At 50.7% G+C, this 537,389-nt stretch overlaps 21 protein-coding genes and 4 long non-coding RNA genes across 48 annotated transcripts; 13 read left to right on the forward strand and 12 right to left on the reverse strand.

Annotated features, from left to right (window-relative positions):
• Positions 1-4,510: 4,510 nt before the first annotated feature.
• LOC103822342 (embryonic pepsinogen-like) lies at positions 4,511-11,815 on the forward strand. The gene is made up of 9 exons (XM_009097312.4): positions 4,511-4,566; positions 4,903-5,065; positions 5,335-5,452; positions 5,838-5,956; positions 8,864-9,063; positions 9,848-9,961; positions 10,449-10,593; positions 11,388-11,486; positions 11,671-11,815. Exons 1-9 carry the CDS (start codon positions 4,511-4,513, stop codon positions 11,806-11,808), a joined length of 1,152 nt encoding a protein of 383 aa, XP_009095560.2. The 3' UTR covers positions 11,809-11,815.
• Positions 11,816-16,830: 5,015 nt separating this feature from the next.
• KCNA10 (potassium voltage-gated channel subfamily A member 10) lies at positions 16,831-18,381 on the reverse strand. Its single transcript, XM_030232431.2, has one exon. The coding sequence runs from the start codon at positions 18,379-18,381 to the stop codon at positions 16,831-16,833; it is 1,551 nt and encodes a 516-aa protein (XP_030088291.2).
• A 46,964-nt stretch (positions 18,382-65,345) lies between these two features.
• KCNA2 (potassium voltage-gated channel subfamily A member 2) lies at positions 65,346-69,483 on the reverse strand. The gene is made up of 2 exons (XM_030232945.2): positions 69,193-69,483; positions 65,346-68,377 (listed from the first exon to the last, which is right to left on the reverse strand). Exon 2 carries the CDS (start codon positions 67,139-67,141, stop codon positions 65,642-65,644), a length of 1,500 nt encoding a protein of 499 aa, XP_030088805.1. The 5' UTR covers positions 67,142-68,377; positions 69,193-69,483; the 3' UTR covers positions 65,346-65,641.
• A 9,810-nt stretch (positions 69,484-79,293) lies between these two features.
• On the reverse strand, positions 79,294-97,409 carry LOC103822417 (potassium voltage-gated channel subfamily A member 3). The gene is made up of 2 exons (XM_009097390.4): positions 94,021-97,409; positions 79,294-85,166 (listed from the first exon to the last, which is right to left on the reverse strand). The coding sequence occupies exon 1, from the start codon at positions 97,286-97,288 to the stop codon at positions 95,534-95,536; it is 1,755 nt and encodes a 584-aa protein (XP_009095638.3). The 5' UTR covers positions 97,289-97,409; the 3' UTR covers positions 79,294-85,166; positions 94,021-95,533.
• A 40,696-nt stretch (positions 97,410-138,105) lies between these two features.
• On the forward strand, positions 138,106-155,183 carry LOC127060814 (omega-hydroxyceramide transacylase-like). The gene is made up of 4 exons (XM_050985323.1): positions 138,106-138,716; positions 138,793-138,853; positions 139,294-139,497; positions 154,750-155,183. Exons 1-3 carry the CDS (start codon positions 138,531-138,533, stop codon positions 139,458-139,460), a joined length of 414 nt encoding a protein of 137 aa, XP_050841280.1. The 5' UTR covers positions 138,106-138,530; the 3' UTR covers positions 139,461-139,497; positions 154,750-155,183.
• LOC108963115 (uncharacterized) lies at positions 148,775-167,320 on the forward strand. The gene is made up of 15 exons (XM_050984950.1): positions 148,775-148,990; positions 150,329-150,394; positions 150,800-151,009; positions 151,086-151,146; positions 151,587-151,742; positions 151,787-151,790; positions 156,455-156,499; positions 158,901-159,014; positions 161,892-161,953; positions 162,626-162,846; positions 163,508-163,573; positions 163,978-164,187; positions 164,264-164,324; positions 164,765-164,968; positions 166,887-167,320. Exons 1-14 carry the CDS (start codon positions 148,775-148,777, stop codon positions 164,929-164,931), a joined length of 1,659 nt encoding a protein of 552 aa, XP_050840907.1. The 3' UTR covers positions 164,932-164,968; positions 166,887-167,320.
• A 1,208-nt stretch (positions 167,321-168,528) lies between these two features.
• Positions 168,529-178,219, reverse strand: PNPLA1 (patatin like phospholipase domain containing 1). The gene is made up of 9 exons (XM_018922178.3): positions 177,515-178,219; positions 174,568-174,800; positions 173,476-173,541; positions 171,525-171,737; positions 171,042-171,102; positions 170,822-170,962; positions 170,473-170,566; positions 170,090-170,203; positions 168,529-169,556 (listed from the first exon to the last, which is right to left on the reverse strand). The coding sequence occupies exons 1-9, from the start codon at positions 177,714-177,716 to the stop codon at positions 169,553-169,555; spliced, it is 1,128 nt and encodes a 375-aa protein (XP_018777723.1). The 5' UTR covers positions 177,717-178,219; the 3' UTR covers positions 168,529-169,552.
• Positions 178,220-181,976: 3,757 nt separating this feature from the next.
• Positions 181,977-184,252, reverse strand: BCL2L14 (BCL2 like 14). The gene is made up of 4 exons (XM_050985324.1): positions 183,955-184,252; positions 183,422-183,483; positions 182,885-183,142; positions 181,977-182,370 (listed from the first exon to the last, which is right to left on the reverse strand). The coding sequence occupies exons 3-4, from the start codon at positions 183,101-183,103 to the stop codon at positions 182,326-182,328; spliced, it is 264 nt and encodes an 87-aa protein (XP_050841281.1). The 5' UTR covers positions 183,104-183,142; positions 183,422-183,483; positions 183,955-184,252; the 3' UTR covers positions 181,977-182,325.
• LOC127060778 (uncharacterized) lies at positions 183,389-186,822 on the reverse strand. The gene is made up of 4 exons (XM_050984951.1): positions 186,743-186,822; positions 184,950-185,686; positions 183,955-184,083; positions 183,389-183,483 (listed from the first exon to the last, which is right to left on the reverse strand). Exons 1-4 carry the CDS (start codon positions 186,751-186,753, stop codon positions 183,389-183,391), a joined length of 972 nt encoding a protein of 323 aa, XP_050840908.1. The 5' UTR covers positions 186,754-186,822.
• A 4,010-nt stretch (positions 186,823-190,832) lies between these two features.
• On the reverse strand, positions 190,833-200,751 carry ETV7 (ETS variant transcription factor 7). 7 transcript variants are annotated; one of them, XM_050985317.1, is made up of 10 exons: positions 200,503-200,750; positions 200,356-200,404; positions 200,259-200,307; positions 199,885-200,150; positions 196,203-196,367; positions 195,068-195,175; positions 194,038-194,226; positions 192,680-192,822; positions 192,195-192,295; positions 190,833-191,762 (listed from the first exon to the last, which is right to left on the reverse strand). In XM_050985317.1, the coding sequence occupies exons 1-10, from the start codon at positions 200,653-200,655 to the stop codon at positions 191,648-191,650; spliced, it is 1,338 nt and encodes a 445-aa protein (XP_050841274.1). In that variant the 5' UTR covers positions 200,656-200,750; the 3' UTR covers positions 190,833-191,647. The 7 variants fall into 7 exon arrangements, with proteins under 7 accessions (XP_050841274.1, XP_050841271.1, XP_050841273.1 ...); XM_050985314.1 differs by having other exon boundaries at positions 199,885-200,307; positions 200,503-200,751; XM_050985316.1 differs by lacking the exon at positions 200,356-200,404 and having other exon boundaries at positions 200,454-200,750.
• A 607-nt stretch (positions 200,752-201,358) lies between these two features.
• KCTD20 (potassium channel tetramerization domain containing 20) lies at positions 201,359-228,573 on the forward strand. Of its 4 annotated transcripts, XM_030232425.2 has the most exons (9): positions 201,506-201,524; positions 205,992-206,063; positions 222,127-222,323; positions 222,971-223,250; positions 224,289-224,391; positions 224,880-225,000; positions 225,940-226,137; positions 226,592-226,702; positions 228,115-228,573. In XM_030232425.2, the coding sequence occupies exons 3-9, from the start codon at positions 222,176-222,178 to the stop codon at positions 228,405-228,407; spliced, it is 1,254 nt and encodes a 417-aa protein (XP_030088285.2). In that variant the 5' UTR covers positions 201,506-201,524; positions 205,992-206,063; positions 222,127-222,175; the 3' UTR covers positions 228,408-228,573. The 4 variants fall into 4 exon arrangements, with proteins under 4 accessions (XP_009095556.2, XP_030088285.2, XP_050841279.1 ...); XM_009097308.4 differs by lacking the exon at positions 205,992-206,063 and having other exon boundaries at positions 201,359-201,524; XM_050985322.1 differs by lacking the exons at positions 201,506-201,524; positions 205,992-206,063 and adding an exon at positions 210,981-211,114.
• Positions 228,574-232,067: 3,494 nt separating this feature from the next.
• Positions 232,068-248,329, reverse strand: STK38 (serine/threonine kinase 38). 2 transcript variants are annotated; one of them, XM_050985320.1, is made up of 15 exons: positions 248,121-248,329; positions 246,772-246,820; positions 246,119-246,251; positions 243,613-243,664; positions 243,346-243,468; positions 242,205-242,288; positions 241,129-241,252; positions 240,555-240,709; positions 238,873-238,975; positions 238,257-238,318; positions 237,590-237,707; positions 237,145-237,268; positions 236,340-236,435; positions 235,998-236,092; positions 232,068-235,206 (listed from the first exon to the last, which is right to left on the reverse strand). In XM_050985320.1, exons 3-15 carry the CDS (start codon positions 246,247-246,249, stop codon positions 235,076-235,078), a joined length of 1,398 nt encoding a protein of 465 aa, XP_050841277.1. In that variant the 5' UTR covers positions 246,250-246,251; positions 246,772-246,820; positions 248,121-248,329; the 3' UTR covers positions 232,068-235,075. The 2 variants fall into 2 exon arrangements, with proteins under 2 accessions (XP_050841277.1, XP_030086998.1); XM_030231138.2 differs by lacking the exon at positions 246,772-246,820.
• A 5,678-nt stretch (positions 248,330-254,007) lies between these two features.
• Positions 254,008-257,194, reverse strand: LOC127060816 (uncharacterized). Its single transcript, XR_007780155.1, has 3 exons — positions 257,049-257,194; positions 255,923-256,206; positions 254,008-254,483 (listed from the first exon to the last, which is right to left on the reverse strand). It is a non-coding gene; the product is annotated as an uncharacterized LOC127060816 (long non-coding RNA).
• A 3,899-nt stretch (positions 257,195-261,093) lies between these two features.
• SRSF3 (serine and arginine rich splicing factor 3) lies at positions 261,094-267,241 on the forward strand. The gene is made up of 6 exons (XM_009097303.4): positions 261,094-261,259; positions 262,018-262,225; positions 263,116-263,250; positions 265,440-265,478; positions 266,112-266,198; positions 266,437-267,241. The coding sequence occupies exons 2-6, from the start codon at positions 262,020-262,022 to the stop codon at positions 266,462-266,464; spliced, it is 495 nt and encodes a 164-aa protein (XP_009095551.1). The 5' UTR covers positions 261,094-261,259; positions 262,018-262,019; the 3' UTR covers positions 266,465-267,241.
• An 11,567-nt stretch (positions 267,242-278,808) lies between these two features.
• CDKN1A (cyclin dependent kinase inhibitor 1A) lies at positions 278,809-283,877 on the forward strand. The gene is made up of 3 exons (XM_030233594.2): positions 278,809-278,860; positions 281,504-281,911; positions 282,628-283,877. The coding sequence occupies exons 2-3, from the start codon at positions 281,512-281,514 to the stop codon at positions 282,675-282,677; spliced, it is 450 nt and encodes a 149-aa protein (XP_030089454.1). The 5' UTR covers positions 278,809-278,860; positions 281,504-281,511; the 3' UTR covers positions 282,678-283,877.
• A 2,040-nt stretch (positions 283,878-285,917) lies between these two features.
• RAB44 (RAB44, member RAS oncogene family) lies at positions 285,918-300,933 on the forward strand. Of its 2 annotated transcripts, XM_050984980.1 has the most exons (17): positions 285,922-286,280; positions 288,246-288,520; positions 288,615-288,729; positions 288,961-289,132; positions 289,385-289,528; positions 289,861-289,951; positions 290,067-290,162; positions 290,463-290,650; positions 291,022-291,070; positions 291,369-291,463; positions 291,932-292,326; positions 296,170-296,733; positions 297,204-297,285; positions 297,617-297,731; positions 298,071-298,172; positions 299,002-299,078; positions 299,522-300,933. In XM_050984980.1, exons 2-17 carry the CDS (start codon positions 288,311-288,313, stop codon positions 299,607-299,609), a joined length of 2,583 nt encoding a protein of 860 aa, XP_050840937.1. In that variant the 5' UTR covers positions 285,922-286,280; positions 288,246-288,310; the 3' UTR covers positions 299,610-300,933. The 2 variants fall into 2 exon arrangements, with proteins under 2 accessions (XP_050840936.1, XP_050840937.1); XM_050984979.1 differs by having other exon boundaries at positions 285,918-286,280; positions 291,932-296,733.
• Positions 300,934-304,122: 3,189 nt separating this feature from the next.
• C26H6orf89 (chromosome 26 C6orf89 homolog) lies at positions 304,123-328,031 on the forward strand. Of its 2 annotated transcripts, none has more exons than XM_050985235.1 (8): positions 304,123-304,203; positions 307,551-307,758; positions 309,141-309,306; positions 320,719-320,873; positions 321,181-321,302; positions 322,370-322,496; positions 323,141-323,264; positions 323,633-328,031. In XM_050985235.1, exons 2-8 carry the CDS (start codon positions 307,570-307,572, stop codon positions 323,716-323,718), a joined length of 969 nt encoding a protein of 322 aa, XP_050841192.1. In that variant the 5' UTR covers positions 304,123-304,203; positions 307,551-307,569; the 3' UTR covers positions 323,719-328,031. The 2 variants fall into 2 exon arrangements, with proteins under 2 accessions (XP_050841192.1, XP_009095549.1); XM_009097301.4 differs by lacking the exon at positions 304,123-304,203 and adding an exon at positions 307,009-307,206.
• Positions 328,032-328,320: 289 nt separating this feature from the next.
• PI16 (peptidase inhibitor 16) lies at positions 328,321-348,971 on the forward strand. 8 transcript variants are annotated; one of them, XM_050985065.1, is made up of 7 exons: positions 328,333-329,333; positions 331,805-332,042; positions 343,129-343,347; positions 343,618-343,727; positions 344,516-344,604; positions 344,997-346,958; positions 347,315-348,971. In XM_050985065.1, exons 2-7 carry the CDS (start codon positions 331,890-331,892, stop codon positions 347,455-347,457), a joined length of 2,676 nt encoding a protein of 891 aa, XP_050841022.1. In that variant the 5' UTR covers positions 328,333-329,333; positions 331,805-331,889; the 3' UTR covers positions 347,458-348,971. The 8 variants fall into 8 exon arrangements, with proteins under 8 accessions (XP_050841024.1, XP_050841022.1, XP_050841021.1 ...); XM_050985068.1 differs by lacking the exons at positions 328,333-329,333; positions 331,805-332,042 and adding an exon at positions 340,262-340,686 and having other exon boundaries at positions 344,997-345,263; positions 345,330-346,958; XM_050985069.1 differs by lacking the exons at positions 328,333-329,333; positions 331,805-332,042 and adding an exon at positions 340,427-340,686 and having other exon boundaries at positions 344,997-345,191; positions 345,330-346,958.
• A 2,289-nt stretch (positions 348,972-351,260) lies between these two features.
• On the reverse strand, positions 351,261-371,178 carry LOC108963114 (uncharacterized). The gene is made up of 3 exons (XR_007780101.1): positions 370,709-371,178; positions 357,773-358,014; positions 351,261-353,358 (listed from the first exon to the last, which is right to left on the reverse strand). It is a non-coding gene; the product is annotated as an uncharacterized LOC108963114 (long non-coding RNA).
• A 404-nt stretch (positions 371,179-371,582) lies between these two features.
• On the forward strand, positions 371,583-376,469 carry LOC127060788 (uncharacterized). Its single transcript, XR_007780100.1, has 2 exons — positions 371,583-372,349; positions 374,617-376,469. It is a non-coding gene; the product is annotated as an uncharacterized LOC127060788 (long non-coding RNA).
• MTCH1 (mitochondrial carrier 1) lies at positions 376,420-388,774 on the reverse strand. Of its 4 annotated transcripts, XM_050985074.1 has the most exons (12): positions 388,484-388,774; positions 387,138-387,222; positions 385,704-385,810; positions 385,248-385,325; positions 384,905-384,962; positions 384,086-384,137; positions 383,064-383,123; positions 379,882-379,975; positions 379,512-379,559; positions 379,255-379,322; positions 378,501-378,576; positions 377,863-378,071 (listed from the first exon to the last, which is right to left on the reverse strand). In XM_050985074.1, exons 1-12 carry the CDS (start codon positions 388,757-388,759, stop codon positions 378,000-378,002), a joined length of 1,074 nt encoding a protein of 357 aa, XP_050841031.1. In that variant the 5' UTR covers positions 388,760-388,774; the 3' UTR covers positions 377,863-377,999. The 4 variants fall into 4 exon arrangements, with proteins under 4 accessions (XP_050841029.1, XP_050841030.1, XP_050841031.1 ...); XM_050985072.1 differs by lacking the exon at positions 378,501-378,576 and having other exon boundaries at positions 376,420-378,071; XM_050985073.1 differs by lacking the exon at positions 379,255-379,322 and having other exon boundaries at positions 377,753-378,071.
• Positions 388,775-390,507: 1,733 nt separating this feature from the next.
• Positions 390,508-398,033, forward strand: FGD2 (FYVE, RhoGEF and PH domain containing 2). Its single transcript, XM_018922161.3, has 16 exons — positions 390,508-390,745; positions 392,617-392,842; positions 392,937-393,017; positions 393,325-393,473; positions 393,856-394,012; positions 394,130-394,268; positions 394,781-394,839; positions 395,184-395,330; positions 395,643-395,735; positions 396,031-396,110; positions 396,187-396,217; positions 396,307-396,399; positions 396,523-396,648; positions 396,838-396,984; positions 397,321-397,464; positions 397,574-398,033. The coding sequence occupies exons 1-16, from the start codon at positions 390,681-390,683 to the stop codon at positions 397,796-397,798; spliced, it is 1,962 nt and encodes a 653-aa protein (XP_018777706.3). The 5' UTR covers positions 390,508-390,680; the 3' UTR covers positions 397,799-398,033.
• Positions 398,034-406,000: 7,967 nt separating this feature from the next.
• Positions 406,001-407,311, reverse strand: LOC108963113 (uncharacterized). The gene is made up of 2 exons (XR_001991829.2): positions 407,171-407,311; positions 406,001-406,449 (listed from the first exon to the last, which is right to left on the reverse strand). It is a non-coding gene; the product is annotated as an uncharacterized LOC108963113 (long non-coding RNA).
• An 18,654-nt stretch (positions 407,312-425,965) lies between these two features.
• PIM1 (Pim-1 proto-oncogene, serine/threonine kinase) lies at positions 425,966-429,576 on the forward strand. The gene is made up of 6 exons (XM_030233662.2): positions 425,966-426,154; positions 426,245-426,351; positions 426,458-426,508; positions 426,833-427,199; positions 427,802-427,978; positions 428,195-429,576. Exons 1-6 carry the CDS (start codon positions 426,073-426,075, stop codon positions 428,344-428,346), a joined length of 936 nt encoding a protein of 311 aa, XP_030089522.1. The 5' UTR covers positions 425,966-426,072; the 3' UTR covers positions 428,347-429,576.
• A 52,898-nt stretch (positions 429,577-482,474) lies between these two features.
• Positions 482,475-509,242, forward strand: NGF (nerve growth factor). Of its 2 annotated transcripts, XM_030232373.2 has the most exons (3): positions 482,482-482,923; positions 505,229-505,356; positions 508,384-509,242. In XM_030232373.2, the coding sequence occupies exon 3, from the start codon at positions 508,395-508,397 to the stop codon at positions 509,109-509,111; it is 717 nt and encodes a 238-aa protein (XP_030088233.2). In that variant the 5' UTR covers positions 482,482-482,923; positions 505,229-505,356; positions 508,384-508,394; the 3' UTR covers positions 509,112-509,242. The 2 variants fall into 2 exon arrangements, with proteins under 2 accessions (XP_050841215.1, XP_030088233.2); XM_050985258.1 differs by lacking the exon at positions 505,229-505,356 and having other exon boundaries at positions 482,475-482,923.
• The last annotated feature ends 28,147 nt before the right edge of the window (positions 509,243-537,389 follow it).

Raw genomic sequence — 537,389 nt, forward strand, 5'->3', positions numbered from 1 at the left:
CTTCTCTATGCTCTTAGCTCTTGCCATTTACGTTCTTACCCTCTCATCCTCTCTACCCCTCTCTTCTCTGGGCCTGCTCTGAGCTGTGGCTGGCAGCTCCCAGCAGGGCCCTGCACTTGGCCCTTTGCAATAACCCACAAGTTCCACGACCTGGCTGCAGAGATCTCTCGTCTCCATCTGTCCCGACCGTGCTACTCCCATCTCGCCTACAACAGGGAAAGTCAGCGCGGGCTGTGAGCGCAGCCCCGGCGCTCCCTGATCCCCGGAGCCCCTCGGGGCAGGACGGGGCCAGGAGCCCCTCGGGGCAGGACAGGGCCAGGAGCCCCTCGGGGCAGGATGGGCCAGGAGCCCCTCGGGGCAGGACGGGGCCAGGAGCCCCTCGGGGCAGGATGGGCCAGGAGCCCCTCGGGGCACGACGGGGCCAGGAGCCCCTCGGGGCAGGACAGGGCCAGGAGCCCCTCGGGGCAGGACGGGGCCAGGAGCCCCTCGGGGCAGGATGGGCCAGGATCCCCTCGGGGCAGGACGGGGCCAGGATCCCCTTGGGGCAGGACAGGGCCAGGAGCCCCTCGGGGCAGGACGGGGCCAGGAGCCCCTCGGGGCAGGACAGGGCCAGGAGCCCCTCGGGGCAGGACGGGGCCAGGAGCCCCTCGGGGCAGGATGGGCCAGGATCCCCTCGGGGCAGGACAGGGCCAGGAGCCCCTCGGGGCAGGATGGGCCAGTCCCTAGCGCTGTTTGATGCTCTGCTCCAAGGCTGCGAGAGGCAGAGCGGGAGGGGAGTGGCCGGAACACGGCTGGGATGGGAACAAGACAGGGATGGAATGGAAACCGGACTGAGCTGGGATGGGATCAGGGACATGGATGGGATGAGAACGGGACAGGACTGGGATGGGATGAGAATGGGATAGGGCTGGGATGGAATGGGGTAGGGCAGGGATGGGAATGGGATAGGACTGGGATGGGAACGAGATAGGGCTGGGCTGGGACAGGGACAGGGCTGGGATGGGAACAGGACAGAGCTGGAATGGGAACGGGACATGGCTGGGATGGCATCAGGGACATGGATGGGATGAGAACGGGACAGGACTGGGACGGGATGGGAACGGGACACGGCTGGGATGGGAATGAGATAGGGCTGGGATGGGACAGGGACAAGGCTGGGATGGGACAGGGACAAGGCTGGGATGGGACGAGGAGACAGCTGGGATGGGATCAGGACATGGCTGGGATGGGAATGGGATAGGGCTGGGGTGGGACAGGGACAGGGCTGGGATGGGACAGGGACATGGCTGGGATGGGAATGGGATAGGGTGGGGTGGGACAGGGACAGGGCTGGGGTGGGACAGGGACAGGGCTGGGATGGGAACAGGACAGAGCTGGAATGGGAACGGGACATGGCTGGGATGGGACAGGGACAAGGCTGGGATGGGACGAGGAGACAGCTGGGATGGGATCAGGACATGGCTGGGATGGGAATGGGATAGGGTGGGGTGGGACAGGGACAGGGCTGGGGTGGGACAGGGACAGGGCTGGGTAGCAGAGTAGGCACACACAACAATTCCTTCTACCCAAGGACAGCCGATCCAAATCTCAGGCCCAAGAGCACAAACAGTGTGGACTGAAGAGAGAAAATCCAGAAGGATGGGAATGCATGGGCTGGGGCTGTGACTGGACAATTAGCTCCAGCATTAAATATTGGGGGCTAATGTCAGATCTTGTGAGCAAGCCCTCTTTTGCTTCCATCTTGGAGCCATCCAGGCAGAGCCAAAGCCTGCTGCCCTGTTCTTCTGAAGTTCTTCTGAGCCTTCTGATGTTTACTTTTTTGTAATGGAGCTTCTCATGCACTTTTCATGTAAATAATGATTGTTTTGCATTCCTTTCTAGAGGAGGAGGGCATTGATGGACTGTTGGTTTGACCAGTGTGGTTGGAGAGGTGGCAATTTCATCCTCCAATCCACGGTCGTTTTTGGAATTCTATAAACATCCAGGTCCAGAAATAAATCAATGCACTTTTTTTAGGACATCTCAGCATGTGAGTGTCGCTCATTTCATTGCAACAAAAGCCGTGGCTCTGGCACTGCCAGGGTGTGGCTTTTGAAAGCCCTCCAGTCAATATCTTTCCATTGCCCTTCGCTCTGTCTGGCCCCTGTGGCAGCCGACTCAGGCAGAGGTGATCCCGGGGCTGGGAGGGGCGGGGACGCCCTGGGGCTCTGGGGTTGGGGGAGGGTTTAGGATGGGGTGAGAGGTGAGAATTGGTCTCCATGTTCTTAAAAGGCTGATTTATTACTGTATTCTATTATATTGTATTGTATTGTATTCTATTCTATTATGTTATGTTATGTTACGTTACGTTACATTCGTACATCACATCACATCATATTATATTATATTACATTACATTATAATCCATATCATATCATATCATATCATATCATTCATCATATCATATCATATCATATCCTATCATTCATATCATATCATATCATATCATATCATATCATATTCATATTCAATAATATCTGTATAAGTATAATTTCTTAGAATATAGTAATTATATTATGTATTATATATATTGGATTATAAGAAATATATTTATTAGATTATAAGAATAATAATATAATAATTTTATTATATTGTATCTAATAATATATATTATATTGTATGAAATAATATGAAATTATATGAAATTATATTATATTATGCTTATATTGCATTACATTACATTATATTATGTTATATAGATATTATTATATATTATATTAATATATTATAATTATAGAATTTATTACTATATGAAATTTTATTATATTATAGGAAATTATATGAAAATATATGGAAATATATGAAAATATATTATAGGAAATTATATTATATTTTATTATATGAAATTATATACTAAAACTACACTAAAGAAAGAAAGGATACATCAGAAGGTCAAACAAGAATGAATAATAAAACCTGTGCCTGACCAGAGTCCTGACTAGGATTGGTCACTAAATTCAAACAATTCCCATGATGGGTAAACTGTTCTCCAAATCACATTCCACAGCAGCAAAAGCAAGAAGGAGCTGAAGTTTCTCAGCTCCCCAAGAGAAGAAATCCTGGAGAAGGGATTTTTCATAAAATATCCCAGTGGCACGGGGCTCCCTGTCCCAGGCACAGCCTGGCACCAGCCCGGCGCCCGCGGGGTCACCTTGTCCTGTTTGCAGCCCGGGGTCAGAGATAAGGGGGGGTCACCCACGTCAGCAGCCCCAGGGCCCCTCCCGTGCCAGCCCGGGGGGACTCCTGCAAACAGGAGGGTCCTGCCAACTGGAGGGTCCTGCAAACAGGAGGGTCCTGCCAACAGGAGGGTGCTGCCAACAGAAGGGTCCTGCCAACAGGAGGGTCCTGCAAACAGGAGGGTGCTGCCAACAGGAGGGTCCTGCAAACAGGAGGGTGCTGCAAACAGGAGGGTGCTGCAAACAGAGTCCCCTTGCTCTCTGCAATGGCCTTGGCTGCTGAAAAGCCAAAATGGTGCCTCCAGCTCTGGGGTTTGCAGCATCAGGGTGTGCAGCTGCTGGAGCAATTCCAGAGGAGGCCACGGGGACGTTCCCAAGGTTGGAGCTCTCTGCTCTGCAGGCAGGCTGGGAGAGCTGGGGGTGCTCACCTGGAGAGGAGAACTCACAGAATTCCAGCTCTCTGCTCTGCAGGCAGGCTGGGAGAGCTGGGGGTGCTCACCTGGAGAGGAGAACTCACAGAATTCACGGAATGACTGGGTTGGAAGAGACCTTAAAGATCATCGAGTCCAATCCAGCTCCAACACCTCAACTAAACCCTGGCACCCAGTGCCACATCCAGAGAAGGCTCCAGGGAGAGCTCAGAGCACTTCCAGGGCCTAAAGGGGATCCAGGAGAGCTGGAGAGGGACTGGGGAGAAGGCATGGAGGAACAGGACACAGGGAATGGCTTCCCAGTGTCAGAGGGCAGGGATGGATGGGATATTGGGAAGGAATTGTTCCTGGAGGGTGGGGAGGAGCTGGGATGGAATTCCCAGAGCAGCTGTGGCTGCCCCTGGATCCCTGGCAGTGCCCAAGGCCAGGCTGGACAGGGCTTGGAGCAGCCTGGGACAGTGGAAGGTGTCCCTGCCATGGCAGGGGTGGCACTGGATGAGCTTTAAATCCCTTCCAACACAAATTTTCCTGGAATTCTGTATCCATGCCCACAGCCAGGCAGTGCCTGGTCCCAGTGAAGGATCTGGAGCCTAAAGGATGGAGAGTTTGGGTTTGGGATCTAGTGGGGAGCATGGGGTCCCCAGGAGAGGATCATGGGAGGCATTAGGGGACAGCTCCCCCCCACCAGGTGACTGTGGCTCCTGTGTGCTGTGTCCTTCAGTCCCTGGTGTCACCTGCCTTGGCTGGGTGCCCAAAGGAGGGGAGGGGGCAGCTCCTGCTGGTCCTGGCTGCTCTTGGCACGGCAGGTGGGGTGGGCAGGGGCTTTATAAACCAGAGGGAACTGGCCCTGGCTGTTCTGGCAGGATGTGGTCCCTCGTGCTCCTCTGTGCTGCCTCTGCCCTCTGCCAGGGTGTCACCAGGTGAGCCACAGCAGCATCACTGCCCAGGCCACTGGGAAAGGGAGTGAGGGGGAAATGAGAATTTGGAGACTTTTTGTGGCTTTGGGGAGCAGAGGTGAGGTCTGAGGCTGCAGAAAGCTGCTCCAGGGGTGCAGAGAATGAGGCTGTGCCTGGGGAGGGGCTGGTTTCTAGGGCTTTTTTGGGATTTTTGAGGAAATCCCTGACTCAGTGTTTTGGGGGCGTTTCCTGTGCTCTTGCTGTTGGATCAGAGCACTGGAGGTGTCCAACACTTCTCACCGGAGCTGCTGGCAGTAAAATCCCATCTCACTCTTCTTTTTCCCTTGTTGCTTGTGCCAGGCTGCCCTTGGAAAGGGGGAAGAAGCTGAGAGATGTCCTCAGGGAGAAGGATTTGCTGCACCAGTTCTTCCAGCAGCACCACTACGACATCGGCGCCAAGTTCCCACACGCCTTCCCCAATGGAACTGGGGTGGCCACCGAGCCCCTGCTGAACGCCCTCGACGTGAGTATGGGCTCCAGTCCCCAGGGACACAGCCCTGGCAGGGTCTGTGGGATGTCCAGCCCTCTGTCCAAACCCAAATCCTTCATCCCCGAGCCTTCAGCTCACCTCCTTCACCCCTCCTTGCCCGTGCTGGTGGCTCTGAAGGGAGAAATATCCCCCAGGAGCTCTGCTGGAAGCAGGGGGTCTCCATGAAGCAGGGGACCAAGCCTGGGCAAGGTCCAGGTTTGGTTTCACGCCTCCAAATCCACCCCTGGCCTGGCTGCCTGCAGGTGGAATACTATGGGACCATCTCCATTGGCACCCCCCCCCAGAACTTCAGCGTGGTCTTCGACACCGGCTCCTCCGACCTCTGGGTCCCCTTGGTGTCCTGCCCCAGCCTGGCCTGCCGTGAGTAGGAGCCAGACCCAGCTGCATGTCCTGGGTCTGGAACGGCTCCACCGAGCCCAAAAACCGGGGTGACATTGCCAGGGGAGAGGGGGTCACCCAGCTGGGCCATGGCAGCTGTGAGTGATGGATGTTTGGGGTGTAGGGGCTGCTCAGCGCTGCATTCCTCAGGTGATGTGATTACTGCTTGGTGCCTCAGTTTCCCCATGGGGAGGTGGGAATGCCTGTGGTTGCTGGAGGAGGGGAAGGATGAGCAGCAAATGCTCACAGCTGAATTATTCCTGTAGGCAGGATGATAAACAGCAATGCAGCTGAGCTCCTCCTCCCACACCTCCCTTAGGCTTGGCCTTACCCAAAGATTTAATTCTGTGTTTTTCCACCTATCTAGAAACCCACCGGGTGTTTGACCCCTCTCAGTCCTCCAGCTACAAGAGCACAGGGCTGAGTCTGTCTGTCCATTACGGCACGGGAGAGATGGAGGGGATCGTGGGCTCGGACACCATCACCGTGAGTGTCCCCATGGCTGGCTGGGGAACATCCATGGGAACGTCCCACAGCCACCTGCAGGAGCAACAGGGGGTGGGACAGTCTGTGGGGGAAGGTGAGACAGGAAAGCTTTATAAATGTGACTGCCTGGCAAAAGATTTTGAGAATATGGAAACTCTAAGTGAGATTGAAATGAAAGCAGCTCTGAGATCCCTCAGTTACTGAACACCTGGCAAACAATGGTGTGGCTGGCTGAAGGCAATCCCCTTTGGATGGAGCAACACCCTGTGCTTGCAGACAGCTCCAAGGGGCAGAGCAGACCCTGCTGGCCTGGCAGAAGGGCCCAAAGAGGAGTTTGTAGGGTTTAAAATGGAACACAGTGTGGTAATGGAATGATTCTTATAGGCTGTATGTAAATGCTGTAGGATTTGTGTCTTGGACTGGATTGGTCAGTGAGAATGAGAATATTCAACACAGAAGAAGATTTATGGTATTGGAACAGGAACCTCGCTCTCCTAACCTCTTATCCTCTCTTTTACTCTCTCATCCCCCTTTACCACACTCTTGCCTTCTCTCTCTTTACCTCTCTCTTCTCTCTGAGCTGTGTTTGGCAGCTCCCAGCAGGGCCCTGCCCCAGGCCCTTGGCAATAACCCACAAGTTCCAGCCCTGCCTGCAGAGATCTCTGCTCTCCATCCATCCAGGCCGTCGTAGGAGCAAGGGGGGGTAGGATGGTCAGGATGGACAGAAATAAGAGATTTCTGAAGCCAAGTTGTAAAACTTATGGGTTATTGCAAAGGGCCTGGGTGCAGGGCCCTGCTGGGAGCTGCCAGCCACAGCTCAGAGCAGCCCTAGGGAGGGAGAGAAGTAAAGAGAGAGGAGTTCCCGTTACAATACCATAAATCTTCTTTGTGCTGAATATTCTCATTCTCACTGACCAATCTAGTCCAAGACACAAATCCTACACCATTTACATAGAGCCTATAAGAATCACTACATTACCACCCTGTGTAACATTTTAAACCCTAAAACTCCTCTCTGGGCCCTTCTGCCAGGCCAGCAGGGTCTGCTCTGCCCCTTGGAGCTTTCTGCAAGCAGAGGGTGTTGCTCCATCCAAAGGGGATTGCCTTCAGCCAGCCACACCATTGTTTGCCAGGTGTTCAGTAACTGAGGGATCTCAGAGCTGCTTTCATTTCAATCTCACTTATAGTTTCCATATCTCAAAATCTTTTACCAGGCAATTATATTTATAAGGCTTTCCTGTTTCATCTTCCCCACCACCACCCCCTAGAGCTGACCTGTTTGTTAACCAGGGAACCCAAGCAGGACAAGCTGTCCTGTGTTGAGTTATTCTGGAGCCATGGGATCAGCACCAGGCTGGCATCTCCCAGCTGCCCATGCACATCTCACTGTTAAAGTGAGCTCTGCTGAGATGAGCTGGGTTTATGACTGACACTCTAAAAGCCACATCAAACTTCCACAAAGCAGAAATCTTCTGCACATTTTCCTGGAAACGTGTGGGGTTTCTCCTGTGGCTGGGGATGCCACTTCAAGGATTAATGAAGGAATCTGTGCACATTATCATCGTTTTGGTGGCAAGTTACATCTGACTCCTAATCAATCCTATTCCTTTTGCCACCTTTAACACAGGAACCTTGCTATGGTGCACTGTTTCTGTTCTGCTGTAACCTACTTGTAGTTCTTTAGTTTTATGTTGTGCAGCAATTCTCATGGAGATCTTTCATCTGTTATCTTTTGTCTGTTCATTTTCTTACTAAATATCTCATCTTTTATTAAATGTGTGTGATTTGCCATCATTAAAAGTTGTGGGAAGAGGCTGAAGAATTCAAACCCTTGCTAGTCTGAGGTAAGATTGGCTCCAGCAGCCTCCAGGCTCTGAGGAAGGGCTCAGAAAGCCAGGGGCTCTCTCAGCTCCTCCTACATCAATTTTTGGGCTTCTTTAATGTTATAAATGAGAAGTTTGACTAGGCCAATATTCAGGCAACAATCAATTTATTAATTAATATGGTAAAGTATGAGCAACACAGCACTGGGGACAGTGGGGGAAGTTTTCCCTCCAACTGCACACCCAGAGCTGGGGCTTACAGGTATTTATAGGGGAACTTATGAGCTTTCTCAGCAGTTTCTATTCCTAGTTTTTACTCATCAGCAGTTTCTGTTCCCAATTTTTACGTCTCAATTCCATACACTATTGTGATTTAGTTTTTCTCAGGATGTCATCCCGAAAAGGAGTATCCCAGGTGGTGGTGGTCCAGTTTCCGAAAGAAGGAAGGAGTATTTCATCTGGTGAAGTCCAGTCTCCAGATGTGAGTCCTCCTTTTGATTGCAAGGACTATAAATCTCATAGCAGTGATGTCCAGTTTCCCTTGGTTGAAATTATTAATCCTTGAGTTGATGTCCATATTCCTTTCTCAAGCTGCATGTTTCCTGTTTATACATTCTAAAGCTATAGTTTCAAAAGATCCTTACTACACACAATATTCTAAAATTTTACTTCAAAAGGTTATTACTGCAAAACTCTTTAAGGCTTAACTACAAGCAGAACGTTCCTGTCAAAAACACAACATTCTTAAAGCTTTAATTCAAATGCTTCTAAATCAACTTAAGATTTATAAAGGTTAATTGCAAACCAAGGATAGGTTCAAAGGCCTTCTTCCATGCTTACTTTTCTCAGTCATTATTAGAATTGGTCTTTATAACTGTCCCATGGTTGGTTTCCACACATATCCCCATCACAAACACACACATTGCCTGCATGTACCTGACACGAAACACAGCTTTGCATTTCACATTTAATAACTTTGTCTGAAGTTCCCGCTCCACCTGCAGCAGGGGATCCCCAGATTAACCAGATTAACACCAGGATCCCAGGATCCCTGCCTGCTCCAGGCCTCTCCCCCTGTCCCCAGGTGGCCTCTCTGGTGGACACCAACCAGCTCTTTGGCTTGAGCACCGCCGAGCCCGGCCGCTTCTTCGTCCACGTCCAGTTCGATGGCATCCTGGGCCTGGGCTACCCAAACCTGGCTGCTGATGGCATCACTCCTGTCTTTGATAACCTGGTGAACCAGAGCTTGCTGCAGGAGAACCTCTTCTCTGTCTACCTGTCCCGGTGAGCCACGGGGGTTTGAGGGGCTGGGGAAGGGGGGATGCACCTCATGCAGGGTGTGCTGGTGGCTCTGGCTCCTCCCTTGTCACTGCTGCCATGGGATCTTGTGTCTGTGCCACCATGTGCAAGGGCTGGGGGCTGTAGGGATGTGCTTCTTGTTGACGGAGTGACAGAGCTACTTCTTGTCTCTTTAAAAAGGAAATAAGCTCAGAAGTTTCTTTTTTCAACTGGGTGAGAAGGGCATCTCATAGGTTTGGGGGACTTCACCTTAAACTTAAGGGCAGTTAATTGGGCAGGAGCCAAAAAGTCAAAAACTGCTTAGGCAATTTACTAGAAAAAGAAGGGAACAAAGAAACAAATCACTTTTGTGAGGTGTTTTACTAGAGGCAGGAGGGTCTCTTGCACTTGGATCAGTTTTTCTCTGTAAAGAGTTTGTTATTTTGGCTTTTATTACAACCTTATTGTTTCCAACGCTGCAGCAGAAGCCATCCTGCTGATTTTATGCCTTCTAAGGTAGCTGAGCTATCCTGGGTGTGATACAGACCTCCAAGAGCTTGTGAGACCTGGCTGGAGGAGGCTCCTATTCCAGGGGCCACCAGCCTCCCCAGAGGGCTGATGGCTCACTGGGAAACAGTTCCCAGGCACAGCTCCTGGTGCCCAAGGCCCCATCCCTGCTGCTGTGCTGTGGTGAGGGACATGACACAATCAGTGTCCCACCCTTGGGACACAGAGCCCTGCACTGAACCACAGGGCAAATCTCCCTTGTTTTTATTCCTGCACCATCCAGGGAGGCAGCAGGGAGCGTGGTCATCTTCGGGGGCATCGACGAGTCCTGTTTCACTGGCCCCATCCACTGGATCCCTGTCTCTTACCAGGGCTACTGGCAGATCTCCATGGACAGGTGACAAACCAGCTCTGCTGCTCTCTGGTCACCTCAAAGCATTGCTTCTAAAGAGACATTGGGCCCATCAGCACCCGAGGCTTCCAGTGACAGCCCCACCCCAGGGCTGAGGGATGCAGGGGGATAAGGGGACAAACTCTGTGTACTTTGGTAACTGACACCCAAAATGAGGATGTTTTGTGCCTGGGGCACAGCCTAGTTCCTGTCCTGTGATTTAGGGAATGTCTTTGGTGATGAGGAGAGCAAAATCATGGATCAAACCCCCTTTTTGCTGGGCTGCAGTGGGTCCCAGCTGCTGGGATGTGTGCAGTGCCCACGTCTGCCACGCTGCCTCTGCAACTCCAGACAGGAACCAGGCTCACAGGCAGCACTTGGTGTTACCCAGCTTTAACTCCTACAAAAGAAGCTAAAACCCATCCCTAAGGCCTGTTGGCTATTTCACAGCTCCGTTGGTTATTTCACAGCCCTGCTTGGTCTCTCCCCGCAGCATCATCGTGAGCAGCCAGGAGGTCGCGTGTGCTGGTGGCTGCCAGGCCATCATCGACACCGGCACTTCCCTCGTGGCCGGGCCCCCCTCGGGCATCAGGAGCATCCAGAGCGCGCTGGGGGCCAGGCAGGGCGAGTACGGAGAGGTGAGAGCTCGCCCTGCTGGCCCTGGAGGCAGCTGGCACAGCAGAGCCCAGCAAAGGCTGCTGCGCTGTGGGGGAACCGCCCCGTGCTCGCTGCAACCCTGGCAGAGACACCCTGGGGCTCTCTGGTTTGTGTCAGAGGGACAGAGAGTCACAGAATGACCTGGGATGGGACAGAGAGTCACAGAATGTCCTGAGGTGGGATAGAGAATCACAGAATGTCCTGGGATGGGACAGAGAGTCACAGAATGTCCTGGAGTGGGACAGAGAGTCACAGAATGTCCTGGGGTGGGACAGAGGATCACAGAGTGTCCTGGGGTGGGACAGAGGATCACAGAGTGTCCTGGGGTGGGACAGAGAGTCACAGAATGTCCTAGGATGGGACAGAGAGTCACAGAATGTCCTGGGGTGGGACAGACAATCACAGAGTGTCCTGAGCTGAAGGATCCACAGGGATCATCCAGTCCACCCCTGCCCTGCACAGACAGTCCCAACAGTCCCATCCTGGGCATCCCTGAGAGGATTGTCCAAACACTCCTGGAGCTCTGGCCGTGGCCATTCCCTGGGGAGCCTGGGCAGTGCCAGCACCCTCTGGGGGAAGAACCTTTCCTGAGATCCAGCCTGACCCTGCCCTGACAGAGCCCCAGCCATTCCCTGGGTCCTGTGCCTGTCACAGAGATTGGAGCTGTCCCTCTGCTGCCTCAGGAGGAGGTTGAAGGGCCCAGTGAGGTCTCCCCTCGCTCCTCACCCTCTGAACACGTTTCCCTGCTGAGAGCCCTTCCCTCTGCTCCCTGCAGCACAGTGTGAACTGCAGCTCCATCCCTGCCATGCCCGATGTCATCTTTGTCATCGACGGGGTCCAGTACCCCGTGTCAGCCTTGGCCTACACCGAGCAGGTACGTGGGGAGCAGCTGCTCCTGGCTGCAGGAGCCCCTCTCCAGGTCCTTCTGTTCTCTCCAGGGGCTCTGGTCACCTTGGCTTCTCCCATTCCCTTGGGAGATGGGTGGCCATGGGCCTCCAGGGCAATGCAAGAAGAGATTTCCCACATTTGCCCAATTTCCTTCTCGTGCTCAAATGCAGCACAACGAAGGATCTTGCATGAGCAGCTTCCAGGACACCTCTGGGGACCTCTGGATCTTGGGAGATGTCTTCATCAGGGTGTACTACAGCATCTTTGACCGGGCCAACAACCGCGTTGGGCTGGCCAAGGCTGTTTAGATCCAGCACGAAGGGAGCACTGCTGGGGCTTTGTCCACACCCAGCCCCAGCCAAGGCCTTTGGCCCAAATAAAGGAGGGAGGTGGTCCTGAGCTGGTGGCTGTGTGTGTATTTCTGATGGAATGGCAGGAGGCAGGAAGGAGCTGCTTTGGGGTGGCCAAGGACTGTTTGGTGCTCACAGTTCTGAGGGCCCTTGGGAGCTGTGGTTGCTGCAGGGCTGAGGGCTGGAAGCCAAGATTGGCTCTTTTAGGGGCTACAGCAAGTGGGGGATTCTGGAACCCCCAAATTTCCATCCCAGACACAAACCATCCCAGAGCAGATCTCTGCAGACCCACAACCACATCCCACCAGTTCCTGCCCTGCCAGCTCCCCATCCCTGGGCACAGGGCTTGTTCCCACTTTCCCTGCAAGGTGTCTGACAGCCCAAAGCCACCCCAGGGCAGAGGGTCCCCCAGGAGGGTATGGCTCAGCTGGAGATTTCCCTTGGACCACCCAAGAGGGCAGGAAAAGGCTTTCACCCAGTGCCTCCCATGGTGAGGCTTTTACAGAGGCACAGAACCTGCACAGTTCTGTTTTGGGAAGGAAATTACCTCCTCCAACCCTATTAAAAATGGAGGCTGCCTCTTCCCCAGGAGCAGCTGCAGTGGAATTGCTCAGCAGGAAGCCAGGAGAGAGATCCAGGTCCCTGCTGTGTCTTCATTCCTGCAGCGCTGAGGGACAGGGGACTGCTGGCTTTATTTCTTGGTAAAGGAGGCTCCACCACTGGTGGGGCCTGGAGATTCCATACCCAGCAGGAACAGGGAGGTGGAGGGAGAGATCCAAGTGGTTTGGGCTGGAAATTAATTGTTGTCTTCTTGCACTGTGTAAAAGCTGAGCTGGCTGTAGAGGAGGATGTGATGTGGGATGGTGGGAGTGGGATTTACCCCCCCATCCCTGGGATTCCCAGCCCAGCTGGTGGGAATCCCTTGTGTCCAAACACAAGAGTGATCCAGCCCTGGATTTTGTGCACGTGGGACTTGCCCTCAACTCTGTCACAGGAATTTTCTCATTATTATTGATGCCTCAGGTTTAGCTTTTGCATTTTTCAGGTTCTGTGCTGCTTTAGTGTGTGGGTCTGGGCTTCAAATTATGGGATGGAGAGCTCTGTGCACAGAGCAGGGAGACAGAACAATTCCTGCTCCAGCTGGGCACCAAGGACAAATGAGCCAAATCTCAGCCCAGGAGCACAAACCCCGTGGGCTGGAGAGAGAAAAAACAAGGGTGGGACTGCCTGGGCTAAAGCTGGGATGGGACAATGAACTGCAAGGTGCAAATGGAGCAGAGCTGATCCCAGGGAGAGACCTGGTGACTGGTTGTGCATTTTGGGGCCATTTTGGTTCATCTTGGGTGCAGCCCTGGCTGGGCTCTGGTGCTGCCCAAGGTGGATCCATGAGGCCTCCAAATTTATTCCCTTTTTTTATCCCTATTTTATCCCCCTTATTTTTTTATCTCTATTTTTAAACTATTTATTTACTCCCTGCTTTATTCTTTAGCTCTGTCTGGTCTCTGTTCGAGCTCAGCCTGCACAAGGCACCACTATGACCCAGAACAAATGAGGCAGGGGCAGGGGGATCACCCTGGGGGGATCAGCCCTGCCAGGATGGACCGGACCTGGAGGAGCAGCCAGGGCTGGCCCTGCCCTTTCGGAGCGATGGGAGTGGCATGTTGGTCCTTATTCCAGGCAGGACCGTGTCCAAATCCAGCCGTTCCTAAATCCTCCTCCTGCAGAGAATTCCCGACAAAGGGATTCCCCCACCGGAGCATCCCCCTGGCCGGGGCAGCCCTTCCCGCAGTTCGCATTCCAATAAAGGGATAAACCAAGGAAAAGCTTCCAAGAGTGGATTGGGGAGCGGGGGCTGCCCCTGGCAGGGAAATGCCGATCCTGGAGTGCCATCTCGTGGCTCCCAACCTGACATCCTGGTGCTCCATCCTGGAAGTGTCCGAGGTTGGACAGGGCTTGGAGCAACCTGCCATAGTGGAAGGTGTCCCTGCCCATGGCAGGGTGAGCTTTAAGGTCCCTCCCAACCCAAACCATTCTGGGATTCTTGGGAATTTCAGCTCAAAGGAGGGAGTCACTCCTACCTGCAAATATTTCACACCTGGCCACAGGTTTTGTCTTGCTCCAAGGATGAAACATGGCCAGGACACCTTTCTGATGGAGCAAAGGGGGTTTTGTCTTCTTTTAGATTTCCTGAGGCAGTAAAAACCGTGGAGAGGGAATTCATCCTGAGTGCAGAAGGACATGACAGATTGGCTCAGTAGGGCTTGACTCTGGAACAGGGCAGTTACTGAGGGCTTTGTATGGATTTAGTTGAGCTTTGAGCTTTGGGCCTGTGTTTGGGGAGGGACAAAGCTGCAAATTGTGCAGGAAAATGGGGTTTCTTGCAGGTTTCCATCAGTGTTGACACTGGGAGTGCGTAGCCTGGTTTTCCTCATCTTTTGGGCAAGCTGGAAATAGGTTGGTGTGTCTGGGGAGGTTCAATGCCTCTGATCCCCTTCCCATGGATCCCCCTTGGACCCGGTCTCCAGCAGTGGATGGTGTGAGCCAATCTGCAGAGTTCGTTCCCATCTCACAGGGCTGCAGAGCTGCAGTTTGCTGTTTGCCAGAGCAGCTGTGGCTGCCCCTTCCCTGGAAGTGTCCCAGGCCAGGCTGGACAGGGCTTGGAGCAATCCAGGATGGGTGGAGTTGTCCCTGCCTTGTGGAATGAGGGGAGCTCTAAGGTCCCTTCCAACCCAAACCTTTCTGGGATTCCAGATTGCCCCATGTCTCAACCCTCCCACACACAGTTCCCAGCTGGAATTGCGTTACCATGGAGCAGCACAAAACCAGGAACAAAAAAGTTGAGTCCAAATAAACAATATATTCTGCATATCAGATTTTGAAGCATTTATTCTTTTATTTGAGGATAGTTTACAAGTTTATAAGAATCAGGTTGTCCGTCCATCCATCCATCCATCCATCCATCCATCCATCCATCCATCCATCCATCCGTCCGTCCATCCATCCATCCCAGCACCATTACAGTCCAGGTTTGCAGGAGGAATGGAAATGTGCTCGTGGCTGATCAGGCTGAAGATTTCTCAGCCCAAACCTTCTCATCAGAGTTTTCATGGTGATTTCTCAAGGAAAAACCACCAAAAGTGCTTCAGATCAGAGAGGCTGGCAGAGAATTTGGGGAGGGGAGCAATAAAAATACAAAAGAATGGAAAAAAAATCAAGTTTTCTAGAAGAAAATGAGAAAAAACCTGCTATGAAATAAAAATAGTGATGTGAAAGAGCTGCTGGAGAGAATGGAGGGGTGAAAAGAGAGGAGCTGGGAATGTTTGAGTGCTGTTCCCAGCTGTTCCCAGCTGTGCCTCCTCCAGCTGTGCCCAGCTGTGCATTCTCCAAGCGTCCCCACAGAACTTGGACACAGTGGGAAGGAGATTAAATAGCTCTGACAGTTCCTCCTGTCTGAGATGATGGTGTGAGGGCTGCAAGGAGGGGAAAGGGATGGTGGAGGGATGGGAAAAAACCAGCAGGGAGAGCAGGTGGTAAGTGGGATTTGTGCCAGAGGGAAAAGGGACTGTACTGGTCGTGTCTCAGATCCATCTCCTGGGGTGCAAAACGCCTCATTGCAGAAAGACAGGGCACAGAATCCCCTAAAACCAAATAACACCCCCCTCCCACCAGGGCTGTGGGATTTCTGCTACAGGGAAAATCCCAGCCAGCCCAAACCCACATTTTCCAACAGAGCAGGAGCAATAAACCCAACCCCTGTTCCACCACTGCTTTCTGAATGAAACTGCAAACCAGAAATGCTGGCACGCTGTGTGAAGATCACGGGGATCTGCCAGGAGATGAGACATCTGTGCAGCAGGTGTGGGACATCAGAGTGGATGAGACACTGCACGAGAAGCTGGGATTTTAATGGAGACAGAAACATTAAAAAAAAAAATGTTGAGTGAAACAGTGAAGTGGGAACAAAATGTTTTTGTCAGAAAAACTGCTGGCGTTGGAGAGAATGGCAAAATGAGCTGTTGCTGGCTGCTCCCATCCAAAGTGCCACTGGAAATTTGCATTTTTAGGAAAGCAGAAGTGCCTTGTTACAACAGGGAGCCGAACTGGCAGGAAATGTTGGCTCTCATTGCTCTCTGCCCCCTCTGCAGCACCAGAAGTGACAGTAAAAGCTACAAGGTCACAGTGGCTCATCCCCAGGGTTGTTTGTAGAGCAGATAATGAGCATTTGTTGCAGGAGAAATCCCATTCCCTCTCTCAGAGCTCAGTTTTCCAGCAGGAACCCCAGTGGGCTTTGAGCTGCAGTGCCCTGGACCTGGGTGGCTGTGCCACTGTGTCTGGTCAGCAACCCCAAATCCCCCCTGCTGCCTTGGGTCCAGCTGTGACTGCCCACCCTGCTGTGCCATCAAAAAAAATTAAAGAGTCAGGCAGACCAAGGAACTCATCCAGCTAAAAATGACCCTTCTCATTTCTTTTTGCCAGTTTGTTTTTCAGTCAGAGCTGTCGCAGGTCTGGGAATTTGTCAGACCCCCAGATCTGAAGTGGTGGGCGGGGAGGAACTATTTAAAATATTTAAAACTATTTTTATAAGCAAAGCAGGGAGCTGGACCCACCTTCATCCCTGGGCAGCTGGGTGTCACCAAGCCAAGCATTTCATGTCATTTTGCCCTTTTTCCTCTCCAGTGAATGGGGAAATCTCTGTATGTGGGGAATCCCACTCTGACGCCAGGGACAGAGAAGACAAATGTCAAGCAGATGAGCATCAAATAAAAAAACACCAGACTGATGGGCAGGGCAGAGAGATAAGAAAGATGGTATTTATTTGAACAGCCACAGGAAATCAGAGATTGAAAAATGTCTAAAAAAAAAAAAAAAGAAAAAGCAGCAGCACATAATTAAAAAAAAACAAAAACCAGAGCATGCAGATGTTGGATACGTTCCAGCCAATCCCACCTGACTGTGCCCAGCCCCCCAGGGCCTCAACCATCATTTTTTGGCCTTGTCTCGAGGGTAACCCCCATTGGTCTTATTGAGTGACTCCATGCTGCCGTTGCCCGTGGCCACGCTGGCCAGCAGCCGCTCCACCTCCCCTGGCAGCATCTGCTTCTCCTCGTTCTCCGTCTCCCGGTGGTAGAAGTAGTTGAAGTTGGAGACGATGACGGGCACGGGGAGGGCGATGGTCAGCACCCCCGCGATGGCGCACAGAGTCCCCACGATCTTCCCGCCCAGCGTGGTGGGACACATGTCCCCGTAGCCCACGGTGGTCATGGTGACCACGGCCCACCAGAAGCCGTCGGGAATGCTGGAGAAATGGGACTGCGGCTCGTCGACTTCCGCGAAGTAAACGGCGCTGGAGAAGAGGATGACGCCGATGAAGAGGAAGAAGATGAGCAAGCCCAGCTCCCTCATGCTGGCCTTGAGGGTCTGCCCCAGGATCTGCAGCCCCTTGGAGTGCCGGGAGAGCTTGAAGATGCGGAAGACCCTGACGAGGCGGATGATCCGCAGGATGGCCAAGGACATGTTCTGCTGCCCGTTGAGTTCGCTCTGCTGGATCAGCTCGGTGGTGAGTGTCACGAAGTAGGGGATGATGGACACGATGTCGATGATGTTCATGATGTTCCTGAAGAACTCGGTCTTGCTGGGGCACACGATGAACCGGACAAAGAGCTCAAAGGAGAACCAGACGATGCAGGCGGTCTCTACGACGAAGAAAGGGTCCGTGAAGGTGCTGTGGGACAGCAAGGTGTCTGTCACATTCTTAGAAAGCTCCTGGGTGGACCTAAACTCCCTCTCCTCCCGGAACTCCGGCAGGGTCTCCATGCAGAAGATGATGATGGAGATGACAATGACCAGGACGGAGACCAAAGCTACGCCTCTGGCTGCACTGGAGCTCTCGGGGTACTCGAAGAGCAGCCAGAACTGCCTGTGAAAGTCATTGGTTGGTAAGAGGGTCTCAGGATCCTTGATGAATCCTTCATCCTCCCGGAACTGGTCCATGGCTTCATCACCCAGCTCATAGAAGGTGATTTCATCAGCAAAGACGTCGATGGGGACGTTGGCCGGGCGCCGTATTTTCCCCCCAGACTGGTAATAGTACAGGATCCCATCAAAACTGGGCCTGTTCCTGTCAAAGAAATATTCATTCCTCATGGAGTCGAAGTAACGCATCCTCTTTTCCGGGTCCCCAAGCAAGGTCTCGGGGAACTGGTCGAGGGTCTTGAGCCGTGTCTCAAACCTCAGCCCAGCGATGTTGATGATGACTCGTTGGTCCCCCTCATCCATGCCCACCCTCTCCCCCACCAGGTGGTCGCTGAACTCGGCGGAGAACCTGGAGAAGATGGTCTCATTGTTGGCGTTCTCGCTGTTGATGAGGATCCGCAGGTTGGACAGGAGGTTGGCGCAGCTGGGGTGGCCCTTCCGCGACTGCCCGGCGGGGCTGAGGTCGTTGGAGTAGCAGGGATCCTCCACGATCTGATCAGCGTTGTCAAAACTGACTAGTGCCACCTCCATCTCCTTCCAACTGGCCACGTCCATCATACGCTAATCAGCTCAGCAGCAGAAATCCCCGCAGCCGACGCCGGCTGCCCGCGCCTTTCCCACGCTAGGAGGATCTGCAAGGGACAGGGACAGAGCTGAACTGTGCATGAGCAGGCTAAAACAAACCCGAGGCCACCCCATCCTCTTCTGGTTTTTAATGGAAGCATTAATGCTGTTGAGTAACAAAATGACTTCCAGCAAGTCACTCAACTTTGGATCCTTCAGGTTGTTTGGGCACAGCTTTGCCATTGTTAAACCTCCCCAAACCTCCTACAGAACCCAAGGATGAAAGGTCAGGCAGCAGCAGAGGATGGGGGTGAACCCAGGTGTCCCACCCAGCCTCTCCCCAGTGATCCCAGAGCAAGGGGTCGTTTCATCCGTTTCCAGGTGCGGATCCAAAGCTCAGGGCAGGATTTGGAGGTTTGGAACACGGCTGTCCCAAGCTAAGAGCAGCCCTTGATTCAGGTGGGAGAGGCATTGGGTCAAACCCCAGGAGGTCCTGGGCACATTGCAGATGGGTCAACCATTGTTTGGAAACAATTCCCAAAGCAGGAACCCACACTGGAATTTGGGGAATGCAGCCCAGGAGAAGAAATGTCCACCAGCCTTGGAGAACCCCCTTGGTCTGGGAAGAGCGGTAGTAACAGGACCCCTTGGGGCAGGCAGAGGATGGGGTGACATCCCCAGAGCTCTCCTAGCCCTCCTCCACAGCAGACCTGATATTCCCAGCCCTAGGAAGAAGCTCAGGACTAAGCCTTTGGATCCCTTGGAGAGCATTTTCAGGCCATGGGGTGGATTATTTCCCAGCCCAGCTCTGAGAGACACTCAGGAACAGTCCCCACAGCCCCAAATATTCCTGGGCACACATGTCCCCACACACTGACATCATTCTGAGCTCAGCAAAGTCAAAGAGGAGCCCAGGGACCAGGCCAAGTTTTGGAGCTGGGAAATTACCTGTCCTGCCTCAGGGAGAAGCACAGAGAGAAATTAGGTGTTAGCAGGGAGCAGTTCTGTGGAGATTTCCCCCAGAATGAACTTTCCAAGTAAATTCAGTGCCCTGATTTATTTCCCCTCCAAATGTATTTCCCAGACATGAGACACCACAGGAGGACACGTGGAGCTGCTCTGCGTGACCGCTGCTCACCAAGGGCACTCTGCCTTCCTTACCCAGCCAGCTCCAGCCAGAGGGACACAAAAAACCCAAATGCCCTCAACTGCCAGGAATAGCAACACAATTTAGGCCATGGAGCAGCAGCAGTGGTGCCAGGGCTGGTCCTGTGATGAGGGTGGTCCCCAGTGCTGGGTTTGCTTCCAGGGCTGGCCAGGGACCCGTCCCCCCTTGGGGCCTGAGCTGCTCCCTGTGCCTCGAGCTCCCTGTTCCACTGGAGGGATTTGGGGTGCTGAAGGTTTTGCCTCCCCAGAATCCAAGGCAGGCACTCAACCCCCCCAATGGGGCCGAGCTGCTCCCCAAGCTGATTTGGGGTGCTGAAGGTTTTGCCTCCCCAGAATCCAAGGCAGGCACTCAACCCCCCATGGAGCCTGAGCTGCTCCCCAAGCTGATTTGGGGTGCTGAAGGTTTTACCTCCCCAGAAGCCGAGGGTCCATCCTTGCTGACACACAGCTGGGGTAGGACAGGCCAAAATCCCCAATCTGTTGCAGGAATGGGCATGAAGATCCTGACTTGCTACAAATCCTCCCTCTCTCCTCTCAGCTCCACAGCCCCGACAGCAGAAGCTCTTACAGGACCCAGCATCCATGGGTCAACCTTGCTCTCTCCTCAGTAGAAGGGATTCTGGATTTGGGGACAAATCCTACAATTTATCAAAAGCTATTTACAGACCGGGTCTCTTTGCTTGAACTAAACCCACAAAGCTTGGCTGTTCTTGGAAATCCAGCCTAAGGAGCTGCCTCAGGCTGGCTTTGAGCCGAATTTCCCTCTTGGGGCTGTGTAGAGAGGAGTGGCTGGGGCAAGGGACAGAACTGATGTCTGCAGCAGCAGCAGCAGCAGCGTGGTTGTGTCCTCAAAGTGACCTCAGGCAAAGCTGAGGAGCCTCAAGGACTCCAAACCTGAGTCCTGCAGCCCCAGCCATGCTCAGCTTGGACATGCCCAAGGTGCAGCTGCTCTCCATGGGGCTGCATTCATCCCAGGCTGGCCTGTTTGGTGGCTTTGTGAGAAGCTGGTGCTGGCAGGATGATTTGTGGCATCAGAGCTGAGGAAAACCCTGGTTTCAGGAGCATCAGGAGGCCTACAAAGGGATACTGCAACAAACCTGGCCCAGATAAAGCACTTTCAGGGGAAAAATAACTATTAAAGAAAGAAGAAAAGAAGCACACATCATTCCCTTCTTGCCTTTTTGTTTTTTCTTAATATAAATACCAAGCTGATTTTTAAATCAGAATAAAATAAAGTTTGAATCAGAGTTCAGTGTTCAGTGGCAGGGTGAGCTGACCTGACCCACCACACCTCCAGCCAGGGGAGGACCCAGAGGGGTCCACAGGTACAGGAACTTCTCTTGGCAGTGGAACAAAGCTGACCATGAAATTCCCAGAGCACTTGAGCTCCATTTCAAGTCCTTGGAACAATTTCCATTGGGATGCAGGGCTCTGAGGTTCCTCTCCTCACCTTAAATCCCCAGAGCATGCTGATGTCTGTCTGTCCCTTCACTGGAGGGAGGTGCCCCACCTGTCCCACAAACCACCTTATCTGTCTTGTTTTTAATTGAGACCAAAATTACCAGCGCATCCCAAAGCCACAAAACATCCTCCCTAAGCTTTGCTCCGCTCTCCGGGCTCCAGCCGAGGCTTGAACTAGAAAGTTGCCTCATTTTTTCCTCCTAAATCACCCAACATCTGCTTCTCAGAATCTGATTAACTAATATCCTTCAGCGGAAATCCCTGCCCGTGGAAAATCATAATAATAACAAAAAAACCACGCGAGGGAGAGCGACGGTGAAAGAGAAAGGTCATTTGGAGGGAGAGCTGGTGTTTTACCCATCACATCCCAGTGAGCCGGGGCTGTGGTTTCCACCAGGCTCTCTGCACCCAGTGAAACCTTCCTGCCTTCAATCCCCTCCTCCTCCTCCTCCCTGTATGAACAATGACCGTCCCCAAGGTTTTTCCAGGTTATTGGAGGTGTTGAGCCTCTCCTCCCCGCTCCTGTCCCCTCCCCATCACCATCCCTGACTGGGATGAGAAAGGAGGAGGTTGTCCCCGCTGCCCGCCCGCCCCAGCACCTGCAAGGACTTACCTGGCCAGGGCATGGAAGAGCCAAGGCTGTCTGCATCTGGGAAGAGAGTTAGCAAACACAGACAGGGATGTGTAGGGTGAGGGCAAAGTCCAGCCATACCCCCGAACGGCGCCTTTGGGCTAACGCGGACAAGGACATTGGGAAGGCTCCTCTCTCTTTGCTCCGCCGGGGAATGGGCAGCCCTAAGCCGGGGCCGGGCTTTGGCAGGCGCGGCCCTGGGGCCTCGGCCCCGCCATCCCCCCGGGAGCCCTGGAATCAGCCGGGGCTCCATGGAAAGGCGCTGGGGGCTCTGGGGACACCCTCTCCCCACGCCCCCTCGGCCGGGGAGGGGGGACCCAGCCACCCACCTCCTGCCCCCACCCGCCGGCGGCGAGACGGGGGAGGACGTGCCCTTCTGGCGGATGCCACCTTTAATCCCCAATAATGCTCCGGATGGTCCAGCGAGGACAAGTCTTGTCCGTGACGTGGCGAGGTCTGAGCTGGTCCCCGGGAGAGGGGGGACAGGGACCCGCACACCGCTGCCACCGGGAGAGGGATTTACAGCTCTCTTTAGGGTTATTAGAAAAGAATGGCTTGGAAAAGAGGAGGGGAGGGGAAAGCCCAAGGGCTGAGCATCCCCTGCTGCCCACCTACCTCTCGCCTGTGGTCGTGGGGACAGCGGGCGCCTTTCCAGGAGGGGACGGCCACAGTGCCACCACCACCACCACCACGTGGGACACCTCCGTCCCCGCCCCGGGGTGACTGGGACCAGTTGCAGCAGCGGGTACAGCTGGCACAGCCCAGCAAAGGGCATGGGTGGGGGACGAGGGAGAGGAGGGACCTGGCCCTTCCTCATGCCTGGGTGCAGCTGGATGCTGGCTCCGACCCCAGCGCCACCGGGCTTGCCACCTCCAGGAATTAATTAATGAATAAATAAGCACCCCGGGTGGACAGGACCAGACAGGTTGGCAGGAGTCGTTAAAATAACCGGGATTTTTGGTTTCTTTCCCTATTTTTATTTTCTTTCCATTCCGTGAGTTGCTGCTCGTGGCCATCTCTCCTTGGGTGCTCCAGAGTGATTTTGTCCCTGTTGGCCTCACCCAGGGCTGGATCCCGCCTCCACCTTCACCCAGGTTATCTTCCCACCCTCCTCTTCCTCCTCTGTCCCCTCCTCGCCTTCCCAGGCAGGGGGGGAGGCAGAGGAGGGGGTGGCACATTTCTACCCGCAGGCTTCAGCCTGAATTCCTGAATTCCTCCTCGGTGACGTTCCTTTGCTCTTGAGGGACCCGCTCACCTCGATTTCCCCCCCTCCAGCATCCTTTTCTGTCCTCTGAGCTATTTCTCCTCTCATGACGTTAATGAGCACATTAAACCTCCCTGTCCCCGAGGAGAGCCCGGCTTGGAGCATCCTACAGACATCTCCAGCCTTCTGTGATGGAAAGGGGACAGGAGATTATCCAGACCTTTGATCAGGCCCTTCAGGGAGGCTTTATCATTTTATACACCATTTCTCTACCCCTACAAACCACAGTCCTTAAATTAACCTCATCCCAGCAAGGGCATCTATTAACAAACATTAATTCAATTTCTATTCCTGGCACCTCCATTCAGCTTGTGTCCACCTCACCTCCAAACCCAGCTTTGGAAGGGCTTTGACCACAGGGTGATGGGGCCTGTAGGCAAAATCTGAATTTTTTTTAGTGTTTTTTCCCCCAAAATCTACTTGGAACTACCCAGGGTCACTTCCTGCACCCAGGCAAAGAGCATCTGTGGCTGAGGGAAATGCAGAGCATGAAAAGCATCCAGGGAGCAGATCTGGGTGGTGCTGGGGCTGAGGAGCTTTAGCAAAACCCCACTGATAACGGGGATATCCCGGGAGTGAAAGCCGTGCTGTGGTCCAGGGGAGACGGGCTCGGGGGGAGATGCCCTGAATAACATCACTGCCGGCAAGAAACGGGACAGTTACACAACTGCCTCCTCTCCGGGGAGCTCGGCTGCACCCCAGACACCCCCGGGAAAGTTCTGCCGCTGCATTCCGCCAAGGTGACTCCAAACACCCTCTTGGCTCCGAGGATTTCAATCCCTCCTCCAGCCAGGCTGCCCCGGGTACTCCTCCGGCACCTCTCTCCCTCTAATCCCCGCTCCTGGAATCACCGGCTCTGCTGGGATTTATCCCACACACAAATTTGGCCCCTGGGGGTGTCCAGCATCCAGGATGGAGCAGAATCCAGCAAGTCCTGTACGGGATCACTGCTCAGCAGCCCTGCACGCACAGCTCTGACACCAGAGGGGAGACAAAACACCCCCGAGCCTGTCCAAAAGCAGAGAGGGATTAGCTGGCCGAGGAGGAATTTTTGGCAGCAGGTCCCTGAATTATTGTTTGGACAGAGAGTTTAACTTTCCCTGTGGGAAATAGCACAGGAGACAGAGCTCATCCCTCCCCTTTGCCTCTGATCTGACATGGGGTGAGCTGGAGGAGGCTGGAGGGGTCCTGCGGGTCCCATCCTGCCGTGGAACCAGCAGTGACGCTTTCTTTGCTTTCCCCGAATTCCCGAGCAGAGCTGGGCTGTGAAATCCGGGCTCTGCCGTGCCCCGCACCGGCTCCGGGCACGGAGCAGCTCAGGGCACTAATGAGCCTCTGCTAATTGTCCTCTCTTTGCAGCACTAATTACCTGGGGTTGGTAACTCCAGCCCCGCGGCTCTGGGGTGGAGCTCAGGTGGCTCCGCGGCCTCTCCACCAAGGGAATTTTTCCTATTTCTCATTCTAGCTAATTGAAGGGCCCCTCAATTAGCAGCAGTCCCCCAGCATCAGGAGGGCTGGGTTTGGGGGGGTGCAGGGTGTAAAACCACACGCCAGACCCCTGAACGCCCTCGATTAGGGCTGGGGTAATTAATATTGGAGCTCTGATTGCAGCAGGGAGTGTCCTTGGAGGCTCGGTGAGGTGCCCTGAGCATCTGGCACTGCTGGAGAGGGGCAGGAATCATCTCTGGAAGGAAAACAAGGAGCTGCTGGGTTTGCTGTGAAAACCTGAGGCTCATCCTCCTCCTCAGGAGAGGAGTTTGCAAATGGAACTCTCTAAATTCCAGGAAAATGCGTGCAGCTGTGAGGAAAAGAGCAGGAGGGGAGAAGGTGGTAGTTTATGAATGAGGAAAATACAGGAAAGAATAATTCAGATCTTCCAGGGGATGATGGGGTCTGAAAAAAGCTGCATCTGCTTTCGAGTACTGACTGTGGGAAGAGTGGAGAAGTGGAAAAGGGGCCAAAAGCCACTGAAATAATGGTGTGGCTCAGGGCAGTCCCAGGGTTTCTGCAGCCCCAGGAGAGCCCAGGACTCAGGAGCAGCCAGACCTGAAACCTCCTTGCTTCTAAAAGCAGAGGTTAAAATTTGTCTGTGGCAAGGGAGGGGCAGGATGAACCTCAACATTTAAACACACAAATTGTCTTTAAATGAAAGAGAATAGGTTCAGATGAGGTATTTGGGACAAATTCTTCCCTGGGAGGGTGGGCAGGCCCTGGCACAAGGTGCCCAGAGAAGCTCAGGCTGCCCCTGGATCCCTGGCAGTGCCCAAGGCCAGGCTGGAAACTGGGGTTTGGAGCACCCTGGGATAGCAGAAGGTGTCCCTGCCATGGCAGGGGTGGGACAGGATGGGCTTTGAGGTCCTTCCCAACACAAACCATCCTGGGATTCCATGAAATTGCACCAGGAAACAAATTATGACCCTGAGCAAGCAGCCAGCAATTCCTGAGGGCTGCTTCCATCTCCGTGCCTCAGTTTCCCCAGGGCTGTGGATGTCCATAAAGCCAGGCAGGAGCTCTCCAGGACCAGATGCACATGAGGAAGATCCCCAGCAGGATTCCCAGGGCTGGGATGGAGTGTCCATCACTGCTGACCCCACAGCAGGCAGAGACGTGTCCAGCCAGACCCCTGCAGCCCTCCCCACTTTTCACACCTCCCTCTGATTTCTCTACCTCTTCTGACTTTTTTATATTAAAAAAAAATCTGATTATCAGAGAGCTCAGTACATACAGTACACACCACGAGACAGATGAACCCTTTCTTATACCCAGCCATGGAGTCCAAAATTAATCAGCTGTGGATTAACCGGGTCAGGATGTAATTTAATAACCAGCGAGGGCGAGTTCCTGCTCTGAGGGAGCCGGCGGGGTCCCGCTCCGGGTGTGCCGTGAGAGCCGCCCCAGCCCGGCGCAGGTAGCAGGAAAAGCCAGATGGGATTAAATCAGCCCTGCGGTGGTGCCGGCTGCTCAGCCAAGGCACAGGGACACGGACAGGGACAGGGACAGGCTGGGACCCGGCCAGGCTTGGCTGCAGCTGAGCCCTGCTCATCTTCCCTGCACTCCGAGCCGGGGCTTAGCCTGATTCAGGAAAAGATTGAAATGGATTTTTGGCTGTGAGGTGCTGCGGTGGCTCTTTGGGGATGCTGAGTGGGCTCTTTGGGGGCCGGGGCTCTGTCCCCCTGGGATTCGCGGAGCAGTTGCTGCTGCGAAGTGTTGGACGCGCTCTGGAAGTGGCTGATGGATGGACACACGGACACAAAGCGCTTGGAAAGTGCTTTGATCAGCCTGAAGCAGCGGAGGGGTGAAAAAGGAGGTGCGTGGAGTGACCTCTTCCCCCTGGAGCATCCCGGCTCCTCCCGGGCGCCTGCCTGGGGCCGGGGCAGGCAGCCACCCCCGCGCTGCCCCCCTCCTGCTTACAGCCCTGTAACACGATAAAGAACCCGATCCCAAATCGATGGGGAACTTTCCCAGTGTGGCCCAAAGTGCTGGGATAGAGGCAGAGCCGCCCCCCTCCACCCTCTCCCCCACCCCCAAGGCAGCATCTGGAGCTCGGGGCTGGCACCTCGCTCTGCTCCTTGGGGCGAGCAAAGGACTTTGCCCCCCCTCGAAATCTGCACCGGCAGCAAACCCTGGAGGAGGTCGGCGGCCGGAGCCAAAAAGGGAGAGAAGGTATAAATGGAAAGCAATAGGAAGCCGCTAATGGGGTCAGACAGATCCTGCATTGATCCCGCTTTCTGCAACAGCAGCACTGAAAGCAGCCTGAGAGGTGGCAGCTTTGGGGTCCCGGTGTCACTCCGGGCTTGTGGCTTCATGTGCTGAGCCAGAGCCGCTGCAGAGGTCGGGGCAGCCCCCAGCCCAGCCCAGCAACCCCCACGGTACCCCCGGGAGAGGACGTGGGAATTCGGACCCACAATAAGTAATTAGGACTGAAAGTGATTGAGATGGCTCCAGTGAGAGCCTCTGACTCCTGGTAAACCCAGGAGCACTCGCAGCACTCACCCCTTGCTCAGGAACACTTCACCCTCCCTGCTTCTCCAAGGACAAAATAAACTTCCCCCCGGTCACCACCATCCAAAAAATAATCACAAAAAAAACCCCAAACCAAAACAACAAAATCTGACTGCCCCAAACCCACCCACCAAACTCTCCTCTCCTCTGCCCCCAAACTTCCCCCGGCCACGACCGCGGCTGAGGCCAAGAGGGGAGCAACAAACCCGGTTTTGGCATCGTCCTCATCCTCCTCCGGCGTGCGGGGTGCCCGCGTTCCCATCGCCTGCCCGGGCTGCCGGCCGGGGCTGCCCGGCGGAGCTGCCCCTCCGCCTGTGCCGGGCAGCGCGGGGATGCTCCAGCCTCTCCTGCGGAAAGGCGATGCCGGTGCCCACGTGAGCCCGGTGGGACTCCTTGCCCTCATTCTCCTTGTGCCTGAAATGGGTTTTTGCTCCCTCGCTGGTCCTGCCCGGCAGCAGCAGCGGCAGCCAGGGCTCCAGTGCACCTCTTTCGTGTCTACAGAGGGGTTGGAGGCCTTTGCTTTCCCTGGGAGGGTGAGGAAGGAGCGGTGTGGAGCAGAGGAAGGGGAGGTGATGCCCAGATGTGACCCCTCTGTCCCCTCCGAGCAGGGCTGCTCAGGGGATGCTCTGCACAGGCAACCAGGACAGGGCTCACAGGGACCTGGGGATTTTTGCCTCCACGAGGAGAAAAGCTGGAAAAGCAGGAGCCTGCAGTGCTCCCAGTGCCAGCACAAACTCACACCGAGCTCCAGGCAGGTGGGGGCACCCAGAAAACCTCCAGCCCTTTGTCCAGGCACTTCCTCACCCGGGGCTGGCTTTTCCCTGGTACAGGAACATCCTCTGTTCCCAGAGCTGTCATTGCCAGCACTCAGCTCCCAAGCTGTTGAAGCTCCAGGACCTGGAACTGCCTCCCCAGGGCTTTTCCCATCTTGTTTTTCTATGGCCAGGGGGAGTTGTTCATCCATGAGACCCTGTGGGGGTGTCACACCTCCATGGACAGCCCCGGGCCCTGGCTGTGCCTTGCTCTGAGCCCAGAGCAGCTCTCAGCAGGTGCTGGGCAGAGCTCTGGATGTGGCCACAGCCCCTCTGTTATTCCAGCAATCCACTGGGACTGTGAGCATCACCCACCACCCCATGTGAGGCAGCCCAGCTGCTGTTCCAAACCTCTGCCTGTTTTTCCAGCAGGATTTAATGAAACCACCACAATTTCCCTTTCCATGTGCTCCCCCAGCCCTGTCAGTAAGCTCTGCCTTCCTTCCCTGCCCCAAAACTTCTCAAGCAAAGGCAGAAACATCACCTTGGAAAGGGATTGGACACCCAGGAATGGGGGAGCACCAGCCAGGGCATTTCCTGACTGACCTCCAAAAGTCATCTGCATCCTGACTCCTCCTGCCAGCATCTTGGGATGCAGAGTTTTCCCTCAAGCTTTATTCCAGCCTCTGTAATTGGGGCAGGTTTCCATGCTGTGCTGCTGAATAGGGAAATATTGAGACCAGCCTGCACTGAGCCCTTGCAGAGGCAGTGGGGTGTGCAAAGCTGGGGTCTCCCAAAGGTGCTGCTCCAGAGAAAACCCAAGGACATAAAAGGAATACTGGAAAATCAGGTCTGGAAAATCCCCCCCCCCCAAGCTGTGGAAAAAAGATCCAAAAAAAAAAAAGAAAAAGAAAAAACCCTCCCTGTGGGTGCCTCTTCCCCTGGCAGCCCCAGGCTCCTCTCAGGAAGCTGGAGCTGACTGGGAGATTTCCCAGTCTCCTTCCCATGACTTTCACAAACAGAAGCACTGGGGGATCCACAGCTGCCCAGGATGGGCTGGCCCTGTCCCCACTGCACAGCCAGGCTCAAGGCACAGCTGCATCCCAGGAGCTGAATTCCACCTTGGGATGCAAGGGGAGACCAGTCCCAGGGCACAGACACAGAGCCTTGCCTATCAAAGCTGCAGCTTTAAGCCATTTTGGGGTTGGAACAGCTCAGCCCAGGAATCCCAATACTTTCTCTCTGGGAATCAACAAGACAATCATTTTTTCCCCTATTAAAACGTGGTTTTATTTGGTTGAGGCTTTGTTTGGCTTGAATTCCTGCAGTCTCCAGAGCCTGCCTCCTGCAGAGGCTGTGAAACTCATCACCCATCAGACACAAATCAGTTCTTACCAAGTAATCCCGGGGATGCTGCTTGGCTGGACCCAAACCCAACACCACCTAAGCAAAGCCTCTGATCCCTCTGGGCTCTGCCACCCATCCCTGACCCCAAGGACTGGTTTTCCATGGACTTTTGCAGTTATTTGGAGGATGGAAGTGTTGGTAGAGCAAGCAGTAAGCACTGAGCCAGCACCAGGACTGGCTCCTGCACTGACCCACAGGACCAGGGAGGACATGCTGAACCAGACCCTCAGAAAATCAGGTTATTGCTCACCACTAAGTACAAACTGCACCAAACCCATGGAGCCAGCAGCAGGTTTGACCCAGCATTCCCTCCCCACACCCAGCTCTGTCACCAGGGTGAGCACTGGGGATTCCCACATTCCCTCTTTCGGATCACCAGAAAGGTCCCTCTCATTCCCAAGTCAACCTAAAAAGAGACATCCCATTAACTACTACTACTACTACTATTCGTATTCTTATTCTTATTCTTATTCTTATTCTTATTCTTATTCTTATTCTTATTCTTATTCTTATTCTTATTCTTATTCTTATTCTTATTCTTATTCTTATTCTTATTCTTATTCTTATTCTTATTCTTATTCTTATTCTTGCAGCCTGAACCTGACATCTCTTTCCTGCACCCCATCCCCTCCCAGTTTATTTCTTCCCCATGCAATGGATACTCCCAACACTGTTTTGGGATTTAGGTGACTCCTTGGCAGCCATGGATTCCAGCCTGACAGAAATCCTGATGAATTATTTCACCCCAGCCCCTCACAGTTTAATTGGAGCAGGCTGAAGGCAACCAATATTTCCTCTGGATGTTCCATGCCCTGGCTGTTCCTTGCACACTTTCCCATAAAGCAGATGGCAGCAGCTGAGGATTTTCTAATGGAAGCCTTGCAAAACATTCAAAGCCATTAAAAAGATCACAGCCAAAGGTGACCACTTTATTTAAGTCCTGGAAGAGAAAGAGAGGCTGCAAATGCTCCAAGCACAGAGTGTCTCTGCCTGGGGTCGGGCACAGACCCAAGAGCAGCCAAAGCTCCTGTATCAGCACAAGTTGGTCTAAAACCACGAACCCAGCACCAATTTAGCTGGAGATAAAATGGAAACCTTTTCAACCAGGTGATTCTTCCACCTTCTACTGGCAATAAAGTAAAATAAGTGGTTTAATATAGGTGGGAACCTTCCCAGCTGGGTGTTGGGCTCGGCTGCATTTCCATGATATCATCAGTGGTGTCTACAAGCTCAGAAAACACAATAGAAACCATCACTCACCTGCAGCCCTGCTCAGGCAGCCCAGCTTACAGCCCCTCCTCGGGGAAGAGGAGGATCCCAGGGGTTCTGGACATGGCAGGTCCCTGCACGTCTCTGACACAGGTAAGGATCAGAGTTTGTCTCAGGAAAGACTCAGATTCGGAAATCCTACACCCCAGTGAAACCCTACCTTGCCTGGCTGCCCTTGGATTTAAAGGAAACACGGGGAGAAACGTGGTGCTGCAAACAGGGCTGGGATGGAGCAGCTTCTCACAGGGGGAACTCAGCCCCAGAGCACCCAAAGCTCCAAGGGAGCGTTTGGACCATGTAGGAACTAATGAGCTAAAAATGGGAATGAGGGAACTTTCACATTAAACACATCTCCTTGAGGGCTGCAGGGTACTGTGGAAGGCTGTCCCAGAGGAAGAGAGGCCAGACTGGTGTTTAACATGTTTACAGCACTTCCTCACCACTCTGGGTTCCACAGAGACACCACCCAAGGCCCAGTTGCAGAAGGCTCACATTGTTACCTCAGGCTCTGACTTTCCTCCTTCATTATTTCCTCCTCCTACATTGCAAGCTGGAGATAGAACTGATAGGGACTGTAATTCTTATTGACTAATCAACATATTACTAATAAAAATAAAAGAATTTAACTAATTAACAGACAACTGTGTCCAATTTACATTATTTAGATTGCAATTACAGCTCCAAAGCTACCATATATCAATGCTAAATCCTATTATTACACACAACTACTACTGAAATCACCTTTTTCCCCCACAGCATTGAACATTAAGGTGCAAGCTGTCCCTCTTGGCTCTGCCCCCCCACACCAGTCCTTCCCAAAGTAAGCCTGACTGGCAGGAGAGTGAGCTGTCCCAAGGGTTCCCTCTGGCATCCTGGACCATCCCTCTGACCTCCCAGAGCCCAACTCCTGGGCTGGGTCCCCCCAGGGATCCCTTCAGAACCTGGGACAGATTTATCCCTTGGCTGCTCCAGGGGCAGGACTCCCATGGAGGGAGGGAGTCCCCTGGCATTGAGGGATTCCCCCCTGGCAGCAAGGCCTGTTGTAAGACCAACATTTCCATTTTAAGGCCAAATGACACCCAGGTGTCCAGGAGCTCTTACCTGCCCAGGTGTGGGCTGTAGCCCAGGCCCTGGGTCCCACCAGGGCATGCCAAGGCCTCAGTGGGGGCTGCATGGCTTTGGGATCTGGCTTTGACCCCTTCCCTGTGCAATGCTTTAGGGCCATGAGGCCAGAACTTTGGGGTCTGATTGACTTGAGACCTGTCTGTGTCTCAAAGAGGCCCTGGGAGCTTTTCAGGGGATTTCCAGGAGACACTGAGCCCCCCACATTGTGGGGAACAGGAGTCCTGCATTCAGCTCTGAGCACCCCAATCTATGGGGAACAGGAAAAGGGGTCCTGCATTCAGCTCTGAGCACCCCAATCTATGGGGAACAGGAAAAGGGGTCCTGCATTCAGCTCTGAGCACCCCAATCTATGGGGAACAGGAAAAGGGGTCCTGCATTCAGCTCTGAGCTCCTCACACAGTGGGGAACAGGAAAAGGGGTCCTGCATTCAGCTCTGAGCCCCCCACACTATGGGGAGCAGGACAAGGGGCCCAACATCAGCTCTGAGCACCCCACATTGCAGGGAATAGGAAAAGGGGTCCTGCATTCAGCTCTGAGGATCCCACACTGTGGGGAGCAGGAAAAGGGGTCCTGCATTCAGCTCTGAGCCCCCCACATTGTGGGGAATAGGAAAAGGGGTCCTGCATTCAGCTCTGAGCCCCCCACACTGTGGGGAATAGGAAAAGGGGTCCTGCATTCAGCTCTGAGCACCCCAATCTATGGGGAACAGGAAAAGGGGTCCTGCATTCAGCTCTGAGCACCTCACACTGCAGGGAATAGAAAAATGGTCCCTGTGTTGAGCTCTGAGCACCCCACTGGTGGGTAACAGGAAAAAGGAGTCCTGCATTCAGCTCTGAGCCCCCCACAATGTGGGGAGCAGAAAAAGGGGACCCACATCAGCTCTGAGCCCCCCACACTGCAGGGAATAGGAAAAGGGGTCCTGCATTCAGCTCTGAGCACCTCAATCTATGGGGAGCAGGAAAAGGGGTCCTGCATTCAGCTCTGAGCCCCCCACACTGTGGGGAACAGGAAAAGGGGCCCCACATCAGCTCTGACAGGCAGAGCTGGGGAAGAGGTGACAAAAACCCCAAGGATGCAGAAGGGTCTTCCCTTTATCCAAGACCCAGCTCAGTCCCTGAGCACCTCTTGGTGCTGTAGGAGATTTTGGCTGCTCTGGTGGCTCCTCCCAAGCCTGTAGTGGGGTGCCCTGGTCAGCTCTATCCCAGGGATGTGTGGAATGTGTTAAAGCCATCTTCTCCTGGGGGAGGAGGACAGGAGGAAGGTGCAGGCTGAGGCTGCAGCGTGGCCAGGAGCTTGCAGACCAGCATGGGTGGGCCTCCCCAGCTCTCTGAGCTGACCCCCACCTCGGTGTTCAGTATCACACCCAACCCCACAGAAATCATGGATGGACAGCAGGTGCTGCAGGAAAGGTCCATGGCTTGGCCACTCGGCTTTAACCCAGCTCAGGAGGAAGCCCCAAAGCCCAGGCTGGTCCTTCAAGCACCAGGCAGGGCTGTCAGGCCCAGCACCCTCGGAGGTGGCACTGCCCTGGGTGTTTCCCAGAGGTTCCTGTTACACTGCAGCCATGGGAATCTCATTAATTACTGGTCCTGCTGAATGGTGGTAAGGAAGGCCCAGGACACATCAAGAATCATGTTCACATGGCAAAGTGGCACAGGAACACCCCCGAAGGGTGATGCTGCACAGAAAGGCCTGAAGTTGTTACAAGGACGTCAGGAGACTCGATACAAAGGGCTGCCTTATGAATAGCTAATGGGGGAATGAATTATGCACCCACTCAGCTGGATTGGGTTTCTCCCTCCTCACTGCACCCTGACATCCCCATCACCCCCCTGCTCTCTGCTTTCTGTCCCTACTGCTTCTTTCTTCTCCTTATTTTCGTACTTGGCAGGATTTTTAATGTGTTTACCCATCACCAAAAAGCTTCAAAGCTGAGTCCAGCCTGTCCCAGGGTGGTGCCAGAGCAGGACCGGGCACACCCTGAGCCCTCTTTGGGGAAGGCTGGACTCTTCTCCCATCCCAGCAGAGCTTCTCCCAATCCCAGAGACCCTTTGATGCCCTGGAAACCTGAAAGAGAAGCTCCAGGCAGCAAAACAAAAGCTTCCCAGCGTGGCTTTCTGCAGGATGTGCCGTGCCCTGCCTGCCATCTGCCCGAGCTGCCTGGGGACAGGGTGGCCGAGCAGCAGCAGCTCCACTCTGGCCACGCTCCAGCAGCTCCTGGGCAGGAGAGGGACGGGTGAAAGAGCCTGAATGAGGGATGCAGGACTCCAGACAGCTCTCCAAAATGCAGTTTATCACATCCAGGATATCACAGCAGCCCAGGGCTGTGCCCACAGCTGTGGGTGACAGAGCTGTGCCCACAGCTCTCAGCTCCAGCTGCAGGCAGCCCTGGACACCCTTTGGTTTTGGTTACAGTGCATTCTGTACTTTTCTTTGCTGAGCATCTTCATACAGTAGAACCAATCTGTACCTGAACTGTTATCTATAGCCCATCATAACTCCTGTAATTACCATGTTCATGTCACTGCTCTCCAATCACTCACCGTCAGCACATCACAGTTCAAGCCAGAAGTTGTTTTTCAGTTTTCTTGCAGTGGGAAATTCTGGGACCTTTTTCCTACTTGCCACATTTGCTGCCTTGTTTGCCTGTGCTCTCTTTCTGCTTGGTAAAAAGATCTTCTTGTTCAACGCTTATCCTTTGCTCTAAGCCATAACTATCACACCTTTTGCCTCTTTAGTTATCCAGTCAGACTGGCTTAGCAATTCTTTTCTTCTATATCAAAACTTGCTTCCATCTCTATTCCTTCTTCAGATTCTACATCCAAAAATCTTTCTGCTAAGCACACATATCTGTGAGACTTCCTTGTCAGACTTTCATCTTTCCCAACAGACGGGTAAGCTGGGAGAGGCCATGGAGAGGGAGAAAAACGGGGTGCCTCCGTGTATTGGGACATCGGGTTCCCAACACCCCCAAAGTCCAGACCAGGAGAAGGGAAAGCTGAGATTAACTCGTAAAAGGCGGTTTGGGGGTGTCCCCGTTCCCTGCGCGGCTCCGCCGCCGCCGCAGCGCTGCGCAGCCCGGGGCGGGCACGGGTGTGCCCAGTCGGTGCATTTCCAGCGGGATAACACAGCGGCTGCTGGGGCTGTGCCGGGCTGGGAGTGCCCCCCGCTCCTATTTCAGCTGGGACAGCAATTCCCCTCTGGCCTTCCCGAGCCCCGTTTCCCCCCGGGCTGCGGGCAGCGCTCCGGGATCCGCCTGACGCTCCAAACGCGGCACCGCCCGGCCGGGAGCGCACAGGCAGCGGGCCGGGGGCAGCCAAAGGCTGGGCGAGCGTGGGCTCCGTGAAATCGCTCGGATCCCGGGGTTCCGTGAAATCCCTTGGATCCCGGGGTTCTGTCAAACCGCTCGTATCCCGGGGATCCGTGAAACCGCTCGGAACCCGGGGTTCTGTCAAATCGCTCGGATCCCGGGGTTCTGTCAAATCCCTCGGACTCCGGGGTTCTGTCAAATCGCTCGGATCCCGGGGTTCCGTGAAATCGCTCGGAACCCACCCTCCCTGAGCCCCGGCCGGCTCCCGGCAGCCAGGAGCGCGGAATGCTCGCACGGGGAACCCCCCGCTCCTGTTGGAGTTGGGCATTTCCCACAGGTCCGGGCACAGCCACGTCCCCAGAGCACCGAGGAAGTGAAGAGCATCACCAGGAGCAGCATCCCAGCCCCTGGGCCAGCTCTTTAGACGGAGGACGATGGTGCCCGCGCCCCGAGGCCCCTTTCCTCGGCACTCCTCCTTCTCTAATCTCCCATTATCACTTTCTCTGCCCGCTCTGATTTCACTGGCCGGGCTATGCTATCCCTCGTGCCTGGGTGGGGTTGGGCAATCTGATCGCCGCCTCCCCATCAGGCTGTCTGCAAACACCGTCACCGATCCCCGGACCCCGCTCCGACCCCGCTCAGTTCCAGCCCCCGGGACTCAGCGTCCGACTCGCTGCGGCTCCAGCTCCGGCCAGGCTCCTTTTCCATTCCTGTCACCTTCCGGGGGGGCTTGGATGACCCCAGCCCGCGTCACGGCAGCTCCTGGTCACCAAAATCGGGCTATTCTGTATCGGTAATAGGAAACCCACTGCGCTTCTCGTGTCTGCTCCTACCGCTGCTCCCTCCCTGGGGAGAGCAGCCTCTCACCCCAGGACGGGGATGACCCCACGGAGTCCAGCTCCAGCCCTAATTTAATCCCCACAACATTCTCCTGCTTGGGGGGGAGGGGGAGGCGCCGTTTGTTCATTTTTATCAGCCAAAGGATGCCGATTCACGGAATAATTTGGGTTGGGAAGGACCTTAAAGTGCATCTCCACCCCACTGCCATGGCAGGGACACCTCCCGCTGTCCCAGATGCTCTAAACCCTGTCCAGCCTGGCCTGGGACACTTCCAGGGATGGGGGAGCCACAGATGCTCTGGGCTGGAGCAAAGGAGAGGGAAACAGTTTATTTTCAGATAATCATGGCAGCAAAAAGTCACAGATGGAAAACAAAATGCTGGAGCAAGTTGGCAATGAAATACTTTCCCTTTGGTGCCCCTGAAAGTCAGGGAAAGATGGAGGAGCAAGGAGGAAAACGGGAAATTGGGATCTCTGCTGTGTCCTTTCTTCTCCCTGCACGTGCCGGGGTCAGGCAGGAGGAAGGTGAGGAGGAGGCTCTGGGGCCCTCGCTGGAATCAGCACCACGGGAGGGGAAAATTCCCTGAGCCAACATCCACCCCCGGGGGGTATTCCTGCTCTCTGGGTCACAAGGCCAAGCATGGCATCACTTCATCATCACTAAACCCTGTCCAAAGTGGGATTGTAGATGGGGAAACTGAGGCACAAGAGGGCTGAGCTGCCAAACACCCCCACCCTCCCACGGGGCAAGGGAGGAGCAGCTTTGCTCCCTTTGCTTCTCTCCCCAGCCACAGCCTGAGGGAGCAGCTCTGCCTGCTCAGGGTTCTCCAGCTGAGTCTCCAAATCAGGTCCCTGCAGCAGCTGCAGCCTGCTAACATCCCAAAGTGTTTGCTGGTGCCTCCAAAGCAGCAGCTTCTGTCTGCTCTGTGCTCACTGAGTCTTGTTGGCCACGGGTGACTCTGAAAAAATGACCGAGAAAATTAAAGTTACTGTCAGTAATCTTAAATTCACCTTGCAGGGGAATTTGTGCCCCTCCTGGAGAAGATTTAGTGGACCGTAAACTAAAAAAAAATCACAAAATAGTCAGCACAGGGAATTAAATCCAACAGTGCCGCTGTCTGGGGGAAGGAAGGACAGCAGTTCCATCCAGGAGGGTTTGCACAGCTCACCACTGTGGTAGGAGAGATGGAGACTGTACAGAGCAACACACTCCATTTCCAGAAGGCTTTAAGCTGTTTTTATTCTAGCATGCATGCTTTTATACATTCTTACAAAACTCCTAAGTTTACTCATCTATCAGGAGAGACCAAGTGCTCATTGGAACAGGCAGCTGCAGGTTTCTCTCATTTATCCTTCTTTGCTCCTTGGTTTCTGTGTCACTGACCTTGGTAGGAAATCCTTTCAGGGGTAAACACGGATCCTCTTCTCAAACCTCTCTCTGGCTCACAGGAGTTGCTGTAAAACCTCCTGCACACTCCACAGTAATGGTTTGATCTCATCAGCCCTGGGGACAGCCCAAGGCACACCCCTGTCCCCAGGACTGCCCTCTCAGAGTCTTTGTGCCCAGGATGACCCCGAGATGTGTCAGAGAGTCTCTTCTCCAGCCTGGCATCTGAAAAAAGATGTCAGGGCTCTTCTGTTCAGCTTTTCAAGGTTGTTTATTTGCTGTTCCATTCTATTTATCTGTTCCATTTATCAATTCCATTCTTTCTCTGCCCTGCTGAGATCTGTCCAGAAGGTCAGGTCATGGCACACTGATCACCCTCAGGGTGGTGATAGCTTTTTGTGCTAAAACCCACCTGTGCATTATTTACTATAACTTCCCAATACCCTCACCTATGTTAGACAGTCTGTCTCTACTCTAAACCAGTCCAAAAGTGCCACCATCACCCAGAAGATGGAGGCTAAGAAGAAAAAAGAAGGACAAGGCATGCCCAAATTCCTCCACCTTGGCTTCTGAACCCCCATTCTAAAACCTCAAAATTCTACTTTTCTATCTTGTGACAAACTAACCATCATTCTATTTAAACTTTCATGGCTTGTGAATCCTCACAGAAGGTTGGTAATTGTTTTTTCCAAGGCCTAGAATCAAAGGCAGAGAGGTTTTTGACTCCATGCCAAGGTCTCCGAGCCCCCTGTCAGGGTCTCGAGTCCTCCAGGGCAGCCAGAGGAATGTGCTGGGTTGCACTGCACCAGCCCCAAGCCCAGGGTGGAGCTGCTGAGGGAGTGGGGCCTCCCCACCCCACCTCTGCAGGGATGGAACACGGAAAATTCACCCCAAAAAAGCCTCCTGGAGATCTCAGCTGTGATATCACAGCTCCAGCCAGAAGAGGACAGTGGTGCCTGTGTTTTATTTAGGGCTGCACCACGAGGGGTTGAGAGGCTCCAGTTTCCTCTTTGCTGTTCAAATCCCCCTTTCCAACACACAGCCGGGCTCTGAGGGGGGTCCAGGCTGTTCCCAGTGACAAAACCCCTCCAGGGTGGGTGCAGAGGGGCTCGAGGGGACATCAGCTGCAGCAGGGCTGGGCTCTGGCTGCTGGGAGGGAGCAGGGAGATATTGCAGCAAAGATTGAACCTGAGGACGTGGAGAATTCAGCTTTTTGGGGAAAATTTTCACCTCAGATAAATCAGGAGTTACTGGGCTGATAGGAAAAGTGAGGAGGGAGCTGCTTCAGCTGTGCCATCTCTCTCTAGGGAAGAGATAAATAATGTGACAGAAATGTCCCTCTTGTGGGCAGAGACAAAGAGAATGGAAACACCTTCCTGTCAGTGTGAATCTCAATATGACACTGACATGCTGACATGTAGATAAATATCCTGTAACTGCACAGGAACAGGTATTCAAGCTGGTCCCTGCAGCTCAGCAGATTTTCCTCACCCTGAAGAGGAAAGCTGCCCCTGGCAGAGGGGCTGGCAGGGGCTGCAGGGGTAATCTCTTGCTTGGAGTTAAAAAAGAGTGAGGATTAAAGTGAAAGCAGAGCTGGAAACCTGCCAGGCCCCAGCCATGAAGCAGGCTGCTGCTGCTGCTCCTGCTCTGGGGAGGAAGGCAAGGGTGGAACACAGGGAGAGACCCTTCTGCTGCCAAAAATCACCACATTCAGGGATCTGGGATCAAAATGTCCCAGGGATTTGGCACCAGCTCTCAGGTGCTGCAGTAAGGCACTGATCCACAGCTCCTCCATATGCTGAACCTCAAACCTAAATTTGTTCCTCTCAAAGTCTGGGATTCACTCTGGGATGGAAAGCCAGCATTGTCCCATCCTGGGGTTTTCTGGAGCAGGGGCAGAGGGGGCTCTTGGTGACAGACACCAACGTTTGGGTGCTGCAGGATCTGGAAAGGTCCCGTTTCCCCCTCGAACTCCTCCAAGCCCTCACTTCTCTGCTGCCCCAGAGCTCAGAGGGGCTCTCTGGAGCTCCCTCCCCTGATGGAGGCCGCATGCAAAGGGCAAAGATCCGGCTCGGGAAGGGTCTCGGTGGAGACGAGGCTTTCCAGCCTCCTCCCAAAGTGCTGTTTTCTTTCCCCAAGCGCCGCTTTTGTGATGCAAAAGCCGAGAGAAGTCCCCGAGCTGGGCTCAGCTGTCACATCCCGCTCCGTCAGCCCCGGCCCGGGCGCGCTCCGATGGGCACAAGTGATGGGAAGAGCCCTGACAGACGGAGCCCCTCCGCCCTCCTTCAGCCCTTCCCTCCTTTCCCACCCCCGTGTGATGAGTAAATCCTGCCCTTCTCAACAGCTGCTCCTGGCAGAGAAGGGGGGAAAAGGATCCTCTGTAAAATTCGCCCTCTTTGGGGGAAAAATGGGAAACCCCATTCACTCAGCCCCTTTGTAGGGTCCCTGGGGCTGGAGAGGTGGCACCTGAATGTGAATAAATCCCCAGGAGCTCTTGGGTGCTGCTTTAGGACACAAAAAAAAAAAAAAAAAAAAAAAAAAAATTGACACGATACTGGATTTTTTAAGGTAAAAAAAGGGTGTTTAATTTTTGACTCCAACATGGATTTCCAAAAGTGACAGTGGATTGGTGACAGTGCCACCTCTCCAATGACACTGGACAAACCAACAGCCCATCAGATTTCTCCTCCTCCATAAAAGAAGGCCAAACAATCAGTTATTTACATAAAGCATGTGGGAAAGTTCCTTACAAGAATGTATACATCAGAAGGCTCAGAAAAACTTTAAAAAAACCCAGGGTGACACTTGGGCACTGAGAGATCCATCACCCCAGAGGCCTTTACACCCCACAGCCTTCCTGGGGTAAAATATTTTAAAATCAGCATTTGAAAAAAGGAAAATGTAAGTATTTTACCAAACTGCAGCTGGCTCCTGAGGGGCTGGTTTCTCCCTGCTGCCCCCCACCCTCCCTCCCAGCCCCCCACCCCTCCTCTGCTCCCTCCAGCTCCGCAGGCAGCACCACCCCCGGCTCCACGCTGCTTGCCCTGAAACGAGACAGTGAAATTCACTGGTGTAAAACAAACCAACCCACGGCAGCCCACCTCCCCTCATCCCTTCCATTAACAATCCTCCTTCCCCCTCCCGGCACCCCGCAGGGGAGGACGACGAGACAGGAGCTGCCAGAGAGCTGTCACAACATCCCCGGCACCGCTGCCGAGACGCGCCGATCGCACACTCACATCCCGCCTTCTATTCCTGCCTAAACCCGGCCCCTCCTCCCTCCGGGCTCGGCCTGGCCTGGCTCACCTGCTCCACCCCGAGACCAGCACATTCCTGCCTGTCCCAGTACGACCAGAAGCCCCAAGGGATGCTCCCAAACTGGTTTCCCTTTTGCCAAAGGTCCTTTCCCAGAGTCAGGCAGGTGGAGCCGCTCCAGGTTATTGCCCCATTCCTCAACTAACCCAGGGCTGGGGAAGGCTCCAGATCCCCTGATAATGGAAATGAGCAGCTTTTCCTGCTGGTGGGGTAAAAACCTGGGTGAAAATCTGGGAATTGGATAGAAAAGAGGAAGGAAAGGGTGGTGAGGCCAGACTTGCAGTTTGACCCCAGAGATGCTGCAGCATCCTCACTTCCCATTCCCCATTCCCCATTCCCCCATCTCCCTTCCCCAATCCCTATTCCCCAATGCCCATTCCCCATTCTCCATTCCCCTTTCCCCCTTCTCCATTCCCCATTCCCCAATGACCATTCCAGATTCCCCATTTCCCATTTCCCATCCCCAATCCCCATTTCCCATTTCCCATCCCCAATCCCCATTTCCCATTTCCCATCCCCAATCCCCATTTCCCATTCCCATTCCCATTCCCCATTCCCATTCCCCATTCCCAATCCCCATTCCCCATTCCCCATTCCCCATTCCCCATTCCCCATTCCCCAATCCCCATTCCCCATTCCCCATTCCCCATTCCCCATTTCCCAATCCCCATTCCCCATTCCCCATTCCCCATTCCCCATTCCCCATTCCCCATTCCCCATTCCCCAATCCCCATTCCCCAAACCCATTCCCCCATTCCCATTCCCCATTCCCATTCCCCATTCCCATTCCCCAATCCCCATTCCCCATTCCCCATTCCCCATTCCCCATTCCCCATTCCCATTCCCCATTCCCCAACCCCATTCCCCAATCCCATTCCCCATTCCCCAAACCCATTCCCCCATTCCATTCCCCATTCCCATTCCCCATTCCCCAAACCCATTCCCCCATTCCCATTCCCCATTCCCCATCCCCATCCCCATTCCCCATTCCCCATTCCCCATTCCCCATCCCCATTCCCCATCCCCGTTCCCCATTCCCATTCCCCATTCCCCAATCCCCATTCCCCATTCCCCAATCCCCATTCCCCATTCCCCAATCCCATTCCCCAATCCCCATTCCCCAACCCCAATCCCCATTCCTCATTCCACATTCACCATTCCTGAAATGGTGAAGTCATGAAATCCATGGACAAGATAAAATGGCTCTCTGGACCTCACCTGGCTCTGCTCACCTGTGCCACATTTCTGGTGTCCTGTGACCATATTCCCAAGCATTTCAAAATCCACTTTTCCTGAAGGCCATGAGGGTTTATTTTCCCAGTGGAACACGGTTACAGCACAGATGTATTCTCAGGAGGAAAGAAAATCAGTCCCCATGGCTTCACTTGGGGGCTGAAAGGGAACGATGGAGATGCTGGACCATCCATGGAGATGCTGGATCATCCATGGAGATGTTAGATGTTAGACCCATGGAGATGCTGGACATCCTTGGAGATGTTGGACCATCCACAGAAATGTTGGACCATCCATGGAGATGCTGGACTATCCATGGAGATGCTGGATATCCATGGAGATGTTAGATGTTAGACCCATGGAGATGCTGCACCATCCTTGCAGATGTTGGACCATCCACAGAAATGTTGGACCATCCATGGAGATGCTGGACCATCCATGGAGATGTTGGACCATCCACAGAAATGTTAGATCATCCATGGAGAGTTGGATCATCCATGGAGTTGCTGGATCATCCGTGGAGATGTTGGATTATCCGTGGAAATGCTGGACTATCCATGGAGATTTGAATCATCCATGGAGATGCTGCACCATCCTTGGAGATGTTGGACCATCCACAGAAATGCTGGACCATCCATGGAGATGCTGGATCATCCGTGGAGGTGCTGGACCATCCATGAGTATGTTGGACCATCCATGGAGATGCTGGATCTTCCATGGGGATGTTGGACTATCCATGGAGATGCTGGCTCATCTGTGGAGGTGCTGGACCATCCGTGGAGATATTGGACCATCCACAGAAATGCTGGATCATACATGGAGATGCTGGACCATCCATGAAGGTGCTGGACCATCCATGAATATGTTGGACCATCCATGGAGGTGCTGGACCCTCTCTGGGGGCTGGCCATTCCCCATTCCCCAATCCCTATTCCCCATCCCCATCCCCATCTGCCTCACAGATCCCAAGCAAATCCCTGCAGAACCAGGCAGGGTTCCACAGCCCAGGTCCCAGTGCCCACATTCCCAAAGATGTGCCATGGAAAAGGCCTGGAGATAATATTCCATCCCTGCTCTCCTCCATGGGCAGCTCCAGGCTCCTTCCTGAGGGCCCTGGTTGCACCCATAAACCAGCAAGGTGTGCTGCACCCCCAGGAGAGCTGAACCTGGGCACCCTCCAGAAGCAATTCCAAGTGGGAAATAATTCCCCTGAGAAATATTCCTGCTGGGATTAGGCAGAAACTTCACTCATTTGTTCCCCCATTTTCATCCTGTTCCACACCACCCCAGTGTCAGTCCATGACCTCTCCAGCCCTGCAGCCTGCCTCCAGCCCTCCACTCCAGGGGGCTCCTTGGAAAGGACTTCTAGGCTGAATATTAACACTGTTCCCCAGGAAATGCCAGCTGGGACCAAGGGCTGGAATTTGGGGAGTCAAAGTTCAGCTGGGGGGGCCACAGGGGGAGATCCCTTGAAATCCCACATCAGACCAGAGCTGCCTCTGGTTTGGAGACAGGGACAGCTCTTGGCTTGGGGTCCCTCCATCCTCACTGGAATAAAAAGACAAAATAAGAAATTTTTTTCTTTTTTCTTTTTTTTTTTTTTTTTCCATCCTGCAATGACAAATTCTCCTCCAGGAGCAAGGAAATAATGTTGGGTCTTTCCCATGGAAGGGACAGCCAGCCCTTCACTGAGGCTGGGCAAATCCTCAGAGCAACCTTTGGAATTTCTCTGCTCCTCTAGTGAGCTCATGACTCCTCATTTCTCCACCTGCTAAGTGGGAATGATCCCTCTCCCACCCCACGGGCAGCCCTCGCTGGGAGATCTCCCTGGCATTAACTCCTCAGAATCATTCCACTTTTATTTTTTATTATTATTATTAGAGCTGAATGGCTCTAGGGAAGCCCAGAGGTGGTATCAGCCCGCTCGTGCACAAACAGGGAAATTCAGCTTTTCCCATCTGCAAAAATCCAGGGAGGCTTTCATTTTCAGGCTGATGGTGTCCCTAAAATTTGGGATGCTCTCCCCTCTAGCCTTTCATTTCCTCCAGGGGGGGTCCACAAGGAAACTCCCTCCCAGGAAAAGCCAAAAAAATCGCGTGGTTTAATAAAAATTAGGATTAAAATTAATTTTTTAAAATTAATTTATTACTTAATTTAAAAAATTCATTTATTAATGGATTTAAGGTTAGGATTTAAAAAATCCTAATTTTTACAAGCATAAAATTTAAAAAATAATAAATAAAATTAATTATAAATTAAAGAAAAAAATCCCCCAGAGCTTTGGGAAGTGTCTGCTCCGGACACAGGGAAACTGAGGCACAGGGGGTTCACTCTCCCTGTGGGCAGGAGTGGAGCCGAGGCTCCAAAGGCCACAGACCCGCCCGGGCTGTCCCGGGGAGTGGGGCTGGCTCCGGGGCAGGGATGAGCTCGAGGGGAGTTTTTAGGCTCCGGGGTGGGGAGAGCGGCTGCTCCCGCCCCGATCATCAGGAGCGGCTCTGGCCGCCCGCTCCTCCCCGTGCTGCCCCGGGAAGGATTTGCATCCTCCGCGGGCACGCAGGAGCTCGAAAACCAGACATTTAAATTCTTTTTATTTTTATTTTTTTTATTTTAAACCCCGAATTTTCAATTTTTAATTTTTTTAATTTTAAGCCCCAACATTTACATTTTTTAAAGAACAACCCTTAAAATTTTAATTTTAAGCCCTGTTTTAAATTTTTTTTAATTTAAAACCCCGAAATTTTACTTTTTTTTTATTTTAAAGAGCAACCTTTAAATTTCTAATTTGAAACCCCGAAATTTTATTTTTAATTTTTTTTCATTTTAAAACCCGATTTTTTTTTTAATTTTAAAGATCAACCTTTAAAATTTTAATTTTAAACCCAGCTATTTTAATTTTTTTTAATTTTAAACGCCAAAATTTTAAATTTTAATTTTTTTAATATTAAACCCCGACATTTTAATTTAATTTTTTTTTAATTTTAAAGCCATATATGTATTTTTTTTAATTTTCTTTTTTTTTTTTACTTTTAAAGAGCAACCTTTAACATTTGAATTTTAATTCTTCTCTCGCCAGCTGCAAACCCAATAGCGGAGGGAACACGCCTGGGAAGAGGAGAGGGCTGGATGCAGGATGGGGATGGAGGGGGAGCCGAGGCACGGGGATGTCCCGGGCATTCCCAGCTTCGCGGCGCCGGCCCCGCCGCGATTCCCACCGGGAATTTCTGGGATGCGCTCAGCGAGACGCTCCCGGTTCTGCCCTACTGGTCAGACTGGTCCCAAACCCGGCTTTACTGGGACGGCACCGGTTTGAGAGCAGGGAGAGGAGACGCAGGATTGTGGGTTTTCTTCTCCAAAGTGTTCCACCCGCGTTCCTCCCCTCCCAAAGCTCCGTTCTGTGTCACCTGCTCCTCCCGGGATCCGAAATGTGCCAAAATCCGTCTGCAGGCGGGTGGGAGTCAGCCCTGCCGGGAGAGGCTGCCAGGCACGGCGAGGGGAGGCACGCAGGGTTTCTCAGCCCCCTTCTGCAGCCGAGATCTGGAACGTTTATTTCTGCCTCAAGGGTGTGATTGAAGCCCTTGGGGAGCCAGGAAAAAGCGTCTCGTGTCTCGCAGGGTGTTGTGTGATGCTTTCTGCCAAAAGCTGCTCGGAGTGAGCAGGGGCACGAGGGACTCGAGCGCCTGCCCAGGGCAGCGTTACCTGCAGGGACGTTTCCAGCCGCACAGGTGAGTTCCCAGCCCACCTGGTGCCAGGGATGCCCAAAGCCGCGGCAGCTCGGAGGGATCTCAACCCTTCCGAGTCACCTCCTCGCTGATGGCCGCAGGGACAAGGACAAGCCTGGGGCAGGCTTTGCCACAGCCGGACACCCCTGACGCGCTCCGAACTCAGCGCGGCTCCAGCGCCTCCTCCTCGGCTCCATGCCCGGCCACCGAGGCACGGCAGGAAGGAAAAACCCCTCTGGCACCGGTGCCAGGCCCATCCCAGAGTGCCCCGACTGTGCCCACCCGGTTTCCCCTGGCCCACCGCAGACCCTGCTGCCCTCCCCGCATTCCCGAGCTCGGCCGTCCCTCGGCAGAGGAATCCTCCCTGCTGAACAACAGCCCCTGCCAAGATAAAAGCCAAGCTGTGAATAATTCATGGTTCAATCTTTTTTACCACCGTCTGCTGTAAATATTTAAATAGCTCCAAGATGTCTAGAGCTGAACTTGGGGAGGATGAACCTGAGCAGAGCCTGGGGCTCAGGGAGCAGGGATGAGCTGGGCATGGAGCACAGGGAGGGTGGCAGATGCTGTGGGGGTATTTTTTTGGCTCTGTGTGCACTGGGGAAAGGACAAGAGAGCTCCACGGGGAAAAATTGATTTTTATCTCCATAAGGAGCAAACCTCCAAGCCTTTCTGCCCTTCTAAATTAAAATAAATAAATAAATAAAACAAGGAAAAAGGCAGCTCAGATAGGAACCTATTTCCACAGTCGGACGTAGGAGTATCCAAAGGACGTGGTTCAACTCTCCTGCCCTCTCCTTTGCTGCCTTCCCCTGGCTCAAAACCTCAGTGGAATTTCACTCGAATTTATGATTGCCAAAAAAAAGATCAGCAAATTCCTCTGGTCAGCAGCTCCCTGCGCTCTGCTCTCCACCTGGAAAACAAGAAAACAACATCTGACATTAAAACGAGGCCATGTGATCCTGGGCCATCTCCCAGCTCCCAGCACAGCACCCAGCCTGGACACGAGTTATTGACCTAATCCCAGGGGATTGGGAACAGCTGGGAGCTCACTGCAGGAATCAGGAACCCCTCCAGGGACAAACCCCGGCCCAGCAGTGTGGAGGAGAACAGCACAGCCCTGGGCAGCTGCTGAGTGGCTGCATCTTCTCCTGCTTCAGCATCACCTCAGTGTCCCCACAGCCCTCCCCAAAGGTCTCAGGTTGGAAATGGGGCTGTGTGTTCTATCCCCATCTGCCAGAGCTGGGGCAGTTCTCTCTGCTCACTGGGCAGTTTTCTTCATCTCTCCCACAGCCCATCCTCCCTCCAGGAGATCTCTGCTGTCCATGGCCACTGAGTGTCCCTGCAGGGCTGATCAAACTCCACCATCCCATGGGGAGATGCTCCGCCCAGGGGAGGAGCCAAGCATTCCTACCTGGATCCAATCTGCCCTGGAACAGCCCAGCAGCCTTTGCCCACTGCATTCCCAGAGGAGCAGCTTTCTGCTGCCCTGCATTCCCAGAGGGAGAGCAGGCCCATCTCCAGCAGCCCTGGAGCTGCAGAGGAAAACTCCCCCCTTGTGCAGGATCCCTGCTCCAGCAGAACCACAGCTGGCACTGCAGGAGGGCTGAGCCACCCTGGGATGGGACTGTGCCACCACCCTAGGATGGGACTGTGCCACCACCCTGAGCCCCCCTGGGATGGGACTGTGCCACCACCCTGACACACAGGGGTCAGCTCCTGCTCTGACTCTGGCAGTGGTTTGTTTTCTTTTTTTTGTACTGTTGCATTTGTATTTTTAGTTTTCCTAATAAAGAACTGTTATTCCTATTCCCATATCTTTCCCTGAGAGTCCCTTAATTTCAAAATGATAACAACTCAGAGGGAGGGGGTTTACATTTTCCACTTCAAGAGAGGCTCCTGCCCTCCTTAGCAGACACCTGACTGGTTCAAACCAAGACACCAAATAACTGCTGGAGGAATTATTGCCACCGTGGCTGCAGAGATGGGGACTCCTGGTCCTAAGCTGGTGTGTCCCACAGCCACCTTGTCCCCACACCTCCAGGTCTCTGCTTTGGGTCCCCTCTGGGACTTGCTCAGCTGCTGGAACTCTGGGCACTTTCCTCCTGGGGGTTTCAGTGGGTCTCACCAGGACCAGGGGTTTTCCAAGAGCAGTTTGGAATGTGCCAAGTGCTCTTCCCTCTTCCAGGTATCCCTGCACCAGCACATGAAAACGTGTTCGTGGTGCTCTTGCTCCTCCTCCCCAGGAGACTCTGGCTGCAAATTCCTTCATCACCCTCCAGTGAAAGGTAAAAATAAACTCCAGGAGGGGTTGTGCTCTTGCTCCACGGCCTGGTGGGTGTCCTATCTCTGTCACCAGAGGAGCGGGGACCAGGCAGCACCACCAAATCCTGCCTAGGCCCCCTGAGATCCATCACTGCTGAGGCTTCGGGGTCATCCTTGGATAAGAGCCAGGTGCAGGGTACCTCGACAGAGATATAATCCAAATAATAACCCTATAATCCTTTCTTAAAGACAACTTCTGGTCTGGAGTCAAGGGGGAATGATTTTTAACTGAGAGAGAGTGGGTTTAGATGGGATATAAGGAAGGAATTGTTCCCTGGGAGGGTGGGCAGGCCCTGGCACAGGGGCCCTGAGCAGCTGGGGCTGCCCCTGGATCCCTGGCAGTGCCCAAGGCCAGGCTGGGCAGGGCTGGGAGCAGCCTGGGACAGTGGGAGGTGTCCCTGCCATGGCTGGGGTGGAATGGGATGAGTTTTAAGGTTCCTTCCAACCCAAACCATTCTGGGATTCCATGGAGCATCTTTCCCACCTCTGGGGGCTCTCTGGCTTCCTCCACTGGAATCAGAGGAAATGAAGACTTTGGGACACCAAAGCAATTTGCAGTTTGAGTATTTGAATGACTGTTGCTCCTAAGCCAAGCTCTTAACTCAGTTTAACCTTTTCTCAACCAACTTAACATCTGAAACAAATGAGATTTTGTTTTCCCAGTGGGGTGCTTTGATAGCTTCAAATCTTTTTTCCTCATCTCCATTCCCAAGCCAAGATATTAATCAAAACATTATGTTTCCCACAACAGCAACAGACACAAAAGGCTTGGGAGTCAATGAGTCATCATTTTTCTGTGAAGAAAAATAAACATTTTCCCAATTCCCTGCTCAGGGATGGCACAAATCTCTGCACAAGCCCCTGTGGCTGCAGCAGCTGTGGCAGGTCCCAGCCAGATGTGGAGGTTTCCTGGGCGTGGGTGCAGGTCCAGGTTGTCTGAGCAGGGTTTTGTCCTCCCTCTGAGGCTGGTGGCAACATCTCCAGCCCTTGGGGCACGGTGGGCTTTGCCCTCTTGGCTTATTCCCCCCACCACAGAGATTTTGGAGCCCTCCAAGGAGAAGGAAGGTGCAGATGGACTAAGCACCAAAGTGCTGGGCAGCTGGGAGTGGTTTCCCAGCTCTTGGTTGTCCTCCCAGCTCTGGCAATGAAGGGGGAGGGAAAGGTTGGTGCACTGGGGAGATTTGACCAGCCTGTGTGGTTTGAGGCACCCCACGGGGACACCTCAGCCCCTCTGGGCCCAGAGATTGCAGCAGGTGCTCCAGAGCCCACCAGCAGCTCAGGTTCCCAGTCCATGGGACCTTGGCTGCTGAGCAGGCTCAGCTGTCCCCAAATCCTGGGACTGATGGGCACAGGGACAGCAGCTGTGGGCCTTTGCCCCACTGCACAAAAGGTAGGGCAGGATGGAGCCCGAGGGGAGCCCAGGTGGCTTCAGAAAAACAGAGAAAGACAGAGGAAATGGGCAAAAAAAAGAAACCAGGGAGCTGAAAGCCTTGGCTGATCAATTGTCCACAGAAGGCCTCGGAGGGTTCACTCTGTACTAAGTGGTTTATAGATTTCCTCTAAATAGAAGGATGCAGCACATGAACCATGGTGAGAGGTGCAAGGCTGACGTAGGGGACAGGGGACAGACTGTGGGGCTGCTGGCCTGGCCCTGCCCTCCTCCCCCCACAGCAAGCACACCTGGAGGGGCTGCTGGGGGGACACAGCCCAGGAAAGGCTCCTCCTACCCCCAGGCTACAAGTGGGAGGTTTTTAAAGCCACACAGGACACTGAATCCTTTTTTATTTTGGAAGACTGTGCTAAAGGGACTTGCCCAGGACCTTCCAGGGGGAAGAAAACAGTCCCAATATCCTTTCCTGCCTTGTGTACCCCCAACCCTGGCCAAGGTCCAACAGGGGGAACCCCAGGGTGAGCACATCCATCCCACTGCCACCTCCTCATCCCACCTCAGGGAGGAATGGGATCCCATGGGAGGGTGAGTGAGCAAGGGTAAAACCAGCCCCAGGTCACAGCCACAGGGAGAGCAAAGGGGAAGGAGAGATTTTCCTGGTTCCTAAACACTCCCACTGTGTCCCAAGGGGAATTGCACTCTGGGATCACCTAGGAGAGTTTGGAGCAGTCTCCATTTAAGCCAACAAATGGTCAGGGGTGAGAGGGCTGGAGGTGGAGGGAAGGGATTGATCAATCCCCTCATCCTTTATTGATGGAAAGAGCGTGAGCAGAACCACTGGAGCCACGTCCTTGCAGGAGGCTTTGGGAGGAAAAATGGACAGCCAAGGCAATAGACTTGAAGGAAAGTCTGATCTGGAGGGCCAGATCAATAGGAAGAAGAACCATATGAGACTTCTTGTCTCTCCCAAGGCCTTTGAAAATCTGCCAATCCTTCCCAATGCTTTTAAGACCTGAGCAGGAAGTCACTAAGAATGAATGGCTTTGCTCCAGGGTGGAAACATCACCAGGGCATGCTGAGAAGGAAATTCTTCACTTCTGAGACTCTTGGATTCACCCTGATTTCCCTGCAGATGTCTCACCAGATCCCTTGCCATGTCTTTTCCTCCTCTGTTGGATGCAGAAATCCTCTTGTAGACTGATCTGGTGGAGAGGATACACCCTGGCTTGGGAAGTGTGGCCATGAGGCAAATCCCACAGGCATCCAGGCAATGCTCTGGGAGCAGAGAACGAGACAGGAGACCCTGTGGCTCCTACTGAGGAGTCTGCATGGAATCTGTGCAAGACATTCACCTCCAGGGAGAGCCTGGGCTCCCCCAGGGGACCCAAAGGAGCAGCAATCCTCAATCCCATGGGATTTGGGCACCCACACTCCCACCATCACTCCTCTGCAGCAGAACTCCACCCTGGGTGAAGCCAGGGAAGCAGGGCCAGGATCTCCAGGCATTTTAAGGTCCATTAACTGCCAGCGGAAGGCCTGAGCCTCATCAGGCATAAAACTGGAGTAAATCCAGGGACATGTGCAGGGCTGGAGCTCCAGAGGGTGCTGGGAACCAAAGGCTGTGTGAGCTGTGTGTTGGAGATGAACAAACTCAATAGCCCAGAAAATGCAGCCCTGAGCTGTCCCAAAGCCCTGGTGACCCTCACACTGCCATGGCTGGGACCCTGGGGCTCCTCTGTATTGATTGCACAGAGCTAGGGGTGACTACTGGGGATATTTCTCCTCAGAGACACCTTTGGCTCACAGGCAGTTGCAGTTGGGCACTCGGAATAGGCCCATGCAAAGCAGAAACTCAGTTTACCTCTAGTGGGAAAAGTTCAGGTGATGGTGAAGAGAAAGAGAGCGGGTTCTGCCAGAGGGTTAGATCCAGAGTTTATTCCAGGGTGGTACAGTTCTGAATCTCAGTACTGCTCCGACAGACCCTGACCGCATGTTTCCAGCACCTTTTAAACTCACAGGGAGAGGGGAGGGAGAGGTTAGGTGAGCCACCAACCAGGTGGGGGGGGAGGGTCTCAGGGGACAGTGACACCTGGACAGGCCAATGACCCCAGGTCTGAGAAGCATCTTTTGAACTTCTGCCAATCACACGATGGCCTTGCTGGAATGTGGAACTTGGCAGACAGCAATTTGGAAGAGGGCAGGGGGGAGGCAAGGAGGAAGCAGAGCTTCACACCACAACACCTCTGGGCTCCTCCAGCACCAGAAATGCTCCGAGCAGGGATGACTCAAGGATAGGAGAAGATGATGACTCTGGGGTGGGGAAAGATGGGAACACGGAGCCCTTGGCTCATCTCTTCATCTCTCACACATAGGGGCATTCCCAGGAGAGCTTCATCAGGCCTTGCAGCCAGAGCACACCGTGGGCAGCAGGCAGACAGGGGCTTGCTCCACATCAGCCACCCAGCTCAGCTCAGACACGGGAGGGCTGCTCATGCAGAGCAGCAGGGCCTTAACAAGACCTGTCTTTGTGCATTCCTGGTGGAAGGATTCAGGGAAACAACCTCAGCTGGTCCACTCAAGGATTTTATTGTCCCCTAAACCTGGTGTCCCTTGCCCACACTGAGGCCTGTGCCCAGGGCCCACACTGAGCTCCAGCTGTTGCAGGGGAAGGTGTGGGAGGCTGGACCCCTGTCCCAGATGGTGGGTGAGATGTTTAAGATGCACCCTGTGGAGCTCAGAACCAGGCTGGAAGGTGGAAGGCATGAAGGGAAGATGGATCACAGCTCCTGCTTTCCCCTTGTGCAGCAGCTGCTCTCTGCCCTCTGCCAGCTCTGCACAGTGAGAGCTCTCTGCTCCAAACCCTGTGTGTTATCTCCGTGGGAGGACTGGGCAGGAGCAGGGGGAAGGAGCAGGGCTGGGAGTTGATTTTGCAGCTTCAGCTACCTGAAGCCAAGCACTCTGGTCTGCTGGGGTCACCTGGGGCTCGGTGTGCTCCATGGAGAGACTGGCACCTCAGAGGGATGCAGGGATGAGGCTCCCCTTGGCTGTTGGCCTTCCTCCAGCAACTTCAGCTACCTGAAGCCAAGCAGTCTGGTCTGCTGGGGCCACCTGCAGTGCTGTGCTGGTTGCCCATTGGAGCTCTGCAGGGCAGAGAGGGGGAATGCGGGTGGAGCGGAGCCGCGGCAGCACCGGAGGGAGCCCAGACGGCCGGGAACGCTCAGCTCTGCACCCACAGGCTCCAGAAAGGAGTATCCAGAGGGGTCTCCTTTCTTCTCTGTGGGCACGAAAGGCACTGGCTGAGAGTGTGGAGGAAAATGCCCTCACGGCTCCACTGTGAGATATGGATCCAGGCACGGAGCTGGCATGAAGCAGTTACAGGCAGGGAATCTCCCCATCCCAGCTCTGCTCTGCCTGGACACGGATCCAAGCCATCCCACCCCACACAGTTAGGTCTCAATAAGGGTTTTCCAGGCACTGGTGCCCCGGAAATCTGAGCGCAGCCCTTGCACCAGGAGTGGGCATCTGTGGTCCATCTGGGCTTGTCTCCCTGACTCCATCCACCACAAACACAGAAAACCAGGTTCTTTTCAGGCTTTCCTCTTCTTACCCCGAGGCAAATGGCTAAATTAAGCCGGATGAATCATGCGGAGGAGTTTCTCTCTGCTGACCGTGACGGGGCTCCCAACACCGAGACCGATGGAGAGTTCTCCTGGGAATGGTTCCACAAGCAGGAGTGCTGCCCGGGGGACCAGCCCGGTGGAGAGCTCGGCTCCAGGGCTCCTCCCTCCCCAGGAGCACCCCCAGGGTGATAAATCCCCTCTCCTGGCACAGGGTCGGGCCCTGGGGTCAGCGCAGGGCAGGCGGGTCCCCTCTGCCGGGAGAGAGGCGGGGAGCGGGCTGAGGGCAGGGATCGATAGGACACACTCATCTTCCCGTGCATCAGCGGCCTCCCGGGGTACATTTCATCCACTAAAACACATTCACCCCATTTTCTATTTATGGCAAATGAGTGGCTAATCCTCGTGGAGCCGCAGCCCTGAGCTGAGCCGGCATTCTGCCGGGGAGGGAGAGGGAGAGGTCCTGGGATGCTGCTGGGGAGGGAGAGGGCGATTTCCCGGGAGCCACACCTCACAGCAGAGCCAAATCGAGCCTTGCTCAAGCCCCTGCCAGGGGGAGCCTCCCTGAGCAAACCCTTTCCCACCAGGAGGACACCCCACTGCCATCCCACTGATCCAAAGCAATGCCTCTGCTCTGGCCAAAGGTGCCTTGGCTTCTCTTTCTGGGATTGTTTTCTCCCTGTGACAATTCCCACCATGGCCACAGCGCCCCTGTCCCACCAGGGAACCACTTGAACTAAACCCCTGGGTTATTTTCCCCCTTATCATCATCACTACAGATGAACGAGAGAATTGAGGGATCTCAAACCAGTGTTTACAGGGGTTTAATGGGGGTATTTTCGTGTCCCTGCATAGAGGAATGTCCTGCACATTGAATGTGGCCTGGTCTGGGATATCCCTCTCCAACCAGTGCAATTTTCCAGTCTTTCAGGAGCCAAATGGCAAAGGCAGACAAAGCCTCAGTCCCCACAGGTGGGGGAGGCCAGGCCAAGGCTGAGCTCACTGCAAACCCCCAAGAGAGTCCCCCAGGGGCAGTTCCAGAGCTGCCCCTCAAATCCAGGCTGCTTCTCCGGCAGGCTGGACATCGGCAGCCCGCAGGATCACCCCGGGCTGGGTGCCTGTTCTTTCCCAAGCAGTTTTTCCCCCAGCCAGGGCAGGAATCCAGCTCTCCTCCAGCAGCTCCTCCCTGCCCCCGGGAGGATGCAAGGCTGGAGCTGCCCCGAGGGGCTGCGATGCCGGAGCAGCTGCTGCCCCGGGGTGTCCGCAGGGCCACGCTGGAGGGCAGCTCCTGTTACCTGCTGGCCCCCGGCCAGAGCGGGGAGGAACACCAGAGGAGAATTCGTGCCGCAGAGCAGTGCCAGGAGCGCTGTGATGCCCTTTGTCTCCGTTTTTGTGCAGCACAAACCCCTCTGGGCTGGCGCACCAAGTGTCCTCCCCCGGGGACCTCGTGCCTCCTCCCTCCGTGGGAAGGCTGCTGTTGCAGGGATCAGAAATGCTGGATTTTAAGCTTCTGCTGCATTCATTGCAGTGGAATGGGAACGCTGGGGGGTGGAGGGGAGGGGATGCTTGTGAGGAAGGGTGTCCCCCAGCTCTGCACTGGTTTGCCAGGAGCACAGCCCTGTGTGGAGACTTCTGGAAGCTGAAGAGTAACTAAAATGCCATTAGGAGCTGAGAAGAGGAGGACCTTGCCCTGCAACCAGCGAACTGCAGTAAGAGCTTCTGCATCAGACCATTGCCTGCCCTCCTCTGCTGAAATCACTGCAGACGGCCCAGGCATCTGAGTCTCTTCTTTCCTAAAGCACTTTAGAGCTCCAAATGAAAAGCACTGTGTAAGAGCCACGCAACATCAGCATCAGAATAATAATAGTTAGTCTGTGCCTGCTCCTTGCCAGTCTTACTGGATGCCACATCCTTTTTTTCGGTGTCTGTCTCCATGAAATTATGCCCTGTTATACCAAATGTTCCATTGCTCTGGGGGTTTTTTCATCCTTAAGGGTTTCAGGGCATTACAGTAACCCAAAACCTTTAAAAACATTTGTGACTAAAGTGCTGTGGGCTGCCTGGCTGGGAGATGTTATACAAGTGCAGAGCATCCTTCTTTCTCGTTTGATAGAGGTCCTTCGGGGTTAAATTCTTCTGCCTTTTACAGAGTGGAAATAACCAGCATGTGAATGTTCAAGAGCATGGATCAGACTAGTCTGCAAGTGGAAGAAGTTGCAGCCATCTGTGCAGTTGCTGGAGGAAGGCCAACAGCCAAGGGGAGCCTCATCCCTGCATCCCTCTGAGGTGCCAGTCTCTCCATGAGCCCCAGGTGACCCCAGCAGACCAGAGTGCTTGGCTTCAGGTAGCTGAAGCTGCAAAATCAACTCCCAGCCCTGCTCCTTCCCCCTGCTCCTGCCCAGTCCTCCCACGGAGATAACACACAGGGTTTGGAGCAGAGAGCTCCCACTGTGCAGAGCTGGCAGAGGGCAGAGAGCAGCTGCTGCACAAGGGGAAAGCAGGAGCTGTGATCCATCTTCCCTTCATGCCTTCCACCTTCCAGCCTGGTTCTGAGCTCCACAGGGTGCATCTTAAACATCTCACCCACCATCTGGGACAGGGGTCCAGCCTCCCTCACCTTCCCCTGCAACAGCTGGAGCTGGGTGATGCTCCTTCCAGATGGGATCCTGCAGACCCCTCCCTGGGATGAGAGGCCTTGGATCCAGAACCAGCTGCCCAAAGAGCAGCAAACCTTTGTTTGCTGGGACATGACTCACTCAAGCCCTTCCCCAGAGCACCCTCAGGGACTGGTGGCACCTCACCATGGCTTCATGGAGACACAGAGCAGTTTGGGATGGAAGGGACCTGAAAGGTCACCTTGTTCCAGTCCCCTGCCATGGCATCCCTGCTGTCCTGCTCAGGGAGGAGTTGGGAGTTTGGCTGATCCATCCAACTGATCCTTTTGTAAACTCGGACAATACTGGGCTGTATCCTCTGTTGCCTCCTTCTACAACTCAGGAATTTATTATCCCCACAGCCAAAGCTGGTAAGCTGCAAGATAAAAATGCTATTTCTGCCCAGGATTTCTGCAGCTGCCTCCAAGCATTTGCAGCCACTTTCTAGTTATTAAAGCTCAGCTATGAAGAACTGCATTCCTTCAGCAGAGATTTGCCTTTAATTAGCCAAGGATAAAAGGACAGTGGAAGACAACCCCGCTCTTCACTGGAAAGGCTCCGCTCTCAAACGCTGCGCCCGTGGCACTTCTGCCCAGGCAGGGAGCAGGTGCCTGGCACAAGAGATTGGTTCTGCTTCCCTTGCCTGCCCCAAACCTTCCCCTTTCACTGGGTAAAACCTGACCCTGCCCTGAGAGGTGCAGGGGGACAGGGAGGGCATGGCAGCTGTGGTGGGCTGTGCCAGGCTGGGCTCCACGGGGATGTGAGGAGCAGGGTGACCCTGGCACCCCCAGCTCCCCAAAGCCCAGCACAGCTCTGGGTGGTGGGCTGTGCCAGGCTGGGCTCCACGGGGATGTGAGGAGCAGGGTGACCTTGCACCCCCAGCTCCCCAAAGCCCAGCACAGCTCTTGCCAGGAGCGAGTTTCGGCTGCATTAAAGCAGCAGCAAAACAAACTCTGAGCTCTCGCCAGCCCTGGGGTTTCTCTGCAGAGCCAGGGGCTGCAGCCCTCGTCCTCTTGGGTCCCTGTGAACTCAGCAAGGCATCCTTTAAACCAACAACCTCCCAAAGACTCCTCTGTGGAACGTCATGGAATTCTGGGATGGATCAACGCCTACAGCTCCTGGGCCCACCCAGGGTGGTGAGCGAGCTTTGCCCAGCAACAGCAGCCACAGAGAGCAGGAGAGGGGCAAACCTTCTGCTGAGCCTTTGGGGGAAACTTCCCAGATCCCTTGGGCCCAGACTGTCCCACTATTTTTTAGAATTAAAGGCTGAGGCTGTCTCACTGTGGCTTGTCCCCAGCACAGGGAGGCTCAGGGCACCGAGATGTCCAAGCAGGACCTTGGCACTCCAGGCTGAGGGAGGCACCAAGTGCCTTCTCCATGAGATTGTGTGACATTGGAACAAGGGTCCCCAGCACTGGGAGAGCTCTAATATTTGGGCACAGCTGGTTTTAGTCCTTGGATCTTATTTGTCTGCCCTAACGCTTTGTAGATGTGGGGCCTCAGCAGACTCAATTCTGTCTCTGCAAAAGCACAGATTCATATTTAATACACCCAAATATTGCTCTCCTTTGCCTAAGCCCCTTTCTCCCGCCCTGGACACTGTGCTGAGCTGCAGATGAGAGAGATGCTCCCAGGAATAGGATTTTCAACACCCAGCACGAATGCAAAGGAGGGAGAAGAAGGAGCAAGGAGGAAGTGGGAAGGAGAACGAGAGACCTGGCCTGATTTCCAGAGCTGCAGGATAAATGTTCATCTCGGAGCTGTGCAAGCTCCAAACCTTTGCCTAGAGGTTACCTAAAGATAGATTGTGGGGGCCCCACTTCACACGCCCACCCTTGCACATGTTTTGCACCCAGCTGCCTGGTTAAGGCTCCTTGGAACCACCAGGACTGCAGCAGGGCTGGTTCAACTCAGCACCAGCTCCCAGCCGAGCCCAGTACCCCAGAGAGGCACAAAGCACCACCGGGAGGGCGGCAGCATCCCTGGCTCTGGCATCATTTCCCCTTTCCCACTCTCAGCATCTCAGTTAATGGCCTCCTCCAGCTCCAGCCCAGGAAGTGCTTTCAGGATCCGAGTGCCCACTTTGCCAAATGGAAGCAGATTTGCTGACAGGCAGTCAGGAGGGCTAAAAATTCCTGCTGCTCCCTGAGGCACACACGATGGGCTGTAATGGGGTTTGAGCATCCCGAGCTTTCCAGGAGAGCAGCAGAGGTAGTGCTCTGTTGGCATTTGAATCCCTCTCCTTCCTCGATGGAAATGAGCTGGATTTGGAGGGCTTGAGCCCCTGGCAGGGAGAGGAGCCCCCTGCAAGTTGTGTGGTGGGGTCTCTGCACGATGAGGAGCATCACCATGCCCACCTCGGGGGTCTCTGTGAGCTCGAGATTGGGTCCAGAAGAGGTTTTTGTGGGGTTTTGGCTGCCAGAGAGGCGACACTCGGCAGGGAGAGTGGCAGGAATTGGGTCAGTGAGCTCAGCAGAACCGGCCGGGCTGGGCTCGGCGGGGCCAGGCCGGGGAGGCGCCGGTCTGGGGGACAAAGAGCTGCCTGGGAGAGAGGAGTCTCCACCTCGGCTCTCTCCACCAGCCTCTCCTGGCCTCTTTGAACGGTGTAAAAGCCCAAGCAGCCCGGCTGGAGGAGGATGCACGCCCCTGATGGCATCTCCTGCGCGCTCGGAGCGCGGCGGGGCCGGGGCGGCACGCTGACAGCCCGGCAATTGAAAACAATTACCGAGTCTGCCTGCAGCCATGGCCCTGAGAGCCCGTGCAGAGCAGCCTCTCTGCAAACTCCTGGTACCGCTTTGTGTCCAGATATTTATGAGCCCACAAGCCAAGAGGACACCGAGAAGGGAAGGGTTTGGCATCTGCCAGAGCCAGCTGGAGCCTCTCGGGGGCTTGGAGAGGGGGTGAGGAGCACAGAGTGGCCCAGTTTGGGATTGCTTCCACTCAGCTCTCCAGCAAACGCTGTGACACTTCCCTCAGGGTGCATGGCTCATAAACACTTCTGTTACTTTCTGTGCACTCCAATGGTTTTCCACACGTAAATGTTCATAATTGGCTGCTCCTGACGCCTCTTCTGGCCCCAACAAGAGCTGTCCACGGGTTCAGCCACCCATCTCTGCATTTCCACTGTCCTAATATTGAATTAAGATTTGCAATTTGCTTGGTCCAGCCTAGCAAACTGTGTTACAGGCAGGGAAACTGAGGCACGGAATGGGACATGACATCCCCTTGGTGACACAGTGACACTGGAGCCCAAGGCCTGACTCTGAGCCCACACCAGGGGCTCCTCCATGAGCAGTGGGAGCAGCAGGGGTGGTTGAGGAGGAGGTTTGGCACTGACCCCTGGGTTACCAGGTGGTGCCACGTCCCCGAGCCGAGCAGGGCCACCCCATCATGGCAGAAGGAGGAGCTCTCTGTTCTCCTTGTGTTTCACCTCCATCCTCTGCACACAGAGTGGGTTCTGCCCATGAGAAGGGAAGCCCAGAGCAGCCACGTTGACTGTGAAAGGCACCAAGAAAACCCCAACCCACAAGAGCAAAGTGTCCCAAGCACCTTCCCTGCCCTTTGCTGCTCCAAGGTGCTCAAAATATAAAGAGAAAATATTGCTGCAGTTGTTCCCTGGGGATGGGCAAACCAACCACTCCTCTGCAGGGACAGCTGAAGCCATCCCAGGGATCCCATCCCCATTTCCTCCCAGAGATCCTACCAGGACACATCTCCATGGACACACCCCACAGATGATGTGCTACCAGCACATTCCCTGGCTGTTTGCTCCTCCCTCTTCCAAGAGGGATCCCTTGCTTTCCAAAACCATCCACGGGGTGCCCACAAGTTCTCCAGGAGCAGGCTGACCCCCACACCACCCAGCCCTGTTACCTGCATGGATGTGGCTGGTATCCAAGCTGGAGGAGTGGGGAGCCATGGGGAACGTGACCTTGACCAGGTTCCAGCCCCTTCCCCTCTGCTGGAGTCGCTGCTGGAACTTTTTTGGAGCAAATCCCTTAGGAATGCTGTGCACATCACTGAGACCCATCAGCTCCTCCTCCCAGGGGTTTTTGGGACTCTGCTCCTGCAGCCTGGCTGATGGTGCAGCACAAACTGATTTCCCCTGGTACAAGCTGTTTCTTTCTCTTCTCACAGAGGGTTTAGTTGTAGAGAAAAACAAATCAAGAACATAATTACTTGTCCTTTTCCTCTCCCACCCTCCACAGAACTGATATCAAAATAACTCCTCAATAATATACATATTTATTTCCTCTTAATTAGTGCCGATATTTACAAAAATTGTGATACTCTGTGAAGAATAAATTATATACACTGATGATAAACCAGACAGGGAATGCTCATTTGGATATGTATGTACACAGCTCTGTATACCTATATACAACAGGCAGCCTTATTGACCCGGGGGCCCCCAGCCCCTCCCCATGCCCCCCCAGCCGTCAATAAAGCAGGAGTTTCTATAAACACTGTGCAATTCAGATCCAGCTGGTGTCTAAAGTTGGGTCTAGCAAATGCATGGTTAAATGACTTGAAATTCCCACGAGTCCTCCTTTAACAGTTTATAGGCCTCTCTCCATTCCTGGTCCCATTTCTCCCGTAACCATGGAAACAAAAGGTTCAGCTCCAGCATCCTTAGGATGAGTCCTTCTTGGATTTCCTCTTCCTATTGATTTGCTCAAATTAGGCACCACATGCAGGGTTGATCCAATACCCATTTTTTCCCCTTGTGCTTTGGGGATGACATTGGAGGACAAGAGCACAGTCTCAAACAGTGAGGGAGCAAGTGCAAATGGATAATTACATCTTATAGGCAGCAGAAAAAAAATAAAAAATAATAATAATAAAAAAACCAAACCCCAGAATACCAACCCCAAGCTCAGGACAGCCAGGCAGGGCTGGGGAGAGGACGTGGTGTGTCCATGTGGGCCTGGTCTGGTTACACAAAGTCCAGCAGCTCCTACAAGCCAAACCACCCCCTCTCTGGAGGAAAAACATGAATTAGGGATTTATCTCTCATCATGCATAACTGGGCTGGGGGATCCTGTCCCCACGTGTAAATCAGTGCTGTGCTCCCAGGGCTGCTTCACCCCTGGGCTGGGCCCTCTCCCCCTGATGGGAGCAGGATGGAGCACCCATCTCTGAGCAGGGGGGTGAATTTTGGGCAGCCAAATGCAGAAACATCCCGGGGACACCGAGGCCAGGGGTGCTAACAGGCCTGGGGAAGGGCAGAGCAGTGGCCAGTGCTTGGGGGTAAACTTTGTCCCCCCTCGGGGCTCCTGGCAGGGGCAGCAGCTGGTCCCCAACAGGAGGGACCAAGGAATGTCACATGGAGAGGGTCAAATGCTGCCAGGGGGCTGAGGAAAGAGCCACAGCCTTCATCTGAGTGTAAACCAAAATGGTTTGGGGCTGACTCCTTCTCTCCTCAGCCCACTTCACCCCTGCAGCTGACTGACCAGTTCCCATGAGTGACCACCTCGGATAACTGCCATGGATAACTGCCATGGATAAAAGCCATGGATAACTGCCATGGATAACTGCCATGGATAAAAGCCATGGATAACTCCCATGGACAACTCCCATGGATAACTGCTATGGATAACTCCCATGGACAACTCCCATGGGTAACTGCCATGGACGACCACCCCCAGGGATGCAGACCTCAGGGTAAGTTCTCATGGGAGACATCTTGAGAAAAGTTTTCAAGGCCAGGCTGGATGGGGCTTGGAGCAGCTGGGCTAGTGGGAGGTGTCCCTGTCCATGGCAGGGGGAGGAACAAAACGAGCTTTAAGGTCCCTCCAACCCAAACCATTCCAGGATTCTGTGATAGCACCAGCCTGGCTCCAGAGTAGGAACCACCACACTGGGACCAAAAGTCACCATAGTCTAGGAGGCTTAAAACCCAACTATTACAAACAATAGCCCCAAAGGCCACCCAGTGCAGCACAGCACAGCACAGCACAGCACAGCACAGCACAGCACCTGCATCTCACCCAAATCCCTTCAACCCTGCTTGGCTTTCCCAGCACAGTCACAGAAATGGTTGGGACTGGCACAAGCCAGGACTTGGGGCTGGGAAGAGAGACCCTGCTGTTTGCAGCGGGTGTGAGGAGCTGACTGCCACCAGACCCTCAGGATGCTTCCACTCCCAAGGCAAGATCCAGATCTCCTTCCCTTGGATCCATCCCCAGGAAACTGCAAGCTCTGGAAAAGCTACAAGGCTTTGGCAGCAGTTTCAAGGGCTGACCCAGGAATTATCTAATAACAAAGCAAGGTCCTTCCTGAAATACCTCCTCCTCCTCTGTCTTTTTCTCTCCTTCTGTGTATTTATGCACAAATATGCCCATATTTATACACCCACGTGCCACACTCTGATAACGCCAATCCAGAGATCCTTTTCTTCTTATAGCTCAGCATTCAGATCTGTAGGACTCTGACACTGCAGAGATTAATTTTCCCAATAAAACATCGTGCTCCAGAGAGATCATTTTTTTCCTAATCACTTGGTAGCATCCAGCTGGTACATGAGCCTCACCCCATTGCCCCCAGCAGATATTCTGGAAGATTTGAAAGGGCTGATGGGCTGCCTGCAGGCTTGGGCACGAGGTTGGGTGTTAGAAGACAGCCTGCTCTGCAGTCACAGCTTTGCATCTCTCCAGAACCGTGGCACAGTGGCTAAAACTAAAATAGAGGCGCTGCCTCCTCCGGGTGCCAAGGCAGGAGCACCTCCACAGACCAGAGAGCTCCAGTCTTCCATTCCAGCCTGGAGAGAGGGAAATGGCTCCTCAGAAGGAGGAAAGGAACCAGACTACCTCTGTCTGGGGGCCTGATGGACTCTAACACAGCTATGGGACCGTCCCCTTTCCCCATCCCTAATTTAGCATCCTCAGTCTGAGGCACTTTGCAGCTCATTTTTGCACCTTTCAGAGTCAGGAGGAGATGGGGATGATCAGCATCTCCACAGAAACAGGCCCAGACTCTCTCAAACCACATTCCTTAAGAAAAAAAATTTAAAAAAAGAAAAAAAAAATCACAGTCTCCTCCTGAAAAACTGGTTCAAGATCACATCAGTGAGTCAGAAGCAAAGCTAGAAATAGCACGAGAGCTCCGACCTGCAGGCACAAATCCCATTAAAAGCTGTAGGGGAACCATTTCTCTGTGAGAGGCAGAAGTCTGCACCCCTCTGTTCTGTGCATCCCTCTCAGCCATGGCCTTCACCCACCCTGAGCCAAACACCTGAGCACTGAGCCTGGGTGTGTTCCTTGTGCCCCCCACAAGGGCAGCCCAGAGCTCTCCCACCAGGGCTTGTTTTCCCCAGGAACATCTGCCAGGGCCAGGGCAGGAGGTGCCAGATCTGTCCCAAGGGAGGGACTGGCTGTGCTGGCCCTGCCATGGAGACAGACATCACCTCATGTCAGTGACAACAGGAGTGTGGCCTCTTGCTCCTCATCCCCATTTGCCCCTGCTGTGTGGCTGTGGAGCCTCCCAAGGCACCCAGGACCCCCCAGCTTGGAGATTGGGTTTGGATGTTTGGATCCTGGGCACGGATCCGCTCTCCTCTCCTGCCCAGCCCTGGGAAGCCCACAGGAGCACCAAAACCCCACCTGCCCAAAGGAAAACCTCATCTTCCTCCTCACCAAACCACAACAACACACACCAGAGCTTTGGCCAACTGCTCCAAACCACCCCAAGCCCATGGTGGGTGTCCAACAACCGGACACTTCTCAAAGCCTTATCAAGTTCCAGCATCCTCCAAAGAGCCTGCAGCAAAACCACCAGGAAAACACCTCAGCCCTGACCAGGAACGGGATCACCTGGTGCTAAGGGCACCCAGACGGTCCCAGCAGGTCAGGCAGCTGCCCTGTGTGAGCCCATGTCCCCACAGAGCCACCAGGAGCTGGATCCATGGACCTTGGCCGACCTGCCTGGGAATGGTGCCCGAGCTGGGGGCTCTCACAGCCCTGTCCCATCCAACAGGATGAGCTTCAGAACTCAAGATTTATTGCTTTTGGTTGTGTTGGCTTCTTTGTGTGCATGCATGAAGGGGCTTCAGGGTCTTCCATTCCCAGGCTGCCACAGCAAAGTGGGAGTGCAGGACTCCCAGGATAACGAGATCCAGTTAAAGACAGGCTGGGGACCTGAGCATCCCTGAACCCCACACAGGGATGCTGCTGGTCCTCTGCCCCATGCAGGAGCTGGGACTGCCATGCACAAACCATGGACACTTGGAATTAATTATAGCCAGGCCTCAGTCAATCAATCAAATAAAACTGAGGAGTGCTTCCACCTGGCCAAGTGGAGCCCCATCAGCACAAGATGGATCCTGCTCTGGAGTGGCATTTGGAGCCATTGCTGTAGATACTGTAGCACCAGTTGGATTATTGGCAGGAGCGGGGGTTTCCTCTCTGAGGAAGGAAGGGTCTGGCTGAGCCGTTCCCAGGCTCCTTGTGCTCACCCTTCATGCAATGTTTCAGGGCTGATCACGCCCCAGTTCAGCCCAAATTCACCCTGACTGAACCCTGTTCCACAGCCCAGGCAGGCTTTGCTCAACCGTGACCTTGGCAGAGATTTTCCTGCATCTCCCCTGACCTGGAAGAGGAACAGGGCACCTCTGTTCACCCCTGAGGATTGGCAGCAATGGGGAAACACAAGCAAACCCACACAGGCATGGGGAAAGCCGGTGAGATTCCCCACAGACCAACAGCTCTCACCCATCCCCAAATTACACCGGGGTTGAAGAGGAGAGAGAATCTCAGGCTCTCTGCCCCTTGGCCCACTGCTCTGAAACACCCTGGAAGAAGGCAAAGCAAAGGCTCAGAGGTGCCAGCTCAGATCCAGGCCACCTCAGCACCTGCCCACTCCACCATAAAAGAATAAACCCCAGCCCTGAGGGGGTTGAAAAGGAGCTTTCAAGCCCAAAATGCACCTTGCCCTGGTGACCCCATGGGCTCCAGGGTCAGGCCACCCTGCTCCACCATCCCACCATCCCAGCAGCCCTGAGCTGGGACATCCCTGATACCCCAGGAGCTCTGTTTGCTGAGGATTCGGCCCTGTAGTCGCTCTCTAAATATCTATACACACACACACACAGGAATTCTACGGGAAAGGCTGAAAACTGCTGAACAAACCAGTCAGGAGAGCTGGAACCTGCTATTCCACCTGCTCCTCGTGCCCTCTCCCATCCGCCGTGGTTTCTGCTCCTGACACCACGATTAATGACTAATTACTCGCCCCATAATGAGCGCAGGTGTTTAACTTTCAGCTCACCTTCCCTGGCTTGCGTTCGTCAGCTCTTGTGTCTGGATGCTCGGACACTCGGGCTCTGCCTTGTTATCTCTCAGGCTTTGCACTGTTATCTATCCAACTGTTGTCAGCACACGCCTTCCCCATCCGGATTTTAACTATAATGGGGATTTTTTAATTCCCATGAATCTCCTTCGAGCCACCGGAGAATCTATAAACACTATAAACATGAATACTGTATAGTCTACTAAGAAAATATATATTTGTGTGTGTATTAAATATTCAGATTCATGCAACAAATATCCATGCAGCTGTACTGTATTACTGGTTAAATTTCACTGCAGTATAAATATATTATAGGCCACAGCATAGTTGCTCCAGTTTTATATATAGATATAAAAAAAGATGCTTTTTCCAACTCATTTTCAATGTGTCAGTGGAGGTGTCTTTGGTGATCCTGGAAATATTGGTGATGGAAGTGTCATCTAAATAAATAAATAAATTCCAAGCTCTTGATTTATTTACTCGTTCCTCCCGATGCCTCGCATAGAAAATTTAAGACTTAATAAATAATGTGCCGTCACACTAATTATCCCTCCCCTGGGCCTCACACTGGCACACTGCAGTGGCTGAAACTATTGCAGCATGCAGCATTTTCAGTTATGAAACAGGAGCCGGGCGCCGCGCTCGCGCTGGGCTCTCCCAGGGCAGGAGCCGAGCCCTCCAGCAGCCCGGCCCCACGCCTGCAGCCACCCTCCAGGAACCCCTGCCTGACCTCTCCCAGCTGCTCCCTGTGCCTGGCAGCTGGCTGTCACCCCGGGACAGGGGCCAGGTTCCTGTCAGCCCGGACCTGCCCCTTCCATCCCCATCCCGCTGCTGGAAGCGCCCGTCCCCTCCGTGTCTTTGGAAACCCACGAGCCTGGGATGGGAGAAGTGCAACAAAATGGTTTGGATTTGTTGGTTTTTTTTGCACGGACGCTTATTCAGTGCGGAAATCAAAGGTTAAAAGTCACTTACACAGCTATTGCTTCCCATGCAGAACCAAATATACACCGTAGAAAATACTGTATTAACTACAATGCAGAGCAGCACTCAATATCTGCAATTGTTCCACTTCAGCTTTAAATACGGGACTAGATTTTAGCGACTAGACATCGGTTAGCATTTTGGTGATATTCACATAGTTTGTGTTAGCTAGGGTGCAATTGGCTGTCTTCAAGTTCTCCTCCCTAAAATCCTCATTGCTATTGTTTACACCTTCCTGGATCTCCATATAATCAGACTTACTAATAGTAGAGGCACTTCTGCTTTTCTTTAGGTCAGGGGAAGAGGGGATCTTTGGGCAGCTGGTTACTTGCAAATATTGAGCCTGCTCCTCTCCCTCGGTCTCCCGGTGGTAGAAGTAATTGAAGTTAGACACTATGACGGGCACTGGTAAGGCAATCGTTAATACGCCGGCGATGGCACACAAGGAACCCACTATTTTCCCCCCGATGGTGGTGGGGACCATGTCTCCGTAGCCAACAGTCGTCATGGAAACCACAGCCCACCAGAAGGCATCGGGGATGCTCGGGAACTGGGACTCGCTCTCGTCGGCCTCGGCAAAGTAGACGGCGCTGGAGAAGAGGATGACGCCGATGAAGAGGAAAAATATCAAGAGGCCCAGCTCCCTCATGCTGGCCTTGAGGGTCTGTCCCAGGATCTGCAGCCCCTTGGAGTGCCGGGAGAGCTTGAAGATCCTGAAGACCCGCACCAGGCGGATGACTCTGAGGATGGCCAAGGACATGGCTTGCTGGCCCTGCTGGCCATCCTCTGGCTTCTCAGCCAGCTCCGTCCCCAGGGTGATGAAGTAGGGAATGATGGCTACGATGTCTATAATGTTCATGATGTTGGTAAAAAAACCAGCCTTGCTGGGGCAGGCGAAAAACCTCACCAAGAACTCGAAGGAGAACCAGATGATGCAAAGTGTCTCCACGATGAAGAAGGGGTCTGTGAAAGAAGTGGACTGCTGGTACCCCATGCTGCTGTTGGAGTAGGGGGGATGGCTCAGCCCGCTGCCGTGCATGTCTTCGTTCTCATCCCGAAAAATGGGCAACGTTTCCAGGCAAAAGCTGACAATGGAGATTAAAATCACCATGACAGAGACAATAGCTATAATCCTGGCAGGGCCTGAGCTCTCGGGGTACTCAAAGAGCAACCACACTTGTCTCTGAAACTCATTCTCAGGCAGCGGCCTCTCCTCTTCCTTGATGTAGCCTTCATCCTCCCGAAACATCTCCATGGCCTCTTCCCCCAGTTCATAGAAGCGGATCTCTTCGGAAAAGATGTCCAAGGGCACGTTAACGGGCCGCCGCAACCTCCCCCCGGACTGGTAGTAGTACAAAATGGCATCGAAGCTGGGTCTGTTCCGGTCAAAGAAGTACTCGTTCCGGAGAGGGTCGAAATATCTCATCCTCTTTTTAGGATCCCCTAGCAAGGTCTCTGGGAACTGGGCAAGTGTCTTGAGCTGCGTCTCGAAGCGCAGCCCCGAGATGTTAATGACCACCCTCTCACAGCACTCATGGTCGGTCTCAGGGTTGTACGTGTCCTGCGGGTGACCGGGAAGAGCTGCAGCTTCATCTGCAGGATCTCCAGTAGCAACTGTCATTATTGGGCTTTAAAAGAAATCCTTATGCTAAACTCTTCCCAGCGCCCGGCCGTGGGATCGGGTTCAGGGCAGGGCTACTATCCTGCAGAAGGACAGGTACGTAGGTTTGGAAGAGTCTCATGAAAAGGCGAAGGGATGAGATAAAAATAGAGGAAAAAAAAAAAGAAGAAGAAGAAGAAGAAGAAAGAAAATCGCCCCTGCTGAGAAAGAGAGAGATGGAATAAAGTTGGTGGGAGGAGAGCAGATCCCTTCTCTAGCTCGTCTATCCCCTTCCTGGAGGGGTTAATTTGCCTTCCTTGGGACAGAGTTCAACAACTCCCATCTAAACCCTTTAGGTGGAACAGAGAAAACACCTGAGGAACCATCACCTGTTCAAAACCAGCGTGGAAAAACTGGCATTGATAAACCAGGGCTTATTTTTTGGCTAAAAAAAAAAAAAAAAGAAATGCAGTTAAAAAAAATAAAAAGGGGGAAGGGAAGAGAAAGGAAGGAAGAAAAATAACCCCATCCAGCCCTGAAGTGGCGAGAGGACCCCACGGGGTGCCGGGCTCAGCTCATTTCCAGGCATGCAGCTAAGGGTTAATTAACATTTAACCATGCGATCTCAGGCAATCTACCCTCCAGGAAAGCTCCAGCTCCGCTTTTAAGTTTAATACCTTCCCAATCCTCTTTCCCTGGTGACATGCTGCCCTCCCTGCCTGCAGCCGAGCTCTGCGGCTGCCGGAATGTGGAGCCGGCGGTTCCAGCTGCCCCGCGGACCACCGCAGTCCCCCTCCTCGAGCGCTGCTGTCCCGGCTCCTGTCATTCTCTGCAAACCACCATGGCACACAGAAAACAAATCACATTACCTGGAGAAGCCAAATCTTAGTGTCTCTTAGTAACACCGATTATCTGACCCTGGGGAAATCCTAGAGAGAAATAGAGGCTTCCAAGATCCCCATAATTTCCTCTCTCTTCAAAGTTAAAAATAATGGTGAGTCATCGTAGAAAAAGGAGAAGGGGCATAAGAGGGGTTAGATTCCCAGATGGTGGAAGTCAGGTCTTGTAATGGTTTGGACTGGAGAGAGAGAGAAAGAGAGACAGAGAGACAGAGAGACAGAGTCTTCCCGGGAGCTGTTGCAGATCTGCACTTCAGGGCAGATGAGCGTCTGTCTGATGCCTTCGGTAAGACGGTGAAAAGCTGCTAAGCTCAGCAAAACCCGATGTCCCCAGTGTCCTCGGGAGGTGTGGCATCGCCTGGAAAAAACACCGAGAAGGTAGCGAGCTGTGGGGGTTCGCGAGGAGCATCCGCAAAGCCGCGGCTCCTCCGGGCACCCGCTTTGCCCAGCCGTGAGCTGCCCGCCCAACCCGCACTGCAACACGAGAGAGACGAGGGCGAGAGCGCCAGCGCCGAGGCGGAAAAAACCAGAGCCCCGTGTCCCTGCGCTCTGCTCAGCCCAGCGGGGCCGGCTGCCCGCCGAGCCCGTGCCAGGCGGAGGAGCGGGGGGGGAACGACGCAGCCCCCCCGGCACTAGAGGCTCTGCAAAGCCACGGAAGGTTCCCAGCCCCGCCAGCAGCCGGGAGTCGGTGTCACCCACCGGACACAGCACCCACGGCGGCCGCGTCGCTTTCCCCGGTGACTCAGGAGGCTCCGGTTTCATCCAGCGGAGCGAACCCCCCGCCAGTCCCTGGCTGTGCCCCCGCCAAGGCCACCAGCCCCCCTCTGATGGCTCCGAGCACCCACGAGCACCGGGGCCCCGGCCGCGGGACCCACGCGAGCTGCATCCACCCTCCCCATCCTCCCGAGAGCCAACCCCCACCCGGCCGACCCACCCCCGTGGGAATTCGACTCCGTTGGGTGAAATTTCTGGTGGGGATGTTGAGGCTCATGTCCCCGGTGGGCGCCGGGTCCTCAGCATCCCTGCTCCTGGCGAGCGCTCCCCTGGATCATCCTGCATTGCCTCGCACCATGGAGATGCTCAGCCCGGGGAGGGCCAACCAGCCTCCCATTTTTTGCCTTTTTTTTTTTTTTTTTTTTTTTCCCTCCCAAATGAAATAAAAACCCCTCTAACCTCCCTTCTTCAGCTCCAACTCGACTTGTCTACTTTGAGCCAGGATTACAGAACCGGGCAGGGGAGGCAGGTGGAAAATAACCCCGCGGTCCCAATCTCCTCGGCAAGGATTTCAGCCATCTCCAGGCCATTTATGCCTGTTGGTTCCTCTCTTCATCCCCCGAGGTGCAGATATTGCCGCAGATCCCTCTTTTCTTGGAAATTTCCCTTTTCCGTGCAACCCTCCTCTCCCTTCTCCTTATGCACTAGAAAAAATAGTACAACCCTGACGAGGCTTGCAGCATTCAACCGCTTCTCTTAACCCTTTTCTGCCAGGCCCAGAGGAGAGGAGGTCGCGTTTGTCCCAGTTTTCATCCTTTTCCTGCATTTTCTCCCCACCACTCGCTCCCCAGCGACTCACCAAGGAGTTCAGCTGGATTTGACCTTCCCTGGCTCCTCTGAGCATCACGCCAGAACACCACAAACAACATCTTCCTGCTGCTGCAGGAAAGATCTGGCTGCCACAAACCTCCATCTCCCCAAAGATCAACCAACCTTCAATGTTTTATTTATTATTTTTTAATAAACACGCCGTTTTCTTCCTGCCCATAAGCTCTCTCCTCCCCTTTCTCCCTTCCCCAAACACCCCAGATTTGTTTAACAGCACAGAAATTTACTTTGTGTTTATTTAACATGTTGATTTTTATTTGGCACGGGCTCTGGGCTTCTTCCTCCGACTCCAAATCCAAGCGCTGGTGCTCGGCTCTTGGCAGGGAGGGTTTCACAGCATCCTCTCAGTTGACATCACCCATCCCAACACTCAGTTTCTCCTGCTTTCTCCCCATCGCTGCTTGTCCTGGCAAACAACCTCCGCCCCCTCTCGAGCATCTTTAGGGTTAATTCATGCAAATTTGGGGGCTGAAGGGGGGAATGGAGGAAGTGAAGATTTGCCCAAAGCCCCTCGGTTTGCTCTCCGCCCGCACTGAGCACTGCGGGCGGGGGTCACAGGATTCGGGGTCGTGTTTGCGACTCCCTCGCTTTGCACCGCTCCTGGCCAGGCTGTGTTTGAGCAGGGGAGCAGCGGGAAGAGGGGGAAGGATGCAGGGATGGGGTGGGGGGGAGAGAAAAAGGCACCAACTTACACTCGGCTCTGCAGTCAGGCATGCGAAGAATGCACAAGCAGCTGCTCTGCTCCCGCCGCTGCCGGCACCTCTCACCTGCAGCCCCCCAAACTCGTACCCCCGAGTCAACCTCCGAAGGCAGCTCAGCTTCTCCATGAATATTCATAAGATTAATATGAGCGTCTTCCCCCCCTCCCCCCGCAGCCCTCCTCCCAAGCAGGAGACCTAGATTCCAACCACTGGGAAATAATCATATCCCTGGATACACGGGGCTGCTCTGCCATGGGACTCCAAGCCATCCCATGCTCCTGGGAACAGCCTGGATCTGCTCGGGGACATCTGGGGGCTGGAGAACCACCCAGCATCTCTGGGGAAGGCGATGGGGCAGGATTGGACTTGCAGGAGCCGGGGTGAGGATGTGAAAAGCAATAATTTTATACCACTTTGCATTTACTGAGGTCTCTTCATGAGAAGACATCTCCCATCCCAAAGGAAGGGGATGGCCAAGCTCATACCAGCATACAGGACCTATGGATCAATCCCTGCCTTCAGGCACGAGGTTTGCACCACTCTGCCATCCCTCCATGACCCCACAAGGAGCACCAAGGAAGCAACGAGTCCCGCAAGGAAGCAACGAGTCCCGCAAGGCTCCTGGCACCCAAGGCACAAGTGCTGGAGGAGGCAATGGGAGATATTTCTATTTCTATAGAGAGCAGTCAGGTTTGCATGGAGTTACCAGTGCCAACACTGATCTCCCCAGGGACACCCTGAGGTGGGATGGAGGGCCTGGAACACCCTGAACACCTGAGAAAATCAGTGAGGTGCCCAGTCATCCAGGGGGACATGGTAGGGATAAATCCCAGCATTTCAGCTCCCCGAGGTGCCTGGAGCAGGGGGTGGCACAGACAGCGAGTGCAGCACTGGGGGATGGGATCACCTGCTGCTCCTCTTCACCTTGAAACAAAAATTGTATTTTCCCAAACCCCATCCAGATCCTGAAATTGAAAATGAATGTCTAACCCTACAGGAAAACTGGGAACCCTTCAGGACCAGCCCTTGCACTGTGGGTTTCCTTGGGCAGGAGGTGCCCTGGGCTTTTAATGTCAGCTGCACCATTTCAGCCTTTTCTGGAGGTGGATCTGCCATGCCAGGGTGGGCTGAATGCAGAAAATGATGTGCCCAAGGCTGATCCTTATGCAATATGTAGAAACTGAGGCTGGGCATGGAACAATGGAAGTGGAGCTGAATTTCCACCGTGCTCCTCCTGCTGCCGCCTTGTGAGGGCTCTGCAGAACCAGGGGGATTTGTCATCCAAACAGCACCAGCTCCCTGCAAAGAGCCAAACTCCCGTCTCCAGCAAATCAGGGGAATTTCTCTGAACTGAGTGACGCTCTCTCCTGATTTACTACCCTAATTGTGAGCTATTATTATCATCTCTGTGTCTGCACCCTCCTCCCCCAGCCGTGCTGACAGCTCCAGACGGATCCCAGCCTCTTGGAGAACCAGGAGAGCTGAGCTCTGCACCCACTTGGCTGTTTCACAAGGATTTAACAAGATGACGCCTTTGCTCAGTGTTATTATTAAATAATAATTTCCTCCTGAATTATTTCTCTCATCTCAATGTGTTTTAGAGACACCCAAACTGGAATTTGTACCCCGTGTGCGTTTGTGGTGCTGGGAAAAGCACTTGGTGGGAGGATGTTCCAGGAACCAGGAGATCCTGTGGCCAGGGTGATCTCTCCTCGTTTCCTTTATTCCCAGGGATGCTCCCCAAGGGCTGCTCTGACCCTCTGTGGGTTTGCCACACAAATAACAAAAAATAACAAAATACAAATAGCAAAAAATGTGCTTTCACCCCTTTCCCCCCTGTATCCTGCTGGCAGAGGGTCTGGGAGATGCTCCAAGAAGTGGTGCTGTGGGGGAGGGATGAAGGCCACAGGGCAGGGTCATCCCCAGGCCTGGCCTCATCCAGAACAGCTGAATTCAAGTCCCAGGGTCACTGGAAAGCCCAACCCACACCCAGCCCCCCTGCTCAGGGCACCCAGGGTGGGCACCTGCATGTGCCAAGCTGGGGAAGGACGAGAGGACCTTCCCAAAGAGGACGGAGCCTGTGCCAGCACCTTCACACCTCCTGCACAGCCTCACACAGTGGCAACACTCTGGTGTCCCTCCTGGGGACCCCATCCCACCTCCTGCAAAGCCAGAGGGACTTTGAGGGCTGGAGCAATTGCCCACAGCCATTCTGGGAAGGGGATCCAAGCTGGACCAAGCACAGCCCAGCTGAGGGGTGGGGCAAGGCAGAGCACTGAGCCCCAGCTCCATCTGAGCCACGGCTTTCCAGCTGAAGGTGTTGACATAACTGGGCCTTGTGTCATTTTAGGAGCTGTGAGAGCTGTAAGTGAGTTCCCAGGGCTGTGATTCACCCTCCAGGGAAAGCATCCGACCTCCCACCCCCTGCTGACGTCAGGGGATGGAACTCCTGGACCCCCAGCACCTCCTCACCCCCCCCGGGGGTGGTGGCAAGAGGAGGGGATGCCAGGAGACATCTAAAAATGTCACAGAGCCACAGGGCCAGCTCTGCTCTGCCATGGCAGGTGCTGCTGGTGAATCCCAAATTTCCCCGGTGAGATGGGGCAGAGAGGCTTCCCCCACCCTGGGAGATGGGGAAAGGGCCGGGCTTTGCCTGGAGTGATGTGGGAAAGGAGGAGCAGAGCAAAAAGAGACACTGGGCAGGCCTCCTTGGCCCTGGGGGAGCCTCCTGGACCCCAGGAGAATCTCCTGGATCCTGGGAGGATCTCCTAAACACCCTGGGACAATCTCCTGGTTTCTGAAGAGATCTCTTGGTCCCTGGGAGATCCTCCTGGGTCCTCTGTGGTTCCCCTGGCCCCTGGAAAGGCACAACAGCAAAAATCACCTCTCTGCAAAGGTAACCTTAAACACATCCCTCTGCAACTCTCCAAGGTGTTTTTTTGTAATGAAATATCCAATTATTTAAAAAGCAGCTCCTTTGGGCTCCAGTCTCTTTTGGTCTGGAAAGCTGAGCTGTCACTTTGCCTCCAAAGGTCTCCACCAGCCTGGAGAGCTGCTCTGGAGAGGGGCTGGGCACTGCTTGTTTAGACAGAAATCTTGTAGCCCAACCAAAAGAAGGCAGAGAGCTTCAGTGCCTGTGGATATTTCCTGCTAGGCTGCCCCTGCCAGGCCTGGGGAGGCTGCTGGGCCCAGAGGGTGCCTCCCACCAGGGCTGCTCCTGCCTCTCCAGCTAAAAGGCCCTCAAAGCCACTTGGTTTCACAAACTCAGGAGGGGAAAAGGAATCAGCAGCCTCCCTCCAGGCAGGGGTGAGGACTTCCAGCTCTGGACAGAGCCAGGGCTCACAGGTCCATCACCCTGCTAGACCCCCCAGCATCCCTGGGGCTGGGGCTTTAATGCAGGAGCCACCTGAGCTGCTCTGGGCCACCACATCCTCACAAGGGGACCCAGGCACGTCCCTCTGTCCTTCCAGTCCTCCTGCTCCAAAAGGACCAAGAGCAGAGCGGCTTCAGGGCTCCAGATGTGCCCAAACCTTTCCCCTGATGCCAATTTAACTCCTGCTTTGCCAAGCCAGGGCTGGCTGTGGCAGCCCAAGACAAGGGGGGGTGATGAACCTTGATTTCCTCTCCCTCAGGTCTGGAGCAGCCCAGGCCCACCTGGAGCATCCCCCTTCCTCCAGTTGTGGGGGGCTGTTCTCTCCCTCCAGGGGCTGGTGCTCACTGAGGAGCAGGGAAATGGGGCCAAAAGCTGAAACCTTCTGGTTGTTGAGATTAGGGAAGAGAAGACTGAGGGGAAAGGGAAGAAACCTGCAGGGGAGATGGCACTGCTGGAACTGGCCAAAACCTCAGCTGGAGATGAGCAGTGTCTGTAGACAGATGTCCTTTGCCTGGGGGGAGCTGTAGGTGACCTCAGGGTCCCCTCTGCACCGCCCTGGTGGGACACAACTCCCTCCAGCCTTCAGCCCTGGGACTGGCTCCCATGCAGGTGATGGCCAGGGTGGAAACATCTCCCTCACAGCACAGATGGGATGAGCAGCCCTGCAGACACCGTTTTTAGAGCCTGTGGGTCTCAGCCTGAGTGTCTGGTGGTGCTGGGAGGGGGCCAAGAGCTGCTGACAGTCAGATCTGAGCCACAGAGTGGGATGAGATGTTCCCATCATCCCAAACTTTCCTCCCTCCCCAGGGAGCTGCAGGACTGCAAACAAGCCAGGAGGAAAAGTGCTTTGAGAGGATGATTTCCCTCTTCTCCTCCACCCACACAGAGCTGCTGCAGGAGGAGAAGCCAAGGGCTGAGGCTGGCAGTGCCTTCCCCATGGCCTGGGCATGGTGGCAGACACGGGATGGCCCCAAGTGGGATGGCCAGAGCTGGCCCCATGGCCATGCCAGATGGGGAGCTGTGCCAAATCACAGAATCCCAGAATGGTTTGGGTTGGGAGGGACCTTAAAGACCATCCACTTCTACCCCCTGCCATGGCAAGGACACCTTCCACTGTCCCAGGCTGCTCCAAGCCCCATCCAGCCTGGCCTTGGGCACTGCCAGGGATCCAGGAGCAGCCCCAGCTGCTCTGGGCACTCTGTGCCAGGGCCTGCCCACCCTTCCAGGGAGGAATTCCTTCCTTGTATCAAATCTAAGTCAAACCCTTTTAGTTAAAATCCTGGGTTATGCCCAGCCTGGCCTGTGCCAGGTTCTGAGCCGTGCCAAACCATGAGCTGTGCCAAGCTGTGAGCCACACCCAGCCAAACTGTGGATGGTGCCAGTTTGGGAGCTGTGCCAAATTCCAGGCCAGCCCAGCCCAGCCTCTCCAGAAGCCCCCAGTTGCCCTCACCCTGTGGCCAAGCCCCCCCCATGTCTCTGCTGCCCATCACTGCTCTCCCCTGGAAATGGCTGTGCCATGGTGGAAAATTCCTGGAAGAAAAGAACCAAGATTTGATGCACATTTCCAAAGCATCTGGAGGACACCCATTATTTATTGTCCCTGCCCAGCTGCTGGGAGCAGCTGGAGGTGCCCCATAGTGGTGGCACTGACCTGGCCCTGGGAAGGTGTCCCCAGCAGCTCTGGGTCACTGCTCCTCTGGTGACCTGGGCAGGTAACAGATCCAGGGTGCAGGTGGCACAGGGAGGATGCAAAGTGACACTTCCAAGGCTCTGTGGGAAGGCAATGCCAGAGTCCCACCTGCTCCCAACCCAGAACCCATAGGGAATGTCACTGGGATCCATGGGAAATGTCACTGGGATCCATGGGAATGGCTCTGGGATCCATGGGGAATGGCTCTGGGATCCATGGGAATGGCTGTGGGATCCATGGGAATGGCTCTGGGATCCATGAGAATGGCTCTGGGATCCATGGGGATGTCACTGGGATCCATGGGGAATGGCTCTGGGATCCATGGGAATGGCTGTGGGATCCATGGGAATGGCTGTGGGATCCATGAGAATGGCTCTGGGATCCATGGGAATGGCTCTGGGATCCATGGGGAATGGCTGTGGGATCCATGGGGAATGGCTCTGGGATCCATGGGAATGGCTGTGGGATCCATGGGAATGGCTCTGGGATCCATGGGGAATGGCTCTGGGATCCATGGGGATGTCACTGGGATCCATGGGAATGGCTGTGGGATCCATGGGAATGGCTCTGGGATCCATGGGAATGGCTGTGGGATCCATGGGAATGGCTCTGGGATCCATGGGAATGGCTCTGGGATCCATGGGAATGGCTCTGGGATCCATGGGAATGGCTCTGGGATCCATGGGGATGCCACTGACAGGCAGGATCCTCTTCCCCATCATTCCTCTGCTGTATTTACTATTTCTCCATCTCCCACCCCCTCTTTGGGAAGAGACAGACTTCCCCGTTTCCATGGAAACACTCCCCCTCTCCCCTCATTTCTTCAAAGAGGTTTTCATCCCTTTCTTTCAAAAAGAGCTATTTTAAGCCACGGCTTCCCCTTCTCCCCCTCCCCACACTCTGCTTCCAGCTCACGTTTTCCCCGCCAAGCAGCAGCACCAGGCACCCCTGGCAGCCCTGGAATCACCCCCAGTTCTGGTGTCTTGGCTGGGGCAAGAGCAGCTCAGATCCACAGCCCAGATCCTGAGGGTTCCCTTGATTTGTGCTCAAACCCTTGGGCTGTGGAATGTTGGCATATTAAAGTGCTGGTGTTTGAGGGAAGGTCCTGGGAGCATCCAAAATCCCTTCACTCTTGGAATGACTGTCCCTGCAGCACCCCCTGGGATTCCACAGCCCTGGGAAGCCAGAGGAATATTTCCTTTCCTGCCATCAGGATAAACCAAGAGACACCTGGCAGAGCAGGAAATAGAGTCTCTTCCACCCTTCCCAAATATCAACAGGGCAGAAACACCACCCAAATCCTCAGGATCAGGGCTGCTTGTAGCCCAGTGTGGTGAATGAGGGGCTGGAAATGCAGCACTCAAAATCAATAATCTACCAATAAATTAAATAATAACAAATGGCCTGGACAAGGTGCTGTTAAGTAAAGGAGAATTCCATAAGGGAAATTATGACCTTAGCATTGCCATGGATAAAAATGAGAGCAGAGGGATGGACAAACACCCATTGCAGAAGGATGCCAGGCCTGGCTGGAACACAAAGGAAGATCCTTGGATACCACTGTCCACTCAAAAGGTGGGAAGTGAAGTATCCAAGACAAAGGGTCCTTAGCAAGGCGTGGTTTGAGGAGCAGGGAAATACCTGTAGGAGCCTGACTCCAAGCTGGAAGAGCCCCTCTGCAGCCTCCTGGAAACGTTACAGTTGGAAGATCTGGATGCTCTGGCTTGGAAAGAGGGACAGGACACAGGTCATTAAAATCCTGCACGGTGCTGAGGTGCTGAGCAGGGAATGATGAATTGATATTTCTTCATCATGCAGGGAGCAAACTGCTCCCAGGGAAATTCCCAAGCAGGAAATTTCAAGGGGAGGATTTACAGCACAGCTCTGTGCTGCTGGAGCTGCCACAGCCACCTGCCCTCCCAGGGGATGCCCACACTCTGGCACAGCAAAGCAGGAGCTAAAAGGCAGCAGAGAGCATCCTTTGCACAGCCAGGTTCCTCCAGAGCCTCATTCCAGCTGAATTTCTCTGTGAGGAGCCCCAGCAGCACCAGGGCTCACTCCAGGGGTGTCTCCGAGCACCCCACACTGTGGGACTGCCCAGGGGCCATTTACCCTTTCTAACCTCTGGACATGCAGCAGGAACCACCCACCCTGGGGAAAACAGCCCCACCATGCCCCCAGCAGCCTCTCTTCCCCCTCAAATCTGGGAACCACAGCCCAGCTCTGGGCAGAGGAGCTGCTGGCCCTGCCCATGCCCTGGCCCTTGGCAGCTCCATGCACTGATCACCCCAGGAACGGGCTGGAAACCCTGCAGGGCCCACAGGAGGCCAAGGTTCCTCCTGGCCTGGGGGGATCACTGCCCTCCCCTCAGCAGGGTGGTGTGGAAGGTGTTTCCTGCAGCTCCTCCAGCAATCCTGGGTGCCAGGCCTGGCCTGTCTGCCTGGGGCTGGGTTTGGCTGGTGCCATTCATGCCCCAGCTGCCACTCAGGGTTTGCCACATCCTGTCTCTCCCAGATGTTCAAGCACCCCCCAGGTAACTACACATCAACCAGAACCTGCAGCTGGAGACACCAGGACCCTCTGGGGAGCTGATACAGAGATCAAGGTCACAGCAGAGAATGAAGCAGCAAGAGCTGCTAAAATCCACCTCAGAGGGCCCCTGAGCCAGCCCCAAACCTGCCCTGCCACCCCCAGCAGCCAGGAGTGACTGTGGCACCATCCAGCACAGCCACACTGGGAGTGTTTGGGAGTTTCTGAGCTGACTTTGCTCACCATGGATCATCTTCCCCCAGCAAAGAGAGCAGAGAGAGGAGAAGCCACACAGACCAGTTCCAGCACTCAGTGCTGCTTTTCTAGGAGCTTCTCTGCCCCTATCACAACTCCCAAGGCCAGCAGGGTCAAGATGTTTTGTAAAGTTCAGGAATTTGGGGTTCTCCATTGCTGCTGGATTGCCCTGGTGTGATCCTGTCCAGGGTGGCTGTGGCACACGTGGGGCTGCTCTGCTCCCACTCCTGAGCCCCCAGCTCAGCACCTGAAGCCTCTTGCAGGATTTCCTCCTGGATTTCAGCCCCAGAATTGGGATTTGCACAAATAACAAGTCACTTTGGATAACAGTCCGTGTTCCAGGCTCGGTGACCACTAAAATAAAATCCCCCTGCAGCAGCCTGGGACCTCTGGCCCTGGGACCCAGCACAGCAGCATTTGGGTGCACAGCCCAAGTCATTTCATCATGGAATCATCAGCCATGGAATCTTGGAATGGTTTGGGTGGGGAGAGACCTTAGATCTCATCGTGTTTCACCTTCTGCCATGGGTGAAACCTCCTTCCACCAGCCCAGGTTTCTCCAGCCTGGCCTTGGGTACTCCCCAGGGTGGGGCAATCTCAGCTTCTCTGGGCAACACTGGAAAAACAACTTCAATATTTTTAAGGCAACCAAAAAACCTAAACCAAAACTGTGACACCCTTTGGCCACACTCACTTTTGGGTGAAGCTCACAGATGTGGTTTGAAGCCAAGAACAAGGTTTTCCAAGGAGCTTCTGATCTCCTTTTGCAGGATTCCCACTGGGATCAGAGCAGATGGGTCAAACCCCTCCTCCTGCACTCGTGTGCCCAAGCACCAGCAGTGACATCCCTTCTTGTGGCACATCATCAAAACTTTAAGGGCTTGCCTGGAGCTTCCTGAGTCCAGGTGGCTGGGACTGGATGGGATGGGATGCTGGAAATGTGCAGGTTTTACCCCAGGATTTTATTTCTCTAGCTGGGTAAATTTGGCTCCTGTGAACGGCATTAAATTTCAGATTATTTAACCCTGAAAAATGAGTTGACATCAGGGGACACTCCTCAAACCTCATCCTCACATCACCCCAACATCTCCTGTTCACCCCTTTCAGCATCAAACACCACACGCTGCAGTTCAGCCTTTTTATTGAACTTTGTGTATGAAAGAACAGTTTCAAGTTCTAATGAGAAAAAAAAAAATTAAAAATAAATTCAGCATCAGGTAAAAAATCACGCAACTGAAAAAAAATTCACTTTTTTTAACCAGAAACCGAACACAAGGCCCACACCATGGTGAAGTCACCAGGACAAGGGGATGCAGCAGCTGGTTTTAGCATCAGACTGGTATAAAAAAAACAAGTTTTAAACAGTTGCAACACAGCTCACTGGCAAAACCAGAATTGAAAATGAACTCAGAGTAACAAGACTGCATTAACATCTCCAGTTCAAAATTGCATCGCTCCTGTGGCACTGATTAGTCAAGATTTACAGCCAAGCTCAGATTTACAGAGAATTTCCCAATATTTCACTGTTCATAGACCTGGTGCATGTCCCAGTGAGACAGTCATGGAAACATTTCTGCATTACCCACTTGCACCCGTGAAGGAAGGAAAGCAAAGTCAAAACTATATCCAGCCATCTCCATCCTGGGAAGATTCCATGAAAATCAGTTGCATAGTAAAGGATGGGAAATTAAGAAACACGAGCTGCTGCTGTGCTGGAGGAGGATGCAAAACCTCCCTTGTGCCACCTTTTGGGGTCTGAGGTGATGAATGAAGAGCCTGTTCTCCTTGCAAGGTGCCAAATTCAGCCATGGAGACCCTGACCTCCAGCAGTGAGGGTGATTTTCCTCCCAGACCTGAGCACTTGGGTTACCCAGGTCTAATTTCAGTGCAGCACAAGGGATGTGGCAGCCAACACACGTTTTCCATTAAAATTCCAACATTTCAGGCACTTCCTGACTATATTTCCACTTAATACCTTTTGAGTCACAATTCCAGCTCTATCCATGACTTGGGTGTTGCCAGGCAAATTTTCCTGCTGTGAAATCATCCTCTGGAAGACGAATGATGCATTTAAAACCCAGCAGCAGTGCCTGGCCTTGCAATGGTGAGAGATGTGCTATGGACACCAGTCAGAACAATCTCAGGCCATTCCCTTTGCAGGTGCACTGATGACATCATTGTGGATCAAGCAGGAAAAATGGAAAAAAGAAACATAATTTACCTGTATCAGAGGCTGGTGGGAAATGTGGGGATTAGAATGTGTAATTTAATTCACCCAGAGCTGCTACTTGGCTTTAATCTCAGGCTGAGACAGACTTCCAGCTGGATTTGTGCAATGCAGGAGAGTGGGGAGCACTCAGGGAAGAAAAACTCCATCTCAGAAATTCCCTAATTTTAAAAGGATTCAGTAGCAGTAACAGCATTTGAACAGCTGGCTCAGAAAACACCCAGGTGTGTGAGGTAATGAAGCCTCCAGCATGCTCGAGGCTGCTTTCTGAGATGTCAGTCCTGCAGGGGTTTGCCTGTGGAAAGGGGCTGGAGGCTGGGATGGGACTGAAGGAATCACAGAATCACAAATTAATAGAATTTAATTATTGTGTGCTATGGGTTGGAAGGGACAGCTCATCCTGTTTCCATGGGCAGGGACACCTTCCACCATCCCAGACTACTCCAAGCTCCATCCAACACTGCCAGGGATGGGGCACCCTGTGCCAGGGCCTCAGCAAATCCTGACTTTTCCCCCAAATCCAGCAGGGCAGAGCAGCTTCCCAGTATTCCCTCACTGCCTCCAACAGCCCATTCCAGCCTCTCTGCTAAGCCCTGTCCCTGTGCTGTGTCCCCTGAGCCTTCGTTAGAGTCCTGAAACACTTTTGGAGATCTTTTCCTTTCTAATTTTGCTGCCTTCTTAAACCAGCTTAAAATATGTCATTAAAGAAGAGGCTTTTCGTGACCCCACACCAGCCCAGCTCCCCAGATCTGCTTTTCCTGCCTCTGTGCCAGCACAGAGCCAACAGCAGAGCTCTCATCACTTTAATTGCACCCTGAAATGAAAAGGGGAAGGGTTGGTGCGTGTTCAGCCTCTAAAGAGCCCCGTCTGAGCACGACAGCTCCGAGCTGCTCCGGCGTCTCGGAGCACGGCTTTGAAGGGCTATGAATAAAGATGAGCAGCCTGCCTTGGGATGATTATGGGAATCAAAGCACGCTATTTTTTGGATCTTCTCTTGATGTCAGCCATCATTAAATCGCTCCCTTTTTTTGTTTTTTTAATCGACTGGATACATTTTTAATTTGTCTTCCCTTGCCGAGCGCAGCCCTGCGCTCCCGCTGCCACGGCTGTCCCGGCACGATGGTTATCTGCAACACGCACCAGGCTGGCCTCAGAGCGGTGCCAACACAGATTAATACACTGGACTGACAGGTAGAGACTATCAAACTCTCGATTATTGTGGAAAAGCACAGTAACACCCAGCTGGCTCAGCGACCGAGCACGAGGAACCCGAGAGCACGGAGCGACGTCAGCGCCAGGACGGACAGCAGAGAGGAGAGGTGGCATTCGGCAAGATTGTCATCAGTGTGAGATGGCTGGGGGGTGGGGATGGGTTTTCCCACCACTTTAATAATCAAAATACAGTTTTGAGCCCTAACAGAGAGATGCTATAACGAGTGGCTACTGAAAAGAGACGAGGTATAATTACGTTACACACACACACACCATAAAAAAGCTCTCTGTAACACTGGTGAAAAATAAAAATAACTTTAGTACTGATACATTCTATCCCCCATTTTAAGGGCTACAAGATCATGTTCCAAAAGAAACTAAATATAACACCTTTGGGACCAGGGCTTCCCAAGATCCAGGTCTGTGCTGCAATCCAGAAAATCAATTCTCCTCCTGTTCATGTGCCCTTACTGCTGTGTGGGCAGCCTGGTGTTCCCCTCCTTTCATGGGGGTTTGGCTTTTTGCAGCCCAAACCCATCAGGGCAGTGGAAAAGTGGGTTTGGGGTCAGTCTCTCACGATTTCAGAGCTGCTAAAGCTTTGTTCACTCCCCTTGCAGGCTCAAGAGCACACTGAGAACCTGTCACGCTGCAGGGAGGCTGCAAACAAATGTGTTTCACAGCTCCTTAGGGTTTTGGGTGGTGAGATGTCCCAAAAAATGCCAGTTCCATCTCCCCCAGCCTGCCAGCTGCTCCCTCCGCGGTAACAGGGAAGAGCACTTGGGAATTCCAGACCTCACCCCAAACACCGGGCACTTCTCCTGCTCTTTTTAAAGGGGTCCTTTAAGGTCTCTGAGATTTGATGGCCCGAGCAATAATTCATTTCAGTGCTGGGGTGACACAGCTCCTCTGTGCGGGGACAGGGCAGGGACACCCGCACGGGCACAAACGCTGCAGTCCCGGCTGCTGCCACGGCCGCGGGGATTTGGGGGAACAATTTGATGGAAGATGCCACCGAGAATCTCCCTCTCCCCGCCCCCACTCCGGGCTGTCCCCCGGGCAGGGCACGGCCAACCCAAGTTAATGAGAGCCACTGCTCTAATTAGCTGTAATTTGAGCAGGCTGCTTTCGCACAGCATCGATTTCACACCGCGCGTTGTTTCACCTCCGCGATTCCCCGGCATCCCTGCCGAGCCTCGGCACCCCCTGCTTATCTCCATGGGCTCAGGGAGCTGCTCCTCGAGGTCTTCCAGCAATCCTGGTCCCCGATCCCAATCTCCCTCTGCGGTTAAAGCCCTGGTAAATCCAGATGCCGGCAGCACCAGCCCTTTCTCCTCCGTTTACCCACAGCTTCAGCGGCCACGGGGTTTCTTCCATGCTGGGAATAAACGCAAGAGGAGCAAAATCCTGCTGAGAGCCAGATCCATATTTGCTCTTCATTCTCACACTGATTAAATTGACTAAAACTGATGGGTTTACCACTTATGCTTCTTTTTGCCCTCTCAGGCCATTCTGCCCAACCTGCACCTGTGCAGAGCCCTGGAGATTTCTGTGTTTGGGTCCTTCTGCCAGGAACAAAGTCTCCACCACCAGAGGTGCACCTGCCGTGGCAGGAGGAGGAATTCCAGCCAAGAAATTATCAGTGTTTAGAAAACAAAGAAAATAAACACAACCTCACCAAAGCCAACGCGCTCCTTGTAAGAATCTCATCGTTCCCCAGCATTAAGGGAATTTCTCAACCCAAATTCCAGCTGAAGTTTTTGTGCAGGGTTCTCATTCATCTTCAAAGTTCTTCTGCAAGAACCATGGTGCTGGCAGTTGGCTGCTTTGCCTTGTACATTCCCAAGTGTTCCCATTTCCAGCCTTCCTTCCAGGGGTTGCTCTCAGTGCATCCTCCCTGGGGCTGTGCCTCCAGGCATTCCCCCTGTGTCCCCTGTGGATGTTCTGTGTGGAATGAAGGCAAACAGCTCTACTGGGGGAAGGATCCAGGTTTTGGTGCTTCCCTCTGCAAGAGTGGTCCTTGCTCCACCTTCCAGGTACCTGCTGGGGACCTTGAGGCTGGTCTAGGCACCAAAAACAATCAGCAGCATCAGCTCAAGGGTCTGTTTCACACACGTTCATTTTGGCTCCTGTTACCTCCCCTAGAGCAGCCTCTGCTTCAGAGGAAGCTCCAGCTCACTTGGTTCTGTCCAGTCCAAATTAAAATTCCCAAACCATTCCCAGGGAATTATTGCAATGCAGACAAAGAGGTTCTGTGCTCATCTGAGTCCCTCCAACATTATTTTCACCCTTAAATCCAACGTTGTTCCAAGATTCACTCTGCTCCTCTGATGGAGGCTGAGCTGGGAGGGTTTCAGTCCCCAGGCTGGGATGGAGGCAGCATGAGTAGGTGGATGAGGCTGGGGAGGGGGAAAAGGGGGAGCCAGAGGCAGCAGAGACCATCAGCCCCTCTGCCATTTGCATTTATCCCTTTGCACATAATTATCCCTTTGCAGACCATTTACCTCATGGCACCAGGATAATATTGATCTGTGCAGTCCTAGGAAACACAGTGAGGTTATAGAAAGCCCAGCTTTAAGAGCTTCCCAGCCCAGTATGGGCAACCCACAGCTCTAAACCTACCACCAAAAACCTCAATGTGCAAAATGAAACAGCAACGGACAAAGGAGGGATGGAATTCCCACTTATTACAGGATTAGCAAGGCAGCACTATAAAATTCCCACAAGACTGGGGTGCTGTGAGAGTGCAGACAAAGGCAGACAGGCTCTCATGAAAGGAAGCAGAAGTATGGCCAGCCAAGAATTGGGTTTTTAGACCTTTTCTACCCTGGAAATTCAATTTTTCCTTAGTTTTTTGTGGAGTGATCCTGATAGCAAGGCACAACTGTTCGACACCCTGTTCCTCAGCACCAGCAGAGATGTTTCTTTCTAAATAAGGACTTAAAGTAAATCACAGCCTTTGGTACAGCACAAGCTACTTATAAAGGGCATTTCCAGGAAAGTGAGAAAAATGGAACAGGAATGATTCTCAAAGAGCTGAGAACAGCCCGTGGCCTTCACCAGGGAACAGCGACAGCAACCAAATTTCCCCCCACTCCCTCCCACCTCAAGAAAACACTTGGACTGAGTTTTAGCAGCTCTGCTTAACATTTCTTCTCTGGCTGCTTCATCTTTCAATAGATTTTTTTTTAAATAATATTAAAAATACTGAAATAATGTCCAAGTGACTTCCACCTCTCCTCCTCCTTTCTCCTGGCTCTGCTCTGTCCTGTTATATTGCACATGAGTTGAAGATAATCTGGCTCCAAAGATGTTCCCTTCTGCATAATGCACTTGTTAAAAAACACGGATAAAGTGGGAAATATTCCATATATAAATATATATATGAACTATGGACTGGGTTTAGCTGGGGAGGACAGGCCCTCTGTCAGTCGGGTCCACGGCAGAGTCAGTCACCGTGTTGGGATCTTGGGGATGTTTGGGATGTTTGTCCTTTCCTTGGAGATGTTTTGTTTCTCAACACAGTCCTGAAGGTCTTCATTTCAAAACTTCTTCTGTGATCTGTTGGGCAAAGCAAAGAACCACTTTTATGCACAGCCTGCTTTGGAAAACAAGAACAGGTTCCCTTTTTTGCAAGTAAAGTGGAAGAGAAGTTGCACATTGGTCCCCCCTGACAAATTCCCAACTCCATTTCCCACAAATGAAAAATGAAATTTTTCTAATTAAATTCTTTTATGGACTAGATGCCACACACTCTAAAGTGAGCTAAAGATAGGAAAAAGATTCATTAAATATATTCTTGTTATTAACTGTTATCTCACATTAACAGCAAGTTCCAAACCCAGAATAATTAGCGCCAAGTGGGGTTTCCTCATGTTTTTATCTTAATCAATTTGAGTTTGTTCTGAGCTGATGTAATTCATGAGATATTGAGCAACTGGTTGATTTTATAAATCCAGTCCAGGTGCTGGGAGGAGCCAGGGCTGATCCCACTCCCAGAGCTTGGGCTGTGGAGTCAGAGCACAAACCCAAAATCCCATTTTGATGTGGGGATGGGGGCGTCCAGAGAAGGGACAAAAATGCCCCAATTTCTGCAGTGCCAGAATTGCACTATACTCAAAGGACTGACTCCTGTTTAATACAGGGAGATGCTCTGCTCTGTCTTTGAGACACTAAAATTTCTAGAAATTTCACACAACTGTTTTTAACCCTCTCATCTTCCAAAAAAATCCATGTTCTGCCTTCACATCATGGCAACTGCAGCATCCCAGCTGCCCAGGTCCGGTTGTCTGAGCTGGGTGCTCCATTAGCAGCTGGTGATGAGGGAAAGGCTGGGAGGAGCTGCAGTCACAGCCCAGAGCCCAGCCTAAGGCACCAGGACCTGCCTGGGCCCAGCTCAGCCCCAAAATTCAGCCTGTTTTCCCCAAAGGGAGAGGCAGGATGGAGATTGCCAGGTGGGATGCATGCAATGAGGAGGGAGAAACCTTCCCTCTGGATGCTGCAGGCATCAGGATGTAGGGATGGAGATGTGGCAGAGATGAAGTTGCAGCAATAATGAGGATGTGGGAATGAAGTTGCAGGGATAACGAGGATGCAGGGATGAAAAGGAGTGCAGGGAAGATGTTGCAGGGATGCAGGGACAGTGATGTTGCAGGGCTATGATGTTGCAGGGGTGATAAGGCTGCAGGGGGAATGATGTTGCAGCTGTGATGAAATTGCAGATAGAGTTACAGGGATGAAGTTGTAGGGATAACGAGGTTGCAGGGATTGCAGGGTTGATGAGCATGCATTTACAGGGATGATGAGGATGTTGGGATGGTGATGTTGCAGGGATGAAGTTACAGGGGTGATGTTGCAGGGATGATGAGGATGCAGGAATGATGATGTTGCAGCTATGATGAAATTGCAGAGATGAAGTTGCAGGGGTGATGAGGATGATGATGATGACATGGGGATGCTGAGGATGCATCTGCAGGGGTGATGAGGATGTGGGGATGTAGGAATGATGCTACAGGGATGCTAAAATCCAGCAGAGAAAGGAAAGAGATGGGAATTCCTGCCAGGAGCAAAGATCCCCTTGTGAGGCAGTGCAGCCCTGGGAAATGAGCTTCCAGAGGGGCTCAGAGCTCCCAGCAAGGATCTCAGCCAGGCAGTTGTTCAAGCACCAGCTAATCCTGAAGTGCCAGCAGGGCCATTCCTGGGCTTAAAGCTAACAGGGGCTCTCAGCTTTATTGGACTGGGCTTGCTGGGGGATTAAACCCCTCCCACCTGGCAGCTGGGAAGGGCTCCAAACTGCCAGGATCCCCAAGGATCACTGGAGCATTACACACTCAGCAAATAAACAAATCCACAACTTAGACCCAAACAGAACCTTCAGCCCAGGAAATGCCACTGAGCAAGAAGGTGGTGGTGGAGTGGGACACTGCAGATGAAGTGGTAAATAACAATTTTAATTCCTACCAGGCAAATAATCCAGTGCTTGGGGTACCTGGAGCCTATCCAAGCTGTACCCTTGCTAGAGAAGAAATAAATGCCAAATCCTCAGCCTAACAATGGTGTTATTTCTCTGGATCCAGTGAGTGGGAGTGAGAAGTCAGGAGCATTCGGGAGCTATCACTGCTCCAGCTCCTGAAGGGATCCAGATGTCTTTCTGTTGTACAGGGGTGAGGAAATCCTCTCCATCCCAAGAGAAATAGAGGATATTAAACAGCAGCCATAAAAATTAGATGTTTTTAAATTGATTGAGCCAAATAACTTCCATCTAAACACTCAGAGCTGGCAAAACAGCTCCTGGGAGTGCAAATGCTGAGCAGCTCCTGAGTCCTTCCAGAGGACTGGAAAACAGCTCCTGTTTGGGACAGGTTTTTAAGGGATAAACAAAGTGACCTGCAAAAAAGATGGGTCTGGCCATCTGTCACTGATCCCAAACAATATGCTGAAATGGCTGAGAGTCTTAATACAGAATTAAAGAGGAAGATTTAATTTCTGCCAATCAACACAGGATTTCTGTTAAGAAAACAGATCTTATCAAATTAACTGATATCTCTGACTGAGTGCCACACTTGGCTTGTGTAATGCTCTCCTCCAAGGGAACTGCATGGCTGTTGGGCAAGAAAATGGAGCAATAAAGCAAAAATCCCAGGAGATGTCCCAAGTGAGGAACCCAGCTGGACCCAGGTGGCATTCCCCACTCTCTCCTCCTTGGGCTCCCTGTGCTTTCTCAGAGCATCTCGCAACCAGGATGGGAGAGACATCCCTGAAAATGTCTATCCCTGGGAGAAAACAGCCCAGGCTTGTTTCTGTTGCTGCAGAAAGAAGATTTCCTACCTTAATTCTGAGGGATTGAAAATGGGGAATATCATTCAGGCATCTGCACCAGCAAGGCACAGGCAGAGGTAGAGAAGCCCTCAAACCTTCAATGCTACATCAAGTTCACAGCACTCCTTCCTCATCCCTCCTGCAAACACAAATTCCCAGCAGCCAGGGCCATTTTTAAGCCCAAATTTCTTATGTCTGGTTTCTGGCCCAGTGCAACAGTGTGAGGTTAAACTGTTACAGAGACACAGTGGCAGCTCCAAGCAGAGACCAGCAAGGAGGGAGAAGAGGGTTCTCAACTCTAAATTCACAGAGATTTCAGGAGAAATGGGCCAGAAGGGTGGGAAAGGGAAGATGCAGAGTGAAGAAATCACAGGAGAGGAGGATATGGATGGGGAGCTGAAGGCAGAGCTGGCAGCTGGGGAATCTGTATGAAACCTCAGCCTTCCCTCCAGCCAAGGGAAATAACTGGGATTATTGGGGTACCCAGGGCAGGGTCTGCAGGTTTTTCCAGCCCCAAGAAAGCTGAATCCCATAAAGCCTTTGGAGGAGTTCCTGCTCCTTGCTCTGTGCTTCAAAACTGCCTTTTCCTTCCCCAGGAGTTTCATTCCAAACACTTCCTGAAGCTGCTCGGTGCCATTTACAGATGGGGAAACTGAGGCACGGAGGAGCCCACCTGCCCAAAGGCAGGGAGCAAATCCCACCGTGCTCACAGTGGGAGCAGGGACACATTTCCCTGCAGTACCAACCCAACCCCCCTGGAGGGCACAGCATCACCCACTGCCCACCCTGTGCACAGCTCCTTCCTTGCACCAAGCCCAGGAGCAAACTGAGCCCTCTGCAAATGCAGAAAACACTTTGCAAAGTGTGTGTTCATCCCCTCCATCCTCCCTCCCAGCCTTCAGCTTCCCGTGGAGCAGCACCACAAGCACAGACCCTGCTGCAAGCCCTGATCCTGCTGCCAGCACTGAGCAAACCGTGATAAAACCCCAAAGGATTTTCCTCCTCTATCCACGGTCCTGCTTTGGAGGAAGCAAAGCAAAGCAGCCGGGCTGGTCAGCCTCAAAATAAACCTGACTGCACTTTGCAGCCTTGCTGGGGAGAGCAGAGGGGGCCACGGGCTCATCTTCCCCACAAGCCACACATCCAACCCCAGCCCACCCAGCCATGGTGTTCAGAGAACTAAAAATGAAATGCAACCACTGGAGCAAAGCAGCAGAGCTCCAACACGCTCAGAAAAGCATCGGAATCACAAGGCTCCAGGAAATGAATCATTGCTAAACCAACCCAGCAGCGCCGGCTGCCGTCGGTGCGGCTGAGCCGGGGCTCTCACAATGAGTGTGCGAGGGAACGGCTGCTCCCGTGCTGAGCAGGCAGGAGCAGTGCTCAGGGAGCATTCCAGCTCCTCCTGGCTCCAGTGAGAAGCTGGAGGAGACGGGAGACATGTTCGAATTTATTTGAGCGTGTCTTGGTTCATAAGGAAAAGTGACGGTGCCCTGCGGGGATGTACATGGAGGTTTCCCTGCCCTGCTGCTGAGCATCCTCAGCACTGAAAATTCAGGCTCTGAGCAGTGATGAGACACAGACAGACCCTGAACCCTGTGGGTGTCAGAGCAGCACGTTAATCGTGGGAGGAGAAGCACACAGAGGCTCAAGGGGTTTATGTTTGTGGTGAATTTAGCCAGAATTGGGGATAGAAGGGCTCCAGCTCTTCCACACACAGGATGGTTTTCAGGAGCACAAACTGGGATTTGGTGAGTGACAAAGAGCAGGAACCCCGACACCTTCCCAGCAGGGAGCAGCCAACATGCAGGGACAAACACCCCTGGACAGGGACAAACACCCACCAGCCTGTACCAAGCACCGAGTGAAAGCTCTCGATTGTATCCCAGGCTCAGCCACAGCGGGGCCAGCAGAGCTTTGCCTGGAGAGAGAGCTGGGAGGGGCTGGGGTTGGGGCTGGGGTTGGTCTGCAGGGATCCCCTGGGGCAGCTCTCAGGGATCCCCTGGGGTTAGGACCCCTCTGCAGGGATCCTCTGGAGCTGAGATCCCTCTGCAGGGATCCCCTGGGGCTGAGATCCCTCTGCAGGGATCCCCTGGGGTTAGGACCCCTCTGCAGGGATCCTCTGGAGCTGAGATCCCTCTGCAGGGATCCCCTGGAGCTGAGATCCCTCTGCAGGGATCCCCTGGGGCTGTGACCCCTCTGCAGGGATCCCCTGGCAGTGAATGTGTCCCTGGTGGGGGATGGCTCTGCCCTAGGGCACAGCTGGGACTGGACTCTCCTCCTGGTGCCAGTCTCATTTCTGATCTAAGAAACCCCCAATCATCACCCCCTGAAATGGGTCAAACACCCTCCACTGCTGGACACGTGATTCCCAGCTGGGATGAGGCTCCTCAGGGCACCCAAAATGTCCCCCAAATGTCCTCCTCAAAGTGGTGATGGCCACAGCCCCAGGATGTTTCCAAGGAAAATGAGCACAGAGCTCCATCCCTCCGTGCTCAGTGCCCACCTCCCACCTCTGGGACTGGGAGGCAGGGCTGATGCCACCCTGCACCCATCAGGCTTGCCTGGACTCAGCCATGCAAACAGCACCCAGAGAAACAGGAAAGGCACCACCATGCCACCCTTAACTCACCCTGCAGCTGAACAACTCCCCCAAAGCCCAGCCAAGGGCCCAGCTGTGCTGTGGGTGCAGGGGAGCAGCACCAGCTCAGTAGGAGTGAGAATTCCAAGGATATGGCCCTGCCCAGAGCACCCTGTAACCATCAAATCACCAATGCTTTGGGCTGGAAGGGATCTTAAAGGTAATCTACGACAAAGATCATGTACTATCCAGAATTCCCTTATTTCCCTGCTCCCATTCGACTGCCCTTGCAGGAGGATGCCAGGGCACTGAGCTCTCCTTCCAGGTACACACAGAACTGAGGCTGAAGGGCGAAATAAGGCACAGTTAAACCCTATCTGCCTGTTTGCACTCCCAGCTTTGCAGCCTGCCCAGAGATCCTTTGCTAAAGCGTTTAAAAGCAGGGAAAACCAAGCCCTGCTTCCCTCCGGCGGCGGTGGAGCCTCCGTGTGCTCACACCAAGATATGCATATTTTAAAAGCTTGGCAGGAGAGGGCTCCAAACTACACAATTAAACAGATTTTACACACGACGCTCCCCGTACACGCCAAGCATCGCCAAACACCCTCTCCTTGCTACATCCCTGCAGGAGAGACCCTTCGGAGCAATGACCCCGGCAGCTCCTTCCATTCTGCCGGGGAAAGCACTTGTCTGCCCTTTGCCGCTGCTTAATTGTCCATAAACTGGGGATTAAAAACAAAAACGACTTCTTTTGTCAAGGGATGGAGCAGGAACAATTGCCTGGGAGGAAATTTAACCCTCCTGGAGGAAAGAGATATCTCCAGCCCTTGTCTGTGTCCACACGTGGGGTGGGATGGATACTGCTCTGCTCTGGCCACCCCAGGCACCCGAAGGGCATCTTTTGTGCTGGAGAACAACAGAACCTTTTGGAGGAGCTCAGGCCTGAAAACACACCGAAAAAAAGGGCAAAGAAGCAGGAGAAAAAGGTGATGGTGTCAAAGTGCCAAGTGGAGGGGCCAGGGTTGTGGCTGCTGCACCCCCCAGCACCAAGGATGTGCTTCAAGGAGGCATCCAGGGGAAACAGGGAAGCAGGCAGAGGGAAAGGGAGACTGACAGCAGTCTGTGAAGGAGAAAACAGGAGGTACAAGGCTCTACAGCACCCGGTGCCCCTGTGTGGGGGTTGGAACAAGATGTTCTTTAAGGTTGTTTTCACTCCCAACCTTTCTGTGACTCTGTGATAAACTGAAGGCATGCACGGGGGCAGCTCCAGCCTCCCAGGGGTGGGAGCTGCCTCTCCCACCCTCACTCCCGTCCTTCAGTGTCGCTGTGTCTCTCAGGTGACAGCCACAAAGGACAGGGGCAGGGAGGACATTGCCCTGGAGACCAGGGATTGCCCAGAGCTGTGGGGACCCTGCTCCCCTGCTCTTGGGGTGCTGGGCAGCATCAGCCAGAGCCCGTGGTAATGCCCTTTCCTCCATTTAATGTAAACAGCTGGGTCTGGGCGAGCCCTTTGCCTCATACTGATGCTAATCCCCTAATGCTGCCCCTCTAAGCACACTGGGGACAGGCCAGCCCAACACAGCCCAGGCACCTCTGGAACTCCCCATGGCTGCTGAAACACTGCATTGTCCTTGTCCTAATGGGGCACAAGGCAGGAGAGCAGAGCCACTCAAACAACAGCTGGCTGTGGAGAGCCCAGGGTTTCAGGGATCTCTCCAATTCCTGGCACACCACGTGCAGCAGCCAGTGCCAGAGGAGCTGTCAGACCACGGAACAGAAGGCATTTATCAGTGTCACTGAATGGTTTGGGTTGGAATGGATCTTAGAGATCATCCAGTCCCAGCTCCCACCATGGGACACCTTCCATGAGAGCAGGTGGCTCAGGTGGCTCAGTTTCTCTCACTGAATGGCACCCACAAGACAGCAGAGAGGGAGGATGCAGAGAGGGCAGAACATCCAAAGGATATCCCCAGTTCTCCACTTCCACTTTTGGGGTGTACCTAAAGACAGCAGAAGTGAATTTTTGTCTTTCAGTGATACCACTCAGTACTGAAAATTATTTTTCTGAACGTGAAAAAGGGGAAATTCAGGTCAGATATTGGATGCCCAGAGCAGCTGGGGCTGCCCCTGGATCCCTGGAAGTGTCCAAGGCCAGGCTGGACAGAGCTTGGGGCAACCTGGGATACTGGAAGCTGTCCCTGCCCATGGCAGGGGTGGGACTGGATGATCCCTAAAGTCTCTTCCCACCCAAACCATTCTGGAATCTTACCAGAGCCAAACTGCCTTTTACCCCAGTGGGTGAAGAGGTTTCCTTGTCCCCTCTCCCATAAAGCATCTTTTACTGTCAATAAAATCCCTTTTAAACTACTCTGCTCCTACAAAATCAGGCAGGGAGGAGTCAGGAAAACAAACCAACAGCCTGCAAGGTCTCTGCTTATTTTAGATGACAGAGAAACTGAAAAATTCTCTGTGCCATTTCAAGAACATTTGGTTTCCCTATTCTGTGCAGCTGCCACGGGGAAATCACCAACCCAGAACTCATCTGCAAACTCTCCTGAGTGCCATGTTTCACTGCTCTTAAACTCAAACCCTCCTTTTAGGAACAGGCACATGAGAAAGCTTTAATAACAATAAAATTTAATAACAATGAAAGAGAATAACAGTAAAAAGTGAGAGCTTGAAGGCAGAAATGACATTTCAGCCCACTGGCAGCCTGGGGAAAAGGCACACTGAGGTGCTCCCAGTTATCCCAGACAAGGAATCCCAGTTACCCTGGACAAGGGATCTCAGGTTTGTAACTTCCCATGATGTTTCAGAGCATCTCCCTAATGAAGATCATCTCGTGGACCCTCAGCTGATGAAAACTCTGGTAGCTCCAATAAAACACCCCAGCAGCCAAGGAAGGGCTCTGATGTTTTTCTTGGGTTTATTGACTGTGGCTAAGGGAGGGTGCTGCAAACCATCGAGATCCCTCTGAATCTGGGAGAAATCCCAGCTAAACTGCAATTTTGGCATGGCCAGCCTCTCTCAGGACAAGGCCCCCTCTCCACAGCCTTGGGACTTCACAGGCTGGGGCCAAATTTCTCTTTGCTGCAGGTATTTAACAGCATGCCTGTTCCATGTGCTACCTCAGAGGAATTTGGCTTTTTTTAACCCAAAATCCAGCAAAACTGAGCAGAGCTGGAGCCAAAGCTCTTGAGGCCAAGCTGTTTTTGGCCTGTGTCAGTAGCAGGGGCTGGATGGGAGCACTACACCATTGAAATCACCTTTTTAGCACAGAAGTGAAGCAATCCAGCTGCAGAGAAGCAGCAGGGTTTTCCTCCTCCCACAGCACTAGAAAGCAAATACAATCAGAGGAGCTCTAGGATGTGATCCCACTTTATCTAACGTGTATAAAAATACCCGAGAGCAGCAGGATAAGCTGGAGAATAAAAGTAAGCAGTGGAAATCATGGGGTTTGTCCAAAAGAAACCCAACACTATGCCTCCATTGAACTCTCCCCCGTGCAGAGCTCACCTGATCCCGTCAGATGTCCCATGGCCCCTGGCATACTCGTGAAGATGAAGCCGGTGATTTTTCCCAGAGGGATTTTTGGTTATTTTTCAATCCTGATTTTTTACTGTCCCCCTTGTTTGACAAAGCTGCCAAGGTTCCCCGGCCAAGCTTGCTCGGTGCCAGCTCCCACTGGGTTTGGGGTGGTTCTCGGTGGAGCAGGATGAGCCTCCATCCCCAGACTGCACTGCCCAGGTGAGGGACAGGTGGATCTGGGGTTGCTTGTTGCCTGTGGATGCTTTGTTGGGCACACGGGAGGAGCAGCGGGACAGGAACCAGGAAGGGGGTGCAGAGCCACGATGTCTTGTGGGATGGAGGAGCTGGAACCATCTGGAAAGGCTTTTTGCGGGAAGAGCAAGGACCAAGGGGGATGGGAGAAGGGATGCCATGACAACCTTTGGGGTTTCCCAGGAAACCATGGTCACCATGGCAACTTCATCACTCCAGTCGGAATTAGTGACTTCCGCTGGAAGGCGTGTTCGCCACTTTAATCTTCTGGTGATAAGCGGCTGCATCTCCTCCAAAGGCATTGCAAAACGAGGAGGAAATACCCCTTTGTCTCCGGCTGGGCGGGCTGGAGGCTTCCAACCCCAGCGAGGAGCCCGTCGTGGATGCTGCTCCGTGCCGACATCGCTCCCTGCGCCGGCGGCTCCCGAAAGCATTCCAGTCTGCCTCTCCTCTCCCTCCTCCCGCACACATCCCTGCTGCACGGCCACAGACTTGACATTGGAGGAAATAATTCCATCAGGTTGCAGGGGAAGGGAATCCAGAATAGAAAATGAAGGCTTAGGGAGATTTTTTTCTATTTAAATCAGCATTGATTGCATTCGGTCTCTGACCAGATTAGAATTTCATAAATGATCTAATGGGGAGAAAAAGGAAATTTGGGATGTGCCCATAATGGCACATCACATGTTTCAATATTAAGCATCATTTAACGATGTGGTAACAGAGACTCTCTGCAGAATTAAATGGTGATTTCCTCCCAGCCCCCTCCCAGGACTCTCTGCCTCATGTTTTCCTCGTTCCTCCACCCAGTCCGAGTTTGTTAATCCAACAAGTTATTTTATGTGATGGAAGGGAGATTGGCTGCACGCTGCCCTTAGGGAAAGAGGGGGAAATTCAGGAGCAAAGCAAAAGGTTCCCCAAAAGCCCAAAAAGCAAAGCAGCCCTGCAACACATTGCAGAACAAACACCTGTTTTGACACTGAGTGTGGCTTTTCTTCATCTTCTTTCTCTTTACTCTTTAGCTGTCCTCTTCTTCAGAGAATTTTAAATCCTTTTACTTTTGGATCTTTAGAAAGGAAGGATCTAAAAAAATAAAGGTATAAAAACGAGGGCACACACAGGACCGACGATGGTGCATGTTCCACACAACACCGACACACAGTCACTTTGCATTATTATTGGTATTATTATTGGTATTGTTTCACCGCATCCTCAGATTTTGTTGCTGTTCTTTTGGTTTGGGTTTGTTTTAAACATCCGTAAAGATCTTTTTGATGTTCACACAGTTGGGATTGTTTGTGGTTGTGCAGTTGCCTGCTTTAAAGGCAGCCTGTTTGAATGCACTGTGATTGATCCCCCCTTCCTCAATCACCATGTACTCAGACTTGCTGAGGGTGGAATTGCTGCGAGCCTTCTTCATCTCCTCGCTGGACGAGAGGTGCTGGCAGCTCCCGACGTGCATGTACTGGGCTTGTTCCTCACCCTCCGTCTCCCGGTGGTAGAAGTAGTTGAAGTTGGAGACGATGACGGGCACGGGGAGGGCGATGGTCAGCACCCCCGCGATGGCGCACAGAGACCCCACGATCTTGCCCCCGATGGTGATGGGGTGCATGTCCCCGTAGCCCACGGTGGTCATGGTGACCACAGCCCACCAGAAGGCATCGGGGATGCTACTGAACCCCGAGCTGGGGTCATCGGCTTCTGCGAAGTAAACGGCGCTGGAGAAGAGGATGACGCCGATGAAGAGGAAGAAGATGAGCAAGCCCAGCTCCCTCATGCTGGCCTTGAGGGTCTGCCCCAGGATCTGCAGCCCCTTGGAGTGCCGGGAGAGCTTGAAGATGCGGAAGACCCTGACGAGGCGGATGACTCTGAGGATGGCCAAAGACATGGCTTGCTGGCCGTTGCCTTGCCGCTCAGCCAGCTCCGTGCCCAGCGTGATGAAGTAGGGGATGATGGCCACAATGTCAATGATGTTCATGATGTTCTTGGAGAAGGTGGCCTTGCTGGGGCAGGCAAAGAAACGGACCAGCAGCTCAAAGGAGAACCAGATGATGCACAAAGTCTCTACCACAAAGAATGGGTCGGTGAAAGATGACACCATGGAAGCAGGCGAGGATGAAGAGTTGGTGAAGACATCAGGTGGGAGAGGGCCGCTGCCTGTCCCAAAGGTCCCCCCAGTTCCTTCATAGTCATGGTCATCCCTGAATTCAGGCAGGGTTTCCAGACAGAAGATGACAATAGAGATAAGGATGACCAGGACAGAGACAATGGCAATGCCTCGGGCCGGCCCAGAGCTCTCGGGGTACTCGAAGAGGAGCCACACCTGGCGCTGAAACTCCTTCTCGGGGAGTGGCCGCTGCTCCTCCCGAATGAAACCCTCGTCCTCCCGAAACTTCTCCATGGCCTCCTCCCCCAGCTGGTAGAAGCGGATCTCCTCGGAGAAGATGTCGATGGGGACGTTGACGGGACGCCGGATGCGCCCGCCCGACTGGTAGTAGTAGAGGATGGCGTCAAAGCTGGGTCGGTTACGGTCAAAAAAATACTCATTGCGGAGGGGGTCGAAGTAGCGCATCCTCTTCCGGGGGTCCCCCAGCAGCGTCTCGGGGAACTGTGCCAGGGTCTTGAGCTGGGTCTCGAAGCGCAGCCCCGAGATGTTGATCACCACGCGCTCGCAGCACTCGTGCTCCCCAGCGCCCGCGGGCTGCCCGGCGGGCACGGCCGGCGCCGGGGGCTGATCGTAGCGGTCCCCCCCGAGCAGCGCAGGAGGATGCTGGGGCTCCTCCAGCAAAGGGTCTCCGCCGCCGCCGCCTCCCACCACGGTCATGCTGCCTTCCTCCCCTTCTTCGCCCTCTTCCTCCTGCTGCTCGGGGCCCGGCTGGGGGGCGGCGGGGGGCAGCTGCTCGGTGTAGCCCAGGTTGTGGTGGCTGCTGCTCGAGCCGCCCCGCGGCTGCCGGCCGGCGGAGGAGGCGGCCGGAGAGTAGAGCAAGCTCCGGCGCTCGTCCATAAAGGTGTGGGGCGGAAGGGGAAGGGGGGGAGGGGGGATCCGAGAGGCGGCAGCCGAAGCCTCTTCTTCCTCCTCTTCCTCCTCCTCCGGGCGGAGAGGGAGCAACAGCCGCCCAACTCCTCCAGCGGCTGCCGCTGCTCTGAAGAGCTGAGGCTCTTCTCAAAAAATCCGCCCCCAGCCCTGGCACCGCCTCACTCAGTCACCGCTCCCGGAGACACCCACCAGCCCCCCGGCCCTGCCCCACAGCCCCCCGCCAGCTGCGGGAACCCCCTGCCCTGCCCCTGCTTGGGGGAGCCCCATCCACCCCCAGGCAGCGCCGAGGGGATTCAGTCTCCTCCCGGGAGCATCCTTTGCTGCTCAGCGGGCTGCAAGCAGGTAGAGGGGGTTTTTCCTGGCAGAACTGCTGCCTAGAAAGAGTTTTTCTGCCCTTCCCCAGGTGAAATGCAATTTTGGCTCTGAATTTTGGCGTTTGCCTGTTGGTTTTCAGTTTTCAGCTACAGTTTCACACGGTGGGAGGCTGTGGGCAGTGGAAAGCCGACAGCGTGGCCAGACCCAACAGTTGTTTTGAATCAGCGTCTGGGTTAGGCTGGGGATTGTTTTTCTCTGTCTAGGAGAGCGTGTGCATGTGTGTGTGTCCATGAGTGTGGGTGCACACGTGTGTGTGTGTGTGCTTCCCCCACCAAAATAAACCCAGAAGCAAAGCTGAGCCAGCCCTCAGCCAAGGAGGACGAACCCAAACCTGCATTTCAGACTTTCCATCAAGAAAGCCAAAACCCTTTTAGTTCTTTTTATTTCTTACTCCCTTCAATTGGTCTTAAGCAAATTGTTCGATTGTGAGCAAAAGGGACTTTTTCAGGCAAAAGCCTCCTCTGCAGGAGCCCAGAGCTGGAAAACACCCCATCCCCAGAGATGTGCAACAGGGACAACCTCTGATCTCTGCACTCCCATCTCCCCCCAGATCCCCATTTTTCCAACCCCCTGCAAGAGCTGAAATGCTTTAACCCCCAGCCACAGGCCAAGGGGGTTTAGGCAATCCAGGGAGCTCCCAGCTTGGGAAAAAGTAATGGAATGGGTTGGGTTGAAAGGGACTTTAAAGCTCATCTCATTCCACATCCCTGCCATGGGCAGAGACACTTTGCACTGGACCAAGAGCTCGAACATGAGGGCTGGGGAGGAGAGGAGGGAGTCTGTGTTCCCTTCCAGAGCCAGATGGGTGATCCTGCCATGATGGAGGTTAAAACCCCTCCACCATCCCCACTTGAGCTCATCATCCCAGTTATTTTTAACCAGCACAGCCTCCAGAAGGTAGGGAAAACAACAGATGAAAAGATCAAACTTATTTATACTTTAAATCAGAAACAAGCTGTCCAAAACACCCAGATCTGGGGAGGGAACAACAATAAATATTGGTGCAAGAGCTGACTCCAGACTCTGAATGGCAGATGAACAGTGAGGATTCCTGACAGAGGGGAAACAGCCTCTGCCACCAGAAACCCAGGAGGATTCCTGAGGGAATGGGTCCCAGCAAGGTGTGCATGGAAAGGTGGATGCTCACCCATGCCCCTACACAAGGAGAGTTGACTCCAGGCCATGTCACCCCACCCCAGACTTGGACACAAGTCCCTTGTTGCCACCTCCATCCTTGGCTTTAAGCCCCAATTTTGACTCCTGCTTTTCTTGAGGGTGTGGATCTCCTGGGAGGAGGGAGTTGGGAAGTTGCTCCCCCATCATTCCTGCAGCAGTTTGTGTTGCTAACCAGCACCATGCTCCCAGTGAGAGCATCCACTCCTCCCTCCCAACCCACAGCATCTCCCAGCCATCCCAAAATCCAGACAAGACAGGAAGGAGAGCCCTGGAGCATCATTAACCCTTGAGCTCCCCTTATTGCCTGTAGATTGGGAAAAAATCCTGTAGGCAACAGCTCACACACAAGTCTGAGGCTTTATTTTCATGAAAATGAAATAACCATCATCTCTTCACCACATATATGTGTGTAGCAACTAAAAACTTGTCTGGCTCATCCCTTTTCCCTGCTAGGATTCCTGCCAATAAATCAGTGTTGTCTGGTAGAAGGCAAACAAATGAGGCTGCCTCAAACCATAAACATTTATTGAGGACACAAGGCTGGAGGCACAAGGTGTAACTTCCATAATTGCAATAATTTACTCTGCATCTGTCAAGGGCAAACCCATCAGGAATTACCGAGAGAGCCACAGACCTTTGGGATGCTGTTTGGAAAAGCCTTTCCTTTAAGAGCAGCAGGATTAAGCCCGCACCCCACAGCTGCAGCACGGCAGCAGACATTAACCCTTGAGCTCCGGCGGCTTTGGTCGGGCGTCCTGCTGGGATTTCTCCCGGAGCCGGCGGCCCCAGCACGCCGTGGCCTCCTGGCCCTGTTTACTCCTCCGCTGCTTCCCTGTAATCCTATCAAAGCCAATTAGGCTGTGCCAGGCGAGCAGCAGCGCTGCAGGCGGAGAGCAGCCGCGGGGCAGATCCTCCCCAGCCCTTCCCCAGAGCTCCTGCCTTCCCCTGGCTCTCCAGCCAAGCTTTGGGGCAGCACCGGGGATGCTGCAGCAGCATCGCCTCCCCTGTGAGCTCCTGCCAGCCTCACACGCCCTCCCTGCAGGGGTTTGCATCCAGGAGCTGCATTTGTCAAGCAGAAACAGAGGTGGTTCTTGGTCAGGCTTCAAAAGCTGGAGGTCTGAGCACAAGGGAAGGGGAAGAAAAGCCCTGGGGAAGGGGCATCTCCCTGGTGTCCAACCAGGCCAAAGCTTTCCTGTAAGCTGGGAGCTCCATGCAGCACCAAACTATCTCCTCTAGCTGTGGTTTGCTGTCTAATGCGAATGTCCCAGTGTTCCCTCTGCAAATTTCCTTCTGCTTTTTCATCCATCTCTTCTGCTGCATCTGGTCTCAACAAATTTGATTTTGCTCCTAATGGCCATTTAAGAAATCCCCCTGTGCAATGGTTCACAGGCTGCCCTGGAACAGCACATGCAGTTTCTTTGAGGAAGCAGAGCAAGCATTGCTCTTTTCTTCCCTTAATGGCCTTCTCAGGCCCCATTTCCAAGCAGAGGGGATGAAGAACTTCCCTCTTTCTCACAACCAGACCCAGACCACGAGGGGAATTCCCCCAGCATCCCTCCCCCAGGGGAACATGGGCTGCACAAAACACGTGGGACCTTCAGCCCAGCTCTCAGTTCTTCCCAGCCATGGGGCTGCCTTAGCATCCTGCTTCCATCTTGAATTTTTCCTTCCTTCTTGATGAATCCTAATGCCTCTCAAGCAGTGTTTTGGGGCTGTCCTTCTCCCCCCCAAAGCTCCCCTTGGCAGCATCAGCAGCCAGGCAGTGTGTACAGAATCCAGCCTGGCTGTGAGCAGGATCTCACCCACCCTCCCCTCCCTCCCGTTTCAATGGGAACTCTGCTTCCATTGATAAATCTGGGGCAAATCTGCTCATTTTTACTTTGCAGGATCAGAAACCTCTCAGCACACACGCAGTTCCAATAATACCTTAATGCACTGCAAATGCATTGTCTGTCCTCCCACAGCAAAGCCCCAACTGCTCCAGCCAGGCAGTGCAGCTTTAACTCCCTCCAGGTTTCTCCTCTTGGGAACACAAGCCCTCCTGTGCTGCTCAGAAGGGACAAATGTCATGGAGAAAGGCTCAAGGTTGTCACTGAGGTCACCAATCACAGGCAGGACTGCAGGGACTGTTGGCAGCAAACACAGTCCAGCATCAACCCAACCTTCTGAGATTCACCTGGAGCAATCACAGAATCGTGGGGTTGTTCAGGTTGGAAAAGCTCTCTAAGGTGATGGAGTCCAACTGTCCATCTAACTGCCAAGGCAACCACTAGACCATGTCCCCAAGTACCACATCAATGGCAGGGATCCCTCCAGGGATGGGGACTCCACCACTGCCCTGGTGAGACTGTCATAGTGCCATATCTTAGGAAAGAAATTTCCCCTGGCATCCAACCTGAGCCTCACCAGCACAACTTGAGGCCATTTCCCCTTGCCCTGACTCTCAGCAATCAGAGAGTAAGCTGAACAACACAACCTCTGGCTCCAGACTGGCCAGTGCTGCCATCCTCACCTTCTCCCTGGTGGAGACAGGAGGTGGGAGCATCCCCACAGTCTGTGAGCACACACCCTTCCAGAAGAACAGGGATGCTATTTCCAATGTGCTCCCAGATGGGGCCATCTCATTCCCAGAAATCAGGGATCCTATCTCATCTCCTCACTGAACCACAAAAGCACCCAGTGAGGCTTCCCTCTCTGAGGTAAGACACATTCTCCACCAACGCTGTCCAGGGAGACAGTGGGAAGGATGGGAACTGAATCTTGGCTTCTCAGGATGGATTTAGAGCTCTAACTCTGGAGCAGACCATTCCTATTCCTGTCACTGTCTTAGTCAGACTCCAGGTATAGCTCAGCCGTGGAGTGAATCCTTCAATCCCTCCGTGCCTCAGTTTCTCATCTGTACATTGAGGGAGTATTTCTCACCTCCCACCTGGAGTCTATTTCAATCCTACACCAGAAGCTTTTCACTGCACTCCCAGCTGCAGAGTTGGTTCTCCTGTCTCAGTTGGGAAAGATACTGAAATATGGAAGAGGGAGGAAAGTCCAATGCTGTGTAAACCCTGCAGCTTACTCAGCCCTCAGCCCAGGTGGAAAGCATCACTGGGAGCTCCCCAGGGAACACTGGAGATGCCTCTCTCACACAGCACATTTAGCACCAGGCACAGCAGGACCCCAAACACCCTGGGATCCTCTCCGACTGCTGGACGCCTTCAGAGAACAGGCAGGGGGGAGGGAGGGGAACTGAAAATTGAACTGATACCCCAGAATAACTGAGCCTGGACAGCAGCTATTTTTCATGGGTTGTTTCCCACAAAGCTGAGGATTGAGCAAGAGTATTTCTTGGGAAGCAAAGAACAAGTTCCAGTGGCTAAAAAAGATCAGTCAAATTACTCAGCATCGCCGTCATCCGTCGGCTTTAATGGAGCTAAATCCCATCCAACCTTTGGGGATCCAGGGGTTACAGCTCAGGATGGAGTTAGACCTATTTCAATATCCTAAAAATGTGATTAACAGGGTGGGATTATGATGGCCAAACGATGTTAATGCAAATTCCACTGGAATGAGGATCACATTCCAAGGCCTCCACAATGACAGCAAAACGATACCCAACGACTCCTGTTGCAGGGCATTATTTGGTCATTAAGGTCTAAGATTACATTGACAAAGCAATTTAACCACAAATCCTGGGAGACAACAGTGTTTTCATTACCAGTGTCCGCAGCAGGGGAAGATGAGCTGCATTTCAGAGAGGGGAGCAGGAAAATCAGGGACACATCAGGGACTCAAGGTGATGCTGGAAGAGCAAAGGTGCTGATCCAGATGCAGACTCAGCATAAAGATGTGAAAACCACAATTTCTGGCAGTAAAAAGCATCATGTGGTCCAGGGGGGACTGTTTGGCCCCTGAATCATTCATTCCGTGGATGTCACTTCTGGTTGTGATTGGTGACAGTCACTCAGTGAGGTGACACAAGCCCTCACAGCCTCCCTAAGCAGAGCAATGCCACCCCACAGCAGGGAAAGCTCTTGGTGTCAGCCCCTACAACAAAAACCAACAACTGATCTCCCTCTAAATCAATGCAGTTGGAAAAATTTCACTAAAATATGGGCTCGGTCTCTTTCCAGCAGTATTTTAAGCTGAATTTTCAGAGGATGTTCAAGACATTTTGGGTGATTTGGTGCCTAACTCCAGCTGCACAAACAACTCTGTTTTTAAGGGAAAAGGTTTTGCCTTCCATAGAAAAGCCAGGGAATCTGTAAGTTACCACTGTGCCACAAAGCATTCCTTGTGCAGGCTCAGAAGTTTATTTTTGAAACACACCCTCTCCACCTTTTCCCCGCTCTTCAGCCAGTTTTATTCAGAAAAATAAATTGCATCAGAGAAATGAAGCAATTTTTCCTGTGTTGGGCAGCTGGGCTGGAGCCAGCCTCGACCCTCCTGTGCCTGGCACCAGGCAGCAGAGCCTGTGAGCAATGAGATCCGTGGGAGACGTTTGGAGGGCAGGGAGCTGTTTCAGCCGAGCACAGATCCTGGTGACAGCCGTGGGGACGCCTGGCAGCCGTCAAGGACCTTCAAACCCTGTTTTGTCTCTTGGATTTTTCTGCCTTTCTGCAATCCTCCCAATTTTTCTGTGACTTTTCGTTTGCTCGTTCAGTGAACATCGCATAGGAAGGGAGTGAGATGGAATCTGAGGCTGCAGGAGTTTGACTGACACAGCCCAGGAGCAAACAATGAGGGATGAGACCTTGCCATCATGGTGTGCCTCCAGTGGGACACTCGGTCCCTCGGTCAGGTGTTGATGGAGAAGAGGCACCATTTATTAAATTATAGAATCCCAGAGTGGTTTGGGTGGGAAGGAACCTTAAATCCCATCCCATTCCACCCCCTGCCATGGGCAGGGACACCTGCCACTATCCCAAGTTGCTCCAAGCACCATCCAACCTGGCCTGGATGGGGTATCCACAACTTCTCTGGGAAGCTGTGCATCAACACCTTGAGCTTGGGGACAAACCAGCCCTTGGGGAGCAAGGCTTGTTCTCCAGATCATCCCACATCTCAAAGGATGAACAGGGTTGGGCAGCCCAACCCCGCCCTGGGTACCCCCAGCCCCCCTGCAACTATGAAACCAAACAAACCAAACTGAAGGACATCTGCCTTCACCAAAATCACACACCAGGTTTTGCATGATGTGAAACTGCTGGTGGTTGAAGCAGAAAACACACAAGGAGAGGAAATCAAGAAGGGAGAGAAAATCCTCTTTTGTAGTTCGCATTTTTAGTCCTTCTGACACACACAGGAGCAAAGTCACTGTGGCAGAATTACCCTGAAGCCATCAGACTTCCATTAGAGTTTGATGAAATCATGGAAGGAAACAGAGTGACTCTGCCTGGCTGCAATGAGAGATGCACAACAGAGACCAGGATGCTCCTGAGGGCTGGATCCCCCAGCAACTCCGTCCTTGAGCTTTTGGTCTCAAGGATTGTGACTAAACAGAAAATGAAAACCTACACAGGTCACCAGGCCAGACACATTAGTGCAGCCCCAGCTTCCTGGCCCCTGATCATGAGTTAATGTTTGGGCAGTGATTTGAGAGGAAAAAACCATGCCCTGAATACAGGTCTGATATTGTCATCATTCCCCTTCCAGCTGGAAATCCAGAGGAAATTCTCTTCTGCCTCAGGATCCTTCTGTCTGCCCTCCCCATCTTCAGGGCCAGCTTAACCCTCGATCACCAGTGCTGGGAACTGGTTTGTTATAAAACCTCCCCCCCCCCAAGCTGTAAGGTTGTTATTAAAGGGTCATTTTATGCAAGATGAATTTATTTGCAAACACAGGTGGGGACTTTAGCTTTAGCTGCAACATCTGGATGCTGGTAGAGCTGCAGAGCCTGCAGGTAAAGCTGGAACTCCCAAATGCTCCCAGAGCCTTCATTTCTAGCTGGAAAACCCAAACCAGAAAAAATGTGGAGCAAAGGAATTTGTCTGCAAAGGACTCAGAGACCCAAGCTCTGCAGCTCAACCCTGATTTATTTTTAATCAGATTTCCTGCTTGTCAGCTGCAGCACTTCTGGGGAAAACCCCTGAAGCCCCACTCTGAAATCTCGTGTTTGCAAGGATGAAAATGGGGTGGAGGGGAGCAGATGAGTCACTTTTTGTGGTTTTAATCATCCTGTTGGGACTGGGGTGTGATGGGTGACAGTCCAGGCAGGAGGTGACCCACGGGCACCACAGGTCAGGTTCTTTTTGCTGACCCACGTCCTTTCCAACAAGAGCCAGCAATAATAAATTAATTCTGAAACAATTACCACAAGATTCTCCCAAATGACTTTTCTTACACAATCTTCAAAACCGCCATGTTCCTTTTTACTCTTTTCTCTAAATGACAATATAAACAATTTGGGGGTGGGTTTTTGGGGGCAGAATGGAGGATTTCTGCAGTTTGCCTTTAGGTTTGCTTTGATATATTCAGCAAAAACATGTCCTGGCTGGGCTTGGGGACACCGGAAAGGCTGATCCGCTCTGTCACCTGTGACAGTCACCCCAGCAACGGCTCAGCTGCCAGCAGAGGCAGGAGAGGATGCTGACTCACTGCCTGCTGCACTTGTGCAGCTCACCCTTCACAGAAAGCGTTGCTGAAGTCTTGCTCTTCCTTTCCTTTCACCCCTGCCCTTAAAAAATGAATTAAGAAACCTTAATTATAAATGGACACACAAGAAAAAGAAAAGTAGCAGCCACTAGCAAAGAGAAGTGTTATTCCACTATGAAATTCAGTTGGGCTCCAAAGGCAGTGCCCACTGCTCATTCACTGGAGTCATTGCACACAGAAATTACTCTGAGATGGAGGGGTTTGCTGCAAATATAGATCACTGAATGATTAACTGCCTGGGGGCAGAAAGGGAGGGGAGGAAACTTGAGGGGCCTTCTTAAAACAGGAACTCTCCCCAGAATGACCAAGTCTCTTTTTCCCTTTAACCCTGTTTCTGTCTGTTGCTTGCTTTCCTTTTCAGTGCAAATTTGGTGATTTCAGTGTAAATCTGGTGATTTTTTTGCTGCTTTGTTCCCCTTCTTCTCTTGGGGAAGCACAAAATGAGAACCAGAACAGCCTAGAGAAGATAAAGTCACTTGACTTTGTCTTTTTCTCACAGTTTTTCCTCCTGGTAAAGTAATTTTGGCCAGTGAGTGATGAGAGCAGAGTGGAGCAGAGGATGGACATGCCGGTGGGAGTGGGACCAGGGGTGGCTGGGAGAGGGGATGTCATGGATGTCCCCACCAGGACATGCTTCTGCAGCTTCTGCAGCTTCCCCCTGGCCAGCAAAGCTCTATGACACCCCTCCTAATCTCAACTGGGAGATGCTTTTCTAATTGCCAGGATTTATTTCTGCATTTGGTTCCTCCATGTGGCCCCTCCTGAGGAGCATCCAGGTAGCCCAGACACACGGTAATGCTGCCCTTGCAGATGTGGGCAAGTGTGGGCCCTGTGCTGCCCCCACCTCCTGTCACCCAGCAGGGATGGAAGATCTTCTTTCACTCAGAGGGTGAATCCCCAGCCCTCATGCAGCACAGAGCAAGAGAAAACCCTGCACAAGATATTATCATTGTTAATATCTTCCAAACCCTCAGGAGGTGCCTGAAGATGCCAGGGAGGAGGAGAAGCAGAGGATGAGTTGTGACTCACAGCTGGGAAATGCACGAGGGTGGCAGAGCCTGTTAGAGAAAATCAACCCAAAAAATCCCTCCTTGCTCAACAGTTGTCATAAGCCAGAATTCAAGAGGGGAATCCTGCTAAATCCTGCTGCTCCTGCAACACACAGAACCACCTTCAGCACTGTGGGAATGCAATGGTGCCAGGGCCCAGGGCATGGGGATAGTGCAGGGCTGGGGAGATGCTGGAGGACTGAGGAAGCTCTGCTGGCCAGAGAGACCCTACACAAACCCTACACACACCCTACACAAAACCTACACACACCTTTCTTCCCAATTCACACCCTTTCAGGTGACAACCACCACCTGTAGACACACCTCCCCAGAAGCCCCTGTGCCAAAAGGCCGAGTGCCACCATTGCCAGCAAGGAACCCCCTGTCATCCCAGACTCACCTGAGGCTGGCCTCGTCCCCAGCCCAGAGCACTGAGTGTCACTTTCAGGCATTCCTTGGATACCTCCAGGGATGGGCACTCCAAACCTCCCCGGGCAGCCCCTGCCAAGGCCTGAGCACCCTTTCCATGGGGAAATTCCTCCTGATGACCAGCCTGACCCTCCCCTGGCACAGTGTGAGGCCGTTCCCTCTCCTCCTGTCCTGTTCCCAGGCTGTCCCCTCCTGTCAGGAGTTGTGCAGAGCCAGAAGGTCCCCCCTGAGACTCCTTTGCTCCAGGCTCAGCCCCTTTCCCAGCTCCCTCAGCCCCTCATGGAGCTCCAGACCCTTCCCCAGGTCTGTTCCCTTCTCTGGACATGGTCCAGGCCCCCAGCATCCTTCTTGTCCTGAGAAACCCAAAAATGACCCCAGGATTGGAGGTGAGGCCTCGGCAGTGCCAAGAGCAGAGGGACAATCACTGCCCAGGGCCTGCTGGACACACTGTTCCTGACCCAAGCCAGGTGCCACTGGCCTTTTTGCATTTTATTAGAAATGAATGTCCTCCAGTGATGCTCTTTAATATCACAGAATCCCAGAATCACTGAGGTTGGAAAAAACCTGCAAGGTCAACGACTCCAACCTGTGCCTTTTCTCCACCTTGTCATCAAGCCCAGAGGACTGAGTGCCACATCCAGTAATTTCTTGGATGGAGACTCCATCAGCGCCCTGGGCAGCCCCTTCCAATGCCCAAACACCCCTTCCATGAAGAAATTCCTCCTGATGTCCAGCCTGAATCTTCCCTGCACAGCTTGAGGCTGTGTGCTCTCATCCTGTCACCCATTGCCTGGAAGAAGCAGCCAACTCCCAGCTTGCTACAACCTCTTTTCAGGTGGAGAAATCATCTCCTTTCAGATTGAGATGCTGTTGGCAGATCCACCTCCTGCTCCTGCTCCTGGCACGGGGAATGACTCAGAGAATGTGTTTTTCACCTGCTGCCTCCTGCACAGGGCTGCGGCTGTACCTGCCTGTGCCCATGTCTGTACTGGCCTTCCACGGGACATTTAAATAGCTCTGCCATGGCAGCAAAGAAGGTGAGAAGTGTCTCTGCAGCTGAACTGGAAATGCCTTTTAATGAGGATGATTCACGGTCACTCCCAGCCCTGGTGTCAGCCCCAGCACCACGGACACGGTGCTGCCCCTCGCTGACATTTCATCACCAGGAGCTCGGCAGAAAAACTCCCAGCTGCTGGAGTCTGCAGCATGGAGGAGACAGGGAACTGGCACCTGAGACTGATCTCTGCTCATCTGATTCCAAAACAAAGAGGTAAAAGGAGGGGTTGAGCCCCAAAGTTTGCAGGAATGGCCCAAAATGGATGTGAGCAATAATGCAACAACCTCCTCCACCTGCCCAACTCAAGGACAGGAATGAAGCCACAGAGCAGGGACAGGAGAAGTCCTGGACCTGTATTTTGGAGGCTGCTTCACCATTTAAAGATACCTGAACTGCAAATCAGGGTCAGGGAAATGCCAGGAGGCTCCAGCCAGGTTGCCCAGAGCAGCTGTGGCTGCCCCATGCCTGGCAGTGCCCAAGGCCCAGCTGGACAGGGCTCAGAGCACCTGGGATAGTGGAAGGTGTCCCTGCCATGGCAGGGGTGGCAGGAGATGGGCTTTAAATTACCTTCAGCCCAACCCATTCTATGGGTCAGTGCCCACATCTGGTCCAGCCCATCATTCCTTAGCCCAGGAAACAGATTCATTCAACAGTCCATGAAACCATCCCTGAGTCCATGAAACAGAAAACTGGGACTGTTTCCCAAGGGAAAGGGACTAAACCAATGTTCCCCCATCCCTGTCACCAAGGCCCTGCAATGCCCTGCGGTGCCTCAGTTTCCCCATCTGTTTTTAAAAGGGTTGCAGGTATTGGCATTCCTTCCTGAAGTACCCCGAAATCTAGGAAAGACGTGATTAGGGGTGGCAATTATAATTATTCACACCCTCCTAATGAATCTTTACAGCCCATCAGGGCTGTGTCTGGATTCTAGCATTTGTTAGAAAGAGATAAAAGCTTTCTTCACTGATGGTGTGAAGACTTTCGGGCTCTCTTTGATGTGCTGTGGCTTAATAGCCCCTTCGTTTGATTAATTTTCATTTTTGCCGTCGGTCTTTAAGAGCTGCCACACAGACTTTGTGAATGGATCGGAGGAGACGGAGCAGCGATTCCCCCGCCCCGAGCTGCTCCCATTCTCATTAACATCAATCCCTGCAGGGTGAACTCCCAGCCCGGCGCTCGTGTGCGAGGCAGCCGAAAATAGCAGCGTTTATAATAACAATAAATAACGGGGCAGGCGCTCGGAACCATGAAATGCCTCCGACGGATCTGGGGCGGGAGGGGTTGGGGTGCGGGAAGGTCCCAAAACGCAAGTGACAGCAATAATCGAGGCTTTTGTCAGAGTGTGAGCGCTCACAATAATTGAATCGCTGCCTTGTTACAGACGGACCGATTTAGACCCTCATTATGTGTTTGGCAAGTCCTTGGCATAACGAATCAATTTAAAACGGCACATGAGACTCAAGTAATTCATAATGAAACTCCAAATCAAGATTACAAGGCAAGACTAAGCCTCCTCAGCAGAAATTACCGGGATGGAGATGAGCGGGGGGTGGGAAGAGGCTGCAGGAAGCCTCTGTCACCGCCCCAGGTGGATTTGGGTCCAGCAGTTCCCTCTCCTGGGGGCTCTGCACCCCAGAATTGCACACCTGGTGCTCCTAGTTCAAGAAGTATTTTACTCTCCTTTCACAGCCGAGGGAGGTGAGGTCTGGTCTGTGTCCCTGGCTCTATCACATCTTCATCTTTCTACTGAAGAAACAGCCTCAAATTCAACCAGCTCTTCTCCTCAGTAATCCCATAAAACCCCTGTTCCACATGGCCTAGGAGCTCTGTCATCCGCCTCTGCTGATCCCAAATATTTCCCCACCCTTAAAAATGAAAAATCACAGTTTCTACTATGAAAAGTCACAGTTTCTACTGTTCTACTGCTTTCAACAGTGAGATGGGGGAAGTCATATCGAGGAGTCATGTGGGAGGGACGAGCTGCCCACAGCACGATTGTGGTGTAAATGAAGTCCAGAAAGGCTTCCAAACATCCCAAAATCATAAATCCATCAGAAAGGACAGGAATGTAGTCCAAGAGACTCGGGGCAGGGCAGAGCCTGGCATAAACTGTGCTCAAGCCTGGCTTTACATGCCTAAGGCAGGCAAGGAATGAACCAGCACATTCTCAGAGCATCTGTCTGCTCAGGATTTACCTCTGTGCATTTCAGGAATTATCCAGCTGGGATTAAAAATGCCTCCCACCCCTTATTATTTAAATACAGGTTTTCATGCTAACAGGGAAAAAAAATAGAAATAAAGAAAAACTGAGACAAGGCTTTGCTCAAGTAGAGCTGAATAATTAGAGATGACTAATACGATGTCCTGTGGGAAAGCAGAGAGGAGACTCTGCCAGGATGCAGGCCCTGGCTGATAAAACCTGCTGCCTCTACAGGATGGGTCACCTGGGGTTTCTGGGACACTGCTGGCCCCAGCTGACAGCCTCTGTCCTTCTGAGGTCCAACCAGGCTGCTCTGCTCCCAGCCCTGAGGAGCTGCTGAGCCCAGGGGGCTGCACTGGGCTGGCTCTGCTCCTCTGGAGAGGTCCCAAACAAACAGAATCATGGAATCATCATGGAGTCGTCATGGAATCATGAGTTGGGCTGAAAGGGACCTTAAAGCTCATCCCATCCCACCCCCAGCCACAGGCAGGGACACATTCCACTGCCCAAACTGGAAATACACAGAGCCAAGGGAGTGCTGGGAGCACTGGCAGCTCCAGCCTGGCTGAGACACTGGAGTTACTCAGGCTCATCCCAAAAGCTCATCCCAAAAGCAGATTTACACCCAAGTGATGCTCCCTGCAATAATTCCTGGTTAGAGGAATTAGAGCTGCTCTTATAGGGTGACAAAAGGATGTTGCTAAGCTCTTGAAAGGCAGCTGCAATCCTTAATCTGTACTATAATGTAAATCAGCCTATGAAAAATATTTGGGATCCTCTGATATTCCCACTGCTGCTGAAGCTGCTACCCAGTGTGGGGATTAGGGGTGTGCAGTAGGAGCTTCCTTTTTTTTTTTTTTTTTAAGATCTCAAAAAAAAAAGATAAAAATTAGAGCTTTGTGTGTCCAGAGCATTCAGTGCAAGAGATAGAAAAGAACAGTATCACATCCAGTGTCATTGTGGAATAATTTTGGCTGAAAGGCATTTCTGGATGGATGTTGTGCACAGGAGCACTTAAAACATGCAAGAATTGTACAGAAATATTCATGGAGACTTGCATGTTTGATAAATCCATACTTATTGCATTAAGTTTCATTAGACAGATTTATTTTTTAAATTAATGCTGAAGTTCTTAGAGGCTCAGGATTTATTCTGCAAAGTGCAGGGGTGAAGTTACAACATCCTTTACAAATTATTTTGCTTATTTTCCAACGTAAACACCCAAATATCCCCTGCTCAGTACTGTATCAACAGTGCCATGGCCTATACAGGTGTTGTTTTGGACAATAGAAAATTTTGGTGGGATGGGCTGTCCCTGAAGTCACAGCAACCTCCCAAAATTGTGGTAAAATTAAGATTTCTCCTGCCCAGCTCCTGCTTGTATCCCCAGCTGGATCCATAAGGTTCTATACAAAAAATGTGCACAATCAGCTCTTTCCTATCTTCACATTTTCCCCAAATTACTCTTTTTTTGCTGAAAATACTTTGCTACATTTCTGTGCTCAAGGCAAGCTTTTTCTGCTTCTTCTAAAATCTGCTACAACTCAAGAGAAGATGAGAGAAATTCATTCCCCAAAATATGTTCACAATTCTTCTACCCAAAACACTTCCTAGGACTCAAAACCAGAGTGAAGCACTCAAATTTTATCCAAGTTTGCCAATTCTTATAGATTTATTTAGAAAGCTGCAATTCCCAGGAAACCACCAGAAAACTGGGGAAGAAAAAAACTCCAAAGGAGAAATAATGGGAAATTACCAACTTGGGATATGTCCTGCTCTGAGGGAACTATTGCAAATACGGAGTCTGTCTAAAATCTCAGCTTGGAGCATTTCTTGGAGGATAGAAAATTCCCTGTTTTCTATCCCAACTTGCAGAGTTGGGATAGAAAACAGGGAATTTGGTTCATTGAGCCAGCAAGGGAATGTGTGTGTGCACCCACATGTGTTCACAGGGATAACTGTGTATTTTACCAGAAATTAATGTGCTCTGGTGATGTTCTTCATCAATATCACAGGATCCCTGGATGATTTAGGTTTGGAAAGACCTTTGGGATCATCAAGTCCCACCTGTGCCCAATCCCCACCCTTGTCACCAGCCCAGAGCACTGAGTGCCACTTCCAGGTGGTCCTTGGACACCTCCAGGGATGGGGACTCTGTCACCGACATGTTTTATGAAAAATCCTTTACTTGGGATTTTTCCTCTCCTGAGAGCTGGGAGGCCTCAGGAACAAACTGTAAACAATTCTTATTTGCTACTGTGGAATGCAAGGGGGATGTCTGTGATTGGCCCTGTCAGACTGTTTGCAATTAAGAGCCTATCACAGAACACCTGTCCGGCCGTCTCGGGCTGAGAAGACTTTTCCTTTACAGATTCTTTTCTATTCTTAGCATAGCCTTGGTAGTGAAATCCTTCTCTCTATTCTTTTAGTATAGTTTTTATATATTATCTATCATGCAATAATAAATCAAGCCTTCTGATACATGGAGTCAATGCTGTCGTCTCTTCCCTCATCTTGGGACCCCTCAAAACGAAGTAAAAGGACTCCAAACCTCCCTGGGCCTGAGCACCCTTTCCATGGGGAAATTCCTCCTGATGTCCAACCTGAGCGACCCCTGGCACAGTGTGAGGCCGTTCCCTCTCCTCCTGTCCTGTTCCCAGGCTGTCCCCTCCTGTCAGGAGTTGTGCAGAGCCAGAAGGTCCCCCCTGAGCCTCCTTTGCTCCAGGCTCAGCCCCTTTCCCAGCTCCCTCAGCCCGTCCTGGTGCTGCAGCCCTTTCCCCAACTCTGTTCCCTTCCCTGGACATGGTCCAGGCCCCCAGCATCCTTCTTGTCCTGAGAAACCCAAAACTGACCCCAGGACTGGAGGTGAGGCCTCAGCAGTGCCAAGAGCAGAGGGACAATCACTGCCCAGGACCTGTTGGATACACTGTTCCTGACCCAAGCCAGGTGCCACTGGCCTTGTTGCCCCCCTGGGCACACCTGGGCTCATGTCCAGCACGCCCAGGTCCTTTTCCAGCTCTCCAGCCCCTCTGTCCCTGGCCTGGAGTGTTCCAAGGGGCTGTTGTGACCAGACTGTGAGCTGCTTGCTGTGACCGTTCTGGAAGCTGCATCCAGGGGACACCACTGTCCCAGCCCCCAGGAGCTGGGTCCTGCACGGACACAGAGCTGGTTCCAGGGCCATGGAGCCAACACCAGGTGAAAGCCAAGGCCAGGCAGTGTGGGGTGGGTGCCTCTGTGGCTGCAGCCCTGAGCCACCCAGAAGGAGAGCAGGTTTATGGGCTGTCACATAACCTCCTCCTGCCACTCCATGGCCATGTAGGACACACAGCCCCCGGGGAGGCTCCAGTGCTGAGGAAGCATTCCTGATTTACTGAGTGCTGAGCTGCAACGTGTTCCTTGGCAGATGGGTAATCTGGGCCAAATCCTGCACTCAGGGATACCCAGCACACCTCTACAGCACTTCACTGAGCCTCTGCATCCTGCTGAGCCAGGCAGGCAGCATGACCTGGACCTGTGCACACTGGAACAGGCTCCTGTGTGTCCAGGTGTCTGTGACAAGCTGTGCCAGCACACACACAGGGCATGGGGACAGTGGGCAGGGGGTGCAGCCACCACTGCACCCCCTCATTGTGACAAGAAGCTTGTGGCCGTGCCAGCACTGGGAAAGGCAGAAGGAGAAGGATGAGGGAAGTGTTCAGCAGCTCCCCAGTGTGTGGATGTGGGGTGTTTGAGTTAAAGATTGGCTGTTCGAGGCAGATTTCAACTCCTGCTTGCGGTACTGAGCATTTTGTGAATCCTCCCCAAATCCCTGTCCTTGAGGGAAGCCACTCCCAGCTGCACGTGTTCAGTGCAAATGAAGTGCAAATGATTAAAAACCCTTTTCTAAGGAATCAGAGAATCATTAGGGTTGGAAAAGACCCAAGATCATTCAGTCCAACTGTTAAAGGAGACCCTCCCCTTCCATCCCCCCACCATCTGCACCAATCCATGTCCTCTCCCTTGCTGGGGAAAGGAACTGACCTTATTTCCAGTTCTCCCTCCTGCAGAGCAAGGAGAGAAGGTGACACAGTTTGGAGATCCAGCTGGGCCACAAGGCAGTGCCTTGGGCATTGTTAGAACATCATGGAAGATGCTCTAATCTGGGAGGGGTGTCATTTTTGGCACCGTGTTCTGCAATGAGCTGCTCTAAAAATCTGACTTGCTATTAAAACAAGAATAATAATTTTTTAAAAAATAGCTTTGTGCTACAAAAAAAAAAAAAAATTCTGCCCCTGGTAAAAGACTGTTCAGAAACACCAAGAGCCTGGCTTTGCCATTTTTTGGGAAATGTCCCCCAAACTGTGACCACTAAGCACTGATTGAATCCATTCTCATTTGACGAGTTTAAGGAAGTGTCCTGGGCTTCCCTGTCTGGTTGGGTGTTGGTAAAACACAGATTTACCAGGAATGTTTCCCTTTGTGTTAAGCATAAAAAAGCCTCTTGCCCTGTAATTCCTACATCACGCCTGGCTTGCAGCAGAGCTGGAGGAGCCCTTCAATGTTACACCTCATCTCAGTGCAAAATTTCCATTACTTTTTCCATTCTCTCTTTATTCCATGGCTGAGTTTATTTCCCTACATCTTACAAACACTCCCATAGAGAGACAGTCTTTGAACTGCAAATTTTAGGGCCTCAGCTGAAAACATGATGGAAACAGAGCCACAATTCAAAGGAGAGAAGAGGAGGAGCATCTCCCTGCCAAGTATTTTAGCACTTGAGCCTCCCGGATACAGACACACAGCTTAGCCCAGCTTCTTATTAATTCTTTTAGAGATGCAGAGTTTGACTGAAAAATGCAATTTTGCTTAAGAAGAAAACTTTATCTCCATGAGCCAGCAAGGGAAAGGCTGTAACAGAGCCTTTGGCACATCCTGGAGCAGACACAGCCATTCATCTTGGCCACCTGAGGACAAGGAGTTTGTCTTTTATCCCATTTTAACACCAGCTGGGCCCAAGTGGCAGAAAGACAGAACAAAGCTGTTGATTTAATTTCTATTTGTCTCTTTCAGTTTTGCTGTGTGCTGAGCCCATTACTTTGGATGCATCCCATGAAGCTGCTGTTGCTCTTCTTGGGAACAGCTTCTGTGCATTATCCAAGCAGAGCAAGCTCAGCAGTGACCAAATCCTTTCCGGTTCTTTCACTAATCTCCCAATCTCTAAATTTTCCCTAATAATCTCTATGTTTCCCTATTTATACTGCTCTGCTGACCTCCAGCTAGAAAGAATCTCCTGCTCTCCCTGTCTAGGAAAGCAGGGATTAGGTTGGGAATTTTTCAGTTGTGCAGATGAGGTGTTAAAAAAACTGGCTTCACATTCACAGTCTCATCTGTTCCTTTCTTTTGTTCCTCTTTTTGGAGACTGACAGTTGTGTGAGCTATGAGGTTTGGGAGCAAAACTGTCCCCTCAGCTCCTAGTCCCACGGGCAGAGGTGGACACTCAGGAGCAATGTCAGGGATGAAGAGCTGAGGATCCCCTGGGTGACCATTTTGCTCCTCATCTCAGCCTGACCCAACCATAAATATAGGAGGATGAAACAATAAGGAAAAAAGGCAGTTTTTAGCTATTGCTGGAGGGTGGGAAGGTTTACACTGAGGGTCGAAGAGCAACCTTTGCAGGTCCCTGGAGCTCAGCCAAGCATCACAAACTCAGCCAGAAAATCTGCTGCCCTTGATTATTAGCTGTGCTGTAATACAGATGCTGCAGGATCTGGCTCTCTGCCTCACTGAACGGGAATTCTGTCCCTGGGGAGGCTGGGAAGCACACAGCCACCCAGCCTCACCCTTCACCTGCACTTCAGACACCCACACACAACCCCTCCTCCTCCTCCTGTGCCACATCCAGGGCATCAACACCACTCAGCTCCTGCTCATGTGCTGGAAAGGGGTGACAAGCATGGAGGTGTTTTCCACAGGGCAGAAAACCTCCCAGGTTTCACCAAGTCTTCCCCCAGACACCTTCAGCTGCCAGCCAGACTCTCACAGAGCTGTGTGTATTAAAATCAGATGCAAATCTCTCCACTGCAGAAATATTCGACAGATACAAGCCTTTGTTCTTTCCTAGGCATAATTGCAATTTGAGGAATGCTCTCATCTAAGAGAAATGTCTCTTTAACCTCTGTGCCATCCAGAGCTGGTTAAACTCCATGGGTCCATCTGCAGCAGCTGATAGGGAAACACTGAAGGAAGCTGATAACATCTTTCATTTCTCCTCAGTAACCCCACGGCCAGCCTGCTGCCAGCCAGCTCATTTGCCATTGTACAAGCACCAGCTGCATCCTTCCAAGCCCTAACAACCCACTTTTCTATCTATTCAAACCCTGCCATTTCCACCAACATCATTAACAACAAGATTTAGGACAAAATGTTTTGCACCTTGGTTTTTTTTGTTCATTTTATAGTCACAGCTGGGAGAAGGAGGTTTGTTTTTTGCTTTGCAAAGGAAGCTGCTAGGAGAATGACAAGCCTTTGTTCTTCCTAGGGTGCTTGGAGAATTGGCACTTCCAGAATTTAAGTCCTTAGGAGGCCATTCAGACTTGGGGCTGTTAAGAAAATTGATTAGAAATTCCATTAAGCAAGTTGAATGAACTGAATCTGGCACCGTTGATTACCAGCCCTGCTTGCCTCAAACTGACATTTCCAAAAGCCTGACAGATCCAGGCTCTTTTTTTTTTTTTTTTTTTTTGGAGAAAAACCCTTTCTGCAAAGTTCAGCAATGCAGCTGAAGATCCCTGACACATAAACCCAGGGTCAAGCCTCAGATCTGCTCCCCACAGCTGTGATGTGTCTGTGACACTCAGGCAGCGTCAGCTCTGGCTGTGGCAGAGTCTCCACCCAAACCCAATCACCCCTTCCCAGACGCACAGAACATCCTGCAAACTCTCCAGAAAGTGCTGGAAATGGAAGGGCAGCAAACAAACAAACCAACTCACCCTGCAACCCTCAGGAGAGTCTGGCACTGGGATGGAGACAGGCCCTGAAGGGACAAACTGACTCCAGCAGATATCCCAAGCTCCTGCCATGGATCCCACCCCAAGGAGAGGCTGTCCCTCCTTGCCATGGGTCCTGCTGAGCACAAGAGGTGCTCATAACTGCTGGAAGCTTCCCTGGAGAGTCTGGAATGCACTGCATGACCTCCAACATCCAATATGTGTCCCTGAGGAGACACCCATGGGCCGTTCATCAGTCCTGCACACAGTGGGACAAATCTGTGGGCTGATGCTGGTAACCCCCTCCAGGAGAGTGTCCCCTACTCAACACCCCAAAGCCCCACCAGCTCTGCCGCTTCCTGTGTCAGGTCCTGCCTACACACCTACTGAAAGGCCACTTTAGTTCCAAAAAGCTCCAGCTGGAAATGCTGACCTTGCTGCAGATGTGGGAAATGGAGGCAGAGGGTTTCCTGCAGCTCAGGAACTACAACCAGATCTCCCTCATGTGACCTCAGAGACCCTCAGTGACCACTAAACCACAGTCCCTCCCAGCCCCACAAGGCACACATGGCTACTGGGACCTGACCCACAACTCATTCTGGTTTCCTCAGCACAGGCATGGTGGAATTCTCCCTGTTTCCATCACTCATCCTACAGCAGGATCTTTTCCCAATTCCCAGCACCAGGCCAACACATCTCACCAGGTGAGAGGTGATGAGGGAGGTGTGACCTCTATTTTAAGGTGCTGCTGTGAGACTGCTGTTTCTCTGTTTCTCCAGAAGCTCAGTGGTGTGAACGTAGTGTCAGGGAGAAGGTGGGGACGGTTCCTCCAGCCACACACTCAGCTGTGCAGTAGGGGCAGTGCTCACATCTGCAGCTGAGTCACCACTGAAATGGGGAGAGAGCAGCCTTCCCTTCCCATCCACCCCATCCCTCTTCTCCCATCCCATTCCATCCCATCCTTTCCATCCCATCCCATTCTGTCTCCTCCCTTCCCATCCCTTCCCATCTCATTCTATCCCATCGCTTCCATCCATCCATCCATCCATCCATCCATCCATCCATCCATCCATCCATCCATCCATCCATCCATCCATCCATCCATCCATCCCATCCCATCCCATCCCATCCCATTCCATCCCATCCCATGGTGCCCATGGTGCCCATGGTGCCAATGGTGCCCATGGTGTGGAGGAGAGGTTGGGATGGGGGAGCTGATGATGTCCCAGGGCTGAGACATTTGAGTGCCCAGTACAGAGCCAACCCCGTTCCCTCTCCATGCCACCATGCCATGTTGACAGTGACTTCTAGCACTCCCATGTGCCCACCTGAGAGCACGGTGTGCCAGGCCAGAGCAGATCCTGGTGCCCAGCTCAGAGGTGACAGCTCCCACCCCCATTCCAATTTGTCTTCCTGCCCACCCTTCCCAGTTCCACACCCAGAGGTGCAGCTGGATTGTGGAGGGCAGCAACGTGCCCCTGCCAGCCTGCCATGAACAGATACATTGTGCCCAGCTGCTGGCTGGCAGATATTTGGTGTTTGGGAGGGTTATTGGTACAGAGGCAAAGCTAAGCAGACAATAAACCTTCAGTGCTGCTTCAGGAAACTCCAAAATCCCGTCCACAGGGCCTTGAGCCCAGCAGTGGCTGATGCCAGGCTGTTAAGCAGGCTTGTATTTATTTTTAATAACAATTCCTCCATTAAACCTGAAGTGATTTTTGAGGTTCCAGAGACAGGGAAGCGAAAAAAGGGGATATTGAACCTGCAAGGCCAGGCAGCTGTCGCCAGTGTTTTCCTAACCCTCATTAAAATAACCCTAAAAACAAGGAAAAGTTTGTGTTCCTGACAGGGAGGGAACTACAAATGGCCCAGTAGAGCAGTGGAGAAAGCCCTGCACACTGACCTGCCCCTGGCTGCCAGGTAAAACCACATTTATGGGATTAGATCAGCTAATCCCTGATAAATGCAGTTTTGCTGCACCATGTTTGGATTGACAACAACCAAGCATAAAAACCTGGACAAAAAGCAGAGTTGAGAATATCTGGATCCCAACAGGGAGGGCAGGGAATGGTAAACACTAAAATCCAGCAATTGATGGAAACAGAAAAACTGAACCCAGGGGAGAATTCATGGTCGATGGAGGCAGTTAAGGGAAGGTTCCAGGGTTGCTGCTTTTACACTGGCTGTGATTTAATGCTCAAGTCCCTGACACCCTCCTAGGGAAAGAGAAAAGGGTCTGAGGGCTTTGTTTTAGCTCGGGCTGGCCCCAAATCCTACCAGAAATATGTTCAGATAAGGCTGTGGCATATAGCAAGGGGTTTCCCCACCCCTACATGGAAAACTTGGATGGGGACACCCAGCAGTGCTCAGTACCTGCTGCTGGTGAGAAGGAATTCAAGAACTTGTCCAGACACCCCAGGGATGTCTTCAGTCCCCTCCATCATCTCCTGCTTTCTGCCACATCCCAACCTGCACTTCCCTCGCAGGGAAACCCACAACCAGGGATGTTCCTTCCCATCAGAACACTGCAAATCTCAAACTGGAAAGAGCCTGACACCATCCAGCACTGCCACAGCCACATGGGGAACACAAATCCCTTCTGCAGGCAAGGCTGGACGTGTGTCAAGCCCCACAAGACCTCACCAGACAGTGCTTTCCTCTCAGCCCTGCAGCAGCTGATTCTCTTGCTTTAATGGGACTTGACAGGGTTATTTCTTTCCCCAGGTATACTGTTGTGTCTTTTCTGCTCTCCTGGGTTTTGATGGCTGTGATGCTGTCAGCCTCATCCCGTTTCACAAAAGGAGCTGATGTTTGGAAGGGATGCTCTGCAATACCAGGAACAGGGGGAAGGGGAAGGCGGGCAGGAATTACATATGAGATGCTGATTTCTTCCTTTTAATTGCAAAAGGGGGATCAGGCCCTGGCTCCCACCTTTCCCATAGGGCCAGTTCTTCATGAGGAGTATGTATTTCCACAGATCCTTGCGTAAGGACACCAGAAATCACAATTACATCCACAAAAAAAACCAGACCCTCCAGATTTTAATGCAAACCAAGGTGCTGGGGGGTGGCAGGGGACCCTGTGACACTCCCTGTTGTCACTGCAGAGGTGCAGGGTTACACACAGCAACCCAAGACCTGCACAGCTTGAGATTTACTTTGAGCTGAAACACCTCTCCCAGCTCCCATCCCCTTCTCCACGTCTCTTCTGAGCAGCAGCAGCCTGGTGAGCTCAGGCTGAGAGTGCCAGATGGAGCAGCTTCAGGCAAGCAAGCACGGTTGGACTGAATGTGCTGAACAATCCCGTGGAAATCCTGGGCCCAGATCCTACATCTGCTCCTGCAGCCCAGCAGTGCCTGGAGCCGGAGCCCCCGTGGGGTTCCCTGAGTGTGGGGAATCCCGGCCTGACACCGATACCCAGGGTGGAGAGAGGAAACAGGAAATCACACAATTCCTGTAAGAGCACCTTGGGATCGTACTCTGGTAGCCTTGGAGGTGATGTAAGTGACACGTGGAGCCACCAGCCAACGTCAAGGCCATAAAACAGGGCTGGGCTGGCTGGGCTGCTGCTCCCTGCTGGCAGAGGCTCTGTGTCACTTGGGGGACACAGCTGGGCTCAGGTGTGCCTGTACAGCCTTACCCCACCTCACAGCAGCATCTACAGAACCCCAAACCACACCTGCAGCACCAGGAGCACCTGAGTCACCCCCCCTTTCCACCCTCTGTGTGTGTACGTTTTCTAGTCCACTGCAGCAGGGCAGGGAAGTCCCAGGGACTCCGGGCCTGGCGTCCTTCCAGCGCGCTGGGGGACCTGTCACAAAAGGAGGGCGACGGAGCTGCTGTGGATGCCGAGCGTGGCAGGATCCTTGCTGCAAACCCCAGCATGCTATCTTTAGAAGGAGCACATGCTCTGCTCAATTCCTTCTGCTCTATTTGCCTCGTGAAACCCTTCCCAGTGCACACTCACAGGATGTGGAGGGAGGAGGGGGCTCCCCGTGTCCTGAAGCCAGTGCTGACAAATCCAGGAGCACCAAGCAGGTTGGCATTTAAGCTTTGACACCATAATGCATCTTCTCCTGCTGGGGACTTCGTTGTCACACATCAAGAGGCAGAGGAGAAGGTCACTCCAGTGGGGTGTGGAACGGAGCCATGTCCTGCACAGCCCCTCTCACCACTTACAGTCAGCTCCAGAAAGGCTGATGGAAGCCCTGGTGCAACAAATGTCATGGAATCATGGAATGGTTTAACTTGGAAGAGATTTAAAATCACCCAGTCCCATCCCCTGACGTGGGCAGGGACACCTTTCACTGTCCCAGGTGGATCCAAGCCCCATCCAATGTGGTCTTGAACATTTCCAAGGATGGGGCAGCCACAGCTTCTCTGGGCAACCTGCCAGGGCCTCATCATTTGCACATGGAAGAATTTTTTCCTAATATCCAATCTGACCTTACTCACTGTCAGTTTGAAGCTGTTCCCTCTTGTCCTGTCACTCCAGGCACCTGTAAATAGTCTCTCTCTATGCTCCTTGTAGGTTCCCTTCAGGTACTGAAAGGCCATCTACCATTAGGTCACCCCAAAGCATTTTCTCCTCCAGGATAAATATATAGGATTTATCCTCTAATTCATGGTCTAGCATCCAGACCCATCCAAGTCTAGGAACTGAGGATTTCCATTCCTTTACATACTCACATTTTTCAACCTTTTAATAACAACTACACAAATGTTTCCCTAGATTTCCTGGAAATCTACAGGGTCCCTGGAGGTAAGCACTACCTGGAAAAGCACCTCATCTTGCTTGGGGTAGGTGCTGTTATAAATGAGGCTCTTCCAGCAAGTTTCTCCATCCTTAATAGAGATGAATTTCAACACCCTTCAGCTGGGGTCCAACCTCCACTTCCTGGTGGGTGGTTTTCACTGTTAGACTCAGCTATAAATAGGTCAAAAAGGTATTGCCTGATTAGAGACTGCAGGAAAAGAGCTGATGGTTTCCGTGTGATCCCAGCCTTCCACCTCACAGTTCTCCTGTGCCTCAGAGGGTGCCTGTGTTTGTAAACCCAGAATAAATCATTACTACAGAGAATCTATGAGTTCAGACCAGCCAAAGGAGCATCACTTTTCCCCCTAGATTTCAGGAACTGCCACACTTTATGGGAATCTGACCCCAAACCCCATGCCAGGAGTAAACAGCAATCATTTGCACCACTTGGGAAGGGGGACAGGGAAAGGAAATTCCTCTCTGGAGGGCCAAATTAAACCTTAGTGCAGCCACAAATGAGAAATGGGAGTGGAGAAACACCCAGACTGTCCCCACATGCTCCCGTCTGTGAAAGCATTCTGTCTGCCCCCACCTCTGGGGTTACAATCCAGCCAAACCACGTGAAGCAGAAAGAGAAATGTTTGGCAAGGAGTTGAGGCTGCTCTTCTGGGCTGCCAAACCTCATCAGAGCTGCCTGCAGGCAAAGCAGGGCTCTGCCACCTCCGCACAGTGCTGAGCACAGCCACCCAACCAGCCTCACCGTGGCTCCAGGGCAGCAGGAAAATATGCTGCCAGCCGAGGTGAGGAGAAACTGCCGGATACTGCTGGCTTCAGGAGGCAGGAGGCTCTCCCAAGGCAGGATTCTGAACAGCAACACAATTCTCTGTATTAAAACACCCCACCCTAAATAGAGAGATGGTTCATTTATAGTTTCAGTGAATGTAAGTGCAACTGATACTGTGCTAGTGCGTGATTTCTCAGAGGGGTGACAAGGCTGTCACCCGTAATAACCTTGCCTGCTGTGTGTGACAGTCACCCAAGGCAGGAGAGCAGGGCCAGCCCTGCCAAGCAGGGCTGGTGAGACAGCTCCAGCTCCAGCTCTGGGCCATTGCATCAGCATGGGGATGCAGTCACGGAGCTCATTGCTGCTCAGTGCTGCTCAGTGTTCCTCATTGCTGCTCCATGCTCCTTATTGCTCCTCACTGCTGCTCAGTGCTCCTTACTGCTCCTCAGTGCTGCTCAGTGCTCCTCAGTACTCCTCAGTGTTCCTCAGTGCTCTTCAGTGCTGCTCAGTGCTCCTCAGTGCTCCTCAGTGTTCCTCAGTGCTCTTCAGTGCTGCTCAGTGCTCCTCAGTGCTCCTCAGTGTTCCTCAGTGCTCCTCAGTGCTCCTCAGTGCTGCTCAGTGCTCCTCATTGCTCCTCATAGTTTCTCAGTGTTCCTCATTGCTCCTCAGTGCTCCTCAGGGCTCCTCAGTGCTCCTCAGTGCTCCTCAGTGTTCCTCAGTGTTTCTCAGTGCACCTCAGTGTTCCTCAGTGCTCCTCAGTGTTCCTCAGTGTTCCTCATTGCACCTCATTGCTCCTCAGTGCTCCTCAGTGTTCCTCAGTGTTCCTCAGTGTTCCTCAGTGCTCCTCAGTGCTCCTCATTGCTCCTCAGTGCTCCTCAGTGTTCCTCAGTGCTGTTCAGTGCAGCAAGAGATGCCCAGCAGAGTCCAATTCCCTCTTCTGCCAGACTCTGCTCCCTGCAAGGCGCCAGCGCGTTTGTTCTATGGGGTCAAGCAAGGGGAGATGGGGATCCTAGGGAGGAAGCAGCATCCATCCTCAGAGCTGGCAAAAAGGGAATTTGTGTCCTCTGCTCCCCCAGGTTGCACAGAAAAGGAGTGCAGGGGCCTGAGCTGTTCTCCTGGTCTCTGGGCACAAAATTGATACACTGCATTTCTCACTGGGAGGGATGGGGGAAAGGACAGGGCTCTTTGCAGATATTTATTTTTATTTCCAAGAGGAAGAAGAACAAAAGAGCCCCAGCAGGCTCCAGCAGCAGCCAGCCAGCAGAGCCACTGGCCAGGCAGGCAATTAACACATTGTCACTGAAGCAGGAGAACAGCCCTGATGGCTGGGACAGCCAGCAGCCTCTGGCTTTTCTCTTTTGTTTGGGAGCCAAAGGAAAGCAGAGGAAGGAGCCGCCATCCTGTTGGCCAAGGGTCTGGTTCCGCTTGGATCAGCACCCAGCAGCCCAATGCCCTCCGAGTGCCAGGCTGCTGCGGATGTCAGGTGGCAGAGGCCAGGCTGCCAGGGGCTGAAGGAAAGCAAGGAGCTCTCCTCTCTCTCCTCTGCCTCTGCCTTGCCAGGGGATCTTAGAAAAGGCCGCTGTCATCCCAAAATGTCCAGATGTGCCTCCAGCCAAGCGGGGTTGCCCTGACATTTCTTGCAGCTTCTTCCACCCACCACCAGAAATCCAAAGGGATAAAAATCAAAGTCTGGAGGAAGGAAGAGAAGAATTGTTTCTTGAGGCACTTCTAATAATTGTTTAGGGAGTGCTGGTTTCCAATCTCTCTTGGCATTGAAAAGAGAAGCAGATCTGGGGTTCACCCAGTGCCAGCTGAACCTCTTCTTGTAGAAGGCATCTCGACCCACTTTTTTGTTGGCCTTAATGCCACAATCCTGCTCCAACTGATAAAGAAACTCAGGCTGGGAATGGGATTTCAAACAGTTATTTTCAGTCTCTGCAGGAATAAAGAGATTTTGGACAGTCTCACAGTGCCTGAGCACCATGTGGAGGCGGCATCACCAGCAGTATGGGGGAATTCTCACACCAGACTGGGAGCTGTGACACTTTGCACAATGGCAGTAATAAAATCAAGGAAATAAGAGCCACTGAGGGAAGTGTGAAGCCCCTGAGACAGGGGAGGTCACAAGTCAGGGCTGCTTTTTCAGATGGCACAGCAGCGAGTTTGGCTCCTTCTGCCCAGAAGCCCTTTTGAACTTGGCTGAACCAAGCAGGAAAACTTGATCGGGGGGAGGTGATGCTTCATTAAATATTCATAGGAAAATGCATTTTTCTCCCTCATAAATAACAAAAATGTGTTCCTCCTCAATTAATATGCATCACTACTAACTTGTCTAATGAAGCCAAGCTCTGTCTGAGGAACTCAACGCTAATGCTTTCTGTCAGTTACATGCACCAGCACTCACAGATTATTTTTCAGTCACTTTTTCCTGATTTTCCTCCCAAGGTGGGAGTTCCCAGCTTGTGTCTGCCCTGAAAAATGTGAGCCAAGGATCTAGAGACACAATAAGTAAGAAAGAGCATCACACTAGAGATACAATTGTGCTGTACCAGGCAGTGCAACACAGCCCTGGTGGGTTGGGGTTTTTCCTTAATTAGAAATATAAGCAATCCCTCTTGCTGGCCTATATTTGGAGTAGGATATTTAAATAATTCCTCTTTTGAAAAGAGAAAGACACGGAAATCCCCTGCAGAAGGAGGCTGACACCAGAAAATATAAAGATTATGGGGGGGTAACATCATATTTCCCATTTTGTCAGCCATGGGGTGGATGATGAGAGGAGGAGGATGCTGAAGTCTAGGTGCAAATCATCCCAAGGCAGAGCTAAGATCCAACTTGCACCATTTGAGACCTTCCCAGAGAGGGACCTGGGGCATCAGACCTGAATGTAGATGGATTATGTGGATTACAGGGCTGTTTTCGTGTAGGGAGTCTTCAGGAAAGATGGGGAAAAACATTTTTCAAGGGCATGTAATGACAGACCAAGAGGGAAAGGTTTCAAACTGAAAGAAAGTGGATCTAGATTAGATGTTAGAAAGAAATTCTTCCCTGGGAGGGTGGTAAGGCACTGGCACATGGGTCACAGAGAAGCTGTGGCTGCTCATGCCTGGAAGTGTCCAAGGCCAGGTTGAAGCAACCTGGTCTAGTGGAAGGTGTCCCTGTCCAGTCAGGGGCTGGAATTGGATGATCTTTAAGGTTTCTTCCAACCCAAACCATTCTGGGATTACAGGATTCCATGATTCTGTCTCTGATTCAGCTGAGACTCCACATCTCACTATAGGTCCTTCAGAAAGGTCTTTGAATCCTTGCTCTGCATCTTCCACATGAGCTCCCCTGTCTCTCCTGGAGTGTTTTCTGACTGTCTGGACCTGTCTTGTCACAAAAGGCCAGCTGTCACTGCCATCTCTCGCCTCCTGAATGCTGTATGTCACCGCCTGGCTCCAGTCACTGTCACCCCAGCTCGTGCTGCCAGGCCTGCCTGTGAACCCCAGCAGCGGGTGCAGACACGTGGGAGCACTGAGCTGTCCCTCCTGCTGGGACAGTCACCTCCAGGCAGCTGGGAAGGGAACTCCTGCCAGGGCAACACTCAGCAGAGCTGGGCTGGCACAGGTGTTAAGCCCTGGAGATTCAGCTGCTCCACACGGGGCCACTGATGACTCCTCAAAGCACCCCAAAAACCTCCATGAGAGCAACGTGCAGGGACAACCGCAGCGTCCGTCCTGTCCTGCTATCCCAAACTCCCTCTGCTTTGGCCACAGGGAGTGAGTGCACTTTGACAGAGACCCAGCTGGCTGGCCATGCCCACCAGCACATCACCAGGGCCACTGCTGTCCCCTCCCATTGCTGCTCCACCCTCTCCAGCAGCCCCAAAGTGACTGAGATGGGATTTTAATGACATCTTGTTTGCCCTTCTCTGTGCCCAGCTTCAGGCAAGAGGAAGAGAGCAAAATGCCAGCACCAGCTTCTTCCAAAGAGAAAATCTGGGGCCTTTGTAGTCAAAAAGCAAATGATGGACCACACACAGCCTGAAGCCCATGAGCAACTTCTGGAAATGCCATGCTGGTACCACCCTCCTCCTGTCTCCACTCCAGCCCCAGGGAGGAGAGTTATAAAAGGGGAGCAGAGAAATGCAGGAGCCAGCCCAGCACACAGCACCTCTGGAGATGAATATTTGAGTTAGTCTCCCCGTTTTTTGTTCAGGATGGAGAAAAGATGGCTTTGGGGATATCTCACTGCAGCCTTCCAGAGCCTGCAGGGCTTACAAAAAGGAGAGAGAATTTTTATATGGGCAGACAGTGACAGGACAAGGGGCAACTGTTTTAAACTGAGAGGACAGGGTTAGATTAGATATTACAAAGAAATTCTTTATTCAGAGGGTGGTGAGACATTGGCACAGGGTGCCCAGAGAAGCTGTGGCTGCCCCATCCCTGGAAGTGTTCAGACCAGGTTGGATGGGGCTTGCAGCACCCTGGGATAGTGGGAGGTGCTCATGGCAGGGGGGGCTGAAACTGGATGAGTCTTAAGGTCCTTTCCAACCCAAACCAATCTGGAATTTAACCCCTTAAAACCAGGCTTACACAGCAAAAGAGTGAAGTATAAATCTAATTCTCACCATCAGTTCACAGTACACAATATTCACGACACCACAGTACCAGAGATTGACACATCAACAAATTAATTCCTGGTTTAAAATCGCCTTACACAGGTTCTTCTCAGGATGACCTAGAATTGATGGATCACAAATTTTCTTTCACCAGCCCAGCCACAACCTTGTATCTGCTTGAAAGAGCAGGCGATGCTACACAGGAGGAGAGCCAAGAGCAATACTTCTAATCCCGCGTTAACAAACATGACTCACCCATTTATTTTCACTGGTGTGTTCATGGTTATTTTAAGCTTTGTCTAAAGAATGCCAGCTACTGTATAATAACTGCAATGAAAGATGGCAGTGTTTTTATTTTGCTTTACAACTAAAGATTTATTTTTAGTTCCTTTTAAATAATGCAAAGCGAAACTGGTTTGTAAATTATTTTAAAGACTTTGGCACCGATTTCCTAAAGCAGATCCACATGAGCAAGTCCCATCTCCAGACCAGAGTCCCCATGAGGGAAGATAGGTGGCCCAGGTGCCACAGGCTCTGCACTTCCCTGGGAGTCAGCCTGGCTGCCAGGATACCCCAGGAAAATTCCACCTCACAGGTGAGAGTTTTTAAGAGGCAAGACACGAACATGTTTAGTTCAAGTCTGAATCTAAACAGCTGCTGTTTTTCCCCAGGCTCTTCCCAGCACTTAGGAGGTGTAAGATTAATTCTTAGTGTGTTGGATCCATCCTTGCCCTGCTCCCTGTTGTGCTGGTTTGCAACCTGGAGCATTCCAGGGGGTCCTGTGGGGTTACACCATAAGCTCCCATCAGGCATCCATCTGCTCTGTGCTTCTCCATCTGCTCCCACAGCGAGGGGCTGGGTGTTGTCTGGGGGCTGCAGGCGGCAGGGAGGATGCGAGTCAGGACTCCTGGGCTCTGCTCCTACAGACAAATCAATGGAGGAGAGAAAAAATATCCACAGCCTGAGGCTGTCTCCCCCTCTGTCAGAAATGGGGGAAAAGGAAAACAACATTCAACACCTATTCCAGCCCTGGAGAAACTTGGTATTGAGTAGTCAGAGCCCAAGGTTGAAAGAGCTTGTTAGGAAAAGGGGGAAATGAGCACCTCCAGCTTCCTTCTCCTTGTCAAGTTACAAAGACACTCACTTGACTCTCCACACTGGGAGAAGGGCTGCCTGGGGCTCAGCTGTGGAAAAGGACAAGCTGGGCCTGCTGGCTGCTCCTGCCTGTGCTGCCAGACACATGGCACATCTCCAAAGTCCCTGGGTACAGGAGCTGAAAAAGTGGGGGTTAAGTGCCTGTTTGCATGGGTGATGACTTTAATTTCACACATACAAATCCCTCTTACGGATTCTTTGGAGCTGGCAAACTCGGAGCTCCCCAGGGCCATGGCTGGTTGCTCTGACATTGCCATGGCAGGGTTTTCCCTAGGCCAGGTCTAAGCAAGGCACATTCAGGGTAATGGGTCTCCCTGCACACCACCATGCATGGCCAGTGGCTTGTCCGCCCCAGGGAGAGCTCCCTTCTCCCTCCAACACACCAATTTCCAGGGGTAAACCCCAAATCCTGTTTGGGAAACAGGAGGAGAAGCATCTTTGAGATAAGAGGGGCTGAACTTTAGCTGAGCAAGGAAATAACCACATCCAACCACCCCTTCTCAAACCTCCCACAACCCTGAGTAAACACCATCCCACCGCTTCGTTTCTCTTTCCTGCTCTCCCCACAGTTGTATCTGGAATAAATTCCCTTTGCCATCACTAGGAGACAGAGGGATGGGGAAGGCTGTGACTGCTCACACAAAATGCAGAGCTGCTCACACAGGGTGCTCTCAGCAGGGACGCTGCTTTTGGCTTTGCTCTCTGCTCCATGTTTATGCCAGCTCTGCTGGCAAATCCGCAATATGCTCCTGCCTCCAAGCAGACCCGAGCTTCCTTAGAATTTTCCATCAGAAAGTCACTGTCAGGCTCCCTGAGCCACTTGCTCTTCTGCAGCTGTTTTCTGCCCTCTTGTGAAGCTCTGCAGAAATCCACAGCTACAGCTCTGCAGAAATCCACGATTCTGCTGAGCCACATTCCCTCATTTCCCAGGCAGAGACGTGAAGAGATGGTGACTGTCCCCAGCTCACATCACTAAGGATTTCCTGAGTGTGAACAAGGGTTTAAGGACCATCACCTCTCCCAAAGATGTGTGTTGCTCCCCCTTCAGCAACAGCCCACACTGAGCTCAACCCAGTCTGAGCTGCAATCACCACTTTGAAAGCCCTGAGCAGATTCCCCCCTTGCACTACTGCCCTTGGCAGAGACAAAGCTCTCGCTCTCTCCATCCAGCCCAGCACTTCCTCAGGATCCTGTGGGAATAAAGGCTCCACAATCTATGGATTCTAAAAGGCTGAGTGTCTCCACAGGCTCTTCCTACCAACAGCTCCTCAAGTGCACAGGCCAGCACGTTTCAGGGTTCATCCCTTTTTTCATCCATCACTTTTCCTGACCTTATTTTGGGAATTTCTCCGTGGGATGTTGGTGGTTTGTCCCAAGGGCCAAGGCTGGGAAAGGACAGGAATGCAGTAAGCAACCTGAGACTCAAAGTGTTCCTGCTCACCAAAGACAACAGTTATTTGTCCAGGAGGAGCCATTGGCTCTGATCCACATTTGGTGCCAGCGTGGCCTGTACCAGCTCGCCCCAAATTTCTATTTCAATCCTGTATCTCCCCTCTTGGCTCCACAGAGGGACAGACGGGATGTGACTCATGCAGACAGTGAGACAAAGCAGGGACAGAAGGGGAAGTTGTGTCTTGCTGTACATGTTGCCCTCCAAACACAACCCCTCCATCTGAATCCCACCATCTGATCAACAAGTAATCTCCTTGTCCAGGGAAAGCAGGACAGCGTGGACCAACACAGTCCTGCCAGCCAGGTCCCTCCATAAATCCATAGCTGCAATTCCCTTTGCCTAAAACCTGCAGTACTCCCCCCCAAAAGCAGCAGAACTGAGGCACAACAGGGGCTGTGACTCAAAAAGCCCCAGCCCTGCTGGGGACCAGCAGATTCACCCACACGTCTTGGCTACAAAAGCCCCCCAGGTCAGCATTCTGCATTCTCCTCCTCCAAAGTGCCAGTGACAGATGCCAAGGGCTCTCTGGGGTCCCCTTCATCTTGCCCAGGCATGTGATGCTCCCACACAGACTGTGACTGTCCCCATCAATTCCTTGACTCGGGCAGAATGACGCAGTACAAAGCACCGGCTGCACAGCCCCCTGGCTCCTAACCGCCAGGGACAGAAGGAAAACAAGCTCCATTTGGTCTGCTCCAGTCACTTGTCACAGCCATGGCAGGACTGCTCCTTAAACGCAGCTTTTATTCCAGATTATGATTGTATCCAACAGCACAACACCACCACACTGAGCCTTTTTTCCTTCCAAGAGCTGCTTTTCAGCACTTGGGCTCTGAACCCCACAGGTGCTGCCAGGGATCTGCTTGTGTGGATGCCAGATCCATTCCCAAAGCTGACAGTTGGATCCAGCATGTCCAGAGCCACTTGCCAGATGGCACAGCCACCCCGCTCTGCTCCCAGACACACACTCAGCCACGCGCAGCCCAACCCGCTCTGACAAGTGAGACAGGAGGAAGGTCAAACCATCTGTTTGCCCAGGCTCAGTGCTGTATTTGAGGACAGAGTGCCTAAAGACTGGAAATTGGATCTTAGATTTGTCCATTACACAAGAGCTTTAGTCTTGTTTCTGCACAATCTCAGTGAGCTTGGAGTCCTTTGGGTGCTAAAGCTGATCAGAAATAGGAAAGCACCCAACAGCTACAGCAGCAGCACAATTGTCCCCAAACTGATACTCCATCTTGTGCCACATGACAGTCAGACCCAACTGTACACCCACAACATGAAAAAACATTCTGTTATTTTTTACAATATAAGTTTCTGAAGCTCTTACTGCTAAAATATTTTTAATATTTTCAAATATTCAGTTGACATCAGTTTCCATCCCTTCCCAGAGCAGCAGCTGGTGCCTCTCATCACAAGCAGCTGGATTTTATGAGACTGTAACTATTGCCAAGAGTTCGGGGAGCTCTGAGACACATGGGCACATCCACTCAGGCTTATTAATTCCTTCTCCAATGAAGGAGATCTTTATTTTCCCTTGAAAGATCTCACTTCTACACAGCTAAACCATATTTTGAGTGCCCCAGTTTGAACTCCCAGCACACAGTGCTTTGAACTGGAGAGCTGGACTACAAAACCTCCTTCTGTGCTCTCTCAAGCTGAGTTTTCATAAGTTTCCCTGAGTAGTCCAGCCACACTGGAGTTCTCAGCACTCCCAGCTGTGCCTGCATTCCACAGGGCTCCTGCTTGGCTCTGCTGTGCATTTTTTTCAAGGCCAGGTTGGACAGGGCTTGGAGCAACCTGGGATAGTGAAGGTGTCCCTGCCATGGCAGGAGTGGAACTGGATGAGCTTTGAGGTCTCTTCCAACCCAAACCATTCTGGGATTCTGTGAGCTTTGAAGTCTCTTCCAACCCAAACCATTCTGGGATTCTGTGAGCTACTATTAAAGTATCTTTCTGGTATAACAGGGTGATCCTAAGTGTTATAAATAACTATGTAGTTGTTGGCTTTTACTATTATATATTGGCTTTTAAAAATTATTTTGATATAGAATAGTCTGTAATCACTTTTTAACTGCTTTTAATATAGTATAATCTGTCAGCCTTTTATAGTTAATGCACTAATTCCTGTATAGATCCTATATTTTAGTGTGATAAATATATATTATAGTTCATGCTTTTGCAAAATATTAAAATAGAGGCTATGTGCTGTGTATTTCAACATTAATTTTTACAGAAGTAATTGTAGTTGTGAAATAATAACTAACGCCTTTATTTTTGTAACTAACTGACAATAGTGAAATAGCTAAAATTGATTGAAAGTACTTGCAAAAATAGCTAAAACATCCTTATGGTAAGATAACATTGAAAAGAACCAGGAAATAACACTGAAAGGGCAAAGAGGAATATACCACTAACCCTTCAGCTATCAATAAATCTCAAATTAGAGATCAGGGAGCCTTGTGAAGAAATAAAATACCAAATCACATCTACATTGTGGCACGTACTCTAAAAAGATGAGGTCAAGGATCAAACTAAGCTAAAGAATTCCCAGAACATGTAAACTCAAAATAATGTTTGAATAGGAATAATTTTCACAAATATGCATTTGACCAATGCAATGAAAAAGTGTATTAGAAGAGTTGTTATAGTTAACTGTGTCCATCTAGCTATGCACCCAGTGCTGTTACTTTTCCTTTATGCCTTATTATCCCTTATTAAACTTTTAAAAATTTTAAAGAGCAAGCCTCGTTTCTCATGTAAGGGTCCACATACACTAAGGAATCTCTTCTAGGCTGAAATGAGGTTGTGCCTGCCCAAACACCTTCTAGCTGAAGGTGATCTGCTCAAACATCTCCTTATTGTGAGAAACAACCACTCACTTCAAAATTTCAAAGGTTTATTAAACCTCAACAACATTGAATAAGGGAAAAGGGACAGTGCTGGGTGCTTAGCTGTCTATAAAAGGCTCTGCCTTTTATACCCCTGGTGTTGAAACCACAAAATACAGATTCATAAGTCATTATACATATTCAAACATTTTCCTTATATATCCCTGGCCCCTCCCAAAGTCTGCCAGTTGACTCTTCTTCACCGTCCATTTGGTGGAGACTTTCCTACAGTCTGACTAAAGGTGAGGTGTTGTCGTGCCAAGCCCAGCAGCAAGGTTCACAGATTCCCAACTGCCCTGTGCAAGGGCACATGTACAAGCCCTTCCTCCACATGCCCCAGACAAGCAGGGCTGTCCCATGGCAACAACATATAGGGAGAAAAGGGAACCATAAGAAAAACAGAGGGTGTCCAAAAATAACCTACAGAGTTACACATCACAAGAACTTCAAATCTCAACAAAACCCTTAACACACACTAAATTCATCCCTTAATTGCAAGAGCCAATCATCATTTACCCATCCATAACATTATCCTCAGCCTTTAGCAAAACGTGGAACAAGATGAACTTTAAGGCCCCTTCCTACCCAAACCAGTCTGGGAGCCCCTAAATCCTTCATTATTTGGGCTCCTAGCTGAGATCCTGCCTGCACAGCACCAGCACCTCACTGCCCATGGAACTGTTGGACAAGATTTGTGCCAATGCTTGAAGTCTGACAGCTGCACGTTGGGTTCTGGGGCGATTCATTGCCCCAGAGAAACAAATTCCTCAAAGTCTTCCTCTTGAAAGGATCTGCAAATCAGAAATGTAAGTGGGTTAGCAACACACTGTATTCCCAGAACTGGGATGCCCCAAGGTCACAGCTTTGTCATTGCAGCAGATCCATGAGGGAAATTATTTGGAGTCAGCTCAGTGTTCAATATTCCACCCTGAGGAGGCGAGAGAACCACCTGGCAGGTGCCAGCCTGTCCCTGCTGTCTCCTGGCTGAGCAGCTGAGGCACCTCCTGCTTCATTTGAATCCCGCAGGAGGAAGACCCTGCTTGGGCTACTGCCCTGGATTGTCAGGCACACGGATTCCTTTGTTTCATTTCCCTAATGGAGCTTCAAAGTGGCCCACACTGGATGGTCTCTTTGCCAAAGCCCAAGCCTGGTTTTCTCCCCAGTTCTGGGATGAAGAAATGAGGAAGAGATGAGCAGGGTCCTTCGGCTCACAGTGGATTCTGACCAAGAGATGGGGAAATGCCAAACACGACAAGGGTGTTTTTGGCCTGGTAAAACAACAGACTCAAAACACAGGGCAGCACCTAGGGACACACACAGCCTGTGTCCCATCCTGGGGCAGGGCACAGAGGGGCCAAGAAACATCTTCTGCATTTCCACAGCAGCATTTCCTAATCACTGTTTATGCTGCCTGGGTCACTCCTACTCAGATCACCTGCATTGCTTCTTTTGAAAGCACCTTTTGGAGCTCTGCCTACTTCACTCTGACACAAACTGCACCCAAGTACATTTTTACTAACTCCTTGCTCCTTTTGAGACACACCAGGACAGTCCAAGGCTTTGAAAACCAGGAGATGTGGCACTACCTGCTAGGAGGGAATAGGCAGGTGCACTCTTGGCTTCCCTCTGCTTTTCCACGATAAACACTGTTTACTTCTTGGTGCTGCAAGATTGAGTAAGAAGGTCAAACAAAAGGATTTACAAACTATCTCAGTATTACAGAGGTGCAATAAAGAGTAAAACATGGCCTGTGTGGCGTGATCTATGGGTTTGGGTTGGGATTGGAATGTCAGAGCTCTCCAGCTGTATTTGGAAAGCAGTGCAATGATGTGTCACATTTCTAGTTCCTTCTCATGCTGCTGACTGAGGGCAGGAGGCTTGGACCCAAGGCTTGAAGCACTCGCAATGCTGGTGCTTCTACAAGACTGCCTCTGGTATATTCCCCAAGCCATGCAAGTGGGCATAAAGGTTTTCCACAAGCTCAGGAACTTTGTCTGCCTCACCCATGCATTCCCAAATGCCACTTCCCTCCTGCACTACAAGCTGCTTCTGAAGTTGCAGTCAATTCTTAGGGGATCCTTGCACTAAGGAGTAGGTATGAAATTATTTCCAGTGCATTTGTCCTCTAGATTAGGCGTGGAATATATTTCTTCCTCTTGTCTCGAGTCTCCAGTTTTATTTTGCTGCTCAGCAGCAGGACCCTGCAGGTGTGTGCAAGGAGCTCAGTGCCTTGGCTCCTGGGTGGTGGCAGACACTGCTCCCACATGGAACTGGGGCTGGATTAACCCTGGGCTGATGCTCTGGGCTGAGTGGAGCCTACAGCCCTGCCAGCCCCAGCAAGTCCAGCACAGCTGCTCTGTCATCCTCAGGGCTGTTCTGCAGCCCCCTCACAGAGATCAGGGCTGCATCCAAATCCCTCCAGCACTGCCCTGGCACACAGCACGAGGGACAGAAGCATCTCCTGGTGGCTTTGGAAGCATTTTGCCTGAAGATGGTGGGTAGATTTCCCTGTATATCAGATGAGGGGTGTTACTGGCTGTGCTGGCCACTTGCCTCTGCCTTGCCCAGCTCTCAGCCATGCTTTCCCCACTCACAGCTTCCCAATGGCTCACCCAGCTGCAAAGCTAAGAAGGCTTTGCATTTCTACATGGATAACCAATAAATCCCTGCATTTGTCAGACTTTTCCCCCCTTCTTTCCTTCTTTACTGACTGGTTGCTCTACTGAAACCACAGCCCACGTAGGAGGCAGGCAAAAGCAGGAGTTGTTACCTGGACTCTGTATTTTTACCCTTTTGCAAGCAAACTCAGGCCCTGAAATTGTGAAAGAAGGAAAATAGCTTCGGTTGTGATTTCTCTGGTATCCCAATCACCTTCTCCAAATTCTCTTGTGATTTCTTTAGTAATCCAGCCCCCTTCTCCAATCCCTGTGATGGGTTTGGCAACCTGTGGCAAATGGGGCAAGAGAGTTTTGAGCAGCAGCTGCAAGACTCTTTTGTACCAGGGAATATTTGCAGGTTTCTACTGCCCAAGAGGCTGGGATTTTGTGCTGGAACTCCAGGGTGTCACTGAAGCAGTTCAGCACTTTGGGAAGCAGCTTTTCCCTCCCAAAGACTCCGTCCTGGGGCCCACCGCACCCCTGGGCTGCTCTCCCAACACATCAGTGTCACATGTGGCTGTCCCCATCGCCTGGGGCTGCCAGTGCTCACCCCAGGCACCTGCATTGCAGTAATCTTATTTTAATGAGCATTAGGACATCACATCATCCACTTCTGCCCACTGCTGCTGTTCCACTGGACCTTTGGCTCAGAGATTTATGCCCAAACAGAGGCATATAAGTCTGTGAGAGTGAGCTTGGAAAGAGAACCACAGCTGAGGTTTGGGTGGCTCTGGAAAAACCACTGAAGCTGCTGGGCAGCTGTTTTCTTGTTGTTGGGGTGCTTGGAGTTAGCAGAGATGCTGAAAATGAGTGGAAAAAAGGGAAGACCTTACTCCATACTGTTTAGAGGATGTAGCTTCATGATTGTATACCAAGCTGGAGTGTTATCTGCTTTGCGGGACCTGTCTCCTGACATAATGAAATCTGCTTACAGGATCTATGGAGCATCTTCAGGATCTATTTTAGCTACAGCAGGATTGTGTGGATGTGATGTGGGTAAGGTCTACAGATATCTGTTTATTTTGTGTCTAAAGAGATTGAATACCTGGGAATTTATAGTTGCTAATATTCTTGTTTCATTATCAGTGGATAATTCCTCAAATTTTTACTTTATTGGCTTCTTTAATATTGGAATACCTGGCTAAAGTAAGCAGTACATGGAAAATAGTCATGGCACCCTATTACCTGAAATTCAAGGCAAGCATATCCAATAAAAGAAAGAGAGGTGATCTCCGTAAGAAAGCATTTGGGACTGCTGGCAGATTCTCAAAAAAATTAGGGGGAAGAAAACACATTACATGGCATAGATGCAGAGATAACAGGAGGAAATTTTATACCAAGGCTTCCTGTCCATTTTCTCCCATATGTCCAACACCTTTTAAGATGCCTTGTGCAGAAAATGGGAAGAAATGAGAAAAGAAAAGAAAAAAATATACTTCTGCCTCTGACAATATTGAAAGTCCGTGGAAAACTTTGGTTCACACATGGGACCTTCAGCCATAATGAAACACAATGCCTCTAAATGAGCATTTAGCAGCCAGATAAAATACCCGTTACAAAGAAGGAAGTGTAGCTCAGCAAGTACATAAATAACAATATAGGGGATGTAGAATGATTTGCTTTGCTGTGCTTCAGATGAGATGAAGGAGCATATCCTCAGTCATTTGAAAACCTCTTTCTTGGGGCTGGTCCATGGAGGATCTGCACTTAGACTCTTACGAGAGACCTTAGACAAATTCCTGCCTCCGAATGCCCACGAGCTGGTGTCTGGAAAGCTGCACATTATCCTCACCCGCCTGCACGACTGGAGAAGCGTGACAGTGTCCGAGTTTGCCTCAAAGGAGGAGCTGATTCAGGTGGGAGCAGCCACAGCCACCCCATGAGGGAAGAGCTTGGTGACATTGGCTGCCTCGCAGCAGCACAAAATCACAGAATGGTTTGGGTTGGATGGGACCTTAAAGCTCATCCAGTTCCACCCTGTCATGGCCAGGGACACCTTCCACTGTCCCAGGTTGGTCTCAAGCCCCGTCCAACCTGGCCTTGGATGCTGCCAGAGATGGGGCAGCCACAGCTTTTCTGGGCAACCCGTGCATGGCCTCAGCACCCTCATGGTAAAAAATATCATTCAAATACCTAAATCTTCACTCTTGTAGTTAGAAATCAACACCCCTATCTTACACTAACATGTCCTGTCCATTCTAGTCCATGCCATGACTTCTGTTCTTGCCACCCTCTGAATTCAGACAAGCTGACATAATTTTTTCAAATCAGACATTTTGATTGCTCTCTGAATTCTCTTGAATATTCAGACAGCAATTTGAGGCATTTCACAGGTTCCTTTCCTACTTCTCTGCACTGGCTGTGGGTATCAGACAAGGTCTGGTGCCCATTAGTCTGTGGTGCCCAATAGCCCGGCTGGGGGCCCTGTTTTGGCACACACAGATGGGCCACCCCTCCCAAAGGGAAAGGTTTCTGTGGCTCTTTGCTCACCTCTGTCCTTCCCATCTCACCCACAGGCTGTGATGTGCAGCTGCTTCATCCCACTGTATTTTGGGTTTTTCCCTCCAACGTTCCGTGGGGTGGTGAGTAGATTTGTGTCCTGGAGACCCTGTCCCTGCTCTGGCCCAGGGCGCCTCCAGCCTCTGTCCTTTCTCCAGTGGTGGCATTAAGGATGTTTCTACCTGGGTTTGCCACCAACGGAGCTCAAGGCTGGGTTCCCCCAGTGTCTGCAGAGGGAAGAACAGGGCCCCAAAATCCGACCTCACTGCAGACAGGACTGAGCTTCTCACTGAATTGTCCATTTCCCCTGTCCCTGGGGTTGCCTCAGCTCCCTTCTGCTGCACTTTCCTCCCAGTTTCATTGCAGTAGCTTTTTGGGGGAAGGGAGTAGGGCAGGTGTGCAAATGGAGCAGGGGAGCAGTGGGTGGGGCAGTTCCCTGGAAGGGATCTGTGGGGCCCCTGAACCTCAGCCGCTCCCTGTTCTGTCTGCCAGCGCTACGTGGATGGGGAGCTGGCCATGTGGAGAGCTGACTTCGTGTCCCGCACCACCATCACCATCTCTGCCTTCGCCGGCGAATACGACATCTGCCCCAAGGATGGCCCTGCTGCATTCCTGACCTTCCAGCTCTCTGACTGTATCTTACAGATCTCAAAAATGAACATTTGCCGATTACTGTACATTTTTCTGGTTCCCAAACGTCAGGTGAGCAGCTCCTCCAGGTAGCAGGGCCATGAGCCCCCAGCAGCCCAGCTGCCCTGACTGCCACCTCCCCTCACAGGTCATGGACCGCTTTTATATCCAGGGCTACCAGGACATGATCTCCTTCCTAAAACGCCTCAGTAAGTGACTGCAAGTGGGACAGGTAGGTTGGGGGCTTCCCTTACATCCTTGGTTTGCTGACACAAGGAAAGAGATGCTGCCCCAGAGTGACTGGGGCACACAAATGCCTGCATTCCTGGCACTGCCACAATTCCTTGAGGCATGGCCTCTCCTGAAGCTGCCTCTGGAGCCACACTCCCATTTTCTCTGCCACACTGCGCATGACAGAGCTTTTTCCCAGGGAACACAGGTCCCAGGACCTCTACACACAAGTGCAGGCTCAGGTGTCCTGTGTGGTGTTTGATAAGCCCAACATGCACAGAGCAGCAATGTTTGGTGATGCCTGAGCCCTGGGTTTATCTGTATCCCTGATTTCCACTCAGCCCAGGTCATGCCTCACACAGCTGCAGACCTGGCAGCTGAGCAACAAGCAGTGAGAGCTGGAATCTCTTCCCACCAGGGGATTTCCAGGTGAATTACTTTGAGGGCTTCACACTTTCCTTGGCTCATGAGGAAACCCTGCACCTGAAGCCACAGCTGAGGGGTCTTCACTCCAGAGCCACAGATCATGAGGATGACACCACAGAGAATCCAGGGGTCGGCCAGACAGCAGGTGAAGAGGAATAGGAAGCCCCACAACACCACCTTCTCCACCCCCAGGAAGGTAAAGAACAAGCACTTCCTTTACCCCATCAATTTTCATGTGATACTTGCCCAGGGCTGTCAGTGCCCAAAGAGGCTCTGGGGCAGGTGAGAACATCAGGAACAGGAGAAAGTTCCCTCTCCGGTCAGGGCTTACAAGTGAGGCCTCACACTGAGCCCTCACCCTCGATTTCGGTCAGCACTGAGGACTTCCTTGGTGGCTGGGTCAGAAGGGCTCTGTGGAGAAGGAGCTCTTTCCATGGAGAAGGCCCTGTATTCACTCCCCAGTGAGGTAAGAACAGGTTCTGCCCACACCTCCCTTCATTAGGGCTGTCTCAAGGGTTCAAGCTGCCTTTGCTGTGTCACCCAAATCCAAACTTCTCCTTAGGAGCTCTGGAGGCAGCCAAAGAAATACTTAATACAAAGAAAGCATATTAGAGCTGCAGGCAAACCTCTTGCTATATCATTTTCAAGCAACACAAGGCAAGTCTAAATTCAAAAATTGTTGTTTTCTGCAATCATATTCCATATAATGGCAGCTGCCAGTTTCTTGCATGGAAGACCAGTGAAACCTCAGCATTTCAGTTTGCAGTTTGTTGTTACTGAAAAATACAAAGGAGCATCTGATAAAATGCAATCTTTCTTTCAATTTTACTCTTTATTCTCTCTTTCCTTATAAGTCTTTCAACATTTCAGGATTTATCACTTTAAGTAAAATTACACAGCTTTTTCAACATGACAATTATTTAAAATGCAGCCGCATTAATTAAATGAAAGGGATGAAAGACACAATGAACTGTATCTAGAAGGTCTAGAAGAAATGAGAAATATAAAGGAGAAAGAATAGGACCATTATCATTCCAGATCTAAAAGGAAAAGTCTGGAAAACACAAAATGGAAGCAAGAAAGATACTTCCTTTGGAAACAAACCAACTCTCAACCCACTAAGAAATGCAGGACACAGTGTTAGGCTGTAGAAGTTGCTTCCCTGGATGCTTTTTTAAAGGCTCCATCAGTCTGAGCTATGAGCAGCTTGTGGAAGCAAAAAGTTGGGAATGAGGTTTCTTTGGAAGCTGGGAAGCTCTGGGCTAGCAGGAATCTCTGCCTCTGCTTTCCAGCTGGGCTGCAACGTTTTTGACCAGTCTCAGGAGAAAAATTCCTCCTGTGGGAGGAATCAAGACTCATTTGTAGGCCAGACAGCAATGAAGGGGTGAGTCCAGGCTCTCCATCTCCAGAGCAGAAGCACATCAGATGTTCCAGTTCTGGGAAGGAAAAGCCCTACTGTTCACGGCCAGGAAAAGGCTCCTGCACTGTTTCTCTCTGCCATGCCAGAACATCAGTGATGCTAGCACAGCGGCAGAGGCATAAACATCAGGAACAACTTGTACCTGATTTCTTGGACAACTGTCTGCAGCCTGCAATCCCACGAGGCTCAGGCTGACCTAGCAGGTTGTCCACAAGCACTTGCCACTTATCTGTGTGCCCAGCAGGACAATTGCACAAGGAATTGCACCCTCCTTAGTGCCCAGACTGGAAACAGAGGCTGGCATAAAGCACCTGCAGCCAACAGCCAGAGCCACAGGCAGGACTGGGCACGTGCTTGGCTTTGTTGGGCTCAGTTCCACACATCAGACTCAAGGACTCTTCCCTCTAGACCTGCAGTGGGATCCAGCTCCAGAGGGAGCTCTGCTGTCTTGGCTTGTCTCCAGACTCTCATCCCATCCACCTCAGGCTTCACGTTTCCACTGAGTTTGAAGCAGAATGAGACAAGCAACAGCACAGGGGTACAGGGGCAATATTTTGGGGATACCAAAACCAGCTGTCCTGTAGACAACAGGAGGAAGGGAAGCAGCTCTGACCAGGCACTTGAATCCACTTTGTCCCACAGGAACTGCCAGAGGTGTCTGTCAGAGTGACCAATGTGTTTTTTTTTCCCTTTAGGGCCAGGCTGAAGAGCATTTCTGAGCCCGCTGCTGCCTTTGGCCCCACTTTCTGAGGAAATGAGCAACTTGGAACCCAGCCTGAAGGCTGAGCCTGACCTGCCCCAAGGAGCACATGGACTGTGCCAGCAATGTCTCAGCACAGGCAGGGCCACAGCTCCCGCATGCTTCCCATCCTCCACCCCTGGAGGAGGCATTCCAGGCTGCTTCTATCCCCACTGGGTGCAGCTGAGCTTGCCACTTTGCTTCCCTGGCATGAAACAAGCTCCTGCACCAGGTGATTCCAGTCAATGCCAAACTTGGTCTCTAGCCACTGCCTCTGGCAAAGCCTCTCTTGCCATTAGCTCCAAGCTCATGTCTCCAAGAGGAGGCAGCACCAGCTCTGCTTGCTTGAAAAGATGAGGGATTAATAAACCAAAACCCAGCTGACTGGAATGTGGAATTGTTTCATTCTTATTTCTTCCTCATTCCTGCAGGTTTGCAGAGGAAGGATTCTGTGCTGAAGATCATTTTAGCATTTGGGGATTCCTTGCAGATTGATCTTCCTTAAAGTTCTCAAAGTTTTACTAATTGTTTATGATCAAGCACCACAAGGGGTAGGTGAGAAACACTGGGCAGTTCAAACTGTGCTCCAGTTCGTGGCTGAGGTTTGCAGATGCTTTTAATGGATTTGGAGGTCCAATTCCTAGATGAGAATTTTCTTTGGGGGTGTTTAATGCCCTTTACAATAGGGTAACTGCCTCAGGCTGACTGAAATGCTAATATCCTGCCTGGAGGTGGGGATGGTGCTTGCAGCAGCCTGGAGAAGGAGCTGTTGGATACCTGGGAGGGAGCAGAGGTGCAAAAGCAAATGATGGGCTCCTCCCTCCTGCCTGGGAAGGCCTGCGTGTCTGTGAGCCTTCCACTTTGCCCTGTGACAGGAACAGCTGCATTTGAGCAGCTCGCCTTTGGCTGCAGTGCTTGAGAGTGTAAATCCATCCAGGGTGGATGGAAGACACGAGCACACAGGATCCAGTGCAAGAAGTAGGATCCATCAAAATGGCCAATAAAATATTACAAGGGGACTGGAGCATCTCCCCTATGGAGACAGGCTGAGAATGGTGGGGCTGTTCAGCCAGGAGAAGAGAAGGTTGTGTGGAGACCTCACAGCCCCTTCCAAGACCTGAAGGGGCTACAGGGAAGCTGGAGAGGGACCCCTCATCAGGAACTGCAGGGACAGGACAAGGGTCAGTGGCTGCCTACTGCCAAAGGGCAGGGATAGATGGGGTACTGGGAAGGAATTCTTCCCTGGGAGGGTGGGCAGGCCCTGGCACAGGGTGCCCAGAACAGCTGTGGCTGCCCCTGGATCCCTGGAAGTGTCTAAGGCCAGGTTGGATGGGGTTTGGAGGAACCTGGGATAGTAAAGGTGTCCCTGCCATGGGAGGTGGTGGGACTGGATGAGCTTTGAGGTACCTTCCAAGCCAAACCATTCTGGGATTCTCTGATCTACTTTTCAAATGTCTTCCTTGCAGATCTGGTATAACCAGGGTCATCCTAAGGGTCCACATAGGGTAAGGAATGTCTTCTAGGCTGAAATTCAGTTGTGCCTGCCCAAACACCTTCTAGCTAAATGTGATCTGCTCAAACATCTCCTTATCCTCACCCTGTGGCAGTAAGTGGAAGGAGATGAGCTTTAAGGCCCCTACCAACCCAAACCAGGCTGGGTTCTCAAAATCCTCCTTGATTTGGGAGCACCAGCACACAGTGGGTGTTTGTGACAACAGGTCCAGCTTCATCATCTGCATCAGACATGGTCTGGGCAGAGAGAATGTAACATCATACAAAGACATCTTTAATGATAGCAATCAGCACAGATTAGCAAGCCTTTCCTGCTTTCTAAAGGCTCCCACGACGGATGCACGGGGCCGACGTTTGCCATGGCTGCCACATTGGCAAAGGGCAGGAGTGAGGGCAGGAAGAACGGCCGAGCCCTCAGAGCAACGGGAACGGGAACAGGCGAGCCCTCAGAGCCCTGGAAAGGGGAACGGCCAAGCCCTCAGAGCAACAGGGACAGGGAACGGGCGAGCCCTCACAGCCCAGAGAGCGGGAACGGCCGAGCCCTCACAGCCCAGAGAGCGGGAACGGCCGAGCCCTCAGAGCTCTGGGGACAGGAACGACCGAGCCCTCAGAGCCCGGAGAGTGGGAACGGCCGAGCCCTCAGAGCAACAGGGACAGGGAACGGGCGAGCCCTCAGAGCCCTGGAAATGGGAACGACCAAGCCCTCTGAGCAACGGGGACATGAACGGCCGAGCCCTCAGAGCAGTGGGAGAAACGGGCCCTAACCAGGGACACATAAATCCAGGAAATTGAGTTAATCCAGGGAATAGCAACTAATTCAGGGAATAGAGATTCCCTTGGAAGCACGAGGAGCAAGAGCAGTCTGATTAGGGCTTGAAGGAGGAACCTGATCTAGAGGAAAGTGTCCTTGCCCCTCGGCAGGGCTGGAATGAGATGAGCTTTAAGGTCCCTTCCTGCCCAAACCATTCCATGATTTGATGATTCCACAATGCTCTAGGAGCATTGTGCTCCTGCTGCTGACTCCCAGGCTGTGACTTGGGTATAAATCAACTAGGCTGAGCTTCTTCTGTTTTTCTTTAACCCAGAAGTCCAGCTGTGCCTGTATCCTGCAGGGCTCCTGCTTGGCTCTGGTGTGTTAATTATTTCAAGGCCAGGCTGGACAAGGCTTGGAGCAATCTGGGACAGTGAAGGTGTCCCTGCCATGGCAGGGGGGAACTGGATATGGTTTAAAGTTTCTTCCAGGCCATACCATTCTCTACTCCTGAAATGTCTTAGTGGTGTTACAGGGGGATCCTAAGAGTCTGGCAAGGCTAAGGAATCTCTTCTGGCCTGAAATGAAGCTGTGCCTGCCAGAACTTCTTCCAGCTGGAGGTGATCTGCTCCAACATTTCCTGGTGCTCTCTGCCCAGGGGTGCAGCTGAGCAGGAAGGTCTGTCCTGCAGAGCCCTGCCCTTGGCTGGCAGCACCAGGCACTGCTCCAGAGCAGGGTGAAGTCAAGGTGCTGAAGTCACCATTTCATCACCGTCAGGGCAGCTCAAGCAGCTGCCCTGGGCAGTGACATCATCCCCTCATGTCCCCAGATGAGGTGTTTGTCACGGGAACAGGGAAAAGGTTTCTCTCCCTAATGCTGAACCTAGGATAGGCTGGAGGTCCCTGTGCCACACTCCTGGTAGGAGGAAAGATAAGTGTGGTGGGGCACCTTCTAGGAGCTGCCAAAGCCACAGAAACACCAATTAGTGAGGCAAGGTCCACAGTGGATCATTCCCACTCTTTCCTTTCTTATTCAGATGAAAGATTGTCAGTGACATCAGCAGCAAAACTGTTTCTCATGTTGTCATCTCAGCTAAAATCTGTGTACTGGTAGGAGGACAAGGATTGGAATGTGCTGCCTGGGCCAGGATCAGCCCTTCCTGCTGAGGAGGGAGCCACTGGGATGTGAGGAAACATGGAGCAGCCAAGAGGGAACTGAGGAGCCCAGGTGAGTGCAAACAAAGCACCAGCATGGACAAGTTCAGCCCCCTGCCAGAGCCACTCCTTTATTCTGCTCCTCTTCCAGTGCACTAAACTGGGGAGGTGCCATGGAAACTCCTTAAATAATCACACACTGTACAGAGAGGGTGTTTGGCCTGATAAAACAACAGACTCAAAACACAGGGCAGCACCTAGGGACACACACAGCCTGTGTCCCATCCTGGGGCAGGGCACAGAGGGGCCAAGAAACACCTTCTGCATTTCCACAGCAGCATTTCCCAATCACTGTTTATACTGCCTGGGTCACTCCTCCTCAGATCACCTGCATTGCTTCTTTTGAAAGCACCTTTTGGAGCTCTGGCTACTTCACTCTGACACAAACTGCACCCAAGTACATTTCTTCTAACTCCTTGCTCCTTTTGAGACACACCAGGGACAGTCCAAGGCTTTGAAAGCCAGGGAGATGTGGCACTACCTGCTAGGAGGGAATAGGCAGGTGCACTCTTGGCTTCCCTCAGTGGGATTCCCATTGTCTGAACCTGAGAGATGCAGTAAGAGAAGCCGAGAAAAAAATGATCAAAACAATTCTTATCTCATTTGCTGCCCTGTGTTGCGCCACAGTAGAAAGTATGGAGATTGCTTTCCCAAACTGATGTTTTGTTTCCTTGGCCTATCAGGGCCAAGCACGTGTCCAAACTGTTGGTCAGCAGACAGTCACAAGATTCTGGGCAGAGGAGTTGTGTTCTTGTGCAGATTCAGTTTAGGTGTTATGCAATATTGAATATATAGTAAAATAAAGTAATTAATTATAAAGTAATTAAGAATAAAGTAATTAATTCTGATAAGACAGAGACTTCTCAACATTTTTCCAGCCTCTGACGGGGTTGCCTTGCTTTTACAATACCCTCTGCTTTCCCACGATAAACACTGTTTACTTCTTGGTGCTGCAAGATTGAGTAAGGAGGTCAAACAAAGGGATTTACAAACTATCTCAGTATTACAGAGGTGCAATAAAGAGTAAAACATGGCCTGTGTGGCGTGATCTATGGGTTTGGGTTGGGATTGGAATGTCAGAGCTCTCCAGCTGTATTTGGAAAGCAGTGCAATGATGTGTCACATTTCTAGTTCCTTCTCATGCTGCTGACTGAGGGCAGGAGGCTTGGACCCAAGGCTTGAAGCACTGGCAATGCTGGTACTCAAGCCATGCAAGTGGGCATAAAGGTTTTCCACAAGCTCAGGAACTTTGTCTGCCTCACCCAAGCATTCCCAAATGCCACTTCCCTCCTGCACTACAAGCTGCTTCTGAAGTTGCAGTCAATTCTTAGGGGATCCTTGCACTAAGGAGTAGGTATGAAATTATTTCCAGTGCATTTGTCCTCTAGATTAAGCATGGAATATATTTCTTCGTCTTGTCTCAAGTCTCCAGTTTTATTTTGTGGAAACAAAAGGGGGAGATGTGGGAACTCAGCACATCACTCCTGATGTCCAGAGCTACCGAGAGAACCCTTGGGGGGCTCGGGGTCCTTGGAATGTTGCCAAAAGCACTTGGTGGCTTGATTTTGATCCATCTAGGGATGTGCCACCGATGTATGAGGAGATGGAACCTGTGGGAATCACTCGGGTGTGAATGGTGAAGAGAAAACATAGTATAGGGTAAATTACAGATTTTGGGGTTTTGGTACAGGGGGGTTGTGGAGACAAGATGGAGGAATCAAGGCTCAGCAGCAGGACCCTGCAGGTGTGTGCAAGGAGCTCAGTGCCTTGGCTCCTGGGTGGTGGCAGACACTGCTCCCACATGGAACTGGGGCTGGATTAACCCTGGGCTGATGCTCTGGGCTGAGTGGAGCCTACAGCCCTGCCAGCCCCAGCAAGTCCAGCACAGCTGCTCTGTCATCCTCAGGGCTGTTCTGCAGCCCCCTCACAGAGATCAGGGCTGCATCCAAATCCCTCCAGCACTGCCCTGGCACACAGCACGAGGGACAGAAGCATCTCCTGGTGGCTTTGGAAGCATTTTGCCTGAAGATGGTGGGTAGATTTCCCTGTATATCAGATGAGGGGTGTCCAAGTTGTTACTGGCTGTGCTGGCCACTTGCCTCTGCCTTGCCCAGCTCTCAGCCATGCTTTCCCCACTCACAGCTTCCCAATGGCTCACCCAGCTGCAAAGCTAAGAAGGCTTTGCATTTCTACATGGATAACCAATAAATCCCTGCATTTGTCAGACTTTTCCCCCCTTCTTTCCTTCTTTACTGACTGGTTGCTCTACTGAAAACACAGCCCACGTAGGAGGCAGGCAAAAGCAGGAGTTGTTACCTGGACTCTGTATTTTTACCCTTTTGCAAGCAAACTCAGGCCCTGAAATTGTGAAAGAAGGAAAACAGCTTCGGTTGTGATTTCTCTGGTATCCCAATCACCTTCTCCAAATTCTCTTGTGATTTCTTTAGTAATCCAGCCCCCTTCTCCAATCCCTGTGATGGGTTTGGCAACCTGTGGCAAATGGGGCAAGAGAGTTTTGAGCAGCAGCTGCAAGACTCTTTTGTACCAGGGAATATTTGCAGGTTTCTACTGCCCAAGAGGCTGGGATTTTGTGCTGGAACTCCAGGGTGTCACTGAAGCAGTTCAGCACTTTGGGAAGCAGCTTTTCCCTCCCAAAGACTCCGTCCTGGGGCCCACCGCACCCCTGGGCTGCTCTCCCAACACATCAGTGTCACATGTGGCTGTCCCCATCGCCTGGGGCTGCCAGTGCTCACCTCAGGCACCTGCATTGCAGTAATCTTATTTTAATGAGCATTAGGACATCACATCATCCACTTCTGCCCACTGCTGCTGTTCCACTGGACCTTTGGCTCAGAGATTTATGCCCAAACAGAGGCATATAAGTCTGTGAGAGTGAGCTTGGAAAGAGAACCACAGCTGAGGTTTGGGTGGCTCTGGAAAAACCACTGAAGCTGCTGGGCAGCTGTTTTCTTGTTGTTGGGGTGCTTGGAGTTAGCAGAGATGCTGAAAATGAGTGGAAAGGAGGGAAGACCTTACTCCATACTGTTTAGAGGCGGTAGTTTCCTAGTTTTATACCAAGCTGGAGTGTTATCTGCTTTGCGGGACCTGTCTCCTGACATAATGAAATTTGCATACAGGATCTATGGAGCATCTTCAGGATCTATTGTAGCTACAGCTGGATTGTGTGGATGTGATGTGGGTAAGGTCTACAGATATCTGTTTATTTTGTGTCTAAAGAGATGGAATATCTGGGAATATCTGGGAATACCTGGAAATATCTGGAGTTGTAAAAGATTTTTTTTTCATTTTCAATGGTAATTCCTCAGATTTTTACTTTATTAGCTTCTTGAAGTTTGTAAAACATGGGTAAAGTAAGCAGCACAGAGAAAACAGAGTAGATATGGTCATTACTGGAATTGTCAAGCATATCTAATAAAAGAAATAGAGGTGATCTACCTGATAAGGCATTTAGGATTGTTTGTGGATTCCCAAAACAATGAGGGGGAAGAAAACATTATAGAAAGGTATCCTGTCCATTTTCTCCCATTTGTCCAACACCTTTTAAAATGCCTTGTGCAGAAAATGGGCAGAAATAGGAAAAAAAACCAAAATACTTCTGCCTCCTGCTATATTGAAACTGTTGGATCCACACATTGGAGCTTCAGCCCTAATGAAACACAATGCCTCTAAATGAGCATTTAGCAGCCAGGTAAAATACCCCTTTCCCCGTGGAAAGGTTTGGCTCATAAAGTGTGAAAGGGGAAGTGTAGCTCATAAAGTGTGAAAATAACAATATAAGGGATGTAGAATGATTTGCTTTGCTGTGCTTCAGATGAGATGAAGGAGCATATCCTCAGTCATTTGAAAACCTCCTTCTGGAGGCTGTTTACTGGAGGACCAGCACTTAGACTCTTACGAGAGACTTTAGACAAATTCCTGCCTCCGAATGCCCACGAGCTGGTGTCTGGAAAGCTGCACATTATCCTCACCCGCCTGCACGACTGGAGAAGCGTGACAGTGTCCGAGTTTGCCTCAAAGGAGGAGCTGATTCAGGTGGGAGCAGCCACAGCCACCCCGTGAGGGAAGAGCTTGGTGACATTGGCTGCCTGGCAGCAGCACAAAATCACAGAATGGTTTGGGTTGGATGGGACCTTAAAGCTCATCCAGTTCCACCCTGTCATGGCCAGGGACACCTTCCACTGTCCCAGGTTGGTCTCAAGCCCCGTCCAACCTGGCCTTGGATGCTGCCAGAGATGGGGCAGCCACAGCTTTTCTGGGCAACCCGTGCATGGCCTCAGCACCCTCATGGTAAAAAATATCATTCAAATAGCTAAATCTCCACCCTTGTAGTTAGAAATCATCACCCCTAGTCTTATCCTAAAAGACTGTCCTCGTTTACGGCAAATTTTGGAGAAAAACTCCAAAGGGTTTTTCCTCCAGAAAGCAAACCAACAGGGCGCCTCCCGCAAACCACTTAGGGAAGGATTCCTCAGAGAGAAGTGGAAAGAACCTGTTTATTTAACAGGCACAGAACCCCCCAGCACACAAAATGAACAATACCAGATGACAATACTCATTCACTGTTCTGAAAAAGATGACAAATTCAGAAAGTCTCTCTTGGAAGTGGTTGCTCTGTTATCAGTCTCTCTGGCACTGGGGGTAGCTGCTGCAGCCACAAGGTGCAAAATCTGTGTTTCCCAGGTCCCAGTCCGGAGCAGGTTCGAGTGTTTCCAAAAAAGGGAAAGGAAAAATAGTCAGGGGAAAATTCGGTCTGCTTAGCTAAACTAACTAATGAGCAGAAGCAAAAATCAAAAAGCAAGAGCAAAGCAGGAGCAAAGCAGAAGCAAGAGCAAAGCAAAAAGCAAAGAAAAAGCAAAAGCCACACTAAGTACTGCCCCGTCTGTGTGTGCCGCCAGCTGTAGGGGAGTAAGCTGATAACAAACAAAAAAAAACCACCTTCGCTCTCCACAGCCAATCTTCAAGGCACAGAACATAATATCCAGCATAAACAGAACAAACAAATGGGGATACATGCCTCATTATGTGACCCTAGGACACAGGCTCTGGCACATTCTAGTCCATGCCATGACTTCTGTTCTTGCCACCCTCTGAATTCAGACAAGCTGACATAATTTTTTCAAATCAGACATTTTGATTGCTCTCTGAATTCTCCTGAACATGCAGACAGCAATTTGAGGCATTTTACAGGTTCCTTTCCTACTTCTCTGCACTGGCTGTGGGTATCAGACAAGGTCTGGTGCCCATTAGTCTGTGGTGCCCAATAGCCCGGATGGGAGCCCTGTTTTGGCACACACAGATGGGCCACCCCTCCCAAAGGGAAAGGTTTCTGTGGCTCTTTGCTCACCTCTGTCCTTCCCATCTCACCCACAGGCTGTGACGTGCAGCTGCTTCCTCCCGCTGTATTTTGGGTTTTTCCCTCCAACGTTCCGTGGGGTGGTGAGTAGATTTGTGTCCTGGAGACCCTGTCCCTGCTCTGGCCCAGGGCCCCTCCAGCCTCTGTCCTTTCTCCAGTGGTGGCATTAAGGATGTTTCTACCTGGGTTTGCCACCAACGGAGCTCAAGGCTGGGTTCCCCCAGTGTCTGCAGAGGGAAGAACAGGGCCCCAAAATCCGACCTCACTGCAGACAGGACTGAGCTTCTCACTGAATTGTCCATTTCTCCTGTCCCTGGGGTTGCCTCAGCTCCCTTCTGCTGCACTTTCCTCCCAGTTTCATTGCAGTAGCTTTTTGGGGGGAGTAGGGCAGGTGTGCAATTGGAGCAGGGGAGCAGTGGGTGGGGCAGTTCCCTGGAAGGGATCTGTGGGGCCCCTGAACCTCAGCCGCTCCCTGTTCTGTCTGCCAGCGCTACGTGGATGGGGAGCTGGCCATGTGGAGAGCTGACTTCGTGTCCCGCACCACCATCACCATCTCTGCCTTCGCCGGCGAATACGACATCTGCCCCAAGGATGGCCCTGCTGCATTCCTGACCTTCCAGCTCTCTGACTGTATCTTCCAGATCTCAAAAATGAACATTTGCCGCTTATTATACGTTTTCCAGGTTCCCTCACGTCAGGTGAGCAGCTCCTCCAGGCAGCAGGGCCATGAGCCCCCAGCAGCCCAGCTGCCCTGACTGCCACCTCCCCTCACAGGTCATGGACCGCTTTTATATCCAGGGCTACCAGGACATGATCTCCTTCCTAAAACGCCTCAGTAAGTGACTGCAAGTGGGACAGGTAGGTTGGGGGCTTCCCTTACATCCTTGGTTTGCTGACACAAGGAAAGAGATGCTGCCCCAGAGTGACTGGGGCACACAAATGCCTGCATTCCTGGCACTGCCACAATTCCTTGAGGCATGGCCTCTCCTGAAGCTGCCTCTGGAGCCACACTCCCGTTTTCTCTGCCACACTGCGCATGACAGAGCTTTTTCCCAGGGAACACAGGTCCCAGGATCTCTACACACAAGTGCAGGCTCAGGTGCCCTGTGTGGTGTTTGATAAGCCCAACATGCACAGAGCAGCAATGTTTGGTGATGCCTGAGCCCTGGGTTTATCTGTATCCCTGATTTCCACTCAGCCCAGGTCATGCCTCACACAGCTGCAGACCTGGCAGCTGAGCAACAAGCAGTGAGAACTGGAATCTCTTCCCACCAGGGGATTTCCAGGTGAATTACTTTGAGGGCTTCACACTTTCCTTGGCTCATGAGGAAACCCTGCACCTGAAGCCACAGCTGAGGGGTCTTCACTCCAGAGCCACAGATCATGAGGATGACACCACAGAGAATCCAGGGGTCGGCCAGGCAGCAGGTGAAGAGGAATAGGAAGCCCCACAACACCACCTTCTCCACCCCCAGGAAGGTAAAGAACAAGCACTTCCTTTACCCCATCAATTTTCATGTGATACTTGCCCAGGGCTGTCAGTGCCCAAAGAGGCTCTGGGGCAGGTGAGAACATCAGGAACAGGAGAAAGTTCCCTCTCCGGTCAGGGCTTACAAGTGAGGCCTCACACTGAGCCCTCACCCTCGATTTCGGTCAGCACTGAGGACTTCCTTGGTGGCTGGGTCAGAAGGGCTCTGTGGAGAAGGAGCTCTTTCCATGGAGAAGGCCCTGTATTCACTCCCCAGTGAGGTAAGAACAGGTTCTGCCCACACCTCCCTTCATTAGGGCTGTCTCAAGGGTTCAAGCTGCCTTTGCTGTGCCACCCAAATCCAAACTTCTCCTTAGGAGCTCTGGAGGCAGCCAAAGAAATACTTTTTCTTTTCTCTATTCAAGCCTCTCACCCAATCACAGCTTCTCAGCATCCACATGCTCCAGCACGAGTGCCCTTTTCTCACGGGATGTGAGTGAATGCTGCATCAGCTCCATGCACTTCATGAATTATAAGGAAACAGTTTGTTGTATTATAGCCCTCACTACACCTTGCAGAAGAATCTCTGTTCCAATGCTTGGAGCACTTTCTCCTCCTCTTTCCTCTTTTGCACTGACGTTAGTGTGGCCATTTTGTTCTCCTTATGTGTCTTCACCTTTTTCCTTTCTCTGACTTGGGAGAGAATTGGTGTCTGTAGGTTCATTTGTTTTCAAGTTCTATCAACTGGAAAACTTCATAGAGATCTGGAGCACTGAAAGGCTACTCCTGTCTGGGCTCCGCTTTAGGAATTACTCGCCTTGCCTTTCACTGCTAGTCACGTGCTCCACAGTGGCGCTGCGCAAGCCACACTGGTCATCGGCTCTGTTTAACATCTCTCCTCATGTGGGGCAGCGAAAAGGAAAAGTTGCTGCTGCCCTTTCTGCCCTTCTTTCAGCAGCATGGCTGGCTAAAAGCGGCTAAGCCAGTAAAGTTCATTGTGAGCCATGCCGAGATGGCAGCAGCCACGTCACACCGCCCTGGCTGTGTGGTCCCTCCTGGACTGGGATGGCGGCAGCTGCTCCTGGCCCTGGCCACTCCCGGCCTCGGCCTCAGAGCCACTCATGGTGCTGGGATTGCCCCCCGTGGCACGGCCCAGCAGCCCCTCCAGGAAAGGGCCCAGCAGCCCCCCTTGGGAAGGGGACCGGTGGCTCCCCCACCATCTCTCCAAGGAAAGGGAAAGAGGAATTGCATGCCTTTTTCCCTTCTTAAATATGTCATCACAGAGGCATTGCTAACTTCTCTAAATGGGCCACCCCATATGTCAATTGTCAGAGCCTTTAGGGATTGCCTCAGCTGGACATGGCACAAGCCTGGAGGAGCTTCCCCCTCAGAAGCAGCTTCTGTGCCTTTCTCTGCCACCATTACAAGTCAGGTTCTACTAACCTAACACAGCGCAAGGAAAGCATATTAGAGCTGCAAGTAAACCTCTACCTATATCATTTTCAAGCAACACAAGATGGGTTTAAATCCAAAAATTATCATTTTCTGCAATCCTATGCAAAATAATGACTGCTCCCATTTTACTTTTCAGTGGGAAACCAGTGAATCCCCAGCATTTCAGTTTGCAGTTTACCAAAATATACAAAGAAGCAGCTGATAAAATGCAATCTTTCTTTCAATTTTACTCTTCATTTTCTTTTTCTTTCTGAGTTTTTCAACATTTCAGAACTTAACAGATTAAGACAAATTACTCAGCTTTTTCAACATGATAACTATTTAAAAGGTAGCTGCATTAATTAAATTAAAGGGATGAAAGACACAGTCTCCTAGATCTAGGAGGCCCAGAACAAGTAAGGAATATAAAGGGGAAAGAATAGGACCATTATCATTCCAGATCTAAAAGGAAAAGTCTGGAAAACACAAAATGGAAGCAAGAAAGATACTTCCTTTGGAAACAAACCAACTCTCAACCCACTAAGAAATGCAGGACACAGTGTTAGGCTGTAGAAGTTGCTTCCCTGGATGCTTTTTTAAAGGCTCCATCAGTCTGAGCTATGAGCAGCTTGTGGAAGCAAAAAGTTGGGAATGAGGTTTCTTTGGAAGCTGGGAAGCTCTGGGCTAGCAGGAATCTCTGCCTCTGCTTTCCAGCTGGGCTGCAACGTTTTTGACCAGTCTCAGGAGAAAAATTCCTCCTGTGGGAGGAATCAAGACTCATTTGTAGGCCAGACAGCAATGAAGGGGTGAGTCCAGGCTCTCCATCTCCAGAGCAGAAGCACATCAGATGTTCCAGTTCTGGGAAGGAAAAGCCCTACTGTTCACGGCCAGGAAAAGGCTCCTGCACTGTTTCTCTCTGCCATGCCAGAACATCAGTGATGCTAGCACAGCGGCAGAGGCATAAACATCAGGAACAACTTGTACCTGATTTCTTGGACAACTGTCTGCAGCCTGCAATCCCACGAGGCTCAGGCTGACCTAGCAGGTTGTCCACAAGCACTTGCCACTTATCTGTGTGCCCAGCAGGACAATTGCACAAGGAATTGCACCCTCCTTAGTGCCCAGACTGGAAACAGAGGCTGGCATAAAGCACCTGCAGCCAACAGCCAGAGCCACAGGCAGGACTGGGCACGTGCTTGGCTTTGTTGGGCTCAGTTCCACACATCAGACTCAAGGACTCTTCCCTCTAGACCTGCAGTGGGATCCAGCTCCAGAGGGAGCTCTGCTGTCTTGGCTTGTCTCCAGACTCTCATCCCATCCACCTCAGGCTTCACGTTTCCACTGAGTTTGAAGCAGAATGAGACAAGCAACAGTACAGGGGTACAGGGGCAATATTTTGGGGATACCAAAACCAGCTGTCCTGTAGACAACAGGAGGAAGGGAAGCAGCTCTGACCAGGCACTTGAATCCACTTTGTCCCACAGGAACTGCCAGAGGTGTCTGTCAGAGTGACCAACGTGGTTTTTTTCCCTTTAGGGCCAGGCTGAAGAGCATTTCTGAGCCCGCTGCTGCCTTTGGCCCCACTTTCTGAGGAAATGAGCAACTTGGAACCCAGCCTGAAGGCTGAGCCTGACCTGCCCCAAGGAGCACATGGACTGTGCCAGCAATGTCTCAGCACAGGCAGGGCCACAGCTCCCGCATGCTTCCCATCCTCCACCCCTGGAGGAGGCATTCCAGGCTGCTTCTATCCCCACTGGGTGCAGCTGGGCTTGCCACTTTGCTTCCCTGGCATGAAACAAGCTCCTGCACCAGGTGATTCCAGTCAATGCCAAACTTGGTCTCTAGCCACTGCCTCTGGCAAAGCCTCCCTTGCCATTAGCTCCAAGCTCATGTCTCCAAGAGGAGGCAGCACCAGCTCTGCTTGCTTGAAAAGATGAGGGATTAATAAACCAAAACCCAGCTGACTGGAATGTGGAATTGTTTCATTCTTATTTCTTCCTCATTCCTGCAGGTTTGCAGAGGAAGGATTCTGTGCTGAAGATCATTTTAGCATTTGGGGATTCCTTGCAGATTGATCTTCCTTAAAGTTCTCAAAGTTTTACTAATTGTTTATGATCAAGCACCACAAGGGGTAGGTGAGAAACACTGGGCAGTTCAAACTGTGCTCCAGTTCGTGGCTGAGGTTTGCAGATGCTTTTAATGGATTTGGAGGTCCAATTCCTTGATGAGAATTTTCTTTGGGGGTGTTTAATGCCCTTTTCAATAGGGTAACTGCCTCAGGCTGACTGAAATGCTAATATCCTGCCTGGAGGTGGGGATGGTGCTTGCAGCAGCCTGGAGAAGGAGCTGTTGGATACGTGGGAGGGAGCAGAGGTGCAAAAGCAAATGATGGGCTGATTGTCCCTGCCTGGGGAGGCCTTCGTGTCTGTGAGCCTTCCACTTTGCCCTGTGGCAGGAACAGCTGCATTTGAGCAGCTCGCCTTTGGCTGCAGTGATGGATGGAAGACAGGAGCAAACAGGATCCAGTGTAAGCAGGATCCAACAAAATGGCCCATATAATTTTACAAGGGGACTGGAGTGTAGCAGACATGGGGCTAGAGCCCCGTGGAGGATGGAGGCTTAGAGATAAGAAAATGCCAAGTCATAGTAACTAAGCCAGAAGTCTTCCCTCCAGACCTCCAGGCCCGCTAATCTCTCTGTAACCCCATAGGTTTTTTCCCTAACCCTTACAATATATCAGTTCCTGAACCCTGTTAACCCTATATAAGGGGCTACTTTAGCCCATTCTGACAGAAGAGCTGTCATCAGAACCTTTCACGAACCCCTCAATAAACTACCATGGAACCACCAGAGGCTGCCTTCTCTTTATCTCTCTCATCTGCTTTCCTGGAAGCCACTACTAGCCAGAGCGCCTTTAGCAAGCTAAAGAGCTGAAACTATAAAATAGCTGAGATCACTAAGAGCTGACAATCACTGAGCTTGCTAATGGTGGCCACAGCTATAGAGCAGTTTGAGTTTTGGACACCCAGCCTCCGGAAGGCTGGGCAGCCCAACCTGGGCCTGCCTGCTTCCTGGGGCACCCTGAACCTGCAGGAATTCAGCTATCTGGCTGGAAGCAGCCCCCGTGGCTTTTTTTACTCGAGGACCTCCACTACAGATACAGCCTGAGAATGGTGGGGCTGTTCAGCCAGGAGAAGAGAAGGTTGTGTGGAGACCTCACAGCCCCTTCCAAGAGCTGAAGGGGCTACAGGGAAGCTGGAGAGGGACCTCTCATCAGGAACTGCAGGTACGGGACAAGGGTCAGTGGCTGCCCACTGCCAGAGGGCAGGGATAGATCAGATATTGGGAAAGAATTCTTCCCTGGGAGGGTGGGCAGGCCCTGGCACAGGGTGCCCAGAGCAGCTGTGGCTGCCCCTGGATCCCTGGAAGTGTCTAAGGCCAGGTTGGATGGGGTTTGGAGGAACCTGGGATAGTAAAGGTGTCCCTGCCATGGGAGGTGGTGGGACTGGATGAGCTTTGAGGTACCTTCCAAGCCAAACCATTCTGGGATTCTCTGATCTACTTTTCAAATGTCTTCCTTGCAGATCTGGTATAACCAGGGTCATCCTAAGGGTCCACATAGGGTAAGGAATGTCTTCTAGGCTGAAATTCAGTTGTGCCTGCCCAAACACCTTCTAGCTAAATGTGATCTGCTCAAACATCTCCTTATCCTCACCCTGTGGCAGTAAGTGGAAGGAGATGAGCTTTAAGGCCCCTACCAACCCAAACCAGGCTGGGTTCTCAAAATCCTCCTTGATTTGGGAGCACCAGCACACAGTGGGTGTTTGTGACAACAGGTCCAGCTTCATCATCTGCATCAGACATGGTCTGGGCAGAGAGAATGTAACATCATACAAAGACATCTTTAATGATAGCAATCAGCACAGATTAGCAAGCCTTTCCTGCTTTCTAAAGGCTCCCACGACGGATGCACGGGGCCGACGCTTGCCATGGCTGCCACATTGGCAAAGGGCAGGAGTGAGGGCAGGAAGAACGGCCGAGCCCTCAGAGCAACGGGAACGGGAACAGGCGAGCCCTCAGAGCCCTGGAAAGGGGAACGGCCAAGCCCTCAGAGCAACAGGGACAGGGAACGGCCGAGCCCTCACAGCCCAGAGAGCGGGAACGGCCGAGCCCTCATAGCCCGGAGAGTGGGAACGGCCGAGCCCTCAGAGCCCTGGGGACAGGAACGACTGAGCCCTCAGAGCCCTGGGGACAGCAACGGCCGAGCCCTCAGAGCCCTGGGGACAGGAACGGCCGAGCCCTCAGAGCAACGGGGACGGGAATCGGCGAGCCCTCAGAGCCCTGGAAATGGGAACGGCCAAACCCTCAGAGCAACAGGGACAGGGAACGGGCGAGCCCTCACAGCCCACAGAGTGGGAACGGCCGAGCCCTCACAGCCCAGAGAGCGGGAACGGCCGAGCCCTCAGAGCTCTGGGGACAGGAACGACCGAGCCCTCAGAGCCCGGAGAGTGGGAACGGCCGAGCCCTCAGAGCAGCAGGGACAGGGAACGGCCGAGCCCTCAGAGCAGTGGGAGAAACGGGCCCTAACCAGGGACACATAAATCCAGGAAATTGAGTTAATCCAGGGAATAGCAACTAATTCAGGGAATAGAGATTCCCTTGGAAGCACGAGGAGCAAGAGCAGTCTGATTAGGGCTTGAAGGAGGAACCTGATCTAGAGGAAAGTGTCCTTGCCCCTCGGCAGGGCTGGAATGAGATGAGCTTTAAGGTCCCTTCCTGCCCAAACCATTCCATGATTTGATGATTCCACAATGCTCTAGGAGCATTGTGCTCCTGCTGCTGACTCCCAGGCTGTGACTTGGCTATAAATCAACTAGGCTGAGCTTCTTCTGTTTTTCTTTAACCCAGAAGTCCAGCTGTGCCTGTATCCTGCAGGGCTCCTCCTTGGCTCTGGTGTGTTAATTATTTCAAGGCCAGGTTGGACAAGGCTTGGAGCAATCTGGGACAGTGAAGGTGTCCCTGCCATGGCAGGGGGGAACTGGATATGGTTTAAAGTTTCTTCCAGGCCATACCATTCTCTACTCCTGAAATGTCTTAGTGGTGTTACAGGGGGATCCTAAGAGTCTGGCAAGGCTAAGGAATCTCTTCTGGCCTGAAATGAAGCTGTGCCTGCCAGAACTTCTTCCAGCTGGAGGTGATCTGCTCCAACATTTCCTGGTGCTCTCTGCCCAGGGGTGCAGCTGAGCAGGAAGGTCTGTCCTGCAGAGCCCTGCCCTTGGCTGGCAGCACCAGGCACTGCTCCAGAGCAGGGTGAAGTCAAGGTGCTGAAGTCACCATTTCATCACCGTCAGGGCAGCTCAAGCAGCTGCCCTGGGCAGTGACATCATCCCCTCATGTCCCCAGATGAGGTGTTTGTCACGGGAACAGGGAAAAGGTTTCTCTCCCTAATGCTGAACCTAGGATAGGCTGGAGGTCCCTGTGCCACACTCCTGGTAGGAGGAAAGATAAGTGTGGTGGGGCACCTTCTAGGAGCTGCCAAAGCCACAGAAACACCAATTAGTGAGGCAAGGTCCACAGTGGATCATTCCCACTCTTTCCTTTCTTATTCAGATGAAAGATTGTCAGTGACATCAGCAGCAAAACTGTTTCTCATGTTGTCATCTCAGCTAAAATCTGTGTACTGGTAGGAGGACAAGGATTGGAATGTGCTGCCTGGGCCAGGATCAGCCCTTCCTGCTGAGGAGGGAGCCACTGGGATGTGAGGAAACATGGAGCAGCCAAGAGGGAACTGAGGAGCCCAGGTGAGTGCAAACAGGTGAACAAAGCACCAGCATGGACAAGTTCAGCCCCCTGCCAGAGCCACTCCTTTATTCTGCTTCCTCTTCTTTAGTGCACTAAACTGGGGAGGTGCCATGGAAACTCCTTAAATAATCACACACTGTACAGAGAGGGTGTTTGGCCTGATAAAACAACAGACTCAAAACACAGGGCAGCACCTAGGGACACACACAGCCTGTGTCCCATCCTGGGGCAGGGCACAGAGGGGCCAAGAAACATCTTCTGCATTTCCACAGCAGCATTTCCCAATCACTGTTTATACTGCCTGGGTCACTCCTCCTCAGATCACCTGCATTGCTTCTTTTGAAAGCACCTTTTGGAGCTCTGGCTACTTCACTCTGACACAAACTGCACCCAAGTACATTTCTTCTAACTCCTTGCTCCTTTTGGAGCACACCAGGGACAGTCCAAGGCTTTGAAAGCCAGGGAGATGTGGCACTACCTGCTAGGAGGGAATAGGCAGGTGCACTCTTGGCTTCCCTCAGTGGGATTCCCATTGTCTGAACCTGAGAGATGCAGTAAGAGAAGCCGAGAAAAAAATGATCAAAACAATTCTTATCTCATTTGCTGCCCTGTGTTGCGCCACAGTAGAAAGTATGGAGATTGCTTTCCCAAACTGATGTTTTGTTTCCTTGGCCTATCAGGGCCAAGCACGTGTCCAAACTGTTGGTCAGCAGACAGTCACAAGATTCTGGGCAGAGGAGTTGTGTTCTTGTGCAGATTCAGTTTAGGTGTTATGTAATAATAAATAATGTAGTATAATAAAGTAATTAATTAGCCTTCTGATAAGACGGAGACTCCTCACCATTTTTCCAGCCTCTGTCGGGGTTGCCTTGCTTTTACAATACCCTCTGCTTTCCCACGATAAACACTGTTTACTTCTTGGTGCTGCAAGATTGAGTAAGAAGGTCAAACAAAGGGATTTACAAACTATCTCAGTATTACAGAGGTGCAATAAAGAGTAAAACATGGCCTGTGTGGCGTGATCTATGGGTTTGGGTTGGGATTGGAATGTCAGAGCTCTCCAGCTGTATTTGGAAAGCAGTGCAATGATGTGTCACATTTCTAGTTCCTTCTCATGCTGCTGACTGAGGGCAGGAGGCTTGGACCCAAGGCTTGAAGCACTCGCAATGCTGGTGCTTCTACAAGACTGCCTCTGGTATATTCCCCAAGCCATGCAAGTGGGCATAAAGGTTTTCCACAAGCTGAAGAACTTTGTCTGCCTCACCCAAGCATTCCCAAATGCCACTTCCCTCCTGCACTACAAGCTGCTTCTGAAGTTGCAGTCAATTCTTAGGGGATTCTTGCACTAAGGAGTAGGTATGAAATTATTTCCAGTGCATTTGTCCTCTAGATTAGGCGTGGAATATATTTCTTCCTCTTGTCTCGAGTCTCCAGTTTTATTTTGCTGCTCAGCAGCAGGACCCTGCAGGTGTGTGCAAGGAGCTCAGTGCCTTGGCTCCTGGGTGGTGGCAGACACTGCTCCCACATGGAACTGGGGCTGGATTAACCCTGGGCTGATGCTCTGGGCTGAGTGGAGCCTACAGCCCTGCCAGCCCCAGCAAGTCCAGCACAGCTGCTCTGTCATCCTCAGGGCTGTTCTGCAGCCCCCTCACAGAGATCAGGGCTGCATCCAAATCCCTCCAGCACTGCCCTGGCACACAGCACGAGGGACAGAAGCATCTCCTGGTGGCTTTGGAAGCATTTTGCCTGAAGATGGTGGGTAGATTTCCCTGTATATCAGATGAGGGGTGTCCAAGTTGTTACTGGCTGTAACAACTTGGACACCCCTGGCCACTTGCCTCTGCCTTGCCCAGCTCTCAGCCATGCTTTCCCCACTCACAGCTTCCCAATGGCTCACCCAGCTGCAAAGCTAAGAAGGCTTTGCATTTCTACATGGATAACCAATAAATCCCTGCATTTGTCAGACTTTTCCCTCCTTCTTTCCTTCTTTACTGACTGGTTGCTCTACTGAAAACACAGCCCACGTAGGAGGCAGGCAAAAGCAGGAGTTGTTACCTGGACTCTGTATTTTTATCCTTTTGCAAGCAAACTCAGGCCCTGAAATTGTGAAAGAAGGAAAACAGCTTCGGTTGTGATTTCTCTGGTATCCCAATCACCTTCTCCAAATTCTCTTGTGATTTCTTTAGTAATCCAGCCCCCTTCTCCAATCCCTGTGATGGGTTTGGCAACCTGTGGCAAATGGGGCAAGAGAGTTTTGAGCAGCAGCTGCAAGACTCTTTTGTACCAGGGAATATTTGCAGGTTTCTACTGCCCAAGAGGCTGGGATTTTGTGCTGGAACTCCAGGGTGTCACTGAAGCAGTTCAGCACTTTGGGAAGCAGCTTTTCCCTCCCAAAGACTCCGTCCTGGGGCCCACCGCACCCCTGGGCTGCTCTCCCAACGCATCAGTGCCACATGTGGCTGTCCCCATCGCCTGGGGCTGCCAGTGCTCACCTCAGGCACCTGCATTGCAGTAATCTTATTTTAATGAGCATTAGGACATCACATCATCCACTTCTGCCCACTGCTGCTGTTCCACTGGACCTTTGGCTCAGAGATTTATGCCCAAACAGAGGCATATAAGTCTGTGAGAGTGAGCTTGGAAAGAGAACCACAGCTGAGGTTTGGGTGGCTCTGGAAAAACCACTGAAGCTGCTGGGCAGCTGTTTTCTTGTTGTTGGGGTGCTTGGAGTTAGCAGAGATGCTGAAAATGAGTGGAAAAGAGGGAAGACCTTACACTATACTCTTTAGAGGATGTAGTTCTTTGATTGTATACCAAGCTGGAGTGTTATCTGCTTTGCGGGACCTGTCTCCTGACATAATGAAATCTGCATACAGGATCTATGGAGCATCTTCAGGATCTATTATAGCTACAGCAGGATTGTGTGGACGTGATCTGGGTAAGGGCTACCGATATCAGTATATTTTGTGTCTAAAGAGATGGGATATCTGGGAATATTTGGAGTTGTAAAAGATTTTTGTTTCATTATCAGTGGTTAATTCCTCAAATTTTTACTTTATTTCCTTCCTGAAAAGTGTAAATCATGGGTCAATTAAGCAGCACAGAGAAAACAGTGTCTGTATACTCACTGCACCTTATTAACTCAAATAAGGCAAAGGAAATTCAAGGCAAGCATATCCAATAAAAGAAAGAGAGGTGCTCTCCATAATAAAGCTTTTCAAATTGCTGGTAGATTCCCAAAACAACAAGGGGAAACAAATCACATCAGCCGGGCAGAGATGCAGAGATAACAGGAGAAAATGTTATACAACGGCTTCCTGTCCATTTTCTCCCATATGTCCAACACCTTTTTAAGATGCCTTATGCAGAAAATGGGAAGAAATGGGAAAAGAAAAGAAAATACTTCTGCCTCCTGCAATATTGAAAGTCCTTGGAAAACTTGGGTTCACACATTGGAGCTTCAGCCCTAAGGAAACACAATGGCTCTAAATGAGCATTTAGCAGCCAGATAAAGTACATCATCCATTCCCCGGTGGAAGTGTAGCTCAGCAAGTACATAAATAACAATATAAGGGATGTAGAATAATTGTTTTCCTTTTCTTTGCTTCAGATGAGATAATTGAGTACTTCCTCAGTCGCTTGAAAATCTCTTTCTGGGGGCTGGTCCATGGAGGAAGGGTACCTAGACTCTTACGAGAGACCTTAGACAAATTCCTGCCTCCGAATGCCCACGAGCTGGTGTCTGGAAAGCTGCACATTATCCTCACCCGCCTGCACGACTGGAGAAGCGTGACAGTGTCCGAGTTTGCCTCAAAGGAGGAGCTGATTCAGGTGGGAGCAGCCACAGCCAACCCGTGAGGGAAGAGCTTGGTGACATTGGCTGCCTGGCAGCAGCACAAAATCACAGAATGGTTTGGGTTGGATGGGACCTTAAAGCTCATCCAGTTCCACCCTGTCATGGCCAGGGACACCTTCCACTGTCCCAGGTTGGTCTCAAGCCCCGTCCAACCTGGCCTTGGATGCTGCCAGAGATGGGGCAGCCACAGCTTTTCTGGGCAACCCGTGCATGGCCTCAGCACCCTCATGGTAAAAAATATCATTCAAATACCTAAATCTTCACCCTTGTAGTTAGAAATCAACACCCCTAGTCTTATCCTAACATGTCCTGTCCATTCTAGTCCATGCCATGACTTCTGTTCTTGCCACCCTCTGAATTCAGACAAGCTGACATAATTTTTTCAAATCAGACATTTTGATTGCTCTCTGAATTCTCCTGAACATTCAGACAGCAATTTGAGGCATTTCACAGGTTCCTTTCCTACTTCTCTGCACTGGCTGTGGGTATCAGACAAGGTCTGGTGCCCATTAGTCTGTGGTGCCCAATAGCCCGGCTGGGGGCCCTGTTTTGGCACACACAGATGGGCCACCCCTCCCAAAGGGAAAGGTTTCTGTGGCTCTTTGCTCACCTCTGTCCTTCCCATCTCACCCACAGGCTGTGACGTGCAGCTGCTTCATCCCACTGTATTACGGATTTTTCCCTCCAACGTTCCGTGGGGTGGTGAGTAGATTTGTGTCCTGGAGACCCTGTCCCTGCTCTGGCCCAGGGCGCCTCCAGCCTCTGTCCTTTCTCCAGTGGTGGCATTAAGGATGTTTCTACCTGGGTTTGCCACCAACGGAGCTCAAGGCTGGGTTCCCCCAGTGTCTGCAGAGGGAAGAACAGGGCCCCAAAATCCGACCTCACTGCAGACGGACTGAGCTTCTCACTGAATTGTCCATTTCTCCTGTCCCTGGGGTTGCCTCAGCTCCCTTCTGCTGCACTTTCCTCCCAGTTCCATTGCAGTAGCTTTTTGGGGGGAGTAGGGCAGGTGTGCAAATGGAGCAGGGGAGCAGTGGGTGGGGCAGTTCCCTGGAAGGGATCTGTGGGGCCCCTGAACCTCAGCCGCTCCCTGTTCTGTCTGCCAGCGCTACGTGGACGGGGAGCTGGCCATGTGGAGAGCTGACTTCGTGTCCCGCACCACCATCACCATCTCTGCCTTCGCCGGCGAATACGACATCTGCCCCAAGGATGGCCCTGCTGCATTCCTGACCTTCCAGCTCTCTGACTGTATCTTACAGATCTCAAAAATGAACATTTGCCGATTACTGTACATTTTTCTGGTTCCCAAACGTCAGGTGAGCAGCTCCTCCAGGTAGCAGGGCCATGAGCCCCCAGCAGCCCAGCTGCCCTGACTGCCACCTCCCCTCACAGGTCATGGACCGCTTTTATATCCAGGGCTACCAGGACATGATCTCCTTCCTAAAACGCCTCAGTAAGTGACTGCAAGTGGGACAGGTAGGTTGGGGGCTTCCCTTACATCCTTGGTTTGCTGACACAAGGAAAGAGATGCTGCCCCAGAGTGACTGGGGCACACAAATGCCTGCATTCCTGGCACTGCCACAATTCCTTGAGGCATGGCCTCTCCTGAAGCTGCCGCTGGAGCCACACTCCCGTTTTCTCTGCCACACTGCGCATGACAGAGCTTTTTCCCAGGGAACACAGGTCCCAGGACCTCTACACACAAGTGCAGGCTCAGGTGCCCTGTGTGGTGTTTGATAAGCCCAACATGCACAGAGCAGCAATGTTTGGTGATGCCTGAGCCCTGGGTTTATCTGTATCCCTGATTTCCACTCAGCCCAGGTCATGCCTCACACAGCTGCAGACCTGGCAGCTGAGCAACAAGCAGTGAGAGCTGGAATCTCTTCCCACCAGGGGATTTCCAGGTGAATTACTTTGAGGGCTTCACACTTTCCTTGGCTCATGAGGAAACCCTGCACCTGAAGCCACAGCTGAGGGGTCTTCACTCCAGAGCCACAGATCATGAGGATGACACCACAGAGAATCCAGGGGTCGGCCAGACAGCAGGTGAAGAGGAATAGGAAGCCCCACAACACCACCTTCTCCACCCCCAGGAAGGTAAAGAACAAGCACTTCCTTTACCCCATCAATTTTCATGTGATACTTGCCCAGGGCTGTCAGTGCCCAAAGAGGCTCTGGGGCAGGTGAGAACATCAGGAACAGGAGAAAGTTCCCTCTCCGGTCAGGGCTTACAAGTGAGGCCTCACACTGAGCCCTCACCCTCGATTTCGGTCAGCACTGAGGACTTCCTTGGTGGCTGGGTCAGAAGGGCTCTGTGGAGAAGGAGCTCTTTCCATGGAGAAGGCCCTGTATTCACTCCCCAGTGAGGTAAGAACAGGTTCTGCCCACACCTCCCTTCATTAGGGCTGTCTCAAGGGTTCAAGCTGCCTTTGCTGTGCCACCCAAATCCAAACTTCTCCTTAGGAGCTCTGGAGGCAGCCAAAGAAATACTTAATACAAAGAAAGCATATTAGAGCTGCAGGCAAACCTCTTGCTATATCATTTTCAAGCAACACAAGGCAAGTCTAAATTCAAAAATTGTTGTTTTCTGCAATCATATTCCAAATAATGGCAGCTGCCAGTTTTTTGCATGGAAGACCAGTGAAACCTCAGCATTTCAGTTTGCAGTTTGTTGTTACTGAAAAATACAAAGAAGCATCTGATAAAATGCAATCTTTCTTTCAATTTTACTCTTTATTCTCTCTTTCCTTATAAGTCTTTCAACATTTCAGGATTTATCACTTTAAGTAAAATTACACAGCTTTTTCAACATGACAATTATTTAAAATGCAGCCGCATTAATTAAATGAAAGGAATGAAAGACACAATGAACTGTATCTAGAAGGTCTAGAAGAAATGAGAAATATAAAGGAGAAAGAATAGGACCATTACCATTCCAGATCTAAAAGGAAAAGTCTGGAAAACACAAAATGGAAGCAAGAAAGATACTTCCTTTGGAAACAAACCAACTCTCAACCCACTAAGAAATGCAGGACACAGTGTTAGGCTGTAGAAGTTGCTTCCCTGGATGCTTTTTTAAAGGCTCCATCAGTCTGAGCTATGAGCAGCTTGTGGAAGCAAAAAGTTGGGAATGAGGTTTCTTTGGAAGCTGGGAAGCTCTGGGCTAGCAGGAATCTCTGCCTCTGCTTTCCAGCTGGGCTGCAACGTTTTTGACCAGTCTCAGGAGAAAAATTCCTCCTGTGGGAGGAATCAAGACTCATTTGTAGGCCAGACAGCAATGAAGGGGTGAGTCCAGGCTCTCCATCTCCAGAGCAGAAGCACATCAGATGTTCCAGTTCTGGGAAGGAAAAGCCCTACTGTTCACGGCCAGGAAAAGGCTCCTGCACTGTTTCTCTCTGCCATGCCAGAACATCAGTGATGCTAGCACAGCAGCAGAGGCATAAACATCAGGAACAACTTGTACCTGATTTCTTGGACAACTGTCTGCAGCCTGCAATCCCACGAGGCTCAGGCTGACCTAGCAGGTTGTCCACAAGCACTTGCCACTTAACTGTGTGCCCAGCAGAACAATTGCACAAGGAATTGCACCCTCCTTAGTGCCCAGACTGGAAACAGAGGCTGGCATAAAGCACCTGCAGCCAACAGCCAGAGCCACAGGCAGGACTGGGCACGTGCTTGGCTTTGTTGGGCTCAGTTCCACACATCAGACTCAAGGACTCTTCCCTCTAGACCTGCAGTGGGATCCAGCTCCAGAGGGAGCTCTGCTGTCTTGGCTTGTCTCCAGACTCTCATCCCATCCACCTCAGGCTTCACGTTTCCACTGAGTTTGAAGCAGAATGAGACAAGCAACAGTACAGGGGTACAGGGGCAATATTTTGGGGATACCAAAACCAGCTGTCCTGTAGACAACAGGAGGAAGGGAAGCAGCTCTGACCAGGCACTTGAATCCACTTTGTCCCACAGGAACTGCCAGAGGTGTCTGTCAGAGTGACCAACGTGGTTTTTTTCCCTTTAGGGCCAGGCTGAAGAGCATTTCTGAGCCCGCTGCTGCCTTTGGCCCCACTTTCTGAGGAAATGAGCAACTTGGAACCCAGCCTGAAGGCTGAGCCTGACCTGCCCCAAGGAGCACATGGACTGTGCCAGCAATGTCTCAGCACAGGCAGGGCCACAGCTCCCGCATGCTTCCCATCCTCCACCCCTGGAGGAGGCATTCCAGGCTGCTTCTATCCCCACTGGGTGCAGCTGGGCTTGCCACTTTGCTTCCCTGGCATGAAACAAGCTCCTGCACCAGGTGATTCCAGTCAATGCCAAACTTGGTCTCTAGCCACTGCCTCTGGCAAAGCCTCCCTTGCCATTAGCTCCAAGCTCATGTCTCCAAGAGGAGGCAGCACCAGCTCTGCTTGCTTGAAAAGATGAGGGATTAATAAACCAAAACCCAGCTGACTGGAATGTGGAATTGTTTCATTCTTATTTCTTCCTCATTCCTGCAGGTTTGCAGAGGAAGGATTCTGTGCTGAAGATCATTTTAGCATTTGGGGATTCCTTGCAGATTGATCTTCCTTAAAGTTCTCAAAGTTTTACTAATTGTTTATGATCAAGCACCACAAGGGGTAGGTGAGAAACACTGGGCAGTTCAAACTGTGCTCCAGTTCGTGGCTGAGGTTTGCAGATGCTTTTAATGGATTTGGAGGTCCAATTCCTAGATGAGAATTTTCTTTGGGGGTGTTTAATGCCCTTTTCAATAGGGTAACTGCCTCAGGCTGACTGAAATGCTAATATCCTGCCTGGAGGTGGGGATGGTGCTTGCAGCAGCCTGGAGAAGGAGCTGTTGGATACGTGGGAGGGAGCAGAGGTGCAAAAGCAAATGATGGGCTGATTGTCCCTGCCTGGGGAGGCCTGCGTGTCTGTGAGCCTTCCACTTTGCCCTGTGACAGGAACAGATGCATTTGAGCAGCTCGCCTTTGGCTGCAGTGCTTGAGAGGTGTAAATCCATCCAGGGTGGATGGAAGACACGAGCACACAGGATCCAGTGCAAGAAGTAGGATCCATCAAAATGGCCAATAAAATATTACAAGGGGACTGGAGCATCTCCCCTATGGAGACAGGCTGAGAATGGTGGGGCTGTTCAGCCAGGAGAAGAGAAGGTTGTGTGGAGACCTCACAGCCCCTTCCAGGAGCTGAAGGGGCTACAGGGAAGCTGGAGAGGGACCTCTCATCAGGAACTGCAGGGACAGGACAAGGGTCAGTGGCTGCCCACTGCCAGAGGGCAAGGATAGATGGGGTACTGGGAAGGAATTCTTCCCTGAGAGGGTGGGCAGGCCCTGGCACAGGGTGCCCAGAACAGCTGTGGCTGCCCCTGGATCCCTGGAAGTGTCCAAGGCCAGGTTGGATGGGGTTTGGACGAACCTGGGATAGTGAAGGTGTCCCTGCCATGGCAGGGGTTTGAACTGGGTGATCTTTAAGGTCTGTTTTAACCCAAACCATTTCATGATTTATGAAGTAAGCATCCAGGTTTCTTTTAGTAAACTCATTCCAGAGAAGGTATTCCCAAGTCACTGATTTCAACCAAAGATGGCAGAAGACACTATATTGCTCTTTCACACAGCACTCCTAGTTGTCTTTGGGTCTGATTACATCAAAGCTGCCTTCAGCTACTCCCCCCATTCACTTCTGCAGTCTCCTCGACCCTTTGGATGAAACTTCCCTCTGTTCCATTTCCCCTTGTCCAATTAAACAGGCTATTTACTCTAATAAATAGCTGCTGCTGTTGGGATCCATTTGTTGCCTGTCTGGAACTAACAAACAGGGGAGACACAGTTGGGGCAAAGCCAATCCACAGCTTCTGATGTGCAGCACAATTTTTGGATAATTAAGAGCACTGCTAATTAATTCTGTGTGCAGGCCAGTGATACAGGTTGTGTTTGCCTGGTCCATGCTCTGTGTATGGCCGTGAGTTACAGATAATGGCATGAGAAGAACTCATATTTGTGAAATGTCAGGATATGCAGCCTGCAGCACTCAGAAGTAGGGGGAAGTTCATCTTTAGATTTCTCCATCCTTCTGCACAGCTGCAAGTTCCAGGGGAATCCAAATGCACTCACACCTCCACAGGTAGGAGAAGCAGGACTGTGGGCAGGTGTGAAGCTCAAGAATTGATAATTGGTAAAAAAAACCTAAGGGAACTGTAGAAAAATTTGTTCCTGCCCAGTATGATGCTCCCTAAGGCTTCTCTCTCTCTCTCTCTCTCTCTCTGAGGAATCTCTCTTGAAGTTTTTGAGTGGGAGGAAAACACTTATAACATGGCATTTCCTGACAACTGCCCACCCTGTAATCTGCATTAAAGCAGGGAAGGGATGCTGCTGGTGGGGAGAAGATGGAGTGGGCAGGGAAAGGACTGGGCTGTGAGGTCTGCAGGTGAAGCTGCCCCATGGCCCCTGCAGCCTGGGTGGCTCCCAGGAGCAGCACTGGAGCTTTTCCTCAGCCATCATGGAAAAGGAGGTGAGGCCAGAGCAGGGGCACTGCAGTGGCAGCACTGCAGACAGAACCAGACCGGTTCTGAAGAAAAAATACTCCTCAAAAATTCCCTCGAGAACCAGCAGCCTTGCTGGTGTGTGCTGGTGTTGCCCACCACATTCCAAGGCAGCGCTTCAGACCCTCAGGGCACCGCTGGGACAATCCTTGTTACCTGTGGGAACAAGGTGAGAGCTGAGGCAGGGTCGAGTACTGACAGGGACGAGAAGCCCCAGGAACGTTTGATTCCAAAGGCCTTTCTCACAGCTGAGGAGTTTGCAGCTGCCTCAGGGCAAAATCATTCTGAGTCTCTTGGGCGGCTGCACAGGAAGGAACTTGCAAGTGGATTTTGGGGGGATATGCCTTAAATCCCTGAGAGCTTAGTGCCAGAAAATCTCTCAAGATCTTGGTGAATGTGCCTTGTGTCCTGCCAGGACAGAGCACAGCAGATAAATATCTGGAACACAATTGTATTGCAGTAGGGAGCTGGCACGAAGCTGGTGCATAGCTTCTTTGAAATATCAAAATAATATCACAGGGATAAAAAATAATAATAATATCACAGCTACTTTTAATGTGGGCTACTCCAGCCTTGGAGTTTTTAGCCACACTCACCATCAGTGACCCAGTGGGCGAGATTCCCAAAGTCTCCCTGCTCTGCACCCTTCTCTCTTAATGCTGAGGGTCTGCAGCCCCCCAGCCCCTCACCTCCTCCTGTCCACATCTGTCTTAGGCAAACCAGGCACCAAGGTTTGGAGGAGCTTGTGGAGTCGTTGTACCAGGGACCTGACACCTTCCAGCAGCCCCCACACCTTCTTCACCCTGCAAAAGTAAAGTACACAGGCTGAGTTTAATGATGGCTGAAGGCAGCAGAAGGGGAGGGTGTTCATGATAAATGCACACTGTCATCATCTTTTCCATAACGAAGAGATGCTGTGGCATTCCTGCCAGCCCCACCCGCTCTCCCTTGGATTTTGCTTTCAGGAAACACCAAATCCCTCCATGTGTCCCTTCAGCTGCCCCACCACTGCTAAAGGCACAGCCCTTGGTTTGTGTGTCATTCCCTAATGCCTCTGTTGGGACGTTCTTACCCCTTCCTGAACAAGGCTGGGAGCCTGTATGGCTGCAGTAGGACCTTTGCCAGTGGGTCCTGCAGTCCATTCACCTGCTCCTTCTTCCACAAGCCTGCACTCAGGAATGACAGCACACAAGGAAATAAAGACCAGTAATTACAAACAATTAAATAAATGCAATAACTCCTCTTGCCCAGCTCAGGTGGGTACTGAAGCCCAGGCCAGAGTCCAGCAGGAGCCACTTTTACAAAGTCAATTTGCAATAGAAATATTTAATAAATAGCTCAGTAATATCTTAAATATAACACTGCTGCTCTTGAAGGCTGCAGCAGCCCTAAACCCAAGCTGAGCACCCCAAATCCTCTACCTGGCAGGAAGTAAGGGGTCAGGCACTGAGGGACCCTTTTGTACAGGCCGGGGTGTGTCCCATTGGATTTTCCAGAGTCATTCTTCCCACAGGTGCTGCCGAAGCGGAAATTGCCATCAAAGTAGTTAAAGCCAAAGGCATCTGGGAGACACAGAGAGAAGGGGATGATGTTTGTCAGTGTCACACCAAGGTGCCCCTCGGGTCCTGGGGTGCCACTTACTGTTCCTGTACAGGAAAAGGGCTGTGTCCTGATACCCCTGGGAGAAAATGTCATTCAAGACCTGCAAGGAGAAACACTTGAGGTCATTAAAGAGCCCTGACCCCCATACTACAGGATCTATCCAAAGCTATTTGACCATGGAGGGCTGGGATGGCCCATTTGGGAAGGCAGCAAGCACTGGTTGGTTTCCAACCACCACAGCACCAGTCAGAGAAACACAGAATGGTTTGGGTTGGAAGGGACCTTAGAGATCACCTGGTTTTGTCTAGTCCTTTGCAGGTTGTAGACCCCATCCCAAGCAGGCCACCCATCAGCAGTGTCCCTTCCCCAAAATATACTTCAAAAACAGTGGGTGCTGCCCTCTCCCTTTGAAATCCCATTAATTAACAGTGGAGACTGAGCTGAACCTTAAATCTTGAACAGACAAGAGCAGCATTAATCTTTTCACCAGAACTAAGCTGGGAGAAGTCCTGGAGGGCTCACCATGGTGCTGGGTGGAAAGAGAGCATAGCTGATCCTGCAGAGGTTCTCTATGGAGATCTGGATGCTGCCGTTGAAGATCTGGAAGCAGAAGAAGATGGCAGGGCAGTCACGGGGGCAGATGTCCAGCTCGCCGGTGAACGGGGACACGGTGATCACGGGCTCCTCCAGGCTGGACACGGGCTGCAGGCCTGTGAAGCCTCCATCCACGTAGCGCTGGGGGAGGAGAGGGATGTCACAGACATATTTTATGGAAAATCCTTTTGCTAGGATCTTCTGAGAAGCTGAGAGGCCTCAGAAATGAAATGTAAACAATAATTCTCTGCTGCTGTGGAATGCAACAGGTGCATCTTTGATTGGTCTCATAATTGTTTTTAATTAATAGGCAATCACAGTCCAGCTGTCTCAGACTCTCTGGTCAGTCACATGATTTTATTATCATTCCATTCTTTTTCCTTGCTAGCCTTCTGATGAAATCTTTTCTTCTATTCTTTTGGTATAGTTTTGGTGTGTCATTTTCTTTTAATATAATATATATCATAAAATATTAAATCAGCCTTCTGAACCATGGAGTCAAGATTCTCATCTCTTCCCTCATCCTGGCATCCCTGGGAACAGCACCACAGAGGGAGGGTTTGCTCTGGGGACCTTTGCAGTGTCACTGAGTTGAGCCAGCAGCTGCACAGGTGACACTCCTGTTGTGAGCCCATCACAGCTTGTCCTCCCTTCCCACTTCCAAGAGCATCTTGTCCCACCTGTGCTATTTATCCCTTTGCCAGCTCCTTCCCCTGCCCTGCCTGTGGCATCCAGCCAGCTCCTCAACCAGGTCTGTAATCCACAACAGTTATTAAAATGGAAATATAATTCTTTTCATTCACAAAGCTTTGTACAACAATTTTTGGCAGTCAAGAGCCAATACAGACATCACTGAACACACAGTGTTGTATAACTTTTCAAGTCCTAAGCTCGAGCAGTAGGGCCTCCACATTTAATAACTGCCTGCAGATTCATGAGGGATTACATTCTGGGCAAGGAAAATGTCAACTGCTCTATTCCAAAAGGAGTCTGAATTTACCACCCACCTCAGTGGGACTGGAAGTTGCAGCTGATGGAATTAAATGTTGTTGAAATAACAGTGCAGAGAGGCCCCACAGAGCAACCACAGACCTGGGGATGGGTTGGGTTGGAAGGGACCTTAAAGCTCATCCCATTCCACCCCCTGCCATGGGCAGGGACACCTTCCATACTATCCCAGGTTGCTCCAGGCCACATCCAACCTGACCTTGAATGTCTAAGGTCCCTTGAACATTTCCAGGGACCTTAGACATTCTGAAGGGGTTCCAAGAGAGTTGGAGTGATAGGGAGTTGAAGGGATGGAGTAACAGGACAAGGGACAATGGCTTCCCACTGCCATTAGGGTTAGAAGGAATATTGGGAAGAAGTCCTTCCCTGTGACAATGGTGAGGCCCTGCACAGGTTGCCCAGAAAACACTGCCGAGCTCCTCCTTCCCTTCCCTCAGACAGGCAGAGCATGGAAATGCTCAGGGCTGGGGGAGGATCCTCCCACGAACTCTGGATGTCTCAGCTGTGCAAGTCAGCACCTGAGCCGAGGGATGAGCCTGCACTGCAGCCAGGCCCTGCCTGGGATAACTGGATTGTGTCTCAAGGTCCCCACTGTGGGCATCCTCTTATCTCAGAGATTTGCAAGGTCATCCACACTCTGTCCATAGGCAAAGCAGGAGAGGGCTCTCCAGATGGCAATTCCACCCAGCTGTCATCTTGGGATGTGGTGAAGAACAAACTGATGGGCTTCATCATCCTCCATCAACTAAACAAAAAGCCTGGACACACCTATCTCCCCCTGGTCTGTACACTCCTCCTTTACTGAGGAATGTAAAGTTCAAACCAAGAACACCCTGCTGGGAGTGTGTGTTATAGTGGAAATATCACTCACCACTCCTCGGTAGGATGGAGGGATGAATCCACAGTAAATTGGAAGAAAGCAGCTGCAGAGGAGAGCCTGGGGAGGAGAGGGATTGCAGAAGTCAATGTTCCTGTCAAAGTTCTTCTGGACAAAAGCTGTTGACATGGTGCCTGAAAATTCAGTCTTGCCAAAGTCTGGAACCAGGCTATTGGTGCCACCTGGACTTTCTGGGGTCTGTGGCAAGAAAGGCTTCAAGAAAGGGAAAACATCTGATTTCACTGAAGTGGAAACACTTCTCTGGAGCGGGGTACAACACTGCATTTTTTAATTTTATAGCTGCCAGAATTAATAGTTGTAAATCTACATGACCATGTCCAGCACTGCCCTTTGATGGTAGCAAGCTGAAGATTTGGAGCCAATTTCCATCTTTGCAGGTTTTTGGACAAAACCAAGACACCCTCACAAAGTATCCTCACCCTGCTGGGATTTGTCAGTGCTAAAGCCACTGGGACATTTGCAACAATTTCCCACCAATCTCATCAGCTGGGAATGAGCACTCCAGGCTCCTGGGCTTCCTAGAGGAGGCACCATGGGGTGAACTCCAACATCTCCATGGAGTTGCCATCCTCTACTGTCTTCCTGGGACAAGGGACCCAGGACCTCAGGGTCAGCTCTGTTAAGACTTTACCCTGGGATTCTCTCCCTAGCAGATAATTTACTGGTTAATGAGCTGCTTGTTGCTCAGCAGCAGCTTTGTCCAGCTCTTTCCTCCCAGGAAAGTGCTGAGGCAACAAGGAAAACTACTGCCAGATGGTGGAAAGAGACTTGTAGGGAGAGCTGAGAGGTCACATAAGCACTGACAGGGCTCTTTGCAAAGTCACTATTAGTCCAGCCCAACATCAGCTCTGTGAGGCTGGAAACAAACCTGCTGCTTTTTTTAGCATGATTTGTTCCATCTGATCCTGGAACTCAAACCTTCCTCTCTGCCCCCAGACTCATGGAGCCCATTGTGGTGAGACCATGGCTGTGGCACAGCCTCCTGACTCTCTCCCCATCTCAGGTAAAAAAAGTGCAGTTAAATCCACCAGCACTTGGGGTATGACCATACTCAGGTCTCTGTACCTGAATGAGCTCCTCCTTGGAGCTGAACTCCGAGGCCATGACGTTCTGGCCGTCCACCACCCGTGTCAGAGAGATGTGCAGCCGCCCCGAGGCCAGCAGGTAGGAATCCTCCGGCAGCATCCGCTGCAGGACAGTCTTGAGATTGGCCAGCAAGCTGCACTTGGGAGAGAGGGGGCCCAGGATGGTTTTCCTGACTTCCGTTGCCAGTGCAAAGAAAAACTCCTTGAGGTCATCTGAAAGAGGAGAGGGCAGGATGGAGAGAAAGTCAACAGGCCTGCTGCACTAACAGTTATATTTAAATCCTACTTTTAACACTCCTCACAAGTAAAGCTTCTTGCAGCTCCTCTGTGTTCCCCCAGGATGATACTGCTGCTACAGTGGGGGACATTGAGGTAGGGCAGAAAGGGGGGGGGTGGCATGACCCCCATAATGTCCTCAAAGGACATCATGTCTTTGTGTGACCCCACTGGTGAAATCCCCACCTGCACCAGAGATGGGGCCTCAAGAAGATCCTGGTTGGGATTAGGGAAAGGCTCCAGAGAGCCCTGGGAAGGAGGACACTGAGTTATCCATGACAACACATTCCTGCCTTCCACCTCTGGTTTTCTATGTGGGCAGCCCCAGCTTTATAGGGAGCTGGGCTGGCTTCTCTTCTGCTCAGGGCTTTCCTGCAAGCCAGGTGTCCTGGCTCCACATTGCTGGCATTCCTGGCTCACCTGAACTCCAGGGAGGTGTTAATACCTATGACATGTGTCTGTACATCCCAGGAGCTGCATTAAAGGAGTAGAGCCCTTGAGCCCTGGCCAAAGGCTAAGGAGACTCCAGGTTTTAAAGTGACAGGGAGGAAGAGGAGTGCAGCAAACCCTGCAGGCAGCCTGATGCCATGGAGGGAATTTGGTGCCTTTGCTGACATGGAGATCTCACCTGGGGGAACATCCCACCTGGGGGGTTAAAACCTTGCAGTGACAGCTTGTCCAGCACCAAAGCTGCAAAGAGTTGTCCTTGCACCTGGGTGGGCTCCCTGGGACCCTGCACCAGCACGAGGCCACGGGCCTGGCTCAGCACCAAGGCTTTGCAGGGGCAGAGGTTTCCGTGCGGTCTCGTGGGATTGTGTGGACGGACAGACGGATTAGCTGCAGTGTCCTGAAGGCAACTGGAGCCACACAGGCGTTAAGAGGGGTTATGTGTGTTTGAGCAGATGCTGAGGCCACACGGGGCAACGATTAACACTGGGTGGGTTTGCACAGAGAGGATGCTGGAAGAGCTGGACCTCCAGGGAGGTGGGGCACACCCAGGTCCCTGTCTGGCTGCTCTGTGTCCTAGAAATGGGGGAAAACATGGACAAACTGCCCACAAGCTGCTGGGTAAGAGGTGAGAACTGAGCCCAGCTTTGTGGAGTGAGTGAAGGATGAGCCTGGCAGCAATGTGACTGTCTCTGCCTGCACCAGCCTGGTGACAAGCATGTCCCCACGAGGTGACTGGTGGGGTCACAGAGGACAGCCTGGCTCTGGGAGCTCAGAGCTCCTCAGCCAGCCCGGGGCAGGGGGTGGACACCTGACTGCAGCCACCCCGTGAGACACCAAACACACCTTTCACCTCTCTGACCCGGTCATCCCCAGTATGAAATGACAGAGCTTGTGCCACATTCATTTTCCTTGTTAGAAACCTGACCAGAGTTATCACTGTCCAAAGTGTCTTTTCTTCCTCTGGGGAAGATATTTTGGGCACAAGATCATCTCAGCCCCTCTGAGTGGATGTTGCCTTCCACCTCCAGGGAAGCAGGTGCCCAGTCCAGGACTGGTGCCCCCAGCAAGAGCAGTTGCTCAATGTATTTTTACTGCTGGACAGCCCCAGCTCCATCCATTACAGCAGTAGCAGGAATCAGAAATTTTGGGGCCCTTGCTTATTTGTGGAGGAGTTCACCCCCACGTGGGCAGAAATGTTTCTTTCTGACTTATCTAAACATATTTGCCAATGTTTTTGAATTATTTTTAGCTGCAGAAGAACAGTTCCAGCACCCACCAGAGGTTTCAGGAACCGTATGTTCCCTCCCAGCTTCCTCCATCATTATTTGGTCCCCAAAACCTTCTGTTCCTCCTAAATGTCCCCATCGCTTGAAGCAGAACTTGGATCAGGCTTTAGAGCCTTAAGTCTTGTGTACACTTGTTTATACATGAGCACTAATTGGAAATATGGGAGGATGTGATTATTAAAAGTGGATTAACTACTCTGAATTAATTCTACACATGGAGGATCTTGTTGCTAGAGAGGCCTGTTCCACATGGTTGGAAGAGGGTCAGAGGAAAACCCCTTTAGCAGCAATAAGAGAAATTCCAACCCTGGGCTGGAGAAGACTGTTGTTTTTCCAGGAATATCCTGCAGGAGCACCAGGGAAAGGTGCACCTGGAGTTGGGAATCACATGACATCTCCCCTTGTTCTGGGAAGGCTGAGTGGGATCAGCCAAAGTGGCATGCAGACAAGGCTGTCAGCTCTACAGGTACCTGTGTGACAGCCACTTGTGTCCCTTCATAGCTACACATCCCAAGAAACCTGATCCATAGGGAAAAGGGCTTTACAGGGTAAATCCAGCCCCTGGGGCTGCACAGACTGCCTTTGGGACACACCTCAGCACCCCTCAGACCTCAGAGCAGAAGGAAAAGGAGTCAGTGGAATATAGGATGGGCCAGGTACATCCAGATTTCCCCCTGTGATTTCTGCCCACTGAGCCAGGGAACACGCAGGCTGTCGGAACCGGCTTTTTCAGTTCACACCTCCCCAAACTGCACCGTGCTGGCTGCCAAGGTGGCAACACCTTGGGTTTCTGTAATGCCTGGTGAGTGAGGAGAGTTCCACCAGCCCCACCTCCCCCCAGCACCCCGAGGCATCTCCCCAGGCTTTATGGAGCAGAAGAGCTCCTGGAAGGACTCGAAGCTGGGCTTTTCTTACCGAGGCCAACGCCGCACACGACAGCAGCAGCGATGAGCGACCCGGCCGAGGAGCCGTAGACCTTGCAGGCAGACTTGAGGAGCTCAGGAGCCAACTCCAGCAGGGACTGCACCACCCCAACCTGGTAGAGGGCCAGGAAGCCACTGCCCGAAAAGGAGAGCGAGAAAGGGGTGCTGGAAGCCCGGAGATCGTCCACAGCCATCTCGGGATCACAGCAGCGGATCTGGCTCGAGCCCTTGGGGTTGTCCCTTTTCACCAGCTGAACCTCAGGCTCTCTTCTCCTCTGCTGTCTCCAGGCTCATCTCTAGCTGCAGAGGAGTCCAGAAGACGGATTTTCTGCCTCCCTTTATGACAGCTCCCCGAGGCGTTGAGAGCTATTTTAATTGCTGCCTGTGCTAAAAACAGAAATTTTCCCCTGATCAAAACAGCTCTTATAATCCTCAACCACAGCCAGCTCGGATGCTCAGGGCTGAATCAGGGCTCCCCTCTCATGCTGACAGGTCTGCAGTGCCCCAGGAGTCCTCCAGAGAGGGTCCTGGTGTTATTGTGCCTGTCACACTTGGGAACATCCGTGCAAAAATTCCTCTTTGCTTGATCCTCTCTTCATCAAAGGGTGTTTTCCTAAATTGGATTCTCCATCAATCCCAGCTTAGGCACAGCTCAGTACTGAGTGAGTAAAGGCTTGTATAAGACACTTAAAGCCAGAGGGTGTTACACAAGGGGTGGATGCAGGGCGTTACATTGGTTTAGGTTTGGAAATATTCCTTAAGTATTCCTTAAGTTGGCTCCCTCTTGGAAGGTTTTTTCCCTTGCCTGACCCTTGGATATTATTTGCGTCAGCAAAAACCAAAGACCTGGATTTGCTTTTCTCTCCCTTCTCAATTAAGGCCCTACAGCAGCACCACCTTGCCCAAACCTGTGGTACAATTAAATAAACTATTTAGTGCAATACAGCACCTGTGGTTTTTCAATCAGAATCAAACTGCCTTTGAACTGTCTGCATTGGCTGTGGGACAGTTATAAACCCAGGGAGAAATGCCACAGATTTCTTGTCTTTTCTAATGATCCAATGCTGCTGCCAACATACAGAACAAAAATTGCCATTTTAACAGATGTATTTATGAAGTACTGGTAAATATTGTGTCGTTCTGTTGTCCAAATCCACAGAGCTGCACACTGAGAGGAAACATTCCATGGGTTAGAATTAGGGCTGTGTGTACAACACAACATGTGGGTAAGGAACAAGGCTCTCCTTCCCTGTGTCCATGCACCAGCCTGGCCACCACAGTACAGGGAACCACAGCATGGTCCCAGCATCCTGATACCACCTTTGCAGCGCTGTTTCACCCCAAATTTTCATCCATTTTTCCCTGCCTTCTCCAGCCATGACTGTGTCCCCAAGACAGGAATTGGAGCAGAGTCCCCCACACTGACATGCAAAATGTCCCTGGGTTGAAATGTCACCAGGAGCAGCAGGTGGATGTTGCCTGGAGCCCCCCAGGTAAATGTCACATAGTGGCCAGGGCTGGTCTCTGGTGCTCTCTGGATGTCAGGACACACAGGAGGAGGTTGCCAGCTCCAAGATACATTTTTTAATGAATGGAATTATCCTGGAGGTGAACAACTGCCTGAATTAGGGCTTCTAGATCCACAGCCATACTGGAACCTCAAATTTCTTTTCTTTCCAGTGTCTGATGTTTCTCATGATCCCCTTGCTGGGTGAGTTTCCCACACACCCCAGCCTCTCCACCAGTCTCTTGGCGATATCAAAGCTTTTATCTGTGTGATTCACTGTCTCTCCCAACCCTTGGGAAAGCAAATCCCTTCATTTAAAGGATTTTCTTTCAGCACTGGCATTTTCATGAAGGGCAAAACTATCGCCTGTTGCTGTGGCTGGTCCAGACATGTCAGAGCACTGGAAGTGCAGAGGGTTTGTGTGCTGGAATGAATTGTTCCCATGTTCCCTGTGCATTAACTGTTCCTATAGTTTGCCTCAAGCCCCCAGGGACTCCATCAGGCTCTGCATAAAGAGCTGTAGGATGCTCTTGCTTCACTCAGCCCTTGCATCTCCTCAGCTGTGCCCAGCCCTGACTGCCAAGGTTTGGGAAAAGTATAAATGATCCCATGGGAGCTGTGGGAACACACTCCTCTGTCCACACTCAGCTCTGTCCTGCACTCAGTCATGGGGGCTTCTCCAGCAGGGCCAAGGTGCCAAATCCCCCCTGCCCCCCCCAGCTGCCAGCACCCCTGCCCGGGACAGCATCCAGGAGGCATCATCCTGCCTGGCTCAGTTCCACGCTCCCGTGAGATGAAACCTTGCCATCATCCTCTTAGTGACAGCAAATTTTGCATTAATTGGCTCCTTAAGTGCCAGGCTGATTGTCTAAGCTGCCCTCCCCCAGCCCCGGCACTCCAAAGCAGGATTAGTGGGGACTGATGGCTTTGGGCACACAGGATCTCCCAGCAGCCTGGGATGGTCTTCAGGGAAAGCCCCCAGCTCCCATGAGCCCTGGGTGGGCTGGGGGCTGTGCAGGGCTGTGTTTTGCCCGGGCAGGATCATCTGCATGCCCAGATGGCCGGTGGCCCTGACCCGGGGATTTTCGTGCGAGGCGATTGTCTGCTCTGAGGGAAGCCACCACGGGGTGTTCAGGGCAGGATGAAGGTAATGCTGAGAGCTGGAAACAGCTCAAACCCCCAGGACTAATAATTGCCCTTCTTTAAAACCTTCCTAATATCTTCAGTGGTCACAGGCAACCAGGTCTGAATTTTATAACCAGGAGATTAATCCAAGGTGCTGGAATCACTCACGGGAAGGGACCTGGGCTCCAAAAGCCACCAGCCCTGGGGTGCTGCACTAGGGCAGCTGTGGCTGCTCCCCACCTCATCCCACCATGCCCAGCTGGAGCAGCATCCCTGCTCCCTGGGCTGGGTTTTTTGGGAGCAAGAGCCTCTTGTGCAAGGGGCTGGGCAGGTTTGGCTCCTTGTTGCCCCAGCACGGCTGCCCCGATGGGTGGGGAAAGGTCCAGTGAGCAGAGAAGGAGAGTGTTTGGTTCTGCTGTGGTATTGGGAATAGCACAGGAGAAGGGAATGGGAGTTTTCCTCTCTGATGTTTCACCTGGCAGGTGCATCCCATGTGTTGATGGAAGATGATAACCTCTGAGACAGAGGCTCTTTGACTTTCCACTGGGAAGTCCATGAGGAGACAGAGCCCTTTTCTGCTCCATGCAAATCCCAACCCACCCCTGGCACAGCACAAGCTCAGATGCAAAACAAACTGGGTTATCCTGTGACCCTGTAACCACATTCCCAGCAGCAGCTCACCCAGCCCTGCTCCCAGCCCAGCAGGGCCCCACGGGTCCGGGCAGGAAATGGGAATGTCAGGACTGTTGCAAACAGACGAGGGCGGTTTCAGTCTCTCCCACAGTAAAATCTCCTGGGCTGGTTCCCAGCCAAAAGGAATCATGCTGCTGACACTGAACTCGTTGTTGGCAGGAGCCAGGAGTGGGATTTAATGTTTTCCACGCTCTAATTATCCCAGGCTGAATTAGATGGAGCCCTGCAAGGTGTCCCCCCCCCTCAACAGCCGATGACTCAATCCTGTGGCTGTCAAACGCAGACCCAAAGGTTTTGGGGATGTGGATCTGGGTGAGGAAGAGCTGCTTCTGTCCTCTGAGGGCTCTGCTTCCCCTTTTTCATTTACTTTGGGTTTTACAAGGACCAAGAAGGTCAGATCCTCCAGGAGAGGAGGTGCTGGGCAGACCTGGGCTGTCACCAGTGGCCCATGGGGGATTGTCACCCCAAATGTGGCAGTGACACACACCCACACATTTGTTTGTCACCACCATCACCTAAAACCCACTAGAGCATCCCTCCTGCAAATGCAAACCCCAAAACTTCATCTCCTTCACTCCAGACCAGCTCCACCCTTGCAGAGGAGATGCTGCTGCCCCCACACTGAGCCCTGGCAAGCCCTCCCAACCCCGCCCAGAGCTGCCTTAATCCATGGCCCTACTTAGGGATTCTTGGCAAAGATTAGCTGGAAACATTCCCAGTGATTAGGGCTTAAATCGCTTTGGCATTTCACATCTTCTTAGAGCTCATAGGTGAGACCCCAGCAGCTGTAAATCCCCTCAGTCCCCAAGGATGTTACAGCTCCTTCTCCGCTTGGGAATGAGCTTTACCCAGTTCCTGGTGTCAGATCAAGCTGCTCTGGGTAGTAAATCTCCTTCTGCTGGAAAGGGAAGGCCTATAAATTGTAAAAATGGCAGGACAACACTGTGTATCTGCTCTCAGAGTCCCTTGTGCTGCTTGGAATTTGGCTGGAAAGGAGCAGCCCACAGCAGCTGGAGCAAAGCAAACATTATTCCATCTATAACACAACTCCCAGCAGACAAGCCTGGCTGGCATTTAGGCACCAATTTATTTGAGTTTTAGATTTTTTTTCAAACTGGATTCTTGGCTGGTAGCAGAAACTAAAAAAAAAATGTTGTACATTCCCAAAAACATTTAGAAAGGCAGGTAAATAAATACATGTGCACAAACAGCAACAACCCCTGAGGTTCAACACAAGCCCTTGGCAGGAGCTAAAATACAAAAAATATTTTTGCCCAGGGTGAAATGTGGGCTCTGTTTGATTTACTGACTTTTCACCCCCAGCCAGGTGGGGTTCAAGCATTTCACACTGCTGGTTCTCCTGAAAAGATTTTAAATCCACAGCTCAGAAGGTCACCTCACATCCAGGTCACCATCAGGGATTGTCCTCCCACCACAGCTGTTCATCCTGGGCTTCCCAGGCACCACAGGCCCCACTGTCAGTCTGGGCTGTCACAGTGGTCTGTCCTGAGCTTTTCTCTCTTCTGCTGAGACAGAAGGAAACATCCTTAGAATCATGGGATACTTTGGATTGGAAGGGAGTGTCACAGCTGAGACAGCCACAACATACAGAGTATCACCACTCAACATCAGAAGGCTTCAAATATCTGCACCTCTTGTTCTTTAGCCCAGCCTTTTACACCCTCATGCTCATGCACTGCCCCTGTGTGCCCTCTGTTCCCTCTGTGGCTGCTCATCACACCTGGGCACTCCATGGCTCATTGCTGTGGGTGCTGCTCACCTGCTTCTCACAGCTGCACCCACTGGGGATGAGGCTGGGCCAGCCCCACTCCCCATCACCACAAACTGTGTGCCTGCAAGGGACCTTTAAAGCTCATCCAGTCCCACCCCTGCCCTGGGCAAGGACACCTTCCAGTACCCCAGGTTGCTCCAAGCCCTGTCCTAGAACACTTCCACAGATGGGCAGCCACAGCTCCCCGGGCCACTTGCCCAAACTTGCTGCTGGGAGCTCAGCCCCAGGCTCACCCTCCTCCTCACCTGCAGGATTTTGCCGTAGGGTGCAAAGGAATCCTCCAGGTAGCGGGTGCCGAAGCCCATGATCCTGTTCACGGCCTGGCTGCAGATCCCCGCCACCGTGGCCGTGAGATGGACCGTGTAGGCAAACTGCATCTCCTGGGGGTTGGTGTTGGGCCTGCTGGCTGTCAGCTCCCTCTGGACATAGGCATCAGCCAGGCTCTTGAAGGAGCTGTAGGACATGTCCCTGAAGAACAGATGCAGCCGCGCATCCTCCCTCACCTGCACGGGAGACAAGAGAGTGCACGTGGTGAGGGAAAGGCTCCCTGTGCCACCCTCGTGCTGACACTTTCACTTCACAGCAGGACTGCAGCTGGCAGAGGACAGACAGCCAGCCACCATCACACCCAGGCAAGGAATTAAAAGCTGGCGTTTCCTGATTTTCCTGAGTGTTTTCCTGCCCCAGGAAATCAATGGTGTTGCTGTATTTATTCTACAGCAGTGCAGAGCTTGGCCCAGAGTTTTCCCTCAGCCCCATCCAGCTGTCCTCAGCTCTCTCACCTCCCTGTCCAGCTCATCTCCTGCACTCCGGAGCAGAGCAACGATTCTCTTGATGGCTTCATCTGTAAAGAGAGACACCAGGTTATCTCCAGCCCTTTCTCCAAGCCTCACACATCCAGACACTCTGTTGAGTCCCCAGAAAAAATTCCTTGAGCAGTGTTTATCCACCTCCATCCTTCCAAAACCCATTTCAGCCTTTTGCCACGTACCTTGTTACCCTTGTTACCCTCAGCCAGTAAAAATACTGTCTTACCACTGAATTTTGTGGTCTAATGGAAGGTGTCTCTGCCCATGGCAGGGGGGCTGGAATGAAGCATTCTTTAAAGTCCTTTCCAACCCAAAACCCATTCTGGGATTCTGTGACTCTCCCTCCCCTCCAATCAAACCCTGATGAAGAAAATCTCCCACAAAGTCTTCCTCCAGCTCTCAGGGTCACAAAAGCCCTGGGACCATGCCTGAAGCAGGGGTGGATCCCATGCAGGCTCTGCAGGGAACAAGCCTTCCCCACGTTTGTTTCCAAGGCCAACACTCACCAATCCCGTCGGTGCTAGGGGGCTCTGGGGGCTCCCCACACCCTCCTGCTGTGTCCCCCCGGCTCTCACTGCCCTGCACGACCTCCTGGGACACCTGGGTGTAGCATCCATCGGGCTGCTCTGCCTCTGCTGGGACACAAACACAGAGCCAGGAGTGAGGATTGGTTCTGTCAGCATTGACTGGCAGGGCAAAGCCACCATGGCAGCTTTGATCCGTCCCCACCCCGGATCAGCACATTCCAAAGGTGAGGGAAGGAGCTGTGACCTGCCCCGAATCCCCCAGAGCTCCTCAGGAATCCCCTGGGCAGGGGTTTGGCATGGGAAGGGCTGGGCTGGGAATGGTGTCCCACGGGCTTTGCCTGTGCCCAGCCCCAAGGCAAACCTCAAGTAGCTTCACATTGGCCCTGGAGCAACTTGGGATCTAATCTCAGGTCCCAAATGCAGGTTTTAACTAAACCACTGTGACTCTTGGTTGCCAGAGGAGGAAAGCTCGTGCTTGGGTGATAACTGCCGACAGCTTGGGGTGACTGTGCTCAAAGCATGGGCAGAACGACCCTACCTGGAGCAGCAGGTTGGGATTGGAGTCTCCAAAACCTATCCCAGGCCCCACAAAACCCTGGGAGTGGGTTAGAAACCAGCACTAAACACCATGGCTTTCCCCAGAGAAGCCCAGCAGGGTTCTGCTGGCAGCAGGGGTGGGTCAGGGTTGGGATGGGGTTCCACGGGCAGCAGGGGTGGGTCGGGGTTGGGGTGGGGTCCCACTGGCAGCAGGGGTGGGTCGGGGTTGGGATGGGGTCCCAGTGGCAGCAGGGGTGGGTCAGAGTTGGGATGGGGTCCCACGGGCAGCAGGGGTGGGTCAGAGTTGGGATGGGGTCCCACGGGCAGCAGGGGTGGGTCAGGGTTGGGGTGGGGTCCCAGTGGCAGCAGGGGTGGGTCAGAGTTGGGATGGGGTCCCAGGGGCAGCAGGGGTGGGTCAGGGTTGGGGTGGGTCCCACCTGGCTGGGCTGGGGCCAGGACGTGCCGCAGGGGAAGGCAGCTGGGGCGCTTGCTCCTCGGCCCGGATCCCAGCTCTCCCCGCTCCTCCTCCCCGTGTTTCTTCAGGGAGAAAACCTTCTTGAGGCTGGGCTTCTTCTTCAGGGCTCTCCCCAGTGCTGGGGACGTGCTGGAGTCCACTCTGTGTTTTTTGGCTCCTTCTGGTTTGGAGCCCTGAAGAGCTTTGACATCTTTCTCCTTTGCTTTTTGCCCTGTGTTTTCCTTCTGCTCCTCAGGGCTCTTCTTCAAGAAGAGATTTAGGAAACCTTTCAGCCAGGCTGGTTTTGAACCTGAGCGCTGTGGTTTGCCCTGGGAAGAGTTTTTTGTGCTTTTCCTCTTGGCTTTCAGCCCCTCTTTAGGCACCTCCTGGGGAGCTTTGCTGTCATCACCCGAAGTCTCCTCCAGGTCTGGTGCTTTGAGTCTCTCCTCCTGGTCCTTCCTGGGGCTGGGTTTGGCACATGAGTACGTGCAGAAATCACTTTCTGACCGTTGTAGCCCATCTGTTTTCCTCCCTCGCCCTCTGTTTTTCTCCTGGGGGGTTTTCTTGGCCACCAGTGAGTTTTCATGGCAGCTCAGTGAACGCTTGACATAAATCTCCAGCACTTTCTTGGCCTCTCTCCTGTCCAGAGAGAGGATCTTGCCCAATGGCTGCCCCCCCACATCCCACTGGGGCATCTTCTCAGCTGGAGCCCGAGTGTTGCTGTGGAGAAAAACAACATTTTCAGCCTGGTTTTTGCCTTCCCTAGTCGGGTTGGGCTGGATGGAAACCTCCCCCGTGCTGGCTCGCAGGCTGCTGTGGGTGCCTGGGGTCGTTAACGCTCCTGGTTAATGATCAGTCAGTTTTATGGTCCTTATCTGAGTGCTCCTGATGCAGATGGCCCACATGGGGTTTTATAAACACAGACCCATTGGTAAAGGAACCGAAACTGTGGAGAGGGAGAAGATGGGCTGGGCATATCCTAGAGGAGGAGCCTGGTCATCACCCAGGGGGTTTTATCCAGCCAGGACATCACCCAGACACCATCCCATTGTCCCATGGCAACATGTTCCCACACTAGCACGAAAAACCACACCTCAGGAGCACCCAGTGAGCCACAGAAACCAGAATTTAGAGTATTTCCCCTTAAAGTATTGGCTGATAAAAATCATTCCAGCCCCTGGAGAGGCCAAGGGATGTGGGCTCCTGCAAGTGGCCTTGGTCACCTTGTGATGACACAGCCCTTCTGTGAGATCACACCAGCACAGGGCTAAAAAAGGAGCTCAGAGCACTGATCCCTGCCTTTCCCACCATCTTTTTTCTCTACATTTATAAGCAAAATTCAACCAAAGATGCTGCTATTGGAAAACCAGAGAGCCAGGATGGTGCCTCGTGCTGGTTTTACCTCCATAACCAACTTCACCCTTCAAAGACCCAGACCCAAACCAGACTTCTCCAGCCCTGAACAGCACACAGGGAACCAGCCCCGAAATCTGGCACACTTGGCTGTACAGAGCACCCTGGAGTTGAGAATCAGCCTCTGCTCAGACCCAAAGATCATCATCACAACACACAGCACACCCACCCACCCCACCTCAGCCTGCTTTTGGGATCAGAAAATCACTTCCCTTCATCCAAGCCAACCCCAAAGCCCACCAAACCCTCAATAAAAAACCATCCCACTAAATTTAATCACAGCAAAGCCACAGCCCCCATCCTACTTTGGCTGATTCCAATACCTTGACCACAACATTGGTTATTTGCTGGTTTGCTTTTTACCTTTCCATCATTATTTCTGCTCCTTTGGACACAGCTCAAGACGAGCTCCTGAGGCATCCCAGGCTCTCCTGGGAGGTGCCTTTTTATACCCAAGTTGGTGGCTGAGTTCAGTCCTATTTTTAGCAGCCATTCAGGTAGGAGAGCAGCCAAGGCTTCCGCCTGGGATCCCCGCTATCACCGCCCTCGTGGTGCAGATCAATGGGCGTGAGTTTCACTGGAGGAGAAAGCAATTTCCTTATGACAAGTAGCAGCAAAACAACATCAAATCACCTGTCACCTGGTGTAAGCACTGCCCTTTGAGACCAGCTATCTCAGGCAGCTGTTTGCAGTTGGGTTTGGTTTGGTTTGTTGTTTTGCACTGGGTGTGATGCCCGAAATGAGCTCTTCTGAGTTGTGTCTGTGAGGGGAAGTCACAACTTGCTGGGATGAGCAGGGTTCCAGTGCAGGAAGCAGAGTGCCCTGCTCACATCGCTGGAGCTCCCAGGTGGCTCCTGGGGGCCACAGACACTGGGACAAGGCAATGTCAGCTCTTGTGCAACCCTGGGCACAGCTGGGCTGAAACATCCCTGAAACCCACCCTGGGGTCCTTCAGACCACCCATGCTTCCACCCTAAAACATGAACCAGCTCTTGCCCCAAATCCTTCCCACTCCCGTGGCTCCCACTCACTCTCACCCAGGGATGGAAAATCTCCCACCAGGCAGATATGCCCAGCCCAACACCTACAAACTGCACCCGGGCCGGGCAAATCTGACACCAGAGCTCCGTTTGGCCACCCCAGTGCCCCCTCCCGTGGTTGTGGCATCCTCCGGCAGGTGCTTCCCGCTATTCCCCATCGCTGCTTTGCCATCTGATGGCAAAATTCCGCACTGCAGCTCGCAGGGATGGGGCGGCAGCCGCAGCCACGCAGGCTTTGGAAATCCCCTTTTTGGAAAACCCCTCGGGAATGTTTCCACCGGAGCAGCGCTGTTTCCAGCTGGAATTGATGTTCAGCCAAGGTGTCTCCTGGATAAAAGATTTCTTTTCCTGATACAGAGTTCAGCTTGCAATCAGGACTGTTTTATTTCTCTTCCTATAAACTCTCTGTGCTGTAATTCCCTGTGACTGGGAGAGATCCAGACCACGTCCCTTCATTTCTCCTGAGCCCACACGGCTGAATCAGAGTCTGCTATTGATCTGGAATTCCCTGGCTCAGTTTTTCAGCACCCCCATCTATTGATAAATGGTGAAGAGCTTCCCGGCTGCTTCCAAGCTGTTGTCCACATCCTTCCACAAGCAAGTCCATTCCAGAGGGTGAGGAGGAGTTTCACAATCTATTTTTTCCATGAAACAAAAGCCACATCCACTCTGGCCATGGGGGTCAGTTTGGAGATCTTTCCTCTGGAGATTCCCCAAGGCTGAGTCCAAACACCATCCCTGCTCATGATTGCACTGGGAATCAGAAGTGATGGATGGCCTCTTCCAGACACAGCCAGAAGATGGGAGAGCCAAACTCCAGGAGAAATCTTCACCTGAAATATGATTCAGGACCAAGACCTTTATCCAAGCTCAGATCCCTCCTGGGATTTGGGATATGTTCAAACCTAATGGGAGGGAGGCACAAGAAAAAGATGCAGGAGACTGAGATAAACCAAAATCCCATTACCAGAGTGGGGGCAAGAGACCTGCACCCAAACTTTTCATCCACTTTTCTTATGAGTTCTGGGAGAGAACGAGGAAGCTGGCAGGAAATGCAGTTGTGAGGGGGGAGCACGCAGTGCTGGGCTTGGCATCTGACATTGGGGGGAAAAGCAGAACCAAAGCCATGGGAACACAGCAGGGGAGAAGCAGCTTCTGTGCCAGAAATTGCTTCAGAAGACAGAAAAAAGCCAAGGGAGGCATTCCCCACAGGGAGCTGCAAGGTGCAGAGGGCAACAACAGGTTCAGAAGGAAGGGCTCAAAGCACCCAAATTCCTTGGGAAGACACAGGCTGAGACTGGACATCAGGAAAACTCCCCTGTGCAGGAGGCTGGGACAATCTCAAATGGGTGTCTAGAGGGGTTGGGAATCACCTCCCTTGGGGGCTTCTAGGCTTGGCCAGCCAAAGCCACAGCCAGCCTAAGCTGGTCCGGGAAGCCACTGTGTTTTATGTCAACCACAACATCCCTTCGAGCCAACAGCCAACCATCAGCCATCAACCAGCCACGAGGCACCAACCAGACACCTGGGCACAAAAACACAGCAGCTGCAGGTCTGATCCAGGTGGTGGTGTGGAGGGGAACACCTGCACCATGGCAGGGGTGTTGAAGGGAACACCTGGACCACAGCAGGGTGTTGAGGGGAACACCTGAACCAGGACAGGGGTGTTGAAGGGAACACCTGGACCATGGCAGGGTGTGGAGGGGAACACCTGGACCATGGTGGGGTGCTGAGGGAAGCCATTGCTCCCTGCCTTGGCCAACACATGGCCTCAGTGGAAACCTCTCAGCCTGGTTCTGCAGTTCCTCTGATCCAAGAGGGTGGTGGGCACCAGCCCCCAAAGCAAATCCTATTTTTCCTCCAGCCCTGGTTTTGGTTTTAGCTCCTTCCCCCAGCAGATGAGCAATGTGCAATGCCCTGCCCCAAACACCAGCAGATATGGGGCTGCTGAAGGGTGGCTGATGTTCTCCAGGGAATGAAGCCCCTGGAAACCTCTGGGAAAGCCCACATGAGGCACCTGTCTGTGTTTCACAGCCCCTGAACCCCAGCCTTGCCAGAAGTCACCAACAGCCGTGTGCTGTCCCTCCCCACAGCCCCACACCAACCTTCCTGGCACAAGCAGTGGTTGTTTCATTGTTTACTGACAGGGATGGGTTCCTGTTCCAGGAAAGCTGCAGGTTTACAGCCCTCCTGCCTCTGTTTGGCACAAGGAAAGACAGCTATTTCTCCAGGAGGTACATGAAGGCTTCCTAGGAGCATGGACAAAGCTCATCATTCCAGCCCATCCTGTAAAGGTGTCCTTGGATTGTCACCTCCCAAGACCCCTCTGGAGCTGCTCAGGGAGGCACAAGGAGGGTTGAGGGCTTTTGGCAGCTTCCCAGCCAGGAAAGGAAATGCCCAGCCTAGCCCAGAGTGATCTTTAGTCATCATGGGAAAAGCAGGTGAAGAGAGGTCACCTCACACTCCCTGCTAGCACAGCACAAGAGCCAGGGCCACCAACTGTCACCTGCTCCAACAAACCAAACACACAGGTGGAAGAAGCTGTGGGATCCTCAGGAGCCATCAGGGCTGGTCCTGTTGCAAGAAAGGGGAGTGGGAAGAGGGGATCAGGACAAAGGCACCCATGGGTGCCTATCCCAGGGGTGGCACAGGGCCTGGATGTTACAGCTCCCAAGGAAGGAGATCTGCTCTCCCACCAAAGATGAAGGATCTCACCCTGAGAAAGGTTTGGTTTGACTCTTCCCTGGGACAAAAATCATCCTTTGGGGAGGGAAGGACAAGGTTTGGGTGCTTCACTGCACCTTCCTGCTGTGGAGCATCCCCAGGCTGCAGCTGGCTGGGTGCTGGTAACCTTCAGCCCCTCTCTTAGCAGGGACTGAGGCCTCCCTTCCTAGCCAGCATCTCCCCCAGGCTGTGACCTCACACTCATTTGCCCCACTAGAGCTCCTCATTTCCTTCTCCTCCACCACTCAAATTTTCAAGCACCTCTGTTCTGCCACTGAGCAGGTGAATTTTCCTGGAAGTGAAATCTCCTCAGGCAGTTTTCCAGAGATGTTGCATCGCTGAAGCTTTGCCATCCAGCCCCCACCCATCCCACCACTGTCTCTTACTGGCTACTGCCCACCTAGCATCTCCAGGCTGCAGGTGTGAACCAGTTCTGCAGGACCAAGGCCAGTTACAGCCAAAGGGACTGTAGTTTCAGGTTGGCAGAGTTTTGGTGGAAACCTTATGGTGGAACCACGTGTTTGTGCTGTGCTCACTCCTCAGCTGCTGAGCAGCTCCAACTGGTGGCCTCTGGCTTAGCAGCTGCCAAAAGATGTTGGGGAGGAGATCTGGGTGCCCACAGGAGCTGGGTTTAAATGAGGAAAGCTTGGATTTCCCAGTTTCAGACCTTCAATCAGCAAGAAGTGAGATTTTCAACCTTACAGTCACAGCATTTTATTTCCTCTGTGGAAAGCAAAGTGAAAATAGTAGTGGGTATTTTCTGTTTTCACACACACAGATACTATGTTCACTTCAGGTATTCCTGCTCCAAACTCATAATTAAAACAAATGATCACATATCTAACCATGGGTGAGGTCATATTTCTTATTGGCTTTGTTTCTTTTCACATTATTTAATCACAAAATTAATTACAAAAGTCATTACCTGCAGTAAAAGGATTTAAAGTGAATACCAGCTATGGGCAACCATGGAGCTTCAGCCAGGCCTGATCCAGGCAGGTATTTCAGCACATCCTAACCTTAATCCCAGGAGCAGCCTCACAGGAGACAGAGATTCCAGCATGCACCAGGTTTGCAAGGAGTCCTTGCTCACAGCTGGGGACAGCTCTCACTGCCCAAGCAGAGCAGCAGGGGCTCAGCTCAGAACTCCTGCTCTGCTCTGCTCTGCTCAGCTCATCTCCCTGGAAAAATAGAGGGATCTTTTCCACAGGTTTAGACCTTAAAGCATCAAAATTTCAGAGCAAAAATATCACATTCCCTCCCACAGGGCAGGAGAGGAACCAGCAGAAGATGAGCCCACACATCCCCCTGTGCTTTGGGGCTGGGGAACAGCTTCTGGCTGTCTTTTGCTAATGAAGCCCCAGAGATGGCCCAGCTTTGGCTCACAGCAGGCTTTGAAATCCAGGCCAGCTCTGTGGCCTTCTGTCCAGGAGAGGCAAGACACCAGCACTGCCCAGCAAAGCACAAGGTTCCTGTGATGCACTCAAGTGAAGCCTCCAAAGATTTACTGTGGTGAAACCTCCACCGGGTCTTCCTTCAAATCTTCATTGTCCTCATTCTCCAGCTGCTCCAGTTTGCTGGATTTCTCATGGACAGCCTCCCCAGGAGTCTTCAAAAACCTGAAATACATTTTGTGGTGACTTTAAAGGCACATCCAAACCCAGCCCCAAACCAGGCTGTAAATGCTGGAGCCTTTGCCCTCAACAAGGCCAGGCTGGATGGGGCTTGGAGCAACTTGGGAGAGTAGAAAATGTCCCTGCCCATGGCAGGGGGTGGAATGAGATGAGCTTTAAGGTCCCTTCAACCCAAACCTTTCCATGAGTCTGTGATCAGCTGAGCTCTGGAGCTCAGAGGGGATTTGCCCTCCTTGGGTTTTGTTGAGGATCCCAGGAAGCACTGAGGTCCCAGCTGGCACAGGACAGAGCCTCGACACAAACCCACTGGGGTATGTGCAGGGGAGGATGTTGCTGGATGAAGCAGCTGCCAACATCTGGAGCTCATCACCTTTCCATGCCCCGTCCATGCCATTTCTCTGTTCTGCTTCACCTCACCTGAACAACAGCTTCTGCCCTGGCTCCTTCTTGATGATGTTGAGTTTGTAGTAGTGTCTGAGAGCTCGTGACATCTTCTCATAGGTCATGTTCATCCGGTTCTGGAAGGAGAAAAGGATTGTGGGGTCTTGAGCAAAAGTGAGCAACAACTCTTGGTCTGGGTCTGTGTGCAGCAGGGCCACCCATGGGACATTTGAGCAGGTTTGGGGCATTGTGGGTCTGTAATGTGGGTCCCTAACCCAGACTGGCTTCATGGTTTGCTTTCCAAGGGGTGAGAAAGTCCCACTTTAACCAGCAGGCTGGCATCTCCCCCTAACCCTGAATGCCCTGTGCCCCCCTCCCCAGCCCTGGGCCCCAGCTCTAGGGAACAGCTCCTGAAAGGGACATGCAGGGATAACAAACTCCTTCTGAGGGATGCCAAATTCCTTCTCAGGGATGCTAAACTCCTTCTGAGGGATGCCAAATTCCCTCTCAGTTGCTCTCACCTTGTGGTTGCCCCAGAGCTGGGCCAGCCCGTTGGGGTTGACGACGCGGAACACCTTGGCCTCCCTGTCCTCCCAGCGGATGTAGGGCTCGTAGCGGCGGTCGGCCAGCAGCTGGTACACGTACTCCCAGAGCAGCCTGCAGTCTGAGCAGGGGCACCTGCTGGCACAGAGCTGCCACCGTGCCAGGCTGCCCCAGCAGCAGGATTGCACATTCAGCAGTGACACTGTCAGAACCCAGGAAATTCCTCTGGCTGCCCTGGAGGGCTCGAGCCCCTGCCCAGGGGGCTCAGAGACCTTGGCACAGAGCCCAAGACCCCTGTGACTCTGATTTAGCCCTTGGAAAAAACAATCACCAACCTTTACATGAAGAATTACAAGTCAAGAAAGTTTAAGTAGAATAATAGTTGCTCACTGGGTAAAAAATAGATTTTTTGGGGTGTTTTAGAATGGGGGTACAGGGGGCAAGATGGAGGGATCTGGGCATGTCTAGCCTTTCTCCTTCTTCTTCTTGGCCTCCATCTTCTGGGTGATGTTGGCATTTTTGGATTGGTTTAGAGTAGAAGCTCACTGTCTAACATAGGTGTTGGGTATTGGGAAGTTATGGTAAATAAAGTACAGGTAGTTCTTAGTATAAAAAGACAACATCACCTCTGAGGGTGGTCAGAGTGCCTCAACCCAACCTGCCAGACAGACCTCGTAGGTCAGAGAAAGAATTTTATAGATAAGAAACAATAAACAACCTTGAGAAAGAGAACAGAAGAGCTCTGACTCCTCCTTCGACTGCTGGGCAGGGAAAAGAGACTTTCTAACACATCTCGGGGTCACTGTGACCAGCAGAGATTCTGAGATGACAATTGTCACTACAGTCACTGTCACTATGACAATTGTCACAAAATAACACGACACAGACACACAGCTTTTCCAAGGTGAAAAGGGAGTTTTTCATTTCTGACTCCAACATTTATAGATTTCTAAAAGTGACAGTGGATTGGAGGGTAACAGTGCCTCCTCTCCAATGACACTGGACAAATTAGCAGTTTATTAAATTTTTCTTCCTCCCTAAAAGAATGCAAAAAATTAGTTATTTATGTAAAGTGTGTGAGAAAGTTTGTTACAAGAATGTAAATGTCAGAAGGCTCAGAAAAACTTAAAAAATCAGGGTGACAGACAATGAATATGAGAAGAGCACAGAGCTCAGGCACAGCACTTTTACAGTGAGATCTCAGAGCAATTACAATTTTTCAGGTGGGGAAACTGAGGTGGAAGAGCACAGAATGAGGGGAAGGGAGACAGACGGGCAGACAGGACAAAGCACCATCTCATTTCCCCAAGGAACAAGGCTATAAATTCATTATTACCTGCAATTTTCCCATCCACTGGGGCTGACAGGGGAGCAGGAAAAGAGCAGATGGCACCTGGCCTGCAGCTACTCTCTGAGCTGTGGTGGGAGAGGATCAGTGGCTGTGTGTGGCTGTGGAACAGGGGCTGCTCTGCACAGCCCAGCCACGAGGAAACAACTGGGGCAGCCTCAGCACTGCAGTCTGCACCTGCAAAAAACCCCTCATAAGCACCCTGTGGCTCCTTAGGGTCCCAGACCTTGCAAAGCCCTGCAGCAGGAGGGGAGGGACAGCCCGGGGGGGTTGTCAGCCTGGGACCAGCCCAGCAGAGGAGGAGGGTGCTGAGGAAAGCCTGGGATTTTCCTAAGGCTGGAGCAGCACAAAGTCCAGGGGGGTTAGAGGAGATGTCAGGTAGGGTAAGTTCAGATACAGAAGAAAAACTGGCAGAGGAAAATGCCCCAGAGCAGAGGCACCCCCTGGTAAATTTTTGTGGGGACTTAATATGTTAATTACCTTAACAGGAACCAGTAGAAAAGCCCAGGAAAGTGCTCCCAGATCCACCTCCACACACATCCAGCCTCTGACACCAATCCAACCCCACCGTAACTCCTACCTGGGCCCCCCAAGGGCATGAAGAAGCTTCACTGGCCCCCACCAACCTCACCTGGGCCCTCTCCCCACCCCAGCCACTGACCCAGCAGCTCTGTGCAAGCTCAGCCCCAGCTCCTCAGCCCTTTCCCAGCTATGGGGCAGGACTAGTCTCCAGCAGGACTATGCCTCTGCCTGGCTTTGACACTTCCTGATCCAAATCTCAATCTGCAGGCAGGTTTCTTAGGGAAGTCACAGCCTTGCCAGTTTGCCACAGACCCCCACAGCACTGGTTCTGAGCTGCTGCATCACTACAAACTTCCCAGGTGACCTGGGCTTTGCTGGGCCTGGCTGCCTCACTCAGGTGCTGTGGGATGGTTTCAGCAGGCTGAGCTCCAAGCCCCAGGTGAGTGCAACCAGGCAGGTCCTGCTGCTCTCCCAGGATATTTTTTTCCCATCATACCTTCCTCTGTGCTCCTGGCTTTCCTGAAGGGTGAGTTCAGCAAGGGGCTGCACACCAGAGCTCTTCTCTGAGTTTTAATGAACTGGAAGATTTCATAAAGCACATCACCTGCAGGGAGGGAAACTCTGCTCAGATGCCTTTGGATAATGGCTTGAGTAATGTTCCTGAAATTCTGAACTACACAGTGTGGGGTTACTCCCCTTCCCAAAGTGTTGGAATGTTGGGGGACACAAGACAGATGATGGACTTTGGGCCTGATTAACACAAGAGATTTGATAACAGGATGCCTTGGCAAAAGCAAACGGAACTTTGGAAATGAGACCTGGATTGGAAGAAGATTCAATCAAATAGGTTTGCTGGAAAAAGAAAATCCCATTAAACTCTGCAAGCAAGAGATGTTGTTATGTGCATAAGTTTGTGTATGTATTTTAACCTAATCATTGCAGGACACTTTACTGGTCTCCCTGAAGGAGTACAGAAGTGTTTGTATCCCACAATAAAATCGGATTCTGATCACTGAGTCAGTCTCCCTGTCTCTCTCCATCGTTGACACCAAAGTACTTCTAGTTCAGATGGACCAGAGACAGGAAGAGCTGTCCTCATCTCCAACACAAAACCTGCTCAGCTGGGACCCACTGAGCCCTCTCAGCAGAGCTCTCCTTGTGCTGGGATGGTGCTCACAAACCCCTGGGTCCAACCTGAGCTGGGAGCTCGGTGTCTGAAGTCCTCCTTGGTGAGGATGCATGAGGCTCTGCTGTTCATTTCAAACTTAACAGTCCATAGATATCCTTATTTCAAGGTATCAAGTAACAAAGAGCCTTACAGAGTAAACAAGAGGATCAAACCCCTATAGTGCTAGCAACACATTAGAGAAAATTAAATAGAAAAATAAACTTCTATCTGTTTTTTAAGTTACCCATTCACTTGACCACTGTAAGATTTTTAAAGTTTCTGGAACGTGCACCACATGTACTTTGCATGATGGAAAGACAACTGAACAAGCAGAGACCAGCTCCTGCTGCCCAGTGCAGCACTCCCAGGACTCCACTGCCTTTGCTGCAGGTGCAGTCCAGCCACAACAGTGCTGGATCCCCACCTTGTGCTGGGATGGTGCTCTCAAGCCCCTGGGTCTCACCTGAGCTGGGGGCTCGGTGTCTGAAGTCGTCCTTGGTGAGGATGCACAAGGCTTTGCCGTTCATTTCAAACCTGCCCTGCTCGCTGGGCCTCAGGGAATATTCCCTCTCAGCCCATCGCAGCCAGTGGATCACATCCTCCTTGCTCCACAGGGAGGGCTGGATTCCTGAAACCAGGAAAACACCTCTGTTCTCAAAACTGCTGAGTGGCAGGTGGGGCTTCTTCTCCAACACCAAACTTTCCCTCCATATTAAGCGCTCACAGGTCAAAAACACCCCAGAGAGAGAAAATGAACTCTGAGTAAGCCTTGTCCCCCTTGTCAGCAGGGAATGGTCCCAGGGTGGGACACCATGGCTGTACCCACCCTGTCCCACCCCATGGCAACTCCTTTTTGGGCAGCACCAACTTGCTTAACCTCTACTCACTCAGCCTCCCTGGAAGCCTGAAGATCTGCCCAGTGCTGATGGGTGAGGGTCTGGCCTGGGATGGGGGGGGCAACGACACGGCCACCACAGGGCTGGAGGAGCTGATGGCCACTTTGCCCTGGGGAAGAGATCAGATACATCAGTGGGGAGAAATTCGGGTCCTGCCTTTGCTTTGGAGATGCCTCCATGTCCTGGATTGCCAAGGGAATTGTGTTCTTTTTGCCATCTGTATGGCAGCTGTCTTCTGTCCATTGGGCAGTTTTCCTTATCTCTTCCACAACCACTCCTCCCCCCAGGAGAACCCTGCTGATACCAGGCTATTGAATGTCCCTGCATGGCTGATAAGAGCTACAGCATCCCACTGGGAGATGTGAGCCCAGGGGGAGGAGCCAAGCATTCCTACCTGGATAGAATCTGGAGACTCTGGAACACCAGCACGGCTTCTGCACTGGATTTCCCAGAGGAGCAGCAGCTGCCTCTGCCCCTGGATCTTCAGAGGCAGAGTGCACCTTTCTCCAGGATCCCTGCTCCAGCAGAACCAGCCCTGGCCCTGCAGGAGGGCTGAGCCACAATTCCAGTGGCACTGCTGCCAGCCCCTGACCCACAGGGTGTCAGGCTGTGCTCTGGCTCTGCCAGGGTTGGTTTAGTTCACTGCACTGTTCATTTTATCTTTTCCTTTTCTTCCCTAATAAAGAACTGTTATTCTTGCTCCCAGAATTTTGCCTGAGAGCCCCTTAATTTAAAATTTATAGCAATTCAGAGGGGAGGTTTACATTTTCCATTTCAGGGGAGGCTCCTGCCTTCCTCAGCAGGCACCTGGCTTTCCAAACCAAGACACTCCACCTGCTCCTGAATTTCCTAACTGGTTTCTCATAGCAGTGTGATGTGGCATGTGTTGTTTTTGAATTAAGGATGGATGAAGTGACAAAAACTCTTAGATTTTTAGAAGGTAAATGTAAATTTTATTAGATACTATATATTCTTTTATAGATAGTTATGATAAAGTTGGACTAGATTGGTCTTAAATTAATACTCTTTATACTATTGGTTAATTAGGAATAGCACCCTTCTTGTGAAGATTTTATAAGTAAATAATATGTTTAAAACACGAGTTGCAAAGATTAAGGATTGTTTTAATTCTTTCCCTGAGCTTTCTCAAACTTCCCAGAGTAATGCTTGGGAAAGTTTATCTTTTCTCTGAGCAGACTTTCAGCAAGCACAGATGTGTTGTCTACAGCTCTTCCTCACCCTTTTCCAGTCCCTGGTTGCCAAGAGATCCCTTTCTCCAGCTCTTCAGCAGAGGAACCTGCCCTCATTCAGGCTCTGGATGGTGGTGATCCATCCCCACTCCCCATGGCTGCAGGCAAGCAGGAGATGGAGCTAAGGCTGGCAGAGCCTGTGCTCCTGCAGGACCCTCTGATGGATGCTCAAGGTTTTAGAGGAGCACCTCAGTTCTTTAGAGCTGTGAAAATAAACCTGGCAACAGTGCTTTGATTTTGTCTTGGAAACACCATATGGAGAGAGATCTCTCACTCTGTCCCCAGGGATCATTTGGGCATAAGTGGAAATGGCCACCCCATGGTTTAGAGAGGTACAAGCTCCTCTTGCTCACTCTCCATGCTGTGCCGGCCCCCTCAAGAATTACTTTTCCCTCTCAGGGCACGTGAGCCAGAAGGGAGCTCAGATCCTGCTTCCAGCCACATCTAGATCTTGAAATATTACTGGCAGCCAAGCAGATAATGTTTCCCTTTAAAAACCTATTAGTGTGGATCCCAGCAATTTCTCAGCTTCGCTCACTGGAAAATTAACAATTTTGCTGTCAAATGGTATTTTCTGAAGCAGTTACCAACTCTGAGCACTTCAGGCTCAGGCAGGCTTTTGCAGGTGATTTAGAGCAGCCACCCCTCGACTGTGTGTGCAGGCAGAGGAGTTGAGTCCTTTGAAAATGAGGGCTGAGGAGATGGGAGCTGGACACATCTTAAATGCAAAGCTGAAGCTCCCAAAATCAGGAGAAGAGGAGCCAGGAGCAATACAGTGCATCAGTCCAGGGACAAATGATTCCCTGGGAGTTACAGCAGGAGGAAGGCAGCAGGCTGGTGGGAGGATTTCTGAATCCTGAATTCTGAAATTCTGAAAATTTCAGAATATTCCTTCTGAAAACGAAGGACAACGTGGTGGTCACTGGATTGGATTTAAAAAGCAGGCAGCTACAGGACACTGCATGAGGAGAACAGTGAGACTCCAGAATAAACTCTGTGCAGGCTTGGCAGCAATGCAAACTGTCTTTCAGATTCACTCTAAGCAATAAGCTATGGGGAAAATAAAAGTGAAAGAAATCAGCAGTGCATTTTGTCTAGAACTCTCTAAAAGTTATTTTAATTTTCTCCCATCGATATGACTCTCTTACAAACAAGATTTACAGTAAAACCAGAACAAATCTGGTATTTTTCTTGCTCCTAAAGATTTCTAGGCCTTGAGATACATTCTGAATTTTTATTATGTTACACTAATTTTATGTTCTTGCTTTTATCTCTGCTTAGCTGCTTTCAGACTTTTCTAAGATGGCTTTTTTTTTTTGCTTCAAGAAGAAATACTATCCTTGTTTGAGTGGGAAAGTGAGAAAAAGCAGGGTGGAAAGGAACCCCCAGATGTGTGAGTGGAGCTTTTTGCTGAGAACCCAATGTGGGAACAGAGGCTCCCGGCTGCTCTGGGCTTTGTGAGCCCATTTAGAGGTGGGGTAGGGGGTCACCCCACCAGGGCATGAACTTCCAACAAATTTTGTGCTTGTTTAGGGCAAATTTGTGAGAAATGAGCACCATGAGATACAGGAAGAGCCTCAGCCAACATATACAGCAGCCTTATTGCCATTTTTACTTCCATAAATCGTGCACTCTGCCAGTTCTGAAGTGTCGTGTTAAAAACTCTGCGGACAGATGCCAACAGTAATTCTGGTGAAACCCAAGCAAGTCTGTCCAGCAATAATTTCAACTGTTTTCTGTACTCCACAAACATTGCTTCAACTTCACCCTCATTTTCAAAATTATATTCTTCATCATATGTCAACTTCTTACCAGCCAACACGATTGCCTCTACATTAGCTTTTTGTTGGTCTGCCAGTCTTGAAGGCACAGAACATAATATCCAGCATAAACGGAAAAAACGAGTGGGGATGCACGCATCATAACAAGCCCGAAGTGAGGAGGAGAAATCCCGAGAGGGGCCGGGGAGGAGGGAGGAGGACCGGGGCCGGGCTCCTACCTGCATGGCCGGCCCGGTGCGAGCGGAGCCCGGCGCTGCCGCGGTGTCCGCAGCGCTCCGCTCCGGTCCCAGCGCCGCGATCCCGGCGAAAAACGAAATCGAAACGGGCGGGAGCCCCGGGAGGCCGGAGAGCGCCGGGGGCAGCGCCCGGGGCCGGGCCGTGCTCCCCCCGCCCCGCCGGGGCCCCGCGGCTCGCCCGGTACCGGCACCGGGGAACCTCCTGCTCCCGGGGCCCCGCGGCTCGCCCGGTACCGGCACCGGGGAACCTCCTGCTCCCGGGGCCCAGCGGCTCGCCCCGCTCCGGCCAGTACCGGCACCGGGGAACCTCCTGCTCCCGGGGCCCCGCGGCTAGCCCGGTACCGGCACCGGGGAACCTCCTGCTCCCGGGGCCCCGCGGCTCGCCCGGTACCGGCACCGGGGAACCTCCTGCTCCCGGGGCCCGCGGCTCGCCCGGTACCGGCACCGGGGAACCTCCTGCTCCCGGGGCCCCGCGGCTAGCCCGGTACCGGCACCGGGGAACCTCCTGCTCCCGGGGCCCCGCGGCTAGCCCGGTACCGGCACCGGGGAACCTCCTGCTCCCGGGGCCCCGCGGCTCGCCCGGTACCGGCACCGGGGAACCTCCTGCTCCCGGGGCCCCGCGGCTCGCCCGGTACCGGCACCGGGGAACCTCCTGCTCCCGGGGCCCCGCGGCTCTCCCCGCTTCTCCTCCTCCTCCGGGAGGACGGAGCGATCCCGGGACACGCCGGGAGCAGCTCCAGGAGCGGGGTTCATCCTTTCTCTCCCCCACGGGGAAAGCGGCGCAGCGGTCCCGGAGCAACGGGATGTGGGAGCACACCGGGCGGGTGCCCACCTGCCCCCGGGCACACCGGGGATGTGTGGGCGCGCACGGTGTGGGTATCTGCGGGTAACTGGGATGGGCTTTGAAGGGACTGGGAGGGACAAAAAATACACTTTTAGGAACAAAATGGGCACTGTGAGGCGACTGGGAGGGGGTAATGGGACAGACTGAGATGAACTGGGAGTGACTGGAATAGATTTGGAGGGCACTGGGATAGACTGGGATTAGCTGGGAGTGACTGGGATAGATTTGGAGGGGATTAAATGGGATTTGGGAGGGGTTGGATAGGACTGGGAAGGACTGTGAGGCACTTTTAGGGACAAAAAGGGCACTGGAAGTGGACTATTAAGGCACTGGGATAGACTGGGAGGCGTTAGGACAGGATTGGATGGGACTAGGAGGGACAAGAAGAGTACTTTTGGGAACAAAAGGGGCGCTAGAAGGGCTCTGGAACTACGGGGAGGGGGGCACCGGCTCAGACTGGGATAGACGGGGATGGACTGGGAGGGGACTGGGATAGACTTAGAGAGGAGCGGATGAGGACTGGGAGGCGCTTTTAGGGACAGAAAGGGGCTGTGGGAGGGGACTGGGAGGGAACTGGGCTGGACTGGGCCGGCTCCGCTCCCCGCGGGCGCCGACCTCTCTCGCCCCGCCCTCTCCCGCTTTCTCCGTTCCCATTGGTCAATTTGGAAAGCCAATCACGGAGCTAGTCCAATCAAGTGGCGGCGTGGGCGGTGGGAGGGGCTCAGAGGCGGGGCCCCGCCCACCACCCGCCTGAGGGAGCGGCCGCGGCGGGGACGCGGTGAGTGAGGCCTCGAGGGGCGGCCGCGGACCCCGCGGGGCTTTGGGGGTCCCTTCCCGATCTCCTCTGAGCTTCTGGGGGTCTTCTCCGTGCTCCCAGTGCTTTGAGGGCGGTTATAGGCCTGGGAGCGGCCGCAGTACGCTCTGTGTCCGGAAAAGGGGGTTGGGGGCGGGGGGTGTGCTTTCTTGGCCCGGCGGGCACAGAGGATAGTGCGGGGCCGAGGGGCCTGGGGGTCACAGGAAACATGGGGGAGTGGGCTGAGGGGCTCGCTGGGGGCCACAGGGGGCTCCGTTGTTGTGAATGTGCTTTGGAGGGGGTTCTAGGGATCACAGGGGACATGGAAGAGGGCTCTGGAGGGGGTCTGGCTATCATAGGGGTTGTGGGGCTGAGGGAGTGTTTGGGGGTCATACAGGATATGCTGGAGTGGGCTGTGGGCTGAGTGGGTGTCTGGGGTCACAGAGGACTCTGTTGTTGTGAATGTGCTTTGGGAGGGCTTTGGGGGCTGCTCTGAGGGTGTTTGGGGACAGTGCCTTGTGCGCACTAACGGGAGCCATCTGTGAGATAGGGGTGCTGCCACCTTTGTAGTGTTTACTTACAAAGGGGGTCTTTGGATTGTCTCCTACACTCTGTGTTTGGTAGGGGGCTGGGACTGTTATCCCTAGGTTAGCACTGCATCCTCGTGTTCCTGAGGTGTTCGCATTTTCCTGGGCTGTAAGGCCTGGGCTGTGCCCAGTGCTGTGCCCCGCCCCCAGAATGGAACCAGCCTCCCCTTGGGGTGTTGGGGTCACACACCACCCTCCTACACGTGCTCTGGGGCTGTAGGCTGGTGCAGTGTTATTCTTAAATGTGCTTTTAGGGTTGAGTGAACCTTCCTTTTCATCCCTCCTTTCTGGCCCCACTGTGATTTGAAAGGAGCAGGAATTTCTAAGGGGCTTTCCCCTGAATGGGTGAGTGGGTGAGATCTCAGCCCACCTCTGCTCCTAGGCACATTTTTGTGTCAGCTGTGATCCTGCCCATCTCTGTTCTGCTATCTCAGTGACCCAATGCTCTTCAGGGAAGGGATGATAATAATGCAGTCTTAGGTATGAGATTTAATAAGATCAAGGTCTAGGTGCTCCAGGGTCAGGTCAACCTCCAGTATCAATCCAGGCTGGGAATGAAGGGCTGGAAAACAGCCCTGGGAGAAGGACTTGTGCATGAGTTGCTTGGACATGCCCTGGTCAGGTGTGTTGGACCCAGAACACCCAGAGGCCTGGGCTGCTCCCCCAGCGTGAGCAGCAGGCTGAGGGGGTTCTCCTCCTCTGCCCTGCTCAGGTGAGATTCCACCTGCAGAGCTGCCTCCAGCCCTGGGGTCCAGCAGAGGAAGGACATGAAGCTGTTGGAGGAGACCACCAAGGTGATCAGAGGGATGGAGCAGCTCTGCTGTGAGGAAAGGCTGAGATGCGGGGTTGTTCAAACTGGAAAAGAGAAGGTTTGGGGTGACTGCATTGTGGCCTTTCAGGAGCTGAAAGGAGCCTGCAGAAAGATTGAGAGAAACTGTTTGCAAGAGCCTGGGCAGAGCAAGGGGGAAGGGCTTCACCCTGACAGTAGATTTGGTTGGGATATTGGGGAAAAATTCTTCCCTGTGGGGTCGTGGGACCCTGGCACAGGTTGCCCAGAGAAGCTGTGGCTGCCCCATCCCTGGAGGGGTCCAAGGCCAGGCTGGATGGGGCTTGGAACAACCTGGGCTAGTGGAGGGTGTCCCTGTCCATGGCAGGGGGTGGAACAGGATGAGCTTTAAGGTCTCTTCCCACTCAAACCATTCTGGGATTCTGTAAACCTGGGAGATTGAGAGCCTCTGTAGGGAGAGTGTTCTGAATTGTTTTGCCAGGGTTGCTGCACCCCAAATCGTGTTGTAGCTGTAGATTATGGCTTTAGGGCAGAAAGTTCACCTGTGGTCCCTGTGACAGCCTTATCCACACCTCAGTCCCAGTCCTTCCTGCTGGCATTAGCAGCAGTCACAAACAGCTCCTGGGAAGGAAGTTGTGTCTGGGATCAACAGGAACCCTGAGCTTTCCCTGTTCAGGTGTGTCCTTGTTTACCCTGTGCAGGGGCTGGGAGGCTGCACTGCTCACAGTCACCTGGCTTGGAGGGTTATAAATACCTCAGTGCTCAGTTCTCAGAAGTGTTTCCAGTGATCTGAGCATCAAAACATTGAATTATTTGGGTCAGGAACTGTGGGTTAGTGTGTAGACAAAGCTGCTTGTGAGAGTTATTCTTCTCCAGACTGGATTTCCACGTGCCTTTATTATTATTCTCTTTAGGGAAGCAGCTGCCTTTTGCTAAAATAAACATACTGTTTGTTAGTGATGTAAATACAGCATAACTGTATTTACATCACTAACAAATGCTCTTCTGCAAAGCAGCCTGTACAACAGTTGTCTTTATTTTCCATAATAACATCCATGTTCTGATCTTATGGCTGAAATGCAGCAGCTTATGTAAACCAGGGGAAGCCTGTGCAGAAGACTGAGTCTAGACTTACTTCATCTTATCTTAAAGCAATGAAGAATAGGTTAAGTTCTGCTCTCATGGAAATAGGCATGTGCTGATTTGTTGGTGTTTGTTTCAAGGCAGACTAATTTGCAGCATGTGAAGCTTTTTGATATCTTTTGATGCTGTCTTGTGCTGCCAGAATTAAAGAGGATGAGTTTTGTGTTTGATTTGGGCTTGAAAAGAATGATCTTTCTGGTAGGAGTTCATTGCATCATTTTATTTTGGGGGAGCTTTCTGTTTCGTAGTTGCTCTCTATAAATGAGTGGAGTTCAGTGAGCTCAGTCAAGCTGCAGGGGCAGCTGGAAGATGTTGTAGGTGAAGGAACCAAACTGGTTATTTCTATGCTTCTAACAGTGGTGAGAACCAAGTAGCAAAGTCATTAGAGCTGTTGGATGTAAAGTGCATGTACCTGCAGACAGAGAATGTGAATATGGGGTTTTCTTGGGGTTGTTTATTCTCTGGAAAGGTTTTGAGACAGTTCTTGGAATAGCAGATAAGATAACGCAACCAGTGATGAGGCTTTTGGAATTACTAACAGAAATGTATAATCTAAGATTCTTCTAGAGTTGTTAGATGTGTCTGGTATAAAATCAAAGTTACTCTTTCTTTTCCTGTGCTCCAGAGGTGTCCTTACCTGAGTTCTGCACACCAGTCATCAATATTTGCATCCCCAAAGTATTTTTAACCATCAGGCTTGAGAAACTCTCTTAGTTCAGCTGATTTGATCATGAATCTGATCTTACCTCAGTCTCTTTGAAGTACCTTCATGTTTTGGCATGCTCAGTCCTGCCTTCTCAGAATCCAAGAGGTTTCATAACCACTTGCTTGGAGTTTTCCGTTCAGGATATTATAACATTTTTTGTGTGGTGACTCAGTCTGTCTTTACAGGTCATGAGAAGTAAGAATCATCATCTCATTTTATCAGTTGATACTTTCAGCCCCGAGTTTGGGCCGTGCCAGGATGTGTTCGTCACTCGACCTCATCTTGAACTCGTTCCATGTGCCCACGACAGGCAGCCAAGTGTTCAGTTCACTGTGTAGCAGTACATTCAGGAGAATCAAAGTATAATATTGCTTAAAGGCTTGCTGTTCATTCTACTTCAGCACCTGAAAACCCATAAGCAGAAAATTTGGCTGTAGAGATAAGTAAATAACATTTTACCCTATGTAATGAATTTGCTGTAAGGCTCCAGGGCTGTAGTTAACAGCACTTCTGTCCCCCTTTGCCAAAAGCTATGATCACCAAGGGACATTGGCCAGGCAGTGGGACTGGATTAATAATTGCATCACAGAGCTGCAGAGTCTGTTTGGAAAGTCACTGCACAATGAAAGGCCAACTCAGCAGCCAAATCTGGGGGAAGGAGCCTTGCAGCACTCCTGAAATATCACCTGTGAGCTCTCTCTTTGGTGCCTGGGCTTGCCAAAGCCACTGTCGAGAATTCTTCCTCCTCCTAGAAAGTCAAATCCTGTCTAATTAATGCCAAGTTAGTCTTCTGAAAGCTTCAGCTTGGGATGGACTCTGAAACTTCTGTGTTCTGCTTGGGGATCCCAGAGGAGTGTGTGGATAATGAGCTCTTTCTTTACAAGAAAAGTGCTGAGTTGGTGCCTGCTGATAAAGGTCACTTGAGCTGTCTAAAGGATCTCCTGATTTTTAAATGAGTTTCTTAATAAAAAGTGAATTTAGCCAGAGGATCAGTACATTACTGGCTAATTTAACCCACATCTAGACAAGCAGCACAATAAACACCTTTTCTGTGGGGGAAAATGTAAAAGGATGGGGAGCCATCAGCATAAATAGCATAACTAGACTAAGTAAATTTTAGAAATTACCAATTTAGTGTCATTAACATTTTTGTAGAAACAGTGTGATTGCAATATCTGGTTTTTGGGGAGACCTGGCTAGGCTGCTGATGAAAGCCGCTCTGATTTCAGGTTTCTCATCCCAATGTCCCCTCCAATTCCAACATGACAGTTGGGTAGCACTGTTGGACCATCTTTGCCAAGGTTAGTACAGTTTTGGGTCTCTGGCTCTTGGATGGCCTTGCCATGTGAATTGTTCACTGAACATCCTCCCTGTCCTGAGCCATGACAGTGCAGAGAAGCTGGGATTTGTAATGCAGGTAGTGGGGAGGAGAGGAGATGTGTACTGGGAGTGTTACAGGGCAATAATTACAGGTGCTGAAGTAGCTGAAGTCCTGGGACCTGCCTTCCTTTCCTGCCTTATTCCATCACTTTTCACAACCATTTCTCCTCCTGTGTCTTGCTCCAGTTCTAATTTGCAGTCACAATGTATCCTCCAGCCTCTGCACAGACTTCACTGGCCCCTGTGGGCTTTGGATCCACTTTTTGGAGCACAAAAGAGCACTAAGGACTTTTGAAGGACAGCTGGTCCATAAGCACAGGCCTGAAATCGAGAAGGAAAATCAATGTCTGTTAGTCTTGGAAGCAGCATTGAACATGGCCTGTAGCTGCTGAAGCTCAACATTCAGTAATTTCTTCTGCAATTTATGATTGTTTTTTTCTTGTTGCCCTTAGAACAAGCTCAAATGTGTTGTGTGCATCTGTTAAAAATTGTGTTAATACATGGATTGCTCCTGGGAGCAGGAATGTTAAGCCATTACTTTGGGTTTGCTACTGAACACACAAATACAGAAATTCCCTTGTGAACTATAAAATGTAACAGTCATATGTATCCCACTGTCAGAGTGACTGAGAATTACTCAGCTTTTTACTGCAAGAATAAAAAGCTGCCTGAGATTCAATACAGAAGTAGCCAGAAGAAGTAATAACAAAGAGGTGATGGAAATGGACTAAAGATAGAGAAATGAGAGTACAGCTCAGTGTCAGGTCTGCCTCTGCAATTTGTGGACAAACAGTCCAGATTAGAGTGTATTAGTCAGTCCTGCTTTCAGCGGCAGCAACATTTCCAAGAACTGGGAAATGAATGCATTTCCCAACCAGCTCCCATAAAACAGTGCTGTGTCCCTGACCTGTGGTGGGTGTCAGAGTTTAGTCCATTGAATCAGGAAGTTTTCAAAAGGAGGCAGAGCTTGGCAGCCATAAAAACAGGAGAACTGAGCCTTGTGACAGCAGTGAGAAGTGGTGTGTAACAGTTAATGATTGCTGCTCACATGTGGTTTGCACACAAAGTTTTGGCTACGTAACTTTGCGAAACAGATGAGGAAGATGTAAATAACAAGGCCGTGTTTAATAAAAGAGGGGTTTTCAATAAATATAATTCCTGGACTAGAAGGCATAGGTGAGTCCCTTGGAGGCCAGCCCTGTGACTTGCTGTGCTGGGAGAGCAGCTGGTCACGTTTCCTGAAATGAATCTGTGAGTCCACGTGATGCCACTGGATGTCCTGTAAACTGCCAGGATTAAGCATCTGCCCCACTTTGAGCAATATGCTCAGTTTAATAACCATTCACATTAATTTTTTTCTAAGTGGTGCCTGTTTTATAACTGAATGACTGCAATTCTCAGGTTATTCTGGTAACTCAGATAAACTGGAGCGAGAGGTCCACAAAAGATTTGAGTATGGAAAAGGCAGGAAGAGAGAAAGTGATGGCAGCAGCAGCAGAGGTTCTGGATGGACTGGAGATGAGCACAGTGGATTTTCTGAGTCTCAGTTCATGTGCTCAGTATCGTCTGCTAGTTCTACATGACTGGAACAAATAATGGAGAAAAATAGAATAAGGAACCTTTAACCTCCGTGAAAGTGAGCTCATTTCTTCTTCCTCTGGGCGAGTGGATTAAAAATCATGGCGTTACATAATCTCTAGCCACAGAAAAGCTTCTGTCTGCCTGGAATGTTATCTGCTCTGGCAGTTGGTGTTTATGAATGAGTTCCCTAATCCATTGACAGAAATGTTCCAGCAGGCACTTGCAGACTTCCCTGTAGCCTAATGCTTGCTGAGAAGCCCTTAGTCAGGTGTCAGGGGCTGATACAGCCTCAGGAGAGGGATGTGTACATAGAAAAGGCCTTTAAACTGATAGGGGTTTTGGAAAAAAAGACTTTACTGCCTGTCCTGGGAAAGGAATCCAACTAAGGAATAGAAAAGAAATAGAAATTATTAAAATCTCAGGTTTTGATTGCAGTTAAAATTTGATTTCTTAAATCCATGGAGTTTCACCTATATGAGCATAACCTGGCCTTTTTCTATAGCATCTAATTTTTCTTTTTCCTTCCCGACTGACCAAGTTACAAATATGAAAAATCATAAGATTATTCAGTCATGTGCAAATCAGATGATTCAGGTATATTTGAGAAGTGGTTCAGCTTTAATATAAAGCGCCCAAAGACCACAAGGTTTTACCCATATCCAGGCTTTGCTGAGATACATCCTAAGCCCATGTAAATTAACTAATGTTGGAGTCTCTAGGGACAGGCAGGTTTTGGCTTTTGTTCTAAATGCTGGGATCTCTGCACTCAGCTGTGCTGATTTCAGAGTTTCCTTTGAGTGCAGTCAAATCCATCGATCGGGATGCTGCACTAATGGACAGCAATATTGATCATGAGCATTTCTTGGGCACGTGGGAGAGATTTCTCATTCCCAGCATTCTCTCCTGTTTCACATCCAGTAATGGGGCTGGAGCATCTCTGCCCCTGTCCCAGCTCAGGCTGGGGGTGAGGCTGTGCTGAGATGTGCTGGGTGGGGTGGGAAGGGCGCTGTGACAGCTCTGTCACTGCCCCTGCTGTTCTGGGGGTGGAAGTTCCCTCACAGGGCTGAACAAGGTGGCTCTCAGAAAGACCAGAATGGGTGTATTTGCTGCAAGGAGCTGCGTTGACATGCAATTTTGCTGTCAGGCCCAAGGAGTGATAAACAGCTGGGTTAGAGGAGGTCAGCTGGGGATGCTCTGCACAAGAAGTGAAACCAGTCTAATGATTTCTGTTACCTTGTGCTGGCTGAGCAAGGGGGAAACTGGGTTTGTTTATTGATAATTATAAAGCTGTGGAGAGCTTTGTGCATTAGCACTGTGCTATATTTAAATGGTATCCTGTCTGTCAAATGTCCCTATTACAAAATGTTCTTTGCCAAGATCATGGGCCGCTCTTTTTTAAAGTTGGTTTTGAAAATCAATTGTTTTCAGAAAATTGGTTTATATGCCATGGCTGTGGCACCTCTGTGTGTCTTGACTTTGTGCTGTTAAGTCATTCCAAGAGCATTTCAAAGGTGTTATGAACAGCTATGGGAAATGCCACTTCACCACTAGAAGAGTAGAATGATTGCATTTCTGAGAGATTAAATAATTCTTAGTGCAGAAAATAGAGTGTTCTCCAGCCTCTCACCCTGTGTGCTGCAGACGCTTAGTGCTATCTTTAATTAGAAGGCTGTCACAGCTGAAGTAAAAATAACAACTCAAAACAAAACCTCCTGTGAACCACACTGAGAGCCATGAGTCTTAAAGGCTTTACTTCTGGAACAGCTGGAGCCCTGACAAGGAGCATTCCAGCCCCTCGTGCTGCCCAGGCTGTGTCTGGCACACGGGGCTGGAGGAAATGTTCCCCTGCTGGACTTCTGCTTAGGGGAGAGATGCTCCAGGTTCAGCAGTAAGAGGAGATGGATGTCTTGTGTCTTCAGCCAGACTAACAAAAGCCACCTCGTTTCATGAAGGCCATGTTAAGAGCTCTAAAATGTCACTGTGTGGTCACCTCTGGTCAGGACTGAGTTGAAATCCTCAGGTTGGAGGGAGCTGCTTTTGGGACATTTATAGACCCTTTAATTAGGTTTTCCTGCAGAGCCTGCTATCTTCTTGTTAAAGATTTATTAAAATCACACATAAGCTCTGCTGCTGAAAGATGCTAATTAATTTAAGATTCTCTTGGATTATTCAGCAGAAGAGTGAATATTCCTCACAAGGATAGGCTTTGAAGACCATTTCCTTGAAATAAGTAACTTTTAAAAATTCCTGGAATTTCTTTTGCGTGTTATCATTGAGGTAGACATGAAACCAGCTGGCTAGAATATTGCTGGGTTCTCTCTTGTCAAGGTAAAAACAAGCCAGAGAGGCCTGTTCTGGAATACACTTCAATTTTAGAGCTTCCCCCTTTCAAGAGTGACCTTATCCAGTACCCAAATGGACACCTTCCATCAGCACAAACTCCTCATTATGTATGTTGAAATAGGCATCTTCTCTGCTTTTTCAATTTTATATATTTTTTGTGGTATTTCCCTTTTTTTACTCCCTCAAAATAAGGCTCCAGTTCCTGACTAATTTTGCTGTAATGCTGCACTAGCCAAATATTTTTGTGGAAGAATTATTAGTCATTGAAGAAAGAATGTAATGTAATATTCTTAGAAAGTGTTATAACTATGCTTGACATGTAAAATATTTATTCAGGCATGTAAACAAAGCAAGAGATGTCTTGCCAATGTCCCCTTGTAAACCTTGGCTGGTTTGAAATCATGAACTGTTTTTCAGTTCTTGAAAATAAGGTATCAGGTTCTCTGCTGACTTGAACTGGCAGAGTGCTAATGGTTGGCCTCACCTAGATGAAATTGTAGCCCCTGCTCTTACCTTCCTCAAAATAAATCAGGAGGTGTTTTCCAAAGAGCTGTAATTGTGCTAAATAAAACTCCTGTGTTTATTTTGGTTTCGGATTACTCAGTATTACTTGCAGTTACTAATGCAGCTGCACCGTGAAAGGAGCCTTATGTTTGTTTTGCTTTTTCTTATTGTCTGTGTCTTAATGAGAATTAAACCATGTGTCTGATTGGAGAACTCTGTTCTTTCTAAGGACAACACTCATAATGTTCCCTTTGTGCCTCAGCTCAAAGGAGCATCTCTGCCCTTCCACAGGAGATTTCAGCTGTGCTTAATCTGAACAGGCTTCCAGCACCTGTTGGGGTGAGATAGGGCAGTGCCCCGTGGGGGTGGCAGATAGTGCCCCTGGCAGGGACCCTGTGCCAGCCTGACCCGGCCCAGTGCTGGGGGACACCTGACTTTGCCAGCTTCTGCCCTTGACACGAGGCACAAACTGCTGCTGGACCTGGAGTCTGAACCTCCTTCTCAACGTGGCAAGATTTAATTGCCTGCCATGCAGCCTCCCTGGGTTTGTTTCTTGGGTTTGCTTTGAGTTTTTTCACTGTTATTATTTTGAAATCTCCTGTGACTGCATCCAAGTTTCAAAAACGTGCCACCTATTGTTAATTTTCTGAGTGCTGCTATGTAATTGGTCAGAAATGAATGGCAGTTGGAGTTGTAGGGCAGAGTTGTAGCAGATGAGCCGGGAATGAGTGAGCAGTTACTTGTTGGGATCCCTTCCAGAGAAGGAAGGTGGAGTTCTGAGCTGCTCGCTGCCTTTCTAAAATAAGAGTCCAAACCAGTAGGTGCTTTTTGCCGTGTGTGAAATGTCAGATAACTTTTTGTAGCAAGCAAAACTGTAAATGATGAGAGGAATTTTGGTTTAGGGTGTTGTCTTTGCTGATTTTTTAATTTTTACTTAAATTAATTAAAACTTGTGTAGCTCAAAACACACTGATAATACAACAGTGCTCATTTTGAGAGATCCACGGTGGACAGTTGCTGTCCTAAGAACAAATAGGGTAATTATGAAAGCTAATTTTTAAATTATACATACACAGATTGTGTAAATTATGTATTAAAAAATACACATCTATTCTTTCTCCTGATGATGGCCACCAGCCTCACTTGGTGTGGGACAGCACCTCTTGGTGATTAGAGATTCTTGCTGTTTACATTCCGCCAGCCTATTGCACCTGTATCTGGACAGATGAGAGAACTGGGCATTAAAGGAATAGAATGTTGCCCCCAAACCAAAAGTAATAACAAGTTCATGCATACAAAAGTTAGTAAATTAGTGACTTGGAATTTTTTTTTTCTATGTTGTATTGCTTGGTTTGTTTTTAAGAGCTCTCTAAAAGCATCTTTTATTCAGGCTTGCCAGGACACATGTGCTTTATCACTGGCAGGAGTCAGGAGGAAGATAGTTTCCTGCCTCTTTAGACTCTCTTTGCATTAAAAATTATGTATTATTGATGATATGTGATATATTTAATTCTGTTGTTTTGTGAAATTGGAGCAGTCTCTGAGCAATCCAGCTGTATCTTAGGGGAAAGCAGTAAGAGATAGAATCCATTGATTTAATAGTTGAGCTGGCAGAGGGGAACATCTCCAGGTGACATAAAGATGGCACCTGGGCACTGAGGGAGAGTGGTAGTTCTTATTGAGGCTCCCCAGCAATGCACTGATGTGTCAAAATAACTCATTTTATCCTCAGTTACTGTAAATTTGTTTGGGCCCATGGTCTGGGGCTCCTGGGCTTGGGAATCCGTGTTCTCATACTTATGTACATAACCAAAAATTCTGGTGGCTAATGCCTCTCTGCCTGTCTAAGGGATGTGTGGCAGGAGGGTGTTTTACCAAATGGCATCAAGGGGTTTATGACATTGAGCCTTCTCTACCACACAATTCCTGCAAAGATGAAGAATTTGGAGAGATATTGGGGAGGCTTTTACTGAAAAGAGGAGCCTTTAAGCTGTTACCGTACAGATTATAGTCAAACTTTCCACAAATCAGCTGGAGGGACTTTTAACCTGAAATATTTACATGAATCAGCCGCCCGGGCTTTGGGGGAGTGACCAGTGCTGCTCGAGGAGTTTAAACTCTGAAGCTTCGCTGTGCCTGGTGCTTCCCTCTGCTCCAGGAGGATTTCGGGGTCGTGGTGCAGGGAGCACCCAGCACGGATGAGCCGGCAGTAAGTGAGGGGTGCTGGGCACAGGGTTTGCTCCAGAGTTACACCAGGAAATGTGGGTGATCAGAACTTCTGGTGGTTGCAGGTGGATCAGATTCTCTGTTGGTACTCCCTCAGAAATACTCTTGTCCTTATGCTGTTTGCTGCACTTTAGAATTGAAATATTGGACTTCTCGTAATACAAATGCAGGAATTGAAATGGTGGGAATTTGGAACCAAGTTGGCTTTAACTGCCTGAGAACAAAAGCTGAGAAATAAAAGGTTTTTTAAATCCAAAGGGATAAGGCAGCTTTTTTATGCTTTGCTGAAGTGTGTGGGATTTTCTGAAATCTTTGTAAATACTTTTGCAGCAAATGGTAGAACAGAGAATACAGCCAAACTGTTGTCTGCAGCACTTACTCCTGTTGCTGACTTTCACCTAAGTATTTGTAGCTTAATTTAACACAGGTGAAGAGAGTATAACTCAAAGGTGTCACCTGCCTTAAAACTTTATTTAGCTCAGTATTGTTTATTTTAGCAGGGAACATTTGTTTTTCCTGTCTCTAGGTAAAAATATCCTACTTATATTTGCATCAGCTCATCTTTTGCCACAGTTTTTTTTCCCTTTTCCCTGATCATATCTGCACAATCCAACCTTCTGCCAAGGAAGGAGGTGTGTATTCTATATGGGCATGGCCAGCTTTATTAAAAGTACTGAATTTAATCAGATAGCACTGGCAAAGCTGCCATTGCCAGAGCTAAGAAGCTCTTTATGAGGATCATATATAATCTTTCAGGTGACTGTTTTTATTCTAGTATTGTGAGGAAATACCCTTTACAGTTCACGTGGTTTGCTCTCTAACATGAATACCTTGGGCCTCAGAGGGAGGGAAATAAAAAAGCAGTAAGTTGTTGCTGTGGTGAGGAATTTTGCTCCGATGGTGGAACATTGCTGGATGCATTTCATCTCTTCTGTTGGTGAGGCTGCCACGGTGTGACCTTCCTATTTTGGGAAAGGCTGTAATAGGTTACATCTAGTTCATAAATATCCATTATTTTTCTGCAGGTTTCAGTCTTGGTGGCTGTAAATTGGCAAAAGAAAAGCTGCTGTGAGTGAGAGGCACTGATGAGGGGTCAGTTCAGTGCATAAACTGAGCACTGGTGGTGACAGAAGGACCTGGTGACCCCCAGGTCTTAAATCAAGGTGTGCAAATGCAGTGTTAAACCCTTAAACCCATATTGCCAACTGTAGTTTTGAATTGCATTTGTAGAAACAGTGGATTTTTGTTGAGCCTCAATTAAATGAGTAAGTCAGTAAACTTTGCTAACAGTGTAGCACTATGCACAGAATGGGAGAAACAATCCAGCATTTCATCAGCCTCCTTGCTGTCTCTTGCCAACATTTTCAGGCTGTCCTGCATTGCATCAGGCCTGCTGGACATTATTTTCCATATATCATTTGAAGCCAGATGGAAAATGAATTCTCTGTATATTGATAGGGTTATTTCATAACAAGGGAAAAGCTTTTTCTCATGTGCCTGTGCTGGTTCAACCTACAAATCAGCTTTTATTGTCTGCTTGAGTTTGTGTTGGGAAAATGAAACAAGGATCAGTAGGAGGTTTGTGAGAGCATGTGAAGACTGCAGCTGGATGTTTTTCTCTCTGGTACAGTCCAGGTGAATGCCTGGACCATGTTGTTCTCCAGTGCTCCAGGTGTATCTACAGCTGCCAGGGAGTGGCAACCCCACCCCTGCCAAGTCTCACCTTGCCCTGAGCATCTCCATGGGTTCAGGTGCACAGGGCAGTGCTTGGGGCTCAGCCTGGCAGTGCTGCTTTCCCTGCTTGGGAGAGACCTGAGGAGCCAGGCTGGGAGAGCTGGGGATGTCCAGCTTGGACAGGAGAAGGCTCCAGGGAGACCTTAGAGCCCCTTCAAGTGCCTAAAGGGACTAAGAGAGCTGGAGAGGGGCTTGGAACCAAGAGCCTGGAAGGACAGAACAAGAGGGAATGGCTTCCCACTGCTAGAGAGCAGGGATAGATGGGATATTGGGAAGGAATTGTTCCCTGGGAGGGTGGGGAGGCCCTGGCACAGGTGCCCAGAGCAGCTGTGGCTGCCCCTGGATCCTTGGAAGTGTCCAAGGCCAGGCTGGATGAGGCTTGGAGCAGCCTGGGATGGTGGAAGGTGTCCCTGCCCATGGCAGGGGGTGGCACTGGGTGGGGGAGGGGGCGGTGGTTTAAGATCCTTCTTAGTTACAGAATGAACCATCAGGTCTGGTGTAATTTTTGAATAGAGGATAACATTTCACTTTTTGCCTTTCTTTCTACTGGATGAGTTCATGTCACTCTGCAGAGCCCTCTGGAATGACTACCTGCCCCTGGGAGGTTTTTATTGCAGGTGAACTGAGCTGACAGGCAGAATCATTTGTTTTTTCTCTTTTCCTGGGAAAGTCTTCATGTGATGATCAGAAGCAAATAGTTATTATGAAAATTAGAAGTTGGATTGCTGCCTACTTGCCAATATTAGATTTTTTTAGCAGTTTGATGGCTGCTTTTTTACTTAACCAATGTTACCCAGCCCAGGGGAGATCCATTATCTCCGTGCTGCATTCCCTGCTGTGGTTTATGCCTTACAGTGATTCCCCTAATCCTTATGCACAGGAAACACTTATCCTTATTTATCTTAAACCCATGAGATTGCCCTTTTTCTCTCCAAAGTAGAAAGCCAATCATTGCTAATTTGTTTCTCTGCTTTTATGTTTAGAGAAACTTTTGGAATATTCTAAGGAGACCTTTCAAGAATTTATGCTGGTTTTATCTGATATAAAGTTAGTTTTCTTCCTAGTACCTTATAGGGGGCTGTGGTTTGGATTTTTGCTGGAAAAAAAGAGGCTGATAACATAGGAATGTTTTAGTTATTGCTGAGCAGGGCTCACACAGAACCAAGGCCTTTTTTGCTGCCCACCCACCAGTGGGCTGGGGATGCTCAGGAGCTGGGGGACACAGCCAGGCCAGCAGACCCACGGGTGGATATTCCACTCCTTATGGCATCATGCTCAGCATACAGAGCTGGGGAAGAGGGAACAGGGGGGATGTTAGGAGTGGTGGTGTTTTTCTTCCCTGGTGATGGGAACAGGTGAGCACCTTCCTGCCCATGGAAAGTGAGGATTTAATTCCTTTTTTGCTTTATTTGCATGCACAGCTTTTATAGAATCATAGAATGCCAGACTGGATTGGGTTAGAAGGAACCTTAAAATTCATCATATTCCACCCCCTGCCATGGGCAGGGACACCTTCCACTGTCCCAGGTTTCTCCAAGCCCCATCCAACCTGGCCTCAGACACTTCCAGGGATCCAGGGGCAGCCCCAGCTGCTCTGGGAACCCTGTGCCAGGGCCTGCCCACCCTCCCAGGGAACAATTCCTTCCCAGTATCCCATCCATCCCTGCTCTCTGACAGTGGGAAGCCATTCCCCTTTATCCTGTCACTCCAGTTCATTATGAGCAGTCCCTCTCTGGCTTCCTTGGAGCCCCTTTAGACCCTGGAAGCTGCTGTGAGGTCTCCACACAACCTTCTCTTTTCCTTTACCTATAAAATGTCTGTCTCTCAACCCACGAGTTACTCTTCTAGTTCTCTCCCCATCCCAGCAGGGAGCAGTGAGCACGTGGCTGTTTGGGGCTCAGTTGCCATCTGGGGTTAAACCAGGACACAAATTAAAGCCAGGCTTTAGCCAGTGTGGAAAGACGTGCAGTTCCATCAGAAATCCATCTTGTTCTCAGAGTAGGGCTGGAATTAGGTCAGGCACACCCTGCGTGTGCGTGTTTCCTGCTTGCTCATATTTCTGAGAATAATTGTATGTGGGAATGTTTTTGTAGACTTAAAGGAGTGTTGTCACCTTAAAAATGAGTTGTTTGGAGTTTTATTTCTGTCGTGATGGTCAGGCTGTGGTTTAGGAAGAGGGGAGGATTGTTCACCAGCTGATTCACTCACTGCTGGTGCTTCCTCACCGTTTGCAAACCAAATGGTGAAGTAAAGGCACTCATTTCTACTATTCTTACCCTCTGACACCTTCTCTCTTGCCATGCCAGATGACAGTGAGACCCTGTATAAGCTGTCAGGGCTTTACTCCTCAATGGATTTTGGCAGCTAGGCTTTTCATGATTTTTCCTTGAAGTTTCTCTGAAGTTCTTCATGCTTAAAATACTCTATAATGGCTCCTTAAAAAAAAATCCAATGAGTATATCTTTATAAATACAATAAAATATTGTATTTATGTAATACAATACATAAAAAGTAGAAACCAGCACGTTTGTACTGATGCTTTTGCTTTCTTTTGCTTTATAAATGTGCTGTATCTGAATGAGTTTTCTCTGCTGGCCACGTTGCAGTATTTGAGTTTCTTTTCATGGCACACATCACCTTGTTCATGGTGCTCTGTGCTTGTAAAGCCATTCAGCTCTTCCAGTAATGGGGTGAGAGCTGCATGCACTGGGAAGTGGCTTTGGATGTGCTTTAGATCTCCTAGGGTGGGGAAGGATAATGTACTGAAGATGTCACAGCCTCTTTACATTCCAGAACACTTCCTTAAGGATTGCAAGGAACAGGGATCAGCCTCTTTATCTCTGCAAAACATTTGCAGCATGAATTGTTTGTACCAATGGCACATTGCAAAATTAAAGTGTTTCCACTTTGTGATTAAAAACAACTTAAATTTGACTTCCGTGTTTTTCCCTTAACAAAAGACAAGGCTCTAGACAAGTTTAAATAGAGATTATTTCAGTGGGACCACCAGCACAGGGTCTGGAGAACAGAGATGTTTGTGCAGTTGCACAGCTCATTCTTGACATTGTTGTGTTCCAGAGGAAGGAGTGTCCCACATGCTCCATAGATGGCCAGAGCCAGATGGGAATTTTGTTTTTTGATTCTGATACTGATTCCCTTCAAAGAAATTAAAAACCCAGTCTTTCTCTGGCTGGAGGAGTTCTTTCTCTGATCTTTAGTGCTGAATATGACATGGGGCTTTTGCTGCTCCTGAATGCCCAGCTCCCACAATCCAGCTGTGAGGCTTCAGCTCCTCTGTGGACTGGTCCTTGCCTGCTCCACAGGATCTGAGCATGCAGACAAGTCACTGAGAAGTGAGGAAAGACATCAGGGTGCCTGTTCACTGTTCCTGAGCCATCCTGTGGTACAAGCCAATTTACACTTCCCAGAGGGTGGAAACATGCGTGGAAGGAGCCCTCTAAGGAGGGTGGTAACCTGGCAGTGTTTGTCCTGCTAGCACAGGGGAACTGCTGGTGCAGGGCCAGGAGCTGAGTAGTGAACGTGCTCCAAGTCAGTAACACCTGAGCAGGCAGAGGGCCTGCTGCTCTGAGCCTGAGGATTAGCTCTCTGCCTGACTGTCCCTGTTTTCTCTCATAAAACACTTCCCTGCAGTGCTTCCCAGGGCTCTTAGGAGCAATGAGCAGTTAATATTTGTAAAAAGCTTTGAAGCTGAATGGTGCTAATTATTATTTATAGGCATTCATTCTCACCACGGGTAGTTCTCCTTGATCCTGGGCATGAAAGGAAACCAGGACATTTGTAAGCTGGTCAGGCAGGAGTTTGGCCTTGAAGTCTTTATGTACTTGTTTCCCCACTTGGTTCTGGGTGTGTTTGTAATATATTTGTCACATTAAATGACCAGTTTGGGGATTTATTGTACCAGCCAGATGTGCCAAAAGATCTTTACTCATTTCCCTCACTTCTGCTGACACACGACCTGCAGGATTTTGGCATGCCGGGAGGGACCAGGAGACAGGGAAATGCCATCAGCCTGAGCTGGGTCAGATGATCAGCAGGACTGGATGTTCCACTTCCAGGAAAGAGGAAAGTCAGATCTTCTGCTTGGGAGAGCCACCACATTGCAAAGAGCAGCTGTTTTCAGCAGGTTTTGCTGGTGCTCAACTTTGTTGAAGGAAACAGAAAAGAAGGAGGAGAAAGATGTCAAACAGCTGGGCCATTTTTTTCCTGGCAATCCTGCTTAGCAGATTAAGCAGCAAAAGGAGGGGAATGACAAGGGAAGATTGGTGTATTGTAGTTCCTGTGTAACTGGTGATGGTTCTGTAAGTAATTTCTGAGCTGCTGTAGTTAAGGACTCTGCTGAAGGGTGTGCAGGGTCTCTGCATTTAATTCAGAGCTTGAGGTGATGAACAAAGATTTCAACATTCATCCAACCCAGTTTGGTTGTTGTGAAATTCAGTTGGTGTTTTGTGCTATTTGACATCACTTAAATGGGGCTTGTAAGGCAGAGCTCTGGGGAAGTTATGGAGTCTGAGTGTCCCTGAATAACTCTGCTCTTTGCCTTCATACACTCCACTTATTGATCTGATTTCCTGCCTAATTTCTCCTCTCTGCTGAGTAATGCATTAAATAGTCAAGAGATTGTTCAGGCACAGCAAGGGGACGTTGTTGGCAGAGCTGCAGCAATTCAGCACTCCTGGAAGAAAGAGGCCCAAGTAAATTTTATGCTTATCTTGTTTTCTTAATGGAGTTCTTGTCAGCTCACAGAGCAAATCCTGTTCCCTGGTGAGTGTTGCAGCATCAGCTTTGTCAGGGATATTGTTTCAGTGTAGGAAAGTTAATGCTGGGGGAGAAGAGTTCCTGAGCACAACCAGTGTGGTGTCTGTTCCTCTGAGCAACCTGGGCTAGTGGCAAGTGTTCCTTGAGATGCTTTAAGGTCCCTCCAGCCCAGAGCATTCTGGAGTTCCTCCTGACAGACAGCAAGTCTCTAAGAATAACTCCCTTTAAGGGCTTTCTCTTAGGATTAGGGTTATGATTATATATCTGCTCAACAAGGGTATTCTTTTCCCCTTCTCAAAGTACTTTTCCCTAGGTAAATCAAACTGCATTTAAACGGGTTTTGGCTTTCAGTGCAGTTACCAAATTTTAAAGTATTTAGGTTCTGATTACAGATTGCAGAATGTTCTGAGTTGAAAGGGACCCACAAGGATCATTAAGTCCAACTCTTCAGTGAATGGCCCATGCAGGGATTGAATGTACAACCTTGGTGTTATCAGCATCATGCTCCAGCCAACTGAGCTAATCTCAGGGTCAAAACATACAATATAATAATTCAGTGAATGTGTTTGAAATCGCATTATTAGTTGTATAAATACTTTAACATTTGCAGTCTTAAAAAATTCCATTTCTTCACAATAATCACAGTGCTGTGAAACAGGGGAATAGTTGACTTTTTGTTCCACTGGACATTGTCAAATCTGGAAGTTATTTAAAGACTTCTGGTGGGGGGAAGAGGTAGGGGTGGGCTTTTATTCCCTCCAGGGTGTTTTAGAGTATGTGGCTTTTCATATTTAGATTTCCCCCCACACCCCTGTGTCCCACTACCTGGCACTGCTGGACATTCTCCCCCTCCTTTTGCTGCTCTGGCACACAAAAGAAGAGGGCAGAGGGTTGCTCAGGTTGTTCACATGGAGTTTGTGTTACTTTTGTTCAGGTAAAAGATTTGTTCATGTGGGACCATGTCCATCCCACTTAAGATGTTAGGAAGGGTTTTTTCCCCAGAGGGTGCTGGGCATTCACCAGGCTCCCCAGGGAATGGGCACAGCCCCAAAGCTGCCAGAGCTCCTGGGATGGGGTGGGATTGTTGGGCTGGCTGTACAGGGCCAGGAGCTGGACTCAGTGATCCCTGTGGGTCCCTTCCAGCCCAGGATATTCCACAGTTCTCACTATAAAATGCTTGGTCACACAGTTCAGTTGTGGGTGGCCCTGCAAGCAGCAGGGAGGTGAGCTCTCATACTGATGTTCTCCTCCAACTCAAGATATTCCATGAGTCTATTCCCAGGTACAAGGCAGCATTCACAGGGGTTTCTGGGACTGCTGAGGGGCTTCTCCAGGTCCAGGCAGCCAGGACAGGAAAGCAGCCTGGAAGCTGTGGGGAGAGGGAGTTTTCCCACCCTGGGTGTTTGGTGAGAGCAGAGGGCAAGGCAGTGCTCTGGGTGCTGTTCAGGTTGCTGGCACTGAGATGACCTTTGGGGCTCCTTGTGTCACTGTGCTGCCAACCAGAGCCTTTAAAAAAAGAAATGGTTTTGTTGTTGCCAAAAATCTTTCTTTGGATGACCATCACATGATTTGTAAGGAGCAGATTTTCTAAAAATATACAGATATAATAATGCTGGCAACTTAGAACAAAAGGAATGAATTGTTACTCCTTTTTTAAATTCTCATTAGGAATAAAGTGCTTAATTCAGACTGCCAGTAACAATGGGCTTGAAACCCACCACTGAACTGCTCATTAAAGCCTTCACCCTCAGCAGGTGCTGGCCAGAAAACTCAGCAACTCTGACTTGGCATTTTGCTGTTTTATTGGTGCTGTGTTTTTGCTGCTTTGTGTCTGCCAGGCATCAGAGATGGCACCCGCAGGCCCTGCAGTCATCATTCAGCCAAGGGAAAGACACAGGACAATTGTTCTGCAGGGGGGAAATTGGAAAAATTCATTAATGAGGAAATTGGTGTTTTACGTTTGAGAGAGTGAAAGGAAAACACTTGAGGCCAAGAAAGGAGAGCTGGTTCTTGTCCAGAGCAAAGCAAATGCCAGAGAGAATGAGGGAAAGAGATCGGATCTGTTAGGAGATAGAAAGGAGTGAAGTGGGTCTTAAAGATAGAAGGAAAAAGGAATTTTACTTGGAAAAAAAAGGAAGCTGTGTCCCTACATATGCTGGAAGAGCGTTCCAGATATGAGTGGCAGTGGTTAAAACATGGTGTGTGGGGCCGCTCCAGCCATGGCTCTTCTGCACCATCCAAGTGTTGGTTGTGGGACTGTAGTGGGTTAAATACTGGGGGGAGCACTGTGTGACAGCACTGCATAAATCAGGAAGAAAGAACCAAAACCAAGGCAATGACTGGGAGCAGGGAACCTCTTGGTCAAACCTCAGAGTGGTTAAGAGGCAATGCCTGAGCTGTTAAGTGGGAAAATGTCATTTCAGGCTGTAACCATGTTATAGAGCTCCTTTGGCCAGGACTGAGAGTCAAGAATATAAACATTTTTAAAGGGCTGTTGAGGTCTGGAGGAGTTGCCAGGAAGGTATTTGCAGGAACACACATGTGATCTAAATACATCATTGGCTTTAGACTTAGCTTTAAAATGAAGGTCTATAGATTAAATAGATTTAATAGACCCCTGATTACTTTAAAATCTTTTTTCCCCCTTTCCATGTGAGGGTAGGGGCATAACCAGCACCATAAGCCTCTGAAACACAGTTAAATACCTGGAGAAATGCCTTTTGAGCCTGAGGGACCTTGTTTGTGGTACCAGATACAGAGATTTGAACTTCCTTGCTTGGGAGTTTCTTCCAAAACTAACAGCCTGGATTCTCTCTCCAGCTCTACTCTTAGGAAACGCCACCAACTCCTCACAGCACAGAAGCCCAGCATGAATGGGAACTGTGCTGGGGGCACAGACTGGTTGAGAAATCTGGAGTCCAGTTGTCCTGTGGAAAACAGAACTGCAGCAGCCCGTGAGTCAGAAGAAAGTTCTGTGGTGTTAGGAGGTCACAGCCCTGCAGTTCCCAGGACTGAGGGTAAGGATAATGCCCTCAACATTGTAATCTTTGAGGGAGATTATGTTTTGGGCTTTAAGGGGTGTAATGTTTTGGGAAATGTTGCAGTATCACAGGGCAGTTTGCACTGGGCAGTATGTGCCCTGCCTGTGCCAGGCTGCTCCAAAGGTCAGAAGTTCACAGCAGAGTTCAGCATCTTGGCAAGACCATCCCACAGGAGTGCCCTGGCCAGCCAGGAGCTGGCCCTGAGCAGATTCACTGCAGGCATCTGGACAGTCCTGTGTGCCCACCACGGACTGGCACTGGGCACTGCTGCCTTGCAGCACTCTGGTGAGGTGTGTGCTGCTGCTCAGCTTCCTGTGGGAGTCCTGCCATCAGGCTGGGTCTATATTTCTGGCCTTGTTTAATTCCTGTGCTCCTGCCCTTTTCAGCTGAATCCATTTTGCTTTAGCAAGGAACATTAAACACCATGGCTCACCAAAACAGCCAGCTGCTGGTTCTGTTCAATAACAGCCTAGTTTTATGTCATATAACAGCACCCTGACAGTTATGGCATCCTTAATTATTGCATGACTCAGTTTTCTCATTTCAGTAGGAAGTGTTACTATGAAATGATGTTTTTCAATAAATTCTCTCCTCCCCTTGCAATGTTTGTTTGTGTCCCTCAGGTTTGGATTCTGAATGCCGACACAACACTTGCCCAGTAAATCCCCAGATCTGTAACATGCTGTCTGCTCCTGAAGAACCTCACAGCTGCCATATCCCAGATGGAAATAAGAGACAGCTGGAATATTTTAGTACCCAGGAACGCCATGGATGCTGTGCATTGTCTTCAAGCAGCAGTTCCCAGACAGTAGCTCCAGAGAAAGTGACCCTGGTGGTGGATGGCACCCGCTTTGCAGTGAATCCCCAGATCTTCACTGCTCACCCTGACACCATGCTGGGAAGGTGGGTCACTTCTGTTACCTTCAAGGTACATCAGGACAGTCTTAATTTTTTTTTAATGGAATAAACATGTAATGTTTGTTTTGTGATGTCATCTGTAACATACGGTGACCTCAGTCAGAATCTGGCTGTGAGTGAGGCCCAGAAGACCTGACCAGATGGAGAGTTAGTGGTTCTCTAGATAAGTCTCCATGTCCATCAAAACATGCACACTTTTAGCCAAAGGTGATCTCCTTTTCCTTCTCCCCAAGAGTTTGCCTTGTCTGTCAACTGTACATCTGTCTCCAGCTGATAACCTTCCTCCTGAATGGGGAATATGATAATGCTCCATCCCTTCCTGCTGCCACCTCTTGATACTCTCCCAAGTTACTCAGCTCCTTCTGAGAGGCTGGAGCCTGTTGCTGCACCAAGAAATCCTTGTGTGCTATATTGCTGGGGGTACTGTATTGCCAGCACTTCCACCTCTCTGGCCAAAGGGTTCTGGTGGGTCACTGACCCTTGCATGGGTTATTGTGGAAAACAAGGCATCTAAAGTCATGTGGAGTTATCTGGTGTAGGTCAGTGCAAGGGCTTTATTGCCAGGGGATTTTCTGCCCTAGGACTGAATGATCTGTTCCTTTGGCTTGTTCCTTAGAGTGCAGTAGCCATAGCAACAGAGGCCTCCCTGAGCCAAGTCTTGTCCTTATTTACTAAGGAAGAGATTGGAGTGGAGGTTTAAGTTACTCTGTCTCTGTGTCACTGCTGGGCTTCATCACAGAATCATGGAATGGCCTCAGCTGTAAGGGACCTTGAAGCTCAGTTCATTTCACCCCCTGCCATGGGCAGGGACACCTTCCACTTGCCCAGGTTACTCCAAGCCCCATCCAGCCTGGCCTTGGACACTTCCAGGGCTGGGGCAACCACAGCTTCTCTGGGCAGCGTCTGCCAGGCCCTCCTTGCCCTCACAGGAAAGAATTTTTTAACCCCAGTACACCTGTTTGTCTCTGGAATAAATGCATTTTGATGTCCTTGTGCACTTACACAGTTCTTTTCCTCTTTCAGAATGTTTGGGCCAGGCAGAGAATACAATTTCACCCGGCCAAACGAGAAGGGCGAGTACGAGATCGCAGAAGGGATCAGCTCAGCCGTGTTCCGCACCGTGCTGGTAAGGGCAGCTCTGCAGGTGGGGAGAAAAGCAACAAACAATCTGTTTGTCACATGTGCACAGCTGAGCCACCTCCAGGCAGCTGCACTCCCTGGGGCATTCTGGTTTTACATTTTGCCTTGTGATTTTTATAGAAAAAATATAGCAGGCTTTGGTATAACGCTACATTTCAGATGTTTGCTTATGTTGCCTTTTACCTTTTCTATGTCCTGCTGTTGTAATTCTTGAGCTGTATCCTGACCTTGTGTTGCATATTGCATATGTGATGTTATGAAACCCTGTGCCATGGAAAGGTTTTAACTGGAGCTCATCATTTATCAGACCCTAGAGGATCTGCAAAAAAGATGTAGCTTCTCAGCAGGACTGTTTTATAAATAGTTTCAGTATCTCTCCAATTTTAGTAAACAAAATAAAGAACTAATTAGGAATTATCATAGTCCAAGATGTTAATAATTTTTCCTCTTCAAAAACTGTCCTTTTATTCACAGGATTATTACAAAACCGGAATCATTAATTGCCCTGATGGGATTTCCATCCCAGACCTTCGAGACACATGTGATTACCTCTGCATAAACTTTGATTTCAACACAATCAAATGTCAAGATTTAAGTAAGTATGAAGAGAAATCAGCTCTTAGGAGATCAGCTGCAGGGCTTTGAGCACTCTGATCCTGATTCAGTGCAGTTGTTAATCTTGAGATTTGGTTTAAGAATGAACACATGGATTTCACTGGGGCTCAGGTTGCATTTCAACAGCTTCCTTTTGGCTGCTTCAATCCTAAGTGAAGTGATCAAATCCTTCAGAACACAGGCACTTTGCTCCAAAAGCAAATTATAAACATTTTAGCCTCTTTTTCTAACAGAGGCTGAGCAGAGCTTGCTGTTACTGCCAACAAAATGAAGGCTAAAAGCAAGATTATAACCCCTATCCAAAATGTACCAGAGAATCATGAATAATTTAATCTAAAGGCTGATGGACAGAGCAGCAACCAAGGATACCAAATCTGGAGAGCAGTAGAATTCCTGGTCATGAAGGGATTTGATTGGGAGCAGCTTTTTGGTGGGCATACTGGCAAAAAGAAGTACTTTTAACACAGGTAGGTTTGTGAAAGGCACTTTACTGAAGTGGGGTGTGTGGTATCATAACACAGGCTGTGGGTGGAATTTCCTGCCCTGTTCTCTGGTGAGTGATCACAGAGGAGGCAGCAAAATGTACTTTCAAGGGCAGAGGTTGTTGCTGGAAATTCAAGTTAAGTATCATAATGAATTAATTATTCAGTCTATTACTGTTTCACTGTATTGATTGGAGCTTGGTGGGGTTTTAATGGGAATGGAAAGGTTCTGCAGTGCAATTTGCATCCCATTTGAAATGCAGTCTGCACTTCTGACATTGCCAGTTCTGGATCTGGAGGCTGTTGATGTGTCTGAACATATGTTGAGCATTTTGTCTGAAGAAGAACTCTGGCTGTGCTCTTGGATGGATCTGGGAAGTGCAGAGCTGAGATATTTTCATGCTGCAGCAAAGCTGCTGTGGTCTGTGTCTCCTCAGGTGCTCTGTTACACGAGCTCTCCAATGATGGGGCTCACAAGCAGTTTGACAGCTACCTGGAGGAGCTGATCCTGCCCATCATGGTGGACAGCGCGCGGAAGGGCGAGCGGGAGTGTCACATCGTGGTGCTGACCGATGAGGACACCGTGGACTGGGATGAGGATCATCCACCTCCCATGGGAGAGGAGTATTCTCAAAGTAAGGGCTCTGCACTCTGTTCCACACACACCCAGCCATAAAGAAGGAGCACATTCCCAAGCTGGCTTCCTTCAGGTGGAGATGCTGGCACGTGGAGCCCTGATTTGTGTGCTCTGTATGAGCTGGTGCTGCTGGAGGCAGGATGCCTGGCTAGTTAGAAGTGATCCCAGCACTCACTGTACTTTTCCTCCTGTTTCTGCCTCCCTTTAGCCTTTTTCAGGCTCCTTAATGAGGGAATATTCTTTGCTTTACACTCCCATCTCCACCCAGTCTATTGAGACTGTGATTTGCATCTCTGCCCTCCTAAAAGGAAGTGCAATTAATCCCAGCGAGGAAAACAGACACCTGAAGTAATCCTTGGAATCCACACCTGGCTTTTGGCACAGCAGGGCATGCCAGAAGCAGGGAGAAGGTTCCTCTTTGTTGATTCTAATCACCCCTTTTATTTCTCAAGTCCTTTACAGTTCCAAGCTGTACAGATTCTTCAAGTACATCGAGAACCGGGATGTGGCAAAAGCTGTGTTGAAGGAGCGGGGCCTGAAGAACATTCGCATTGGCATCGAAGGTAACGTGCTGCTTCAGCAGGGGAAATGCATGACCAGGTGACTCCACAGTCAGCAAAGCCTGATTTCTTCTGCACTCCAGGCATTTCCTTGTTTACTCTGTGTTTTACATTTATCTTTACGAAGCCAGTTAAAACTCAGCATGTTTTTCCTTTACCTCTACCGTGTGCCACTGAAATTGGCCAGGGGGCTTAAAGGAAAGTGAAAGGTACATAACATGTAGGAGAACGACTTGTCTTCTTAGGAATGAGTAAACAGGAAACAGGAGTCAAATGCTTCCACCTGCTGACCCAGGCTTTCCCTCAGGGAGCTTAGAGAATGCTGGGCTCTGCCCTGGGAGACTTATTGTTATAGTAGCTGTGTTTGCTCACAGAATGGCTGGTGCTGTGCAGCACCTGCAGGCTGACTACACATAGTGCTGTGTGTGATTCTCCTGTCAGAGGATCATGGAATTGTTTAGGTTGGAAAAACCCTCTAGGATGATTGAGTCCAACCATTAACCCAGCACTGCTAAGCCTACCATATCCCCAAGTGCCACATCCACATGTCTTTTAAATCCCTTCACAAATGGTGACTTCACCACTGCCCTGGACAGCCTGTGCCAGGGCTGGACAACCCAGGTGAAAAAATTTGCCCTAATATCCAATCTAAGCCCCTCCAGCACAGCTTGAGGCCGTTCCTTCTCCTCCTGTCCCTGTGCCCTGGGAGCAGAGCCCAACCCCCCCAGATGAGCCCTCCTGCCTGGGAGTTGTGCAGAGCCAGAAGGTCCACCTGAGCCTCCTTTTCTCCAGGCTGAGCCCCTTTCCCAGCTCCCTCAGCCACTCCTGGTGCTCCAGACCCTTCCCCAGCTCCATTCCCTTCTCTGAACACGCTCCAGCCCCTCAGTGTCTGTCTTGTTGTCAGGGGCCCAAAATTGAATGCAGTACTCAAGGTGCCTCAGCAGTGCCCAGCACAGGGGGACAATCACTGTCCTGGGCCTGCTGGATGGACCATGGTTGGTACAGCCCAGGTCCCCATGTCCTTGTTGCCCACTTGGGCTCATGTTCAGCCTTGATTCCTCATTTTCTCCCCACATAACCTCACAACATCCTTATAGTTGTCCTGATTTATTTGGCCCTTTTCCCTTCTCATACTCACTGGCTCATCTTTTGGCACATGGGGATGACCTGCTCCGGAAGCTTTAAGTTTTCCTTCTTGAAGGATGCCCAGCCTTCCAGGACTCCTTTTCAGGGGGAAAGAGAACAGTCTTGCAAGCCAATAATGCTAAATATGGAATCTGAGCATTTGTCTGCTCAGTTGTGCATGTGTCCAACCCTGATCCCACAGTCACTCCTGCCTGGATGTTCTGGAATCCTGTTGTCCCTTTATGAATCAGAGAGGTGCAGAGGAACTGAGTGGCTGTCTGTGTTTGCAGGGTATCCCACGTGCAAGGAGAAGGTGAAGAGGAGGCCTGGTGGCCGCTCTGAGGTGATCTACAACTACGTGCAGCGACCCTTCATCCAGATGTCCTGGGAGAAGGAGGAGGGCAAGAGCCGCCATGTGGATTTCCAGTGTGTTCGCAGCAAATCCCTGACAAACCTGGTCACGGTGGGGGATGATGTCTCAGAGGACCACGAGGTTATCATGCATCACCCCCCACAAGTGGATGAACTGGACAGACTGAACGCCCCCTTCTCCCAAATGGTTGTTAATGATCTACCGGATTAGTGTGGCTCAGGGTGGAGAATCCTGCTGGATGTGGGAGACTCTCACCACAGTTTCATCCCAGGTGATGGGACACAGACTCCTGCAAGGTGCTTTATCCTCGTTCATGCTCTTACTACGTTGTCATATTTCAAGCATGTTAATAAAGAGCCACACTCCATAGTCTTAATTGTGCAATCAAAAGCAACGTCTGCTCAGACAAAAAGAAATGACCTGTTGTTTCTACTACAAAGGCTTCCGGATGGTGGGTGCTGAATATTTTATCTAAACTTCTGAAAGAAGAGCACAAGTGTGGAAATGTCTTGTGGGACATGAGAGGAAATTCTGGGCCTGTCAAGACAAAGCTTTCCTTTACCATTAGGCACAGCTTTGATTTTGTGAGTTACAGAAGAGTGAACATCAAAGCAGGACAGATGATATTCTGTATCAACCAGCAGAAATGTAGCACAGTGTGACAGCAAACCCTGAGTGTGGAGGAATCTGTTTGTACTGCCACCTGGCTTTGGATCCAGCGTGGTGTACTGCTGCCCTAGGAAGGAGGAAACAGTTCCATAGGAAGCACATTCACAGGAATTCCCCATCTGTACTGCTCCATGAGATGGAATCATTGTTTTTAGGGATGTTCTGTGTTAAATTCAGTAAAATGAGTAGATCATGCTGAAGGAAAACCCAAAAAAGACTGTAGCTGATATTTTACCAATAAAATAAATCTGTTAATAGCCAAACAGATGTGAGAAGCTTTCTAGAGGTGACTGTGCATACTGAAGACTTTGAGTTGTCTTCTCCATCCCCCTGCTAAGACAAACAAAGCCAGTGGAGGAGCTCCCAGTTTACTACCTGAGTAAAATCCTTGGTCTCATGAACTTTAGTCAAAATTGCTGTAGACTCTCCAAGGAGCTGCTGCAGCAGCTTTAAAAAGCCAGCTACTTTCTTCCCAGTTTGGAACTGACTGGGCCATTTTTCTGTCAGGCAGGTAAGAAATACCAGTAGTAAACCAGCCCTAAGAAGAGAAAAATGCACATACCTGGGAACAACTCCTTTGCTGCTCTGAGTGTGTTATCCTGATCTATGTAAGGTTCTGGGAATTTGGGTTCAGGGCCAACAAAGCTGTGACTGTAAGAGCAGGCACACTCCAGGCTGGTTTAGCTCAGGTGGATTGGAGCCTCACTGGTCCTGCTCCTGCAGCACTGAGTTCTCTGTGGGAACTGGCTTAACCCCTGAGGAGCCCACGGTGAGTTCTGCACTGCCCCAGCTCAGCTGAGGGCACCCAGAACTAAGCTGCCTCATAAAGTCTTCCCTTCTGAGGCTGTGTAAAGGCTCTGTGTACTCAAACCAGAGTTTTAAAACATGGTGCTGGTGCAAAAAAAGCTGAAACCATTCAAGAAGGAGAGGGACAGAGCTCCTCACAAAGCTGGGCAGGTCAGTGCTGCTCTGGCAAAGGTCTTGAAACCTGAATTGCATGTGTTGAGTTATCTGGTCAGACTTGGCAAAACTGAGGTGTATGTATCAGTCTGGCCCTAAAAAGTTGAATCCTTTTTTGCCAGGCTGCAACATGAAGCAAATTTGTATTGTTCTCCTTCTGACTGCCAAGTGCATGGTGAATTGAGCAGTGAAATTTGCTGCTGGTTGCTGCCAAGGTGTTTGTGGTTTTCAGTGCAAGTAAAATAACAAGATCAAGCAGAAATTTTAATTTGCAAGTAACAAATCTCTGCCAATGAACATCTTAGTTTCCATTAGTATGGATACAAGTTCCATTCTCTCAGTGTTTCCATTCTTAGCTTCTTTCCCAAGTGCAGCAAGTAGATTTCTTCTAAAAAGAAGTGCCTATGGGAAGATTTCAGGACCTCCTAAGAGTCCCAGGTGTTCAGATGCCTAAATTTCTCTTGATGACTTTTGAAAACTCCTCCCTGTGTGTCATTGGGTTGGTAGAGAGAAGTGTCCTTTGGTGCCTGCACAGAGCTGGGGGGTATGCAGACACTTCATTATTGCTCCAGATGAATTGCTCTTTATGTGGTAGAGAAAGGAAGACACATGGACCATGAACCTCCAGCAGGGGCCAGACCAACCCCAGTCCTTGCCTTGCTATGAGCTGTTCCTCAGGATAACAGAAGCACTGGTGAGCCCAGCAGTGGTGGAACTTGTCCCTAGGCCCAGAGTGCCCAGCAGTGATGGCCCCCAGGCTCTGTGATTATGTTTTCCAGTGTGTATTTCCCCAGCAGTGTCAGGTTTAAGTAAATGAGTGTTGGTATTGCCCAGCTGAGCTGGAACTGGAGGTTCCACACGTTCTGCTCTAAGGACTGAAGTGTGGCTGTTGTTTCAGGACTGTGTCAAGGCACCAGGTGCTGAGAACTGCACCTCAACAGCACCTTTTAGGATCTGACAGCTAAAGGACCATATCCAGCCAAACCAGTTCCCAGTGTGTCCCTGAGCCCAGGGGCAGCTCAGCCTTTGGAAGGATTCAGGCAGTTCATTAAACTGCACCAGGCCCTCTTGGGAGTTACTGTCAGTGCCTGGAGGAGTTTGTGGTTCTCTGTGCAATCAACTGGACCTTCAGCATGGGATGCACATTGTCCAGCTCTCATGATTTCCATGCAGATTTACCACTTACCCACTGCAGTTTATTGGCTTTCCCAAATAATTATTCATTCTGGATTTTAAATTTTGTTAGTAGACTGGGTTCCATTGAAACACTGACTCAAATTTTAAAAGTGTTTGTTTTTCTTCTTCTCACAGTCACCTACTTCAAGTACAAGGTCAACTTTTGTCTTACTCTAGATGTACTGAAGTGCTCCTGTGCTGTGTATGGACCCCAGATGTATGGTTTCTTTTCTGTATTAAAGTATAAATTATATGTGACCTGTTTGGCTCCTTTAAAAATTGTTTTAAATGTGGAGTAGAACAGGCAGGGCATAGAGAGCTACAAGGTTTTGTTTCTTTGCTTCATTACGTAAGTGCAGGTGATTCCAAAGTCTTAGGAGCAGTTTGGCATCAGAGCCTGGTTTGCAGGGAGGTGTTCCTACCATTTGTGCTGAGAGGACCCCAAAGTTTACTTCATCCCTACACCTAATTCATTGCAGTGATGTTCTAAAGGCAGCACAGACAACACTCCTTGATCCACAAACTGCAGCATCTCTAACCAGCCCCAGTGGTTTTGGTCAGTGCTGTGAAGTGTTCTTCACTTTTACCTACTTCAGAAAAAACCAGCTTTGGGGCAGGTCTGGCTTTGATTTCCATCTTCAGCCTTGGATGTACTTCCAGGCTTCTCTTGCTGAAGGTTGGCAAGGCACTAACAGTTTGAACAAGGTGAAGACTTCACAGCACCTTCCACGATCTAGAGAGGCTACAAGAAGAGGAGGAATCTTCATCAGAACCTGGACAAGGGGAATGGCTTCCCACTGCCAGAGGGCAGAGATAGATGGGATATTGGGAAGGAATTGTTCCCTGTGAGGATGGGCAGGCCCTGGCACAGGGTGCCCAGAGCAGCTGGGGCTGCCCCTGGATCCCTGGCAGTGTCCAAGGCCAGGCTGGACAGGGCTTGGAGCAGCCTGGGACAGTGGAAGGTGTCCCTGCCCATGGCAGGGGCTGGAATGGATGAGCTTTAAAACCCAAACCATTCCAGGATTTCCTGATTCCTGTTTGTAAAACACAACATACCAACAAGAGTGTGTTTACTGAGAGGATTTTATTTACACAACACAATGAGATCGCTCCATAAAAAGTTGACTACACCTGCCAAATTGTACAGTGCAACTTTGTAACAGCTTTTAAATATTTACAGAACACTTTTTCAACTTGGAGGTTAAGGCAGAGTCAGGGCACAGTGATAAGAAACACCTAGTGCAGCTTTGTGCTAGGCATGATACAGAGATGAACTGGCAGCATAAGCTGTTCAGATCCATTGGAAATTCAGATTGGAATTACTTCTACAAATCCAGCAACTGCAGCTTAAAAAAAAATGGTAAAAGATACTAAGAACCTCAAAATACAAAAAAATGTAAAAATGTTTGGCTACCATGGGAGATGTAACAGGCATACAAAATCCTTACTGTTAGCAGTGAAGAATGGATCCTGGGAAGGAGATGCTGTAGGAGACACTTCTTTCCCTAATGTTGGTAAAAAAACTGGAACAGGATGCAGGCTTACAGTGTACCTGGGATACAGAACCTCCCACTGCAAAGGTGTGTCCAGCAGGACTGGATTCAAAGACATCCAACTTTTGCTGGAAGACAACAGGAATGAGGTACCCAACTGCTCCTTGTGCCTTTGAAAACTTCACCTTGGACTCCAGTGACACACCTGAGGGGTCCCACTTCCAACACAGCACTAAAAATGCACAATACACAGTACTAGAGAGTTGGTTTTTCACAGCAACTTATCACAACTTTAAATTGTTTAGCTTCTTCATCTTTGGTATTGATAAATAAAAATGCTGGTCCCTTTCAGTAAAGGGCTAAGAATGAAGCTATTATCTTAAAATCATTTGTTCCTAATCCACAGCAGCTTCAAAGGATTTTGATTTTTGTTTTTATTTTAAGGCAGTAACTAACCTGTTAGGAATTGAAAAAAAAATTGGTTTTACATTAATTACAATGGTTTATAAGGCAGCATTTTCAAATGGATAGAAGAAACTGCAGGATAAGGATGGAACAGTTTGAGAAGCTGGTATCAGTCCTTCATGCAAAGTCAGAAGGGAGCAGAATGTGATGTAGGGACGAGTTGATGAAAGCCTGATCCTGTCAGTCATTCCTTCCATTAGCCCTTATCCATCCGAGTGAGCCCTTCTGATTCCAGAGTTCCTGGGACTTCTCATTAAGGCTGGTTTTGCATTTCAGCTTGGTAGGATCCAACTGCTGTCTGAACTGCTTATGGCAAGTCATAAACTCATAGGACATGTACAAAAAGCACAGGGGTGGTGAGGGGAGGACCCTGATGAGATCTGTACAGTACTGGCAGTCCCCCACCAGTCCTTCGGGATGGCACTCGAGTCAAGAGACATCTAGGTAAACATTCCCTAAAAGCACCTATATAAAAAACATGTTCCACTACAAATCCATTTTGTTTCATTTTCTAATCAAGAAAATCAGGACTAAACAGACGTGGAAGCCTTTTTTTTTTTCCTGTGAGACATCACTGGAGCTTTGTCTTGCCTGTACTGTGAAGTTAGTGTTCAGCACCAAGAGAAGTTTGCAAGAATCCAAGACAATTTGAATTGAGACATGCTTTTAGAAAACTCAATGAATTGTATTTTTAATATCTGATTGTAAATTCCAAACTGGAGCCATGCAGGCCCAAGGATTAACGCCACCTGCCCCTGTTAGTGCAGAGCTGACTACAAACGGGCACAACGTCGAGCTTGTGGTTAGAAAAACACTTTAGAAAAAGCTCAGCTGAGGCAGAATCCTCCCTCCCAAAATGCTGTCATGTTCTGAGAGGCTTAGGCAAGGAAAGGCACTTTGGGGCTCTCCTGGAGAAACCCTGATCAGAACTGAATGTACTTTTATAAACAGAGTAGGCAACAATCAACGAGTGGACACGGCAGGATCCAGTGCCCCAAAAGTGACCCCATGAGCACCATCCTTGGAACACTCCAGGTACAGATGGTGCAGCCAGGACAGCAAGAGCAGCTCTGTGAGGGAACACCAGGCAGGCCCCATCAGCAACATTCTGATCCTGTTCTGCTCAAAACCTACAGCAAAAAGGCCACAGAAGTTGGGTTTTGGCCTTTAAACCACTGAAGATGCAGCAGAGCTCAGAGGTGGCTGAGAAACAGCAGCAGCCGGCCTGGGGAGCCTCAGGGCTGGCCCAGCTGTGCACAACTTGCCCACCAAGAATCAGGTTCCTGGAATTTCCCTCCCTCTGCTCTAATTCCAGACCCACATATGTGACCAGCTGTAGTTTATCTGCACTGTTTATGGATCCATCCTGACATACAGTAACCAAAAACTCAGTGCTCGGTGGAGGAAATGGCCAATTTCTCCTCTATTTAGGAAAGAAAAAGTGTTGCAAAATTTTTTAATTTAGAAAAAATATTAAATGGCTTGAGGGTCACTTAGTACCAAAAGTAAAGTGCACCAGAACTGGGGGCCACAGTGACAGAGCTGAGAAATGCTATTGAAGAGGCTTCCAAGGAGCATTATAACAACAGCACTACAAAGTAAGGTTAAGGCAATCCGAGTTTTGTCCTTCCACTAGACAGTTTCCTGGAGAGTTGTCTGTCTTAAGCTTCAATTATTGCTTTGTTTCCTCTGTCCTGGAGTCCTCAACTGCTGGGCAAACAGTGCTGGCAGAATTGGCAGAGTGAGTTTGTCACTTAATGCAGGACTGGATGCAGTCCTATAGAATCCCGTGCTTTGCAATGCCAAAGGGAAAGCTTGCTCTCATCTCCCAGTGCATTGGACAGTCTGGCAAATAATATAAAAAAACCTCTTGCTCCTGAATCAGCAAAAGGTGCTGGTAGCAGAGATGATGCAAACACATGGAATTTTTCAATGGTGCAGGGAAAAAAAAATCCTTAACAACCAGGTGTGTAACAAAACAGGGTCCTGAAGTCTTCTCCAAGAGTTGATAGCCCTCAAGTTTTCTTTAAAAAAAAAATAACAAGTTCTTTTTTGGGTATAAACCCAAAATACAGCAACAGAATTCCAAGGCTCAGAAGTCCAGGTAAAGCTGTGTTACTTCCCTCCTTTCATATAGGATGGAATTGCTCCTCGGGCTGTCAGGCCCTCAAAACGCTTGTAGGTGTAATTGATGAAAACCCAGTCTTTGTTCTTGTAGTCTGTCTCTGGGTGGTTGCTTGTTGCCACTGGGAAGACAGAAGAAATAGAATATTTTCATACAAAACACTGGATGAATGTTTCTAAAGGAAAAAAAAATATCCTAAACACAGATGCAGCTTCGTGCTCAACCCCAGGAAAGAACTTCTGGGACACAGCACATGGCACAAGCATTGTAACCTAGAAGAGGGCAGATTCAAATCACAGGAAGAAGAAATTTTTTACAGTGTGAGCTGTGAAACACTGGCACTGGTTGCCCAGAGAGGTGTGGATGCTCCAGTCCCTGGAAGTGTCCAAGGCCAGGCTGGACAGGCTTGGAGCAACCTGGGCTAGTGAAGGTGTCCCTGCCCATGGCAGGGGGTGGAGTGGGATGAGTTTAAGGTCCCTTCCAAGCCAAACCAGTCTGGGATTCTGTTTTTAAACTCACTGAGCAAATGTATGGCTATGCTGTGATCCCTTCAGAGATTCACAGCAAAACATCCCCTTGAGTTCCACCCTGCCCCACCCCTCCTCCAAGTGCCAGCAGGAATCAACACCAGGGGAACTTGCAGCATTGGGCTCTCAGGCCCTGCTGAGATTTGAACTTTCTGGAAGCTCTGCTGCCTCTGAGAGCTGCCCTTTCTCAGGCAACTCCTACATCATTTACAAGCCTGCATCTCCTGGAACCCAAATTGCAGCTTGCACCCCCTGCACCACAAGGCTTCCAAGCTATTTGGTCATGGTAAAAACCAAAATCAGCATCTAGTAAGATCTGACTAACAGAAGGATTATTCTACAGGAGAAGAGGAAGGCTTACACAGAGAATCAAACAATCATTTACCTGTTGGTTTAAGGATATCAGATTCTGGAAATTCATCAAAGTTTGAGGTATCATCAATGCTTTTAATTTCTATTGAAATCGCAGCAGGTCTCTCTCTGCCAAGAAAAGCAGATCAAGCATTGAGATTTCAAAGGCAGACAAAGCAGGGTTCAGCCTCCTTTCATCTCTTAAAAGAATCATAACTGAAGGCACCTAAACTTCAGCAAGCTTCAGGTAGAGAACAAAATGCTCTCACCCACAGCTGGATATGATAAATGACAGTCAGCTGCTCCCTGCTGCAGACCAGGGCTGGCCTGAGCAGTCCCAAGAGAAGAGCAGTTGCTTTTCTGCAAAGCATCTTACCTGATGTGCTCCCAATCAACCCCTTCAAAGAATGGGTTACTCTTTATTTCCTCCACACCAGATGCACCAATTCTGTGCTCCCATTCACAGCAAAATCTGGGATGGAAGGAAGAATGAAAATGAAGGGAGAATGAAAACGAAAGCATTCCATCCAGAAATGGAACAGCTTTCTGAACTGATACTGCTGCAGTTTCTTAACATATAAATGGAGCAGACTAAGAACTTCCACAGCAAAACAACCAACACACAAAGTTATGTACAGGAATGTCATGTCCAATGCCACAATTAAGATGTGCTATTCCTTCAGAACAGGATAACGTGACCTTTCCATTTCAGGACCAGAGTAGAGTAGGAGAACATACAGAGCTTTAAAAACCAGACATTTATATTTCTGTCCTGAGAATAGATACTGAAGTACAAATGAGTCAGCAAGCACTGGGATACATTTGTATGCTCCAGTGCATACAAAGGCAAAACCACTGCTATTTCAAGAAATCAGCTCTGTCAAAAGGATTGAACTTGGGTCCTTCCATGAGAAGCCTGCAGGCAAAATGGGGAGCAGAAACATTTTGCCAGAGTAGTAGCACTTCCATGGGAACTCCTTTTTAGCACAGTTTAGTCAGGGAACAACTAAATGGCCTGAGAGACAAAAGTATTTGACAAGGGAGTTCAGCATTTGATGCACGTGTGTAAGAGTTTGTAGCATCAGGGTTTTCCATGTGAAACAAGCCATGAAAGGCACAGTATACAGAGACAAGACAAGAAAATTAGTGCTGGATTAAGTGGCAAACCATGGGGATGGCACCTTAAAATAAGATCCTTTGCTTTATCAGAGATTGGAACCTCTGGAGGAAATGTCAGGGTCTCCTTCCAGTTCATCACTTTCTTATAGGTCTCTTGAGGAGTCTCAGAACAGAATGGTGGATAACCTGAAAAGAAACAAAAATATCATCTTGGATCAAGCAAAATTAATTGCTGAAGCCAAAACACACCACAGAGACCAGGCAAGGAGTGCATGCTCTGAAAACATGACCCCAAGCACAGATACAGGCTGCCCCAGATCTGGAAGTGTCCAAGGCCAAGTTGGACAGGGCTTGGAGCCACCTGGGATAGTGAAGGTGTCCCTGCTCATGGCAGGGGGTGGCACTGGATGAGCTGTAAGGTCCCTTCCAACCCATACCAGTCTGGGATTCTATGAATACAGCTGCTGTATTCATTCCCACCTCCAGCCTGCCCTGCCTGGTCCTTACCAATCAACATCTCGTACATGATGACCCCCAGGGACCACCAGTCACACAGCTTGTTGTATCCAGTCTGCATGAAAACCTCAGGAGCAATGTAATCTGGAGTTCCCACCGTAGAAAAAGCCTGGAACAAACACCATCAGTTATGCATTTGTAGGGAAAACTGCCTGACATGGACATTGGGAACTTATACAACACTGGTTATTTTGGGAAGACACCAGATTGTCTCTGAGATCCTTTAGCAAAGGTGTTTAAAGCCTTTCTTCCAAGATATGTATAGGCAAAATTAACATCTTCATATGAAAGAGTCTTAAAATAGCATCAGGAAAACAGGGAAGGGTATCACTGTCCTGGAATGGGTCACCTTGGAATGGGTCAGCAGCCCTTTGTGAGATTGGAAGTGGCAAGAACTGATAGTTTTGGCTGGGAGACTTCAGATATCCATGTAAATAATTATGGCACTGCTATCTCTGCACATATGTCACCAGCTGTTCAGCAGATGGATGAAGGACAAACTAGAGTCATTCCTCTTCTTTTTTAAAAAAATGCCTCAATCTTTTCCTTTCAGGATTGTCCAGAACTCAGATGCATTAAAAACTTCCATGTAAATCCATGTTCCATGTGGCTGCAACACCTCAGCAGGAACATCTCCAAGCAGGTGGAACCTACTCACCAACTGCCGGCGATTCCTCTTCCAAGTCTCTGCTTTCCTCTTGGAATTCATGTTCTGGAAAGCTGAAGCAGATTCAATAGCTGTGACTGAATCCTACTGGGCACCCAATCTGTTTTTACCCCCAAAATATCTTTACCACTACACTAAAGGTCTCATTTAAGATGTGTGTCAATACCTCAAACCTAAACCTCTCAGCAACTCCCAAAGCTATGAAATATGGGCAACATTTAACTGAGCCTTTCATTAGCAAACCATGCTTTCAGGGTTGATGTAACTCCATGATCCAAGTTCTTCCCCTCCAGAATAGTCCTGGATACTCAGAGACTGTGCTGGTTTATTCATTTCAGTAACACTTGAGATCCAGACAGCAGCTACCAACTCACTGAGTTCTCATTTTATTACACATGCAAAAAGCTACAGCAGAGTCTGTTTCAAACTTCTGGAAATAAAAATGGGTTTAAAGTGACTGAAATTATTTTACAGAAAATGAAAATCCACCTCAAGATGTAAAGTTGATGTTTAGACTCCCCACTGCAGCCACACCCTCACACTGAAATGAGTTTTGTCAGGACCCAAGAGCAACCAACCAGATACTCTTTGGAGCCAAAGAACTTACTGAAGTCACTGGGAAGACTGTGATTCAAGTTCCTGTAAAATTCTGTCCTGTGAGCTTTCTTCAGTCCAGTACACAGACCAAAATCTGAGAGTTTCACGTGGCCCTAGAATAAACAAAACAAACAAAAAACCAATATAAGGCATTAATTATCATAGAAAAATCACAGCATCAGCAAGGTTGGAAGAGAACCCAACACCACCCTCAACACCTCTAAATTATGTCCCCAAGTGCCACATCCAGGTGCCTCTTGAAGACTTCCAGAGACTGTGACTCCACCACCTCCCTGGGCAATTTATTCCAATGCCTGACCATTCCTGCAGTGGAAAAAAAAAAAAAATCTAATATCTAATCTGAACCTCCCCAGCACAACTTAATGCCAGTTCCTCTCATTCTTTCACTTGAGACATGGCAGAAGAGCCTGACCCCCACCTGGCTGCACCTTCCTGTCAGGGAGAGCAAGCAGGACCCCCCTGAGCCTCCTCTTCTCCAGGCTGAGCCCCCTCAGGTCTCTCAGCCCCTCCTGGTGCTCCAGACTCTTCCCCAGCTCCATCCCCTTCTCTGGACATGCCCTCAATGTCCTTTGCCTTCCTCCTTTAAACGCAACAGTGGATGGGTACATGGAATGAAACCATCAATACTTCCACTGCTACTCCACAGAGAAAGCCCAGTGACAATTTCCTTCAGGAAACCTCTGCTCTGCAAGTCCCAAACCACTTCAGGGCAAAAGGAAACATCTCCAGAGGCAGCTGCAGTCCCTGGGTTGTGTATTGGCCCCAGGACATAAAAATCACCCTCAACTCAGTGATTGAATCTGTCCTGGTGCATAACATGACCACACTGACTTTGAGCCATTTTTAGAGGTGTATCTATAAGATTTACCTCCTTTTCAAAGCCCTAAATGCAGTCATGTCTAGAGGTGAACATTCTGAACTGGACACACTGCTTGGAGAAGCTGTGGCTGCCCCAGCCCTGAAGTGTCCAAGGCCAGGTTGGATGGCTTGGAGCAACCTGGGACAGCAGAAAGTGTCCCTGCTCATGGCAGGGAGTGGAACAGGATGAGTTTCCAGGCCCCTTCCAACCCAAACCATCCTGGGATTCTGCAGTAATTCCACCAGTGCATTACACAGTAGTGGGAAAGTCATTATTTATTGCTGGCAAACTCTTTCCAAGAAATCTTGATCTTAGGCAAACTTGGAGTGAGAAATAAGAGGATGCTGAAACAACTGGGATTTCTGCAAAGTGCCTGCAATAAGCAGGTAGCCTGGGCAGCCCTCAGGGGTACACCCTGATCCTGAGGGAGGTTCTCCACTCTCAGCCTGGCTACTGGAACAGCCACGTCCTTCACGTTTGGTACGACCAGAGCTGGCAAGTGGGAGTGTAACAGATGTGAGAGAAAAAGGAAACAGCTTTGCCTAAGAGGGAACTGAAACCACGTGCTTTAAACTGCATCTGAAATAGCCAAAAATAGTTTAAACAGCTGTCAGAAGAGTTCAAGGTCTGAGTGGAGCTGGGGTCTTTCCTGGCTTTTGGGGATTTTCCTTGGCAATTTGGCAGATATGCCCCTCAAAAGCTGGAAGGAATGGGGCTAAATAAAGAAGCACCATCTTCTTCAACAACTGTCAACACCCCTTCAGGTCAATATGAGCAATCACAAGACCTCTTTGCTCGTGGCCAGCCCATACCTTGCTGTCCAGGAGGAGGTTGTCTGGTTTTATGTCACGATGGATGAATCCCAGCTGGTGGATGGAGTCAATGGCCAGCACGGTCTCAGCGATGTAGAACTGTGTCTCTTCCTCTGTCAGAGTGTCCTTCTTCATCAACAGTGTCATCATGTCACCTGGAAACCCCCCAGAGGTGAACACACAGGCTCTACTCTCACTGAGTTTGAAGACATTTATAGAGAAAAGCTATTTCTGCTGCATTCAGCTAAAAACAGCAGGTCAGAGGTTGCCAAACCTGGATATGCTCTGGCTCTATAGACAGCCAGGGCATAGCTAGGGGAGGAACTAGAAGAATATTAAAGCCAAGTTTAAATAGAAGAATATTAAAGCCAAGTTTAAATACCTGCAGCTTGAAGACCCAAACAGGAAACCTCAAGCCTGCCCAAACACCTCAGTACCCTAAAAAGCAGAAATCTTGTTCCCTTCCAGATGTACAGTACAAACACCACGTGCACTCTAGTCCCAGACTGCACTTGTAATGAAGAAATTAGCAATCCCCAACAAAAGGAGAGCAGCCCTTGCATTCCAGAGTTACCTCCAGGCAGGAACTCCATGATCAGGTAAAGGTTTAGCTTGTCCTGGAAACTATAGAACATCTTCACAACCCACAAGCTGTCTGCCTCCACCAGGATGTCCCGTTCTGCACGGATGTGGCCAACCTGGACACACACAGTGCACTGGATAAGTTTTATTAAATTCATATATTTCATAGGCAATTCAATTATTCTTCTGAACAGCATCAAATATTGAGAAGACAAAAGTCAAATTTCTGCACAAGGGCAGAAAAACTATCAGAACATTCAACTTGTGGTTGATTATATACATCTATTTTATACCTATTATATACACACCTATATATAATATATATAACTCTATATACAGTAAACCTGCACATTATCTAAATCCTATAAACAAAAATCTCAATTCTTTACAAATATACCTCATCATCTCTTTTTGAAAACACAAGAGCTTCATCCCAGTGCTGCACATGTGACTGTCCCAGATCATTATATATATCCAGAAGTACTAGCAAAGGAAAGCCTTAAATATGTTAAATGCTGCTGCTTTATGTCTCTGAGTCTGAATTCCAGCAGTTGTATCTCTGATATTTATATCTGATCCTGCAGGTCAGAAGTGCAGTAAAACACTGGCCTTGAAGCCTGCATTGAATCATTTGCACATGACTTTGTGTTGAAAGAGCCCACTAGAAAAGAAGTGCTTGTGAATTCAGAGATTTTTCTGACATATTTCCTCTATAAAAAAAGACACAAAAACCCCCAGAATTTTTAGTTACTGAAGCACAGATGCACACACCACAGAGTGATCCATGGTACAGTTCCTGCAGTTGTATCTCTGAAATTTATATCTGATCCTGCAGGTCAGAAGTGCAGTAAAACACTGGCCTTGAAGCCTGCACTGAATCATTTGCACAGGACTTTGTGTTGAAAAGAAGTGCTCGTGAATTCAGAGATTTTTCTGACTTATATCCTCTATAAGAAAAGACACAAAACCCCCCAGAATTTGTAGCTCCTGATGCACAGAAGCCCATTCCTCCTCTGCACACACCACAGAGTGATCCATGGTACAGTTCCTGCTCAGGGTGTTCCTCACCTGCTCCTTCTCAAGCATATCAGCTTTGCGTAGGATCTTCATGGCATAAACGTGCCCCGTGTCCTTCTTCTGCACCAGGCGCACCTGGGGGCACACACAGACTGATCAAACCCAGCACTGCTCTTGACAAAGCTGCGTATCAAACCCTTGGCTTCCATTTCATGAAATCACCTCAGATTGTAAAACACAAGAAGCATTACACAGTGCACAGCAATGGCACAAAGTCCTGTTAATGCTATGAGCTGCAGTTATTTTAACAGAGGACCATGAGTGATTCACACCTGTAGGAAACAGATTTGCAGAGAATTCTTAAAGTTTAATAGAAAGTTCACATAGTATACATTTGTATAGAAACTCTGAGATAAGAAATATTAACTTAGAAATATTATGGAATAGGTTAAGATAAAAAATATTAACTTAGAAATATTATGCAATAGGATAAACATTGTTCAGAGAAAAACAGAATTAGAAACAAGTTTTAAAATAAATACATTGTATTTATTTTATTTGTGTATATATATATATATATATATATATATATATATATATATATATATATATATAAATACCCACCAAGAGTAATTTTCGATAACTAGCTTTAAAGCATTTACAACATAAGGTAGCAAAAACTGATTGGCCAAGAAACATTTATATTGTAATTAAGAAATAGTTAACTTCTGACTGTGATGGAGTAAATTATAACATCTGTATTGTCTCACCCTTCACATGAGACTAAAAATAGAATAAAAGTTTTTAGAACACCTCTCAATTACCCCATCTCCAAATCAGAAAAAAACATACACCTAAAGCAGGTGGTCCAAAGCCCCTTCTTTCAAGGTCACCAGAAGAGCCTTTGCAAGGGCTCTCCACCTCTCCCTAAGTCCAGCCCCAGAAGTTCACCTTTAAAACCCACTGCAAACTTGTATTTAGCTGCCCATCAGATCATTTTCATCATCATCCTGTTTCCTTGAAAGCACAGGATGCCTTGAACCAGCATTTATTAGGTAAAAAACCAGCTGCACATGACTGTTCAGCTAAAGGCAATCTGGGCTTGTTCCTTTTGCTTATATAAACTGAGCAAGTCTTGAACAAACAGCAGAGCCAGTTAAAAACACATGTAGCCATTTTTTTTTGGACTCACCTCTCCAAATGCTCCTCTGCCTATTACTTTGAGAGACTCAAAGTCCTCCAGTCCAAGCCTGGTTCTCTTCAGGCGAAGGAACTCCGTCTCCTTCTGTGCATGGGCCGACCTCCTGATTCTTTTCTAGAGTTTAAGAGACCCCAGTGAGAGCCCTGCAGGTGGTTCCACAGGGACCACAGCAATTCCAAAGGAAGATCCCAGATCTCCATTTAGAAAAAGAAAATTTCTTGTATTTAACCATTAAGGTAGTTTCTCCTTACTCATTACCTCTTCGTCTTTTAGGCCTTCTTCTTCCATCATTTGTTCTAGTTTCTTTTGTCTAGAGCAGAGACAAATTAGACAAATAAAGGTTGAATTATTAACCTTGCTTTTTAAATTAAATTAGAAAAAACCCCAGGTTGAATCATTAACTTTGTTTCTTAACAAGATGCACATATCCACAGCCTCTGGTCTGTGCCAGCAAGTTATGAGGGTAAAGATGTACAAGAGACTCAGACAGGAAATTAATTTTGAAGAATCTACTATGCAGTTTTATAATTCCAACCTTGTCCTCTCTGGTTTTAATAAACTAAACCTGCCTTGAGTTCCACAGGTTATTCAAGTGTACATTTTTGCTGTACCCAAATACAAATTGAGAGATCTGGGTTCTGTTCTTATCTCTCTCTGACAGCTGGGCAAGTCACTTCAGGCCAGAGCCATAAGAAGCATTTAAACACCAAAATTTCGCTTATTCCAGGGAGAATTGGTATTCAAACACACTGAAAATTTCTCTGCATCTCCAACTATTCACATGCAAGATGAGAAAAGTTATTTTAGATTTCTTAATCCCTGAAATACTCAAAATATTTGGGAAGAGGAAACTTGTCTGTACATGTTCTCCCCCTTAAAGAATAAGAAATATTTACAGTCTTAGTACAAAGGGATTATTTGGGAGAAAAGAAAGGAGGAAGGAAGACTTTAGAAGGGGAATGACTTCAGGGGACATTTGTAATGATTATCCCCTGGAACTTTTTCCCAGTGCCAGTCATTATTAACAGCTGGCTGAACAGGGGCCTGGTGGTTTGGGACATTACAAATGTACTAAAAAATTCCTTCTCCTTCTGCAAGTCATTCTTTGCAAGATCCTGTTCCTGTCTTCTGGGGCTCTCTGCAGCTGCTGTGATGTGATAATATTTGGGGTTATCACTTCAGAATCAGGCACAATTAAAATGCCCTTGCTCAAGTACTAGGGAGCCCTTTCCAGTGACCCCAACCCACACTCAAGCCAGCAACTCCAGTAGCAGAGTCTGAATTACACAGAATTAAACAGCTCAGCAGGACTGAGTGATGCCAAAGCCATGCTGAAATTCCCCCAACTATCCCTAACAGGGTCAATCTGCACTTCAGGGTACAGTGTCAACACCATTTCAACTCCAAATTACACACCCACAGACATGTGTTGTTACAAAAACATGTAACTTATAAAGTCCAGTCTGCTTGTTCAGACAAGGTCTTGATCCTAAACAGAAAAAACCCTGAGATTTTGGGAATACACAACAGTGCTCAAATAAGTAAATAAATTTTAAAGGCAAGAGCTTTGTGAGGAGAAAGAAACTAATGATATTTTCTGCCTGAATTGGACCTCAGTCTCTCTTTACTCATCAGAAGCTTTGAAGAAAATATCTTTGCACATTAGTATTTATTTCTAAATTGCTTCCTCATTTCTGCAGCTCTTGCAGTGAGCAGGCATTGGGGAGCTCCTCGGGGAGCTTGTTAAGCAGCAAAGCCAAACCAACACTGAAGCATTTTCCAAATTCTAGTTACAGACTCCATGGCAAGCTGGGAGAACAGCAGAAGTGCTACAGTTGAGGATACTCAGCAAATTAGAGGGTTCCAGCCAAAGTTAAGTCACACAGCTCAGTGCAGTCCATTGCTGGATTGGACCTAAAGAGGTGGCCCAGGTTCAGGTCAGTCCCAGCACTGAGTGACTCCTCCCAGCAGCCCCTCCTTGGCTCCCTGCATTGTCCACCTGCACATCCTGCACATGGCTCGGGGCAATCCCAGCAAAACCCAGAGAATGGGCTGGGAGCAGCCCTGGCACAAGGATTTGGGGGTGCTGGTGAGGCAGAGCTGGCCATGCCCCAGTCCAGACCCCACTGAGCCCTGGGCTGATCCCCCAGCATGGGCAGCAGGGGAGGGGGGGATTCTGCCCCTCTGCCCTGCTCAGGTGAGACCCCAACTGCAGAGCTAACTCCAACCCTGGGGCCAGGAAAGAGCTGGAGCTGCTGGAGGAGTCCAGAAGAGGCCACAGAGATGCTCCAAGGGCTGCAGCCAGGCTGGGAGAGCTGGGACTGCCCAGCCTGGAGAGGAGAAGGTCCATGGAGAGCTCAGAGCCCCTTCCAGGGCCTAAAGGGGCTCCAAGAGAACTGGAGAGGTGCTTGGGACAAGAGCCTGGAAGGATAGAACAAGAGGGAAGGGCTTCCCACTGCCACAGGAGAGGGATAGATGGGATAGTAGGAAGGAATTGTTCCCAGGCAGGGTGGGCAGGCCCTGGCACAGGGTGCCCAGAGCAGTTGTGGCTGCCCCTGGATCCCTGGCAATGCCCAAGGTCAGGCTGGATGGGGCTTGGAGCAACCTGGGACAGTGGAAGGTGTGGGGGTGGAACTGGATGAGTTTTAAGGTCCCTTCCAACACAAACCAGAAGATTTTATTATTTTTGCTTTGAAAACAAAATTCATTCAATATAACTTTTGGCTGTTATCCAGCATGGAAGGGAAACAAGAAGGAATTTTACCTCATCTCTCGCTCCTCGTGCTGAGCTATGAGGTTGCTGTAGAAGTTTTCCAGTGTCACCTTTGTCATTGTGACTCTCTCCTTGGTGTGGTTACTCATGGATGAGCATGGTGTAGGGCCTGTCATGGCCATGGCTGGTAGGAAAGGAGAAGGGAGGAACATCAAACATTATAAATGACAAATAATCTTCAAACAAGAATCCATACCCATTAAGTGATGCTTAATCACAGAGTTCAGATTTTAACAACAAAGATCACCAGTCTAAGCTAAGCAGGGAAATGTTTTACAAAATAAAAGGTAGAAGTCAAACTTCCTGTTTTGAACATTTTTGATCTGAAATTAGAGGGAAGGAAACTTAAGAAACTTTGTGCCTCAAAAACCACAATTTCAGCCAGCACTGCAAATGCTTATTGCTGCCACCATATTCTGTCTTTAATGAAATACTCAAAATTCAGGAATATCACACTGAAATATCTAATCCAGAAGTTATTCTTCCCATAACTCTTGCAGAAAAAATTCCACCAGTTGCTTACTGGCTCTTCTGATGTGAAATTTATCTAAATCCTGAAAGTTATCCCAATAAAAGAGCAACTGAGGAATGAGCAAAAAGGGCATTTAGTTGTCCTTAAGCACTTTTACTAGATGTTTACTCACAGAAATTTGGCCAAATCCAGAGGATCACTGCCTTTGAGCAAGTTGTAGTCTAAAAAATAGCCAAAAACCCAAACCCTAGTGTAAGTATCTGGCATATTTATTTCTAAGACAGATGTATTTCTAACAAATATGTATTTTAATAATCTTTCTGTTTCTGAGAATACAGTATATAAATACTGGAGTTAGCAGCTTCAGTGTATTTAACACCCAAGCTCTATTTCCTGATATGCATTAAAAATCCCCAAAGATTTCAAATGTACAACTACACCTTACCCTGCTTCTCCTGCACACCATGTAACTTGCAGTAAGGTAACAGAGTTTTGCAACTATTACTAGAAGTTGCAGACAAAACAGGTGAGACACTTCCCATTTTTATAACCCTGCATGCTGCCAACACGCTCAAATGACTCCTTCTGTTCACTTTTTGCAGATCTTTATGAGGCAGGGCCCTGCAAACCACCTCTTTCCCAGACAGCAGCTACATGTGTGCTGTCTTCACAGGTTCCTCGTGAGACAGGAGCTGGTGACCATCTCCAGCTGGGTGGCTTTTGAGATGGAATTGTGTCTTTATGTGAGGTGGAATCATGGCTTCATGCAAGAGCAGCTCAGAGTGGCAGACAACAAGTGGAAGGGGTCACACTCTGTGAGTACCCCTGGATATCGGGTTACACCGCCAGAGGTGAGTGCTTACACACCCAGAAATGGGGGTTGCACCCTCGGAGACCGGGTTAGACACTCTGTGGTTAAGAATGTAAAAGCCATGGGCGGTTTTCACTTCCTAGAGAACAAACCAGGAAAATTATCTGACAGAAAGGGAAATAAAAAGGGAAGGGGAAGAAAAGAGAAAGTATCTGTGCCAAACCACCTGTTGGTGCTCGCGGCCCCTTCCACGGGGATGGGCGCTCAGAGCCCACCGACCACCCCGGGGGCGGCCGGACGGAGCGGGGCTGGACACCCCCGCACCGGGGCTCGGCCGGGGAGGTGACACCGGCGTGGCACTGGGGGGGCGGCCCCGCGGCCCGACCGGCGGAGGGGCCCGGCAGCATCCCCGGGAGCGGACAAAGGGGGCCCGAGCAACCAACACGGGAGGAGCAGGGGACCCCCGCCGGCCCCGGGCCCGCAGCGCGGCCGCCCCGCCGGAGGAGCACCCGCGGCTGGACGGACCCCGGCCCGCAGCTCGGCCGCCCCCAGCCCCACGGAGCGCTCCGGGCGGCCGCCCCCGCTCCGCTCCGCTCCCCCGGAGCGGCAAAGGGCCCGCGGGGAGGGAGGGAGAGAGAGAGAGAGGGCGGGGAGAGGATGCGGAGCGCTGGGTGGGGGGCGCCCGTAGGAACAAGGCGGGAGCGGCTTACCCGGAGCCCCCGGGAGGGGCGGCAGCAGCTGCAGGCGAGGTGGGGTCCCGGCGAGGCGGCTGCGGAGCGGCGGGTGGGGGGGCTCGGGACCGGGGCCGCCGGAGCCCCCACGCCGCTACCGCCGCCCCCCGCACCGACAGCGACCCGGCCGGGACGGGCGGCCCAGGGACCGCTAGGGCAGCGCAGGCGCCCCGCGCCCGGCCCGCCCCGCCCGGGCGGAGCCCCGCGCCCGCCCGCCCCCGCCGGCAGCGCCTGCGCCGGGCCCGCCCCTGCCCCGCGCGCGGGCTCCGAGCGCGGGCTCCGAGCGGCCGGGGCGTGCGGTAGTGCTGGTGCGGACCCGGGTCGCCCCCTGCTCTCCCCTGGTCCGGGCAGAGACGCCGGCCTGCCTGCGGTGTCGCAGCATATGTCACAGTTGAGATGTCCATGATACACGCAGTATCGCCGTACAATTTCAGAAGGCTTCAAGCATTCACCCGTACAGAGTAACACCAGGCCACAGCAGAATGCCTCAAGCGTCTGCCCGTACAGAGTAACATCAGGTCATTTCAGAAGGCTGCAAGAGTCTGCCCTTTCTTATTCTTCAGCACAACCTTTTACACCCTTATCGTACATGCACTGCACCTGGGTGCCCCAGAGATCCTGCCCTATAGATCCCCTGTGCCCCATAGATCCTGTCTGCCCCATAGATCCTGAAATTCTGCCTCATGGATTCCTTCTGCCCCATAGATCCTGCCCTATAGATCCCCTGTGCCCCACAGATCCTGTGTGCCCCATAGATTCCTTCCCTTCTGTGGTTTGTCAGTACACGTGGGCACTCTGTGCCTCATTACCTTCCGTTCTGTTCTCCTGCACAGCTGTAGCCGGCTGGGGATGAGGCCCGGCCACAGCCCCTCTCCCACAGAAATTGTGCATCTACACTGCCGTGCTTCTAGGATGCTCCTGGGTGCTCCTCCCGGCATGGGAAGCCCTGTCCTGGCTGCCTTTCCAACTTCCCTCCTTCCCACAATGGTGACCTGCAGCCTCCCAGCACACAGCCTGGGCTCACCCTGGAGGGGAGGTTGGTTTTTCCCGTCCCCATAGAGGTGATACACATCACTCAATGGCCACAGGAGCAAGGTGTGCCAGGGACAGAGGCCACCAAGCCACCAAGTCACCTCTGCCTCTCAGGGATCAAGGAATCAACCTCTCAGTCCCTGGGGAAACTGCATCTACAAGGATAGAGAGGCTGATCCACAGTGTGCTGGGCAGGACAGGGTAATTTCCCAGAGGTTTGAACTGTCACAGTGAGGTCCCCAGGGCTCCATCCTCTGACTCTGATGAGGAAGAACTCCCACATCCCAGCTCAGCAAACTCTTTGTACAGCTTGGGCTGCACAACCCATTTTCATCTTGCTCCTCCCAGCTCATCTGAAATATCTGAAAACATCAGCTTCAATAATGGTTTGACTGGCCTTGGGAACCCCATAGGGAGCTGTGAGAAATGGCATAAAAATACTCCTCCCAGATGTGTGGAGACATTGGGAAAATGTTTTTGTGCTTCATTTTATTTACATTTTCACCAAAAAAAATATTTAAAACCAGGTGCAATTAAGGGTTTTTATTATTGACATTTTAATCACTGAGAACTGCATTCAGCACAGTTGAAGTCTATCAGCAACAGAGGAAATTTTTCAGTATTTAAAACTGTCCCTACACAATGGATATATTTGATAACAAATGATATATTTGTAACACACATGACAGATTTAACCTCTAAAAGACTAACTTTACTGTTAAACTGGACCTTGCTTTGCTTAGACAGAGATGATCTGTTTGTTATCAAAGGTGAACAGCAAAATCCAGTGGTACCTCACAGGAAACACAGGTGGCCTCATCAATCTGTTTTCCTGCTGCTGTGGGAGCTCTTGGAGAGGATTTCACTTGAAGAAAGAAAAGGAAGTGTGGAACAAAAGCTCAAAGAGGAACCCTGAAAGCTCATTCTCATCTCTTCCACCAGCAGAACAAGGTGGGTGTGTGGGGCTTTGGCTGAATGGGGATCACTGCCAACTTCTACCTGAGAAAACAAAGGAAAATCTGAAGATCTGAGATGCCTAAAACAGTCTGCATGCTGAAGGAGCAGGAAAAATCCTTTGTAACTCCAGTATAAGAAAAGTGATTACTAGAGAGAGTGTGAAATTCCTGCAGACAGGTGTGAATGGAACAGAACCTGTATTTAGAGTTCAAGTTCTTGGTCAAAGCATTGGGCTGTGAATGTGCAGATTAATGATCCAAACTTCCTGCTAGGGTGAGCTCCAGGAGCTGCAGCTGGGTGCAGCATCCCTAGGACATCCCAGAGAGATGGGATGGGATGGGATGGGATGGGATGGGATGGGATGGGATGGGATGGGATGGGATGGGATGGGATGGGATGGGATGGATGGGATGGATGAGATGGGTGGGATGGGATGGAGGGCCCTAGCAGGGGAAGAGAAGGGACCTGTTGGAGTTCTGGATCTCACAGTCACAGCGCTCAGATGGGAGAGGACCCTAACCCTAACCCTCTGTGGGAGAGTCTCTGTGCACACCTGCAGGAGTGAGTGCCCTTAAGGGTTTTCATTTTGCTGTTCCCCTTTGTTCTGGAGCTGTTCCCTCCAGCAATGCACATGTAAAGCCAGGGACAGACGGCTGGGCTGACACTGCTGGGTGTAGTCAAAGGGGCTTGAAAAGGTGCTGTGGGTTCCAGTTACCTTCTGGGATCCTCCCATCCAGCTGCTTTAGGGGGAGGAAGCCCTGAGCCTCCATCGGTTCCAGCAGCTGGTTGGAAGCTGGAACCCTCAGCAGGCTGGAAGCCTCATCTCCATCGCTGCTGTTGAAATCGGAGGGATCTTGGCTCTCCTGCGTGTCCCAGCTGGCATTCGGGAGCGGGATATCCCTGCTGCTGGCCGTGTGCACGGCACCCAGGGCGTGCTGCAGCCACAGCAGCCGCTTCAGCCCTTGGACCGCCCTCCCTTTGTCGTGCAGGAGCTGGTGCTCGGTCAGTGCCCTCCTGCTGCGGGGAAGGAACGCGGGGTCAGGGACGGGAGATGCTGATTTGCATCCATCGATCCCAGATGCTTCTCTGCCCTGAGGAAGGAGCACTGGAAGTGCCTCAGGCTCCAGCAGCTTGTCAGGAAGCCGAAAGATTCCTGCAGATGGGAAGCTTGTGGGGATTTGGAAGGAATTTAAATTAATTTAGAGATGGGATTTTTGAGTTGTTTTAGGTGGTGTCATTTTATTTTTTTTATCTTCTACATAGGCAGGAAGGGTGAGTTCGGCTCACATCTTCACTGCATGGCTCAGAAGGTCACAAGACCACTAGTTATAAGACTTTTTAAGGATTTATTAACTAATAAAACACTGTCAATAAGGATATTTATGGTTTTGACTTAATCTTTAAATATTTCATCTTAAGGACCCATGCTACAGTGCAAGCTTTCTTAGCCAATCATGTTTTGACACACAAACCTACAGTGCTATGCTCTAAAACTCTAAACTTTCTTCTACTTACTTTAATGTGTCTCTGCTTTAAACTATAAATCCACATTCTTGCTTCTAGCACCAAAGTTTGGAAGCCTTTTCTAAAGTCTCAGATCAAATGTGTTTAATTCTAAGCTTTGGCTTACAGGCCCAAAATTCTGAGAGTTCCCTGCACTTCAGATTCCAACAGAGCTGAAATGCTGTGCTCTTCCCAAAGGTGTGCCTTGGATCTCCTCTTTCTTAAGAAAGGTAAACTGGGGAGACTGACAATTTGATCTTTCCCAAATTTAGATTCTTTTCAGAGGTTTCAATAGCAGAATAAGGTTCCCTTTCCATCACCTCAGTGTTACAGAACTCCTGGGTTTTTTTTCTTTCCTTCCAGAGTTGGAACATGGGAGTAATTTACCTGAAATCACTGATGTCCATGAAATAAAACCAAACTCCTATTTTCTTCAGATACACCAAAATTTTTGAGTCAACTATTGACTGAGGAGGGCAGGCTAAATCTCAGATGCAAGTGTTTCAGGATTCCAGGCTGCTTAGATAAGATCTCACTGCAGCTATAGGCTCCTACAGCAGATTTGGATCTGAATGGGAGCCTAAATATGGAATTTCAGCATGTGCCATCTCCATGGCTTCTGCTGAACATCCTTATGTGATTTGCCACACTGTGTTTAAAAGTGACAGCTGAAATGTGGCCCATGTTACACATCTAAAAATGCAATTGGTCTAATTTTATACTGCAGAGAGGGTGAGGTAAAATGGTGCTATATCAAATACATCAAAATTTTCTTCTGCCATGCCTGGAGGAAGTAAGAGCAGTGCAGAACATAGCCCATGAAATCAAAAGAGAGCAGTTTTCTAATGATATCAATGAAGAAAAAAGGTAATATTGCTTACTTTTCAAGGTCTTGACCCATTGCAAAACAGGCAAAAAAAAGAATTGCCAAAAATGTAACTGTCTGCAGAGGTCTCTGGGGCAGGAACATTTTCTGTCTTCTTTAAATCAGCTCCACAGGACCAGAAGCTGATGGTGTGATCAGAAATCTTTTCTTCTGTTCTTGCTTTCACCTGACAAAATGAATTTCAGCCTTTAAGCAGGGGTTAGAGTGGAGCACTGTGCTGTGGTAAAACATCCCAGGACCTCCCACATCATCCCAGACCCATGGATTTGTAACATACACAGGAAAGGATGGACAGGATTCACAGGATATTTCTGCATTTCCTTGCTTAGAGTCCTAAATCTCCTTTCCCACTGCTGCCTCTCAAAATAACATTTTGAACTCTTGTGCATTTGCAAGCACAGAAAATTATTTTAGGACTTGGAAGAGACCCTCCTGATCAAAAAACTTCACAGCAATTTGACACAAAGATCAGGATTGCTGAAAATCATGAAACCCAAAAGGTATTTAAGGTGGAGCAGGAATATCAAGTTAAAACCTGTTCTCAGCCCTGGGGTTTGGGCCTTCAATAACACAACCTTTTCCATGAGCAAGACAAGTGCTAACTCCCAAATATCCAGGATTACATTAGACTGCTGCTGGATTTCTTTTCTGTGAAGAAATGGATTTCTGGCTTAGGGAAGGGACAACTAGAAGATGTAATTGTGTAATCATTACAAATGATTATTTTAATCCATGTTATCATTTCATTCAGCTCTATATCTGTTCATGGCATTGGTACACTCATACCTACCCACCCCTTCAATCCTACCACACCTTTATTGCCAGGTCTAGCCTTAAAATTTCTGCATTTTTGGTACTAATGACTGTACTCTGCTTTAGGATTGACTCCAGCCTAGCCTTTTATTCCTGTATTAATTGTTACATCAAAACCTGAAGGGACAAGAAAATAAAAGTTGTAGAATTTAAATTGTTATGTAAGAGTAGTAAAGACAAGTTCCTGTACAATTTTTTTTTCCTTCTGTGCAGAAGAAATTTGGGATTATAAAAAACTCAGCATCTCCTCAAAAGACTTGTCTTTATACTAACTTGAATATTGTCAGTGACTGGGTAATAAAGCAAATTATACATTAATAGAACATAAATACACATCAGTTCTGTATTTGCTTGTAACAAGTTTGTTCTTAATAAGCCTGCCCTAGTAATTTGTGAGTAATTTTCTTGGGCAATATGCTGAAATCAAACTAGATGTGAAATAACAAGTGGGTATTAGTTCTGATGAAAAATATGTGTATTAAATGCAGATACATGCACATAAATATACATAGAGATGTGTCTATTAAATGCTGAGGGATATTTGAAGTTATGCTAATGCAGAACTGCTCAGACACAATAGAGAAATGACACTTTGCTACTGTGATCAACACTAAATTCTACATTAATTAAAAGCATCTCCCAGTTACAAAAGGAACATTATCCACTTACTGGTGGTGGTGTTTGGATGCCAGGGAAGTCCTGACCTGCAGAATCTCCTGCCAGCCCTGTGGTGATGCTCCAGTGCAGTGACTGAGTGCCCTGGAGTACCTTTTATAGCAGCCCAGAGTGCTCAGGAACAATGGGAATGGGCTCCACAGCATTCTGTGACCTTGTGCCAGGGAAATGAGACAGCTCCAGCAATAAAAAATCTTGGATTTTAAAATAATCAGCTCTGACTAAGGACAAGATCACAGCTTTGCAGGCAGTTTCTTCTTCCTTTGCAGTCTCTCGTGTTTTGTGAAAACTTTTGATTCTAGCACAGCTTTGCTGTGCCCCAAGATGATGGACAGGGGATATCCAGCTGTTCCAGGGTTGATCAGGAAAAGTGTCTCTGGTGTGGAAATAGATCTTGCTCCTTTCCTGTTCTTGTGGCTCAGGTGTGGGACCCTCAGGTGGGTAAGAGGAATCTAAATTAAAAATACTGGTGATACCTGCAATGTACAGTCAGCAAAACCCAGTTACAGAATCACAGAATGAACCAGATTGGAAAAGACCTTTAAGATCATCTAGTCCAACCTATGACCTAACACCTCCTCCTCAACTAAACCACAGCACTGAGTGCCATGTCCAGGCTTTTTGTAATCACATCCAGGACAGTGGCTCCACCACCTCCCCGGGCAGACAATTCCAGTGCCCAATCACTCTTTCAATTAAGAAATTTTTCTGATGTCCAACCTGAACTTCCCCTGGTGCAGCTGAAGGCTGTGTCCTCTCATTCTGTGAGTGGTTGCCTGGGAGCAGAGACCAACCCCCACCTGACTACAACTACCTTTCAGGGAGCTGTAGAGAGGGATTAGGTCACCCCTGAATCTCCTTTTTTCCAGGCTGAACAACCCCAGCTCCCTCAGCCATTCTTCATAGGGCTTGTTTTCCAAGGCCTTCACCAGTCTTGTTTCCCTCCTCTGGACATGTTCAAGCAAGTTCAAATTACTCACAGAAAATCTCAGGAGCTGGTAAATAATAAAATCCCAGAATGGTTGGACTGGAAGGGACCTTAAAGCCCACCATCCCACCCCCTGCCATGGCAGGGACACCTTCCACCATCCCAGGTTACTCCAAACCCATCCAGCCTGGCCTTGGACACTTTCAGGGATCCAGGGGCAGCCACAGCTGCTCTGGGCAACCAAAATAAGATTCCACTGGATTTTAATGTTCAGTACAAACTTAATTTAAATATGTTGATTGTACTGTAAAAAAAAATCATTTGAAATCTGGGAAGATGGGAGAAACTCACTGAACAATAAAAGTGCAAGTGGTAGTACAGGCAAAAAGCCAAATTCTGATATGTTTTGAAACCCTGCAAGCTGACACCACACAAGGTTTTATATTCACTGTATGACCTCTAAGCAGGTAATTTCAATAGAATTTGGACACTCAGGATGTGGCTGGATCATTAGGCTGAAACCACTTAAGAGGACCAGTTCCTGCATCTCAAAGTGAAAGACAGTGAATGTATTTGTCACCTCTGAGGAGCAATTCCCTGTGAGGATTGGAAAGATCATTTGCTCAGTGTTTTCTGAAGCCATGGATTCCTTTCCCATAGGCACAGGGCTGTGTTCCTGACAAAGCCAGGCTCAGGTGGATGCAGACATGGTGTCCTGCACAGACAGACCCCTTGCAGGGCTTCACAGCCTCTGTTCTCCAGCTTCCATGGACACCAAATTGCTTTTCATTGTGTTCCTCAAGGCAGCTTGTCTGAGCCCTGCAATGTCTGAGACATCCAATAAACATTCCTGATTTCATTACCTGAGTCCTGATTGTTAAGGAGAGTGTCACTCATTAGAGTGTGTCACCAATTAAGGCTGACATTCATTAAATATTGGTAGATCAGGGCCCAGCTTCACATCAGAGTCTCCAGGGCAGCACTTACACTGTTACACCAAATTATCCACCGTGGATCCCTTGGTTACATCTTCAAGGATTAATGAGCGTTGGCCAAAGTCCTGTGAGAAACATCTGGGACAATTCATCCATGAACTTTTCAAGTCTCCAGCGTACAATGGGTTTTCATTTGATGCAGTTATGGCATCTCCACAGAAAAAACATCGAGTGACCACAAGCAGAGATGGTGACGTGGGATCAGGACAGGGGCACTTGGAGAGTGTTCTGGTGGTCACAGCACATTGCCATGGCTTTGCCTCACCACCCAGGACTCTGGAGAAGGCAGAATAACCAGGGTCAGCACTTTGTGCCATCTCCCTGAGGTCAGACTGCACCAGGGTTACCCTATATTCATGAGAGATACAACATTTCCAAAGAAAACATAAAATGTGTCAATTGCACACTCCAGGCACTCACCCAGGAGGAAATGTTCCCAGCTGTAATGGGGTCAGTGCTAATGTCACAAGGGGAAATGGTACCCCCAGCACTCCCAGGTGATGTTTTTAGCTGGGATAAGTTGACCTCTGTGAGAGGCTGGAGCAGTGCAGAGAGGAGCAGGAGCCTGTTCTGCCGGGGAGATAAGGAGGGATTCGGGCTGACCAGAGCTTGGTCCCCCCTCAGGGCATCTTCCACAACATTCTTGGAGCCATCAAAGGTTTCAGCCTTGGCTTCAAAGCCTTTGCTCCCTCCAGCTTTTCCTGCTCCCTGCATGGGAGGGCCTTTCGCTGTTCCCTCATCTTCAGCGGGAGTTTTGGAGCAGGAGGGTTGTGCCAATTATAGTTTCCCAGGGAGTGACTCTTTTGTTTTGCTTTCCAGTCCTTTCCCCGGGGAGCCAGGTGGGGGAGGAAGGGAATATGGCCTGCTGCAGGGCATGAAAGAAAAAGGGAAGAGAAAGCCTGGAGGCCCAGTTGAGGGGGAAGAAGGAGCTGGGGGAGGGAACAGAAAGCAAAGCAAATGTGCAAATAGCCTCGTTAGGGTAAGGGGGATCCTCTGGCCTGGGATTTGAAAACTTAATTAAACAAAGACTGTGCTGCATCAAAGTGATCCTCTATCTGTAGGGAGAGGGCTGAGAGATCTGAGGAATTTTTTTCTATGTGCTGTTCTCTGTTACTCACCAGTAACAAGAGTGTGGGCTCCAGAAGTCTTCCTGCTTCCCTGACGAAAACATCAACTCTTTTTTTATTACCATTATTTTTGGGTTGTGGTTTTTTTCCCCTTACTGCTCTTAGCCCAACAGACCCTAAATCCTGTGAGCTGCTGCGCTGTGAGTGGAAAGCCGGGCACCGCCCTGCCGAGAGGAAACACTCTGACCACACTCAGGGCAAACAGAGCTGCTGGAGAAGCAGCAGCTGCCAAAGGGCTGTTTGCCCTCCCTGGCCTCCCCCCCTCAGAGACAGGAGGAAATGACACCTCACAGCAAACCACGAAGATTTTGGCACCATCCCACCTGCACTCGAGGTGCTCCAGGGGCATCACCAGCTCTCTGTCCCCGGGGAAGGAGCCAGCAGAGCCATGGCTTCCATCACCATTGCAAGAGGTGAAGTTTAGCTCCCAGGAGTGAGTTCCAGGTTTCCTCTCCCTCTGGGTGCTTTAGCTCTTCTGTGTCACCTCCTTGTCTCCGGGGACAGTCCTGTGCCATCTGGAGAGGTGCCAGCAATCTCATTTGGGAAGGGGCAAACTGTTCCAGGAGCAGTTTGAAATCGTGGCCCCTCTGCACTGTGTACTGCGTCATTCCAGAGCAAACTCCCATCTTCCAAGGAATTAAAATTAGAGTGGAACAGCAGTGACTCAGGCTCACTGTTTTCATTTTCCATTTTCTGTTTCCAAGCCAGATCTACAGAAGCTCCTGGGACTCACAGCTCTGTCTGAACGTGGTAGCAAGGGTGTTTTATCCTCCAAAACCTACTGTGAAGCCAAACCTGGGGCTGGTTCTCTTTTCTGCCCAAAAAATCTCTAGATGGAATATTTTATGTGTGCAAAACAAATTCAGGTGAAGCTGAGACAAAGCCTCAGGTCCCTTTTGCAGCTTCTGTAATACCCACTGGACTCTCTGAGCTTATCCCAGGTTCCACAGTGTTGCAGAAGTCTCCTGAAGACCTCACCCGAGCAAAAACAAAACAACAAAAAAGAAGGGATGTCTCCCAGTGCCATGGGCCCTGTCTCCATGAAAAGGAACTCTCTGGGATCTGTCCCTGCAAGAGAATGTCACTGTGGTGTCAATAGCTTAGACATGAGACCCCAACAGTGGCAGAAGCTTCACACCTGGAAAGGTGAGGATGAAGGATGAGCAATTAAATGTCATCCACGTAAAGAAATGTCACCCTGATTAATCCCCAGGTGCTGAGTCTTGGGGACATGCTGTGCTTGGTGCTGTCTTACTTTAGGTCTATGATATATACATTACAGTCTGTTGTTTCCCTCTCTCGTTACATGAACTCTGAGGTAGAGATAAAAGCTTTCACTGTGTAAAAATATATGTATTAAAAGTGAGGAAATAAGGGACTTGTACCCTTTAAACAGAAGAGTGTGTGGGAATAAGCTCATGCACTGGAATATATCTAAAGATCAGGCCTGTGTAAGTCTCTGATTCTTCAGAAATAGTTTTCACCAGTGTTGGCTGATGGGCAGGATGTGAAAATGGGGCGAATCCACAGGAACCTCATGACAGCAGGTTCAGATGTGCCTGTGTGCAGTCGGTTTCTGACTGAAGATGCATCCCCTCCACCAGTTCCTGTTGTGTTTGAGCAGTGACATTTCCCACAAAAGGCTTTTCCGTGGGCAGAACTGTGCCAGTAAATAACTGGTTTTGCTGGTGTCTGGTTTTGCTTGAGGAGCAGCTCTAAGAGATCCTCTTGCAGATAGAAGTGTTCTCCAGTAAATATTACCTGTCTCCTGAGGTATCCAGAGCTCCAGGAGCTTCTGGACAATGCTCTCAGTCACATGGAGGAATTTTGGGGTGTCCTGTGAAGGGCCAGGAGTAGATTTTTGATGGTTCTTGTAGGTGCCTTCCAGCTCAGAATATTCTGTGGTTCAGTGATCCCTTAAATTTGGCTCACACAGCTGAGGTTTCTTTGAAATCATAACGCCTAGAATGTGTTCATTTTCCTCTGAGACTGAAATCTCAGAAACCACAACAACAGTTTGACTAGAACACCTTACTGCAGACCAGTGTGGTCTTGGATCCTGGTCTGAGGGTTTATAAAACATTTAACCAATGATATTGGACACAGGTGGTAAAAGCAGCAAGTGCAATGCAGCAGGATTTTCCAAACACAGAAGGATTTTCCACACACTCACAAACGTGGAAGAAGGAGGGAAGTGATGTAGCACAAAGCTTCCACATATGTGACATGCACAGGGCTGGTTTGGGGACCAGCTCTGGGTCACAATCAAAGCACTGGCTTTGGAATGGCACAAGAATTGTGTGGCTGTGCTGGCACATCCCAACCCAAGCTCTGGGAATTTGGCTGAGCACTCTGAGCTCTGCCTTGTGCCCCGTGATGGGCCATGTTCAGTTTCTGAATAACACCAAAACCAAACTGAAAACAGATTATGTTGGGATGATGTGATTTTTGTGGGCTGTGATTTTATAAAATGTGGTGACAGACTTAACCTCAGGGAAGAAGTGCTTGAATAGAGCAGGTAACATGTCCTAGGTGAGTGCTGAGTGCTCTGTTTGCTTTGCAGCAGGTGAGCTGACTTCTGAATAAATCCTTTGTTCCCAAGTCTGTCACCTGGAATTATCTTCATACATCATGGGTAACTTTGGTATGAAATTCAAAGTTCTGTTAAGATTACAAGTCCTACATGACCAAGTTTCTCTCTAATATTTGTTCTGTTTCTTTTTTAAAATATCAATTGTTGCATAACTTAAATCATGTTTGAAATGCACATTATGTGATGTGAGGAGGGTCTAGGAATGCTGCAAACCCCCTTGGAGAAGGGAGGGGAATGCTGGAAATCACCTCAAAGAAGTCACAAAGTGAAATTGCTGAACAGCTCCAACCTTCAAATTATTTCCTTTGTTTGTATTGCCTCAGGAAATTAGCCATCAGCTAATTTAGATTACAATGGATTAGATTTCCTTAATTAAAGGCAGGTAACTCTCAGATAACTGTATACACAATAAAGATACTTTGGAGCATTCATTACCTCAAAATCATTGTTGTGTTTCTGTCCCTTGGCCAGTTTTGACCCTTTGAGGATTTTACTGAGAAAAACCTCTTAAAAATAATGGGGGATGCTGCAAAAAGATTTTTGAAAATTCCAGTTAATTATATCAGCTGGTTGTTTTTAATTCCAGTTGGGTTTCTGGAATTCTGGTAGACAAGGACATCCCATCCTCTGCACAGTTCCTGTTTGGAAAGCAGAGTCAACGAGCAATGATTTGTACTCAAAATGCCTTTTTGTGCATTACATGATTTAAAGTATTATTAATTATACCTCTACCAGATAAATTTGTCTTCTCTGGCCTATGGCAAGGAGTTGAAGTCTGGATTAAACCCAGCCTGGCTGTGAGGGAAGGTTTTTGGGAGGTTATTGCAGCAACAACCCTGGGTGGATTTCTTATATTACCTGATAACCAAAATTAGCAGGTTTGTTATCAAAGGCAACCCCTTCGGAGCAAGTTAATAGTTTAATTAGACGCTAAACCCCATGTTGTACGTACAAACGTTATGTGTGAATGAGAGTTTGGCAAAGCACATCAACAGCACTGCGTATGTGTAACTAAAACTTCTCCGTTCAAATCCTCTCTTTTTCTCAAGTGAAAAAAAAAAAAAATTAAATCAGTTCCATCCTTTGTGCCTCAGTAAGCCAAACCCTGCCATAAAATTTACCAAAACCTCCAGCTTACAGCAGTTTGCTCAAAGCAGTTATTTAAAGCTCAGGGCGAGAAAGGGGTCTGAGAAAATTGAAGCGTTCAGAGGTGTAGACCCTACCTGGAAGGACCTCATCGGGCCACAGACACAAGGAAATAAAACTTTATTTTTTCACGTTAGCCAGAAAAACAGCAGTTCTGGGGTGGTTACCGCTCCCTGATTGCAGGGCCCGGGTGGGGCCCCCTCAGCGCTCCCGCCATTACCGCCAAGTGCCCACCCGCACGCGCGCGCGCCGTGACGCCAGCTGTCAATCAGCGCAACGACGCCCTCTGATTCGCTGTCGCCTGGAATCACGTGGGCGAGGACTAGCCGTATATAAACGCGGGCGGGGTCGTTGCTGGCCGCCATTTTGTCCAGTGAGGAAAAGCGGAGCTGGGGTCTCGCTGAGGGTCGAGTCGGCTGAGTTTAGCGCGGGCTCCCTTCGCGCGCCCTCCCTCTAAGCACCGGTGAGGATCTTCACCCCGGAGGGCGGGGGGGAGGCAGCATCCGCGGTCTCGGTGCCCGGCAGGGCGGATGGAAGCGGCGGCGCGCCGCCCAACAAAGAGCAGCCGCCATTTTGTAACGCCGGGCCCGGGGCGGCGGCTGCCGCGGCCCTGAGCGGAACCGGGCGGGGAGGCGGGGGTTGCCGGGAGGAACCCCTTCTCGGCCTGTTCCCCGCGGGGTGTGAGGCCAGGCGGGGTGGGAAGTGCCACGGGGGCGGTGTGGCGGCGGCCCGGCTGCCAGTGGCAGCGGTGGTCCCTCACGGCGCGCTGAGGAGCAGCTCCGGAGCGAGTCCCCGGGCATTGCCCGCGGCGCTTGGCGGGAGATGGCGCTGCACCCCTCACCCTCCCCATCCCCTTCGTGCGCGGATCGCCCTGATCCTAATCCCGATCCGGGAACAATGGAGCCTCCCCCGCGCAGCGCCCTCTGCAGACCCCCCCCGCGCTAAGCAGGAAGAGGGGCGCGGCACCTCCCCTCTCAATCTAATCAGTAAAAGTAAACGAAATTCCACGAAATAATAAATTTTGATCGCAATGTAGTATAGCAGCTTTCTTGTTGGGTTTTAAGTTTTGTCCCACTCCGCTGGCTCCTTCCAAACAGTGTCTCCATCACAACGCATCACTGCAGAAGTTTCAGGGGGAAGTAGCCAACAGAGTGACTTCCCTTGGAAGTGAACAAGCACGTGCGCTCTGTTAAATACATGTGAACTTCTTTTTTGTCTTAGCAATGCATCGTGACTCTTGTCCGCTGGACTGCAAGGTCTATGTGGGTAACCTTGGAAACAATGGCAACAAAACAGAATTAGAGCGAGCTTTTGGCTACTATGGACCACTGCGCAGTGTATGGGTGGCAAGAAATCCTCCTGGGTTTGCCTTTGTGGAGTTTGAAGATCCCCGAGATGCAGCTGATGCAGTAAGAGAACTAGATGGAAGGTAAAGTGTGCTTGTGTGCTTAGCTTGGCTGGTCAAAATATGGGACATTGTAGGAGTGATAGAGTTTTAAGTTGTGAAACTTAAACTGCAGGGCTAAAGTCTTGATGCATTTCTTAATGCACTATTTTATATGGTTCTGTAAGGGTGTTCTTACGGTGCAGCAATAGAATCCCAGAATGGTTTGGTCTGGAAGGAACCTCGAAGCTCCCCATGGGCAGGGATGCCTTCCATCATCCCAGGCTGCCCCAAGCCCCATTAAGCTTGGCCTTGGACACTTCCAGGGATCCAGGGGCAGCCACAGCTACTCTGGGCACCCTGTGCCGGGGCCTCCCTACCTTCACTGGGAACAATTCCTAATTCCCAATATCCCATCTATTCCTGCTCTCCTTCATGAATAGCATTGTAATGTTTAATTTTGCATTTCACAGTTGAACTCCCAAGTAAGAAATTATTTGCATCTCTTAGTGTGTGTTAATTAAATTGCAGATGGTGTTACTATAAAGAGGTAAAACTGATTGTTGAGACTCTCCTTTGCTCTTTCCCTGCCTGTTTTACTGGCACAGCAGTTTTGAGAAGCAGCCGATCCTTTTGTCTGCCAAAGAATCCCAGAATGGTTTGGGCTGGAAGCCCATCCTGGTTCCACCCACTGCTGTGGGCAGGGACACCTTCCACTGGATAGCCTGGGTTGCTCCAAGCCTGTCCAGCCTGGCCTTGGACACTTCCAGGGAAGGGTCCCCCACAGTCATGCTGGAGCTGACTCTGGGCACAGTGCTTTGATGACAGAACATTTTTCCCTTTTGCCTTGTTTTTCCATCTTCTGGATTGTGTATGTTTTATTCCATGCTGCCTTCTCCCTGGCAGTGCTAACCAGCGTCCCCTTCTCTTCCCAGAACGCTGTGTGGGTGTCGCGTCCGCGTGGAGCTCTCCAACGGGGAGAAGCGCAGTCGGAACCGTGGCCCCCCTCCGTCGTGGGGCCGGCGCCCTCGGGATGACTATCGCAGGAGGAGTCCCCCTCCTCGGCGCAGGTACCTGGGCACAGCACAATCCTAGAGCTCACAGTTACCACGTAGCATCCTAGGAGCAGGCTTGTAAAGGCATGTTGATGGATGGCATTCATCTATCCGATCATGATTTGGTAATGACAGATGCTAAAAAAAAACCCTAAAATCAACCCCCCCACAAAATCGAGGTGAACTTGAGTTGTGTTGAATGTTGTTGGCTTTTGTCCGTAGGTGACTGTGCAGTTGGTAGCCAGTGCCCTCTGTCCTGGGCTTATCCTCCTTCCTCTTAAAACCTGCTCATCTTCTAGTCACACTTTCCCTTTCTTCCCCATACTTCAACTTAGGCTGTTCCTTTCCTTTACTCCATAATGGCAAAACATGACATACAGCAGTATAGCATTTCCATACCAATGGGTTTTTCCACTTTGTTTGCAGAACTTAAATACTTCCCAAGCAGGCAGCTGTTTAATAATAGATTGAGTAACAGTTGCTCTAAACATCTGGAATCTTGACACTTAAGTGTTAGTGTGGAAATAAAGCATCGTGTGACAATCCTGTCACTTGAGGTTTGCAAACCCAGCTCTAGCACATAGCAGGATTTTTGGGAACTGGCACGTTCTTGGACCCAGACTAGTTTGTCTGGCAGTTTAGGTGTGCACCGTGGTTTTTACAGGACTGAATTTACCTGTGGCAGGTGAGTGAAGTCCTCCCGAGCCAGGGTTTCAAGCTTACCCTTTTGCTGTTGAAAAAAAATAACACATTAGGAGTATTTGTTAGCTAATAGATGGTTGTACTGATGGCTTGTTTTTCATTTTTTTTATGCTTTTTGGTCCATCTATTAATAAAAATGAACCCGTTACAGAGTCACCATCATGTCTCTTCTCACCACCCTCTGAGTCTGCATTAGCCAGCCAACTAGCCCTTTCAGCGTCATGTGACCAGCGCGCCCCATGCAGCTTGGCTGGTGTCGTTTCACATGACCCAGGCATGGCCAGTCGTCAGGTTGCACCGCCCTTTGGTTCCCGAGCATGCTGTTTTCTCTCAGCCTTCTCTCCAACCTTAACCAAATCGGCAGCAGCCACCTCGACCGCCCACACATTCCCGGCCAATCAGCTCAGCTGTTTATTTACCAAATGTCTTCACAACAACTACAGCAGCAGCCTTCGGCTAACAAAAAAGCAGGAAAAATCCACAACACCCCCTTCGCCAACCAACTAAATACAACGCAACATCTGGCAAAACCTTTTCAGCAAATTCTTCTTGGCAGTCAGTCCGGCAGCCTCACCTCACCATTTCTAGCTTGTTGAAACCAAAGACTTGTAAGTTTTTCCTGCTTATACAGTTTACTGCTGGTTAAAATAAGGAGTAAGCGGCTTATAAGTAATTACTTTTCTCAATCAAAGGCTGGCTGTGCATAATTGAGTGGTAACGTACATATGTTGCTTGAGAAAACTTTTAAGGGTGATATGGAAGCTCTTACACTGTGAATAATGTGAAAACCAGGATATTTGCATGTGAGATGCCGAACTAAATTTTTAATAAAGCTCTAACAAATGTAGCTTTTCCTTGCCAGAAAAATCCTATCACCTTTAAATGGTTTTACTAACAGTTTTCAAAACTTAAAACAATTACTTTTTGGGATGAACTGGGCCGAGCTAAGGTTATATTTTTAAAATTTTTTATTTTTTATAAGGAAATAGTCTAAACACACTCTATGGCATTAAAAATGACAATCACAAATATGCAGTTCTAATGTAGCACTTAATGGCATTATCAATATTGACACTGAGCGCATTTTCACTTTTTTTTTTTCCACTTGATATCTCTTATGTCTTGTTATGGACCTTTTTGGCTTGCATGGGTTCCAAAACATTTGCTCTGTGCTTTTTTTTTTTTTTTTTTTTTGGAACCACCTGTGGGACTTTGGTGTGGTGTTCTGGGCAGTGTATTTAGTTGAAATGGAAAGTGTTGCATTGGACAACTCTGCTCTGACGCGTTCTTAGTTAAATGAATTCGTGGTTGGAAACGTGCTGTTCACACTGAGCTTGGTTTTACTGCCTAATCTCTCCATGCCTTTTACTGGATGATGGATGCCAGTTATTCTTGGCACGTTCCCTGGGCCCAACAGTGAGTTTGACAAGTTGGGAAATGCCTCAGCCCGTTAAAGCTCAAAGAATGGATCAAGTGCCTCACATTTGGTTTTCTGGTTCTAGATCACCGCGAAGGAGAAGCTTCTCCCGGAGCCGCAGCAGGTATGGAATCCCTTCCCTACCCTGTGGACTGCTCCAGCCTGGGGGGTTGGAAAGAACAGCCCAAACCAGCTCCATGTGTGGGCTGTGCACAAGCAATAGTTTGGTAAAAGGGAAACAGATTTGTTTCTGTCATAGTGCTTGCCTGGAATTATTGAGCTGTTTAAGATTCCAGGAATAGCAGTGGAAAGATACTGAGAGCAGAAGTAATTTCCTTTCTGCAGATGCCTGGCATCTTGTGTCAGTTTTCCCCAAAGTTTAGGTGTTAATGTGCTACTCTCTCACAGAAACTGTGAGCATAGGATCATTGAGCCCTGAGGTGGGAAAAGACAGTTAAGATTGAGTCCAGGCATAAATCAGAATGTTAATTGAGTGGGATTCTGAAAAAAAAAAAAAAAAGCCACACACAAAAAAAAACTTTACAAAGTACTACATACCTGTTTACAGCACATTATGAGCTGTTGGCTCAGGCTGGTTATTCTTCCTCAAGAAAAGGTTAATAGCATTAGTTTCTAACTACTCAACCAGTTTCCCCTGGTAGTTAGAAACTTCCTCTCCTGAAGAGAAGCTCCTCAGTGAGCCTCCTTGGCTTGGTGAAGCTTTGCTCTGATGGTGTGATGTTGTGGTCTGTACCAGGTCCCTCTCCAGAGACAGAAGAAGAGAGAGATCACTCTCAAGGGAGAGGAACCACAAGCCCTCTCGCTCCTTTTCCAGGTCTCGCAGGTAAGGAGAGCCTTCGGTGTTTGTGTGTTCTGAGTAAATGTGAAAATAACTTTGTGCCTTGGTGGAGAATCACTTTAGTGTCATTAGATTCTTCACCTTAAAACAACAAAAAGCTCAGTTTTATTAAATGAACAGTATTTTTTAAATGCTTCAGTGTCACCTGCTGATTGTGGCTAGGGGGCTTAAAGGAAGATCTTTTCCTGACACCTGATCCTTACTTTACCTGTTTGTTTTTCAGTCGCTCCAGGTCAAATGAGAGGAAATAGGACTGTGGGAAGGAGCTGTGTACAGGAAGTCATGAGATCCGAGGCCAGGAGTATGTACAGAACATTGTTTTGTTTTGAGACTTCATAAAGCTTGGTGCATTTTTAAAATGTTTTAGCTGTTGAACTTGCTTTGTTCCTTGTATCTTGTAACAGGTGGCAAATGTAAAGATGTGAATCTGTATATGGTTCTGAGCAGATCCTATGATTTGTAATATTAATGGTTTTCCAATGTACCATTAGACATGGGGGGGGGGTGTGTGTGGAATGGCAAATGGTCTGTGTTGTGTAGCTGGAAGAGCGGGGCTGGGCTGGGGGTTGCTGGGGCTCAGCTCGAAGTGTGCAGGATGGTGTGTTCCTTGTGGGATCAGGCCAGGAGCAGAGCAGGACACAGGTAGTCCATAGCCCATGTCTGGGAAAGAGATTAGTGAGCCAGTGGCAGGGGGAGGGGGTAAGGGTTGGGGGCTGCAGCTTCATCCAGCTCCAGTCTGACTGAGCTGCTTTATATTCCATGAACAAAAACTTTTTAGCTATAGGGTCAGTTAATTTTGTACTTGGTGTGAGTAGAGTCCTTAATTAGATGATTGTTGATTGACCATGTATTCCAGAAGCTCTGAATAGACCAAATCCACAGCAGAACTGACACCTGGAGTGGATGTGTTATGTCTAATGGTACATTGTAAACATTAGTTATTAAACATTTCTTTACTGTACAAGAATTTTCATGTCACTTGTAAAATGTCTTTTGTGAGATCCTTGGGATTAAAGTTTTGGTTACAACTCGTTGTTCAGTATTTAACTCGTCCCTGACTGTGACAGTCACCCCACCTGGCTGTAACACAGCTGTGCAGTGTCCAACACAGCTGTAGCTGCTCACCTGTCTGTGGTGAGGTGCAGTGTCACTCCACCATGGCAATCTAATCCTGTTTTACAGGTCCAGCTGGGGTGCTCAGTAGCTAATGCCACCTGACTCCTTGCCTTACAGTGAGCCCTGTAGTGAGTGATTCCTTGGAAAGCCAGCTGGAGATAGAAAGGTTCACCATGATCTTTGTATGCCAGCTGTGGGTTTGGAACAGCATTAAGATTTTCATCCCTTCTCAGTGTGGAAACCAAAACTTACCCTGAAGATTCACTTCCTGTGGAAATGCAGCATGGCTGGAGAGCAGGTGGAGCTGCCACACTGCCCAAGGGCTCCCTTGCACCTGAATCCCAAGTTGCTCCAATGGTTCAGTTGTGTGGTTTAGATTAAATCCCTCATGATAATCCCTGGTGGTGGAGTTTCCTTTGCTTGGTGGTTTCCAGGCAGGGACAAGGAGATGGTGAAGCTGTATGGGAGGGATGTGCTGGTGCTGCTAAGCTCAGTGTCTGGATTGATTTATTTTTTTAAATGACTTAGTGTTGGTTGGGCTGGGTCTTGAAGGTCTCTTCCAGCCCCTCTGAGGTTCTGTTGATGAGTTTAAGACTGCATGTTGCTGTGTCTCCCACCTCGTGTCCCAGAAACGCCGGGTAGCCGCAGGTGCTGCGTGAGGCACTCACAGCCCGAACTGCCCCTGGAGCGGGATTCAGCGGTGAGCTGGGAATGCCCAAGCCCGTCCCGGCTTCTGCGGAGGGTGAGAACAGCGGGTGGAGCCGGCTCGGGCTGTGCAGTGCCGCCGCTGCCCGGCAGAGGTCAGTGCGGCTCCTCCGGCCCGGGGCCTATTCGCTCTCCAGCCGCTCCGGGCCGGGCCCAGGGACTGCCCGGGGCCCTGCTTGGTTCTGTTTCCTTTCCCTACGTGCCTCTGGCAGTGTCAGATGTGCAGAAGGGTCACAGCTCATGGTGCCTCTGAGGGTACAGACATTCTTCCTGTGGTTACCTGGGGAAACAAGGAGCCTTCAGTTCAGCTGCTGCAGGGAGAGAAATCTGAAGTGCCAGAGACAGTGGGAAGGAGGTTGTGGTTTTCATACGCAACAGTCTCGTGGAAGTGAAGCGTTTCAGTTTCAGGTTTCTGACTATTTTACTCCCCAGCTGAATGAAGAAGTTGCTCCTTAGATCAGAAGTGTGCTGGTTTTATGTAATTGGGCAGAGGTTTGAAGGGGAACACAACAAACAGCTTCTAGAGAAGGATGGGAAATTTATAATTATGTATAAACACAGACTGGACAGCCCTTCCCACAGGGTATAGGTAATGAGCTATTTTTGATGTACCAGCACATCTGTGGATTTCAGGCATCTCCTTCCTGTCTGAGGGAGTGACCAGCCTGGGAGTGTTGTGTTTAAAAAGTTAGCTCTCAAATTAAATATACAAGGAAGTATTGGTGTTCTAAGGCCAGGGACATCCCTTGCCTCTCCCTAAAGATTCTGATACCAGGAAGAGTCACCAGCAGTTTGTCCCTGCCAGGTTAGGACAGAGGGAGACTATCCAAGGCTCTTTGGCAGAACCGCAGCCCTGCTCTGGAGACCCCTGGAGTGATGGAGCTATTGCTGCTGCCTGACACTTTCCAGATTGTTTCAGGGCCTGGTTTCATGGTGCTGACAGTAATGATTTACACAGTGTTTCTAATTTGGGGAGAGGTTTAACTGCCCCTGCTTCAGGCAGAAGCATCCTGGGGTTAATCCTCAGAGATCCTCAGCAGTGCCCGAGCACATCCCAGTTATTTTATACACTCTCCCTGGGGAGAGCATTGGGTGCAAATGGGTTTGCAAAGAAGAGGATCTTGTTTTCTTTTTATGTACATGCTGCTCTTTGTTTATGACCAAAGATCATGTTAAGAATGTGCCTTGCACTTAAAAAGTGGAGAGGTTAAGGATCTCCTTTCTTTTGTTGGGATTTGTTCCACTGGCCTTCAAACGGGGTTGTACTTGCTTGAGGAGTTGTGATCCTCCCAAGCACTGGACAGTGCTGCTGGTTAGGCTGCTCCATGTGCAGGGTGACATGTCCATGTACATAAGGCTAGTTAGGACAAAAACTGGAGAAAAGGAAGGCTGACAGATATATGTTAAAAAAACAAGGGAAAAAATCCCTTGAAAAATAGATTAATTTTTGCCTGTTCCACTCAAATTCATCAGGTTTTATCCTCACCCTGTTCAGAAAGGTGAAGGGAGCCAGTATGGACCATTCCCACTGTTGATTTCAAAGCTGAGCCTTGGGAAGGAATGCCAAATCCCTGTCCACAGGTGCAGCCTGGCAGTTTCTGGTTTCTCCTCTATTAAACTGATTTGCTCCCCCTCTGAGAGCAGAAAAGAGCTGCAGAGTTCGGAGCCAAACACTGCTCTGTGAAAAAAGAGCTTTTTTTACTCTTGGACAAACAGGTGTGCTGTATTACCCCCCATCCTCCAAACCCAGTCTGGTTCTGGAGCTTTGCTCTTCTGTCCTCCAGCCACAGCTGGAACTGCAGTGTGTTACTGATGGAAGGGCCTTGCATTTCATCCCCTGCCTTTGCATTTCCTTCTTTTTGAAACCAGAGAGACATCACACTGTGCCCAGGGATCTTCTGCAGCAGCCTGGCACAGGTTATACCTTGTAGTTCTGAACCTCTCCTGCTTTGGTGGGGGTCTGGCAGCATAACCCAGTGCTGGAAGGATTTTTTGACCTGCAGATGTTTTCAGGGTTTTGTGTTTATTAATAAAGTCATGGAATCACTAAGGTTGGAAAAACCCTCTAACATCGAGTCCAACCATTTCCCCCAGCAGTGCCTGAGCATTTCTGCAGCTTTTTACTGCTCTTATCACCATTTTTCAGTTTCCAGTTTTACTTTCATTTACCATGATATCATCATGAGCTGCCTCAATGTCTCTTGATATACAGATCCTCAAAGTGGCTGAAAGTTGACAAATGTATTTCTGCTGGATTTAATTCCTGTACTCCTGTTCAAATCCTGCCCCAGAAATACAGTCCCAAAACCTGAGCTGCAGTCCCCGCCACAGGTCAACCTGCTCTGGTGCTGTCGTAGTGCAAGTCTCTTGGCAGAAAAAGGAAAAAACAAGTGAAAAAACTGGAGCATCAGCCCCTTTTGCAACCAAAAGGCTGAAGGGCAGCAGTGCAATTCCAGTCACTCTGGTTTGACCTTAGCTCCTGCCCAGGGTGATGGCACCATGCCCTACCTCCCCTAAAGAGGCAGCTCCCCACTGCCCTGCTGCTGGAATGCAGCTGCCTCCGGCTTCACCCCTCAGCCTGCCAGAAGCTGGCAGAATAAAGCTAATTTTTGCTTGGCCAAGCTTTGCAGTCACTCGGGCTTGCTGGAGCTGAAGCCTTATCCCAGGCTCTCACATGAGAAGTGTTCTGGTTTCCTCCAAGCACCATCACTGTCTGGGGTTGCTCGTTCATTTCTGCAGTTTCACTGGGGCACAGCCACAAGTTCCTCTGTTAATGCCTTTCAAACAAACACGGCTGGGGACTAAAATAAACACGGGATCCAGACAAATATAAAATAGACATGCAAGAGGAACACTATGTTCGTTCCCAAGTGATTCATGTGGCTATTATTTAATAATTTAGTAGCTGACATAACTTGGAGTTGAACAAATCTTCACATTGATTTGGGTGGTGGTTCTGCTTGCTCCTCTAAGTCATTTTAGCTGTCAGATTTTCTGTGGGAGTGATCCCAGTGGGAAAAGGGAAGCATATGTCCTTCCCATCTGGATCCTGTCACAATGGCCAGCGGTGCCACTCCACAACCTCCCTGACTGTGAGGAGATTCCTCCTGCTACAGTCACACTGTTGTTCTTGGACACTTTGCTGGGTAACACAGAAGTTGTCATGTGCCACTGGCTGATGCCACCCCCAAAACACCCCGAGGTGTGTGACAGGCCCTGGGCAGCCCCATGCTCAGTCGGGACTGTGCTATCGGGGTGCAGCAGGGGTATCAGGGTGGGGCACTGTGTCACTCAGGCTGTCACTCGGGAACATCATCCCTGCCAGCTGTCAGACAGGCATTATCTCCTCATGGGCAGAGGCTGCTTAGAACATGAATATTCAAAAATATTCAGCAGGAAGTCTCAGCGCTGTCCCAGCCCTCCCTGCTGATGGAGGGTTTGCTGTCAGTGTTTGATACAAAGTGTTTGCAGTCAGTGTTTCACAGAATCCCGGAGTGGTTTGGGTTGGGAGAGACCTTAAAACTCATTTTGTTCCACTCCCTGCCATGGGCAGGAACACCTTCCATTAGCCCAGGTTGCTCCAAACACCGTCCAACCTGGCCTTGGACACTTCCAAGGCTGGGGCAGCTTCTCTATGCAACCTGTGCCAGGGCCTCAGCCTCCTCGCAGGGAGGAGTTCTGCCCAAGACCAGTGTTATTACACCTTGTGCACTGGGTGCTGCTCTTCCTGGTGCTGGATTGATCAGCTTTTCATGCACTTGTACTATAAACTTTGTGGGAGGAGGTTGCCCAGCTGGGGAGATAAGCTCCAGGTGTGGTTTGCTGCCACTCCTGCCAAGTTGTCCTTGCAGCTGCCTGGCTGACACGTGCCACTCAGGAACTCGTGGATGAAACTCCGCCAGGTTTGGAGTCAGGAGTTCCCCTGTGCAGGGAATGTTTGACAGGGACCCATGGGGTATTTTTTGATCTATAGGTATTTTCAGTGTTTCCTGTTTCTTAGAATCATGAAATCATTTAAGTTGGAAAAGCCCTTTAACATCATCACGTCTAACTGTTCCCCCAAGCACTGCCAGGTCCAGCACTAACCCATCCTTACATTTTTTGAAATATGTCCACGGATGGTGACTCTGCCACTGCTCTCGACAGCCTGTGCATGTGCTTGACAACCGTTCTTGTGAAGGAATTTTTGCCAATATCCAACCTAAACTTCTTCTGATGCAACTTGAGGCTGTTTCGTCTCATTCTGTCCTTGTTTGCTGGCAGCAGAGCCCGACCCCCCCAGCTGTCCCCTCCTGTCAGGAGTTATGCAGAGCCAGAAGGTTCCCCCTGAGCCTCCTTTTCTCCAGGCTGAGCCCCTTCCCCCCCAGTTCCCTCAGCCACCTCTGGTGCTCCAGACTCTTCCCCAGCTCTGTTCCATTCTCTGGACACACTCAGCCCCTCAATTCTTGCCGTGAGGGACCCAAAACTGAACACAGTACTCAAGGTGTGGCCTTAGCAGTGCTCAGCACAGGGGCAGGAGCACTTCCCAGCTTTACAACATCCCTCTCCCTTTGTCTCTCTCCTGCTCCCATTGTGGATTTACAGTTGATAATCTATAAATCTCTCAGTGTTCTGCAAAGCTGAAGTTTGTGCAGAGGTGGGAAGGGCTGTGGTGCAGCATTGCTGCTGGTGGGTGAAGTACAGAACATTTTAAACCCTGTTGCCATCCTCTGTGGCACTGCTGACCACAGCTCCAAGTTCCACCCAATTTTCTTTCTTTCCCTGAAAGAGAAAGTTTTATTTTGGCACCTGGAACTCCCCCACTTTAATCTCTGTGGAACTGGGCAGAGCCTCTCTAGTGTGTGGAGCATGTCCATCCCCATGGCCCAGCTCAGGGGGCCAGGGGGTGAAAGCTGCTCCTCCATCCCCACTCCTGGAAATCCTGCTCTGCCTGACTGACATGTAGGAGGAAAAGCACAATCGACCCTTAACCTGTGTCAAGGTGGTGGCTGCCATAATCATCCCCCCTGCCTTTATTGCCATCTCACTGTCCCCTCCCATTACCTCTGCTCTGCACTGGGCTGTGCACGAGTCACTGCACAAGGCAGGGCTGTGTCTGTCCATCTGTCTGTCTGTCTGGGGTCTGGGTCCTGGTCCTGCCCTCCTACAGATCCTATTTCATGACCTCTTCAGGGTCTGCCTGCCCCTGGCTCTGCCCCTTCCCTCCTTGTGCCCACGCCCAGCCCCACTCCTCGCCCCCCAGCACAAAGTGAATCACAAGGCTGTGCTGGACTGGGGCATTCCCAAAAGGTGTGACTGGAGATCCCAGGAGATGGTGACACATGGTGAGCCAGTGGGTGTTGGGATGGGCAGGCAGGCCAGTGTGCACGTCCCAGAGCCCAGGTTTGTGGGGGACAACCCCAAACTCCCAGCATCTGAGAGTGGAGATGCCCCATCCTGGTGTCTGGGTGCTCCAGACAGAGGGTGCCCCATGGAATCGGGGTTGTTTCAGAGGTGACATCATGAGCAAGTGCTTAGTCAGAGCTCCCCATGCTCACCTCCTTCCTGTGGTTATAAAGGGCCAGATTGAGCTCCCAATGGATTTCAAACCATCCATGGCTTGGAGAGCAGCAAACCCCTCAGCAGCAGCACTGTGCCACACGTGCTGTGCATTGGGAAGAAGTTCATCCATTGACAGCTTCCAGGAGCTGGGCACCTGTGAGCTGCATGGACAGGAGCAATCCTGCCCCACACTCCCTCCACTTGCTTATCCTGCTGGGTAAGGTCCTGCTGTTCCTCCCCTGCCCTCACTGAGATGCCCCTGGGGAACTGCTGCCTGCAAAATAACCCTCAGTGAGCGTTTTGGATGGAGCTTATTCCCTGCAGGAAGCACTGCAAGAGGCCGGAGCCGCTCGCCCCCGGTTCCCAGTGGGTGTCTGTGTCCCCTCCGGTGTCTGCCCCGTCCTGCCATGCTCCAGGCCGTGGGCACTGAGGTGGAGCAGCAGGGGAATAAAGGGGCAGCCGGGTGCAGGGTCTGGAGCCAGGTACTGCGGCCGCCCGGCCTTCATCAGAACAATGAGGCCTTTGCTGCCAGCAAAAAAACCCCACAAAGCTTCCAAGCTGCTCATGGAAAGTCAGTGAAGCAATTACGTTAATGACTATGAATGGGGCTAAAAACAATCTTGGATGAAAATGAGTGAGGGGCCGAATGAAGCGACCGATTCATAGCCTGGCTCTCGCATCCAGGAATATTTTCAGTAAGCAAAGGCCTTGTTTTAGGACTGTCTCATCCCCTATTTGTGCTTGGTGGGACTCTATTTCCACTCTGCTGGGTCTGGTGTCTCATCAAAATGCCTTCATAAATGGGGCAAACAAGGGCTGGATATGGCAGGGGAACAGTCAATTAACACGATCCGAGTTCTTTTAGGGGCAGAGTTAATCAAGCATTCAGCGTTTTGTCATTCTTGTCTTTCTTTCCTGGGAAAATCCTATTAGTATAAAATCACTTAATAGGGCACTTCAAAGAGCTGATGGGAAAACAGGCTTTGCTGGGATACAAACGCCCTCCAGCCCAACACTGGGCTCATTTAGACTTCTGCTGGAGCATGAGGGTTTCATTAAGAGCCTTCACGTTTCTCACTTAAAAGAAAAAAGCTTGTTAGCAGAGATAATAAAAAAAAAAAAAACAACACAGAGAAAAAACTCTTGGTGATTTGAATCTTGCTGAAGAGGCTTTTTAGTGCTGGAATACTCAGGACTTTGTCACTGGCAATCTGCTGTCCTGAGTTGAGTAATTTCCACCTGCCTCGGATGTTCTGGCAAATAAAAGCTGTTTGAAGAGGGGAAAAAAAATCACCCCTGTGCCCCGTGGAGTGGGACACAGCCCTGGCTGGACATTTGGGGTGCAGGATGGTGGGTTCTGCAGGACTGAACCCCAGCCCCATGTGCTACCTCCCCACTGTCCATGCTGGGGCAGAGGTCCTGTGTTAGTTCACCCCATTTCCAGGGTGTTTCTCTGGGTAGAAATTCACCTTTTTGCATAGTTTATGTTTATCTCACCTTGAGAAGTAAGTGTGCCCTGATCTCTGCCATCTCCATCCCAAAAGACCTGAGGGATGCTCATCTGCCCAAATTTTTGCTGTTTTCCCCTCTATGCTGGTTGATCTAACAGGAATATTACTTCCCTGCCCCAAAAAAACCCTCTTCACAAAAGACCTTTGACCACTAAAATCTCAAAACCGTGTAAAATCCTTACACATAGCAATCTGTGTGCGTTTAAAACAGTCCCGATGAGCACGGGGTGGACCTCAGTGTGTTATTCCTGTAAACACAGTTCCACCAAGCCACATTTCCCCACTTTCCAAGGCTGGAGCATTCCAACCCTGATCCCTCCATCCGACCCAAGCCGTTCCCTGCCCCACGCTGGAACTGCCCCCCATATCCCCGTGGCTTTTGGGGGTGCTGCTTCCCGAGTCAGAGGAGGACACGGGGCAGGGACGAGCCTCACTCAGGAGTGCTGTGCCCGGGCACGTTCCCTGCCGGATCCCTGGCTCTGTGCGGATGGGCTGAGTCACAGCCCGGCTCTGCCTGCCGAGAGTGATGTGTTTGCTTCCGTGTCTGCTCAGGCTCCCACTCCCTTCGGCTTCTGCGGGACCCACCTGGGGAGATCCCCTGGGAATTCAATGCTCCCGAGGGCTCCCCACTGCTGCTGCTCAGTATTTGGGTGCCCCCCCGTGCTGGGCAGGAGGTTCCTTTGAAGGCTGTGAAATATGCAGTGAGTTAATATATTCCTTTTGCTTCCAGGCATTGGGACGGGTTATTCAAGGAAATGATAAACACGGATTCTCCCACGAACACACTCCTCCGGGGTGGGGGTTTGGGAGCCCTGGGGAGACAGAGCCCGGGACAGGGGAGGTGACAGATCCCACACTGTGGCTATAAATGGTGAGAAGGAAATAGCCCATCAACCCTCGGCGCTGATCCTGGTCCCCAGTCCTGTGTCTGCCTTTCTCCTCCCCCTCCTTCTCTCCCTTCTCCATGTTGTGGGATCAATCATGAATCACCTTTGGGATTTTCTATTTTTTTTTAAAGTTCCTGTATCGCTTACTTAATCACTCTTCCCCCCCACACACCCCTTTTTTTTTTCCTCTGGTAATGCCACTGCAGACATGCCCATGGACTTCCTGACCCAGACCCTGACGCCATCCCTCTCCCCACTTCCCATTTCCAATTACCCACTGAGGTCTCCTCGTGGCTGGAGCTCCCCTCTCCCAGAGGAAGGGAAGCGAGAGTGGAGTTTGCAAGAGTCAGAAACCTCCCCAAACCCCCCAGCCCAGGGTGTGGGGAGTGAACCCTCACCCCACCAAAAAAATCACTGAGAGTTACTTTTCTAAGGGAAAATCTATCTCTGATTTTCTTGCTGGTTTAGTCCTGGGGTGAACCCCGGGTGTAACTGGGATGTCCCCAGCAGCCTGGTTGGCTTATCTGACTTTTTGAATCTCTCAATCTTGCACCAGTGGCTCTGGGGCCACTCTGTGTTGCACAAGCTCCTTCCTCTGCCACTTCAAAAAGCTGCTGGTTTGATGTTCCCATTTCCTTCTGTGTACTGGGGGGGGGCAGGAGGGAGGGGGTCTTCTATGGAAAAAAGGGATGTGTTTTAAGCACACAGTGTTTTAAGCAGAGAGCATCCTCTGGTAAATGCTGAATGGTAAATCCCAGAGTCCCAGGTGCACTGGAGCTGACTGACCCAGGGGATGCCTGGGCTGGGGCGGTGCCGATTGCATCCCTCACATCAGAGGGAGCAAACCCACACCTGCAGCTGGAGCAGGGCTGGAGCTTGGCAAGGAAATGATCTGCAAGCTTCCTCTGCATGAGGCTCTGAAGGCTGCTTCTTGCACCCAGAGGAGAAATCATTCCTAGGTGGAAAAACCAGTGACAGCTTCCCTGTCCCAACTTGCCCCCTCCTCTCCCTGCCTATTGCAAACAGAAAGACAGGATGGATTTTGGAGGCTTTAAGTCCAGACTGCATCTTTACAGGAGAGGTTTTCAGCACTGTAACATGAATTTAGCGATCCTCATCCTCATTTCCTGTCTACCCAACAGGAGGCAGCCACAGGTTGAACCATGCAGCCACAGGGATTGAACCAGGCAGGCACCACTGAACTTGGCACAGCTCTGCAGAGTGGGGATGACTGATTCACACTTTTCCCACTGTCACCTTGTCACTGGTAATTGTGATTTCCAATTCCCCATCTTCTTTTCACCTTTCCTGTCCATCCAGCTGTGCCTCTCTGGGGGACTGGACAGCCATCGCTGAACCAAATTCCAGCACCTTGGCACAGCTCTGCAGAGTGGGGACGAGTGATTGTGAAATACTCCTGCGGCTTGTGGCAGGAGCTAAACATGCCCCAACACACTTTTTAGCTGCTCTGGCCAGTGGGAAGCTGCTGCTCCAGCTGGATAAAGCAGGAATGGTCTGCACAGCGAGGGTCCTCCTCAGCACTCTGGTACCTGCTGCCTCCAGGGTATTTTGAGGAGACCTGGCACTCCCAAGGGATCACTTTAACATGGCCTTTGTCACTTGGAATTGTGCTGTCACCTCCTTGTGCCCACAGGAGTCGGTTGTGTTTGTCCCTGTGTCCCTGAGCTGTGAGAGGGCTGCAGGACAGGGCCCCTGTGCCCTGCTGAACTGGCTCTGAGGGCATCCCTTCCCTCCTCAGGCTGCCAGGCAGGGATGGAGCACCTGCCCAGCTCAGGGCAACTCCCTCCAGGCCCGCAGAGTAACCCCAGCAGAAGCTGACCTGTCTTCACACCTTCCCTTGGATGCGTTTTCCAACTAAGCCACAGATCCCCTCGAATCCTTGCTGCAGGTTCCTGCAGGACATGCACAGACTTGTTCCTCCTCCTCATCCCTGCCTGGACATCTGCAGGACTCAGAGCAGCAGATCCTACTCTAAACACTTTTTCCACCCACAGTGGGTGCTGGGGCTCAGCTGGTGGAGCAGAGCCAGGCCTGGGGGAGACAATCCAGTTGGAGAGGCTGGGGCAGCCCGGGATGGGTTGGGCAGTGCCTGGGGGCCAGGGGAGAATCATCACCGTGTGGTTCTCAGGTTGGCACCCTGGGGGCTGAGCCACCCCTTCCTTGATCCATGAATCTCCTTCCTGCAGTGGCCCGGTGGGTGGGACAGCCTGGGTAGGACAGGACCCCCTTGGAGCTGGCTGAACTGCTGCGTGTCCCGGCTGGAATGTGCACCCCTGGATCCACTGCTGGAGGCTCCTGGTACCCTCAACGAGGAGATCTCTGCCTCCCTCAGGGGGCATCTCCCTGTCCCCTGACCCCTCTAGGAAGGGAGTCTCTGCATTTCCTCATAGGGGGGTCCCTGTATTCCCTGATGGGGGAGATCCCTGCACCTCCCAGGCAGGAGGACCCTGTATCTCCTGGCTGGGGTTTCCTCTGGTCCCTGATGCCAGGTCCCTGCACCCACCTAGGAAGGGGTTCCCCCTATCCCCTGATGGGGGTCCCTCCAGCTCCTGCTACAGGGACGTTCTAACACTCCCCAGGGAGAGGGGTCCCTGTATCCTCTGACACAGGTCCCCGCCGTAACTAGCAAGGGGGTCCTGGTGCCCACGGTCCTGGCATGGCCGAGTCTCCCATGGCACCGCGCACATTCCCGGGAACCGGGATGGGAGAGAAAGGGGCGGTGGGGGAGAGGACGCACACGCAGAACGGGAGAGCAGTGCGGGGCGGCGCAGGAGGGAAATCCCGGGCGACGCCGGGACCGGCTCCGCCCCGCGCTCCCTTATAAAGGCTGGGGACGCGCCGGACTGGCAGACGCGCGGAGCCGGCGGTGAGTGCGGGCGGGGCTGGGCGACGGCTGTGCCGGGCGGCTCCGGTCCTTCGCTGGCCAGGGAGGGAGGGCGAGCGCCGGTTTCCCCGGGAAGCGCCAGTTTTCCTGGGAAGCACCAGTTTTCCCAGGAAGCGCCGGTGCCTGGAGCGGGGGAAACGCCGTAGCGGGGGCGGTTCCGCCTGGAGCCGCGTCCCCAGCTCTGGGAGAGAGCGGGACCGCGCCCGGTGCCGCGGGTGGCGGTGCCGCGGGTGGCGGTGCCGCGGGTGGCGGTGCCGCGGGTGGCGGTGCCGCGGGTGGCGGTGCCGCGGGTGGCGGTACGGAGCCCCCAGAGCCCCCTGGGGGATGCGGAGCCCCCGGGCTGGGTGACGCTCGCCCCCCGGTGGCGGCGGTGCGGGGCGCGGTGCTGTACGGTGTTGTGCGGGGTGCGGTGCGGGGCGCGGTGCTGTACGGTGTTGTGCGGGGTGCGGTGCGGGGCGCGGTGCTGTACGGTGTTGTGCGGGGTGCGGTGCGGGGCGCGGTGCTGTACGGTGTTGTGCGGGGTGCGGTGCGCGGTGTTGTGCAGGGTGTGGTGCAGGGTACGGTGCGGGCGCGGTCCCGCCGTCGAGCATCCCGCGGGTCCGGGCGGGGATCGGCCACCCCCGTGCCAGCCCCCCGGACCTATCGGTGTCACGAACCGGGCGTTCTCTGCGCGGGATAGGAGGCTTCAGCCGCTCCCGGATGCGGGTGCCCCCAGCCCCTCCTGCTCGCCCAGCCTTCCCCAGACTGGTGGGACTGGTCCTGGCTGTCGCAGGTGTCTGTGGAGCCCCGCTGGGTGTCCCCCAGGGGTGCTCTCATCACCCAGCTCGGCTGGCAGAGGTTTTAACGGGACCGTGCACCTGCCACTTCCTCGCCCAAATCTTAGGGTTCCCTCCTGCTGCCGGGAGCCTCGGAGCTCTTGCTGGGCAGAGGTCGCTGGAAGCGGCACCAGCCCCATGGGAGGGGACCATGACCCGGCCCCGGTCCCTCCCTCGTTGGTGGCTTTGGCAATCTGCAGCCATGAGTCAGGGCGAGCTTGTTATCTTGAGGCTCCAGGGTGGCACCTGAGTCGCGTCGGTGACCTGAGAATGGGGACATCGGCTCGTGACGCAGGCGGGAAGGGCCGGGGGGTGTCTGGTCAGGGTGACGGAACGTGTCCCCCTCCCGCTACCTGCCCGGGCTTGCCTAGACATGCTGGGACTTGCCTGGCAGTGAGGTCACCCCTGTCTGTGTGCTCAGACTGCCTGGAGATAGGAAGCTGGATTTCTATTTTTACTCGGGGTTCTGAGCCTGAGCGCAGGGTGCCCATGGGGGTGGCCACAGGGACTGAATGTGGCCCCCCAGCCCCCAGGCTGAGCACTGCCCAGCTGCCCACTGGCACACTGGGTTGGTGACATGCCTGGTAATAGGATCATTGAATTGATAAGGCTGGAAAAGACCTCCAAGGTCCTCGAGTCCAAAATCTGACTGACCCTCACCTTGTCAACTAGCCCAGAGCTCTGAGTGCCACATTTGTGCCACATTCAGTCGTTTCTTGCACGTTTCAAGGGGTGAAATGTGGGGAAGACAATGTGGCACTGGCAATCCAAAGGGGCTGCAGGTGCTGAATTTGGGGAGAAATCTTCCCTGCAGGAAGCTGAGAAGTCACTTCTTGGAAAGTTTGGGGATGGGGAGGATCTTTTGTGGCCTGGCTTGTGAGTCCCAGATTAGGTGGGAAATGGGAGCTATGAATCTTCCTTTTTAAAGCTGATTTAGTGAGTGTGGCTGTTGCAGCAGGGGCAAGCCTTAGCTCTGAAAACTCAAATCCCAGAGCAGTGCTCACTCTTATCAGCTGGACTCGATGATCTTGTAGGTGTTTTTCAACCCTGACAATTCTGATTCTATGTTGAGGTTCCTCATAAGTGGGGTGTAGTGAGGGGTCCATTATCCCCATGTGTGTCAGGGGAAGGACTGCTCGGATGGAAGGGCTTTGTCACTTACTGGAAAGGTCAAGGCTTTTGGCACCGATTTGAAAAAAAACAAACAAGGTCTTGTTTCTGGTTACCCAACAGCTCCTTACAGATAAGGAGGGTGGTTAACAAAGTGGTCAAGCTTGTGGCATGTTCTTGCAGTTGCTTGAAGGTTTCCTTGCCACTGGGTCTGAGTTCTTGAGATGAAGAAACTGGCCAGAAAAACATCCTGTTGCTTCACTTGCCCGTGTGCCAACTTGCCCTTGCCTGCATGGAAGTGGGGATGAGCAGGTTGGGCAGTGTCTGGGGACCAGGGGAGCATCATCCTGGTGTGGCTCTGAGGCTGGCACCCCGAGGGGTGTTGTGGGTGGAGCAGTGAGGTGCTGGATGCTCTGACCTGGCAGGGCTTTGCCTGCTGGAGGGGGAGCAGGGAATGTTGGCATCTGCACCTTCCCCACCCTCCTGTCTCGCACTGGTCTGTGTCTGACCTCAGCCCTGCTTTTGCTAAAATCTCCAAAGCCAGAATCCAGATGTGTCAGTCCCCTCTGGGCTGCCTTGCTGCAGACCCAGCCCAGTGTGTCTCACCCTGGCTACCGTGTGCTTTGCCCTGGTGGCCAGCACTGCCCTGTGTTTGCTCCTGTCACCTCAGCCCCCGTAACTCGCTCTGGTTTCCCCGCAGCCACCACGATGCCGCTGTCCCAGAGCAGGGCTGGGCAGACCCCGTGCAGCAGCAAGGCCTGCAGGAACCTCTTTGGCCCCGTGGACCACGAGCAGCTCCAGCATGACTTTGAGGACAAGATGAAACAACAGCTGGAGGAAGCTCAGCAGCGCTGGAACTTCAACTTTGAGACAGAGACTCCCCTGGAAGGGCCGTTCAAGTGGGAGAGGATCCTGGTGGCTGAGCAGCCACCCCAGGAAGTTCACAGCCTGGTCAGGGCTGTCATCAGCAGTGACAGCAGGAGCTCCCTGGCCCACAGGGTCCCCCCCAAGGAGCGTGTTGGCAGGATTTGCCCTGAGGAGGCTCAGCAGAGCTCGAAGGTTTACAAGGCTGGTTCCCTGCAGAAACGTGGGCAGACCACGATCAAAGGTGAGCACTGGGGATTGGTGTCACTCCTTGGGGGCTTGGTGGCATTGATGTCATGGCAGGGACAGACAGAGGAGACTTGGGTGCCAGAGCCCTGCCTGGCTCTTGGGCTTGGGGAGGGGTCCCACCCGCTCTGGATCTCTCCTAGGGAAGCAGAGCCTATCTTCCAAAGGGTAGAAGGCCACCAGATGGGTGCCTTTTGGCTGCTGGGGGCTGGCATTGGGCCTGTGGTTTCTGTGGCTGAAGATGCCCCCAAATTCATCACCTTCAGTTCCAATGGTCTGACCCAGTGGTAGAATCACAGAATATTAAGGGGTTGGAATGGACCCTAAAGATCATCTTCAAGGTCCCATGAGCAGGAACACCTCCCACTAGCCCAGGTTGCTCAAAGCCTTTATCCAACCTGGCTTTGAACACTTCCAGGGTTGGGACATCCAGAAGCTCCCTGTGCAACCTGTGCCAGTGTCTCACCTCCCTCACAGTGAAAAATTTCTTCCTGTGCTCCATGGTCAGGGTCTGGAGTAGAACTGCAGATGAGACCAACAGCAGAGATGAGGCAGACTTACAGCTCTGCTCTCCAGCAGCTTTGCATGGGGGCTTTAGGGTGAAACCCACCAGGGCTGGGCTTGGGGTGCCTCCCTGGGGACAGCCCCCTCTTCCTGCCCTGCTGTTCCCAGCAGCCTGGAGCCACTTTCCAACCCTTTCCTTCTTCCTTCCAGACTTCTACAGTGCCAAGAGGAGGATCGTCCCTGCCCGGCCCCGGCCGTGACTCACTGGGGCAGCCGCTGCCGCCGGGAGCGTGGCTCCCCTGCCCTGAGCTGTGCTGTGCTCTCCTGTAGCAATGTAGATCTGTAGTTCCCTATTTATGAGTTGCTCTGGGGTCCTGAGGGACCTTCACTGTGTGCAATGTAGAGGAGGAGCCCCATGATGGGGCTGAAGGAGGACTGAGATGGACCTGGTGGGATGAAGGCACTGCCCTGCCCGCAGAGGTGTCCTGTGCCCTGTGCCTGTGGGTCCAACACCATCCTTGTGCTGTCCTGCTGTCCAGCCGTGGTCTGTCCCCTGCTTAGGGGCCGGGCCTGGGGGACACTTGTGTCCCTACCACCTGGTGGCACCAGTTATCTTTAAGAAAAGTCACTGGTGTGGATTGTAGAGCCCTGGGACAGCCCTGCTGCCGGCACAGGGGGGTGGCCCTCTGTCCCAGCAGGATGGAGCTGAGCACTTGTCCGTGTGTGGGAGCAGAGTGATGTGGAGGCTGCTCCTTCCCACGGCTCTGGGCAGAGGAAGCTGTTCCCTCGACAAACCTTCCTTGGGTGACTCCCCGGGAACAGCCATGGGGGACCAACAGTGCCCCCGGGAGGCTTTGGGATCCCCTGCACTCTGCTGGCCCCAAATCCCACTTTCTCACCTTGTTGTTGGCTTGTTGAGTGGTGCTGCTTGCCCCCTGCCCCTGCCAGCCTCAACACTGACACCTGGCTGGGGAGCCCCTGCTCTGGCTCTGCTGAGCTCCTGTAGGAAGAAGTCCTGCTCAGCAGCAGGGATGATGCTGAAATAAGGAATTGTAGCTTGTTTTCCTGGACTTTTTCTCTTTTGGGGCTGGTGGGGAGAGGACCCTCACCTGGCTCTGCTCTGGGACCAAGGGATGGCCTGGAGCAGAGGCTGCTCAGTTCCAGCACTGAAGGATGAGTCCCTGAGGGACTCAACACTGTCAGATCTTGGCACTTTCATGGAGATCATCTGCTGCTCTGCTGGATTTGGACTTGGGAAACTGGTGCAAGATGGTCCCAGGAAGAAAAGGGACAGGGTTGATCTCCCACCTTGCACCACCATGCACTTTGCTGTCGGTGAAGCTGCCAAGCTCCCAGCACTTAATGTTTATTTATATTTAAAATAATGCTATGAAGTCTATGTGGGGAAATACCTGTTTGTCTGTAAGTGTTAACTCTGAATAAACACCTGTGCAAAGGCATTCTGGGTCAATGTGGGTGATGGGGGGGGGTGTTCCAGGGGCTGGGGAGCCCTCTGGGGGTGCAGCCCTGAGCTGGGATCTGCCTTTGTGAGGGCTAAGAGGGATAAAGCCTTGCCACAACCTCTGTGCTTGACCCCATTCCCGGGGGACAGTGGTCTGGTGCTGCCACCATGTCCCCAGCAGAAGCCAGTGCCACCTGTGTGGGATGTCCCTGCAGGCCCCCTGTGGCTCCTCTGTTGCCCCCATCATTCCCCCTTCCCCACTGTGACCCTGCTTCCCCCCTGACCCTCAGCACCCAGTCCTGAGGTGCAGGTGGCCATTAGCCACGGGCAAGCTGCTTCCCTCCCCTCCCTTACCCCTTTAAAGGGGAGCTGGGGGCCCACAAGGGGGACACAAGAGCATGTGGTGGCACTGCTGGTGGAAATGTGCAGTGGCATTTCCTGGGTGGCCCTGAGATCCCAGGGCAGTCAGGGATGTCACTACCACTGGCTGCCTCCTTGGAGGACTGGGCAAGGCTTGGATGCAAACTCAGGTTCTGGTTAATGTGAGAAATGACCTGATTTGCAGAGGATCCAGATGAAAAGAAAGCATTGACAGCCTCATGTCATTGTTCAGCTGAGGGTCCCTAAAGCCTCTGCCTGTCCCTGGAGTGAGGGGTGACCTCTGTGCAGGCCCATGGCCCTTGAAACACACTCAGCCCTTGAGCTTCTGCTGAGCCAAACCCTACAGATTTAGCCCCTGTAATCTTTCCCCTTACGTCAGTCCTTCCAAACCCCCCTGGCTGCTGCCAGGAGCTCCCCTCTGCTGTCACCTCCCGTTTGCCAGGAGCAGTGGAAATGAAAGAAATGAGAAATAAATCACTGAAACCCCCTTGTCTGTGTTTGTGGCTCTGTGGAGAGCCAGGGTTGGGCTCTGCTGGGCACCAGGGCTTGGGCTCTGAGTCCCCAGGACACCCCAGGACTGTGTCCCCCCAGCTTTGGCACACAAAGAGTGATGGCAGCTGAGGAAAGGATGGAAACCTCCCACTATCAGCCCAGGCTGTGTTTGCTGCTCCCACCCCAGCCTGGCCTCAGCACAGAGCAGGGATGCCGAGGGTCAAACCCCCAGAGGGCGAGGGTCAGGTGTTTCCCTTCCCTTGTCCACATTCAATCCCCTTCACTGGCACCTTCCAGCATCTCCTCAGGGTTGGATCGTGCCCTCCATCCCGGGCTGTGCCCTCCCCCCTGGGCTATGCCCTCTGGTGACCTCTGCTGATCCCTGGGAGCACGATGCCAGAGTCTTGCTAGGCAGAGGGCACAAATCAAGCTAGCCCAGGGATATTTAGGGTTTTCCCTTCAAAAAAGAAAATTTTCTCTTTCAATCCTCGTGGAAAGCCAAAATCCAGCCTTCTCTGTGCAGCAGCAAACATTGCAGAGGGCTGCAGGGTGAGGGGACACACTGAGCGCCCCCAGCCTGACCGAGGGGATGCTTCAGTTTGGGGTGAGCAGCACCAGCTTTGCCCAGAGTGTGGAGAAGAACCAGCTGAGCTTTAGCTGGCCCTGATGGAGCAGATGGACCTGAGCTGGCTGCTGCTCCCTTGGGTTAAACAGCAAATGAGCAGGGTGGGGCTGCTTTCCAGGGAGGGATTTCACCCCAGGGTTGGGGCATCAGCTCCCAGCCCACAGTTCCTGCCCTGGGAGCCTGGGCTCAGATCTGCTGTGGGCAGGGGATGTTTGTTCCAGTTATGCCCTAGAGATAACAGAGTTTCCTCCTGCCTGACTTCATATTTGCAGTTAAAGAGCAGGGAAAATGCCTGTGGTCCATCTGATCCCCTGTCCCTCGGGAAGCAGAGTGGCTGCAGCCCATGGGCAGCCAGTGGGTTTAAAGCCAAGTTTATAATTCAGGAGCCTTAAAAAAACCATCAGAGAGCAGCACAGGAAGGACATCTTCAAATTTTGGGGGCAAAGAGCCTCCACAGGGGGGATTTTCAGTTTGTTCTGTCATTGGTAGGATGTTATAATCCGGGGGCTATAGATAATCTTGTATTTTGGGTTATTTGGTGTCTTAAAATAACATTTGCTGTTTGTCTGCTGTTCTTCCCCCTGCTCCAAACCCCCCCAGCCCCAGACCATGGCAAACCAGGAAAGGATGGAGATTTTCCTGCCCTTCCTGATGGCACTGGCAGTGCCTTTGCAGAGCTGCCTTGGGCCCTGGGGACTCTGGGGACACCGTGACCCTCTGGATGGCTCCTTCCACACCCCACTTGCAAGGCAGCAAACAGGAAACGTGTGAGCACCGGCAGTTGGTGTCACCCAGAACGGAAGGTGCCTTGAGTAAGAGAGGAGAGCGGGGCCAGCTCTGTCCCTCTGAGCTGGGGAGCCCCTGGGCCCGTGTGCCCCACACTGAGCGTCCCTTGTGGGGAGGGTAAGTCCTGCTGCTCCGGGGATGGCTCAGGCATCACCTTAAGAAAGAGAAAAGTGAGGGGAATGAGGGTTTGTTCTTGCTGTTAGTGATCCAAGGGGGCTATTTCCTGCTGCCTGTGAGGGACTGTGGCTGGGGGCTCCTTTCTGAGGGCTGGGAGCAGTGCAGGGTGCTGTGGAGGGAGGCAGGACACTGGGAGCTGGGGATGCCATGGGGGGCCCTGCTTGGCTGGGGGGGGGCACAATTCCCATCCCATCCCATCCCATCCCATCCCATCCCATCCCATCCCATCCCATCCCATCCCATCCCATCCCATCCCATCCCATCCCATCCCATCCCATCCCATCCCATCCCATCCCATCCCATCCCATCCCATCCCATCCCATCCCATCCCATCCCATCCCATCCCATCCCATCCCATCCCATCCCATCCCATCCCATCCCATCCCATCCCCCTGCTTGTTCAGTGCCTCCATCATGCTGTGGGCTCAGCTCACCTGCCCTGAAGCTGGAGCAGGAACCAGGGGCTTCTCCATGCCTTAACCAACCTCCTTGCTCCCCAGAGGTCCCACTGCTGCTGTCTTAAACGCTGAGACCCCCACAAAGGTGTTTCTGGTCCTGTGGGACTCCAACAACTCCACAAGACCCTCTTGCTTTAAGGGGCTGGGCTGGTTTTGGGCCCTGTTCCCATTTCTGGTGCACACTGGGATGTAGCAGGATCTGTTTCTCATGGCAAAGGAAGGGGGCAGAGGGCTGGAGGAGCTGCTGTCCCCTCAGGCTGGGAGTGGAGAGCTGGGCTCAGCCAGACTGAGCACAGCTCCAGCTCTGTGTCACCGCTCCCCACGGCTGCCGTTTCCTTCCCTCGCAGTTTCAGCTTTGCCACACAAAGGACAGCCCCTCTTGGGGATGGCATGGTGGCTCTTGGTGACACAGCCACCCACCCAGGCTGGGGACAGGGCACTGGGGGTCCCCAGCTCAGGCCCCACAAGCCTGGGTGAGCAGCAGCGTGATGGAAACCTGCCGAGGGCTCCTGCCCTCTGCCCGGAGGTGACTCACTGCTGTGAAAACTGGGGGAGGAATTTAAAAAGTGCTGCTGAGCTCTGAGAAGGCAGGTGGAACCAGCACGCCTTGCTCAGACCTCCAGCATCACCTTGGCTGGTCCTTTGCTGGGGTCACTTCCTTGCTGTGTCACCTGCATGGCCCTTGCTGGTGCCCTGTGCCCTGTGCCCTGCCCCACAGCCAGGGAAGAGCATGGGGACATTTGGGATGGGCGCATGGCTGGTGGCAGGAGCAGTGTTCAGCAGGTGGGAGTTGGGCTGGGAGCCCCTGGGAGGGCTGGCAGGAGCAGCCGTTGTGCTGCAGATCCAGGCTCCATTTGTGCCATGCAATTAGAGATCAGGGTTTCCCTTCCCTTCCCTTCCCTTCCCTTCCCTTCCCTTCCCTTCCCTTCCCTTCCCTTCCCTTCCCTTCCCTTCCCTTCCCTTCCCTTCCCTTCCCTTCCCTTCCCTTCCCTTCCCTTCCCGTCCCTTCCCTTCCCTTCCCTTCCCTTCCCTTCCCTTCCCTTCCCTTCCCTTCCCTTCCCTTCCCTTCCCTTCCCTTCCCTTCCCTTCCCTTCCCTTCCCTTCCCTTCCCTTCCCTTCCCTTCCCTTCCCTTCCCTTCCCTTCCCTTCCCTTCCCTTCCCTTCCCTTCCTTCCCTTCCCTTCCCTTCCCTTCCCTTCCCTTCCCTTCCCTCCCTTCCCTTTCCCTTCCCTGCCCTTCCCTTCCCTTCCCTTCCCTTCCCTTCCCTTCCCTTCCCTTCCCTTCCCTTCCCTTCCCTTCCCTTCCCTTCCCTTCCCTTCCCTTCCCTTCCCTTCCCTTCCCTTCCCTTCCCTTCCTCTTGCCAAGCCCTCCTCAGCAATCAGCGTTTGGGCCCTTGACAGCAGCAAAATGAGTTTCCAGCTTGGTCTCTCTCTGCTGTCTCCAACCAGGCTGGAGCAAAGGTGCCCAGCGAGGGCAGGGCCGGCCGAGTGTCCCCTCCAGGCCAGGCGGGGCCATGTCCGAGCGCCGGGCGGGCACCAAGGGCCGGCGCTTGGGCTCCAGCCGGCGCAAGCAGCTGCAGGAGGGCCTTGGGCAGGCACCAGCACCAGCACCCGGCCCCAGTGAGGAGCCACCATGGGCATCTGAAATAGTGCAGAGGGTGCGGCACCTGCTCAGTGCCAGGGACACGGAGCAGGCAGGAGTTGTCACCCGCTCGGACATGCAGGTGAGGATGGGGCTGTGCCCTGGGCTCCAGCACTGCCATGGTCACTGGAGATGGTGTGACAGGTGGGTTTTACCCTGATTTGCTTTGGTTTTAGAAGCTGCAGGAGGAAGGTTTGCCATGCAGCAGGGAGGAGCTGGAGCTGGTGTTCGATGGGCTGGATGCCGCTGGCACCGGGCGCTTGGGCACAGAGGAGTTCACGGCAGGGCTCCGTAAGTGCAGCCTGGACACGGTCCTGGGGCTCTCCTGGGGGATGTGAGGTGCTGCCTTTGCTGTGACACAGGATGAGCCGTCCCCATGATCAGCTCTCAGCCCTTGGCTCACCTGGAGTGGGGTCCTGCTGTGCTGAACCGCTTTGTTGGAGCCGTGGAGGGGGAAGCGTTGGGGTTTGGGCTTTGCTGTTGCCCTGCTGGGCACTGAGGATTTGGGGTATCTGTCAGCAGGGCAGTTCTTGAGCTCCCAAAACGCTGCCAGGGAGCACCGGCGGAGGAAGACGGCGTCGCGGAGGGTGCGGCTGGTGCTGCCCGGCCCGGCACTGCCAGGGGGGCACAGCGAGGAGAGCAGGCACTTCGCTGCCCTCATGGAGCAGCTGGGCACAGACAACCCCTCTGAGGAGTAAGTGCCCTGCTTGGCACCCGTGGGTGTCCTGCAGGATGGATAGAGGGGGAAAGGCTCGGGGCAGGAGATCCCCACACAGGCAGGGAGCCCAGAAAGGCCCTGGAGGTGCCTTTGGCCTGAGCACAGGAGCAGGGTCACAGCGACCCCAGAGCTCACACACCTCAAAAAGTGTGAGTTCAGTGACTCAGCTGGCCTGGCTTTGGGGCTTCTGGGGGGGATGCTCACCCCGAAACACCGCTCTCCCTGCAGACAGGAGATCTGGCAGCTCTGGCTGAAGCTCCGGCAGGACGAGCCCCAGCTATTGGACAACCTGGAGGGCTTCCTGGCCAAGATGAGGCAGCGCATCCAAGAAGCCAGGAGAGAGAAGGAGGCTTTGGAGCTGACTCTGAACAAGTGAGTCACCCCAGGATAGTGCACAGGGATGGGACAGGAGGGATGGGGACAGGGATGGGGCCCTGGAGGGCCACCCCAGCCGTGTGGAGAAGCCTGCGTGCCTTCAGCATCTCCACCAGCGGCCGGAGCAGAGGTTTCGCCAATGTTTGGGGTCGGGCTCCCTCTACAGTCACGGAAGCGATGGCAAAAGGGCCGGACGGACTGTCGGACACATCCGTGCTGGGGGACACCCTCGGGCAAGCCCAGCCGCAGCCCGAGGCTCCGAGGGGTCCCAGGGATGCATCCCCCGGAGCGGGGTCTCACAGCCCTTCCCGGCCCTGCTGTCGCCACAGGCGTGTGGCCGAGCACGACAAGGACGTGCAGCAGCTCTGCGAGGCCCTGGAGCAGCAGATCCAGCAGGAGCAGCTGCGGCTGCAGCAGCAGGTGGGTCCCCGGCTCCTCCTGTCCTCCTGCTGTCCCTGCTGGGGGACCCAGCACCCCGAACCCTCTGGGCAGCTGCCGGGGGGTGAGTGGGTGCCAGTGTCCTTGTGCTACCCAGAGCATGGCCCGGAGCCAGCAGCAGGACGAGGAGCTGCAGCGAGTGCTGGAGGCCAGCGAGAGGGAGGTGCAGCGCTTGGTCACGGCACAGATGGAGGTGGGCTGGCCCCAAGCCCCTTTGTGAGTCGGTGGTCTCTGGGCTGTGCTGTAACAGCCCCACGGTGCTGCACAGCCGATCCCGGTGTGTCACCACCAGCCTTTGCTGCAGGTTTTCACACAGGACCCTCTACACCCCATCCCTGCCCTCCCCTCCATCCCCAGAGGACACAAGTTGAGTCTCCCACCCACCATCCTGGGGGGGGGGGGGGTGAAATTCAGCCCCGGCTCTAGAGGAGGTGGTTATGAATTATTTGCATGGGGATTTTTGGTTCTGAGTGTCCTGGTTGCCATCCCACAGCTGGAGCGGCGCTGCCGCAGCCTCCAGAGCTCCCAGCAAGTGACCAGCACAGAAAACCAGCAGCTGCAGGAGAGCAACCGCGCCCTGCAGCAGCACCTGCAGCACCTGCACCAGCAGCTGCAGCACACCCAGGGCCACCTGAGGACAATGAGGGCTACAGTGGCTTGGGAGCACATGGGGGAGCCCGGGTGAGTGGCTGAGTGACCGTGTGTCACTTGTGTGTCCCCACAGACATCGTTTCCTCCTGGATGGGGAATGAGTTGGATGGGCCTCAGGCATCATGGTGCTGCAGTGCTGCCCATGGTGCAGGTTAATGGTGGCTTGGTGTGCAAAGCATCAGAGGAAAAAGCAGGACTATCAGCACCATGCAGTGAAAGTGTGCCTGGAGGGCAGTGCCAGAGACCTGGGGGTGTGTTTCACACAGGAGGGCTCAGTAGGACTGATCCAAGGATTGTGGGTTTTGCTGACCTGCCCTGGCACTGCCCTGACAGCCCTGGCACTGGGTGGATGTAGTGGAAGGGATGGAGTTCCTGTTTTGACTCTTGTGCTCTGTTTGCAGGGACAGAGTGGTGGCAGAGTTACCCATCGAGGTGCCAATGTCCCCACAGGTATTTCAGCTGGGTGTGTGGGGACAGGACAAGGACCTTGTGCTGTTGTACATGAGACTGCTGAGGAGCTCAAGAGCACAGGGTGTTCCTGCAGCACTGCCTCCCCTAAGGTCTCTCTCAAACGGGGCTGGTGCAGATGTTTGGGAAGGGAGGGGGTTACAGCACCTTACTTCTGGTACCCCCAAGATTTTGGGTGGGTACAGCTGGATACCTGCTGGAGAAGCCCACATCGTTTCAGGTGGATATTCTCCCTCACCAAGTGTTTTTTTCTCTCCTCTTCCCACCCTGTTTCCTGCAGCTGAGTCCTGGGAAGAGCGAGAAGTTCCGCTCGGAGATGCGGATCAGGCTGGGATCCCAGAGCAGCGAGAGCAAAGCCAAGAGCACCCACCAAGTGTAAGGGGTCCCCTGTGTGCCCCTGGGCTCTGTGAGCTGGGGCTGAGCCCAGGCCCTCCCTCCACCCTCCCCAGGCAAACAATGATATTTGTCAGCACTCCTCTCCCTCCCACTCATCTCTCACCCTGGAGCTCCCATCTCTTATCCCAGCTCATCACTCCCCTGGCTCAGGAACTGGCTGTACCTGACTGAGAGTTGTCTTTTCCTGGCTGATAATGTCAATATGGGTACTGGGGAGAGGCCAGGATGCAGCCCTGGGTCTGGCTGCCTGTGTGTGCATCCCCCTTTCCCCTGCCCCCATTGCTGCCTGTGTGAACTCCAAGTGCAATGGGGGGAAATAAAATCAGGTTTGGAGAGGGATGGGGTGAGACTGTAGATCAGAGACCCTCTGGGACTGACTGGGGATGGGAGGCAGATGGAGCCTGACCTGGGAGCTGGTTCATTGCCCCCATTTTCTGCCCTTTCCAGGGTTTGGGAAATGCTGCCAGCAGAAGCAAACCTTTCAGGAGCCCCATGGAAAGCAAGCTCTGCAGAAGAGGACCCCTTCCCAGAACCTTTGAAAGAGGAAGGTGTCTCTGACCAAAGCTCTTTGCTAAGAGAGATGAATGATGCAATAGCAGCTCTGAGCAAACATCTGAAGGCACAGGCACTGGATGCATCCCCTGTCCTGGCAGACACTGCCTGTCACCCCTGGGACAATGCTGAGCCCCAGACAGGGCCAGAGGCAGCCACAGCCCATGAAACAACCCCTGGGGTCCTGCAGGAGACCCTCCCTGGCCACATCCATCATGAGCTGCTAGAAGGAGACCTGCAGGAGGGACCTGGCACAGCTGAGCTTCGTGCTCCGGATGTGACACAGGCTGGTGGGTCTGCAGGAGCTGGGCACTGCACGGCTCAGGAGCCAGGGGCAGAGCAGGGAGAGAGCCCAGAGCAGGCACAGAGGATGTTATTCCAGCAAGGAAAGGGAGCTGGTGTGGAGGAGATGGTGCTGAAGGTGGCTGAGCATCTGGGAGACAGCATGGAGGCAGGAGAGCAGGTCCTGATGGAGGTGGAGGGAGCAGGGTGGCTGCAGGGAACAACAGCTTGGGCAAAACCACAGCTCCTGGGAGAGGATGAGGAAGTGGAGATAAGCCAGAGAGAAGATTTGGAGGCAGGTCTGGGGCCACCTGAGGCTGGGCAGGAAGGTGTAGCAGTGGGACAGTGCCTTGCCATGGATGAGCAGCAGCCAGGGAGGACGTTGGGGGTGCAGGCCCCAGGCACAGAGCTGCAGGAACGGGCTGACCCCGCATCAGGGCTCCCTGGAAAACTGGAAACTGAGCTGGGAGAGCACCTGGAGCCACAGCCACCATCCTGGGGTGAGGCACAAGTGGGAGAAGCCCATGGGGGTGGTGTCCCTGAGGTGGCAGTGGCTCCAGGCCCAGCAGTGCTGGATGAGGAGTGTGCCAGGACGGAGGTGCAGCCCCAGGGAGAGACCACGGACTCCAAAGTGCTGGAGGTGCTGCCAGCCCGAGCTGAGCGTGCAGGGAGCAGCAGAGCTGGGGGCGAGGAAGAGGAGGAGAAGGAAGCAGAGCCCAGGGAGGCAGAGCAGCAGCTGCAGGGTGAGTGTGCCAGGGGAGGTGCAGGGTGGAGAGGGAGCATGGGCTCTCTGGAGCCACTGGCAGCGGCTGTGCCACCCACCCATGGGCAGAGAGGAGGTGGAACAGATGTGGAACTGATGGAGGCCCCCAGCAGCACCAACATGGAGCTGCTGGCAGAGGTGGAAGCAGATCTGCAGGTCTGGATTGAGGCTGGATCTCCAGGGACACAGCAGGGAGGGGGTGTGGATCCAGGTGTGCAGCTGGAGAAGGATAAACCAGAGGTAGGGCTGGGAGAAGAAATGGGAGCTGCTGCAGTGCACAGCGAGGGTCCTTCCCCTGCAGAAACACCTGTGGGCAGCCCGGATGTGTGTGGGCTGTTCCCAGGTATGTCTCAGGCACTGGTGGAGGCAGATCTGCAGCTCTCTGTGGATCTCAGCCCAGAAAACCCCCAGGGAGGGAAGGGGGAAAGAGCTGTTCAGCTCCCAGAGAATGAGGAAGAGGATGGGGCAAAAGGACAGGTTGAGCAGGGGCTGCCACATGAGCCAGTGCCTCATCCCAGTGCAGTGACCTTAGGTCAGGGGGAGGGGGCTGCTGCAGGGCTAGAGCTAACGGAGAATGCTGAAGGCCTGGACACTACTGAGGAGCACAGCAGTGGTGCCAGTGTGCAGCTGATTGCAGAGGGGGATGAGCTCAGACTGAGCCCAGGAGGGAGCACTGAGGCAGATCTGCAGCTTGTGGGCAAGCCTGGATCCTCAGGGACAGAGCAGGGAGGGAGTGTGGATCCAGATGTGCAGCACCTGGATCAGGGGGATAAAGCAGAGTTAGTGGAAGGGGAGGCAGAGGATGCCCAGGCAGATCTGCAGCTGGCAGAGGGTCTCAGCTCAGGAGTCCCACGGGGAGGAGAAATTGGAACAAATGTTAAAATTGAGGAGAAGGATGATGAGGCACAAGGACAGGGTGAGGATGGGCTGTCACATGAGCCTGAGCTTGATCTGCATGGATCAAGAGTCGAGCACGGTGAAGGAGCTGGTGAAGACATGCAAGCACAGGAAAAGGCTGAAAGCCTGGACACTATTGAGGACCAGAGCACTGGTGTCAATGTGCAGCTGATTGCAGAGGGGGATGAGCTTAAATCAGCCTCAGGAAAAAGCACAGAGGCAGATCTGCAGCCCTTAAGCCAGACTGACTCCATAGGGACAGAGCCTGGAGGGAATGTGGCTCCAGATGTGCAGCCTCTGGATCAGGGGGATAAAGCAGAGGTAGTGGAAAGGGAGACAGAGGACTCCTGGACAGACACTCAGCTGTGTGTGACTGCCAGCCCAGAAACTCCCCAGGGAGGGGAGCACTGTGCAGCTGTGCAGCCCAGGGATGGGGCTGGGGATGGGGGACAAGGACAGGGTGGGAGTGGGCAGATGCAGGAGCTGGTGCCTGACCCATCTGGAGTGACCATCAGACAGAGAAGGGGGACGGAGGCAGGTGTGCAGCCAGTGGAGGAGGCTGAAAGCCTGGACACAGTGGAAAATCAGAGCACTGGTGCCAATGTGCAGCTGATTGCAGAGGGGGATGAGTTCAGACTGAGCCCAGCAGGGAGCACAAATGCAGATCTGCAGCCCTTGGGTGAGGCTGGATCCTCAGGGACAGAACAGGGAGGGAGTGTGGATTCAGAGGTGCAGCACCTGGATCAGGAGGATAAAGAAGAGTTTTTGGAAAGGAAGGCAGAGCATGCCCAGGAAGATATGGTATTCCATGAGGGTCCCAGCCCAGGGGCTCCATGGGGAAGGGAGGGTGAAAGAGCTGTTCAGCTGGAGCAGGAGGAGGATGGGGCACAAGGACAGGGTGAGAATGAGCTGCCACAGGAGGCTGAGCTTGATCTGCAGGGATCAGGGGTCAGGCAGGGAGGGGGGGCTGATGTAGACATGCAAGCACAGGAAGAGGCTGAAAGCCTGGACACTACTGAGGAGCAGAGCAGTGGTGCCAGTGTGCAGCTGATTGCAGAGGGGGATGAGCTCAGACTGAGCCCAGCAGGGAGCACAGAGGCAGATCTGCAGCTCATGGGTGAGGCTGGATCCTCAGGGACAGAGCAGGGAGGGAGATTGGACCTAGAGGTGCAGCATCTGGATCAGGCTCATAAAGAAGACATTTTGGAAATGGAAGTAGAGGATGTCCAGGAAAATATGATGGAGGTCCTGGCAGAGGTGGAGGCAGATCTGCAGGTCTGGAATGAGGCTGGATCCTCAGGGACAGAGCAGGGAGGGAGTGTGGATCCAGAGGTGCATCCCCTGGATCAGGGGGATACAGCAGAGTTAGTGGAAGGGGAGGCAGAGGATGCCCAGGCAGATCTGCAGCTGGCAGAGGGTCTCAGCTCAGGGGCTCCATGGGGAGGGGAGTGGGGAAGAGCCCTTCAGAATGAGGAGGATGAGGAGGGTGGGGCAGAAGTACCAGGTGAGAATGGGCTGCCACAGGAGTCTGTGCTTGCTCCAGAAGGAGCAGGAGGCCGACAGGGAGAAGGGGCTGGTGCAGGAGCACAGCCACAGGCGGAGGCTGAAAGGCTGCACACACTGGAGGCCCAGAGCACTGATGCTGCTGTGCAGCTGTTCACAGATCAGCAGATGCCCCAGTCAGGCTCAGGAGGGAGCACAGAGGCAGATATGACACCTTTGGGTGTAGCTGGGTTGTGGGAAGGGGAGCAGGGCCTGACTCCAGGTTTGGAGGCAGTTCTGGGTGCATCTCCCACTGCAAACCCATGGGAAGGAGCTGCTGCTGCAGATGTGCCCCCTCCAATTGAGGCTGCTTTTTGTCCTGAGCCTGCCACTGCTTCAGAGGGCCCTGGTCTGGAAGCAAAACTGGGAGCATGCATTGGTCCTGAGGGGCAGATTCTGGAGGCACAGGAATTACTGCAGGGAGAGAGGCCTCCTGCAGAGGGGAAGCCTCTGGATGGAGCTCATGGTCTGGAAGTGGCACAGGGAGAGAGGCTGGAGGCAGGGGTGAGGAATGAAGTGAAAACTCAGGGTCAAGGACTAAACCAGGGCCATGATGATGCTGAGTTAGCCTCCCTGGTCTCCGAGGTGCTGTCACAACTCAGCCCCCAAAAGCTGGAAACAATGATGCAGGAGGATGTTCTCATTCCAGATGTGTGGCGGCTTTGTGCTCCAGGACAGGCAGCCCAAAGGGAGCTTCAGGAGCAGGTTTCAGCACAGGGACATGAGGGGAGGCTTCACACGGTGGCCCAACGGTGGCCAGAGGGGGAGACACCACCCACGAGGGAACCGGAGCACACGGCTGCTGGACCTGCTGAGCATCCGAAGCAAGAGGTGCCACCAGCATCACCACTGCACACAGCTGTGCAACCAGGAGATGCTGGCAGTGATCAGCTGGGGGTGGTCCTCAGAGAAAACTCACTGGGGCAAAGGCAGCTCTTGGGAGAACAGAGCAAAGGCATCAGTGTTGGTCAACGAGAGAAGATGCAAGAGTTTGGTCAGAAAATGAGCCAGGAAGGTGAGCCCAGCTCAGGAGAGCCAGGGGCTGTGACTGCAGGTGGGGCAGGAGCTGCTCCACAGGGTTGTCCTAAAGCTGCCCTGGACCCAGACCACCTCTACAACGTGCTGTTTGTTGGGGACTCCCACGTGGGCAAAACGTCGTTCCTGTACCGTTTGCACGCTGACTCCTTCAACCCCCACCTCACAGCCACAGTGGGTAGGTCTCCTCCAGCCCCTGTCCAAGCTCTCACTTGGATCACAACTGCAGTTCCCCTTCCTCCACCCCACAAGCTGCTGGAGGTCCCCACGTGCCTGTTTCAGCTCACACCAAGCATGTTGTACAACCAGTCCCCAGGGGCCAAGCAGAACCACCAAGGCCCCACGCCTGGGTGCTCATGGGCAGGAAATGCTGCTGCTGCTTCTCCTTCCTAGCAACAGTGGCCCAGTGCTCTCCTCTCTGCTTTGCCTTTCAGCTCCATTCTCCTTTCTTCACCAACCTGGTTTTATTCATCATGAGATGACCTTCCCAAAATCCAGCAATTAAACACCTAAAAACCAGGGGCTCACTTGGGACCAGCCCCTGGAGCTGCAGCCTCAGACCACCCTGCACCATGTTTCTTCTCCATCCATCTTCTGTCACAGGGCAGAACTCTACAGTATCAAAATATCCTCTTTTGTGTCTTCCAGGACTGGATTACCAGATCAAAACCCTCGTTGTGGATAACAAGTGCTTTGCTCTCCGCCTGTGGGACTCAGCTGGTCAGGAAAGGTGAGGTGCTGCTGCTGCTTAAAGACACAAACTGGGTTTTTTCCCCTGTAGTTTAGGGGCAATTGATATCCTTTGCTTTGCTAAGCAAAGGTGAGATTGCTCAAGGAGGGACTCTGTACAGTATGTGATCTGATAAAGCATAATAAAGGAAGTAATTTAGATAAAACTGGCGCTCAGACTGTTCCTATGGGCCCTGCCATCAGGACAAGAGCCAAATCTGGGGGTTGCCTGTTTTGTAGACGTGCATTCCCACCTTTCCCACTAAGATTTCACATCACACCTAGGCAGAACCTCCTTAGACCGTGCTGGTGATCATCCAAAATGCCCGCAGGTACCGCAGCATGACCAAGCAATTCTTCCGGAAGGCGGACGGGGTGGTGCTGATGTACGACATCACCTCCGAGTACTCCTTCTCCGACGTGCGCTACTGGCTCAGCTGCATCCAGGTGGGGGCGGTCCCGGGCTCTTGGGACTGACAGACGCGGCCAAGCCCTTGGAAAGGGTGTACTGCATTGCTTTCATTATAAAATAATTTTTTTCGTAGAGGATTTAAGGCAGATACAAACAGATTTTCACACGCTGGCAGTGTTTCCCAGGGTAATTTGTTGATAGTGTGAAAAACGCCAATCACTTGTTTTTAAAATGTTAAAAGTTTAATGGTTATAAAAAAAGTAATACAATTAGAGTAATAATAACTTTGACAATTTGAATTAGGACAATATGAGACAATAGAAACAAAGGGTTTGAAGCTGAGCTGTTCTGACCTTCCCTTCTTTCTCACTCAGGAAGGAGCAGAGGATGGAGTTGCTGTCCTGCTTCTTGGGAACAAAACCGACTGTGCTGCCCAGAGACAGGTCCCTACAAAGGAGGGTGAATGCCTGGCCAAGGTAGGTGGTGAAGCACAGCCACCCAAGCGAGGCAGGAACACCTAAAGATCAACACCACCAACCTGAAGAGGTGGAGAAAGGGGAAAGCCCTTAATTTACCCCTCATGCATCAGTGGTTGACAAAATGCTCTCTGAACCCATCTCTCACCCTTCCCTGCCTTGCTTTCCCTTTGCCACTTCAATTTTGCCTCAGCACCATCCCAGTAACTTGGTTTAAGGAACTGGATTTGTAAATTAAAAGATTTGCAGCTCTGCTTATCTTTGCTGTGAAGTGCTGAGTATCTTCCCAGCATCATAAAAATAATAAACCCACTGAGCACTATCCTGGTTTAAAGATACTGAAATGATCAAAGTTTGAGTAATCTCGTCACAGATAGATGGCTAATAAAAATTAGATGAGGAGAATGAGAAGAATCTCACCTTTACTGACTTAATTTTAAACCTTATGGGATTTGGGCCAGAATCCATGGACCAGTTTTGCTAGTGGAGATGAGGGATGGGTGCTTATTTTCCCAAACTGGTAGGGAGCAAAAGAGTTGGGAACATCAAGTTATGCCTCTCTCTGTGTTTGCTCCCATAACCAGAAGGCATCACAAATTCTTCTGGCTGCACAGTCATCCTTTTCCTTGGTATTAAAAGCTGGTGTCGTAGCAACCAGAAAATCTGGATTTCACCCTCATGTTCCAGTAAATAAGTTATTGAGTTATTTGTTTCCTTGATTCCCTCCTGTTCTCCCCTTGACTGGGACTGTCCCACGGCTATTTATTCTCACATTAAACTATTCCAGTGCAAGAACATTACATTTCTGCTCGGGGTTTGTGTCTTCCAGGAGCACCAGCTCATGTTTTACGAGTGCAGCGCTGCCTCAGGCCACAATGTCTTTGAGTCCATGGTCAGCTTCACCAGGTGAGCCATGTACTTGGATTTTTCCACCTCAATTTAATGGGCTCCCTCCTTGCTTTTTTTAACTCCACATACTTCATGTCACCACCAACAGAGAACTCCATGCCCAAATGTCAGGGAAAACTCAGGGAAGCTCACGCTGGGATGAGCATTTAGCACTGCCCTAACTTGTCTCCTGAACAACCAGCATTGCAAGGAGGTGAATTAAACCCTCTTGGGAATGCTGCTGATTTCTCTCTGGCTTGACTGAAACAAGTTCTGTCTGTGATTTGATTTAGGTTGGAATTTTTAGCACCATCCACAGCTCTAGAATGACATGGAATGGGAAGAATCCCGACTCCTTTCAGCTGTGCTGAGCCTCTTGTACCAAGGCTTGTCAAAACAAACAGCACAGAAATACAAAATATGGGGGGAATACCCAGCTCATTTGTTTCCTTTTCTCCCAGGCTGCTCAAAGATCGTGAAGATGAATTGAAAAATAAAGCAGAAGAGGTACCAAAGGCACCTCAGAAGAAAAAGGGCTGCTGCTGGTGATGGAGAGACACCCCACACACTGATCTGACACTGCACCAACAGCCAGAAAAGCATAAAAACAGTCCTTGGACACCTTCTCTTTTCCTGTGTGTCTTCCTTGCCTGATCTTCCTTGGATGCTGAGAGCAAAAGCTGCTGTGGGGCACCCCCTGTCAATCCCCCAGAGCACACCAGCCCTCCCAAATACTTCTCAGGGAACTTTACCACTTTCTTTTGGAGACCAAAAACAGGCCAAGAAAAGAGGCAGAAAAGGAACCCAGCTGGGTCTGAGATGCTGCAATGATACTGGAAGCAGCAGGGAGTAAACCCAAGCCTTGGGAGAGAAGAAATGAAAACCTGAAGCCATCCAAGTGTATAAACCAAGGGGGTTTAGTGCTGTTGGTGCTCTGGGCTGTGGGGACTTCTCCTCTGGCTTTGCAATCTGATTGGATTTGATCAGGAACAATGAGATATTCAATATATTCTAAATGCCCTTAAATCTCTCCAATGACACAAGGTAAAGCTAATTTTTCTTTTCTGTGGTTTATCCTACCAGTGAGCAGTGATGGGGCTTGACAGAAACTACTGAATATTTTGCTCAAAATAAATTCAAAAGCCCCAAGAGAGAGTCCAGGACAAGAAGAAGATAAATGCTTGCAAGATGTTTCTTTCATTGTGTTGTCCCCAGAGCAGAATTCTGGATTATTGCAACAAATTTCAGAGAAGAATGAGCTGTTGCATCCTGCCCTTCTGCTCTTTGTGAAGTGCTGAATTGGTTTAAATCCAGTTTGAAAAATCTAAATAAGCATGTTACAATTTCAAGGTGGTTTTTTTTTTAATCTTTTCACAGCTTGATTGAACTATATTTTTACATTAAAAAAACATACAGTCTGAATAAATAAGAATACTAGTGCTATATTTTAGTATTTTATATGCTCCATGTAAATTCCCAGCAGTTCAACAGGTGTGTTTAAAGACTCTGCTTATGCACAGAGTTTGCAGAAATAATTCTGCCTAGTTGGGTTTGCTTTTTGTTGCCATTATTATTTATAGGTACATAATGGCAAAGCATAATAGGAGCCAGTTTGTGCTTTAGAAAAATTAAGTGACAACAGGAGTTGGGCTTCTAGCAACACTATATATTTTCATATATAATTATATCTATTTTATATATATCAGCTTCACCAGCCAGGGTCCAACTTTGCAATGACCCTGGAATTTCAGAGTCTTTTAGGGATGATTTATTTCTCCTGCACATCACAATTTATCACTCCAGTACCTCTGTACCCTGTCTCCAACCCCTATGTCTCCCCCCAGCCTACCTCAAGGCATTTTCCTTTGGCCCCATCAATAAAACACTTTATTTTCTTTGTGCAATATATTTATTGCTCCCATTCCCTGTCCATCCCTCTTTACTGTATTTCTTTATACAATATTTTTAGTGATGGAGCAGCTCCTCAGGAAGGATTTATGTGGCTCAGCTCAGAGCTGTGCCTGGGGGGGGGTTGGTATTTGGGATATCTGGAGTCGCTTTTTCTTATTGTTTGGGACCATCTTCACTATTTCTTCTTTTATTTAAAATAATATAAATCCAAGTGTACTTTGCAAATGTGATCCACAATAAGAGAAGCACCATTTCAGTCTGATCAACCCAAAAACTTTCTACTGGATCTGTAACACTTCCCCATGTAAAGCCACCCATCAGATCAGCTTTTATTTTGTCTAAATATGCTGGCATTGCACATGGAAGATACTGCTTGGCCGAGTGGCAGCAGGATTGTGCAAGAAACAGTTTTATCTGATTCCAAAATGAAGAGTTGAGGCCATGGAGGCTGAATTTTCCCATTAGATGGCAGCAGATGCAGCAATTCCTCCCCACTGCAATATTGCTGCTGCAGGGAAGGACCAGAGAGCTCCAACAGGGCTCAAAGTGGGAACTGAAAAAAAAAAAAAGCCTTCCCAGAACAGCAGGCAGAAAGAAATGTCTATCTTATTCCCCTGGAAATCATCTGTAGAAAAAAGGATGGAGTTTGTGCCCAAAGCATGAGCTACCACACTCCAAACCTCCCTGCCAAGCTTGGAAATGAATTTTTCATTGCCAGGCTGGGAGAAACACGGGGCAGGCAATAAATCACACTGGAAAACATGGGCAGCATGTTGCACTTGAAAGCATCTTTCACCTTTAATAATTCACATTCCAGCAAACATTCCCTCTCTGGGATCAAAGGCACCGCTCCTTTGCAAGCCATTCAACGCCTGCACAAGTATTTGGAGGAGGATCAAGGCCTGGGATATTAATAGCAAGAGGGAAATGCACATTTGTTTGGACCACAGGATGTTTTTTTTTTAAATCAGGTGGTTTCCTTTTAAGCTGTTTGAAATTCCTCAAGGCACTCCACAAGAATTAGAGGAGCTGCCTCAGCCAAGCCAAGATTGGGAAGATCTCGGATCCCAGCCCAAAGTCAGCAGGGATTTACCATCATCCTACTTGGATGAATCCACCTTGGAAGCAGAGAACCCACACAGCTTCTGACAAGTTGGAACAAATCTTCAACCACAGCTTTCAGTGCCCCAGCCGTGGGATTTGGGTTTTGCCCAGGAGTGTCTCCCAGAATTTCCCCCCATTCCCCTGGAAAGGCAGTAAAATGGAGATGAGGAGACAACCCCACTCCCCTGGGCTGGGATTGACAGGGCAGGAAATCCAAACCTGAGGAGAGGAAGTCCTTTTTCTTGCGATGTTTAATTCATCTGCAGAACTCAGCGCTGCAGGAAGTTGTTGAGGCCGAGAACTTAAACAAGGCTGAAATTTAAACAAGGTTGCTCTAAAGGGACCTGGTCTGGTGGAACAGGGGGAGTTGAATGAGATGATCTTTAGGGTTCTTCCAACCCAAAGCATTCCAGGATTCTACGAAAATGCATCAGAGAGATACCAAAACCACTCATCACACCCAGAATCAAGAGCTGACTGAAAATATGTTTAATTGCAGTTAAGGACTGAAGCTCGTGTCTGATAGTGGGGTGAGGCTGAGACCCCTGGCTCCTGCATTCTCCCAAGCTTTTCATACCAGGGGTGCCTCCAGGGACCTTTCCTTGCCCCATTTCCAGCTCATTACTCCTTGAAGCCTTTCCCACAGTTTTTAGGGCTTTCCCACGTATTTTTAGGGGTTGTTCACTGTGTGCCCAGTGGGAATGGGCACCCATGTCCCCCATGGGGCTGGGGATAAGTGGGGTTCAGGGGGATAAGTGGGTCTCCCAGAGGGTGCTGGAGGGTCTGGGGGGGCTTTGAGGTGATGCTGGGGATTAATGGGATGCTGGGGGGTGGAGGGAGGTGTTAGGGATGCTGTGGGATGTGGCTGTGAAAGATTTTGGGGGTTCTGGAGGATGTTAGTTGTGCTGTGGGCTCAGGAAGATGCTGAGGGTTCCTGTGGGTACTGTGTGGAAAGTCTCAAGGTGCTGGAGGGGGCTCGGGTGTTTCTTTGGGGGTCTGTGAACGATGGGGGATCAGGTAGGTGCTGGGGGTGGTCTCAAGGTGTTTATGGGCTCAGGAAGGTACTGGTGGGGTGTCTCTGTGTAATGACAAGATCAGGCAGGTGCTGGGGTGGTCTCAAGGTATTTACGGGCTCAGATGGGTGCTGGGAGAGATCTTAGGGGTCCTGAGGAGCTCTGAGGGTCCAGGGGAGCCTCAGGCTGGTCTGGGTTTGGGATAATCATGGACTGAGATGGGTGCTGGAAAAGCGAGTCTCCATATTCTGGGCTGAAACATGTGCAGGGAGTCTCAGGGGGACACTGGGGGTGCCAGCAGGGAGGGATGCGGGTGCTGGGAGCTGTTGGGAGGCACCGGGGTGGTTGGGTGTCCTGAGGGATGTTGGTGGCACTGGGGCTGGCATGGGTATTGGAGGGTCCTCGGGGTTTTGGGGGGTCCCGGGACAGTGCTGGGGGTTCCTGGGGAGTGTTTGGGCCAGCAGAGGGACAGGTATTGGTGGGGTCCTGGGGAATGTTGAGGCTTTGGGCCGAGCAGGGTGTTGGGAGTCCTGGGCAGCGCTGGGGGCCCAGGCTGGGCTGGCCCGGGTGTTCAGGGCCCCGGGTGGTGTGGGGGGTCCTGGGCAGGGCGGTGTTGGGAGTCCCGGGGAGAGTCGGTGTTCCTCGGACGGTGTTATCCGGGCGGTGTTGGCTCCCCAGGCACTGTTGGTTCCCCGGGCAATGTGGGGGTTCCCTGGGCACTGTTGGTTCCCCGGGCAGTGTTGGGTCCTTGGTCCCGGGGCAGTGTTTGTTCCCCGGCAATGTGGGGGTTCCCTGGGGCGGTGTTGGTTCCCTGGGCGGTGTGGCGTCCCCAGGCAGTGCTGGCGTTCCCCGGACGGAGTTCTCTGGGCGATGTGGCGGTCCCGGGGCAGTGTCGGGTCCCCGAGCAGTGTGGCGATCCCCGGGCAGTGTGCAGGCCCCAGGCCGTGCCGTGCCAGGCCGTGCCGGAAGCCGGAAGCGGGGCCGGGGCAGCGCCCGCCCCGCCGCGGGAGGAGCCGAGCCGGGGCCGGGGCCGGGGCCGGGGCCGGAACGGAGCCGAGCCGGGCGGGCGGGGCCGGAGCGGAGCGGGAGGAGCCGCCGGGCGGGACGCGAGCGGGGTGAGGCCGCGGGCGCGGGCGGGGGTCGCGGGGGGCCCGGATTGCGGCCTCTCACCGCGGGCTCGGCGGGGGGGGTCCCCGGCTTGTGGAGGCCGGAGCCGGGGGTGGGGGGTGTCCTGCTTAGTTTATTGATTTATTTTTAAGAATATCCCCTGTGTGCGGCTCCTCTGCCTCAGAGGAGCACGGGCGAGGCCGTGGGGCTGTGGCCGGGTCAGGGTCCCTCCGGAGAGGTTTCATGGCAAGGCTGGGACCTGATCCCCTGGCAGGGCGAGAGAGGCGGCATCAAGCAGATGGGAATATATTTTTATATCTATATATATGTACATCACTGTAGGTTCACCCGCAAGGCGAGCGAGCTTTCCCTTTTAAAGACTGCTCCAGCACCGTTTCTGTCTAAATATTTACCTTGTAAAGCCTTGGACTAACCACGCTGGGGTCTGTGGGCAGAACTGGGGGCTGGGGTGCCAACCCTGCCAGCCAAATGCCATCACTGTTTCTGTTCGTGGAGAAAGCTGCTGATTCCTCCCGGGGTGCTGGAGTTCATAAAAAACCAGAGTAACATATGGGTTCCTCCTTCAAAGACCTCTCTCTAAGGGGTTTGCAAGGGATGAGCCCTGCTCAGTGTGTGTGGGGGCAAAGAGGGTACAGTAGCCTGTTGTTATTATTTTGTAGGGATAGGAAGGGAAATAATGGGTTGTTATTTGTTTTTTAAGGCCTCATCAGTTCTCCCAGCAATGTGGGAGCATAATGCCTTATTTCCTAGCTGGAGGATTGAGTTACTCTTGAATTTGTCAAGGAGCTGGGTTGGGTTCTCAGTGTCTGTGATTTACAGGGGCTGTCCACAAAGGTGTTTGCTCAGAGTGGAATGTAAATGGAGAGGGATGGGAACTGGGGTATAGCTCAGTGTTGTATTTTAGCAGGATTTTTCTCTTGTTTGGAAAAGGGGAAACCACAGTGTTTGACAGCATTTCTGTGGGGATGTTTGTTATAAGAGGTTCCAGGCAGATCCTGCAAGCAGGAGAAGCTTGTTGAATCTGCTGGAATTCTGCACGGGTCAGCTTCAGAGGGGAAAGCTTTGGCACTCGGGAGCCAGAGGACACTAGATAATCTTTTAGACCACTTAGCACACCACTTACAGTGGTGGTTACTCCAGGCAACTGGAGTAACCAGAAAAGCTGGAGGGGGAGAAAAAAGGCCTTTAATATCCTGCAGATGTGCTGGCTCCTGCTTGTTCCATGAATCAGGGTATTGCATGAATGAAAGAGTTACTAAAGCAATGGCTTGTTTTTATTGTCACGTGCATGGCAGGTGCTTTACAGATGAGAAAAAAAAGTCCTTGTCTTGGAGAGGTTAATATGAGATCTTATAGACCCAACCTGCTTTGCTTGCCCATGGGGCTGCTCAGGTGGCAAGATCTGGGACAAATATTTGCATAGAATGCAGGGAATGTTGGTAGAAGAGGGCCAGGAGCTAATTAACCTGGTAATGCAGTGCAGTGTGTTCTCAGAGTTGGGTTTTAATTTGGCATTTTTACCTTTTTGGTGTTTCTGTGGCTAGATATTTGACACTGATGTTAATATAACATCTGACATTAACTGCTGGAGTTGAATGCTTAGGCAGCTGCTGACCAAACAAATAGAGGTTATTTTTCAGCCAGATAATTTTCCTGATCTGATGCTCCATGTGACCACATAAACAAGTGTGCAAGTGCAGAACAGGGGGGATCTTGTGGGGAGAAGGGTAATCGCTGAAGCTGTGAAACCTGTTGGTTTTTGAAAATACATCCCAGTGTAACGTTAAGAAGAAGATATTAACATAACCCTTGTTTGAGTTGTGACTTGTAGGTGGTTTAGGGGGAGAGCTATCAGCCAGTTCTTTAAAGGCAAATCAGAGTTCAAATCTGAGCTTTATCATGTCTCTAGTTCTGTCCACACATAGAGTTATGGCTGATTTGTGCCGTGGGAGCAGCCAGAACAAATTACAGCTGAGCAAATCTGAGTCTAGGTGGTTTGTTACTTAGAGCTGGTCAGTGTGTGCTCAGGTGGGCAGAGCAGGTCTGTGCTGGGAGCTGTGTGCAGAGCCCTGTCAATAGTTACAGTTCTCACACTGCAGGACAGAATTTGGGGAGCAAAGTGGTGAATTGGTGAAGTGAATTCATGAGCTGGTCCTGGCTGGTCCTGGGGCCAGGAAACTAGAGCAAAATGGGGACAGGGGCGTGATTTCAGTTTTCAGCTGTGATTATCCATCGTGCTTCTTGTGTTTTTATGTGATGGTCCTCAGGCTGTGCTCTCAGGGCAGAGCATTGCTCAACTCTCTCCCAGCTGGCCAGTTTGATCAGGTTAGTGTTACCCACATCAGAAACAAGAGGCAAAGCAAAACTCTGCAGATTCTGCCTTTCCCCCAGGGAGTGCCAGTGTTTTTCCCAGGAAAAATTTTTACAGTGTGATTCTCACATTGGCAGCTTGTACCTTGTCCAGCAATTTCTTTACATCTTCTCTTGAGCCCATCTGCTGCTCTCAAAGAGGCCTTTGTGGCAGAGTGGAAGTGGTGGAGGAATATACTTTTTTTTTTTTTTGCAACTTAATGTTGATCTCTCATGGATGTGTTCTTATAAGTGAGAAATAACTTGCTGTCAAATGCCATTTTGTCACCCAGCACAATGCAGTTCTTGCTGGGATGTTTAGTTCTGTGGCATCTCTGACCTGCAGGCAAACTTGGAGAGGAAGGTGGGGGCTTTGTTGCCTGCAGGGCAGCTGCTCTCACCTTGCTGTTACTCAATAATCAGTTGGCTTTGACATTAAGTTGCGAAAATTTAAATAAATTGTAAACTGCCGAACTTTGCCCTACGCGTTCTGCTTGTTTCTCTGTCCTGTCCCGCTGCTGACGGGGGATTTAATGAAAACAAATCTGGGTTAAAATAGGCGACTGAAATTGTAGCGCGGGAGGGCTTAGCAGGGCTGCTGCGTGTGATGATCAGCTTTGTATTGTTGGCTTTTGTACTCGGTGAGCAATTGCTTTATGGGATGGATTCATTTGGAGGAGGTGAATAAATGGAGTTTCATGGATTTCTGGGAAGCTTTGTTCATTTACATAAGCTGCGAATCTCGGCCGGTTCTGCTCTTGTCAGGAAATTTCACGGCTTCTTTGAGTCGGTGGGGGATCCTGAAGCAGCAGAGACTATTAGGAGTGCAGCTCAGGGTTGTGCTGTTGGCTGGGAGCAGGTTTGCTCCAGAGGAGCCTTCCTTCTTTCCTGGGCACTGCCACATTCCTGGGATGGCTGTGCACACGCTGCTGGTGGGTTGTGTGGCTGCAGTTGATTCCTGTTAACACACCTCATCTCTCCTCAGGGATTTCTCCTTGGAGGCCATGGAGCTTTCAGCCAACGAGCTCAGCATCTATGACAAGCTCTCCGAGACCATTGATCTGGTGAGGCAGACTGGCCACCAGTGTGGCATGTCAGAAAAAGCCATTGAGAAGTTCATCAAGCAGCTCTTGGAAAGAAACGAACCCCAGAGGGGCCCTCCACGGTACCCTGTCTTAGTGGCCCTCTACAAGGTAAGATGATTTTTGTGCATGAACACAGCATTTGAGGGTCAGGGTTCTCCTTTTCACCTGAGATTTTTATTTCCCATTGCATTTTCTTGATGAATTTTGCAAGATCTTTATTTAAAAAGCTGTGAATTATAGCTTCCTTCATGCCATGAGCTGCTTTGAGAACAGCTGGCCAAGATTTGGCATTGCTCATGTGTGCTGTAAATTTATGTTGTCCACATCTTCCTCTCCCATAAATTATTAAATAATGAGATTTGGATTGATTTTTTCAGACTAAGATTCCCAGTGTTGGCATCCTGAATGGAAATGTGAGGAAGGAAAGAGATTCTGGAAGTTCAGGGCTGAGTCATGAAGTGAGCATGGCTCTCTTTCTGAGCCTGCCACAAACTTCTACATGTCTTTATTCTACTTCTGGTCTATGAAATAAAGCTATTATCAGCATGCTTGATGGTAGAAAAATGTTTTAAAAGCCTTAATTAAAAGATTCTGTAAAAACTTTTGCAAAGTGAGTGAAAGGATGCTATTGGTAGGTAGGTTTGAGACCATTCAATTCCAGACTGGTTTGGGTTGGAAGAAATCTTGAAGATCATCCAGTTCCAAGTTCCTTCCATGGGCAGGACACCTTCCACTAGACCAGATGTTTGCTTCAAGTCTGAAAAGCTTCCCATAATATTCATAATATGACATAATATTCAGTAATACTTTAGTGTCATCTCTACAAATCCATTGCAATGGATTTTATTTGGAAAAAAAATGCAAGCTCTCTTCCTTGTGTCCTATAAAAAGCTGTAAAATGAGGCAGGAGAACAGGAAACTGCAAATTTGAACTTTCAGCTTCTGTTCTTGTTTTTGCTGTTGATTCAGTTTGACTTTGGCCAGGGGGAGAAATGCGTCATGTCATCTCTGTAAGGCTTATTTGGGATTCTGGTATGGAGGAGGGAGCTGGTGCCAACTCTGCCAAAGTGTTTCGAGGCTTGACGGATGTTTGCAAAAGCCACAGGGTTTTCCTTGTGTAAGAGGCATGGCAGGAGTGCAAGTTTTTATTTGATTAGGTAGGGAGGAAGAGGAACTATCTGTAGATAATCCTGATTGATCTCATGCTGGATTATTTGCAGTGCTAAAATACAGGAACAAAGCTGTTTGTGTGGCTTGGGTTTGAAGGCTGCTTAATTTCATCCATGGACAGCCCTAATAATAAAACTGGCTGACAACTCTGTGTGCATAAATAGCATTGCAGCTGAACGAGGAGACACAGCAAAAGTAAAGGGTGTTCATGCTGTGGTGCACAGCCACAGCCCTTTGATACCAGCAGAAGGTGTGTCCTGGTGTGAGGACACCTCAGCTCCCTGCAGTGTGATTAACTCTGTGCCTGTTTTCCCTTGCAGGGCCTGCTCACCCTGGGCTTGGTGTTGCTGACTGTTTACTTGGTGATCCAGCCCTACAACCCGCTGCCACCCGAAGCACCACTCTCCAGAGCCCAGGCCTGGGGCTCCCTTGTGGGACACATCCGGCTGCTGTCCCTGCCCATTGCCAAGAAGTACATGCTGGAGAGTAAGGAAATGTTTTCCCTGCTATAACATAAGCCTAGCAAGAAATACCAACTTAAATACCAGCCAGGAGAGTCACTCGAACGTCTCCAGGGCACCACAAATGTGTTGCTGGCTTGGCATCCTGGTTTTCTCTTTTCCTACCACTGTACTTAAAAATAGCATCCTGAGTTCTAGCTTCACTGGGACTGAAGCATATTTTATCTCTAACTTGATAATTTTGTTCTTACACATTCTCTTTTCCTTGCTTTTAACACCTTGGGTCTTTCTTCCACAAGAGTTCCCTTTTCTCTAGAAATCTTTGCACTTCTGAGAACCAGAACTGAGATAGCTCTGCTAGGGAAATGTCACCTTTTCTTGTTTTTTCTGAGTAAGGCAAAACCAGTTTCTCAACCAAATCTTGATGTCTTTGAGCAAAGTGTAAAAACCTCAACTTGTGGCCTGGTTTAAGGAAAAGGAGCTTTTGCCAAGTGGCATATTGGGAAAGGCCTGGGGGATTGAGTGCTGTCATGTTTATATGACATTAAGGGCAATGTGTGTGTGTGTGAGGAAGTCAGATAAGGGTTCCCTGTGAGGTTATCCCATCACAGGAGAGCAACATCATAGATTTTCCCAGAATGGCACAATAGAAATGGAAAAGTTTGGCTGTTTCTCATTCTTGGTTAATCATTTCACTGACTTAGCCTGGCAGGTGGGTGCAAGCTTGGGCTCTGCCTCTGCTGGAACACAAAGACTGTCAGTGATGATAAAGCTGTGAATTATTTTGAGCAGGGATGTGGCACAATGTTGATGGTCTGGTGGCTCACTGTAAAAACAAACTCCTGTAGCCGTGCCCCTGTCATGTTTATATTTAGCTTGGGCACCTCATTGTGTTGGAGTTGTCTGTGTTGGCTCTGACCTTCCTGCCAGAGCTGAAAAGGGCTCCCTGAAATGCCAGCACCATTCTGCATTCTCTCCCTCCCTCTTGCTGACACGGGATTTCTGCTGATTCTGATTTGTATGGGTGGGACAGGGTGTCCCCCATTGTTCCTCTTATTCCTTATGGATTGGAATATCTCTGGGAGTGAAAAACAAAGGTGAGAAGATGGCTCTGATAAGCACTTGACATTAGGAGCCTGCTTATCTACTGCATTCCAGCTTTTCCATGGGTGAACACCCCCCTGCTCCTGTATTGAGATGGAATCCAATGGGAATTCTAATGCTCATTTTGCTTTTCACTAAGGCCAGGCATGACAGGACAAGGGGTAATGGCCTAAATATGAAGGCAGGTTGGACATTAGGAAGAAATTCTTCCCTGTGAGGGTGGGGAGGCCCTGGGAGAAGCTGTGGCTGCCCCATCTCTGGAAGCTTTCAAGACCAGGTTGGACAGGGCTTGGAGCAACCTGGGACAGTGGAAGGTGTCCCTGCCCATGGCACGGGGTGAAGCAAGGTGAATTTTAAGGTCCCTTCCAACCCAAACCATTCTGTGGTTCTATTGTGTTTGTTCAATCAGATTTTGTCCAGAAAGTTGACAGGTTCTTTCTTCAGCTACCACAGGGTCCTTTTGGATGTGAAGAACCCAGGGAAGTTCCTTGGCACAGCTAAAGTTTGTAGTACAAGGGCTGCCTTAAACCCTAAGGATCTCCTTGTAAAGATAAATAAGAGCAGGAGCAGTTCTGGCCTACCTTTGGAAAAAACAGCTGCATGATGAGGAGATGGGGAAACATCCAGAGAAACAGGGGAAAAGGGAAGGATGGATGGAGAGGAAGAATGCAGTGTTGTTATTTAAATGCACATAAAATCCCTCATGCCTCTGTGAGTCCTGTAAGTCTCCAGAAATGGTGAGCAATAGGGTGGGCAGCAATCCAGTTCTGGGGAAAAGAGGAGAGGGGAGAGGGAGTTCCTGCTCTCTTTTTTGCAGAATTAGGTTGTGGTGGAAGCCACAGCATGTCCCAGTTAACAGATTGACTTGGGGTTGGCTGGAGTGACTTTGATCCTGGACAAGACCCTGGCTATTTAAATGGGAGAGTGCAGCACCCAGCCTGAACTTGGCTGGGTTCCTGTGGGAATCCCTCATGTCCTGGCTTCCCAGCAGGCAGCTGCAGCCACCGACACTGTCCCAGTGACACTGGTGTCACCATCACAGCTTGCTGCCCAGAGGACACTGGTGAAGCCATCCAGCAGAGATCTGGAAGAGGGAGTTCCATGGCTTGGGGCTGAGTGCTCTCCCAAGCCCTTTCAGCCCTACTTTGTGTTTGTTGTATTGTGTTGCCCCTAATTTTGGCCTTGTGATCTGCTGAAGGAAAGGGGTAAAGCTGCATTTTGTGTCTTCTTTGTTGATGAGAGTTTAAGCCAAGGAGGTCTTGCAGGCAGGTCTGGTGTTCTCTGATCACTGAATGCCAGAATAGTTTGGGTTGGGAGGGACCTTTGCAGGTCACCCAGGTCAACTCCACTGCCAAGGCAGGGTCACCTGGAACAGGTGGGTTTGGAATGGGTACAGAGGGGGGACATGACCTCTCTGGCAGCTGTTCCACTGCTCTGCCACCCTCCATGGAAAGAAGTTCTTCCTCAGGTTGGGGTGGAACTTCCTGTGTTTTAGTTTGTGGCTAAAACATGTTGTTGGGCACCATGGAAAACTCTGGCACATCCTCTTGGCATCCCTTGGAGATATTTATATGCCTTAATGGGATCCCCTCTGAGTCTCCTGTCTCTAGAAGGGAGATGTTTGCACTGTGCCTGAGCAGCAGAGAAAACCACTAATGAAGAGACTCGACATACAGACTCCTCTTCCTTTCCCTTCCCTGGGAAGAAAATTCTGAGGGGGCTGAGGATGGAGCTTGGAGCTTTCTGTGCTTGGGCACCAGTTCAAAGCCAGACTGGGCTGTTCCTGTTAGAAACCACCTGTTGTCAGCTGGAGGCTGCCATGGCCCACCGACAGTGCTGGCACACGTTACCCTGCCATGGACATGGGTGGTCTGCCTCCTTCCTCTGTGCCTGGGCAGGCAGGGGCAGCCTGGGCTGTGCTGTCCCTCCTGAGCTTTGGGGCAGCTTTCCTGTTGAGGTTGTTGAGGTTCTGTTCCTGTTGAGGAAGCTTTCCGGGGTTGAGGTTGGAGCCCCTCTGCTGGGAGGTGTGGGCTGAGCAGCCAGGTTTGTGTTGCAGAACAAGGGCAGCTCAGTTGCTGGGTTTCCCCTGAGAGGCAAGAGCTCCAGTCAGAGTGGTGATGAGGCTTTGGGAGGTGCAGAGGTGCAGGATGTGCTCCCCCCTCTCTCCTGCTGATGATGACCTGCCCTCCATCCTCGTGCCTTCCACCCAAGAGCTGTGCTGTGGGTGACAAGGGCTGCCTGTCTGTCAATGGCTGTGGGTGGACCTTTGAGCAGCAGAGGTGAGGAGCAGCATCCACAAAACTCTCTTGCATTGTTTATAGGATTGAGTCCAAAGTAAATTTCCTTTTTGCCTGTCTCTGTGCTCTCTTTTCTTGCTGACTTTTTTCCCCAGATCAATTCCCATATTAAACCTTATGTTCCCACCCTTTGTTCCTTGATAGCTGACTCTTAGACCCTTGGGTCTGTGCCTCTCTTCCAGCTGTTTTCCCAGGGCAAGGTCCCTGTGGCTGGGGAAAAGGTCTGTGGAAATGTGGTTTGCATTTGCTCTTCCTGAGCTGGTGTTTATGCAGAGCTTGTGAAAGCCCTGTTGCTGGGTCACATTGGCTGCTCTGGGCCTGCAGCTCTTGGCACATCAGCCCTTCATTTATAACCCCAGAGAGGTTATAAATGGCAGTGGGCTGTCAGACCTCTGGGTCTACCTGCTGTCCACCTGGTGTATTTTGATGGGCACATGGGTTAACTCATGGCTATCTAATGCTATTCCAGGGAAATACAGGACCTGAGCTTTCTGGATTAATTTCTCACATAGGCTGGGATGGACAATTCCCTCTGTGTTTCAGTTCTTTGGTGTAAAATAGGGGTACAAGTGCTCCTCTCTCCCCTGCAAGCATTAGGGATACATGAGCTCTCAAATTCTGCAGTAAAGCCAAATGAAAAGGGGTTTTCTATTCTTTTAACAGAAATTTTAAAACCACATTGGTGGTCACCCTACCTGATTTTTCTTTCCTTCACAACTCTGTCATCCCTATAGCTTTGTTAATATCTAAATATGATTTTTGATGTCAGCTGCTTGGTAGCTGTTCCCTGCCAGCCATGCAATGATGTGATGAGCAGAGCATTTAGTTGCTCTCACATTAACTCACGTGTCTACCCATGGTAAGTTCAGTCCTTGCAGCTCAAAAACCTCAGCAGAGCAGGTGTGTCAGTGGGGAACAGGCTGTGGCCCAATGTGACAATTTGCACATTGTACTGATAGCGGGGGTTGCAATGACCTCAAAGAAAATCCAGGTTTACTTTTAATAATGACACTTGGTCTTGGTCACACTCATCCTGCACAGCCCAGAATCAGCTGGGTCAGTAACTGCTCTGCACACCTAAAATCAGGCAAAAACACACATGGATCTTAGTGATGGAAAAAGGAAAAGAGATCCTGTGCAAGTTATCCCCAGCTTGGAGAAGAAGTGTTAAATACCTCTTTTTGCCTAGAGCAGTAGGGCTGAAATCATGTTTACTTCTTTATGTGTAATTATTGTAGAGAAAGGAGCCCAGCTGGAGGAGCAGTGTTTAGCAACACCTTGTAAATGGCCTGTCACTGTGTTACTAAAGCCTGCTGGGTGCCAGAGCTATTTGTGGGGATGGGTCACAGCAGGCTGGGTTACTGGGGGAGGGCAGCAGCTGGTTACTGGGAGAGGGCAGCAGCCTCTGCCTCTTGGCTGGCCCACCTTGGGTTTAGCTGGAGGCTTGCCTTGGCACTTGGCCAGCCCCTGTCTCTTCCCTGATCTTAACCCTTTGCAGGCAAAACACTTCTCCCTATGCTTCTCTCACTCCAGCCTTGGAGAGCTTTTTATCCTTGGCACAGCTTTGTGCAGAAGGGGAGCAACCAGCATGCCTGCCTTGCACGGAGGCTTGAGAACAGCCTGAGCACCCAGGTGTTCATCCAGCCTTTCCCTGTGAGCTGAGCACCCAGGTGTTCATCCAGCCTTTCCCTGTGAGCTGAGCACCCAGGTGTTCATCCAGCCTTTCCCTGTGAGCTGAGCACCCAGGTGTTCATCCAGCCTTTCCCCATTCCTGAGCCCAAGGAGCATGGGCCTGCTCTGAATGAAGGGTTGAGCAATAAGGCTGCTTGGGAGGTAAGGCAGGATCTGATTTCTAACTTGTTTCCTCTCCTCTTGCTCTCAAAGGATGTTATTTTTTTTTCCTCAGCAAAGTTGGGCTGGTTTTTGCTCTTGTTTTTGTGTGTGATTTCATGCACCCGCTTTGGGGGCTGAAGCATTTGGAGGTGGTTGTGGGTCACAGCATGTGCAGAGCTCCCTCCCATCACTGCACAGCTGCCAGTTTATCTGATCTTTTGTGTATGTAAACAACCCTTTTATGATATAACCTGAAAGCAACCAACAGACATGTGTTGGCTCGTTCAAAGGGGAAAAAAACGGCTGACTTTGCAGGGCAGGGTGGTGCCAAGCTGTTCATACTCTGTTACTTTGGCCTTGGTTCAGCCAGTGAGCTGTTTATTTGGGTGTGCTGGCAGTAAACTAACCCCAAACCATTGTGGTGCTGTGGAACACTAAATACTCTTCCTTTTACTTCTATATTGTGAAGCCTCCAAAGTTTCTTGTTTTCTCATTTGCAGAGTGAATCCTTATTTTGGATTTGCTTCCCTGGGATGTTTGCCATACGTGCAGAGGCATTTAGCAGCCTGGCAGAGCCCTCTGTGCACTTGTGACATAGACATGTCAAACCTTTTGCAGGCTGAGGCCACCATCAGGCAGGTGACAGCAGGTGGGAGGGATTTGTTTCCAAAGCTGTTCCTCTGAGGCAGATTGCTCCTGCAGCACAAGCTGTCACTGGGGCAGGTAACCAGAGGTGCAGCTGGAGTGGACTGTGGATGCTTTCCTGACAGCTTGGCCCCTGCCTTCCATTCTTGAGACTGGTAGGTGCAGATTTCTCCTGGAAATAATGCTCTTTTGCCCCAATGGACTGTGAATTCCTCTTGGGCTCAGCTCAGCAGACTTGATTTCACAATGTCTGGTTGGATCAAAATCATTTTCATGCTTTGCTCGGGGTTGACTAATGATCCCTGTGCTGGTGGAGCAGCCGTTACCCATTAGTGAGATGAACGAGTAGTTCTTCAAGCTGTTGACTTCTACCCAGAACAACAATAAAGGGGTTCTTGATGGGGTTTTTTGTAGTTGTTATTTTGTTCCTTGCTGTTCCTAAAAATGCTGTGAACCAAACTGGGAGGTACTTTCTTCTCATGGCATAAATATATTCAGTATACCCAGAGCTACAATAAAAGTCCAATATGAGGGAGGGGTGAGGATCTTGTGCTGAACAAGGACACTCTTTGTAGTATATATTTAAAACCCCACTGTGATGCAGTCCTTAATCAGGACTTGCAGGCTGTAATTAATAATCCTTGTTTCCTGCCTGACTTACTTAAGAGCCCATCAGTTTAGCCTGACTTTGACATGACATTATAAATGATCAAATTAATTTTTAGCCTAGTGAAGAATTTGCAGCAAGATGGAAACATTGCTTGTGCAACCAAGTGCTTCAAATGCCTCTTCCAAACTGTGCTACCTGGTAACTACAGAGCTTGGAATTCCTAGATCTGTAAAGTAAGAATGATGGGATTTGCCTGTGTTATAGACTGTCATCATGAATTGATGCCAAAATTTTTCCACCATCCTGGATTGCTCCAAGCCCTGTCAAGCCTGGCCTTGGACACTTTCAGAGATGGGGCAGCCACAGCTTCTCTGAGCAGCCTGTGCCAGGGCCTCCCCAACCTCCCAGGGAAGAATTCCTTTCCAATATCCCATCTGTCCCTGTCCTCTGGCAGCGGAAGCCATCCCTCACTCCAGGCCTTGTCCCAGATCCCTCTCCAGCTCTCTGGGATCTCCTTTAGGCATTGGAAGGCTCTCCCCAGAGCCTTTTCCTCTCCAGATGAACAACCCCAGCTCTCCCAGCCTGCTTCCAGAGCAGAGGGGCTCCAACCCTTGGAGCATTTTTGTGGCTTCCTTGGGACTCATTCCAGCTCCACATTCTTCTTGTGTTGGGGTCCCAGAGTGGAGGCAGCTCTGCAGGTGGGGTCTCACCTGAGCAGGGCAGAGGGGCAGAATCCCCTTTTAATGAAACACCCAGGTTTGTACAATGGACCTGCAAGAAGGGACAGAGAAATATCTGGGGAATATTCAGTGCACAGCCATTCTTGGGAGCCCTGAATTCATCCAGTACTTGCTGAAGTTGCTTGAATATTCCAAGGATTTCATCTTATGCTTGCTTGAATATTCCAAGGATTGGCCCTGGTGAATTATGTGGTAGGTCTGGGGAATAGTCTCATCCTCAGAAAGAGGGATCTGGGATTTGGAACCAGCCTTTGCAGGTTGAGGAGCTGCTCAGTACATCAGCCAATCCTCTGGGGGCCTTTCTGTCAGTGACTGTGGGTGATGGCAGCAACAGCCCCTCCAGACACAACACCTGGGGGGCTGTGAAGTCCTGGGGGGTCTTCCCTGGGACCAGACCTCCCTGTGCAGACCTGGATGGCACTTGTCTGGTGGAGATTGCTACAGCCTTGCAGCCCCAAGTGCTAGGGAGCAAACCAGCTTGTTGGGGAGCCAGCAAACTGCCTCAGCACCTGCAGTGCTACAAGCAGGAGGTTTTGTGTTTTGAACACTTTGTTAGGGTCAGGAGCAGCCCTTGGCTCTGTATCCTGCAGGAACTAAAGTTCCTCCTGATAGAGGCTTCCCTTTGAACCTTCTGCACTGGCAGATTGATCCTGCAGCCTCTATATGGTCTCTAAAGAGAGCAGGGCTTGCTGAGATGCTGCTCTCACATCCATGTGGGCAAATTTCCATGACTTAATTTGCTTTGCTGCAACGGGCAGAAGCAGGGCCAGGTCTCAGGAACCTTGAGTTTACAATCTGATCATCCACACCCAGCATCTCTAGGGCTGTGCACACACACCCCTTTCTAGTGCTGTGGGCAGCCAGAAATTTGGGAGATCCTCTGTGAAAACAGCCAAGAAGGGCGGGGTACTCATTTTAAATTGAGGATGACTTGAAAATTATTTTTCTGCATAGTGGAAAGTAGAGTCATAAACTCCTTGTAGTATTAATCATAGATGTGTTTTAAGGGAAGATTGTTATCTCTTAGTCTGTGCTGTGTTAGCAGCTGAAAATCCCAGCCCTGGCTCTGCTAGGAGCTCTCCTGACACGGGGGAGAAGGCAGCTTTTGTCCTGGAGAAATAATAACACATAAAAAGAAATATGAGGTGGTTATGGCCGATGGGGAACTGAAGTTCTGTTGAACAAACTGAAGGCTGCCCCTCAAAAAGGGCTGAGAAAGCAGAGAGAAGTTGGCCACATTTCTGTCCTGTAATGGATAGTTGGATGTGTCACTGCTCCAGCTGCTCTCCTGCACTCCAGCTCCTCAGGGATAATTGCCCACGCCCAGCACTTGAGCGTGTGGATGGGAGTGGATGGGAGCATGGTGTGAGGGCTGTGCTGGGATGAAAAGAGCATCTTCCATTTGCATCCCTGAGCAGCCCTGTGTGTGCACAGACAGCGCTCGGCCTCCACAGGAGCAATCCCCAGGGTGTCTGGGCAGGCAGGGTGATAGTGTAAAAGGAATGCAGGGAGGGTAAGGAGACAAAATCAGCATCCTGGGTAAAATCCTGCCCTGGTCCCCAGTGGCAGTTGGCTCCTCTGTGCACCATCTCTCCTCCCGCCCTCCCTGGGAAGGGCAGGCGCTGCCCGTACTTGTCATGCCAGTCACACACATGCTGGTGCACAGACTAACACCCTCCACAATAAATCTAAAAGATTAATTACTAGGGGAAAAAAAAATCCCACAACCCCACTTGCAGCATTTGAAATGCATCTCAGCCAGTGCTCTGCTCTGGTTATTCATGGGGAAAAGAAATCACCTCCTGAATCGAGCAATTGAGAATGCAAATATCCCAGCCTGGCTCAAAAGAGGAATCAAGCTCTGTACTGTCAAACTGATTAGCATCCTGTTCCGTGGGGTACTGCCCTGAGCCCAGAGGGAAAATTTGGGGACAACTGTGCTTAATGCTTAGGGATGAGGTTTCTGAGTTTTGCCCAGAGAGAAATTACAGCCTTGCTACGCCCCATCTGATGACAGACCATAGAGATGTTTTCGTGTTCTCTTCACAGCGACTGCCCTTTCTCTGGTGAGATCTTTCAGCCTTTTGTTTCCTGTCACTGACCAGCTGTTTTTTGTGAGTTGAGTTTTTTTGTTGTTGTAAAACTGAAGCTTTCTACAGGCAGTGGAACAAAGATTTTCTTTTTTCTCTTGTGAGCAGGGAGGGAAAGTATATTGGAGCAGTTTCTCATGGGACTGGGACTTCTGCTTGCAAGAAGGATTTTACACTTTGTTTTGCCATTTTCCCCTTTTCCTGAAAGCAGTGTAGATGTGTCTTCCAGAAAGACTAGGAATTATATCCTCATCCCTTTCAGTGCATATCCCAGCAGTAGGGTGGGAAATGCAGCATTTGGGAGTTGGAAATACTCAACAAAAAAGAAGCAAAATGAATCCCAGTCTGCTCCTTGTTCTGTCCCAATGAACATAAATCCTTTGTAGCATTCCTTGTGGGCTGCTGCAGATGTCAGAGGGGAAAATAAAACAAAATCTTCCCTATGAAGTGCTGTTCATCCCTTCTTAGCCCTGTGCAGGAACATGAGTGTGGCTGGAAATTGCATTGACAGTGACAAGCAGTTTGTGCATGGTCTTTATTCCCCCAAAAAGCTGCTGTGCATCCTTGTTTCCCAATTTGATTTTTCAGCCAGACTTCACTCTTCTTTCTCCCTTTGCCATCCCCTCCATTTTTCCAAGTTTGTCTGCAGCAATGTCCAGGAGACTTTGGAGCTGTTTTGACATGTGCTGGCAGGATTGGGCCTCTTGGTGAGGACAGATCCCTGGATATTCCACGTGAGATGTTTCCCAGGCCTTGGGTTTTTCCTGACCCACCCTGACAGATCAGGCCTGGGATGGGTTTGCTGCCACTGCCCAAGTTGAGCCTCTCCCATTGGATTAAGGCTGCAGAACCAGAGCTGTCACTGCCATAAAATCTGTGTTTGAAGTGGAATTTCCATTAAGCTCTCCCATTTCTCACAACCTGCTGCTGTATCTCCAAATAAAAAATTTGTGCTGGGGTGTTTAGACTGGCTGTCAGGGAAGGGTTCTTCCCCCAGAGGGTGCTGGGCACTGAACAGGTTCCCCAGGGAATGGGCACAGCCCTGAGGCTGCTGGAGCTCCAGGAGTGCTTAGACAACATTCTCAGACACAGGGTGGGAGTTTGGGATGTCTCTGTGCAGGGCCAGGAGTTGGAATTTGATCTTTGTGTGGTTCTGCAGATTAGAGCCACACCCTTTCAGTGTGGTGGCTGCTCTGCACGTCCTTTACATAGAAATGCATGGGGTGTTCAGCATTGTCCTGCTCATTCCCTGCTGCAACAAGTCCCTTCTCTTAATGTTTCTTTGTTTTTTTGGGAGAGCTGTTAATTGGAGGAGGGAGGCCAGATATAGGCATCAAGTTGTGTTTTCATGTAAAAATTAACTTTTTGAAGATGTAAACATGCAGTGTTCATTGTAGGCCAGTTCAGCTGATTGTGGTGTAACAACAATTTTTGGAATTTAAAATGAATGTGGCTGTGGTCCAGGGGTTGCTCATGCTGGGACTTTTCTCCCAGTTTCATCTTCAAGTCAGTGCATGGGATGAATGAAAACAGCAGCAGCATGTCTTGGTGAAATCTGACATTTTCCCAGCATCATCTGCACATCCCAGATTGGGCAACCATTGCCTGGGACAAATTTCTAAATTAACACAGTGGTAAAGGGGAGGGTGATGATTTCAGGTACGTCCTATCAGGGTTCATGACACCAGTGCTAACCATGTAGGAGTTACTCTTTCCACCCCTGGATCTGTTTTTGGTTTACTGGGTGTTACCTCTTTGATAACACCTTTGGGTTGTTCGTTTGCTTATGGAGTTGTTTAATTACACTACATATGATGGTTGCCATCCCTCTGTTACTCATGGAAGGGTAGCTGAGCCTGTGTGCCTCATGTACAGAGAAGTGGAATTTCCATGAGCTCTCCCATTGCTCACAACCTTCAGCTCTCTCTCCAAAATGTGCTGGAAACATTCCCTCCAGTTCCCTGCCTGGTGAAGCTGCTTCTTTTTGAGTTACAGCCATCAGAAACTATAAGAAATCTCAGTGTTTCATGTTAGGGATAATGAGTTTGTAATTGAATTTGTCTCTTTTCCATTCCATTTTTGGTCTTACTAAAGAGGTTTTCCCTGTTTCTTCCCCAGAATGCCAGGACTGGTGGGCAGCAGGTTGCAGACAGAACACTTCTGCACTTCCTGCAAACTGCACAGTCTGTTCTGCTGTGAAAAGCCTTCACATAGTGACAGACTTCAGAGAGCTATCAGAAAAGCTCCAGAGGCATCAGCCTTTTCTAATCAAGGTAATGCAGGGATTTGTGAGGCTGGGTGATGAGTCCAAACTCTTGAACAGCACAAGCCCAAAACCCCTGCCCAGTATTTTCACCCATGAACTCAAACTGCTCATTCAGGACATGTCTAAGAAGACATTTCACCCCAGTGTAAGGATGTGGGAGGTGAGAGCTCCCTGCATTGTTCCTCTGACTAATGATCATTGCATTTGGACACTTAGCAACCCACGTGGGTGTTGCTCTTGGATGTTTTCTAGTGGGAGGGAAATGGGAGCAACCCTGTGGGCACAGCTTTTATCTTTGTTTCATGTTCTTTAAGACAGGGCAGCATCTCTCCTATGAAGAGCTGAAGCATTTTCAGTCCCAGGATCCAGAACTGGCAGAGGTTATAATAGAAGAAAATTCAGCTGAATTATGGAGCTGCCCATTTTCCTTTCCCTGGTGAGTCAGACAAAACATGTGATGGATGGATACATCCTTTCTGTAGGGGTGCTCAGGCTCTGCCTCTGTGAACCACCAGTGCCTGCAAGTTGCAGTTTATCTGGAGGGAAGGTGCACAGGCGTGGGTTACAGGCTGCTTCTGCTTGCTGGCACTGATTTGTTCTGAGGACAAGACTTCTGCACTAAAAATGGAGAGGTGGTGCTTGGTCTCCAGTTATTGCTCCTCTTATATGATAAAGTTATCCCAGGGACTGCCTGGTACTGTTCTTCAGGCTGTAAATCATCTTGGCTATGATCTGATCACCTGAGGCAACTGGTTCACATTTCTGTCACCTCTGTCTGCTCAGTGGAAATCCTCCACCACGGGTGCTGACTGAGAAGAGATGCTCTGACTTCTGCAAACACTGAGAAGTAATGGAAAGTCAAAGAATCCTATAGTTTGTGTTTAGTCTTGTGCAGAAAATACAGCCAACTCTCATCCTGTCCCTGTTAACCAAAAGCTCTTTGCCAAAGCCTTTCATGTGAACAAGACATGTGAACAACTCAGGGCTCTCTGAAGTCTCAGAGTAAGCAGTGGTGAGGGATGGTCAAGGTACAGAAGAATTAATCATGTCAGTCCCCTAGACAGGGAAGTACAGATAAAAGCCCCACCTGGCCTTTTCCAGTTACATTTCCTGGCCTAGAGAATAGCCTTGGATCCCCCCTCCCTTGCCATGTGGGTTCAGTTATGGTTGTGGATGATGCCACCTCTCTGGATCTTTTGTCATTAATGGATCTGGTCAATGACTCGGATCATTTTAAGGGAAAAGGGGAGGGAAATGAAGTTCAGGTATCCATAAGGATCTGTTTGCTCCCTCTGTACATGGTCCTGGTGCAGGAGCCCAGAGGAGAGTGGGAAGGAGTAGATTTAGAGGCTGAGGCTGAATTTTGGTCCTGATTCCCAGGGCTAGTCTGTCATGTTGTTTATCAAGCATGAATGTTTGGCAAGAATTTTATCTGGAAAGTAGCTTTTAAATGCAAACATTATCATTGTATGATGATTCTTTAATATGGGCTGGTTTATTTAGGAACAAGTCTGTGAATAGATCTCGGATTCTCCAGGAATTTTTCCCTGCTTCCTCTTTGCTGTCCTTCCCCAAGACAGTGTCCCTGGAGAGCTGCTTCCTCATCCGCCACCCAGATTTGGGGAATAAGGTGAGAAATTAATTCCAAAGGCATTCTCTTCCTGTCCATGAGTTGTCTCCCAGCAGCTCTGAGTTTTTGTGGGTTTTTTAGCTGATACAGTCCTGAAAAGGAGCTTTTAGGGTTGTCTCAGTTCCGTCCATCTCAAGGTGGTTGTGTCTCCCAGCACTTCTGTCTAGTTTGGGGCAGGACATCTCCCTTGGAGCTGGAGATGTCACAGAAACAGAGGAACTTTAAGGATCATCTTCTTCCAACACCCCTTGCCTGCTCTGTTCATGTGTCTGGCCTTGCTCTATAGCTGGGTGAGGTCTTTCTCTGCACAGCTGGGCAGAGTTGTTTTAAGAGCTGCGTTCTGGGAGCTGTTCCTGGCAGTGAGACTCACTCATTCTGAGACACTTGAGGCTTCTGGCCTGATCTCCTCTGTGTTTTCCTGAGTTGTGGGGATGTGCAGGCCCTGCCTTGCCTTGGAGGAGAGGAGAACCCTTGCATGCAGCTGACCTCAGCTAAGATTCTGTGCTCCACTGGTAACTGGTGGAGCAGCAAACATGTCATTTGCTGTGTCTCACCTGCCTGCAGGGTAGTGACTGTCCCTGCTTTGGGCAGACAGAGCCAAGGAAAGCTGGCCAGGCTTTTGAAATCCTCTCCTCCTGTCCTAGAGCTACAGCCTGCACAGCCTCTTTGCTGTTGGGAGTGGGCAGCTCACCCTGACTGTTGCACCTCTGGACACGTGCAGAGGACACTGTGAGGTGTTCAAGGTGGAGCTGGAAGCTGGGGATTTGGGTGAGTACCAGAGCTGTGGCTTGCAGGGACTGGGAGTGGAATCAGGAGGCTGCTTCTAGCTGGGTCTTTTCTGTCTGACACCTGGGATGGTGGTTTGTGTCACTGTCACCTCCAGACTGGTGTGTGCCTGCTTGTCACAGCACAGGGAGTGATCCTCCTGGACTGGGAGTTTGTGGCCTGGAACTCCAACACTGGAGATGCTCAAAGCTGAGCAGTGTGGGTACACAATGGGTATTACAAACCCAGTGCCTACTGAGGGAATTGTCTTTCCAAAGAGCTCCAGCATGACCACATCCCTCTGTGGGGAATGGGAGCACTCATTAAGGATGGGCTCATCTAACAGAGCCTCTCCATTGTCTCTTCCCAAGGTTATGCCAACACAGATCACTGGACAATGAGCTTCATGGCCAGAGGGACAGAGCCAGCTGTGATTTGTGATGGAGCTGCCAGCTAAGGATGCTGGGGTGGGAAAACAGAGCTGTTCCCAGGACAAGAAGACTTTCAGCTTTGAAGCCAAGGCAACGTCTTGAGAGGAGCGAGCTGGGGCAACTGGGGCAGGCAGCTTTGCCACCCTGCATGTTTACAGTGTTTAAAAAGGACTATTTTCCTGACCCTTGAGGTAATCCTTTGCCTTTCCTCAAATGTGTTTTGGGAGAAGATCAAGATATTTATGACCCTCCCTGTCCCCTCAGGTAAGCCCTGAGTTTGCAGCAAAGGGTTTTTTTTCCAGGAGCAGCAGATGGATTTCTCAGGATGAGATTCACCTTATGTTCTTTGTGGATTATGGCACTTCTGAAACTTCCTGGGGGGGTTGGGAGTGGATGGGGTGTGTGACATTTCTGTGTACATTCCTCCTGAGGAGGAAGCTTTGAGCCTGTGTAGTCAGGCCAGTTCTATAAAGGGAATGAATTGGTGATGTGTCCCAGCTCTCCCTCACGTCCACAGCTATGTGAGCCCTGCAGGGCTGACCTTGGCTCCTGCTCCCAGGCTGGGGAGAGCCTTGAGCTTGAGGGCAGAAACTCTCACCCATTGCAACCTTCTTGTACCAAAAGAATCCTTTCTGTTGTGATCACCCTTCTGCAGCTCTCTGTCAGCAGGTTGTGAGTGAGTCAAATGGTAATTGTGCTTTTCTTCACCTCCACTTCCTTTCCTGCAAAAACACCAACACACATCTTAGAGGTGCTGGCAATGCAGGAGTTCTGGATGGAGCATGGGCTGGGAGAGAGCAGCTCTGTCCAGCTTTCACCTCAGACACCAAGGGCTGCACAGCCATTCTCAGCTGCTCCTTGTTTTTGGAGGCACTGCCTGCGTTCCCAGCCCACGGTACCTCTGGGAGCACCTGAAACCTCCCTCTTCCCTGGCATATTTTTGCATCGACTCCTTCCAGACCTGGAACTCTGTCTTCAGAATGAACGTTGGTTTTTCCTGGGTCCTTTCCAAGCTGCCTTTGCGTGTTTCCTGCTGCTGGAGCAGTGCTGTCTCCAGTGCCCTGAGAGAGGCTCGGGTTCGGGGTTTGCAGACTGCGAATGCTCCGGTCCCTTCCAAGTCTGATCCTTTGGGTCTGATCCCACTGCTGAAGATCATTTACAGATGTGTCAGGCTGAACTCATAGGCCAGGGCTGGAGTTCAGGACATACTCTCACACTTGTTAGTATGGAGTTGGGAGGGGTTTTGGTTGACAGCGAGTTAACTCTGTTCTCAGGAGCAAGGGCCTTTTTCTCTGTAAATATTTTAGGTACATGTAAAATGACAGATTGGGAAAATGTCTGTCCAGCCTTTGTTTTTGAGGAGAATGGGAGCAAACATCGTGCTAATCTGATTAGGAGCTGACAAAAGCTGCCAAGTGGGATGACCACTTCTGGCTCCTGTACAAGAATAAGGCAGAGGACAGTTCCTGCTCCAAAGAATTTAGTCTGAGGCCTTGACACTACAAACATTTCTATGCATAACCCCTGTTTTTCTCCTGTCAAAACAATGAGAACAAGCCCAGCACCTGTGTCAGTCTGTGCATGGCCCTTGGTGCAGGACACACACCAGATCTAGTAGAGCCAAAAGGGGAGAGTCTGACTCTCTCAGGATAGAAAAGGACTAATATCATTTGTTACCAAGAAGTAAAGGGAATTGGACTAATAGACCTTCCATTAGTGTTCTCACTGCTTGGAGTGTATTTCACACTCATGACACTACATTCAATCTTGTACATGTCAAGACACACACACCACCCCCTCTCCCTCCTCTTAAAGCCTGGCTCTTAGTTAATGGAAATTTGGGAGTTCAGTGATGGCAGAATTAGAGCCTCATTAGTGACTGTTGCTATTTAAACTTTGGCAGCTTCTCAAATCAAATTCAAAGGCTGACCAGGTTACTTCACCTCTTACTGCTTTTGTATCTGACCCATTTTTGTAAAGCACTTGCTCAAAGATGCTGCTGGAGCCATTCTTGCTGAGATTGGGTGACACTGTCACTGCTAAGTGTCCTTGACTGTAACTTGTAAAAGAACTGCGGAGACAATTCCCAAGTGTCTGTGAAATGCCTGGATTTTGAGAGTCACACTTAAGCCATTGTGGCTGTCTGGCTCTTTCAGGAAGAAGCAGAGAAAATGGATCTATTTACAGTTGCTGTTTGGACTGGGGGGAGGAGGGGGAGGAAGGGGCAGGTTTGTGCCTGTTTAGCAGAAATGTTCTCACTTTGTGCTTCTCCCTTCCTCGAAGAGTTGCAGCTGGTTGGACAGGAGCTGGTGAGTCTGGCCTGTTTGCAGAGCAGCCCTCCAAGTGCACTTTATGGGCTCTGCATAAGTTTCCAGCTCTGTCTCAGCGATACATTGCTTATGTCCCAGCCCCGCTCCCTTCGGAGCTTACATCATTTGTTTTTAAGCTCTCCTGTATATTTTCTCTTCCTCTTCCAAAGGCTGTAAGGAATTAGCTGCTAAACTAAAACAGGAGGACAGTCCTCCTGCTGATAAAGAGTCAATTTTGGCCGAAGTGCCGAGCCCCAGTCTGCAGCACAGCTTCCAGAGCAGCTTCTGTCTCCAGCTGCCAGAGGACTGATGCTCACACCTTCCACATCCCAGGGCAGGCAAGGAGCCACGGTGGGAAACCTGGAGGTGAGGCCACAATGGCAGAACTGGGGGAGGTTTTGATACCTTTTCTGCAATTAAGCCCTGGTTGTCTTCCACATGCAGAGCTCCAGCTTCACAGAGTCCCTGGAAAGGCTGCAGGACTTCCCTGGAGAGGCTGGTGGTCCTAGTGGCCTGCTGAGGTGGAACAGGGCTGTTCCTGCAGCTATTGAGGTTTCACAGCCATGATCACATGAGTCACAGAGGGGGTGTCCCACCATGGTCTCCCTCACCTCAGCTCCCCTTTTGCACTCTCTGTGCTGGTTTGGACAATCTCCCACTCCCCCTCTGCCCAGCTCACACAGGTTCCCAGTTTACACATTTTAAAATCCTTTTGTGTGCTTCAGAGCTCATTGCCTGTGAGCTGGGAGCTGGATTCCTCCTCACCCCACATCCCAAAGGCTGCAAAGCTGCTCTGAAATCACACCAGAAATCGGTACTACCCACGTGCCCAGAGGAGGGGGCACCTCTGCACTTGCCAGGCTGGAAGGATGGGCTGTCCCCATCAGCTGGGCAGGAGGATCGTGGTTCAAAGCTGCTTCCCAAAGCAGGGGTCACTGACCAGTGCTGTCAGTCAGTCCTGAACTCAGGGTAACTGAAAGGAGGAGAAAGGATTATTGTGATTTACTTCAGTACCAGGAAATCAGCGGCCCCCACGGGAGCCAACCTGGCAGTTTCTATTGATTTTTTTTTTTGCTTTCTTTGTTCCTTTTCATTTTTTTCCCTGCCCACTGTTATTGCACACATTGATTCCCCTGAGGGATCTCTTTGCAAGGCCCTGGAGAGCTTTGAGTCAGATTCCCCATGAGTCTCCAGACTGCAGTTTCTCCCACCAGGCCTGTTTTTGTAATGTTCTGGAGGAGAAGCTGGTTTGTCTGGGCTGGATCAAAGCACCTCCCTTCCCTCATGGCCTCCTGGGCTCCAGCAGCAGCAGGAGGAGGAGGTGGGGAGCAGGAGAGCATCTCATGGTACAGATGTGAGCTCTATAAACACCAGTGTCTCAGAAAAGGGGGATCCTTCTGACTTGAAAGCCTCTTGTTCCCCCCCTTCAGGAGGGAAGTTTCCACACATCCCAATCCCAGGTCCTCCTTCAGCCTCATGGCCCCCAGGAGAATTGAGCGTTTCCTGGGGTGAGGCCATTTTGATGGGTGCACAAAGAGTTTTTGCTTCCTGCAAACCAAACTTTCTCCTCTTGGTAAATTTATAGGTAGAACTCGATATCCTCCTCTTCAGGAACCTCCTCCTTGTAAAGGGCAGATTTAGTGTCCTGCTGAGTTAGACAAGGGAGATGCTGGACTTCCCTTTGCTTTGGAGAATCAAACAAATGGCAAGTGATTTATTTTTAGCATTATCTCCTTGTCTTGGGGAGGGTAGCCACATTCTAAAGGCTCAGAGGTGCTGGGAAGTAAAGCTATATATGCATAAAGACTGTTTCAATGCTGAACACTAAACTTAGTGATGGATTAAAAAAAAAAAAGAATGTGAATATGCACTTAATGCAGAATTTTATGGATGGTCCTAATTTAATATATTGCAAACTTTGTAAATACTTGGGAAAAGCCTGTAAAGTATGTAAATAAATGAGATTTGTATGTAAGAAAAATAAAAAAGTTTTTAATTTTTGCAAATAAATACAAGTGTTAATGACCTTTTCCCTTTTCCTGATTTTTATTTTCATGTTGCATGTCAGCTATTCAGGGGTTATTTAACCTTTTTTGGTACACTTTTTCTAAGGAAAGTGTAATTTTAAATAAAAAGTCAGAACGCTTTTGTTAGGAAAACGTCATAAGAAACACTTTGTGGAAAAAGGAGCAGTTTGGGAAATGTTCTGTGGATTTTAGCCTGATTTTCTGAACGAAGTTGATGCAACAGAGAGCCTGTCCCTCCTTTCTTCTCTTCCCAGAAACAATCTCCATCTTTCCTTCACAATCCAGTTGATTGTAGCCAAACTTTGAGGCGTGGAAGATGATAAACTCCTCCAGAGCTCATAAATCCGGGCGAGTAGGGAGAAAATTCAGAGATCCTGTTACTCCCACAGCAGTGCAGGAGCCTGTTAGACACCGGCCAGCCCCGCTGGAGACCCTCGAGATGTGAGTCAGTAGAAGCCCAGGCTTGGTCACTTCTGTGCTGCAGAGTGGGGCCACTCTGGAGCCAGCAGGCTGGAGCAGAGCCTGTCAGGTGTTGGTGTGTGGCTCCTGTCCCTGTCCCCATGCAGTGGCTGCTGCTCCCTGGGGTGGGGGACGGGCTGTTCCTTGAGTGAGCAGAGGGAAAGCTGCATTGCACATACCCAGCCCCTGCAGAGCCATGGTTTGGTTATTCCAGCCAGCCCCGAGGGCAGCCACAGACTCCCAGCTCTCCTGTTTGGGGCCATCTCAGCTCTGTACCCTGTTCTTCCTCTCCTGCTCCCCCCTGTCCTGATGGTTCAGGGAAGAGGCATCAGCCCTCAGCTTGTCCCTGTTGCCAGCAGGCTGGGCAGCCCAGGGGGCTGTTCCTCAGCTGCCAAATGCTGTTCCCCCATCACAGACCCGGGGCTGGCCGAGGTGGGCTCTGGCTCTGTCTGGGGAGTTGCTGTGCTGCAAACTGCTCTCAGCAATTGCATCTCGCTGCCTTTGTTTCTAACACATTTCTAACTCTGCATTCCAGGAATAGGGGAGAACCTCTGTGAAAACAGGGCTTTGTCAATTGCTGTGGGATTGTTGTTACAGATTTGGATGGCACTGTGGTGGGTATTTACTACAGGGCACCTCTGAGGAGGAGGAAGCTGATGAGGTTTTCTCTGGGCAGCTGGAAGTAGCCTCATGGTCAGAGGTCCTGATTCTCCTGGGGAGCTTCAACCATCCTGATATTTGTTGGAGAGATAACACAGCCCTGCACAGGCTGGAAGTCCAGGAAGTTCCTGCAGGTCATTAAAAGTAACTTTTTGATACAAGTGGTGGAGGAGCCTAGGAGGAAAGGTGTGTTTCTGTTTTGTACTGCCAAACCAGGAGGGACTGGTTGAAGATGGGAATGGTGGGGAAAGCCTTTGCTGTGGTGACCCATGTTATGGTGAGACTGAGGATCCTGTGTGGGAAGAAAAGCAGTAGCAGGGCTAGAACCCTGATTTTCCAGAGAGTCAATTTAATCTTTCCAAAGACCTACTTAGAGGAATCCCATGGAATAGGGCTCTAGAAGGGAAGGGGGCCCAAGAAAGCTGGTCAATATTCAAGCATCCAAATTCAAGAGCAGTGTATCCCCATGATCCAGAAATCAAGCAAAGGGGGCAGATCTGCATGGAAGAGCAGGGAGGTTCTAGCAGTTCTCAAATAGAAGAAAGAAATGTATGGGATGTTGAAAAAGGGACAGGCAGATGAGAGATCTATAGGAACATATTTGGGGTATGCAGGGATGCAACAAGGAAGGTTACAGTCCACTTGGAATTGAGTCTGGCAAGGGATATCAAGAACAAGAAGAAGGCCTTCTCCAAGTGCATCAGCAGCAAAAGGAAGATTAGGGAAAATGTGGGGCTGCTGCTGAATCCACTGGGTGTCCTGGGCATGAAAGACACAGAGAAGGTGAAATTACTCAACACCTTCTTTGCCTCAGTCTTTACTGCTGAGAGCAGCCCTCAGCAGTCACAGATGTGTGAAGTAAGATGGATGGAGAAAGGAAAACTTCCCCTTGGTCCCAGAAAGTTGAGAGAGATCAGCCAGGCAGACTTAACACCCATAAATCCATGGTGGGATGCACCCACAGGTGCTGAGGGAGCTGGCAGAAATTGTTGTTTAGCCACTCTTCATCATCTTTTAAAAACCCTGGAGAATGAGAAAGGTGGCCAATGACTGGAGAAAAGCCAGTGTTAAGTCCTGTCTTCAGAAAGGGCAAGAAGGAGGACCTGGGAAACTCCCAGCCAGTCAGCCTCACCTTCGTCCCTGGAAACATGATGGAACAGCTCATTCTGAAGATCATCACCTAGCACCTGAAAGTAAAGGAGGTTATTGGGAGTGGTCAGCATGGATTCACCCAGAGGAAATCCTGCTTGACCACTCTGATGCCCTCTGTGATGGCATGGCAGGATGGGTTGATGAGAGGAGAGCAGTGGGTGGTGTCTGCCTTGACTTCAACAAGGTTTTTGACACTGTTCTGTAACATCCCCATGGATAAGCTCAGGAAATATGAGTTGGATGAATGGACAGTGAGGTGGACCAAGAGCTGGCTCAGTGGCTGAGCTCAGAGGGTTGTGGGCAGAGCAGAATCCCTGGAGGCCTGTAGTCAGTGGCATTCCTCAGGGATCACTACTAGGTCCAGTCTTATCCAATTTGTTTATCAACAGCCTGGATGAAGGGATGGAATGGACCCTGAGCAGGTTTGGTGATGGTACAGAACTGGGGGAGTGGCTGATCCACCTGAAGGCTGGGCTGCCATTCAGAGGGACCTGGACAAGCGGCAGGGTTGGATGGAGAGAAACCTAATGAGGTTCAACAGGAGCAAGTGCAGGTGCTGGTACCTGGGGAGGGATGACCCCAGGTACCAGCACAGGCTGGGAGTGACCTACTGGAGAGCAGCTCTGCAGAGAAGGACCAGGGGGTCCGTGTGTTGACCATGAGCCAGCAGTGTGCCCTGGGGCCAGGAGGGACAATGGGATCCTGGGGAGCATTGGGAAGAGTGTGGTGAGCAGGTCAGGGAGGTGATCCTTACACTCTGCTCTGCCCCGGAGAGGCCATATCTGTGTTCAGTTCTGGTCTCCAAGTTCAAGACAGGAGTTACTGGAGAGAGTCCAATGGAGGTCATAAAGACTAAGGGACTGGAGCATCCCTCTGATGAAGAGAGACTGCTGGATCTGGGCCTGGTTAGTCTGGAGAAGAGAAGACTGAGGGGGGATCTCATCAATCCATATAAATATATCCAGGAGTGTCAGAGGATGCTGTCAGACTCTTTAGTGCTGCCCAGCAACAGGACCAGGAGCAATGGCCATAAGCTCAAAACACAAGTTCCACCTCAAGACAAGAAAAAAATTCAGTCCGTGGAGGGTGGCAGAGCACTGGAGCAGGTGCCCAGGGAGTTATGGAGTCTCTCACTCTGGAGATATCCCAAACCCACCAGGATATGTTCCTGTATCACCTGTTCCAGGTGATCTTGCAGAGGGGTTGGACTGGATGATTTCCAGAGAGCCTTTCCAACCTCAGCTATTCTGGGATTGAGAAAAAAGACAGGTGGTAAACAAGGGGACCCATAACAGAGGGCTCAAGGGATGGCTGAGGTTTGGAGCAGCAGAGGCTTGGATGAAGAATGCTAGTCCAGGGATTGGGATTCAGGCATGGAGAGTGACCCTGCGTGTTCGTTGGCACCAGCCCCAGTGCAGCCTCTCCATCAAGGCTGATATGTGACACGGGTGTGTCCCATGTGCCTTCAAAACTCTAATAAATACATTTCCTCCCCAATCTTCAAGCTGTTGGGTGTTCCTGGCTCTTGGGAGGTGCTTTAAATCTGACTGCCAGAGCCGTGGGCTGCTGAGAGCAGAAGCTGCCTGCACGATGCTGAGCTCAGGTCTTCCTCCCGTTCTCCTGGTGCTCTCAGTGCTGGAGCTGAGCTGGTGCCTGAGTGATGAAGAGAAGAAGATCATCTTGGATGAGCATAATAAATATCGCTCCCAGGTGTCTCCTCCTGCCAAGGCTATGATGAAGATGGTGAGTGGCTTTTATTACAGAGGAATATTGGGGTGTTTGTGTGGTCCAAGGCTGGATCTTAATGCCAGGAGGGATCAGGGAGTTCCTTAGGGGAGGCAGAGCAATTCTCATGTAGGGTTACAAGTAGGTGTTAATGGAGGGGTTCCCTGAGCTGCCTCTAAAGAGAAGAGTTTCCTTCACCTTTGGAGTTGTCTTTGATCGTTTTCTGGAAGTTCCTGAGCATGATGTGAGTCCCCAGATGCTCTTCCATGAGAGTGATGCAGCTCTCACTCACGAGTGCCTGCTGGAGCTCCCTGTGATGGCAGGAAGGGCAGGTGAGACTGTGCCATGAGCAGGTGCCATGACCTGGAGACTTTGTCATGGTCATTGCCAAGAGGTGGTGGGGGAATCCTGCTGTGTGGGACATCACACAGTGCTCTGTATTTTCAACAACTTCAAACATGTTGGTCAAGTCTCTCAGTTATTTGGGCCTATCATGCTCCTACTCCTACCCATGCCTTGTGCAGAGCTGCTGTGGATGTGAGGGATCCCCTATTCTGCTTGAGGAAATCAAATCAGGTCTCACATCACATGTGGTTGCAGCAGGAGCAAAACCAAGCTCTAGAGCTGGTGCTTTTTGTCTTGCTCAGACTCTTGATTTGTTTAGAACTTGGCTATGAAGTTTCATCTTGCACTACATGTGATTTTTCCTCATTGTTTGCAAATTATGGCGAGGAGGAGGACAACTGTTTATCCTGGAAAGTTGGAGCCCTTTCCTCTTTGGGTCACAGTGTGCTTGGAGGACACCTCCCTGCCTGGCCCAGAAGCTACCCAGAATCAGTAAAGCCTTTGTGGGCTGGGAAATGGGAGTTTAACAACCAAACAAAGCCAAAAATTCAGGGGGAGGAGACCTAACCAGTGACTGCAGAATCCAAGGGGACAGAGCCAGAACCCTCAGCACTGTGATGGTTTCTCCACCCTGAGTTGAGGATGCTCCTTGATGGTGTTAGATGAGTTAGGAGGGGTTGTGAGAGTCGTGCTGGTGCCCTGACCTTCTCCTGTTTGACCAATAAACCAAGGCTTGTGCTGGGACTGACCATGGAGCTCCCCTCTCCTGAGGACTGTGCTGGGTAGGGGTTTGAATTTTCCTCATGAACAGGGAAACTGCATCCAGACAGTGCAGGGATCCTTGGGGAGTGTCTTGTTCCTGTTGGAGAGCCCAGTGTCCCTCCCTGTGTGCTGACTCTGAGCTCCTTTCAGACCTGGGACACCGACCTGGAGGTTGATGCTCAAAAGCAAGCAGAGAAGTGCAAGTGGGGCCAGAACGGGGGCCCAGGCAGGTTAAACCTCTTTGCTACAGCTTCAACCCTGGATGTAAAATTGGCCATTGAAGAATGGAACAGGGAGAGGAAATTCTACAACTTGACAACATCCGAGTGTGTCCCCGTGCAGTCGTGTGACAACTACATCCAGGTACCAGCTGCTGGGGTGGAGGGGCTGTTGGGACAGGAGCTGGACCACTGCCCCAGCTCCTCCCAAAATCTTTGCAAAAGAACAGGGAACCAGGTAGGATTCACAACGATGGAGGGAGACCTGGGCAAGGTGTCAGTCATGAGTGGCCTTTTGGAGAAGAACTTTTTTGAGACAAGCTCTGCAGCCCTTTTTTTGGCTGCTCAGCAGTGCCAGCTCAGTGCCAACTTGTCTTGGGTAGAAGGATGAGGTCTGAGTGTTTCTTCACAGCTTGGGTGGGAGCAAGGAGGAGAAGTGATGGTGGTGGTAAGTGGATGGATGGATGGATGGATGGATGGATGGATGGATGGATGGATGGATGGATGGATGGATGGATGGATGGATGGATGGATGGATGGTTCCAAGACCAAAGCAGAGGTGATGATGCTCTGCCTGGGTAGACTGTATGGTAGGAAAGCTGTGGCATTGCAATATATGACCTTGGGAAGGTGGTTCAGACAGAGGCAAGGGGGAAGATCCTAAATGCCAAAGCAACGTGGGGATGGGGATCTGGGGCACATGCTGGAGATGAAGAAGATATTGGAGCAGTCTTTAAGGCCAGGGGAGAGACTGCCTTCAGCCTGTCCCCTCACCTTCAACCCTGGTCTTTGCCTTAGGTGGTCTGGGCAGAAACAACTCGTATTGGCTGTGGGAGCAATTATTGTGAGAAGATTGATGGAATGGAAAGAGAGAACATGCACCACCTGCTTGTCTGCAACTATTATCGCCCGTAAGTCCAGGCCCCAGTGTCCATCCCCTGCTCTGTTCTGAGGGGAGTGAGGGATCTGCTCACCCCCCCAGAGTTGTCTGCCCTGGCTTTAGCTGCCTTGGGGTCAGGCTGGTGAGTAAACAGCCCTGATAGGCCATGGCAGGAGACTTTTCTACATTAATCCCGAGTTTTGCCTTGGCTGGGATATCCCAGCTGAATCAGCCCTTCTCTGGGATGGGTGTTTCCCCATTCCTCATGTCTTCTTTATCTTGGCATTTTCTCCTTCCAGGAGTGAGATAAATGAAAAAAAGCCCTACTGGGAAGGACCCTCATGTGAAATGTGCCCCATGGACACAGTCTGCGTGAACAACCTGTGTGGTGAGTGAGCAGAGCCATGCATGGCCCTGGAGGGGCTGTTGGGACTGAGACCCCAGGCTGGTCTGAGCTCTGAACCCTCCTGGAGCTGACAGGAAGCCCCTGAACTGCAGTTCCAGGGCTGGACCATGAGACATCAGGAGCAATTGCTACTCCTAGCAGAGGTCAACTGCCTCAAGATGAGGAGGATTGGTCAAGGGCCTTGTACCCCATTAGGCAGCATTTTCACCCCTTGTGGGGCAGGAGGTTGTGAAGGCCATGAGATGTCTCCTGGTTGGGAACCCCAGAGTGGCGGATGGCCCAGAGTGACCTGAGAGGGCTCAGCTCAACCAATTTCAGCCCCTCATTGGTTTCTCTTGGTCCTGCTCAGTGCAGGGATCTGCTGAGGTGAGCCAGTCCTCACCTGTTGCACTTTTCATCTCTGCATCTCTTTCATCCACCCTTACAGCCCTGCCAAAACTCACAGCCACAGCCAAAACAGAACCCACAGCATCAGAGGCCACCATAACCACAGCCAAGCCACCATCCAAAAACTCACTTCCAACCACATTCACAGCCAAGCCACCCCCCACAGCCACACTGCCAAACACAGCCAAGCCCAAACCCCCAGTACTCTCACCCATCACAAGAGCCAAACCAAAACCTGCCACCAGTCTCCCAATAACAACCCCAGCCAGGTTAAAACTCACAACATCAAAACCCATCACAACTCTGGCTGAGCCAAAACTCACCACAACTCTGGCTAAGCCAATATCTGCTTCTACAACACCAGCAGGTGCCACAGTAGCAAAGACATGACTGAAAACTGCCACAACCACAAAGCCAGAGCACAAAGACCTGATCCCATTGAGGCAAATGGGATCACTCTTTCCTGTGAGCCCAAGTTAGACCCATCTCCAGAGGCTGAGGCAGGCAATGGAGAGCCCCTTAGGTCCTTCACTAAAGAGGATCTTCCCCTCTAACTTCATCTTGTCTTCTTTTTCTTCTATATCTGCCCTGGACACAGCAAAACCGGAGACCAACTCAGACCAGACAAGTGTGGATCTGCCCAAAGGAGGAGCCCCCAGTACCTGCTTGGGCTTTTCACTCTTCCTCCTGCCCAGTGCCATCCTGGTGGGCCTTCTGCTCTGAAGGGTCTTCCTCAGCTGTCCCTGCACCCCTCACCAAGGCTTTTGTCAGTGCTGGTTGTTCCACAGCCCTGGCAGGCTCAGGAGCTCCTTGGACAATTCACACACTCCCTCCTTACGCTGCCTTCTCTGCTGCAGCCGCGGAGAGCCAAGGGCAGCTGGCAGTGCTGGGGGAACTTTGTCCCCTTCCTGAGGAGATCTGAGGGCAGGAGGGTGTTTGCCATAATGCTGGTGACCTTGGATGCTTCTCCTTTTTCCTGGCTTCTGTTCCATTTCCAGGCTGGAAGTGTTGAGCTCTCCCACGCACCCACAAACCCATATGGCCAGCAGGCCCTGCCACAGCCTGACCCTGGGGACAGCAGGGTGACTTGGGGACAATGAGACATGGTGGTTGGCTTTGGTGTTTGTCAGGATGAGTGCACAGCAGAAATACTCTTTTCCCTCCAAATGTGTTTCTTTCAGTTTTGGACATATTTTATCTCTTTCCTATTTTATCCAAACAGAGTGGCTTTTTTGAGGATTTTTATTTCCTCCTGGTTCTGGTGGAGCTCTGGCCAGTACTGCCCAGCTTTCCTCCCCTCTCCTCCTCACACTCTGCAGCCCTTGCCTCCTCCCTCTCTCCTCCTCCCTCTCTCTTGCTCTCTGGCACATATTCCATTCCTCAGTCACTCCAATGCCACAGATTTATTTTTCATGTGTGCCTGCACCTGTGTGCACACACAGAAGAAAAACCTTCCAAGCTGAGAGAGGCCACCAGCTCCTTCATGTAGCTTTTCCCTGCACGGCTTCATTGCATAATTTCAGTGTATTTGAATTTAAATGCAGACCCTGCTTGATGTGTAACTTCTGTGTGTGTGGTCAGGGAGAACAAATCCCCATGTGTTGGTAGGATCTGAGCTCCAGAGATACAAGTGATGCTGTCACAGGTCACTGGTGGCTCTGCTGCTCGGCAGCACCAGCTGTGCAGCAGGAGCCCAGCTGCCTGCAGGCTGCTCTGAGCTCCCAGCCCAGCCCAGCCCAGCCAGCAGGTGACCAGCAGATGGCACTGGGAGAGGCACCGCTGAGAACTGGGCAGCTCAACTCACCCTGCACACCCTGCCTGCAGTTCTGAGCTTTATTTCACTGCCAGCCTCAGGTGTAGTTCAGAATCAGATTAAAAATAACCTCGTGCCCAGGTGCTGTGGCTGCTGCACGCTCTGGGAGCAGGCTGAGCTCCTCTGCCCAACTGCCTTGGGGGAGAAATCCATCTGTGTCTTGTGGACAGCTGATGAAATCCAGCCCCAGAGGCTGCTCCTCAGCCCTGTGAGGGGAGAGGGCTCAGAGCTGGGACATTTCAGGACCTTGTCTGCTTTTGCATCACTGTGAAGGACAGTGTGGCATTCCCTGAAAGTTCCCTAGAAACACTACCAAGAGCAGAAAACCATTTCTCCTCCCAGCAAGACCAGGGCACTCGGGCAAGCCCTGATTTTTTTGCAGTGCTGGATCCCCCACCCTGCTGAGAGCCATCGAGGCACAACACTGCTGCTGATTATCAGCCACCAAGAGAATTCCAGGACTGCAGTGTTTTATCACTGGTGTGGGGCTGTGAATCTTGTGAAAACCCTTGAGTTTTGTTTTCCTGGAGGTTTTGACTTGTGGGGACAGGCTGTTGTGCAAGGACCTATTTATAGAGATCCTTGCAGCAGAAAAGTCCAACCCAGAAGGAAATCCGCTTTCCTCTTGCCCTGCTGCCCGGGACAGCAGGGCTGAGCCTGCCCACACAGGCATTTGGGGGGCTTGGCTGAGGGCTGAATCTGGGGGCTTAGGCAAGGGCAGGGTTTGGTGTGGTGCACAGGGGAGTGCACACAGACATTCAAGGCAGCCTTTTGCAGCATTTCCACTCCATTTATGGGGTTGGCATCAGCTGTGCTGACTGGGGTGAAATGGTGGCATTTGTGGTGTTTGTGAGGCCTGGCTTCTTTATCAACCTCACCTGCTGGGTTCCCTCTATCCCAGGTCCTGTTTCCAGGCCATTGCAACCATCTGCAAAACTAAAACAGGAGGGCAGTTCTCCTGGGGTAAGGAATCTATTTTGGCCAAGTCTGCAGCACAGCTCCCAGAGTAGGTCCTGTCTTCAGCTGCCAGAGGGGAGTGGTGATCACGCCTTCTGCATTGCCAGGGTGGGAAACCCACAATAGCAAAACTGGGAGGTTTTGATACCTTGGCCAAAGAGCTGCAAGTGAGCCCTGGTCATTTTCCTCATCTTGAGCTCCAGTTTCACAGATCCTTGGAAAGGCTGCAGGAGACTGGGACCTCCCTAAGGAGTCTGGTGTTCCTAGTGACCCGCTGAGCTGGAACTGGGTGGGAATGGGGCTGTTCCTGCAGCTGTTGAGGCATTGTGGTGACAGACACAATCAGATGAGTCACAGATGGGATGTCTCACCATGGCCTCCCTCACCTCAGCTCTCCTTGGCACTCACTGTGCTGATTTGGACAATACCCCACTGTCACCCTGCCCAGCTCAGAGGAATTCCCCGTCAACACTTGTGTCCCAGCACTTTTAAATAATAGAATGGATGAATGAATAAATAGTGTGGAAGACGATAAACTCCTCCAGAGCTCATAAACCAGGGCAAGTAGGGAGAAAATTCAGAGATCCTGTTACTCCCACAGCAGTGCAGGAGCCTGTTAGACACCGGCCAGCCCCACTGGAGACCCTCGAGATGTGAGTCAGTAGAAGCCCAGGCTTGGTCACTTCTGTGCTGCAGAGTGGGGCCACTCTGGAGCCAGCAGGCTGGAGCAGAGCCTGTCAGGTGTTGGTGTGTGGCTCCTGTCCCTGTCCCCATGCAGTGGCTGCTGCTCCCCGGGGTGGGGGACGGGCTGTTCCTTGAGTGAGCAGAGGGAAAGCTGCATTCCACACACACTTACCTAATGCCGGCTGGACACGAGTGTCTCAGCTCCAGGGTGGGGCTTGGGCCTTGCACTGCTAATCTTGATGCTTCAGACACTGGCTCCAGAAAAAGCTGTCAGAGCAGGTTGGGAGTTGAGAAATGGCCCTGCACCCCTTTGGCAGCCACCCTGCACTTGCCAAAGCCATCAGCTCTTACATTTCCCCATGAGCCACATGCCCTGGTGATGACTCCTCCAGGGCTGTTTGCTCTTCACCACAAGCTCTGTGCATCCCAATTTCCTTCATCCTTGTGGCCACGTTATCTCCTGCAGGGCTCAGCCAGGGTGCTGTAGTGCCAGGGGCTATGGGGAGCTTGGCCCTGCATCTCCACATCACCTTTGGAGAGACCAGCATCTGCACTGGTCTAGTGGAAGGTGTCCTGCTCATGGCAGAGGGATTGGAATGAGATGAGCTCTCAGGCTCTTCCCAGCCCAAACCATTCCATGGCTCTGTGATTCTCAGCACTGCCTTGTTCCTTGTAAGCCAGGCCATGGTGAGCTGGCTAGCAGGAGCTGGAGCCTGTGTTGATGTTTTCTAGATGTTTCTCCAGGTCTCCAGAGATCCAACAGCAAATGTGTGGAGTTGTCTCCATCAAGAGACAGATTTGCCTTAGCAATACACAGGAATCTCTTGTTTGAACATCTGAATTGAAGACCTGGTGAGATCTTGGCCTCAGACCCCACTTGCAGGATTTGTTGGGAAATTGAGGGCATGACCGACCTCAGGGCTAATGAAGGACAAAGTAATACACAGAGCTCCGAGATCTGGGGGGCAGCAGCAGAGCTGCTGTGGTGAGAGAGGTGATCCGTGTGGCCCAAAACCGGAGGAAACCCGACAAAGCCTTGCCTGGGGACTGGGGAGGGGGAGGCAGAGCCGGCGGCGTGTGATTAACTTGGCTCGGCTCTCAGAGCTGCCCACCCGCTGATCCTCTCTAGCAGGCTGCGATCCCAGCGGAGCTCCTGGAGCCGGGCCGGGCGGTTGCACAATCGCAGATGAGGAACCGAGGCTGGAGCAGCCCGGGGGGCTCGGCCAGAGCGGCTCCGGCTCCGGCGCGGGGGCTGCGGGACACGAGTGCTGAACCCTCCAGGTGTCTGCGGGAGGGAGCAGAGCCTGTCCCCGCAGAGCCATGGTTTGGTTATTCCAGCCAGCCCCGAGGGCAGCCACAGACTCCCAGCTCTCCTGTTTGGGGCCATCTCAGCGCTGTACCCTGTTCTTCCTCTCCTGCTCCCCTCTGTCCTGATGGTTCAGGGAAGAGGCATCAGCCCTCAGCTTGTCCCTGTTGCCAGCAGGCTGGGCAGCCCAGGGGGCTGTTCCTCAGCTGCCAAATGCTGTTCCCCCATCACAGACCCGGGGCTGGCCGAGGTGGGCTCTGGCTCTGTCTGGGGAGTTGCTGTGCTGCAAACTGCTCTCAGCAATTGCATCTCGCTGCCTTTGTTTCTAACGCAGCTGCATTCCAGGCACGGGGGAAGACCCGTGTGAAAACAGGGCTTTGTCAATTGCTGCGGGATTGTTGTTACAGATTAGGAGGAATGGAACAGGAGGTAGAAGAGAGGACCCGTAACTGAGGGCTCAGGGGATGGTTGAGGTTTGGAGCAGCGGAGGCTTGGATGAAGAATGCCAGTCCAGGGATTGGGATTCAGGAACAGGGTCTGTCCCAGGGAGAGGACCCTGCGTGGTCGTTGGCACTGCTGCCTCTCCATCAAGGCCGATATGTGAGATGGGTGTGTTCTGCATGGCTCCAAAACTCTAATAAATACATTTCCTCCCCAATCTTCAAGCTGTTGGGTGTTCCTTGCTTTTGGGAGGTGCTTTAAATCTGACTGCCAGAGCCGTGGGCTGCTGAGAGCAGAAGCTGCCTGCACGATGCTGAGCTCAGGTCTTCCTCCCGTTCTTCTGGTGCTCTCAGTGCTGGAGCTGAGCTGGTGCCTGAGTGATGAAGAGAAGAAGATCATCTTGGATGAGCATAATAAATATCGCTCCCAGGTGTCTCCTCCTGCCAAGGCTATGATGAAGATGGTGAGTGGCTTTTATTACAGAGGAATATTGGGGTGTTTGTGTGGTCCAAGGCTGGATCTTAATGCCAGGAGGGATCAGGGAGTTCCTTAGGGGAGGCAGAGCAATTCTCATGTAGGGTTACAAGTAGGTGTTAATGGAGGGGTTCCCTGAGCTGCCTCTAAAGAAAAGAGTTTCCTTTATCTTTGGAGTTGTCTTTGATCATTTTCTGGAAGTTCCTGAGCATGATGTGAGTCCCCAGATGCTCTTCCATGAGAGTGATGCAGCTCTCACTCACGAGTGCCTGCTGGAGCTCTCCGTGATGGCAGGAAGGGCAGGTGAGACTGTGCCATGAGCAGGTGCCATGACCTGGAGACTTTGTCATGGTCATTGCCAAGAGGTGGTGGGGGAATCCTGCTGTGTGGGACATCACACAGTGCTCTTATTTGCCTTTGCAGGTGAAGGTATTTTTATCTATTGGAGGGAATGTCAGCTTGTCAGTCAAGGTCTTTCAGTTATTTGGGCTCATCACACTCCTAATCCTCGCCATGACTTGGTGTCTTGGAGTTGCAGGATCTCCTATTTTGCTTGGGGAAATCAAGTCAGGTCATCAGTGGGACTTGCAGTAGGTCCAAAAACAAGCTTGGTGCTGGTGCTGCTTTTTGTCTTGCTCAGACTCTTGATTTGATTAGAACTTGGCTATGAAGTTTTGTCTTGCACCACATGTGATTTTTCCTCACTGTTTGCAAGTCACACAGACAAGGACAATTGTTTATCATGGAGAGTTGGAGCCCTTTCCTCTTTGGGTCACAGTGTGCTTGGAGGACACCTCCCTGCCTGGCCCAGAAGTTGCCCAAAATGTATAAAACCTTTGTGGGCTGGTAAGTGGGACCTTAAAAATTAGAAGAAGCAAAAAGTTAAACTCGGGGAGAGATGGCCTGACCAGTGACTGCAGAATCCAAGGGGACAGAGCCAGAACCCTCAGCACCATGATCCCATTGGACCCACCAGGCTCAGGAAACTCAGACTATCAGGGCATTGGAGCCAAAGTCTTAGGGAAAGCCTGAGGGAAATGATCTCTTAGGGTCCTCAAGTCAATTCCAAACCTGTGGGGGCTGCTCCTGGCTGAATCTTTGATTGCAGCCCCTGTGCTTTGAGGTGCTTCCTCTGCAGCTTCTGCTCCTGCTTGAACACACAGGACCTGCTCTTGGTCTGGGGCCAAAAGCTTTTTCATTTTGAAGCCCAGCGAATGTTTAGCTCACAGCAGCCCTGACGATTCCTCAGCAGAGGTTTTCCATGAGAACACCGTCCTCACCTCCCTCCTGGGACCTTTGTTTGGGCTGAGTTTGCTCTGGATTCACCTGCTGCCGTGGCACTGTGCCTGGCTGAGGTCACTCTGTGCTTCCTTTTGGGACATGGGCCTTATTGCTTTGGAAATATTTAGTTGAAGGGGTGGGAATCTGTAGCCTAAAGCCCCTCTACTAATGAGGCAAATCTGCAGGTGTGAGTCCCGTGTTTATGGAGCCCAGCTCTGTGTCAGAGGGAGAGGGATGTGTGCTCCCCAAATTGGGTCTGCAGCCATCTCCGTCAGCGTGGCTTGGGGCCATGGTGGGAGCTGAACCAACCCTCTGAGTCCCATCCAGGTGTTTCCTCCCCCAGTGCCTTCAGGCCTGTCCTCATCCCCTCAACACCCCAGTGGTGCCATGCCCTCCTGTCTGGCACCTTTTGGATCCAGCCCTGGCTCTGTCCAGGAAGGTTCCCCCACAGGACCCTGTTTGCAGAGCCAAGCTGCTCTCTCCATCACCGATGGTCCAAACAGCTGCAATGCAGGATTCCCCATATGCCTCCCTGAGAGAAAAGCTCTCCACCACCTCCTCCTCCTCCTCCTCCTCCTCCTCCTCCTCCTGCACATCCCTGTGGCCAGGGGCTCAGCTGGTGGCGGGGCCGCTGCCGCTCCAGAGGGGGCTCCTGGCTGGCAGCCAGGCGGCCACGTCTCAGTTCCAGGCAAGCAGATGTTTCCAGGAGCCTGTGCTCCCAGGCTTTGTTCAGCTGCCAGGAGAGATGTGTCCCATTCCCCTCCTGTCCCCACCCTGGGTGAGGAGGGATGGCCCCAGACCCCTCTGGCGTGACCCACAGTGGGTTTCCTTCTTTCTTCCATGACTTCATGGTTTCTCCATGCTGAGTTGAAGATGTTCCATGATGGTGTTAGATGAGCTCCAGGAGAGGTTGTGAGAGTCGTGCTGGTGCCCTGACCTTCTCCTGTTTGACCCATAAGCCAAGATTCAGTTTGTGCTGGGACTAACCATGGAGCTCCCCTCTCCTGAGGACTGTGCTGGGTAGGGGTTTGAATTTTCCTCATGCATGGGGAAACTTTGGCCAGACAGTGCAGGGGTCCTTGGGGAGTGCCTTGTTCCTGTTGGAAAGCTCAGTGTCCCTCCCTGTGTGCTGACAACAAACTCCTTTCAGACCTGGGACAAGGAGCTGGAGGCCCTTGCTCAATCCTATGCAGAGAAGTGCATCTGGGATCACAACAAGGAGAGAGGCCGACGGGGAGAAAACCTCTTTGCCATGGCCCCAACCCTGGAACTGGAATTCGCCGTGGAAGACTGGAACGGGGAGGAGAAGTTCTACAACTTTACAACATCCACCTGTGTCCCCGGGCAGATGTGTGGCCACTACACCCAGGTACCAGCTGCTGGGATGGAGGGGTGGCTGCTCAGCAGAGCTGGGTGCCAGGTTTTCTCAGACAGGGAAATGAAGTCTGAGCTTTTCTTCACAGCCTGGGTAGGAGCAGAGACGGTGGTGGGTCCTGAATGGCAAAGCAACATGGGGATGTGGGATCTGGGGCACTCTGTGGGATGAGGAGGTTAGGCTGCTCTTTGGAGCAGCATTTAAGGCCAGGGGTCAGGTTGCCTTCACCCAATCCCCTCATCTCCACCCTGGTCTTTGCCTTAGGTGGTCTGGTCAAACACGCATCAGATCGGCTGCGGGGCACATTTTTGTGAGAAGATCGATGGAATCGAAACAGAGAACATGCACCTGCTTGTCTGCAACTATTATCCCCCGTAAGTCCTAGCCCCTGCATGGGTTGGTGCATCTCAGTGGGGTTTCTGTGCTGGAAAGGCCCTGACTTCAGCCCTTATGTCACAGCAGGGTTTGTCCTTGGTCAGAAATAGAAGTTCCAAATAATGCTTCTGTTATCTTGGGTTGGTCCCAGACTAAGGAAGGGTTGTCTGGAGTTCCTGGCCCATGATTGTGGCTGCTGAGTGCTGGTTCAGCTCCTGGAACACACCCAGGGAGGGACCTTCTTCCCCGAGAGCTGCTCAGGGCTGAGGTGGCAGTGGCTGAGGGTACAAACTCTTCCCTGCCCTGGGCTTTGTTCTTCCCTGCCTGCAGCAGCCATTCCCTGGGGTGGAGAAGCCCTTTTGCAGCAGCAGGAAGGGTTGGACGTAGGAGGAGAGCTGGGTACCCCCTTCCCAGCCCTGGGACCAGCCTTGGCACCACTTGCTTGGAATTGCTGAGAGCACCAAGAGTGGCTGGTGGCTGCAGACCTTCCTGGGGTCTGGAGAAGAAATGAGACAGAATTCCCTGTCCCAATATCCATCCCCTGCTCTGTTCTGAGGGGGGTGAGGGATCTGCTCCATGGAGTTGTCTGAGGGCAGCTTTAGCTGCCTTGGGGTCAGGCTGGTGAGTGAACAGCCCTGATAGGCCATGGCAGGAGGCCAAGACCTGTTTTCTACATTAATCCCAAGTTTTGCCTTGGCTGGGATATCCCAGCTGAATCAGCGCTTCTCTGGGATGGGTGTTTCCCCATTCCTCATGTCTTCTTTATCTTGGCATTTTCTCCCTCCAGGGGTAACATGAAAGGCAAAAAGCCCTACATGGAAGGACCCTCATGTGAAATGTGCCCCATGGACACAGTCTGCGTGAACAACCTGTGTGGTGAGTGAGCAGAGCCATGCATGGCCCTGGAGGGGCTGTTGGGACTGAGACCCCAGGCTGGTCTGAGCTCTGAACCCTCCTGGAGCTGTCAGGAAGCCCCTGAACTGCAGTTCCAGGGCTGGACCATGAGACAGGAGAGGTGCCTCAAGATAAGGAGGGGCTTGTACCCTGTTAGGGAACATTATTTGCCCCTTGTGGGGCAGGAGGTTGTGAGGGCCATGAGATGTGTCCAGGTTGGGAACCCCAGAGTGGGGGATGGCCCAGAGTGACCTGAGAGGGGTCAGCTGCTGTTTCAGCCCCTCGTTGGTTTCTGCTGGTCCTGCTTAGTGCAGGGGATCCACTGAGGTGAGCTGAGCCAGCCCTAACCCACGGCACTTTTCATCTCTCACCAGAACTCGTTGTAGAAGAGACCACTCCGGCCTCTGTGACAACAAAGGCAAGGCCATCCACCCCAGCCACAGCCAAACCAGAGCCCACAGCCAAACCAGAGCCCACATCAAAACCAGAGCCCTCAGCCAAACCAGAGCCCACAGCTAAACCAGAGCCCACAGCCAAACCAGAGCCTACAGCTAAACCAGAGCCCACAGCCAAACCTGAACCCACAGCCAAACCAGAGCCTAAAGCCAAACCAGAGCCTACAGCTAAACCAGAGCCCACAGCCAAACCAGAGCTCACAGCCAAACCAGAGCCTACAGCCAAACCAGAGCCCACAGCCAAACCTGAACCCACAGCCAAACCAGAGCCTAAAGCCAAACCAGAGCCTACAGCTAAACCAGAGCCCACAGCCAAACCAGAGCCCACAGCCAAACCTGAACCCACAGCCAAACCAGAGCCTAAAGCCAAACCAGAGCCCACAGCCAAACCAGAGCCTACAGCTAAACCAGAGCCCACAGCTAAACCTGAACCCACAGCCAAACCAGAGCCTAAAGCCAAAGCAGAATCCACAGCACCAGTTCACACCACAGCTGAACCAGAACCCACACCAGCACCCACCACAGCCAAACCAGCACCCACAACACCAGTACACACCACAGCAAAACCTGAACCCTCACCAGTGTCCACCACAGCCAAATCTGAACCCACACAACCAGTTTCTACCACAGCCAAGCCAAAACCCACAGCCACACTCCCAACCACAGCCAAGCCCAAACCCCCAGCACCGGCATCCTTCAGCACAGCCAAGCCAAAAGCTGCCAGCACACTCCCAACAACCCCAGCCAGGCCAAAACCCACAACAGCAGCAGCAGCCACCACAACCATGGCCAAGCCAAAACCCACTGTGCCAGCAGCCACCAGCACTGCAGCCAAGCCAAAGCCCACCACAACTATGGCCAAGCCAACACCCACCACACCAAAACCCACCCTAACAACCACTGCCACTAAGCCAACAACCACCACTGCCACCAAGACAACACCCACCCCCCTGAAACCCACCACAACAAACACCATGGCCAAACCAACACCCACCACAACAAACACCACCACCACCACCACCACCACCACCACCACCACCACCACCACCAAACCAACACCCACTACACCAAATCCCACCACCACCACCACCACCACCACCAAACCAACACCCACCACAACAAACACCACCACCACCACCACCACCACCAAACCAACACCCACTACACCAAACCCCACCACCACCACCACCACCACCACCAAACCAACACCCACTACACCAAACCCCTTCACAACCACCCCTACAGCCAATCCAAAGCCAACCACAACTATGGCCAAGCCAACACCCACCACACCAAAATCCACCCCAACTGCAGCTAAGCCAAAACTTGCTACAGCCACAGCCAAACCAACACCCACCACCCCAACATCTACCACCACTACAGCCAAGCCAACACCTGCTGCTACAACACTAGCACCTGCCACAACAGCAAAGACACAACTGAAAACTGCCACAACCACAAAGCCAGAACCAGAAAGACCTGATCCTACTGAGGCAACTGAGATCACTCTTTCCTTTGAGCCCACCTTAGACCCAGACTATAAAGTATCTCCAGAGGCAGACACTAGAGAGCCTCTTAGCTCCTTCACTACAGAGGATCCAGCCTTACTAGAAAGCATGGGCACAGCTTTCAGCCCCAGATCAGTCCCAGAAATAAAGGAAGGTGTCAAAGAGCATGGGAAGGAGAAATCAGCCTTTCCCAGTCCACCTCCATCCCTCAGCCAAGCTGTTCCAGAGATGAAGCTAGGTTTCAATAGAGCTGAGCTCATAACCTCCTCCAAGTCAGTGGTCCTCAGCCCTGAAGAGCCCACGTTCTTGCGCTTAACATCATCCTCCAAAGACAAAAAAGGGCCGAGTCCCCATTTCCAGACCTCCCTCTCAGGTAAGGCAACTGTGGAGTTTGTCCTGGCATGGACACTCGGACACTCAGGGATCCCCAAGCAGCATGGAGAGGGCTTGGGAGGAGCAGTGTCAGACTGGTCCTTTGGATCCTCCTCTTGTATGTGGCACCAAGCCTTTCCCTCACTCTCTGCTCTAACCCTGAGGGGCTGGTTGGATGTCTCGTCCCTGCAGCATGGTCCCATTCACAGCCTGCTCCCACTAACGCACAGCTTCCCTGGAGCAGAGCTCTGCTGCCTCACGGAGCCTCGGGGCACGTCATGCCACACCTGCATGAGTGGGAGCTTCTCTTCTGCCAGATCTTCCCCTCTAACTCCACATTTTCCTCTCTTCTTCCAGCAGGTGCCCTGGACACAGAAGAACTGGAGACAAACTCAGACCAGACAGGTGTGGATCTGCCCAGAGGAGGAGCCCCCAGTACCTGCTTGGGCTTTTCACTCTTCCTCCTGCCCAGTGCCATCCTGGTGGGCCTTCTGCTCTGAAGGGTCTTCCTCAGCTGTCCCTGCACCCCTCACCAAGGCTTTTGTCAGCGCTGGTTGTTCCACAGCCCTGGCAGGCTCAGGAGCTCCTTGGACAATTCACACACTCCCTCCTTACGCTGCCTTCTCTGCTGCAGCCGCGGAGAGCCAAGGGCAGCTGGCAGTGCTGGGGGAACTTTGTCCCCTTCCTGAGGAGATCTGAGGGCAGGAAGGTGTTTGCCATAATGCTGGTGACCTTGGATGCTTCTCCTTTTTCCTTTTTCCATTTCCAGGCTGGAAGTGTTGAGCTCTCCTACTCATCTGCCCATGTGGCTGGCAGGCCCTGCCACAGCCTGACTCTGGGGACAGCAGGGTGACTTGGGGACAATGAGACATGGTGGTTGGCTTTGGTATTTGTAGATGAGACACAGTGGTTGGCTTTGGTGGTTATTTTCCAGCAGAAATGCTTTTTCCCTTCCTGATGTGTCCGTCTCAATTTTGGACAAGTTTTACCTCTTTCCCTCCTTGTCCAAATAGAGTGGCTGTTTTGAGGATTTCTGTTTCCTCCTGGTTCTGGTGGAGCTCTGGCCAGTACTGCCCAGCTGTTCTCCCCTCTCCTCCTCACTCTCTGCAGCCCAAGCCCCAGATTCATTTTACGCCTGTGCTTGCACCTGTGTGCACACACAGAAGAGAAACCTTCAGAGCTGAGAGAGGCCACCAGCTCCTTCATGTAGCTTTTCCCTGCATGGCTCATTCTTTGCATAATTTCAGTGTATTTGAATTTAGATACAGATTCCTCTTGACTGTAACTTTGTGTGTGTGTGATCAAGGAGAACAAGTCCCCACTTGTGTTGGTACAATCTGAGCTCCAGAGGTACAAGTGACATTGTTAGAGGTTATTGGTGGCTCCTGGGCCTGTTGCAGGACCACTGGCATTGTCTGGGCCACTGTGTTTTGTTTTTGTTTGTCTCTCCTCCCTTCACCTGAGGATTCCCAGTCAGGTGTGTGAAATATGTGCCAGAAGATAACGGGGAGATGCAGCCCCTTCTCTGGTCACTGCAACCTTTCATTTCCTACAGATGAGGTGGAGGATGTCCTGAAGGCCATTATTCAGATCCTCCACTGCTGCTCTGTCCTGTGCATCCCCAGAGCATGCACTGAATAAATCCTGTTGTCAAAGTCTGTTCTCTCTCTCTGGGGGATCTGGACACCTGGGAGCTACTTACTATTAAAATGCTCTTAATTATGTGCTTACATAGAACTGCTAAAAGACAATATGACTTCTGTGGGTCCTGAAGGGGTTTTTTGGCTTTCCAAAAGCATCCATGTGCTGCCTTTTGTAAGGGTGTAACTTAATGTTTTTAAACCTTTGTAAAAGCAGCAGGAGGCCATGGGGATCAAGGATGACGTAGGGAATTTTTCTTGAGCATCCAGCTGAGTGTAAAGTTAAAATGTGTCCCCACCAGGAATTCTTGGGCAAGGGAAGCAAGAGAAAAAGAGCTCAGAGCAAAAAATAAGAAATAAAAAATATGGCTGGAGCACATCTGGTTCCCTGTTTTAGGAACACAAGCCTCTCACACCCTAAACACAATTTATTCTTTGCAGCACAGAAAAAAAGTTAAATTCCAAGTAGAGGTCCCCAGATTCTGTTTTTGCCATGTTTTCACATCAGAACATCCATCTGGGAGCAGCATAAGGGGAAAGGGCCTCAAGAGGCAGAATCAGCATGGGAGTGATGCTGGTATCTGACTTTGCCTTTTGCTTTTCCCCATCCTCCTGCCCCTGCTTTCCCCAGCAGAGCTGCCCTGCAGCTCCTCATTCCCCTTCTCCCGAGCCCCTCTGCAGGAGCCCAGCTGCCTGCAGGCTGCTCTGAGCTCCCAGCCCAGCCCAGCCAGGAGGTGACCAGCAGATGGCACTGGGAGAGGCACCGCTGAGAACTGGGCAGCTCAACTCGCCCTGCACACCCTGCCTGCAGTTCTGAGCTTTATTTCACTGCCAGCCTCAGGTGTAGTTCAGAATCAGATTAAAAATAACCTCGTGCCCAGGTGCTGTGGCTGCTGCACGCTCTGGGAGCAGGCTGAGCTCCTCTGCCCAGCTGCCTTGGGGGACAAATCCATCTGTGTCTTGTGGACAGCTGATGAAATCCAGCCCCAGAGGCTGCTCCTCAGGCCTGTGAGGGGAGAGGGCTCAGAGCTGGGACATTTCAGGACCTTGTCTGCTTTTGCATCACTGTGAAGGACAGTGTGGCATTCCCTGAAAGTTCCCTAGAAACACTACCAAGAGCAGAAAACCATTTCTCCTCCCAGCAAGATCAGGGCACTCGGGCAAGCCCTGATTTTTTTGCAGTGCTGGATCCCCCACCCTGCTGAGAGCCATCGAGGCACAACACTGCTGCTGATTATCAGCCACCAAGAGAATTCCAGGACTGCAGTGTTTTATCACTGGTGTGGGGCTTGTGAATCTTGTGAAAACCCTTGAGTTTTGTTTTCCTGGAGGTTTTGACTTGTGGGGACAGGCTGTTGTGCAAGGACCTATTTATAGAGATCCTTGCAGCAGAAAAGTCCAACCCAGAAGGAAATCCGCTTTCCTCTTGCCCTGCTGCCCGGGACAGCAGGGCTGAGCCTGCCCACACAGGCATTTGGGGGGCTTGGCTGAGTGCTGAATCTGGGGCTTAGGCAAGGGCAGGGTTTGGTGTGGTGCACAGGGGAGTGCACACAGACATTCAAGGCAGCCTTTTGCAGCATTTCCACTCCATTTATGGGGTTGGCATAAAGGGGACTCTGACACTGGGGTGACCCTGGCAAAGATTCTGCCAGGTTCTTACAGCCCCATGGCCCTGTGTGCTGGGAGGAGGAGAAGGCATTTCCCATCAGCTGTGCTGCCTGGGGTGAAATGGTGTCATTTGTGGTGTTTGTGAGGCCTGGCTTCTTTATCAACCTCACCTGCTGGGTTCCCTCCATCCCTGGACCTGTTTCCAGCAGGGACAGGGAGGTGTTTGCTGCTGGCTGAGCAAGAGGAGCTTCCTTTGCTTCAGCTGCTGAATCTCCCATGAATGCAGTGGGTCAGAAGGGTTGGGGTGAGCACCTACACCCTGCTGGGTATTTGCATTTTGGCAGTTCCATCCTGTTTCCAAGTATTCCCTCAGAGTGTTTGGGCTGAAAGTGCTCTCGTTCCACTGTGTCTTGAGATGGTCTGGGGAGGACCCACCTTTCTTGATCTTGCTTCCTGGCTGCTTTTTGCTAAAAGGAAGTGCCCATTCCTCCCTGCCATTGTGGTCAGGGATGATGAGGCTGCCCCAGTGCCATGTGCTGTGGGATCCTGGCTGGTGAGTCAGAGGAGTGTCCCACAGATCCATGGGTGCAAGCTCAGCCAGGCTGGTCACCCTCCTCCTGGGCAAATGATCCTTTGTGCCAGGATCCACTGGAGCAATTAAACATTACCTGGGCTGGTTTCTTAGCCATTGATGGGATTTATCTGGGTTAGTGAACCCTGTGTTCTCCTCTTGCTGGTATGCACATTATGAACAGGTTTATAGCAAGGACTATCCAGGGCAGAGGGAAGCCCAGCCTGCAACCCTTGATCTGACTGAGGGTGAGGAAGCAGGTCAGGCTTTGGGTAAGAGTTGTGCTGAAGATTTGTGTCAGGAAAGCACCTGCTGCAGCCAACACACATGGCCTCAGCTGCTTGGCCAACTCAGTCTGCCCCACATCCTCATCCTGTGGCTTCCCTTTCACACTCAGGATTTTGGTCAGCCAGGAACAGTGATCACCCCTCAAGAAGTCCCAGTTCACCAGCCAAGCTCACTTCAGGGCAATAAAAAGACTCAGTTTTTAAAAAGTCAAACCAAGTTTATTTTCACGAGGGAATATCTCCAGTAATATTTTATTCATGGCTTCCAGCTCACACAGTTCCACTGTTTGAGATTCTCTGCATTAGTATCAGTGCCATGGAGGGGGACTGAAGGGATTCCATCTGGGACACGTGGGATTAGCTCTTTTCCAGGGCACACCTCTCCAGATGAAGTGGATATGCCACCCTGTTCCATGCTTGTGCTGCTATTTTAGAAACCTTCCAGGCAATCTGCGGGCAGGAGCCCTGCCCCTGAGCAAGCAGCTGGAGGATAATAATGCAGCTCAGAGGACCAAGCTGTAGTGTTGCACAGCAAGTCGCCAGGACTGCTGAAAAGCCAGATTTATGGAGAGAGGGCTGCATTCCTTCGCTGCTTGGAGCTGCAGCATCCCCACCCAGCAGCTGCGTCCCAGCCCCGCTGCAGCTACGCCCTGTCCCAGCAGAGGGGCCTGAAATTCTGCTTCATTCTGGGGACTCCCACGGCCCCAGCAGCCAGCTCTGGCTCTCCCTGTGCCTTTGCTCAGGATGAAATCGGAGGGCTCCAATTTCTCTCTGCTCTCTCCCTCCCATTTCATCTGAGAAGGTGTCCTCTGCTTGCCCTCGCTCCCCGGTGTCTCGGGTCTCACAGTCTCCCTGGCAGTAAGATGGTCGTGATAATGGCCTGAAATGTCCTTCCTGGTGCAGCCCTGATCGTGTTACAGCTCCACTCCTGGCCTTGACCCTACTTACTCTGGAAAACGGCAGAGGGATCGTCCCAGCTGCTCCTAAGAAACAGAAGAATTAACAGTTCCCAGTCCCCTGCCAAGGCCCAGAGCTCTGCAGCGTGATGACTTCTCCCATGTCTGTTGTCAGGGGACTGCCTGGGAGAACCCAGAAGGATTAGAACCTGCTCCTTCTGCCTCATGTCTCTTCCTTACCTGTCTCCACTTTAGTTCAAGATTTTAGTTGGAATCATTGGTTCACCCTGTTTAAATACCCAAGAGCCCCAAACTTCCCTGACAGGGTTTGCATGTGAGGGAGTTCAGTTGATAAGGGATTATCAGATCAGAAAGAACCACCCTCTAACTCTGTTCCATGGGACAGGCTGGGAACTTGTCCAAAACAAAATGCACTTCCTGAGCAGGGGCCAAGCAGCCAAATCTGATCAGCTCCCAGGGCTCTGAAGTCCACAGGCTAAGCCTGCCCCTGGGTCTGGTTCTGAACCCAAACTTCAGAACTGGGCACAACAAAATTAAATCAGGAGCTCAGATCTGTCCCATTTATACAAAAGTATCTGCACCCCTCCAGACCTGAGGACAGACCAGAAAAAAAGATCAACACATTTAAACACTTTACAACTTGAATCCATCTCCTGCAAAAAAAAAAAAAAAAAAAAAAAAGGATAAAATTGAACACTGGGAGCTGCTGTGCAACCTCATTTCCCTGGTTCTCTGGAATCTTAAAGAGAGGTGGGTTCCCTGGAAGCAGGTGGCTCCATGCTCCAGTGCCTGAGGCATGAAGCAATTCCTGGAAGAATGCAATTCTGGATGCTGTAAGAGAAACACCCACTGAGTTGTTTAACAATGCCATGCTGCTTTTTTGGATCCTCAACAAAAGCAGCGATGCCTCGGGAGCTCCTCCGTGGTTTTGCTGCTCTTTAAGGAAGGCAATAGACTGTATAGTTATCACCTGAAATGGGATCAAATCCCTCCCACCAAACTATACAACCTACTACCTCACCTCCACAGAGCAGAACAGACGAGTCACAGGCACAGATGTGCTCTACTGGCACCACCTGCCCCACACCTGGTGTAGAAGTGGACGAGCAGACCTGAAGACCTGACTGTCTCCTTAGGAAAGACAGTAGATTGTATAGTTAGCTCAGAGGGAGGACCAGACTCCACAACTATTCAATCTACTACCTCAGCCTCAAGGACAGCTTGGGACCATGGCAGCCTAAGGCACTGAGATGATTCTTTTCCAGGCACTGAGATGATCCTTATCCAGGCACTGATATGATCCTTTTCCAGGCACTGAGATGATCCTTATCCAGGCACTGAAATGATTCTTATCCAGGCATTGGCTGCTCCACAGGTCCTGCAAGAAGGAATGCATGAAAAATCAGAATTCTTGATGGCAGGGGAAAGGAGTCATATCCAGCCTTGTCCTGGAGCTCCTTCTCCTTCTTCAAACCTCCTTCAGCCCACCTGGACTATACCTTGTGCTTGGCAATCCCACTGGCTGCAGAGTTCATGCACCCAAGGGTGCCCAAAAGCAGCAGCCCTGCCCTTGGAACCTGGGGCTACACATGGAGATAGCAGAGCTCCGGGAAGCTGCAGCAGCGCCAAGCACACCCAGCCAGGCTGACCTCACCTCCTGAACACACAGCATATCTAGAACAAACCTGCCAGACCAGATAAGAGAATCCATCAATTTAGCTGCTGTGCACTCCAGGGAATTGAGCAGATTAGTAATAACTAAGTACAAGGAAGCTTTTAGGCTGCAAATGTAATGGTATCGAGTACATCAAGGCAGATCTTATTTCCTAAACAAATGAGTGCAACATGCAGCCGCGCTGTCCCTCTAATGCTCCAGCCCAGCCAAGCAGTATTAGCATGGATCTGAGACAGACTGGCTTCCCCTCAAGCCCTTGGCTCACCTTCTGAGGCTTCTTCACTCTCTGTACACCCAAATACAGAGGCGAGGTATTAATCTGGGAGTTTGAAAGAAACGTGTGAGGCTCTTTTGCAAGGAGAAGAAATAATTCCCCTTGGAGATGGAAGAGGCCCTAACGATGAGGGAGCCACGCCAAGCAGGCTGCATGTGCAGCCCAGCACAGTCCCAAAGGATAACTTCCCATGGGAGCTCAGCAGGAGATGTCCCCAGCCTCCACAAGCATCTGCTGAGCGCTCTGGTGGGAGAGGAGGGGGCTCAGGCAGAAGTCTCCAAAGGGATAAAAGCTGCCTAATGCTTTGTGCTTCCACAGCTACCAGGCAACAGGCTAAATAATCCCAAAGCTTTGGTCAACTACTGTAGCTGGAATCCTTGTGAGAGTTTAGGATGGCCTCAGGTGCAAGGCTATCTCTGCAGCAAGGTTTGGAAGTGCCCTCTTCCAGAGCTCTCCACAGGCTCTCCTCACTGGCATTCAGCACAGTCCAGGTAATTCTCTTAATTTCCTTTGACAAACTGGTCCTTGACAGGGAGTGACCCACTGTGCTGGACCATCTGGCCCAGGCCTCTCCTGGTGCAACAGGGCATGAACAAGGTCAAAATCCCAACGTGGCAGAACTGGATCCTACAGCACTGGGGTGTCCAGCCCAACCCTGGTGCCAAGTGCATCCCAAATGTCAAATCCCCAATGTGGCAGAACTGGATCCTACAGCACTGGAGTGTCCAGCTCATCCCTGGTGCCAAGTGCATCCAAACAGCCTCCTGATGGGAAATGCTGTTTCTCCTGGTTTTATCAGCACAGAAAGTGATGCACAGGGGTTGCACTTCCCTCCTCAACCAGCCAGAGCTGAGGTGAGGTGACAGCCAGGCTTTAGGGTCCATCAGGTCTGTCACTGCTCAGCTCCTTGGGGACAGAAGGCTTAGTTTAAACCAGAATATTTCTGCTTCCCAAAAATTAGGCTGCTGCCACAAGCATCAAGCAGAAGGGTGGCAAGAAAACCACCAGATGCTGCACTGGTGAGGGACTGGGAGGGTGGGTGGTCCAGATGATTCCTGGGTGATGCATAGAGGAAGAGGATGCTTCTCTTCTCCAAGAAGACTTTTAGCAGCTGGCCTGGAGGAACAATTTTTCCTGGTTCCCAATCTGGTGGTTTATATTGCTCTAAGCACATAAACCAGATGTATCAGGCAGGCATTTCAAAGGTCACTCTTGATACCATTGCAGACAACAGGCATTTGGGCCAATCTCAAACTGTTGGTGGGAAATCACATTAAATAACTCTGAGCTCACGTAGATGTAATTATATATGGAGAGAGAGAGGAAAAAAAATCCCTTCTGACTTCTATAAGTAAACGTGAAAACAGAAGACTTAATTATAATTAATTTTCTTAATGAGTATAGGTTTTGGGAATACCCATCTGCTGACTCTGGAATCCTGATTTTAGCAGGATCTGTGAAGAAAGGAGTCAAACAGGAGGATTTATGGATCAAACAGGGGGATTTTTTATGGCCAGTAAGGATGACTAAGAGCATCCTACCCTTAGTATCACTGTCACACTTGTTTGTCCTACACAAATTGCAATGACAGGAATTCCCTCTCCTCATGGCCCGAGGTCTAAACCATCAAGGCAAAAGACAAGGAAGGAAGGAGATGTGCCCAAATTTGCCTGGATGTGATGCAGCTATGCAAAATTCTGGATAAAACAGCTGACAGGGTCTGTAGGAGTCAGAGACCCACACCCAAAGCTTCTCACTGCCTTCTGAGATTAAACCCAGTTTTGAAAGATCTTTGGATACTTGATTGCCAAGAACCTCTTCAAAAAACACAACTTTCTGTGCAGGCCTTAAGGCAGTGGCCCTGTAATTTCTACTTTCCAGATTTATAGGAATCCCTCAAAATTGATCAAATCTGATTTCTGTGAAAAAACTTCATCGGTTTCTGCAAGCTACTGCACGAAGGTTCCTGTGCACAGAATGTGTCACTACATGGTCCCACTGTCTACAGGTGCTTGGAGGGGGGAGGAAAACTGGGAGATAAAGGGATTTTTTCACGGACTGCAATAAAAATGGCATTTCCATTCCAGCTTTCAGACTTCTTTTTGGAATCAAGAAGCGACCTAAACTTCTCCTCATTTATCAAGGCTCAGGGTGGCTCGTGATGACCCCAGTAGAAAACCCAGGATGCCATCCCCCAAATTTTGAAAAATCTTTGCACCAGAGATTGCTGAGCACGGCCAAGTGTCTGCATTTAAAAGGAGCCCACCTCGGAGAGGAGCTGGAAAGGCTCGGAAGCCTTGAGGAGCTGATCTGGTTCATTAAGGAGCACTGAATGAAATGGAGGAGGGGGGAGGAGGAAACCAGAAAACAACAAAGTCTCTGCTTTAAAAGCTGACACCACTTTCAGCCTTTGTATCGGTGCTGAAGCGTGCCAGGGACAGGGGGGGCTTCTCAGTGGGAAATCAGGACCCCAGGGAGTCTCCAGGGGGATTTTCAGCCTCCTGGAGCTGGGGCAGAACCAGCCCCGGCTCCCTGAACGGCGGCGTTGGCACAAAATGGCCGAGTGTGGCCATTTTGTTCCCTTGGCTTCGTGTCCTCCCAACCTGGCTGGAAAAATAAAAACCCAAACGGACCAAAAAAGAAAAAAAAAATTGAAAATCAAAGCAAAAATAAGGCAAAAGAAGGGTGGAAGGTTTTGTTTTCAGTAACTCCCCAGCATTGTGGGGACCCACAACGCCAATTGGAGCTGCTGATCCGCCGGCAGCGAGGAACCCGCTTGCACAAAAAGCAGAAAACAAACCAAAAACCCATCTTGGACACACCCTGTGCCATGGGAAAGCAATAAAAAATGACATTTGCCAAACTAACCATGAAGACAAGTTGTTTATAACTTCTCCCAGGCCAGGCAAACCTTTCAGCAAAGCAAGGCCAACCACCTTCGCAAACGCCCCATCCTAAAGTCAATATTAAATATCACACTTTGAAACAATTAATCAAAGATGAATAGGGAAAGAGAAATGGAAGTAAAAATATTTACAGTGCAATGCTGCAACAGCCCGTGTCTCTCAGCAATGCTTTTACTCCACACACTTTTAATGACATAAGGAATTTTTCACATCAATTTTGTCATGGCATTTATTATTAAACAATTAGCAGGTATCTTTATAAACAGCTGCTCATCTCTTAGGGGTTGTCTTGAGTCCTATCAGATGTTTCTAAACATCTGGATCATTATTAATGAATCTGATATTGTTATCTATAATGCAGGCATCTGTAACCTGCTTGTTATATGACTTATCTTTTATTAACCCTTCCTAAATGCATTATTAAAGGTGACAATAAAGGTAATGCTTTTTCTAAATTTTTGTGTATTTTCCTTGTAAATTTGTATATACCTCACCCTCTCCTGAAGCCAAAAAAAGTCCCAGAATTTTTGGCACAAAAGATAGCCGCTACTGATATTTCACAGCGTAATTTCATTAAATACTAAAAATAAGAGGAAAAAATATCCTTCAGGCTTATTTTTACCTGTTCTGCATTCAATTCTATAGGCTAACTCAAAAATCGAAAGAAAAACCATTTTTTTTTTCTATAATAGTCCATAAAACTGTTCTATTAATACCTTTAACCTTCTCAATGTTGAGTTCATAAGCTGCTCATGAAAGGTGTGCAGGTAATGTCCACCTCTAACGTAGATTTGGACCAAAACATGACATTTGCACCGTGAAGCACCCGCCCAGCGCCTGCCCGTGCAGCCCCGGCTCCGGGACCACCGTGGCCCTGCCATTCTCTCTATTGTCTGTTTGCAAACAAGCCAAGGGGATATGGAGGCAAATCAAATACCTTTCTGTGCAAGGAAAGCCATTTCACCTCTTTCTGCTCTCCTTCCCAGCTCCGCTCTGCTTCTCTCCACATGTCTGGAAAGCCACTCAAGGAACAGCAGGACGATCATGCCAGCACCTTATCTGAGCCTGATCCCCCCCCCGTGCCACGGGGCAGGGATCTGCTCCTCAGAGTGTCCACGAACAAAGTGACGTGGCTACTAACGCCAAGACATCCAGGCTACTGAAGGAAATGCAGAATCACTAAAAAAAAAAAAAAATCACTTTTATTTGGCGCATGTTCTGGTGTTTTTGCCCTGCTTCTGTGCAAAATTTTACAGTAACGCCACCAAGTTGCTTTAAACTTTCAAGGCGTGTTCCTGTTGATGGTGTTTCTGTTGTGTATCACACCTTAACGTGTGCAGGATACACACAGAGTGCAGTAAACAGCTTGTGAGCACAGTACAGCTCCAGCCTTGGGAGAAAAGCAAGGGCTTAAAAAACCAAGAACAGCTATTGCTTTAAATATTTAAATTAAGATGTTTTTATTCCTGAGATGAAAACTTTCAAGGCAAGAAGGCAATAAACAAAAAAAATCCCTAAAAAAATATCCTCTGGATTACATCAGCTAAATCCAGGCAGTGCCAGCTCGGTGGAAAGGTCAGATCCCGTATGCACCAAAAACAAGAGGACACACAACAGGTTAAAACGCTACCGTCCGGCAAGGACCGGCTCTGGTCATACCAAGCCGATGTGTAAAACCATCCGCCCGTCCAAAAACAAATTAAGACAACAGTGCTCTCTGGTACTTTATAAATCCAGAAGAAAGGAGGGCTGTTTTATTGAATATAGCGAACAAACCTTTCCGTCCGGCTATTCCGTGCAGCCCCGCGGCTCTGCGTGCACCGAGTAGCCCTTATGCTGCTCATACAAAAGCTCAGTTTGGCAATTCCAGGCATTTTCAGTGCTCAACATACGCCAAAACTACCCACTCTCTGCCTCTGCCTTTGGTCTCATTCCAAAATGTCCTTTTTTTTTTTTTTTTTCTCTTTTTTTTTTTTTCCTTTCCCTTTCTCTCTCTTGCTACAGCCGGTGCCACGTAGAGACGGGAGAGTTGGGCTCGGACATGGCCGCAGCCTCCAAAAAAGAGCCAAGTCCCAGCGTCCCGGCGTCCCCCTTCCAGACGGGAAACAAAATGGCCATGGAGCAGCCATTTTGTTTGCTGCGGGATGGGAGGGAGAAGGGAAGGGAGGGGAGACGCAGGCCAGGCGGGAAGGATGAGGGGGGAGAGGGGAGGGCGTCAATTCGGCAGGAACCCAAAAGCTCTGCAGCCATGCCCGGGCGCGTCCTCCTTCCTCCTGCCGGCCCCGTCCAGTCCCACAGCAGGACTGAGCCGGAGGGATGGACACAGGGTTGGTTTTCCAGCCCTCCCAAGCTGGTTGAGCCCGAGTTGCCAGGGCTGATGTGGGTGACACTTCCCTCCCAGGGCCAGGCTGGCACCTCCATGCCGCCCGCGGGGTCCGGCCCGGCTGCTGCCGGGCTCTGTGAGAGCTCCCGACGGGAGCCGGGCAGGAGAGCGGAAACCAACGCAGTAACGTCAAACTCCTGAACTTCCCTGGGCAGGAAATGGTGTAAATAACACCCGCAGAGAGGGGGAGAGGAACCCGCCTTGGGGACAGCGTGGCCTCCACAGCCCGGATCCCAAGGGCACCCGCGGGAACAGCAATCCCAGCTCTCCTTGCTCGCTCTCGCTCCCGTCAGCACGGGCCTGCCTCGGAAACAGAGGCTCTCTCCAGCAGGACCTTGTGCCTACAAAAAGCCTCGTGAGCTCCATGACTTTGCCTTGCTGCCCTTCCATGGAGCAGCACCACAGCTGCCCATCCCACAGCTTGAGTAGCCAGAGACGCCTCTCACCGGACCCTCTTCTCCCAAAAGCACAAGGCTGAAGTCCCAGTTACATCCAACAAGACACACAGATGAATCCCACCCTCCACCACGGGTGTATATTCCTCCAAATCCTCACCAAAACCAATGACAGGTTTTTAGAGCAAGGCACACACCTCACAAACCTGTCTGGGAGTACCCAGCATAGGAAGACCCTTAGGAGGACACAAATCAAACAGCCCCTGGGCTTTCTGCTTCTGTAGATGGGACAAGCTGTGAAAATCAGGAATATTCCAAGATTTAGGACTGATGAGATCTCCCTATTAGAAGTCCTCTCCCTTAAGGATGCAGGGAACTGGAAATGCCAAAACCCAGCACAGCTGTGAAGCTGTTACAGGACCTGTAGGAAAATCCTGTAAGGAAGGTTGTCAATAGGATGAGGCACTTTGTGCCATATTTACATGGGATAAATTTAAGCACAGGAGGCTGGACCTGCTCATCTTTCTCGAGTCAGTGGGGAAGGTAATTTCTCTGCAGAGTAATTCAGAGCAGAAGCATAATGGCAACATCTTGAATTACCCTGTGAAAAAAGTTAAACCTTTAGATCTTTTTTAATAACCACTATTCCTCACTGCAATTTCTGGCAAAGTAACCTAAGATCTCCAGGTGAAAATTGTTATGGATTTATTAGTAATTTGTTGTGATTGATTAGGCTTATTAAAATGTCCCTAAAAATAAGTATCACCTGTAACAAACTCCACTGAGAGCCAGCTCAGGATATCCTGATTTCTAGTATGGGTTTGATGTGGAGCCATGTGACCCCAGAGGTAGGTCTGTGCCCTTTGTATTAACCTCAAAGTCTGGGAATTTTGAAGGAATTTGAGAGATCCAAGTCTGGTTTATTTTACTAGGCTATGAGAAGACAAGGCTTGCTTGAAAACACCTGTGCATGGAGAGAATATTGCATTTCTTGTGTAATACTGTTGCAGGAAAACCAGCATGACAAGTTGGAGAATGATGATCAAAAGGCTCTAGATGTGCAGAGGAACAGATCAAGAATGGCCACATGCAGCATGTCAGGCTGAAGCTAAGAGTGAAAACCAATTTCAGCTGCTCTGGTGCCCAATATTCTCTTCTAGAAACCCCCAACAACCTGGGGAGCTCTGTTTTTACCCTTATTCCGAGTGAAAATGAACAGAGCAGGATGAGACACATTTACAAGACTCATTTGGGGTGTTTTGCCTTTCCCAGTAACAGCTCCCCTACATCAGCAGCACCTTCCTGGTGGTCCTGAGATGGAGAAATACAGAAGTGGGGACATTCAGGGGCTGGGGCTGCTCAGTCTATCAACAGCACACCCAGAGCTGCATGTAGCCCCTCAGCACTAGTTGGTTATTCAACAAATCTTGCTCAAATGACGGTGCAGGGGGGGAAAGATGGGAACACAGAGAACAAGAAATGGGGATGTTTGGGAGCTGATGGAGGGGAGAGAGTCTGATGCATCAGCAAGAGAGTGAGACCAGGAATGCACAGGTTTTGTGGACCTGGGAGGGAGCTGAGATGGTTTGTGTCAGGAGAGGGAGGTGTGAACATGATTAAAATGCTGGAGCTTCACAAAGGACAAGGGAGGAGTTGCTGAGCAGGGATATTTTTGTAGCCTCCAATCTGGGCTGCTGTGGGCTCAGCAAACTGGTGGTGGATTAAGCTGTGGTCATGAAAGGAGTCCCTCCTACAGGACAGGCCACTTGCTTTGGTGCCTTCTGCTTCTGTGACCTCACCAGGTCCCTCATTCCAGGCACTCCCTTGACATTCCAGTGTTGAGCTGTGGCTGCCTGGAAGCCAGCAGACTGACCAGGCACGTGGCCCCACAATGAATCCCTGTGAGATTCTCCTCCTCAGGGATGGATCCCTGCACACAGGAGTTGGCTCTCATTCCTCTGCACGCAAATCCTTGCTGCTGAGAACTGTCATTTGAGAGGAGGCAAAGCACAGAGAGCCTCCAGGTCAGAGCCGGGTGGAGAGAACAAGATTCTCCTTTCTCTTTGGGATCAGGGCTTGTGAGAAAGGGTCTGTGGTGTTGTCATGGGTCTGGCAAGCCAAAGAACTCTACCCTTGTGCTTCAGCTCAGGGTTTTTTCCAACCACAGCAAAGCTGTGTAAATCAGCTGTTCATCATCATGTGTTGGAGTTGAAGGGCTTCCTCAGCATCAAAGTTTCCCCTCTGGCTGTTTGTCTGATTCTCTTCAGGAATTATCCCTCTGGTCTGATCCCATCCCAGCGAGCCTGTACAAACACAGCCTCACTGCCATTCCTTGTGTGCTCTCTCCTCCCCACACTGGCCATTTGCTCATGAAATTTAGAGCAGATGAAGAGTGAAAAGCCAAGGTGGTGAGAAAAACTTTCCTTGAAAATGAGGAGAAGTGGTTTTGTTTTTATTCCTTAGTTGGTGCAGGTGAGTGAAGCAAATTGCCTCCTCTGAGTATTTGGATGGATTCAGTTCTTCTCAGGTTTGACCAGGGGTACCTTCCCTCTCTGGGCCTGAGCACTCTCTTGGGAGTTTTTAGGACTCCTCCATTTCTGTCTCGAGTAAATTATGTGCATAAGGCAGCAGCAGTCACACAAAATCATTTGGGACAGAAAAACCCAGACTTAACAGCTGCATTGCTAAGCTTCTGCATCCAGTCTTAGTGAGTCACTTTGCCTGTTTCCTCCTCTGGGAGACAGATATTCCCTACCTGGGATGCTGAGAAGGTTATTAGTTAATGTACTAATTAACTGAATGTGCTTTGAACAATAGAATTGCTCCAGGCAGTGGATCTCATGAAGGTCTAAGTCTAACACTGGTTTTAACAAGATTGGGCTCCCAGTTCTTATCAGCTGGGACACCTTGCCCCTGGCCAGGGAGGGAAGAATTGAACTCCTATGCATTATTCATACTGTTGGCACTCCTGAAGCACAAAGGACTGAGTCCATCCGAGCTCCTTCCTGCTCCCACCATGGATGAAGATGGAGCTGCCACATCACAGACCAAGCTCTGGGGCTCCAGACCCACAAAAAAAAACCCCAAGCCAGGGTTTTGACAACATTGCTGACCTCTTTAGTACGTGCCCAGCAGTCTGTTTGTGACCCACATCTCACCCTGCTCTGGAGCTCTGCTCACACCCAGGGCAGCTTCTCCTCTCTCTTCCAGCAGCTGGATGGTGGCAGAGAACTCTCTGAAGTGAGAGATGGCTTCTCTATCCATCTCACTGGGACCCATCCCAGGCTGGATTTGGAGCTGCAGCTGCCACAAATCCTGCAAGCCAAACTAGGTGAGGCTTTGGCCAGTCCTGAGCTCATCCAAAAGCCATTTTGTGCAGCTTCAGGCACCTCATGTCTGTTGAGCCAACTGAACAGGGAAGTCAAAACCCATAGTGTAGATTTTGACCCACTAAAAGGTTCCAATAGAGATGTAACCACTGGAGCTGATGAAGGTTTTTTGCCTTGAATTCATGTTTGGGATGAATACAACAATCCTGCTCAACCCTGCACTGCCTCTAGGGTGCCAAAGTTACCCCTTAAGAGTGACACTGTCCCCAGGCCTGGGAGAGCTGGAGGAAGAGAAATTGTGACAATTCAGATTACTCAGGAAACTGAGTTTGTTTCCCAAATGTGAAACTAAATTCTCCTTCCACACCAGCTCTGCAAGCTCTGAAACCCTGCAGGTTTAGCTGGTTCCTCCCCATCTGGAACAGAAAATGTCACAGTTATTTCTTCTGTGTCACATTACACAATGCAAAGACCAAATGGAAAGAAGCTGAAAATCATAATTAGGCAAGCAAGAACCTACAGTCTGAAAATTTCATTCCTCTTTAGTCTAGTGTGAGGCAGGTATTGTATGAGACTCTGAAGAGCTGAGTTTTTAGAGCTGCATTTTCAGAACTGAACTGCTTCTGAAAGCAGGGCCCCTAAAATAAGCAAGATTAGCAAATGTTCCCACCTCCAGCAGTTCTGACGATGACACCAACAGACAGATTTTCATCACCCTTTTGGCTGAGCCCTTCTGGAACTGTGGACATATTTTCTACAGGCAAAATCCTTTCTAAGACTCCCCCTTTGCAACATAGAAACTGTACAGATTCCTAACTGCAGCCAAGTTTGACCACAGATCCAGCTCTCAGCCCTCTCTGTGGATGCAAAAATGCTTTGGAGAAACAATATCAATATGACTTTGCTAATTGATGGTCTTGTGCTGGCTTTGACCCATCAGCTGATTGACCATCCTCAACTGTCATTTCCTAAACCCATTTTTCTTCTGCTTGTTTATCTTCCCCAGCCTTGTTTGCACACAGCCACCACCCAAAAAAACTCTGTCCAGGGATTGGGATTTGTCACTCCTATTTCAGTAGCAGCAGAGCACAGAACAATGTAGGGCCTATGCAAACAAGTACTGCTGTTTTCTTTTGCTTTTCATTTATTCCTTATGGTAAATCAGTGCATTGCAAACCAAACAAAAATCAGAAGATTTAGGAGCCAAAGAGCAGCCCAGGACAGGTTGCATTTAGAAATGAAGCAACAAGTAGCCCTTGAAAGCAAATGAAGTGTTTAACCTGCGCTGCATTCCTGAGATTGTTCCTGGCTGTAATGACACTTTGGCACGAGCTCAGGTGCCTGGATCCCTGAACACCACACATGGGGGAGGACTGGGCTGTGCATGTGAACTCCCCTGGGTAGGGACCACCTTCATCTGCATGTAGACACCACTTGGTGTGACAGATCCCCAGGACACTCCAGTGACCACCAGTAGAGCTACTTCAGTGGAGGTCAACACTGTTTGGGTACAGAGGACACAGGACTTGGAATTGTAACCCTGAGTTTTGTCCCAACTCTGTCACCAGCCTGGACCTTTCAGAAGACCCTAAAGGACCATGCACACTTCAGCCACTGCACTACAAAAAAACCCCATTGATCCACACACCAGCTTCTCTTTTGATTTCCTTTCAGCCCAGGCTGGTGCATTACCTGACAATTCTAACCCACTGCAGGGCTGTCCTATTTTTTTGCATAGTTGGACAAAATTGCCAAGGAAAAGAAGCTGAAATGAGCCCTGAGGATCCTGCACAGCACCGATCAACTTTCCCAGTGATCTCACAGAGCAGGACTGAGAGCTCAGTCCCTCCCCTGACCATGAGAGACCCCGTGTGTCCTGTGCTCAGCATCCTGTGGGATGAACGAGGCTTTGAAGGCAGCCAAACATAATCCACCTTTACCTGCTTGTGGTGCAGCTGAGCTGGGATGAGCAGGCAGAGTCTGGAAAGCTGAGCTTATCTGTGTGTCACAGCGATCCCTCTGAACTGCTCCAAGCCCTTGGGCGCAGCCACCCTCCCTCCTGCCAGGGCAGCAGCTTTTCCTGGATGCCAGGCTCCATCCAAACAAGACACCTAAGGCCAAGAGAGGCAGGCACAAAGGCAGGCTGGCAGGAATTCCTGCACTGGAGGCCCTGCTGCCTCCCAAAAATCAACCTCTGACACCGCCCGCTACGGAAGCTTGCCCCGTCAGGCTTGAAAACACCCCATGAGGCTCAAGCACATGGCAAAAAAAAGGACAAGGGGAGGGAAAAAAGTATGGGGGCTGCTGTTTGGGATCGTGGCCCTGTTGGCTGCAGCTCCCCCAGGGCTGCCCCAGCCCGTGGGGAGAGGAACAGGCACTGCCCGGTCTCAGAGCGAGCCTTGATCCCCTCCCACCCGTAGTGGCCGTGACAGACAGGGATGGACAGAGTGCCCCAGAGGCATCAGCCTGCAGTGGGGCTGTGACAGGGATGGACAGAGTGCCCCAGAGGCATCAGCCTGCAGTGGGGCTGTGACAGGGATGGACACAGTGCCCCAGAGGCATCAGCCTGCAGTGGGGCTGTGACAGGGATGGACAGAGTGCCCCAGAGGCATCAGCCTGCAGTGGGGCTGTGACAGGGATGGACACAGTGCCCCAGAGGCATCAGCCTGCAGTGGGGCTGTGACAGGGATGGACACAGTGCCCCAGAGGCATCAGCCTGCAGTGGGGCTGTGACAGGGATGGACAGAGTGCCCCAGAGGCATCAGCCTGCAGTGGGACTGTGACAGGGATGGACAGAGTGCCCCAGAGGCATCAGCCTGCAGTGGGGCTGTGACAGGGATGGACAGAGTGCCCCAGAGGCATCAGCCTGCAGTGGGGTGTGTGCGGCTGATGCGCAAGGATGAACAGATGGGTTGATTACACAGGGAGAAATGGACACTAATCGTATCCAGATTCACCAGCTGCAGGATTTCCTCCTGAGCCCTAAAGTAGAGGAAGCCCATACCTGCTTGGTTATCCTCTCTCTGTTCATTAGGCCCTCCCCTGCCCTGGGAACCGCAGCTCGCTAATCCCCTGGGCAGGGGAGGGCCGGGACTGCAAAGCTGAGATCCAGATGGGAGCTCCCACCGTGCTCAGGCACGGCTGGAGCAGCCCTGGCTCAGGGGCAGATCCTGCACAGCCAGGCTCCATCAGCTCAGCTCTCCCTGCTCTGTGAGTTTGTAGCCAGGCTCTTCTTTTGCTGCTGCCTCTCTGAAGTGCCAGGAAGATTTCAGGGTCAGCAAGGTCAACAGCAAAGACTGTTGGGTTTGACACATCATTCACTGTGTGTCTCCTCATCTCTGCTGAGATGCAGCAGCCCCTAGGGTGAGGTTTGGTGTGTGGCTGCTGGGGACAGGGAGAGAAGGAAATTTTGTGGATTTAAAGCAGCAGAAGCAATTCCCCACCACGCTGAGGGATGACTGGACAGACTGAAATAGGAGGTGATGTTGGAAACTGGATCTCTATTATATCTGGACACTGAAACACGCCAAGTGGATGGGTTTCATCACCTGCTAGGATTTTGTGCAGTGCCACCTTGGAGCAAGGATCAAAACCTTCCTTTTATCCATGTCCCTCTGCATTCATGCTAGCTCTCTTCAGAGGCAGCAAAGTCTCCCAACACACAGCAGCTGGAGGGATGGTCCCAGGCATCCTCAGCTCCAGGGGTCTTAGCCCAATCCTCCTCCCACAAACTGGAGCTCTGGGAGCAGATGTGCAGACACTAAAGCTATAAATCACACTGGCATCAGCAGCTGCCCTGACTTTTGGTGGAGTGTCTGTGAGGAGTTTCCTGCTCGGAAAACTCTATAACCCAACTTGTTGCTCTGAGTTGGGGTTTTGGGACCTTCTCTCCTTGCACGCCCAGGGTGCCTCCACTACCAGCCTGAGCTCACCTTTCTGTTGTCAGAATTGCTGCAAGCAAATTAGGCTGCTCCCACCGTTGTGCCTGCTCTCACCCTTGTGCCTGCTCCCCATCCACATTCACTCTGGCTCACGTGCCAGGATGCCACATGCTGTCCCACAACCTCCCTTTCCCTCATCAGAGCTGATGCCCAGTGCCAGGCAAACCCAGACTGAAGGATGGGAGAACCTGAACTCCTGGTGTTACTCCCAGAAGCTCCCAGGCCTTGCAAAGCTGCTTCAGGTGTTCACACCTGGCAATAAAACATCAGCATGAACCATTCTGTGAGTCCACACCAGACCCAAGATTGAGATAAGGGTGGCTGTGCCTACCCTGCAGACCCCTCAATCTATGGGGAAGAGGAAGAGGAGGAAGGAGAAGGGAGGAGGAGGAAGAAGCACAGTGTTTGTTGTGGTCTTGCAGATGAAGAGAAACCTGCTGCCCAGCCCTGCAGGAACCAGGGATGCACGGCCACCTCCCTTGGGCTGGGACTGCCAAGCCCAGCAGGATGGTGATGCTGGCAGCAACCACAGAGGGGAAAAGCACTACTGGGGGAAAACCCTGGTGTGGGAATGAGCAGGAGAGGTTCAGTGAAGCCACCCCCAGGGTGATATTTGGTTGCCATCACCTCAGCAACACAGCCCCCACCCCTCTGACTGCGCAGACCTCGCCTCACACAGTGTTGGTTGTGTCCTTTGCTGGGCTACTTTTACATTTCCTGCGGCCAGGACTATCTGGAGAGCAGCCTTAGCATGCCAAACCCTGCGTGTCTCGTGGGCTTTCCAGCTGCAGAGCCAGACAGCACAGCTCAGTGCCCATGAGCAGCCCTACAATAACAAACTGGTCACCTCCTGTGTCCTCCCAGACCTCACCTTTCACAGCAGCCAGTGCTCACCAAAGTTAAACAGTAGCTACGAGCACCTCCAATATAAAAAAACAGAACCACAGAAAAAAAGGTAGAGAAAAATTAGGAGCTGAGAGAGGTGGCAGAGAGAGAAAAACACTGCAGGGAGAAAAAGAAATGGTATTGATTCTTCTGAGGCCCAGCTGTGGGGTGGTACAGAGGGTGAATCCAATCTGGCTGTGCTTGGACACCATGTTCCCCACGGAGCCTGCCAGCATCAGCTCTGCCTTGGATGGGCTTCTGCAAGGATCTCATGAAACTTGTACCCCCAAATCCCTTGGAACAATTAGTGGAAAGGCTGAGGGTGGAGCCCACAGAGCTCAAATTAGTCTCATTGCCTTTTACCCCTTCTTTCCCCTCCAGAAGTGGCTCCTGGAGTGGTGAAGCTGCTTACATGGATGGTCCAGCATGGGGGAACCTTTCCCCCTCAGGTCTGGCCTGCGGAGACACAGAGCTCAGCATTTTCTGCAGCTGTAAATCAGGCAGTTCTCACCGATACAAATTTTGCTGTGAGTTGTAGGGGATTAAAAAAAAAAAAAAAAAAGAGGAAAAAGAAAAAAGGAAATCACAATTCAAACTCTGCCTTGGCCAAACTTGGTCCTTTTAAGGAAAGGAAATTACCCAGAGCCACCCTCGAGAAACCTGGGGGCCTGATCCTGCTGTGAGGAATGTCTGTGCAAATCCAGAGTGGCTCTGCTGCCTGCTGGGGGTTACAGCAGCTGAACCAGGCTCCAGCCTCAGAGCAAAGCTCCTGGTCTCCTGCCAGGAGATGGAGCAGAGCTCACTCCAGAGCAGCCTGAGAGCAAACTGGGGATTCAGAGGCAATAAACAGCAGAAAGATCTGACTCCCCCTTTCAAGAATTCACCCTTTCTGCTGAGCCATGTTCTGGAAGCATGAGCCCTGTTTTGCTGTGAGCTGTGGAATAAAACAGCTGTGTCCCTTGGCTGGATGGCTCTTCCAGGGGTGCCAGATGTTTTGCTTAGGACACGTCAGAGGAGCCTTGCTTGAGTTCAGACTTTTTTTCCTCTCAGGCTGCTTGCAGGAGCTTCAGTGGGGTTTTGGTTTTGTTTTTTTTTTTTAATATTTGTTCTTCACCAAATTTTCACAGGAAAGCAATAGAGATTGGGAGCAAATTGGGAAAGGTCTGGTTTCACCCCAGCCCTCTTTGTATAAATAATCTCCAAGGGAAAAGCTGCAATGATGAGCAAAACACTTGTGCTGCCTTTTCACTGGAATTAAGGGTCTGGATGTAACCCACTGTGTCCACATGCTCTGCTGAAGAGACCATCCTGGCACATTTTGGGGGTCAGACCAAATGCCTGACTGCCCCCAGCTCCCACAACGTGGGAATTTCAGCTGCCAAACCACCCATGGGGTGTTGTGGAAACAGCACAAGCAAGGTCCAGGACTGGACCCCAGAGTCCCAGACACCAAACCAGGGTGCCAAGGCCACAGAGCTCCCTGCGGGGTTGGGAAGATGTGAAATGCCCAGGACACCATCTCTGGGAGGCTGTCACCATCCTGGGGGGAAAGGCAGTTTGGGGAATGTCCCCAGAGCAGGGCTGATACAGCCAGTGCAGGCTGCTGGGTCACAGAGGCAGAGAAGGGCTGCAGCATTTGGGTGCTTTGTGGCCAGTTTGAAGATTTTACCGTAGGGCCATGCGTTGCTCACTGAAAAAGGGGTTTTTTTCAGAGAAAGGAGGAGGAGCGGGGAGGCTGGGCAGCGGGGAAGAGGAGGAAAAATTTGGTGAAGGAGGAGGGGTGGCTTTCATGGCTCCGAGCGCCTGCGGAGTGCGCGGCAGCCAGGAAGGAGGACCCTGCCCTGCAAACAAGCTGCTTTTGTTGTGTCCCAGCCAGGCCTAAATTAAGTTTGACAGAAAGAGGGCATATTCCCCCACGCTGGGGCAAGCCCTGGGCTCGGGTAGGGCTGGGCCACCCTGCGGAGCCTCGGCCGTGCCAAACCTCGCCCCGGTGCGAGGCGCGAACCTGCACGAGGCCGGAGGAGCCGCACGGCCCGGGAACATCCCGAGCCTTCGCAGGGCTTCCTCCAGCAGAGGCTGGGAACATCCCGAGCCTTCGCAGGGCTTCCTCCAGCAGCACCCGGCCCAGCCCCGAGGCCGCCGTGGCTCCAGGAAAAGCCGCCTCCGGAGCGCCCCGTCCCGCCCCGCTGCCGGGCATCTCCCAGCCCCGCGCCCGCCCGGGCACGCCGTGCCAGCCTGGGGAACCAGCCAGCTTCTAAACAGTTAATGCTGACAAAACCAGGCGGCTTGAGTTCCCTCCTTCCCAGACCGCTCCTGGTGGAACTCACCCCCTTCAAATGAAATTAAATAAAATTATCCTCCTGCTCTGACCTCGCCCCGGTGTCCTCCCCGCTGTCCTCTCGTCCTCCCTGTCCGTGCATCCGCTCTTGCCGTGCCCCCACCCTGCGCTGGTGCTGCCGGGAGTGCCCGTGCCCAGCGTCTCCCACCACGTTTGCTCCGGCTGCCATGTTGAATTGCAAATCCGACATGATTCGACACATTCTCCCCCATCGGTGGTGCCCGGTGGGGAACTAAAGAGGCACCCAGGTGACAACGCCCAGCTCCGGGTGGCTCTTGGGGACGTCCAGGGTGGTGGGGCGAGGGCAGGGAGAGAAATCACCCTCCAGTTCTGCTCCAAATGCTGCACGTAGGGACCTGCCTATCTGCTACACATCCCTCTCTAGGAGACCGATTAAAGTCGGGTGTTTTAGCACCAAGGGCCAGAGGACTCGGCGGGAAGGGATTTTGGGGAGAAGGCAGGTTACAGCAACAACAAAGCAACGGAGCAACTGGAGGAACAAAACGTTATTTCAAATCAAAGGCAAAAAAACCCCAACCGCACGGACAAAAAAAAAAAAAAAAAAAAAAAACCAAAATTAAGAGTGAGGTTCGATTTCGTACCAAGGCAGCAAGAGAGACGCACCGTGGAAGAGAGTGGTTTTGTTGTTGAGTAGTGGCTGGATTTAGCTCCGCTTATCCGGACAATCATCGGGGAAGGATCCTTTTCCGAGAAAGGCCAGTTTGAGTGAGACAGCTTTTTTTTTTCCCTTCTCTCGCTCGCTCTCTCCCCTTTCCTTCTCCTCGCAGCTCTATGCCAAGAAATGGGCGGTGCCTGGATGCCAGGCTCCATCCGAACGAGACACCCAAGGCCAAGGGAGGCTGGCACAAAGGCGAGCTGGCAGGAATTCCTGCACTGGGAGCCGCGCGCCTGCGGGACGAGCCCGTCACCTCCCAAAAAATCAACCTCCAACACCGCCCGCTCCGGAAAGTTGCCCCGTCAGGCTCAAAAACGCCCCATGAGGCTCAAGCACATGGCGAAAAAAAAAGGACAAGGGGAGGGGAAAAACCCCCAAGACCCCTCTTTGCATCGAGGCAGGTTAAACAAAAGGCCTGGGGAGGTGGATTATTTTTTTTTTCCGCCCTCCCCATGCTCCTTTTCCCGCCTTCCCATCCCTCTCCTCCCTCCTCTTGTCCTCCATCGTTGTCTCCCTCGCACGCCGCCCCGGCGTCCAGGCAGAAATGAGCCCTTGGCTCCCTCCTTCCTGGTTTTAGCACGACAGGAGGTGGTGGGTCCTTGAATAGGAACACACACACCCAACGGGAGAGGGACCCAATGGGGGCAGAAAAAAAAGAGCACAAAATATATATATATATGTACATACAAACAACAACCCACCCGCCATGGAGGACGGTTGGGAGCAGTTGCTGCCCAGGGTGGCAGATTGGGGGTGGTTTGGGTGCCAGGGGGTATTTTTGGCCTTATTTTGTTGCTGCCCAAGCACCTGGGTCGTGCCGATTGTAAAAGGGAGTCACGGCGGGTTGGGAAAGGGAGTGGAGGGGGGGCAGCTGGGGTTGGTAGCGCTGCTGGGGAGATGCCAAAAAACCAAAACAAAACACGTTTTCATTTTGTCTGCACCAGCCTGGGCGCAGGCGAGCGCGGGAGAGAGGGAGGGAGAGGGAGGCGCACGCCAACAGAAAGCCGCCGTGCTCAGACGCGGGCCTGCGGCCACGTCCCTCCGCGGCCGCCCCAGCAGCCGTTCCCGCTCCCTCGTCCCCCTCTCCCTGCCCACCCGGCTTCGCCTGCCAAGTCCGAGTTGGCACGGCTCCCCCGGCTGCGCCGAACAAAGCCGTCACCCATCCCCGAGCCGGCGCTGACAGTAAGCAAAGTGACAGGCGCATCTTCCGCATGTTAATCCAAACGGCAAGAAGGCGAGCGAGCGGCGGAGGCCCCCCCGTGCCATGCACACACACCCCCCCCGCCACCGAGCCACCCACCCCACCCTTGGCACCCGACAGCCCCGGTGGCCTCGTGCGGGGATGGCGAGGCCCCCGCCGGCGGGAGCACCGAAGGCTCCTCGTCGGCGAGGCTTAAATCGAGCCGAAGCCCCGCTCGGCGGGCAAACGAGGCCACTCGGCATCTGCTGTACCTGTTCCCGCTGCCTTCATCTCGCCTTGGAACCGTGACAAGAGCGCACTCGCCTCTGGTGGGCTCTCAAAGCCGCGGGTCTGTAACCCTTTGCAGGAAGTTGGCACCGATCCCAGGTAGGACTTTACTCCCCGGCTCTCGCTCTCTCCCCCCACCTCCGCCTCCTGCTCCCTCCCCTCCGCTCCCCCACCCATCCTGTCCCTTGGGCCCCTCTTGCGTCCCCCAAAACACCACCCGGCCCCCGTTCCCCCTGCGCTGCTCACCCGCCTCGTTGGCCGGGGGTAGCGTGGGGGGCGGCCGACGGCTGCTGGGCGCCCACCGAGCCCTCGTGCCCACCGCCCTTGCACACATACCCTGGAAGGATGACCTGGGCAAGACAGAGAACAACAACTTCCTGCTCCGGCTCCCTAAAACGCCTGTTTCCACGCAGGGGTTAGGCAGCGCGGCGAGACGGGGGGAGCTGGGAGGAGGTTTGGGGGTTTGTCGTCATTGAACCAGGCTTTTTTTCTTTTCCTCTTTTTTTTTTTTTTTTTTGGCTTTTTTCTTCTTTTTTCCCTTTTTTCTAGTCTTTTTTCTATTTTTTTCCTGCCTTTTTTCCTTTTTTTTATGCCTTTTTTTTTTTTTTTTGAAACATATATTTTTGCCCTGCAGTCCAAACCCAATGTGAAGGGAAAGGAGGGGAAGAGAAATCAAATGGGAAGAGAATAGCTCCAAGTCGGCAGGACAATGCACGGGAAACGGGGAGATTAGCGTAGCTCTCGAAATCCATCACGCCCGCCCTGTTTCTGAACCGTTCGCCCCCGCGCCTCGTCTTTTTTAATTCTCCCAGCTCCTGAATTATTCCAGTCCACGAGCGGGAGGGGAGCGCACAGTCCGGAGTCCCTCAGAGCTGCCAAGAGCATTGCAACAGGAAAGAAAGGAAGCGGGAGAGGGAGAGCCAGGCAGAGCCCTCACAATCGAGCAGCGAGAAGAGCAAGGAAAAATTAACATCCAATTAGTGCCGTGTTTAACGAGGGAGACAGAGGCGGCTGTTGTTTTATTGCCCTGTTCTTTTCAGGCACATCTGACAGGCAGCAGGGAAGGCACCCCTGCTCTGAGTGACGTCATCATATTTTATTTTTTAATTATTTCCCCCCCCCCCCACCCCGTCTTTCCTCCTCTAAGTTTCGCACAGACGATCTCGGCAACTCGGCCAGGGAAATTTGGGACTTTCTCACATTCAAGCCACCGGCTCCCCCCTCCACCTCCAGCCTCCCCCCCATCCACCGACAGCAACCACGGAAAAACAACAGCGCCAACCCACCCCAAAGTCTTTGTTCTTCCAAAAACAGAAGAAAAAAAAGGAGGAAAGAAAAAAAATCAGCGTTGGGATGAGAGCTGGAGGGAGCCTGGAGGAGGTTTCTCCGCGTGCGCGTCCGAGTGTGTGCGTGCGGTGTCCCGTCCCTCTCCCGTCCCTCTCTCCAGACGCTCGCTCGCCTTGTAAAACTTTGCTGCATGTGACGCTGCTCCGGCCTCCTCTGGCAGCCTGACAAGAGCCGCCCGGCCGCAGAGCGCAGGCGGCTTTTCAGGGAGAAACTCCATTCCGAGGGATGGGAGCATTCACATGTCTGCAGCGAGGGGCAGCGCCTCGAGCCAGGGCCGCAGCCATGGCGAGGCCCGGCCTCGGGTCGCAACAGGGGGAGAGGGGCTGAGTTTAAAGCTGGGGAGACTCTGCCCCTCGTGTTTCTCCCCTGGGATGTGGGGCCTAGCACGGTGTAAGTGCCGAGGGAGGTGTGCAAGGGTCACGGTGGCTGCAGGGAAAGGAGGCTGACCTTGTGCTGACCTTGTGCTGCCATCTCTTCCCCAAAAAACCCAGATCCCCTCAGGGTGGGATGAAATACCACCAGCTCCTCCTGAGAGCACTGCCCAGGAGGGAACAGAGCAGCTCAGTTTAAAGGGATTTGAGGGAGATTACCCTAAAAAAACCCCCACAGCAGGCAAGCAGGAGCATGGAAAGCCGCTTCCCCACATCCTTCCCATCCTCTTACCAGCTGTGAGTGATGGACAGAGCTGTCACTGTCAGCGTGGCAGGTCAGGCCGCTGTGCCGAGCTTTGCTCCTGTGCTCCTTGTGGCCTCTTCTTGTTTCCCGACGGGATTTCCCCTATCCAGGGGGAATCCACGAGGACCTGGCTCCTCTGTAATTCCCCATTTCGAGTGAAGGCCACCCCAGGGGATGGGGATGTGTGAAGAAAGGGACAGGTCCAGGGCCACCACACTGCTGGTGCCTGGGTCCAGTCCAAGTCCCACCCTGAGCATTTCCTGGCACCAGCCAGCCCCTCCACCCCAGCAGCAGGATCTCCTCTGTGAGGGTTATTTTTTTACATATATATATTTTTTTTTAAGGAATGATTTGCCTACGTGGAGCTCAGCGCTGCGGGAGAACAGAGCAAACAGCCTTATCGAGGGCAGCTGTGCCACAGGGCACTTCCTCATGCGTGGCTGCAAGATGGGGCCCTCCATGGCTGCGGGGGAGGGCTGGCAGCCCTTGGCCTTCCCACTGACCAGACACCAGGAAGACACCAGGCACCATCCAGGCATCGGGAGGGCTCTCTGGGATGTTCCCTCCCGGCTCCACAGCAGGAGAGTGGCATGGACAGGAGGGGGTTTGGACTGAACTGAAGGGTCTTCAGCAGGACAGCTCTGCAGGGGAAAGGAGAGGATGGAACATTGGCTCTGAGCTCAGCTGCACTTCCCTTGACACAAAGGCTCATCTTGCTGCTTTCCAGATCCTGCCAGACTCGAGCATCCATGCCCAGCGGAGAGACAGACCAGCCTTGACCTGAGATTCCCTCTCCTGGCTGCTGTCGCTGCCTCCCTTCTCCCCCGGGCAGCTGGGAGCAGATGAGGCCAAAGTCCCAGCAATCTCAGTTCTCCACTGGAGGCTGATAAACGGTGTGGGCACAGAACAGCAGCAATCCCCACCCAGGCTGGCTTTGTGCAGGAGAGTCAATATTTAAACCAGAGGTTGTTTCCTGGGCAGACAGGGGAGCCCCAGCGGGACAAACCCCCGGCTCCATCCCGGGCACCAAACCTCCTCCTCCACCCCTTCATTTGTTCTCCCAACCACATGTTCCATCCTGCATCCCCCCATTCCTGTGGGATCCCCCCCTTCAGCTGGGACACCTGAGCACCAGCTGCAGGGCCAGGCACTGACTAATGAGTAGCAATTTAAGGGAGAGGGATGCCCAGCCAGGGTTTGGGTTGTCTCCTTGCCTGCTCCTGGTGCAGACATTTGTCCTTGTGGTGGGGCTCCTCAAATGAAATTTGTCCTGGGGCCCCTCAAATGAAGCATGGGACAAGAAGAATCAGGGATAGAAAGAGGAGGTGAGAAAATATTCAATCATCCTAAGAATGGCAGCCCCTTGCTTCAAAGTAAGGCAGTGCAGTGAAAGCTTTGAAACCTGGTTTTCATTTAAATTGAGCAAAAACTACTGTCAACTATTGGGTTTTCAGCCAAGTTTGTGGGCCCTGATGAACTCGGCAGAAATTACTGGCAGGATGCATCCCCTGGTGCAGCTTTAGGTAAATCCCTTAGGTAAATTCCTTAGGTAAACTCCTCAAAGGACAGGAAATAGCACTTTTCCCTGCAGTGGCTGCAGAGGCTGTCAGGAAGTTTGACAGGCATGTGAGCAGCAGAAGGTGGCTTAAATTTGGAGGGCAAGGGTTCCTGAGCAGGTGCTGTGTGACCTGGCAGGTGCAATGGCCTGTGTGGGAGCAGGTCATAAAACAAGGTGATTAAAGGGAAGGATGAAGCTGTGAGGGGGAAGATGGAATGGCTGAGCCCACCTCACCAGTCTGAGAGAGGCAAAGGGTCTCCATCACCCCCTTCCAGAAGACCTCAGGGTCAATTTTAACTCCAAAAACCTAATTGCACATATGTTGCTTCAAGCACCCAAGCCCTCTGCTGCCTCCACCCTCACTCGAGGTGCACCCACTGCAGTTTGCTCAGCCTAAATGTGCCCACCTTCCATGGAGGTGAGGAAAATCAGGGGGAATCTGAGTTTTAAACAGCTGGTTTAGCCCCTGATTTGTAGAAAAGACCAAAGGAAGTGCCTGTCTTAAACTGAAACCTTCCCTGAGGGAGCACATTATACAGGGGAAAATACAATCACCAAAAACACCCCAAAAAAACCAAACCACCCAATAGTTGTTTTATAACTGTATTTTGGAGCATAATTAAATCCTCTTTGAAATCATCTCTGGTGTTAGGGAGCAGGTCCATGCATTATTTAACTGTAACACAAACTGGGAGCGAGGGAGGACAGACAGGACTTCACAACACTGAAGGGAGCTGGGTGGGGGCTGCCACTCCCAGCACACACCACCACTGTCCTGCAAGCCCTGCCTGGGGTGTGCATCAACCCTGCCTGCTGGAGAAAAAAACCCTGTGATAGCAGGTCCCCAGAGGACCAGGATGAGATGTGACCCCAGCTGCTGCTGCTGCTGCAGCACGTGGGAACCTGCTCAAGGAATGCTAAACCTCTTCCCAGGGAGTGCAGCATCACCTCTGTGCAAAAGACTGCTTCGTGGGGAACTGCAATGGGGGGAATCTGCCTGGCTGCCATCACAGCACAGACTGGTGCAAAGAAACTCTTGTCTGGGAAGCTGAGCATCAATCCTGCCCTGGTGCCACTGGTGAGCTCTGCTACACACAGAGCCAGCCATGCTCCACTGAGCACCAGAAGCCTTCGACCCTGATGCCTCAGCAGGTTTTGGCCAGCTCAAGGTGTATCCCTTCACTGTAGACAGCCCGGACAGGCTGCAGGCTGCCCCTGCTGCAGGAGAGCCCTTTGTGTGCAGCTCTCACATCCCAGCAGCCCCCATTCCACCAGCAACAGGAGCAGGAGCCCAGCAGGGCTCGTGGTGCTGCTAGCTGGGAGATGCCCCTCAGTGCAGCCAGGCCAGTCCAACCCAGCACTCACCTCCCCCAGAGTGTGTGCAGGCTGCCTGCCCAGCCCACAGCTGTGCTGGGTGTATCCCACAGCCCATTCCATCAGCCGAAATCCTGCCCAAAGCAGCACCACTGGCAGCACATGTCCCTTCTCAAGGGCTCTCTCCATGTCCACATCCCATTGCTGGCCTGAGCTGGGCTGGACCCATCTCTTTGGGACTCCTCTGTTCTTTGCAGTGGGACTCTGTTTCCCTTCCCTATTTTGATCCTATAATTTCCTTTTCATGCCCGTGGGAGGTGGGATGTTCCTGGGTGATCAGGTACCCTCAAACCTTAAATATGGATGCCAGGTTGATCTTGCCCAGGATGAGCTACCTGCCAGGCAAAAGTGCTCTCTCCACAGAGGATGAGGCAGGAGGCTGTCACCTGGCATAACCTTGCCAGGGAGGTGACCTTGGACCTCCTGCTGCTTTTCAGCTCAGGCAGAACAAAGCAGTCTTTTGTCCCTGCAGCTCATGGCTGGCTCCTTTAGTACCTGGGCATTTTCTGGATTCCTGGACTTCCCCAGCAACTCCAGAGCTACAGCCTGGACCAAAGATACAACAGCTTTCTACTCTCTCTGCTATACACCCCAGTTGAGACAGCCACGAGGATGGAGCTTTGGTGCAGCTGGAGCATGAGCCAGATGTCCAGAAGTCTGTTCCTGGCCTTGTGGAGAGGAGGTGTCAGTTCTGGCACCATGGACTTTGGATCAGAAAATAGAAATATACAGATATTGAAACAAGCTTGGGGTTTCTTGAGGAGTCCAGATTGATGAGCTGTCCCTGCCGAGGCGTCAGTCGATGGGGAAGGCGGCTGGGATGGGCGCCCTGCGGAACAGCAGGCTGGAGCCACGGAACAGCTGCCCCTGAGGAGGAGAGCCCAGGGTCAGGGCAGCCTGAGACCTGCCCAGGGAACTGCAGCTGGTTTAGCAGGGCCCCACTCCATGCCCACGGCAGGGCTGCAAGGCTTGGGCACCCTGGGCTGCTCTGCAGGACAAAGTGAGGTTCCAGCCCGGTGGGTGCTGGAGTTGAGCATTTCCCCCAGGGGTGACAGATGCAGAGGGGCACAGACTCTGCTGTGTGCAATGCAAGGGATAAAAGCTCACATGCTGCAAGCTCGGGGTGTGCAATGGGCAGAGCAGCACTGCCATGCTGGTACCAGGGCCAGAACTGGAGGGACAGAAGGAGCCTACAGAGCATGGCAAGGATGTAGCACAGGCACTTTTGGAGGATGCTGGAGACTTGGGAAAGGAGCAGAGGGAGCCCAAAGCCCCGTGTGTGCCCTGCTCCCTCACCTGAGCACTGAGGTACCTCCAGCAGTGAATCCAGGATGCAAAGGCGGGAGCATAGGGAGGGAGGCCGGCTCGCAACCTGCACGGCAACAGGGAACAGCTGAGGTGGATGTGTCACCTTACCAGCACAGGTAACACAAGAACAGCAGGAAGTGTGAATGAGGACACGGGGACAGTGTCCACACCGGGCCGGCAGCCAAGTGACAGCTCGTTATTTACAATGCAGCAGATCTGTAATTTAATTACCCCCAGAGTGCACAAACAAGGAGCGTTACCTGGAGACTTTGAGAGTCCAGGACCGTATCTACACCTTCAAAAGCCAGCAGATACTGAGAAAACACGGCACCAGACTTGGATCCCGTTCCCATGAGCAAAAATGCAGAACACTTGCAGCAGTGCGATTGGGAAGGCAAGCTTGGTCCTGCTCCTGTCTGCTCCCATGGCTGCCATAAGAGCTCTGCTTCCCTCGTGCTGCTCCCTGGAGCCAGCACTGTCCCTTTGATCCCTGTGACTCCAGCTCAGCTCAGACCACCACAACTCTCCCGATTTCTAACCACCTGAGCTTTTCTGCTGCTCGTGTCTGTGCCCTCTGATCTAAAATTATAAGCAACCTGGGACAGGAAACGAGCCAGCTCTGCGAGGTGCCACAGAGTTTACAGGCTGGAAGAAAGCTTTACGGTCGTTAGCAGCCCATTCAGACAACAAGGGGCTGCAAGAAAGGAAGGGAAAGCTTTAGATCTCAGTGTGAAGGACATACCCACAGTTGTTCACTGCCATGAGATCTCCCACGAGAAGGAACGGGTAGGTCAGCATGCTCACAGCGATCTGAAAGCACAGAAAACCAGCAGCCTCTAACGCTCCCCATGTCAAAAACGCTATTTCCAGCTTTTGCATGTTAGTAGTTATCCTTGGATAAGGGATGTCAAGTACAGACCAGCCTGTGTCCCCAGAGCATGAGCTGTTAGCCCAGAGGTGGCAGGAGGAGGGGAAGGGACAGGGCAGCTGCCAACATACCCCCATCACGAACTTGGTGTAGCTCCGGATCACCGAGGCCTGGCTGAACTGCAGAGAGAAACCAAAGGCGTTGTGGAGCAGGGGGATGACACCAGGCTGGCACTGCCATTATGTGACATTCCCTGAGCCAAGGAGCAAGGGAGGAGGCAGAAAACAACAAAGAGCAGCTGCGTTCCAGCTGGGAGTCTGGGAAGGCATCTGGGGAACTGTGATCCCCCAAAGTGCAGGTGAAACACAGCCCTGAGCAGACAGAGCCCCCAGCACTCTCACAGGGACATCCTCAAAGCCTGGGGTCTGTATAAAATCAGCCCCTTCCCACTGCAGGTGCTTGGTCCAGGCCCCAAGCCCTCCCTCAGGCACCTCCACTCACATTGTCGTCCACAGCGTAGGTGTTGATGAAGTGAGCCAGGAGGTTGCAGCACCAGAGGAAGATGACATCCCCCAGGACATGAGGGACTAACCCACTGCAAGGGCAAAAAGAGGGGTGTGAGGTGCAGGAGGGTCCCAGTGCCACCTCCTGAGATGCTCAGCCCTCCTTCCCTCCACCAGCTCAAAGGAACTCTACTCCCCCAAAATGAAATTTTTACTTTGGGAGGAACTGAAAAGGGAGATGTCCGGGAAGAGCTCTCAGCCTTCAAATTTGGTACTACACATGCTGCTCTGGCTGGAAAGGTTTTGGGATCTGTTTTTTGGGCATGACTCAGTTCCCCTTGTTCTATCCCAAATCCCTTCCTGGCCCAACTCCTGCTGAGAAACCCAAGTGAGAAAGATGAAGTGGTTTCCATTTCTGAAGATGCTCTTTTGGATGCAGAATGAGAAGTTCATCTCTTTGTGGAATCTCCCTTCTTTAAGAAATCGAAAATGAGAGGGTTTGTCCCTGCACAACCTGCTCCACTGAGAAGTGGGAGTAACTGGGGGAACACTGATTTTTCCCAGTCCCTGCTGCCCCCAGGAGAACAGTTCTCTGGTTAATGCCTCCCACTGACATCCCGGAGCTCCCAGCAGCACCAGCACTGCCAGCTCTTTCAGTTAATAGCACTAAATCTTTAACAAAATACTCCAGAGGGTTTCTCCAGTTTGTTGGTGCTTCTGCAGCATCTGCTGCAGCAGGGCAGAGTTTCCTGCTTTTACAGGGGTTGTTCCACTGCAAAAGGATGCAGGTGTGTGTCAAACCTGTGTTTCACCAGCAGATGTGGTCAGCTCTGAAAAGGAGCCTGTCAAGAGCCACAGGAGTGTTCGCTGAGCTGGAAAGAGCCACCTCCAGGCACCTCTAGGCACGTTAACTGAGCCTTTTGTTTCTTCCCAACACCACACTGCCTCATCAGAGCAAGGGACCAGCTTGTTTCCTGCTGTGGCTGCTGCAGCAGCAGAGCAGCAACTGGGACTGGTTTGGGGAACAACCTATGCATTGTTAAGGCCCCAGCAGCCCTGGGGATGCAGCTGAGGTCTCAGGGGCCAGGCACAGCAGAAACCTTCAACAGAAGATTCACTGGCTTCAAAGATGTGATACATGAGAGCAGCAGACAGGACAAAGAAATCAAAGCTCTCTGGCCCCAAAGAGATGTTCTGCTTTGTGTTTGGCTTTCAGCCTTTGTAAAAACCATCCTTTCTCTAACTCAAAGTTAAGACTGAAGCTCCTGAGCTGCTGCAGATACAACAGATCCTAATAAATTCCAGAAGCAAAGGGCTGGGCCAGGGCAGCCCCATAAGGAAAACCTCACCCAACTGTTAATAGGGAGTCAGACTCTTTATTCCACTTCCAATAAGGATCCCATCCCTTCCTCCCCTCCAAAGTAATGACAGCTGCTGGCCCTGAACTGGATGATTGGAAACCAGGGGTCTGAGAGCTGCACAAAGGAACTAAAAAAAGCCAACAAGCCAAAGGCATCAGGCCTGAAAACCCCTCCTGGAATTCCAGCGCTGTCTTTACTACTATTGACATAAAAAAGTGAGTGCTGCAATTCTCAAACCTGTTGAGATGTCCAAGATCTGAACTCGGAATATTTTTGGATGATGAAAAGCTGGAATAGCAGCAGGCAGAGGGGAAAGCCTGAATGATGTACAGTAATGTGACCCAACAGCAGAAACCCCAGTGCAAGGGACCTGGGACAAGCCAACCTTGAGCTGACCATGCCCAGCAGCTTTGGAGCTCAGGGAACACCTTCCTGGGCTGGCAGGAGCCTGTTGCAGATATGAGGGGAGGGAGATAAATCCATCTTTGAAAAGTCTTTATCTGTACCCAGAGTGTGTGCCACTGTTATAAGGCCACAAGAAACAAGTGCACTGCCATGATTTTAGGGCAGTGGATGTGCTGGGATTGCACCAGGGCTGAGAGGAGAAAACCAGCAGTTTGGTCCTTCAGATGCAGTTGGTGCTCCCCTCACAGCAGTGGGATTTCCTAACAGGGTTATAGAGCATGTAGAACTTCAGAGCCCTCCTGAGACAGTTTGGGCTGTGTTAAAGCCTTTCCTGAGAACCATCAAGTTTCATTAGGCTACCAGCAGTGTTTATTTTATGTGGATGGAAGGGAATGTGGTGGCTTCTTTCACATCACTTCCCTGGGAGGTGGAGGGCTGTGAGCAGCCTGCTCCAGCCATGCCCCACTCACAGGGACCATCCCAGAGCATCCTGTATTTAGTGGAGCAGATTTGGAGCTGCACAGCTCAGCTGAGAAGCTGTGAGCTGCCAAAGGAAGAAGCAGTGACACTCAGTGGGTGTCACTGCAGATCCCTGGCCATTTCCCCTTGGGGAAGGACAGGGTGAGACCCCCTGTGATTGCTTCCCTCTTCCTGATGCATCCAGGTTTCATCTGGAGGCCCATATTTTGTGACTGCAGAACCAAAGGCATCCTGGAAACCCCTACTGAAATTCCAGAGCTGCCTTTACTATTATTGACATAATGAAGTGAGTTATCTCCCTACCATGAACAGAGACAGCAGGTGGTTCTGCTTTTATGTAGATGTGAAAAAGAAAGGCAAGAAGCATTAATTAAGGGTTCAAGCAAAAAAGGTGTCCACTAAACTTCCATTTCAGTGATGCACCAATTTGCCATGCTCTGTAAGCAGCTGGAAACACCTTTCAGCTCCTCCTGGTCCAGGCACCACCACACTCCAAGCACACAGGTAAACCTGCTCATTACAAGCACCCACGGTGCTCTGCAGAGGAATATGCTGCTTATCCAGGCCCTGGCTTTCATTTCAACAAGGGAACTTATTGTTGCACTTGATCTTGGTGCCTGTTGCACAAACAAATGCTTTAAATGGCCCTTCACTGAAACACAAAGAAGCACCGAGGGAAAAAAGAAAGATAAGAAAAAACACAGTTTCCTCTGGGCTCTGAAGGTTTGATTGAAGATAAGATCTGGGGCAAGCTTAATGGTCAAACTGGAGTGCTGTCAAAGGCACAGATTTAATCGTGGGAGTGATGTGGGAGTCCCACGGTCAGACAAGGTTTCAGCTCAGTGTGACTCCAGCTGGGGGTGGCAGAGGTGCTGGGAGAGCCATCAGTGCCTTCAGGCTACGGGAGAAAGTATTTAAACAACAATTCACTTACACAAAGAATCCCAGGACCCCTTCTTCCTTAAATATCCTGCCAATGGCACTGAACACACCGCTGCCAAGAAAGGAAAAGAGCTGTGAGTGTGCAGAGTTGTTCCACCTCTGCCCTGTGCAGCTTCATACACATCCTGCAGCCCTCAGCCATCATTCCAGCAGAAGGCAGCTCGTTCTGCCTATTCTCCTCAGACCAGGCAGGATTGAGGGAAGGAAGGTCGTGTGTGTACTCTGCCAGTCTGCAGTGACACCCAGCAGAACACCCAACCTGCACACAACTGTTCAATGCTGAAGGTACAAGAGCTCTGTGAGGTTTTGTGAGTGGGTACAGGTGTTGTGTGATATGGTTTGATTTGGCTGATTCTAAGCCCAAGAACCCTGTCTGCCTTTGGGAACTCGAGCTGGCTGTTGTGGGCTGGCTGCAATCCTTTCTAGTGTGCCTCCACATTGCTCCACAGGCAGTTTTGCCCTGCAGAGAGGCAGCTGGTACTGCAAAAGGCTTGGAAAAATTTTACAGACTAAGCAGGGCTGCAGCAAAGCTTTGTATTATCCACTCTGCCTCCCTGCTGCCTTCCCTTTCCATTAATAGCCAAAGGAAAAAGGCAGGAGACTCGCTGTGTGATCAGCAAGGGGTCATACAGCCCCAAACAGGCACAAGGTGGAACAGAGGCACGTCAGGGACAGAGCCCAGCCTTCCCACACCCCTTCAAGCCCCAGTCACCCACCCTCTAAGCACAGCTCAGATGCACTTTTTAGTCTCCCAAGCCTCCTGGATAACCCTGTTCTCCATGGCATGGGAGCCACCATCAAGTTTCATTAGGCTACCAGCAGTGTTTATTTTCTATGGATTGAAGGGAATGTGGTGGCTTCTTTCAGATCACTTCCCTGGGAGGTGAAGGGTTGTAAGCAGCCTGCTCCAGCCATGCCCCACTCACAGGGACCATCCCTGAGCATCCTATATTTGCTCTGGGGTCAGTACCTGGCACCCCTGACCCCAGACCCTTCCCAGCTGCAGCCACTCACCTGTATTTGACTTCCCGGCCCACGAACTGGACCATGCAGCGCATGGAGATCACTGGGAGGAAAGAAACACAGGGCTGATAGACAAACAAATCCAGTTTGGGTTGTAATGGATGTGAAGGAAAATGAAACATGACCCTTCTGCTCTCCCTCAACTCACAGCATCTCCAGCTCCTCTCAGTGGTCATCAGCACTGCAAGACTCATTAGAAACTGGGGCCTTTCCTGAGCCTGTAAGTGGTGGGAAGGATTTCAGAGGATCACAGAGAGGTTTGGGTTGGAAGGGATCTATCAGGTCCCTATCTTTTTCCAAAAGATCTATCATTTTCCAAACCCCCTGGCATAGGCAGGGACACCTTCCACTACCCCAGGTTGCTCCAAGCCCTGTCCAACCCGGTCTTGGACACTTCCAGGGATGCGACAGCCACAGCTTCTCTGGGCAACCTGTGCCAGGGCCTCCCCACCCTCACAGAGAAGATTTCTTCCCAATATCCCATCTAACCCAGCTCTCCAGCAGTGGGAAGTCATTCCCTGTGTCCTGTGTCTCCATGCCCTCATCCAAAGTCCCTTTCCAGCTCTCTTGGAGCCCCTTTAGGCACTGGAAGGCTGCTACTGGCCCTAACCCCAATGGGATCTCTAGGACAAGGTCCTGGATGAGTGGCAAGAGAGAAACTCATTGCTGAGCTGTGTTAGTGCCTGAAGGCAAAGGCCAGCTTCAGCCTCATATGATAGAGAAGTATCATAAGAATCATCCCCCTGAGTGTGCAGGGTTTGGGGTGATGCCCAGTCTGGAGGGGGCTGCCAGCCAGGGCACAGGACTCACCGTGCAGAGGGTGTGAGACAACCCGGGACACACACTGCATCATCATCTCGTGGGATGTCTGGGAAGAGAGGAAAAAACACCTGTGAAAAAAGCTGTGCTGCTCTTCTTGTATGGCCCAGCCCTTTCCCTCAGTGTGGGGAAACACATTTTGGGTCCCTCTTTTGAGATCTGTTTTTGTGAACCTCTGCTCCTGTGAATTATTTAATGGATAGACACAGAATGGCCACTGATAGACAAACAAATCCACAAACTTCTCACCACAAACTTCTCACCCCAGTTTCTCTCACCCACATCCCCAGGGATGTCCCCAGACACTCATGAATGGGCAATATCCACTTCTCACCTCTCTGACCACTTTCCTAAGTGAAGTTTTCACATCATCCTTGTTAGACACGTGTTCCATGTCTTCCAGTGGAAAAGCCTGAGTGGAGAGGGAAGATGGTCAGAATTGATGGAGATGCTGACCCACAATGTCTGAGGACAAGGGGCAACCACAAAAAGCTGTGCTCTAGATGCAAGGCCAAGACAAACAGGCAAGAAGGAACACAGGAGAAGAATGGATGGAAAGTAAAATAGAGGGATTGAGGAGTCACAAAACTGCTGACAGAGGATACAAGGCATGGGGATACCAAATCAAATTAAAATGGTTTATAAATTAAAAAATGCTTTGGGGATAAGGGCACTGGAAGAATTCCCTTAGGAGATGGAGTGGGATGGGTGCATCAGTCCTCCTGTGCAGCCCTTGCAGCAGTAGCACTGACCCTGCAGGTGATTAATGGAGAGAGAAGCCGACCTTTACCTTCTTCACACTCCCCCTGGTGATGGTTGATAAAGTGCTTGAGATGAGGCGAGGAGTCAGGCCACGGAAGAGGCCTCTCTTCCCATCCACCTCCACGATGTGTCTGGCTGGGTGGGACAACACCAGGCTGCTGTCAGTCAGGAAGGGGACAGTGCATGCAGAGCACCCCAAACAGCCCCAGGGTTCAGATGAAACCACACCAGATTCAGCTGAGCACGCCAGCCACTCCATGGCCCCACAGTAAGTGATTTATTGTAACAGTGCTAAAGAAACTTCATAGTGGAGGACAAGAATTTGTACTCTGTCATCTGCCTAATGTGGAAGAACAGCTCCAATATTTTGGGCAACTTTTTGTCTTTTGATGGTTTTGCTCACCTGAAAGGGCTCCAAGGCAGTTTGGACTGAACCAGGCAGGGGGGATCATCCCATGTGCTCTGTGCTGTCACCTCCTCCCTCTGCCCCAGGAAGGTCTGACTCAGGGTTCATGTGGATCTCACAAACCCATGTTCAGTTCCTGCCCCACCATCTTCTCCCAGACAAACTTCCTCAGGTCTCCAGTTGCAAAAAAAGCCCAGAGATCCCATTTCTCCCACATGTAACAAGGTGGGATAGAACCCACTATGTGCTGGTGGCTGCTGACTGCTCCTGGCCCCTGTCCTGTGCTGTCCAAGCAAAGCCAGGTGGGCTCTGCACCTCTCCATCACCCACACTGCCCATATCTCTGGAAACTGCATCTTCCAAAGGGCAGCACTGGAGCATTTCCAGCCCTGGTTGTCCCAGATGGGCTTCCAGTGCTCTCATCCTCCTCCTGTGCTGCTTCCACCCCATGGATATCACTGGCTGATTTTGGGATTGGCCCAGATCAGCTGTCAGGACAGTGCATTCCCCTTCCCCACAGCAAACCTGCTGTGACACCAGGTCACAAAGTACTCACCCACCTCTCCCATGCTGCTGCACCCACAAAAAAAGGAAAATACCAATTTTTTTTTTCTTCTAAACGTATTACCTGCCCTTTTCTTGGTATTTCTGTCCCTTTAGGGCTCCATCTACAACACAAATGAGCAGGGCAGGGGGCAGGTTATTCCAGGGCTGTTTTGGAGAAGGAAAGTATTTTGCAACCTCCAAAACACACAAAAACCTCCTGCAACAAGCCTACAGCACCTAAAACCCCCCAAACCCCTCTACCACGGTGCAAACCCAGAGCAATGTTTCACAGGAACACGATGCAGCACCAACACCCTCCTGTCCCCAGCAATAGGTACATAAATGTGACAGTCTTGCAAGTTGTGGTGGTTTATGGCTCACTGGAGCCTTGGGATGACCCCAGGGGGATGTGGGAGTGCTGCTGGGGATCAGCTCAGGCTGCCTGGCAGCTCCCAGCCCTGATTTCACGAGGGCAGGACCTCGTGCTGGCAGGGAGGGACAGTCACTCACCGTAGGTGAAGAAGCCAGGCAGGTACAGGACCTTCCTTCCCAGCACATTTCTTCCAATGGTTGGAGGTAGTGGCTCATGGCCAACCTGAGAGAGAAAGCTCGTGAGCAGATCTCTGTTCTGGTGCTCCCTAAGTCCCTGGGATGAACAGGATTGATCCCAGCATCCCCCATCACTCTCAGGTACTCCTTTCCCCTTTTTATGGGGTCCCCAGGTTACAGGGGATCCTCCACCCTCCCATTTTGGGGGGTTCCTGTTACTGAGAGGGTCTTGGGGTTCCCTATCATGCCTTATATAGGAGGCCCCATGGCAGAGGAGTAATTTTATAGGGGTTCCCAGATTGCTTGCTGGGTGTCCCCATTCCCTATCACAGGAGAGGTCCCAACACCCTGTTACAAAGGAGCCCCCATTGTATGGGGGGCCTCACCCCTCCATTATATGGTGTCCCCTATTCCCTGTACAGAGTACCCCCACTGCAGAAGGCATCCTCACCCTCCTATTATATAGGACCCCATTTTTATATAGGGTCCACCAGTGTACAGGGGACCCCACTCCCTTACATACGGGTACTCCATTACCCAGATGTCCCTCATTCTCTAAGTGCTCAGGGGGTCCCTTATAATGGGGGGCCGCATGTACAGTGACCCCCAGGGCAGGGAGGCCTCCAGAGGGGCACGAACCAGGAATCCACTTCCACCCGTGACACCGGGGTCCCGATCCCCCATCCCACACAGGGACTGCACCCCATTACACATGGGGGTCCTCCATTCTATAGGTGCCCAAGGTCTCCACAGGGGCACGAACCAGGAATCCACTTCCACCCGTGACACCGGGGTCCCGATTCCCCATCCCACCCCGTTACACATGGGGGTCCCCCATCCTGTAGGTGCCCCCCATTCTACAGACACCCCCATTGCACAGGGGGTCCCGCTGTATCGGGGGGGGGGCTGTACATGCTGCGGATATAACCCGAGCACACGGGGGGTCCCATGGGGGCACTGCAGGAATCCAGTGCCCCTATGGAAATCCATGTATATATATATATATATATATATATATCTCCTCCCGTTACACCGGGGTCCCGAAGCCCCGTTACCCACAGAAACCCCACCCCGTTAATTACACCGAGGTCCCCCCTTCCATAGGTGCCCCCCGTCCTACAGGTGCCCCCACCGCACAGGGGCCCCCGCATACCGGGCAGGGCTGTACAAACAGTGACCCCCAGCGCACGGAGGCCTCCATGGGAGCATTATCCAGAAATCCTCCCGTTATCCCGGAGTCGCCACCCCCGTTATACACGGGACTCCCACTGCACCGTCGCCCTCCCCGCTCTCCCCCCCGAGCGGACCTGCACGAGCAGTTTGACGTAGAGCAGGGGGTGGCTGGCGGCGGCGAGCCCCGCGCCCAGCAGCACGAACAGGCCCTCGGCGCCCTCAGGCCCCGCCGCGTCCGCCGCGCCCCCGCCAGGCGGCGACAGCGGCGTCGGGGGCAGCGCCGCCATGGCCGCCATGGCTCGCGCGTCACCGGGCCGCGCGCCGGCCGCCACCACTGCGGCGCGGGGCAGGGGGGGGGGGGACAGCGGCGGGAGGGAGGAACCATTGCGGGGCAGGGGGGGACCCGGCATGAGGGGCGGCGATGGCGGCGGCGGGAGAGGGGCGGGAGAGGCGGAGGGGCCGCGGAAAAAGGAGAAGGGTTTTAGGGATTTGTGGAGCTGGGTGTTAGCGCCTGACCATGTTTGTGAGCACACGGGAGAGGGGTTTGGGGAAAGGGGAGAGAGAAAAGATAACTCGAGTTAAAGAGGGAAGGGGAAGGGGAAGGGGAAGGGAAGGGGAAGGGGAAGGGAAGGGGAAGGGAAGGGGAAGGGGAAGGGGAAGGGGAAGGGAAGGGAAGGGAAGGGGAAGGGGAAGGGGAAGGGGAAGGAAGGGGAAGGGAAGGGAAGGGAAGGGAAAGGAGAAAAAAGGGGGGAAGGGAAAAGAATGAAGGAGGAAGAGAAGAGAGAAGAGAGAAGAGAAGAGAAGAGAAGAGAAGAGAAGAGAAGAGAAGAGAAGAGAAGAGAAGAGAAGAGAAGAGAAGAGAAGAGAAGAGAAGAGAAGAGAAGAGAAGAGAAGAGAAGAAGAGAAGAGAAAGAGAACGAGGAGAATAAAAAAAGACCCCAAAAATAAAAGGAAAGGAAAAGAAAAGAGGAAAAAGGAACGTGCTGGCTCCAGCATTGCTCTGGCTACTGGGGCACAAGCTCTGGCATGGGTTTCTCACTTGCTGTGGACAGTGTACTGGCTCAGAGCTTTCTGGACAAGTGTTGCCCCACCTCCACGTGGCCCCTTCTCCAGCCGTGTCTTGTTCTTCCTCACGGTTATCACCAACAATCCTTTTTTGTTGTTACCAGCAGTCCTTGGCTGGCCCCAGAGCCGTGCAGCTGTTGGTGTTTGGGACAGACACACCAGCCCTAGCTGGGCACCAGGGTCCTGCCAGCCCACTCCTGGTCCCTCCTGCCATCCAGACTGTCCCGACTCCCAATCTGGTGGGACACTGTCGGAACCCAGGAAATTCCTCTGGCTGCCCTGGAGGGCTCGAGCCCCTTCCCAGGGGGCTCAGAGACCTTGGCACAGAGCCCAAGACCCCTGTGCCTTTGATTTAGCCCTTGGAGAAAACAATTACCAACCTTATTTACAAGCCTTAATTACAAGCCACGAAAGTTTAAGTAGAATGATAGTGAATTTATCACAGGGTGAAAAATAGATTTCTTGGGGTTTTTAGCATGGGGGTTCAGGGGGCAAGATGGAGGAACCTGAGCACGTCCAGCCTTTCTCCTTCTTCTTCTTGGCCTCCATCTTCTGGGTGATGTTGGCACTTTTAGATTGGTTTAGAGTAGAAGCTCACTGTCTAACACAGGTGATAGGTATTGGGAAGTAATTGTAAATAAAGTACAGGTAGATTTTAGTATAAAAAGATAACACCACCCTCGGGGCAGGCAGAGTGCCTCTGACTGTCTTACTGAGCAGACCTCGGCTGGACAGGAGAAAGAATTTTATAGATAAGAAACAATAAACAACCTTGAGACCGAAAACAGAAGAGCTCTGACTCCTTCTTCAATCCCCAGGCTGGGAAAAGAGACTTTCTAACACATCTTGGGGTCACTGTGACTAGCTAGAGTCCCGTGAGGACACAGCCCACCCCACCTGTGCTGCACAGCCTGGAGGTGTCCCAGGTCACACCTGCCCTGTGCTATCCCTGCTGCTGCTCTGCCCTTGGCTGTGCCACCACTGGGGTCCCTCCCAAACCGAAGCAATTCCCAGTGTTTTCTCAGCATTTCTCCTACCCACAAAGTGCTGTGGTTCCTCTTTCCCTTCCCTTTTGAGGCCAACCCAGTGACAAGCTCTGCTGCCGCAGAGAGGGCAGCGGGTGGGCTTTGCCTTGTGCAAATCCTCGTTCCCAAGCTGCAGCCAGAAACATTTCAGAGCAGAGAGGGGGAGAGAGGAAGGAGCTGCAGTTCTCAGCAGCTGCCCCTGCAGCTCCTGGACACCCAGGAGCCGCTCCCAGCCCGTGCCATGGAGGGAAAGGCAGATAATCAGCCGAGTGTGGTGAAGCTGGTGGCTGCATTTGAAGAGCACTGGTAAGGCAGGAGGGCTCTGGGTGCTCAGGGTGTGTTAGGGCTCCACGTGGAGTGGGTTTAGGAAGGAAGAAACCCACTGTGGAGGTGGTTTGGAGCCTGTGGAGAAGCTTACAAGGTGATTTGCAATTCTTCACCACTGAGGTCTGCTTCAGTGTCTTCCTCCTGCTGCGGGTCATGAACAGAATCTGAAAACCTCAGTGGACTGTGAGTGGTTCTGCCTGGCTCAGGGTTAGGCTGTGGCAGCCCATTCCCCCAAAGCCAGCATCTTCACACTCAGCCTGGCTGCTGCATCCTGCTGCTGCTGCTGGGGAAAGGAATTGTGGTTTGGAAATATGTAGGCAGGGGTTGTCACTGGGAATTAACTGCCTGGGTGTCTGGGAGGGTCCCAGCCTCAGACTGTCCAGTTGTTTGCAGAGATGTGGCTCCTAGGAAAGAAAACAGAAAGCATTATGGTAAGGGAGAGAGAGAGTTCCTTTCATAAAACAGCCTCTTTCCTTTGGAAGTTTGGAAGCTCCTTCCTTTGGAATGTGAGCTGGGACCTTCAGACAGCATGTGCTGGGGTCTGAGCGAGGGGATCTGAGTAATTCTGAGGCTTCAGGTGAGTTTTTTCTCACTTTCTCTGTTTGATGGATCAAGATATGGAATCCTGCCATTCCTTGTGCCCATGGGATGCTCTCAGTGAGCCTTGGAGGGGCTGGGTGGTTGGGCAGTTGAGTTTTGCAGCAAGTCCTGAAGACGCTCAGGCATGAGATTTCCTTTCATTCCAGGAACTCCTGCATCTCTGCTGTGTGCTTTCCCCAGGCTTTGTGGTTGTCCCCAGCATCCCCCAGTGATGTTGTGTTGGAACCACTGCAGTGTTTGATCTGCCCCCATGTCACTGCTGCAGTGTGTTTGTTGTTTGCCCTGGAGTGAGAGTTTGATTTAGAGGAAATAAAAGTAACTTGAGACTTTCAGAGGAAGCTGGGGGACCTGGGAATGAGCAGAGCCTTTTGGAGCAGACAATGGTTTGGCCTAAGTCAGCATAAATAGAAAGAGAGAAGTTCCCTGTTGGGACTCAGCCATGGCTGACACAGGTTTGGGAGGCACCAGGAGAGATGGAAAAAGCCTCTTTGTCTCTGAAGGCTTCTGCCAGCCCCCCTGGACAGGAGGGGGTTTGTGCATGGCTGTGGATGCACTCCCAAGCTCACACACATCCTGAGTATGGGATGGAGCTGGCATCCTCTTCAGATGAGTCTCTGCCCCTCAAGCCACTTCCTATCCTCAGCTTTGCAGTTTGATGTCCAAATTCTTTATGTCTTTCCCATCCCATCCATCCCACTCCTGTCTGCAGGCCAACAGTGGATGTCTTTCCAGTTTCTGCCCAGAGCAGTTTCCTGCAGTGACCAGCTCTTGGATGACAGACATGTCACTTGCTGTCACCTTCATGGCCTGGCTTCTCCCTCATGCCCACTCTGGACCTGCTTTCTTTGTCTTTGCCAGAAAAAGGAAGAGAGAATACCACCAAAAACAACCTGTCTGCAAAACCACCCACACATGGCTGCTCTTGGCTCAAAACTCTTGGCTATTGGGCTTCTCCTTGCTTTTCTCCGTGGTGGCAGCAGGCAGAAATCCAGAGCTGTGGGCGGGATAAACAGCAGGATCCTGCTTTTCTACAGCAGGAGAGGGACTGGGCACAGCAGCAAGGAGCTCTGGGAAAAGAGAAGCTGGATCTTGACCCCGTGGAGGATGCTGAAGATTTGTATTGCAGGGCTGAAGTGGAGCAGAGCAGTGTCAGCACTGGGCGGCTGCTGCTCTTGTCCCTTTTGGTGGCTTTGAGCTGGGCCTGGAGGCTGTGCTGGGGGAATGGCTGAGCTGATCACATCCCTTTGTAGCAGGGACAGCACATCTGCCCAGAGGGACAAGCAGGCAGGCAGGCAGCCCCAGCAGCTTCCAGCATTCCCTGCCAGCCAGAGCCACTCCCTGACCAGAAAAGAGGAAGAGGAGGATCAGCAAGGTCAGCGTGGACTCAGCTTCAAATGCCTCCGTTCTCTGCGATGCAAAATCCGTGAGGACAACTGGAGGAGGCCACAGGGCCCAGGCCTGGAGCCTGGCAGCCAGGTGAGCTCCAGAGGCTGGTGGGTGCCCATGCTCAGGCAGGGCTGGCTCAGGGTCTCATCTCTGCCCATGAGACTGAGCCCTGCTCCCCATGCAGGAACCAGAGGAAAAGAAAATCGCCCTGGAGCTGCTGGAGACAGAGCAGGCTTATGTCAGCCGCCTCCACCTCCTTGACCAGGTGAACTGGGGAGTGGAGGGACCAGTGCAAGGGGGTTTTGGAGGGATTGAAGCTGTAAAAATGGGAAACATGTGGGCTGCTGGTATTTACAGCCAGAGATTGGGTGGGGCCTTTGCCTTTTCTACACCCCACACCTGTGGGAAGCAGCCTTGTCCCAGCAAAGCCTTCCATCCCCCTCTCCTCTTGGAGTTTGGGGTTTTCCTCCTGCCCAGTCAGGCCTTTCACTGGGTGATGTGCCAGTCTCAGAGAGGGAATGGGATCCTCAAGCATCTCCCTGGCCCTTTTTGTTCACCCTTCTTTCTTCCAGATATTCTATACAGAGCTGATGAAAGAAGCCAAAACTGGGAAGACAGTCCCAGAGGAGGTGGTGAAAATGATCTTTTCCAACATCTCCTCCATCTACCAGTTCCACGCTGAGTTCTTCCTGCCAGAGCTGCAGAAGCGCATGGAGGACTGGTGAGCTGCAGGAGGGGAGAGCAGCACACCTGGGGGGCTTGGCCACAATGGGGGAGCAGCACTGAGTTCAGGCTCCCACCAGGACCACAGCTCAACCTGTTTTGCTCCAAGTGTCTTTTGCTGGAAAACTCTTCCTTTAAATGCTCAGATCAGAGCAGGGAAAGTTGAGTGACATCTCAGGTGGTTTGAGGGTGTGCCTGGGTGTGAACAGCCCAGGCTGGCTGCAAGGTGGGGACATTCCTGTTCTGGAGAGCAGGAAACAGTGTGGGGATATAGCAGCCTGCAGCAGGGAAAGCCTCAGTCCTCCACTGTGGTCCTTCAGTTCATCCCTCACTGTCTGTCTGTCCTGAGGAAGCTGCTGGTCTGTGGTTCCCTCCTGCAGGAACCACAACCCCCGCATTGGGGATGTCATCCAGAAGCTTGCACCCTTCCTCAAGATGTATGGGGAGTATGTGAAGAACTTCGACAAGGCCGTGGAGCTTATCACTGCCTGGTCAGAGAAATCACCTCCCTTCCAGGAGCTCATTGCTGACATCCAGGTAAGGGCAGGGCGGGGGAATTGCAGCAGAGCTCTCAAAATCTCCAGGGAATGGGAAAACAACAGAGGGTGGGAGCTGCCTTGGTCACTGTTGCTCTCTCCTGCTGTCCCTGCCCAGAAGAGGAAGGTCTGTGCTAACCTGACGCTGCAGCACCACATGCTGGAGCCTGTGCAGAGGATCCCGCGCTACGAGCTCCTCCTGAAGGATTACGTCCGGAAACTCCCGCCCCAATCCCCCGACAGGGGCGATGCCGAGAGTAAGGGCTCTGCCTCTCCGCGGTGGGGAGGGCAGGGTGGGTTTGTAGGGAAAGAACAACCCCTGGTGTTGTACATGGGCATCAGAAAACCTGGATTCGCTCACCAGCTGCCCTGTGCCTTTGAACCTCTGGGTGGTCTCTCAGTCTGATCCTTTTCTAGCAGGGAGAGGGATTAATCTTCCTTTTCAGGGGCTGGGGAGGGGAAGGGTGGTGTGTCAGATGTCCAAGGTATCCCCTAAGGAGACCTGTAGCAGCTGGAGGAGCTTTCAGACCCCTGTGGATAACACAGTTCCCAGTCCTGCTGGGATGGAGGGATACAGGAGTGGGCTGTCTGTCCCTCCATGTGCAGTCCAGTTGTACCCAGACTCCTGCACAGCATTTCAGGACCACTTTGGTTGTGTTCATGGGAGGGCAGCAGCTGCTACTCATGTGCATCCATGAGGGACAGAGCCAGAATCTTCCTCCCACAGCTCCAGAGCAGGTGTTTCACCTCCTGTCTCTTCTCATTGCAGAGGCCCTGGAGATGATTTTTATGGTGGCCAAGCACTCCAATGCAGCTATTGCCGAGATGGTGAGGCCCTGTCCCAGCTGGAAATGCTTTACAGCTCACTGCACAGTCCCCCTGAAGGGCACAAGAGCCCCATGCGTTCAGCTGTGGAGCTTAAACCCTGCTCTTAATGCCCAACCTCACCACCCCAAGCCTGGGGAAGGCACATCTGTAGCATCAGCTGGGGTGTGACCAGCTGGTCAAGGCTGGGAGCTGCTCCCAAAGATCAGTCTGGGCTGGAAGAACTGTGCTACCTCTCCCAGTACTCAACAACAGGCTGGGAGGTGGGCATGGAGGGGACCCAGCAGTGACAGGGTTGTGGCTGCTCAGCCCCCCACAAGAACTGTGGCCCCCTGTGCCTCCCCCAGGAACGGCTGCAGAACCTCTGGGTGGTCTATCAGAGGCTGGGCCTCGAGGATGACATCGTGGATCCCTCCAATGAGCTGATCAAGGAGGGGCCAATCCAAAAAATCTCCACCCGCAACAACAGCACATCGGAGAAGTATCTGTTCCTGGTGGGAGCTGGGGTGCCTGGGGCAGGGAGCAGATGAGATGGGAGTGGGGAGAGGGGCAGCACAGGGGGGTTTGACCCCGCTCAGTGCAGGGCACCCTGTGCAGGGCACGGTTGGGAATCTGCTGATCCCTGGGCGTGGCAGCCCTGGGAGATGTTTCACCTTTGCAGGGTGGCAGAAACAAACAAGTTTTAGGTGGGATTCTTCCCAAGGACCAGCTCAGCTTTAGGGAGTGAAGGACCCTAGACCCCAGGGAAGCCCACAGCTCAGAGCAGGCAGTGCTGGGCTCCAACCCACCCTCTTCTCCCCTCCCAGTTCAACAACATGCTGCTCTACTGCGTGCCCAAGGTCATCCAGGTGGGCGCCGAGTTCCAGGTCCACCTCCGCATGGATGTGGGGGGCATGAAGGTCAGACAGACACCTTGTCTTTGTGCTTCCCCCAGCTCCTGCCTGCTCCAAAAGCCTCTGCTCTGGGGTGTGGCTGCTGCCTCGGGAGGGAGGGAGGAGCTGGAGCCAGGGGGGGCTTTGTGAGTGGGGTTAATACTCTGATCCTGGGAAATGCTGGTGAAATCTTGTGCCTGTGGGATCTGAGGGGCTGAAGGGCTTGTGCCAGAGGGGCATCCCTGTGCCCCACGTCAGGGAGAAAGGTCCAGGGCTGCTGGAAGTGGGTTCAGCTCCACATCCTTCCTCTGGTCTCCCACAGGTGCGGGAGCTGAAGGACGCTGAGTTCCCTCACACCTTCCTGGTGTCGGGAAAGCAGCGGACGCTGGAGCTCCAGGCCAGGTAAGGGGAAGGGTGACATCATGTAGACCCTCAGGGAGGAGGGACAACAGCTCATCCAGGTCCTTTTTGTACCCAGGTCTGAGGAGGAGATGAATGACTGGCTCAAGGTACCACTGAGTGCTGGGAGAGGGGGCACAGCCTCTCCCACTGGGTCAGGGCACCCCCAGTGCCCCTCCAGCCCTGCCTTCCCCTCTAGGCCTTCCAAGATGCCATTGACAGGAAGGAGAAGAGGAGTGAGACCTTTAAGACAGCAGTCCATGGCCTGGAGACAGACACCCCTGCACTGAAGGTAACCCTCCTGCTCTCCCTGTGCCCCACCTGGGAGAACACACCGTGCTGTGCCTCAGTTTCCCAAGCTAAACTGACCTGGGGGCAGGCTGAGGACACCCAGACTATGGTCTCCCACCCCCAGACAGAGGAGCTGGGCCGCCGAGCCCCACAGTGGGTGAGGGACAACCTGGTGACCATGTGCATGCGCTGCAGGGAGCCCTTCAATGCCATCACCCGCCGGAGGCACCACTGCCGAGCCTGTGGATATGTGAGTGCCCCCATCCCTCCCTCCCTCCCTCCTGGCCTGCTCAGGTGGCTGCTGGGCCACACCTCTCCTACACCTTGTACTCCTTTCCTAGGCTTGGGGCTGCTTCTGCCCCTCTGCTCCTCCTGGAGCTGTCGCTGGGTCCCCTAGCCCTGCCCCAGTGTCACCAGTGTCCCTGTCTGGTGGCTGCAGGTGGTGTGTGCTCGCTGCTCTGACTACAAGGCCGAGTTGCAGTACGATGGGAACCGCCCCAACCGCGTCTGCCAAGAGTGCTTCATCTTCCTGACCGGTCACACGGTGCTCGAGGACCGCGAGGGGAAGCACAAAGGCATCCTGGAGGTGAGCTCCACCCCCCTCTGCCATCTGAGCACTGCCACCCAGCCTGGTCTCCAGCTTTGCTGTCCCAGCCTGGCTCTGCTGGGAGGGGTGGGAGTCACTCCTAGAGCAGTCAGAAGGTGTGTGTGTAGATCTCCCTCCCTTGTGCTCTCCAAGCCTTGGGACCAAGCAGCCAGGGCTCCCTTTAGCAGCACCGTCACAGCCAGGACAGCCCCTCACCTGCCCCTGCTTCGGGGGTTTCCTGGTGTGGGCAGGGAATTCCCCAGGAAATTCTCTCAGCTCAGTGCCCTTTCTACCATCTGCAGTGGGTATTGAGGGATTTGTTGGTTATTTTGGCAGAAAGGAGCTGCAGAGGTATCAAGCAGGAGTTTGCTCTGCAGTTCCCTGCAGCTGCTGGACAAGAACGGCAAGGGGGGCACGCGGGGCTGGTTCGTGATCCCACAGGATGATCCCCTCGTGCTCTACATCTATGCAGCCCCCCAGGTGAGGCCTGGCTCGAATGCACCCCCAGGGGCATCCTGCTGTGCCCAAGGGACATCCCATCCTGCTGTGCCCATCCCCTGGCTCCCACCACTGTCTCTCTTCTTGGCAGGATGTCCGAGCCCACACCTCCATCCCCCTGCTGGGCTATCAGGTGCGGGACATGCCCCAGAGCGAGTCCCGGCACCTCTTCCAGCTGGTGCAGTCCCGGCAGGTGTTCACCTTCGTGGCCGACACTGAGGAGCTGAAACAACGCTGGATGAAGGCCATGGCGCGCTCTGCTGCGGGGATCACACACCCGGAGGAGGAGGAGGAGGATGCAGATGAAGCAGAATAAGGCCATTCCCACCCCTGCGCTGCCTGGAGGGGTCACAGCTCTCCACTGCTGGCTTTGGGGAGACCCCCGACATCGCTGCATTCTGGTTTTCATCGCAACAGGGGCAAGATCGGAACACATTTGCCAGCACACGGACAAGCTGGATCCCCTTTCGCTCCCTGCTCGCCCCCCGCGCTGGACAGAGCCTCTGGGAGCAGCGGGAGCGGGGGATTTGGGGGAGCGGGGATTTGGGGGAGCGGGGATTTGGGGGAGTGGGGGATTGCGGGAGCGGGGATTTGGGGGAGTGGGGGATTTAGGGAAGCCCGCTCCCCGCAGCCCCCGGCCCGGGCTCGGTGCGGTGCCGCCGGCGGCCACGCGAGGGCAGCACCGCCCCGTCCTTCCGCAGCCGGGCGGGGATGCCCGCGCCGGGGGAGCCCGTGGGGCTGGGACTGCTCAGATAAATCTCTCCTGCCGCCCCTGTCTGCGCTCCGTGCAGCCTTCTTTGGGCGTCTGGTTTACAGAGAGACCCGTGGGATTGTCCTCGTGGCTCCACGTTGTCGTATATGTCACAAATATATCAGGGATCCAGCTTGTAGCTCAGCCTCACAGCCCAGGGACAGCAGTGCTGGATTCAGGATGTCCCTTTTCCAGTTTGTCACCACTCCTGGGCTCATACTGCAGTCCCGTGGTGTGGGGGTACCCCTTAATCACAGACAGCCCTCACCTGCTTCACTGGGCCAGCCCACACTCCTGCCCATCCCAGACTTTCCCTGCACTCTCCTGCCCACAGGCACCTTCCACCTTTGTACCTCCCTCAGTTACATTTCCGGGGGGAAAACACTCTGGGACAAGGTCACATCCACACAGGTGATGCTGGGAAACATGGAGGATCCCCCTCTCCACCATCAGCATAACAAGCAGCCCTGTTCATTTCAGTCAGTGCTTTAGGCTGCAGCCCCACATCTTTCTCTCTGTGTCCTCTTTAGCTCCCCAAAAATGTTGCCCAGGCAGAAATTGCCACTTCTGACCCTGCCAGGGGCCTCATGCCCAGAGCTGGAGGAGCCACAATCCCTGGCAGCTGCTGCCTGGACCATGCAGCAGCTCCAGCAGAGCAGCCTTGGGCAAAGCCCAGGGGTGTCACAGGCTGAACAGATCCTTGCAGACTGGGAAGGGAGGTGGAGCAGGGTCCTGCAAATGGGAACAACACCTGGGGAAAGGATGGGGGGGGGGGTAAAGATGAACCACAGCTGTCACTACTCTGGGGGGCTTTGGGGAGACAGGAAAAGCTGTGAGCAATGTCCTTCCTCAGTCTACTCAACTCATCCTGGGAAGGGGAAAACTGTGGTGGCTTCATCTCCTCCTACTCAAGAGATCCTGTCAAGGAAGGGGGAGAGGAGGAGCTGGATGTCAGGGTGAGAGCTCTGCCCCTCAGGGTGCCATCTGAGCTCAGATGCAAACAGCACAAGCAGGGCTTTCGAGAGACACCCCAAAACAGCCCTCACCTCCCAGTGTCACCCCGTGGGAAGGGGAAATCCCTCCCAGCAGCCCTGGCAAAGGCGGGGAGCGCAGGGTGCTGCGGGGAGGAAAGAGTGAGCAAGGGGAAGCCCGCGGGGCTGGAAGGCTGGTGGCCCTTCCACCTCGGCTGTGTCACCGCTGTGTCAGCGAGGAACAAAACAAGCCTGGAGCAGGGAGCTGCCCTCAGCTCAGCTCGTGAATGACCTAAGAATAAATTTCCTGTTTACCCAGTGAGGAATCGCTCCCGGGGCAGAGGGCACCTGGGGCTATTTTTACCAGCTCCTGCTCTCCTCCCTCCTGACCCCCAGCACCCTCGGGACCACTGCAGCCCCCATGAGTGCCTTGGAAGGGGGCTGCCACAGAGGAGAGGTGGCCCAGGGAGGGAGGGAGTGGCAGGGCAGCAGGGCAGGCCACTGGCGTGGCTTTGGCATCGTGCCACCCTCAAAGACAGGGCAACAGCATCACTGTCCTGAGCATCCCCAAACAGAAGGGTGGGAGACCAGACTTTAAGGTGTTTGCATGATTCCCCAAATAAAAAGACTTTTACAGGTGCAGAGAATCCAGTGATGAATTTTCCCTGCCTGTCCTGTCTCAATCCCCAGGCAGTGCCACAACAGTGGTCAAGCAGGGCAGTTTGGCCTCCCGCCTCCAGAACAGAAAGTGAAACCCCTGTGCAGAAGCCACAGTTTCCTATTCTCGAGAATGGGGAAGGCTCAGAGGCCATTTACTGGCATCCCCCCGCGGGCCCCCCCACGCCTCTTCCCGTAAGCACTGACCAAAATACCCTGTGAAACCCACAGGGGCTGTGCTGGGCTGGGACACCCAGCACAGAGAGCACCCAGCCCAGGGCCCAGGGGAACCTGTGTCCCTGAGCTGCTGCCCTGCAGAGGCTCCACTGTCCATGCTCATCCCAAAGCCCAGCTGGGTATATTGCTCTGCTGAATACGGAACCAGACATACAATTGGTGCTGTGTGTTATCTGCTGTGAGGTAGAGACTCTAATTCCAGAGGATCTCTTAAATTCAGGGACAGTATGAGCTGCCACTGGCGCTGTTTGTATGCCTCTGTACTATAAAGACAGATGAACAATATGTTAAACGGCAAAATAAGCATGCTACTATTAATTGCATGCCATTAACCCTTCAGATTTACCAGTGCAATCACTGGAAGTAGCTTACTACAGTCCATGAATGTCATGCACACTTCCATGTGGCCCCCATTTCCAGGGCACGTGGAGAGGTTTGGGGGCACGAGTGAGCAGAGGAGGTGGCAGGGGCACAGCCGTGGTCCCCCCTTGCAGGGTTCTGTGGGTGCAATCTCTGCCTGATCCCCAGGAAGGGGCTCAGCAGGGCATGGGCTGGTGCCCCTCCAGGTGTGGGGTGGGATGGAACCATGTGGGGCTGTAGAACCCCACAGGCCCAGCCTGCAGAGCTGCTCTGGGAGCTGCTCTGTGGGCTCTGGGCTCTTGATCCATAGGGACAGTCTCTCTAGAGGGGTTCTCTACATGCTTGGCCATCCCCCTCTTTGGGGACTGTTCCACTGGGCATGTTCCCTCACTCACTGATTGCAGATCCCTCTGCACTACATGGGATGGGGTTCTGTGCTCTCTAGGGACTGATCTTTCGGTGTCTGCTCTGCTGGGGCAGCAGATTCTGCTCTATAACCCCTGGGATTTGGTTATAAGTGTTCTGGGTCCATAGGGGCCAGCCCCACACAGTGCTTGTAGGTGTTGAGTTCCACAGGGGTGTTCCCTGGAGGGGCTGTGACCCACAGAGTCCCTGCTTGGGGACAGCACATCCCTCACTGCAGGACAGGACAACTCTTGCCGTGGCGCTCTTGGGGCAGCACACCCCTCATTTTTAGATTTTGGGCAGCACACCCCTCGCTGTGAGATTTGGGTGGCACACCCCTCGCTCTGGGGCAGGGGGCACTCCCCCCTCTCTGAGGCATTTTCGGGCAGCTCTCCGCAGCGCCGCGGTGCCGGAGCTGCAGCAGCTCAGCCTCTGCAGCCTCTCAACCCCACCGGCGCTTCCGCTGCTCCCGCCAAGCGCTTTAAATAATAAATAAATTGAGTTCAGAGGCAGCCACAGCAGAGCCCTGCCCCGGGGCATCGCTCCCGCCGTGCCAGGGCTGCGGGGACACGGGGGAGCCCTGTGTCCCCTGGGTCTGGGGGCACCCCCTGCATGGATGTGAGATGATGCTAAATGATGGAAAATATTGGTGATATCCCCCCCCAAAAAAACCCCACAGCCAGGATTGTGTAACCTTAGGACCGGGGTACCCCACTTTGCTCTTCACCCCCCAAATCCCTCAGGGAACAACTCAGATCCGGAGGGGGATCCCAGGATCCACCCAGCCGCGCCCCATTTTTGCAGTGCACGGGCAGGACCTCGCTGTGGGGGTGTCCCCATGCTTGGGGCATCATTTGAGGGGGGGGAAGCTTCCACCTGCTCCTCGGTGGCCCCCGCAGGTGCCGGCAAAGGGCATTTCGTGCAGTTGGGAAGCAGGTCGTGCATCCCGGCGTCTGGCGAGGCGGGAGGTGTTTCCCGGTGCCGCAGGAATTTGCTGTTTGCGCCTGTGTTGCAGGAGGCTGGGGGAAGGAAGAAGGGGCGGAGGTGGTGGTGGGGGGGGGAGCTGGCAGTTGTTATTATTTAATTTTATTTTCCTTCCTCCATCCAGGAATCTCTGCAATGTGCCGGCTGCTCCCCGGGAGGCTGGGGTGGCCGTGAGTCACTGCTGCCGCTGGAACGTGACTCAGTCCTGCTGCTCTGCCGGCAGGACATGACCAGACTGCCAAAAAGCGGGAGAAGCCCCAGCTCCGATTCCCGCCGGCGGGCGATGACACGCGAAGTCCCCCCGGGGAGCTCAGCCTCCCACTTCCCAGGGAGCCGGCAGCCCCTTGTCGCGGGGCAGAGCTCGGCATGGGGGGCAACAATGGGCTTATTTATTTGTTTATTTATTTATTCTCCTTTTTTTTTTTTTTTTTCCCCAGCTAGGAAAACCCTCTCCACCCACTCTGGCTCACCCGCCCAAGCATCGCCGTGGGGCTGGGGGCAGTCCCTGGGGTTTTGTTTCCTCATTTTCCAGGCTCTATGGAGGAGCAGGGAAAGCTTCTGGCACAGTTCCCGCCCCAGTTCCCGTGCCTCAGTTTCCCCATCCGGTGGGGAGTGGAGATTTCCCCATCGGGACAGGGGTTACTTCAGGTTGTGCTTTGAGGCCAGCGAATAACAGCTGCAAGGGGTTATTATTAATATTAATTAATAGCCAGGCTCAGTCAGGGCTCAGGTGGCAGGGAGGGATGAAGCAGCCCTGCATCACAGGGCAGGAGCAGGGGGTGGCCCTGCCCTGAGCCCTGACACACTCACTGCACCCCAGAGTGGGACAGCCAGGGCTGGGTGATGCCGGGCAGGAGCCCTCCTCATCCTCACCCTCCTGCCGCTTTGGGAACGGCCCTGTGGAGCAGGAGGGCGGCGGAGCATCCCCAGACCGGCCACGGGGCAGCGCTGAGCACCGGGCTGGGGTGCCCGCCACTCCTCGGGCCCGCCGTGCCCCGTGGCCACAGCTGCCTCTGTCAGCCGTGATTGAAAGCCAAGCCGGGCTGGCAGGCCTTCTCTGTGATCTTGTTAATTAAGAAATACATTTAATTAGCAGCACCCCAGCTGTGACTCAGCTAATCATCATGATCGAAACAAGAGCTGGACTCCAGCACTGGAGCACAGAGCCACAAAACCCCTCACCTGCCCTGGTGAGTCCCTAGTTCTGCCCTGGGACCCCATCACCCACCAGGCACATCCCAGTGCCCTCCTGGGGTTTTGGGGTGAGTTTCCCCCTCAGCTGGAGGCAGGTTGGGTCTGAGACTGTCCCCATGCTGCACCTCACACACACACTGGTGTTGTCCCCACCCAGGGCAATTACCCATTGCCACACAGCAAATAATCATATTAATAACACATTTACCAGGCTATAAATAGCTTTGATAATAACACCTTGGGTTTTCCAGGAACGGATTGTCAAAAATGTGGGGAAAGCCATTCCCTGTTGCCTGGGCTGCAGATGGGGAAACTGAGGCAGGGCTGGTTTCAGGCATTACTCTCACCCACTGCAGCAGCGTCTGCCAGGCAGCTGTGGAATTTGCTCCCGAATAAACTGTCATGGAAATGAGCCCTTATGTATATTTATAGGAATCATCCTGCCAGCTGGAATCTAATAGGGGAGAAAATAAACTGGGAAACTGCCTGGAACAGGAGGGCGGTGCCTCACACATCAGCCCCATGGCCTGCTAGCACTGCCAGGGGTGAATGTCTGTCTGTCCCTGTCCCCAGGGTGTCTGTCCCTGGTCCTGGGAATCCTGCCCTGCATCCCAGGGTGCCCAGCTCTGATCCTAGATGCTGAGCCCTGCACCCTCGGATGCCCAGCTCTAGTTCTGGGTGCCCAGCCCTGCACCCTGGTGTACCCAGCCCCCGTCCTGCATGCCCAGATCCTCATGTGCCCAAATCCTGGGGTGTCTGGGAAGCAGCCACCCAGTTCTCTGCAGCTGCTGTAGGCTGTAATGGACTTTGGGGTGTGGGGAATGGGGAGTGTTGTTGGCATTGGGGGTAAGAGGGTCACAGGAGAATAAAACAACAGAGGATTTTGGGGGGCTGGCACATAGGGTCCCTCCCTGCTCAGCAAGGCCTGGGTGGGTGAGCCCAGAGCTCAGGGTGGGTGCTCTTTCCCTGCCAGCGATGCACTCATGTGTGTCTGTATGTGTGTACATGTGCATGTGTGTGTGTGTGTGTGTGTGTACATGTGCATGTGTGTGTGTGTGTGTGTGTACATGTGCACGTGTGTGTGTGTGTGCAGACGTGCACACTTGTGTGTGTGTGTGCACACACGTGCACATGGGGGTGTGTGGCAGTGCCACACGGGTGCTGCAGAGCACCCACTCACGGGGACAGGGCTGGCAGTGGCGGCAGGGCAGGCAGGAGAACCCACTGCAGGGACAGAGCACCCAGGGGTCCCTACCCTGGCTTTCCCGAGGGTCCCTGGCCCCAGATTTCCCGGGGGAAATTTTTCCCCCAGGAAAGCCCGTCCCTGCTTTCCTGGGGCTCCCTAGCCTGGCTTTCCCGGGATCCCTGGCCCTTCTTTCCCGGGGCTCCCTGGCCCGGCTTTCCCTGGCCTGAATTTCCCGGGGCTCCCTGGCCCGGCTTTCCCGCAGCCCCCGGCGCAGCGCTGGGAGGGGGAGCGGGCGGCAGCGGCGGAGCGAGGCCGATTAGGGATGCAGACAGTGCTGCTCTCTAATGTCTTCCTGTCTCGAGCAGACAGCAGCAGCCTGCTCAGCTCCTGTGCTGCAGCCGCCCTCGGCTCCTCGGTGCGTGCCCCAGCCCAGGCTGCAGCCCCCGCTGTTCGGTGTCACAGGGACCTGGTCCCTCGGGTCCCAGCAGGCCATGAAGGGATGCGACGGCGCCAAGCCCGGGCGTGACCCCGCAGCCATACTGGAGCGGGGATCCTCCCTGGAAAGGGTTTCTGGAGCAGGAATGCTGGCAGGGTTTCGTGCTGCGGCACCTCTCCCTCTCTGCCTCCCTCCTGCTGCTCCCGAGCCCTCGCCGCCGTGATTCCCTGCAGCGGGCTAAAAATATCCCCGGGAGCTGCCGCCGCACACCGGCACTTGGAGCTGATGATAAATAACCCGGGGGAAGCTCACACCGGCCCTTCCCGGCTGCTGCGGGAGGAGGTCGGAGCCCTCGTCCTCGCCGAGCCGCTGGAGGGTGGATGGACACCTGGAGGCACGCAGGGAAACGGGGACGGAGCAGCCTCTGTCCCTTGGCTGTACAGGGAAACTGAGGCACAGGTGGGGCTCTGCTGGGGGGGGCGAGGGGAGGTGATGGACCCGTTTGCCTGCGATGCCGGGGCGGGAGAGGGGATCAGCAGGGCTGGGGGAGATACACAAAGCCTGGCACTCGTGTCACTCTGAGTCACATCCCTCTGCATCAGACCCGTCCCTTTGCAGCAGCTCCATCCCCTGCAGCACAACCAGCTGCCCACACCCGACCCATCCCTCTGTGCTGGATCTGTCCCCTCGCAGCAGCTGCATCGTTCTGCTTTGGCTCCTTAGCTTTGCACCACATCCACCCTGCTGCCATGGGTCATTCTGCTGCTGAGGATCCACCCTGCTGCTGAGGATCCACCCTGCTGCCATGGATCCCTCCTACTCCCTTGGATCCACCCTGCTGCCATGGATCCACCCCACTCCTGTGGATCCACCCTGCTGCCATGGATCCATCCTACTCCCGTGGATCCACCCTACTGCTGAGGATCCAGCCCCAGACCCAAACTGCCTCACTCTCCCCACACCACCCTCCTCAGGGTGCAGGACAAGCTCTGGGGACCAATCAGAGATCTGCCCCCTTCTCCCCACCTCTTCATCCCACGGGACCCCATCCCTGCCTCTCATCCGTGGACCAACCTGGGCAGTTCTCATGCCCACTTACCTCGGGCAGTTCTACATCATGACTGGCTTTCTCCAAAGCCACAGAGAATAGGCTGCAGGAGGGGGGTCCCATTCAGGAGGAGGGTCCCAGTTCAGTCCCATCACCCTGTTGGGGCCAAGCCTCCCAGGGGAGCCCCTTCCAGCTGTCCCTCCCTCCTCGCTCCCATTCCCGCCACGTCCCAGCCCACCCCGGCAGAGCTGCCAAAGCACAGGGCAAACGGGGACAAGCCGGGAGAGAGTGATTTTTGTGAGCCTTTATTTTCCTCCATCAAAATCCACCAGCCGGAGAGAGCAGCGGGAGGGGGAGGATGGGGAAACCCATCAGGTTTCACGGGCGACGCTGCCGTCCCCCGCTCCGCTCGGTGTTTGTTCCCCCTCCCTGTACCACATTTCATGTCGGCCCCGCAGCGAGGCTGAGTAATAAATATCAGCTGCTGGGAAGCGGTGAATCACCGCCCGCTCCCGGCGCTGCTGCTGACACACCGCGGCACTCGGAGCTTCTGTCCCCAGCGCTGGCCCCCGCCAGCCCCCGGGTCCCCGGGCAGCGGAGCCCCCGCGGTCCCAGCCCCTCCTGCAGCTGGGCCACCGGGCACTTTCGGCACGAACACGTTTGGCCACATTCTCCTGGCTCCCGTCTCGACCAGTGCCAGAAATCAGCTCCAAATCCATGGGTTTTGGGAAGGCACCGCTGCGGGGGGGACGTTTTGCCAGCTGAAAGGAGGCTGAGGAGCTCTGGGGATGCTCCTGCCGCCCTGGATATTGGGGGTGATCCTGTGCCAGACCCCATGGTCATTCAGCCCGTTCCCAGTATGTCTAACTGGTTCCAGGGGGCTCATTCAAGCCTGGAGCAGAAGTCTTGTTTTCCAGCACCCCACCCAAACACCCCTGACACCCACCAGCTCCGGGTGCTGCCACCTCCCTGCTGCCTGCACCCATCCTGCAGCCTTTGGCCCCAGCCAACCAGTACCCACGGGGTGGAGGGGGACCCCAAGCCAGCTCTGGTTTCCCTCCCTGCCAGCTCAGTCTGTCCCCAGGTGAAGAGCCAAAGTGACACATCTGTAAAGTGCAACCTCCAGCAGGACGCCCTGAGCTCACGGAGCACCTCCTGCCACCCCCCCAGCACTGACCCCCCTCCAAAGCAGCTCCCCAGGGACCTCAAACACACCCCAGGCCCCAGTCACAGCCTGAAACCCACTGCTGCAATGGGGCCAGCACATCTGGGAGGCACATCTGGCGGCGTGCATCCCCCCAGCTCAATGTCACACACTGGCGAGTGACACAAGTGCCACCACGGAAGCCGCGTGGGCCCGGGGAATCGGAATTCAAAGTCCCCCGGAGCGCCTGATCCCCTCCACAAGTTACAGAAGGTCCTTGGACCTCGTGAGCAGCTGGTGTGAAGCTGTAATTACCTTAATTAGCTCTGGGATTGCATTCTCTCCCCGTGCTAATTTCGTTTCTACAGTAACCAGCCCAAGAGGTGTGCGTGCGCTCGGAGCGAGACGGAGACAGGAGCCTCAGCAGCCACTGCAGGCACCCCGAAACCAGCCCGAAACCGGGGGCCACCCCCCAATCCCCACCCCCAGGGCTCAGCCAGCCCCGTGCTCCTCCTGCAAAGGTTCGCAAGAGTCCTCGCTGTTTCCCAACGTCTCAAGGGAGTCGTTTGTTGCTGGGAGCATCCACCCGGCTCTGGGGGAAGGGAGTGGCTGGGAGGAGAGGGACCGGAGGCTGGTGGTCCCCAAATGCACGGGAGGCTTTAGGAACAGCAAAGCCTGGGCTCGTTCCTTGCTGCTGGTATTTGCTGTAACCCAATATGCCCCTGATGTAAGAGCCATTTGGGAGGAAACTATAAAAGCTTCAGGAAATGGGTATTAATTCACCTCGTGGCAATAAAAGGGAAGGAGGGCTCCCGGGCAGCGCGGCCACCTCGGGGGAAGTGAAGGCGAGTGGGGCTGGGATCACAGCCCTGGGCAACAGCCAGGCAATCTTGGAGCCATCCCCCCTTAATTGGGAATTAACCCTCCCTGAGCCTTCTCAGATGGAAAGGGGGCGGCTGCAAGGGGGTGGGAGCACTGAGGTCTCACCCGGCTGAATCATCGGCGGCCCCTGGAGCCGAGCGTTTGTTTGGAGCTGGAGCGTGACTTGGGGAGATTTTCTCACCCTGGAAATTAGGAGCAGGTCCAGCTCTTCCCTTGCAAACACCAAGTCCTCCTCTAGCTGCATCTCTCCCTGATGCCAACCAGCCTTGGCAAGGAAAGGGCAAACCCCCAGCACGGGCTGAGTCCTAGGCTGCTGCTGACCCCCAGACTGGCAGTGAGGATGGGGGAACCCCACACTCCCACCCTGCAAATCCTGGTGATTCCCCTGCCACGCTGCTCCAGTCCCTGCACCGCGGCCATTGCTGCAGTGAGCACCACCCTGACATCAAAATGTCCCTGGGCCCTTCGGAATCCATTCTGCTGCTGCTGGAAGGAGCAGGGAGATGCTCTGGGGAGCCCCGGGGGTGCATTTGGGTGCCCCGGGCTCACCATGCACGTGGGGCTATAAATAATGCTGGGAAGCAGGTTGTGATGCTCCCGTGGCTCTGTGGAAGATTCGACACCCAAAAAAGCCAGCGAGGCTAGGGGAGGGAGCCTGGAGGGTGTGGAGCAGAGCCCACGCTCCTGCCCCGGTGCTGGCATCCCAGGGCAGCGTTTCCCGGGACGGATCTCTCCCCGGCGGGCAGCAGCAGGACGAGCAGCGGAGGCGAATTTTGCTGAGTGGTTGTTTTTCAAAAATAACTTTGCCTTTGTCAGCAGGTCAGGGTTGCTCCAGATTGAATAATCGCAGCCGCCCAGCCCTCCCCTGCTCCCGGGCACTCGCTGGCAGCCCCAGCCCGGGATGTGCCGGGTGGATGCTGGAGCACAGCCCCTTGCAGAGCGTCGCTGTCCCCGGGGCTTGAACGTCTCAGAAGGGACACTCTGCGCTGCACCCCCACCCTGCTCCCCCCAAAAGCTGCTACTGGGGATGCCCTGAGCCCACATCCCTGAGCAGGGCCGGGGGTGACGGGGGGAGATGCAGGAGGAAGGGGAGTGCACGGGGCCGGAGCCATCGGGTGTTTGCCAGAACGGCTGAGTCACCACGCAGTAATTACACTCCTTAAATGTGAGCACGTTCGGGGCAGGGATGAAAGATGCTCACATGAGCCGAGGCAGGGAGCTCAGCCGCTCTCCCCCCGCGGAAGGGAAGGAACAGATCGGATCCGGCTGCTTTTTGTCGGGAGCAGGGAACCTGCCCCGGCTTTGGATGGACATGAGGGAGCCTGGGGGCAGTGGGAGAAACCCGGGGCACGAAAGTGAAACCCTGCAGAGCAAACCCTGATGGCAGAGTGGTGCCTCGGGGTGAAGCAGCAATGCCAGCAACACCCAGACCAGGCATGGGGGTGCCTGCATGGCACAGTTTGAGGGCTGGGCTGGCTCCCAGGGAGGCAAATTTTGGAAAGAGATGAAACAATTCAGCAGCACTGGCCTTGCTGGGAAGCTACAACACTGGGAGGGAGAATAAAGCTCGTGGGAAGGATGCTGTGCTACCTTGGGCTGCACCACACCCAGAGGATGCTGCAGAAAATGGGGAGGAGGGGATTGAAACCCCCCAGACACAGGCCCTGTCCTGTCCCAGGCAGGATGGGGACAAGGTGACAGGCCACTTGCAGAGACCAAACAGTCTCTGGACATCCAGGGGCTCCCCAGAGAGGCCCTGTCCCCATCCCAGTCTCTCCTCGGGTGGTTTGGGGGCCAATCCTGGTGTTGCACAGACAAAACCTGGTCTGGGAAGGGAGTGGGTGCTGTGCAGGGTCCGTGGGCACTGTGCAGAGTCTGTGGGTCCTGTGCGGGGTCTGTGGGTGCAGTGCAGGATCTGTGGGTGCCTCATTGTCCCCTACAAACACCAGCAGAGCCCGGCGGGTGGGGAGACACCTGCTTGGCTGGGTGTCCATCAGCAGGACACGGGAGGGTGGGAAACAGGAGAAACACGGCTGAGGGGGGGTTCAGGCTGCCAGGAGCTGCCAGGAGCTGTTCATGCTCCTCTGGGCCGTTTTCCCCCACAGAAGGAGGTGGCACATTCAGCATCCTCTCGCAGACGTCCTCGGGCGCCCTTTGCCGGCCCGGCGGGGACACAAGGTCTGCCCGTCGCGACGCTGCCACCGGAGTGAAAGCCAGCAGCGAGGCCAGGTCTTGCAGAGAAACCCTCAGCGTTGTTCAGGTCTGATTTACACCCCGGAGACGCTGCCGCGCTCGGAGGAGCCGGAGCTGATTGATGGCAGCGTGACAGGACCCACCCCGCGCCATCTGCACCTCCCCCGGCTCCCGGGGACACCCCCGCAGCCCCATCTGCCCGCCGGGGCCCTCCCCTCCTCCGGGGTGCAGGGAGGATGCTCGGCAGCACCCTGAGGCACCCCTGGATGCCTCCATCCCCCTGGGACTGCAGTGGGATCGAGCATCCCGATCCAATCCCTGCCTGCGGGAGCATCACCGCGCTCCAGCAGCCCTCCTGCGGAGGTGCGTGTGGGGACCAGCTCTAATCCAGCCGCTGGGGTCCTTCCACATCCCCATCTTTCCTCTGCAGTCACACCCTCCCTCGCTGCAAAATGCATCCCTGATCCCCTCCCATTCAAATCAAACCCTTTGGTGTGTTTGGGTCTGGGGTCAGTGTTGGGGCTGGGGGGGACTTTGGCCTCGCACCCCCCTCCTCAACCCCCCAGGCCATTTCAGAGGTGAGAAAGGAAATCGAAGATTCTGTTTTCTTCCTTTTCTTTTTTTTTTTTTTTTTTTTTTTTCCTAATAAAGGGAGCAATTTGGGATTGTGCTGCTGGCGGCGCCGGCGCTCTCCGGGCTGATGGGGGAGATCGGGGAGGGGGGATATAAAAGGTTTCATGCGGTGAGCCGGGCACTCAGGGAAGAGGCTGAAAGGGGGTGGTGAGTGCTTTGTATTTCATGCTTGAAGGCACTGAGGCTTTTACCAGCCTTCCCGCGATGATTTAAGACCAGCTCTGCAGTTCAGGAGGGGATCAGAGCTGTGTTTGGCAGCTCCGTGGGACCCCCCAGGTGTGCCCAGGCTTTGCTTGTCCTGACTCAGAAATGCTCCAAATTATGGGCAGGGACAGAGCAGGGGGGTTCATGGGGCAGCTACAAAGTCACAGGGGGCATCTCCAGGATGTGAACCTGGTTCAGGCACCTGCCTGGGATATGCTTTATGGGAGCAGTGACAATCCTGGGATCTGCTTTATGGGAGCAGTGACAATCCTGGGATATGCTTTATGGGAGCACTGACAAACCCTGGGATGTGCTTTATGGGAGCACTGACAAATCCCAGCCCCTGCTGTCCCTCTGTCCCCCACCTGCTCAGCACCTTGCCTGCAGCCAGAGGGGTCTCATCCACCCCTGCCCATGGAGCTCATCCCTTCTGAGGGTGTTAATCCTGTAGAGGATGGTGGACATGGGCTGTGGGATCCTCTGTCACCCCCAGACCCTCCTGAGCTGAGACCTCAAAGGGAGCTGCCCAAAAGCAGATTATTGCCTGCCCAGGCTGTGCAGAGGATCAGGGAGTGTTTGCAGCCAGCTGCTCCCTGGCATGGGGATCTGGGGACAATCAGCCATGGCCCCAGGCCCGTGTGCTCTGGCTGCAAGGGGTGCAGGCCACATTTTGGGGAGTGCAGGGGCTCAGTTCCATGGTTCAGCCATTTGGGGCTTGCTGTTCTCACTGGCCCCAGCAGAGTGGGCTCCATGAGGTGGGTCCATGGCCTGGGACAGGGTCAGCCCAGGGCAGGAACATCTCCTGCTCCCCACACTCCATGTCAGCCACTCCCTCCCAGCTCTCACAGTCTTGTCCTGTCCCATCTCCCCAGCTGGTCTGAATCCCCCTCTTTCCACCCACTCGGGCCTGTGTAACCCCTGAGCAGCCACAGCTGATTTTGTCCTCCAAGGACTTTGGGGTTTTTCTCCTTTTTCTCTTTTTTCTTTTTTGACTCTTAAATTCTGCCTTAAGCCAGGCCTGTGGGTGCTCTTCTCCTGTGCCAAGGCTCTCGTGCCTCACCCTGGGCAAGATGTGGATGGGAAAAGGACAAAGGCTGCTGCAGGGTTGGGTCAGATCCTGGCAAGTGCCTGGTGTGAGCTGCAGTGCAAACTCCTGCCCCAGTGCTGTGCATGGCTGGGTGATGTCAGGGGCTGAGAGACGAGGCTGCAGGTCCAACTGCAGCTCTGGGGGAACTGGGAAGGAGAAGTGAAGGTGTGAGGGGTGGTCCTGCAGGGCTGGAGGTCTGGGAATGGAGGAGAAGAGTGAGCTCTGAACCCAGACCTGAGGGTGAGAGTGGCCAAGGATGGGGCTGCAGCAGGGAAACAGGTGGGAGCATTGGCCTGAGGGTGCAGGGGAGCACCAAGAGAGCACCTTGGTCTGGGATGCACCAGGATTGGGAGTGGGAACAGTTCAGCACTGTGGGGAAAAGCTCCCTGGTATCCCCTGAGCACTGCTGGACCCTGGCAGCCTGGAACGTGGGGGTTTCAGTGCCCCAGCTTTGGGGCAGGGCCAGAGCCATGCTTGGGATGACTCTGGCGTGGAAGGAGCCCTGTTTGCCAAGGGCTCTGTTGAGGATATCCCAGGGGAATGAAATGCCAGGCTGCTCCTGCAAGTGGGAGATCTCCCCTGCAGCTCAGCCCCCCGAGTGGCTCTGCAGGGTGGGGACACAGGGACCCTCTGCGGGTGGGCAAGGAGCCTGCTCAGGGGACAGGCAGGGCTGATAACCCCTGGCTGCCCTTCCCGAGCACAGGGAGCTGCAGATAAAAGCTCTGCAGGCAGAGCAGGGCTCAGCTCCAAGCCTGGCTTGGGCTGATACCAGCCCCAAAGGGCGACCTCTCCCTTGGGCTCGGCTCAGCCCCAGGGACCTGCCACCTCCCCCTCTTCACCCCAAATTGCCCCTGATTAGCAGCTGGCATCACTCTGATGGACCCAGGAGATACCCCAGCCATGCCTGCCTTGCTCCTGCACAGCTTTTGCCTCACTTTGGGAAGGAAAAAAAATCTTGTTTATTGTAAAACTGCAGCAATGCCCAGATCTGCTTGCAAACCCCTGCTAAAGCCTCCGGCATGGCAGGTTGGGAGGAGCTGGAGTGGGGGAGCAGCTGCTTTGGGGATTATTAATGAGCAGCAAGTGATGGGAAAGGCGAGGATCAATTGAAACAAAGGAGTTCAATGGTAAAAAGAAACGTTTGCAGAGTAATGGGAGTCCATTTCTCCAGCCGACTGTCGGAAACGCATCCTGTTAAACATCCATCAATTATCCCAGCTTGCAAATGCATTAGAGTAATGAGGAATTATCCATCAAATACACTTAAAGGCAGTGCCCCCCTCTGCCAGCAGCCCTGCAAAGAGGCACTTCAGTAAGGAAAAATAGCCTGAAGGTGGGTGGAAATTCAGGGGGGGCAGTGAGGAGGCTCCGGGGCTGCATCCTCTGGAGTCTGATCCAGTGCAGAAGATGCTTTCCCAGCTCCAGGGGCAGCTCCTGGGCTTGCTGCCTCCTTCAGTACCTGTGTTTTCTTCAGAGAGCTGTGGTGCCACCACGGGCAGCCCAGATACCTGCTCTGGGCCTCAGTTTCCCCATCCTGCTCGTAGTGCTGTCTGTGGCCACCCATGGGTGCTGCTCGTGTCCCTGTCACCTCTCTTCCCAGGAACAGAAGTTGTGGTGAGGGTGGTGTGTGGTCTGGTAGCTAAATTCTCAGAAACTCACATGTCCATCACCCACACCCCCCTGCACCCCGATGGTCCTGGCTCTGCAGAAGGAGGGTGTGGGGAGGCAAAGAACCTCACAGCCCCTTGGGATGACAATCCCTGGGCTGGGCTGGATGCACCAAGCAGGAAATAACCAGGTCTGGAGGCAGGAACCTGCTCTGGCACCAGGGGAAGGGACTCTTGTAGCCCCCACAGCCCCAGCAGGGTGTGAGGGGCTGCAGGTCCAGTCTGTGTGTGCTGGGATGAGGGTTTGGAAAGTGGCTGGAGCACTGCAGGATCAGAGCAAACATGAACGTGAAGGATGTGACCCAAGAGAGCAGGGTCTGGGCTTGGTGGTGCTGGGTAACTCTAAGGGTTTGATCCCTTTGGTGATAGATTCAGGACTGATCCAGGAGTTTTCCAACCTCGGTGATGCAACTTTGTGGCAGCCCCTGCTCCGCGGTTTTGTTGCTGTGATCTGAGGGCACTCATCCTCCTCCCCAGGGACAGGGCTGCATTTATCAGGGCATTCCCCCAGCAGCAGGATTTGGGGAGTCAGGACTGCTGTGTGTGGATCCTCTGATGTCTGGTGCTGTGGTTGTGGGCAGGTGTTGGGAGAGCACTGAGGAGCAGCAGTGGGAGCTTCTCCTGTCCGTACACCTGCCTGGTTCTCCTGCATGCACCACTGGGAGTTGGAAGTGGTCAGCAGGCTCAAAAGTCCCCAGGAGGAGACAAAAGGACACTCAGCACATCACAGCCAGCATTCCTGAAAGAAATGGGGTGAAAAACAACTCCTGGGCTTGTCTTTCCCAGGACTGATATTTCCACCTGCCAAACCCCTCTGGCAGTGCCGTCCAGGCCCAGGAATACCAGCCTGGAGTGGGAACAGAGCATCCCTTGGTCTGCAGCTCCTCGGCGAGATGAGCCTTCCTGGGAGAGTGCCGTGTCTGATAACAGCAGCTGCCATTAGGTGTCACAAGAGCCTCAGGTCTTTGCTCTTCCTGGGAGGATGAGAGGCCGTGTGGGACAGGAGGGATGAGGTGCTCAAGCGGCCATTGGGATGGCACCTTGGGGACAGAGATGCCCCAGGCAGGGGAGATGAGCTCTGGCTGCTGGGAGGGCACCACATGTCCCTTATGATACCACAGCCTTCCCTGGAGGTCACCGTCCTTCTGCCCCCAGCTGATCCCTTCTGTCACCTCCTGGGTGTCCTGCCCTCGTGCTGGGGACAGGCAGGAGGTGGCACCAGGTTCCTTCTGTCTCACACTCATCCCTTCAATAACCCGCTGTGTTTTACTGCAGGGAAGCAAAGGGAGCGGCCAGTGCTGGTGCCTCGTTCAGCATCACAGCTCCCACTGCAGCGAGTGGCCTCCAGGATCCTCCCAGTGCCCAGGAGAAGCCCAGAGACTTCTTTGAAAACACAGGACGTTCCTCCCCTTTAGGATGTATCCAGCTGGAGGGCACAGCTGGGCAGGCTCTGGGTGTTCACCTCCAGAGGGATGGATGCTCTGGGATTTGTCCCCTCCTGGGATTCCCACTCCTTGCCCCATGCCAGCTCCCAGTGCCGCACACCAGGGGCAGGTGCCATGCTCAGATAATCTTCCAGGAATTTACAATTCCTCCCCAAAATGCCGTTTGCCTCTTTAATTTTGCAACGTGACCAGAAACAAAGCAGCGTCCGAGGCTCAGCGCCTCGATAAGGCGCCAGTGGGAAAAGCCTTTCTCCCCTCTGCAACGCCGGGCACGAATCTACGGCGAGCTGATAAAGTCTGAAACACAGGCTGCCTCGGGGGAAGGACGGGAGCAGGAGCCGCCTCCGGGAGAATCTCCCGCTCCCCTCCCGGTGGCCGAGCGGGAGAGCCCCGAGCTGGGCTGGGACGGCGTCCCGGCCCCGGGTGACCTCCCAGCATCACGTCACCTCTTCCCTCTCGGAGAAGCTGAGTTCATGTCTGGCCTTCCCGGAGCTGGGGATCGCTCCCGGCCTGCCCGTGTGCAGGGCTGACCGCGGCATCGGGGCTCACCCCCGGGTGGGCACTGCCCGTGCCCCCGTGGAGTGTCCCGGGGTGTCCCGAGCACGGCGCACCCCAAAGCCCGAGGTGCCCGAGGCTCGCAGCCTCCGGTGGCCGGCGGCACGGCGAGGGGCTGGCGGCGTGGGGATGCTTTCCCGGTGACTCACAGCATTCCTCGCAGGTCAGCGGCGGCCGCAGGACACCCCGACAGCTCTGGCCGCCCCTGGCCTCTGCCTGAACTCCGCTGGCAAAGCACATTTCCCCCTTCGCCAGATGCCGGGGTTCCTCGGCCCCGCGGCTACGGGAGGGGGAGGCAGTGGGGTCCCCCCGGGTGTCCCCACAAGGGGACAGAGCTCACGGGAGTGTCTGACCTCTCCGTGGCCCGGGTGCTTCCTCCTCCAGCAGTTCTGCAGAACCCCGAGGAGGAACGGGCTCCCCACAAACAGCCCCGGTGCAGCCCCGACTTCGAGCACTCCCGAGCATTGCCCAGCTCTGTGACTCAGTTTCCCTTTGTTGGGGTGAGAGGCAGTGCTGACCCCTCTGATGCACAGAGACGAGAGGGTTCCCACTGCTTTTCCCCAGCAGCTCTTTTGGGGAGCATCCCAGCGCATCTACTGCTTGGATTTCCCCGCACCCAAAGAATTTCCCTTTATCTTTTCAACTTCAGTCCTTTGAATCCTCTCCTGGCTTCCCTCAGGGGCTTCCCCAGCACAATTCTGCATCTTTCTGCATCCCACCACCCTCAGCCACCCTGCTCTGCTGTTTCGTGTCACGAGTGGGTCAGTTCTCCGCAGCCTGGACCGGGACCGGGGCAGGATGAGTGCGGGGGACCAGAGCTGGCAGCAGCACAGTGGCCCCGGGGCACTTTGAGAGCCCCGGCGTGGCCGTGGCCCGTGCGGCCCGCCCGGCGCTCAGCACACAGGAATGCCGTGAGCTTGCAAAGTGGTTTCAGCGAGACGTTATCTAATGGAGGAGGAGGAGGAGGGTGGATTAAGCCAAACCCACAGCACCGGCTTTCAATTAAACCAAGTGAATTTACGGCTTCTCCTGACACAGTAAACACACGCTGACGGGGTCCTGACCCGGCATTTCCCCTCCGTGCCCCGGCAGGCAAAGGGAGCAGCCTCCCGCTCATCCTGTGGCAGCGAGGAGCCCTCCGGGCTGGGCTCTGCATTATTCATCACCACGCAAAGGGCAGCGGAATGCGGTGATGCTGCGGTGATGCTGCGGTGGGCACTGAGCCCCAGAGCTGCCCACCTCGTCCTGCAGGGATGGGGCAGTGATGGAAACCTGGGAGAAGAAACGCCCCAGCAGCATCCACTGGCTGGGAGTGAGGCAGCCCCGGGGCTCTGGGTAACACAGCAGCACTTTGGATGGAGGGTGCTGCGGTGCCATGGGTGGGTGATGCTCCGTGACCTTCCCTCAGCAGCTTCACTCCACGTCCCTGCATCCATCCTGCCATCCCCGTGCCTCAGTTTCCCCCAGGAGCAGGGAAGGCTGGGTGTGGCAGCAGAAGGGTGAGCTGAGCAAGCTGGATGAGCCAAGACAGGAACTCACAAAAGGGCCGGGAGCTTCCCGGTGGCACTGCAGAGCAGGGCTGGGTGTGAGGTGCTCCAGCACGTGTGCCAGGGCATGCCTGGCATCCTCTGCCAGCCACCTCTGCTGCCTGAGCTGGGCGAGTCAGCAGAACCCCTCAACCCTGCTCTGCTCCAAAGGGGTCCAGTGAGGCCAGGGCCCCCCAGCCTGGCACTGCTGGGCACCTGAACACCCACAGCCCTTGTCAGAGGAGCCCTGGGCATCTGCTGGCACCTGGCTGTGGGAGGTGAGGCTGGAGGTCAGTGGCACTTTGGGCAGTGCAGCCTCCCAGCCCCACTGGCCACAGCAGTGCCCTGGATCAGGCACCTCGCCAGGAGCGTGCCTGGGAGCCCGGCAGGGCTGCTGGGGTGACGTCCTGGCACCGCTGCTGACGTCCAGCAGAGGGAAAAGCCCTCCCTAGAGCAAACACACATCGGGGCTGTGCAAACCCAGCTTGGAGGGTGGCTCTGGGCAGGTATCTGGGTCCCATCTGGCCGCTGTTTACCTGTCTGCTGGAATCCACCCTGCAAACTTCCTCCTTGGACGGGCCAAGGAGCCCAACTCGGCCATACCAGGCTCGCAGGGAGGACCCTGGAACTCAGACCCTGAGGGTGATCCTTTGCCCCTGCACAAGGTTGTGCAGAGTGGATCCCAGTGGGGTTTGGGAGGATTTCAGCACCAGCCCCTGCCAGGTTTCCAAGCCCACAGCCAAACCCTGTTAGCACCAGCCTGACTCCACACAACCCCCAGAGCTGCAAACCAGCAGTGTCCAGGGAGCAGGCAGGGCTGCTGGGTCCCTTTCCAGAAGGGCTCAGGCAAGTCATGGCATTCCCACCACTGCCTCAGTTTCCCCCTCAGCCTGTCCCTCCCTGACCCGCGGCAGTGGCTCCTGTGGCGTGCAGGGACCTGCCACCACGCAGGGAGGGGACTGTGCTGGGCACACCTGACTGAGGCAGGACCCTGCCTGCCACTCCCCTGCTAAGGCAGCTGTGATTGCTCAGGCCCTCGGTGCACACAGGAGCCACTGGATGCTCTGCCCTGGGCACAGGGGGACCAAGAACCCCCCAAGCCACTCCTGTTCCATCCTGCACCTTGCACTGAGGTCCTCCAGGGAACAGGGGGAGCAGAGCGTGCATGGCCACAGGTGCAGCTCCATGGGTCAGCCCAGCTCATGAGCCCTTCCCTGGGTGCTGCCAAGGCAGTGAAAGAGACCCCAGTTCTCCTCACTCCCCCAGTCCAAGGGTGCAAAGGGAGCCTCCAGCACAGCCCTCACTACCTGGATGGATGGATGGATGGATGGATGGATGGATGGATGGATGGATGGATGGATGGATGGATGGATGGATGGATGGACAGTGAGGCTAAGGCCCAATACATTTCATTACACCCCGCAGTGGAACATACCCACATCCTTGCTCTTGCAGTACTCAAGGCTGTGTTCCCACCTTAGAAAGGGGGGAAACTGAGGCAGGGAAGGCAGGGGCTGGAAGCTGGGTGGGAAGGATGTTGGCAGGGCAGGGATGAGCCCCAGAGCTGCGTTGTGAAAGCAGCTGGTTATCAGAGCGGGCGTCACGCCGCAGCGAGCGGCTTCCAGGAAAGGAAGGAAGTGTGGGGTCACCCAGCCCCGCTGCCGCCCTCTTCCAGCAAACAGCCCAGGCCTGCTGATAATGGGGCCCTGCCACGGCCACCCAGGAATTCAGAGCCAATGGCCACACACGTGCTGCCCTAAATGTGGGATTTTCCCCCGTTTCCTCTCCCACAAGAGCAAGAGATGGTGCTGGGGCAGCAGTGGGTGGTGCTGATGGCACCTGACTCCTGTGCAGGGTACAGAGCAGCATCACATCAGCAGCAGCCCAGTTCCACCCAGGGACTCTTACTGGTAGGAACTGGGAGTCACTGGGCTGGGTTTGCTCCTGTGGAAAGGTGCTCTGGGATGTGTTTCCTGCTGGGCTGCCCCAGCACAAAGTGGATAACCCCAGAGCAAGGCTGGACGGGGATGGGGGTGTGATGGGGAGCTGCTCCCACACGCCTGGGCCTCTCCCAGCACCTCACACTGGACACTGAGCTGGAGGCCATAACCCAGCAGGACACTAGGCAGTAACAGTGCCCTGCAGCAGCAGAAAGGCAGGATCCCACCCCTGACACCATCCTGCCATGCAAAGTGGCCCAGGAGGAAGCAGGAGCCTGGAGCCTGCTCCTCCCCGATACTGGCAATAATTACATGATTATGCGATTTGGAAGCAAAGTGCAGATTAATCTCTGATCTTGTTAGCCCGTGTTTTACCATCTGCTTTGTGCAGGCAGGAGAAGCCCTCGTCCCACGCTGGGGAAAGGCAGTGGGAGCCCCTGGGGAGAGCTGAGTCCCACAGAGCAATGGGTGCTTTAGGAAAAGGGTGGCTCGGGAGCTGAGCACACCGGGATAAGCGGATGCCACCCCAGGCACCAGCTGTCGTGCACAGCCCCCGGGCACAGCCCTGATTCCTGGAAGCCAGGCTGGATCCGGCTCGGCACGCACGGGGCCGGGCTGCGCTCGGACTCCTCCTTTGGCCAACAAGGGCAGGTGACAGCGATGACGACGATGGCCCGCGGTGCGGGGGGGAGGATGCTGGGAGGGAGATGGCAGAGTTCAAACCGCAGGGAGAGGTTTATGATGGTCCAGGTGGGATACAGAGATAGAGAGGAGGGACAGAGTGCAGCGGGTCTGTGGCAGAGGACGGGATGGCCCCGGGATCTCCTGGACTCCCCAGGGGCTCCCCACTTCTCCTCCACTCAGGAGTTTTTTGCCAAACAGGGAGGGCAAGACCTGCCTTTTATTGTGCTCCTGCCAGGAGATATTTTCCTGCTGCAGCAGCCGCGGTGCGGTGCCAGGCCCAGCTTTGCAGCCGTGTCACATCTCATGCAGATGGGGATGGGTTTCACTGGGATCTCTCCAGGATGGGACAGCACCAGTCGGGGTCCCTCTGGCACTCAGAGCTCTCTGGGGTGACACTGGGACAGTGACCTGTACCCAGGAACCTCCGTGTCACCAACTGGGCTGACCCAGCAGCAGCAAGAGCTGGTGTCTGTGTGCCATGGGCACTGTGGGGAGTGGGGATGCCCCTCTGCCCCCTCACCCTGGCGTGTGGCTGGGCCCGGTGACCGCTGAGCTGCACAGGGGGACACACGCCACAGCCATCGCCCATCCCGGGGGTGGCCGCTGTCACCTGGCCAGCCCATCCCACCCACCCCACGTGGCGGTTCAGCCTCCTCCAGCTCGGAACCAGCATCCGTCCCTGCCGGAGCCCGCCGGGAGCCTCCTCTTTTCCAGCTGCACACAAAACCCCGCGGTCCCCGGCCGCGTGTCGGCAAAGGCCCGGGAGAAGATGAAAGGGATTTCCCGGCTGACCTCCTCACCCCGCACTATTTGCACCTCCTCTCCCGCACGCAGACAGGCATTTTTCCCATGCTCAGGGGGCCAGGGCCCTCCCTGCACTCCAGGACGGAGCAATGCCAGGAATGTACCTGGGGATAGGCAGGGTTTTGCAGGGTGGAGGGGGAAGAGGAGAGCTGAGCACCCTCCTGTCCGCAGTTAGCCACCGACATTTGTTCTACAGCCATGAAAAGGTGCTTTTCTCGTGCAAATGATCTGTAGGAAGAAACCTGTTAAGCTGGGCAGGTGGGGCTGGTGGAGCCTCGGGCATGGATGTATTTTGTGTCCCCCAAGTGCTGCCAGCCCCTAGAGCTGTCACTGGGCCAGGTCGGAGTCCCCAGGCACGATCAGGGGTCTCACCAGAGGCCAATAGTGCGGGTGCCCCAGCTCAGCCTCCTCCAAACCCCACTCAGCTGATTCCAGCCACGTCTTCCCCCTCCTCTTTCATCCCCTTTATGGAGTGGAATAAGCCCATTTCCCCAGTCCAGCCTCACAGGGGCTTCCTGCTCCCTCCCCCCACCATGCCTCAGTTTCCCTGGGCTAAATCAAGGAGAACAGCCCCTGGAAGTGGAGCCCAGTTGCCCACAGCACATTCCAGTGTCTCTGCCATTATCCCAGGGTGGGCAGCAGGCTGGATCCTACAGTTTCCCTGGGCCCAGCTTGGAGGCTGCACTTCCACATACAACAATCCCTTCCCAGCTGTCCCAGGATGATATAGAACAACACAGGAGAAATGTGGCTCCATTTATTCCTCCCCACCTTGACCTTGCATCACCCAGGATAACAATAAAGGGGAAATGAAAATGAAGTGTTTTGGGACAAAACCTGGGCCCAGCTCAGGAGTGATAGAATGATGCCAGGAGATGCCCAGGCCCGGGGTTTGGTCCCATCACCCAGCAGGGTACAAGCCCCACGCCCAGGCACTGCCCCCAGGTTGTGTCTTTGTGCCCCCTCCCCACTCCTTATCTCCCTTCTCCCTGTTCCTTCTCCAGGGAGTGACACAAATCCTCTCCTGGATTCTCCTGCCTGTGCACAGGGATGATCTGGGTGTCTGCAACTCAGGGTGACAGAAGGGTGGGAATCCTCCTGGGGGACAGGAGGGAAAGCCAGGCTGGGCACGCCAGGACATGCCACGTGTGCAGGGGACAGGCTGCTGGGACCCTGCTGATGCTGGGGACAAAACCTCTCAGGGGCTGGGAGAGATTCCCCCTGTGCTCTTGAGGAAGGGATGTGGGATGTGGGTGGCACATCCATCACCCCACCATCACCCCGATGCATCCCACTTTCCCCTGATGCTCTCGGCAGGAGGGTTTGCTTGTAAACAGCAGCCCCTGGGTAACACTTCTAATCCCTCTCTTGGCTATTATTCATCCCCAGCTAACCTTAAAGCCTCCCCCTTTTTCTCTGCGAGGCACCCCCAGAGCAGAGGAAATTCCTCAGCCCTGACGTGATGTGAAACACGAGCGGCTCAGCCCCAGCCACCCCCTTCCCTGCCCCAACCTACCCAGGCCATTTCCCAACCCAGGTTTCCCTGTAGCATCCCACTCCCCCCACGCCCCCCCCCCCCCCCCCGCTCTTTTTTTCTTTTTTTTTTTTTCTCTTTCTTTCCCCAACCACCCTTTTCTGCTTTAGACATTGTAACCCGAGAGGCTGGAAATGCAGCTCCTTTCATCTTCCATTTCCCACATCCTGAGAGTCTGGGGAGAAGGAGCCCACCCAGATGATGGAATCCCAAATATGCGGCTCCTTCCACCTCCCCGATCCCCTCCGCCGCCCCCCGTGAGGCTCTATTCACAAAGCAGATTAGCCATGCTGCCGCCTCCCCGCACACCTCGCCCCAAAAAGCCCGCGAAAAAGCCAACATACAAAAAAAAAAGGAAAAAAAAATTACAATTATTAAGAAGAAATCGCCACGGCTGCTCCTGCCGGGGAGCAGGATGGGTCTCAGCAGTCCCTGTCCCTCTCTCATCCTGTTCCCATCACTGCCTGGTGGGAATTGGTACCCAAAGTCCTGGGACTGGGTGCTGGCTGAGGGGGGTTTTGGGGAGTTGCAGCTGGAAAGGTCCAGCCAGGACCTTTCTCCTCGCTGTTCTCGGGTGATTCCAGCCCCAGGATGTGGTGTGTGGTCCCCAAGCTGTCACTGCTGCCTTGTGGTCCCTACCGGGTCTGGGGGGACCCTGAGGACGAGGAGGGAAAGCAGCACCCAGGCAGAGTCTCACTGGCTCCCAGCACTCGTGATGCAAACCCACGGGACCCCAGCCCTCCCCTCTCTCGGGGGAACACCCTGCACCCCGGGCTCGGCCTCATCCTGCAGAGATGTCCCTCACCCTCCCTTCCACAACAGGAACGTGCCCATATTTTATTGCATTTCCAAATGTGAGACCCCCAGAGCACCTTACTGTGTTTGTAGGGTGACTTGGAGCAGGTGGTGACACATGGGGGGTGTCCCAGCGGTGGCACACGCTGCTGGGCAAGGGCAGTGCCACGCGGTGCCACCAGGGACTGCTCACTGCGGGTGGGTGGGAGCACCCTCGCTCCTCACTCTCCTCGCCTCTCTGGGCTCCCACTGCCAGGCTGGGACAAGCCCAGGTGGGCAAAGGGCTTGGTGCCCTGCTCATGGCGCGTTGCTGAGATGCCTCCAATCCCTTTTTCCAGGTCCTGTCAGGGAAGGGTTCGGGCTTCCCCCGGGGACCCGCAGGTCGATGCCGTGCCTCGCCCCACACCCTGGGCCAGCCGGTTCCACGGGCCACCGAGCCCGAGCCGGGGGAGCCAGGGGCAGACTCAGCCAAGGTCAGGCAATGACTCAAAGAGAACCACAGCCCTCGCGTGTCACGGCGCTCACGGCCCCGCATCCTCCCGGCCCCGCCGCAGCCACCGGGGGATGCCCGTGGGGCTGCCACGGGGCCGCGCTCCCGGCGGGGCATTGACCTTGCTGGTTTGTTCCAGGACATCGGTGCAAACCTGAATACTATCCGCTCACCCCGGGCGGTCCTGGGGAGCCTCTCTCTCCCTGCTGGGTATCGCCCTGGCCCTCCCCGTTTTCACCTATTTGCTAATTGTGCTGGCGGGGAAGGCGAGGGGGAGGAAATACAAAAAGTAAACTGCGAAAGCAACACTGCAGCTCCAAGGGCCCAGCACAGCAATCAAGCGATAAAGCAGTAATTAAGCCTGATTATCATGCAAGGCAGCCCCGGTTAGACTGGAATGCCGCTGAAGAGCCTGAAAGCTGCCGGGATTGTTTGCAGGGCTCAGAACTGATCTTTTGATGTCTGCTGGGAGCTCCTCTCCCCCAGACCTGCCACCAGCTCCATATGCCACCCCAGGGTCCCGTTTCTCCCCGGGCATGGCCCTGGTTGGGTTTTTCCTCCTTGCGAACCCTGCGGAGTCTCCTCTGGGCTGCAAACTGCTCCCCGAGGGCTCCCGGCAGGAACTGGGGCTGCTCCAGGATGGACGGGGCAGCCCTGGCCAGAGCAGGAGCCGCGGGACATCCCCGTGCCCAGGCAAAGGCAGGGTGTGCTTGGGGATGTGGCTGCTCCCCTGCACCCACCATCCTCGGCGGCTTTCACCCCAGGGGAAGAGGGATGGGGAGAGAAGTGATCCCCAGGGATGAGGGCAAAGTGGGTGACAGCAACAGGATGGGGTTTGTTCCATTTTAGTTTGAATGTCTGAGACATCATCATGGCCTCGCCCATGCTGGCAGGGGAAAGGTGAGTGTCTGGAATGGGCTGGGGGAAAGGTGACTCCTAGCCCTGCTCTGGGGTCATTTTGGGAACAGGAATGCATCTGGCTGGGTTCATCTGGAAAGAGATGGATATGGCTGGGAAGTGTGGCTGCCTTCCAGCTCCACGTGGCCAGGACAGGGAGCAGTGAACTCCCCTCACCTGCCAGGAGGGGTTTCCCCCAACCCTGAGCTTCCCTCTGCCAGGAGGGGTTTCCCCGACCCAAGGGGAGCCAGCCCTGAGCTCTCCTCACCTGCCAGGAGGGGTTTCCTGATCCAAGGGGACCCAACCCCTGCTGCCAGCAGGAAGAGCCGGCGCTGACTCAGTGCCGGGCCGAAGGAGCAGCTGGGCAGGTTTACGCACGAGGATGATTTTGGCCCCAGCTCATCCCGGTTGCAAGGCACGCTGCTCCCTCCGACGCTAATGAGCAGGTTTGGGCAGAGCTGCTTCTCCCGAGGAGTCAGGGACAGGCAGCCCCCGGGAAAGCCTGGCTGCTCCGGGCCAGCTCTGTTTGTCAACAGGTCCCCTTCGGTGCCTTTCATCATCCTGGCAAAGAATTTGATAATGAGTTCGGGGCCAAATGCTAAGTCACCTCATCCCACGGCTGAGCAGGGACTGGCAGAACCAGTTGTCCCAAATGTGCCCAGGCGTCGGGTGGGAATAAGGCAGGAGAAAGGCGCTGCCTGCCCCTCTGCCCCACTTTCAGCTTGCATCACCTTGAATTGCAACAACAATATATTAATTTTTAAAAAAATATATATTTTAAACAAAGAGAAATGGAGGCGCTGCGTCAGATTCTCCACACTTTTCCTTAAATAAAAATGTCACTTTCTGGATAAAACGGAAGGTAGATTTTCCAGTTTTTGGTTGGCTCAGCCCCTGAAAGAGGATGTGTCACATTCTGCGTAAATCTAAAAGCAGCAGCTGTGGTGGCGAGTCCTTCCCGGCCACTGCAAGGGCTGGGCCGCAGCTCCAAACCCCAGTTTGGGGGTGCATCTTGGTTGGATTTAATCCTTTTTTTTAACATTAAAGGGGATAGGATCTCACCAGCATTTCCAGTAAACCCCATTCGATTTCAAGCAATTCATCCCACAAGTATGTGTGGGATGCCAGGAACTCCTCGGTCTTGCTTAGGAGCAGGAGCCCAGATGGGCTTTGTCTGGAATAATTCGGCTCCCAGTGGCTAGAGCTCTTTGCTCCAAATGCTAATAGAGTGAGTAATCAGAGATCTCCATCCAGTAAATTATTTATCTTATCTCTGGAACTCGGGGAGGCATCTCAGCCAGCGACTTCTGAGGAAAAAAGAAGACGGGGGGCGGGGTGCAAAAAAACCCTAAAAAACAGCGATATTAGTCAAGAGTCCCCAGCTGGAAGAGCCACATGGCCACTTTTACTGGAAAGGGGAAAAGTTCAGGCGCTGGTTGGCGCGTGATGAAGTAACGGCGGGGTGAGCCCGGGGTACGCCGGGCACGGGGGGGAAGCGACGATTCCCGGGAAAAGGCAGCGCGCGAAGCGGCGGCGGTGGGCGGGGCCGGGGGCGGGGCCCCGTGACCGCGCGGGGCCGCCCGGGCAGAGCGGCCCGCGCGCGCCGCCGCCGCGCCCGCTCCCCATTGGCCGCCGGGCGCCGGAGGGGCGTGGCTCCTAGGCGTAGCGCCGCCTCTCGGGGCGTGCGGCCCCGCCCCCGGCCCCTGCGGCTCGCGGGGCCGGCAGGGGCCGCGCGCCACACGCGGCCGGGCCTCGCGCGGAGCGGCCGCTCGCGCCCGCACCCCCCCCCCCCGCCCGCCCCGCGCGCGCCGCCCTCACAGCCCTGCCCGGCGCGGAGCTGCAGGTGCCGCCACCGGCTCCGCCACCGGCCCCGCCGCCGGGATGCTGCTCTCCAAAATCACCTCGCTGGCGCATCTCCGCTCCGGGACGGCCGGGGAGCTGCACCCCGCCAAGCTACAGCCAGGTCAGGGACGCCCGGAGTGGGGGTGCCCGTCCCGGCTCGGGGCCGGCCGTGGCAGCGGGCGGAGCGCTGACGGGCGGGTCTCGTCCACAGGGAAGGAGAAGGAGCCGCTGGAGCAGCTGTACCGGGTGGGCCCGTTGCTGGGGAGCGGCGGCTTCGGCAGCGTTTACTCGGGGATCCGCCTCTCGGACGGCGCCCCGGTAAGTGGCGGGGCCGGCGGCGGGCGGAGCAGGAGGGGGCTCGGCGGGGCGGGCGCCGAGCTCATCCCGGTGCCGAGCTCATCCCGCCGTTCCCCTTGGCTCGCAGGTGGCGATTAAACGCGTGGCCCGGGACCGCATCTCGCAGTGGGGCGAGCTGGTGAGTGAGAGGGGCCAGCGGGAGAACCCGAGGCGTGACTGGCGGGGATGAGCAGAGACGCGGGAGGATGGAAACCGGGACGGCGTGGGGGGAGCGGGTGTGGGGTCACCGGGGGACGCGGAGCATCCCGGGCCGGGGAATGCCTACCGCCGGTGGGGGCGGGCAGGAGAACACCGGGATGCCCAGGACAGGTGGGAGCGGGCAGGGAGACACCGGAGCATCCCCCGGGTGGGCGGATGCTCAGGACCGGTGCGAGGGGACACCAGGGCTTGCCGCGGGCGAGAGTAGCTGAGCCCCGCTGATGGCAGCGTGGTCCCCCCGCAGCCCAGCGGCAGCCGTGTCCCTCTGGAGATCGTGCTCCTGAACAAGGTGGGCTCTGGCTTCCACGGCGTCATCCAGCTCCTGGACTGGTTCGAGCTCCCGGACAGCTTCGTGGTGGTGATGGAGCGTCCGGAGTCGTCGCAGGACCTCTTTGACTTTATCACGGAGCGGGGGTTCCTGCCGGAGGAGATGGCGCGGGGGCTGTTCCGCCAGGTGCTGGAGGCCGTGCGGCACTGCAACAACTGCGGCGTCCTGCACCGCGACATCAAGGACGAGAACATTTTGCTTGACCTGGCCACGGGCGAGCTCAAGCTCATCGACTTTGGCTCCGGCACCTTCCTCAAGGACACGCTCTACACGCAGTTTGACGGTGAGCCCGCAGCCGGGTGCACTCCCGGTGCCGGGCCGGGCTCCGGAGGTTTCCCCGTGGCGGGGGGGGGACGGCATGAATTCTGCTGCCGCTGCCAAGTTGCTGTTTGGCACGGGGAGGATGTTGTGAAACGGGAGCCGGCTCCCGGCCCTGCTGACAGCCTCCGTCACCCAGGCTGGCTCGGGCTGGGGCGGGGGAAGCCAGCGTGACAAAAACACCCTGGGGATGGGGGAGCAGAGGGGGGGTTTGCAAAACCCGAGCACCGGCCGGTTTGGTTTGCAGGTGCGGAAGGGCTGGGGCTGCTCCTCTCCCCTTGTTTGCCTTGGTTTATAATTTTAATTTTTTTTTTTTGCCATTGCGGGGGGGGGGGGGGGGAAAGGCGTGGTTTTTTCCCCACCCGTAGGTGGGTTTTTTCCTCGCATGTAACGGCCGGGCCTTTCCCGGGCCCTGCTGCCCTCTTCTGGCACCGGCGCTTTCCTTTTACAACCCAAAGTTTGTAAACAAGAGTCACGTGCTGGCGGGAAGGCGGGCGGGTCACGCCGGGTGCCAGCGGCGCCCAGGGATGCTCTGGCGAGGGGCTGATGAGCTCCTGTGTCCCGCAGGAACGCGGGTGTACAGCCCCCCGGAGTGGATCCGCTTCCACCGCTACCACGGCCACTCAGCCACCATCTGGTCCCTGGGTGTCCTGCTCTACAACATGGTGTGTGGGGACGTCCCCTTCGAGCAGGACGAGGACATCATCCGAGGCCAGCTGTTCTTCCGACGGCGCATCTCTCTCGGTGGGTACTCGGCTCTGGGACGTGGCAGCAGCTCCCAGGGAGCTCTGCAGGGGCTTCATCCGCCCTGGGATGCTGGAGGAGGTGGCACATGTGCTGCCATGCTGCTCTCCTCCCAAGCAGAGGGTGGATGGGGAGGTTGAGCACAGCTTGGATGGTGGCACAGGGTGGACAGGAGCCTGCTCTGACTGACCACTGCTTGCTGCTTTCTCTCCCCAGAGTGCCAACACCTCATCAAGTGGTGCTTGTCCATGCGCCCCTCAGACAGGCCATCCTTGGAAGACATTTTCAACCATTCTTGGCTGCAGGACATTCACCTGGAACCAGCTGAGATCCACCTGCACAGTTTGATCCAGGAGCCTGACAAGTAACAACTCCATGCAGCTCCCTGTCATAAGAAGCAAAGAAAACCAGACTTTTTCATCTTGACCATAACACTGAGCAGGGATCCTCGGATGGGAATGTGCACATCCTGCCCTGGAGCTGGGCTGGGGACCTGCTCTTCCAGGTTCTGGTAGCCCCCATCCAAGCCAGCTGTCTGGACTCCATCTGAACAACCTTGTCTCTTCTGAGATTTTACCAGTAATTTTTTTTGGACTGGTTTTGGAGGCTCTCAAGTGTCATCTTGACCTGCTGAATTGGATGACCTGACTGCAAGAAAAGCTTCAATGGGGGAAAACTGTGGGGAGGGCAGGGCCTGTGGCAAAGTGGCTGTCCCTTCTCACTGTCCCTTCTCCCTGCCCCCATGCTTGTGTGCCTTCTGTTTGATCTAAGCTGTGCTGGAGGAAAGACTTGACTTTTCCTACAGTGCTGCTTTTCTGAGACTCGCCTGGGCCTATAGTTCCTTTTTCCTTTTCCAAAAGGAAATGGGTCAGAAGATGCTTGGGAACCAAGTGGGTTATGCCTCGCCTCCTGTGCCTCCATCCCACACGGGTTTTCTGGGGTTCTTTGCTTCTCTGTGCCGTCATGAATGCACAAACAATGCAAACCAACAGCTGTAAATGTGTACATAGTTCTACAGGAGCAAAGCTTGATGTACAGTTGTGAATAGTGATAACATTTTGCCTTTTTTCTCATTTCCAGTTTTTGTTTTTAATTTATTTTCATGGATTTGTTGTTTGTTTGTTTTTTAAAGGAAGAGTTCTAGCGGCTAGGATAACTTATTTATTTATTTATAATTCATGTGGGTTTCCAGCCCATGCCTTGCTTCTACAGCTGCTGATTCCCCGGTTTTCCATTGGGGTCTTCCCTCTGTTTCTGTCCTGTGTCCATCCCCGGGCCCGTCGTGTTTCCATTGGGTGTCTGGTGGAGGTGTGGGGTGGTTTCTTCTCGCCAGCTGTCTGTGTACATAGTTCTGGGTGCTGTTCTTTCCTTGCCACGTGCAGATCTCAGTTTGCAGATGAATTTGGGTTTTTTCCACGGGTGTCTTGTTTTTGGGGCTGGGGAGGGGGGTCTGGCCCAGGCTGTCTGCACTGTCCAGTCTGTACCTGTAACCAAGTGTGTAGCCGGCGGGTTTTGTTAATAGTTAATATTGTACAGGGGAATTGAGAAATCTTATTTTTTTTATGCGGTTTTAAATAAAAACAAAACACTTGCTGTGATGGAGACATTCCTTTATTGTGGGGTGGGACAGAGGATATGCTGTGAGTTGTGGGCCACCAGTGACCACACCATGGCTACTCCAGGGACCTTGAACCAGCCACACTTGACTCCAAAGATCCCACCCCAGCATGAACTGGGACCAGCCAGTCAAAAGCACCACGGGGACAGCTGGGTCCATCCCTCCACGGGGTGTTTCCAGAGCTGCCTGCTCCTGGCAGCTATCCTGGGAGACATCAAAGAGGTGCTGAGCCCTTTTCTCCCATTCATCCGCAGGCTGGTGCGGAGCATGTGCTGGAGCTGGCGAGTAAACAAACATCAAAGCGCCCTTACGAAACGCCGGATGTTGTCAGCCAAATTCAATTTCGGTAAGGCAGATCCTGTTGCTCCGGCTCTGTTGGTGTTGCATGCCGGGGGCTGGTGGGTGCAGGAAGCTGCCAGCGGGCTGTCCCCACCTCCAGCTCAGCCAACGCAGCAGAGCAGCAGAGGAAGCTGATCTGTGGATTACGAGAAGTCGGTCGCTATCAGTCAGCAGCGGTCGAGTTTTTTACCCTCCAAACTGTCAAACCCCATTTCCAGCTCTGCGGCACTTCAGGGATGTTTGTTTGTGTGTTTTCTTATCTTGTTTTTTTTTTTTTTTTTTAATTAGTTTACATGTGTTGAATTTTGGAGCCCTGTTTTTGCGTGACCTCCTGTCCTGGAGCAGCTGCTACTGTGTGCACAGGGCTGTGTCAGCTCCAGGGAAGGGACAGCTTTCCCTTTCTGTAGGTGACTGCAAGTCCCCAGGCCAGATCTGACACAAGAGGACCCTCCTTTCCTTGGCTTGCTCCAGGGCTTTTTCTTAATATCCCCATGTCCAATGAGCAGTCCCTTCCCCAGCTCACCCCGGGTTCTCCTGTCCTGCTTTCCAAGCCATGAACCTGCTAGGAGGGAATGGGGGGTCCTGAAGCCACATCCCAGCCTCCTGAAGGGACCTGCTATCATGTCTGTGTCTGCCTCGGTGAAGAGAGTGTTAAGTTGGTTTGTTTGTTTTGCTTTTTTCTTTATTTCTTGTTTTATTTTTTTTTCCTATTTCACTCAGCTGCATCTTTCATCTCCTTGGGGCTGCTCAAAGCAGGAAGCACAGCTCCAAACGCCGTCAAAGCTTAGGCCTATTTTGAGATGTGGTTTAGATTTACCCTCCTCTCTCTCTTTTCCACTCAAGACCATCCAGGAAGCTGCTCTTACACGAACACAAACATCCCCACCACACCTCCTGCTACCCCATGGAGCCCCTCAGCACTATCGCGGCCCCGCTCAGCCCAGCCCACCCTTCCCGTAAGCGCTCGCGACTGTTGCGGTGTTTCTTAGAAAACTCAGCAGGTCCCATGTGGAGCTGCCTGCTGATAGTCCCTTGGCTTCCGCCTGTGGCTGGTGATTTTGTCACCCCCAAGCTTGTGCTGCAGAGCCAGAGTGTCCCCAAGATCCCGCTGGCCCAGGGAACCATCCTGTCTGAGCGCTGGGTGTTGGACTGGTGTGTGTTTGATCCCAAGTGCACCAACAGTGTTGAGCAGCAATCCATACACCAGTCTAAGTGCCACCAGATTTGTGTCCCAAGCCTCTCTGGAAAAGGATCAGCACATGTGGGATTCCCTGAGCACCAGCCTTCCTGAGCAGTAACACCTTCATGAGAACAAGGGCCACCAGGTTCATGTCCCAGGTCTGTGCCACAGGCAAAGGATCATGGCAGACGTGATGGGAGACCAAAGATGGGCAGTTACAGCATCAATTGCCTGTTCTCCCCTCCAGGCTGCCCATCACCATTGCACTCAGGGCTTGGGGGAAAGAAGAGTTTTTTTCACCCTTTTTCCTCACTGAGAGGATATTTCCTGCACTTTAGGGCCATCAGATATGACAGGAGAGGATGAAAACACAGGAGTTATCCATTGGGAGGTGACTCAGGCAGCACTGCTCTCCCACCTCCCTTTCATAAATTTTTCTTGCTCCCCTGTGTTAGCAGACAAAGCACCCACAATGCAGAAACTGGGGGAAAAAAAAAACAAACAATGAAGCAGGACCAGGAGGAGATTTCAGGCTCTTGGAACTCCAGTTCTGGGAGTACTGGATCCCACAGATGACTGAAGTCTTTCAAAGAGTCAGCCCTCATCACACCTGTGCCTTTCTGTAGACATCCATCCCCAGCTAAGGTGCTTGGTGATACAGGAAGGACAAACCAGGGGAGCCTGGAGCTGCAGCAAAAGGGACATTTATGTTTTACACATCCCTTTCTGGGAATGGGAGATGAGCAACAGCCAAACTTCTGCAATGGCTGGAGAAAGGCAGATGAGCACCAAGGAGAAAATCACCTGGGGAGCAGGGCCTGGGCTCACCACAGGGACCTGAAGAGCCAGAAACTCGGAGGTGGCACCTCACCACCTCTCTATCCTAAGGAAAACATCCAGGTGTCCCCGAGGCACTGTCTCAAACCCTTTGGCCTTCTTGGCACAGTGAGTCACAGGAGCTATTTCTGACTCCTGCCTGAGGTCTTAGGTCGAGGTGAATTATCAGCAAACCATGTCCCAGGGCTCCAGCTCCCCGGGAATGAACCCTTGTGGAAATCTCCAAGTGCTTTGCCAGTGGCCTGTGTGGCAACAGCATCATCTCCATGTGGGGAAACTGAGGCACAGCGACCCAACTCGCTGGAGACCTTTTGTGGTGGAGCCTGGGCTCACCCCTTTCCCCTGCCCTCTTTCCTCAGGCTGAGATTTGCAGCAGGAGCTCCCAGCTTTAATCCCCCGGTGTCCCCACATCCCCCGGGCAGGGGATTGAATCCTGCAGGAGCTCACACCAAAGCCCTGCCCCCTCTCAGTGTGAAACCAGGGGGAAACTTATCCCTTCCCGGGCCTCCTGTGACACCCCCAGCCTGCTGGGACAGCGAGGGGGGCCAGGTGCTGGTTTCAGGCACCTGGAGCTCCACTCAAGACCAGAGTCTCATGTTTTGGGGTTTACAGTGACTCCTCCAAGAGCAGAGCTGCGCTAACCCTGCCTCCGTGACACATCGAAACTGCATCACTCAGCCTGCGAGTTGGTGGGGGTTTTAAAGAGGAAAAAACACTTATTCACCATAAAAAACCCCAAACCAACCACAAAACCTTTCCAGCGTGTAAAGTTGAGTCAAATTTAGCAGCTTCAGCTAGAGAAACATATTTTGAAAGCTGTAATGGGAGTGTTTCTTTCATCCCTTTCCAAGCTTTTGGTCCCCTACCTCCAGGGTAACATTTCTGTGTCCTTACTCACTGGGTTTATTACAGTTAGGAGGGGGTTAAGCAACCCCAAAAATGAAACAACATCTCCTGTTACAAACTGCAACAGCCACTTCAGTGGCCCTCTAATACCACAGAGGCACGTGTGTGAATATGAGGGGCAAGCGGGTGTTGGGATGGAGATCTCACCTGCTGAGAAAGCTGTGAGAGAAACAGAAGCGGCAAAATGTCACTTCAGGTCACCCAAAATTCTCCATCTCTCTCCCTGAAGTGGGCAGGCAGGGCTGGGGCCCTCAGCATCAGAAGCAGCCCCAAGGGAATCCAGCCGTGCTCTGCCAAGCATGCAGCACGGATGTGCCAGGCTCGGTGCCAGGTTACTCCGTGGAGTAGATTGCTCCCCGTAGGGTGCCCACACTCTTCAGGGTGCACACACATGCCCAGGTGCGTGTACATCCCCCCCAAAGCACACAGATTTGGCTCCATTTGGCCCAGTTTGGCTCTTGCCTTCATTAATCAACTGCTTCGCTTAAGGTGCAACTGTGAGTGCCAAGGACTTGGATTTCACCCTCCGGGTGAGTTTCTCGCCTTTGGGGAGCAAGCAGGATGTGGGCAGAGCAGACAGTGAGCCCCCCACCCTCGCCAGGGCGGAGGGGTCACTCCTCTGTTGCTCTAGCAGGGTGTTTCCAAACAAAACCTTGATAAAGCAAATAAATACGTGGAGCAGGAGAAGATGTGTGAATTGCTATGGAAAAGCGGGAGGGGAAACTCCAGGAAGCATCAGGCCCTCAAGCTGGGGAGGAACAGCAAAGCCAGCCCAGCCTGCCGGCAGGGAGGGGATGGCAGGACCCAGAGGAGCTCCGCAGCGATTCACAGATGCTAAAAGTGACTCTCGGACAGATGGACAGACTGTCCGTGCTCAGCTCCCGCGAGGGATGGGTCCCATTTCCCAGAGTTTGCAGCCGTGTTACGGGATGAGGGGATTTGTGATAACATTGTTGGGTGTGTGAAATGTGATAAATATCCCAGGGGTTTTGGACTCCGCCTGGAAGGAGCGACGCCTCCACCCAGCTCCTTCCTGGAAACTTCGCTCGTCCAACACAGCCCCTCCGGCCAGGCGGGCAGTGCTCTCTCCGCAGCTGGGCACCCTCAAATGCGCTATTTTTGCCAGCTCTGAAGTTTTCTTTCTCCTCTTCAGCTTCGGGATGGGAAAAGGAACCGATTCTTCTGTCTCGAGTTTCATTCTCGTTCAGAATCGAAAGCTGCTGGAGATGCCGGGCTCGTTGTCAGAGAGCCAGGGCTCGCTCTGCCCCCCGAAATATCTCCCCGTACGCTGGGAGCGGGTGATGGAAAGAGCAGAAAGCGCTGGCTCGGGGAAAGCCGGCCGGTGCCGGTGCCGGTGCCGGTGCAGGTGCCCAGACAGCGCGGCGAGCCCGTGCCGCCCTCTGCTGTCAGACCCAGCCTCCCGAACGGGCAGCTTTGCAGAAAATCCCCTCATTTTCAATATTTCTTCCTTTTTTTTAAGTGCTTCCAGCCCTCCCATGTCCTGAAAGGCTTCTTCTGCCATAGGGCTTAGTCGCCCTAAGTTCACAAAGGTGAATTTTGTGCTCAAGAAAGGACTGGACCCAGTGCTCTGGTGTAGTTGTCGAGGTGGGGGAACAGTCAAAGCTTGGAGTGGATGATCTCAGAGGTCTTTTCCAGCCTAAGTAATTCTGTGGTTGAATTCAGCTCTGGCACATTCCTCCAGACCCAAAGTGCAGGTGAGGCCACTATGCTCTGCAGGTTCCCCCTTGGCTGGGAGCAATGGCATTAATTCTCCATCCACTGCCAGGTTGCTGTTTGGCAAGAGATGGATGTTGTGAAACAGGAGCTCCTGGCTCTGCCTACAGCCTGTCACCTCCACTGGCTCTGGTGGAGCCAGTGTGACAAAAACACCTTTGAAGGGGCAGCAGAGGTGGATTCAGAACCTGGGCTCTGTCTGGTTTCGTTTGCAGGCACAAAGGGCTTGGGCTGCTCCTCTCCCCTTGTTTGCCCGGCTCACCCCTGGGGTTTTTGGCCAGTGAAGGATTAACACAGGTTTTTCCCCACTTGTGGGTGGGTTTTTCCTGGCATGTAAAGTCCAGGCCTTCCCCAGGGTTGCATTGCCCTTTCCCAGCTCTATTTCACACCCCAGAGTTTGTCACCATGACCAAGAGGCAGGAGAGAAGGCAGCAGGTCCTGCCAGGTGCCCCAGGGCACCCCAGGGATGCCAGGCCAGGGTCTGGAGCTCCTGTGTCCTGTAGGAATGTGGGGGTACAGCCCCCCAGAGCAGATCCACTTCCACTGCTGTGAGAAACGGTTTTGTAAAGAATTCTCAAAACTTAGAAACTTAGTCTTGTAAAACTTAGAAAGCTCCCAGTCTTGTACATCTGTGTGGAAACACTGAGGTAAGGTGTGCTGACTTAGGAAGGCCATGGAATAGAGATGACATTGCTGAGAGAGAGAGACTGAACTAGAAACAAGTTTCAACAAGTTCAAAATATGGCTTTGCAAAAAGACCAGGTATTTTAAAGAATTAGAACTATAAAATATGCATTGCAACAAGACCATGTATAAAAACACAGGTGATTGGTGTTAGATGTAATAGCAGCATTGTGTGCAAAAGCCAATAGGCTGAAAAACATTTATGAGGAATTGTAACCAGGAAATGGGCTGGCTTCTGATGGAATGGTGTTGAGTTTTACCTTCCATCGAGATTAATAATGGAATGAAATATTTTAAAACACCTCTCAGTTACCTCATCTCTATAAAAGCTGGGAAAATCAACACACTGCAACCATGGCCACTCAGGTCCCTGGGTGTCCTGCAGCAGCTCTCTGACCACAGAGAGAAACACAGAGAAACACACAACTGTCCCAGGCATTGTCCTGGGGAAAGGCTGTGAGAAAATCAGAAAAAAGAATGAGAAACAATTCTTATCTTCACTTGCTGCACCTGGTATTGTGAACATGTGGAATGTGTTGTGGAGATTTGTTCACCAAAGGGTGGTTTCTGAATGAATCGGTGTGATGGTGTTTGGACTGGAGGACCACTTAGGTCCACCTATATCTTAACTGTCTATAAAAGCAATGGGTTTCTTAAATAGTAATAAATTTTTAATAGTAATAAAATGGTTATAAAATAATAATATAATTAGAGTAATAAAAATTTGGACAATTTGGATTGGGACAATATGAGACAATAGAAACAAAGAGTTACAGACAGGTCAGATGCCTCTTTCTGGGCAAAATAAGCCCGAAAAAGGACCCAAATTAACAGAGGATTAACCCTTAAAATCAACAGCCTGTTGCATATTCATACACCTCATACATGATGCATAAATTCCATTCAAACACAGGATTCTGTCTGGTCTGGGTCAGTGTCAGCTTCTTCCTCTGAATCTTCAGGGCTGAGTGAGGCGGGAAGAAGTTCGTTAAGGGAGCAACAAATTCATTTTCTCTGAGTGACTGAGGTGTCCTGTGGCTGCTATCTCAGGGCAAATACATTACACAGCATTGTTACTATTTTAACATTGTTATAACCTAAAACTATATTCAACACACTAGTTAAGAAAATTAATACAGCATAAATTTTTGACATAACACATAAAATATTCATTTTAATATTTGAAAAAGCCAATAATAAAATAGGCATTTTTCACACCTCCCAAGCAGAGGGTGGATGGGGAGGTTGGGCACAGCTTGGATGGTGGCACAGGGTGGGCAGGAGCCTGCTCTGACTGACCACTGCTTGCTGCTTTCTCTCCCCAGAGTGCCAACACCTCATCAAGTGGTGCTTGTCCATGTGCAATAAATTAATACATGAAATAATATGTTTTGTGTGTAATCAGAGTGGGGTTGTTTTATCCTTTTTTTCTTTTTTTTTTTTTTTTTTTAATCCTAGAATGGCTTGGGTGGAAAGACACCTTAAGTTCATTTTGTTCCATCCCCAGCCAAGGCAGGGACACCTCCAGGTGTCCCCCTCCAGGGACAGAGCAACTCTACCTTGCTCCGAGCCCCGATGTCCAGCCTGGCCTTGGGCACTGCCAGGGGTCCAGGGGCAGCCCCAGCTGCTCTGGGCACCCTGTGCCAGGGCCTGCCCACCCTCTCCGGGCACAATTCCTAGTGCCCAATATCCCATCCAGCCCTGCCCTCTGGCAGCGGGCAGCCATTCCCCTTGTCCTGTCACTCCAGGCCTTTGTCCAAGGTCCCTCTCCTGGAGCCCCTTTATGCTCTCAGGTGCCCCCGGAGCCCTCCCTTCCCCAGGACGAACACTCCCAGCCCAGCTCCATTGCACAGGGGATGGATTTTAATCTCTTTTCCCGGGCGGTTTCCCCGTCACCGCCCCCGAGCCAAGATGGCGCCGCCGGGGGCGCTGAGGGGGCCGGGGGGCTCCGCCTGCAGCGCCCACTGCGCCCGCTGGGCGGCGCCAGCCAGAGGGGCGCTGGGCCCTAGTGCGCATGCGGCTACTGCCCGTGCAGCAAAACTACACTTCCCGGCATGCACCGCGAGCGCAGCCTAGCCCCCCGGCGGCCTGGAGACTAAAGACTCCAGTTCCCGGCATGCTCCAGGGAAGAAAACTGGAACATGTGACTCCAGTCTCTGTTGCTTGTTGACCCTGCGGGGACACCGTCCTATCCGACGAACCCGGAAGTGCCGCGAGCCCCGCGTGGGTCGCACATGGCGCCGCTCGGCGCCGCTCGGCGCCGCTCGGCCCCGCCGCCCTCCCCGGACACCCCCAGGCGGTCGGGCCCCGACACCGCGCCCGGCCCTCCCGCCCTCCCGGTGAGCCCGTCCCACCCTGCCTCCATCCCTTCTCCCTCGCTGCTATGGCGGCCCGGCGTTCCGCTGCTTCCTTTGACTCACGGCAGCCCCGGTACCGGCAGCACCGGCCCGTCCATCATCAGCGTTCCCTGCAGAGGGCGGGAGCAGCTCCCCACAACGCACACGGGGGCTTCCTCTGGTCCCGGTGACAGCTGGACCTCGGCAGGAACGCGCGTCTGTCCCCTCAGTGTCCCCTCCGGTGTCCCCTCCCTCCCGGGCTGGCGCGGGGCAGAGGGAGCGCAGAGGAGCCAGGGGGGTTTGGGATGGGTTCAGGCTGCCCAGCCCTGGCACAGCTGCCCAGGGCAGGGGTGAGGATGATCCCCATCCCCGGAGGGGTTCAGGAGCCCTGTGGATGTGGCATTGGGGACACCTGGGGACACGGGCCGGTGGTGGCCCTGGCAGTGCCGGGGGTGGTTGGGCTCTGATCTCAGAGGGCTTTCTGCCCTTGAGCGTTCTCTGTGTTCTGTGGACCCAGCGATCTCTCTACAAGACAATTTTCCTGTATTCAGTAGAAGGACAAACACTCCCCTCCTGCCTGCCGCCTCTCTGGGTTATTATCCTGCATTTTAGAGCACTTTCATTTTCTTTTTTTTTTTATTATTTATTGCATTTGTTTGTACTTGCAGTTGATTTTCTTTAATAAAATACATAAAGCTTTGCTTTTTCTTCACAAAACCCCTTTTGTGAACAACTGTGTTATTTCCATAGGACTGCAGTGTGTGCTTAAATGATTCCTTAAGGATTTATCTGTCATTATAGAAATGAGGCTTCACACATTGCTGCATTTCTGTGGTATTTGGTTTTTTCCTTCTGCACAAAATTGTTTGTTGACAGTTTTTAAAGTGTAGCTGAGCACCAGAGCAGCTTCAAGGGAGCCCTGCAGAATTCCCAGGTGGGGGATTTTCTACAAAGGAGCTGAAAGGCAGGAGGGTGAGATTTCCAAAGGGCACTCAAGGATTGGGATGGTTTCCAGCCAGGTTCCCAGAGCATCCCTGTGAGAGGAAAAGTGGATTTGTCTTTCCAGACAAGCTCTGGGTCTGCTGGTAGATAAAACCAGCACTGGGAGAGAAAAGAAACAATGGGAAGGATTCCACTGATGGATGAATGGAAGAAGATTTTTCTTTTACAAATAAACTTTAGGTTTGCTGGTAAATGAAATTAAACATTGAAAGATGAAAGAAACAATGGGGAAGAAAAACCCCTAAATTCCATAAGAATCAAAAATGAAAAGGGAGGGTTGTACATTAGAGGGGAATCTCTGGTATCAGGTGTTTTGGGAAGTCTGAACCTCTCAAGTGCCTCAGGAATGGGGAAAGAGAGAAGGGAAATGTGGCTGGAAATTGGGATAAAAGGAGGCTGGATTCTCCAAAAGTGTGAGGGACCCCAGGGGATGCCCCATGGCCTCTGCCTTGATGGGAATAAAGCCAAAGGACTCCTCTGTCTCCTTTTGGACACAAACCTCTGGTGTTGGGTTAATTTTCCTAACACACCCAAGTAAAGAGCGTGAGCAGGAGGTGGAAATAGCGCAGATCGGGGCAAAGGAGCGCAAAGAAACGCAAAAAACGGAGAAAAAGAGAAAAAAGGCTCAGGACGGCTCTGCGGGCTCGGGGCTGCGGCACCGCCGCCAGCCAGCAGGGGGAGACAGAGCGCGGCCCCGCCGCACCGAGGGACAGGGGGACACCGGGGGACAAAGAGGGACAAAGAGGAACACCGGGGGACAAAGAGGGACACCGGGGAACAACCGTGGCGGTCCCGCGTCCCTCCCGTCCCTCCGGGACACGGCGGGGCCCGGCCGAGCGCTCCGAGGCGCGGCCGCGGTTCCGCGGGGGAGCGGCGGCGCTGCAGCACCGGCTGCGGCCGCGGGAGGGCGCGCGCGGGCCGGGCCGGGCCGGGGGATCCGGCGCTCAACTTCGGAAGGACCAAAAACTGATTTAAAATGTTCTGAACCTAAAACTCTGATTTAAAATGTTCTGAACTAAAACTCTGATTTAAAATGTTCTGAACTAAAACCTCTGATTTTAAATGTTCTGAACTAAAACCTCTGATTTAAAATGTTCTGAACCTAAAACTCTGATTTAAAATGTTCTGAACCTAAAACTCTGATTTAAAATGTTCTGAACTAAAACCTCTGATTTTAAATGTTCTGAACTAAAACCTCTGATTTTAAATGTTCTGAACTAAAACCTCTGATTTTAAATGTTCTGAACCTAAAACTCTGATTTTAAATGTTCTGAACCTGAAAGTCTGATTTTAAATCTTTGGACACCAAAAACACTGATTTTAAATATTCTGAACCTAAAACTCTGATTTTAAATTTCTGAACCAAAAACTCTGATTTTCAATATTCCAACACCTAAAACTGATTTTAAACCTTCCAACACCAAAAACTCCTTGGTGCCTGAGGGATGCCCGAGCTCTGGGGGCAGGAAGGGACCGCAGGTGCTGTGAGGTCCCACCAGGTGCCAGGTGCTCCCCATCTCCCCTCTCCAAAGCTGTTCCTCCTCTGCAGGCTGCCCCTCACCTCCTCAGGTACCCCAAAGCCCCCCCAGCTGGCTCCATCCCAGCTCCCAGCTCAGAGCTCTGTGCTTGTCCAGGGTGGGATCTCCTCTGCAGAGAGATTCTCTCCTTTCCATTTTTAATGGATATTGGCACTAACTCTGTGCAGGATGAGAGCCAGATGGACATTTCTTTAATTAAATCAAATATACAGTCTGAGAAACGTAATGAAATTAAAAATACACACTTCCAGGTGGAAGGCAGCCTTTATCTTGAGGAGACAAGGCACAGAAAGTTCTGACATCTCAGTGTCAGGAGATTCTTGTTTTCATTGCAAAGCAGCTTTTCCTTGTGTCGCTGACACGAAGTTGTGGAGGAAGAAAGGAAGAGCTTGGAGGGTTTGTGCCACACCACACTGACCTTGGACTTGTCCACTCACCCTCTAGAAACATTTCTTCCACCACACTGCCCATCTCACAGGGTTGCTGTGACATCAGTCCTGCCCAGATTTTGTGAAAAATCTGCAATAAAAATCCCAAGTTAGTGCAGAAAGGAAATACATGAAGTAAGCTCTAAATACACAGATTGTACAGAAAATAAAGGAGATTTCCTGACAGAGTTGAGTGTTCTGGTGGACATCCCAGGGCTGTATCAGACAATGCATTTTGAATTTGCTGTCAGTTGTAGAGAAGGCTCTGCATCTTTTCCTTTGTGCTTGATTTGAGGTTGGTTTTGATGTTTTACATGGTGTGATTTTTTTTTAATATGTTTCTTGCTTGCATCATCTTCCGTGCTTAGGAAACTCACCATAAACATTTGGGTTTGCTTGTAACACAAACCCTTTTCTTCTTCTTAAGGAATAATGAGCATAAGGAAATCATCACCAGTGGGTTGGCCTGAGTGAACTCAAACCCACTGCATCCACACCCTTCCCAAAAAGCCACTCCAGCACAGAAATCCACCTCAGCTTCCAGCAGAGGCTCTTCCTTCCACGCTGCTCCCAGATGAGGCAGCTCAGAGAGCCCAGCCCCACCTGCCCTCCCCAGGGCTCTCCCTTCCCTGCAGCACCACCAACACCCACTGGTCCATACTGGGGAGGATCAGAAAGGGCAGAAGGAAAAGCTGGGGAGGAAGAAATGGCCCACCCAGGCTGACCTGAGGCTGCTGCAGCCTCTGCTGGGTGGTCTCAGCCTCCCTTTCCCCAGCACCTCTGCAGGGTCACTCTCAGTGGGTGGGCAGAGGAATCCTGGTCACGAAGAGGAACGAGCTTGCCACAGCCCTGATCCAAGGAAAAGCTCAGCCCAGGCTCCACCAAGGCTCAGTTTGGAGTGTTTTGTGCTTCCTGACCTAAAGGGGATCAAATGAACTCTGGTGTGTGTTGGATTGTTGGAGTGTGGCTGGTGAAGAGGAAGGGCAATATTGGGAGATAGGAAAGGAGCTTCTGGTCTGAGAGGCCAATTCCTCAAGATTTCCTTCAAAATCATTGAGGTTTTTACCATTTCAAAGCTTGCTGTGGGTCCCTGTGGGTGAGTAAGCACCACAAAGCCTGCAGGGGCTGCCCTGCCCCATTCCAGGCTCCTGTGTCTGGGATCCCACTCCTGCCTGGCTCTGCAGAATCTCAGAAATGAGGAACCCTGGAATGGTTTGGGGTGGAAGGGACCTTAAAGCCCATCCAGTGCCACCCCTGCCACGGCAGGGACACCTCCCACTGCCCCAGGCTGCTCCAAGCCCTGTCCAGCCTGGCTCCAGGGGCAGCCCCAGCTGCTCTGGGCACCCTGTGCCAGGGCCTGCCCACCCTCCCAGGGAACAATTCCTAATTCCCAAAATCCCATCTACACCTCCACTCCTTTAGTTTCAAACCATTCCCCACCATCCCATCCATCCCTGGCCATGAGGATGGATTTCCTCATGGTTTCCTCCAACAACTTAGAAATTTCCTGAGAAGTTTGGGTGTGTCCCAAAGGTGACCCAGAGCACAGAGAGAGCCCTGGGCAGTGAGGGAGGGGGGATGCAAACCTTCCTCAGGGCTCAGAGCTCCAGAGCTGGCTCTCTCAGGAGTTCATCATTTACTCTGGCAGCCCCCAAACTGCTGAACATGGAGAGTGAATCCACTAAACCACAGCTCAACCAGAGCAAGAGCTCAGTCAGAAACTCCTGGCAAAGCCAACAACCCCTAAAACTGGTGAAAACCTGGAAATGCTGCTGGCAGTTGCTTTACAGCTACTTTAGGGGTGAGTTTTTGAGGGGGAGGCAAGGCAGAATAGTAGATCCTGGCTGCAAAATGGGATTTCTGAGAAGTCTTTTACACTAAAAGCACATTTAATGTGTTCACAATTCCAAAACCCCCTCTCCTCAATTAAGGCATTGAATGGTGCTTCCTATGATGAGCCTCAGGAAAAAAGGGGCCAAAACAGTCTTGAATGCCATGTGAGATAATATCACAGCAAAAAAAGGGGGAATTTAGCATTCAGAATGAGCAGGTTGGGTGTCAAGGCAGGACAGGGACTGAGAATTCTTCTGGGGCAGAACTGGGATGCTGCAAGATCTCAGGCAGGAAAGATTCCACAGTGAACATTCCTCGAGGTGCTGTGGAGAGAAAGCTGATGAGAACAACAAGGGGAGGAAAAACCCACCCAACACAGCAGCTTTTGTGATCCTGGGTAGCTGACACTTTCAAAAATAAATATAAAATTAGGAATTGAAAATATAAAATATAAAAATGAAATGAAATAAAATATTAAAATGAAAATGAAAATAAAAATAAATATAAAAATAAAATAATTTTAAAAATAGAAAATATAGAACTGAAAAAGCCTTTACCTTTGCAATAGGTGATATCCCAAAGGGAACCTGATGAAGAGCCAGGGAGGATTTTTGATGTTTGCTGGGTCACTGCTTTGTGCTCTGTGCAGCTCAGGCTCGGGGCAGTCTGACAGGGCTCAGACACAAACCCCACATTGTCACCAACGTGAGGCTAAGGCTGGGCTGTGACCCCAGCACACATCTGATGGAACACAAAGAATTCAGGCAGAGCCAGGGCTTTCCTGATGCTCCTTTCCCTCCAAACAATTCCTTCATTTTTCACCCAGCAGCACCACCCAGCCTCAACAGCCAAACTCGACAGGCATTTCTGCCTGCTGGGCTTTTGCAGGGGTTCCTCTGACTGCTGATAAAGCCTGCAGTGTTGGGAAACTAAGTCACAATTAAATGGATTGAACAGAGAGCATTAATCTGAGCAAATTACTCCCAAGCATTAGAAAACCACGGCTGTGGCCAAGTCAGACAATGGTTTCCATTAGAGAATAGCAAATTAATGCCACAGATAACCTCCCTTCCCCTAGACCCCACAGCTCAAGGAAGCTTTTTGTTCTACTGTGATACAATTTAGAAAATATTTCCTAGATCTCTGGCAGTGCAGATGATTTGTTTTCCCTGCTCAGTTGGCGTGATGGGTGAGAACTCTTCTCTTTTGGAGAGCCCTGAACTCCAGCTGAGGGGAGAAGGTGTGGGGAGCAAAGAGAAATGTAGAATTCTTTGATTTGTTCTGTTGAAGTGGCACTGGAAGTTCAGCCAGGCTGGTTTCACAGTCCTGCTGGGCATTTCCAGGCTCTCTTTGCCATCTGCAGGAACATCTGGGCAGGAGAGAGGTGTGGAAGAAATGATTCATTCTGCAATTAGGCTGGAGATAATAAGGAAATAAGAGAAGTTTCCTCAGGTCTAAAGCTCCTCTTGCCCCCTGAACTCCCTCTTTTGAGATTTTTCTCCCTTATTTCAGCCATCCAATAATCCCTTTCCATCCAACCACTGTCCAAACTCTGCTTTTCCACCTATTCCAGTGTTCTCACCATTCAGGGATCCTGACACCTGCTGCCTCCAGTGCTTCCCTCTTCCTTTCCATGGAAAAGTCTTTGTATTCTGCTGGGAATAGCTCCCTTATCTCATAAAAACAATCAGAGACACACAACCATTCTTAAACAGCCCTAATTTCCTCATACAGTGACCCTTCCTTTAGTGAATTGGTAAATGAGTTTTCATTTCAATAATTTACCATCAAAAGGTTCTTTTTTTTTCCCTCCCCAGACTGAATCCATAGTGCTGGAAAAGGTAAAAAAAAAAAGGCCTCTTATCACTGTGTTTATTTTCTCTAGGGCCCATATTCACAGGAAATTAAACATCTGAGCACATCAGTGTAGACTGAACAGTCACCCAGGTTATTTATCTTATTATCAAGAAATGCTTTTGAGACAAATTTTAGAGGAAAATTTACTGAAGCCCCTTGAGTCAGAGTTTCTGTCCCTGAGTTTCTCTGAATTTCCAAGGAGAGAGCTGAGCAGTTAAATGCACTTTGTATGCAGTACAACAATCTCAAGCATCCAAAAGGAGACTGAAAAATCCTCAAATCTTACACAGAATATCAGAATAATTTTAAATCTCAAGCATCCAAAAGGAGACTGAAAAATCCTCAAGTCTTACACAGAATATCACAATAATCTTTACAAATATTATAAATAATGATTATAAATAACATTTGTAAAGCATTCTTGGTGGGACACATGTGGAGGAAAAATCCAGTGGTTTTATCCAAGTGCTTTCCATCTCTCAGCTCCATCCTCAGGCAGCAATATTCCTGTGCTGGCAGCCTGAGGAGAAAACTCCATGATTTTCATTCTGGCCATCAAAGTCCTCGTGCTGAATGTTGAGGACCAAGACAAAGCCTTCATTGAGGGAAACAAGGAGAGTGCCTCATTCATGAGGGCAGGGAGAAGGAGTCAGGAAGATAAAATGACATTTTGCAGGCCTGTGGACAGCCCTGAATGGTGGCTGGGAGCACTTGGGAGCACATTATCCACATGGAATTGCCTGATGGAGTGCTCACAGCTGCCTTTGCTCTGCCAGGCTGAACCAGCCCTGATCCCAGCTGTCACCACACCCTGGGGACACCCCCAGAGCACACAGGGGCTGCCACAAACCCACTTGGGGCTCCCAGGAGCTGTTGGGTTCTGCCACGGATGGTTCAGCTCAGTCTGAGCTCAGGAGTTTCTCCTGCAGAGCCCCAGAGCTGGCTGAGGGCAGGGCAGGAGCAGAATTCCCTGCTGGAGCCCTGGGGTCAGCCTGGGCCAGCTGGGGGTGCTCACCTGGGCAGGAGAAGCTCCAGGAGACCTCAGAGCCTCCTTAGAGGAGCCCCACAATAAATCAGAAATGAACTTGTTTGTCTGTCCCATTTATTCATGACCCATAAGTGAGCTTCTGCTTTTTGCTGGAAACATCTCCCACACAGAGCCCCACAGTGCTGCAGAACCCCAAAGGCAAAACAGACCCTCAGCTCCTCCATCAAAACAGACCCTCAGTTCCTCCATCAAAACAGACCCTCAGCTCCTCCATCAAAACAGACCCTCAGCTCCTCCATCAAAACAGACCCTCAGCTCCTCCATCAAAACAGACCCTCAGCTCCTCCATCAAAACAGACCCTCAGCTCCTCTATCAGACCCTCAATTCCTCTATCAACTTTTCATTTTCTGTAATGAACCCAAGAGAATTTGCATTGTGACTGTTCCTCCCAGTCTCTTGATTAACTTCCACTCAGCCAAACACAGGTGAGCTTCCTCCAGCTGAGTTGTAGAAGTTGAATATCTCCTCTGGAGCCAGCCTGGGAGAGCTGGGGGTGCTCACCTGGGTGCAAGGAAAAGGAACTTCACTTCTTGTTCCCAAATACACACGTGCACAGGAGCAGGGATCCTCACTGCTAAGCCTTGCAATAAATTTGCTGAGTTTTATAACAGACACAAGAAATTTCCTTTACAAGCTCACTGTAATAAATCAACTTCCCATTGGTTCAATTTTCCAATCAAATGTGTTTGTAGGAGATGTTCAAATTCCCCCATTATTTCTGTGGCAGGAACTCCATGCAGTTTTTTGAGCTTTTACATAAAAAAACCAACCAAAAACCCCCTGAACAACCCCAAATCTCTTGTTCCTTGCTGTAAATGATGACATGATGCTGAACTGGCACTGATGGAAACCAGGATCACAGGCACTGAATACATTTGGTGCATGAGATTTGGCTCTGACATATTTATGAAACACTGCAGCTAAACTGCTTCATGTGGGGTTTATTTCAGCCAGTGCTAGACTCACAGAAAGCAAGGGGATTTTGGGAATTTGTTGTTACTGGGAGAGTGCACTTGTAAACTGGTCTGTGTCCTTTTAACTCAAATTTATTCAGGATTTCCTGTAGGGAATGATGACAAAGGGGAAATGTCACTGGCAGAATAAAGCTTGAGCACTGCAATGCAAACACTGCTGCTTTCATTGGGTGAAAAATACACATTTAAATTGTACCTAGCTCAGGATACAAACATCAGCATGCTGGTTAATCCCAAATTATTGATCAGATTGAAGCAAACTGGGGGTTTTGAGGAGGTCAGCCAGAGCAGCAGACAGCAAATCCAAAGCTAAATTGCTTTTTCCACTCAACTGATCCCAGCAGAGCCCCTGGCCCCAGCGAGTGCAGAGTTTGCTCCGAGTGGGAGTTTGTAAAGTGCTCAGCAGCTCAGGGAAAAGCCACCAGCTGCCTCAGGTGGGAAAGGATTTAAAGCCCAGTGAAAAAACAGCTTAATGAGCCCCAAATTGTGATGAACTTACAGTCCATGAATTCACACAATGGACACAGAATGCACAAAAGCCTCAGCACAGCCTCTGGAAAAACTCCTCTCTGACGGTGACCTGCTTTGGGAGTTATTTTTGGCAAGTCCCAATCCATAGACTGACAATAGTGAATTGACTCATGGATTATAACCAAAAATGGGGTTTGGCTACAGCTCTGCATCAGCAGGTTTTTGTGTTTAAAGCTTGGTAAAGGCTTATTTAATATCAAAATATTAAAGTTGACAAAATTGATAACATTTAGATTTTTTATATTTAATATCGAATGTTTCAATATTTAAAATGTGATAAAATTGATAAAATTTAAATATTTTAAATTTTAAAATGTGACAATATTGATAAGATTTGAATATTTTTGATATTTAATATTAAAATATGTTGATATTTTAAATTTGATTAAATTGATAAAATTTGAATGTTTTCCATATTTAATATCAAAATATTTTGATACTTTAAATTTGATTAAATTGATAAAATTTGAATATTTTTCATATTTAATATCAAAATATGTTGATATTTAAAATTTGATTAAATTGATAAAATTTGAGTGTTTTAGATATTAATATTAAAATATTTTGATATTTTAAATTTGATTAAATTGATAAAATTTGAATATTTTTTATATTTATGATCAAAATATGTTGATATTTAAAATTTGATTAAATTGTTAAAATTTGAGTGTTTTAGATATAAATATTAAAATATTTTGATATTTTAAATTTGATTAAATTGATAAAATTTAAAATTTTGATATTCAATTTTACAATATTTTGATATTTTAAATTTGATTTAATTGATAAAATTTAAATATTTCAAATTTTAAATATTTTATAAAACTGATACAATTTGAATATTTTAATAGAAGTATTTAACTAGGATTCCTGTAGGATCCACAGTGGACAAGGACCTTCCCAGGTTTTATTTCCAGCCCCTGCCCTGGCAGCAGCCCCTGGCAGGAGTGTGGGGATCAGTACAAGCCCTGGCCCTGGCTGTCAGCTCCATGTGCTGCTCCATGCTCTGAGCAAGGCACAAAGCCATGGAGAGCTGGAAAAGCATCCCTGGGATGGATGGATGGAAGGGGGGAAATGAGCAGAGCAAGAGGAGGAACCTTCCTGCTGGATAGAAATCTGTCTGTGTGTCCATCCATGGACACAGATGAGGAAATGCTGGGAGAGCTGGGGGTGCTCACCTGGAGAAGGCTCCAGGAAGAACAGAGAGTGCTGTACTGCACTGAGTGCTTTCTTTAGTTCTGGTTTTGCACTGGGTGTTTGGTGAGAACTCAGAGCCCCTCCAGGGCCTGAAGGGGCTCCAGGAGAGCTGGAGAGGGACTGGGACAAGGGAGGGAGGGACAGGATACAGGGAATGGCTCCCACTGCCCGAGGGCAGGGATGGGTGGGATATTGGGAATTGTTCCCTGGGAGTGTTAGCGTTCAGGAACACATAATCACAAGAAATGATTCTATGCAGGTGCTTTTATTGAAGAGCTCTGGGTGTCAGGGGTACAAACCCAAATCTGACTCCGACAGAAGTTTGGGATGGATATGCTTTTATATTCTATTGTAATATAACTTTCATGTTAATTATTAAACTTACATTGTTCTATAGTATACATAGATTTCAGCTAAGCATAGCCACCTTAAACTAGGAACATTCAATTTCTCATTGTTCTTCTTATGATTATACAATAATTATTTTAATTACTAAACAATCATCACATCTAACAATTATACTGCTTAGGCAGGTAAAACACAAGGCTTAACATTTCAGAGTTTTATCTTAGCATTTTCCAGGGCCTCGCTATCAGGAGGGTGGGAGGGGCTGGGATGGAATTCCCAGAGCAGCTGGGGCTGCCCCTGGATGCCTGGCAGTGCCCAAGGCCAGGCTGGACAGGGCTTGGAGCAACCTGGGACAGTGGGAGGTGTCCCTGCCATGGCAGGGGTGGCACTGGATGGGTTTTGAGGTCCCTTCCACCCCAAACCATTCCAGGATCCAGGACATCATGGATGTCAAAGACCCCTCTCCTCTGAGCACAGCCCCACAAACCCCAGCCCTTCCAGGCTCTGTTCCTGCACCCAGCCAGGTTCTCCCAAGCCCAGAACTCTCCTCACCACACTTTGCCCATAATTCACCCAGCACCTTCTCCAGCTGCTGCTGGAGCTCCTACAGCTGCTCTCCACCACCCACCCTCCCAGCCACACATCCCAGCAGGAAGGCCAAGTGTCTCCCACAAATCTCCACTTTTCCAGGCCCAAACCAGCATGGCTCTGGGAGAACAGCAGCATTTTAAGAGCACCCTTCAAATAAACCCATTTTCCAGAGTCCTTCCTCAGGAGAGGAGCACAAGATTTGCTGTCTCCAAGTCCTCACTTTGTTAATAAGGTCAAAAATAAAGCTCAGGAAGCTTTAATACTGAATAGTTTAATGTTAAAAACTCACCCTTGCTATCAACACCCTCTCAAAGTCCCTACCTGGAATCAGTGCCCCTTCCAGGGATGTCCAGGTGCAAAGCCACCACCCAGAGCAGCCTGCTGTCCTGAGTAAATGAGGGTTAAATGAGTTTTCCAGCCCCTTTGCCAAGGCAGAGCCTCCAGCAGTGCCTGCTCCTTCCAGGTGCAGCTGAGAGGGGCAGCCAGAGCCATTCTGCACCTACTGGCACAGGGGCTTTGAGCACTTGGCTTAAATATTACCTTGTTTATTTAGGCAGCTTAAGTGGAGATGACAGCATTGTGTGTATATAAAAATATATAAATAGAAAATATATAAATATATATTATATAAATATATAAACACACATATAAATACAGACATATATATTTAATGTATAATAATATGTATTAAATACATAGGTGTATATATACATATACACACCCCAGCCTCAAGGGATTCAAAAAACCTGGTAAAATCCATAACAGGCCTTAGAACACACAGTAAAAATACAAATAGAAAAATAGAAAAAAAGTATATATAATGTATAATATTTTGTATTAAATTCATAGGTGTGTTTATATATATATATACACCCCAGCCTTGGGGGCTTCAAAAAACCTGTTAAAAGCCATAACAGGCCTTAGAACACATAGTAAAAATACAAATAGAAAATAGAAAAACACATCTATCTATATCTATCTATCTATCTATATCTATGTCTATCTATCTAATGTATAATAATATGATGTAGTAAATACATAGGTATATATATATATACATATATATAGATATATCTATATATGATATATATATATATATATATACTATCTATATATATATATATATATATATATATATATATACACACACCCCAGCCTTGGGGGCTTCAATAAACCTGTTAAAATCCATAACAAGCCTTAGAACACACAGTAAAAATACAAATAGAAATATATATATACATTTAATGAATATTAATATATATGTGTGCATATATATATATGTGCATATATATATATATATATATATATATATACACCTCAGCCTCAGGGGCTTCAAAAAAATCTGTTAAAAGCCATAACAGGCCTTAGAACACACAGTAAAAATACAAATATAAAAATATTTTTTAAAATACATATTTAATGTATAATAATATGAATGAAATGCATAGATATATATACATACACCCCAGGCTCAGTGGCTTCAAACAGCCTGTTAAAATCCATAACACACAGAGTAAAACTCCTCCTGAAAGGAGCAGTGAGAGATCAGTGCCGAGGCTGGGGCAGGGAAGCCCAAAGAGAAGGAATTGCTGCTGTTCCAAGGGCCCTTCTCCTTTAAGTGCTGGTCCCCAGCCTGGCCCGAGTCAGCAGGGCACAATTCTCTGTGCCTTATATGGTTTGTTCTGAAATATTGGGGTTTTTTTTTTAATGACTCCACGGATTTTTTTTCATCCTATAATCACACAAAAAACTTGTTCACATAATTGTCTTCATTAAGTGAAATCATCAGGGCGCGTGAGAAACATCCTGGGCCTGGCTCTGCCGTGGAAAACCTTCCCATGGAATCCCCACCAAGTGAATTTGTGTTTTTTGAATCCTCACCAAGTGAATTTGTATTGTTTGAATCCTCACCAAGTGAATTTCAATTTTATTTGAATTTCAGTTCCTATCCCAGTGGCTCTCACAAGGCCTTGCCCAGCACCCCACAATGTCCTGGGGCTGCTGCTTGAATAAAGGGGTCCCAGTTCTGAGGCTGCTGCTTTGGGGCTGCTTTGGGGCTGTTTGGGGCTGGTTTGGGGCTGGATTTGGGCTGTTCTGGGGCTGGTTTGGGGCTGGATTTGGGCTGTTCTGGGGCTGTTTGGGCTGGTGGGCTGTTTGGGCTGTTGGGGCTGGCTTGGGGGGAGGTTTTGGGCTGTTCTGGGGCTGGTTTGGGGCTGGATTTGGGCTGTTCTGGGGCTGGTTTGGGGCTGGATTTGTGCTGGTTTGGGGTAGGTTTGGGCGTTGGGCGATTTCCAGCAGGTTTGGGGCAGGTTTGGAGCTGATTTGGGGCTGGTTTGGGGGAGGTTTGGGGCTGTTCTGGCGTGTTTGGCGGCTGTTTTGGGGCAGGTTTGAGGCAGGTTTGGGCTGGTTTGGGGCTGTTTGGGGGCAGGTTTGGAGCAGGTTTGGGGCTGGTTTGGGGCTGATTTCAGGCAGGTTTGGGGCTGTTTTGGGCAGGTTTGGAGCTGATTTGGGGCTGGTTTGGGGCTGGTTTGGGGCAGATTTGGGGCAGGTGTTGGGGCAGATTTGGAGCTGGTTTGGAGCTGTTTTAGGGTTGGTTTGGAGCTGTTTTGGGGCAGGTTTGGAGCTGATTCTGGGGCTGGTTTGGGTCTGGCTTGGGAGAGGTTTGGGGGTGTTTTGGGCCTGGCTTTGGGGCTGTTTTGGAGCTGTTTTGGGCCTGGTTTGGGTTTGTTTTGGGGCTGGTTTGGAGCTGGTTTGGGGCAGGTTTGGGGCTGTTTTAGAGGGTGTTTGGGGCCTGGTTTGGAGCTGTTTTGGGGCTGTTTTGGAGCTGGTTTTACACCCCCTGCAGAACCCCAAAGGGGTTAAACCCATTCCCATGAGGGACCCAGGCCCTGCAGAATCCCCTCCCACCACCTTGCTCAGAGCTCCAAGTGCTGAAAAGAAACTCCCAAAGTCTTCCGCTCGTTTGGCAAGCGACAGAGAAATATTTCTGTTTGCACTTAGCAACACCCTGAATCAGAATTTTCAGCACAAAATCAGTTTAGGGAGCCTTTCCTGGTACTCCAAGCTCTTCCCAACAGTTTCTCTTTGGCTTTTTGCCTTTTAGAAATCTGCAGGGCTGAGAAGTTTTTCAGGGGACTCCACTTAGGGAAAGATGTCCAGAGCTTCCCTTTTGCTCTTTCAGAGTGTCTTGCTTGGTTTTTAAAAATAAATTTATAGGAAAGCCAGGATAGCACTAAAAATACCTTCAAATTAACATGGGAGCATAGAAATAGAAGCATATAAATGACTGCAGTATGTTGGGGTTTTTTTGCTTTATGACAGAAAACAGAGCTGAGCTGTCTGCACACAAAGATGGGAACTTTATATTTTCTGTCTCAAATATGAGTTCTATAGTAAGTATTTCATGCTTTATATTACATATTAGAACAAATATAAATTATTGACTCTAAATATTGAATATAAAATATTAAGTACTCAAATCTTATAGTGAACTGTTCATATAATATCATAGAGTATAACATTTACATATGGAAATTATATATAATATTATATATTCCAGTAGAATAATGTATAGATATAACATATAATATAGAACATATAATGTATAATATACAGTATTAGATAGTTGAAGAGGTTATAGTGTAAATAGTAATATAATATAAGAGAATATAATATAATAGAAGATAATATAAGATAATAGAATAGAAGATAATAGAATATAATAGAAGAGAATATAATATAATATAATATAATATAATATAATATAATATAATATAATATATCATATAATAGAATATAATATAATATAATATAATATAAGATCTAATATAATATAATATAATATAATATAATTAATATAAGGAAATATTTTACAGTGATGAGCTCAATCATAAAATGAATCATGTAAAAATGGGTAAAGTTTGTACCTCCTCAAAGCAAAGCTGTCCTCTGAGCTGCCATCTGAATTCACACAGTTTCTCATCTACTTTGGCTTAGAATTAGAGCAAGGAATTTAAGAGCTGACCTTGCTGCAGTTTAATAGAAAAACATTAAACATGGATCCCAATCCTGAATATTGTCTGTAACTGTCTGAAAAGTTCTTGCTTTATTAAAAAAACAAAGCAGGGCAAAAGGAAAAACTGGTGAAACAGTTTCAAGGCAGCTGCCTGGAATTTTTCATGGTAATTAACTCAGTTTATAGACTTCAGAACTATAAACAAGCCTCATTAAATAGAGCAGAATGGCATTGTCTAAATTTACAAAACTACAGGTCAGCCTTTGTGAGCCCTCAGGAAGGCATTTAGCTCTCATCCTAATCAGATACAGTGGTTTAAAACCCCCCCAAAAGAGTGAGGTGGATCTCTATTGTTGTTTTATCAATGATAGCATCTTTAATTAGAGTAAAATGGTGCACACAGGCTTTGAAACACAGGATCCAGTGCTGGTCTCTGTAGTTGTGCCAGCAACAAACTCAGTTCCATGTTCTGGTGTTGCACTTGACTGCCTGTCTCCTCAGTTTAAGGGATGGGGCCTGAGGCCACAGCCATGGCAGAGAGCTATAAATAGCCCTGGCAAACAACTGACTCTGGAATTCCTGCAGGAACTGGGAGAAAACAATTCTAGGTCTGCAGATGCATTCAACTGCAAGGGTGAGCCTCGTGCTGCACCTTTGGTGGGACCTTTAGGAGAGAACTGAAACCTTGAGCAAGGTTCACGTGTGGGTGAGCAAGGTTCACATGTGAGTCACCAAAACAGGGAATTATGGAATCCCAGAATTACAGAGTCCTGGAATCCCAGACTGGGTTGGGTTGGAAGGACCTCAAAAGCCATCCCATCCCATCCCATCCCATCCCATCCCATCCCATCCCATCCCATCCCATCCCATCCCATCCCATCCCATCCCATCCCATCCCATCCCATCCCATCCATCCCATCCCATCCCATCCCATCCATCCCATCCCATCCCATCCCATCCCATCCCATCCCATCCCATCCCATCCCATCCCATCCCATCCCATCCCATCCCATCCCATCCCATCCCATGGCAGGGACACTTTTCACCGTCCCAGGTTGCTCCAAGCCTTGTCCAGCCTGGCCTTGGACACTTTCAGGGATCCAGGGGCAGCCCCACCTGCTCTAGGGCCTGCCCACCCTCCCCAAAATACATTTCCTGGAACATGGCTCTGTATTTTCTGTGTGAAAATATCAAATATCTGTGAGGAAATGTTACATTTTTTCTATCCAGAAGCAGAACTGAGGAGCAGGAGCCATGATCAAGCTTCCCTTTTCCCTAAGACAGAAACTCAGCAGCTCTCAGAGAGGAGCTGGGCATCCCTTGGGCATCCCCAGGCTCTGGGTGTAGCAGCATCACCTCCCCAAACTCCTGAGTTCAGGGGAAAAACTGCTGTGCTCCTGCAGGACAGGGGACACAAACTGCAAGATATTTACACTAAATTTGTCATTTAAAAATAAAAAATTACTGCAGTGGGAGCTCTGAAAGCTCCAACACTGTCAAAAGATTAGAAGCTAAATACATTTTGAGCAGAAGTATTGGACTTTGATGAGCCTTGTGAGTCCCCTCCAGTCTGGGATTTTCTGTGATTTGATGTTTTAACTGTTTCATTTATCAAAATATTGCAGAAATGGCCAACCTGGCACAGAGCAGGTGTGTTCCTAGCAGAGAAAGCTTTGGTACAGCTGAGCTGAGCTGGAATGCTGTGCTCTGATGCAGATATTGATCCACTGATCAATTCAGATATTGAGGAATTGTGTGGGCACACCTGGTCACAGGTGAGGCAGCTCAGACCCAAGGCTGTGATTGCACTGGTGGTTCTTAGTTTGGCTGAACTGGAGCAAGAGGAGAGGAGAGGCACAAGAATTGTTTAGGAATAATAGTTTGTAAGAGGAGAAACTGTAAATAGTTAAAAAGCTCAAGGTATTGAAGGGATAAAAATGCTAAAATCATAGAAAAGCTAAAATCACAGAATATCCAGAGCTGGAAGGGTCCCACAAGGATGATCCAGCCCAGCTCCTGCACAGGACAACCCCAAACCCCACCCTGTGCCTGAGGCTGTTTTCCAACAGGATGATCTCTCAAAGGCTCAGGTCAGGAACAGGTAGTTGGACACGATGATCCTCATGGGTCCCTCCTAATTTCAGATATTTTATGATTATTTAAGGAAAAATATTCTGCCTTGTGTGGGGTCACAGCTCAGAGAAGACTCTTGGTATGGCCTTGCTGAGCTTCCATCAGGCACCTTGGGGCACTTGAATGGACACAGGTTGTTCATCAAAACCCCAGCACCATGACATGAAAGTTAATTCAATATTGGAGTTGAAAGGATGACCTGATTTCTGGTCTGATTTCTCTTTATTAAAGCCCATCTAATTTCTCTCTCTCCTCAGTTTCAGTTCTATTAGGATGACATTTCAAATCTCAGTGCTCTGCATGAGTTCCAGAAGCAGCTTGTGCCAGTGGGAAGGAGAAGTTAGCATCTGAATGAATTTCAGCCTCCTGTTTTGTCCTGAATGCTTGCTGTTCCCTTTTCAGATCTGGAAAGCTGCAGAATGACATATCTCTGGATTTTTTATGTTGTGATTCTTTTCTCCTAGGATCTATGCCCTGCTGGTTCTGGGAAACTTGTGACCTCTGCATTTTTAATTAGAACTCGTAACTTTTTCCATAGCAACATATTTTGATGCTGCAAATACAGAATCTGTCAAATCAAACAGCTCCTGGTCAGAAGAAATCCAAATATATAGAAAAGCCGAGCAGTAATAAGATGTAGGATATGGCACAGTTAAGAAAAAATTGAAAAGAGGCAATAAAATAGGGATGGAAAGCTTTGGTTAATTTCTAAGTTTGATTTTAGTAATTAATTAATCAATACAAATGATTAAATTGTTGTGTCAGTACCCACCTGGTACAAAGGAATGAACTGGTCTCAGGAGATATTTTAGATGTGGAGAAGTCTCACTCACAGGGATCAGCAGTAGAAGCAGGTGGTAAAAGCAAAAGAAATCCTCTGAAACAAAACCCAAGCTCAGAATTTTAATTTCTGTTATATTAACAGAATAATGGAATTAAATAGGATGGGTTAAGGCAAATAATTTAGTAAAACACAGCAGTTCTAGATGGACTTTTTAAAAACCATTGATTTATGATGCATACCTTGCATGGGCCAAAAAAGTATTTCCTTCCACAACAAAGTTTTGGAACTTTTGTCATTTGGCTTCACTGTTTAAGGGTTACTGCAATTCATTCACTGATTCTCAGTTACAGACATTTTTGGTATTATTGTTTTTACTATATTTATTTACTTTATCTACTATTTTTATACTTTATTTACTATTTCACTATACTTATTTACTATTTATTGATTGATTTACTATATTTACTGTATTTCTTTAATACAATTTGGTATCGTTTCTTAATTATTTACTATAATTTGGTATTACTGTTTATTTACATCTCTGTGAACTTTTTAAAGATATTTCTGTGCCAACAGAGACCTGTGCAGGATATTGTCACCTGTTACTTACCAAGTAAAGCACCACTCAATTTCCTCTCTAGCATGAAAAGACTTGGACAAAATTATTATTATTTTCTGATTTACCAGACTTGTGCTCAGTCTTATAATCAGTTATTTGGGGCTCCTGTTCCTGCTTTAAGCAAAGATTTTGTTTCAGGCTAAGAAATCATCCTGCCTTTCCCAATTCCCCCCAACCCCTCACCCTTCTGCAGGACCATCCCTCTGGAATTCCCTGCCAGGCCAGCAGCCAGGAGATTTCCATGGGCTTGTTCAGCTTTTTAAACAAATGTTGAAGTGCAGGAACATCTTCTAGAAGCAGAAACACCAATGTGGGAATGGCTGCTTTGGTTTCTTCCCTCTGGTTAGTGTTAGACACATGATTACTGTGCCTTTGTCTCCTCCATCTGTTTCCACTTTCCATAAAAAATGTTGGGATATGAAGTTCAGCTTGGTGTGATTTAACCTTGCTTTGCAAACAGGGGGTTCCTGGGTGCTCCCTTCTCACAGAGGCCCCGGGGGTGTGTCTGGGCAGAGGGTCACCAAACCCTAACATTTCCTCACAGATATCTGATATTTTCCCTCAGAAAACTCAGATCCACAGTCCAGAGAAATGTCCTTTGTAGTCTGCAAGGCTGTCTAAACAGAGTATGAAAATAGATGACATCACTTCGACAATTTGGGTTTTCTCCACCAAAATGAAAAGCTCCATTCGTGTGAACTCCCCGACAATTGTCAGAGGAGGGAACTTTTCAAATGAAATGCTTCATCTCACTAATTTAGAGCAACAAAAACCACAACACTGCTCTGAAAGCTTTGATTTCCACAAGGCATGACGTTTTTTAATTTATTTAGAAGCAGGATGGAACAGTTTCATAAATCTCCTGCCACATATACCATCCACTTGGGCAATCTGACAGCTCGCTTGCTGGAATACATGAGGCACAGAAGGAGCATCACTATATTTATGTGTGCCCAAAAAGGACACAATATTATTTTTAAAAACCAAACAGAAAAAAAATTGGAAAGTTTTGGAGCTGGAGGAATGAAATTTCCTTCATTTTGCCTTCCAAGTAGAGATGGTTCAAGGTTCTGCCTGCAGCAGCCAGATTTCTGCCCAAGGAGCTGGGACTGGCACTGCTTGGACCAACCCAGCCCCATTCACTCACTCCCTTTGTCTGGCTGAAGTTTTCCCAGCTATTTCCTCAGATCCTGACTGTTCCTGGGCCCTGAGGATGCCACAACCTCAAAGAGTTTTATAAATCCAGAGGGGGAAATGATCTGTCTGTCCCAGCCAGCAGAGAGCCCACGAGAACGTCTGTGGGGTTTTACCAGCCAGGCTGCTGCCAAAGGAGCCAGGATGGGATCCCTGACCTTTCCCAGCCCTCCTCCACCCCGGGCAGCCACAGCCTGCTCTGGAAAAGCTTCAGCTCAACCAGGCAGCAAAATTAGAAACCTTCTCCAGGGACACTCTTACTCTTACACCAAAGCACTCCTCAGTGAGATGAGGGATGGAAGAGCGAGTGCAGAGAGTCCTGTCCCTCTCTGAGGGGTTCCCACAGCTCACTGGGAATGCCCAGACACGCTCAGGCAGCTGTAGAGGGGTAGGAGCAGAGCCAAGCCCTGGCCTGTGATTCATGGAGCAAGAAAAGCATGTTTGAGCTGAGGAACAGCAGCATTCACTGTCAGAGCTCAAAGGAGAGATGTGGGACTCCAGGGGCTCTCCAAAATGCAGTTTATCACATCCAAGATGTCACAGCAGTTCAGGGCTGTGGGTGACAGAGCTGTGCCCACAGCTCTCAGCTCCAGCTGCAGGCAGCCCTGGACACCCTTTGGTTTTGGTTACAGTGCATTCTGTACTTTTCTTTGCTTGAAATCTTCACACAGCAGAACCAATCTGTACCTGAACTGTTATCTATAGCCCATCATAACTCCTGTAATTACCATGTTCATGTCGCTGCTCTCCAATCACTCACAGTCAGCACATCACAGGTCAAGCTAGAAGTTGTTTTTCAGTTTTCTTGCAGTGGGAAATTCTGAGACCTTTTTCCTACTTGCCACATTTGCTGCCTTGTTTCCCTGTGCTCTCTTTCTGCTTGGTAAAAACATCTTCTTGTTTAAAGTTTATCCTTTGCTCTAAGTCATAAACCCCCTTCTAACTATCACACCTTTTGCCTCTTTAGTTATCCAGTAAAACCAGCTCAGCATTTCCTTCTGTATCAAAACTTGCTTCCATCTCCATTTCTTCATCCTTTCTGCTAAGCACACACATCTGGGAGACTTTCTTGTCAAACTTTCATCCCTCCCAACACTTCACAAGTGTCCAGATCCTCTCATCCCCACTGCTCACACAAAGCTGACTGGCATTCCATAATGGAGTTTTTTTTCCAAAAATTTTTGGACTTTTGACTGTTACTGAAGGCTTTTTGAAGGTATGTGATAACTGCATAATTTCTGAGAGAAATCCCTGGTTATTATAGTCTCATTTTTATCCTAAGTCACCACAGCAAGGTGAAATAATGAGTATGGAGAATTGTCCAATAAATTAAAAATCAGATATTGCAATGGACTAATCCCCAGGTATTTCCAATAAACTAAAAATCAGATATTACAAATAACCAGCTGCAGTACAGTAATTTAAGTTCAGATCAATAATTGTTGGGTTATAATTAGAAGTTTTAGGTGAAAGCTACTAAAGACTTTGTCCAATTTTTGTGACCACTTCCAACTCCTATCTGGCTCTGGGAAAATGCAAGGACTGGGGAGATTTGGGGAGGATGAGAGGTTTGGGGAGATTTTGTCCCACACAGTGCAGAACCTGACCCTGCATCAGCCAGAGGGAGAGCAGCTGCTCCCAGGGAGCTCCAGGTGTGTTTTGGAAGGGGAAAGCAGAATCAGCAGAAAAGCCCTGGCAGGTTTGGCAGCTGCTGCCCCACAAACACAGAGGAGCTGCTCTCCCAGCAGATTCCCAGCCTCCACACCCTGAGCATCTCTTTTGTGTGCTCCAAAAGCTCTTCTGAGCTGGTGCTGGCCCTGACAAGGCTCTGTCCCTCTGGCTGCTGGGGGCAGTGAGGGCAGAACCATGGAATTCTGGAATTCTGGAATTGTTTAGGTTGGAAAAGCCCTCTGAGGTCAAGGAGTCCAACCTTTACTGCAGCACTGCCAAGGCCACCAGGAGCCCTGCCCCATGTGCCCTGGGCAGCCCAGTGCAGCCCCTTGGCAGCTCCTGCACTGGAGAAATTCCCCCAATTTCCACCCTGAGCTCCCCAGCCCAGCCTGAGGCTGTTCCCTCTCCTCCTGTTCCCTGGGAGAAGATCCCAAATCCCCCAGGCTGTCCCCTCCTGGCAGGAGCTGTGCAGAGCCACAAGGTCCCCCCTGAGCCTCCTCTGCTCCAGACTGAGGCTCCCCAGCTCCCTCAGCTGCTCCCCACCAGAGCTGTGCTCTGGTACAGGCACAGAAATCTGAAATGACAGGATTTTCCTGCAGGAATGTGGGAAACACAGGAGAAAACCACAGGGCTCCCAGCTCAGCCCAGGAGGGAACAGCCCTGGCTCAAAGGGCCTGATGGAAGCTCAGCAAGGCCACACCAAGAGTCTTCTCTGGGCTGTGACCCAATAAAAGTCATAATATTTCTCCTTAAATAATCATAAAATATCTGAAATTAGGAGGGAGCCATAAGGATCATAGTGTCCAACTCCCTGTTCCATGCAGGGATAACTCAAACTAAGCCATAAGACTCACCCAGAAAAAAGTAAAATAATGATAGAAATATATATAAAATGCACATAACCTAGAATACATTGCTATATATATTAAAAATATACTGTATTATGTATGTAATGCATCACAGAATGCATAAATGCAATCATCAGAATCCTAACAGGATGTAAAAATTATTCTCTCACCTTTATAAATCTTTGTATTACAGTAACTATCCACTGCTTTTCTGTAGCCTTTTGCTGCTTTTTGTGCTTCCACTGACAGTCTAAGGTACCTCAGATGGGCAAGTGCTTTAAGTGCTGTGTTTGTCCTCGAACTGAAGGGTATAAAGACCATGCACAGTAAATAACTGACATAAAAACAGGTTCCCTCTTCCACTCAAACCTCTGTAAAGGCAAAAAAAAACCAAAAAACCAAAAAAAACCCAAACATAAAAAAAGGAGTGGAAATAAAATAATGTCTGCTCTCAACTGTCTTGCTCAATGTAAAAACTTCAAAACTCAAAACTTGGCTTCCTTTCTCAATAAATTCCATATTACACAGTGGCAGATAAATGTAAAAAATATTTAACACAAGCTGCCTTCACACAAGGACTGGATCAGCTCAAAAACTGTTTAATTAAATATCTTCCCTCTTCATTAAATATCTTCCCTACAATCATCTAAAGGACATGGAAGGGTATAAGATTAGGACACACAGGTATTGAAGAGCTCCAGAGTATCATGTCTTCCTCAGAAAGTTGCATTTTAGGGGTTTCTGAAGCCAGAAGTCAGCATTGGTCCTGCCTAGGTTCCTTTACCCCCAAATCTACAGGAATTTCCCACGTTCACAGCATTCCACAGCAACAGGAAGAACAGCCATCCATCCTCTTTCCTGAGAGTGGATTCTGTTGCCCCCTGCTTCCCATGATGTAAAAGCACACAGCACCACCTTTGCCATGGCTCTCAGGACTCCGTTCCATCAAATTCCTTCCATTTTTCCCATTATTTTACTCCTTTCCCATCATTTTACTCCTTTCCCCCCACCATTTTACTCCTTTCCAACACTATTTTACTTCTTTTCTCATCATTTTACACCTTTTCCCATTTTACTCCTTTCCCCCATCATTTTACTCCTTTTTCCATTATTTCACTCCTCCCATTATTTTACTCCTTTTCCCATTTTACTCCTTTCCCTCAGCATTTTACTCCCTTCCCCCACTCTTTTACTCCTTCTCTCATTATTTCCCTCCTTTTCCCATTATTTCACTCCTTTCCCCATTATTTTACTCCTTTTCAGCATTTTTTACTCCTTTTCCCATTATTTTACTCCTTTTCCCCTTCATTTTACTCCATTTTCCCATTATTTTACTCCCTTCCAGACTGAAGTATTCCACATTTTCCTCTCTTTCTGCATTAAAAACTGCATCCTCTTCACCTCCCCCTTGTTCAGACTTTCCCAGCTCCCTCCCTTGCCCCTGGAGCAGTGGAATTCCTGCACATGTGCCCAGGCAATTTCCACAGGCACAGAATTTATCCTGCAGGTCGCCTCACGTTAGAGACCAATTAAAAACAAATCATCCAAATGTAATTAATTTTCCTGATTCTGAACAGTCAGCTCAGAGCCAATTACTCTTAGTGCAAAATTAGGTTTTTGAAGGGGGTTTTTGTTAATTTTTGTTGTTTTTTGGGTTTTTTTTTTTAATGTAATCCTGGTGCATCACTTCACATCCCTACACTGACCTTTACCTTTCATTCCATACATTTGACAGAAAATGTAATGCAATAACATCCTCCTGCAACTCCTCAGGGAGTCTGAAGACCAGAGCCCACCACGCAAACAGAGTTTCCTTGCTATTTTCCCATTCCTGAGCCCTTCTGAATACCACAATCCTGGGCTGAGACCCCAAGACCTCCTGGAAATCAACTCTTTAATCCCATTTTTTGCCCCTACCTTTCTAAAAGATCCATAAGGAATTTCCTCTCCTGGACCAGGACAACCCAGCACAGAAATTGCCTTCCTGAAATGCATGGCTGTGATTTTCAGCTTGTGTCAGACTGAAGAATTTCATATTTTTATTTGGTTCCATTGAAGTAAAACCACCTAAAAGAGTGGAAGCATTTCAGGAGGCTCAGGGGGAACTTCTGGGGACAGCCAGGTGGGGCCAGGGGACAGGGAGAGCAGAGAGGAAACACCCAGGGGGGTCAGGATGGATGGTGGGAATATTTCTTCACCAGGCTTGTCCAGGCCTGGCAGAGCTGCCCAGGGCAGTGGTGGAGTCACCATCCCTGGGGGGATTGAAAAGCCATGTGGGGGTGGGGATCAGTGGTGGCCTTGGCAGTGCTGGGTTGCTGAAAATGAGGAATTCCAAGCAGGCTGAAGAGGAGGAAAAGAGAGGAGTGTTCACTCACAGAGTGGTTGTAGTTTCAATTTCTACAGCTCCTTACAGAACTCCTGTTTGAGCCCTTGGAGAAGAGGGGCCTTTCTGCTCTCTGAGGTTTGAGTGCACAGGACAGCATGAAATATTTCTGTCTCTGCAGGTACAGTTCTCCTGCCACCAGGATGAGATCAGTTCATGGAGAATCACACCAAGGACAAGAGAAATTGTATTTGAAGGTCTCTTACAACAAGAAACAAAAGCATCCCTTAGCAGTAGATTGCTTTGTCACCACTAGAACAAATAGTGAATATCCTGCTCGAGTCAGGGAGATTAAGGAATCATTTTTCCTGAAGGTAACTGATTTTACAGTTGTCAGCAAGTGGAAAATAACTTTTTAAGAGGGGCTCCTCAGAAAAAAGCACTTGGATTCCCCCAGTCCTGGGGCTGTGGTTGATGTTCTGTGGCAGAGGGGAAGGGGAAGAGGAAAGGAAGAGAAAGAGGGGAGAACAGGACAGGACAATGGAGAGGAATTGTGGAACTCCTCTCCCTTTGCTGCTTTTAGATTTTGTCAGGAAAACAGAACACATAACAATTATCAACTTCAATTCTATGCTATAATCTTCCACATATTTTTATAAGGCAGCTAAATCCTTCAACAACTTGATTAATAAAAAACAGTGATACCAAAATTTACCAATGTTGTCAATAATTTCCAGAACATTTTGTCTCTCAGCTGATGTCGATAATCCTAATTTACCAAATTCTATGTGTCATCATTTTAAACTTTTCCAGACAAATTAAAATCAGTGATGGAAACACTGAAGTTTTCCCTGGTTGATGTCAGCTGTGGAATTCTGAGCCATGTTTAGGAGATGGAATATACCAAATAAACCAGGGAATGAGGCCCTCAGAGCAGGGACTGTGCCCCTTCCATTCAGAGCCCGTGGCTCAAGGCTCCACAGGGCTCAGCCCTTCCAAGTCTGCTGCATCTCCAGGGAATTAATTAACTTAGAAGGAAAAGAGCAGGATGACAGCTGATGGGAGGGCAGTAGATACACAGAGGTTTTTCCACATCACTGTTTTAAATTTAGGTGACCAAACTTCGACCTCTGGTTCCTGCACTCAGGGTCTGGCTCTCTGTAGAAGCCTTTGAATGCAAGAGGCCATGTCCAAATGTCACCTTTTATCTGGGCTGGATGGGAGGTGGTATTTTTGGCAGCATTAAGGTTTTTTTCTAGTATTTCTTTATGTCCCATATTCCTCAGTATTTATTTTATAGTTGTGTGTCCCTGTCCTCTGGGAGCCTTGGTCTGAGAACTTTCTGCCGTGGTTTTGGTCGGTATTTGAATGAACATTTAGCTCCTTTTTTGTGTCATTCTGTCACGTTTCTCCCCTCCCAGGACTGAATTTGGGTTTCTTTACCCCTCTTTGGAGAACTTATTGTCCAACATCAATTCTCTGAGGCTACAGATTAACCACCTTGGCATATTTAAAGTCTAAAGTTTGAAATAAAGTGAGAAATAAAGGTGAAAAAAACGACACAATGAGAATAAAAATTATATTGATCATCTGGCAATGTTTCAGGAGCTACATGGAATTTGTTCTCATCTCTTAGTGGCAGTCAATGAATCTCAGTTTTCTTTTCCAGGGAATGCCTATAGGGAATTATTTTTTAATACTAAAATGTTGTAATACCAAAAAATATCCCGTTATCATCATTTCAAACATAGCAGCCTATTAAAAGTTGAACCTAGTGATCTGCTGCTCTGGAGCTTCATTTTGCAGAAGGCAAATCACTGCTCCTCAGGTACTGACTCCTCAGAAATGGCATTTGACTTGGTTTTTCCTTGCTGAGTTCCAGTTTTAACCAGTGATCTGCCTTTGTTTCTCTGCTGGGAAGGCCCTGCAGAATTCCCTGGCTCAGCACCGTGTGCCAACAAGAGCCAAAGTCCAGAAAAAGGAAGAAAAGCCCACACTTGGTGTGTCTGGAGAGATGCAGGCCATGGAACCACTTCACCCAGGATAAAAAGATGGAAAAGAAATAGACTGCAGCAGCTGTGATAATAACCAGGCATTCACACACCAGTCTAAACAGTTTTGAAGAGCCACAGGTGTGCTCTGGACCACAGACTTCTCCTTTCCCCAAGAGAAAACATCCACAGCAAACCAGGGAGTGCTGTACATCAGGATTCTATCCTTAACTTCACAGTCACAGAATATCCTGAGCTGGAGGGGATCACTGAGTCCAACTCAGACACCCCAAATCCCACCCTGGCACCCCTGGAGTGGTGTCCAAACACTCCTGGAGCTCTGGCATCCTTGGCAGTGCCCAGCACCCTCTGAGGAAAGAATTCTTTAATTGCTCTGACTGGATCTGAAATTCCTTCATGTTTTCCACCACCGGCTGTTCTCACTTCTAAGAATTCCAAGGGACCCTTGAATACTGAGAAACTTTGCAATTGTGGTGAAAAGCAAAGCAACACCTTCCAAAGAGCCTGGAACAGCTCTGGAACAGATGCTGATCTTTGCCTTGAGGTCAGTATCTGCTGGTGAGTCACCAGGGCAGAGATTAGAAGGCTGTGTTTGTGTTCAGATTATCTGCTGTAAACGCAGCCGGGTGGCTGTCCTGGGATTAATGGAGGCTGACATTTGTGTGCTATCACCTCATTGTTATCTGCTCCTCTCAGCCTTTGTTGGCAGTTCCATAAGCACCTCCCCCATGCAGCTGAGGAAGGGGAATATGAAAGTGGAAAGGTCAGAAGTCTGAAGTGATCTTCACCATGTGCTTCACTTTTGTATCACAAATGTGAATGGAGTAACTGCAACCCCAAAGCCAAAGGACAAAAGCTCTTTCTCCTCTGGGGTGCAACCACCTTCTCACACAGGATTTGTGTCTGATTCTTCTCCCAGCTGCACAAGACAGTAACAGAACGAGGGGGAAAAGGTTTAGACAAAAAGAGGAAGATTTAGATCAGATATTGGGAAGGAATTGTTCCCTGTGAGGGTGGGCAGGCCCTGCCTGGCACAGGGTGCCAGAGCACTTGTGGCTGCTCCTGGATCCCTGGCAGTGTCCAAGGCCAGGCTGGATGGGGCTTGGAGCAGCCTGGGACAGTGGAAGTTGTCCCTGGCCATGGCAGGGGTGAGGCTGGGTCATCATTGTCCCTTCCAACTCAAACCAGTCTGTGATTTTGTGATAAGATTTATTTCCAACACCCCAGGCTGTAGCTGAAGTTTGCTGAGACACTTCTGCTTTTTCCTTCTCCTGCTGGAACTGGAGCACCACATTCCAAACACCTGCTCTTTGCACTGGGAGAAAAGTTCCAGCAGACAAACACCTGGAGGAACCCTGGAGTGGTTCCACCATGGGCAGGGATGGCTCCCACTGGACCAGGTGAGATTTGGGGTGCTGAGAGATCAGTGCACAGCTGGAACTCCTGACAGAAACACATTTTCACCCAAAGCTGGAGGTAGAGAAATGCCCCAGCTCAGCCCATCTCTTCCCAGCACAAAAGAACTCCAAGTGCCAGGAAGCTCTTCCCAGAGAACGTGGGGAAATCCCATCTGAGCACTCTCCCAGAGATGCCTTTGGCCTCTGCTCCCTTCAGTGACACTCAGAAGCCGAATTACCTCTCCTTGCTGGGGCTCTCCTATAGAAGTTCCCAGTGGGACCCAGTGGTTTCCACCACCAACACAAGCAGCCACTTTCCAGAAGCACCAATTAGTCCAATTATCATTTCATTGCACTGATTTATAAGGCAGAACAAAGAGTCTGAAGGGGAAAAGAAGCCCAGTTTACAAAATTCACAACAATAAGCTTTAATATAATGCATTAGTTTCTCCTCAGTTGGTTCTAGAGAGGACAATGTGATTCCAGGAATGTTTGGGCCAAAGAGTTTCAATGTCACTGACAGCCTAATCCTTAGAAAACACTGGAGGATGAACTTTGACTGTATAGAACTTTAAATAAAAATAGCTTTTTTACTAATGTATTCTTCCCAAGTGCCTGCTTCTTCCTAGCATGTTTCCCATCCCAATACTGTTTTTGCAGCTGGCAAATGACACTGCCAATGAGTCTTTATGTTCAATGTTATTTAATATATTCCCATCAGAAAGCTATTTTTACTGTACAATTTCAATATCTTCTTGAAGTGTCTTGCATGTAATGTTCATTTTTTAATTTATATTTCTTTCCCATAGGATAAGTAAATAGAGGTTCAAACAACAATATTGAACCAATTTAGGTTTGTTTGCTGAGAGAAGGGATCTTATAGAATGGAAAATTGCTTTGATTTACTGAAAATAAAAAGAAAAATGCAACTTTTTCAGGCAGTGATCCTGGAGATAATGGACAGACCACCCTCCTAATGGGAGATTTGCATTTCTTTTATAGGTTGGGGGAAATAACGTGGTCAATAATCATTATAAATGGTGGGATGGAATGTTCCCAGAGTCCTGTCCCATTCATAGAACAACCACTTTGACAGGTACATCCTTCAACCTGGTGGAAACACCAGCCTGGCCTGGGGCTCAGAACCATTTTATTTGGGGTTTGAGGAGCAGCTAGGAGTTATACAGGTTGGTGCAGGACAGATCTCATCACACCAAGGCATTCAGTCCCTTCCTGCTGTACTCTGCAGTACAATAATAATAATTAATACACATCCTCTGATCCTTCTCTCAGACTGAGAAAATTTTTATTCACACACAACCAGTATAAAAATACTGTGACCTCTTTAACAATCTTCAAGCCAATACTTTCTGCTGAATTGGAAAAATAATCTAATGTGGCTACAGAAATAATGTTTGTGTTTTATCAGTGCTGTTCCCGCCAAAGGCTGGATTATCTGTTTCACATCCATTTAAACACAGGAAGGTTATAATGGGGCAGACAGCAATCTGGGCTTTATTGGCTGGGAAAACTGACCTCATAAATCTGATTTGATACATCTGTCCTTTGGGCTGTCTGCATGTATGCCCATGCATCCACTTGGCCATGTGCCTGCTCAGTGGTGGATCAGCTTCTGTGGCTACTGCTCAGAGGATTTTCCATCTCCCCCTCCCTGCTGCAAAAATAAATACACTGAGGGAAGTGCAGAAAGGAAGAAGTGTTTATGGGTGCTTGGAGGTGCTTAAGAGAGATGAGATATTCTTGGAGGAGCACTCAGGAAAACATTGATATCACCCTGAGCAATGCTGAGTGTCCATTTCTGGCAGCAGACAGGGGTGTTGCTCCCACTGGCACAGGGTGCCCAGAACAGCTGTGGCTGCTCCTGGATCCTTGGAAGTGTCCAAGGCCAGGCTGGATGGGGCTTGGAGCAGCCTGGGACAGTGGAAGGTGTCCCAGGCCATGGCAGGGGTGAGGCTGGATGAGATTTAAGGTCTTTCACAACCCAAACCATCCAGGATTCTGTGATTCTGTGATTTTGTGATAAGATTTATTTCCAACACCCCAAGCTGTAGCTGAAGTTTGCTGAGACACTTCTGCTTTTTCCTTCTCCTGCTGGAACTGGAGCACCACATTCCAAACACCTGCTCTTTGCACTGGGAGAAAAGTTCCAGCAGAGAAACACCTGGAGGAACCCTGGAGTGGTTCCACCATGGGCAGGGATGGCTCCCACTGGACCAGGTGAGATTTGGGGTGCTGAGAGATCAGTGCACAGCTGGAACTCCTGACAGAAACACATTTTCACCCAAAGCTGGAGGTAGAGAAATGCCCCAGCTCAGCCCATCTCTTCCCAGCACAAAAGAACTCCAAGTGCCAGGAAGCTCTTCCCAGAGAACGTGGGGAAATCCCATCTGAGCACTCTCCCAGAGATGCCTTTGGACTCTGCTCCCTTCAGTGACACTCAGAAGCTGAATTACCTCTCCTTGCTGGTGCTCTCCTATAGAAGTTCCCAGTGGGACCCAGTGGTTTCCACCACCAACACAAGCAGCCACTTTCCAGAAGCACCAATTAGTCCAATTATCATTTTATTGCACTGATTTAAAAGGCACAACAGGATGATCTTTAAGGTCCTTCCAACCCAAACCAGTCTGGGATCCTTCCTGATCCTGTGATTCCCTGTGAGGACGCAGTGGAGTCCATCCTTACACAAGGCTGCACCCCAAACATCAACTCCCACATCAGCACCAAGGCTTGTGCCTGCCACCTGAACAACCCATCCCAAACTCGCTCTTTCCATGGTGATAAATGTTCCTGATAAATAGAGACTCAGCTGGAGGAGCCATGGAGTGGTTTGGGTTGGAAGGGACCTTAAAGCCCATCCTGTTGCAATTCCACCACCCCTCCCACATCAACACCAAAGCATTGCTATCCACCACCTAACCCAGCCAAAAATACCCGATTTTCTGAGAGCCCAAGCTGTGTGTAGGGACTGAAGTGGCCCTGTGTGACCCCAAACTGAGGGTTCCAATCATTGCAGGTGCATGGATGTGCTGGGCTGCCTTTCCTGCAGTGGAATGTCCCAGTTTGTCCATCACCAGAGACACCTGGGGGTTGCTGTGTGCTCAGTGCAGATCCCTTGCAGTGAGTTATCTGAAGGAAACCACCCCCAATCCCTTTTCCCTCCTGTTTTCCAGCCATTCCATGAGTCAGGACTCCCCATTCAGCCTTACACAGTTTTCCACCAGCAAACCAATCCAATATTGCTAGTGAGTAAAAGAGTAAAAAAGAATATTTTTTGTTCTTTTCCTTTGTCTATTTAAACAGAGGTCCAGGTACCAATCATAGACTCATGAAGGTTGGAAAAGGTCATAACTGGCAGTTTTTGAAACAGCTCATACAAGGTCAAGAAAGTGTTTGCTCCTTTCTGTTCTCTTCCCTTCATATCAAGGACCTTTGATGTAAAACTTCAGAAGTTCTCCTATTATGTTCTACATAAAAAGTGAAATATATGATAGAAGTAGGAACAAATTAAAAATTAAATATTCTCATTTTAGAACATTTCCCTCCTGCCTTAGTTTTTCTTTTTTATGATAAACCCACAGGAAATTCAAAGATTGATAAACATGTCTGTTCCAAATATCTGATGTAGTTGATAGATGCTAGAACAGCAGCAAAATATGCTAAAAATATTAAAATATTATAAATATATGTAAACCCTAAACAGCCTGGCTTGGAATCTGTACTGATTCCTGCTTGTTTCAGGCTCTGCTGTTTAACTTTATAGTGGGAGAGCAGAGGATTAAACCCCAGATTAGCCTCCATTCTCTGGCTGGATTTGGCAGTCCAGCTGTTTAGAAGGAAAGCAAAGAGGAATAGGCTCAGGCTATTGATCCAATTTTCTGCTCTGTGCTGAGAGAACACAGCAGCCTGAGCTGATTTTAGAACAACTCCACTTCCCAACAGCTCTCCTTGTAGTGCAGGATAAGATAAGAAGATCATGGGAACAGCAGCTGATAGACTAATCCAGCCATTGATTTCTCCTCCCTGCTCACTCCCTGGGTTTTAATTGAGTTTTGTGGTTCAGCATTGGTTTCAGCCCAGGCTTTCAGAGTCAACCAGAGTACAAAGTAAAGCAATGGGAAAAATCAAATTCTTGAATTTTGTCCAAATGGAATTGGACAAAAATAGACTCAAAGATTCTCATTGCAAATTGGACTCTGGAATGAAGGTTGTGTTGGGGGGGTTTTTGTTGTTGTTCTGGTTTGGGTTTTTCTCCTTTTCACTCAGATCTTGCTTGCAACAAGGCCAATGTGAAAAGGAGAATGCTGGGAAAGAGATATTTTCTTGTTCCCAGCAAGCAGGTTAAAAAATTGAGGGAGCTGGAGGTTTTGAAGAACTCACTTTTGACACAGAAGTCACAGAAGAAACTTAGCAGACAGGGACAAGTTGCTGTCAGTCACCTCTTACACAAATACTTCCTTTGCCAGCCATGCTCCAGCTCAGTTTGCTGGCTCTCCTCAGTGCTCTAAGTGCTAATAATTCAACTGCTGGACATCCAGAGGCATCCCAGTGTTGAACATAATTCTAAAAGAAAGGGAGTAATTTCAAAATAGAGAAGAACACTTCCACTGCAGCACTGGGCAGTCTCTCCATGCCCTGCCTGCCCCGTGCTTCAGACAAGTCACAGATTTTTCCATCACCTTGAGGACAATTCCTGGATCTCTCTTTCCTTTTGCTTTACCTGGACAAGGCCCTTAAGAATATAAAATAAGGTTTACAAACATGGATGATGATTTGTTTGATCACTTAGAGCCAAGATTATGGATGGTAATTTAAACATCTCCTTATTCCCCAGCATCCCAAGCAAACTGCAGGGAATGGATGCTCCCTCCTCATTAGCAGAGCTGACTCTAAGCCTGGTCCCAGTCCCAAAGGAAACTGTGCTGTGCTCAAGTGGCAGAGGAACCCACAGGCCACGTGGGAACACAACATCCAGGATGGAGAAAGGAAAAGCACACGCACAACACTTTTCCCACTGCCCACAGTGGTGTAAAATAACTCAGGTTCTACAAAAGAGCTGCAGGTATAAAATCAGCATTAGACTCAAAGAATAAGGGAGGCATTCTTTGAATATCCTGTAAGTTGCCCTGGACTTCCAGAACTCCTGAGCAGATGTTCTTAACAGGAAAACAAAGCACATGTATTACCTGAGATTTCCAAGTGTGAGTTCTGCCCTTAATGTAGTAACACTTATAATTCCCAGGTTAATTCCCAAGCAGAATTACCTTACCCATGTGACAGCTTGATTTTGGAATGACCCAGATTTTGGAAAGGCTTGTGGAGTAACAAACACAACATAAAATTGTCTTTGCTTTCCTGAAAAGAACAGTACAAAGAGGACAACCCAAAATACCAACTGTCCTTTGGTGCATAACGAGGAACAGCTTCAGGACACAACGTGGTTCTGTGCTTCCAAGGAATGCCAGCACAGCAAGGAGGAGGGTGCCAAGGCACAGCAGCATGGCAGGAGCTCCTGCAGAGCCAAGCCCTCAGCAGATGGTGGGCAGCCAGGCAGGAGCCAGGCGTGATGTTCCCCACGAGGAGCTGCACGTCCCCGTGGTGTCACCCAGGGCACTGCCAGGCTCCCAGAGCTCTGGAGGTGAGGGAGAGCCCCCAGAAACTCTGAGCAGTGCCACCATCCAAACTCTTTTTTATGGCAATGACTGCTCCAGTCTTATCTCCTTCATGTTTGGGAAGTGCATGGCCTGGGCATTGCACAAGGAAAGAGGGAATAGCATTGATCTGCAGGTTAGAAGCAGAAACTGGTTTGGGGTCAGAGCACCAATTAGTAACTGGTCTGGGGTCAGAACCCCAATTAGTAACTGGTTTGGGGACCACAAGCCCAATCTGTAACTGGTTTGAGGATCAGAACACCAGTGTGTAACTGGTTTCAGGACCACAAGCCCAGTCTGTAACTGGTTTGGGGACCAGAAGCCCAGTCTGTAACTGGTCTGGGGTCAGAACCCCAATTAGTAACTGGTTTGGGGATCACAAGCCCAATCTGTAACTGGTTTGAGGATCAGAACACCAGTGTGTAACTGGTTTGGGGACCACAAGCCCAGTCTGTAACTGGTTTGAGGATCAGAACACCAGTGTGTAACTGGTTTCAGGACCACAAGCCCAGTCTGTAACTGCTTTGGTTTAAGTGGGGCTTTTCCTGCCATCTATAACCTGGGCTCAAGGTGAGCTGGCCCAAACCTGGCCCTCTCTCCCTGATTCCAGAACATTCTGTACTTCCCAGTCCCGAGGCTGTGCTGGAAGTTCATTAACCCATTGATTCCAGGCATGAGCCAGTGCAAATCCCACAGTGCCAACTCCATCCCCTCCATCCATGGGCTCCCATTCCTCAAGAGCACAGAGTGAGTTTTGTTTGCTACACGACTGCATTATATAAAGCTGCTGCTGGCAATATCAAAACATATTAAAAGTTTAACTAAGACAATGTGTTTGAGAAGAATTTGCTCTCTTTGGAGCTGGAATGTCCCCATAAAAAGGCATGCTCTGTACGAGAGTGAGCTGTCCAATGATCTGTTGTGTCCTGGAGTAAACCCTGCTCTCCTCAAACCCAAATTGGTTTGGATTCCCTCTGTGCATGCAAAGAGCACTTCCAGCTCCTGCTGCAGCTGCATGGCTTAAACCTGCATTGGTGGCTGATTGTCACAGGTGGACTTTCCTGTCACAGCAGGTCTGGGGACAATGGCACAGAGGCTCCTCAGGACACCCCTGGGAGGGTGTGTCCAAGTGTCCCTGAAATCCAAAGCTGTTCCAGTTTGCAAGGCTTGATCCACTACAATGGTTTGGCAAAACCCATAAAAAGCTATTTTCCTTATCCCAAAGTTCTCCCTTTTCCTACAAGCCCATTGAAAACACTGCAATTCAATGGAAAACACTAGAAATCAATGGAAAACACTAGAAATCAATGGAAAACACCACTAGAAATCAATGGAAAACATGATTATTTCTGGCTGGTTCCTCGAGCCTCCTCCCCACCTCACCTGGCCTCTCACCACTTCACCTCATCTCTGTAGCATCTCCAGCTGTTCCACTGTTTCTCCTTAAAGTTTTGTGTTCCCCAGTCTCCCCCAGTCCTTGTGGTCCCAGGAAGGACCTGGGAAGGCCAAGGAAATCCAGGGTACATAAAAGTTGCTTGAGAGCTTCACTGCACTCAGTGAAAATTGTTTGAGAGCTTCACACACTGCTGATAACTGAGGGATTTTATTTTGCAGACTCTTTACCAGCACTCCAGAGGTGGAAATCACAGTGAAGATGAGACAATTCTGTGATACTGAAATAAAAACCTGGTGTATGAGTGTGACAGCCCTACCAGGAGCTCACTCCATGCCTAGTTTTCCTCCCAGGAAAACTGAAAAGCTCTGTTTTCATTCAGTTTTCAACTCAAAATAATTCTCCCAGGCAGAATTTTGCCTTTTCCTGCAGAACAGCTGAACACCTTGAGCATTCCCACAGTGGCTCAGCCCAAAGGTAGTTCTGGCCTGGAGTTCTGCCCCCAGCAGAGCCAGAAGAAGTGCAGAAAACAAGTGTAGGAAACAGGGCAAGTGCAAAGCAATTCACTGGTGGATGTGCCCTCCCAGTTTACTGCCTTTTTTAGTAGTAAAAACAAGTTGTAACATTGGCAGGGAGCCAGAGGGTTTTACACTTTCATTATCTCCATTGTTATACAATACTGAGTCAGGTCCTGGAAGATGAGTAGGATATTAAATATTTCTTGAGCTTTGCTTTAAAAGTGATTATTTGCACTTCTTTTCAGCCTTCCCCAAAGCCTCATTAAGGCTGATCAATAAAGATCAGCAGATGCTGGACAGGCAGATGATGAAGGGCAAGTCCATCCTTTGAGTCCCTGGTGTCAGGGCAGGGTCCCTCCAACTGGGAAATCTTTTTCAGCTACTTTAAAATGTCCCACCCCCAACAGAACCATAAAATCATGGAATGGTTTGGGTTGGAAAGGACCTTAAAGCCCATCTTGTTCCACACCTTGGGCTAGACCAGGATGCTCCAAGCCCTGTCCAACCTGGCCTTGGACATTTCCAGGGATGGCTAAATTGTCAAATGCATCTCCCCCCAAGACTGATTTAAGTTTATATTCCTAATTTCACAGCAGGACTCTCTCCTGCATCCCCTGTACCTGCCCAGGGAGTGCTGGAAGGAGGAGAGCTGAGTGCAGGAGCCTGGGTCAGACCCACACTGAGGCAGGGAACATTCACAAATGCCAGGACAACTTTCATAACTCTGCTATTCTGATCCTTTGGGACAGAAAGGGGGTTTCAGCAGTGATGAGCACCCTAAAAAACTGGGTTCCCTGTAAAAGAGACAGACCCAGCTTTTCTGAGCCAGGTGAGAGGTGTTTGGTAGGCTGGACTTGTGTCCAGGCTGGGACAGGAGCCACATGCCCAAAGAAAAACTGCAGCTGGGTCTGCCCTCCCTCTGTGAGAGCAGGAAAGATTTTCCAGTATCTCCAGAATTTAAACCACCAGAAAAACAAGGGATCAGCCTCATAAAGCAGTAGCACTGCTCTATTTCACAAATAAAATCCAGTGCAGAAAAGAGATTTCCCATGAATTGGTGTGAGCCTGGTGCCCAGCTCTGGGCTGTTCCCCTCACTCAGGTTAAACACACCTGGCTGTCCCCACACAGGGGAGGCCTCTTCAAGCACATTTTCCTTCTTAATTAAAATAACTTTGAAATTAATTTTGAAATTTAAATAATTTTGAAATGAGAACTGGCCTGTGAACAGAACCAAGGACAGTCCAGCAACTGGGCTGATCAGATTGTAGGGACTGGCAAACAGGTCCCAGTGAGCTGGAATTCAGCAGGGAAAAGGATTTCTCCACATGGAGAAGGGATTCCTTGGGGTTTTTTAATGAACATTTAGTGCAACAGATGGCTTGATGCTGTGCACATAAAAATGGTTTTATTGACTATCATCATTGCTGGCAAATGAGTCAGGAAATATGTGAGGCTCAGAAATCACCTGCACAAACCTTGGGGCACCTCTCTGCATCCACCAGCAGGTCCATGAGCAGCTCCAGGCTCTGGAAGGGCACAGGGGAGGGAGGGAAGGCTCTCAAAAGGGCAATAAAGAGATTAAAGAGATGAAAGAGCTGCCTTGAGAGGCTGGGGCTCCTTGGGCTGGGGAGGGAGGTGGGGCAGGTCTGCAGGGGGGTGAAGGTGATGGGTGAGGTGGGCTGGAAGAGCTGCTCAGGACCCCTGGCACTGCTGAAACCTGGGGGCACTCACTGACAGCAGCACAAGGAGGGACAGAGAGGCTGCACAGCTCGTGGATTTGCTGCCAGAAAAGCTTTGGAAGCAAACAGTGCCTCAGGCAGAGGAGTTCATGGACAACAGGTTCATCCAGATAGAAATGGAATTAGGATAGGGGTGTGCCTTTAACATCCCTCCTGCAACCACTGTGAGTAAATCTTACCTCCAGCTGTCACTTCTGGGCACAAAATGCATTTTTTTATTCTTTTAAATCTGCTGTAGTCACTAAACATTTTTTTCTGTCCCTAAGGAAATAGGAGTAGCAGTAACAATAATACAAATAATAACAGCACATAAAACCAAACAATAATGGAAAGGAATAAACAAATAAAATAACAAATAATAATTGTAACCAATAATAACAAGAACAAAGTAAAAATAAAAAATTAATAAAATAAATACTACTACTACTATTACTACTACTACTACTACTATTACTACTACTGCTACTACTACTAATAATAATAACAGTAATCTAACCAAAACTGCAAGCCAAACCAAGCCAGTCCATTTCCTACAGAACACAGAGCTCAGCTTCCAGGCAGTGGTATGTAAAGAGTGAATAACAGTCCTGGTTTTAATTACTGCCCTGCAACAGTGCTAGGAACAGAGATCCATGTTGAACAGCAATTCCTAAGTGTGCTCCTTCTTGGAAACACAGAGAAGGGCTGGCCAGGGAGAATCCTGCAGATGGGATTCTTTTACAAAGTTGGAATTCAACCTAAGGAAATTAAATCTTGAATGACCGGGGGGCAATCTGGGGCTCTCCTCAACGTGTGGCCTCTCTCCTGTTTGCTGATTTATGGTAAAGCACAGGTAGCTGGAAAACTTTTACAGGGCAGAAATGTTTGAAGAAATTGGCTGATTTATGGTAAAGCCTGTCCTGGTAGCAGAGCCTGGACAAATCCTGGATGAACTTTAAAGCAGCCAGGTAATTCCTGTTATTGCACAGTAATTGCTAACTCTGCCAAATTACCTTTTTGTACCTCAATTCCACGGCTTGGTGACATTTTGCTAGTTACTATTTCTGTCTCCTTTCCACAAAAGTTTTCTTAAAAAACTTCCAGCAAAACCAGTGCCTGAGAAGGAAGCTTTAAGCAGAGTGCTCACAGAAAAAGACCATGTTCCGACCAAAGAGCAGGAAAAGGTGTTTCATGAAAAGCCTAATTTCACCCTTAAAAAATTATATAGCAGCAACTCAAATGCCAAAGGGTTTGTCCCACCCCCTCCACAAGATTTAAGCAAGAAAGCAACATTTCCTGAGAGCAGCAAGTTCTCTCGTGGGGTCTGTTCTACAGCAGGAGGTCAAGGGGCACTCTGGAATGTTTTGGGGCACTCTGAAAAAAGCAGATTCTTCTGTGGGAGAATCTTTGGCCCAGTGGCCACAGTTCCTGTGGTGCTCTGTACATGAATTTGCTGTCCAGGGCCATGGAAGCATCCCTGGAGAACAAGCACAACCTGATCCCACAGCTGTGGCCCCAGTGCTGCTGCACACGAGGATCCAGCCCTGAGAGGAGGAGGAATTGTGCCATGATCATATTTCATCTGCCCACTAACAGGGCAAAAAGGATCAGATTTGAATGCTCATCCCCTGCAGATAGAAAATCCCTTAAGCAGCTGCCAACTGCCAGAGGTCATGAGCAAAGCAGGGTCCTGCAGGAGAACCATTCCCACTGTGCCAAACGTGGGCAGGCACAGCTCCTGCCAGAGGGGTGGGGGAGCACTGGGGAGCAGGGAGGGGAAAGATGAGGCCATTTCATCCATCAGAGCAGGGAGGAGTCACTCTAGGCCAGGGATGCTCCTCTCTGCTTCCAAATCCTCTGCAGCAAGGAGAGGAGTGATGCTGAAGCCACAGATTCTCAGGGGATCTGGAATTCTGGTCCAGCAGCAGGAGGAGCAGCAACTGACAGAACCAGAACTCACAGCCTCAAGCTGCACCAAGGGAAATTTAGGTTGGATATCAGGAAAAAGTTTTCCACAGAAAGTTCTGGAATGGCTGCCTGGGGAGGTGGTGAAGTCCCCATCCCTGGGGGTGTTTAACAAAGCCTGGATGTGGCACTGGGTGCCAGGGTTGAGCTGAGGTGTTGGGGCTGGGTTGGATTTGATGATCTTGAAGGTCTCTTCCAACCTGATGATTCTGTGAATTCTGTGAATTCTGTGAATTCTGTGATTCTGTGAATTCTGTGAATTCTGTGAATTCTGTGAATTCTGTGAGCATGCAGACCTCCCCCAGAAGGGTCCCTTTTCATGCTGCCATTGGGAGAGTGAGTCCTTCAGCTGCTGAGCTTCTCTGGCAGTGCTGGCACCCCCCAAAACAGGATCCCCCTGTCAGACTGTGGGTGTTTGAAAGATTGATGCTGGCACAGTGTTGGCAGGCAAAAATACCCAACCCCAGCACCAGGGAGGGATGGTTTTTGCTGGCTCTTTAAAAGCCTCTGTCAAGGAGATGAATGTGAAAAGAACACCAGAGCAGGTGTTCTCCTTCTAAAAATCCATCAGAGCAGCTTCTGTCCAAGGAGAGAGACCTCAAACAAAATCCAGCATCAGCAAACTCTGACAAACAATGGTTTCCAAGGAGAACTCAGACTTCCACCCAAGCCTGGCTCAGCCAAGCACAAAAAGCTCAGTCCTGGGGAAAAACTTTGCACCTACTCAGCAGAATTTCTTAAAAATATTCATTCTCTCACAGAGGAGCATGGAATAAACATCTGAGTGCTGATTCTCAAAATCCAGAATTCCTCTAATATTTTATACTGCATATATGCTCTCATTTGATCCTCTCTGCCAATAAATGGCTGATAATTAATGATAGAATGGTTTGGGGTGGAAAGAGCCTCAAATCCCATCCCATTTCAACTCTGCCACGGCAGGGACACCTTCCACTATCCCAGGGTGTTTCAAGCCCTGTCCAGCCTGGCCTTGGGCACTGCCAGGGCTCCAGGGGCAGCCCCAGCTGCTCTGGACACCCTGTGCCAGGGCCTGCCCACCCTCAGAGAGAATTTCACCCTACCATCTCATCTCAACCCACTCTCTTTCAGTTTAGAGCCAGTTATAAAAGCTTATATTAAATAAAGCATGTATTGCCTGTGCATTCCAGAAAGAAATGGTTGTTATCTCTTCAAACAACTGTCAGGCCAAATGTGTGCAGGGTCTGAAGCAGAATGTGAAGTTTTTCTCAGAGCTCTCTCTATATGTCACTGCCATTACAATTATGTTCTGTCTGTAACAGCACTTGAACCATCCCCAGACATTTTAGTCAGCTCAGGCTTTTGAGATGTTTTCATTTAGAGTCAAAGGGTTTCTTTCTCCTGGGCAGTGCAGAACCAGGTGAAAGAGAAAGAAAGGATGAGTGCAAATCACTTCAGCAGTGCAGCACAGCTGAGTGGCTGCCCCTGCTCAGTTTGGATTGCAGCTATTGGAATTCAGTGTGTTCCCATCGATTTTCCAACATGCCCAAGCTGCACTCCCCATGTGGTATCGACTCAGCTGGGGAGCCATGAGGCAGAGACAGTTAAGAAAATATTTACAGGAGACTGAGCCCTACAATAAATCAGTAATGAACTTGTTTGTCTGACCCATTTATTCATGACCCATAAGTGAGCTTCTGCTTTTTGCTGGAAACATCTCCCACACACACAGCCCCACAGTGCTGCAGAACCCCAAAGGCAAAACAGACCCTCAGTTCCTCCATCAAAATAGACCCTCAGCTCCTCTATCAGACCCTCAGTTCCTCTATCAGACCCTCAGTTCCTCTATCAGACCCTCAATTCCTCTATCAGACCCTCAATTCCTCTATCAGCCCCTCAATTCCTCTATCAGCCCCTCAATTCCTCTATCAGACCCTCAATTCCTTTATCAACTTTTCTATTTTCTGTAATGAACCCAAGAGAATTTGCATTGTGACTGTTCCTCCCAATCTCTTGTTTAACTTCCACTCAGCCAAACACAGGTGAGCTTCCTCAGCTGAGTTGTAGAAGTTGAATATCTCCTCTGGAGCCAGCCTGGGAGAGCTGGGGGTGCTCACCTGGAGAGGAGAAGCTTCAGGGAGAGCTCAGAGCCTAAAGGGGATCCAGGAGAGCTGGAGAAGGACTGGGGACAAGGGGGGGAGGGACAGGACACAGGGAATGGCTTCCTACTGCCAGAGGGCAGGGCTGGATGGGATATTGGGAATGGAATTGTTCCCTGGGAGGGTGGGCAGGCCCTGGCACAGGGTGCCCAGAGCAGCTGTTGCTGCCCCTGGATCCCTGGCAGTGCCCAAGGCCAGGCTGGACAGGGCTTGGAGCACCCTGGGACAGTGGAAGGTGTCCCTGCCATGGCAGGGCTAGAACAGGATGAGCTTTAAGGTCCCTTCCAACCCAAAGCAGTCTGGGATTCTGTGATCTCTTTCCACTCACTTTAGCTCTGGGAACAGCTCTCAGACAAGTTTACACAAGTTAACAATGTTCTGCTTCCTGCAAATGTAGAAGTGTAAAAGCTAAATATTCTTTCAGGTAAAACAGACACCATCTTCCACTCTGAGTGTTTAATTTCAGCTGTTTATAACTCTTCCTCACACTCACATCAAAGCACCCCCAGCAGAGGTAGGGGAAGAGGATTGCTTGTGATACAGCTTTTCTCATGTAAAGACTTAGCATTACAAGGAAATATTGAATGCAATGCACACACACATTTAAATAAGTGTCTCTGAAGAAAATAGAACTTGTTAAGCTCATCTCATCCCTTTATACTTTTACAGGACCTCTGAAAACTGTTTGATGCTCCATGGGTCCCTTTCTCAGTGACCTGACACCTCTCCAAAGTGCCAAGATTTTATGAACAGCAGCTGTACTTGCCCAAGTTGCTTCCAAACCCACAAAGATTTCAGAAATAAATGAGGGTTCATCAAAAGCAACGTTTTTCCTCGAAGGCTGTTTCCTCTAAACCAAAAGAACACAGACACTTCTTCCCACATGCCTTGTCTAGGACTTTCAGCAGCACAAAGACACAGATTCCAGGAGGAATCCATTGAATCATTTTGGGTTGGAAGGGACTTTAAAGCTCATTTTGTTCCACCCCTGCCATGGCAGGGACACCTTCCACTGCCCCAGGCTGCTCCAAGCCCCAGGGTCCAACCTGGCCTTGGGCACTGCCAGGGATCCAGGGGCAGCCCCAGCTTCTCACAGAAGAAGCTCATCCAAGAGATCATGGGAGACTTTAAACTGTGGTAGAAGCAGAGAAATAACTGGATGCAAAGCAGTGGAGAATCAGGATTCATTCATCCTGTGCTCACAAGGCTCTTTATCCAGCTGCCCCTCTGAGTCCAGAGCACATCCTTTCCTTACCCTAACACTCCAATCCCTCAGCTGGCACCAGTGACCTGCCAAAGCACGAGAACCCTCAGCTCAGCTCACAGAGGGGTTGAGCAAGGCTTTCCTCCTTAAATCTGCGCCTCCAACCACTGCTGAGGGAGGAGGATTCACCTCTGAGCACAGCAATGCCCTGGGATCAGACATGCCTCCCTGCACTGCTGCCACACCTTCTCCAGAAGCTGACTTGGTGTTTGTTTGGGTGACATGGGAACGTCAGGAAGAGCAGACAGGCTCCTGCTCCTTCCCAGGCATCCCAGCTTGCTACCATCAGCCTGCTGGCTGAGCTCAGGAGGAAGGAGAATGTGGGACAAGAGCAGGATTTCCTCAAGACAGAAATTAGTGCTGGTGATACAGATTAAGTACAAACACAATGTTTTGTTGATTACTGTGTCCAAAGGAGCTTTTAAGAAAAAAAAGGCAGTTTTCTTAGAACACTGTTTTAAGAAAAAACAGAAAGTTCTTGCCAAGAAATGCTCTTAGAGATGCTCAACACAAGTGTGCACTAACTTTTATGTAAAGAAAAGAAAAATCCTATCATTTTATAGCTCTCATCTGATGCTGTTTACTGCAGTCACAATGGGCTCTAAGTCTCTTTCCAATTTTCCAGCACAAAGTCCTAATCTGAGGATGTCCTAATGAGGCCAGAGAAATGCTCAGCACTGGCACAGCCTGGCAGTTCTGCCATGGACCCTGAGGCTTTGGCCAAATCCCCAGGTCAAGGTTTGCAGGCAACATCTGAAGAAACTCTCCCTGTGTAAATGAAGAAACACTTTGGCCTGTGGCTGCCACCATGCGCAGAATCATTTTTCTGGGAGAAAAACAAAGCAATCTGCATAATCCTGGCAAATGGGAAAGGCAATTTCAGCAGTCACATCCAGCATTTTGTGCTGCAATTTCCTAAAGGGTATTCCAGGCAATTTTAAACACACATCACCTCCAAGAATCAATCTAGCACTGAAGCCACTTTGGCTCTGGGGGGAAGGAATTTAAGGTTCTTCTGCTGGTGCTGATGAAACATGAGGACAGGGGTGCTCCAGGCTCAGAAAGCAGCACATCCCCGTGGCAGGGAACTTGATTATCTCAAGGCTTCTCTGCCTCCTTGCTCTTCTCCTTTACATAGTGCCTTCCACACATCTTTCCCTTTCCCAAAGGATTTAAGGACCAGTCTCTCCAGCTGGCTGCCCTCTCCTGGATGGAATCAAAAAGTGTTTGATTACTTCCACTTAGATAAAATGCAGTGATCTGCTTTTAATTTTTTTTCCTTGTGTCTGTGTAATCACAAAAGTTCCACTGTGCCAGAACAAGAACTATGAAATTTTAAGGGGCTGCTTCATAATCCTCAACAGAGCTGCCAACTTTTTTTAAAAGTAAAGTTTTTAGCCAAATTGCTTTTTATATATATATTTTACAAAGTTTTAAATTTTTACATTTCTTTCCTGTATTTACCATTGCCTAAATCCTACTGCTGTTCCTTTGTAAACTACTTAATCCCTCTCTTCAAACACGCTGGAAAACATTTCCAAATCTCTTTGTTGCTGAAGGTAAGCGTGTTAAACACAGAATATTTCACTTAGAAGGATTCTTATATAATCTTTTCCTCTGCCTCAAGTCAGGGTCAAATATTTCTTTGCTACTCTCAACCAGTGCTTGGCTGACCCCAGCTACAGCCAGCTGATAATGGGGACTGCACGGTTTTTGTAGGGAACCAGTCCACTCCTTCCCCAGTTAACCATTGGTGTTCCTACAGGTTTGTTTCCCACTCCTGAGATGAGCAAAGGGCTCTGGAGATGATTTTCCCACCAGGGAGCTGGGAGTTTCCCTCTGGGAGCCCTCATCTTTAAATCGAGGGCAAGGATTAGGATGCAGAGAGGAAAGGCAGAGGACAAGCCCCCCTCGCAGAGGGATTCAGTCGCTGCCAGCGGCACGGCCGAGCCGGAGCCTTCTCGGGGCGTTGTGCGAGCGCGCTCCCAGAGCAGCCAGGCTTTGAAACTTTCACTGCACATCTGTGCATCCCTGCCTGCGCTCGGCAGCGAGCCAAGCGCTGAATTCCTGCGAGCCCGTGCAGCTCCCACACGTCCACAGCGCTAGGACCCAGAGGGAGCCGGCTCGCCGTGAATCAGAGCGGAGCCCCGAGCGCTGAATGAGGCTGCGACGGCAGCGGCGATGTGAATGGCTCTGCGGGCTGCCCACAGGGGCCGAGGACAGGGGTGCCACGGAGCTCGGAGCAGCCTGGACAGCCTCGGGCAGCGGCGAGCCCGCGGCGAGCAGCGCTGCGGCTCCCAGGTGAGCGAGCGGGGCGGGAGCTGCGGGAGCGGCACTGCCGCACGGCCCCGGTGCGCGGCCAGCGCCGGCTCCGCGCTCCGGAGGAGGCTCGGGAGGGATGGCATGGGGTGGGATAAGGTGGGATAAGGTGGGATAGGATGGGATGGGATGCCTATGCAGCACGGAGCGCTCGCTGCTTGCTTGTGGTTTGGTGGAAGCGAAAATCGCATCTGCTAAAGGCAGGTTTGGCCGCACGCACATCTGGAAGGTGTTGGTGGGGCAGCTGTGGATAAGCTTAGAGCTTGAAAAACATCTTTAGCCAGAGCAGCTTAATCTCAGGGAAATGCAAGTGTTCTTACTCTTTTTATCCAGGTATATGGGAACTTAGTTTTATTTGCATTCTACAGCAGTTGCACCCATATGAAAATTCTTTACTGGCTTTGTTCTGAATATTGAGGCTTTCTTATTTCCTTTTTTCCCTGCCCTGTGATAATTCTAGTCTAGATAAAAACTCCTTTCTTTCTTTACTAATATAAGTAAATAGGAATTCTGCTAAATCAAAGCATGACTGACCCAAGGCAGGATCCTTTTAGCTGCAGACAGAGCAGGGCTTCACCAGAGACCGTATATCCTCTGGGATGTCCACTTGGAAAAGCTCACGACCTCCCTGCTGCCTGTGTGTAGTGACAGGATGGAGCTGACAATGTTTATTGATTTATAGCTGGTGATAACACTGTTTTAGCTGAGACACTGCTCACAGATAAAAACAGGGACCCCAGGAAGGGAGACAGAAGGAATTTGTGTGCTGAGAACAAAAAGTGTTTGTGCTTCGGTTCTTTCTGCAATTTAAATTCTCCTTATAAAGCTCAAGAAGTTTTAGAAAAACACCAAAAGTGAGTGTGCTTGTCAGGCTGGTTTTCCAAGTTGTCACAACTTGGAAGTTGCATTGTGGCTGTTAGACAGATAATTTATGGATGTTTTCATGCATTAGAGTATCACAATAAAGTTTTTGGGGCACTTTTTTTTGCTAAGCCAAACTAAAATGTGACAATTCTCTGCAATAAGACAGAGAGGGAGCTGACTTGTCTGTACATTCCTGCTCGTGGCATTTCTGAGCTAGTTCAGATATTGTGGAAAACAGGCTTTTAAAATCCCCCTGCCAACTGCCATTTCAGGCAGTTTTGTCTGAAATTCAGAGGGTTACAACATTTTCTGCACTTTCCCAAGAGATTACAGGGATAGAAAGAAGGGATTTGAACGATGAATCAAATCTATTGGAAAGTTCTCAAGTATGATAAGAAAGACTCTAAAGGCCTTAGAATGTATTAATAATCATAGATATGAATCATTTTAAAACAAATCTCAGCAAGGTCTGGAGAGGAGCCCCCTGACACATCTGTGCAGAACCAGTGATTTCACAGCTTGATCGATCCCAGCCACTCAGCCTGGAGGGATCTGGCCCTCCCTCCCAACAAGGTGGTAAAGAAAGTAACTGTGGCTCTATTTCCTCATCCTCCTAGCTCAGCAGTGCCCCTTTCCTCCACCAAAGTCTGAAATTAGATTTTTAGATGTCTTCCTTTAAGTTCAGTAGAGAGCTGCAATGAGCACAAGCATCATTTTAACCCATCTGCTAAATAAACAATTACTTCCCAGAATAACTGAGCAGCCTATGAGATAACCACAAGATATTAATTTAAAAAATAGGTTAGAAAAGGACCTAAAATATGTATTCAGATTAGCATTTTCAAGTGTAAAATATCTTTATTTAATGGAATGTCTAGAACAAGGGTTAAATAAAACACATTTAAAACTAGACTGTTTCAATCAATAGAGTACAGCCCATAAATTTCCCTCCTGCTCCATGGCTTTGGCCATATAAATGTTCCTTTAAGCACAGATTCTATTAATTGGCTTTCTGTTTCCTTAAAAAATGCTTTTAGGACTATCAGAATATTGAATATGTATTAATTAGCATTACTGGCCTAAATCAAAGGCACGTGGAAAAATACTGGTAATTTAAAGAAGTTAACAGAAATCTTTGATTTTTTTTTTTCATCTACATTTTACAAACAAACTGCTGATGAAGAAAAAAAAATAGATAAAGGGTTACTAAAACCCATGGTTTCGTTCTAAAAGATTCAGAGCTGTAACAGCAGCAGTGAGTGCAGGATTGGTGGGGTTAGAAATGTTTGTCAATCCCAAATGTGGGGCCAATAAAAACCGGGGAAACTCAACCCCTTCCAGCCCAGCTACAGCAACGCTGACCCCTGCCGGCAGCTGCTCGGGCAAAGGATTTGGTACAAACAAATATTTATTAAATCTCATTCTATTCCCTGAGAAAGGGGCAACAGCTCTTCCCACCAATTCATCTCGTGGAAAGACAGAAAGAAAGAAACTTGTCCCAGGGCAGTGGGGATGGGGAAGGGTCTGGAGCACCAGGAGGGGCTGAGGGAGCTGGGCAGGGGCTCAGCCTGGAGCAGAGGAGGCTCAGGGGGACCTTGTGGCTCTGCACAGCTCCTGACGGGAGGGGACAGCCAGGGGGGTCGGGATCTGCTCCAGGGAACAGGGACAGGACAAGAAGAATTGGCCCCAAGTTGTGCCAGGGGAGGGTCAGGTTGGGTATGGTGGAAAATTTCTGCCCTGAAAGGGTTTTCAGATATTGGGACTGAGGGCAGTGCTGGAGTCACCAAACACCCAAAGTGTTCAGAAATGGCCAGGTGTGGCACTTGGGACGTGGCTCAGGGGTGAGCTGGTGGTGCTGTGTGGATTCAATCTTCTTAGAGGTCTTCTCCAACCTGAATGATTCCATGCTCCTGTGGGAGCAAAAGGCCAAGCACCAACGCTCCTACAACTGCATTCCTGCCCTGGCCAGAAGGAAATTCTCCCTGTCCTGGGTCTGACCTGGGCAGGGTCACTGAGGCCAAAGCATTTGAGAACATTTCTCCAACCAAAGGTCAGGGACAGATGTCCTGTGGGATGTGTTGTGGCTTTTTCTCTCCCCACAATGCCCTTTGTGCAGCCCCACAGAATTCATTAAATATTTGTGTGTGTGTGTGTGTGTGGATGTGAATTTATTCACAAAAATTATGTGGTCAAGCAAAGCAAGATGATTTTTGCTGCTGCCAAGAGATCACAGTATCAATCACTGTGAGTTATGTGCACTCTTGTCTGCTCAGGGCCACTAACACTAGAGGAATTTGGGGGAAAGAAGATCTCAGACCCTCAATATAAACCCATCCCAACCCCAAATCCTGGGTGCTGCTGGTAGCTCTGGTCACTGGTTACAAAAATAAAAGGACAAAGTAAAACAAGAAAAGGTGCAGGATGATGAAAGCCTGGAACATTTTCTGTATTTAGAGAAACTACAGAGATTATGATTTCTAAGTCTGGCAAAGAGATGGCTGAGCAGGGGTGTGAGGGAGATATTTATAGTCACAGTTGTCCTTAAGATGTAGAGAGGAAATGGCTGTTGTCAAAAATCGAGGAGCAGGAAATAAAACTGGCAGGTGGCAAAGTCGAGGCAAACAAAACAAGGTGGTTCCTCTCTCTGGGAATGAGGGAGCTCTGGAATTCCTCCCCATGGATAGGGCAGGTCACAGGGCTCAGGGAGCACTCAGGCACACGGAGAGCAAAGCTGCTGCCTGTGGTCCCATCAGTCTGTGGTTCCAGAACCACCTCTGGGTGGGAGAGCAGCCCAAGGATTTGCTTCCCACATGTCCCCCACTCTCTTCTTCTTTGTTTTCCTTCTCCTTGGTGCTTCAGCTGTCAAATACTCCACCTACCCCAGCCCAGAAAAGGTGACTGTGTAATATTTGCTGTGGGTTGCCAGTTCACCAGTTCATCGGTGAAAGAATGGCAAAAGGTGAAACAGCATCCCTCCTTTTGGTGTTTGCTCAAGGATTAGGTGTAGGCCAGGGTTCATGGATGTTACCAGTACAGAAAGACACCAGTGATGAGATTTACAGCTCCTCAGGCAAATCAGTGTCTGAGACAATGGAGAAGAGCCTGTGAATCCTGGGGCATCTTGTGAAATTCACTGAAATGGGGAAATACCATTTTATCTCAATGTGGCTTTCATATGGAGCTGGCATCTTAATTGAAAATTTTTACTGAACTCAGGTATTTTCTAACAGCTTCCACTAAAAATATTATGCACAAATAAATCTCAAGGAAAAAGTAGCTGGGCAATGCCTCATTAATTACACTGACAATAATATTTCACTCTGAGAACTGCATCACCCTGAGAAATGCAGCAGAGAATGGCAATGCCAGCACAGATTCCTGGATGCCAAGGACCTGAGTGCATTGGCAGAGAGCTGGGGAGTCACCAAGGACATCCAGAGCTGGCTCCAGCAGCCCAGAGTCAGAACAGCTCCTGGGAGAGACACTGAGATCACACCAGGGCTGGACAGCAGGAGAAAATCAGCAAAGTGCTGCTCAGTACTTGAAGCCTGCACACAGCTGAAAGTTGCCCAGTGCAAGGAGGAATCAGGCCCTGAACACACACCAAGGAGGCTCTGCCCTATTATCTAAATTGAAATGACTGCAGCAGGTAGTTTGAAATAACATTTGATGGCTTTTCTGCCATCCTTTGAGCTGCCCCAGCCACTGCTGGCTGAATGAAATACCTCTGACTTTTCCTTATCTTGGAGGCAGCTGTTTATCACCTTTCTCCTTTATTCCCTCAGGCTCCAGCATTTCCAACAATGCTTTGAGATTTTATGGCACAGAGCTTGACACCACCAGATGACCCAAATCAGGATGTATCAGTCACACACTGTCTGTTGCTGGCATGGGTTTCATCACATAAAACCCCTGGATGGTTTGGGTGAGAAGGGAATTCATCCCATCCCACCCCCTGCCATGGCAGGGACACCTTCACTATCCCAGGTTGCTCCCAGCCCTGGCCAGCCTGGCCTTGGGCACTGCCAGGGATCCAGGGACAGCCCCAGCTGCTCTGGGCACCTGTGCCAGGGCCTGCCCACCCTCCCAGGGAGGAATTTGTCCCCAGTATCCATCTAACCCTGCCCTCTCTCAGGTAAAGACGTTCCTCCTTGTCCTCTCTCATGGACACGACCTCCACATTTCACAGAAGCATTTCCTGGAGGACACAGAGGTGGTGACAATGCACCAAGGGAGATGTTGACAATGCACCAAGGGAGACAGTGACAATGGACCAAGGGAGATGGTGACAATGGACCAAGGGAGACAGTGACAATGCACCAAGAGAGGTGGTGACAATGCACCAAGGGAGGTGGTGACAATGCACCAAGGGACATGGTGACAATACACCAAGGGAGGTGGTGACAATGCACCAAGGGAGACAGTGACAATGCACCAAGAGAGGTGGTGACAATGCACCAAGGGAGGTGGTGACAATGCACCAAGGGACATAGTGACAATGGACCAAGGGAGACAGTGACAATGCACCAAGGGAGGTGGTGACAATGCACCAAGGGACATAGTGACAATGGACCAAGGGAGACAGTGACAATGCACCAAGGGAGGTGGTGACAATGCACCAAGGGACATAGTGACAGTGCACCAAGGGAGACAGTGACAATGCACCAAGGGAGACAGTGACAATGGTGACAATGCACCAAGGTAGGAGCTCCCTGGCCTGGACTTTCCAACCAAGCCCTGACACAATCCCCCCTCAGTGTGACAGAAACCAAACCTGAACTGACCAGACCCCCTGAGGTAGTTCAAGACTTCTCTAATTCAGGGGTTTTCCAAAACTGAACTTCAACACAGACCATAAACTGGTTCCAAAAAGTCTTTCCCTCCCTTATCTTCCTGGCTCCAAAATCCAATTTCCTGTCCCCATGGGGTCCATAACAATGTGCCAATAAAAGTTCAGATTCTGCTCCCGTTGACTTACTAGGAATCGAAGTCCTAACTGGGATTCAAGCAACAAAGACAGACAAAAAACAACCAGAAAGTAAAACCAGTTCTTTGATTTTTTTTTTTTTTTTGGGCCTTGGTTGACGTATTATTGACAAAATCACAGAATCATGGAATCATTAAGGTTGGGAAAGACCTCCAAGGTCAGCAGGTCCAATCTTTCACAAACACCACAATGCCCACTAAACCATAATGACCATTTATGTTATGCAAACATGAAGCTCTTCCAAGAATAAAATCAAAGAAATGAATTAAATGAATGACTAATGGATAAAATGAATCTGGTTTGTAACTCAGGGCTGGTAATTTCTTTTGATCTGCCATATTTATGAGAAATGTTGCTGCCTTAAAGAGGATGCAGTGAAAATTGTCTTTGGTAACTTGTTAAATGCCCAGGAAATTTAAAAAGATTACACAGATTCTGACAGTTCTGACCTCCAATGAGTCAATTAGCCCAGTGTAAATACAGCTGGGAAGCAGAATATGTGTTTGATAACTTTCTACTTGCCAAGTATGGCTTTGCAAGGTGAAAAACTACTATTTTGATTTTTTCCAGTTCTTAATCACTTTGTATTTCCTCTGTTGTACAAGTAGAAAGGGGATTTTTTTGCTGGTCTGGTTCACTGCTTCACTTTGGCTGTTTTATTTTGTTCCTGACACAACCATGTGTGATCCAGGCTCTTTTTTTAAAAAAAAAAAAAGTTCTTCAGGAATTTTTGTGATGGGAATTTGCCAGGCACGTCATTGCTACGTAATACTTTGATGATGATACATTTAAGAGCTCTGGCTCACAGAATATATGTTTTTCTATTTTGAAACATAGCTTTTATTCTTTTTCTTTGACGACTTTATGTGCTGGGTGAGTCAGGTATGAGAAAAGACCTGTGCTTGTTCACAAAGAGCTTTGCCCTGTGGTGGATGACACAGCCTGCATTTTCCCAGTGCATCATTTCCTGCCCATTATTCCATGATCCTTTTGGGATATTCTATGTCCCAGCACCAGACCAGCAAGGGGTTTGAGGTGGGTGCATTCCCAGAGCCATACAATCTGGTTTTGGGAATGATTTATACCATGATATGCTCACCTTGCTCTTAGAATCTTCTGTTTGCCCCTACCAGAGACATCCAGCCCTTCACCTGGTCATTCTCCTGTGCTGAGAGGACATTGAAGGCTTCTCTCTAAAAAGGAATAAGTTGATTATTCTTGTTTCTGCTCAGTGTTAGCAATTTTCTCCATTTCCCTCAGCAAAACTGATCACAGTAACTGCACTTCTTACCTGGGAGGAGAAAGTACATGAAGTGTGTCAATAGGAACAATTCAGCACAGATCAAGCCCCTGAAGTGAGGTGTGGGTTTATTTTCCCTGTCAAAAATCTTTTCCATGCCTTCTCTCTTTACTGGGGAGCAACCTGGTCCAGTGGAAGGTGTCCCTGCCCGTGGCAGGGGTGGAATGGGAAGAGCTTTAATCTCCCTTCCCACCCAACCAATCCTGGAATTCCATGATTGGTGTTATCAGTGCTCTGAACATTCAACATCCACGTTTTTGTTCTGCCTGGATCCAAACACTCCCTGCCCCAGTCCCTTCTGCCAAACCTTCCTCTCATCATTTTCTCAGGCACAAGCTGTAAAGAGGAGAGTGCAAAGGGTCACTGCTCAGCCTCACATTCCAGGACACTTTATCTATGCCAAAAGTGTGAGTTTCTGGTTTTGGCAAAGCATCCAGAATCCAAAGCATCAGAGGGAGTTTGATCCATGAGCTCTCCCTGGGTGCACGTTCCTGGTGCTGGGCAGGGCTGTTCTAGAGACCATTTCTTTTCTCTGTGTGTTCTGAGACAGAAAAGTGTGTGGCCCTTTCCTTCTCATTTCTTCATCCTCTTTGAAAGCAAAGAAATTAGAAAACCATTTAATGACCTGCAGAATTTCTCCCCTTTGTTCAGGGTTTCAAATTTTAAAAAGAATTTGAGTAATTTGAATTCAGTCTTCAGCACTTGCTTGTGCCATCACTTGAAAGCCAAAGGAAATACTTTCTGTGAAAATAACACATCTCCAGTGCCACAGGAAAACTGATGTGAGGCTTAAAGTTTAGATTTGAAGTTCATCTCTCTCCCTTTGAATTTGCAAAAGCTCATTTCCAAGTGACATGTATTTAAACTCTGGCATTGTGCACAGAAATGAAATACACACCTAATCAGCAAAACTCCCCTCTGGTTTTCATTTTAAGCAAAGGCAAAAAATGATCTTGTAAGGCTTAGACCTTGATTATTGCTTTGAACCTAATAGTAATGCAGAGAAAAGTTGAAAGATGCAAAATTCAGTCACAATGGGCTTCTTTAAAAAGATGGTTCAGTTAGAAATCTGCTAGACATATGTTATTTAAAAAAAATAGAATAAAAATCCGATTTTTTTGTGTTAGACAATGTAAAATTTTCATGTATTCATCATCTGATGAAAATTGTAGCAAAAATAGGCAAATACCAAAGGAAAATTTATTCCTATTGCCACAATTATGTCAATAATCTGTGGAGTCCCACTTTTCAACAGCATTTAATATTTTCATACTACAAATCACATCTGGCTACAAATGTCATCTTCTGTCTCCTCCCACTCCATCTTCATCCATATTTTCTTCCTTCCAGTTCACAATAAAACTGCTTTTTTGTAACCACACTGATTCTTCCTGACAACTGATTCACCACAAAAAGCATTAACAAATAACACTGTAATAAATACAAGGCGCACAGCAAATATCCAGACAAGGAAAATACTTGGTTACATATGGGGTTAAGTGTTATAATGACAGCTAATTTCAAATATATCAGGTTGTATGTACTAATTAATATTGGCACATTTCCCCCACAACCTGGAAATTCAGATTTGGGAGTTTTCTGGATGTGTTTTGTGGAGCTACAGAAGGTGTGAAGCCTGTGGCACCTGTGTCCATGTCCTGCTGCAGAAGAGTGATGGATTTTTAAGTGAAATCCAAATCAGAATTATGGTTATGTGCAAAAAGGAGCATGGAATTTATTACAGAATCATTAAGGTTGGAAAAGACCTCCAAGATCATCAAGCCCAACCTTTGTTTGAACACCACCACACCCATTAAATCATTCTGCACCCCCTCTTGTGATCAATGCCCCACAGCAAAGGCCAAACCATCACCCCAGAGCTGGGGGGTCCCAGCAGGACCTTCCCAGAAGATCCCAGAAGCTGAAGGAACATTCTGGAAGCTCTGACTCAGCATTCCCAGAATCCTTGTAAAACCCAAACACCGGCTTGGACAGGAAGGTTCAAAGGTTTAGGTGGGATATTGGGAAGGAATTCTGCCCTGTGAGGGTGGGAAGGGGCTGGAATGGGTTTCCCAGAGCAGCTGTGGCTGCCCCTGGATCCTGGAGTGCCCAAGGCCAGGCTGGACAGGGCTGGGAGCACCTGGGACAGTGGGAGGTGACAGGGATGGAGCTGGATGAGCTTTAAGGTCCCTTCCAACCAAAGCATTCCAGGATCTCATATTGATTCTTTTTAATGCTGGGGCTCACCCGAGGTCCTGCCACCTGCTCTGCACACCCAGCCAGGTGAGGAAATGTCCAATCTAGCTGCAGGGTTTGCAGCCAGATGTTGGTGCTGCAACTGCAGCCCTGCTGTCACTGCTGACTCACCCTGAGTGCTGCTGTCCCGGGTCACAGGAGGACTGTGGCTCATTCACTGTGACATCAAATTCAGCTGTTCATTGTGCTTGGAATTTCTGATATTACAATGGGATGGGATAGCTACACATGACAAATATCAAATATTCATCAGAGCAAGCAGTTGATACAATTGTGCAACCATGTGCGTGCAGGGAAAATGATGATTCATTTACAGATGTGCAGCTGATTTTTCATCACTGCACACAACCTGGGCCACATCAGGAACCAGACAAATGTTTAAACTCCACCGTTATTTTCCACTAGACAAACACTTGTAACAAGTCTGACATTTCAGCTCCTCTTTGAAACAGTTTCTGCTGGATGTAAGAAACAAAACCCACAGAAATATCCTTCTGGGATTAATTCTCTGAACATAATGACTTAACAGCCTACTTGCTTTACTCTAAAATACTGCAAGTTTTGGTGCTAGTACTAATAGCTGCAAGAAGTTGGTATTATTTATCTCTCTAAAACCTTCTAAAAAGTTGTTTTAACTCCTGGAGGCTGCAAATTTTCTGTCTCAGAGACAAGGCAGCACTGCAGCATCATTCAGAAGGAGGAAATGTGAGAGGGCAAGTGTCTTGTTCCAGCCTGTTGATCTGTACATTGCACTGGAACCTGCTGTAAGCCCAGGGAATGGAAATAAAAGGGAGCACTGGTGAAAATCTTCAAATTATTGCAAAGAACAGGTTTTCAGGAAGCAATTAACTGTCTGACTGGGAATACCCTGCTTTTTATTTGATGTCAAACTCATGGGTGGTATTTTGAAACATTTGATTGAGCTCAGTCAATTAGCCTTGATTATGGTTTGGCTTTTCCCTCAGAAGAGGCTGATCCATAGGGAATGCCACTCATACCAGCACTAAGGCAGAGCAGGATGACTCAGCTGATTAATCAGCTTTCTTTTCTCCTATTAAGAAGCAAGACTTTGGCTTCCCCAGCTGCTGGAGTGATCACTATCGAGCTCGTGTTGTAACTCACCCAGCTTTGCTCACCCCTGACTCACATTCTGGGAGAAGGAAAGTCACCTGCACCCCGACTGCTGGAGTCCTGGAGGAAAAAAAACAAAAGCCAGCACCTGACCTGTCAGGGAATCGTGGAATTACAGATCCCACACAGGTCTGAGTGGAAGGGACCTTCAAGCTCATCTCATTCCACCCCTGCCATGGGCAGGGACACTTTTCACTGGACCAGGCTGCTCCAAGCTCTCCCACACCTCTGGGACTGAGGGACACACACAGCAATGCTGCACCCAGGCATTTCTGTTCACCATAGAGGCCTTGTTTGCAGGAGAAATGCTCCCATTCCTGTTGCTCTCTGATTGAGATTTGTCCCTAATTTGGAATCAACCATAATTCCCATGTTTATGGGTTCTGACAATTCCTTCCAGACAAGCAGGTACTGAATTCTCACCTGTATTTTACCAAATAAATCTAGTAACTTTCTTAGAAACACAACACAGGATCTGCAGATGAGCAATTTTTCCCAATCCAAAAATTAGATTAATTTATTAAATAAGTTAATGGAAGAAAAAAAAAAACAAAGGCTACTTGTAAAAATCTTAAGTAAACACAGAGCCTTTTTCCCTTTCTTTAATAGGTAAATGGCACAAAACACAGCCAGGGTACAGTCACAGTGTGTAATCATGATCATGAAATGCCTGCAATGTAAATGGACTTAATGACAAAATAAAACAAATCTCAATTAAAGGCACAATGATTCCAGACAGGCAAAACCCATCACTCCCCCAGCTTCCCACTCAGTAGATCTCCAAGGAAAGGTTGCCAGCTATGGGGAACAGTTTAGAAAGTTAATGACAGTACAAATGGGATTGACTGGAGACTGTAATCCTGGCTCTGGAAGCATTGCCAGAGGCCTGACATGAAGGAACAAGTACTATTTCAGGCAGACTGCAAAGCCAAGGCAAAGATTAACATCTGTCAGAATCAGCTACAGAAGAGATTCTTATTGATCCTTGAATGTCACAAGAATTTAGCAGGGCTCAAAGGAACTTTAAAGAGAATAATCAAGTGTCTGTGGATTTGGTTTGTAAATCTGAAGCACCTTTCCCACATTTCAGCTCTTTTCTTTCACACAGCTGTGTGTGATGTAGCTCAGTGCTACAAGGCAGAAGAGCAATTTCTTCCAACTTAGTCAGTGTCAAGCTTAGTCTTGCAGGAAGAGCAGTGGCAGGGAGCAGTTCTGGTGCTGTTACCAACATCCAAGACAGATTTTTGTGTTTGGACTGTGCTGCTGTGGATTTTGTTTCTGCCTCAGCCATATATATCCCTACTAACAAGATTAAGGCTTTGCTCACATTCTTCTAATTAAAATGCTGTAATTCTCAGAAGAGATTCCACATCTTCTTTTAGCAGGGTAATCAGTACATCTGAGAGTTCAAGTTACTATTTTTTAACATCAAAGCTTGCACATAGATAGCTCTCTTCCATGCAGGCCATGACTTTTTTTTCCACACTGGTTTGAATAACAGGCTCCATTTTGTACTGGGCTCAACATCATCTCCTCCAAGGAAAGGCTGGGAGAGCTGGGAGTGCTCAGCCTGGAGAAGAGAAGGTTCCAGGGAGACCTGAGAGCTCCTTCCAGTGCCTGAAGGGGCTCTGGGAGAGGCTTTGGACAGCCTGGACACAGGGAATGGCTTCCCACTGCCAGAGGGCAGGGATAGATGGGATATTGAACAGGAATTGTTCCCTGGCAGGGTGGGCAGGCCCTGGCACAGGTGCCCAGAGCAGCTGTGGCTGCCCCTGGATCCCTGGCAGTGCCCAAGGCCCGGCTGGATGGGGCTTGGAGCAGCCTGGGATGGTGGAAGGTGTCCCTGCCAACCAAAGGCTCCCAACATCTCATCCTGTCAGGAGCACCTGTGCATTTTTCTGCAGCATTTTTTCCTTATCAAACTGGAAGAAGCACGATCTGAGTGGAGCTTGTCCAGGGAAGGGAATGGAGCTGGGGAAGGGGCTGCAGGGAGCTGTGAGGGCTCAGCCTGGAGCAAAGGAGGCTCAGAGGGAATTTTGATTCTGAACAAGCCCCTGGAAGGAGGGGACAGCTGGGAGGGTCAGGCTCTGCTGCCAGGGAACAGGGACAGGAGGAGAGGGAACAGCCTCAGGCTGGGCCAGGGGAAGATTGGATATTGGTGAAAATGTCTTCACTGAAGGCATTGCACTGGTGACCAGAGTGGAATATCTGGAAATGTTCAAAAAACATGCAGATGTGGTGCTTGGAGACATGCTTTAGTGGTGGACATGACAGTGCTGTGTTAATGATCTTAAAGGCTTTCCCCAGCCTTAATGATCCTATGGACTACAAGCTGTATCTCACTTACCAGGGGCAGCCTTGACATTTTATTTACAAAGTTTTTAGTTCTGTAGCTTCTCCTTGCTAGATGAAGGTGCCACTCCACAGATTTCAGAAGCTCCTCCTGCCCTCTCTCCTTCCCCCTGTTTTCTCTAAGGTTGTGACACAGCACTTAGAGACAGTTTTGTTTAATCAGCTCCTGCAAGACTGTTTTGGTGAGTGTAGGTTGAGGAAACTCATTACAGCAGTTTAATCCTCCCAGTCCAAGAGCTCCCACACTCACTTCATTGATGTCACTAGAAATGGGAAAAATGGTTCATATCTAATATAACAAAAGGTAGCAAGGAAAATAATGTTGGTAGACACAGGAACAGTAATCTTCTAATCCTGGCTTACTTTTATAGGAATTCCTTAATTTCCAAGTCCACACGACAGGGAAGTCAGTGAGCCCCACAGAAAGATGAAGGATGAGGAGTTCAAAGATGTCCAGTGCTCTCAGTGATAGCACTGTGTTGCAATTCAGGGACTCAGAGCTGCTCAGACTCAGAGCAGGGCCAAAGAGAGTTCTAGAAAATGTGACAGAAACACTCAAGGGCACTCAAGGGTTTAAAGGAAAAAGAGGCATCTTTCCCATTATCATTTGTACTGAAGCAAAAATGCTTTCAACCACCAGATGATGCCAGAAAATGTAAAGACCCTTCAAATCCTCCTCACACAAGTGAGTTGCCAAACACAGATTTATAAGAGCTGCTGAGACTGCCAGGTCAGTCCAACTCCCTGTTTCCTGTTCTTAAGCAAAGGTTGCTGAACTTCATTTAAACTTCTTTGCTCTCTGTTCTGTGTGTGAAGGATTCCCACAGCACAGGACAGGATCTGATCTCTCCTTTACAGACACTCTTCTGTTGAGCTGTCCTTTTGCACAGAGGGTCTGTGTGGCCAGGAGAGCTGATAAATGTTCAGAGACATTTATTCCAGACACAGCTGCAGGCTCCCAGCAAGGGAGGACGTCCTGCATGCTGCATCATTCACTTCTCTGTGTGTTACACCCTTCAAGCTTTGTGTGAGGTGAGGATATTCCAGAGCTGTCAGGTTCCAGAGGCCCAAGATCCAGACAAACAAACCCCTTCCCACACTGAAATGTCACCTTAAATTTCATTTCACCTTAAATGGCTGAGCAGGGAATAAAAACCTCCTATCTTAAAACATCCACAGCAGCTGCCTCCCCTCAGACTCTGACATAACACAAAGATGGAAAACTCCAACTCCCCACTGCTGGCTGGGTCTGTGCCCAGCAGCCCACAAGGTCCAGCTGAAATATGGCCCCAGTTCAAACTGTGTCTGCTCTCTGGGAGCACGAGCAGATTTGTTGTGCAGCAGCTGCCTGACACACTCAGGGTGCTGAGAGTGCTGAAGTTTGGGCTGGGCTTCTCTGGCCTCAGGTTTGGTGGTGGGGTGTCAGCTGAAGGACAGCTGAGAGTCTCAGAGTATAGGAATGAAGAAACACCTAAATCAGTCTCTGTGCTAGCTCAGTGCAAGGAAACACTGCTTGCATTAGCTTCTCTGAATATCTATTTTGGTGCTAATGCACAGAATCCATCACATTTTGTTACCACCCCTCTTTAGAGCTGCCAGGAGTTGTCTGGCATTGTGAGTGAATGCAGCAATGAGTTCAAACAATCCCACAGCAAGGAGTAAATACCTTCCACAGCAGATGAAAGCCACGATGCTGAAGAGCTCCCAGGTGTGCTGCAGACAAGACTGTGTGGGGCAGCAGCTCTGAGGCAGCTGGACTCAATGTGTGACAGGAGAAGGCAGGAGCCTTGCAGATAAAGAGTCAGAGAGCACGTGGAGCAGCACTTGGAGCTGGAGAGGAAACAAAACAGAGGATGTCAACACATAGGCATGACCAGGGGCAGGAGTGAGAGAGACAGAGAATAGATTTTTAGGGATGGCTGTCTCACTCTCCTGCTGCTTTTTAATCCATCTACTCCATAAGGAAAGGGGCAGAAAAGGGTTTGGTAAAGAGGGAAGGAGCTGGTACTCACATAGATTACAAACACTGGCAAAACCACTCTTGTTTTTCTACCACTTGAGGCATGCAGACACTAAAATACAATGAACAAATAAGGACAATAAGGCAAATAAAAGCATGTGAAGAAATAGGATCAGTTTCCCAAACATCCTGAACACTTGTGCTTTGCAGTGGTTTACTCTGCTGCCAAGTAATCAAGATGATCTCCCAGGCTGAGCTCAGAAAAACATACAGGGGGAAAATGTAGGTATGGAGCATTTTGCAGGGTGTCAACACAATCCCACAGAGAGCAGGCTTTAATCCTCAGCAAGTGCTGAGTACAGACATACAAAGTATGAAAGCCCAGGGGTGAAAATTCCAGCAGCAGCACAGTTTACAAAGCAGCCCTGTCTCCTGATGGAAAATGAAGCAGCACTGTTGTCTGGAGGGCAGGAGCTGCAAGGTGAAACCCTCTTTGCTTGTTTCCTTCTTCTGCTGGTGCTCAGATGAGCCGCAGCATTAGGAGGAATGTCTGAAAGGTCTAAGCAATTGTAAAACCTCATGTTTTTCTTGGTAAACGACCCTAGAGGACAGGAGACTCCTATTTCTCCTGCAAGAACTACGTGTGCTAGCAGAGAACATTACAAGATGACACTGCAATCTGATAACTCAGTGTTTCTGTGGTTGACTTTGTTTTATTTGGTGATGCTTCCAGATTTTTTGTGGAAATCTCTACCCTGTTTCTTAGGAGGTTTTTACCCTCTCATTTCAAAACTACACCACATCTAAGAGTTTCCTGCTGTGCAGGGAAAGAAAACCCTTTTTTCCACCTCTTTAGTAACTAAATTTTTAAGCCACCAGCAAGTAGCAAAAAAACTTCCAAGCTGAAAGTTCTTCTTGCACCCAACTAAAGTATTTGCTTCGTTTAGATTTAAGACCAAAAATGTTACTTAATATATTTTTAATGTTTTAATATATTACTAAATCACTATTTATTTACATCTGCTCAGTTTAAAACCCACTGTATTTCACACCTCTGCAGTGGAGTGCTCAGGAATTCTAAAAAAAAATGTTTTGAACTCAATTTCAAATGGGAAAGGCAGGTGGAGTACAAGGGTTTGTGCATTACCACATCTTTACAATCTGCAGGAAAAACTCAGGCTTTGAACTGAGCAGACAGACAAAAATCTGCCCAAATCTTGAAGGTCACCTCATGCACAGCAGGACACAAAGCTTATGTTCAGTTGTCCAGGAAATATGGAAATATACCTCTCAAATGTACAGGATATGTCAAAGAATACAGAAATCAAAGAGCTAATGAGCAACAGCCCAATGATTGAGGGGTTTTGTACACCCAATTCACCTTGGGGGATGACGGTTTAAGGAAAAATATTAACATTTTTCCATAGTTCAAAGTATTATGCCTGTGCCTTGTGAGTTATAATAAGAAGGGCACAGAATGGCTGTGACTGCTCTGGGGTCAATACCATTTCCAGCTGCAATAAAAATAAGGAATTCAATTTCTAAAGGTGTCATTTTAAGGGGTCTTTGTCATGATTTTTCTATTGTAATGTAAAGTAAATCATAAGAGAGGGAATTCAATCCCTAAAGAAGGCAATTGAATTCTGGAGGTCTCATGAAAGTAAAATAGATTTAAAAATGGGAAAGAATATCCTAGAAATTAAAAAAACCAACAAAAGGAGGTGGGCAGTGGAGAAGAGGAACATTGCTACTGCTTGGCAGGAATCCTGTGTTATTCTTTGGGTTCTTCACATGCTACAGAAGTAAATTCTACTGATCATAAGTGAGTGGGGAGGATCATTTTATTAAGTGTTTGTAAAGGCATTCGACATTTCTGGATGGAAAAATCCTACACAAGCAAAGCAATATTCCATTCCAGTATCAACTGTTCTTCCCTATCTCAGCACTGTGAGTGAACACAAGAGCACCTCATATCATAAGATTTAATTTTGTAGATTTTTGTCTGCTGCAGCTACAGAACTTTTTATCAGGTGCAGCCAGGCCCTCAGTTCAGCAGAACAAAGATTTTAAAGTTCTCTCAACTCTATCCTTTGCTGCATCCTTCTGAACTCTGACTTGCCAAGCACAGACACCCTTCAGCTTCCCTTTGGAACTTCTCAGAATTCCTACCCCATTAAAATATCATTGAGTCATTGAAAATAGTTATAAACACACTGGAAGATTTGTAGAAGATAAAATTCCTTTTGGATGCAAATAATTAATAGAATGGGAAAGTCTGAAAAGTCATGCCATAATTTATGGCTGCTCCTTGTCCTTACATAATGTTCTTTTCCAAATTCATGATCCAGAGAGACACTGAAGATGATGGAGTCTGCCTTTGGGAATGTGATCATGACATCCCAGCTCATTTTTGTTTTCTACCTCATTTTTGGAGGCACTGCATTGATGCCTTCCACTACCACGCGTGCAATTGCTGTGTTCAAGTTTGTTAATGCAGTTGTAGAAAAGTGAAAAAGGAGAATATAAATGAAAATTATGGGCCTGAATAAAGATGAAATGCTAGCATTGCTGCTGGGATTCAGCTGGTTCTTATTAATCAGGGTTTGGAAAAGAATCAGGATTTATATTCCCTTCTGAATAGCTGGAATAAGATCACTAGTTGGAAAGGTTTACTGGCCCTAAAGATATTGTATTTTTCTGCCTTAACTACTCTTGGCTGTAAGAGGGGATGTAACATCACAGTCTGACTGCCCTCATACTTTCTGTTCCAGCTGAATTCCAGTTTGATTTTGGTAGTGTTGTGAAGTCTGAAATTCCAGTTCTTTCATTCCTGGTAATTTTGTATTAGAAACTCTGGGGCCAAATATAGCAAGCCAACTATTCCCAAATTTAAATCCATTTGGGAAAGGTGTAGAGGGGAGAAGGGCAAGCCATGCTCCAGCCTCAGGAAGGTCTCTGGACTCAGTGTTTAAAGCAGCAGTAGGGAATGAGTCCTGCTGTGTTTGGACAGGGATTGTAGGGAGCAGCAATCCCATTCTGGCTGCAGCTGGGCAGGATGGAGGCATCCAGCTTTATATGGATGGATTTGTCCTTTATCCTGCAGTAGTTTTCCTGTCAGTTAGTGCCTGAGATCTTTAGTCACTCCTTGGTGCCTATGAATTAGGATAAATGAAACCCTGGAGCCCTATAAAATATATATATCCAGCTCCAGGGCGATATGGAAAGTTCCAAAGCAATCATCACATGCCAATCATTGATTTTAGGATTTGCTTTCTGGAGAATAATATAGGCATGATATATAACCCTGGTATGCTCCTATAACTTACTCCTAGCCAGGATTTTTATTTCTAGCTCATTTAATTTACCAGCCTAATGCCATTGAGGTCATTGACTTCAGGAGACTCAGATTCACATGCTCCTCCCAAAGCTGTTTTCTGTCATTTATTTTCAGATTTGTCGCTAGTTTTGTAAGTGATGTGCTTCCCTTCACTTTACTTATAGAGATTTTTATCTTGACAGAGACAATTTCTTTATCTTTTATTTAATAACTGTCAGTTTGGTTTTGTTATCTGCAGCAGGATAAAGCTTTCTGCTCTGTCAGGGTGGCTCAGTGCATGTTCAACACTCACTAACAGCCAATCTGTCACAGCAAGGGCTGCATCCTGTCACAAGCCTTTGCTGGTATGGCCACCCTGACCTAAGATCAGGGGGTTTTTCCCAAAGGAATCACATTTTACATGACTGTTGATGCCTCTGAATTCCCATGAGCAAGTTCTACAGGCCAGAGTATCATGATGCCAAACACTGTAAAACAAATCTGAGAAGCAAAACAAATGAATATATTCTTAGAAGTTTGGATTTTGTTTTACCACTCAGGACTTTTAAAGTGTGGCTTCTAAAGGTGAGCTGCACCTGTCCCATGTCACCAGACCTGTCACCTCCTGTCAGAACCCTCCAGCTGTGGCTCCAGGCTGGGTCTCTCCCAGCAGATGGCCTCACTCAGCACCAAATGCTCTGAGGGAATGGGGTGTCAATGAAGGTGATGGGAAAGGCACTTCTTTTCCTCTCTTTGGACTTCTCTACAGAGACACCAGCAGGTGAAATATTGATGGACTGGTTCAGGATGAAAGAAGGGATAAAATTAGGCCCTTGCAAATAATCCACTTCCATTACTCATAACCCAATAAATACAGAATAAACATTAAGAAGTGTTGAATTTGGTGCATCCCCACCCTACAGAATCACAGCATGGTTTGGGTTGGAAGGGAGCTCAAGGATCATCTGACTGCAGCCCCTGTCACGGGCAGGAATATTCCACTATCCCAGGCTGCTCCAAGCCTGTCCAGCCTGGCCTTGAGCACCTCCAGGGATGGGTTGAGACTCATGGGGCAATTCCCCCTTAAGCACCCCAAATTCCCAAAGGCTCATGGGCTGTGAACCATCCCTGTTATTATCTTTGCCTGGGCCCAGGCTGAGTCAGAGCTCTGCAGGCAGATGCTGGGTGCACATCCTGATGACGAGGAGGATCACAGTGACATGATGATGCTCCCTGCTGCAGGGCAGGATTTTTCTCAGTCTACTGCTCTCCCTAGAAATCCTCAAAGGAATATTTCAGTGCTGGAGGCATTTGGAAAAAAGGAAAAAAAAAAAAAAAAAAAAAGGAAGTGTATGAGACACAGGTAGCTTCCAGCTGGCTCTCCAGCACTCATAAACCTCTTATTTACAGGCTGAGTCACTGCAGATATAATGGAGGAATGAAATGTTGGGTCCACTAGAGATTCCCATTTTCTTGCTCATCAGCTAAGATCAAGGCAAAGCTGTGCCTCTGACACTGCTCTTAGTCATAATGGCTTCAGGATTCCCTTCAAGGCCTCCCAAGGCTCAGAAATCTTTTCCCGGAGTTGCTACTGCTAAATTTTAATTCATATAACTTATATAGTGGTGAAAATATTTCCATGAGAGATGTGCCAGAGGCACCTTCTCTTTACCAGCAACTTCAGCAGCAGCTGCCTCTCTCACTTCTCTCTCACTACCAGAAGCAATGAGACAAAACTAATTCACTGCTTGTTGCTTATTTTGGTGACCTCCATGATCCCACTCGCTGCACTGACAGCCAAGCAGCTCTGTTTATTTTTTGCACATCCCTAAAATATGCCAACAACTTCAAGAATGACAGAAAACAACATTCCAAATTGTATAATGCCTTAGATTACAACATTCTATGCTTCTGTTTATTGACTATGTTTATTTTTATTTAGAAAATAATTTACTTGCTATGTTTGACTGAGACAAATAAGCATTAATTTATCTTTTCTCAGTGTAGGAGTTGCTTTAATGGCATCTGGTCAAGTGCAGTGAGAAGGCTGTACTGACTGCTGTTCTCATTGGAAGCAATTAATTTAGTAAATTTATTAAATTCTCATTCCTAATAACTTTCCAGGCAACATTCCCTGATTATCCATTTTTCCTTGGATTCTATGGGTAACTTTAACAAAAGGGGAATTCCCTAAACATTTTATTTGGCACTTGTTGCACTTACAGGTCCTGCAAGCAAAGAGCTTTTCAAGACACGGAACCATTTGCTTTTTGATGTGATCCATTTCCCCATTCTCCAGAATTAGGGAATCCTGGAATGGTTTGGGCTGGAAGGGACCTTAAAGCTCACCCAGTTTGATCCCTGCCATGGCAGGGTCACCTTCCACTGTCCCAGGCTGCTCCAAGCCCCCTCCAACCTGTCCTGGAACACTTCCAGGGGTGCAGGGGCAGCCAAACAGGTCTGGGACTCTTTAATTCTACTCTGCATGTGCTGAGACTAAGAAATGAGCATGAAGTGAGATTTTTTTTACCCACCAGGTCTGCCATCCTGTATACAGGTAAATCCTGAAGAAAGACTCACTTCAGTAGGATATTTTATGAATGTCTGGGAGTGGTAGAACAGAGGAACAGTCTATGGATGCTGAATAACACTGCATCATTTACTGGATTCCACCACAGCCAGGAATCCGGGAAAAAGACAGTAAAAGAACTTTTAGAAAAAGTCCTGCTGAAAATAAATGCTTTTGTGGTTAAAAACCAGCCAGTTGGAACTGAAACAGTGTTTTCTTAGGGTGGCAGAACAGTTGGAAAAGTTGTTGGATTATTTTTGGCAGTGGCCAGCACATTATAGCTCTATCATTACTGGTACTCAACTCTCCAGAGTTCACTGAAAGGGTTATTACTTCACTAGTACATTCCTGCAAAAACACAGCACACTCCATCTGTAGCATGAAGCTCTGGATTCTGGAACTCTGTGTGACCTTTCTGACACACTGATATGAGTGGAACCAGCTCAGCTCCCAAACCCTGCAACACCCACCCAGGGGCAGTCTGAGCCACAGCCCCAGAGCGAGGCAGGGTGGCCAAACCACTGTGCACGTAACAGGGTGACTCCTGTGCCCTGCTCCGATGGAAACAGGCTGGGAAGGTTTCAGCTGGAGGTTAAAACATCAAGGAACTTGTACCTGGGTGTTGTAAGAGCCAAACCCAGTGGCTGCCTTTGCTGGCAGCCAGTGCTCCCACTGACAGACTGTGCAGGTGGAAAGTCAGTCCAATTCATACTTTTGCATTAGCAGCTTGTTCTCCTTAGCAAATGCACTTCAGCCTGATGCAGCAGGATTTTTGCAGTGCAGGAGTACCTTATCCAACCCCTATTTACCTTATCCAACCCCTACTTCCCTTATGAAATGGAGCAGATAAGCTATTGAATAATAAGATTAATAAAATACTATTTCTATCCCTTTCAGTGGCATGAATTTACAATCAGAAAATGGGTTTTGCTGAGAAGGTGTCAGTGTGCTGGATTTAATTGGTGAAGAAAATAATGGTGTTCCTTTAGCTGGGGTCTGTGTGACCATTCCCAATGTAGTGATTAAGACTGGAATCATTGCTGCCCTTACAGCAGCAACACAACAAACACCTATTTGCTTTGATGTGCCTGTGAGTTTTGCATCTTCAATTCTTCTCAAATATCAGCCACAATCAGATAATTGTCTGCCAATAAATGGCAATCTGTGATTCTCCTCCTGAATTTAATTGTAACCAGATTTGCTTCCCAGAGTAGATGTTGGGAGCCCTGGTTTGTGCCTGGCTGCTGTGCAGAGCCATCAGCTATTGCTGCCCACTCCTAGGTTTGCTGAGCCTGGAAGGTGTCTGAGAGAAGTGGGAAGCAGAGGATCAACAACCACAGCCTAGTAAAGGTGCTGAGTAAAGACAGCCTTGTCTTACAAAAGTGCTGCTCTGCAAAGTCTGGAACTGCTTTGACAGCTTGATGCTGTGACAGGGAAAAGGCACAGCTCAGAAAGCCAGGGGGGTTTGTCCCTGTGCCCCCTCTGCCACGGGGGATGGCACTGAGAACACTGATGTGCTGGCTGGTTAGTGACACAAACCCTTCTGCCCTAGTGACCCACGGCACACACGGCTGGCAGGAGCAGCGGGGCCCCATGGCAAGGTGCAGCCCAGCCCGGCTCAGCTCTGGATGAAGTAAGGACCTTGCTGGGGGAGCAGTTCTTCGTGCAGTCCACTCACAGGTAAGCCACACTCACTGCCACAGCAGCCTGGAGTCCCCTGTGGCCAGGGTCACCCTGCAGCTGCTCCAGAGGAAGGGTTATGACACTGGCCCAGCACAGAAGTGGGGTTAGCACAGGTGGGGTAATTTTGGCATCACAATGCCTGTGGTAACCCTTGTGCCCAGGGATCCCATCACACACCCATGGGCCCCCAGCACTGGAACTGGCAGCTGCACATCCCCTGCAAGTCCAGGTGGCTGCACGAGGCATCCCTGGGAGCATCTCCAGAAAGCACCATCAGAGGCTCTAATTACCAATCATGAGACAAGGTCTGGAGAGAGAATCATAGAATCCCAAAATGGTTTGGGTTGGAAGGAACCTTAAAGTTCATTCTGTTCCAACCCCTGCCATGGGCAGGGACACCCCAAACTCCCCAAAACAGCCTGTAAAATACCTCTGTGTGCCAGCAAAAGAGTCCACAACCCTCACAGCCCAAGGCACACCCACTCTTTAATGTTAATTTTTCTCGCCTGTGTTGTCATCGAGTTCACTTTTTTAATGTGTCACTTACTATTCCCCACAAGCTCACTGATAAAAAATATTCCATTTTGAATTTCCAGAAAAGTTACCATGTATCCCAAATACATTCTGTCTGTATTTGGGCCACACTCCACATAATGAGTTAGCGCAAGGAGAGGAAATACAAGGTAATTAAAGAAAAAAGGCAGGCAAGGTCTTTCTGCTTTTGTGCTAATGGCCTTAAATCAAAAATCTCAGCACAGGCAACACAAGAAACCCAGAGAAGGGAGGTAAATGTGACTGCATTTTAGAGCAGCAAATCTTATATAGCACAAAACTAGAACCAGCTCTTTGCTGACATTGCAGCATCTCTTTCCTATAGAAGGAAATAATAAAAAAGGGCTTTATACATAAACACAATACACTGATGCTGCTATTGGCATGGCTAAATTGTGCCTGGATTTTATTCTGCAAACCTTTTCCATTAACATTTCTGTCGGGAAAGCTGACTCTTGAGAGATGTAATGAACCATCTGACTTTAGTTTGGTTGTGGAACAAGGGGTTACTCTCTGGAGGGTGCACAGCCAAGCTCTGAGCTACACCCAGCTCTGTTTCCTTATACAGAGGATGACGAGTGCTCCAGCACGAGCAGCACGTGGGAAAGCAGCAACCCTCAGCCTTGCTTTAAACAAATTAAAGTGCCTTTGGAACAGTGAGGATTTGCTCTGTGACAAACATTTGACTCTCCTCGTCATCATTTTGTCCCCAGTGCCTCCAGCCCAACAGTTGCACAGACAAGTGCTCACACAGCTTTTGGTCTTTCTCTTCCTTCCTCCCCTCCAGGGCTCTGCTTCTCCTCCTCCTCAGTCACTGCCTTCACTTGGTGTCTCCTGCTGGTTCCCTGAACGTTTGCTCAGCCCTGTACAAACCTTGCTGTTTATGTCATTTCAGCTCCTGTCTAAGATAAGACACACCAGATCCTGTGGGACAACTTAGGGTTGTTCTGCATTTTCCACAGGATTATGCTCTGGCAGAGCACCCTGCTCGAGTCCTTTAGTGCTGCTTGGGATTCTAATCTGACAAAGCTCCACAGAGAGGGGGAACTGCAACCATAATTGACCCACACCCAGCAAAAACATAGAGAAATTCTGGGAAATCACAGTGGAACTGCAGAGCCTGATTCCTCTGGTACAAAACCCTGTTTGTCCAGTGGCTTTGGGGCTCCCTGCCTGCTGGCCAGCCACGGCAGAGCACGGGCCAGCTGAGACATGTCAGGAAAACAAGGCAAAGAGACGGGGAGGAGCCTCACTTGGGCTTTTCTGTTTATACCCTGTCTCTGCTTATTAAGTCTTTACAGAGGAAATACAATGTCTGCCCTTCACTGCAATTCCAGAGCATTTTTGAATGTCTCTCATTCCCAACATGTGGCTGAATTAGTCAGCACATGGTAGTTGCCCAATGAGGTATTGCTGCTGCTGCTCTTCCTGCATGAAATGGGTCTTAGCAAAGGTTTAGACATTTGGCTTGCATTTCTCCACACCCAAACAGATGTGCCTGTCCTCTGGATTGAAGGAGGACCAGCACTGGCACTGCATCTGCTCTGCAGGGACTTTTGGGGAGTTCTTGCTCATGCATTCTGAAAATAAACAGGTGTTTCCCTGTCCAGAATTCCCAGTACTTTGGCCACAATAGCTGTAGCTGTGCAGAGGTAGTTTGGTATCCACACTGCTCCCATATTTGCCCTTAAATGTGGAAAAATCCCATCTGCCCTTGTGACACAGATACCTGAGCTCTTTGAGGAAGGAGCCTGGGCTTTATCTGTCCTAACTCAGTGATGTGGTGTGCCCTGAAAGGGCAGCTGGGAGAGCTGGCAGCTGCTGGAGGCTGCTGAGGGTGTGATAATAGCACCAGGTACTGGCTTGATGGCCCCCACCGTAGTCCCAAGGACACTTCTGCAGACAAATTTAGGGAATGGACAGCTGCTCTAGCCAAGGGACTGCTTCTACTTTCACTCCTGTGCAGCCAAGAGGCTGGCCCTGGCCAAAAAGGTTGCTGCAAAACTCACTAGAGATCTGACTCCTGGGAACATGCTGTCACCATATGGTCTCCACATTAATAACACCAAACAAGTGCTTCATAAACAGTGCTCTAACGACAAATACCAGAGGAATTAATAATAATCTAGCTATTATTTTCTAATGTTCTCGCTTTATTAAGAACACTGATGCTGTCTGAATGAGCTCTTCCGGAAGAACAACATCTGGCACTCACATGAGCACCTGATGAAATCCGTATGATCCCGGGTATCTGATAAATGTGTGGCCAGAACAGCAGCAGTTTGTGCCCTCCTGCCTCACAGTAACAGTACCCTTCTCTCTCATTCTAGGTCAGAATTTAATGCCCATGTGCTGTTCTACACTCTGACTGCAGTAACAGTGCCCTTTTCTCTTGTTCTAGGTCATAATTTAATGCCCATTTGCTGTTCTACGCTCTGACTGCAGTAACAGTGCCTTTCTGTCTCGTTCTAGGTCATAACGTAATGCCCATGCTGTTCTACACTCTGACTGTAGCTTTTTTGATCGGCACACAGGCAGCTCCCAAGTCAGAGGACAATGCCCCACTGGAGTTTCCTGCAGAACATTCCCTGCTCAGCACCCGGAGCGACCGACACCGCATTGCCCAGGAGGCTCCGCAGACATCTCAGGGCCGCACCACGTGGAGCCTCGGCAGGAGAGAAGCTCTGAACATCACCGTGGACCCCAAAATCTTTCGGAAGCGGCGTTTCCGCTCTCCCCGGGTGCTGTTCAGCACAGAGCCCCCGCCGCTGGCCGGGCAGGGCCGGGATTTGGGATTTCTCAGCGGCACGGGGGCTCTCAACAGGACTGCCAGGAGCAGGAGGAGCACGCACCCTGTGCTGCATCGCGGGGAGTTCTCGGTGTGCGACAGCGTCAGCATGTGGGTCGGGGACAAAACCACGGCCACCGACATCAAGGGCAAGGAGGTGACGGTGCTGGGCGAGGTCAACATCAACAACAACGTCTTTAAGCAGTACTTTTTCGAGACCAAGTGCAGGGACCCCAAGCCGGTGTCGGGCGGGTGCCGCGGCATCGACGCCAAGCACTGGAACTCGTACTGCACCACCACCCACACCTTCGTCAAGGCCCTGACCATGGAGGGCAAGCAGGCGGCCTGGAGGTTCATCCGCATCGACACCGCCTGCGTCTGCGTGCTCAGCAGGAAGGCGGCCAGGCCCTGAGCCCGCAGCCTCCGACCCCCCCTACCTCAGCCTGTAAATTATTTTAAGTTATAAAGGACTGCATGGTATATTTATAGTTTATACAGTACAGAAAGAACCTCATTATTTATTAAACTCTTTTGGAAACCTTTGGTGTTTTGTAAGTTATTTACTGGCAGAGATCTTTAGAATGAGTGTTTGTTTTAGTCTCATTCACCTCTACAACTCTGGGCTGTTGAATGAGCTTTCAGCAAGAAAACATTTTTCACACATATTGCTCTCTTCTACAAGAAAATTTCCCTGCCAGTTTATTGTATGCTTATTTTCAATTGAAATTTTTCTGTCCAAATACCAAGAGACCAAACAGAACTTTCAAAGCAGAACTTTCAAAACAGAACTTTCAAAGCTTGCTTCCAGTGTTACTAATTATCCGTAAAGGTATTAATCATATAAAATTAATCATCTTAGTGAAGTCCTGGTTGAAACACTAATTCTTCATTGTTGCCAGATCAATTTATAAGTAAGAATTTATAAGTTCTTTATAAGTAAGGACTTTAGTGCAGATTTTAAAATTGCCCACTGTTACTTTCACTGCAAAAATAATCCATTCTGAATTACTTTGGAATATTTGTTTACACAAGAATAGAATCTCAAAGTATGTATTTTTGTGTTAAAATGGTATTTTACAGCTCATTACTTCAGAACTATATCAGAATGATGGGATTTCAAATGTCAATATACTTATATAAATTTAAAAAGTTCAAGTGCCTTATAATCCAAATTTGATCATTTTCTCAAGCCAGCGTTCTGGTAATGGGACCTGCCATAAGAGCAATTCTTTTCATGCATGACAGACTAAAATCCAAAAATAAATAATAAAAAATCACTGAGGCTGTGTTTTAGCAAGGACCCAAAATAACCCCCTGCTCAAGATTTCTGCATGTCGGGGACATCGACCTCCAGAAATACCCAGCAGAGCCCCAGGCCTGTGCTGGGCGTTTCACTGCACTCTCCAAAAGCTGCAGATCCTCTCCTTGTTTCCCTTGGAAGAGCAGCTGTTCTCCATTGCAGAAACTGTTTCAAAACAAATACCACCAAGGTTTTTCAGCATGGTCCCTTCCAAATCCTAGAGGGCACAGCCACCCTCGGCTCCCTCCTGCACCGTTCTGGCTTTAATGCAAAAGGCAGAGCTGACCTTTGCTTCCTCCACCTAGACAGCACAGCAGGGCAGCAAAATCTCCAGAGAAAACGTGCTGGGGTAAAACAGTGCCAGTGGAATTAACCCAGGCCAGGCAAGAGGTGCTTCCTGGTGGGACAGTGCCAGTCTGTGTGACGTGGAGGGCACAGTCACCACCCTGACCATCTCTGCTCTGCCAGTTTTCACGTCCCTCCAATAAGTTTTTATGGTGTGGGGCAGCAATGTCCCAGTGAGAAAGTATGGTTCTCTCCAGAGCAACATATTTGCAATATTTTCGTGAATAATCACCTATCTGAAAGGCTGAGGAGGAGGCAGGCTCCTGGCTGCCCTGATCCTCCAGATAACAATGTGTTCTGGAGCAGGGGGAAGCAAGGAAATCACAGAGGTCTCAGGTGCCCCAATACAGCAGCAGAACCCTGTCACCATCACAGGGGGGATGGAGGGAAATCAGTGACACACAGTGCTCTGAGGCAGAGGAAGGCTTGGAATTGGAGCAGGCTTCCACCTCTGCTCCTCAGTGACCTTAAAGCCAAGGTAACAAATTGCTGTAGAACTGTTTTCCAGAACTGACACAAGGGGACTAGAGAAGAATGGAGCTGCTGCTCATTCAGGACTCCTAGGTTTATGGAGAATGAGATTAATTTACCACTGCAATTGAAAGTGTCTTCTGAATGCCTTTGGTAATTCCAAACATGTGTAAGACCTGGCATTTCTTCAAAAGCCCTGAAAGTGATGCCTTTTAGGACAGATGGAAAGGGACTCTTGACAAGGACACTTGGTGATAGTGGGGGATGGCTCTAAACTGAAGGAGGGTAGATTTAGATGAGATATTGGGGAGAAATTCCTCCCTGTGAGGGTGTTGAGGCCCTGGCACAGAGCAGCTATGGCTGCCCCATCCCTGGAAGTGTCCAAGGCCAGTTTGGATGGGGCTTGGAGCAACCATGGACAGTGGAAGGTGCCCCTGCCCGTGGTAGGGGTTGGAAGAAAATGATCCTAAAGGTTCCTTCTAGCCCAAACCACTCTGGGATTCCATGATAATTAAAGCAATATTGGAAGCTGCCATCCCTAATGAGAGATCACACCAGGAGGCTACACAGCAGAGCAGAGGGGGAAATCTGTTAAGGTCACTTTAGGGAGAGAAGAAAACAAGTGCAGGATTTAACTGCTCAGCAAGAACTTGCTGGGTTCTGAGTGAGATCTCAGGAGATCAAACCTAAGCCACAACTGCAGGAGGAAGGGTGAGGGACAGAAGGGCCAGGTGACACCACAGCTCAGCTCACACTGCTGAAACAAAAGCTGCCAAAGCACCCAAATCAGCCTCATCTGCTTTGTTTCTGCTGTACCCAAGGGCTGACAGGACCATCATACTCAGATAATTTACTTTCCCTTGTAAAAGCTGCATTAGAATCTGTATGATGAGGCAAGACTGCAGCTCAGCATGGAGAATGGAGCTGATGTCTTGCTCAGCTTTTTGTGTAAGGTGACAATAACAGAAAAACCTGTGAGGAAGGATCTCTACAGACCAACTTTGTTCAACACTAACTGCTCACTCAGCTCTCTGCATTTCCCAGGAGTTCCTCTGGTGTCCTCAGCTTTTGGAACAAGTGCTACTCACTGAGTGCTGAATTCTCTTCCCACTGTTTAGGAAAAGAAGTCTACCAGTTTTAATTATATAGATTATATATATATATACATATACATGATAACCAACTGCTTCCCTAAAGATGGAGCATCTTCATTTCTTCTTAAAGCCCTACTTCTAAATATAAGGATTGAAAACGTTTATGGCTAAGAAAAAATTAAGCTACTTCATCTAAAAGGAGATCAGCTAGAGGGACTGCTATGAAGAGGTTTGATTGGGAGAATTACATCATTGCTAATTCAAGAATCTGAAATTCGCTTTAGAATCTGAGAACAGAAAAGCAAGATCCTTATATTTAAAAAGCAAATCAGATCAATCTGGTTTCACCTTTAGCCAAATGCCACATGCCTGACACCCACAATTTCACTCCTGCTCAGTGGGTCTGACTAAGGAGTGAAGGTTAAATTTTGCCTGGAGGAAAACAGATCAATCTCTAGAGAGATGGATCATAATCAGTTTCCATTAGCCAGCATGGGACTCATCCTCTAATCACTGCTGTAATTAGTTTGGTGGGGCTTTTTTTGGGGGGGTGTGGGAGGTGGCAACAACACATCTGAAACTTCACAGGTTACTCAGTCACTCCTGCTGCTGAGGGGATGCCAAGAAATGCCAGAAAGCCTGGAATGCCAAAAAGCCCATTCCAACTCCTACACCTGCAACCAGGCTGCACTTCATCGGGCCTGGGTGATTATTGTCACTTCAGCTGCAATACAGACAGGAAATGTTGACACTGACAGAGAAGAGATGGTTTACATAACAGTCCTGCTTTCTCCCGGTTTCCTTTCACCCCTTACATGACACTGCTGCTCCCCTCTCTAATCCCTTGTTCAAACATGTAATTAAGCAGCAGCCACACCCTTGCCAGCTCTTCCTTAGCAAGCTACACCTCCGGAGAGCAATTACAACCACTGGGGAATTTACTTGCAGGGTTTGGAACTGCTGTTTGTGTGTTTTCACTTTCCTCAGTCTGTTTTCCTGAGGAATTCTGTGCTCTGGAGAAGTCAGTGTCTCAGTGCCTATAAATGTTCTGATGTGGCATCTCCAGCCTGATCTAAATCATTGGGCCTGACATTCAATCCTGAATCCCTTGATCAGTAAAACCATCAAGGAATGAGCATTGACAATTCAGTACCACCCTGCTTTGGAAAGTGAAAAGGAGTCAGCAAAACCTAAGGAACACTGAATGTAGCCCAAAGCAGAACAAAATATGGAATTACCACTGAACAGCAGTTTAATACATAGAGAAAGCACTCCAGCAGAACACCTGGCACAGGGCTGAAACTAAGAAAATCAAGAATTTTCCAGCTTCTAATCTGGCCAGGAAACATCATCCATTGGTTTTAGACAGCAGAAGGGAATCCTGGCAGGACAATATCTTATTAGGAAAATGGATGTTCTTTGGTGTTAAAGAAGATCAGATGATCAAGGCTTTCCTGTATGCCCAATTTTACAGCAGAACCCAGGCATTGGCCTCAAATTACCAGATAAAATATTTAGTCCTTATCCTCACAGTGATAACTCTTCTGCAATAATTGTCTTTACTTCAACAATCCATTCAGCACTTCCTCAGTGCTCTTTGAGTTTTCCTTCTTGTCCTTGCGGATTTCAAACACCAAATACTCCCCAGGGAATCAGAAATTCATAGCTTTTGGAGGGTTTCCCTAAACTCTCTGGGACATGAAGAGGAACAGTGAAGCTGCCAAGTTTTGCTGTGCACCTTTGGTGTCTGAATGATGGGGACACTAAAATCTGACAATTAAAGTGGGTGGGATGGAGTAGGAAGTTATTCTGTTGTGTTTCTGACAAACTGTTCTGGAGGAAAAATATTTATAGCTTTACACCAAAAGAAAAATAAAACCAATCCAAACCTGCTCATGTCTATGTCAGTGAAATGGATTTCTGAATGAAATGAAAGTCTGAAATGGATTTCTGCTTCAAGTGCGAAGAAGAATATACTTGGCTTTTTCTTTTGAAGCATGGCTTAGGCACACATGGCTTTTAGATAGAATATTGCCAGCAGTTCCTGCACAAACCCCACCAGACCCACTGTGCAAAGTGGTGCCTGTGTGAAGGCTCCTTCTGCCTGGAAAAGGCAAGCCTGTACTGAGCACACTGACTCACGGATTGCCTCTTTTTTTATCATCTCTATTTCCATAATCCAGCACACACAGGGGGCCCTGTCAGGCATTTAGCAAGATCTTGCCCCCAGGGCTGTGATCCAAGCTGATGGGTGCAGGAGTGACTCACGGGGCTGGAAAGCTCTGGGTAACCTCAGCCCAGGTGATGCCTTCAGCCTGGGATGAGCACAGATGCTCGTGGCACCTCTGTGCAAAACGCATCTGCTGTTGTTACTGATCAGATGTGTACTCTGGGGATTTTGTTCCGTTTCCCCTTTTCCTCTTGAATCATTGGATTTGGGCACATTCCAGTTCTACTGCACGGAGTCCAAGTCTGAGAACAAGTTAAGCTGTGGCAGGAAGGAAGGAGTGTGCACAACCCCAATTCCCTGGTGACAGGTCTATTAAGCAATAAATAATGAGCCTTTTATTACAGGTTCTAATTAGAACAGGGCTTGTCTGATTTAGGAGCTCAACAGAGCACTCATTCCAAAATTCAGTTTGATCTGTTGCAGTGACATTCAAGCTCCATTTTGTTTTCTTTTTGGATTGATGATGCACAGGAAGAAAAGGGAAAGGAAAAGTATTCGTGTCACCAGCTGCAGAGGATTGCTTTGGTTCTAGGCTCCTTAGAGAGACTGGAACCCAAATTTCTAAAAACATGTGCATTCCAAGCCTTTAGACACCATGAGTTGACATTTTAAGTGGGGTGGAACATGCTGGACACAGGCAGGAGCTGCTCAACAGGGAAACAACAAGAGAGGGTGCTCAATTTGCTAGATAATGTGCACTATATCAAACCTATAAATGTAAAACCCAAGGTTTTATTTTGTTTTCTCACACAAGGTCCAGAATGCTTTTCAGAAAGTCATGGAAAACATTTTCTTATTAAGGTAGTAGAAAGCCAAGCAGACAGATTTTGCACAAATTTCTTAAAAGCCTTTACGTCACTGACAACAATTATAAGAAATTTTTAGCCACAAATATTGTTTAGCAAACAGTAAAACTGAAGGCTTTGTTAAAAATATTCTGAATCAGAACAGCTGTAATGAGCTAAAATGAAGAAGTGAAGGTGACCAGAATGCAAAGTATTGTGGAAAGTCCCTTGTCCTCCATTAACTTCTCAAGACTATAAATCAGAATAGACAAGGAGAGCAAAAAAGAGGTTTTGGAATCATACCCATAAATTTAGATGATTAGTAGCACAGGAAAAGCAGTATCTAATGGGAAAGTGCTGTTCTAAACTGGGACTGTTTACTGGGGAATGATGGAAGCCCAATCCTCTCGTTCTAGGAAGTCAAGAGTTCTTGAAGTTCCCTTTCAAAGTGCGCTCCCAAAGCAGATCCCTGAAGCCAAAGACAACAAACTTGGCCAGGGTTATTGTCAGGCTGAAGCAAACAACTCCTCAGCTGTGTGCCTGCAGGAGCTGTGAGCCCAGCCAGAGCAGTCAGGCACCAGCACCATCCCAGGAGCCCAGCAGCAGCTCCTGCAGAGTTATCTGCCTGCTGCAGGACAGGGTTGGCACACACAACTCTGCCACAGAACTGCAGAAACCCTTCTTGCCACCAGGCCAGGAGCTGATGCAGAAAAGCCATGTCTAACTCCCAGCATCTTCGTGCTCCACCCTGGCCACATCAGCACAGTGACCTGCACAGAATGCAGCTCATTATGCATTGAAGGGACTGATACAATTAGTGACTAATTGCTGACGTGGGAAAGAGAAAAAAACCAAACATTTGGGTGACTTGCTCTTGACAGCCTTCTGTTGGAGTTTTCATGCTTCATCCATGCTGCTACAGTAGAGAGAGCTCAGAGCCAGGAGAATGGTGGCAGTAAAGCTTCTGGGAGAAGTTAAAGGTTTTCTGCTCTGTCCTGAGTGCAATCAGTTCCTCTGAATGCAATTTGTACAGCCAGCATAGGGAGGAGAGTGGAACTGAAAATTCAGGCTACACATTCCAGGAGCAACAGATCCTGTAGAAGCTCAGCACGACTGACAATCCCCCATTTTCACACAATCATGGAATGGTTTGAGTTGAAGGGACCTTAAGGCCCATCCCACCCCACCCCTGCCCTGGGCAGGGACACCTTCCACTAGCCCAGGTTGATCCAAGCCCTGTCCAACCTGGCCTTGGACACTCCCAGGGATCCAGGGACAGCCAGAGCTTCTCTGGGAGTTCCATTCCAGCCCCTCACCACCCTCACAGGAAGAGTAGCCTCCTAACATCTGATCTAAATCACTCTCTGCCACTTTAGGATCATCCAATTCAGTTACATCAAGAGAATTTTCTTTCTGCAAATGCAAGATGGAGTCCCCAGCACTTCAAGTATAACCAACCCCAAAATTTTCTTGAAAACTGCACTTGAAATACAAATTGCTTCTATTCCACCAATGTAATTAAGACATTACAGGTCCTGATTGTCTGATTTGCTTAAAAATAGCCAGACATATATTTGGAGAATTTAAGATACAGGTTGTCTTATCTAAAAAGGATTTGGGATAAATTAAAAAAAATATTCTTTATCTAATCTTCCCTAAACTCAAATCACCTTCAGCTTTATCAAAGTACTTAGACATTGTCTGATGTGAGTGAACAGATGATTCATTTGGTGATTAATAACTTCTAATACAGCTGTCATCAACAAGGCTTAAACACCAACTTCGGAACATCAAAGCCATGCGAGGGCAAACAGGGAGAATCAAATTAATAAATGGGATTTTTGTAAACTGGATCTGCTCCGGCTCCTTCAGCACTGGGCTGAATAATGATGTTGATTGTAATAGTTTATTCTTAATGCTCATAACAACCCATCATTCCTCAGACAAGTATACAGCACTTATCTTCCCATCCATCAACCAGCCCTGCATTTGTGTTAACCAGTTGTAACAGGATCTTGTGTTTGAGCATCAAAGGTGATTCAACAAACATTTCACACTGTCACTTTCTCAGCATTGCCCAGTTTCTGTTTTGGTTTAGCCAATTTTCTCCATCCCATTCTTATTTCTCTTTTCTTTTCACAGACTATTTATTTTTTTGTGCTCAGGATCCTGTTCATTAATATTATTTCTAAAATGCTCCTCAACAGCAGCAGCTCTCATTCTATTTTTCCTATTTTTTGCAATATCTTTCAGTTACCTGCTTTGCACCTTGTGCCATAAAGCTTCATTTGTTTCTCAAATTGTCACCCAGGAGATGCTGTGACTCTCCCCAGGAGGTGACCATGCACAGGGTCTGTGTTCCATCAATCTGAGCCTTCAAACCAGGTTTTATTCCTTCCCAAAGGATCTTCTCTGTCAATACCCTAAACTGAAATGGCAGCTGGAGGCAGGAGCACCCCTGCCAGTTTCAGTGTTTCTGATGTAGTGGTGGCTGGGGGAACAAAGACATTTTACCCTGCAGAGTTCCTGCAGAACAGGCTGCAACAGCACCAGTGCTCCTGCCAGGCTGCTTCCCTCTCCCCTGACACAGCCTCTGTCACTCAGAGCTTCCCCTCAGGTGTGGATTAAATGCTCTGTTTTTCAGCCAAGCATCAGTTTGAGCTGGAGGTAAGCCCACCCCTCCAGAGGATTCAGAGCTATCCATGGAAATAATCAATTTCTTGGCCATTTGCCCTGGATGTGTGAGAGCTCTGCAGTCCCCTCCACTGGAGAACTGTTAAAGAGAGCTCTCTGCAAGGCTGGACCTTTGCAGACACCTGGGAAATGTGAAGGAGTTCCTAGAGAGGAACTGAACAATGTTTTATTTACTCAATTATTTATTTGAGGCAGCACTGAAAAATGAGCAAAACCACATGCACTTATGGCATTTATTTTGTGTTTCACATTTCCCTGGCAGTCTCTGTGTAGGTACCACATCTCAAGCATCATTGTAAAGCCCTAAAACACCCTTTCAAAAAAATTACATTTTTGAAAAGGCTTTTTTGTTGGTTTATTGAGGGATTTTGTTTGTTTGTTTGTTTATTGATTAAATAAATCAGCCACAAGGATAAAAAATGTTTCTGGACTGACTCCAGTTGCTTTCCTGGCTTTTTTCCAGTGATGTTCAAATCAGAGGTTGTTCAAACTAGGAAACAGTAGTTTTGCCATTTACTCACACAAAAACTTGGGAGAGCTCTGGTATTTTTTTTAGTACACATTGCTAACAGGGTTCAAGAGTACCCTCTCCTCTGTCATGTGCCTCTGGCTGTGCATAAACATTGCTTTGACCAATAGGGGCAAAATTAGATACTTCCCAGAATGATTTGTTGCATTCTCACGACAGTTGCGATCCCAGACTGGATTAGATCCAGTGGGAAAATGTTTAGACAAAGTCCTGCAGCAAAGAACACTCCTGAGAGATGTGCCTGTGGTCTGCCTAGGACAGAAGGCAAGGTTACAGCCAGGCCTGGAGAAATGTGCCACAGGGAGGTGTCTTGGAATGCTCTGTCTGGTTTTAGGGAGCAAAAAAAATGGGAGCATCCAGCAAATGTGCAGCCACGTTCATGTTCTTCCCTGGGAGGGTGGGGAGGCTCTGGCACAGGCTGCCCAGAGAGGCTGTGGCTGTCCCTGTGTAATGGTTTTGGTTTGTTAATTTGACATTTTGTTAATTTTGAGATTTTTTTTGGCTAATGTTTTAATGAGTGTGCCAAGTTTGGTGTTGGTTAATTATTAATGTATTTATTTTTTGTTGTGAGATAGGATTAGGAGAAAGGTAAAGTAGGTTTAAAACTTTAAAAGGATATAAAGAAAATTGTATTAATAGTAATTAAAAGAAAGAGTAAGAAGAATTGGAATAAAAAAGAAGATCTCACTTCCAGAGATCCTTGGGAATGTCCAAGGCCAGGTTGGAGCAACCTGGGATAGTGGAAGGTGTTGGGGTTGGAACTGGATGAGCTTTAAGGTCCCTCCCAACCCAAACCACTTTGGAATTCTAAGATCTGCAATACCAACCGTTTGGTTCAGCTCACATTACTCAAACATCATGAAATGGAAACCAGAAAGAAGAAGGAGAAACATGGGAGGATCAGTAAAGGAAGGTACCATCAACCCTCTCTTCAAACACTCTCTCCTCACCCACTAGATTTTAGCCTGATTCAGTGATCCAGCAGGACAGATAAGCACATCAGGACTGAGAGCTGGAAAGTGCAAATGCAGCATGAAATTGGAAGCAGGAACGAGGTCTTAGCACCTCCACTGTGCTGCACCAGGCAGAGCTTAACCAGCCTCTGAGGCCTTAAAATCTTAAGCCCCTACTCATTTCTCCTCATCAAGTACTTTAGAGCAACATTTCCTAACAGTTGCTTGGGGGTTTTGTCTCCTTCCTACTGGTTTCCCCTTTCTTCTTCTGTGAGAGCTGTTTGGACTCGTTCAGTTTGCAGATTCCACTCAAGGCTGTGCTTCTCATTCAAAACATTTCTACTCTCAAAGGCATTTTTGCCTTTCCCTCCCTTTGAATGAAGACTCTGTAACCTGCACAGCCTTGCCTTTTTAGCCCCTTCAAATGAGTTTTATTAAGTTTTGTTCCTCACTGCTGCAGCAGATTGCTCTGAGTACTTCCTGCACACATCCACACAACACTAAAATAGTGAATTCTGCCTGGAAATCTGACACACATATTGTTAGAAGTTCATGAAACCTGAATTCCTGCAGTGATATGGTGACAGCATGCTTAGGAATACATTTCCTGACTCAGGTGACACCATTACTCAGCTTTTCCTACCCTCTTTGATTGCTGGAATATTACCTAAAGCTGTTTAGAAGATAGAAGATGTGTGAAATTGAAATCATCTGGAGACAGCTTCTTGTCTGCCACTGCTGACAGGTAACATTACAAGAACTAATTCACTGTTGTTAAATTCCTGTTACTTTGATTCACATCTTTGCTGTGAAGGCACAGAAGATCCTCTGTCTAGCAGAGTTTAAACAGCAAAAAATAAACAGAATAGGTAGGAATGACTTGGTAGTGCTTCAATTGTCTTCCATTTTCTGTTTATTCTTAGTGTTTAACTTGCCTTCCTCTCTAAGCCAGAGGGCAAAGTGAAATTTCTTTGATTTATTTTCCCAGTGAGATGGAAGCAGCAGAAGGTGGTGGTGTTCCTCCATGACAGCTCTGACCCTGCAGACAGGGCTCAGGCTCCAGCTGAGGGGTGGTTTGGAGCAGTAACAGAGCAAAGCTGAGCCCACTGCTCTCAACCTGGGAATTGTGGTGCCTGTGGGACAGTCTGGTCCCCAAAAGAGGGAGAAAACTTCAAGGCTGTTGGTTCATTTTATCAGCATAGGAAAAGAAAATAAAAAGAAAATAGGAGAAAAACAGAGATAAGAAATACAGGACCCCTGAGCCAACAGCAGCAAACCCAAAACCTTCTTAACTTTGTCAAAGCCAGCTGCTTTTAGCACCTAAACAGCATTTTGGTATTACTGTAAAAGTACCTGTGCTTCTGTTTAACCTCTTCCTTTATAAATGTAAGACCCTGAGGGAGCTGGGAATGAGCAAGGAACCAAATAAACATTTCAGTCTCCTGTATTGATATTGACACCCAAACTGTCAGCCTGCAAGGAGCCTGAGGACACACCAGTGTTACCAGAACTCTGGGAAAGACAAAAGCACTTCAGTGGTGGAAGGTTCAGCAGCTCACTCCCATCCTCATTCTGCAGAAGGACACAGCAATGGACATTTCACACAGAGCTGCTGTAGCAGGAGGCAAAGAGCTACAGAAAGGAATCAACTCAGAGCCATGGACAGGCCTCCCCTCTCCATCCTCCCTGCCATGGCTGGAATCAACAGAATTTATTGTTGTAATCATCCCTCATCATGGCCTGCACACATCCTGTACCATCACCAGCATATTCCATAGGTTTTGCACTCCTCTTTCCCTTCCCTAAACTTTTAACCATCTTTTAATTTATAAATAACATTTAAGTTCATATTTCAAATGCATGCAAGCTCTTGGACTCAATAAAATCTCCAAGAAATCACCTTTACTTCCCACAATGTGGATCCAGCGCATCTAAAGTCTGTTTGCTTGTTATATTAATAGAATTCAGAAAATTGCTCTACAACATTCCTAAAAAAGAGAATCAGCCAAACTTAGACTTGGCATCTGCACAAGTCTCAGTTATTTTTTGGAATACTTTGACAACACTCTTATGTTATTGTCTCTGGGTTCATTTTTCTGTTCATGTATTCCCCAAAGAAGGAAAGAATGGTATTCCTGTTCTCTGAATAAGGACACATCTTGCTTGTCAGAGGGATTTAATTATTTATTTTCCCTTCTCCTTCTTGAATTTTTGGATCTTCAGGATCTGGAGGTTTCAGGTCCCTCAAAAATCTTGCTCTTCAGAAAAAGTCATCCTAACTGCCTCAAATAAAGAAACAAGAACAGAGTTTCACCTGCAGAGCTGGCACCTTCGATTATTGTCCTTACTGCAGGGAGAGCCTTTGGAGAGCACAGAAAACCTGTTAGGTACCTAAATCTGATTTAGTAACACAGAAAATCTGAGCTACTCAGTGCTGGCAGGAGCACTGTGGCAAAGTCCCAGCTCTACAGGTTCCACGTGGCCTCACCTGGGTGCACCTAGGGACAAATTCAAGGTGTAGGAGGAACGAGGTGACTCCTCCAAAGCTGCTTCTGAAGGAACCCTGCAGTCAGTTGAGAACATTTTCATTTTCTTTCTTCCATTTGATCTCCTCAGAAACATATTTTTCATATTATTCCTCACATTTTACTTCCATCTGGTTTCAGCTTTTGATTAGAAACTTGGAAGCTCAGCCTTAACAGCTCAGTGCAGAGACCTGAGCTGCTTCCAGCCATATTCCTCCTTGGAGGATCTTAACTCAGCCTTATGGTTCCTTTTACTGAGGCTGTAGCCTCAGTAAATAGTTTGCAACTCTTGGAAAGAGCAAAAACTCTTGCAAACAGAGGAGGGGTTTGTTATCCTGGAAGAAACAAAACCTGCAAGACAGATGATACTGATTGAAAAATATTTGTTATGCAAAGTGGTGTTTATGGGGAAGCTGCAAATTGCCAGGTTTATCAGGCGGGACTCAATACACATTTAAATGTTGGTCAACATCTCACCAGGAATACAGAACCAAGAGGACCCTGATACCTGAGCTCAGCCCAGTATTCACTGCAGCCACCAAAAATGGATGCTGAAGTTACTGCTCAGAAAAAGAAAAACAAATTAAATGTTCAATAATAAGAATTGTATTGATGGGGTCGTAAAATTGTAGAACCACAGAATGGTTTGGGTTGGGAACATAAGCTCATCCAGTGCCACCCCCTGCCATGGCAGGGACACCTTTCACTGTCCCAAGCTGCTCCAAGCCCTGTCCAGCCTGGCCTTGGGCACCTCCAGGGATCCAGGGGCAGCCCCAGCTTCTCTGGGCACCCTGGGCCAGGGCCTGCCCATCCTCCCAGGGAACAGTTCCTGCCCAACATCTGATCTAAACCCACTCTGTGTCCTTCCCTCTGCAGGATCAGGAGAGGCTGACAGTCATCAGGGCAGGAAAGGTTGGTGGATGGTCACATTTTACACTAAAAAAATAATTTTTTTTTACCTTAAAGGCATTAAAACATCCTGAGCCAGAACAAATCTGTGTCTGCCCAAGTGCTTGCAACAGAGCACGACTGTGACACACAACTGGCAGGCACAGAAACACCCAAGAGATGTGGGTGGGAAGAAAAAAGATTGGGAATGGTGACCCTCCCACACCACCTCAATTCCAGCAGAAGTGCTTAATTCTCAAGGACCTGTGAAAGTCACAGAAGAAAGCCAGATATAAGCCAAGATCAGAGTCACCAGAAATCCTGATTTCCAGCAGCTTTTGAACAGCACCAGCAATTTTGCAAGGCAGCCTTAATCACCACAAGCATCCATGGGAAGTTACCTACCTGGCCTGCTAATGCAGGGGAGGGCTGGAAAAAAGACATTCAGCTACTGACTGTAAGAATCAAGGAAATGGGTTTAGACTTCCCCTATTCCTGAGCAATCAAACAGCATAGGCAAAGACAAAAAGCAGGATTCCAATCACAAGGCTATGAAGGAGCAAGTTTCCAGATTCATCCAGCTTTTGTCACTTGGATTTTTTTTTCCCCTACATTCTGATACCATCTCATCTGGGCTGTGCTGTTATATTATTATTTGTACTTTTATTTATTTATTTATTTATTGACTTATGCTATATTATTCTTTGTGCTTTTATACTACTGTTTTAGATTATTCTTTCAGCTTCTGACTGTAAGAATCAAGGAAATGGGTTTAGACTTCCCCCATTTCTGAGCAATCAAACAGCACAGCCAAAGAACGACAGAAAGCAGGATTCCAATCACAAGGCTATGAAGGAGCAAGTTTCCAGATTCATCCAGCTTTTGTCACTTGGATTTTTTTCCCCTACATTCTAAGCTTTTTTCCCTACATTCTGATACCATCTCATCTGGGCTGTGCTTTCATATTATTCTTTGCAGTATTTGCAGAGTTCACAGTGAAGACTTGAGACATGTGTAGGACATATGCAGGAGACCTCATGGAATGATCTCATGTTTACAGCTCCAAGAGGGATCAGAGAGCTGAAAGTTGGTCTGGGTTGTCCCCTAGTGGTCCCCACCTTTCCTGGGGAGCAGAACCCCACAGGGGCTGTGAGTGCTGATTGTCACGTCACCCCCAAACTGGGACCTGTCCACATTAACCAGGGGCTGCCTCCTTCCCTGCAGCATTTTCTGCTCAGCTCAGAGCATCTCCAGATTCCTCACTGCAGACCTTACCTGGCCCTTTGCTCCCAATGCTGCCCCTGTGATGATGTTTATTTCTACACTAATCTCTGATCTTTTATGCTGTGATTAAGTTATAGCTGCTCTTTTAGAGGTTTTCCCCAATCTGTCATTTGTAATTTGAGTTCTGTCCTCCCCCATTCTGGCAGCATTTTACAGCTTTGTTGTCATTCATAAATTCCTGACAGAGTTCCCCTTACATTATCCAGCTTATGTAAAAGAAAATATTGGCCAACACAATATCACCCAACTTCACCTGATAGGCACTGAGAAGCACAGGGAAGTGGTGCAGGTTATATTACCAAAAATATCCAAGGAAAAGGACTGACTTCCAGAAAATTCTCACAGATCTTGACTCCCATCCATCTTGTTTTCTTCAGCCACACAGCTCAGAGAAACAACTCCATATCTAAAATCTGAAGTGCTGCTTTTTCAGTAACAGGTCAAAATTCTGAGTCCAGATCTGCTGCCAAATCTGCCCATGCACTATTTTTAAAATTTACCTCTTGTCCAAATCAAGTCATATGGCATCACAATATTCCTTCCTGCATGTTTCTCCATGTTCAGAGCACTGTTTTGTAATTTAATTGGAAAGATGACAGTTCCAGACATCCTAAATCTCTACACAGTCATCTCTCCATGTTTGACCTCAGCAACTGGAGAGTCTCTCCCATGCTTTTACCAAGAGCTTTGAACCCAGGGGAGAAGGTTTTGCTCTCATTCCTTCCTTTGTGCCTAAATCATCTCCAGCTCCATGTGCATCCCAGCAGTTTGGGGCAGACTCACACTTATTGTCCATTGTTCTCTTATTCTTGCTCTCTTCTCTTTTCCTTTCCTCATTCTGAGTCCTCCCTGATGCAGTTTCAGCTGTTTTGCTAAGAAAGCTCCTGTCAGGCCACACATGCATCAGCACAGGAAGCCCAGAAGAAATTGTGGTATTAAGTGGCTTAAGTGCAATTAACTGAAGGATTGTCATGGAAACAATCTAATTTAAGCTAAAGAACAATGTCATTAACCTCAGAATTTCAATAAACTTTCATTTCTGTCCTCTATTCCACCCAAAAAACATTTGGGAAGGAGGGAGTTCACCAAAAACTTCAAGTCATGGTATTTGTGTAAAAAAAACCCAACATAAAATTAATTTTAAAACCCAACAACAACAAAATATATTTGCAAAACCTCCATTCAGCAGAAGGAAGGTAATTTCTTCTTATTCCAGGCATAGAAAACTCCTCTTAAGGAGGTAAAATTTATTCAGTTTTAAAGGATATGGTCCTTTTAGACAGAAAAGTTCCCTGTACACAGCACTGTTACCATTCAGGAGGTTACTACAGAATCACTCCTTTTATTACCCATGTGCTCTAAATTCTGATTATAGCTAAACTGCAAAAAATCCCCTTCAAGATACTTCAAAGAAGAGCTTTACAAAAGTGATAAAAATTGGAGGATTTGGGTGCTCAGTGTTTCTAGTGGCGTGTTCTAATGCCATAAATATCCAGGATATCCATGGAAAGCCTGGAAAGATTAGATCAATATGTCAGTAGTAAAAACCAGATCTGTGTCTCCATCCACTCCATCCCACTCAGCTTTTGCATTAATCTCATTAACAGGTTCCAAGCATAACCCAGTAGTGCTCCAAAAAAGCAAAGGCAGCATCTGCCAGCAGACATCCTCCCCCTCTCCTCATGGAAGCAGGGATGGAGGTGCTCCTGCCTCACTCTGTGCCTCCTTGCTCCTGGAGCCACATCAGAAGAGCACACCTGGCATTTGAATGGAATGCAGAGAGGTCTGAGGTGGCTCCTGGATCCTGTGAGGGCTTGTCCAGCTCTCCCAAGGTTTTTTCCTCTGCACACAGCTTGTCCTTGCTGCAAGGACGTGCTGCACGTGTCAGCCTGTCAACAAACACGTCCTACCTCACTGCTGGGAGCAGGAAAACCCCCACTGTGCCTGGATACTCATGAGGAAACATGTACTGAAAGGCAGAAGGGGTAGGATAGCAATTCAACTGGAGTTTTTTGAAGAGTTGCTGCAGGTGGGGTCTCACAAGGGCACAGGAAGGGGAAAAACAAAAGGATGAGGACAGCAAACACAGACAGAAAGGTCACAAAACTGGCCAGCAATTCCCTGTGGCTGGGGGAGAGTGATCACAAACAAATGGGTGTTCCACAGAACATACAAAGAGTCCGTGTCCTTCATAAGAAACCTGACTTACCAGGAAGTCTGTAAATTGCCCAGAAATTTAATTGCAGCTTTGTTTCAGTGATGACAGAGTAAAGCTGCTGAGAGCTGGAGTTTGGTTGTACCTGTCAGGGCAAAAGGAGAATTGTTTGAAACTCAGCCACTCCAGTGCCTCCTGCTTCAGAGCAGCCAGTTCTCCAGCAGAGTTTGCTTTACAGACACATCTTGGTCATCTGCAGGAAATGAATTGTCACTGGGGCTGTGCAGCAGCACCTGAGCCCACCGGGCTCTGCACAGGCAGGGAAGGGGCCCAGGAGCTGCTCTGGGCTCCAGGACCTTGAAACATGGGCCCAGCACCAAGGTAGGGAGGCTTCAATCCCTGAGAGATCAGAGAATCATGGAATCATTCAGCTGGAAAAGCCTTTTAGGATTATCAAGTCCTAAGTTTAGGATCAAGTTTTAGGATTATCAAGTCCAGCCATTCCCCCAGCACCGCTGTGTTCACCAGTAACCCCTGTCCCCAAGTGCCACATCCACGTGACTTTGGAACCCTTCCAGGGATGGTGATCCCACCACAGCCCTGGGCAGCTGTGCCAGTGTCTGATCACTCTTCCAGTGAAAAAAATTTCCCCAATATTGAAACCTCCCCTGGCCCAGCCTGAGGCTGTTCCCTCTCCTCCTGTCCCTATTCACTGGGAGCAGAGCCTGGCCCCCCCAGCTGTCCCCTCCTGCCTGGGACTTGTGCAGAGCCAGAAATTCCCCCTGAGCCTCCTTTGCTCCAGCTAAACACACTCAGACTTCTGTGGGTGTTTTCCACATTGGGAACCAGATCAACATACTAATTTTTTTTAACCAAACTTCTGAAGGTGGGTTATAAGCAGTGAGGTCTTCACTACCTTCCCAGCCTTCAGTGTTTATTGGGGATACTTTACAGAAAGGCTTCAAGTGCTGTTGGTTCCATCCCCACAAAATCATTTTAGGGCATCACCCTTCAAATGGGGACAGGACAGGAGCAAGACTATTACAGTGGGAGCAAAGAGCAGCTCAGCTCTCCAGACACCTCCTCTGTTTGAGATTAGATTTTCTTTGAAATTCCCAAAGTATCCCACATTTCTGTGGCTGATCCATGTACAAAGACAGAACACTATTGCAATCAACCAGCAATTTTTACATTATTTCCTCCTGATTGCTTACAGTACCTACAAGCAAAATTTAGACCTTGAAATTCACACCTATTCCCCCCCATTATGCTGTTGGGGGAAATCACTGATTGTTCCACCAACCTAATATTGATAAATCCTGATAATTCCTGTGTTCAATTCAGTCCACTGCTGCTCCTGCACAAGCATCCTACTACTCTGACCTTTATCTACTCAAGAAGAAGCAGCTCAAGTGCCCTCTAGTGTGGTTTCAGAACATCCAGTCCATGCTTTTGGTATTAAATGAGAGGGTTTGTCTTTGGTTTGAAGCACTTCTGCAGACAGCAGATAGAATTAATAGAATTTAATAATAGAATTTCATTACTTAAGCCACTGTGAAAACAGGTTGACTGCAAAATTAATGGTGATTATGATATTTTTAAATAAAATTCCTGAATTATAGTTATGGCTACTTTCACTTTATCCCCAAAATAGCAAAATTACTCAACATGTCTGATATTTTCATGACCATGATATCTGCTTGTGGAGTGTTGCTGTTATTTGATGTTTTTTCTCGATATAGAAGGGTTTAGAGCATCACCATCCTACAAAAAATTTTAAAAAAGTGTTTACTTTTCCAGTTTCTTATAAGCCCAAATTTTTAATACATATTTATCAAAGTCGTTTTTATTTTTCTACCTCCTGCATTTTTAGTGGCTCCAACAAACATTTCCTGAACTGCTCAAGCTGATCCTTACTGCTCCATTTGAATTACTTTCCTAGCTGATTCAACCCGAAGAAATTTGGCCCTTTTAAAGCTATTCACAGTCTGAATAATGAACGTGCTGAGATCATCTCAGAGCACATGTTTCTGGAAGCTTTCCTGGCTGGGCTGCACAGGCTTTGAAATAAGCTTCCTGTTTTAGCTAATTCTGATTTAGCTCCAGTCGTGTGCGCGCCATGTGAGCGAACAGACTCAGGCACCAAATGGGTTTGTTTTTTCCAGACTGAAGGTGGAAATGGGAAGAGCACAGGCTGGGGACTGATATTGTCTCAGACATCTTGCATAGTAGTGAAATTCTCAGAGCTGACTTAAAGAAATGCCAGAGAAATAAATGTATGTTCTGGTAGCACCAATGGCCTGTCCACTTTCTGGGCAGCTAAAGGAAACAGCTTGGGAATGTAAGGGTAGGAACAGGAGGAGCACATTCCCAGTTTGGCCTGCTGGAATTCAGTGATGTTTGTTTTAAGAAGATCAGAAGAAGAAAATTTAGAGTGAGAATAATGGAAATAAGGGCAGACTGAGCTGTGGGATGATTTCAAGGGAAGAGTCCTGTCCCTTGGCTGGTGCTTACACAGATTGGAGCAATGGGTTTCTCCAGTTCTCCTCTGCATTTCACAGCCAGGCACAAAAACTCCAATACCTTTCCCCTAATTTTCCCTAAACACTTAATCCTACTCTACTCTTAACAGCCTTTTCTATTACTTCTTAGACCTGGGAAAATGTAGAAGTCTATTTAAAACACTGGAAAGTTTCCAAGCAGCAGCAGCAGCTGTGCTCAGATCGGCTCTCCCTGATGGAAATTTTCTCTTCTTGTACCCAAACAGCATCACACCACAATCACATCAATATATTTCCTTCAAGTGTTCCAGCCAGAAGTAGAAAAGCAGCACTCATGTGAATGGGATAGAAAATGAGATTCTATCATGACTGAAATAGGGATCCCTGTGAAAGAGGAGTTGTGTCCTGGTACTGCCATGATTTTCCTTTCCACACCTGCAAGTATTTTTCCACACTGCAAATATTTTAATAGTCCTGATGAGTGTTTCTTACAGGGGTTAATAGGAACTGAGGAAGGGGAGGAGGTTTATAAAACTCAGTGAAGTTTTCTGTATTTAACCTGCAATAAATAGTGATTTTAGACATGGGTTGATTTGACTTAGCATAAAAATAGACATTTTGGTCTTAGTGGCAAGTTCTTGAGATAAACATCAGTCACTATTAGCATCTGATTTCAGTCTAAAGTCAAAAGTCCTTGACTTTTCTACCCAGATCCACGAACAGTTAAACACCTTTATGAGTTGCCAAATATGTCTGAATTAGTCCGAGTACATTTGCTCTGGAAGGACATTTTGTACCTCTCTAACATGCAGTTACAGATGCAAAGGCTTTGTATAAATAGCACAAGAATAGCTTTGGATACATCATTTTTTAAAGAACTCTCCTCAGTTCCCCTGCTTTCTAGCAAATTTCCATGGAAAATGGAAAACTCAGCAGCATTTCTGTTTATTTGAGAAGAAACCATTTTGGATCTTTCCCTTCTGGTTTGTCCTTGCAAAGGAGTAACTTGGGGTAGAATTCAGAAAAGCTCTTTGGACTCCTCAGTCATTGACTGGGATTCTGTCCTCAGCAGCTCATCCTGCAGGGATAATTTTACATTTAATCAGTGCTGAGGCTCTGAACCCCAAAGTTCCCCCAACACTGCTGTGCGTGTGAAGGGGCTGAATTAAAACCATTGAATTCAAGGTGCAGCTCAGCAAAGAAATTGACTCCTGGAGTGAGGAGGAAGAGCAGGAGAAAGGCACTGCTGCTGCCAGTTTAACTCAAGTGGAGTGTTTGCCTGCAGGACAGATTAAATAAGCAGAGAAATCTTCCCAAAAAATTAGCAAAATAATTTCTTGTAAACACGTTGGACTGATGATTTCTTTGAACAGAAACCAAAACTTCCCTCAGATAATTGAATGCTGTGTCCAAATATTTTTCTGATACAACACAGGCAGAGTTTTTCTGTGCCAAGAGAAAATCACATTTCATAGTAAGGCTAGAGCAGGCTGCATGGTGGTGCCCCAGATATAACAATAACCAAATGTTAATAATGACCAAACTTTTAGACTCCATAGTGTTAGTTATCTGTTTGTTTTAAAAGCTGCCTTTCTTGATGGAAATCCATCAATATTCAGAGAAATAGGAAAATAAATGGGCTTTCTAGGCTTTTTCAGTTCTCTTATTTTCTTTTGTTAAACCAACAAACAAATTTACCTCCTTAAAGGCCATAAATGTGTTCAGATTTCCCTTTGCCTTGGGTTTCAGGGAGTGAAACCGAGCACCTGCTACAGCTCATACATCATCTGCTGTCCTTATACTGAAACTTGAAAAAATGCCTAAACCTCCACCAATTCCCAGCTCAAAGCAGTTGTGTGGAAGCAGACACTTCTCTTTAAGGATTGCTGCTGTCTGCCGGGTAGCCCCTCCACCACCACAAGGAGATGCAAACCCGGCAAGTGCCACTCAGCCCCTGCTGCCAGTGAAATCTTCATCTGCTGCCAGCTGGAGGCAGCTCTGAACTGCAGCCAGGCTCTGCTGGAGGGAGCACATCCAGCAATGCCTCCTTCCCTCCCTCCCCGGAGCTGACCCGGCTCCCAGACCTCACTGGTGGAACTGGTACTTCTCCTGGTGCTGCAAATCAGGCCAGTCCCCGATGGCAGTCGAGTGAAAGCAGAGAGGACGTGGCACGTTTCACCACTCGCTTCTCTGATTTCACATTCCAGCCGTGATGCATTTTTGAAGTACCACAGAAATGTGCAGTTTAAAACCTGTCTAGTAAACTTCCTTGATCCTGAGGCATAAGCTTTGAATTTGAGTAACTTTCTTTTTTTCCATTGCCCTTTGGAGCAGTTTCCTTTTCCTATTTGGCTCGAACAATTTTCAACTGAAGACAGCAGCAACAGCTTGTCCCCTCCTGTGATGCAGATTGTGAGTCAGGGCCTTTGGGACCTCCTGCTGACTGCATGGAATTCCACGTGCCCCCAGGGGATTGCCCCAGGGGTATTCCTGGAATGGCTGGCAATGTTTGGAGCTCGGTACAGCACCTTGGGTTCTGCTGTTGCTACTTTCTCAGCTAAGGGCAGAGCTGCACACCCTCCTCTAGCTCCTAGAATCATTAAGGTTGGAAAAGATGATGGAATACAGCTCAGAGATTAGCAGAGCTTTTTAATAGGCTTTCTGTAATAAACAGTCCAGAGCACTATGAAATAAGTCACTCTTAGACCCTTTTATATGTATTAGATTTTAATTCCCTAAAGAGAACAACAGATTATATGGGAGTAAACCACAGGGCTGAGCTAGGACCAGACTCAAGAACTTATAGTTCTGGGATGACTCCAGTGGCCCAATCTTTGCAGAAAATCTCCACTCCACTCTGTCTGTTCTACATGTCCCCTAGTCCTGTGGAAACCTCCTGGGTCTAGAGACAATGAACACACCAAAGTTCTGGGAAAACAGCCTTTTCTCTGTCACTGGGCATTGAGAGCAGGCAGTGTCTCAGGTATTTGGTCTGTAAGAATGAGGATAAAAGTATCTGTCCTTCTCCCTGGGAAGGCTGTAACTACAGGAGAAATATCCACATGCAGGCAGGGACCTCCTTCTCCTGGGAACTGCTCCCACTGTAATCCACAGCAGAGACTCTTTGGCCTGGGCAAAATGAATTAATCCCTGTCCAGCTGTCCCAGCCCCCCTGTGACTCACCATGGAATCAGTTCCATACCTCATTTTCCATGCTGACCCAAACAGCCAGATTAACTCAAAAAGACCTCAGCCATCACACGTAACAGAATTCCTTCTAATTAAACTTGAGCAACACTCCTGATAACCTGTTTTTCCTTAGTGTTTTTCACAGTTTGACAGATCATGTTATTATCTTCCAGGCCAGGTTTCCTGGGAAACAAAGCATCCTCTTACTTTTCTAATCCTTCCAGGGAAATGATGCCAAATTAAAACATTTCATGAGCATTCATTACATTTTGTCAGAGATGGTTCATGGATAAATCAACAACAACTGCCCAGAATGTGCTACTGATTAATGGGGAGCAGAAACAACTAAGCTTGCTTTTTTAAAGTCTACTTCATGTTCAGAGGCAACATTTACCAGGGACAAAAGTTCCTCCCTGGCAGTTCTGTGTCTTCAAGTAAACTCCACTGCTGAGAATGGGATATTATTGCTATGGCAAAAATGTGTGAAAGGGGCTCTTCCCATACACACCAACTCCAGCTCTTACCACATCACAGAATCCCAGAATGGTTTGGGCAGGAAAGGACCTTGATGCCCCATGCCACAGGCAGGGACACCTCCCACTGTCCAGGCTGCTCCAAGCCCTGTCCTGCTTGGCCTTGGACACTTCCAGGGATAGAGCAGCCACAGCTGCTCTGAGAAACCTGAGCCAGGTTTCTCACAAGGAACAATTCCTTCCCAATATCCCATCTAACCTGCCCTCTGGCACTGGGAAGCCATTCCCCCTTGTCCTGTCCCTCCAGGACCTTGTCTCTGTCCATCCTTCTTGTCCAGCCCTTCAGCTCCTGGAAGGCCACAAAATGGTCACCCAAAGCTTCTCTTCCCCAAGCTGAACAATCCCAAATCTCAGCCTTTCCTCCCAGCAGAGCTGTTCCAGCCCTCTGATCATCCTGGAGTCTCCTCTGGACTGGCCTCCAGCAGCTTCAGGTCCTTCCTGTGCTGGGCCCCAGGGCTGGAGGCAGCTCTACAGGTGGGGTCTCACCTGAGCAGGGTAGAGATGCTGAACTGTGATATGGAAGCTCCTCTCCCTTGGCAAGGGAAGATTTAGAGGGAATGTTCCTTGGGAACACCCACACCTAGAGGCTGTGCAGGCTGTGTCTGTTGCAAGAGCCTCCAAACCAGGTCATCCTGTGTTCCTGCCCACCAAAATCACACACACAGTGATCTTCTGGGTAAGTGGCAGGCACCACTCACCTGCACCTTGCAGAGGGATCAGCAGGAAGAGTTGCTGAATCCAAGTGGGATTGTGCAGCTCACATCTACCAGAGTAGAGAGAAACCAGGCCCAAGAGCAGAAGGAATCTGCAGAGAGAAAATATAACTGGTAATTGGATGAACCCCTCTCATTTTTTTAGTGGAGAGCTGGGAGAGGACTCAAAACACCAAGCTGGGGCTGGGAAAGGCTTGTTGGAGCACAACAGAAAAGGAAATTTAGTGTCCTTCTATCTTCCTTCCCACTTTGGCCTTTAAGGGGTGATGCTAGAAATAATATCTAGATCATGCTGTAGAAATGACAGGATTCTGGGATTGTACACCTTTGCAATGCATTTTCTGAGAAGCAGCTTTCAGAGGCAGGCCGGGATTTGAAGCACAGCATATTCTGAACACTCCTGAAAAAAGAAGCCAAGGCCAGTGCATTTGCCAGGGCATCCAAGCAGTTCTCAGCAGCCCCTTGTGAGCTTGCAGGCTGACCCAGCATGCAAGTGCTTGATGAAAAGCAAGTAAATATATCGAAAAAAATTTAAAATTATGGATGGAAACAAAGGAATTGCCCAGACACTTGGAGAAATACACTCCCTTCTGACCTCCTTTGTATTCCAGGGAGCAATTCCTGAGCTGCATTCAGAGACAGAGACAGAGTTGCCAGGCCCAGAATTCCGGCAATTACTCAGTGGAAATGGAAACAGCACCACAGATGCCAAAGGTATGATGCAAGTTTCATTGTCCCTTGGAGAATGGGAGTCCAGTATGAGTTTGGGGCTGTTTGCTTGGAATTTAAAATCAGTTGTAGTTCCACGTAAATGAAATATTTAAGTTAAGGAATAAGAGTATTTTTAGTAAGGAAGCTCCTTCTCACTCCCTGGCTGATGTTTCTCTGAAGGGCTATTTTGGACCCTGAACAGGGAATTTGAGCTTATCATGCATAGAAGCAGCTGAGAAACAGGAAGCACATAGGACAAGGGGGAATGGCTTCCCACTGCCAGAGGGCAGGGTTAGGTGGCATATTGGGAATAAATCCTTCCCTGTGAGGGTGGTGGGGCTGTGGCACAGGTGCCCAAAGCAGCTGTGGCTGTCCCTGGATCCCTGGAAGTGTCCAAGGCCAGGCTGGACAGGGCTTGGAGCAACCTGAGATAGTGGAAGGTGTCCCTGCCCATGGCAGAGGGTGACACTGAATGAGCTTTAAGGTTGCTTCCAACCCAAACCATTCTATCATTTTGTTCTTTCATTCTGTGAAATCTGAACAATCTTCTGCAGAGCTATGAACAGAGCAGAACTCTCATAGGGGTTTTGCTGTTCATAAAGCATAAAACTAGAATTGTAAACCACTTAGGAAACAGTCAAACGCTGGAAAGGAAAAAGAATATTGTGCTCTCCTGATATCTGAAAGGTTGATAGGTTACCAGAGAACCATTTGGAAGACTTGAAAACAGAGGAAGGGTAGGTCAGATCTGGAAGGGAAATGGTAACATTCAACCCCTCCCTTTACCCAAATACATTTTAAAACATTTTCATTCGCAAGTCAGAATGATATTTACAGGAATAATAACCCAGGCTTTCTTTTAGTAATTGAAATTGAACAGCACTTGCTCTAGCAAGGACAGTTTCTTATCCATCTGTCACTACAAGTAATTCCATGTGTTTAGCAGCATCTGAACACCTAGTGCTACAGTTGGATAACACTTGGCTGAAAAGTTTCCTAGCATGGTCTGCAATCGGAAAATAATCAAAACCAAATAGTCTTTGCCCCAGGATCTGCATAATTTAAATCTAACTGCAAAGAAATTGCCAGACTTGAAGCCTGTTACAAATATCCACAAGCTTGTTTCATCTAAGAACCTCAGGGGGAAAGGACACTTTGATAACAGAAGGGTCTTTAATATAAAAAGCAATAAAATCCATGGATTTTGAAGCTGGACATGTTCCAGATGGAAATGTTAGTCCTGTCCAGCAACAGGACTAACTACAGCAGCTCATGGAATAACACTGAATTGTCTAACAAGCAAATGCCACCTTCACAACCTGTTAATCCTACTGATAAAAATTCAATGCCTCTCTTCTACTCTTAACGATATTGATTTGTTCCAAATAGGCTGCGAAATGAGAACACTGACCACCTTGGTGCTTCTCCCCAGAGATGCCCCGATGAGCCGGGAGCCTCGCAGTCAGAGCTGCTGCTCCAACGAGCCGCGGAGCGCGGCCTGAGGGAGCGCCGGGCACGGCCGAGCCGCCAGGGGGCGCTGCCGCCCGCGGCACGGCCCGGCCGGGAGGGCCCGAGCGGGACCCGCGGAACCGCCATGGAGCCGAGGAACGGCCTGGGAACCACAGGGATCATCACCGCCTGCCCGGCACAGACAGCCCCAAATCCCACCCTGTGCATACCTGGGGACGTTGTCCGAACGCTCCTGGAGCTCTGGCAGCCTCGGGGCCGTGCCATTTCCTGGGATGCTTGGGCAGTGCCCAGCACCCTCTGGGGGAAGAGCCTTTCCCTGATCTCCAGCCTGACCGGCCCTCACACAGCCCCAGCCCTTCCTTGGGTCCTGACCCTGTCACAGAAGTCGGAGCTGTCCCTCCGCTGTCCCTCGGGAGGAGCTGCAGCCCCCGATGATCTCTGATCTCAGGCTCGTTCATGCTGAACAAACCAAGCGCCCTCAGCCGCTCCTCGTGTGGCTCCACAATAACCTTTGCCACCCTCGTGTCCCTCCTTTGGACAGCTCCAACAACTTCATGTCCTTCTCATGTTGTGACACCCAAAACTGACCGCAGCACTGAAGGCGAAGCTGCCCCATCCCCGAGCAGAGCAGGGCAATCCTTCCTTCACCCAGACCTAGTGCCCCCAGGACAGGGATGTCCCTCCTGGCTCGAGGCACACTGACTCAGATCCAGCCTGCCATGGCCAGGACCCCTGGTGCCCCCAGGACAGGGATGTCCCTCCTGGCTCGGGGCACACTGACTCAGATCCAGCCTGCCATGGCCAGGACCCCTGGTGCCCCCAGGACAGGGATGTCCCTCCTGGCTCGGGGCACACTGACTCAGATCCAGCCTGCCATCACCAGGACCTCCCCCTTCCACGGCACTGCTTCCCACAGCCTCACTCCCCTGTCTGCCCGTACATCCAGGGTTACCAGGTCCTGCAACTCTTCAGGTGCAGCATTCAGCACTTGGTGATTGCCCAGCCCTCACATTTATCAAGATCTCTCTGCCTCCAAGGGAGTCAACAGCTCTTCCCAGTTTCATGTTGTCAGCAATATTTCTCAGAATCCCTTTGAGTCCTGATCTGAGTCATTTCTGAAGACTCTGCAGCGCACTGGCCCTAAAACCAAGCCCAGCAGAGCCCCACCAGTGACTTTTTGCCAACCCTGTGCCCCTGGGCACCCAAACCTGCCTGAATGCCCCTGGGCACCCAAACCTGTGTGACCCCCGGGCAGTGCCAGAGGAAGCTGTGAAGTGCCTCCAGGACATGCCAAGAACCACGTGCTGAAAAGCAGCACCTTGGGATTAGTTCATTGCAAGAATTATGTGGGAAGGAGACCTACTACTTATGAAGGCTGAATGCTCCATTCCTACACTTTTAGAGAAAATCAGCATGAAAATTATCAGAGAAATAGAGAGGCCTAATAAAAGACTTCTAAAAAATCTATTTTTGTTGCCATCACAATCCAAGGCAAAACCACTCTCTTGTTTTTCCTCTGCTTCAAGTATATCAGAGGATAATGAAAACTTTTACTACTGTTTGATGCATCTCATTGTCTTGAAGTTATTTTGATTTTTCAAATGCATTCATGCTTTTGTTATTTTAGAAGGAATACATTGGACCTGGTAGAGTCAACACCATCTAACAGTGCATCACAGAAGCAAAAAAAAAGGGAAGTTGTGGGATTTTACTCTGAGTTATAAGGTAGAGTCAATGTTTCTTTAAAAAAAACCCAAACAACTAAACCAATAAACTGTATTGCATTGCAATTCATTGCAAATGGAATAAGATATTCTTAATTAAACTGTGTCATTGCAATTCAAATAAACTGTTTGGGATTATTTTTCCAAAATATGGCCAGGCTTTAACGCAACTGAAAGCGAAGAGGAAAATGAGTGAAAAAGGAAACCACCTCCAACATCCTTTGGTATTATTGCGCCATTAGAGGAGTGTAATTTGAAATAAGAATACCAAACATCTTTTCCCACACATTTTTGCATGGTTTCCATACACACCTCAAGGAAAATTTATTCAAAACCTGAAAATAATCTGAATAGATAGAACACTACAGTTATGACTAGAGTACAAACTAAAAAAAAAAAAAAAAAGGAAATAAGTGGTTTATTCGTTTAATAAGGAGAGGAAATGTTTATCGTAGAAGCCCCTTTTACAGAGACACAACCTTACCTCGTGCTCCCCTGTCTCAAAGCCCTACAGGCAACTTTGGACTCAGAGCTCCTGGAGACCTCGAAGGAGCAGCTGAAAAAAATCATAAGATGAGAAAGCTTTAAGATCTTGA

Source organism: Serinus canaria, chromosome 26, assembly GCF_022539315.1.
Source record: "Serinus canaria isolate serCan28SL12 chromosome 26, serCan2020, whole genome shotgun sequence".
In the NCBI taxonomy this organism is placed as follows: domain Eukaryota; kingdom Metazoa; phylum Chordata; class Aves; order Passeriformes; family Fringillidae; genus Serinus; species Serinus canaria.

Coding starts and splice junctions, on each gene's coding strand:
- LOC103822342 (XM_009097312.4), top strand. CDS start 4,511: ATGTGGTCCCTCGTGCTCCTCTGTGCTGCCTCTGCCCTCTGCCAGGGT. Junction 4,567..4,902: donor CTCTGCCAGGGTGTCACCAG/GTGAGCCACAGC, acceptor TGCTTGTGCCAG/GCTGCCCTTGGAAAGGGGGA. Junction 5,066..5,334: donor CCCTGCTGAACGCCCTCGAC/GTGAGTATGGGC, acceptor GGCTGCCTGCAG/GTGGAATACTATGGGACCAT.
- KCNA10 (XM_030232431.2), bottom strand. CDS start 18,381: ATGATGGACGTGGCCAGTTGGAAGGAGATGGAGGTGGCACTAGTCAGT.
- KCNA2 (XM_030232945.2), bottom strand. CDS start 67,141: ATGACAGTTGCTACTGGAGATCCTGCAGATGAAGCTGCAGCTCTTCCC.
- LOC103822417 (XM_009097390.4), bottom strand. CDS start 97,288: ATGGACGAGCGCCGGAGCTTGCTCTACTCTCCGGCCGCCTCCTCCGCC.
- LOC127060814 (XM_050985323.1), top strand. CDS start 138,531: ATGTGGAGAGCTGACTTCGTGTCCCGCACCACCATCACCATCTCTGCC. Junction 138,717..138,792: donor TTCTGGTTCCCAAACGTCAG/GTGAGCAGCTCC, acceptor CTCCCCTCACAG/GTCATGGACCGCTTTTATAT. Junction 138,854..139,293: donor CTCCTTCCTAAAACGCCTCA/GTAAGTGACTGC, acceptor TCTTCCCACCAG/GGGATTTCCAGGTGAATTAC.
- LOC108963115 (XM_050984950.1), top strand. CDS start 148,775: ATGAAGGAGCATATCCTCAGTCATTTGAAAACCTCCTTCTGGAGGCTG. Junction 161,954..162,625: donor ATTGTGTGGACGTGATCTGG/GTAAGGGCTACC, acceptor TCTTTGCTTCAG/ATGAGATAATTGAGTACTTC. Junction 164,325..164,764: donor CTCCTTCCTAAAACGCCTCA/GTAAGTGACTGC, acceptor TCTTCCCACCAG/GGGATTTCCAGGTGAATTAC.
- PNPLA1 (XM_018922178.3), bottom strand. CDS start 177,716: ATGGCTGTGGACGATCTCCGGGCTTCCAGCACCCCTTTCTCGCTCTCC. Junction 174,801..177,514: donor CGTGTGCGGCGTTGGCCTCG/GTAAGAAAAGCC, acceptor CTCCTCTTTCAG/ATGACCTCAAGGAGTTTTTC. Junction 170,567..170,821: donor GACCCCTTACTTCCTGCCAG/GTAGAGGATTTG, acceptor TCCTGAGTGCAG/GCTTGTGGAAGAAGGAGCAG.
- BCL2L14 (XM_050985324.1), bottom strand. CDS start 183,103: ATGTCCTACAGCTCCTTCAAGAGCCTGGCTGATGCCTATGTCCAGAGG. Junction 182,371..182,884: donor CCTACGGCAAAATCCTGCAG/GTGAGGAGGAGG, acceptor CTGTCTCAGCAG/AAGAGAGAAAAGCTCAGGAC.
- LOC127060778 (XM_050984951.1), bottom strand. Junction 184,084..184,949: donor CCTGGCCCCAGCCCAGCCAG/GTGGGACCCACC, acceptor TTTGTGTCCCAG/CAGAGGCAGAGCAGCCCGAT. Junction 183,484..183,954: donor CCCTAGCACCGACGGGATTG/GTGAGTGTTGGC, acceptor CTCTCTTTACAG/ATGAAGCCATCAAGAGAATC.
- ETV7 (XM_050985314.1), bottom strand. CDS start 200,655: ATGAACCCCGCTCCTGGAGCTGCTCCCGGCGTGTCCCGGGATCGCTCC. Junction 200,308..200,355: donor CGGGGCCCCGGGAGCAGGAG/GTTCCCCGGTGC, acceptor CGGGAGCAGGAG/GTTCCCCGGTGCCGGTACCG. Junction 196,368..199,884: donor GCACCGGGCCGGCCATGCAG/GTAGGAGCCCGG, acceptor TCCTGGTTTCAG/GAATCCAGCCCTCCCTGTGG.
- KCTD20 (XM_009097307.4), top strand. Junction 225,001..225,939: donor AATCAAATGTCAAGATTTAA/GTAAGTATGAAG, acceptor GTGTCTCCTCAG/GTGCTCTGTTACACGAGCTC. Junction 226,703..228,114: donor CATTCGCATTGGCATCGAAG/GTAACGTGCTGC, acceptor CTGTGTTTGCAG/GGTATCCCACGTGCAAGGAG.
- STK38 (XM_030231138.2), bottom strand. CDS start 246,249: ATGGCCATGACAGGCCCTACACCATGCTCATCCATGAGTAACCACACC. Junction 238,976..240,554: donor ACCTCCTCCTGGACAGCAAG/GTATGGGCTGGC, acceptor TGTTTATTCTAG/GGCCACGTGAAACTCTCAGA. Junction 237,269..237,589: donor CATGTACGAGATGTTGATTG/GTAAGGACCAGG, acceptor GTTTCTTTTCAG/GTTATCCACCATTCTGTTCT.
- SRSF3 (XM_009097303.4), top strand. CDS start 262,020: ATGCATCGTGACTCTTGTCCGCTGGACTGCAAGGTCTATGTGGGTAAC. Junction 262,226..263,115: donor GTAAGAGAACTAGATGGAAG/GTAAAGTGTGCT, acceptor TTCTCTTCCCAG/AACGCTGTGTGGGTGTCGCG. Junction 265,479..266,111: donor TTCTCCCGGAGCCGCAGCAG/GTATGGAATCCC, acceptor GGTCTGTACCAG/GTCCCTCTCCAGAGACAGAA.
- CDKN1A (XM_030233594.2), top strand. CDS start 281,512: ATGCCGCTGTCCCAGAGCAGGGCTGGGCAGACCCCGTGCAGCAGCAAG. Junction 281,912..282,627: donor TGGGCAGACCACGATCAAAG/GTGAGCACTGGG, acceptor TCTTCCTTCCAG/ACTTCTACAGTGCCAAGAGG.
- RAB44 (XM_050984979.1), top strand. CDS start 288,311: ATGTCCGAGCGCCGGGCGGGCACCAAGGGCCGGCGCTTGGGCTCCAGC. Junction 288,730..288,960: donor GGAGTTCACGGCAGGGCTCC/GTAAGTGCAGCC, acceptor ATCTGTCAGCAG/GGCAGTTCTTGAGCTCCCAA. Junction 297,286..297,616: donor GACTCAGCTGGTCAGGAAAG/GTGAGGTGCTGC, acceptor AAATGCCCGCAG/GTACCGCAGCATGACCAAGC.
- C26H6orf89 (XM_050985235.1), top strand. CDS start 307,570: ATGGAGCTTTCAGCCAACGAGCTCAGCATCTATGACAAGCTCTCCGAG. Junction 309,307..320,718: donor CAAGAAGTACATGCTGGAGA/GTAAGGAAATGT, acceptor TTTCTTCCCCAG/AATGCCAGGACTGGTGGGCA. Junction 323,265..323,632: donor GCTGGAAGCTGGGGATTTGG/GTGAGTACCAGA, acceptor TCTCTTCCCAAG/GTTATGCCAACACAGATCAC.
- PI16 (XM_050985065.1), top strand. CDS start 331,890: ATGCTGAGCTCAGGTCTTCCTCCCGTTCTCCTGGTGCTCTCAGTGCTG. Junction 343,348..343,617: donor TGTGTGGCCACTACACCCAG/GTACCAGCTGCT, acceptor TCTTTGCCTTAG/GTGGTCTGGTCAAACACGCA. Junction 346,959..347,314: donor TTTCCAGACCTCCCTCTCAG/GTAAGGCAACTG, acceptor CTCTTCTTCCAG/CAGGTGCCCTGGACACAGAA.
- MTCH1 (XM_050985072.1), bottom strand. CDS start 388,759: ATGCCGGGTCCCCCCCTGCCCCGCAATGGTTCCTCCCTCCCGCCGCTG. Junction 387,223..388,483: donor ACGTCAAACTGCTCGTGCAG/GTCCGCTCGGGG, acceptor TTTCTCTCTCAG/GTTGGCCATGAGCCACTACC. Junction 379,976..383,063: donor GGGGTCCTGGGATTCTTTGT/GTAAGTGAATTG, acceptor TTGCCCTTGCAG/TGGGTTAGTCCCTCATGTCC.
- FGD2 (XM_018922161.3), top strand. CDS start 390,681: ATGGAGGGAAAGGCAGATAATCAGCCGAGTGTGGTGAAGCTGGTGGCT. Junction 390,746..392,616: donor GCTGCATTTGAAGAGCACTG/GTAAGGCAGGAG, acceptor ATCCCTTTGTAG/CAGGGACAGCACATCTGCCC. Junction 396,218..396,306: donor AGATGAATGACTGGCTCAAG/GTACCACTGAGT, acceptor CTTCCCCTCTAG/GCCTTCCAAGATGCCATTGA.
- PIM1 (XM_030233662.2), top strand. CDS start 426,073: ATGCTGCTCTCCAAAATCACCTCGCTGGCGCATCTCCGCTCCGGGACG. Junction 426,155..426,244: donor CCCCGCCAAGCTACAGCCAG/GTCAGGGACGCC, acceptor TCTCGTCCACAG/GGAAGGAGAAGGAGCCGCTG. Junction 426,352..426,457: donor GCCTCTCGGACGGCGCCCCG/GTAAGTGGCGGG, acceptor CTTGGCTCGCAG/GTGGCGATTAAACGCGTGGC.
- NGF (XM_050985258.1), top strand. CDS start 508,395: ATGCCCATGCTGTTCTACACTCTGACTGTAGCTTTTTTGATCGGCACA.